Below are 512,015 nucleotides of genomic sequence, written 5' to 3'. Positions count from 1 at the left end.
AACCATTTCATTGTTTTCCAATGCTCTTTTCTTGGATTTTCGATGAACTTGCTAACAACTCCAACTACATGTGAAATTTTAGGTCTTATAGACACCATCACATGCCTTAAGTTTCCTACTGCATTTTCATGCAATACACGAGACATGTACTCCTTTTCTTCATAAGTACTAAGAGTTAAACCCGAAGAAAGCCTAAAATGTGAAGCTAAAGGAACATTAACAAGTTTCACATTGTTCATACTGAATTTTGCAAGTATTTTCTCCACATACTTTTGCCAAGATAACCAACGCTTTCCATTTTTCCTGTCTATGTGTATCTCCATGCCCAAGATCTATTTTGCATCTCCAAGATCCTTCATATCGAACGTCCTAGCAAGTTGAACCTTTAACCTATTGATCTCTTCCATGCTTTTGCTTGTAATAAGCATATCCTCAACATACAAAACCAAGATCATGAATATGCCATTGAAAATTTTAAAATACACAAAATGATCATATTCACTTCTAGTGAAGTAATGGCTCACCATGATGGAATAAAACTTCTTGTACCATTGTCAGGATGATTGTCTTAGGCCATACAATGATTTCCTTAGCTTGCAAATTAATCTCCTATTGTGACCTTGTACAAAACCTTATGGTTGTTCCATGTAGATCTCCTCATCCAAATCTCCATGAAGAAAAGTTGTTTTAACATGTTGTTCTAACTCAAGGTCAAATAATGCAGTTAGTGCTAACATCGTACAAATAGAAACAAGTTTTATAGCTGGCAAAAAAATATCATGAAAGTCAATAGCTTCTATTTGAGAGTACCCTTTTGTTATCATCCTTGCCTTATATATTTCAATATTTCCATCAACATTTCTCTTCAATTTGAAGACCCATTTACATCTGAAAACACTCTACAAGATCCCAAGTTTTGTTCTTGGCTAAGGAATCGATTTCCTCGTCTATAACCTTCTTTCATTTTTCACTAAACACATCATTCATTGCTTCGTGATAACAAGAAGGTTCCCCGTCCTCAGTAATCAAAGCAACATATGAAGCATAATCCCCATACCTGGTGGGTGCTCTTCTTTACCTTGTAAACCACCCAAGAGTGATTGGTTGATGAACTTCTACACTTTCCTTTATATCTTCTTCACCTTTTTCTTTAGAAGTTTCTTCTTCCTTCTGACTTTCCGAGAAAGGTTGAGTCTCCAACTAAATTTTTTGATTCCACAATACCTAATCTTGTTCAACTTTTTCAACATATTCTTTTAGATGAGAATATTCATCAAACATTTTGTGTCTATTGATTATGATCTTATGCATAGGAGGATCCCACAACCTGTATCCTTTCACAACATTGTCATACCTAATAAAGACATAATGTTTTGTTTTTGGGTCTAACTTAGAATGATGATTCTTTGGAATAAGAGCATAGGCATTACATCTAAAAATTATTAAGTATGAATAATCACAAGACTAACTCAGCAAGCCCCAAGGGATAGCTCAATTGGTCGAGTTCTCGTTGCTAAGTACCTTGCCAATTAGGAGGTCATGGGGTCAAATCTCCTCAATGCCCTTGGGGTTAGGCCCAACTAGATAAGTCGACGGGTAGATCCCTTTGAGTGGATTTGCCTGGATTATTACCGTTGGATGTAGTAGAGACTCATTGACCATGAACCAAAGTTGAAAAAAAACAAGACTAACTAAACCCAACTTCTTCAGGAATTTTACAATTAATAGCAACTGAAGGTGATTTATTCACCAAATAACAAGTAGTGGATAATGCTTCTGCCCACAACTCCTACAAATTACCATTGTTGATCATGCTCTTGGCTCTTTCCATAAGAGTGATCCGAATTGGATCCATAAAGAACTGTCAAAGAACCATGATTGTACCAGGTCGGGACAAATCTCTAAAGAATTCCAAAACAGCGATCAAAAACACCCCTGAACCAGTGGCAATGGCAGCCAGCATGGAACGAGGAGGACGTCGGTCAAAGCGCGCTGACCGAGGCCCATGGAGATTACAAAGGACGCTGAATTAGCCCCTGGGAGCCCCGGATCAGGAAGATAAGGAGGTTTTTGATGCGCGATCGCTGGGCAAACAGGACCAAAATGGGGGAAGCCCGAGCACACGGACGCATGGCGAACTGGAGAACCATGGGCGGAAATGGCAAAAAACACTAAACGTGCAAAGGCGAGACCCGCACTCTGGAAACCAGTGGTATTGATCGAGGCACCCTCAAACGGTAAGAGGTTTTGGATGAGAGCGGAGCGATTCCATACATCGATCGATGCGTGGCAAGTAGAGGTGAGAGAAAACAACCGTTGATCGCGCGCTATCGGTCAAGCAAGTCAACCGCGTGGGACGTGCGCATGAAGTTGGATTTGGGGGACCCAGATCGGATGGCTAAGATCACGCCTGATGGAGGAAGTGGAATCAATGAAGGAATATGCCACGTTTTAGAAGGATTTGGAATCCGTTTGACTGCCACGGTGGAGGAAAGACTTCATCCACGATGCAACTGAAGAAACGAACCAATGAAGCAGGATGGCGCCGTTTAGAGGAGGACATGTGGCCACTCCCTGAGCGTTCATGATGACGCCAAACAGGGAACTCCAAGCACGGTTGCAGAAGGTGAATCGACAAAGGCAGCAGAGGAACTGACAGGCATGAGAACGAATGGCTAAAATCCATGAACAGAGACAGAATACACAATTTAGTTAGTTTTTGGAATCAGTCAGAGTGAACCCCGAGAGGAGGACTGAACACTGAGAGACAGAAACCAGAGAAGAAGGCAGTAAAGCAAAAGCAGAAAGAGACAGAGGGCCAAGCTGACTAGCAGCAGCATCAAGCACCAGAGAGCTTAAGAGATTCAAGCCACCCCATAGAGGAATATGTCCGGACTAAGCACCACATTTGGCTCTTTCCACTGTAGACCAGAAGGTCACAGAGCTGGTAGGAAGAAGAAGAGTCTGTGTACTCCAGTGGCTTGGGGAATCCAAGAACCACCCTGCCAAGAAAACCTGCTTCAAGAGAACTCACATTGAGTCCTTGCATTGTAATTATCTGCTTAAAGACACATTAAAACAAGGCCACCACTGAAATCTGGACCGGAGACGTAACCCTGGAGAATAGGGTGAACTCCTTATTAAAATTCTTGTGTCTTTATGTTTGCTTACTGTATTTCTCTGTTGTCTTTCCATTTAAATGTCTGTGTATTGGCAATCTGATCGATCCGTTGCTTAAATAACACAGAACACACACTAGCACATGAGTCTGTAATACCTTTGTTTAATAAATCTTCAATTGATGTCACTCATAGGGTGATTATCAGATCAAAGAGTCATGTTCATGCTATCGAAATTCAGATGGATGATAGAATTTATTATCATGGTAATTAGTTGTGACTCATATGCACTCTTTTCTTACTATTTACTTGTTTAAATATGTCATCAATCAATTACACATTAGAAAAATATAGAGAACATAATGCACAAGAGAAAAGAGACATAAAAAATTAGGCTCCAAGCCAGGGCAAAACCCCACAAGGGGAAAACCCAACAATAATCCTTCTCTTATAAAATCATATCAGATTGAGATATCCAAGACCATGACCAAGACTAGAATCGCCACCAAAACTCAAAGTCCAGTCCTCCTCTAATTCACCCCTAAAGTCAAAGTCAACATAGGTCAAACTGGTCAACTTCCTAAAATCTCGGCCTTGAAATTTTGAGTCGACAATAGAGGGGCCGAAAATATGTTTGTAGCTGCCTCAGAAAGTCATCCTCATTCATAAAAATTATCCTCAACATGTGCTAGTTTCTCTCTCCTTTAATTCAACTTCTTTTCTCCTTTTGTTCAGAAAATGCTTGTTGTATTGTGCTTGATTGATGCTCCAAATAGGTTGAACTGCCTTCTCTCTCTCTCTCTCTCTATGAAAATTTCTTTTTCTTTTCTTTCAAAAGTCCAATTGGGACTTGACTAGTTTGCATTTTCCTTTTGACTCATAAAAATTTCTTTTTGATCTGTAAGCATGAAGAACATGCTTTGACCAAAAATAAAATAATAATAATGAATATAATAAATATGTCAAAGATAAAAATTACATTTTATTACATTATGAAGACGAAAACTGGTTACATTTTCAACACTCCCTCTTAACTAGGGAAGTATTCGTAATGACACAATATGATATTATCAAGTTGAAATATTCATATAAGAAAGGATTTGGATTAACAAGCATCAATGATGATTTTCATTCTCATAGCCAACATTGTCAAAATATTGAGGCCTTGACAAGTACATTCTATCTCTCTGCTAGATCATAGCACAATGTTGGAAGGCATAAATTTGGACACCACTGCCTCTCAAGGCACATACCCCAACTATGTGTTCACCAAGGTATGTCCTCACAAAACCATTTCCTAATCCACTGTCACAATTATTGACACTAGGAAATGTCGGTCCTCAGGACTATTCTCATCTTAGATCAATGTACTTGACTTATGGCAGTTATTCCTAGTCACAATACAAATCCTCAAAGAATATTGGTCTGAGATGCATATCCAATCCACCATTCTCCCTACCAGTTTTCATGCACTATTCTTACGGTTGTTAGTCCTAACCATAGTACGTGACACATGGAGAACACAGTGTCCACTCTCATTCCCTTTCAACCAAGGAGGATATCCTCGCTCCCTCTCAACCAAGGAGGATATCCTCACTCCCTCTCAACCAGGGAGGAGATATACACAAGCCTAAGCTTGTATAAAAAATACTCATCCTTTTCCATGAAAGGAACTTCATCAATACATCGACTACCTATTCTTCTGTGGACATATTTTCTATCTTCTTGGCTCCTATATACATCATACTCTCGAATCATAAAGCAATTCAACCTTCCTGGTTCTCTAACAATCTTCACGGAACTTTGATCAATATAATTAAATCCCACGTGCCATCAAATAGTTCATCAAACACCTTATGGAGTCAAACTTCTTCACAATTGATTGTAAAATCCTTCACATATTCTATCTCTGCATTGCAACAGAATTCTGCTTCACGCTCTTCCAAGAAATCATATAAGCTCCCAATCATCAATAGTATCTCTATCAAAATCAACCCAATCGATTGCCATAAATATGTCACCTGTCCTTTTAGTCATCAACTTCTTTGTCAAACTTCAAGTAGTATTATATCCATCCAAGATATTAAGGCTCCTCTTTCCAATTGAGGTACGTGAACTTCTTCCCTTTTATTAAGTCTCACTTTTATGTTTCCATCGACTTCTTTGATGCAAATTTCAAACTATTCTCTCCTTCTTCATTTACATCAATTAAGATTCAGATAAATCTTCGTGCTTTGTTATGATAATTATTCCATCTACTAACAAAGCTTAGATAGTTCTTGATATGACTTGCAAACTTTATTAGAAGACCATGAAAGAACAAATATCATAGCAATGATTAGTAATCAAGGAAAGGAGATGTGGAATACTTATCCTTTGAGGAGAGACAAACCCCACTTAATCTTGGACCTATTCATTAATCTTGTCCTTACATCAACATTATGCCATCCATGTCATTCTTGAGAGATAGGGTTTTCTTTTTACAACGGAAACGATTAGTAAGGGTTTTTGTTCCTAGGTCTTTTTTCCTAATTCAAACCTATGTTAGGGTTTATAAACCCTGGATTCTCCAAAATCTTCAAGATATGCCATTTAAGAATTGCAAATTCTACATGTATACTAATGATTTAGTTGCAAAACCCAACAGATGTTGTTGTGAATCTTTCTATGAGATGGATATTATTTCATTCATTGATCACAAAAACCTAGTCTTCATATGCAAGGAAAGAATATGAATGCTAGCATGTCAATTAAGTCATAATTTCTAATGTTTTTATGCAAACCCTTTTATAGTATGTCACTACCTTTCAAAAGATCATTAGCTTACTCTTTATGTTAATTCCTATATATGACTTCACCATTACCTAGAATGCTTGATATCATGTGCAATATACTTGTCATAGGTCATTTGCACGTGAACAAAATTGATGCCACCATTACCTAGAAGGCTTGATATCACGTGCAATATACTTGTCATAGGTCATTTGCACGTGAACAAAATTGATGCTTACCTCTTTAATTTTACAAGTCCATCCTTTCAAAGATCTAATCCTTTGCAACATAAATCGTCCTTTTCCAACACAAGTGCCTCAAATATTCAGCCATCGAACTAGGAAATGAACCATAAATTTATCCTTTGTAATGTCCTTTATTATTATTTTTGGATATAACTCGAATCACAAAATTTGTATACATACAGTTCACAAAAATATTATGAAGGGGAGGTTTAAACTCTGCATATACTTAAGATTCTTTAAAACATTCCTTTTAGACTTCATAGACAAGTAAACTCCATTCGAAAAAAAATTATTTATTTTATACATGAGTGGGGAATCATGGATATTTCATAAGCTTGTGTTATAGACTTCCTATGCCTTTACAGTCCCCCTGACAAGGAGATATAACATTGCTTCTTAAATTGATAATTCAACTCCTCGATAATTTGAATATGTTGATGGGTTGGAATGCTCTGCCAATAGCAAGGGGATCTCCCTGGTGTAGAATCCCAATTAGACTCTACACTATTTGGTTTAGGAGTCCCATTAAGTTTGTAGCCCTGATTGTAATTACGTTGGTTGAGATTCGCTTTGGACAAAAAGGAACTAACGTTAGAGAACAAAAAAAGCTTTAACAAATGCAAGTAAGCAATTTATGGAAAATCAACACATAAGACACTGTGAATAGCAACAACATACTATTAAGACGTGAATCTCAAAAGAAGTAGTGTTAGCAAATATTAAAATGAAACCCATGCATGTTACAAAGATAATTTATTAATCATGAAAAAGTTCATGATCAATTACATCGTGAAAGCATAAGTAAGCACACAATCCCACAATGGTACAATGCTTAGATAGATAAAAGAATTTATTCACATAAATGCAAAGTAAACACATCATATATCGTCCATTCACCGCAAGAGAAATCCCATATTGCTTGATGACACATGAAATAATTGCACTCTAGGGATTATAAAGCTTGAAATGTTAAGATGAAATATCCATAACACCATCACATGGGAAGTCCATCAAATCCATGAGTGGAAACATGAAATCACTTCTTGCATTTACCAAAATATCTATTAGTTCTCAAACAATATGCACATATTTGTAGAAAATTAGGTGACCTTTTGTATACCCCTATGACTTTTGAGTTACCCCATGACCTTTCACATTCCCATGTGACTCTCTACTCTATCCTAGTTTCTATTCTAGAGTGTCATACTAGGTGAAATAAATAAATCATCCTACTCTACTAATCTAGTTATAGAGAGATTTGAGATATCTAGATACAATTCTTGTACAAGATATGTGTGCCAAAGTTTGTACCCCTTTACGACATTGATAACTTTATGTTGTTGCTTGTCTCCATGTCTGTGAAGACATTCTAGGGCATCTGGCAATAGAGTGTTCTTCTGCACCTTTATTTGATTTGATAGGGTCATGAGCTTAGCGTATATCCTAACATGCTCCACCACATATTCGGCAATTGTTTCCTTTGTAATCTATAAGTTCTCCATGATAACATCTTGTTTAAAAGGATTTAAAAATTCATAGATTTCTTGTTGAACTTATTCTTGTGCCTTCATTTCTCCAACCAATCCAATAGAAGGGACTTTATTCACCTCAATTAAAGATTATAGCCCACTCAACAACTATTTGTATGAGGCTAACACTTTGTCTAAGTCCTTTGTTAACTTGTCACATGAATGGACCTTGATGTGAAGTATAATTTTATCATCTTCTGCAGTTATCCAGTCTTTTCGTGGGAGTGCTTCTAGTGCATCTGAATAATGAGTGGTCCACTCATGTATATTATCAATAATTGTTGTGGCTTGTTTGAGAATTGTTCCCTTTTCTTTAGATTCTACCTGTATGGTTGGAAATGTTGGTATAGTCTGATGTAGCTTCATCATTTCTTGGTAGACCCTAGCCATAACACCCTCGAATGTTGCCACTTCCTCTTGAATGGATGCTTGCAATTCTTTGATGCTTGAATGATTCATACACAAGGCTTGATTCTCACTTTGTACTAGTGCAACTCTTTGTTCACAAGCAACAAGCTTGGCCTGTAGATCAGCGACCTGTTTGTTCAATCTATTCACGTTCATCTTTGTTGCGGTCACAAAGGCAGTTCTAGCTGAAGCAATCATATTGGGGTTCATGATGGTATTTATGACAATCTTCTTCCCTCTGACCAATGATATAGGGTTAGATAGGTTCTTTGCATAACACTTTATCCTTTCTTGCATTATTTTGCATTGTATTTGGTTGAATGTTAGCCTTGTGATATCCAACACTTCCTCTTCTTCTTCTTGTGGGATGCCCAATTCTTGTAGAGGAAAATTCCCACTAGTAATTGGAGTGGAAGGAGGATTGTCCAACAAAGGCAAATCTTATTGCATCTCAGACCCTTATAGTTGTTGATCATCTATTGTTTTTCCATGTTGCTCTCTGAGTAGATCTTGTTCAATTTGTTTAGAAAGAGCCTCCTGTTGTCTTTTGGCCTTCTCTTCTTCTTCTTCTTTCATGTCTTCTTCGGCCTTTCTTCTTTGTTCTTCCTCAATTTTTCTTTTTAATTCTTCTTGTTCTAACTTCTTCCTCATTTCTTCCTCTTCTTGTTTCTTATTTTGTTCCGCTTCCTGTTCTCTTATCTCTTCCACCATTTTCCTAAGCTACTCTTCCTCTTCCAAATTCCTCTTCTTTTCCTCATCTTGTTGTTTCTTCAGAAGTTCTTCCTCTTGTTTCCTTTAGTATTCATCTTCTTACTTGTGTTGTTCTTCCTCCTTTTTTCTCTTCATTTCTTGTTTTCTTCAAGCTATCACAATGTTCCTTTCTTCTAAGTTTTCCCTTTCATCACCTTCTTCTTGTTGATCCTTTGGGTTTCCTTGTTTGTCTGGTCCTTGATTGGTTTCCTTTTGTTGGTCACCCTTTTTTCTTTTCTTTCCAATTCTTGTTTAGTTTTCTTTTTTTTCTTTTGAGCAAAGTTCTTTAGTCTTCAAGATCTATTCCTTCTATGTCCTTTCCATCTGATTGTTCACTTTCTTCCACTCATTGTTCATTCAAAACCAATGTCCTAGAAGCATTATAGAAGTTCTTGACCTTATATTCTTCGTCTCCTTTACAATGTCAATAAGACCATCCAAAGCCAACTACTTTGCAATGTGTTGTTGCAATACCTCTTGGGTCATACTTTCGGACACTCAAATCAATGAAAAAGAAGCCTTTTATTTCATCAACTTTTGCCTCTGCTTCTTTGAAATTTTCAAGGGAGTATGCTCCAATTGTTAAAGGAAACACAAGTCGCGGTCCTTTTTTTCCCTTTGACAATGTTTTGCATAACCCACACTGACTTCTTGCAAGAGCACTCTTTATGTCACTATCGTTGGGAGAGCATGAGGAGGCTTGTATGTGAAAAAAACCCTAATTTATGTCACCTCCCTAATAGGGAACCAATCTTCCACCTCGATGAGGGTATTATGGGCTCGCTCTAACATACAAGGCAAGCCATGACAAAAGAGTGCCTGATATATAGGACCAATAAAAGATTTTGTAGTAGTTTCAAATGAAGCATTATAACTTGGGTTCCAAAAACACTTATAGTAAATATGTACTGGCTTCGGTACCTCTGGGGTCCATTTCAAACTCCATCGTTTGAATTGACTCTTTTTACAAATTGCGTCAAGAATATAAGATGCCATGTAAAATTATGATGGTCTACCCCTTTCTAGATCCTTAGCCGCATGAATGTTTGTCTTGAGTGGAGGTGCCTTATGCTTGCCCAATTGAAAATGGTCCCTTTGGTGGAAATTGTGTGCATCAGAGGTATCCATGATCCAAGGAAGGTATCTATATCGACTCTCCCGTACAATATGTTCATCATAACAACTATCAATTGATAAACTTTTCTAAGGCCTTCTGTCTTATAGATTTGATCTGCCTTAACCCTGAACTTGGTGGGTTCCTGCCACCATGATTTAAATATATCTTTGGTGTCTTTGGTAGTTTCATTAAAAAAATCAGTCCTCTAGTGTTGAAATCTATTCCCATTCAAGTACCTTGTAATAACTAGCAATATCGGCAGCAACGAAAGATGCCAAAATCTCTCCATTATGCCTCATGATTGCCTAATGACTCTCATCTGCACATTGCAATATCCAATCAATGGTTTCGACATATGGGAATACCAATGGGTGTGCAACCACCTTATGCAACCAATATCTTTTAACATTGATATATACTCTAAAATATTTATTTGTCTTTAGGGATGTCCTAGTTGGAAAACTCTGAATAAATTTCCCACCAAGTTAGCTTTGTCTTCTTATTGATATTGCAAGCAGTGACTCCATAAATTGGCAAGGTGGGTGGGTTGTCTACGACTCTTATATGTTACTTTCTACTTTGGTTGAACCCTTGCTCGAACCCTTGCAAGAACTCTTCATCACCGATGGTGCCATCTCTCCAGAGAAGGATGAAATGTTGATGCATTCCATATTGATGTCCCCAGACATTTCAAAAAAAGTGTTCCCAAGACAAAGATGTTAACGTGAATAGGCACTGACTAAAAATAAAATGTCACTTTAAAATTTTTCGAGTGTCGAGGTAAAGGGTTTCTCTAGGTCACAATTCAACTTGTAAAGGAGGTTGCAATTTTTAAAATTAGGACAGGTCACAAGGTCGCTTCTCAGGGAAAGTCGCAAGAAAGGAGAGGAGTCAGAGTACGGGGTATAGGTCACCAGGTCAAAAATATTAGGAGGTCACATGAACTACCAATCATTTGAGTTGCAACTTTGTGGCTTAGTGCCTCAAGGAAATAACTAGGGTGTGTGGTCACAAGGTAGTTGGCGTTGTAAGGATGGTAGACCGTCTCTGATGCGACTATGAAATTTTGCAACCAAGAAGTGGGTTTGGTTCATAAATCGTGAATGGTAGTGAGGTTTTAGGGTCGCAAAGATTACTCAATATAGAGATGCAACCCTACAAGATTTTTGGGCTCACGACTTATGTTCAAGATTCCATAGGATTTATGCGAGTATGTGAAAGAAGAAAGGCTACTTTGACTGATAATATACTTGACGGTTGCACTATGGTTCGAATGGGTGACTGCTTTTGTTGTACTTGCAATTTGCGACTTGGGAAAATGAATACCATTAAGTGGTAGAGCCCTATGAGGGAGATTCATACTCCTAAGGGGCGACAAGGGAAATTCAGGGCTCCAATGCAACTGTTTCAGCATGTGAATGATTTGGAAAACGCCAAATCGGCATGCCTAGAATTTGGAGAAGTGAATGCTATGCAGGGTGCAAGTTTCTTTAAATCCATTGATAAGATGACATAATATGAGGGCACGGGTAAGTTGGCATGGCTGAAGAGGATGGACATTAGTTCAAGTGGGGAGAAAGGGAGAGCGTAAGGATGATGAGGGCATATAGATTTCGAGCGAGGACAACCAAAATGAAGATGTGATTGTGACCACAACGACGAGGTTTTGAAGGCTTTGGGAAGGGAAAGGTACAGGGCCAGGGCATGGAGGGAATGGATAAGTGGCATAGTTAGAAAAAGATAATGATTAGAGGGTAGGAGAAGAGTCACTTACTGGAGGAGAGATCATGCGCACACCAAGTTTCTAGAGGGTGCTCACTCCAGGGCTTGGAATCAAAAAAGGTGAGAGTCAAATGAAGAGGGGAATATTATATATAAAAAGGTCGCACATGTAAGGGAGAGTCGCAAGGGGATAGTGTGTTAAGGTTGCAAGGTTGCACTTCAGGAGAGGTCACATGAAGTGAATCAAAATATGTTGCGACCTAGTGACCTATAAAGTGGCATGGGATTGGTCTAGGCAATCACAAGGTCGCAACTTAGGAGGGGTCACGAATGTTGCATGGTTGCTTCCATTGTGATCATGCAACCGAGCGACCAAAAGATACGAAATTGTAGAGAGTGAAGGTCACATGAGAAGGAAGGTCGTAAAGTCGCAATGACAATTATCTTAGGGAATTTCTACCTAGCAATTTCGAGCAATAGAGGCATTAGAACAAGGTCGCAATTCACAACATTAGGTTAGTCTAGTGTCTCTCAGTGAGGCTAACGACCTAGAGGAAAAATCTAGCCTAGGTCTAGTAGGTTAGGATTTCCTCAAGTCCCAAAGATACCTAGAGATGCAAGAGAGCATGAAACCCTAGGATGTCGTAGACAAAGGTCAACAAGTTTAGCATGGGGGGGTTCTCCAAAATTTGAAATGGGTCAAATTTTGGGTTGTTGTAGCTGCTACAACAAAATCTTCACCATACAATGTCTTGACCTATAACTCTAGAGATGATGCATTACATATCACAACAAGATGACATGTCTAAGATATGTTAACTCTTTTCCTTTGTATATAAGCCCCGTCCTTTGCACATATCATGGATATGACAAACTCTTTTACATATAAATGTGGCAATCTCTGTTTTATGCATATATTATAGATTAACATTCCTCAAGTTCCAAAGTATAATCATAGAACAATCATTCCTCAAGACTTCACATATAGTCATAGAAGACGCATATAGGAACTTGTATCAGCATGAAGAGAAACTGACATTACATAGACCATTGAAGCTTCTAGTATTGTAGACAATAGGTTCTTGAAATCCTCATTTTTCCATAGAGACAAAACTTCAGATCTTTCGCTTTTCATATATATAGTTTTCGATAAACCTTGTATCGTTGCTTCTTGATATAATCATGGATGCCTTAAATCTTCAAAAACATGTTGCCACAATAGGCTTTGGATGTCTTTTCACAAGGAAGGAGTTTTAAAACTTCGCTTACATTAAATTGCTGGATGGACTTTGATCTCACAAACTAGAAGAAGAGATAGATCAACAACTTCAAAATAAGACTCTTCGAGGGGGTAACCTCCTTTACATTACACAAATGAACAATTCTTTTATGATACAAATGAAAAGACCTAATTTATATATATAGGAGTATAAGGGATCACAATATAATTAGAGTCGACATAACAATAATATTGTAAGTGCACAACAATAACAATAGTGGGCTTCTATGGGGCACACTAATAACAAAATGGGGACTACATGGGCACAACAATACAATAAGGGGGGTGCAATAATAATAGTAAGGGGCTACACTAGTAGTATAGGGACCTAACATGCCCCTCTCCTCCAAAAAAGTGTTGTCCTCAACGCTTGAGTAGACATGGACGCTTCTGTATAAAATTCTCATTCTCCCATGTGGAATCTTTAGCGGGTAAGCTCTTCCACTTGATGAGATACTCTGAAATTGATCGATTTCATAGCTGTGGGGTTCTTGATTCCGTGACTATTTCAAGTTCCAATATGATTTTTCCTTCATCGTCAAGTTCCAACAATATTGTTTGAACTAGGAACTTGTCACCTCTAACCTTCTTTAAGCATGAAACATTCAAAACTGGGTGCACTCGGGAAGATGGGGGAAGCTCCAATTTGTATGCCATAGTACCAATGTTTTGCGGCACCTTGTAAGGACCATAGTACTTTGGTGATAATTTGTTATCCTTCTTAGCTTGCTTGAGAGACATTTGTTTGTATGGTTGTAGCTATAAAAATACCCAGTCGCCTACATCAAAACTTCTTTCACTGCGTTGTTGATCTGCATGTTGTTTCATTCGATTCTACACCCAATTGAGCTTATCCTTTAAGAGTTCGAGAACTTGTTGTTGATGCTCGATGTGATCTTCCACTGCTTGAACCTTATAATTTTCTCTTAAAGATGATGTGGTGGATAGTGGACGATATCCATAAAGTGGCAATAAATTACAAGATATGGTCAGATTCATTTCTTCTTTCTCTGGGGTTGGTTCCTAGTGTATATCCTCTTCTTTTGACATTTCTTGATCCTTTTCTTCCTCCTCTTTCACAATCTTTGTAAAATAATTTCTTCTCAAAACACTTATGACCTTTAGTGTATTTGCTATCACAACTATAACAAATCCCTTTTGATCTTTTTTCCTCCAACTGTTGTGGTGTCAACCTTGTAGTTTATGGAGGGCTAGGAGCAGCAACACTTCCGTCTTTATAGCTGTGAGTGGTAGACTTCCTTGTTGCCATAATTTTGCTTTCCACATTTTTGGGCACCCTGGATGCCTTCTCCAATGAATCAGGTTCCCAAAGGTGAACCTCGTGTTGGATGTTATCCTTTAAAGTCCCTATGAAGAAATCAACCCTATGCTCCTCTAGAATATCATTTACCCTTATATTCAATTTTTGGAAGTCCTCAATGTGCTCTACCATTAAACCCTTTTGTTTGAGATTTATTAATTGGCTAAAGAAGGTGTTGCTCTTTGTATCCTCATAATGTGCTATCATTTCCTCCATAAAAATGGACCAAGTGAAAATTTGTTTACGAGAGCAAAGTCATTGATACCATACAAACTGATTGGTTCTAAATACAAAGTTTCAATATGTACCTTTTGTGTGTTTTGCACATTATGGAGATCAAAATATTGTTCCATCTGTAGTATCTAGGTTATGAGATCCTTGCCATCAAACTTCCTCATATCGATCTTTGGAATATTTTGGGTCTTCAATCCAACGTTAGGTTCTATGAAATCACGATTAACATTTCTTTTGTTCTCATCATACATTTCCTTTACTACCTTTCTGCCATTAGGAAGCCTTTCTTGTAGCGACTTTGGTCCACCTTCCTTCAAACCTTCCATGTCTTTCTTCAAATATTCCATGTTGCCATTCAATTTTTATTCTATACCATTTATCTTATTGATCATATCTTCGATCACATTCTTCAAATCGTCCCTCTAATTTTTCTTACTAGGTGTTTCTATTTTCTTGATTCGAGTCATTCTTTTTCTTGCTTTTAGGAGCTCAATCTTGAATCTATTATATCTCTGTAATTTTGGATCTCCAAGGTGTAAAATTTCATCCCGTGGTACCTATCTGAGTCCTCTTTCCAAACCCACAAGTTTAATCGAGATTGGATTCTCCAAGAAAGAGTTACACCCAATCTCCTACGATGACATGATTATAGACAGGTTTAGTATAGCGAACTTGGACGATGTGACACGTGTCACTGTTTCGACCTTCGGCCCTGAAAACGATACCCAACAAACTACAACCCGTCCTCTTTCTGTCACTTTTTATGAAATTTGAATCTGATGCTCAGAGAGAACGTTATGATGATTTTCCCAATGTCACCTATTTGAGATAAAATTTTGGAGCTTGCAGAAATCCTAACTTCCTCAATCCATATATCCGAAAATATAGTGACAATATATGAAATTCGGTCAAAATGTTCATAAAGATTTCGAATCAAATGGGTTTTGATTTCAACATCTGAAGCTTTGTAGAAAAAACGTTATGGCAAAATTGTTGCGATGTCCCGTTTGAAGCAGCGAAACCCTAGAATCCAAAGGTCTGATACCAAATGTTATTGAACCAGCTCACAAAATAGAATAAGAGATAGATCAAAGACTTCAAAATAAGCCTCTTTGAGGAGGAAATGTCCTTTACATTGCACAAATGAACAATTCTTCGATGATACAAATGACAAGACCTCCTTTTTATATATAGGAGTCTAAGGGGTCACAATATAATCAGAGTCGACATAACAATAATATTATAAGGGCACAAGAATAACAATAGTGGGCTTCTATGGGGAACAATAATAACAATATGGGGACTACATGGGCACAACGATACAATAAGGGGGTTTCACTAATAACAATAAGGGGTTACACTAGTAGTGTAGGGACTTAACAGTCTTATAAAGTCGTCCTTCAACCTTGAGCAAGATTAAGCTAGAACAAATGGCTAAGAGGCTTCAAACTCTGCTAGTTACTCTTCGCCTTCCTTCGTGAATCACATGGAACTAGATGTATAAGATTGGATATTCTACTAATCACCAACATAGTAAAATTGGGTTTCCACAAAATTCTTATCTTTGTTATACCACAAAGAATTTGGACTATGGTGACACACATTTTCGATCTTTTATCACACCACAAATAATTTAGATTACTTCCAAAGCATCACTAGAAATTTAGGCTGCTTCATAGATTTGTATCTTTTTCAAAGTATCACCACAAGCTACTACAAATTCAAACTGCTCCTTCTTATGCTTTGATTTCGAATTTATCCCTACTTAGGGTTACTTCATTAGTGCTCATGTCTTCACCATAACTCTGATACCATGTTGAAATTCAGATAGATGACATAATTTCTTATCATGGTAATTACTTGTGATTGATATGCATTCTTTTATTAGTATTTACTTGTTTAGTTATGTCATCAATCAATTACACATTAGCAAAATATAGAGAACATAATTAACAAGAGACACCAGAAACTAGGCTTGAAGCCAGGGGAAAACCCAACAATAATCCTTCTCTTATAGAATCATGATTAAAATGAGATATCCAAGACCAATACCAAGACCAAGACCAAGACCAAGACCAAGACTAAGGCCAAGACCAAGACCATAACTGCCACCAAAACTCCAATTCTAACTCTCCTCAAAGTCACCTCCAAAGTCAAAGTTAACATAGGTCAAACTAGTCAACTTCCTAAAATCTCAGTCCTGAAATTTTGCCTACAAGAGGGGCTGAAAAAAATGTCTGTAGCTATCTTACAAACTCGTCCTCATTCACAAAATTTATCCTTAACATGTGCTAGTTTCTCTCTCCTTTATTCAACTTCTTTTCTCCTTTTGTTGGTTCAAAAAATGCTTGTTGTATTGTGCTTGATTAATGCTCCAAATAGGTCGAATTGCCATATCTATCTATCTCTCTCTCTCTCTCTCTCTATATATATATATATATATATATAGATATAGATATAGATATATCCAGGAGGTCGAATGGGTGGCTCTTGGAGGCCCAAGCTGAGTTGTTCCCAAGGAGGGTTGACTTGACAATTTTGATGGACTTTGAATTAATATAAAAATTATTTTTCTTATCTTTCAAAAGTCCAAATGGGACTTAACTCAAATACATTTTCCTTTTGTCCCACAATTAATTCTTTTTTTACTCTTTTGTGAAAATTCCAACATCGGAATCCTGTTGCAGCTACTGATGTTATCTCTTTTATTTGTTAATTTAATTAAACAAATTACTTGTTGTGTGCTACGACAAATATCGAAATAAATACACTGCAACCTTCACAAAACAAATATTGCGGAAGAAATAAAAACGATGGAATAAATAGATGCACACACACAAAATAAACGTTATTTTTGGACTAAGTCCCTTGAAAAACCCAACTCGAGAAAACTGGTTCAACAGTTCAGGGTTTTAATATTATGCAGCGATGAAAATTTGAGTACAACACATGGATGCTTAAACCAGCAATCTAAACAGAGAAATAACTGGCAATAATAACTAGTGAGAAAAATTTCTCACTCCACAGGTGATCCCACATTGGCCTCAACTTGAATTGAGTTGCTCCTTGCTCCCTCTGCGTAGTCATTGTGTCAGCCTAAGCAATTACTGCATCCCACAAGCTTGGAATCTCTCACTACTTCTAACTCACTGAATCACTTCCGACAACACACAGCTGCTACTCTGGAAATCAATTTCTCAGCAAAATTGAATTTTGCAAGTGTATTCTCCAAGCCCCATCGACGTTCTTCTTATAACCCTCTGTTGAGATTTCAACAACAACGATGAAATCTTAATTGATGGCTAGGATTAACTAGAATTTGATCCATGTACTTTTCTAGAACATTCTCACCATGACTTAATTACTTTTGATTAATTAGTCATATTCCCTATGTTTAGACTTAGGAAATATTTAAAAAATGACTAATAATCTAATTAAATCGTCTCTAGGTGGAATTTCCAGAAACGATTTATGGTTTTGGATATCTCATGCATTCTAGCCTCTGCAAAAAATTTCGTAGCTAGAACACATCTGATGCTACAAAAACTAACACTCCCTCTTAGCGAGGAACGTGTTCTAGTGTTGCTACCCCTGTAGCACCACCCTGTCTCTGCATAATCTCCTGTCATGCTACTGATTTCTGACCATACTACCCACCAACCACTACACAACTTTGATATACGCTGCATATGTGTTGTTGTCGACCTTGCCAACTCTGCATCTACACTGCAACTCCTTCTCATCTGTTGTTGTTGCAACTACAACATCTGCAACTGGAAAACATCCAAAATACTAAATCAACTATGAGCAGTATAATACATTTGTCACTCGAGTCTCTGACTACTGCTAGTATCTACGTTATCACTAAGGTATTTGCGCTGCTACTGAATTCGCACTGTGCCAACTACACTGCTGCCAATTATGCACCATGCTCCCCAACATCTGACATGCAACTAGACTCTGCATTTGTCACTCTCGCATATGACTGCATCTATTGCCACTGATCCATCATCCTACTGAAATATTGTGGGCTCCCGTAGCAAGGTTTTGATTCAAGAGGTGGATCTCCTCAAGAATCCTACCCATCTGTAGCACTTTGAGGCTACAAAACAAAATCACACCATTTCACTCCTGGGGTATGTCAACAAACATGGAGAAGTCTTCTTCCATCCTGGAGGAAAGCCTATCGATCTCTGTTGATGTTGCCTGTTGGTCCTCCTTCTCCTCCTTGTCCTTCGTCCTGAGAGGACACTGGGTGTTGTAATGGCTAAGCTCACCACATTTGAAACACTTGACCTTTGATATGTCCTTCTTCTTTTTCCTCTTCTCCCCCTGTCCTTGACTGGGACCCTTCGATGTGAGGGCCACATTCTCCTCCTCCTTCACCTGCTTCGACCCACTGTTGCTGCCACCAATGGAGCTCTTCACTAAGTCTCGCCTGAACTCCTCCTGCTGCAAATCGACCCACATCTTGTCTCACCTTGGCAAGGTTTCTCTGCCCAAAATTCTTTGGATGAATACTTGCCACCCCTCGGAAACATTGTTGAGCGCCAATTGTATTAGCTCTGTGGCTTGAGGTGTTGCTCCAATAGTTGACAGTTGATCCCAGATCTCCTGAATTCTGGTGAGGTAGGAGTCTATGCGTTCCCCTTTCTACATGCTGATGCATCTCAAATTTTCCTCCAAGTACATCTTCCACTGCTCATAAGTGCCTTGGTATAGCGTGGAAAGTGTATCCCACATCTCCTTAGTCGTTCCTTGGCTTGTTATGTGTGATACAATGTGATCTCGAACACTGTCAAGAATCAACCTCTTTTCCCTCACCATCTCCTTTCGGTATTCCTTCAGCTGATTTGCATTCGTGGGGATAGATATCACTGCATCTATGAATTGCTTCAGGCCATATTCATCGAGAAAGAAGGACATCCTTGCCTTCCAAATGACATAGTTGGAAGCACTGTCCAACCTATCTTGATCTTGTAGTCCGAAAATGGCCATCTCAGCAAAATAAGTTGAAATCCTCTTCTTCTCTTTTGCTTAGCTATTGCTAAGCTCTACACTCTCCCTGTTGGAGTGATAAATCTACTCACACTGACTGTTAATCAGCAAGAGAAAAATGAACTTCTGAAGCTAGAAGTTCCCCGAGGTAAATTTCCCTCATTGTGTGCTCTTTCTTCCGCTTGACGTTATTTTGCAATAGAAACTGCTACAAAATACTACGGCTAGCTAGAGATCTGCTCTGCAAGGAAAATATTGATTGCTCCCTCTGCCTCTGGTAATCCTCGAACTGGAAAAATCCGATTTCTCTGTCTCTCTCTTAGAGAAATAGATTTTTCTTCAAGAAATTGACCCTCCTAGCCAAGAAAATGTGCTACCTCTGAGGGTTTCAAACTGCTACTTACACAGGGCTACAAAATTCCTTTTCCCTTCTGCTACTGAGCTCTCTGACTTACAAATTGCACTATGATTCCATGTGAAAATTCCAATACTCGAATCCTATTGCAACAACTGATGTTATTTCTTCTAATTATTTGTTGTGTGTTATGACAAATATCGAAACAAATACACATCAATCTTCACAAAACAAATACTGCAAAAGAAATAAAAACGATGGAAGAAATAGACGCACACACGTAAAATACATCGTTATTTTTGGGCTAAGTCCCTGGAAAAACCCAACTCGGGAAAACCGATGCAACAATTGAGGGTTTTAATATTATACGGTAGTGAAAATCTGTGGACAAACTATGGATGCTTAAACTAACAATCCAAATAGAGAAATAATTGGAAATTAACTAGTGAGAAAATTTTCTCACTCCAAAGGTGATCCCACACTGACCTCAGCTCGAATTGAGTTGCTCCTTGCTCCCTCTGCGCCATCACTGCTTTAGCCTATGCAGTTACTGCATCCCACAAGCTCAGAACTGCATCTCCTCTCACTACCTCATCAACTGTTGTTTGGGAAACTGATACTCTTTGCCTTCAGACCCTCTGCTCAGCTTCTGGCTTAGGATCTCGACTTCTCCCCAACTAAACGGAAATCTCCCCAAAAGGGCTTTGCGCTGCCTCTTTGCAATGTACTCACCGGAACTGGAAAATATTCCTCTAACTTCACTATCTCTGCCCCTCCCTCACTGCTTCGACCTCACTGCATCACTTTCGGCACTACTACTGTACAAATCAATTTCTCAGCAAAATCAAACTCTCCAAGTGTGTTCTCCAAGCCCCATCGATTTTCTTCTTATAACCCTCTGTTGAGACTTCAATGACCACGATTAAATCTTAATCGATGGCTAGGATTAACTAGAAATCGATCCATGTACTTTTCTAGAACATTCTCACCATGACTTAATTAATTCTGATTAATTAGTCATATTTCCTAAGTTTAGACTTAGGAAAAATTAAAAAAACGACTAATAATCTAATTAATTCGTCTCTAGGTGGAATTTCTAGAAACGATTTATGGGTTTTGGAGATCTCATGCATTCTAGCCTCTCCACAAAATTTCGTGGCTAGAACACATCCGATGCTACACAAATTAACATCTTTGACTCTATAAGCATGAAGAACATGCTTTGACCAAAAATAAAATAATAATAATGAATATAATAAATATGTCTATAATCAAAATTACATTTTATTACATTATGAAGATCGACACTAACTACATTTTCAACACATACACTCAACAACACCATTTTGTCGAGGAGTATAGACAATGGTTTTATGCCTAACAATCATTTCATTCTCGTAGTACTGTTCAAAGTCTAAGGAAGTAAATTCATCACCATTGTCAGTGCTTAAATATTCAATTGTATTGCATGCTTTCTTTTCTACCATAATTGTACATTGTTTAAAAGCATTAAATACACCATCCTTTCTTTCTAACATATAAACCTAAACTTTCTTGGAGTAATCATCAATACAAGTTACAAACACATGATGCACTTCCATAAGACACTATAAGAGATGGTCCCTTGAGATCAGAATGGATATAACCCAAAACTACTTTACTATTATGACTACCAACCTAAAATTTTTGTCTACATTGTTTTCCTTATACACATTGTTTGCAAAAATCCAAACTCAAAGATTTGAAATTAGGAAGTAGTTCTCGATTCATCAGTACTTGAAGGCCCTTCTTGCTCACGTGACCCATTTGTTGATGCCATAAGCGAGTAACGTCTTTTGTCTCCTTAGATACAATCATTGCCTCATTTACCCGAGTACTTCCTTTAAGTTTGTAAAGGTTTTCGATCTTCTCTTCCTTCATAACAACCAAAGCGCCCTTTGAAACTCTTAAAACTCCACATTGACCTATAAATTTGTAACCAATGTAATACTCCCAGAGAAATCAACTTCTTCTTTAACTTAGGTACATTTCTAACATCAATCAATGCTATTATCGTTCCATCATACATTTGTATTCTAATATTTCCCACCCCAACAATTAAACAAGATAAATTATTACCCATAAACATAGGACTACCATTCACAACTTGTTATAAAGTGAACTAGTTTATGTGTGAACTCATGTGATGAGAAGCGCCAAAATCTAACAACTAATCTTCAAAATGCCGAGAAACATTGCACATAGACAAAGCTTCATCTGTCATACCTCATTCAATAAACAAAACATCATCTATCATACCTGACTCGATTTGATTTTCCTTATTCTTTGGGGTTTCACCAAATTCTTGTCCTTTCCAACATTCCTTCTTGAGATGCCCTGGTTTGTTGCATAACCAACATTTAGCTTTACACTTCTTGCCTCTTGATTTTGATTTGGAAGAACTTCTTGATTCCCTCCTTTCTCCTTGGATCGACCTCTGGCTACCATAACTTTTGCCATGAAAGTTTCAATGCTATACTTCCTTTGTACTTCTTCAGATAACAAAACTCCCAAAATGCATCAAATTCTAGAGATTGAACTATGCTCAAACTGATAAAAGTCACAAAATGGTCCCAAGACTTGGGCAATGAACACAACAATATAATAACATTATCTTCTTCTTCAAATTTGACCTCTATACTGGTCAACTTGCAAATAAGGATATCAAATACATTTAAGTGGTTTGCAATCTTATTACCCTCCTTCATCCGTAGGCTATACAACTGTCTCTTGAAGTAAATCCTGTTGGTTAGAGACTTGGTCATGTATAAAGTCTCCAATTTACTTCACAGACCTACTATTGAGGTTTCTTCAACAATGTTGAAGAGAACATCATCGGCCAGGGACAACCTAATGGTACTAAGAGCTCTTGCATCTAACTCCTCCCATTCCAAACCTTTCATGCCAACATATCTCTTTCATACGCCATCTAAAGCTTTATTCAACCCTTGTTGCACCAACAAATCCCATACCTTCATCTTCCACAATGCAAAATTATTTTTACTGGTGAATTTCTCCACCTCAAACCCGACGGTAATCATTTTTGCCATTTTCCTTCTACATGGGATCCTTTAATAATTGAAAAAAAAAATTACTGGGTTCATTCAAAGTTATGACATGAATATTTCAACTAGGATTATTTATTGTTTATTTAAAAGTTATTGCTTCTTTGTTTTGAGTTTTTTCACTAGGCTTATTATTTTTTTAATAAATAAAAAATTTATGTTTCCCTTTTCCAGAATACCCAAACGATGTTGTTTTCTTTTCTTCAAGCAAAAAAACCTTACTACTTTTTGAGGAACCCAAAATTCGTTCATAGAAAGTTATTCATAATCAGTTTGTCTTCCATAACAAATTCTTCATAGATTATTCATTGTTTGAAAGAAACTCTGCTAGGGTGTTAAGTAAAAATTACTTGGCTAGAGTTTATGGGGAGACTTTGCAGGTCCTTCACAATGCACATGAACTAGGCTCATTTCTTCAACTAAAAATGTGAAGGTATGTGTTGCCTTACATACTTCACTACACCATCTCTTTCACGTGGAGTAACCTTTCTATCATGTGGACAATTCATGGCTTTCATGGCTACGAGGCTTCTGTCTTCCCTCACTTCGTAGTTCTGTTTTCAGTGGCTGTTGGCCCGCCTTCTTACTAGTTGCAAATTTCCTTCACTGGCTCAATAAAACGTGGGTTCTGATTTCTTATGCAGTTTGGGCTTCAATTTATTATGCAATGGGTCCAAACCGAGAAATCCAAGTAGTGTCGATGAATTTCCTTGGCGGCTAGAGAAAATGACAACCACCTTTCTTTGCTCACTATCTTACGACGACTAGGGCTTCACAGGTTTTTTTTTCATCACACTAACTTCCCTTCACACAGATGACGAAAACTTCAATCTTGTTCTTTATCTCATGACCGCATTGTTCTAATACCACTTGTTGGTATTTTGAGCCTGTAATCAATTAAATAGGAAAGAAAAATGCACACAAAAACAAGAAACTGATTTCATACAATAACACAATATATATGTGGTAAAACCATGAGAGTGTGTCAAGAAAACTTCGACTTGGCAAGGGATTGGAATGCTTTATTTTTCAAGGTCAACAATGACTCTCCAATACAATATGCTTCTCAGGTTACATCATTTTAATACATGACAACATTACAAAAATTCCTAAGGTTATACAATCACCTGTTAAAGTAGAAAATACATTTACAAAATCTTTTAAATTGTTGTCAATCTTAAGAGTTATTTGAGTGCTTGTCGATCTTGAGAGCTTCCATGTTGATACACAAATTATTAAAAGGAATAGTAGATGCTAGGATTTGAGAGCTTCCATGATGATACACAAACTATAAAAAGGAATAGTAGATGCTAGGATTTTAAATTGGTTAAAGAAAATAAAGTGCTTGGAATTGAAAGAGTGCTCAACGATGGTAGACTTTGATAGTCGATGATGTATTGTATCTTCCGATAGACATGCCTATTATAGAATAGGGCTTCTAAAATTTTAATTTAGTTATTAATAATTATTAGGTGGATGGTATAACTTCAAAATATTCACGTTGAGATTATCTCAAAAGTAGTTATGCCCTTTTTGTCATTTTAGTTAAATGGATTAATTCAAAAAATGTTATATGAACATGTGCCATATGAACATGAGCATGAGTTGTGATTTTTGAGATGATATTAGTAATCCATTGTATTGGCCCATGGTATTGTGACAATAATAATAATAATGTAAACATGTTATATGAACATGCGCCATATAGACATGAGTTGTGGTCTTTGAGATGGTATTAATAATTTATTGTGTCGGCCTAATAATAATAATAATTTAGTTAATTTATGGTTTTTAAAAATTTTGGCAATATAAGATGTATCAAAAAGTAAGTGTTTGATGAACATTAACTATTTAATTTATATGATTGTGACATGAATTATTAATTAACTATTTAATTTATATGATTGTGACATGAATTATTAATTAAACTATTTAATTTATATGATTGTGACATGAATTATTAAGAATCAAAATAGATTTATATAAACTATAAATCTACCGAAAATCCAAAAAAAAATTAAATCTCTAAAAATATAATCTTTCCCAGGTTTTACGCTCAAAATAAAATTTATATTTTTGAAATTTTTTTATATGTCTCCATTGTTTGGCAAATCCGAAATTAAACAAATTTAGAGTAAATAATTTTTTAAGTGACAACAAAGATTCCAAATATATCAAATTATTATTGCCATTAAATTACAAAGTTAACTAGTATAATGTTGATAGTTTATTAACAACTAACGGTGCTTTTCAAATTTTACTGTAGGTTCAGCTTCCACATGTAGTAAAAAACTTTTACCATTTTTGGCGACTGATTTTTAACCGAGCCTGCAGGGGTTAACTTTTGGACCCTGTTTTGATTATTTTCCTATGCGCTGATCAAATCCAAAAGTCAGATCACAGATAGACCAATAAAGAGGAGGGAAAAACGAAGTGCGCAGCACAAGGCCCGCCGCGAAGCAGGAGGAGAAGGTGTAAGAACACAGTTTTACAGGGCTGTTCGAAGCTTCTACTGGAGCTGTTGTTATCGACAATCATACTGGTACGTAAAGAGCTATGTTTTCATTATTTTCACTTACTTTTAGCATGATTTTATTATGATTACCATCTTATTTATTTATTCTTTTCCATGGCGCCGGGGGTTTGAGCACTTGTTTTTTGCCCCATTGAATTCGTCTGTTTTGTTTAATCTCTGTATGTTCTCTCTTCAAAAGCGTGATATTTTCTCTCCCCACGCTTCTTGTTCTGTAATTTATGATTTTTTCTGTTTGCGTGGTCTCTTTCGTGGAATTTGTACCTGTTACAGAAAAATGCTTGGATCTCAAGGAATTCATGTCAGTTATAAAATAATTTGGATAAATTTTCACGTCATTAGGCCCTATCCTATATAAAAACATTGCTCTGCATATTAGTTTTCTTTTTGTTTTAAGAAATGAGCTCATCGTATCAGGAAAATTAGAATATAAACATAGCACAAGCTGGCCAATATAGGAGAAAAAGTTCAAAAGGGAAACAGTAAAAGGGCTTTCAGGTATCTGTGACATTAAACACTTTTAGTAAATAAACCATAGAATCAAAGTTGGACTGCCAACAGAATAGGGGAAAATGGAAACTATCAGATATGCTTCATGAATACTGGAAGTGTCAAGCAACCAGCACCTATTAATAGGTGGGATACTGTTCATCACTGTAATGGCAAATGCCGTGTCTGGCCAGACTCAAAGGTCATGATGCCCCCGCTGTTTCACAGGGGTGAACATACCACACTTTGAGGGGAACCGTTGCTTGACCAGTCTGTCAAGATTCCCTGCTGGTAGGGGAATCAAACACTGGTATCACCAACCTTGGTTGACCAACATGTCAATGCCCCCTGCTAGTGGAAAAATATCTGGAAAAATTTGGAAACATCGGCAAAAGGGGAAAACCCCAAAAAACAATAGATTATATTTTCACGTTGTTAAACAGGCAATTATGGTAACAGTACACGATAGCGAGAATAGAAGCCTAGTGGAAGGCTTAAATCTTTAGTGAACTAATTAATGTATTAACGGCCCCATTAGCAAGCCGCTAAAGCTGGGCAATATACAAAGCACAGCAAAACTTCGAGCATAAGAGCGTTGAGGAAACAGTTCGGATACTGCCAGGCAATAAATCACAAACAAATTACCCCACAACTGCCCGTGGATATAAATCATGAAGAGACTACAAGTACAGACCAAAACTGCTGCCACGGGAAAGATTGGAAGCTGGCTGAGAAAGGCAGCCCTATCATGTCACATGGAGCACAAACAAATTACGCCACAACTGCCCATCGATATAAATCAAGTACAGACCAAAACTACTGCCACAGGAAAGATTGGAAGCTGGCTGAGAAAGGCAGCCCTATCATGGCACATGGAGCACAGCTTAGATGAACTTCATAATGGCCAATTTCAACTTCTTACTCGCATTGCCAAAATTGGGTCAATTAACTTGGAGGTAATCTTCCATAATCTCAAAACTCTGGCTGTTGTAATCACTATTGCCAACACTGATCCCATGGAGGCACCGATCTCATACTCACCCAAAAGTTAAAACATTCGTTGGAAGGGTTGTTCCCATGCTAACCTAGATGGATGGCATTACTTCCCTTTTCATGCAGTGGTGTAGGGGACAAAGCAGCCGTCTTCCAGAAAATGCAAAGAGCCACATTGTGCTCTCCAAACATGAGAGCAGCATCGAGAGCATCCAGTTTGAAAGAGGCTGGACTCCATAAGCCTTGCCTGCAGCAGACAGAAGCCAGTGGTCACAATGTCACACTAGCCTTGGTATCTGTTACCATATAAGAAGAGGTTCAAGTTACACTTATCACCAGAGAGAGCTTGTCGGGGCAGGTTAGGCTCACAAAAGGGTCTGCTATCATGGAAGAAGCCTTTGCTTCCGCAAGTGGATCCTTCTAGTTGCAGCACACTTGAGTACTTGCATGTGCACCCAGCTCTCAAAACTGAGTAGGGCACATGTTTCTTCTTCAAGATGGCAAACCTTGGCTATTACATTTCTAGGAAGCCAAATTATTAGAGTTGGCTTTGTGTAAGATTCACCAGAAAATAACTTTGGAATGGGTAGCTGTATAGTAGTCCCATTGATTGTATTCAGTGTTGTTTGAGTTTTGGAAAATCTCAATATCTATGAATCTGTCTGTCTGTTTAAATTGGATCTCCTCTGATGAAGCCTGACAGACTTCCATTCATTTTCCAATTTTTTTCGTTTCTTATTTTCTTATTTATTTATTGCATTGCGAGGGAAACTTAACCAGCCAATGCACTCTCAAATTTGCTTCAACACAAGCAAAGCCCAAGTTCCTTTTGTTACCCCACTTCCAAGGATAACTAGAGGAGATTTTCTTTGATGATCTGCATCAGAGACAGTGGTGCTGATGATGACATTCAGAATTCTCCAGACAGCTGTCCAAAGATGCCTCTCAGCTCAACACACATGAGGTACATTTTTCCATTGCTTCATATCAAGTGTTTATGCTCAATGTATTTGACATGAAAGTATGGATTGTGGGTTGAATTAGATAATGAATCACGATGCTTAGAAGTTATGCCTTCTGCCTTCTTTTACCTTGGCGGTCATCATTGATGTCCTAGTTAAGTGTTGCCACTCTTCTATAGCAGGGTACTACTGGGGAATTTTGATAAGGGTAATGTGCCCACACCCTTTTCCATACATAAAATGTGTTAACCTAGGTTGTCATTGATGTCAATATAGCAATATTCTGGACAGTAAACAATGATGTGAAGCCAAGTAGAGCAGATCCATGAAGCAACAAGAGTATGTCAATATGGAAATATTCTAGGATACTAAATGATGATATGAAGCCAAGGAGAAGTAGAGCAGATCCGTGAAGAAACAGGAGCAAGAAGCCATGAGGAGAAACCAGAGGAAAGCCAAGACAGTCAAGCCATTGGAGAGAATATCGGAAGTCATAGGAGCTATTAGAGCAGAGCTATCAAAGCAGAGAAGAGGTATTGGAGCGGTATCAGAAGCCACATGAAAGCCAAGTTAGTGTAAGAGCGGGAGATTGAGGAGGAGCCATATCAGGAGTATTGCATGTAATATATGTCAAAGAAGAACTGCAGAGTATCAAAGGAGTTAACAAAGGAGCCATATCAAACCAGAGAAGAGCAAAAAGTCAAGGGAGCTGAGATGATTAGGTTTTGAGTGAGAAACGAGAGGTTGAGTGTTAGAGGGGGTTTGAGACAGAGGTCAATTTATTGCTGTAATTGAGCCGCAAGACTCGTGCCTAGTGTGGACTCTTGTTACTCTGTGTATCCGCGTTCAACAGTTAACCGGGTATTCCTTTGTATTCCCACTGAAAAACATAAATCTCAGTGCTTAACACTTTTATTCACAAATCATGATTATCTTGTGATTAAGTGTTAATCTCGTGGTTAAATGATTAAGCGCTTTATTTAAGTGATTGATTAATGCACGTGGTTATATTCCAAAAAGCGGGTTTGTAATAGTGGCAGTGGTTATCGGGTGGATGCTAGGCAGTAAGCAGTATTTAGAGGAGCTCCCCCGATTCCATTAACCGAGCGACACGTAGCACTCGGGTGGAGAGAGAAAATCACCTTTTCGGTGGTTATTTCCCTTGCAAGTGGCTCACCTGAAATGCATGTAGGCTGTTGGATCTAGCGCAGGTTGATCGATGGCGAAGGATCAACGGAAGGTTTTGGGTTGGTCGGGTTAAGTCGGGACCGTTAGATCTGGAGAGAAGAGATCTATGGCGCAACAAGCTTCCGATGGATTGTGTTGATTGGGCTGAGTGTTGATCGTCGGATCTTATGCAGAAGAAATCAATGGTGCGGAACGAGGACCACTATTATAACACGACCTAATGTTATATCGCGTCCGCTGTGTCGGAAGTAGGGGCAATCAGCCATCGGCTACGTTTATGGCACGACTTGTAAAAGACCTCTAGAAAGTTGCGATTGCGATTGGATAGTGATGTGGCATGTGGGACCTCTCCGTTGGTACAACCCCTCCAATGAAATCCTCCGTAAATAATGATGGAGTCTACTGTATAAATATTAAAGAAAAAAGGGCCTCTTTGATATTTTTTAATATGCAACATTTCTTTGTAATTCAGCCTCTCTTCTAAATTTACGTGCCCTGTGAGTATTGGAACACTCGAATAGACAAAGGAAGCCATGGACCGGCAAGCTGAAGAATCAAGCGAGTGTAGATGGATGAGCGAGCGTTGAGGAAGTCGAAGGTCGAGCGAGCGTTGAGGAAGTCGAAGGTCGAGCGAGCGTTGAGGAAGCCGAAGCTCAAGTGAGCAAGGAGGAAGCCAAAGGTCAGCATATCAGGCTTATATAATAGAGAAAAAAAAAGTGGTTAAAGTTGGCGAACAGGAAGAAAGGAAGAAGCGGTAGGTCCAGCAGGACAAGAGGAAGCCGAAGGTCCAATAGGATAGGAGGAAGCCGAAGGTCCAGCAGGACAGGAGGAAGCCAAAGGACGAGCAAATATGTTGATTGGATTCACCTTTGAAAAACTCAGACCAGTGTTGGGTTAATCAGGTACATAACGCAACCTGAAGAACAATTCTGTGAAGGGATAAATAAAGTTTCATCGAACATAGCTTGAAGGGAACAGTAACCAACACCAGCATTGAAGTGTATGTGAATTTGTTTTCTGGGAAGTAAGAGATAGCTAGAACAGTGAGAAGCAGTCGCGCCTGAAGCATTTACAGTGATAGTGAGAACAGAGGCCTGAAACTGAGAATTGATTCTTGTGCAATTAATTGTAGACACACTGAAGTTGTGTGGAGACATTATTGGAGATCATGATGGCTATTTGATATCATCATGAGATAACCTTTTGCAGACTCTGTGTGCACAGTATGAAGATTTGTAAAGACTCCTTCATATGAAGACTGGTTGTCATTGATGCTGTAGCATGGGGACTATAGTGAAGCTGTAAACTGGCAGAGGGTTGGAGCTCTTGGGATTGGTGCCTCAGAAGTTGGAAGGATTGGTGTCCTTGGAGTTGGTGCTCCCATATCCAAGGTTGGTGCCTTGACAACAGAGGGTTGGAGCCCTTGAGGTTGGTGCCTCATAATTGGAAGGATTGGTGTCTTGGGAGTTGGTGCTCCTAAGTCGAAGGTTGGTGCCTTGACAAAACAGAGTTGGTGCTTTGGAGGTTGGAGCCTCACAAAAGTCCAAGTTGGTGCTTGGCAACAGATTGGAACCATATATATATATTGTATCTATTTTATTGCAAAGATTATATTAATAAAAGCATTTATTCTTGTTGTTCATCTTGTGTTCTGAATATAAATGTTTTAACTGGTAAAATAACAGTTGAAAAGAAATACTGATTCACCCCCCCCCGCTTAGTATTTCCAACAAAATGCTCCATCTATCCCTTTGTTATTGTCCTTTCTTTTGGGTTGGATGTTACATGTCCCTCAAAAATGTCCATGCTTCATAATCCCATGAGAAGGGGCTTGGATGCTTGAGGTTGATGCAATTTTATTTGAAAAAAAGGAAATAAAGGTTAATGAATAAGTCAAAAAACAAGAGTAAAGCTTGAGCTCTACCTCCTTGCTATGAGGGCATCACTTTGAGTACTATGCAATGAAACACATAACTAAAAGGACTAAATTGAATAATGTCAAACCCTTATGTGAAAAAATGCATATACAAGAAAAGGGGGCTTTGTGAAACAAAGTATCAAGAATCCCGTAAATAAAACACTATGCCAAGGAAAGGGTAACTCAATGCATTAGCACTCTGTTGGACACAATCATTCAGGATTTTGTGTTAATTGTAAATAATGGAAAATGATGAGTCATAGGTGGATAGGAAGAGTCACTTGACCCTGGAATATGAGACCAAAGGTCGCATCAATTGTTTTATACACGTGTTGCACCTTAATGAGGAAAGATTTCCAGTTTGGAGTTTAATCTCTACCTAGTGCGCTCTCTCTACAAAGGCACTCATGTGGATGAAAATCTTATGCTATGTCATGTGGGTTGGGCTCAACAATGATTAAGTTGATTTGAATTTGAATTTTTTGATAAGGTTCAAATCAGGTTTGTCATTAAATTTGGCTACATGAAATATTGAAGCATAAAATAAATTAATTTATATGGAAAAATTAAACATTTCTTCAGCTACTACATTTTTGCTCATTTTAAAGCCTATATCAATTAATTTGTTTATAATTTTATGGTGTGTATATTAATTTTTAACATAATTTATTTATGGATTAAAGAAAACCATTATATTCAAATTTGTTGAAATTTGATAACTATAATGTTTCCTGCAATCCCAACCCAGTTTTAATTTCACTTTATCACTCTCATTCAGTTAAATGCCCTTTCCCATATACATACATTCAGCATATAGAATTCTGGAAATGAAATTTTCAGATTAAAACACATGGGGTTGTCAACACATGTTGAAAATAAATATGGACACATAAAAATACACACACATTTTTGGTCAAGTTAGACCCAGGCAAAACCCCTTCAATCTTCTATGGGGAAAACCTGTTAGAGAGCTCTTCAAATTTATTTATTTTTCAAGTTCAAGAAAAATACATTTGCAAACAAAACAAAACAACAAAATACAACTTATCTCTTCAGCGCAAAACTCCTTGAAAACCGTGCCCACTTTGCCTCTATTTTCGTGCCCACTTGAAGTTGAAAATATGTATTGTACATATACGATTATACAAACTGTACTGTACAGATTTCCATACCGTTGTACGGACTGTACAATTTATTTTTTCTTTTCTTTTTTTCTTCAAAAACTTCTCTCGAACGACGTGCAACTCACAACATTGAATGCTGTTCGTACTGTACCTTCTGTTGTCTTCTATGCCTCTATTTCCGTTCCCAGCTTTGCCTGGAAATCACTCCTTCAGCTTGCTGCAACAAATTTCTCCTTCAGAATTTTTCTCCAGCTCTCAGCCTCCTTTCTCCAATCTGCTCATGAAGAATGAATGCAGTCTCTCTTTTCTTTTCCCCCTTTTGTTTCTCTAAATGACTTTTGGGCAACCCTAAGATCTAATGGCTCAGATTCATTTAGATCAAGGGATGAGAATAAATGTGCATTTAATTCTTACTTTTTATTTTTTAACTCACCCATTAAATAAAGTACCCACATTGTACTTTATGTCTAAAGTCACTTTTCACTTTATAATTTAACATTGACCTCACCACTTATAAAGTCACTTTCACTTTATAAAGTCACACTTAGGAAAAAAATTATTTTGGACACTTTTCCCTAGGTAGAGACTAACCCATGGGAAACCACTTGTCCAAGGTACATTAAAAATCAACACTCCCTCTTACCGAGGAAAGTGTTTCTAACCACACCCATCTTGTCCTTGAAATGGACATGCTTGTCTCTTGGCAAGGACTTCGTGAGAACATCGACCACTTGCTCATCTGTTGATATACACTCCAGCTTCATTGCCCCCTTCTAAACATAGTCCCTAATGAAATGATATCTAATGTCAATGTGTTTTGACCTGTCATGAAACACTGGATTCTCCGTGAGTTTAATGCAACTCTGATTATCACAGTGAATAATTGTCGGTCTCAACTCCTGATCAAATAGGCCATACAACAACTTGCGAAGACAAATGGCCTCACAACTAGCCTGGCTAGCAGCCATATACTCAGCCTTAGAAGAGGTCAAAGCAACTGACTTTTGCTTTCGACTGAACCATGACACAACTGTCGAACCCAATCCGAAGCAACACCCTGAAGTGCTTTTCCTGTCAAAAGCACAACCTGCCCAATTTGCATCTGTGTAACCTGCGATCCTCACTCCATCTCCCCGCCTATAGTCCAGACCATAATCAACAGTCCCCTCCACGTAGCGAAGAATGTGCTTTGCAGCTACCTAGTGCACCCTCTCGGGCTCAACCATGAACTGGCTAAGTGTGTTCACTGTAAAGCATATATCTGGCATAATGTTGACCAGATACATCAAGGACCCAATAAGCTGCCTATACAATGTGGGATCCACCAAACTAGAATCTGAAGCATGAAGCTTCTTCCAGTTGGTGATCATAGGTGTAGACATGGGTCTACAGTTTGCCATGTGAAATCTGTCCAACACATCCATAGCATACTGCCCTTACGCCAGAAAGATATGCCCCTCCTCATGCCACACCTCAAGCCCCAAAAAGTAATGCATCAACCCAATGTCCTTCATCTCAAACTCCATAGCAAGATCCTCCTTACAACCCCTAATCAGTCTCTTTGCCCTAGTAATGAACAAGTCATCAACATACAACTCAAGAATGAATAGATCATCCCCTACAATAATGTAGTATAGGTTCGGATTTGCATCATTCTTCGTGAAACCCATCTGCTGCAAGTAAGTATCAATCCTTGAATACCAAGCTCTCGGAGCTTGCTTAAGTCCGTAGAGTGCTTGCCTCAATCGGCATACATGGGTCTCCCGCCCAAGTACCTCAAAGCCTTGTGGCTGCTCAACATACACCTCCTCCTCTATAACTCCGTTCAGAAATGCGGTCTTCACATCCATTTGATGGATCTGCCAACCCATTTCTGCAGCAATAGAAATAAGGGATCGAATAGAAGTGTACCGAGCTATGGGAGCAAAGGTCTCATCATAGTCAACTCCCTCTATCTGTGAGAACCCTCTAGCCACAAACCTCACCTTGAACTTCTCAATGCTGCCATCCGCAGCATGCTTGATCTTGTAGAGCCACCTGGAAGTCACAACTGACTTGCCCTCAGGCTTAGGCACCACTTCCCAGACATTGTTATTAATGATAGAGGCATACTCCTCCACCATAGCCTCTCTCCATACCTCCTGGCTGGCAGCCTCCTCATAGCTAGTAGGCTCAGAGTCAACAACGCTGGTAGCCTTAGCTACATAACTGCAAAACTGCTCAGGTGGCACACTCTTCCTGTTCACCCTCTTCGGACGACCAACTGACTCCGCTTCCTTCAGGGTGTCTTGAAGCCACTTGGGCCTCCTCTTCCCTGAAGAAGCTTCCCCATAGGAACCTCATCCTCTGCCCCCCAGTCTGGTGAACCTGAAGGTTTGCCAACTGACCCTCGTGTCCCTGTACTAACACCTGTCCTCGAAAAACATGTACTGGCACCTATGCATGTGTCAGCTGAAGTGCCATGTGAACTCTGTACCAGTGGACTCCCTAAAGAAGTGCTTGGTGAACTCGCCACTGGTGCCCCAGAAGTCATTGACACTGAAGTACCTCCTATACCAGTTGATCCAGAACCCTGAGGTCCTGCTCCCTGTACCTGACCTCTCCGTTGAGGAGAAGTTTGTGACTCTCTCTCATCATACTCCCATGATCTCCGATAGGTCCTCTCCTCCTCGAACTTCACATCCCTCCTAATCACCACTGTCGGTTTAGAAGGAATGAAGATCCGATAAGCCTTTGAAGTCTCGTTGTAACCCATAAAGATACCCTTCTTTGCCATGGGTTCCAACTTCGTCCTCTGCTCCTTGGGGATATAAGAATATGTGAGACATCCAAAGATATGAAGATGTCCCACATGAGGCTTCTCTCTAGTGAAAGCCTCCTCCGGAGTCATATTCCCCAATACTCTGTGAGGACTTCCGTTCTGAAGATAAACAACAGTATTGCAGGCCTCAACCCACAAAAACAAAGGCAACCCTTGATCACGAATCATCGCTTTAGCAACCCCAACAATAGCTTTGTTTTTCCTTTCAAACACCCAATTCTGCTGGGGGTTGTAAGGAACTGTGAGCTCTGTCCTAATGCCCTCCTGTGCACAAAAGTCAGAAAACCCACCATTGGTGTACTCACCACCATTGTCTGACCTCAAGACCCAAATCTTCCTACCTGTCTGCTTTTCCACAAGAGCTTTGAACTCTTTAAAGCGACTGAAGACCTCACCCTTGGTCTTCAGGAAATATATCCAAGTCCTCCTAGATTAGTCATCAATGAATATAACATAATACTCATAACCACCCAAAGACACATGAGACATACGACCACTAACATCAGTATGAATCAAGTCTAGTATACTTGTAGATCTGCTGTCGCTCGCTGGGAATGGTAACTTGGTGTACTTTCCCAAAGCACACCCTCTGCAGACCTCATAATGCTCGACACTGAAATTAGGAACTCTAGTAGTGATCTCCCTCAGTACTCTCAAAGCTCCATGATGCATATGCGCCATCCTCCAGTGCCATAACTCGCACAAGTCTCTACTGCTGGTGGTACTAGCGTTAGTGCTACCGGATGTGCTACTCACCAATGCTCCTGCCGACTAAAAACTAAACTTGTATAGTTTCCCAGAGCGGACTCCAATCACTTTGGCCGAAGTGATGGAAGCTCCCCTGGGATGCATCAATACCTGCCCTCTTGAGAAAGTGACGTCAAACCCCTTCTCCTCCATAGCAGACACTGAAATCAAGTTCTTCTTCATCCCCGGAACATACAAAACATCCATGACCTTCAAAGGAGGCAAAGACTCCCTCTCAAAGGTCACAGTCCCCACACCAACAACTCTCACAGTGCGGTCATCTCCTAGTACAATCTCAATATCAAGTGCCCTCTCTGCAAGCTCTGAAAAGAACTCCCGTGCACTTGTCATATGGTGGGAAGCCTCGTTGTCTATGTACCACATATCAGATGATGTACTCCTCCTAGATGTAGAAGTAATAAATGCAAAGTCGTAGTCAAACTTTGAAGCAAATTGCTCCACCTCTGCTGAAGCTGCAATACCCTTCTTCCCCTTGTTCTCCCTCTCAGGGCACGTAGCATCATAGTGTTCCATATTCTGACATGCCCAACATTTGACTTTGGACATATCCGTATCTTTCTTCTTCTCTTTTTCCTTAGCCCCATCTGATGAGGCCCCTTTCTTGGCCTTCCCTTTGTTCTCCCCCCTGGCTGTCAAGGCTACATCCTCCTCATCTGCTATCTTCACCTCACCACTGCGAGTCTTCCGTATCTCATGCTGCACACAATCGTCCCAGAATCTGTCCCAATAGGGAAGATTCTCCATAGAGGTAACAACATCTCCAAAGACCTCCCAAGACTTAGGAAGTCCCACTCAATGTTGCAGGAAACGTCCCCCCCCGGTTCTAACCCTAGAAGCGCGGTCCGTATGGATGCGTCCAGGAAGCGCCTCCCGAAACGCGCTTCCGAAATTTCGAAACGCGTTTCGGACTGATAATGACGCTTCCTGGAAATTTCGAAAGCGTCTCTCCGAAACGCGTTTTGTACGGCGCTTTAGAGGCCAAATCGTACGATTCCCGTATGATTCCGTACACGCTTCGGAAAAGTGTGCAGTGCGGCCTAAAAAATCGGTTTTTATTTTTATTTTTTGGTGAGTTTGCTTGTTGGGGGTGGGTCCACCTTCGGTTAAGGTGAGGAATGAAGGCAAAAAAAATATAAATATAGCGGATGCTCCCTCATGGTAATGTTAAATTCTTAAAGTAAAAGTGACATTCTCCTTTATTTTTCATTTTCATCCTTTTACTTAAATTTTTAACATTACCATGAACTGACTCAAGATGTTTGAGAGTGGTTCCGGCCTCATTGGACTTCATATGGAGAAAATAGAATTTGATATCCTATTCAAAATTCAGCAGACTTAACTGTTTTTAGGAATTCAGGATCAATGGGATTGTGGCATTTCATTAGATTATATCAAGTATGAAGGTATGCGATTAGCATTTAATCAAGAGCACCAAGCCCTATATGTACCCTAGTGTTGGTGGTGTTGATTGTTGAGCTCCTTTGTCACGCCCTCAGCAAAAAATTACCTTTCAATCAAGTCAAAATCATCGATCAAGCATGTTAAGCTTTTTCTACCATATTTTAAGCCTTGGATTAGGTAGTTTGATCAAAATTGGGCAATGTTGACTAATATCCCTAGACAATAGAGGTAGAGGCAAAGGCCAGACAAGAGGAGAAGAATCTAGATTCTAGATGGTTGATGCTTGAATAATTAATCATTAATGTACAATGGATGCTATATCTATCTTGATTTATGCAAAAATATGCATGTTTTCATGTCTTCTACAACTAATTTGGTATTTGGGATGTTTGTTTTGAGTATACATGCAAAAAAATATAAATATATATATATATATATAGCAGACGCTTCCACAGATGCTTCGCTTCCTATTTTTTTGGAAAATGACGCTTCCGCGTCCCTGCTTCCAAAAAACGTCCGCATTTCGTCCTCACTTCGTGCAACATTGGTCCCACTACAACTATCCTGACTAACTCTGTGGGTGCAACTGCCTCACCAATATCAGTCAAATCATCACTAACCTGTTTAATCCTGCCAAGTTAATGAATTACACTTTTAGCCTTTGTCATCCTAATGTTCTTCAATTGTTCTTTGAGTACCATCTCCCTGCTCTCATTGGTACTCTGATAGAGAGTGGTTAGAGTTGTCCACATCTGATATGCATATGTGTTTCCTCTCACCTGAGGAACCACATGATCCTTCAGATTGTCCATCAAAATCCTTTTTGCCTTTGCATTAGTAGGAGGTACAACCACTTGCCGCACTATGTCCCAAACTGCTGCCTCCTCAAACATTGTCTGAATTCTGTCCTTCCAAACGACATAGTTGGATATCCCATTTAGTCTGTCCTCTATCCTTAAGAACATGGCCATGACTGCTGTCCAAAATTTACAAAACCAAGAAAATGGAGAAATGAACTTTTCAACAGACCTTGTTGTCCCAAAAGTTTAGTCTGTGTGAAGTTTCACCTTGCTGTCCCAAAAGTTCAGTGTGTTTGAAATTTCAACTTGCTGTCCCAAAATATCAGTTTGCTGTCCAAAAATTCAGTTTGTTGTTCAAACCACTGTTTGCTGTTCCAAACTACTGTTTGTTATTCAAACTGCAATTTTTAGCCTGTAGCTTTGATACCATGTTGAAATTTGATGACTAAAATGTTTCCTGCAATCCCAACCCGATTTTAATTTCACTTTATTACTGCCATTCAGTCAAATGCCCTTTCCCATAAACATACATTCAACATATAGAATTATGGAAATAAAATTTTCAGATTAAAACACATGGGACTGTCAACACATGCTGAAAATAAATATGGACATAAACAGACCAGCAACACACATAAAAATAGACACAGATTTTTGGTCAACTTAGACCTTGGGAAAACTCGTTCAATCTTCTCCGGGAAAACTTGTTAGAGAGCTCTTCAAATTTATTTATCTTTCAAGTTCAGGAAAAATACATTTGCAGACAAAACAAAACAACAAAATACAACTTATCTCTTCAGCCCAAAACTCCTTGAAAACCGTGACCACTTTGCCTCTATTTTCGTGCCCACTTGAAGCTAAAAATATGTACTGTACGGATACAATTGTATTGTACGAATTTCGTATGGACTGTACGAATTTCCGTACCGCTGTACAGACTGTATAGATTTCTGTACCGTTGTACAGACTGTATAGTTTGTTTGTTTGTTTGTTTTTTTACTAAAAATTTCTTTCGAACGGCGTGCAGCTCATAACATTGAATGCTGTTTGTATTGTACCTTCTGCTGTCTTCTATGCTTCGATTTCTGTGCCCAGCGTTGCCCAGAAATCACTCCTTCAGATTGCTGCAACAAATTTCTCCTTCAGAACTTTTCTCCAGTTCTTAGCCTCCTTTCTCCAATTTGCTCATGAAGAATGAATGCAGTCTCTCTTTTCTTTTCCCCCTTTTGTTACTCTAAATGACTTTTTGGCAACCCTAAGATCTAGTGGCTCAAATTCATTTAGATCAAAGGGATGAGAATAAATGTGCATTTAATTCTCATTTTCTATTTTTTAACTCACCCATTAAATAAAGTACCTACATTGTACTTTATGTCTAAAGTCACTTTTCACTCTATAATTTAACATTGACTTCACCACTTATAAAGTCACTTTCACTTTATAAATTCACACTTAGGAAAATAATTATTTTGGACACTTTTCCCTAGGTAGAGACTAGCCCATGGGAAACCACTTGTCCAAGGTACATTAAAAATCAATAAAATTTTATAATATTTATAGTGCACACTATAGTTCAACCTCCATTGACTCTAATGCAGAGTGATAGTCCGAAACCTAAATAGAATTTTGCATAACTTTGACGATTTCAAGCTATAAAGTCACAATGAGTAGTAGGGTTCGAGCTGGAGAGAGGCTGTTGCAATTGCAAGTATGTTGGTGGGGTGGTAGAAATGAGACACTTGTGTTAATTGTCAAACAACTAAATTATAAAACCCAACTTTTTACGACATGGTGGAAATGAGATTCTGTGTGTGGCAGAGGTTTTCTTTAATTATGAAGATGGAGGTTTTATTTTTTTATATTTATCTAAATTGTGAAATTGCTATGTTATAAAACCCTAAACCTTAAACCACAAACTTGTAAAAAATGAGTGAAATTTGGCTTTAAATTTGGGTTGAGGTTCAAATTCGAGCTTGTTTGAATTCATTGAGGTTTGGCCTTGAGGTTCACCTAACCTCAATGAATTTTGAATTATTTTTTGAGGTTTGTCGAATTTTGAACTTGAAGGTTTGAATTCGGTGAATCTTGTGACATAGAATTCATGTAACCTTGCATGTTATTGACACCACTCCATGAAGTAGACCCCAAACTATATCACATGTCATTACACTTACTCTTTGATGGGTTTCTTAGGAAATACTTCTCTTGTTGGGTACTGGTACACCTAATAGGGGTGCATGATGATCCTCCCATACCTAAACTTGGCTAGTGTGAAGTTTGAAGATGATACCTATTGTGATCTAACTAATGACTTTTACATTGGACACACTCACTGTTTAATATTTATAATGCATTGACTTGTGTATATGCTTTAGATTCATGGTCATGCATAGATATTTGGAATTCCTCCTTGGATGATGTATTTGTCATGGATATGATATTGACATGATTTTGAGTCCTTTGGAGGATTATGAGGGCCTATTTGCACCTTTGATGAAGGACGTCCCACCATTTTGAGACGTCATCCTACTTGTTTTGGAGGATATTGGGCCTTATCATGACTTGGCACCCTTGTTGAGATGTCATAGCTCCCATTGGAGATGATGTGGCACATTGATGATGAGATGTTGCACTTTGATGATGAGACTTCACATCTTTTGGGGCATGATATGACTCTTGACGATGGAATGTTGCAACCCACTAGATATCAGAGTGAGTTGTCCACTTATTGAGGTCATTTATGCCACACATGTGGCCTCTAACATGCATATATGATGGACAACATGATGTTTCAACATGTTTACTTTATTAATATCCACTCTTTTATCATGGATATTTTATGGGTTGTTGATTTATCTCTAGGATTTCTAAAAGTAAAGGCCTTGTTTTATGTTTTTAGGGCTTCTATTGGATGATAAGGTGCCTAGTCTTTCATATAAATAAGAGAAACACTCCTCACTTGTAAAGCATTGCTAATTGTGGAGAAACATCACTACTTGTTTATTATTCTTATATTTTCTCTAAAATGAGTATGGATGGCTAGTCAAAGCGACTTTTACGAGATGTGACCATGTTAATGTCCCCAAAATGTGATGAGTTTTATGATGTCGCCTTGTGGGATGACTTGAGGTACAAGTGTTGGCTAGCTGGTGGCCTTGATCCCTTATGGTGGATAGTCATGGCAAGTACTTTTAGTTCCTATCCTCAAGGTGCTTGGCCTAATTGCTCCGATTGACTTTCTCTTGCTGTTGGTAACTCCCATTATGTTGAATGTTTAGGTCCTAGGTATTTATGCGAGCATCTTGGATGGATCTACTAGGATACATGATTTATGGGAACCCTAGTTACAAAATTATTTTTATTGCCATGTAAAGGTTATTGCATTTTGTAAGGTTTGTCATACACATGGTTTAGCACACCTATTTTTCCACATGGACCTTGTCTTTCTTATGTATTTTCCACACTTTGGCTATGAACCCTTGGAGGTGATTCTAATCATATTCGTCCAATTTTATGCTCTCCACGACAGTCTCATAGTTTTTGAGGCATATTAGATTTCTCGAGGCATTGGTCATGCTCTCCGAGGCATAGATGGGCTAGTTGCATCCATTTGGACAGTCCTTACACACGTCTCGTCTCACATGCTAGAATGCTCTTCTATTTTTGGCATATTTGAGTTGATTTTCATTACTATAAAGGGCCGATCCACAGGTGTGGGATTCTATGGCAGTCAGGGTATTTTCAAGCTAATTTGATGACGTGGATTACACTTAAGGGAAGTCTCACTATTACCCATAGTTTTGACCAAGTCAAGCTAGGGGAGAATTTTGATTCTCTCTATTGATGTAAAAGCTATAAGAATTCTTTTGCTACTCACCATGAATGTGTCCTAAGGATACGATGAAGAAATTTATTGTGATACCAGATAAGTAGTCAAGTTGGATAGGGGAGGTGTTAAAATTGGCAACTAGGGTCAAATTCCACCTTGGGACAACTCATTCGATGAAGATGATGATTGCATTAGATTCCTCTTTTCGAGATGACCAAAATTGATATAAAGATCATCTCATTTGGACAAGCAGAAGTGTGATTTTGAATTTATGCCCACACTTGCAAATTGTTAAGGTCGACCTTAACATCATGTAGGCTCAGAAAGCCCAATGGATGTGTCGCTTCACCCTCAACGACTTGTATAAATACAAGTTACCTTTCTCCTCATTTGGCATATTCACCACTCACACATTCTCTCTCCTTCTCTCATTGGTTCGTACAACATTGTGTTGATTTCTGGTAGCATTAGATGTGCTCTAAGTCTCAAAATTTGCAGGGAGGCTTAGAGGCATGCATTCTCCAATACCCAGAAATCGTTTTGGGAATTTCCACCCAGAGACAGTTTTATTAAAATAATTAATTATTTTTGGTGGGACCTTAAGTCTAAACTTATGAAATTAAAATAATTAAAGGGTATTAATATAAACTGTGGGTGAAACTTCCAGAAGAAGGCGAAGATCAAGTCAATATGATCCAAGCCATTGATTAGGATCTAATCTGGGCCGTTGATTGACCAACGAGAGGATTATAAGAGGAGGCTTGATGGGCACTTGGAGGACACACAGAGAGAGTTCAGAGAATCGATTTTCTGAAGCAGAGCAGCTACCGAGAGATTTTTGATAGTGAGATTTTGTAGTGAGGGATAGGGATTGTTGGGTTGGAGTATCTTCTCCAAAAACCATGATCAACAACAGAGAGGCAGAAAGACACTAGGAGGAGGCAGCGCAGACCCAGGAGGGGTTGACGCTAGGCCAGAAGGGCTCACACAGAGCCGACGTAGAGCCAGAAGGGCTCACGCAAAAGTAGCGCAGTCTTCCAGTGCAGAAATTTGAAATCTGTCGGGGAGTTGAGATTTCTGAGTTGGGAGGGTTGGAAATTGCTCCAGAAGGCAAACGTTTCCCAGTTGGGCTGATGCAGGGCCTACGCAGGGCTAATGCAGAGATAGTTAGGGACAATTGGTTCAGTTGCCGGAACAGTCAGAATTGTCGGGTAGAGTGAGGTAATCTCACTAAGTTTTTCTGCCAGTTTATTTTCTCTGTAACTGGATTGCTAGAAGGGCATCCAGAGTTGTATTCAGAAACTACTGCATAATAATAAAAACCCTCAGAGCTGCTGCACCGGTTTTCCCGCATTGGGTTTTTCTGGGGACATTTGTCCAAAAAATACTGTGTCACTTGTGCATCTTTCTCTATTTGTTTTGTTCTTGTTTTGGGCAAATTAATTAATTAAGTGAAGGCTGCAGTGTGTTAGCTTCGATATTTGTTGTAGGAAACAATAAATAATTTGTTTCAGTATTTAACAGATAGGAGAAGTTTAATCAGTTGCTGCAGTAGGTGATTCGGGTGGGATTCTCGAATTTTCAAACATTGGGCATTCTCTCACTCTCACACGTATGGATCAAGGAGGACGAATTTCAAAGCTAAATTGCAAGGCTGAAAATCTCAGAAAATTCTGCAGTTTGACCAACGTTGACTTTGACCTTCCAAGGAGAGTTTGACTTCGATCTTTTGGGAGATTATCTGTTTGGGCAGGTTGCATCTTTCGGCACATGAATCGAGGTAATCCGAGCACTTTGACCGCAACCCAAATTACAGGTTGACTGTAGATTCAGGACAAAAATTTGACCAAGTTTGACTGTTGACTTTGTCACTGTTTTGGGCTTACTTTGACCTCTTGATTAGGCCGAGTTTGGCTAGGGAAGACCAAGTTGTTTTGAGGACAACCTATTATTGCTTTGACCATCTTTAACTTTCTGGTTAGGGCTTATTTGACTATAGATTTTGAAAGGGTTGTTTTGACTTTTGTACTCTCTCTATGCTGAACATTTGATATAATAATAAGAAGATTTGATCAAAGGGTTTTCCCCATCTTGGGGTTTTTCCCTGGCATCCGCCAAATCTGGTGTTCTCTTGTCTTGGCTTGTCTTCTGCATATTGTTTTATGTTCTATCTACTTTTACTGTCAATGTGATTAATGGTTAATGTGATTGCTATTGGAAATCTAATTTGGAAGTTGTCATTGGGCTGCTAAAGGAACATTGAAGTAATTGTGCTAAGCATAGAACATACCATTGTTAACTAAAATTAACATGGTATCAAAGCATAGGTGAAGACAAAGCCCAAGCAAGAGAGAGAAAAGCAATCACTAAGAGAGATCTGTTTGATCTAGCTTCAATGGCTTCTACATCTTACTTCAAATCCGAGGATAAGCTCAAGGACAAATCTGACTATCATGCATGGAAGATGACTTTGGAAGAGCATGATGCCATGGACTATGTGAAGGGAACAATGGTGGAACCTCCTTCAAATGCACCTGCTGCTGCAAAGTCGAAATACAAGAAAGGTGAGGTCAAAGCTAAAATAATCATTATAGACTTTATTCAAAAGCATTTGGTTGCTTATATTTCTGATTTAGAAACATCTAAGGAGATGTATGATAAGTTGGTTGGGATGTTCAAATTGAACAATGCAAATCAAATCCTCTTTCCCATAAACAAGTTGAAGGATATCAAGATGGACATAGGGGAGTCTATCCAATCCTACTTCATGACGATTACAAAAATCAGGAATGACATTCTATTTATTGGAGAAGTTGTTGTTGACAATGAGCTCACTCTCATTATTGTCAAAGGTCTTACAAGAGCATGGGATGTGTTTAACACCACCATTCTCAACAATGACAGGATTCCTAGTTTCAATGAATTATTGACTAGATGCACTCAAGAATAGATGAAGATGATGGAGAGAGACAAGCCTTCAAATGGAAATGAACCAACTGCTTTCTCCGCTCATGCTAAAAGAAGGAACAATGCTGGTCCAAAGAGACAAGGTCAAGGATGCAATCATGGATTCAAAGAAGGAAGAAAAGGAAGGTGCTACAATTGCAACAGGTTTGGCCATTATGCTAGAGAGTGTCCTCACAAGAAGGATACTCCAAGGGATGATGACAACAACAATCACAACAACTACAAAGGCAATGGCAATCAAAGGAACAACAGGTTCAACAACAAAGGAAAAAGGAATGCTCCCGCTGCTCGAGATGGAAATGGTCGACCTCCCAAAAGGACAAGAAATTCCAGGTATGAGGAAAGTAATGTTGTAGGAAAACAAAAAGAATTTTATCTTATTTCCGCTTTATCTACTGCCTCTCCTCCGGATACTTTGGATCATTGGTTGATTGATAGTGGAGCATCAAGGCACTTCACTGGGTACAAGGAGGCCCTCTCAAATTTGGTTGAAAAGAAGACTAACTTGAAAATCATACTTGAAGATAATGCCACCTATCCTGTGAAAGGAATAGGTACTGTCACTCTTCACTTGAATCAAGGTCAAACCATTCATCTACAAGAAGTGTTGTATGTGCCTGATTTAAAGAAGACCCTGGTGTCTATTTCTGCAATGGAAGATAAGGGCTTCAAGGGCTTCAAGGTAGCATTCATCGATGGAAAGGTACGTATTTGTCAAAGAAACCCTAAAGATGCTTTTACACTTGGATTTAGGGTTGAAGGTATCGATCAAGTTGGAGAAAGTCCTTTGGGAGCGATACTTCTCTTCAATCTGAATTATGGCACCAAAAATTTGCTCACCTTCATTACAAAGCCTTACCTGGGGTAAGGAAGATGGTCACAGGTATGCTTGAGTTCAACATGAACCATGAAGGAGTTTGTTAGGGTTGTGCAGCTGGGAAACTTACAAGGGGACCATTCCCTTCAAGTGAAAGTCAAACTTCCGATATTCTTCAATTGGTCCATTCTGACCTATCTGGTATGTTGCCCATAACATCATTGGGAGGATACTTATACTATGCAATTTTTGTGGATGACTTCTCTTGCAAAACATGGATCTACTTCTTGAAGAAGAAGGATGAAGTGTTCAAATGGTTTTGTTCTTTCAAAGCCTTGGTGGAAAATCAAACAGGGAAGAAGATCAAGATATTGAGGACCGACAATGGAACCGAATATGAATCAAATGAATTCAATGACCTTTGCAGAGAGGTTGGCATTAAGAGGGAGATAACCATTCCATACACTCCCTAGCAAAATGGTGTTTCTGAAAGGAAGAATCAAACAATCATGGAAGCCACCTGTGCCATGCTCCATGATCAAAGTCTACCGAAGTTCTTATGGGGAGAAGCTGCCAACGCTGTCGTGTATGTTCAAAATAGGAGCTCACATCAAGCACTAGATTTCAAGACACTCGAAGAAGTTTTCACTGGTAAGATACCCGATGTTTCTCATTTTAGAATATTTGGTTGTCCGATGTATTTTCATGTGCCTAAGAGAAAATCAACAAGTTGGAAGCGTCTGGGGAAAGACATATTTGTGGGCTACAGTGAAAATTCAAAGGCGTATAGAGTCTATGTGCTTGGACAAAGAGATGTGGAAGTTAGCCATGATGTCACCTTTAATGAAGATACTGCCCTTAGAAAGGCCCTAGATCTCCCCATTCCAAGGAAGGACAATAATAATGATGCTGCAGAAAATCAGGGTGATTCTCCTTCAGATGAACCTATGTCTGGTGTTGAAGGCTTGATGGATCCCATTGATCCCCCACCTAGTGATCCCTCTACCTCAAGGAAAAGACCGTTGTGGCTCAAAGATACTCTCGAAGATGCTGAGAGACATATTGCTCCAAGAGGGACTTTCCGTGAAAGCAAGAAGCCAAACAGGTATCAAGGGTACTTAGTTGCTATGAGTACTATTGTTCAATCTGAGCCATGTACGTTCGAAGAAGCCGTAAAGCACCAAGTCTGGAAGGATGTGATGAATGAGGAATATGAATCTATCATGAAGAATGATGTCTGGGATGTGGTTCCTAGACCCAAGGACAAGTCTGTGGTTACTTCTAAATGGCTTTACAAAATCAAACATGGAGCTGATGGGAGTGTTGAAAAATATAAAGCCAGGTTCGTTGCTCGAGGCTTCTCTCAAAAGGAAGGAGTGGACTATGACGAGATATTTGCACCGGTTGCTTGATATACCACTATCCGATCCATTATTGCTCTCGCTGCCTCTCAAGGATGGAGCCTACATCAGATGGATGTTAAGACTGCTTTCTTACATGGCTTGCTTAAGGAGGAAGTCTACGTAGAACAACCTGAGGGGTTCAAAGTACAAGATCGAAGGACACATGTGTGCAGGTTGAAGAAAGCCCTCTGTGGGTTGAAGCAAACCCTTAGGGCTTGGTATGAAAGGATTGATTGCTATCTTATGAAGCTGGTATTTACAAGGAGTGATGCTGATCCTAACCTATACTTGAAGGTTGAAAAGGACATGCCTCTCATTTTAGTCCTTTATGTGGATAATCTCTTTCTAACATGTGCAAACCCTCTCATTTATCAATGCAAGAGGGAGTTGGCTTCCGAGTTTGAGATGAAGGACCTAGGTTTGATGCATTACTTCCTAAGCCTGGAGGTCTGGCAAAAGCTAGGTGAGATTATTCCTTTTCAAGGTGTTGTTGCGCAGAGTGTCTAGGCACCGCGACAACGCTCAGACCGGGGGCTGTCACCCTGATCCCTGATCTCTCCGTTTAAGCTGTCTCCCTAGGCTAAGGGGGGTAGACCCTATGGGATAAAGGAAGACCAACTGGGAACCAGCTGGGTTGGGAGACACAGCGAGGCAAACAAGCACCTGGAGATTTTAAAGATGGATAACTTGATGGATTTAAATGATTAAATCATATAGAGTAAATGCCAAAACAAGACATGACCACAAAATAGAAATAATTTCAGACCAGTGCCTTCGATATTTAAATCAACCATCTATAAAACAAGCTATCCAGACGATTTTCAATATGTGATGAAAAAGCGACGATAATCTACATAAATGCCCAACACTGTCACACGTGAAAGATTCTAGATTTAAAACAATTATCGTTAATGACCAAGATCTAGAATTAATAAATCTTTTCCGACATCCAATATAGCTTAAAACATTTATCGTAATTTGACCATAGGAAAATCATGCATTTAATGACCAAAGGAACTTTAAATTTGAATTTGAATTATTTCTTAGGCAATAATGCTTAATGGTAACTGAAAAATTTAAAATCTTTTAAGGCGATGGAAGAACGAATTAAAAGGGCTAAAAAATAAAAATTTTAATGGGCCATAGGCCACATTTAAATTTTTTTATCATTAAAGCGCAAATCCCTCTTGTTTAGTTTTTAAAATCTTTAATCACAATTTTTTTTTTTTATGATTTTTTTATAAATTTTTAGATTTTTAATTTTGAAAATTTATTTTTTTTTAAGGATTTTTTAAAGTTTTTTAATTTTTATTAAAGTCAAAATAAAAAAAAATCTAAATCTAAATGAAAACAAAAATTTGAATTTTTTTATGAAACCTAAACTAAATGAAATAGACAATAAACCTAAACTAAAAACTAACTTAAAAATCAAAATCTAATCTAATTATGAAAATTGAATTTTTATTTTAATTTTAATTTTTATAAATTACCACACTTCATATAAAAAATAAATATACGCTAACCTAAAAATAACCTAACTATACCAACCTTATACAAAAAAAAAGATATCGAATGCTTTTTGGATGCAGACCTGCGTGAGAACTTAACGGCGGCAGCGGAGAGGTAAGGAGAGCAAAATCGCGAGGAGAGAATGGACGTTGCAGGTATGGAGGATTCAGAAAGGAGCGAGAGCTCTCGATGAAGAAAGGAGATGGCAACTAGTAGGCAGGTCGACGGAGGAGGGAGTCGCGTGAATAATGAAAGACGCACAGGGAGGCAGTACGTTGCAGCTCGATGGTGGACAGAGGCTGCATAGGAGAGATGGATGGCAGCAGTAGAACAAGGAGGAGACAGCTGAACTGAGCAGTGCAGGTAGGCTGGAGCCGCAATGAGAAAGCAGTTGAGTGAGGAAAAAGAGTTGCGGGCCAAGGAGCTGGAGCGAGGGGAAGGTGTGGGTAGCCCGGACAGGCAGCATGAGAGAGATGAGGGCTTGATGAATTTGCAGTGATAATGGGCAGATGTGGCAGCGATTGGGAGCACCACGTGAGGAGGGCAAAGGAAATGGAAGGTGTGGTAGCTCAGACAGGCAGCGTGAGAGAGATGAGGGCTTGATGAATTTGCAGTGATAATGGGTAGATGTGGCAGCGATTGGGAGCACCACGTGAGGAGGGCAAAGGAAATGGGACAACCGCGTTTGAGAAGATGCGTGTATGGAGGAAAGGCTTGCAACGCACAGGTGAGGGTCTGGACAACTCTCACCTTAAAAAAATTTCAAATTTTTTCTGCGAAAATGAAACCCCAGCAGATAGATAGCTTGGACAAACCCTCGAATTTCTTTAGAAAATTTGAAAATCCATTGAAGAGTATTCCTGTAAAAATGATGTTGAGGCCAGATCTTACCCTCGAGGGCCTAGATCTGGCTTCGGAACAAGACTACACCTTTAGATCTGCAATCTGTAATGACAAAATCAAACACCTAGAAACAAAATATGCAAGAAACAAAACTAAAAACCCTAAAACCAGCTAAATAATTACAATATTCACAGTTTAAAGGCTCTAAATAGCCAGATTTGTTAGTATACCACAGAAATATTTTCAAAATTTTTAGTTTAATATGAGGTGCTTCAGAAAACCCTTCATGCATTCACTAGAAAAATTCTAATGATAAGCTTGGGATCAAAACCAACTAGGCTCTTCAGAAAATGCTTTTTCGGGAGTTGGCTGGTTCAACCGAGAACTTCTCCGAACGCTCAGTAATCTCAAAAAAGATTTCATGCACAACTTAATTCAACCATTAACATAGAGAGAGAAAGTGACAATGAAATTCAGATCTAATGGAGATACCTGCCATTATATTCAGAAATTAAACTATCATTCAAATCCCAGTGATTAGACAAGATACCTGTGTTTAAATCACTCTTCAGTAAGCTAACATCAATGGCTGAAAGTAAATCTGTGCAAAAAAAATAAAACATCTTACAACATTTCCCGCAGAGTAACACCAAAAGAGATTAACCCCAAAGTCTTTCTTTATTTGCACATGAAAAACAACTACAAGAGAGCTTTCACTCAGCACACGACTCAAAGGTCGAAAATGATCTCAAATGACCCTTGACACCCTATTTAAAGATAAATTTCCCAACGGCTAGTTCGAGTGATCCATGTCAAAGTAATCTCGACCGTCGATGAAGATCAAAATCTCTTTTAATCTCATCTATCGAAATTTTAAATGTTGAAGAAATTTCACTTTTTTTAAATTAAATGCATTTTAATATATTAAAAAATTAAAATTTTGCATTTATTTCCTCAAAACTTCGACTTATTATTATTTTATTTTATTTTTTATTTTTTAATTTTTTAATTTTTGATTTTGATTTGATTTGATTATATATATATTTATTATTATTATTTTATTTTTTATTTTTTATTTTTATTTTTTATTTGGACCCTCGAACTTAGCCTTTGGGAATTTTACCTAGGACCTAGGACCTATGAGGGGATAAAACATTTTCTAACCCTCAAGACACTTTACATCATGATTTTTACATTTTTACATCTCAAGGGAGAAAACCCATTTGACATAAACCCTCATAGATTACCCAGTTCTGCGACACAAATATAATCTAACAGATCAATCAATTTGTAATAAAATAGACAAACCAAGCAATCTGTAATAAAAAAGCCTAACCAAATAGTTAGGACTATTCCCAAATCACTTTTACATAGACTCGACCTAGCACACTAGGACTCCCCTAAGATTCTAATGACAAAATCCATTTCGGCTTTGGGGTTAGGTTGAAGGAAAACTCTGTCGACCATGGGTCGGTGAGACAAAAAACCTTCCAGAATGTAGATCATCACTAGAAGATTAGGTTTACCTAGGCAATTACATACATGACATGGATTTGCTAAGATTATTTACAATTTACACATGCAGACTGGGTTTACAACATAACACGATCAGGCTGATGATGATAGTCGAATGGCACGGACACGACGATCAAGCACTACCCTTTTGCGAAAAAAGGGAGTGTACTGCTATGGGTCGTTGACACGTAGTGGTCAACACAAGGAAAATACATTGTGAAGTTGCTCCAGAGACGTGGGATGGTGGATTGCAAGTCTGTGTCTACTCCGATGGAACTCAACTTCAAGAAGCTATGTGGAAGTGTTGCGGGGTCTGAATTAGCAAACCCTTCCGAATATAGACAACTTGTGGGGGCCTTGATGTTCTTGGTAAACTTCTGTCCTGACATATGCTTCACTGTGAATACTTTGAGTCAATTTATGGTGGAGCCTCATCACATACATTGGATTGCCGCTAACAATCTCTTGAGATATCTTCGTGGCACAATCAACTATGGACTGAGATACATTGCTAGGAATTTGAGGCTACATGGATATACTGATGCTGACTGGGCTAACAGTGTGGTGGATCGTAAGAGCACGTCTGGATGTTGCTTCTCATTAGGGTTTGCTTCAATTTCTTGGATGAGTAGGAAGCAAAAATCGGTTGCTCTAAGCATCGCCGAGGCCGAATACATTGCAACTAGTATGGCCTGTTGTGAAGCTGTTTGGTTGAGGAAGCTCTTTAGTGAGCTATTTGAGCACGTGCTGGATACCACCGTGATCTTCTGCGACAACCAAAGTGGGATTCGCCTTTCAGAGAATCTCGTGTTCCACAACCACTCCAAGCACATTGATATCAGGTACCACTTTATCCGGGATATGGTACAGCGGGGAGCAATAAGGCTCCAACACATCAGGACTGATGAGCAGGTTGCAGACATCCTCACGAAGCCCTTAGAAAGTCAAATTCTTAGCCTTCTGGGAGAGACTTGGAGTCGTGGAAAGACAGTCCTATGAGGGTCCCGCTTGAGTTGGACATTGAGCTCTGGGAGCTCCTGGGGGCTTGGGGTACTTCTTGGAGCTATGGTGACTATAGGGTGAGTGGTTTACCTTCCCCTATTGGTGCGTTGTGTACAGGGTGAGTGGTTTATCTTCCCCTTTGATACCTCATGATGGTTGACTGTGTGTAGGGTGAGTGGTTCACCTTCCCCTACGTTTAACATATGCATAGGATGAGTGGTTCACCTTCTCCTATGGCATATGAGCAGGATGAGTGGTTCACCTTCTCTTGCTGATGCCCCAACATACATCCTACCCATGTAGTCCAGGAGTCATGGGAAGTACCTCTCGTCTAGCCAATGAGTTGGGAAATGTGGATAGGGATCATAGCACTACCGATGGATGCATCGTGTACTGCTGTACTCCCTATGTCTAGGATGCATGGTGTTCAACAACTTGATCTAGGATCAAGACTAGATCAACACTGACATTTGTCAATGGAGAGTGGTAAGGTCTTGTGACTCAGTCTCGATCAATTCTTTTTCATTGTTCATATCAGTGTTTAGCAGAGCAGAGATGAGATACAAGGATGGTACATGACGACAGGATGGCATGATGATCGATGATTGGTAGGTGGAATTCTCCAAAGTTGAGAGGGAGTGTTAAAATTGGCAACTAGGGCCAAATTCCACCTTGGGACAGCTCATTTGATGAAGATGATGATTGCATTAAATTCCTCTTTTCAAGAGGACCAAAATTGATATAAAGATCATCTCATTTGGACAAGCAGAAGTGTGATTTTGAATTTATGCCCACACATGTGCAAATTGTCAAGGTTGGCCACATCATCATGTAGGCTCAAAAAGCCCAATGGATGTGTCACTTCACCCTCAATGACTTGTATAAATACAAGTGACCTTTCTCCTCATTTGGCATCTTCATCACTCACACATTCTCTCTCCTTCTCTCATTGGTTCGTACAACATTGGGCATTCTCTCTCTCTCACACGTGTGGATCAAGGAGGACGAATTTCAAAGCTAAATTGCAGGGCCGAAAATCTCAGAAAATTCTGCAGTTTGACCAGCGTTGACCAGTGTTGACTTTGACCTTCCAAGGAGAGTTTGACTTTGATCTTTTGGGAGATTATTTGTTTGGGCAGGCCGCATCTTTTGGCACAAGAACTGAGGTAATCTGAGCACTTTGACCGCAACCCAAATTACAGGTTGACTGTAGATTTCAGGACAGTAGTTTGACCTAGTTTGATCGTTGACTCTGTCACTGTTTTGGGCTTACTTTGACCTCTTGATCAGGTCGAGTTTGACTAGGGAAGACCAAGCTGTTTTGAGGGTAGCTTATCGCTGCTTTGACCATCTTTAACTTTCTGGTTAGGGCGGATTTGACTGCAGATTTTGGCAGGGCTGTTTTGACTTCGAATTGGCAAGTCAATTTTGGGGTTTTTCCCTGGGATCTGCCAAATCTGGTGTTCTCTTGTCTTGGCTTGTCTTCTAAGTTCTGCATATTGTTTTATGTTCTATCTACTTTTACTGTCAATGTGATTAATGGTTAACGTGATTGCTATTTGAAATCTAATTTGGAAGTTGTCATTGCGCTGCTAAAGAAACATTGAAGTAATTGTGCTAAGCATAGAACATACCATTGTTAACTAAAATTAACAGGATGGATAGCCATTATGGATGGCTGTTAAAGTTGGAGATGGCTGAAAAGGTGGTGATTTTATTTTGAGCTGATTTAAAGTGAAGCTATCAATAATATCATGAGTGACATGGATAATCTTGTGAGTAACACAGACATTCCAAATCTAAAAGTTTTGTTTAAGATGAAAATAGGTAGGACCATTGCATGTGTAGCATTCTCCTACTCAGGCCACTAGATCATTCAGGTGGAAAGCACCAATATCTGGAGATGTTGATGCAATTAGAAGCCACAAGTTATCTGACTTGGTTGTTAAGTGTCTCATAAAGATATAAAGGTCCTTCAAAGTATTATATGTGAGGTGGATCTGATACTTGGAAGCGGACACCAGGATCTGGAAAAGTTGGGCATGGGAGAAATTCACAAATGCTATTGAAATTATAAATCTGCTTTTGGTCTAAGCTACCTTGAGACCTCTTCCTGCTATCCAAAGTTTCCAGGGCATTGATATAGTTTGCAGAGGAAATGATGCTGATTAGGATAACAGTTGAGCAGTCTAGTGTCAAAAAACCCAGCTACATGTTTGAGTTTGTGCTCAGAAGAATGATGAAAAGACCTCAGGACTAAGGTCAGAAAAACAAGCATGAACGCTGGCCGTTGATGAGGTTACCCGATTTCCTGTTGCAGTTGTCTGTCCCAAGGATTTTGGCATTGCAAGACCTGTTTGAGGAGAGCAGCATATGAATGTGAGAGAACCGCTCCAGGGTGATTATGCAGACCTATTCATTGTTCACTGAGGAATCTTGGCCTGTTCCCAATGTTTCCCTTCTGTCAACAAGCAAGAAAAGTTGCAACTAGGTTGCAGACCTCGCCCTAAAACAGTTTAAATAGAGCAGAAAAAGTTCATCAGAGTTATAGCCGGCATGTTTGCCTTGCACTTGCAGTAGATTTTAGAGTTCCTTGCAGTAATTCAGACTTGTTTTGATTTATTGCAGAGGCAGGCTGCAGGCTTTCTGGGTAAGGTATAGAGTGACACAATTGCCAACAAAATAAATATGGAAAAATGGTTGATTCGAGTATATATATCAGTGTTGCGAACATCTCGATTTTATCTCAAAATCACGATCTTTTGGCCTAGCCGATGTTTGCCGATTTTTAACAATATTTTTATGGTATCTTAATTTTGCCGATGTTTGTCGATTTTTTACCGATATTTTCCCAATTTTTACGATTTTTTGGTTTTAAGGACCCTTGCCGATTTTATTTCGATGCTGATGTTCGCAACATTGATATATATATATAGCTTGCAAGACGCACCGATGCTGACCCAAACCCTCAACAAGTCAGCCCTAACACATAATTCTAAAATAAATCTCAGGTCAACGAACAATAGATTTTAGAGTTCCTTCTTGTTGATTTGGGGTAGCATTGGATGTGCTCTAGCCATGAAAATTGGTGGAATGACTAAGCACATGAGACCTCCAAAACTCAGAAATCGTTTTGGAAATATCCATCCGGATGAAGAGTTATTAAAATAATTAATATTTTTAATGAGTTCCTAAGTCTAGACTTAGGGAAAGACAAATATTAATGGGTATTAATAAAGATAAGGATGAGAAGCTTCCAAAAGATAATGATCAAGTTTATTTTAATCTTAGCTGTTGAATAGGGACTTAATCTCGGCTGTTGATTCATCAACAGGAAAAATATAAAAGGGGACTTGAGGGTCAATTGGAGATATACTGAGGGAGACCAGTCAGTTCGATTTCTGGAGCGGGGTTTACTGAGAAATTCTAACTAAAGGTTTGGATTGCAACAAGAGGTAGCGAGTACGGAACACTACCAGAAGATCAGTGCGGAGATTAGAGAGGTAGACGCAAAGGTAGCAGGGCTGCACAGTCATTGGAGGGCCTGCGTGGGTGACGCAGAGAGGCTAGTGCTGACGCAAAGAGGCAGGAGCTAACGCAAAGGGTCTGGGAGCTACGCAGAGGCCAACAAGTCCGACGCTGAGTCTGGAAGAGGTGCTAGAGAATTTATCTCTATTGGGTAAGGCAGTTTGGCATCCAGTTGTACTCAAGAATAGCTGATTAATAAAATCCTCCTTTGCTGCACTAGTTTTCCCGCATTGGGTTTTTCCAGGGACAATTGTCCAAAATATCTGTGTTGATGTATTTGATTCTTGTGCATGTATTTGTTTTTGTATTATGGTGTGATATTTGCAACAGTTTTAATGTTTATTGAAGGGTTTTCGTAAATAACTTATTGGAAAATAAGTAGGTAAAATAAATTAGTTGTTGTAGTGATAGAATTTTCACACTTGTGGTAATTCAGATTTGTTTTGAGGTATTACAGAGGCAGGTCGCAGGCTTTCTAGGTATAGAACGATCCGATTGCCAACAATATATATATATATATATATAGCTTGCAAGACGCACCGATGCTGACCCAAACCCTCAACATGTCAACCCTAACACATAATTCTAAAATATATCTCAGGTCGGCGAACAATAGATTTTAGAGTTCCTTGTGGTAATTCAGATATGTTTTGAGGTATTACAGAGGCAGGTCTCAAGCTTTCTAAATATGGAGCGATCCAATTTCCAACAATATATATATATATATACTTCCAATAAGGGTCCATTATGTAAGCAAGACGCACCAATGCTGACCTAAGTCACATGGTTCGTCGAACTTGAAGGTTCAAGTTTGAAATTTGGCGAACTTGAAAAAAATTATGTTCGTTCAGGTTCACCAAACCTCAAGTCGAACCAAATGGAATGAAATCATAAAGACGAACCTCAAGTCGAACTGAATAAAATCGAATCACAAATTTAATTAGAAAAATCCAGGGTTGGCTTTAGGTTCGATTTAGGGTTTTTAAAATCTGTTGAAAAAAATTCAAAAAAATGAGATTTGGCATGTTGAAATCCTTTGTTACAAGAAGTGTCACTGAATTCAGTGCATTTTTGTTTGAAAATCAAAACTCACTGAATCTCAAGGTTTTTTGAACAAATTCAACCCCAGTTCGACAAATTTAAAATTGAAACCTAGGTGGATAAAGTTGTACAAGTTCATTGAAATTTGACTTTGGAAATGGAATTTGGCAAAGTGAAAAAATAAAACCTTGGCCGCTTGCTCCTTGTGGTTTAGTTTGCCCCGAGGCTCTAGTCGACTGATGCTCGATGCTACATTAGTTCCTCTACAATGCACAAATGTGATTTTGTTCCTCCACCCAATCTCAATGCCCTTGTCTTTGTCCTTGTTCATTCTAAAGTTGTGTTCAAGCACAGTTCGTGGGTTAGTTGACTCGAATCATGGGTTAATTCATGATTTCACCAACCTCTAGCTTGTAGGTTGCTTTTTGCCAAAATTATCTTGCTGACATATGTCCAAATTATTGGAAAACCTAATTTATAATGCAAGTTAATTTTATTCAATCACATTTGTGTATTTCAATCACCATTTGTGATTATAGGATCTCAAATAGACTTAGAAGGTATTAATTATGCGCAGTTCAATGCATACATTTTAAGTTGCTAGATGGTTTATTTTTAATAGGAGAAATAAAGTATTCATTTTATTACATATAATTTTAAATTTTTAAACTTTGCAATATGTCGAACTTAAATGTTGAATTTCATTATCAAAATATTTTAATTGTCCATTTTTTTCTCGAATTTCAAGGTCCTCAAATTCAAATTAGAATTCAAACTAGGGGGTGATTGTATTTCTCATCATGCTTTTCGACTATGTCAGTGTAACCATTTCTTCATATTCACATTTGTTTATTGATGTGATTTCTTGTTTTTGATGTTATATTTGATTCTAAATTATATGTGTGTGTGTGAAAAATATATGGAGCCGAACCTAAAGCCGAACCTCATCTGAACCTTATCAGAAAATTTGAACCCGAATCAAACTTAATCGCAGTTGAACTCGAACTGTGTGACTTAGATGTTGACCCAAACCCTCAACAAGTCAACCCTAACACAACTTTGGTTGTTTTCTAAAAGTCAGAGTTATGTGTTAGGACTGACTTGTTGAGGGTTTGGGTCAACATTGGTGCATCTTGCTTACATAATATATCCTTATTGTAGGAACTGGCTCTTTGTTTGGTGGATAGATATATTTATGTTGGAACCCATCTGTCCACTTTTAAAAGCTTTGGATGGGTAGATTTGAAGACTTTTTGAAGAAGTTACATGATTGAAGGGCCTTTGGAGGCTGGATGCTACACTAAAGCACCCCTTATGCCCTTCATTTATGGGGATTTAGGTTATCTTTGAGGACTTAACCCCCTCACTTTGCACATGTGGCATTAGAAGCCCATTTTTTTGTTAATTAGGATTAATTAATTTGTAGAGAGGGCCTTTGCCCCTCCTCAAGCTAATCTAAGGGATTTTAGATTAGGAAATTATTATTTTAATATGAGGGAAGTTGAACACCTCTTCTATAAATAAAGGTGCACTTCCTCTCATTTTCTCATGGAGTTTTGGGGAGAAATCCCATAGCAATCCGAAATTTCGGAATTTTTTGTGTGAATTTTGGCTTTGCATATTTCAAGTGAGGTGAATTGTCTTGGGCATGTTGTGTTTTGAATGAATGATTTTTTTTTGGATTAATGAAGTGATGCTTGGATGAATAATGTTGTTTTATTGTGAGTATTGTCTTCCATTTTGCTACAATTGTTGAATTAGGGTTTGTCATGTGCCATATTAAAAATTGCAACATCTCTTATGAACTCTATTTTCTTCATATGCAAAATTTGTCATCAAGTATCCATCAAGGAAACTAGATTGCATTCCTTGACTTTAAGTCTCTTACTTTGGAAAGTTGTTAGGGTTAGATTGAGAGGTTAATCTTCTCTTTGCCACTCCATCGAAGGTCTTTAGCTGTTGACTCGCTCGTTGTTTCACTTGTGGAGAGCTCGTTGGACCTATTCTAGTTAGATGTTGAAGTGGACAAAGGGACGTTACTCGCACCTAAGGAAAGCATCCCAAGCACATTACAAGTGGAAAATTGCACTTCTATAAAGAAAATTGGTTCTCTTGTAAGTTTGATGCCACTTTGCTTGTTGGGGGTTTTATGACTAGCTTTTGGACTTGGAAAGTCATTCCCATGCTTCATGGAAGTGCCTTGACCTAAGGCATGGCCATGGGCTTTCATTTGACGCCTATTTTGAAGGTCATAAATCATTATCTGAGGATTTATGGTGCTACTTTGGAGGAGCCACCCCCTTTGGAAGATCTTATCACCTCTTTTAAGAGGGTTTCAAGCATTCAAAGGCATCATTTATTTTTATTTTGAATTAGTCTCTAGGTTGTGTAGATGACAAGTCAATTTGGAGTGATTCCTTAGGCTGAAATTAAGGAATAAAGAATGAGGTGTTTCGAGCCGCAAATTGGTTCTCTTGTAAGTTTGACATCACTTTGCTTGTTGTGGGTTTTATGACTGGTTTTTGGACATGGAAAGTCATTCCCATGCTTCATGGAAGTGCCTTGACCTAAGGCATGCCTATGAACTTTCATTTGAGGTGTTTTGAAGGTCATAGATTGTTATTTGAGGATTTATGGTGCTGCTTTGGAGGAGTTGCCCCCTTTGGAAGATCTTATCACCTCTTTTAAGAGGGTTTCAAGCATGTAAAAGCATCATTTAATTGTATTTTGACTTAGTCTCCAAGTTATGTAGACGAAAAGTCAATTTGGAGTGATTCCTTAGGCTAAAATTAAGGAATAAAGAATGAGGAGTTGTGAGCCTCATCTATAAATAAAGGCCCTCCTCTCATTCCAAATTGTTGTGAATTCTTGGAGAACATTTTTCTAAATCATTAGTAGAAGATCTATATTTAGTGTTTTGGTGTCAACTCCATTGAGCTCTCTCTATCTTGGTTGTTTTCTTGGTTCATTGAAGATTTCTACCAACTAGCAAAATTGATCCATTAAGGGAGCAACATTTTTCACTTAGAAGGAGAATGTTTAGGGTTTGTTACTCAGATATTCTCCTCAGTTTGTGTGGTAACTGCTTACTCTCATGTTTTGCTTAGTTTTATGCTCCTTGATAAAGGTTGTGGTATTTTTTTCCATTCCATTGTTGATTTTGTTGGTGAAGGCGATTCCGTTTGAGGAAACCCTTCTTGTAGGGCCTTGGTTTGTATAGGTTCTCTTGATTAGACAAGGGTTACTTGGTCTGTTTGTACCATGATCCCTCATTCTAATCCATAAACATAGAAATACTAACTTTGGAGGGGCATCTTACTTGACTCCATAAGCCCTAAGTGGAGATAAGGCATTTAAGCTTACTCTAAAAACCAACCAAAAAACCCTCATCCACTTAAAGCACATCGACCCCCTTTTCCTAAGTTTTCCCCACATATTTGCCTAAAGCCAAAAATATCAAAATTGCCAAAATTGATTTTCTCCTCACCTTGGGAAAATTATTAGGAAGGGACATGACACATTTGTCCAAAAAATTATTTACATGCGAGTTTTCACAACACAAATAACATCATGATGCACATACAATAACGAAGTTTGAAAAAATTAATATGAACAAGGCCATAACCATCCCCAACAAAGTGAGGCACCTGTGTATAGCAATGTTATTAGAACGGACCGCTCCTCGAACTAGTAGTCCCCCCGGACTGAGAACCGATCAGAACCAGACGGAAATCGGTAAGAAAACTGGACCAAAAAACCGCTCAACCAAAATCGCATAAAATATTTAAATTTTAAAACCACATATATTCATGTGCATCCATATTTATCGAAACCATTTAAATACAAGTAAGCAAAAGTTCTCATTTATAGAGCATGCAAGGGTGAAAATAACCAAAATAACACCGAGTGCAATCCATATTTGAATTGAAAATACATAAAAAAACAAGACCTAGATGGCCTCTAGCATCCAAAAAAAATGATGCTACAACGAATACCTACATATCATCAAAATCTTTGCTTATATTGGGATCTTTGTCATCAATATCACCATCTAAGCATTAAAATAAGATAAAAAATGCTTAACATGTCAATTCAAGATTTTGTTTGAGTGATGGGTACATTTTTAGTAGGATCATGATAGATGAGTTCAACAAACAATGCCACTAACATCAAGGTGCATAGAGGAATTGGTGCTCTTGATTAAACGCTAGTTCGATACCCTCATATAGGGCAAAATCCAATGGAAACATTGCAATCTCCCCAATCCTGAAATTCTGAAAAACTGTTAAGTCTATTGGATTTTGAGTGAGATCTAAGATTCTACTTTCTCCATATGAAATCAAATGAGGTTGGAACCACTCTCAAATATCTTGAGTCAGTTCATGGTAATGTTAAAAATTTAAGTAAAATGATGATAATGAAAGATAAAAGGGAATGCCACTTTTACCATGAATTGCACAGCAATACTAGGGCCATAGGCTTGAATATTAAGCACCTATTGTGGGCTAGTGCTCAGCCAAGACAAAAAATAAAAGAAAAAAAGCAAAACAGGTCCCACCTGATGCGTTCTACGCGGCTTTACTGAACCGGTACCGAACCGGCAAAAAATGGTTCAAATCACTGGTTTTAACCGATTTTTGCCTCAAAACGGTTGGACTGGTTGGTTCAGATTGGTTCCATCCAGTCATGATAACACTGGTGTATAGTAGAGAAAATATACATGCTATTATAGATTATGTTGCAAATGTGACATTGTCCACATAGTATCTCATTGAATCTGTTTCCCTAAGACCCGTTTTCTAGAGAAGCAATAACAATATGATGTGTTAGTGGCAAAGAGTGGCCATCTTGGCATGTTAGAAGAAAAAGGCTAAGGAAGGATTCCCAATTTGTACCTCAACCAACCAAGAGAAGACCAATGCCTTATTTGGGGTCAAAGGATGGGGTGGAGGAGTTAATTATCATGTGCCCTACTGATTTTGAGTGTAAATTTGCATCAAAAACTTAAAACCAACAAAATGATACACTTAAAGGTACAATATATAGCATATAAATAGTCAAATTGAGTGAATAGAAAATATTTTAACCAATCCTAAAGTTATTTCTGAGTTTAGAGCAGTGGTTAGTGGGGTTGTAGAACAAATATGCTCACTGCCTTTTAACTGTAGACTGCAAAATTTGTAGTGAAGTATAGGGACAACAATCACATTTCCCTTGAAAGACCACCCAATAAGTGCCAAGGCACTCTAAATCGAAGGTCTATGGGTAGTGAGGTCGAAAAGGGTTAGATTGATCTCAATGGATAACTTCCAAGCCTTTGAACAATAGAAAATCACAATTTCTAGCAAGCTGGAAATTGACTTTCTGACGTTTTATGATCCAATCCCTCTGGGTACTATGCTTGGAAAATTTCCAGCCAGGAATTTATTTAAGGAACAGCTGAAAATACTTATTATTTGGCTCTATAATAGCAGGATAAACAATGTATTTGCATTATAGAACCAAAGCGTGAAGTACCAAGTTAAGATACTTACCTTTAGAGTGTTGGCAACCTCCAAAAGTTTGCAGATCTGATGTATAATAGTTAGAAAAAATGCAGATATGCAAGATAAAAACTTGATAGTGTAAAATATATATGCAATAATGACTCAAACTCAATGTATCATACCTTTGTTAAGCTCTAATTTCTTTTCAATAACCCAAGGTAAATGGACTTGCTTTCATATGATAGAACTCTGAGAAATCAATAAGCAAGTTAATCTAAAGTAAAATAGATAATAAAAGATTCTGGCTTTTAATAAATAAAATTGTTGCTGTACTTTCTCACCTTATGCGAGAACAAAATTACCTTACAAGCTGGGTTGTGAAACACACTTGCTTTAAAGTTAGCCTTGAACTTGATTAGGGAAGTAAGATTGGTCTTTGAATAGAAATTGGCCCCACTTTTGACTTACAATGATGTCTACCTTTCAGATCCAATTAGGAGCAGCCCCTAGTGTGGCATTCTCTTATCTTTGGTTTGATTGTATGATGAAATACAAACCTTTCTCCCGGTTGAAACTCCCTACTTGAATAATCCAACCTTTGTCTTAATGACCCACCTACAAAAAAGAAATAAAGTGGGCTGGCACCCTAGTTTATCTCCTCCACATGGCTATGTGTCTCCTTAATGGATCAATCCTCCAATTTTTATGTAATCTTACTCGATGAAAATGATTTTAGATTTAGCCTGGTTTCCACAATTAGCCAAGAAAAAGTAAGATAGTAAAATCCAACCCACACAGTGTAAAAGAAAACAATTGGCATTGATTTCACATAACAACAACTCTAGAGGAGAGATTTATAAAATTTTCTAACAGCTAGATAATGGCACTAGTTAACGGCTAGCTGGATGAATCCTTTAGAAAATAATATTTATTAGTCATCCACATTCGAAAGCTTGGTAAATTTATTAAAATATTACATTATATTCATGAATTTGCCCATTAAAGCGGTTGAATTGACCAATGTTGTGAAAAGCGCGAGCCGGATTAAATCGGCGCTGGGAATGAAGCGGAAAAAATCGGAAAAATCGGGAAAAAAGCGGAAAAAAGCGTTTGGTACAAAAATATTCATTTTTTTCATTTTTTTTTCAATTTTTTTAATATCTAAACCATCTACAACATAAAATAAATACATTGACACATAAATATGATAAGAAAACTAATATATAAGATGTTTAATATCATTTCTAGCGCTAAAATCACACATAACATTGAATCATGTCCTGAATAGTAAGTCCTGACTCCTGAGTCCCAGCTCAGCCTCAAAATATCAACAAAAAATATGATAATGTATCTCATCATGTCTTAATGTCATAGACTCATATACAATAAAATGAAAGTCTAATCCTATTGATTTCCTTTGCCCCTCTTGCGAGAAAATGTCACAGCTTTCTCTTTCCCTCTAGATGTAGATGCTGGTGCCTGTGCTGGTGGAAATGGCAGTGGAGTCCGATGTGCTCTAGAAGCTGAAGAACTAGAAGTATGAGCTACAGGAGGTAGACCACGTCCTCTACTGGTGGTAGTGGTAGCCCGGGTAGGCGGTGTCACCTCCTCCTCCTGCTCCTCCTGCTCCTCCTCCTGCTCCTCCACTACATCCTGCACTAACCAATCATTAGCAGAATCCATGAGAGGCCTCTCGGCCTCAACCCTCCATGCAACAGTGGTGTCAATCCCATCCAATGCGATGGCATCCACATCAGATGTCCTCTCAAGTTGCCTCACCCACAATCGAACATTGTAGTAGACGTAGACCATGTCATTAAGTCGCTGGGACTCCAACCTGTACAAAGATCATGAAATAATAATTAATAATTAATATTATAAAAAAAATATTGTTTAATGAATTCAAAAATTTATTTGGAAATTTGCAATATTTTAAATGTTTAAGTGTTAACCTGTTGCGCTTCTTGTTGTGTATTTTTTCAAATACACTCCAGTTGCGCTCACATCCTGAGGAGCTGCATGTTTGGTTGAGGATGTGTACGACAAGCTTTTGCAAAAGGGGTACTCTGCCACCATACATCTTCCACCATGCATCTACAACAAAATTACAAATAAAATTTTAAATAAACATAAGAAAAAAATGGAATTTGAAGAGACAATGAAATTTGAAACAAGGTTACAAACTAAAAATTACCTGGCATTTTAATCGTCCTATCAGTGACAGCCATCTCAAAGCCAAATGTGCCACCTGCCATCTTATATGTCTCAATTTGTTTAGAGATCTCTATACGTTGTTCTGGAGATCGCACCATCTTTTGGACACAGGATAAGAATCCATCCATGATCTCAGCATCAAAATCAAACCCACATGCATAAGAAAATGCAGGGTTCAGGAAAAGCCCAACAGCATGAATGGAACAATGGAGTGTGTTGTTCCATCGCTCATCAATCACTCCCCATAGAAGGAGTTGTTTCTGAAACCCATCATCTTCCTTATCATCATAGTAGGCCCAAATGGCTTCTTTGGCCCTGTCCATGGCTTCATACAAATAGCCCATTGCGGGCTTCTCACCATCAACCAACCGAAGAACCTTTACCAAAGGTTCAGTAACGGCGCACACCTCCTGCACTCCCGCCCAGAAGTCTTCCTGGTATGAAAGTATTCTGCATACGGCCTCTCCTTCTGGTTTGCGGCTCATTGACACAGCACGCCACTCCTCTGAAAGAAACATTCTCTTCACATCCCACATAGAATTCAAGAGGGATTGAAGAGATATGAAACTCGTGGCAAACCGTGTAATGGCGGGGCGCACCAACTTTTTGTTGTTGGTGAATCTTCTCATCAAGCTAAGCACAGATGTATGATTATATATAAATTTTGTGACGCTTTTTGATGAGTCAACAATATCTTTGACAAAGGGAATTTTCCCTATGTCCTCTAACATCAAATCAATACAATGGGCAACACAAGGTGTCCAAAATAAAGTAGGATGCTTGTCCATAAGCATTCTACCAGCATCAACATAATTTGCAGCATTGTCCGTTATGACTTGGACAACATGTTGTTCACCCACCTTTAAAATAAACACATCCAGCAAATCACATAAAGTTCTTGCATCTTTGATTTGATGAGATGCATCAACAGATTTGATAAACATAGTCCCCTTGGGACAACTAACCAAGAAGTTTATAAGGGTTCTCCCCTTTTGGTCAGTCCAACCATCTGACATAACAGTGCATCCTGTTTGTGCCCATGATGCCCTAAAATCCTCCAATCTTTGGGTGCAGTCACGCTTTTCATCTTGAAGAATCCGGCCTCTGAAATCATGATAAGAAGGGATTTTGTACCCCGGGCCAACACTGGCAATAGCATCAACAGTAGGTTGGAAAAATGGATTATTCCTTACAATGCTGAAAGGGATATCACTCCAGAGGAGAAATTTTGCCATCAACCTATCAACTTGTTCTTTTTAGCATTGAACCGATAGATGGTTGTGAACCAGGTGTGAGTCGAGGAAAAAAAAATGATGATGCAGCTACTGGATTGACTGATGCTGCAGTAGAACCAGTGCCACTTGGCCCACTTCCTTCAGCTGACCTTTTTAGTTGCCTTTTGAGTTCTTCTTTGGCCTCTCTAGTGTGCTCTAATTCTCCCAATGCTCTCATGGCTCTTTGGATAAGTTCAGGATTTGTATTTATACAGGGCCCCACATCATGTCCAGGGATTTGTGCAAGGTGAAACTTCAACCTGTACACCCCCCCGCGTATGTCCTTTCCACACAACTTGCAATTCAAGTTTTGTCTATCATTCGGAGCTTTAGGTTCACCATATTCCCAGAAAGGATCCAATTTCCTTGGCATGTTTGTTTTTGAATTTTGAATTTGCAAACCTATGGGAAAACAAGGATTAGGAAATAGGAATTTAGGATTACAATTTAGCATTTACAAAATTACAAGTTACAAATTTCCAGAACCCAAAGTTCCAAACCCAAGTTACCCAACCAAATGGCAAATGCCAAAAACAATGAAAAAACATAAACAATGTTTAAAAAAAATGAAAAAAAAAAAAAAAATTGGCTCCCATAGTCATACCAATTTACCCATCCCAAATCAATGAAAAAATACAAAAAATTCTTTAAAAACAATGAAAACAAAAGGAAAATGGTGCCCATATGAAGTTTCCCAACCAAAAACAATGAAAAACAATGTTTTTAAACAAGGAAAACAAAAAAAATTTAATCCACATACCGTTTTTATGGAGAAATTGGTGGTCTCCTCTTGAATTTGTCTTACAAGCACTTAGATTTGCTCACAAACCCTCCAGCGCCTCTCTCCAACACCTTCTCCTCCTCCTACGCGTGCTCACAGTCCAAATGAACAAAAAAAAAAAAGAAATTCGGATTATAAAACCCGCTGCCGCCGCCCCCCACGCTTTTTCCGGAAAAAAGCGCCAAAAAAGTGCCGCTTTTTCATAAAAAGCATGATTAAATCGCCTGAGGGAAAAAAGCGCAGTTTTTTGAAAAAAGCGCGATTTAACATCACTGGAATTGACACAAATTTCCCTTGGAGGTCCATATTCCCTTTGATTATGTCCCTAGAAGACTAAAGATAAAGAATAATAAACTTTGGAGGCCCAATGCCCCACTTGAAAACATGACTCTGTCCTTTTAGTATTCAATATGGTTGAATAGAAGACTCGACTTTCTAACGCTACATTTTTGTCCACTCATTAACTTCTTCGTTGTATAACACCCGAATGTTCCATTTGGCTGTCCATAATGATGAGTTTGAAGCTCTAATGGTTAGTTGACTTGACCATTAATGAATAGTAAACTTGATTTCACCATCTTTTTGCTTGATCTCCAACGCCTTGGTGAATTTGATGATTTTGCCATTGGGTTTCCTGTAACCTGCCTTGATTTCACTTGGTCTTGCTCTAATTTTTCATATGGTGCCTTGCGTTGCTGCATCATCATTGCAACTGGGACATCATCATGGCTTTGTGCTAGATATCTAATGCCTTGAAGAACTTGAAAAATCTGAGACATGGGTTTTTTTACTCTTTTCTTGTAGACCACTTTTGACATAATGCGTGTCCAAAACTTTTCAACACCGCCTCTCTTCTGCCACTTGGAAACTTGTACCTATTGACCAACTTTGACCAGCCATATCCCGACAATGCCTTCATTGTTTGGAAAAATTCAACGTGGCATGTCATCCTCACATCAAACTGAATGATATTGGACCAAGTTGACTTTTTTATTTATGGGACCACTTGCATTGGGAAATGTGAACTGCCTCGGGAAATATCAAAAGTTGACTTTGTGAGAGTGCCATGTGTGAGAATTATTTGAGGAATATTGCACGAAGGCCAAGGCCACATATAGACTCAATAAACACAATGTGAAAATTTCTAACACGAAATTCTACTACAGGAATTGATTTATTTCTCCTACTTATTTTCCATAATAAGTTATTTACAAAACCCATCAGTGAACAGTAAAATAAATTCTACTGCAATTATCACATAATAGCATAGAGAAAAAAAAAACAATGATATACAAGCACAAGAATCAATCACATCAACACAGTTATTTTTGGACAATTGTCCCTGGAAAAACCCAATGCGGGAAAAGTGGTGTAGCAGATGAGGGTCTATTTATTAATCTTCAACCACAATTTCTTTACAAAGAAAGATTCTACAGAATACTGAGACACTTCTGAGAGAAACACCTGAGACAAATTTTCTCCTCCTCCTGGAGAAGTTCTGACACCCTAGAGATCCTCTACTCTACGTCACTTCTGCGTGAGCCCGCGTCTCCAACTGCACTGTCTCACCGATCTTCCCTCCGCGTTGTCTCTCAGATGCTCCGCGTCACCTCTTCCTTAGTCTCTGACTGATGATGATACCCTTCTCTTCCTCCACCCTGCTACTCTCCCTCTGAAATCGAATTTCTTCTTCTTGAGAATCGATTTCCCTCAGGTTACTGAGTATTTGCTCGGTGTGTCTCCAACTCACTCTTAAGTCTTCTCTTATACTTTTCCTGTTGATGAATTAACGACCGAGATTAAGTCCCTAATCAACGACTAAGATTAAAGTAGACTTGATCCTCGTCTCTTAGAAGCTTCTCACCCATATCTTTATTAATACCCATTAATATTTTTATTTTCCTAAGTTTAGACTTAGGAACCCCATTAAAAATATTAATTATTTTAATAACTCATCATCCGGGTGGAATTTCTCCAAACGATTTCTGGGTCTTGGAGATCTCATGAATTTTAGCCCCTCCACAAAATTTCAGAGCTAGATCACATCCGATGCTACCCAAAATCAACACTCCCTCTTAGCGAGGAATGTGTTCTAGCAATGCCTCCCAATAGAAGCATCACACTGATCCACGTCATCGGTCCTCTGCGCTGCTGATGCTCGGCCTGCTACCCCTCATCTATTGCGCTGCTGATGCTCGACCTACTACTCCTCATCTACTATGCTCCTGCACCCTGTATTGATGCCCATGACACTACAACTATCACTGCTACATCTGTACTGCAACTCCCTCTGAATATGCTGCATCATGCTGCCCATAGCACTGCCACTGCTAACTGCTGCACTGCAACTCCCTATACTATCCGCTTCTGCTACTGAAACGGATTCTTAACCATCCCCATCTTCTCCCTGAAATAAACAAACTTTGTTCTTCCTAGAGCCTTGGTGAGAATGTCTGCCACCTGTTCTCCTGTCGGGGTGTACCTCAACTGTACGACCCCTCGTTGGACACAGTCTCTGATAAAGTGACACCTGATGTCAATGTGCTTTGACCGATCATGAAAAACTGGATTCTCAGAGAGCTTGATGCAACTCTGATTATCACACAAAATATTGGTCGCTTCCATCCTTCTCCTGAATAGATTCACAAGCAATTTCCTAAGCCATATGGCTTCACATGAAGCTGTGCTAGCTGCCATATATTCAGCTTCAGCTGAGCTCAGAGCTACGGATTTCTGTTTCCTACTACACCAGGAGGTCATTCCCGATCCAATGTTGAAACAGTACCTAGTGGTACTTTTCCGATCTACTGAACTTCCAGCCCAATCTGCATCAATGAACCCACTCAGCCTGATGTCATTGCCTTGGGTGTACATTAGTCCATGCTTGACTGTTCCTCGTATATATTTGAGAACATGCTTGGCTGCTACCCAGTGTGGCCTCTTTGGTTCCACCATGAACTGACTGAGGGTGTTAACATTGTAACAAATGTCTGGCTTGGTATTGACCAGATATGTCAGGGACCTTATGAGCTGCCTGTATAAGGTGGGATCGACTTCTTTATCCTCGGATGCATAAATCTTCTTCTGGTTGGTAATCATTGGAGTAGCCATAGGTCTACAGTCTTGCATTCTGAACCTTTTCAAAATCTCTGTAGCATATCTCCCTTGTCCAAGGAAAATCCCACCCTTCTGCTGCCAAACTTCCAACCCCAGGAAATAATGCATTCGTCCCAAATCCTTCATGTCGAATTTTGTAGCTAGGTTTTCCTTGCAATCTTTGATGAGCCTGTCAGAAAAAGATCATCCACATATAACACCAGGATTAGAGGCTCATTCTCTACAACCAGATAGTAGAGGTTAGGATCTGCGTCACTCTTGACGAATCCCATCTTTTGCAAGTAACCATCAATTCGACTGTACCATGCTCTAGGTGCCTGTTTAAGCCCATACAAGGCTTTCTTCAACCTGCATACATGAGATTTCTTCTCATGTGTCTCAAAACCCTCTGGTTGTTCAATGTATACTTCTTCTATCACCCTGTTCAAGAACGTCGTCTTGACATCCATCTGGTGAATCTCCCACCCCATCTGTGCTGCAAGGGATATCACAGATCTAATAGAAGTATACTTGGCTACTGGGGTGAAGGTTTCTTCGTAGTCTATCCCTTCCTTCTGAGCAAACCCCTTAGCCACAAACCTGGCTTTGTATTTTTCCACACTGCCATCTGCAGCGTATTTGACTTTGTAGATCCATCTCGAACCTACAACTGACCTGTCTTGAGGCCTAGGTACCACTTCCCAGACATCATTGACCATTATGGAACTGTATTCCTCCACCATAGCATCTACCCATACTTGATGCTGAACGACCTCTTGAAAACTAGAGGGTTCTCCAACTTGAGCCACCAAGGCTTGGTATCTTTCTGGCTGTCTACACTCCCTTTTCTCGTTCCTAGGTGTACCGACGAAATCCATTGCATCTCGTAGTACCTGTCGAAGTTCCCGGTTCGTTTTTCAACTGGTAGTGGGTATATCTATCTCCTCCTCCTCTTCCTGAGACTCCACCTGTTGTGATACCTCTGGAGTTTTGCCTTTAGGAGAAATACTGGTGCTAGTTTCTACTGGTCGAAGTGGCTGGACCAATGGATCATCCTTTGACTACTCTTCGGAAGGCATTTCTTGGGATTTCCTGAAAGCTTTGCCTCCATGAAATTTACATCTCGGTCGAATTATGATGTTCCTATTCCCCGAAGATAGACTCTATATGCCTTAGCATTCTCGCTATATCCGACAAGATATCCTTTCTCTGCAGTCTGATCCAATTTCTTCCTCTTTTCTTTGTGTATATGGCAGTATGCCAAACTCCCAAATATCTTGAAATGACTCACCTCAGGCTTCTTACCGGTGAAGACACTCTCCGGCAATCTTACCTAATGCCTTGGGGGAGTCCTATTCTGGACATAAACAACTGTGCTGCATGCTTCTGCCCATAGAAACTTGGGCGTATCCTGATCGTACAACATCGCCCTGGCCACTTCAACAATAGTCCTGTTCTTCCTTTCTACTACTCCATTCTGCTCTGGATTATAGGGAGCTGTCCACTCTTTTCTAATGCCTTCCCTTGCGCAAAAATCAGTGAAGTCCTTGTTGATGTATTCTCCACCATTATCTGAGTGCAATATCTTTATCCTCTTTCCTTTTAGATTCTCAACTAGAGCTTTGAACTCTTTGAATCGACCAAAAACCTCATCCTTGGTTATTAAAAAGTAGACCCAAGTCTATTTGGAATGGTCATCAATGAAGGTGACGAAATATTCGGCACCTCCAAGAGCTTTTGTTGACATGGGTCCGCAGATATCTGAGTGTATCAATCTGAGAACACTCTTAGCCCTATTGTTACTTCTGGAAAATGCCACTTTGGCGTACTTGCCTAGTGCGCACCCTTTGCATACATCATCTCGTTTGGTACTCATCTTTAGAACTCCTGTTACTGTTCTTTTGCAAATTCTTAGAGCCCCATGGTGTAAGCGTCCCATCCTCCTGTGCATAGTTCATTCAAATATTTTTCCCCATTGCTGCCTATCACTGCCATTGGAGATTCTAGCTGTAATTTATACAACTTGTTACTTTTGACTACAATCTGGGCCTTCGTTTTCCAAGTCGAGTGTTTGACATATACTTTCTCCTTAATGAAGAAAACATCATAGCCCTTGTTTTGAAGCTGAGATACAGAGAGTAAATTCATCCCCAATCCTGGCACATGCAACACATTGGTTGCTCGAAGCTGATCCCCTGCTTCTGTTTGAAAGACTACAGTACCTCTTCCTACGAGGGTACATTTTGACTTATTTCCCATGGTGATATGGAAGTTCATCCTTTCTTCTTGATAATTCAAAAAACATTCTCGTATTCCTGTCATGTGCCAGGAAGCTCCACTATCTATATGCCAAACCTCATAGGAGGCAAAACTTGCTAAGCAAGCGACTTCTTCCAGTCTGGAAGCTAACATAGAATAATCATGATTCGTGTTCTTTGTGCTCTCTTCTTTCTCTGGAGATTTGCATGAGTCCTTCTGAGTTGATGCCCCGACATCATGCTCCTGACTCATAGCAGATTCTTTAATCCTGTTGCCCGATCTCTGCTCTGATACCATGTGAAAATTTCTAACACAAAATTCTACTGCAGTAACTGATTTATTTCTCCTACTTATTTTCCACAATAGGTTATTTACAGAACTCGCCAGTAAACATTAAAATAAATTCTACTGCAATTATCACATAATAGCATAGAGAAAAATAACAGTGATATACAAGCACAAGAATCAATCACATCAACACAGTTATCCCTGGAAAAACCCAATGCGGGAAAACCGATGCAGCAGATGAGGGTCTATTTATTAATCTTCAACAACAATCTCTTTACAAAGAAAGATTCTACAAAATACTGAGACACTTATGAGAGAAACACCTGAGACAATTTTTCTCCTCCTCCTGGAGAAGTTCTGACACCTTGGAGACCCTCTACTCTGCTCTGTGTCACTTCTGCGTCAACTTGCGTGAGGACTTCGTCTCCAGCTGCGCTGTCTCACTGATCTTCGCTCTGCACTGTCTCACAGATGCTTTGCGTCACCTCTTCCTCAGTCTTTGATTGATGTTGATACCCTCCTCTTCCTCCACCCTGCTACTCTCCCTCTGAAATCAAACTTCTTCTCCTTGAGAATCGATTTCCCTCGGGTTACTGAGTATTTGCCTGGTGTGTTTCCAAATGACTCTCAAGTCTTCTCTTATACTTTTCTTGTTGATGAATCAACGACCGAGATTAAGTCCCTAATCAACGGCCAAGATTAAAATAGGCTTGATCCTCGTCTCTTAGAAGCTTCTCACCCATATCTTTATTAATACCCATTAATATTTTTATTTTTCTAAGTTTAGACTTAGGAGCCCCATTAAAAATATTAATTATTTTAATAACTCATCATTCGGGTGGAATTTCTCCAAACGATTTCTGGGTCTTGGAGATTTCATGAATTTTAGCCCCTCCACAAAATTTCGGAGCTAGATCACATCTGGTGCTACCCAAAATTAACACACAACCATGCGGTAAGACATAGGTGCACCCTGATGTGGGTTGAACTGGTCCATGCACTGGTGATCACCTCTATAAAAGCAAGCTTCTTTGAAACCTCCTCAAGTAAGTGTAGAAATTTGCTTTGCTAGCTGGCAACCCTTACTAGTTTCAAGTTTTTTAGCATATTTGTTTAATGTCCTCACCCCAAATAGTTAGGAGATATATACAAGATTTAATGCTAATTCATTTGAAACATTAAAGACTATTTCTTCTACACTTCTTTTCAGTTGATATGTAAGAAAATGCAAGCAAACAAAATCAGAAATCTTTACACAGTGATTTGGTGTAATGACCCTGGAAAAACCCACAAGGGGAAAACCAGTGAAAGGAGGATTTTACTACTTCTAGTTCACTGAGTAATTTACACAAGAAGTAATATTTAAAGGTACTTATCTCCCCTATAAAATCTGCTCCAGTCTTCCTTGAGATTTGTGCCAAAGCTTCAACACTAAATCTGGAAGGTTGAACCACTGTTCCAGTCTTCTAGCATTGTGCACCATTGTTAAATCACTGGACAGATACTGACTGATATACAGAAGTATCCTCCCTGCAAATGCTTTCCAAAATTGAAGCAGACTATCCTTAAAATTCTGTTTTGGTTTGTGTGTAGGAAGTCATTGACAAACTCCCTACAAATGCGGTCCAAAATCTGAACTGTGACAGGAAAAAAAAGATTGTTCAAAGAACTCTTTTTTCTTAACATGAAATACGCTGAGACTCACTCTCAGCTACCCAATAGATCAGCGCAGGTTTAGGCATATAATGTTGGCCTACAAAACTCCTCAAATCTTGGCCTGGAACCTCCTTAAATTTTGGCTTAGAAACAATCACAGATTTCTTGGACTGTGTGTTGTACAGTTAGCTGGAAACTCAGGTTTTTGGAGCCTTCTTGCTATTCGAGCTCTCTTTCTCAGATCTGCAATCTCAACCTCCTCGCCTTCTCTCAAAGCCCAATAATGAATGGAGAATACTCTTCCTTTTCCCTTTTTGTCTCCTAAAGTGAGGAGAACCCTAACCCTTGAAATCAAGGGCTAAGATTAAATCTTAGCCCATGAGATCAGTGGATGAGATCAAGTCCTCCACTTGACCCCCTCCCTCATGTCATCTCCCTCAATTAATGAGCCTCCTAGTACATTTGAATGTTTTGTACCACGTGCACTTTTTCTCTCATAAAGTCATTTTTAAAACATAAAAGTCACTTTAATACTATAAAGTGTACTATGTACTTTTCTCATAAAGTCACTTTATAGCACTTGTGACTTCAATATATTAAAGTACATAGTACATCACCCATAAAAAGTAACTATGCTTCATGACATTAATAAAACTCATAATGCCCCTAGACAAAAAGTCATTAAAATGCCTTTTTAGGCCAAAATGATAAATGCATTAGGAAACACCTCCTTGGTACCCTTATTTTCAGTTAGTCCATATCCAAGGTCCTCCAATCCTAGCTAGGATGAAAGGAGTCAAAGATGAAGCCAAAGGGATTGGCCGTGGTCTGACCAAACACAAGTTCTAGGACACCTAACACTAGGCCTCACATGGTTGTTACAAGGTTTTAACTTATGACCTTGGGCTTATGGTGGCAATGAATGCACTTAAATTGACAAATTAATGTAAGATGCACAAAATTTATTAAGGGTCGCAATTGAAAATCTCATAAAAAATTCCAAAATACGATGGCTATAATTAATAAGAATGAGAAACAATGATAAGGAGGAGGCATCGAAGATAACTAATGATCATAGAGAAATGATTGACCAACTTATTGAAAGGTTACATGATGGTACAATGAAATCCTTGACATAACAAAAATCACTAGCAAACCCAAACTCATCGAACTCAAGTCACCATAGAAATTGAGAAAGCATTGGTTATCTAAATAAAATCAAATTCAAAAGGCCTAAATATGATGGAGAAGACAATAGAAAGCCTATCAAGTGTCAATTGGGCATCTTGGGTGGTTAAGTGGAATGATTGTTATCCTCTCCACCTAGGTTCAATTCCCAAAAATGACATGTTGATCTCATAATGAGTATATTGTTGTAATGGCTTGGATCCTTGTTATTGATTGGCCTTGTGCCCTAAAGAATTTAGGGTTTAGCCTTGGTAACATCCTTGAAATGAGGGGAAGTGCTCGGGGGTTTTCCCCAGGACTTATAACCTAAGAGGAAAAGGAAAAAAAGGAGAAGAAGGGCCATCATGTGAATTAATAAGATCAAGGGAATTTTTTCTATAAACTCACTTGTTAATGAATTAGAAAATATATCAATTGCATCCTTACACTTTAGAAGGTGGTCCTTAAGATTTGTTCACTTAGTGGTCAAATAAAACTAGAGGTTTCTCATTAAATTGCCAACTATTAATATAATATTTTCTTAAGAGGTTTTACAATGATGAAGAAGATGACACTTTTACCAAGTTTACCCTTTTACACCAAATGGGCAGTTTATGATTATGACCATTAATGGGAAGTTCTAGTGACTGGATTTCTCGATCTTATGAACGATCCATTGCTAAAAAGGTATAATGCAGGATTAAAACCTTGCATACACATTGATCTTAGGCTTTCAAGACTTTAGAAATTGGTCAAAGCTAGAGCATACCAAAGATGATCGAATGGAAGGTCCTTAGTCAACAAAGGGTAGCCTTTGAACCATCATAAACAAAGCCATTACAATGATACTAAATATTCACCTTTTAGAAAGAGACAAAAAAATGAAAACGATATTCACAAATGTGGTAACATATGGATTCCAGGACATCAATGTGAAGAAAAGTCTCTACGTTGTTTGAGAATAGTGGATGGAAAGGAGTAGAAATCTTAGACCTAGGAAATGAAATCACTATTAGGTACAATTTATATATGATTATGATGAAGCAATGCCAAAAAGTTACTTGGCGTCAATGTCATGTACCCAACATAATATGAATGAATAAATTGTTAAATGAGAAGAAGAAACAAAAGAATTGACTACAAAATGTATTCTACCTCATCTAAGGAATGTGGATAAGACCTAGGACCCAAGAAAATAGGAAGGCAAATTTACAATTTCACTTGCAACAATGATAGGAAAATTACAACCTAAGATCCTGAAGCTCAAAATAATAATAAAGAAAAAGAGGGTAACAATAATAGTAGATTCAAATAGTACTCATAACTATGTAGCATCGATTGAACCTTTTTGTATACTTCACCAAGGACCTCATAGTTACAATCCTTGATAGATAAGATGTCAAAGGACTAGGAAGATATCATAAACTCTATGTACACTACAAGATTTAGAACTACAAATAGGGTTTTACGTGTTACCACTTAAGGAGATGGATATGGTAGTAGGCATTGAATGTTTGATTCAATTGGGCACTTATACCACCAACCTCCAAGAATAATTCATGAAATTTAATTGGTAGGAATATAATTATATATTAATTGGGGTTGGAAGTTCCTCAGAAGAAAAGTGATTTACATCTAAATAAAAAGGGAAAAGAAACATAGCTCGACATGTAATAATGACGTAAAAGAAAACCAGAAAAATAATTCAAAAATTATAACCTTAATATGAGAAGAAAGTATTATACCAAGAAGCATTGAGGTTTAACCTAAAACATTTAGGTCAAAAGAGAAGAATATGATGCACACACTACAATGGAGCATTACCAATACTCAAATTAAGAACCAAGATAAACTTGTACAACTAGACAAAGATGTTGTTGTTGAGAAAACATGCTCAATTGTAGAGAACCCCATTTACTATGCTTTGAGGATGAATAATCTTTTAAGGGGCCGAGATGTAACAAACGTATTAATAATAAATAATAATAATAGTAATAATAATAATAAGGTTAAAGAAACATCAAGAGTCACACACCCCTTCACCTTGTGATTAGTCAATGTATGTTTATACATTGTCGCTAGGCTCATTGTAATCATCATTCATTATTCAATCTTTATTACATATTTGCAGATATATCTTTGTCAATTTCATAATAAACAATAACTGTTTATTATAGTTACCTAGTTGCTTCAATGGATGGGAGCAAAATCCCTATATGGTCTTCTCATCAACAATTTTTGAAAAATTCTCAAATTGGAAAATATTGAAGTTTTGTAAGTAGGGAGGGTAAAGGGAAATTTTTTTTCATGTTAACAAGGGGTCTTATAGTAGTAACAATCAATAAATTTATGTTTAGGAATGATTAATTTGATGCCACATAAAAGGTTTATTTGAGACTTGTGATCTATTATTACAAAATCTAGCACCTGGTGCAAAGCCTCTCTATGACATATGTGACCTAGACAATGCGCAACACACGAGTGTTGCCTCAACAACTACTTCGCTGTCTTTAGTGAATGACATAATCTGACATTAGGGAGGCTTTTCTAATAGGGCTTAGGGATCAAGTAAACCAAGGATCTTAAGCAAAGTGAACCTTGAGGATCCCACAATAAAATTATCCACTAGATTAGTTTATGACAAACTAGGGTTTGTAGTGGATTAATGAGTAAAGTCAAGGCTCAAGTTCAAGGGGGCTATGGGTTAATCTAACGCCTAGGGTTTAGCCTAAGGAGTCTCAAATAGGTTACCCGAACACATGAAAGTTGAAACCAAAAAAAAACTCAAGGCTGCTATAAACTAGGATTTTAGGGTAGTAATTTGCAACAAAACTAAATTTTTTATTTATTTTTTAACTGGAAAGAGTAGATGTATATTAATCCGTGCCCGTATGCAGCGAAAAACTGGGATATTTACAAAATAGTGTAGAGCCACCAGCAAGCCTCTAAAGTTACATTTTGTTCTACCCAGCCCAGATTTTTCTTTCCCAAAATTACAAAATTCTCCCTTGAAACTTGCCGATAGCTATAAATCCTGCAGAACTGGTTCAACAAATATTTACATGTGTAATTTGACATCAAAAGCTGGCAAAAAAGGCAGAAGGAACTGGTTACTCCTCCAATGGCGCCGGGTTGTTAAGATCTATTCGAGTGGTTTCTTCCTCTGCCTTCGGGCTTTTCTCTATCAGCTTAAGTTGCAGTTGCTCAATTTGCAAACGCAGAGCGTCATCTTCGTCTTCCAACTTATGAATTCGATCGTTTTTCTCTAGCTGCTGCTCCTGCATTGCCACAGTCTCCTGTTGCTGATGGATGCACCTCTGCATAATTGCCAACCCTTCCTTGATTTCCATGTGTTCTTTGTCACATTAACCGCAAGCTTGATGGTGCCTCCCACGATCCAACACACTGCGCCCAGGCATGCTGTCCCACTGAGGCCGACGATGACCCCATGAACTCGACATCGAGCCCTTCTCCTCAGGAATGCTCACCACGTCCATGATGACAACGAGGGGGAGACACGGACAACTGTTCAAGGAGAGAAAGAGAACACCCGACCTGAAATTGAACCAAACACACTTTTGAAAGACTGCAATTTCTAACTAAGAAGCACCACTGACCGTGACAAGCAACTTGACAGACACTTTCTTGCCAGAAATGCCTGTGTTGCCACCCTCTGAAACACCTAGATTCTTCACACAACGACCCTCTGAAGCCACCGTGCTATATACCACGACTATGCGAATAACACTGACTCTGTCATTACATAGGCAACTCAAAATCCCCAGACTTAGCCACTGGGCCCTTAAGAAATCCCCCAGGACAGAAGCAAACTAGCTCATGAGACGAGAGATCTTACCGTTACTGCTCATTATAAAGAGGATGATGGAATGAATTCTGATGTAGAGTTGATGCGAGGTACTCATTTTGTCGAAATCCCAATGTTCGACCTTAATTCCTCTGCTCAACAAAACGTCCATCAACTTGTCCCTCACCAACATCCCTCGCGCAAACTAACCTCCCCAGACCAGAAGGATTAAATGCTCCTCACACTCCCCTTTATTTCGCATGGTTTCTACTCGGTTTTGCCGACTGCTGTAACTGGTACAAGGAGAAAAAACTAGGGATCTCACGCCGAGACTTCTCCAATGTCCAAGTGTTGTACGAGCCAGAGGACAACAACCACGCTGCATCTGGTGCCAATCTTCTTGAGAGCCACTAGTCAGGAGGATGGGCCAGGGGAAATGAATGGCGATGGGACAGGGACGAGGAGAAAAGGGATGGGCGGCAGCCTTGGTGGCCAGGGGGGAGGGATGGGGGATGGGGTGGAAGGGAGGGAGAATGAAGGGGAGGGGAGGAGAGGCGTGTTGTCGCACAGAGTGTCTAAGCATTGTGACAACGCTTAGACCGGGGGCTGTCACCCTGATCCCCGATCTCTCCGTTTAAGCCATCTCCCTAGGCTAAGGGGGGTAGACCCTCTGGGATAAAGGAAGACCAACTGGGAAACAACTGGGTTGGGAGACACAATGAGGCAAACAAGCACTTGAAGACTTTAATGATGAATAACTTGATGGATTTAAATGATTAAATCAGATAGAGTAAATGCCAAAACAAGACACAACCACAAGATAGAAATAATTTTAGACCAGTGCCTTCATTAATAAAACAAGCTATCCAGATCGATTTTCAATATGTGATGAAAAAGTGACGATAATCCACAAATGCCCAAAAAAGATTCCAGATTTAAAACAATTATCGTTAATGACCAAGATCTAGAATTAATAAATTTTTTCCAACAATCAATATAGCTTAAAACATTTATCGTAATTTGACCATAGGAAAATCATGCATTTAATGACCAAAGGAACTTTAAATTTAAATTTTAATTATTCCTTAGGCAATAATGCTTAATGGTAACTGAAAAATTTAAAATCTTTTAAGGCGATGGAAAAACGAATTAAAAGGGCTAAAAATAAAATTTTTAATGGGCCATAGGCCACATTTAATTTTTTTTTTTAACATTAAAGCATAAATTCCTTTTGCTTAGTTTTCAATCACCAAAATTATTATATGGTTTTTTAAATGTTTAGGATTTTTTTATAAATTTTTAAAGATTTTTTAATGATTTTTTTTAAATTTTATAAATTTTTTTATTTTTTATTTTTTAATGTTTTAAATGATTATTTAACAAAACTAAATCTATAAACCTAAAAATTTAAAATCTATCTAAAACCTTAGACTAAATCCTAAACTAAATGAAATAAAAAATAGAACTAACACCTGACCATATGTATATAACAAAAATGAAATTCTATAAAATCTAAATCCTAAATAAAAATCAAAATAAAACAAATGAAGAGGAAACTCAAATCTAACCCTTTTTATTATATATTTTTTTATTTAAAAGAAATCAAACTAGAATGAGATCTAACCAAATTAAAATAAAATAAACATCAAACCTAAAATCTAAACTTCAAAAATTCTAACTTACCTTTCTAAACTAAAGAACATAAACAACAAACCGAAATAAATCTAAACTATTACCATACGTGAACTCAAATTAAAAAGTCTAACCCTAATGGTAAACATAAACAAATGAAACATAAAAAAAAATTAGAAAATGCTGATTTCTTATTGTTTCAGGTTAGATGGCGGCAGAGGAAGTCGACGGGCAGGAAGATGGAGCTCGATGGACAGGCAAGAAGGTTTTCGAAAAGCCTTTTGGATGCAGGTCTGCGTGAGAGCTCAATGGCGGCATCGTTTGGAGATGGTTGTGTGGAGGAGAGGAAGATGCTTGGACGCGCAGGGGAGGAGGCAACGTAAAATTTTTTTAGATTTTCCTTGCAGATTACAATGTGGGAAGGAGAATGCATGTATGGAGGCAGATTTGCCTGTGGTTTTGCAGGTTTAGGAGTTTGCTGCGGATAAGATGAAGGGCGAACAGAGAAATAGGTGCTATAAGGAGCCACGGGAGGGAGGCTTGTGTGGAGCTGGTGCGATGCTGCGGATTGACTGTGTATGGAGATGCCGCAGAGGAGAGGTGGGCAACACGCTATGTGAGGTTTTTGCAGGCTTTGCAGCCAGTGTTGAAGGCTGTGGGAGCTACGGAAAGTGTGGAGAGAAATAGTGGCGTAAGGAGAAGGCTGAGGTGCGTGATTTTGACGGTGAATGCAGCGTGGGAGGGTAGAAGTGAAGAACAAGGGGTATGGCAATGTGAGGATATGCATAGAAGTGTTGCGGATTTTTTGCAGGTTGAAGACAACAAGGAATGGCCAGAGAAAGAGAGCTATGGACAACAACATATGGAGGGGAGAGACTGCGAGGCAACCTGCGAGGTGCACCAACTGCAATAGATGGATGGTGTGCAGATCAGGCGAGAGGGTTCTGAGTGGGAGACGCAGAATTGGTGTGGCAACAACACAAGACTGGCCAGTGGGAGAAAGCTGCGTGGAGGTCAGGCAGCAATCCCACAGCCTGCCTAAAAAAAATTTCAATTTTTTTTTCTTTAAATTGAAACCCCAGGCAGCTGCAGAAAGATGGACTAGAAAACCCTCCAAATTCTCTAGTAAATTTTAAATCACCCCGCTTTAGATTTGTCTAATGAAAGCACCGAAAAAATTTCAAGATCTGTACCTGCAAAAATGGCCAGGCAAAATATACAATAATGAAACCTTAAAAACCCTAACTAAATACTTATAGTATTCATAGTTTGAAAGCTCTAAATAGCCAGATTTGTCAGTATGCCACAGAAATATTTTCAAAATTTTAAGTTCGATATGAGGTGCTTCAGAAAACCCTTCATGCATCCGCAACAAAAATTCTAATGATAAGCCCGGGATCAAAACCCACTGGGCTCTTCAGAAAACACAATCCTGGAGTTGGCTGGTTCAGCCAAGAACTTCCCCGAACGCCTGGTAAACTCGAAATCAAGGATATCTTGCACAACTTAATTCAACAATTAACAAAGAGGGAGAAAACGATGCTAAAATCCAGATCTAATGGAGATACCTGCCATCATATTCAGAAATTTAACTACCATTCAAACCCTAGTGACTAAACAAGATACCTGTGTTTAAAATCACTCTTCCTAAAGCTATCATCAATGGCTGAAATTAAAATCATGCACATAAATAAAACATCTTACAACATTTTCGGAAGAGTAACACCAGCAAAATTTCAACCCCAAAGTCTTTCTTTATTGCACATGAAAAATGACTACAAGAGAGCTTTCTTTAGCACAAGACTCCCAGGTCAAATGATCTCAACTGACAACTAACACCCTATTTAAAGAAAAATTTCCCAACGGCTAGTTCGAGTGATCCTTGTCAAAGCAATCTCGACCGTTGATGAGGATCAAAAAATCTTTTAATCTCATCCGTCGAAATTAAAATAATGAGGAAATTCGAAATTATCATTTAAATGCATTTTAATTAATTCAAAAATTTAATTTTTGAATTAATTTCCTCAAAATTTTGACTTTGACTTAACCCAAGGGACCAAGGGCCTAAAGTTTAGCAAAATAATCATTTAACCTTAGTCCCTGGACCTTTTAAAATTTAATTCTTTAAAGGACCCTCGAATTTAGCCTTTGGAAAATTACCTAGGACCTAGGACTTATGAGGGGATAAATTATTTTTCTAACTCTCAAGACACTTTACATCATGATTTTTATATTTTTACATCTCAAGGGGGAAAACCCATTTGACATAGACCCTCATAGACTACCCAGTTCTGTGACACAAATATAATCTAGCAAATCAAGCAATTTGTAATAAAATAATCTAACCAAATAGTTAGGATTATTCCCAAATCACTTTTACATGCACTCGACGTAGCACACTAGGACTCCCCTAAGATTCTAATGACAAAATCCATTCCGACTTTCGGGTTAGGTTGAAGGAAAACTCTGTCGACCGTGGGTCGGTGAGACAAAAAACCTTCCGGAACGTAAATCATCACTAGAAAATTAGATTTACCTAGAAAATTACATACATGACACGGATTTGCTAAGATTATTTACAATTTACACATGCAGATTGGGTTTACAAAATAACATGATCAAGCTGATGATGATAGTCGAACGGCATGGACTCGTCGATCAAGTGCTATCCCTTTTGTGAAAAAGGGGGTGTACTGCTATGGGTAGTTGATGCGTAGTGGTCAACAAGGCGGAAGGGAAGAAGGGGGGAGCAGGGGAGAACAAGAGACAATCTAGGAGAGGCGGGGTATTAAATTTTTGACCAATCGCTACTATTAAAATACTTGATCCTTCCAGAAGCACACTCAACTGTCAATATATTGAGATTCATAACTACTATTAGGGAATGCTAATCGAACCCACAATGCCATTCACTTCGCTGCTTTACTCATTCATCTGATAGACCATATTGGCTTGTTTGTTGGCGTCCTTATTTTTACTTCTTAGAATATGGAAAAAATTAACTCGGTCAAAGAGAGGGATGATGCCTGGGGATCTCTTGATGATCTGGTTCAAATTGATATTTTGAGTGGCTGAGTTGTAATTCATATGCTTTATGATCAACATGGAATCCCCTAGAATTTGCATATCCTTGATGCCCTTGTTTTGGGCCAGAGAAAGCCCTAGGAACAACCCCAGGGCGTCAACTTGATTATTGGTTTTCATTCCCAGGCCCCATGCATATCTATTTTCTATGATTCCTTTGGGATTAATGAGAACCCCTCCCCCTCCTGCCACACGAAACAAAACTCAAGTTTACAACAACAAATTTAGTTGTAAAAAATTTATAAAAATTAGGTGGAATAAGGCTAGATTTAAGATCAAATTAAGGATAGTTTACAACAAATTTTGATGGTTAGAATAGCATATAACAAAAAATAAAAAATGAAATCAACTCTTGAAAATCTCTGAAAAATGCATGAAATTTTTTTAATTAGATCCTCTATTCTAGTTTTAAACAAACCCTATCTCTAAACATACATCAACAAGTCATTAAATGCTAAGAACACAAGATTTTGCGAGAATATAACCCTAATTTACCATGAAACAATATAATTTTTTTTAGGGGTTCAAATAAAATTCCACCAAGGATAAATACTAGTGCCTTATTAATCTAGGGCGAATGGAGTTTGTTAATTTTTCATCAATTGTTCTATGCTGCAACTATTACTTCAACAATATCCAATAACATCCAATTTTACAATTTCCACTTCTTTAATTTAACCAATGACAGTAGAGCAATAGTAGATAGAACAATTATTCCAATGCACAATGAAAGACAACCAAGAGACAAGAGACACAATATTTGGTCGATGACCAAGGAAAAATGCCACTAGGGGGTGAACCCTTGCAAACCTTATTATATTAGATTGTCTTCAAATGTTCAACAGAGAGAGTACATCATCAAGAGTCAAAGAAAAACTTTGACTATCCAATATCCAATGTCAATATTCAATATCCAAATATGCCAAACAACTATTCAAATTAGAGACAAAGGAGAGAGATGAAGTGAACAATAATAAAATCTGAGCCTTCTGTAAATCTATTTGGTCAACAGTGGTCAACAACAACAAAGTTAGCCCTAACTAGTCAAGTCAACAACAGTCAAATCGTGGAAAAATCTGCTTTGATTTAATTTGGTCAAAGCCCAGTAAATGCGGCCTCTTTTGCTGGTCAAGGATTAGTCAAAACAACTCCAAAAACTTTGGTCAAACTTGGTCAGAAGAGAGAGAAAATGTACAACTCTCTTCTGTGGTCAAACCTATAGTCAACAACAATCAAACTCCTCAAAATGCCTCAGTCTTAGTGCCCAAAATGCGGCTTGATGGGACAAACCTTCTCTAAGAAAATCGAAGTCAAAAGGCTCCTTTTGACCCATGGTCAATGTTGGTCAAACATCAATTGCAGAAAAGTCAACATAGGTCAAAGGTGGTCTAGCTGCTTCAGAATTTCGTCCTTCCTTCTTTACTGAATTCGACCTCCTTGATCAGATCCAAAACCCAAGAAAACCAAGCCAAACCAAATGCCCAATCATCAAAAGTCAAAGATACCAAAGGGAGAAGTCAAAGATGCCTCCAAACCCTTGCACATGTGAAGAAGAACAGGCTGCTCCAGATTTGTACGAACCAACCAAATGAAGAGAGAGAGGAATGTGAGTTGTGTGATGTCCAAATGAGGCATGAGGGCACTTATATTTATATGCAACTTGAGGGGTGCCATTTTGTCCATGGGATGTGTCATTTGACCCAACGCTGACCTTGACAATTTTGAATTTGTGGGCTTGACCTCAAAAATCCATTTCTCCTTGTTTGATTTGAGTGAACTTTAGGTCAATTTTGGTCCTCTTGAAGAGAAGAATTCAATGCAATGATTGTCTCCATTAAATGAGTTGTCCAAAGTGGAATTTGACCCTAGTTGCATAATTTAACAAATTTTAGGGTGCAAACTAATCTAGGGTTTCCTTAGGAGCAATTATAATTTCAAACAAAGGAGGGCAAAGAAATTGACTCACCCTAGGTTTTGCAATTTAGGTTTTCAAATTTTCAGATGATTAAGGGAAAGAAAAACCTATCTTTATTCCTCAAATACTTGGAGGAAAGGGTTAGCTAAACAAGGGATAATGAAACAAATACCAAATAAATTAACCTAGCACAAGAACATACGTCCAATGGAATGCCATGCCAAAATAAAGCAAATAAACCAACTTGCTTCATCATGCAACATACAAGGTCCACCATAAACATTCATGCAAACATATCACATCACATTCCGGATCCACCGAAGAAAAGTCACTCCATTAAGTCTCCATTTTGCACTAGAGAGAAGATATCCAATGTTCCACCGAGTTTCTAGAATGGGGAAACATGAGAGCGGGGATACGCACAAGGGTGACGTATAAAAGAAACCCCAAAATTTAGGGAAATTTCGAGGAAACGGTCGGATGTCAGAGTCATAAAAATTACAAAATTATTAAAAATTTAATATATAAAAATAAAAAATAAAATCCCAATAATATGTCAATAACTAAGTTAGTAAATAGTAAATCTTAATAATTATGAAATGTACATCTAAATATGATTATCATTTTGTATTAAACTATTATGAATCATAATTATCATTTGACATTTCTGCAATATTAATGTAAAATTGTAAATTTAAAAGTGAATTACTAAATTGCATCCATCATTTGATGTTATGCAATGTTCCATCTAAATTCATCATTTGGCAATGCACATTAATATTATGCAAGGTACATCTAAATTAAATTAATCATTTGACAATTCAAATTACACAATGCACATTGAAAGTAAATTCATCATATGACAATGACATTATGTTGAAGTCTAAAATAGCCATAGAATACTAAACTAAAAGTAAACATAGAAAGTAGTGAAATACTAGTAAATTTCTCAAAAAGTACTAAATAATAAATCACAGCTCCAATCCGGTGGCTCCAAGTCACAAAATGAAAATCACAGCTCCAAGTCACAAAATGAAAATCGCAACTCCAAATATCTCAAGCCCCTAGTTGATGTTAAATCTGAATCACAACAAATTGCAGATGGAAAATGTTGAGCGACGACAACAGGAAAATCTCGGGCGACAAGGTGAAATGTCGAGCGATAGTAGAAGGAAAATGTCGCAGGGCAAAGTAAAATAGTAGGGTTAATGAGAAATGTGAATGATTATGTTTTAAAGTTTTAATTTATCCTTTAGTTTTTGTTTTCATTTTTTTTCAATTATATTAAATTCTGTAATTTTTTATGTTTTTAAATGTTATTAGCAAAAATATTTGGGGGGACGCAAGGGGGCGCTTTTCGTCACTAGGAAAAATCCCCCCCGAGTTTCCTTAAAAAGGGGACTTGAGGAAATGTTTCCCCATCCCGGGAGCCTGGGGGAGCGAGGAAGCGTGTCCCCCACCTTGGGGGGCACATTCCCGTGGAACACTGAAGATATCATTGATTGAGCAAGTGTAATAATCCAAGTATGACAATGATCCAAGGGAAATTGACTCCCCTCTATTTATATGAGGGTAGCCAAGTCAATTTACCATAAAATAGGCTAAAAAACACTAAAAGATAATTAAATCCATGATATAAGGTGGATAGGTCACAAGTTGACCCCAGATAGCCAAATCGATGAAATGACATAAAACTAAGCCTCAATTATCCCACACATGTGAGTCTAATGTCCTCCATAGCTGATGTAATTATCAAAAGGGAATGTCTCTCCATGAAAAGGTGCACAAAAAAAATTAAGGGGTATGTCTTATTCCCTAATTCATTTATCTCCATCAAAATGAGGTGCCTTATCACGATAATAGCCCAACAAAGCCCATGTCATCCTCAACAAGGGCGTCACCATCAAAATAAGAACTAGGATGAGGTCCTTGTCATCAAGGTAGGGGGTGCATCTACCACTCCAAAGGAGTCCCAAGTGATCAATGCCATCAATCATCTTCGAGCAAAGTGCAACGTCCATCAAGAAGAATGATATCCTGGGGGCGTGCAGTCAACTGAGGGGCACAACATCTCTTAAAGCAATGACTTAACTCTAATACTTAGTGTCCATGGTCTTGGGGTTGGAGGAGGGTCACATTATCAGCGCAAAGTCATCATCCAAGTCAATACCAAGGCTCCAATATCCTCTATAAGGGGTTTTGTGTCATCATGGAATGGGGCTAGAAATGCCCTACAATGTGCTGGAGAAGCATCATTCATCCCTCAAGGGATTCAAACAAATGCTTTTAGAACCGAATTGATCGACCCCGAAACTAGGAACCAAAGGAAAATTAGACAAAAAACCAGTCGACTAAAAAATAACATAAAATATTTAAATTTGAAAGAAAAACATATATATTCATGTGCATCCATATGAATCCAAACCATTTATACAAAAATATGCAAAAGTGCTTATTTATGTAGTAAGTAAGAGTGCATATAACCAAAATAACACTTAGTGCAATACATTTTTAAACCAAAAATACAACAAAGAGGCTCCAGATTGTCTTTAGTGTCAAAAAAATTCATGTTACAACAAATATCTACATATCATCAAAATCATTGCCTATATTGGTATTCTCATCATCAATATCACCCTCTAAGCATTAAAATAAGATAGAAGAAGCTTCACATGTCAAATTGAGATTTTGTTTGAGTGATGGGTACATTTGTACTAGCGTCATGATAGAGAATTTGAACAACTAATGCCACTAACATCAAGGTATGCAGAGCTTTTGGTGCTCTTGATTAAATTCTATTTCCATACCCTCATACATGATAATCCATTGGAAATGTTGCAATCCCCCCAATCTTGAAATCCTAAACACTGTTAAGTTTGCTGGATTTTGAGAGGGGATCTAAATCTCTACTTTCTTCATATGAATCCAATGAGGTCTTAAACACTCTCAAACATATTGAGTCAATTAATGGTAATGTTAAAAATTTAAGATAAATGATGAAAATTCTCCATCACCTGTCATTTTCATCCTTTTACTTTAAGAATTTAACATTACCATTAATTACATAGCATTAGTAGGGCCCTAGGGTTGAATATTAGGGTGCCCCACACATAAATTATTGTTTTCTTTACAAAAAATTGCATTTGGAGGGTCCTTGGTTGCATTGTATAGAACCGGTCGATTCCATAGAAAACCGGCTAGTTCAGTGAAAAAGGCTTGTTAGGTATTGAACTGGCTGATTTTGTACCGAACCGACCATTACCAGTTTCATTTGCTCAGTCAGGTCAAATTGGGGCTAAAAAACGACAAGACTGGTCCATTCAACCGGTTGACAACATTGATTTACACTGCCCCTATAAGATTCATCTAGCACATACTTAGGGAATCAAGTGACATCAACATCATGGGTACAAGAACCGTAAAAGCAGCAAGGTGGACCATCTTCAATGCCAAAGCCCTCAAAGTAATTCACACAAGCATCATTTTTAAATGTCCAACTAGCTTATGATTGTGTACGTGCTACCTCACATAAATATGGGAGGGTTATCATATGACCTTCTTAGATGCTTCCAACACTAAGGGGAGGAATAGTTCCTAGGTGGACTATTTTAAATGATAGGTGTAATTAATAGGTGTCATGTCTTGGGTTTTACTTCATGAAAGGTGTCATATTCTTATACTAGGTTATAAAAAACTATTTTCCATGAGCACCTTTGTAGAGGGAGTGCTTAATTGCTCGAGTTACCTTATCTCACCTTTCTTTTTCCAAGCCCCAATATTTGCATTTTTATTTCTTGCTTTGATGTAGCTTGTTTGACGAGCTCTATGACCAACAACTTACGATGTGATTAATCCAAAAGACATTATCAAAATAATAATCATCATAAAATCCCCCTTTAATGATGGACAATTTATTGCTTCATCAGGGTTGAGATGTTTATAGAGGTTTCCTTTTACTTTGACATGTGTGATATGCATTGATATTCTTGCGGATGAGTGGCTATAAGTGGGGGTAGAGCACAAGCTAAAATTGGCTTTTACTTGCTTTATATCCCTTGCCATTCTTTTGCATTTTAACACTTGGCTCATGGTCTTTCTTTTCTTACTACTGCATCAACCTCAGGGATATTCAACCCTTTCTTCTTATAGGACAAGGCCAACATTGAACCAGTTTGAGTGATTTGACAACAATCAATCAAAAGATGGGATAACAGATATAGGGGAATGATGACAAGTGTTAAGTATGAATTACATGGAGCGCTACCACCATCGGAGCCTCCTAATTGTGCTCCTCCTAGACAGTGAAAGAAAATACCCCAAGGAAGGTCACATTGGACTAGGGACACATGATAACCACCAAGGGGAAGTATGGGAACAAGCACATGGCCAATAGCGATATATAATACAATTCAACTTGTGTTCCATACTAAAATAACTTAAACATTAAATGAAAACACTTGAATGCAAAAATAGTTAAAATATCTCAAAATAGATGATCCACCTTTTTTGGATTAGTACGCTAAATAAATGAATATATTGACCGGATCATGGATGAGAGGCATTTGAGGTTGGCTAGTTGTGGATTATGGTAGGGCTGCTCTTTGGCAAGCTGCAATGTAGGAGGACTTTTTTTTCCTTTGCTTACCCATGTATCTGGATGGGTAACACAATCAATGCAATGTAATATTAAATTTTGATGTTAGAGGTTAGTTGGTTTGATATAATTATGTGTCACGTGCAGAATCATGGAATGTGAGTGATGTGATGATGCAACTCTATTGATAAATATTTTACATTCCTTCTCCATCATTGTTATTCATAAAAGTGTGTGCTGTATCTCGTACAATAACTAGAAAATGTAAATCCCATATGATTATCAATTTGCTAATGTGCAAACTTATGTTAGTTACCAAACCTTAATATAAGGAAACCGACTCAGCTACATCACTAGTAGAATGACTAATTTGCATGAAGTACATTAAGACTATACTCCAATTCTCCTTATCAATTGTTCTTTCTATCTCAACCTTTCAAGTATTACCTTTTCCAGCCCTATCAAATTCATGCAGAGGCATCCTGGTGGGATTTTAAGCGCTTCAAATTACAAAACAAGGGGCTAGTGTCTAAAATTCCCAAGGGGGGAGTCCAAAGCCCTTAATTTGTGATTGCGTTTCTTTTATGTTATATAGCCTTGTTAAGTTTCGTTGAACTAAATATCAACTTCCCTGAAACTTGCAACAACCTGAGAATACTCTATGAAGAAAATACACTTCAGCCGCTTTTTAGCATTTTTGTGAAAGGGAAAAATGTTGAGCTATTGTATCTCAATACCAAATGGGTTTTGTCTAAAATAGATACAGTTCGTTTTCCGTGAAATAAACATCTCTAATGACTTCCTTTTTCTCTTCTGTCTACCATTCTTCCCTCCAATGATGGGTGAGCTGCAAATATAGAACCACACTAGAAAGCCGTGTTGTTGAAGTTAGCTTTCACACATGTTGTAATAGCTGTAGTAGCTGTAAAGAGTGGAAGAAGGTAATGCAACATAATAAAATTAGAATAGAAACAAATAATCTACAATGACTAATTTGATGGCTTTATGTTTTAATCCAGTGTGGAAAAAGTTGCGATTAAATCGACAAAGCCTGATTTTTTGGACTAGCTGATTTAATCGGCTGACTTTTTGGCGATTTTTTCTTAGTTGAAAAAGTCGGGATTAAATCGAGAGTTTTTCCAAAAAATAGTGAGTGAGGTAGTCTTTTTAACGACTTTTTAACTTTTTTTTGGAAAAAATCGGGATTTTATCAAAAAAAGTCTGGATAAAAAAAGGAGTTTTTCCAAAAAATCGTGAGTGAGGTAGTTCTTGTAACGACTTTTTTAAATTTTCGTAAAAATGAATATTTTTGTATTTTTTTTTAATTTTGCGGAATTTTTCAAAAACCTTCTGACTTTAACGATTTTTTCAATTTCTAGACCCTTGCCGATTTAATCCCGGCTTCGACTTTTTCCACATTGGTAAATACTCTAATAAATGTCTTTTTCTTATGACATGTTCCTATTATAGGTCTTCACCTAAGTTACCGGATCTGGCAGGGCGAGGGCCAAGATCCCTGGATTCGCGGATCCGGATCCACCTAAATACGCAGAAAATACGGCATGCAGGCGGATCAGTGAAATTAGGAAACGGATCCCTGTCAACTGAAACGGATCACAAGCCCTGAAATGGATGTTTGGAGTTAAATCGAAATTCTGTAGCGGCTGTATGGTAGCCGGACATGTTTTCTTGTTGCACGAAAAAATCCAGTGCTCTATGCTTTCTCGATCATTCGTCATGCCGGCGGAAACAATTACGGGACCTCTCATGAGCCATTTTAATTTTGATTTAATCGATTTTTTCAAGTTATAATTTTATTCCATTGATACGAATTTTGATGGGTTGGTATGGCATTTTTTTCAATTTTAAACCAAAATTTCAAAAAAATAACAAAACAGTGAAATTTTGTTGGAACTCCAAAAGTGAAGAGGTAAAGCACTCCGATAGGGGATAATTTCCAGTGTTCCACAGGGACTCGCTCCCCTAGGGGTCTAGTTTCCTAGCTCCCCCGCGGTCCGGGGACTTGGGGACGAGAAGGGGTCGTTTCCCCACTCTCCCAAAAAATAGGGTACGCAGGGGGACGTGCTAGGGGGTCGTTTCCTTGTGCTGAGGGGTTGTTTCCGAAAAAGGGGTCGTGGGGGGTCGAGGGGGGACGTGGGGGGTCGAGGGGGATGTGGGGAGTCGAGGGGCCCGATTTTTTTAAATAAACTTTTGTTTATAATTAAAATTTAACATTAGTTTTAATACTTTAGGGTTTAAATTCGTTTTTTTATAAATTTAATTAATTATTCGCCTTGGCCCCTCACTCCATTCGCAAGACGTTCCTAGTTCCTCTGCAGCAGAGAGGAATTGGTCCACATGTAGCTTCATCCACTCTATCAACTTTCAAGAGGGACAAGCTTACCTCTAAAAGAGCGGAGAAGTTAGTTGTTGTGCACAGTACCCTACGTCTTGAGCATAGGAAGACACCTGAGTATTTGAAGGGACCAACAACACGATGGGATGTTGATCCAGAGGATGATGCACAGGTAGATATGGAGGAGAGACTTGATGAGAGACAGATGGGGTTGGTTGGTGTGCCATTGAGCATGTTTGAGAATGCTAGCGATTCAGATTCAGATGGTGATATGGTTGATCTTGATTTATTCATGCAGCAGCTGGATGCAGAGACTAGCAAGGCATTACCTTGAGGCTTGAGCAAAATTATGCTTGTTTATCTTTTGATATGTTTTTTTTTCTCGGTAAAAACTAGCTAAACTTTTATATTATATGTACAAGAGAACTTTACACACAGAAAGACATGCCTTCCAGGGCCTGCAATAGCACCCTGGGAACCTTGACTGTAGACCGAAAAGCTCCCTCGCAGGGGCAGCATCGCCAAAACTTCTCAGAACTTCTCATGACAACAAAAGCTCCCACACAGGGGCAGCACCGGACCGACTTCTCAAAACAATGGCAAAATCTATCAGAATCCCTGAGGAACAACATTGTATAGACCAGACACATGACTGCCCACGCAGGGGCTTGCTGCTAAGATCGACTGAACCATATACCGGACAGATTTAAGCACGACAGAGACACAAGTGTCAACTGCCAGCGTAGACCAAACAGAATTGAGACTGAACCATAGACCTGACAAATTTAAACACGGCAGAGACACAAGTGTCAACTGCCGGCAAACATAACCGATTAACAAAATCAAAATACCCGCAGCTGCATTAGTCCTGGAGTCGGGCTGAGGATGGAAGGTGGGCTGCAAGATGTGCTTCCGCCTCTTCACAGAGGCTCTTGTCTTCGACCACGTACGCCCAACCGTCACCTTCTTCACGTCCTTCCCACATTTTCTTCCATTTCTCCTCGTCAACGCCTGGATGGGCTGGCCCCAATGGAGGTGAGAGGTCTTGCGTACTCTTTTCCTCCATGCCTCCAGCTTCCGACGGTGGTTGCACCGTAGCAATGACCTCTTCCGCAGTCGCTTCTTCTCCAACCTCAATTTCCTTTCCAGAGCCTTCCAGTGGCATCTCCAGCGTGCCCTGAGGACTTCCATCCTCAATTCCTTCCGGAATTTTGGTGAATAGGACTGAAATGTGGGCATTGACTCCTGCATTGTCCGCAGAGTTGCCCAGAGTGAATACCACAGAGCCGAAGGCTGGAAGCGCCGGCTCCCCTTCGCTGGAACTCCCGACCTCCATGAATTGTCTAATGGGGAGCTGGGTCGCCCGGGCTCGCCTATGACAATAGCAGCAACAGCAGTGATGATGTTCATCTGCTGCAGGGGTTCGTGAGGAGGAGCCTCTCCATGGTCCCCTTCTGCTGGGCTGTCGCTCCCGTACTTTAACCATGGTGTCCCTAATGCCTCCTTTGTATGCCTGAGGGTAAGCTTGAACTCGGTAGCAATGCCAATTTCTTCCCAATTCGCCCTCTGGTGCACAGAACTCAGCTTGAATTCCTCCTCTTGGTGCCAGACTATTCCATTTCCCCAATTGTCGTTGCGTATTTGCCAATTGCCCTCCCCTTCCAGACCAGCGGCAAGGATGGCAACAGAGACAGGCTTCAACTGTGCTGCGGGGTGGTGAAATCTTCCCCGGCCTGAACTCTCTGTGCTTCTGCACCCACCAACTCTCAGCAAACCAATATTCCTTGCTCGACCCATCGAGCTCCTCATATGCTGCTTCATTCCCTCGTTGCAGGCGCTCAATAACTGCGCTCTGCTCCTCCATCTACCTCTCCCCTCAGCCATCAATTGCATTAACTGCAGCTTTGCGCGGAAGGGGAGTTTAATTGCCAATTGACGGCCTCCTCCGAGGAGCCGTGGAGTTTACATGGGGCGGCACATGCTGGGCATGTGGCTCGCCCCTCCTCGACACTCCAACACCTGCATCCGGGGTTTTATCTTTTGATATGTTGATGTTCTTATGTTATTTATAAAATTTTGACTCTTGATATATCAGAATTGACAATAGTCTTTTATAATTCTATAAAATTTTGACTCTTGATGTATGATGTATCAGACTTGACTTTTATAATTTTATGTCAATATTCACTGTTCTCAATGTTCATAGTAGGAAGTGGAACGTCAATATGGTTTAAACTTTAATCATAATGTATGATGTATGATTATAAATTAGAATTTTAAATTTATATGATATTAGATAATGATATTCATGTCAATGATCATGCTTTGCAGCTTTTCAATTCAAACCCAATTGTCATTGTAGACTCGATTTATAAATTATATTTTATATTTATAAGTTTTTAAGACCCTGACGCCCCCCCACGTTTCCTAAAAATTGGTGGGGAGCTTTTGCATAGGCCGCTCCCGCGTATCCTCGCTCCCTCGCCCCCTCGTCCCGGAACCTTGGTGGGACATTGATAATTTCTGTACTCCGAAAGGTAAGTGGATATGAAGTCCGAAAGTGAAGTGGTAAAGCACCGCGATAGGGAGGTGTACCAAAATAGAGATAGTGAAGTGGGTATGAACTGCGATAGGGAAGTGGTTCTTATTCCTCCTCTATTATCTGTATTGCTCTCCTTACTATCCAGGGTCCCATCCTACCCCTGGTCGAGTAGATAGAATAACCAGAACGAGAGTGATCGTGGCTGCCAGAACACCTTCCGGTCGAGCATTCGTTCCATCGGCTGGGCATCCTTGCATTTTCTTATCCTGGTCTCCGTGGTAACTAAGCTGTGATGATACATACTACATATAAGAACCAAGTTATAATTTTATTCCATTGATACGAATTTTGACGGGTTGCTATGGCGTTTTTTTCAATTTTAAACCAAAATTTCAAAAAAATAATAAAACAGTGAAATTTTGTTGGAATGCATGAAGACTTACCCAAAATATAAAGAAAATCAAATCCATTAACTTAACACGTGGTGTAAACCAATAGGCAATAAGACAATCTGATAAAAATAAAATTACAATATTATTACAGCATTATGTTTATATATAAAATACAGTAATTATAAATATTTCATTACAATGAAAATATATATTATGTTTATAAAATATTTTTTTTCACACATATCATTTAAATTAATTATTTTAATTATTTTTCTTTTGTTTTGTGGGATAAACACCCACAAATTGAAATATCTTAGTAGATATATCTTACTTTATGGATTACTTAGAAAATAGTTAAATGTGGGTTTTTTTGGAAATTTTTAATTTTTATTTAAATTACTCAGTTTTAATTTTATGTAGTAGTCTCATTGTTTAATTGTTTTATTTTTTCAATATATTTTGGTGAATTTTTTTGTTTAAATTTATTTAAATTTTGATAAAATTTTGTTGGAATTGTTAATTTGATTTGTCACTAGTGTTTCATACATTTTATGGGATTGAACTTATTTAGACATTTAGAAAAGCATTTTAAACCAAAATATACCTCTAACCAAAAAAATATTTTATCTAATTCTAACCAAATTTTTAAAACATATAATAATTAAACAATACATAATTTTATTGAGGGAGTATGCATCATTTCAGTGTTTCAGTCTTCATATTTATAATATATTTAATGGTTTCAGTTCCAAAAGTGTTTGATGGTTTCAGGGAGTATTTGATTTTTGAACTCTAAATTTTTTTTTTTGAAGTATTATTATATATATATTTTTTGTACTTGATGTATCCTTGCCGTATTTGGATCCTGGATTTTCAAAAAACTAGAGGATCCGAATCCGTATCCGTATCCAAATCCAAATCCTGGTAACTTAGGTCTTCACATATGTTTTATCTTTTGTCCAGGTTTCATGCAATGCAGGCAATGACTGGTGCCCATAAAGGGTTCACATTTTCTCCTCCTCATGGTGAGTTGTTGTAAATGTCTGATCTCCTTATGTATGATATTTTGGTAACAGATTCAAATTTAACTTGAATTGTAAGTTTTTGTTCTCTGCTATACTTGCAGTTATTCGGCACAGAGCTGAACAACTAGAGATGGATGAAACTAAAAAATTACAGCTTGTTCCATCATCTTTAAGTTTTCTTGGGGATCTATTTGATGAAGTCTATACCATGCTTCAACCAAGTATACAAGATTATGAAGCACGGCAAGCATTGATTACTTTTGTTGACAAAATTGTAAAGCTAAAGATTCATGGTAAGGTCATAACTTTGTAAATTCATTTCAGTGTTTTGTCTTTAAATGATTTGAAACTGCAAGCTTAGATTATATAAGTAAAATAGAGAACAAAAGGCATTCTTCCAAAAACATGTAAACCCTTGCCAGAAATGAAAGAAGGATAAGTAAAGCTTCTTGAGCTTAACAAAGTGCCTATTGTTGAAACACTGTCCACGAGTGAAAATGAAAAAAATCAAATCGAGAGATTGTGGAAAGTCAAATCTATGTCTTTAATTTGGGTTAGGGTTAGCAGGGGTGTTATTTATTTATTTCATATCTGAAAATTGGTCCTCTTCAACCATGCTAATATTTGGAGCATATCCACCAAGTTTTGAACGTGAGTCATCATTGCCTTAAGTGCCCCAACTAACTTCTTGACAACAGTTTGATGGATGGTGTGCTTTTTAATTTTAAACGTGTAAAATTCCCTTTTTCTAAAGTGCTTTTGTGGCTACAGTTGTACCTTTGTTAAAATTGTAGCTAGGTTAGGTGTCTTTCAATAGGCTGTGTGTCCAGGCATGTAGAAGGTATCTTGAAAACTTACTTATTCCAGCATTTTTTAATTTCTTTTAAAGTCTAAACTTAAGAAGATGATAATTAATTTAATTAATTATTATTGACTTTGTAACTCAGATTTCTAAAGTTTATAATTTTGGAAATTAATATTTCTTTTTTGGTCTGATCAAAACATAGTGATAGTGATTTTTTCTTTAAAGATCTCAAGGAGAAAATAGGGTTATGAGAGAAATTATAAATTGCTGGAATGAGTGGGTGAAGGACGAGATTTGAAGATCACATTGAGTGAGAGAGAAGAGGGCTGATTTGGTTGAGAAGAAGGAACATCGAGCGATTGAGGAGAAAGGGCCAATTTCGCAGAGAGAGGTGCTATGTTCAGGTCATCATCTGCTGAAGAGGGGCCGTGTTCAGGCTGTCATCTATTGAAGAGAGGGGCCGTGCCCAAGCCGAGTTTGTAGGAGAGAGAGGTTGAGTCTTTAGGGCCAAGTTCTTTGCTGGAGGAGTGGCCGTGTCCTGGGTTGAGTTCGCTTAAGAGAAAGGGGTCATACCGTTGCAGAGGGAGAGGCTGTTCGCTGGGCCTGTAATGTTCCCAATTTTTGTGAGCGCAAAATTCACTAAGGAGTTCTGCCAATTTTTGGTGAAAAGCGGAAATTATTATTTTAATGAAGAATGGCAGCAAAGTAATATTTTATTGGGAAAGGGAGGCAAAGTATTATTTTAATGGAGAATGTTGGCAAATTAATATTTTATTGGAGGATGGAGGAAAATTATTATTTTATTGGAGAATGGCGGCAAAATAATATTTTATTTAGAAAGGAGGCAAATGATTATATTATTTAAAATGGTGGCAAAAAGTCTCCTAGTGGAAAATGGGCCCCACCAATAAAATAATAGGGAAAAAGGAGAATCTAGAAGCTACAAGGAGGCTCAAAGGAGAATTATGAGTAGAGGAGGGACTCAATTGCAAATCATTCTATTTTATCATCTCTACTTGACATTTGAGAAGAAGCTCAAGCGAGTTTCAAACTAAACTCATTAGCTAATTTCGGTGGACTTCGAGTGCCACCCTAGTTAGCTCTTTGGGAAGATTACTTCAGATCTTCCATTGTGTTAATGCAGAGATCTAATTATCATTGTTTGCTGGAGGCTCTGACATTGTGATTCCAATTTGATTGCATGTCTATATATCTTCTCCAAGGGCCGAGTTCACTTCCACAATAGGGCCGAGCACCAAAGGTTTTGGATAATCATTTACCAAGGCCGGATTTGCATCCAACTTCTCCTCAGATCAATAGGGCCGAGAAGGATTGGCTAGGGCCGAGTTGCTCAAAACAAAGGAGAAATCTTGCTTATAATCTTCAGATTTCATTACGCCTAGATATCACGAAGTGCCAAGGGGAGATTTGCATTTCTCTTGAGCCTAGATCGAGTTCTTCTCTAGCAGGGCCGAATGTATTTTCTTCTAAAGAGGCCGAGTTCCCAGAATTGAAGATCAATTCTTCAAGAGTCTTGTCAAGACCGCATACACCATTATTGTTGTTTGATTTCTCTGCTATATCAGATTGCATTCTCCTCCATTCTAGATTGACTTTCCTAAACTCAGAACTAAATTTGTCTTCACTTGAGGAGGTTGCCTTTCATAAAAAGGAGAAACATCAACAGTTAGTACCAGAATTGAGTTTTTGCCTTGAACCGAATCCATTTCTACCATAAGTCCTGTGCTGTAACAGCTTGTTAAAGGAGGCCAAGTTGTTCCCTGTACATCCAAATTATCAGATTAACAAATCTGGTTTCCTTATCAGTTTAGAGCTTGTTCATATCAGCTTGGAGCTTGGAGCATCTAGTGTTGATTTTCTTATGCTGATATGACTGATATTTCGGAGGTTATTCATTGGAGACAAAATCAGGTTCCACTGTTCTATTTGTATGTTGTGATCGTAAATGTAAATCAGAAATCCATGGCTTATGCTTTAGTTTGTCAGGGTCTGAACCTTGTATCAGCATTGTACACATTTTGGGTTTAACATAAGTCTATCCAAGTCATCTACATCAGGTTCCATTACCTTGTTGTTCACTGTATATAATATTTGGCAAGCTGATAACAAGTATGTTTACTTCAGATTTCTCTTCATTTATTCTTGTACCAGCATCGAATATCATTTCTGAGTGCCATATGGTGATTTTGTTGCTGGTTTGAAGCTGGGTTTCCGTAGTAGTGCCATTGCATGTTTATGTTCAAGATAAACAAACAAAATTACACAGTATGCTCATGACTTGTTTGACAAAACACCTCACCTAAAGACTCATTGAGAAAAAAATTTAAGTGCAAATTGGGAATTTTCCAGTTGGGAACATTACAGGGCCATACTATGCAGAGGATCGTGGCTATTTTCTAGGGCTGTTCGTGGCTGTAAATTCTTGGTAACTGCTGATGTAATGTTTTCCTGATTTATTCTCTGAAGACTAATAAAATCCCTCTTCACTGGATTTTCCCCTCACTGGGCTTTTCCAGGGTAAAGCTGTGTAAAGTTTTATGTGCTTGGATTTCTTATTTCTGCTGTGCATAATTTGTTAGAAGCTCATCTGTGTTAATTTTGCGTAGATTTTAGATCTAAATTTTTCTGAGTTTTCAGTAAAAATAAATTTCTGGGTATAAAAATTTACTGGCACTTTAATCGTTTTGCTGGGCTTAGAGAAACTAACAACCCTCCCAGGCTAAGTTGCACGAAATGGGGAAATGGGTACGAGTTTCCAAAACGGGCACGGGTATGAAATGTGACCCCCCCAAATTTTGGAAACAGGGAAACGCTATATATATATATATATATATATTAGGACATTTAAGAAATATGTGCAATCATAAAGCATATATGATACATTCTAATTTATTACATTATGATTAAATTATCAGTTGTCAATGCATAAACTATAAGTCTCTAAATTTACATCACATTGAAAATAGCAATATCCAAAATCAACCACGAGAAATTTCTAATTTCTTGTCTCGTGCTTGATTGGGAGTCTCCTCCTACTTAGTCGAACGAACTTAGTGCTCTTGATTAAATACAAGTTCCATACCTTAGTACATGACAAAATACAATGGAAACATTGCAATCCCCCCAATCCTTAAATCCTGAAAAAGAGATAAGTCTGCTAGATTTTGAGTGAGATCTAAAATTATACTTTCTCCATATGAAATCCAATGAGGGCGAAACCACTCTCAAACATCCTGAGTCATTTCATGGTCATGTTAAAAATTTAACATTACCATGAACTGCATATCAACACTAGGGCCATAGGCTTGAACATTAGGCTGCCTCACTCAAAAAAAATCCTCTTTTTTATAACTTGAGAGGCATCTAGAAGATATTTTAGTCGCCTAATAAAAAATTAGAAGTGAAAAAATAAAAATAAAATACAAGAAAAAGTCAAGTTAGAAGAGGAAACTCCGTCGTACAGCCTGGAAACGCGTTTCCGGCTGTAGTGGCCATGTTTCCTCCTCGAGGAAAGGGCCAGTACGGCCGGAAACGCGTTTCCAGGTCGTATGGTACGAGTTTCCTCGTTTCGGTTTCGTTTCCGACCGGAAACGGACCCTTCTCCAACGTTTCCTGCAACTTAGCTCCCAGGGATGTCTCCCAAAATTGGTGGGTGTGTTTCATGCCTGTTTTTGGTGTAGCCAAGGCAGGACATCCAAACTTTTAGGTATTGGTCCTTGGCTACTGTTATCACCCTGAATCTTGTTTGCTGAAATTATCACAAAGGACGCTGCGTAACTCCAGGAAAAGAGCCAATCTCACATCACTGGATTCTTCTTGCTCTGGGTTGGTGCTTTGCCAACCACATGGTGGGGTGGCTGCTTCATTGCTGACTCAAGGTGTCAAGCATGGTTCTTGAGAGTAAGGATGACATCATATCAATGGATAATAACTGCTGTTCTGCACTAAATAAATCTAAAATCTACATGTACAGTATCAGGATGGCAAGCTAAAAATATTAAATTATAATTGTAGATCATAGGAGTCACAAATAGACAATAACCTCTCCTTGTTTCTGCAATAAAAGTTGCAGATCAGAAAAGTAAATACTCCAAAAGTCGAGGAAAACACATTAAAACAATGAAAATTCAATTATATGTGAAAGTGCAAAGTCAAAATTATCTTCAATAAACACCACAGATCTACAAGATAAATTAGCTGAAATTGATAAGAAAGCAAACATAGTGACACTTATAATAATGATAATCTATTAAATAACTAAAGATCACATGTCTATTCATGTATGTGATGAAAATTCAAATCTGTATGGTCAGATCTATAAAATTAGGTATGTCGGCCCCTCTAAAAAACCCCTCCATTACTATATATATGGCTCGGATTTCTCCATGAAAAGTATTAATTAATCAAGCACACATCTTTCGTTTATTTGAGATTCTGAGGCCCAACATTGTCACACCAATTTGTGAGAGAAGGCCAAATTTGAAGAACTTTCATCTCTGATCTATTCATTGGCATGGACAGATGTATGGAGAATTGTCTGAGGGTCAAATCTCAGTTTTTATGTTTAATTTGATTGGGTTTGAGAGAATTTCAAACAAGCAGATTTATATTATGTTTCTTTGAGTATGGTTTGTGTTTTGATAACTGTTCATGATTTGATATGCTTGGCACTTGCAGAAGACCGAGTTTGGTCTTTGATCATTTGTTTAACACAGGGCGAGCATTCATTAAACATGTTTCGCTATTCTGGTTTTGAAGACATATGCTATGAATGATGAGCATCTCCAAATTTGACAGGTAACGCGATTGGCTCCCATAGACTCATCGATGAGCGATTCGTTACTATGATTCCTGTGGTGCTTCGATGAGTTGGAAAACTCGTTGGAATAATTGAATGGACCTTTTGATTATGGCTCTGGTTCAATGAATATTTCTATTGGAAGCTATTGAAGCAATGATACAATGTTTCGATTGTGACTTGTGAGACTGTTCGCAGTGGATCGGAGGTGATAGTTTGTGATTATCCATAGCATGTCACTGGCATCGATTCACGTTATTTTTGTAAATGAGACCCCAAGAGAGCTAAAATAATGAGCGAGGCCCTTGGAACCCAGTGCATTGCTTCCGGCTGAAATGTGATCCTTGTTGAATTAGCAAAATATAGATGTGTGGTAACAGGCATCCACACTTTCCTTAGCAACCGAAGGTTTCAACGAATTGATTCTGGTTCAAGTTCCGTGTCAAAAAGTTCTGGTTACTTGTATTTATTCTAGCTCGAAGGAAGTTCTGAGTTGTCTGTGGTTTCGAAGTTCATCTACAGTTTCATAATTTGACTCATAACCTTGAATGGCTTCATGGCTACATAGATTGATGGAGTTTCAAGCTGTCACAAATGATTAATACACGGGATCAGTACACCGTGGGTTGATGTACGTAGATTCTGGTTGACAATTGATGTGATGCAACATTTTGAAAATAAAAGGTTGGATGTGGACCATGAGTCTCACCCCTTTTGATGACTTGTTCATAACAAAGCTAAGCCAAGAATATGATGCAAGAAGTCACTATATTCAACGCAGTGGCAAGGCATGTGCATACTGTGTCTATGGTTACAGTTTCAATTTCTCAATGGACAAAAGGCTAGTCTATTTTTTAATTTTCGGTCAAAATTCATTTTTTTAGTATGTAGGTTTTCACAGTTATAATTGTGGGTGAAGTGTTCGCTTGAAACGTAGGGCACCTCAATGATACTACACAGTTTTCCAGAAGAAGCTCACATCAACATAAAAGCCATTTTGTCGAACAATTTTTAAATTTCGGTGGTTGGGGTTGGAATTCGATAACTTATTGAAGTGCTCCCTGAAAAGGACAAATTGCAGAGCATCAAATCTCATATATAGTTTATTATGGTGATTTTTGATTTCTGGAGTCATTATTACCCAAATTGAGATCCAGCAGAAGCTCCATGATCAGGGTTCTCAGGAGGATGAATTAAAAGGCCTGAAAAGTTTTTTTGACACATATTTAATGACTAGAATTTCCATTGCATGATCTTGAGGGTTTATGAGCAGGCAGTAGTGGCATTGATAGTTAGTGGCACTCTTCATATCAAGCATCTTGAGGTATGAGACATATTGTTTCAAGTAGCTTATGCAAGAATTTGTTAGGAGCAGATCTTATATATAATCAGGGACATAATCAAAGTGTTTTTGATCATTCTATAGTAGAGCTAATGACCACTTGTTGCTGAATCATTCTAGAGGGTTTACCTTGTAAAATTGCCTTGCATTTTATTACTATACATGGTGATTGATTGAACACGTGTAGTGAAGTTGTCTTGATGACATGCCATTGATCAGAGATTCTGTTGGCTATATAGTACTGCCATTGTCATATGATGTTGTCAGGATTCAATGAAGTGTTGAGCAGTTGGAGTATTTTGTATCATTGCTGGTCAGATTGCTATCAAGAAGTTGCTAGGTTTTTTTGTTCATATGCTGCTGACCATTGCTGATGAGAATATTGTTGAGCAAGGCTGTTACCTAGGGTTTGAACTTTGATACTGGAGTTGAGCAGAGTTGTTGAATGAGTGTGCCAAACAGAGAGATATTGAACAAGATTGATCTTGGTTGCTGGTCAGAGTGGGATTTGCTGCTAGGGTTTGATCTTTCTAGTGACTAGAGAGCTGGTGCCAGTATTGCAGATTGACGAGTCAATAGGTTGTTTTAAAGTTGTTTATGTTTATATCTGTTGAAAAATGTAACTAGGTTTGGTCTTCATAATTGTACTTGAGTCAATTGTATTTCATGTAAAAGGAAAGGAAAAGAAAAGAAAATTTATTATTTTTCTAGACAAGGCATGCATTTCATGCCCCTAGGTTTATTGAGTCAGTAAGAAAAATGATCATGAGTCAAAGTCCCATTGGGACTTCCTAAAAGAAAAAGAGAAGTATTTTATTTATGTTAAACAGAGTCAAATTATCCCCAAGACCAAGTTGCCCCTCTAGATGGTCAAGTCGGCTCATGCAATGGATGTGTCCTTTCGCATGTTGAAACAATTATATATTGGTATACGTCCTCCAAGTTTGGCAAGCAATTTCAGTGCTCCTTCTGTGATGAGTTCTGCGGTAGAAATGCGAAGTTCAAAGGTTAATTTCTGTGAAGAAGTGCGAGCTTCCTAAATCTGAGATGATGCAAGTTTTTTTGTGGATGACATGCGAAGTTGCAGAGACATAAATGTGAGTTTTCTGTGGAAGAAAAGCGAGCTCCTCCTGTGGTATGAAGGAATGATGAACCTGCTTTTCAGAGTTTCTCTCATGGACAAAATTATGACATCTAGTGGACAGAATGGAGGGTTGACCTGGTTCTTGTGGGACATTGGTTTTTGGTCTTGGATATCTTACTTTGATCAGATTCTAGAAGAAGAGAAATTATTTTCTGGGTTTTACCCTTGGGAAGGGGTTTTGCCTTGGCTTGGAGCCTATATCTTGTGTTCATTATTCTTTTGTGATCTTCATGATGTATGGATTTGGTAATTGTTTGATGAAGAAACATAATATACAGTAAAAAGAAGCTAATAACATTCACAAGCAATTATCATTGAAAGAGAATCACCTTAATGCTAAGCTTCCAGACTTCTCAACATGGTTTCAGAGCTTAGGTTTGAAGTAGGAGGCTTGAAGATCACTCTCTTGGCTTTGGAATCCAAGTTTTGTGCATTCCTGTAGGTGTTGGACAAACTCTGTTATATCTCTGAATGTTGAACGAGGTTCTGGGCATATCAAGAAACTTTACCTTTGTTAAGAAGACCCTGATCTGGCTCAGATTAATGTACAATGGTTCGATCACGTCCTTGGAACTCTGATCGCTCACTAGAAATGGAGCTCGCATTACTAGATCCCGAGATGACTTGTATATATGATCTTGCTGGCACTGAGGTGGCTCATATTATGTACAATGATTCACTCTTATAATCTGTAGGGATCTCACACTATCTAGTAGCACACTGTAACTATATGTGACATGATCTTGGATATGAATCATGCGACTCACCCTATGTTATAGTTCATAATTCTGTGGCTCACATATGGCCGTTTCTGAGGCTCGCTTGACAGAGATAGCATAGCTGTGATCATCATGACTTTATGGATCTTGATATACAGTGATTCACACATACTACTCTGGTTTGCATTACTCTGTGGTTTGTTCACACACACCGTGGCATATATAATGTTGATCCTGTAGATAATAGCACACTCTAATCATTGGACAATGATCTTTTCATGATTAGTATGAACAGTGAGTCTATGACAAATGGCTCTGTGATTACTCTCTGTGATGACTCATATACAGTTATAGTGGAATTTGTATACTCCTCTGAAGCATTGTCAAATACTCGCGTAACAGTGACTCTGTGTTCTGCACTACAGTCCCTCACTCTGAAGTGGCTCGCTCTTGCCTATACAAAAGCTCGCATCTTGTTTTTATTTGTGGATTTGTGGACTGAATAAACTTGCACTATGTGGATCGGTAAAATACATAGGCTTGCACTCCATTACAGTGGTGACACAGTGATTCTCATTAACACAGTGACAATCTTACTCCTTCTACTATATCTCTGTGGTAACTTGACACACATCTCAAAAGCTCTCTATTTCAGTATAAACAATGTGAAGGATCGCTTGACTGCAGCTCATGACTCGTTCTTACAATGGCTCTGGTTTGCATCTTTAATGGTGTCACTATACTCTGCATTATACTGTGGCATTGGGTTCGATAACATGTGGTGGCATAGTCTCATATGGCAGTGACAAAGACCCTTGTATATGATGACCTTAACTCTACAGTGAATATACATTGGGCTGTGGTTTGTAGACAGGCAACTGGACATTGCCAAATTACTCAGTGGCTCAGTATCCAACGTGGCTTGATGATAAACTTTGTGGCACACTATATATTCGATGACTTGCAGAGGTTCTCTCATATACATATTAATCTCACTCTGTGGTGAATATTGATCATAGATGAAATTACAGTCTTCAAACATGACTTGGTCAGGCACAATAATGCGACTAAAGATTTCATGAATTACGAAAACTTGTTTTGGTATTAGCTGGAGCTTGATACACCTGCTATTTAAGGAGTAGAATGTATGACAGGGGCATCAATTTAACAGTTGAAGTCACAACTTGTGTCTTGCATATTATTTAGCTATAGTTCAAGTTCTGATTGTATGCAAAGCAAAGTCTGAGAGTGGAAATTGCAGAACTGGCAGAGGATACCATATGTAGCAATAATCTCTTGTGGAGAATGAGAAGTATAACAAACTCTCTAACGTGATCTCTAAGCTTGTATCAATAGTAGAAATGACAATAAAATCGAAACACAACTACAATGTTTTGAATTATGAAGATGAAGACTTTAAGAAGCATGTTTTTGAAGAAGGCATATTGTGGCATAAATCTATGACAAGAAGTGAAGGACAAAATGTTTTGAAAACTAAATGAAGTTCGAATGAATCTTTCAAGCAGCTCCCCGTAATCAAAGAAATCAAAGGTACATATAATTCATGATCACTTGCAATCTAAATAAGTAGTGATGCTATGACAATGATACATAGTCCCGATATATGAGGTTAGGGTTTTGCAGTTAGCAATATGCTTGTAGGGTTTTGCAATTCCTTTATGGTAGGTCTTGATGACTATGGAGTTGCTAGGGTTCTAGGATCCTGGTATTTAGGGTTTTTGAACCCTAGATTGAATTAACCCTAGGAGCAAAAACCCTGACCCTAATTAATTGTTCCTTCTAAGGAAACCCTAGCTCTTGGAAAATGTCATCTAGCATAATCTAGGGTATGCATTAAAACCCTAGCAAGAATTGGAACAAGATAAAGCCTAGGGGTTGAAGGCAAAACCTGACGACTTGGTGTTTCTGGTGAAAGTAAAAACCTTAATAAAGGTTAGGTCAAGGAATATCTAGGGTTTGTAACTAGAACCCTAGAATTACATTTGTGAGTAATCATGGAAACCCTAGATTGATAGAATTGACATCATGCTCTTGTCTTTGTATATTTTGCTTGGTTGTACTTGCTAGTGAGAATTGCAGGCACATAATGAAGGTTGTCAAAATTGTGAAAGCAAGATGAGAAGGATGGAAGAACAAAGCAAAGCAAGACTTGTGCGGATGATGACTTCTTGATAATGATGAGCATGATGGTAAGAGGGAGTTGTAATGACTGATGGATATGATATTAAAGCTTCCAGCTAATGAGTTCATTCTAGAAACACATTGATGATTGAAAGCATGTTGACTTCAGAGGGAGCAAGTAACAGAATTTGACATGACACTTTGACTAGAGGATATTATAATTTGGCAACTTTGATATTGATGATCTGCTAAGTAACCTGACACGTGGTTTCAGGATTTGTCGGATACGGGGATTCGAGTGTCGGATTCGGACACGTTGACCCCCCGGAGCATGACACGTTCGGATCCGTTATATTAAAAATTTGATATTTCTTACACAAATTCTCATTCATGATACAAATTCATTGATTTTAAACATAGATCTTCATCTAGATGTAATTTTAACTGTTTACAAAGTAAGTTAGTAACATTATAGCATGCATAGTACATACAAAATTCAAATACATGTCACATAAATGATAAATCAATGAATCATAAATTCTAAATTCATAAATGATAAATCATAATACATATTCAGTTAATCAATGATCCAGTAGGAGAAAGACAAGATAGTAAGATAAAGACATTGACAGCTGTAGTTTTCTCATTAAGTCATCAAAATCAAAATGTGTTACATAGGTAGTGAAATGCCATTGGCAAATAGAAATAGAAAATACAAAACAACTACAAGTATACAAGCCTCAAGGCAATAGGTAGCTCATGACTCATGAGTCATCAATCCTCATAGTCATCATCAAAATCAGCATCACTGTCCTCATCATCATGGTCACCACTGCTCTCCTCTGCATCCTCCTCCTCCCCTGTATCCAAAGTTGTCTTTGCATCTGCTGATGTGGAGGATGACCACTCTACAGTATCACCATCATCAAATCTAACAGGCTCTAGCACTGGATAATTGAGATCCATGTTGGCCAATGCCAACTCAACACTGTTGCCCATACCCATATCATCAGGAAAGACATCCCACATCTTTGTCTTTCCCTTCAACCACTCTTCCCTCTGCCTGTAAATAAGACGAAGGTTGGTGTGCACATACACCTTTGTCTCGACTCTCTACCCTACACTGCTCAAGCCTGCTCTTCTTAACACTATACAAATTCCCATATGTGCTCCAATTCCTCTCGCAACAAGAGGATGAAGTCACCTGAGAGAGGAGCCTCATGGCTAACTGCTGTAGAGGAGGGCTTGTTGCCCCATGATTTGCCCACCAAGAATAGGGCTTCTTAGCCCCCCTGTCTCTAATCACATCATATCTTGCAAATCGACCAGTGCCAGTGGAAAACTCTGCAAAGGCATCCTCCACCTCATCAAGCAATGCTCTATCTTGAAAAACCCGCCTGAATGCATCTTTCCTCCCCTGTGAGATTTCACCATCCATGTGAGGAGGGAATCTACAGGAAGGTCCACCATTCAACCACTCATGGCTGTAGTATTTTGGGTTCAATGAGTGAGCCAAACAATGTAAAGGTGTGCAATTCCTGTCCCATCCGCTGACAAGAATATCCTGTATAGTACCACAGAAGGTCTCTGGTGATGTCTCATACTCGAGGCACTCACTCTATAGAATAATGCTCCTCACAGACTCAATCATGGAATCCCATCCCTCATAAACCTCTCCTAGGATGGGTTTGTCTGTATCTGCAAATTGAAGCAAAGAAATGATAGGGTCCATGACCTGAATAATCAGATCTACCCTCTCCCACCAAGCATCATCTAGCACTGTGTCCTTCACTCTTTTAGAGGCTACTTGATCTGTCTTTCTCCAAAAAGACCAAAACTCTGAAATAACCGTGGTCCCAAGAGCGGTCTTGACCTCCCTCAACCTCTTCAACATGATGAATGAAGAGGCAAACCGTGTATCCGCAATCTTCAATGATGATAGATTGATATACTTCTTGTAGATAGTGAGGGCATTTGTATGATTTTGTACAAAGTTATGGATATGTCATGCATCCTCAATAATGTTACCAATCCAAAGCACATTAGAAGCAATGGATTTTAATGCTAAGTCCAATGAATGGACAATGCAAGGTGTCCAAAACACTTGTAGATATTTAGCTTCCACAATCATGCCAGCAACCTTGCAAATAGGTGCATTATCTGTAATGATTTGCATTCAAGAATCAACACCTACATCTTCAATAACTTTAATAAACAACTCACCCATATATTGTGCATCCTTGTATTCTCCAAGTGTATCCACTGCTTTCAAGAAAACTGGCCCATTCAAGGAAGACACCATGAAGTTGATGAGTGGGTGCCATGCTGGATCTGTCCATCCATCAGAAACAATGCTAACCCTAGATGTTGGCCACGATGCTTTAATAGGCTCAAGCATTTTTTGCACCTCTTTTTTTGCATTCGTCAACAATGTGGTTCTAAGCTTCTCTGAATCAGGAGGCACATACCATGATGGAGCCCCGTGAGTTAGAGCTCGACACATCTCAATAAATAGAGGTGAGCGTGCAACATTAAAGGATATGAAGTTTTGATAGAAAAAAAAAGGCAATGGTGAGATCAAGCTCTTTCCGTTTCTCTTTTTAAAAAATCTTGTCCACTGGACCAAGTGAAATTGCCTTTCTTTTTGCTGCTTGTCCCCCACTAAAACTCTCAAATGGAAATTTGTTGCTGCCTTTCCTCAAAATGGAAGGGGGTCATCATTCTTGGTTTTTTTTTTTAATTTTGCAGCCACATATGCCATACCAACAATGAGCTCTTTTTCCATTTCTTTCCTCTTTTGTAAAGGAACTTGTGTACAAGCTCCAACTCCACAACCAGGTAAAGCCAAAAAATGGCCTTTCACACGAAAATATGTGCTTGTGAAAGTACTGTGGCAAAAGTTGCATCTCCAATTCACATTGTCTCCTCCCTTCACCTTGCTTCTTGGCCCATCCTTTCTTTGACATATTTCCACAAGGGATATTTCTCAATGTTACCTTTAGGAGGAAGTCTTCCCTCAACATTACTTGCAGCAGACTTTGATGAAATTGGGGAAGGAGGGGCATCTCCAATGGGGACATTCTTCCCCTTCCTTTGCCCCCTACCTGCTGCCCTTGATTGAGCCATGAATACTGTAAAAAAATAAACAAAACATGCACAAATTTGTAAAAGAAATGCATATACAAACTGCTGTAATACAAATGCAAAAAAATAGAGAGGAAATGCACTTACCTCCAAACCCTTGGCTCCTTGCTCCAAACTCCTCACAGCAAACCCACAGCTCACCTATTGCAAAAGAAATGACAGCAAATGATGCAAATAAGAGGCATTTCCACCCTTTTATGGCCGCGCAGGTCCCAGTTTGCCAGATTCGTTTCCGGATTTCAGGACACGATGTTTTCGATCGGGACACGATCCGGATTCGATCATGTCCCAATCGGACACGACGTGTCATGAAATCCTGGCACGATTTAGGTCGAATCATATTTGATTCGACGGATTCGGACACATGGCCCTCTAAGAGCGAATCCGGTTTCAGAGATGATCTGCATGGGATATGACTTGGCTCCTTGGTTGGACATATTGCAAAAACATGTGAAAAGGCTGGAAGGAGAGCTTGCTTGATGATGTTGTACCGAAAGGTTCTTGATTTGATTTGAAAGCACATGAATTGAGTGAGCAACATTCTTTATGAATTGGAAGAGCTTGAAAACAGAATTGACATTTGGAAAACTGATGCGACTTATTGATGAATATGAAGCAAAACTCTGTTGTGAAATTGGCATGTGCTAGCGACTGTGAGAAGTGTTGCAAATACAGATAGTGGGGTGAATTAGTATTTCCTTGATTTTACAACTGGTTAGTTAATATTTAAACATTCAGAGCATTAAAACAAACATAAGAACCATCATCACATAAATGAACATTACACAAGAGTTTCGTCTCAACCAAATGCTATGTTATGTATGATGTACATACAAATTTACCAGATAAATCTGGAAGGAAGTAAAAGACTCCTTAAGGGTTTTACCAGCAAGCTGGAAGGAAGCAAATGCTTCCTGAATGGTTTGGGCTCCTGTACAGGGATAATGGCCCAACTACAATCAGGCTGCAGCCTTTGCTGCTGCACCTTGCTGCCACTGCTGCTGCTGCTTCCACTGATTCCACTGCTGCCACTGCCTCACTCTTGCCACTGATCTACTACTGATCTATTGCTCCCCCTGCTCCCACTGTCCACTGCTGTCACTACTTCCCACTGTTGTCCACTGCTGCTACTACCACTGCTCACTCATCTGTCCTCTGCTACCTTTGCTGCTGCCATTGCTTCCACTGCCGCCACTGCTCTACTCACTGCTGACACTGTCCACTACTGCCACTATTGCAATTGCTTCCACTATTCTTGTACTTCACTACTGCCACCGTATTATTGTCATTGTCACTGTCATAGTCTCCAAGTCACTGACACACAGTTCATCACTGTCATGAGATCACCGCCATCCATTTACTGCTATATCAAGGGTCACTGTTAGAGGGGTCTGCCAACACTCAGTCAAGTCTTCCATATATTGTCAAGACATCCACACAAAGTCACCAGGTTAATGTTGTCATCAAAATCACTAATGCTGTCATCAAGAGCACTGTCTCACTGTTATTGCAACAATAATTCATTGTGATCATAAGTCCTGTAGAGTGTCATGCGTTGTCATTCATCATATTATCATTAGGTAAGTTCATTGCTATGTTATTAGTAATTACAACCATATGTCAATGTTTCATACTATTATGCATAAGTATCTTATTGCCATACTAGCATTTCAAGGATGTTGACTCCTGTCATGTTATCTTATAGGCCACTGTTAAATATGAAGAACATTGTCATATAATGCTTGAACAACATAAAAAATTTCCAACAACAGATGAGTGCAAGCAACTTCTATATTCTACATGTGCAAGACATTAATCCCTGTAACAACAATATTAACCATAAATATTAAAAACCATTCAACAAATGTTTGGGAAACTTTGTCCCAGCTTCGAAAATCAAGCTATCTACTGGACAACTCAACACGCAGGTCTGCACAATACTTTGTCATAGGTCTCATGCACAAACAATCATTGACATCCTCATTAACTGTCAACTTCAGCCCATACAATGTTTCAATACAACAGAGTTCCAACAAGTCTTCTCATTAGGGGCAATGTTGTGACTTGATGTCATAAACTATCATAAAACTTCAGGATCACTGTCATATAGGAGGCTACATCAAGTTGCACTATCATATATCAAGGTTCTTTGTCAGGATCAAGGTGAGACCCTCAGAACTCACTGTCAGATGCCAATGTTGTTACCATCAACTGTTATACATAGAGGTTCCTGCCTTGACTCAATTTGCTGCCACACAAGAGTACTATCTTAGAATGCTCAGAAATTCAACATTAGATTGATTGCCAGGAGATATCAAGGTAACAGTCTCATGACCTTCATTACTGCTCCAGGTTTTACCTCAATTCATGCCACAAACTTTTGAGGGACTTTACCATTCACCAAAAAACTTTGAACTAGGTCAAGATACTGTTGAGGGTTGCAGGTATATGTATGATTACCAATGCACAAGGGAATAAGTGCGTATAGAGAATGCAAACCACTAAGATTGTGATGCCAATTAATATGGTTAACAAAGATACAATGTGAGCCTTAAATAAATTTTCTTTATAGCATACTACATGGACTAGATTATCTTCAATAGGATGCACACACCAATTTCAGGGTATTGTTGAAGTTACATACTAGGAGCAACCCAATTAGGAGATCGAAACAATAAAAAGGCTTCACTAATTTCTTTGTTGTTGGATTTATTGCTTTAGAGATTCTGTCTTGAAGAGGTCTACAATTGAGTTCAACAAATATTTTTTTTTAGAGTGCAATGACCAAAGCATTTCTTGCACAAAATTATAACTAGAATGAAACCCTTTTGCTTGCAAAAAAAACGCAACGAAATTCCCAAACAAGATCCGAAGAAGATGGGCCGTAGGGCTTATAGTGTTTCAGAGAACAAGGCTGAAACTTTTATTCAGGATCAAACTCTCATGATGAAATAACAAGACATAAGTTTAAAAGTCATGAATTAGGGCTATGCTAGATAAGTACTAGACAAAAAAAACTTCGAGGGCCGCAAATGCTCAGCGTATTGCTTCAGAGCTACATGCAAGAAAATTCAACAAAATTGCTTTCAAGAATGCAAATTATAATATATATCCCCAAATTCCCAGTAGTTCGATCTCTGTGGAATCTTGTAGTCACAGGCAAATCAGAGCCAAGATCGCTTCATTTGATTTTCTTTAGATATGCGCGGGCTGCAGAGGTAAGAAACTTCATGAGTACAATGAAATCCACAGAACCACAAAAATTTGCTCATCAACTCAAGACTGTAGTCAATTGAGCGAATTTTCTCAGTACATTGGAGAAACCTAAGTGCATTTATATAGTTGATGGGCCTTCATAAATGTAGCTGACATGACTTGAGGAGGAAAGTATTTTTGAGATTTAAATTAATTGGAGGGAAAAATATTTTATTTAAAATTCAATGTTGGAGCCATAATATTTGAGGTCGACTTCAAATTTGGACCATATATCCTAAATAAATTTGATAATTAATCTTTACCCTTCCAACATTTCAAATTTGGACCATTAATTAATTTAATAATTAAACTTATCCATCTTTGCCACATCATTCAACCAATGATATGATGCCACCTCAACATCATGGGGTTTTGGACGACTGGCGGGGTAAACCAAGTTTGATTGGGCATATCTCACAAACTGTGAGGGCCAACGAGATGATCCACATACCACCAGAATCGACCCGACGAGGAGAATCCAATGGTGAGGGTCTTTGAGGCAAATTCATTGATTAGCTGCTTCAAAATTCCAATCGAAGGCGAGGTATGAACATCGTCCAAAGAATCTAAACCCTAGGGCTAAGGTTTCATCACTACATCCTCTACATCCTCTCATCCATGACATTGTTCAACCAATGATATGATGCCACCTCAACATCATGGGGTTTTGGACGACTGGTTGGGTAAACCAAGTTTGATTGGGCATATCTCACAAACCGTGAGGGCCCACGAGATGATCCACATACCACTAGAATCGACCCGATGAGGAGAATCCAATGGTGAGGGTCTCTGAGGCAAATTCATCGATTCGCTGCTTCAAAATTCCAATCGAAGGTGGGGTATGAGCGTCGTCCAAAGAATCCAAACCCTAGGGCTAAGGTTTCTTCACTACATCCTCTACATCCTCTCATCCATGACAACTAGCATATCAAGGACATCAATGACGACATCTTGCACCTATTGCATTCGTTTTCACATCCTGCACTTGCTCAACATTCGACATCTGCTCAACATCTTGCAACTGCTCAACATCCTTTGTTAAAATTTGGGTACCAGAGGACAAGTGGTTCCCTAAGGCTTTGATCTTTGGCCTAGGGAAAAGTGTCCAAATTTATTTTTTTACTTTTCTCCTAAAGTGACTTTATAAGTGGTAAAGTCAATTTAATTTAGAAGTGACTTTATAAGTGGTAAAGTTACATTCTAATTTAAAAGTGACTTTATAAGTGGTAAAGTTACATTCTACTTTAAAGGTGACTTTATTAAAGTGAATGAAGAATTAGAAAGTGAAAAAGTGACTATGGAAATAAAAGGCTATGTGGGTCTTTATTTAAGTGGGTGAGTTAAAAAATAGAGAGTGAGAATTAAATGCACATTTATTCTCATCCCTAGATCTAAATGAATCTCAACCATTAGATCTTAGGGTAATCCAAAAGGTCATTTAGAGAATAAAAGGAGAAGAGAAGAGGAAAAGATCAATTCATTCTTTCATGAGCATTTGAGAGAAAGAGAAGAGAGAGCAAGGAGAAAATTTCTGAGCAGTGAGGAAGTGAAGGAGAGCAACAAAAAGACATTTAAGCAAATCTGGGCAACAACATTTATTGGCATGCATCCCAAGGAAAAATCGTACAGCAGGAGAAAGGCACAGAAATCGAGGAAGAGGGACAGCAAGTTCTGGGCACATTTTTCAAGGCTGGCCGTACAACATTTAATGTTGTTTTATTGTTGTAAAAATTTCTGTTTTGGCTATTTGCTAATTGGCACGATTTTCGAGGTGGAGTTCAAGCACGAAAATCGAGATAAGTTGTAATTTGTGGTTGCTGGAATTTTTACTGTGTATTTCAGTTTCTCTGTAAAATCATTTTCAGAAATAAAGAAGAGCTCTCAAACTGGTTTTCCCTAAGAGTTGTAGAGGGTTTTTCTAGGGTCACATTGACCAAAAATCACTGTGTTATTTTCTATGTGTGGCTGTCATAATTTTGCTGTGTTTTATTTCTACAATTTTCGCAGTTGTGAAATTTCTAAATTTGTGTTTTTAGAAAAATATTATCATTTCCAGATTTTAGAATTTTTATCATGCTTGGATTTAAAACTAAATGCATGGAGTTATAAGGAAAACTGATAATCGGAGTGGGAGTTGAAATTTCTTCATCCTTCACTTGCTGACCGCTTTGACATCAATGCCAACATACTCAACAAGAAGTTTGGGTCCTTGGAGAGAATGAAATATTGCTTGAAGTTTGTCAAGATCCAAGAAACTCATGATTTGATATGGTAAGACGCTGTTAGGAGCCAAGAAAACCCTGTCAAGGAATGTAAAAGAATGTTTTGATATGATGATGCAAAGGAAATGAGGAGCTCTACAACTACTATTAAAGATCTCCATGGAAGTGGAAGTAGCTGATCTAGTTATAAGGAAAACTGATAATCGGAGTGGGAGTTGAAATTTCTTCATCCTTCACCTGCTGACCGCTTTGACATCAATGCCAACATACTCAACAAGAAGTTTGGGTCCTTGGAGAGAATGAAATATTGCTTGAAGTTTGTCAAGATCCAAGAAACTCATGATTTGATATGGTAAGACGCTGTTAGGAGCCAAGAAAACCCTGTCAAGGAATGTAAAAGAATGTTTTGATATGATGATGCAAAGGAAATGAGGAGCTCTACAACTACTATTAAAGATCTCCATGGAAGCGGAAGTAGCTGATGTATTGATGAAGTATGAGACAAGCTCAGACTTGTGGTTGTGTCTCCCTAGTTGAGAGGGAGCTATTCCTTGATTGAGAGGGGATGAGGATATCCTCCCTCGTTGAGAGGGAGTGATGATGGACATCATTTTCTCTTCTATCATGTGTCATGCACTGGGCCAGGACTGACAACCATACGTCTAGTGAAGGGCATGTTAGGGGAATGGAGGATTGAATAAACATTTGGGACTAGTACTTCTTGAGGATTGGGAATCCAAGATAGGAAGTAGTCCCATGGACCGACACTCCTTGAGGATTGGACAGGGTGTCCAAGACAAGAGTGGAAGGATCGATATTCTTTGAGGATTGGGAATCCAAGGTAAGAATAGTCCTAGAAGGACATACTTGGTGAACATCCATATGGGGTCCGTGCCTTGAGAGGCTATGGTGGTGTACATGGGTATGCCTCCTAGCATTGTGCTCTAATCTTGTGGAGAGTTAGAGCTTGTTAGTCAAGGCCTTGCTATGTTGCTATGTTGACAATGTTGGTTGTGATGTTGATGCTTAAAGATGGCTTATCAATCCAACTCTTCTTATGAGAATATTTCAATTTTAGAGTATCCTTGTACCGGTTGCGGAATTATGAATTCCTAGTAGTTAAGAGGGACGGTTGAAAAATGTAACTAGGTTTGGTCTTCATAATTGTACTTGAGTCAATTTGTATTTCATTTTAAAGAAAAAGAAAAGAAGAGAAAGACAACTTTATTATTTTTCTAGACAAGGCATGCATTTCATGCCCCTAGGTTCATTTAGTCATTAAGAAAAGTTTTCATTAGTCAAAGTCCCATTTGGACGTCCTAAAAGAAAAAGAGAGGAGAATTTTATTTATGTTAAAAAGAGTCAAATTATCCCCAAGACTAGCTTGGTCCTCCAGATGATCAAGTTGGCTTACCCAACGGATGTGTCTTTTCGCATGTTGAAACAACTATATATTGGGCATACGTCCTCCAAATTCTGTGCTCCTTTTGTGATGAGTTATGCCGTAGAAATGTGAATTTTAAAGGCAAATTTCTATGAAGAAGTGCGAGCTTCCTAAATCTAAGATGATGCAAGTTTTTCTGTGGATGACATGTGAAGTTGCAGAGACATAGATGTGAGTGTTCTGTGGAAGAAAAGTCATCTCCTCCTGTGGTATGAAGGAATGATGAACCTACTTTTCAAAGTTTCTCTTATGGACAAAATTATGATATCTAGTGGACATAATGGAGGATTGACTCGGTGCTTGTGGGACATTGGTTTTTGGTCTTGGATATCTTACTTTGATATGATTCTATAAGAAGAGAATTTATTTTCTAGGTTTTCCCCTTGGGAAGTGGTTTTGCCTTAGCTTGGGGCCTATCTCTTGTGTTCATTCATGATGTATGGATTTGCTAATTGTTTGATGAACATAATATATAGTAAAAAGAAGCTAATAACATTCACAAACAATTATCATTGAAAGATAAATCACCTTAATGCTAAGCCTCCAGATTTCCCAACAATGTTGAGCACAGGTGGATCCAGTTTTAAAATTGTGAAATGTGGTCCATTGTGGTGAATTGAAGGTCGGAGCCTCTGGGGCAAGTGGTGGCTTGCTGAGTAGGGTTGCATGGTGGTGCAAGGCAGAGATTGGAGTCTCCTTCAGGTCAGAGCCTGAGAACATTTCATGGTGGTAGGGTGTTGTTAGGGCAGGTTGGAGCCTCCTAGTTGTTGTTGGAAAATATTGGAAGTTGGAGCTTTCTGTTGATGTAATCATTAAAGACCGATATTAAAAGATTTCGGTCGTTTTTCTCCTAGAAGGGTTTCCACCTAAAAATATCTTGTGTACTATCTTTGATGTTGTGCATTGTTGAATGGTGTTGTTGATTTATGTTTTGATCTAATGCTAATGATAATTAATGCTCTATGAAGTTAAAATTAACTAATTGAAGTGAAATATTGATAAACCTCCATCTCAGTATTTTCAACAAACATCACATGCTTTTGTAATTATATTTCAACCATTTTATATATTCAAGACGTTATAGATATTGAATTGAATTGAAGAATTTTAATGACATCTGTGAGACCAAAACGGTTTAAGCGCCCCAGATATCCAACCAAAAAAATGTTGATTTTGGGTAGCATCGGATGTGATCTAGCTCCGAAATTTTGTGGAGGGGCTAATATTCATGAGATCTCCAAGACCCAGAAATTGTTTGGAGAAATTCCACCCGGATGATGAGTTATTAAAATAATTAATATTTTTAATGGGGTTCTTAAGTCTAAACTTAGGAAAATAAAAATATTAATGGGTATTAATAAAGATATGGGTGAGAAGCTTCTAAGAGACGAGGATCAAGTTTGTTTTAATCTTAGCCGTTGATTAAGGACTTAATCTCGACCGTTGATTCATCAACAGGAAAAGTATAAGAGAAGACTTGAGAGTCAGTTGGAGGACACACTGGGCGAATATTCAGTGACCTGAGGGAAATCGATTCTCAAGGAGAAGAAGTTCGATTTCAGAGGGAGAGTAGTAGGGTGAAGGACGAGGAGGGTATCAACATCATTAGAGACCGAGGAAGAGGTGATGCAAAGCATCTGTGAGACAATGCAGAGGGAAGAGTAGTGAGACAACGCAACTGGAGACACAGTTCTCATGCAAGTTGATGAAGAAGAGACACAAAGGTGACGCAGAGGAGGGAAGAGGGTCTCCAGGGTGTCGGAACTTCTACAGGAGGAGAAAAATTATCTCAGGTGTTTTCTCTTAGAAGTGTCTTAGTATTCTGTAGAATCTTTCTGTGTAAAGAGATTGTTGCTGAAGATTAATAAATAAACCCTCATTTGCTGCACCAGTTTTGCCGCATTGGGTTTTTCCGACGACAATTGTCCAAAAATAACTGTGTTGATGTGATTGATTCTTGTGCTTGTATATCATTGTTATTTTTCTCTATGCTATTATGTGATAACTGTAGTAGAATTTATTTTAATGTTTACTAAAAGGTTTTGTAAATAACTTATTGTTGAAAATAAGTAGGAGAAATAAATCAGTTACTGCAGTAGAATTTCGTGTTAGAAATTTTCACATAGTATCGGAGCAAAGTTCGAGCAACAGGATTAAAGAATTTGCTATGAGTCAGGAGCATGTTGTCGGGCATCAACTCAAAGGGACTCACGCAGATCTCCAGAGAAAGAAGAGAGCACGAAGAACATGGATCGTGATTATTCTATGTTAGCTTCCAGGCTGGAAGAAGAAGTCACTTGCCTAGCGAGTTCTGCCTCCTCTGAGGTTTGGTATATAGATATAGGAGCTTCCTAGCATATGACAGGAATACGAGAATATTTTTCGAATTATCAGGAAGAAAGGATGAACTTCCAGATCACCATGGGAAAAAAGTCAAAATGTACGCCTGTAGGAAAAGGTACTGTAGTCTTTCAAATAGAAGCAGGGGATTGACTTCGAGCAACCAATGCGCTACATGTGCCAGGATTGGGGATGAACTTACTTTTTGTATCTCAACTTCAAAACACGGGCTATGATGTTTTCTTCATTAAGGAGAAAGTATATGTCAAACACCCAAGTTGGAAAAAGAAGGCCCAGATAGGAGGAAAGAGTAATAGGCTGTATAAACTACAACTAGAATCTCCAATGGCACTGATAGGCAGCAGTAGGGAAAATGATTTGAATGAACTATGGCACAGGGGGATGGGTCACTTACACCATGGGGCTCTAAGAATTCTCGAAAGAACAATAACAGGAGTTCCAGAGTTGGGCACCAAACGAGATGATGTATGTAGAGGGTGCGTGTAGCATAAAAACTATGCTGAAGCACAAAAACTGATAGCTTGAAAATTTGAATGTAAAATACACACAGGTATTTGTAATAATAATTTATTATTACATATATAATTGTATAAGATGATATAAGATGATTTGGATGTTACAATGAGGCCCTGCTTTTATACCTCAGTAGGTGACCTTTTGTGAATGGGCATGTCTTTTAGACATGCTTGTTCACTTAATTAATGACTTATTTAACCTAACCAATATTTAATTATTTAATATTTATTTTTATTTTATTTATTTAATTGTTATGAATTATATTCATAACATAACCCCTTTCTTCAGAAGCTTTGTCCTCAAAGCTATATTGCTGGCAATTGTCTTTGTGGTGGTTGTCGTCTTGGCATATGTGAGGCAGAAGGTCTCTGGTGGCTCAACGTCTATAATTTGCTAATAACTCTATTTTTGAGTCCATGGTTGTCTTTTTTTGTTCCTGCCTCTCTCTTCTTCCTTTTTTTTTATAATAATAATAATAATAATTTTTTTTTTAATAAAGTTCAAATTTTTTTCAATTTTTTTTTTAATAACTCAATTTTTTTTTGATTTATTATTATTAATTTTTTTTTAATATGTGTAAATAATTTATATATCAACTTTATAACAACATGGAGATTCAAAAAAGGATGAGCTATTCAACCGACATGGGTTTCTGGTGTCTAGACATAAAATGGAGAAGGGTTATTGAGGGTTAACGAAATGGATGTTGGGTGCGTGGAGAGTGGCTACGTTGTGGTGGCGGGACGAATGGCAGCAAGACGTGTTTAGGTTAGGGGTAACAGAAGTCGATACAACAGATAGTTGACGGCAGCGGTTAACAGTAAATGTGACCAGCAGGTGATGAGCCACAACGTAGGAAGCATGTAGCGATCGCTGAAGCGGTTTCGGCTCATCCCATTTTTTTTTCCGTCCTCTGCCGTTTGACAGTAAGCGTAGAGAAATCCATTGCAGAAAACAAGCCTGTTGTTGAAGTCATACTCAACAACGTTGCTTTAAATGACTTGGCATACCCACTAAACCGTTTGACCCGCGATTTGTAGCGTTTGACCTTCGATTGATGAATGACCTTGACCACAGTGTATTCTGTGATATTACTGCACCATTTAAATTCTACAAACCGCATGCTATGTGAAATGATGCTAGTAAATCGTAAACCGCTGTCAGCCTTTTGACTATGATGACGCTTGACAGCAGGGACAACATAAAACTGGTGGGATACCGTCCCTGAAAGATAAACCATAGCCGACCTTGGAGATAACCATGGAGTGAAGGTCACTCGCCATGAGCTAAACCTCGTCCACCTAAAATCCGACTGACAGGCAGTGAAATTTAGCGTTGGCAGAGTTTTGAATCTTCTCACGACTGGGGTCTTTGACAGTGAAAACCCTACCCCAATTTTCAACCTAATCAGTGGAGTGTCTTTCATTCTTAAAATTGCTTCCCTCTTTCCACCTGACAGAGGCATTCGTAGCAATTTCCTGAATATACCATCGATATCACCAAGAACAGATATCATGATTGTGTTAAAAGTATCGCTGTTTATAATTGTCAAAATTGAAAAAGAGTTGTATCTTCCTCCATCCCCATAGTGACATATAGTTCTAAAAGCTTGCAGGAGACAACAGAGAGATTGTATGTTGTGTCTCTCCTTTTTTTCTTGACACCCAACATTAACATGAGAAGCCGTGAGGACCTTTTTTGATGAAGGCTTCAAACTTTTGTTTTTTTCAGAATCCCTAATATATGTATGATTGAATTGAAGAAGTTCCTTTTCATGTTCCTTTAAAAATTTCAAAGATTTAGGAGCCTTCTGTTTAAGTATCTCTAACTATTTTCTGTGCTCATCAATCTCTGACTGCAGTGCCTTATCTTGATAGGCATTACCAACATCATCTTCTTCTTCTGAATTATCTTCCACAACTTTACTTCTAAATATATCTGAGAATTCCTCTTCCTCCAAAGGTGGACCATCACTTTTTGACACTGTGTCCTCAATGGGGGTATCATCTTCAGTGCTTTGTTCTTCCAACTTAACCTTTGTCACAGCTGCAACATCTTTGACCTTACCTTCTGAAATGTGGTTCGAAAACCTCCTGCAGGTTCCTTCTCCTGCTTACAATCAGGGGAGGACTCAGTTTTATCAAACATATCGACATTGTCTTCCTCTGCATAACTTTTCTTTAGACATGCTGAAACTTCTGTACATGAGTTTTCTAAATGCTGAAATACTCCTTGAATTTTATTAAAATTCTCCATGGATTCAAGACGTGAATGTAATGGCATATTGTGTGGCGAACTACGTTCAAAGACTCGCATGATTATATCGTGTGCCATGGCTCTGATACCACTGTAGCATAAAAACTATGCTGAAGCACAAACATTGATAGCTTGAAAATTTGAATGTAAAATACACAGGTATTTGTAATAATAATTTATTATTATATATATAATTGCATATGATGATATGAGATGATTTGAATGTTACAATGAGGCCCTGCTTTTATACCTCAGCGGGTGACCTATCGTGAATGGGCATGTCTTTTAGACATGCCTGTTCACTTAATTAATGACTTATTTAACCTAACCAATATTTAATTATTTAATATTTATTTTTATTTTATTTGTTTAATTGTTATTAATTATATTCATAACAGTTCACACTAGGCAAGTACGCCAAAGCAACATTTTCCAGAAGTAACAATAGGGCTAAGAGTGTTCTGGGATTGATACACTCACATATGTGCGAACCCATGTCCACAAAAGCTCTTAGTGGTGCCGAATACTTCGTCACCTTTATTGATGACCATTCCAGAAAGACTTGGATCTACTTTCTAAAAACCAAGGATGAGGTTTTTGGTCAATTCAGAGAGTTCAAGGCTCTAGTTGAGAATTTGACAAGAAAGAGGATAAAGATATTGCACTCAGACAATGGTGGAGAATACATTGACAAGGACTACATTGATTTTTGTGCAAGGGAAAGCATCAGAAGAGAGTGGACAACTCCCTATAATCCGGAACAGAATGGAGTCGCAGAAAGGAAGAGCATGAGTATTGTTGACGCAGCCAGGGCAATGTTGTATGATTAGGATATGCCCAAGTTTCTATGGGTAGAAGCATGCAACACGACCGTTTATGTTCAGAGCAAGACTCCTCGCAGGGAATTAGGTAAGATTACTTCGGAAAGTGTCTTTGCTGAGAAGAAGCCCGAAGTGAGTCATTTCAGGATATTCGGGAGTTTGGCATACTGCCATATACCCGAAGAAAAGAAATTGGATCAGACTGTGGAGAAAGGATATCTTGTGGGATATAGTGAGAATGCTAAGACATATAAAATCTATCTCTCGGGGAATAGGAAGATTGTAATTCGAAGGGATGAAAAGCTCATGGAAGACAGAGCTTTTAGGAAATCCCGAAAAATGCCTTCCGAAGAGCAGTGAAAGGCTGATCCATTGGTCCATCTACTTCGACTAGCAGAAATGAGCACCAATAATTCTCTTAAAGGCACAACTCCAGAGGTATCATAACAGGTGGGGTATCATGAAGAGGAGGAGCAGGTAGACATACCCACTACCAATGGAAGAACGAGCCAGGAACTTCGACAGATACTACGAGATGCAGAGGATTTCGTCGGTGAGCACAGGAGCGAGAAAAGGGAGTGTAGACAGTTAGACAGATACCAAGCCTTGGTGGCTTAGGTTGGGGAACCCTCTAGTTTTCAGGAGGTCGTTCAGCATCAAGTATGGGTAGGATGGTATGGTGAAGGAATACAGTTCCATAACGGTCAATGATTTCTGGGAAGTGGTACCTAGGCCTCAGGACAGGTCAATTGTAGGTTCGAGATGGCTCTACAAAGTCAAATACGCTGCAGATGGTAGTGTGGAAAAATACAAAGCTAGGTTTGTGGCAAAGGGGTATGCTCAGAAGGAAGGGATAGACTACGAAGAAACCTTCGCCCCAGTATCCAGGTATACTTCTATTAGATCCGTGATATCCCTTGCAGCACAGATGGGGTGGGAGATTCACTGGATGGAAGAGGGTTTTGAGACACATGAGAAGAAATTTCATGTATGTAGGTTGAAAAAAGCCTTGTATGGGCTTAAACAGGCACCTAGAGCATGGTACAGTCGAATTGATGGTTACTTGCAGAAGATGGGATTCATCAAGAGTGACGCAGATCCTAACCTCTACTATCTGGTTGTAGAGAATGAGCCTCTAATCTTGGTGTTATATGTGGATGATCTTTTTCTGATAGGCTCATCCAAGCTCATCAAAGATTGCAAGGAAGACCTAGCTACAAAATTCGACATGAAGGATTTGGGACAAATGCATTATTTCTTGGGGTTGGAAGTTTGGCAGTAGAAGGATGGGGTTTTCCTTGGACAAGGGAGATACGCTATAGAGATTCTGAAAAGGTTCAGAATGCAGGACTGTAGACCTATGGCTACTCCAATGATTACCAACTGGAAGAAGATTGATGCATCCGAAGACAAAGAAGTCGATCCTACCTTGTACAGGTAGCTCATTGGGTCCTTGATGTATTTGGTCAATACTAGGCTAGACATTTGTTACGTTGTCAACACCCTCAGTGAGTTCATGGTGGAACCAAAGAGGGCGCACTGGGTAGATGCCAAGCATGTTCTCAGATATATACGAGGAACAGTCGAGTATGGACTAATGTACACCCAAGTTAATGACATCAGGTTGAGTGGGTTCACTGATGCAGATTGGGTTGGAAGTTCAGTAGATCGTAAAAGTACCACTGGGTACTGTTTCAACATTGGATCAGGAATGACCTCTTGGTGTAGTAGGAAACATAAATCTGTAGCTCTGAGCTTAGTTGAAGTTTAATATATGGTAGCTCGCACAACTTCGTGTGAAGCCATATGGTTTAGGAAATTGCTTATGAATCTATTCAGGAGAAGGATTGAAGCGACCGATATTTTGTGTGATAATCAGAGTTGCATCAAGCTCTCTGAGAATCCAGTTTTTCATGATCGGTCGAAGCACATTGACATCAGGTGTCACTTTATCAGAGACTGTGTCCGAGGGGTTGTATAGTTGAGGTACACCCCGATAGGAGAACAAGTGGCAGACATTCTCACCAAGGCTCTAGGAAGAACAAAGTTTGTTTATTTCAGGGAGAAGATGGGGATGGTTAAGAATCCGTTTCAGCAGCAGAAGCAGATAGTATAGGGAATTGCAATCCTATGGGCAACATGATGCAGCGTATTCAGAGGGAGTTGCAGTACAGATGTAGCAGTGCAACTGCAGTGTCACAGGCAACTGTACAGGGTGTAGCATCGCAGTAGATGAGGCGCAACAGGTCGGGGATCAGCAGCGTAGAGGAATGATGACGTGGATCAGTGTGATGCTTCTATTGGGAGGCATTGCTAGAACCCATTCCTCGCTATGAGGGAGCGTTGATTTTGGGTAGCATTAGATGTGATCTCTAGGGGAGGGGTGGGGTGATCTAGTATTGTAGTTCGAAATAACTACAGATTGGCATGATCCTTGAGGAATCCACCTCTTGGGTCAATACCTTGCTACGGGAGCCCATATCAAAAGTAGCAGGATGGACCAGTGTCAGTTGGTGCAGAGGAATTCCAGAGTGACAGTTGCAGTGGCTAGGAGCGCCAAAGACTGAGCAGCGCAGAGCAGAGTTGGCAGCAATGCAGTTGGCACAGTGCCGAGTCAAAAGCAACGTAGAGACTTTAGAGGGTCAGCATAGATACTAGCAACAGTCAGAACTCCAATAACAGATGCATCACGCTGAACACCTATGGTTCAGTATTTTGGATGTTTTTCTGTTGCAATAGCAACAAAATTGCAGTGCAGATGCAGTTGGCAGCAACATGCAGAGTTAACAGCAACACAAATACATCATTTGCGTAGTAGTTGGTGGGCATTGATGTCAGACATCAGCATTGCAGAGGGAGATGTTACAGAGTCAGGGTGATGCTTTAGCGATTTGCATTAGTAGAGCACATTCCTCGCTAAGAGGGAGTTTTGATTTCTGCTAGCATCATATGTGCTCTAAGCCTCAAAATTTGCAGGGAGGCTAGGACACATGTATTCCAGAATACCCAGAAATCGTTTTTGGAAATTCCACTCGGAGACAATTTTATTAAAATAAATAATTATTTTTAATGGATGCCTAAGTCTAAACTTAGGAAATTAAAAGAATTAAATGGTATTAATAAAACTAGGTGTGAATCTGAGCCATTGATTAGAATTTAATCTGGGCTATTGATTACTCAACGAGAAGATTATAAGGACTTCGATGGGCATTTGGAAGGCACATTGAGTGGGATCAAGAGATCGATTTCTCAAGAGAGCAGTGCAGAGTAGCTAGAGAGATCATCGAGGATATTCTTGTAGTGAGGGGCAGGGATAGTTTTCTGGAGGAAGTTTTTCTGATTCGGAGAGTGCCAGGCAGAGAGGGAATAGAGGGCTAAGAGTAGTTCGAAGAGGTAGCTCAGTGCCACACAGAGGCAACGCAGAGCTTCAGAGGGAGTTCGCATTTTTGTTGGGGAACAATCGGGATCTAGTGCCGGAGCCGGGGTGTGAGACTGGGAGGCTAGAGGGCCGAAGTTTCCAGCTAGTAGGAGATCAAGAGGAGGTGCAGCGCAGTCCCAACAGTAGTGATGCAGTGACTGCGCAGAGGCTCATCTCGAGTGCAGATCAGTGCCAAATTTTCCAGTGACAGGGTGAGATCATCTCACTATCTTATCTAGTTAGATCTCTGTATAGGATTGCCAGTTTGGGCATTCGAATAATTATATTCACAAACTACTGCATAATAATACAAACCTTCAGCTGCTGCACCGTTTTTTCCTGCATTGCGTTTTTCCGGGGACATTTGTCCAAAAACAACGGTGTTACTTGTGTGTGTTATTTCTTCTTGCTCAGTTCTTGTTTCCGCATATAATTTAGTTAGTGAAGATTGCAGTCGTATTTACTTCGATATTTATTGTGTAACACAGTAAATAACTTGCATGAATTAACAAGTAGGAGAAGTAATACCAGTTTGCTGCAGTAGGGAATTTGGGTCTCCAAATTTTCACAAACCCTAGAGGCAATTCAAACATATATAGTTCTACAATGCATTTAACAACTTTAGAACTCATATGTTAGACTTCCCCTAGAATTTAGTACAATATCCTAGATTTCATACATAAGTCAATAATTAAAACCAATCATAACTAAAATTTAGATTTCAACAATCTTATACAAATCTCAAAATATCACATCGTCATCATATATTAGAGTTTGAACTTATACTAAGGTTTAGTTACAAAACCCTAGAATTCATAAACACTATCATCCTAGAGAATCAAACTTTGACTAGGGCTTAGTTCCAAACCCTAGGACTCATGATCATCAATAATTAGGTCAACACATCTATCTAGGATTCCATCATCATGCACACACATATCATAACATGTGTTAGTCAAACCTAATGACACAAATAAAAGTTAGACATATAACAAACTTGATTAGACTAGGGTTTGAGCGAACAATTACACATATACCTAGGACTTCTAGGACATTATCTAAGATAAGGGTCTTGCTTATACTCCTTACCAAACCCTAATGATCTAGGGTTTCAATACATGACATAACAAACCCTAATTTGCTAAAACTTCAAAGCTTTGAGATTTTAGTCATCACCATTCAACCTTAACAAGTTAGGGCTTTTCATAACCATACCAAAACCCCAAACATGACATGATAAAAGCATCAAACATTTTCTTTAGACTTTATCAATGAACCTAAGTAGGCTAGGGTTTCACACATTATCATCGACATACCCTTAAGTTAGGGTTTTTCACAGAGAACCTTTCTAGGGTTCACAAGCGTAATCAAAGATATGAGGAGGGTAGATTTATCTAATGATGAATCACCTAATCAAGAATCTTTAAGATTCAAGAAAGCTAGACACAATGATGTTAGTAATGTTGAGAAATCTAGGGCATAAATAGTTAGGTTATTTCTCAACTTATGATAATTGCTTGTGATAGTCTTTTTACTTCTTGATTACAATCTTCTCTTCTTGAGTTATTATTGTGTTCCTTTCATCAAGATAATTACCAAATCATGAACAATAAAGAGACAAGAGACACAGTATATAGGCTTGTCAGCCAGGGCCAAAACCTCTCACTCTTTGAGAGGAAAACCCAAACTAAATTCTTATTATCTTCAGTTGACGAATACCAAGGCCATGACAAAGACCCTTAACACTAGGGCCCTCCCAAGACCAAGTCACTAGCCTCCTCTTCAATGCTGCTCTTCCTCTTCTCAACTTCCTTTAGATTCTTGGCCTCTTCTTGTAGGTTTGCAACACGACAACATAAACCCTAGATGACTTTTGCTCCTTGGATAGTCTCCTCAAGAGGGAGACTCCTTTCACTTCCTTACGTATCTTCAGTTGACGAATACCAAGGCCATGACAAAGACCCTTAACACTAGGGCCCTCCCAAGACCAAGTCACTAGCCTCCTCTTCAATGCTGCTCTTCCTCTTCCTCTTCCTCTTCTCAACTTCCTTTAGATTCTTGGCCTCTTCTTGTAGGTTTGCAACCCGACAACATAAACCCTAGATGACTTTTGCTCCTTGGATAGTCTCCTCAAGAGGGAGACTCCTTTCACTTCCTTACTCGGCTTCCTTGAGCGAAGCCTTTTCTCAAACTCGATCACCCTTGTATGACTGCGAATCTTTGGTCTATCCTTGCCAACTTCCGACCTGCAATTTGTTGCATGTGTGAGGGTATTCTGGCCCAAAAACAATCCTCTAATGATGACCCTCTCCTTCGCTATCCTTCCTTCCTTCCTCGCTGGCTTTAAGGCTCTTTCCAAGATGATTTGTAGACTTGATGTTGGAGACTTGCTTCATTGGATTGGTTACCTTCAAATGAAGCCGAGTGCTGCTATATATACTTGTTTGTCCATGTGCATTAGACCAACATGATCTCTTGAAGTAGGCCGACTTTACCTTTCTAGAATAATCCTTCCTTTGTAGGCCGACTTGATGAGGGTTAGTGACAAGGTCTTGGTGGGTTACTTACAAAGATAAATATGACTCTTTACAATGTGTAACATGCCTTCATTTCATGACAATGACTCTTTAGACTTTTATGATTAGATGACAATATTACTAAGGGCTCTCAATGGGAGCCTTAACTAAAAATAAAATCTCTTGCTCATGAAACCCATGATGCAAGCATTACAATAATTTTATTTTTCTTATTTTCATCTATTACATAAAATCATAACTACATGTCATTATGAATACCGAACCTAGTTACATTATTCAACAAGTAATAGTCTGTCAAGAATGAATATGAAGAGAGCAAAAAACTTGTAGTTCAAAACATACCTTTTTGTTTCTTAACAAACCTTGCAATTCCAATGCTTTGTTTTGTGAGGTCTTCTTTCATAATCCTTGAGTCTTCAACAAGTTTTTCCTAAACAAGGAAAATATGAATAGAAATGTGATTAGCATTTAATGCAAGCAAAACTAGATAAGTAAGGAAAACTAAAAAGAAAAGGTAATAAGATACTTATCTTTGGAGGTTGGTGAGGGATCCCTCCAAGCTTGAGGGATACTTAAAACAAATCAAAAATGTTTTTCCAAAAATATGTTAAACCTACAAATACTAGAAATCAAACAATAAAATCATTGAGGCTTAGATCAAAGGACTTAGTAGTGTAAGTCCCTTATATCCAGTTCTTTGGGTTTATTCTTCTTTGGAGATCCTTCTTCACCAACATTAGCTTGGTCTCTGTTTCTTTTCTTGTTCTTTGGATTGTCAGGACAGTCACTTCTATAGTGACCCATTTTGTGACATTGGTAGCATTCTATTTTGAACATACGGCCTTCCTTTTTGGCCCTTTTGACTTCTTGAAGTTTCCTTTCTTGTGAGAAGTGGAGTATGCATTTGAAAACTTTTCTTCTTCATTGTTGGATAGTAATGAGACTCTCATTTCTTCTTGGTTGCAAGCATTCCATAATTGCGCGAAGGTAGGAGCTTCTTTCCATCTATTGAGACTTGAAGCAAAAGAAAGTAGGTGGCAATCCCAATAATGCAGTAATTAATAGCTCCTTTTTTGGTACAATTTCATCTATGGCTTGAAGTTCATCTCTAATTCTAAATATCCTTACAAAGAAGGAAGCCACAGTGTCATCCTTTGTCATTTTTGTAGTCCTTAATTCATTCTTTAGACTTGCTACTTGACCGATGTTCTTGATTGTGAACAATTTGGATAAGACTTCATACATTTCTTGAGCATGGTCTATATTGGAAATGTATGGGACAAGATTGTCCTTTATGCTTTCTACCATTAGTGTCATAGCTAATATTTTTGACTCTCTAAACTTCACTTTATCTGCATCACTGGATTCTTCGGTAGGTTTCTTCACCTTTCCTTTGACCAAATCCAAGACCTTGTTCTTTTCAAGAATGAGGTCAATTCTCTTCTTCCATGCCTTGTAATTTGATGCTCCTTCTAATTTGTTCTCACTCTTTATTGTGTTAGACATTGTCCTTGAAGATAGTGAGCTTCTTCCCTTATAAGAGCTCCTTATATGATCCCTTAAATATCCTTTACACTCCTAGTAGATTCTCAAAATTGCCTTTTTCTTTCTTCACCTTAGCTTTGATACCATATTAGAAAATCAGAAAGGTAGAAATATTTTCTTATATAGATAATTACTTGTGATTATTTTATCTTTATGTTCTTCTTTTATCTTTTAGTTCATCAAGCAATTACCAAAACAATAGCAAAAGGACAATAGATGGAGGCGAACAACCAGGGCAAAACCCCTATCTAGGGGAAAACCCAGTCAACAATTCTTCCTTAAATAGTTTCTCGAGATAATCCAAGACTCTTGACCTAGACATAGACTTCCTCCACACCAAGTCATCCCTCAATCCTTCTTGCTGATGATAACCCTTCAATTGCAACTTCGACCTAGTAGCATTAACTTGTAGTAGCAGCTTCGAACTAGCAACAGGCAACAACAGTAGCAACATCAGTTTCTACTAGACAAAGGAAAACTTTGATCTCCCTAGATACTCCTCCTGAGTGAGAGATATATGGCCCAAAATTTTGATTTTGATGTCTTCTTCCTTCCTCTAAAATTTCACTCTTTTTCAGCCCCTTTCTAGCTCTTCTTCAACTTCGCATTTCCCATCATCTTCCTTTTGGATATCGAACTATGAGAGAGAGAGTGAATTGCTCCAAATGAATTCAAAATGCGTTGGATATATAGCGTTCCAGTGAGGTCGAATTGTCCTTCTTGAAGCCGACTTGATCTCCTTGAGGCCGACTTGGTGTGGAGGGGACAAATAATATATTTGACTCAATATTAATTTTTTTTACATGGTTCAAAAGCCCAAAAGGGTCTCTTTTAATGGAAAATTACTCTAATGAGTTGGAATAAATCCTAGAAGTCCTCAATTGGGACTTTGACCTAAAACAAGATGACCCAAGCATGAAATCCATGCTTTAATAAGTCATAATGATATTAATAAAAGTATTTTCTTCATTCTTTTAAAAAATACATTTTATTGCGAGCCAAATACATTTATGAAGACCGAAACTAGTTACATTTTTCAACAAGAAGTTGTGATGATGAATTTTTCAAAATGAAGTGTGACATTATGTATTTATACAAGTCAAATGAGTTTGAATTTTGACCAATGGCACACCATTTTATGGTGGGGCCAACTTGCCCTCTTTTGAACCTACATGATGCCCAAAAAATAAATTTTTAATTTTAATTTTCATAATTCTAGGTTGACTTAGGTGACCTCTTGGCATGCGGGATTACCTCCCAATGCTACACAAAAAAATCAACACTCCCTCTTAGCGAGGAAGGTATTCTCCTTGGCTGCAACATATTTCCCCATAGTTGAAATTTCTCCTTCATAAGAAAAGCTCATGAGCTTGCTATGTAGATGCATGTCTATACATCATTCCATCTTGGAGTATGGAAAGTGAGTATCCTAGGCCATTTACCCCTGCCCAAATCAGCATGGCCTAGCCAAAGTCCTTTATGGCTTCTTAGATAAATATATCAATCTCCTCTGGTCAAATCAACATGACCCAACCAAGTCTGTCTTACTTCTTAGGAGAGTATCTGCCCTTAGACCATTCACCCCTAATTAAATGGCCCAACCAATGTCCTTTGTGGCTTCTCAGTTGTATTACATTTATCTCCTCTTGTCAATTCAACATGACCCAACCAAGTCCTTTTGGCTTCTGAGGAGAAGATCTGTCCAATCTGTATTGCCCTGGGCCATTCACCCCTAGTCAAATTAGTATGACCTAGCCAAGTCATTTTGGCTTTTTAGGTGAATGTAGCCATCTCCCCCTGGTCAAAACAACGTAACCCAACCAAGTCCTAGCATCCTGAGGAGATGGACTGCGCGATTCTGCAAATACCTCAACACTCCCTCTCAACGAGGGAGACATTCTAGATCATGCCAAGCTTGTCTCTAAAGTATACAAACTTCGCTCTAGATAGAGGCTTGGTGAGAATGTCCACAATTCGCTCACCTGTGGATATGTATTGGAGCTCTATTTCTCCTTTATGCACCATGTCTCAAATGAAGTGATATTTGATCTCCGTCTGATAAAAACGTCCTGCAAGTAGCTTTTGAAGCCACATTGCTTCCTGATTCGTAACATTGGCTGCGATATACTCTGTCCTTGCTGTACTGAGTGCGACTGAAATCTGTTTCATGCTAAACCAGGACAGGTGAATGTTTCAATGCTCCCTTGATCAAATCAACATGACCCAACCAAGTCATTTTGGCATCTCAGGAGATGGTCTCCCGGATCCTGCAAAGACATCAATGCTCCCTCTCAATGAGGGAGACATTTTGCGTCATGCCAAGCTTGTCTCTGAAGTATGCAAACTTCACTCTAGACAGAAGCTTGGTGATAATGCCCGCAATTTGCTCATCTGTGGATATGTACTGGAGCTCCACTGCTCCTCTTTGCACCATGTCGTGAATGAAGTGATATTTGCTCTCTCTATGATCAAAAAGTGCTGCAAGTAGCTTCTAAAGCTACACTGCTTTTGATTTGCGGCATTGGCTGCGATATGCTTTGCCTTTGTTGTATTGAGTGCAATAAAAGTCTGCTTCTTGCTAATAAAGATAGCTGATCTCAAGGTAAAGCAACACCCCCAAGGTGCTTTTTCTGTCCTCTGCACTCTTGACTCAATCTAAATCCGTATATCCTTGCAGCTTCACTTCACCACCCGAGACATATCTCAAACCATATCCAACTGTACCACGCAAGTACCTCGACGCATGTGTTGCCACACCTAATGTGTTTGCCTCAACTGAACCATATACTAGCTTAGGGTGTTCACTACAAAGCAAATATCTGGCTTGGTTTTAATCAGGTACATCAAGGATCCAATCAACTACTTGTACATCGTGGGATCCACCAAAATTGAATATGAAACATAATCATTCATCTTCTTCAAATTTGTCACTATAGGTGACCCATGGACTTGTAGTCCATCATATCGAATCTCCTCAAGATCTGGACAATGTAATTCCTTCATCAGATCTCTGCCGCACCTCTAGTCCAAGAAATAATGCATCAGGCCAAGATCCTTCATCTCAAACTCTAAGGTCAACTGCCTATGACACTGGTGACTGAAGCATATCCATTTAGGCTGCTTCCTTTGTAACATAAGCAAGTCCTTTTGTCTGATATGGTCCCTTCATAGAAGGCATACAACTCCTAGAGATCTCCTATCTTTGAGCATCTAACAAATTGATGACATCCTCTGGGGAGGTTGCTCCTTCTTCTTGACTGTCTGCTCCCTTGGAATTGAAAGCTCTTCTGGTCATCTAGCACAGTCTTGGATGTTTTGACAATTTGTACAATCCTCCCTCTCAAACATCAATCACTCTTTTGTTGAGTCTATCTTTGAGCCCAGGAATTTGACCATCTGGCGGTTGGAGCAAAAATCTTCTCGTAGTCCACTCCCTATTTTTGGGAGAACCCTCTTGTCTCAAACCTTGCTGGGTACTTCTCGATGCTTCCATCTACTGCATGAGTCATTGCTTTGGACTGCTGTACAATTTTTCCTTTCTGCGAAAACTCCACTTAGGAGGCCATGGAAGAAAAAATAGAACCAAGCAAAAAATACAAGGAGAAGAGGTTGATTTAAAAAATAAAGATAATAACAATAATCAAGAAAAAATATGAAGTACTTATCTCTTGATTAAGGAAGAAAATTGCCGAGTATTGTTAAATTTCTTTTGATAAATCTCGGAAACTTGTCATGTGCTTGTTACCCACAACCAGTGGGTGGCCCCTTTTGGGAATTTTTTTATCCCAGACGTGTCTTCAACTGGTAATCATTAGCCCCTTGTAGCCGCTTGATAGCTTGATGTGCCACTATTCTTCACCACTTGAGCTAGGCATTGTGTGCCCTCGCACATTTGTTATGATCGTATGTTTGAAGGTGGGCCTTCCAACCACGAAGGTATGACTTTTCATTATGTAATTAGGTGTTTAAACTTGCTTTTCTTGGGCTTATTTGAACATGGATTAGTGGGGGGATTTGGCAGAAAGAATGGGCTTAGACTATACTCTTGTTCCCTTGCCTCAACTTGGGGGGTTAACCTTGTATCCTAGTCTCATGGGATCTCCTCTACTGGTCATTAACTTAAGGAGTGGCACTACATGGGAAACCCTAATTTTGGTTGTGTGGGTCCCACTTTCCGATACCATATATCTCACTCCCCTCTACTCATTACAAACCCTTTTCACATTTTCCCCATCTTGGTCCACATTTGTCCATTGAGTCCACAAGGTGTTAGCCTCCCCTTCCCCTTGTCCACACTTTGGGTCGGACTTGGAACGATGCCCCAGGGGTTGATGCAGCTAAAAATAAAGATAAAAGCATAATTCGGCCACTTACAACATGAAATGTACCACAAAATGCAAAAGATTGTCGAGACATACAAATTTAGCGTGTGGGCAAAATCCAAGTATGAGCTCTACCCCCTATCACTATGGTCATCACCATGGTTCCTAGGGCCCCTATGAGTACCCCTTACATCATTTTGGAACTCATGATTGTCCCTACCCCTGGTGGGCGATGAATTGCCCAACCTTAAGGGGTTAATTATTGTTACATCATACACATCATGCTCTCATCCCTTGGAGGCTCGAATAGTAAAAGGAAGAAAAATAAATAAAAGACAAAAGGCATATGAAGAAGGGTGGAAAAACGAAGGTCGGGGGTAACTCATGTACCACAATTGCTCCCTCCTACATTCATACACCCAAGGTGTGGGCTTCGCTCATCATAACCACCCTTTTACCATGGCTTGTGGCTTGTAGCCTTCCCTCTTGCCTCCACTCCATTCCATCCTTATATCACATGACACCTGCCATTTGACGGATGTACCATGGACCTATCACTCCCTTAGAGGTTGAAACCACCTAATAGGGTCCTTCATTAACCTCTCTTGTCGATCAAGATAACATATGTACATCTTAAAGCCCATTTGTAAGGGCATGCCACTATGAAGTGTCGACTTTTGCCCTTGATTGCCAAGCTTATTTACTCAATTGCACTAATGATTAATTGTACTGGAAGGTGAGGAGACACATTATATCTTGTACAGGATTGCAGGTGGGTCTTCATCTTTGACATGGTCTCCCTATATGGGGTCCAAGCCCTCTATGTTGAAGAATCTAGGGCAAACAGAATTAAGATGATTCTTCTTATCATGATAACAATTTGTGAAGTATTTAAGCAATTTATGTTAGCTTGATCTTTCATTCATTATTAATGTGTGTTTTCACTTCATCAAACTGCTACCAAAACCAAAAGAGACAAGAACACAAATATTTGGCTTTCTGCCAGAGCCAAAACCTCTCCCTCTTGGAGAGGAAAACCCACACAAAATTATTCTTATAGAGATTTGTTAAAATTGGCAACTAGGGACAAACTCCATGTGGGTCATCTTATTAATGGACGTTGATATTTTCTTGGATCCCTCTCATCGAGAGGTGTAGGAGTGATCTAAAGATCATCCGATTGCGATAAGTATTCATGGAGATATGAATTCATTTGTGTTATGGGACAATTCATCAAGGTCGGCCAGCAACCAAATATACCCCACTTGTGCTCAAAGTTTTACTATAAAAGGAGGAGGTCTTCAAGTCATTTATACACACACTCTTCTTGTGATCTCTTCCTCTCCACGTCTTTGGGTTTTGGTGGGAGGAGAGATACTAAGAGTATACACTGGCCTAAGTCTTATGATGCCATAGTCGCAGTAAGGAGGATGCCATAGCAACAACCTAGCTGCAGTTAAAGGAGGAACATCTAGACGCAGTCAAAAGAGAAGGCTCTATGCAGATCTAAGGAGCAACAAGAGGAGGCTTCTAGCCGCACCATTTAAGGGTTCCCTAGGCCGCAGTCAATGAGGGTATTTATGCAGCAAGAGGAGGCACTTATACGCAGTAAAGGAAAGACCTTAATCCGCAGTTGAGGGTGACATTCATTCACAGAAAGGAGGTCTCTTAGCCATAGTTGAAGAGGCCCTAATCAACAACAAATGAAGGCCTGAAACAACTGCCACAAGAGGCTTCTATTTGGCCCTAATCCGCAGTCAGGAAAGGTCCTAATCTGTTGTCCAAGAAACACTTATATGCTGTCCAGGAGGAGCATTAATATGCTATGAAAGAAGCCCTCAAACCATAGTTAGAAGAGCCCTTATCACAACATTAAAAGGAACCCTCAGACGCAACAAGGTAGAGATATCTAGTCACAGAAAAAGGAGGTATCTAACTGCAGTTTGATGTATGATCTATCAGCTATCCAAAGGAGCTTCAATACGCTGCAAAGGAGGTCAACTAAGGAAGCCCCAACACATCAAGAAGAAGCATGATCAGATTGCTGTAGGTGACAACTCATTGTTGTAGATGACAATAATGTGATGGAGGTTGTTCCAGGTATGAGACTGTTTGTAGAAGTGAAAGACACAGTCATAAGAGGAAACAGTGTGATGATGAAGTCTGTCCTCAGACTTAGATCAGACCTAGTAGGACTGGTTTCATATGGAGATTGGGAACTGATATACTGATGCATTTATAACTGTTTTGAGGTCTTGTACTTCTCTATTGCTATGTGCTAGGCCACAGGCCATAGCACCATAGCAAAGGTTTCTTTGGGGCTGCTCTCTCTTAAGTCTGTTTTGAAGATCATATAGGAAGCGTTGGACAACCTCAGATATCCTCATCAAATCAGCAAGCTTATACATGGGTCAGCAGCAAGCATGAAGAATCATGGACAGCAGCAGCATGGTAAAGCATGGACAACAGCAAGTACAGTGCAACAAGTACATTGGGATAGCAATAAGCATGGTGCAACAGTGGCACTATGTACAACAATGATAAACACTGGGACAACAGCAGCATGAGGTCCAACATTGTGATGATGGGTGCAACATGGTGCAACACGGTGAGTTGCAGCAGATGGACGAGATGCAACACAATGATAGGTGAAGGAGTCACCTTGGAGAATTAGTTGAAGTAGCATGTCTTCAACTGATCTCATGTAGAGATGATCTATTCTCTTATCTAGAAAGTCAAAGTGTTGACTTCTGTTGTAAATGTACTATCTCTCTCTCTCTCTTTGCTGAACTATTGAAGAACATAGAAGAAGAATTGATCAAGGGTTTCCCCACATTGGGGTTTGTCCCTGGCTAGCGCCACACCTTGTGTCCTCTTGTCTTGGCTTGGCTTCTGTGATTTATGTTTATGTTCTATCTGCAATTTACTTTAATGCTAATGTGATTGCTAATCTGGAAAAGATATTGAGCTAACTATGAAAATTGAAATAAATTGCTCTAAGCATAGAACATACCTAAACTTAACATGGTATCGGAGCTAAGGTGAAGACAATGCCCAAGCAAGAGTGAAAGAGCAATCACCAAAGATAGTTGGGAAAGGACAAAAGGATCAATGGATTCCTCATCCCTCTTCAAATTCACCAAGGGTGAAGTCGAAGTATAGACAATTATCCGAACGACGCATCGGAAGCTTCTGATGGCCTTAAGATCACTTCATTGGGAAGACCGGATGGAAGGATGGAAGGAAAGGCAGATAACTAGTTCGACCATTATGCGAAGAAGTGTTTGAATGGCAGGGACACATCTCTTGATGATGATAACAATCATTCCAGGGACATCTTCAATGGTCAGCGGAATGACAAGTAATGCAGGTCATCAAGGAAACGACCGACTCTTCAGAGAAACCAAGAAATCCCAGATATGAATAATCAAATGTTGTTTATGATAAGATAAAGAAGCGCTATCTTGTATTGGCCCTCTCCTTCAGATTCTTTGGGAATCTGGCTTATTGATTATAGTGCTTCAAGGCACTCCATCAAATAGAAGGGTGCTCTCTCTCTAATTTGGTAGAGATGGAAACATTTGTGGGATTATACTTGGAGCCGATGCCACCTCTCCTGGAAAGGGTGTTACCCCTCAATTGAATGAGGGTAACTCGATTCATTTACAAGAATCTCTTTTATGTACCTGATTGCAAGAAGAACCTGGTGTCCATTTCGGCAATGGAAGTCAAAAGGTTTCAGGGTGGCATTCATCGTTGGAAAGGTACGTGTTTGAAAATAGAATTTTCTAAGATGCTTTTACTCGTGGGTTCAGGGTTGGCAATTTGTATCAAGTTGCAGGATGGTCCATTGGGGATCATGTCAATTGACATATCGCATCTATAGTACAGGGATGCCTGAATTCAAAAAGAGCATGAAAGTACATGTCTAAGTTGTACCGAAGGAAAATCTTACAAGGGGACCATTCCCCTCATGTAGCATGTCCACAGGTTTGGAACAACTTGAGGAGGTTTGAGATTCATGATCGAAAATCTCATGTGTGCAGGTGGAAAAAAGCCCTCTATGGCTTGAAGCAAAACACCCCGGGCATAGTATGAGAGGATTGATAGCTGTCTGATGAAGCTGAGATTCACTAGGAGTGAAATCGATCCGAACCATTACCCGAAGGTTGTGGATGATAGACCTCTCATACCAACACCTTATGAGGACGACCTATTTCTGACAGGTGTAGACCCTCTCATTTGCAGAAGTAAGATGGAGTTGGATTCCAGATGTGGAATGATAGACTGCAAGCCTGTGACTACCTCGAGGATCTTAACTTTTAGAAGTTATATGGTAGTGATGTCGGACCGGATTTGGGAAATGTCTCTAAGTTTCATAAACTCATTTGCGTTGATGTTCTTGGTGAACTTCCGTCCGAACATATGTTTTGCAGTTAGCATGGTGAGCTCATATTTGGTTGAGCCTCACTGGATTGGTGCCAAGAATCTTTTGAGATATCTTGGGTGCACAATCTCTCATGGATTGAGATACACTGCCAGAAATATGAAACTGCATGATTATTCGAATGCTGACTGGGCAGGGAGTGTGGAGGATTATTAGAGCACTTCTTAGTGCTAGTTCTCTCTGGATTCTGCTTCGATATCATGGATGAGCAGGAAGCAAAAGTCGGTTGCCATAAGCATTGCCAAGACCGAATACATAGCTACGAGTATGATCTTGTGTGAAGTTGCTTGGTTGTGGAAGCTCATCAGTGAGCTGTTTGTACACATGTTGAATACCACTATGATTCGTTGTGACAACCAGGGGGGATTCAATTATTGAGGGATCCTGTATTCGATGATTGCTCCAATAGATAGACATCAGATACTGCCTTATCTGGGATATGGTAAGTCGATGAGTGAGGAGGCTCCATCGCATTGAGACTGATGTACAGGTCGCAGACATTTTGTCAAAGCCTCGGGGAAAGGTCAAATCTGTGACTTTCCCGAATGACTTGGAGTTGTTGAGAGACCCTCTTATGAGGGTTGAGTATGATGTATTGAGCTCTGGGAGCTCTAGGGGGCGTGGGGTACTTCTTGGAGCGACATGTGACCACAAGGTGACTCACTATCCCCTGGTGGTGCACTATGTACAGGGTAAAAGGTTCAACCTTCCCTTGTGACACCCAGTGGCGACTGTGGAACAGGATGATTAGTTCTTGATGGCGACTGTGGAACAAGATGATTAGTTCTCTTGTGGGCCAGGATGATTTGTTCTCTATGGCGACTATGGAACACCATGATTAGTTCTCCTGTGGGCCAGGACGATTAGTTCTCTGTGGCATCCATTGGACAGGATGATTCATTCTCCTGTAGACAGGATGATTAGTTCTCCTATCGAGGCATCCTACCCATGCAGTCTGGGACTTATGGGAAGTACCTCTCATATGATCAATGAGCAGGGAAATGAGGTTAGGGACCATAGTAGTACTATCGATGGACGCATCGTTGTATCTACGTACTCCCTATACTAGGATGACCTCCATTGATCTGGGATCAATGAAACTGATCTGGGATCAGTATGAGTGGTTTGAGACACTCTCTTGTGATATTGATCTGGGATCAATAAAACTGACTTCGAGTTAGTAAGAGTGATGTGACACACTCTCTTCAGATGAAACTGACTTCGGGTCAGTAGAGAATGGTATGAGAAATTCTCGATCAATTCTTCTCCTTCATGGTTTAGCAGAGCAGAGCAAAGCAAAGCAAAGCAGAGCTTAGCAGAGCAGAGCTCAACAGAGCAGATCTCAACAGAGCAGAGCTCAACAGAGCAGAGCAGTGCAGGGCACTGATGGCAGAGATAGTACAATCGAACATATGGATCAGCGGATGGAGTTCTCCCTAGTTGAGAGGGAGTGTTAAAATTGGCAACTAGGGCCAAACTCCATGTGGGTCATCTTATTAATGGAAGCTAATATTTTTCTTGGATCCCTCTCATCGAGAGGTGTAGGATTGATCTAAAGATCATCCGATTCCGATAAGTATTCATGGAGATATGAATTTATTTGTGTTATGGGACAATTCGTCAAGGTCGGCCAACAACCAAATATACCCCACTTGTGCTCAACGTTTTACTATAAAAGGAGGAGGTCTTCAAGTCATTTATACACACACTCTTCTTGTGATCTCTTCCTCTCCACATGTCTTTGGGTTTTGGTGGGAGGAGAGATACTAAGAGTATACGCTGGCCTAAGTCTTATGATGCCCTAGCCGCAGTAAGGAGGATGCCCTAGCAGCAGTCTAGCCGCAGTTAAAGGAGGAACATCTAGACGCAGTCAAAAGAGAAGGCTCTACGTAGATCTAAGGAACAATAAGAGGAGGCATCTAGCCGCACCATTCAAGGGTGCCCTAGGCCGCAGTGAATGAGGGTATTTATCCAGCAAGAGGAGGCACTTATACACAGTAAAGGAAAGACCTTAATCCGCAGTTGAGGGTGACACTTATTCACTGAAAGGAGGTCTCTTAGCCGCAGTTGAAGAGGCCCTAATCAACAGCAAATGAAGGCCTAAAACAACTGCCACAAGAGGCTTCTATCTGGCCCTAATCCGCAGTTAGCAAAGGTCCTAATCTGCTGTCCAAGAAGAACTTATATGCTGTCCAGGAGGAGCATTAATATGCTGTGAAAGAAGACCTCAAACCATAGTTAGAAGAGCCCTTATCACAACATTAAAAGGAACCCTCAGACGCAACAAGGATAGAGATATCTAGTCACAGAAAAAGGAGGTATCTAATCGCAGTTTGGTGTATGATCTACCAGCTATCCAAAGGAGCTTCAATACGCTGCAAAGGAGGTCAACTAAGGAAGCCCCAACACATGAAGAAGAAGCATGATCAGATTGCTGTAGGTTGTTCCAGGTATGAGACTATTTGTAGAAGTGAAAGCCACAACCATAAGAGGAAACAGTGTGATGATGAAGTCTGCCCTCAGACTTAGATCGGACCTAGTAGCACTGGTTTCATATGCAGATTGGGAACTGATATACTGATGCATTTATAACTGTTTTGAGGTCTTGTACTTCTGTGTTGCTATGTGCTAGGCCACAGGCCATAGCACCACAACAAAGGTTTCTTTGGGGCTGCTCTCTCTTAAGTCTGTTTTGAAGATCATATAGGAAGCGTTGGACAACCTCAGATATCCTCATTAGATCAGCAAGCTTATACATGGGTTAGCGGCAAGCATGAAGAATCATGGACAACAATAGCATGGTAAAGCATGGACAACAGCAAGTACATTGGGATAGCAATAAGCATGGTGCAACAGTGGCACTATGTACAACAATGATAAACATTGGGACAACAGTTGCATGAGGTCTAGCATTGTGATGATGGGTGCAACATGGTGCAACACGGTGAGCTACAGCACATGGACGAGATGCAACACAATGATAGGTGAAGGAGTCACCTTGGAGAATCAGTTGAAGCAACATGTCTTCAATTGATCTCATGTAGAGATGATCTATTCTCCTATCTAGAAAGTCAAAGTGTTGACTTCTGTTGTAAATGTACTATCTCTCTCTCTCTTCTGAACTATTGAAGAACATAGAAGAAGAATTGATCAAGGGTTTCCCCACATTGGGGTTTGTCCTTGGCTAGCGCCACACTTTGTGTCCTCTTGTCTTGGCTTGTCTTCTGTGATTTATGTTTGTGTTCTATTTGCAGTTTACTTTAATGTTGATGTGATTGCTAATCTGGAGAAGATATTGAGCTAACTATGAAAATTGAAATAAATTGCTCTAAGCATAGAACATACCTAAATTTAACAAGATTCCATTGACGAATACCAAGACCATGACTTTTGACACTTTTTGTCTCTCCAAGACTAAGAAATCAATCCTCTTCCTTTCACACTATTGAGATCATCATGATTGCTGCATGATTGAAGCTGTCACTAAGATCTTCTAATATCTGCTCTATGATTGATCTTTGATATTGCCACCGAGGTGATCTTTGCAGCATTCATCAAGATTATGATATTTCATAACAAGATCATGACAACATCTAGAGTTGATGTGTTACATCATGTGATCATGAGACTGTTTATCCTTGTCATCTTTGTCACAACTCCCTTCTTTATGACAAGGCTGTAACTATCATGGTTTCTTACTACTCCCTTTGAGTATACTGAGACTGTAGCTCTTGACTTGATTGTCACTGCTTAGATTGCATTAGACTCAGTCATCACTGAAATTCTCTTCAACGTGATTATATGCCGAGACTTAGATAATACCTTCAGGATCACTATGAGTTCTATTAGGCTGTGACAGTGAGGACAACAAGGATTCTGAAGCTTACATTGGTTGCTCATGAAGTAGATCCACCAAGATCTACTTTCCATCTAGGCCGAGAATACATGTATATCAGATATATATATGACGAGGTGGATTCATTCACATGTATGTCGTAAGGGAGATCTCTGCTCCATCTTCCATGTGAGATTCATCTTCAAGTATGCCAAGATAAGATATAGCCTAGATCTTAAGTCAATGCAAAGTCTGCCAAGACTGCTCCTTGTCATGCGAGGTTGGTCTGTCTTTGATGCTGAGATTGTCATCATGAAGATCAAGTCTATGCCGAGAATGTGTTGAGCCTAGACTTCAACTCACTGCTGTGTTCTCATCCGAAGTTATTTCTGCTCCATACAACCGAGATCATGACTGCACCTAAACCCCAAACGAGGTGCAGTCAAACCCTACTGCGACTCTGCTCCTATATGCAAAATTTCAGAGTCATACGGAAATTTCCTTGTGTCATTTGCGCTGACCCTTCGTGGGTATTTATAGTAGTGTGTGCTCTTAATTTGAGCTGACTTGAACATATGAACCGACATGTCTTTATGCCAAGCCGACATGACTTCCATTTAATTCATTTTTGGAGCCGAAATTAGGATTCCTTTGATGTTTTGCTTGCAGACTTCGGTAGGCTTGCTTTTGAGGTATTGATCTTGGTCTTGGAGGGTTGTTACACAACTTTGAGGACATGAATACATTTACATAAACTCATGAAGAGTTTCTATACACATGACATGACTCTTTGACATATAAATAAATCCTAAAGACATCAAGAAGAAGTCTTTCACCTAGTGACACTTGTTGCTCATGAAACCCATGTAGCAAGGCATAAAAATAATTTATTTCCTTTTATTACATCGTTTACAAAGATCATGTCATTATGAAGACCGAACCTAGTCACACTCTCATCAACACTCCCTCTTAACTAGCGATGTATTCATAATGGTACTTGGTCATTCTCAATCTGAAGAATTTCTCATAAGAAGAATCAGATTTGCAATCCATCTGTTATAGCATCATTTCAATCAACATTGTTTCCATATAGCAAGGCCTTGACTAACAACTCTATCTCTCAAATAGATAAGAGCACACAATGTTGGCGAGGCCAATGACTAATAGACACACATCATCATTGTCTCTCTTAGGGTCATACCCACTCAGGTGTTCTTCAAGTATGCCCTACTAGGACTATTCTCATCTTGGGTTCCCAGCCCTCAAGAATAACGATCCTCTTGCCCACTTTTGTCTTGGATGCCTTACCACATCCTCAAAGGGTGTTGGATGCCAGATGATTACACAATCCTCCATTCTTTCTTCCAAACTGAAGACAAGAATGTCGTGTCTAACTCTTCCTTTTAACTAGGGATGAGTTCCAAGTTTCTCTTCACTCGGAAACTTGCTCGAGTTCCTTTTACTTATAGGAACCTCCCAGAGCTCCCTCTTACCCAGGGACTCTATCATCAGTACTTTATAGGGTCTTCTAGTTGACTGACGATCCAAGACTTCGATGTCATCAATTTCTTCACGTGTAGGGTTCAGCCATCCATCACTTTCCTCCGTCATGTCATTCCTTCTTTCCCGGAAAGTATCCTCCTTGGCTTTGCATCTGGGGCTTCCTTCATAAGGCCATCTATCTTCACCCTTTTCTTCAACAGTGATTTACAAGGTACATAGTTGTGACATCCTTCACAACTCTCCTTACCTTGGCCCTGCACACATACCCAGTCTTTTCCAAGAGGTCAGACATCAAAAACAAATCACATGTTACCTTTTGGTGATGGCCTTCTATTAATGACATCTTCTTGTAGGCATCAACATCCTGCATACGTGTTGACACATCTCCCAACGATATCTGTTGTCAAGGGTCTTCATCTTTTCAGACTTCTATCAGAGTCTTCACATCTTTCCGGGAGATTTCCTGGTCAAGTCTTCTTGATCTTCTGGATGTTGATTGCCTTCATCAAGGTTGCATACTTCACGATCTCTTTCATCCTCACATCTTTCATTCCCAGGAGCTCTCAAAGTTCTTCAATTGTAGTCAACTACCTCATACTTCATATGAGGACATATTATGTTGATTTCATCTAGTTAGACTTATGTCTTTCTGCATCCTTTCAGAGGAGGAGATCCTTTCCCTTTTGATCATTCTCGATCCATTTTACCTGCAACCATATATCATGACATTACAACATCAAATACAAATACAAGCATACATACCTCATTTTCCCTTCAGGCTACTTTCAGCAGCTTTCTTGATTGAACGGATCTTCAATCTCTTGGTTTGCTTCATCATGTCATCAGTCCTTCATCTCATGATTTCCATAAGTTGGAAATCCTGATGAAACATTTGCTGCCTTCCCAGACTAGGAGATCCTCCGCTGAAATTTCCATCAGAGATCCTTCAGGATCTAGTATGTCCCCATCTGGCAAATGTTTCCTTTGTCCTGGATGACTTCTTCCTTTCCTTTGATATTCAATGAGATTCTCAAGAGCTATGTTCTTCTTGATTCTCATACAAGCTCTTGTTTCCATGATGCCACGATGCATCTTCTTACCATGATCATATCTGCAAAGACTTCTGATAGGATCCTTTTGAGAGGGACACCATCTCACTCATAATGGAGATCTACTATTCCCTCTTTCCCTGATCCCTTTCTTCAGCTTCCTCCATCCTTCCGGTGATATGAGCTTTTCTTCCATAGTACTATTCTGTCTTGTCAACTTTCCTTTACTTATCTGCACTTGTTTGAGTCCTATCAGCTTGTCTTTCTCTATCTGATATAGAGACCACAAACTGTTGATCGAGGTAACCTCCTTGTCCATGGACATTTGTTACCTTGCTTATCAATATCAATATCAATGATGTTTATTTCATCATTATTCCCAGATCTCGTAACTGAGATCTCATGAAGATGTTTCTTCATTCTTCTTTACTGTATTTCAGATAGTATATCCTCTAGCATTTCATGTATCCTTCTTATGTCTTCTTACTTTATAGAACCTTAAGAGCTCTCATGAATTCAAAGGAGACCTTAATGTACTGACTTCATTTTTTTTATAATGATTCTGTCTATCCTACTGCAATAACTTTTGATGACCCATCTAACTCGTAGATCTTCTTACAATGATGAAGTCAATGAACCAAACTTGATTATAGAATGAAAAGATACTTACTTGATATGTGAAGATGAGATCTTCACCTTGATCATTTGATGCTTCCTCCGGATAGGATCCTTGTTGAGGCTTATCTTCAAGTCTTCAAATTAATTGACTTGAATATCTGATCCTTGCAGCATTGACTTGAGGTTGCTTGCCATGATGTAGAGATCCATCAATTAGTGTTATTATGATTGTGGCAACGAACACCTTCATTCTACATCGAGTACTGTCCATACAATTCATGCTGTAGATGATCTGCTTCTTTGAGTAGGAATCCGAGTTGTTCTCTATTGAAAGGATCAATCATTGTAATGTTGAGGTCATGCCATGATGTGGATTGTGGGAGTCATCAAGGCTGCTGCTATGCATCTTGAGATCTGACTATTTCATCCTCTGATTAATGTCTCTTAAGACCCTTGTTACGAATAAAATATATATAAATAATAATATAATATAAGCAACGAGGAGAATTGTAATAATTGTTAGTTAATTAGTAATTAGGTTGAAGAAGCATGTCTAAATGAGACATGACTCTCCATGAAGAGACACTTTCCTGATATATAAGAAAGCCTCTCGTTCTCATTGTAATTCATCATTCTTATTTTTATTCATCTATTTAATATAATATTTGTATCCTCATGGATATCTTGATATTCTAAGTCTTTTGGAGTAATTAATTTATAGAAGGAACTTTGTTCGCTTCATGTGGTATTAGAGCAGTTCGGTCCTCTAGGTTGTTTAACAGGTGCACAAAGCTAGTTCTCCGATCCAAGTCTTTGGCTATCGACTCTTTGTCAAATTTATTGCTGTTGCAGTTCAAGCGTTTCGCTAAATATTTGGGGTTTCTCCGTCTCGCTACCAGGCCTTTGGCTATATATATATAACAAAAATAATAATAAAGATTATTAAATAAAAAAAAAGTCATATAAAAAAAAAGAGATTAAAAAAATATAGAAAAAAAATCAAATTCAAAAAAAAGAAAATAAAAAATAAAATAAAATAAGTGCATAATAAAGATAAGAGGGAATCTTTCCAAGTATATTTAAACTTTTTACGTGGAGAAGCCCGTGGTTTTAAAAACAACCCATGGTAATTGCCCATGGTATTTTAAAAAGTTAAAAAAAAAAACAAAAAACAAAAGGAATACGTTTTACTTTTTACGTGGAGAACATTTTAATGGAGGTTTTAAAAACAACCCATGGTAATAGCCCATGGTATTTTAACATCATGACCGTGTCATATGAAAAGACATGACCTTTATATTTATTAAGTGGGGTGACATTAAAAATTTATCAAGGGAGTAATTAAGTATATAAAAAAAAGGGGACAATTTATTATTAAATAAAAAAAGTGAAATTATTATTATTATAAGATAATAAAGTTATTTTGAAAAGGGGTCTTAATATAAAGAAAGACATACATATAGAGAGGGAAACAATATAAAGGAGTATTTAAAAAAAAGAAAAGAAAAAAAAAACATTCAAGTTTTAACGAGCCACATTAAAGGAGAATATTTGAAAAAAAAAGTGATTAAAAAAATATTTATTATTCAAGAAGAAAAATGGAGTCTAATACAGAAATGAAGACCAAAAGATTCCCAAAAACCTTACCCAGAGATGGTAAAGCACTATTTAACATTAAAGGAAATTTAGCAGGAAAAGATATATTTCTATTTCTCCGTCAGAAGATGCAAATTATATAACACCCAAAATCGCAAACCAACTAGTGATCCCAGAGTCAAATATAACTGAAAAATTAGACTTTTTTCGCAATAAAAAATATGACATAGCCAATTTACAGTTAAACATTGAAGGTTATACTTTTGTATCACAATTCTCAGTTCACGCCCTATGGAACAATCAAGGGGACATTATTTTGGGATCACCCTGGATGGAAACGGTAGGATCTGTCATCTTAAATACGAAGAATTTTTTTTTAACATTTTCTTACAAGAAGAAAATAACACTCCAAGATGTTACACTGAAACCAAATTCAGTAACGCCAGAAGATATCTCAGATATTTCAAAAGTAATTTCTCAAGAAGGTAAAAAAGTATTACAAAATATGCAAAAAGAAATTGACAAAATCACTGTTGGCAAAAATGAAGAAGTTTCCCGACTTAAAAACCATAGTGAAAAATTCCTGACACAAATTAAGAAACTTAAGAAGAATAAGAAGTCATTAGAAAACCAGGTACAACAACTTATCAAGAAGGAAGCATCAAATGTAGGAATTCAAGTTCATGACAAAACAACAAATATCAATTCAGTGAATATCACAACTCAGGAAGAAGACAAGCAAGTTGAAGAAAAGACACGCTTGGATGTTGCAGTTCAGACAATGGACATCCCAAGTGAATGTTCCATAACCAATTCAACAACATCTTCACCAGAAGGAAATCTAAAAACTTTACACTGGCATCCGAATCATGAGAGTAGACAAATCAACCAAGCTACGTATCAGGACCATTCAAACCATAGACAACAAATTAATGTTTCAGAGAATAATGACATAACAACAATCCAGTCTTATGCTAACAAGTCATTACAAAACTCCAGTGATCAGAATACTATACAGAAGATAAATTTAGGATGGTCTGATCCCTTCTCAGTGCGACAATTTTGTTTGTCACTTAGAAGATCATATCAGCTTGTATCGACAAAGATGACTGTTCCGAAACGGAAAGACATTTGAGGTGTTAGCTCTTGAAATTTCACCTTAGGCTGAGAAAGGCAAACCTCAAGGCCACATCAAACCATTTAGCCTCGTAGCTAGCCCTACGGGGCAGGAGAAGGCTCTCTCCGGTCAATCTCGGCAGATCTTCAATGGGATGAGATGACCAACAAGGTAACACTGATATTAGGCTAGTAAATTGATTAAAAAGGTTGATTTGGGGTTTTTTGGTGGCAAATTGAGGAATTGCAATTTTGGGTGCGGGGATTTGACACAGTTTCTGCAGGGGGTTCTTTGGGGCGAGGTAAGAGACCGTATTGATGCCTTTGATTGAGATGAGTGGATGGAAAAGACCGGTAAGGAGCTAAGGAGAACAAATAATACTTTGAATTCTCCTTAAACAGTAGAAAACATAGAAATTAAACAAATTTAAAAGCAGAGCATGGCAAGCATGAATTCTTACTTTAACACTTCATTTGTTTAATGTGCAGCAGTAAAGGAAAGGAAATGATTCACATAAACACACTTACAAGAACATTGAGAAACACACCATCAACACATGAATCCACAAGAATCCCAAAGAGGACTGCAAAACCCCGGTCTTCCTTATCCAAAAATTGCAGAGATACAGTGAAATAATACAATGATAGCTTCTCCCTCAAGAGTCCAACCATGAAAATGAGCAAGAAAGTACATAATATAGATGATCTAACCTCTTTCCCTGCCTCCATGGGTCGAGCTCACTATCCTAGGAGCTGTTTCAACCACTTCTAAACTAAGCACTACAAACTAGGCAGTCAAAACAACTTGCCTCTATAAACTTGGAAACCAATTCATACATTTAATTTTTACCCTTTTCATAAATGAATCTTCTAGAAGAGTTACAAAAGGATAAAAGTGTCACAATTACATCAAAGAGGACCATCATTAACCTCAAAAAGTCAAACTGAGTCAAATTTGCGTTTTCTGGGCTGTACAGTGCATTTTTGGACAAATCTGCCTGACGGGTCGCGCCCCTTTGGAGCTCTATTTGGGGTACTTGCAGGTGGCCAAATTGAGCAAAAGTGGGCTTGTTGGAAAGGTCTGTGAGTCTACTTTCCAACCCAACTGGAATTTTTGAATTTGGAGTTCATTTGCCCTGTCAAAAACCAATTCTCCCAAGACAGCGTTCTGCAGTTCAAAAAAGTGGCAGAAAGTCAAAATTTTCATGTATTTTGACCTTCTGGAGGCCCAAAACTCCATAAAAACTCAAGTCCATCCATGGGCATATGTAACTTTGCATAACAAATCAGGAAATGCTGAGTTTTTGTGAAAAGGAGTTGCCATGACAAAGGGTCTCACCGGGGTGAGACCCGTTAAAGAGCCAAAACCTGTAAATTACCAAAAAATGCCAAAATTACCCAAAATTCTCAAATTTTTTTGGGATTTGAGCTGTGGCTAGGCTATTGAGTGCCATGATCTTTGAGTGAAGCCTCAGCCAAGATACGGAGTGGATTGGTCTTCTTCTTCCCTTTTAGGGCCTCGGACAACCGCCTTTGAAACATCTTCATTTTGGCCTTGCACACATGCATTCTTGCCCAGTAATGGTTTTTCATGTTCCTCAGCAACTTTTTATCTTGGTTGGCCTTAGCCAACAGCCTCTCCAAGTGTGCGTTCTCCTGGATGAGCATAGACTCTCGGTCAGCAGGCAATGGGTCACCGGGTCTTCTACGGTTCAAGGTTCGGTCACTACGAATCCTCCATAGCTCATCAAGTGCCTTCTCTTCCTCCAACTGTTTGTTGCGCTGCTCCAGGTAGGTGATTGTCCATTGTGCACCTTCTAGTCTCTGTTGCAACAAGCAGTTCTCTGCCTCCTTTTGCTGAATAGCCTCATGAAGCTCCGAAGTAGGAGAGCGGGTATCAAGATCAATAATGTCAATGTCGGGATCACCGGTCATCTCCTCCTCGATCATGGGCTGCTTGCCGCTCTGTGCTACCTGTGCTGGTGAAGAAAGCGAGGCCCCTTCCACCCGATGTGGAGATAACACTCGCTGAGCTGATGATGAAGGCGAGACCCCTTCCACATGCTGTGGAGAAAGTACTCGCCGAGCTGCTGCAAATAAGGCCTTCTGGCCTCTCTGATAAGTAACCAAAGGTGAGGAGCTGACATTGTCTAGTGACGGGGATGTCATGCTGCTGTGATGGTCCTTCCTCCTCGTGAACAATCTCAGGATGTGGTGGTGGTGCTGTGCATGACATATACATCATCATACAATTTCATTTGCAAGGATGTTATGGGAGGTAGGGTTAGGGTTTAATTTTTTGATTTCTTAGGAAGAGGGGTAGGGTTTAGGGCTCTTAGCAATTGTGGAAGGGAAATTTAAATAAAAATGATAGGGAATATGGAATGGGAGGTGAAAAATAGGGAAGACAAGGGATACCTCAAAACAGCATATAAAACCCTAGCAATTTGACAACTTCAAACCAAAGCACAATGGAGACTTCTACTTGCAAATGGAGACCTCTACAAATATAATCATGATCTTCTTAAACTCTAACAAGCAACAATTTTTCATGATTTGAGGGCCTACCTTACAAAATTTGGCAATTTGTGGCTCCTTGGCAAGTTTATTGGCAAATTTCTGTGGAGAAATCCCCAACGGGTCGCGCGCCTTTCAGGAGGCTTTTGGAGGCCTTCCCAGTGTCAGAATTAGGTGCAGGATAGCTCGTTGGAAAGGTCTTTGAGTCTACTTTCTAACCCAACTGGAATTTTTCAATTTGGAGTTCATTTGACCTGTCAAAAATCAAATCTCCCAAGACTGGTCAAAAAGTGCCAAATGAGGCTGCCTCAAGGAAGAGTGCTGTTGCAGTCAACTTTTGAATGCCTTCCTCAACCCCAAATTGAGCTCATGATAGCTCATTGGAAAGCTCTTTGTGTCTAGTTATCATTTTACCCATCAAGCAAATCATTTGGCCAACCAAGCTAGGAGAAAACTTGATTTTCCCAAGGTCACTTCAGAGGTGTCTTTGATTCTCCTGAGGCAACGATATTCTTGACATTTATCTCAAACCATGACACCTGTGTAAAAAGTGAAGGAGGTTTTTCTTCCTTGGCATGTTTTGGACAAAAACCTCTCTCAGTTTCCCAAAATTCATCTTTGATTGCTCTGAAACAGCTTTTGAGTGAAACTTATCCCGATGTGTGAAACAAGGAATTTTGTCGAAATGGAGCGAAATGAAGGGGATAGGGGGCTTCTAAATTCTTGAGGAAATTTTTGGGAGTAGGGAGGGATGTTAGGAAGCAGGGGAAAGTGGAATCTCAGAGATTGAGTGAGGGGAAGGGGTCCAAAAGGGCAAAACACAGGCCCAACCTAGAAAATTGCCAGGTTGTAGCAAGAAACTAGGGTTTGTGCAAAAATGAGGAATTTGGGGGATCTCAGTGATGGGAAGTGTTTGATAAGGTACTTTAAGGATAGGGGAAGATGTATGAACATCAGGATATGAGTTTTGTCGATGATTTGGCCGCCCAAGAGAAATTGGCTTCAAAACCCCCTAGGAGAGGGAAATGACCTTGCCTAGGCACAACTGAAGCATGAATAAGTTGTAAAAAGACTCATTAGACATTGAGATGATAATGAAAACCCTATGAATGATGATAGACTCAGCTGAATGATGACATGGACCGCCATTTGGACAACTTTGAGAAGAGTGAGAGCAAATCCTAGACCTAATGCCTAGTGACCAAATTTTGCTTGAAGACTCACTGAAATGACAAAATTTGACCTTGACACTCTGAGACCACTTTGTAAGAGCATATTTGATCACTGTAAGAAGGTTGGAAAGACTGACACTAACAGAGGCCGAAAAAGAGATCAAGCCTTTTCATCGACAAGCTTTGAGGACAAAGCTTTTTGAGGAAGAAGGCAATGTTACGAATAAAATATATATAAATAATAATATAATATAAGTAACGAGGATAATTGTAATAATTGTTAGTTAATTAGTAATTAGGTTGAAGAGGCATGTCTAAATGAGACATGACTCTCCATGAAGAGACACTTGCCTCATATATAAGCAAGCCTCTCGTTCTCATTGTAATTCATCATTCTTATTTTTATTCATCTATTTAATATAATATTTGTATTCTCATGGATATTTTGATATTCCAAGTCTTTCGGAGTAATTAATTTATAGAAGGAACTTTGTTCACTTCAACCCTTTTCTGTAGACATGATGATGTAGACTGCCCCTTAGATCTAGGTCTTGTTCCTTTAGCTAATTAGCGGCCTTGACCTCTGAATGTCTCTTTTCTGCCCCTTTCCTTGGCTGCTAAACCAACCCTCTAATACCATGTTGAAGAATCTAGGGCAAACAGAATGAAGATGATTCTTCTTATCATGATAACAATTTGTGAAGTATTTAAGCAATTTATATTAGCTTGATATTTCATTCATTATTAGTGTGTGTTTTCACTTCATCAAACTGCTACCAAAACCAAAAGTGACAAGAACACAAATATTTGGCATTCTGCCAAGGCCAAAACCTCTACCTATTGGAGAGGAAAACCCACACAAAATTCTTCTTATAGAGATTCCATTGATGAATACCAAGACCATGACTCTTGACACATTCTGCCTCTCCAAGACCAAGAAATCAATCCTCTTCCTTTCACACTGCTGAGATCATCATGATTGCTGCACCATTGAAGCTGTCACTGAGATCTTCTAATATCTGCTCCATGATTGATCTTTGATATTGCCACCGAGGTGATCTCTGCACCATTCATCAAGATTATGATCTTTCATAACAAGATCATGACAACATCTAGAGTTGATGTGGTACATCATGTGATCATGAGACTGTTTATCCTTGTCATCATTATCACAGCTCCCTTCTTTATGACAAGGCTGTAACTATCATGGTTTCTTACTACCGAGACTGTAGCTCTTGACTTGATTGTCACTGCTTAGATTGTAGTAGACACAATCATCACTGAAATTCTCTTCAACGTGATTATATGCCGAGACTGAGATAATACCTTCAGGATCACTGTGAGTTCTATTAGGCCGTGACAGTAAGGACAACAAGGATTCTGAAGCTTACATTGATTGCTCATGAAGTAGATCCACGGAGATCGACTTTCCATCTAGGCCGAGAATACATGTATATCAGATATATATATATATATATATATATATATATGACGAGGCAGATTCATTCACATGTATGTCGTAAGGGAGATCTCTGCTCCATCTTCCATGCGAGATTCATCTTCAGGTATGTCGAGATAAGATATAGCCTAGATCTTAAGTCAATGCGAAGTCTGCCAAGACTGCTCCTTGTCATGCGAGGTCAGTCTATCTTTGATGCCGAGATTGTCATCATGAAGATCAGGTCTATGCCGAGAATGTGTTGAGCCCAGACTTCAACTCACTGCTGCATTCTCATCCGAAGTTATTTTTGCTCCATACAAGCAAGATCATGACTGCAAAATTTCAGAGGCATACGAAATTTTCCTTGTGTCATTTGCGCCGACCCATCGTGGGTATTTATAGTAGTGTGTGCTCTTAATTTGAGCCGACTTGAACTTATGAATCGACATGTATTTATGCCAAGCCGACATGACTTCCATTTAATTCATTTTTGGAGCCGACATTAGGATTCCTTTGATGTTTTGCTTGCAGACATCAGTAGGCTTGCTTTTGAGGTATCCAGCTTGGTCTTGGAGGGCTGTTACACAACTTTGAGGACATGAATACATTTACATAAACTCATGAAGAGTTTCTATACACATGACATGACTCTTTGACATATAAATAAATCCTAAAGACATCAAGAAGAAGTCTTTCACCTAGTGACACTTCTTGCTCATGAAACCCATGTAGCAAGGCATAAAAATAATTTATTTCCTTTTATTACATCGTTTACAAAGATCATGCCATTATGAAGACTGAACCTAGTTATACTTTCTTCAACACTCTAGAGGGTTAGAATCGCACTTGTAGGGTGAGCGTTGAGAGCCATGGGCCTCCACCATTGCAGAGCATTGATTGCCACACTATGGGCCTCTTCAACACTCACATTGCTTGTTCATGCCTCAGCCATACAGAGATGATGATGCACTTGGACCACGTTGCCTAGCTCATATTGACACCCAACACTTGGAAGCTGATCCAGAGCCTAGATGAGGTTTTGTCTCACCCGGAGAGACATAAGAGGGCACGTGTCATCTTCTAGTCCTCATTGATGGAGCATCGACATGATTTTGAGGCATTTGGAGACCCATGAGACCCATTTGGAGATGTTTTGTAGCATTTGGAGTGCATCCTCCTCCTTACCATCATTTTTGAGGCCCTCACCCTCATTCTTGGCACATGAGGCCTCAACTCTAGCATTGGAGTGCACTTCACATTAATTACATGGGTTAAAGAGTAATTAAATAACAATTAATGTTAAAGCTATCTTGGTTGGCTTGTAACCAAGTGTTTGTTACATCGTTTTAACACTTTAGGGGCTTCCTCATTAGGAAATTTGAATTCATTAGGATGATATAAATAAGCGAGAGTACTAGGCTGAAGATGTATGTCGCACAAAGTTGATCAATAGGCCAAATATCAACGTGATACACAACTGATCAAGAGGATCATAGGACCAGATATCTAATCACAGAGATGTCACAAGCCAGTCCTGAAAGTCTGTGCTAACAAGCTGATCAAAAGGGCCAAATATCTTGCCACAGAGATGTCACTAGACAGTCCTGAAAGACGCCGAAGGTTTGTGTTAATGAACTGATCAAAAGGGCCGACTATCTAGCCACATAGATGTCACTAGATAGTCCTTAAAGAGGCAAAAATGCCTCAGAAAAGCTTCAGCGAAGAGCCATAACCAAAGCATAAAAATAAACCAAAAACCTTCCTTCAATCCTTGCCCTCCTATTCAGCTTGGCGTGACTACACAAGGCCGCAGATAACCTCAGAGATATATCAGTCTGTCTTTGCAAGTTAGATCGAATGAGGGCCAAACGAGCTATATTTGTACTTGTTGAAGATGCTTCTAGAGTGGGCCAGCTGACTTGACAAAGGAGGGATCTGACCTCAATTTAAATTTTCAAATTTGGAGCCAAAAATAATTCTTCTTGGAGGCCGACTTGACTACTTGGAGGCCAAATCTAACTAGGAGACCCAAAATAATTTAATTAAATTGATCTTGACCATTTAGTAAGCAAAAATGATTAGGATAAGCCCATCATTAATTAATTTTGAAATAAAATTGCCACCATGCTAAGGCTGCTTGTAGAGTCATCTTTGGGGTTTTTAGCCACAAATGGAGCTTCAACTTTCAAAGAGGCATATGTCCTCAATCGTAAGGAGTTGTGAGACGTGCCACTTATCGTTAGAATCAGCATGACGAGGGCCATCAAATGAAGACGATCTTGAGCCCAAGAACCTTGACCTTCCTTGTCATTTTTGTCATTGAAGGTGGGGCTTCTTCTGGCTGCCGCTTGAGTTGACATCAATGACAACCAGATTTCAACATTATGTACTTCTATTATATGAGTACCATTGATCCCTGGCAGGCTTCTCCACGTTGAACATTATAAAAACACAACTTTTCTGGTATTTGTTTATGATGGTATCAACGCTTGTTCATTGTCAATAGGAAAGATTGTAGGATTATGATTCAGTTTTGCATGTTCTGTTTTATTTTAAGTTACACTTGTATTCTAATTGGCCAATGCAGGGTATTACAATTTTTCTAGTCAGTATTCTACAATTGTGATTGAGTAGTTCGATTTACAGCTGATAATTTGTGTAAAAAACTTTTATCTTAAAGGTTCTTATTTTTCTTTCAATGTTTTTGTTCAGGTGGCAGTGTTAGCAGTTCTGGACCCTCTGTAAGGGCATTTGGTTCGTTTACAATGGATTTATTTACAGCAGAAAGTGACTTGGACTTATCTGTAAGTCTTGGTCATACTGGGAATGCTTTCCCGAGAGAAAATAAAATTCAAGTTCTCAAGAAGTTGGTAAAGGGACTTTATGGTCTTCAAGGTAGTAAGGGATCTGTTTTCTGATTTTTGTGTTGTCTATCTGTTCTTTAGTGTGCTTTTGACAATGTTAGTTGAACCTTAGTATTGCTATGTAGCACATTGCTTATTTTTTTGACATCTTATTCAGGATTTATAAGTGTTATTGTTGTGCTACAAGATTAGGGATTTGCCTTTCAATCTTGATTTTTTTCACGAGGAAGAAGAAAATTATATTAATTACAGTAAAATTAAAAAATCTCGTATATTGCCAAGAACACATACATGCAGAAAACATGACTCATGAGTCTTGAAAGTCTTTGCACTACAACTAATAGATGCTACGCATTATACGAACAGCAGGAATACTTAAAACTAAGTACCATTTCTCAGTCTTGAACTATGAGAAAACCCACTTCAAAAAGTCTTTTAAAGCAATGGCTATTTTAATTCTTAAATAAACCGAGTTTTCCTTAAAGCGAACAACCTTGATTCTCGTTCCTACCCTAAGAATCTCCCCTCTAGTTCCTAAGCCTCTTTTCGCCATATCCAAGGAGTCAGATAAAATCTCTGAAGTCCTCATGAAAAAGAACGTTAAAACTATTTTCAGACCCTAAACTACTGATAGTTACATTTTTGATAATGTTTGGTAGAAATCTGTCCCTTTCCTTCAGAAAGGTGTATCTGAGATCCATTATTCCTGTGGGGTTTCATACATATGCCAAATGCAGAAATTTCTGTGTTGTTTGACCTTCAACGCAATACAGAAATTTCACCTTTTCCCTAGGGGTTTCCTGAATATTATCCATGTGAATTCAGCCTTATGGCTATTATGAAGTATAAATAAAACAGTGGACAGTATTTTAACTTTTAACAACCCCAAAAATTTTAGTACTAGACAGAAATTTCATCTTTTCTCCAACGAGTTCCCCAAATCCTTACCATGTGAATTTTCAGCCTTAGTGCCTCTTATCCCTTCTTCTAGAAGGGGTAGCTATAGCAAATTTTTTGACTTGCATTTGGTGAACAAAGCTGGATACAAACAGGATGGGTTCAAATAACGTTGGCTGGCTGCTGAACTATACTTAATTTTCTGTAAGTATTGCAATCAAATCCACAATCCAAAGCTCTTCAGCAAATTTTACAGCCAGAAGTTTCAGTTTTTAGAAGAGTTTGTGGCATCTGATTGTGAACTGGAAGATGTGTCTGTGTTGCCTTTGCTGAAGGCACTTGGTAAAGTTGGGCTGGGCTATTCACAGTTTTGGATTTATTTCACAATTCTCTTTGGAGTCAAACCATGCACAATATACAAAAGTATCTTGGCTTCAAACAAAAGGGGTCTCGGTTTGGCATTGGATCTGTATGATAACCAATTGGGAGCTGTTGACCACTGGAGTGGCATTGGATGATTATATGAAAACTCCATGCCCAAGGATGATTCAGAGGACATTTGTACCATCAGATATCATCAGTGAACATAGTTTTTTAACTCTACCTCTATTTTCTCATCATCTTTCTTGTAACCAGATTCCACACCCTGCGGGGAATTGTAATAAGTGATACTAGTAATGATGAGTTTTGAGTATGTAATAAGCCTAGGATGTTGGGACTCGATCAGCAAATGAGTACACCTTGGAGTGTTTTTTTATCTAGTTAATTATCCTTTTTTTTAGAGGCAGATAATTTTCTGGGTTTTTTCACACTTTTTACTCCAAAGCCAAGGTGACGGTTTGAAGGTTGAGCCCCTAACACATTTTAGTGTCTAGAGTCTATGTATATTACCATATTAGATCGCACAAAATATTTCGTGGAATTTGGTTAGGTCTAGGTAGTCATTTTTTAATTTTTTAGATTTCCCACAGGTCAAAAATTGCAAATAAAATTGTACTTGTAATGTAATAAGTGATGTCTATAGAAGTTGTATGGGGTATGAGTAATGAAATTTACACCTCTCACCCTCAAATTTCTACTATGACACACTTTGATGGGTTAAAATGTGTTTTGAACCCTCAAAACCCACTTTTCCTAAGTTTAGTGGGAAATCTCGCAATTAATTAAACTAAAAATTAAATAAATGGAAAAAAATAAATATCCGCACATGCTAAATGTTCTGGAAATGAGGTGGAAAATTGTGGGGGACTTAAAGTGAAGTCCCAAGGTGATGTGGACTCCTAAAATCAAGGAAGTGACATGTGCTCAAATAAAATCGAATTTTTGGCGTTAAAGGAGAAAGTTGTTTACTTGGAAATTCGAAATTGTGAAGTTAATGCATATTTGGGAGGATTTGGGGGAATATTTGGTGGAGATTTTTGTGGGAAATTGTCTCCACATCGGTTATCCATATACATTTGTCATTCTATCATAAAATTCGAATTTGGCACATAAGGGAAGAAGAAAATGATGTCCACTTGCCAGAATTCGACTTTTACACTTGGCATTGGAGCGCTATTCAACAAATTCAAATTTCTCTTTGGGATTATCACCTCATGCCATTTGTCATTGTCATTCTTCATTGGAATTTGCTCCCAACTCTCTATATAATAGAGCCATGGGCTTTCATATTGTATCATGTAATAAGCTATTGGGCGTGAGGAAACTCTGTCATTTTGTACTTGCATACTTTCTTAATATAATCAAGACTTTGGGGCTATTTGGCTAGTGTTCTCTTGGCGTTATGAGGTGATGCCTTTTCATACTACTGTTATTTCATATGTTGAATTAATATTAGTTTATGCTTGTCATCTTGCTTGGATTGATGTGTGCAAGTGATCTTACACATATCATTGATTTAGAGTAGTATTCTAGGGATAAGCTTGCCAATTCATTTTAGGAGGAATGCTTGGCTAAGCTTGCCAATTCATTTTAAGAGGAATGCTTGGTTTACTTATTCATTATATTGCTCTAATCTTTTGCAAACTAATACGTGTTGAAGTGTGTAGGAAAGATCTTTTGTATTGTGTGTAGGAATCCATTTGAAAGTGGGAGAAATCTCAATTAGATCAACTCACTCCTAGAGTCACAACGATCTAAGACTCGACCATTTATTCTCTCCAAGTTTTCCATCCAACGAGTAGCAAAAGAGAGTTTTCTTAGTCTATAACTACTTGATCATCCATTTAAAATTCAAAATACTTCTTTGGTTCTAGCTATTTCAAAGTTATATCTCTTATTCAAGATTCATTTCTAATTCTAGGCAAGTATGGGGGTTCACTCCCATTACTTGAGCTAGTACTTTGTAAATTAAATTCTAAGTTTAGTTTTGGTTCCCTTTTCCTAATTTCACACTGACAATAGGTATTTTTTTTGTGTTCTGCAGCCCATAGGCTTGAGCATTGGGCAGCAAGGAGCTTGAGGAGAAGCTTTGGGAAACTACTCACTCGTGTGTATGTAGGACCCCCTTATGCTGCCCAAAGACTGATTTCTAGGGAGGCCATAAACACTTGGGAGAGAGTTGCAAACTCATCTAGGCCGTGGGCCTTTTGAGCCTTGTGAATCTCTTTTGGAGAGTTTTTTCCATCTTCAAGTTTGTTGTTGCTATATTTTTTGGCGAGAGAGTCTAGCTTTGTTAGAGTCTCATCTTTGTAAAGATCTCTCTCGTATTGTGGGCTGCCCTCTTAGAGGCATTTTTACCCGCGTTAAGCACTAATAAAAGATGATAAAAAAAATGTTGGAGGGAGATTGGGATTTTTCCCTTGGCATCCCCCTTCCTCATTTAGAGGAGGGATTCTTGTGGGTGGCTTAATCTTGTTTTTAGTTTTTTTTAGCTTTCTAACTTTAAATTTCATATTGTGCATGCTTAAAATCAACACATTTCACTCCACATGCAAATTTTACTAATCTCGTATTTAAATTCCCACATGTATATGCTCTCAAGATTTGCAAACTATTTCTCTTTGAAGCATTTGCATGAAGCATTAGTTAAATTTGGGGAATTAACACAACTTGCACTTCATCTAGGCATTTTAGTATTGGAAGGCCCCAAGCCTCATTAAAACTTACCTCCAACTTAAGTTGGTTGAATAGACTTTTAGGGACCCTCTACCTCTACTGACTCCTCATTGTGAGATCCAAACATTTGGGCGAGGATGAGGTCTGAGGACTAGAGTTCAATTGTAACTTGGACTTAGAACTAATTAATAAAATGAATCAAGAACAACATTTCATCACATTTGCTTTGGTTTAAAGTCTCACATGCAAATCTTATTTCAAGAGGCACTTTGGATGCAAGCATTGTAATCTCTTTTAATTTTGCAACAAGTTTAATTTTCTTGTACTTGGAAATTGACTCATCTTTTGGTTTAATTGCATATTGTCATGAATGGTTGATTTCACTTTCAAGTACTATTATTTTGGGTTGCAAACTTAATTGCATGTTGTCATCTTGGTCTAACATTTGAGTTCTTTTTGTATCCTTTTGAGCAAGATAGTTTCCATGCTTTGATTTGTAGACTTATTCATCTTGAAAGCATTTATAATATCTTGTGCTAACAATTTATTGTTTCACTTTTCAGGATTATTTTGGCTTTCCATTTGAAAGCATTTCACTTCATTTTAAGCAAATATAATTTCATTTCTTAAAAAGCAATACTTTGAAGGCACTGGTTGTTTATGTATTTTATGCTTATCTTATGTATTTATGGATATTGCTCATATCAGTTTTGCTTATAAATCTTAAAGAAATAATCTATTTAACTCTAACAATTCTCCTAAAAACTCACATCTTTTTAACTTAACTTTTCATTAGGGACCACCCTTCTTAGCTAACCTAGGAGATAGCTCAAACAGAGAGAGTCAGGATTAGTGTGACTGCCCCTTCTCTGAGTCCCCTACCGCCGACCACACCTTGTGGGGTTGAAGGCTTTTCTCACTGACTTGTAGGTAGGTGTAGTCGGCAGGGTCAACAGGAGCAAGTGTTCTCCTTTGGATTTGCAAATGTTCTGTATCTTTGTCTCGGCTTGAAGTGTTAAATCTGTTTAGGAATTACTTGATAGATGTCTGTGCTTGCTATATCTCTATAGTTGTAGCAGGATGCAAATTATTTCAAATCTTGAACCTGGAGGATTGTGCTGTTACTAGCAGAACAAGTAGGAGCATTGGTCACAATGCCTCTGGAGTCTCAGCTTATGAAATTATCAATAGGTTGCCCAGTCATAACAAATGAATCTGTGAGTGCCGAAGCATTATAGCTACACAAAGCTCATTGCCTAAGGTTGGATTGCAGTAATTATATGTGATGGAAAGAATGAAAGGGCATCATTAGTTGTCGGCTAGCATTTTTCCAATGTAAAACTCTGCAGTTATTTTGCAGCAGTCGTGAGAGCAACAGTTGCAGAAGACCTTGCAGATGGATATCGAGAAATAGGCCCTAAGGAGCTCCGTTAGACATCAGTGAAATATGTGGGAAATAATATGTTGTTTTCTGAATATTCACCTCTTGTGCTAGAAAAGTTTATATGTAATTGATTGGAAGAACTAGCTCCAGTTTCTCATTCTCGCTCACAGAGTCGTGACTTTCATCTTTCTTCAATTGCACCCCAGACTCTACGTCTGAGGAACACACGTCAAAAAAATCTTGGGAGAATGTTTATTCAAAATGTGTCCCTTTTTGGTCATGATTTCTGGTTTTGATTGAAATTTCTCATGTCTTTACATGGGTCCAGTACACATATTTCCACCATATCCCTAGGTTTTTTTCCGTGTTTCTCTCTAAATCTGTTACCTCAGGAAAACTTAAAACCCAGTCTGATGATGAATTATGGCATGATTCTCACTAAAATCCCGTGGCCGAACAGAGTTTCACGTAGAATTCTAATTTTCTCATATTTTCACTATGTTTCAAGGATTTTGGGGACCTCTGACTTGATCAGAACCATGAGAGTTTATTATGTTGGATTTTGGCGAGAGTTTCGAAGGATTTTGAGCGCAGTTCGAGTTTGGATCAAACCCCGAGTTCGGTTGTGTTTGAGAGGGTCGCATTTTGGCGGATTTCTTTTTTCAAAAGTTGTCAGTCGTGGTTATGGCTAGTCGGACCAGCTGAAGCTAGGGCCGAAGATTGTGCCGTTGCATGCTTTATTGCATTCGACAAAGGACATACCCCACTAGTTGTTTTCTAGAAGGGTGGCACTATTCTTGATATTCTAGATTGCTTCATTTGAGGTCAATGGACTCGTAGAAAAGATTGGGTGCATGGTGGAATTAAGATAAGCAGTAGTTGGACAAGTGGAAACAATGACAGTGGTTCGTCATGGCTACGTTGGAGGTTGTGGCTATGATGACATCAATAACCATGGCAACCGTGACTATGGCAACAACATTTTGAAAGAGTCGACGGTGATGGTCTTGCTATGTTAGTGGCTTGTTTGCATAAATTGAATGAGTAGCCACTGGATAGGTTGCGGTTATAATGGATTTCAGCGTGGCTTTCTATATGAAGAATACAACTCCAACATTTGTCATAGGAGATGGTGAATATCGTTCGCTTGGTAGCCACAAGGTAAATGTGAAGAGGGTCAGTACGTGACACATAGAGTTAAATCCCATGTCAAAGGTAAATTAATTTGTTCCTCGAGCTTTCATGCCTAAACACCAATTTATTATATTATTTTCTTGTGAGTGAGCCCTCGTCAAACTAGACGTTAATGCCTTTGGGTCAAGTCCTTGGTATGGTTGTGGTCAAATAGAGTGCAATGTGATCTCCAACAAAAAGAGTACTTGGAGCTAGCATTCCTTGGAGAGCAAAGATTCTTATTGCTCAATTAAGAACTAACTCACATCAACTTTGGTGTGAAACAGGACGGTGGAAGAGGCCTAAAGAAGCTTTGGGAGAACGGGTGTGTACTTTTTGCACTTCTGGGGTAGTGGAATCAAAAAAGCATTTCATTTTGGAATGTGATGCTTTGAGAGACATTAGGGACAGTTATGGCAGTATGCTAGCATCAATTCCTTGGCATTGTCTTTTCAGTGAGGGGACTGTTAGAAGGTTGGGTCTGCTCATCATCAATTTGTGTAAGGAAAGGATTGAATTGCAGAATGCAAAAAACAGGGAGGCTGGTAGTTCCATAGACTATTTTTTAGTCTCGTGGACGTTAAAATATCATTCATTCATTCATATATTGAAGGTGGTAAAATTAGTCAAGGAATCATTGGTGACGAGTAATGATTTATGGGCCTTTTTCCTTATTTTGAAAATATCTTTATGGGTTATTTCTAGAAGTGGTTAGATGTGACTAGATCTAATGTGTTAGCTTCATAATAATAATATTTTAATGTAGAGGAGTTACAACTTCCTTCTATAAAGAGATGCACTTTCCTCATTTGTAATCATGGTTGGATTGTGAGAGCATTCATCTCTTTGAATGTTAGTGAAGACATCTTTTGAATATATTTTGTTAAGGGTTTTTCCTAATGTGGTTTAAGTGGTTTTCTCTTTCTTGATATATTTCTTGATGCATATTCTTCTAATCATTCTTGGTAACTAATAATATTATGCTAAGGCTAACAATTTCTGCCATCGATGAGTTGAAATGCTACATGGAAGGAGCCAACGTGGGGAGTACCCTGCTTGAGTTTCTTTTCTTGCAAGTGGGTCGATCCAAGCAACCAAACAGTCTCTAGAGAGGAGCTTCAAATTGTGTAGGATTTTGTATTTTGCTGCACACAAAGATTGAGTGTTGGTGACATCAGTCAGAAGAAAGGTCACCCCTATGCATATCAAAAAGTTATGAGGAAGGTTAAGAAACTGTGGGGGCAATTTCTATCCTAGATCAAATTGACTGCCTTGAATTTAGCTAGCGATATTGATCTAAGATGATCTAATTTAGCCATTTGGTTCACCTTGACTCCATCACCCATCATCTTGGCACTGATCTTCAACTCTTTCCATCATCTTCCTATGTCCTATATAGAAAACCCAAACTCTGTTTCACTAAGGCTATTTCTGGCATTACCTTGCACTCTTCTGTCCAAGCCCTAGTGATCCTAATATGGGAGCCTCCCTTGGAGCCGGAACAAGAGCCAGCCAAAAGAGAGGCAAAGTAGGTTGTTGAGGTGACAATGGGTGACTGACTGAGGTTTTATTGGGATTGTGCGGTGTGGTTTGGAACTTTTATCATTTGAATGCACAATTTGAGCGATAACAGGGCAGCTATAAAATATAAATAAAACAACAACAACAATGGACAATATTTCACCTCTTAACAACCACAATCCATTAGGCAATGCTAAAATTTAAATACTAGGTTTGATTTAATTTACCAACAATTATTTATACTCAGAAAATTAACATATTACGCAAATAAAATTATGAATTGTTGAAAATATATACTCAAGTATTTCTTAACTTCACAAATAAAATGCAGTGGAGAAATCACAAAAGAATTTGTTACAAGAACATTAGAAATTTGACCCAAATTGGTTTTCCTTCGCTTATATTAAATCTGGAAAATGTTGGGTTTTTGACCCATAGAAAATTACTTAGAGAAATAGCAGCTGAAGGGGAACCTGTAACTCAACTCCTTGGAAATTATGGCTGCTTGGAAACTCAAATGTTGAATTGGAATCGACCTTAAGACAAACTCGACCTCCTTGGAGTAATCTTGGCCCTCTCTTCTTGATCATGGCCTCTCCGGCAATCGTACGATTTGCACACCTATCAAATTGGCCTAAGGGAATAACTCAACCTCCACAACAAATCGGCCCCTTAGCTTGGTCCTTCTCTTCTTGCTCGACTTCCCTTGAATTTATTTGGAAATCCCTCCCAACAATTCCTCGTCAATCTTCTTCAATCAATTAAAGCTTCTCGCCCTCCTGTTGAGAAAATTGCTCTCTCAATGTGCATAATGGTGTCTTCACCTCTCCATTAGATTCACTTTATCATTTCATTAAGCAAATAATCCCTAACCCTAATCTCAATGGCTAGGATTAGATCCTAAGCCTCTCTTGAGATCAATGGCTGAGATTAAATCCAAGTCACTTAATTAATTTTATTGTTTATCCTTGAAACTTTTGCTTAATAGTTCACAATAATTTTTTTTGTTAATTAAGGTCTTCTATTAAATCATAAACACCGACTTATAGAGATCATTGCTTTGCTTGCTCTTTGTCAGGGTCTGCCACAAGGGAGACCAGACCAATGACAGTGGAGGCGACTTATTGGTTTTTTGTTCTGTCAAAATACTCAATAATATAGATTCAGTGTTAGCTATCCTATGTTTAGACCAATGTTGCATGAAGCGGGGGCGAAGCGGAAGCGTTTTTTGGAAGCGGGGACGCGGAAGCGTCATTTTCCAAAAATCTAGGAAGCGAAGCGTCCGCGGAAGTGTCTGCTATATATATATATTTATATTTTTTTGCATTTATACTCAAAACAAACATTCCAAATAGCAAATTAATTGTAGAAGACATGAAAACATGCATATTTTTGCATAAATCAAGATAGATATAACATCCATTGTACATTAATGATTAATTATTCGAGCATCAACCATTTAGATGCATCAACCATCTAGAATCTAGATTCTTCTCCTCTTGTCTAGCCTTTGCCTCTACCTCAATTGTCTAGGGATATTAGTCAACATTGCCTAATTTTGATCAAACTACCTAATTCAAGACTTAAAATATGGTAGAAAAAGCTTAACATGCTTGATCAATGATTTTGACTTGATTGAAAGGTAATTTTTGGCTAAGGGCGTGCCGCGTGACAAAGGAGTTCAACAATTAACACCACCAACACTAGGGTACATATAGGGCTTGGTGCTCTTGATTAAATGCTAATCGCATACCTTCATACTTGATATAATCTAATGAAATGCCACAATCCCATTGATCCTGAATTCCTGAAAACTGTTAAGTCTGCTGAATTTTGAATAGGATATGAAATTCTATTTTCTCCATATGAAGTCCAATGAGGCTGGAACCACTCTCAAACATACTGAGTCATTTCATGGTAATGTTAAAAATTAAAGTAAAAGGATGAAAATGAAAAATAAAGGAGAATGTCACTTTTACTTTAAGAATTTAACATTACCATGAGGGAGCATTTGCTATATTTATATTTTTTTTTTGCCTTCATTCGTCACACTAACCTAAGGTGGACCCACCCCCAACAAGCAAACTCACTTAAAATTAAAAAAAAAAATTGAAAAAAAAAAACGATTTTCTGAACGCTTTTCCGGAAGTGTATGGGAAGCGTACACTTCCTCCTTCGAAGCGCCGTACGAAGCGCGCTTCGGCGCTTCCGTACCACACTTCCGAATTTCCAGGAAGCGGCAAAAAATTCGGAAGCGGCGCTTCTGATTTTTGGAAGCGCGCTTCTGGCCAAGCTTCCTAGGCGCTTCCGTACGGGACATGCTTCGGGGCTTGGAATCGTGGGGGGGCGCTTCGTGCAACATTGGTTTAGACATTGTCTAGAAGGCTTATCAAAATTATTACATATCATCTGCTAGGTGTAGCTGTGTATCCATCTAACTATGAAAATGAAAGAAAGTTTCTTAAACTAAATCATAAGCCAAGAGAACTGGGCAAGCATCATTTATGAGAGGATGTTACTAGGCCGGGTCTTGTGCACTTGAGCCCACTAGAGGTTGGTGACCACATTGAAGATGACCCTCGATATGTACTAGATGGGCTTCGAGGCTGACGAAACAAGAGCGTTGGTGAAGTTGGACCCTTTGGGTTTAGTTGTGGCATGCAATTATCTCATTGCGATCCTCATAATTTCCTTTGAGGGCATGACCCAAAAGCGTCTTCATTTGCTAATGAATGTTGATGGAGTTAAAGTGTTGACTTCGCCATGCCTTGGTGTGGCAAGGGTTGGGGACCCAACTAACAACTTCAATTTGGTTTCAGAGTCTGAGTAGGCTTAGCGATCATTGGTGGTTAAAGCTTCATATTGTTGAATTTCTGGTGGGTTAGCAGAATGGAAAATTGCGGCAACAAATTGGATTGGGTTTGAGCTTGGTGCAAGCTCGAAGAGCCTCAATCCCTAGACCCTTGGTGAGAACGCATCCTCTGTTGTGGCATGGTATCTGAGAATAGACAAGAAATGGAGTTGGTGAACTTGTAGGGGTGGTGCAGAAACCAAGAACAACTAAACGAGAACAATGCTGTGTAGAAAATGAGAAACTACGCGTACCACGAGGTGTGGCGATAAAACGACAGCTGGGGGAGCAGCTCAAGGGGGAAGCTTTGGACGTGAGAGTAAGCCAAAACACACCAGGGATTCTCAAGGCCACCAAGACGCCTCGTATACCAAACATAAAATTCCACCATGCAGAGAGAACTAGACTAGAAAATTTGTAGAAGTTGGTGATAGGAGATATTAACCACTTGACTAGTGTCCCGCCGAGCTCTGTGTTGCTATAACTGCAACTCTCCCCATTGTTGGACGACTATTTTCTTGGAGTGTCTTCCTTTGCAACTGCTCAAGTGACCTAGGTTCTATACTTTTCCAAAGGATGGATGCTGTAGGGGTCCAAGCGAGGGGGACATGGGCCTTCACTCACCAACTTACTAGAAAGTCCAACACAACAAGGGAAATATCCCACTTGCAGTTGGGAATGAATGGTGGTGTAGCAAAAAAGGTTGGAGTGATATTGGCCAAGGTGAGAAAGTGTCGAGGATGTGGAGTGTACCATCCCAATGTTCTTGAAAGCCGAGGTTGGTGGCATGTGTGTGTGCATGGGGGGAATGGCCATGCCATCCTTGTTGGAAATAATACTGAGAGGGGGGGTGAATCAATATTATCAAGTCAATTATTTTTCATTTCACACCCAAATCATATACGCTACTTTAGTTAGTGAAAACTGCGTATATACGCAACTACAGATAAGGAAACCAGCGTATACCATGCAGACTTATAATTTAATTTATTCTACAGATGTTGATCATTAATCTGTGCATCAGAACCATATAAACAGTAACCAGGAACAGTAAAACAGAGCAGAAGATAATCACACACAAGAACACAAGATATAAGGTGGAAACCCAATGTGGGTGAAAACCACCTGCTGCAATTCGTCTCTATCTTCTTTTAATTAGAAACTTCTTTTTACAATGTTTCTGTACTGGTGCAGACTTATACCAGTACGCAGGCTTCTACCTGCAGAAGGCTACAACCTTCTCTCGTTCTCCAGCTTCTCCTGGAAGGGAGCTACAACCCCCTTAGCTCTTGTACTAGTTGAGGTACTAGTACGTAGGTGCTGACCTACAGAAGGCTACAACCTTCTCTTTCTTCCAGGGACCACGTTTCATAAATTTTCAGACTGGATCCATGAATAACATCAATCAAACATCAAGAATCTCTGCATCAAACAATCTCCTTTTCACCAAACAAACTGAATCAAATATTCACCTTTCTGAATGCTGTACTCAGACAACAGTAACAGTCACCAGACACCAGTTCTGAACCCAGAGTACTGCAGCAATAAACAGAAGCAGCTATAACAAATTTCAAGATACGTACGCTACTTCAATATTCAGAAATCTCCATGCATACGCTTCTGAAAGAAGGCCAACTTGCGTATACACTATTTTTAGTTACTGAACCAGCGTGTATACGCGCCTTTGCTTCACTGAACTTGCGTACAGAAGTAGCGTACGTATACGCGCCTTTGCTTCACTGAACTTACTCATTCAAATATTCAGACATCAGTTATACCCAGATTATCAGATTTATAGATCAAGTCATGCGCCAAATATAACAGATCAAAATCACACAAAGATACTACTATTCAAGCTTTAAGTTTTTGACCCATCAATAAAACTTATCCTTCTCCTTGCGCTTAGGTTCTTTCTTCATTCAGATCCAGCTATGCACCATAACCCAATCACCTGTATTACAGATCTAGCTCTGCATCAGATATTGAATGCTCCAGATCGCCCCTTGCCTAATGATCTCCTTCCTCTTTTATCGTCTTAGGCCTTTCATAATACCACGGTCCAAAATCATAACAAATCAATACCATGGACCCAATACTTGGGATCAACACTTTGGACCAGATACCATGGTCCAAAACCATAGGTTCAAATACCAAGGACTAAATACCACGAACCAAAAATAAGTTCTCCCACATGTACGCGCTTTTCCTTGCGTGAAAGTACGTGTATACACATACGCGTCTTTTGATCGTCAAACCCGCGTGTATACGTGGCTTGGTCAAAGTGAACCTGCGTATATAACTTTTCTTGCACTTTGAGAACCTGAATTGTGATTTGTCATCAGAGTGAGTTGCCATCAAGGACAACCCCTGTGCCATAGCGCCAAACCTGTGTCATAATGCCAATAATCTCACCCTTTGGACTTGATGGCAACCCCAAGATCCTCAAAGTCATTCTCCCCCTTTGTCATCAAGGGCAAAGGGTTATGCTCCCCCTGAGTACATGCTAAAATCTCTGCTCTGCTATGCTGACTATGCTCCCCCTGACTGTAGGCAAGATCCGCAAAAGGATGTTCTTCAAGAAGAACCATGACTTATACATCATAAATGACCTTCCTATCACCAAGGACTCTATACATACATCCATCTCCCAACCAAGTGGGGATATACAGATATTGACTCATCCACCCAACCAAGTGGGTATACACCAGAAGTTTACACATGACAACCAAGTATATTATATCATTCATCCCAGGCATAGTGGGGAAACCAAAATAGGCCATTACATGACCTTGATAATAAACAATATACATGACATAGAGACGAAATATCTAGACCAAGACTATGAAAGTCACCAATAACTACTAACAGCAGCATCTGTCAATCACATTTCAGATCAACAACCATGTTCTCCTTCTGTTCTCCCTCTGCACCTGTTCCACCTGAAACCAACAACAACTGTGTACTTGAACCAAGAGCTTCTAAGATAATTTCAACAATGCATTATTAGAAGTATATTTGCTCCCCCTGAACCTGTGCCAGATGGTCTCTGTCAGACGATATTAGACTCTTTTCAACCAGAGTCTTGTCCCCACTTATTTCATTCAAACCAACATATATGTGACTGTACCCACATAAACCGGCGTATGTACGCGGATCCTCCTCATGAAACTCGCGTACAACCACTTTTCTCTGAAACAGACAGGTTTCAACAGCAAGATGATGCATCAACTACTCCCAGCTTTTGTCTGAGGTATTCAAATGTTTCCCTGGGCAGTGGTTCGGTGAATATATCAGCAACTAGTTCCTTAGAGGGAACATGCTCCAACTTGACCTTTTGTTTAAGCACTTGTTCCCGGAGAAAATGATATTTGATAGGTATGTGCTTGGTCTTTGAATGCATGACTGGATTCTTTGAAATGCTGATTGCACTTGTATTATCACATAAGATGGAGATAGGTGGAGTACAAGTGATTTGAAAATCCTGCAAAGTTTGCATCATCCAAAGGAGTTGTGTGCAACAAGATGCAGCAGCCACATATTCTACTTCAGCTGTAGATAATGCAATTGAACTTTGTTTCTTGCTGAACCAAGATACTAATCTGGAACCCATAAAGAATGCACCACCACTAGTGCTTTTTCTGTCATCCACGCTTCCAGCCCAATCTGCATCTGTATAAGCATGAAGTGTGAGATCTGTATCTCTAGGATACCATAAGCCATAGTTTTGAGTTCCTTGAAGATACTTGAAAATTCTCTTCACTGCCTGAAGATGAGTTTCCTTTGGATTTGCCTGAAATCTTCCAACTATTCCCACTGCATGCATGATGTCTGGTCGGGTACCTGTTAAATAGAGCAGACTTCCAATCATGGATCTATAGGTTGGTTGATGCACTGCTGCTGATTCATCATTTGCACTGAGGCTGCATCCTGTTACCATAGGGGTACATACTGGTTTCGAATCTTCCATGCCATATTTCTTCAAGATCTGCTTTAGGTACTTGGTTTGAGATAAAAAGATACCGTCTTCATTTTGTTGGATTTGTAAACCAAGAAAATATGTCAGCTCACCAAGCAAGGACATTTCGAATTCTTTCTGCATCACCAAAGCAAAGTTTTGACTCATGGCTTCTTCATTGCTGCCAAAGATGATATCATCAACATACACAACAAGTATTAGCAATTTGTCATTTTCAATTTTTATATAAAGATTGCTATCTGCTGATCCTTTTGAAAAACCTTGTTGATGAAGGTATTTGTCCAGACGATAATACCAAGCCCTTGGAGCCTGTTTAAGACCATAGAGAGCCTTCTTGAGTCTGCATACAAGTTTTGGATCATTTCCAAGGATGAATCCATCTAGTTGCTCAATATACACTTCTTCTTCTAAGTCTCCATTCAAAAAGGCAGATTTCACGTCCATTTGAAATACTTTGAACTTCTGAAAGCTAGAAAGAGCAAGGAACATTCTGATGGCCTCAAGTCTAGCAACGGGAGCAAAAGTTTCTTCAAAGTCTATTCCTTCTTGTTGAGCATACCCTTTACAAACAAGTCTGGCCTTGTTTCTAATAACTTCCCCATTTTCATTCAGCTTGTTTTTGAATATCCATTTTGTCCCTATGACATTCTTATCTTTTGGTCTAGGAACCAACTCCCAAGTGTTATTCTTTTCAATCTGCTCAAGTTCTTCATCCATTGCCTTGACCCAACATTCATCTTTGCATGCCTCTCTTACATTTTGTGGTTCAGTGGAGGAGAGCAATGCTAAATAGCTTGAAGCTTCTGAAATTGTTCTTCTTGTTTGTATACCTGCCTCTTTCTGCCCCAGAATTTGAGTTTCTGGATGATTCTTTTGAACGTACCTGGATGGAGTCTTTTCTTCTATCCTTATCTGTTCTTCTGGTGCCTCTTGGGTTTCTTCTTCATCATAAGTCTGATTTGATGTTGAAGGATAGTCCTCATCATCTTCGAAATTTTCAGAATTTACTTGCCTAGGAATGTTTCCTTCTTCATCAACCACTACATCAATGCTGTCAACAATTCTTCCAAGTCTTTTATTGTAACACTTGTATGCTTTGCTGTGGGGAGAGTACCCAAGGAGAATGCCTTCATCTGCTCTAGGTTCAAACTTGCCAAGATTTTCATCAGTCTTTTTGATATAGCATTTGCTTCCAAAAATTTTGAAGTATTTTACCGTAGGAGTCTTACCATACCAGAGCTCATGAGGAGTTTGAGTGCTGTTCACCCGGACGTTTGTCTTGTTGAGAATAGTAACTGCAACAAATGCAGCTTCACCCCAGAAAGTTGCGGGAGTTCTAGATTCATCCATCATAGCACGAGCCATTTGTTGAACCGTTCTGTTCATCCTTTCCACTACTCCATTTTGCTGAGGAGTCCTTGCAGTAGAGAATTCCCTTCTTATTCCATGTTCTTCACAAAAATCGAAAAATTCATTCGAGGTAAACTCCCCACCTCTATCAGACCTGAGGCATTTGATTTTGTGATCTGATTCATTTTCAACCAAGGCTTTGAATGACTTGAACTTTTTGAAAGCTTCGTCTTTGTGCTTCATAAGTCCTATCCAACACATCCTGGAAAAGTCATCAATGAATAATATAAAGTATTCTTCTCCTTGAGGTGACCTTTTCCTAGATGGACCACATACATCAGTATGGACAAGTTCAAGTGGCCTGCTAGCTAATCCTTCCTTCTCAGGGAAGTTAGTTCTGGTTTGCTTACCAAACTGACATGATTTGCATATTGTATTGTCTGGAATTCTGATGTCTGGAAGACCACGAACTGCCTGATATTTGCATGCTTTCCTTATCTGAGAGAAGCTTAGATGCCCCAATCTTCTGTGCCATAGCCAGTGTTCATCATTCTTGCTCAGATAGCATTGTTGTTGTCCTCCCTTGAGAATGTATAGATTATTTGGAGTCCTTATGCCTTTGATCACTGTTTCTCTTGTATCAAGCTCACGAACAATACATCCATTTGATCGAAATATCACCTCATTTCCTTGATCACACATTTGACTGACACTCAATAGATTATGCTTTAAGCCATCAACATACATAACATTTCCCGCTTTGACCTTTTCTTTTAAAAGAACAGAACCTTTACCTTTTATGAGTGCAGGGGTGTCATTTCCAAATGAGACCTTCTTCTCCTTTTCTAAGGCACTATATGACTGAAGTTTTTCTTTATCACCTGTCATATGTTTCGAGCATCCACTGTTGATGTACCATTGATTTTCCTGCCCTTCCGCATATAAGGCTATACCACATCTTTCTGGTTGCGGTTCTTTCTTTCTCCATGTTTTGGCACTTGAAGCTTGCTCCTTCTGAGTTGTCTGCCAAAACCTGCTCCTGCATTCAGAATCTTCATGACCGAAGTTGTTACAAATAGAACATTCTATTTCATTTTCAAGAGCAGAAAAGTTATTGTAGGTCCTTTTCATGAGCCCCGTCATACTCCTTTGTTTTTGAGCTTCTCTAGTCATGATGGTCTTGTAGGCAACACATTGAGCAGCTTTGTGTCCAAAGTTATGACAAGAGAAACATTGGCCATTGAAGAAATTCCTGCGATTATCAAACCTGCAGACCAAATGATTGTAGTTTTCATTGACATCCATTCTTGAGGCAAATTGAGAATGATTTACCTGTGGTTGGTTGTAGCTTCTGTTTATCCTTGAAGTAGATTGCCCCCGATTTACTTGGTGATCTCTGTTCATTCTTGAAGTAAAATGTCCCTGATTTACCCGGTGATCTGCATTGTGCCTTTGCTGTCGATTGTCAACCTGTTCACTTCTCCTTGCTGCATCAAGATAACTTTTGGAGGTGGATGGCTTCTGCGCTTGAGATGCTTCTTCATTATATCCAAGACCTGTCTTGATTAGTGGAGAATGCTGCACTTTGATAATCTCATCTAAGGTTTCAGATCCTTTAGCAAATATAAGGTTAAGAGCTTTTGTTTCCTCAATCTCTTTTCTAAGTCCCACAATTTCACATTCTAACTTTTCATGATGTTTTTCCCTTTCAGCAAGTTGGAATGTCAGCGTATCTATAATCATATTCTTTTCTTCTAAACAAATTTTGAGTTTAGAAATTTCTTCATAAAGACCTTCTTCATCTATAGCATCCAAGAAATCATCATCTTCAAAAGCCATCAAAAGTCTATAATTATTACTTTGTTCATCTTCATCACTATTTGAAAGTCCATCACTGTCTTCATGAGTGTAATAGCTCTTCTTACTTACATTCTGTTTTCTGTTCCATCTAACTGGTTCCTTACCGTTGTGAATCTTATCTTTATGAGGACACTTGGCAACATAGTGACCGACTCTTCCACAAGCAAAACATTTGAAAGGTAGCTTACCTCTGAATCTTCCAGAACCCCGTTGAAGGTTCTTGACAAAATTTGATTCTTCCTCTTCTTCTGACATATGTCCTGAGTCATTGGAATCTCCTTTTCCTGAGGCCTTGAATGCGGCTTCTCTCCTGTCTGATGGTCCCCCTTTCCTCATTTCGTAAGCGGTTAGAATTCCGTGTAGCTGCGACATGGTAATGCTCTGTAGATTCTGTTTTTCTTCTATGGCAGAAACTTTTGATTCAAACTTAGAAGACAAAGATCTTAGAACCTTTTCAACCAAAACAACCTCTTTTATTTCTTCACCCAAGTTTTTCATACAATTAACAATCTCATCTATACGTAGGAAATAGTTAGCCACACTTTCATCATTGTGCATTCTGAGATTTTCATACTGAATTCTGAGGGTTTGAAGTTTTGCTCGTTTTACCTGATCATCTCCTTCATAGCTCAGAACGATCTTGTCCCATATTTCTTTTGTGGTTTTGAGCTGCATAACCTTGACGAATTCTGTTTGAGATAGACTCCCTAATAGAGTATTGACAACCTTTGCATTTGTTTCATACTGCTTCTTACCAACCGGATCTGTAGGTGTTGCTGATGGAAATGTGTACCCTGTTTCTATGATATCCCAGACTTCTGTACCAAGAGATTGAAGATAGGCTGTGATTCTTACCTTCCAATAGACGAAGTTGGTCCCATCAAAAATTGGTGGCCTGATCGATGCTTCTTTCTCGTAGTTGCTCATGATGATAGATCTTCCTTCAAGCGATCAAGCTTCTTCTGAAGGACTTGCTCTGATACCAATTGTTGGAAATAATACTGAGAGGGGGGGTGAATCAGTATTATCAAGTCAATTATTTTTCATTTCACACCCAGATCATATACGCTACTTCAGTTAGTGAAAACCGCGTATATACACAACTACAGATAAGGAAACCAACGTATACCATGCAAACTTATAATTTAATTTATTCTACAGATGTTGATCATTAATCTGTGCATCAGAACCATATAAACAGTAACCAAGAACAGTAAAACAGAGCAGAAGACAATCACACACAAGAACACAAGATATAAGGTGGAAACCCAATGTGGGTGAAAACCACTTGCTGCAATCCGTCTCTATTTTCTTTTAATTAGAAACTTCTTTTTACAATGTTTTTGTACTAGTGCAGACTTATACCAGTACGCAGGCTTTTACCTGCAGAAGGCTACAACTTTCTCTCGTTCTCCAGCTTCTCCTGGAAGGGAGCTACAACCCCCTTAGCTCTTGTACTAGTTGAGGTACTAGTACGTAGGTGCTGACCTATAGAAGGCTACAACCTTCTCTTTCTTCCAGGGACCACATTTCATAAATTTTCAGACTGGATCCATGAATAACATCAATCAAACATCAAGAATCTCTGCATCAAACAATCTCCTTTTCACCAAACAAACTGAATCAAATATTCACCTTTCTGAATGCTGTACTCAGACAACAGTGACAGTCACCAGACACCAATTCTGAACCCAGAGTACTGCAGCAATAAACAGAAGCAGCTAGAACAAATTTTAAGATACATACACTACTTCAATATTCAGAAACCTGCGTATACGCTATTTTTAGTTACTGAATCAGCGTGTATACGCGCCTTTGCTTCATTGAACTTGCGTACAGATCTATAAAAGATAATTCACTCTTTCAAATATTCAGACATCAGTTATACCTAGATTATCGGATTTATAGATCAAGTCATGCGCCAAATATAACAGATCAAAATCACACAAAGATATTACTATTCAAGATTTAAAATTTTGACCCATCAATAAAACTTATTCTTCTCCTTGCGCTTAGGTTCTTTCTTCATTCAGATCCAGCTATGCACCATAACCTAATCACCTGTATTCTAGATCTAGCTCTGCATCAGATATTCAATGCTCCAGATTATTCCCTTGCCTAATGATCTCCTTCCTCTTTTATAGTCTTAGGCCTTTCATAATACCACGGTCCAAAACCATAGCAAATCAATACCATGGACCCAATACTTGGGATCAACACTTTGGACGAGATACCATGGACCAAAACCATAGGTTCAAATACCAAGGACTAAATACCACGGACCAAAAATAAGTTCTCCCACATGTACGCACTTTTCCTTGCGTGAAAGTGCGTGTACACGCATACGCGTCTTTTGATCTTCAAACCCGTGTGTATACGCGGCTTGGGCAAAGTGAACCTGCGTATATAACTTTTCTTGCACTCTGAGAACCTGAACTGTGATCTGTCATCAGAGTGAGTTGCCATCTAGGACAACACTTGTGCCATAGCGCCAAACCTGTGTCATAATGCCAACAATCCCACGCTCTTTAATGCTGGGAGAAGTGGCAGGGTGGCGGGTTTCCTTACCCCTTTCCACCGGCTCACTTTTCCATGCGACCATTGGGGAAATAGTCCACAATATTCAATAACTCTAATTATTGTACTTTTCCTAAGGTTAACCTTAGGAAAGAAATATTGAAGTCACTTACTCTAACAAGAAAGCATCTAAAGAGGCAATCATACTTCTACATGCCAAGATACCAAACTATTGTAGAATACTTTTCGTAGCTAGAAAACATCAACAAGTAATTCAATAGAAAATATATCAAAGCATGCCAAAAAGTTTCAGCCCTCTAGGGCAACTTATGATGTATAATAAACCAAATCAGAAATTTACTTATGAGAGTTGTAAATGCATCAACAAAATTGCCCTATCTTCTTCAATATAAATGTTAATTCACTTAACAGTTGTCATCTTAACTAATGTAAAATCAGTGAGAGATACAAGTGATGGAAAAGCCATGAACAAATAGATGATTGAAAATCAAACTTGCAATTAAGAAGTATTGAACAGCTGGAAACTTGATTGATATGCGTAGAGATGAAGTTGATGTGCATACCAAAGTGTTATTTCAAGGCTAATACAATCGTCTAGCATTCTAAAACCCTAGGTAAGGAAAATAATGAAAACCTTAGCTTACAACAAGGAGCTCCAACAAAAATGTTGATTTGGGGTAGCATCGGATGTGCTCTAGCCATGAAAATTGGTGGAGAGGCTAAAGCACATGAAATCTCCAAGACTTAGAAATGGTTTGGGCAGATTCTACTCGGTTTGGGAGATATTAAAATAATTAATATTTTTAATGGATTTCCTATTTTTAATGGATTTCCTAAGTCTAAACTTAGGAAAAATAAAATATTAATGGGTGTTAATATAAAACTGAGTTAGAAGGTTCCAAAGGATAACGATCAAGCCAAATCTAATCTTAGCCGTTGATTAGAGACTTAATCTCAGCCGTTGAAGGACCAACAAGAAAAGTATAAGAGAAGGCTTGAGGGTCAGTTGGAGAACACACTAGAATGATCAGTCATTCGATTTACTAGAGCGAGGTTTGCTAAGTAAAGTCGAATCAGTGATCAATTTGCAACGAGGGGCAGTGAGTATGAGACAGAGAGGTAGGGATAGTGTTGAGAGACCAGTGCAGAGGCAGAGGGGCAGACGCAGAAGCCAGAGCAGACCACGCAGAGGCTCGCTGGGACAACGCAGAGGCCAGAGGGCCTGCATCATCCACTGCAGAGGGCAGTAGGAGTGATGCAGAAGGACGTAGAGGCTGCGCAGTGCCTCAAAGGGTTGACACAGAGGGTTTTGAGGCTGATGCAGAGGGTTTTTAGGATGACGCAGAGGCCAGGAGGGCTGACGCAGTGCTTCAGTTGTGCTGGAGAGGGTTTCATGGGGAGGATTTTATGAATATCTTCTTCCGTATAGAGAGGTATTATTGCCGGTTATTTTTCTCTGTCGGGTGAGCGAGTTTGGCACCCAGTTGTACTCAAGGATAGACTGCATAATAAAATAAACCCTCAAAATTGCTGCACCGATTTTCCCGCATTGGGTTTTCCTGGGGATGAGTTGTCCAAAAATAACAGTGTCACTTGTGTGTTTTCTATTTCTTTTAGCTGTTGATTTGATGGTTGACACTGTATTGTGTTTATTTTGATGTTTATATGTTTAAATAACTTGTTTATAATTAATGAGTACGAGAAATAAACCAGAAGAATACAGATAAACTTTCTAACGGGTAATACTTAGAAATTTCAACAAAAAATGCATCACAAAATCATTTGCTCCAAGGCGATATGTCTCTTCCTCTTCAAATACAACCTAGGTTTCATCTCGAAACCCTAATTTCCAAGTCTCCAAGGGTTGAAACCAAAACCCTAGTATTTAGAATGTTTAAGAAGCTTCAAAAAACCCTAGCAACTTGAAGACGAGAGATAAATTACAAATGAAGGACTAGGAGACATAGGAAGCCTAGTGCGCTCCTACTGTTCACATCTCTAACACAAGATGAATAAGAATGAATACCATAAAACTATCATCTCCAATATCTCCTATGGTTTCCTCATGAAACTTTGTGTCTCACTCACAAAAGACAAGCAAAAGGAGATGAGTGAAATGATTATGATGAGAAATGACTCTCTCCTTGTTGTATATATGAGAGGTGAAGGAGGCCAACAATACATATGTGGGCCTCTGCCCTTACAAGTGTTGAAAAATGTAACTAGGTTCGGTCTTCATAAAATGTATTTGTTACAATGACTTATTAAAGCATGGGTCTCATGCTTGGGTCATCATTTTATTAGTCAAAGTCCTCATCGTGGATTCCTAGGATTAATAGAGTCATTAGAGTCATTGTATATTTTATGAGACCTTCTTGGGCTTTCAAATGATGTAAAGGTAATAATTTTTGAATCAAAGATGAATTATGTGACCTCCACACCAAGGCGATCTCAAGTGTTGATTTGGGGTAGCATCGGATGTGCTCTAGCCACAAAATTTGGTGGAGAGGTTAGGGCACATGAGATCTCCAATACCCAGAAAGGGTTTGGGCAGATTCTAAACAGTTTGGGAGATATTAAAATAATTAATATTTTTAATGAAGTCCTTAAGTCTAAACTTAGGGAAATTAAAATATTAATGTGAATTAATATAAAACTGTGTTAGAATGGTCCAAAAGACATGGATCAAGCCAGATCTAATCTTAGTTGTCGATTAGGGACTTAATCTCGGCCGTTGATTTGTCAACGAGAAAAGTATAAGAGGAGGCTTGAGGGTCACTTGGAGAACACACCAGAGTGATCAGTAATTCTATTCTCTAGAGCGGGGTTTGCTAAGAGATATAGAATCAATGATCAGTTGCAGCGAGGGGCATTGCGTACGAAGCAGAGAGGCACGAACAGTGCCGAGAGACCAGCGCAGAAGGAGAGAGAGGCAGACACAGAGGCCAGCAGGGATGACGCTGAGCTTCAGATTGCGTTGGAGAGGGATTTTGTGGAGCATGCTTTTCGAATACCTGTTTCCGAAGAGAGGTATTGCTACTGGATTTTTTATCTCTGTCAGGTTAGCCAGTTTGACACCAGTGTACTTCGAAAAGAGCTGCTTAATAATAAAACTCTTAGATAGCTTCATCGGTTTTCCTGCATTGGGTTTTTCTGGGGACATTAATCCAAAAATAACGGTGTCATTTGTGTGCTTGTTTCTGTTTCCTTCAGTTGATGATCTGTAATGTGTTGAGCATGCACTTGTATTTATTTTCAGTATTTACATGGTAAATAACTTGTTAATTAATAGAACAAGTAGGTAGGAATAAATCTATAAAGTGCATGGAGGGTTTCTAACTGCTAGACTTAGAAACTTCAACATGGTATCAGAGCGTGGTTGTAGACCACAGGAGAACTAAGGACATCAGCAGAGCAGAGTAGCAACAACAGAAAATAGCTGTCCCAAGTGACAGAAGCTGTTCTTAGTAGCAAAGAAGCAAGGAAGGGGTGACGCAGTGCTGGTGTCATCAAGTTCGAGCCAAAAAGAGGTTGCGTAGAGGCTGAAGGAGGCAAGGACAGGGTCACGCAGAGCTACACAGAGGCCAAGAGCGCTGATGCAGTTGGTTGAGAGAGCTAGTTTGCCAGTGATGGGACTACGCAGAGCCTAGTAGCTCTCACCTTCAGGGTGTTTGTGTTTAGGAGGCTGTGGGTAAGTTGTAGAGTGGAGCTGGTGGGGTACTGTAGTCAGAACATTACCTAACAGGGCAAGGCCAAGGAGGAGGGAGTTGCTACTGACGGTTTCTAGCTGAGAAATCCGGATTAGTGGTGCAGTTGCACAAACGATCAGAGTAGGGGGCATCTCGACATCGACAGAAGGGTTTCCAGCAGGGAAATCAAGGCCTAGAGGTAGTCAAATTGAGAACTTCTAGGAGGGAAGTAGAAGAGCAACATGGCACTACACGGAGTAAGAGACCAGGACAAACTGGACGGAGCCTCAAACTTCGCAGTTTGGAAGGCCAAAATCTTATCCGTACTTGACAGAAATCGTGTCAAGCATTTCGCTTTGAGGACGATAGCGATCCCGGTTGACCCAGCTGATAACAACAAGTACGTGGAGGCAATGGCGAGGGCCAAGAGCATCACATCCTTGACGGGGTCAAGGATGATGTAGTATCACACATTGCCGAGAAGGAAACGACAAATGAGATGTGGGAGGCCCTAAAGAAACTGTACCAGCATACTTCTATTCAGAGAAGGATGTTACTAGAAAATTAGTTGCGGTCATACCAGATGAAGAAGGGAGAACCGATCGACACCTTCGTCAGTCGACTGAATGAGATCCGGGATCAGTTGACTTCCATAGGGGCCACGCCGGATCAAGAATTGATGGTGAGAACAAACCTGAATGCAGTCTCAGATCACTGGGAGGTATTTGTCCAAAGTATACTGGGTAGAGCGACCCTTACACATTGGGAGGAAATGTGGGCGACTCTTCGCCAAAAAGAGATCAGAAGGCTAAGCAAGATGGGAAGCAACAGCAAGGGGATTAAAGTCAAACAGGAGGAGGAGGATGTTGCCCTAGCATCTGAGGGAGAGCAAAAGAAACGGAAGAAGAAGGACCTCTCCAAGATCAAATGCTTCCATTGTGGGGAGCTGGGGCATTATGTGACCCAGTGTCCAAGGAAGAAGAACAAGGGAGAGGTCTCCGAGACCAAGGCAGCGCCAGCAAGGGCAAAGAGGGAAGTGGAGAGAGATGATGGCTGTGCCATGAGTTCACACACGGCACTTGAGTGGAAGTGGGGAGACATCGAGCTGTAGTCAGACGGACTACAGGCGATGAGGGGCAGGATCCTAGAGGTACCCAACCTCTTGGATTATACCTTGCTACGGGAGCCCCCAAGAGGAGTAGCAGGACTGACAGATGTGGTTAGAGACGGATGCGGATGAAGCGGCAGAGAGAGCTACAATGCAGAATTCCCAGGACAGCGCGAGGCTAGCAGATTGCAACAGTGTGAGAGGCACGGGAGTGTTGCACCAGTGCAGGATCGCACATAGAGTTGTGCAACGGTGTGAGATGCAGGGAGTTGTTGCAGCAACGCAGAGGTCAGAGAGGGAGCACTTGTCAGCGGCAGAGGGAGCTTCAGCATCAGGAGTACTCTAGCCTGACAGAGAGGTCAGAGTTGGGAGATCAGTTACTTACTTCTCAGTCACTGAGTTGTAGTGCAGCATGATGCAGCATGATGAGAGGAGATGCAGTGCAAACGCAGCGGTGGCAGTGGCAGGGCCATGGGCAACAGCACAGATGCAGAGGGAGCTGTCGTACATATGCAACAATGGCAGTGGCAAAGCTATGGGTAGCAGTACAGGATGCAACAGTGCAGAGGATGATGGGTAGCAGGCCTAGCATTAGCACAGGGACCGATGCCAGATAATCAGGGTGATACTCAGTAAGGGGTATTGCTAGAGCACAGTCCTCGCTAAGAGGGAGTGTTGATTTGGGGTAGCATCGAATGTGCTCTAGCCACAAAATTTGGTGGAGAGGTTAGGGCACATGAGATCTCCAATACCCAGAAAGGGTTTGGGCAAATTCTAAACAGTTTCAGAGATATTAAAATAATTAATATTTTTAATGGAGTCCCTAAGTTTAAACTTAGGGAAATTAAAATATTAATGTGAATTAATATAAACCTATGTTAGAATGGTCCAAAAGACATGGATCAAGCCAGATCTAATCTTAGCTGTCGATTAGGGACTTAATCTCGGCCGTTGATTTGTCAACGAGAAAAGTATAAGAAGAGGCTTGAGGGTCACTTGGAGAACACACTAGGGTGTTCAGTCATTCTATTCTCTAGAGCGGGGTTTGCTAAGAGAGATAGAATCAGTGATCAGTGGCAGCGAGGGGCAGTGAGTACGAGGCAGAGATGCAGGGACAGTTCCGAGAGACTAGTGCAGAAGCAGAGAGAGGCAGACACAGAGGCCAGCAGGGCTGACGCTAAGCTTCAGATTGTGTTGGAGAGGGATTTCGTGGAGCAGGCTTTTCGAATACCTGTTTCCACAGAGAGGTATTGCTGCCAGGTTTTTTCTCTATCAGGTTAGCCAATTTGGCACCCAGTGTACTCAGAAAAGAGCTGCTTAATAATAAAACTCTCAGATAGCTGCACCGGTTTTCTCGCATTGGGTTTTTCCGGGGACATTAGTCCAAAAATAACAGTGTCATTTGTGTGCTTGTTTCTGTTTCCTTCAATTGATGATCTGTAATGTGTTGAGCATGCACTTGTATTTATTTTCAGTATTTACATGGTAAATAACTTGATAATTAACAGAACAAGTGGGTAGGAATAAATCAGTAAAGTGCATGGAGTGTTTCTAATTGTTAGACTTAGAAACTTCAACATCAAGAAGATCAAGTCGGCCTCAAGGAGGGCAATTCGACCTCATTGGAAGGCTATATATACAAGGCAGTTCAAATTCATTTGGAGCATCTCACCCTCTCACACATAATTCTATATCTGACGCTGGAAGCTGGGAAAAGTGCGAAGGTGAAGGAGGCTAAAAGGAGTGCGAGTTTGGTCAAGAAGGAAGGGAAGGAAAAATTCGAAGTTTTGGGGTCTCTCTCTCTCTCTCTCATGTGGGCTAATTTAGGAGATCGAAGGCTCCTTGTGAAAGTCGAAGCTGTTGCTGCTGCTAGTTGATGTTAGAAGCTGGCAAGTTGAAGTTTCTGGAGTCGAAGTGTTGCTGCTACTAGGTCAAAGGTTGGATCGAAGAAGGAAAGGCTGGCTTGGTGTGGAGGAGGTTGTTGATTTCTAGTAGCATCAGATGTGCTCTAAGCCTCAAAATTTGTAGGGAGGCTTGGACACATGTATTCCACAATACCCAGAAATCATTTTGGGAAATTCCACCCGGAGATAGTTTTATTAAAATAATTAATTATTTTTAATGGGTGCCTAAGTCTAAACTTAGGGAATTAAAATAATTAAAGGGTATTAATCTAATTGTGGGTGAAACTTCTAAAAGAAGATGAAGATCAAGCCAAAATGATCTGAGCCATTGATTAGAATCTAATTTGGGCCGTTGGTTCTCAACAAAAGGATTATAAGAGGAGGCTTGATGGGCATTTGGAAAATACATCGAGTGAGAGATCAAAGATCAAATTTCTGAAGTGAGAAGTGCAATAGTTGCAAGGGAGAGATTCAAAGTAATTTCTTGCAGTGGGGCAAAGATAGTTCTGGTTGGAGAATTTCATGATCTGGGGATACATTGCAGGGGAGGCAGAGAGAGATCCGGAAGAGGAAGCGCAGAGCCTGTGAGGAGATTCGTATTTTGCTGGAGAGTCGAGTTTTGAAGCCGAGAGTCGGGGTGCGAAACTGGGAGGGTAGAAATGGAGCCATAGAGGCAAATCGATCAATAGAGGGAGTGACGTAGTCCCCAGAAGCTGTGACGCAGGGCCTACGTGGTGACTGCAGAGAGGCTACGCATCCCCCAGTAGCTATGACGTAGGGCATATGCGGTGACTACGGAGAGGCTACGCAGAGACAACTAGGGGCTAACCATTTTGTGGATGGATTAGTCAGGATCTCCAATGATAGTGTGAGGTATATCTCACTCATCTCTCTGTCAGTGATATTCTCTGTATTGGATAGCCAACAAGGCATCCAAAGATTGTATTCAGAAAAACTACTGCTTAATAATACAAACCCTCAGCTGCTACACCAGTTTTCCCGCATTGGGTTTTTCCGGGGACATTTGTCCAAAAATAACTGTGTAGATGTGTGTGATGTTTTTTTCCCTCCTGTGTTGTATTTAGTTTCCACAGTTTTTATTTGTGTAGGCTGTAGTGTATTTAATTGGGTATTTTCCATAGCGCACAACAAGTAAATTGGTTATTCGAATTAACATTAGTTGCTGCCTTAGGAATCGGGTAACTGATTTTTCATAGAGATCTGTGTCTAGGTCGAAGAGTCTCAAGGAAAACTATTGAAGGAAGAGATTTTGACTGGGTTTTCCCCTAGATAGGGGTTTTGCCGTGGCAGAGTGTCTGCATCTTGTGTCTTGTGTTTTTGTGATCTTCTTTCACACATAATTTGGTAATTGCTTGATAAAAGATAATATAACAAATAAATAAAAGAGGCCAACATAATTCACAAGTAATTATCAAGAAGGAGAAATCTAACTCTAATTCTACTAGCATTAATTTCTCAACATGGTATCGGAGCTAAGGTCAAAGAAGATTGAAGATCACTTCGTTGGCTTGAAGGAAAATGATTACTCCCTCTATGATAAGAATGGGATTCAATACTATAGGAAGCTGTATCAAGAAGATCCTATACTACTTATTGAACAAAGCCAAAAGTCAAGGGTTCTTGGTTGCACTTACAAGTTCACTTAATGATGCTAATGCATGGATTATTGATATGTAATGACCCATCATTAATATAGAGAGCACAAGAATATTAGCATGCATACGATGCATGCATATGATAGCTACATATGCATGTATTGCATGCACCGCACTAGTAACTATATTCTAAATTAACTAAAAATATTAAATATCTTGACACTCCTTCAAATTCTGTAGTCGCATTCACCCATCAGCACACATATTACTTAATGCATCATGATTAATGAGCAATTACCAATGATATTAAGTTAAAAAGTATAAAGTAAAAGGGTTATAAAAGAAATAGATGTAAAAATTAAGTGAATTCTTAAAAAAGGTTATATAATTATCTATCCCAGAATTTTAATAAAGTATATTAATAAATTATTAAAAGGATAAATTAAACCAAAATAAAGTTCCTATGTATGAACTTAAGACATTTTAATTAAACAAATAAAATATTTAATCAAGACAAAAACACACATGTCAATATATCTTTAAGAGAAAGATAAGACTCACATTACATTCAAGAGGTGTCACTGAGAAAGGAAGCGGTGGGCTCGTTGGTGGAGAGAGTGACCACCGCCAAGGAACTGTACATAAGGAGAGGCTGACGCTGAAGATGGGGAGGGGAGAAACAGGAGGAAAATTTGTACACAGAGTTTATCATCAGGAACAATTGAGCCTTGCTTGTTCTGAGGTTTCTGGGCACGGGGGAACAGTCTGCTTCAATTGAGAAGCTTACTAGACTGAGTATCGAGGTTATTGCTCAGTTTGGCTGGGTGGTTTTGGTCTTTTGGTAACAGAAGCGGGAGCAACTTGAGGCATCATCAACCGCAGGAATACAGGTAGGTACTCTCATCAATTCTATCAGTTAGATTTGTAAAATTTTATCACAGGTTCATGATGATTTTAAGAATTCCTTTACTGTCTTTACAATGGCTGTTAAATTCTGTACAGTCCTTACACTAAATTCTGTATAGCCCTTACATGATAGTGAAGCATCTAGGCATATAACATAGAAGAGTAAACAACTTCACACTCTATCAAAGGAATCATCTTCTCATACAGTGGAATTGGGAGACAACAAAAGCCATGATATTAGAGGCTTGGGATCAACATCGTTGAAACTGTAGAATGGAGCTAATGTGAAGGAGGAGGAAAAAGACAGTTTAAGAATCTATTGAAAGGAATCTAAGGAACCTCTAGAAGTTGATTAAAGGATCATATAAGGAGACCTTATAAGGAAAGAAGCTTACTATCTTCAAGGACAATCTCTAACACAATAACGGGAGAGAACAAATTAGAAGGAGAATCCAATTACAATGCTTGGAAGAAGAGGATAGATATTCACCTCGAAAAGAATAAAGTCTTGGACTTGGTAAAAGGAAAATGCGAAGAAGTCTACAAAATCAAGAAGTCTAAAGGGCCAAGAAAGAAGAAACAAGGATCAAGCAAACTTTGCCAAAGAAGTTTCACCAAAGAATAACATGATGGAAGGACCTAAATTCGAGGACCTATTTGCTAGGAACTCTCAGGGACTCTATCCCTTGCATGACCTTCTACTCTAAGTATCCCTCAAGCTTGGAGGGATCCCTTACCAAACTTCCAAAAGATAAGTATCTTATTACCTTTTCATTTTTAGTTTTCCTTACTTATCTAAGTTTGTTTGCATTAAATACTAATCACATTTATATTCATATTTTCCTTGTTTAGGAAAGACTTGCTGAATACTCTAGGAACATGAAAGAAGGCTTCACAAGACAAAGCATTGGAATTACAAGGTTTGTTAAGAAACAAAGGAAAAACTTGTTGAATACTCAAGGAACATGAAAGAAGGCTTCACAAGACAAAGCATTGGAATTACAAGGTTTGTTAAGAATCAAAGGTATGTCTTAAACTATAAGTTTTTGCTCTCTTCATGATATTCATTCTTGATAAACTATTACTAGCATCATTGTGTCTAGCTCTCCTGAATCATAAAGATTCTTGATTGGGTGATTCATCATTAGATAAATCTACCCTCCTCATATCTTTGATTACTCTTGTGGAACCCTAGAAAGGTTCTTCGTGAAAAACCCTAACTTAAGGGTATGTTGATGATAATGTGTGGAACCCTAGCCTACTTAGGGTTATTGTTGAGGTCAAAAAAATGTATGATGCTTTGATGATGTAATTTTTGGGGTTTTGGCAAGAGTATGGAAACCCTAACTTGTTAGGGTTGAATGGTAATGTCTGAAATCCTGAACCTTTAAAGTATTGGTAATTTAGGGTTTGCTATGTTTTGTGTTGAAACCATAGATCATTAGGGTTTGGTAGGGTGTATAAGCAAGACCCTTATTTTAGATAATTAACGTAGGAATGAAATCCTAGGTATATGTGTGTTTGTCCGATCGAAGCCCTAGTCTGATTGATATTTGTGTCTTTGGGTTTGACTAACACATGTTATGATATGCTTGTGCATGATGATGGAATCCTAGATGTATGAGTTGACCTAATTGTTGATGGTCATGAGTCCTAGGGTTTGGAACTAAGCCCTAGTCGAAGTTTGATTCTCTAGGATGATAGTATTTGTGAATTCTAGGGTTTTGTAGCTAAACCTTAGTAGAAGTTAAATTCTCTAGTATATGTTTTGACAAATCTGGGATTTATGAAAGGTTGATAAAAACCTGAAATTGTATTGTGATCAGTTTGATTATTGAAAATTAGTAAATGAAAATCTAGGGTTTACATCAAACCCTATTAGAAGCTAGTCATGTTGTTGATTGAATCTCATGTATGAAATCAAGGGTTTGTATGAGATCCTAGTAGGAAGTCTAGCATATGAATTCTGAAAGTTATTAGATGCATTGTTATACTGGTCTCTAGGGTTTGCTATATGAGAGTTTGTCATATCTCTGAAAGAAATATTGAAGCCCTAGATATGATAAAATTGATATCTTGAGTTGTTGATGTGATTTAGTGTTTGTAACAAAACCTGGGCAAGAAGTTGAAGTATAGAAGTAAAGTTTCTTGTTGATTATGTCTATAAAGTCAAATGCTTCCATTATTGTATGATTTTGATGAGGTTGACTTCATGCTTCTATAGATTTGGTTGTACTTGCTATCTAAGTTGTGCAGGTACATAATCTTCAAGATGGTGAAGATGTTTGTAAATAAAGTTGATATGATAAGCATGATGAAGAAACTTATATGGATGATGATAGTCATGATAACTCTGATGAGAAGGATGGAAGCCATGAAAGATTCTCCGATGTCGTAGAAAAGAATTTGATCTCCCTAGGTTAAAAGGGAGCTTGGGTATATTCCTTGTATAAGAATGATTAGATCCTCCCTGGTTAAGAGGGAGTTATGGATATGGTTCTCTACTTCATGTGTCATGCACTAGACTAGGACTAAAGCTGTAAGTCGTAATGAAGGCCATAAGTGAGAGAAAGACACATCACTCTTGTCTTCATGGAAACATGTCCTGAGTTGAGAGGGAGGGCATATCATAGTCATGATGGACACCTTGAAAGAAGAAATTGGAGAATACTTTTTGAGGGGCTGCTAAGAAAAGCAAGATCTGTTTGTAGAATATGTTGTTGCATGTGAAGTAGGAAAGAAATATGTATGATTGAGGAATCTTCTGTCAAGATTCGTTTGAAAGTCCTACTATGATAAATTGAGAAGCAACATCTAGTTGTCTGAAAGACCCCAGAGGTTTGTATTTATTTATGTACATTTGAAAGTTTGTTACTGATTGGGGTTGTGTTTGTACAGGTAAATCTCTCGGAAGTTTGATAATATGTTTTACATGCTTAGCGTTGTCGATCAGTTTGATTGGAGAGATTTGTTACCGATCTGTTTGATCGGGGATGATTTGTTATCGATTGGAATAATCGGGAGTGTTGCCTGGGAGGACATTTGGTTGACACTTTGTGTTGATGTCTAGTTCCCGAAGTAGGGAGGTTGGCATTGGTCATGGAGCTCTAACCTCAAATACACACCTAGATTCCTGGGTTGATGGTTAGCAAGTAAGCCTGATAGTACCTAGAGAGGTTGTAAGCTTTAGTCCATCTTTGTCCCACTCGAATAGATTGCCCTGGTCAGGAATATAGTCCGTGGCATTACGGTGCCTAAACTGTTGAGAGACCATGGATACATTGCCCTGGTTAGGAATCTAGTCCATGGAATTGCGGTGACTAAACTCTTCATAGTTCATATAGTTTGATATCTTCCCTATGAATAGCTCCCTAGTTAAGAGGGAGTGTTGAAAAATGTAGCTTGGTTCGGTCTTCATAAAATGTATTTGTCAAAAGAATTTTTATTATTGTTATAATTACTTATTAAAGCATGGGTTTCATGCTTGGGTCATCATTTTATTAGTCAAAGTCTCCATTGTGGACTCATAGGATTAATAAAGAGTCATTGTATATTTTATGAGACTCTTCTTGCGCTTTCAAACGATGTAAAAATAATTTTTTTTGAGTCAAAGATGAATTATGTAATCTCCACACCAAATCGGCCTCAAGGAAGGCAATTCGACCTTATTGGAAGGATATATATATAAGGCAGTTCAAATTGATTTGGTGCATCTCACTCTCTCACACATAGTTCGATATCTGACGCTGGAAGCTGGGAAAAGTGCGAAGGTGAAGGAGGAGGCTAAAAGGAGTGCGAGTTTGGTCAAGAATGAAGGGAAGAGAAAAATCAAAGTTTTGGGATCTCTCTCTCTCTCTCTCTCTCATGTGGGCTAATTTAGGAGATCGAAGTCTCCTTGTCAAAGTCTAAGCCATTGCTGCTGCCTGTTGATGTCGGAAGTTGTGAAGTCGAAGTTGCTGGAGTCGAAGTGTTGCTGCTACTAGGTCAAAGGTTGGATCAAAGAAGGAAGGGCTGGCTTGGTGTGTAGGAGGTCGATGTCTAGGTTGAAGAGTCTCAAGGAAAACTATTGAAGGAAGAGACTTTGATTGGGTTTTCCCCTAGATAGGAGTTTTTCCCTGACAGAGTGCCTACATAGTGTGTCCTGTGTTTTTGTGATCTTCTTGCACACATAATTTGGTAATTGCTTGATGAAAGATAATATAAGAAATAAATAAAAGAAGCCAACATAATTCACAAGTAATTATCAAGAAAGAGAAATCTAACCCTAATTCTACTAGCATTGATTTCTCAACAACAAGCAACTTGCAATGACACATGTAGGTTCTCACATGTGGAACAATACACTCCAAGAGTACACATGTCAATCTTTAATGTGATTTCATCCACAAGCAAGGCTCCAAATGCAAGGGTGGTTAAGGAGGTACTCCACTAGATTCACTGCTCCTAAACAAATATTGTTGCAACCTAGGTGCTCCCAAGTCAACTTTGGGCCTCCTTGCAAGCATCCAGGCTACCTGATGATGTCAAGGTCCCAATGCCCTCCTCTAGGGTGCAAAATTCTCCTCCTTTGATGTTGGGTGTTCTGCAAGCAGGAAGCCTCCTTCATGTGGCTAAGATTTGTTTGGAGTTCTCATACATCATAATGAATACTATCATGTGAGCACTCAACTAATATCAAGCAACCACTGAGTAGGCCATCTCCAAATGTGCAAATCCATCTTGGACATGTAGGTGTTGATCATACACCATGTATTCCAATTTCATGAAGCATTCCCAAACATGGTGTAAACACTTTTGTAGTAACCTTAAACACTACCACCAAATTGGCCGGTCCATAAGAGCTAAACTCAATTAACACATTGTTGACACTCAACAAAATTGCATGGCCAAATATGCTATTATTGAGCATTCAAACCAAACCAAGCATCCCATATGCTTTGATCAAAATCGAATTCATGTCAAAACTCAACGCTACTAACCTAATAGGCTCATTATAGATGTTGTCATCCTCTTATCAATTGTTTTCAGAAGCTTAAAAAACTTTTAATTTTTGAATTTCCTTCCTTATTCCTCCTCCCTTGTTTTCTTCGCTTCCACATTTCCCTCGTGACCCATTTCTTTTCCTCTCGTTATTTACCTCTTGATTGTCTTGTCTCTATTGCTTTTCCTTCCTTCTTATTTGGTTTGACTTTCCATTTTCTAGTTTTTTCCTTTTAATGTTCCACCCCATCCTCTATCATTTTCCTCTGCTTTGTTCCCTCTTAGAAGTTAGCATTCATAACTTAGTATGTTTAATTTATTATTGCCTTTTTCCTTCCTCCTTTCTTCCCCATTACCTCACCTCCATGAAAAATATGAGTTATGATGAAGTTTGAATTTTTCAAAATAAGGTTCATAATGGAGTTTGACTTGTTCAATTTGGACTACCCATGCTCTAAGGGATAAGCATATTGATAAGGGCTAATTTGGAGCAATGTTAGTACATATTTGCAATCGTAGATATAAACAAGACATTGAATGCATAAACAAAAGAGTGTGCATCAAGTGTATGAACATGATAATACATGTTTGGATTAGTATTGCGACTGTTATGGGGTTACTATTAACATGTTTAGCGGACATAATAGACGTGGTAATATTCATGTACATCTTAACGTGTGCTAGGGCTTTGTACAATTGAAAAATTGGTAATCTTCACTTGTGGTCTCTTGCTATTATGGCTAAACAACCTCATTTATGTATTAATAGGTTATGGTTTAATAGATGTTAATCTTCACCTATGGTTATTTGCTATCGTGGCTAAGCACACTCATAATTGTACCACTAGGTTATTATTAATGGATGACCTAATCAACTTTATTTTATATTATTGGAGATGACGAGGGCCAACCTAGGCATTTATGTGTGTCCATAACCCCTTTATGGGGGAGACACCCCATCTCATAGGTTGTGTATAAATGTACACCTTATGAATAATTTGTGATATCATGTTCATTAATTAGTGTTTTTTTCACCTATGAGCACCTAAATTTTGTGCTTCTCTTGTTCAAGCGTTCTCCTCTTTTTCTCTTTATATGTTTATGCTGATTTAGGGTTTGTTGTTGGTTCCATTTAAACCCTCTCTCTCTCTCTCTTATGGTTTTCAACATGGTATTAGAGTGGGTGTGAACCTCCTTTTCCTTATTCAATTGTTTTCACTTCAAGCTTATGCTGACTCTCTCTTTGTCTTATGTATCTCAACATGGTATTAGAGTGGGCATGAGCCTCATATTTCTTATTCAATCTCTCTCTCTCTCTCTCTCTTTGACACACTTATACTAGGGCATTCGCCCCCTTAAAGCAGAGTGCTACCATAGGGTTGTTAGCTTTGATTATTGCACGTTTCAGGGGTTCCTCTTAGTTTGGTAGAATTTACAGCGGATGATTATGCCTCATCTAGGGAGTTTTGGGGCTGCTTTTTGGTGACAATGTTTGTTGGAGAAGGGCACCCCATTTAGAGTTGTTTTGGATTTCTTTTTTGCAATAATTTGGAGAATATTTGAACATGTTTTGAATTCCCAATTTTATGCCTTTTTGATGATTTATTTTAGACCTACTTTCTGTTGATGTTTTGTAGCATTCGAAGGTATTCTCACACATGCCATTGGTGTCATATGTGTGAGAGTAAATTTGAGACACTCACATTGTGATCTTGCCTTGCATATCCAATGTGGACGATGTGTGGGGAAAATGGGCTAAGTGGTGGGGTTTTGCACCCATGAAATATTCTAATTTAATATTGAGTTGATTAAGGGCTCCAACATGAGGGGCCAAGGGATTCTAAGCAAAGGTATAAGTACAAGACCAATGGAGAGGCTCACATGCAAGTTTGAGAGATTCATTGTTGTGGCAAGGTGGCAAGAGGATGGCTTGTGGAGGAGAGAGACCAAGTTGGCCTTAGATCTGTTGAAACAGGCTAAGTAGGGATGTTGGAGGGCTGATAGGTTTGTTGCGTTGTGATAACAAGTGAACGAGGAGGTCGTATCCTTGTTAGTGTGGCTACAGACCAGAAAAGGAAATGCTGAGCCCTGTGGAAGGCCTAGCAGAGAGGGCCACAACCTTGTATAGGATAGATCGAGGTTTGTAGTGGTTGGCAGTAGCAGTTTTGAGGAGACCACAACAAAGGTATAGGCCACAGACCTGTGGGAGACAAGATGAGGCCTGTGGGGTGCTAGCTGCTCCCTTGGTCAAGGAAAGGAGGGCTGTGGATAGCCCTAAGGGAGGCCGTAGTAAGAAAAGTAGAGGTCAAGGGATGTGAGATTTGGACAACCATATTACCGAGTTTTGGTACAATTTGGGAGGGTTGTTCTTGCCCTAACACTAGACCACCTAAGTTAAGGAGGATGGAGGTTGTATGAATCAATGTTGCACTAATCGTTATCGGGATATTATCGGCGCAGGGAAAAATCGGAAAAAAATCGGGAAAAAATTGGTAAAAATTGGGAAAAAATCGCAACATACAAAAATATTCATTTTTTTGCAATTTTTTTAATATCTAAAGCATCTACAACATAATATAGATACATTGACACATAAATATGATAAAAGAACTAATATATAAGATGCTTAATATCATTTCTAGTGCCACGTCACACATAACAATGAATCATGTCCTGAATAGTAAGTCCTGACTCATGACTCCCAACTCAGCCTCAAAATATCAACAAAAAATATAATAATGTATCTCATATCATGAGTCATAATGTCATATACAATGAAATGAACCAAATAACTAAAGTCTAATACTACTGATTTCTTTTGCCCCTCTAGATGTAGATGTTGGTGGAGTTGGCAGTAGACTCTGCTGTGCTCTAGAAGCTGAAGAACTAGGAGCTACAGGAGGTAGACCACGTCCTCTACTGGTGACAAGGGTAGCTTGGGTCACCTCCTCCTCCTCATAATATATATATATATATATTTATTTATTTATTTTTAATATCCCCACGATTTTTTCCCAAAAAATCGCAATTTTGATGAAAAAATCTCGATTTTTTCATAAAAATCGGCAAACAAAAACCTCGATTTTATCGCCCGATTTTATCTTCTTTTTGAAAAAATCGCGATAAAACGATTTTATCGCGATTTTTTGGCGATTAGTGCAACACTGGTATGAATAGGTTTGAGGACGGTTTGAGGAAGCTGTGATAGCCCTAACCCTCAGGCAGGCAAGAACAAGTTTGAGGAAGGTTTGTTCAGGTTCAGTGTCAACAAACAGTTAGCAAACTTTGGCAGGTACAATGAGTAGACTGTGGCACTGAAATCGAGGAGGGTTCCAATAGTTGGGTAAGGGTTTTCTGTGTGAGTTTTCCCTTCTGTTTTGGCATTTTACCAAGCATTGTAAAAGGGTCGTTTCCCATAGTACAAAAGCCCTAGATTCTTGTTGAAGGACTAATGAGAATTGTGTTCTGAGGCTAAAATTTTGTGTTATTGTGCATGATCTAATTGCTCATTTTATAAGTTTCACCATGAAAATTTTGTTTCTGGTTACACACATCAATGTGTTTCAATTCATTGGCTGTGCAAATTTGATAGGAAACTGTTACCAGATTTGGTGTGTGTGTGCATTGAGCCTAATGCCCATGTACCTAAATTCTAACATGGAATCAGAGCTTGGTATCTGAAGAGCAGTTGGATCAAAGATTGCACATGTGACAGGTTTGAGGTGGAGTTGAAGTAATTGTTTCCAAGTGGCAGCAACATTGAGGAGTTGCAACAGATTAAACAGCTAAGGACTTTTGAGTAAGGGTCTAATAGAGATAGAAAAGATGGTCTCTGTGTTGAGGATTGAGGATAGGTTGGATGGGATATCCAACTATAATGCATGGAAGGAGAGAATCAAGTTGATTATGATGGAGAATGATCTATGGGAGTTTGCTGATACCAAGATCACTCCACGCATAGATGCTGCACAACTGGTTTGGCACAAGCAGGATGTGAAAACCATGAGAATTATTTTAGATGTAGTGAAGGACCATTTGATCCCGCATCTATCAGGAAAGGACATCGCATGGGACATGTGGGAAGCTCTGAAAGCGTTATTTCAAAACAAGAATGAAAACCAAAAGATGGTGCTAAGAGAGAAGCTCATGGAAACCAAGATGACTGGTGCAGACATTGTGACATCCTATCTAACTAGGGTTCAACAAGTTTGTGAAGAGCTTGCAACTATAAGGGAGATCATGGCAGATTTAGAGTTGGTGAGAACAACACTAAAAGGCTTCTTAGTGAAATGGAAGCCATTCATCAAAGGAGTGGTGTCACGAGAGCATCTCTCAAATTGGAATAGGTTCTGGGATGACTTTATCCAGGAAGAAGTTCGTGATAAGGATCTTCAGTAGAGCAACAATGACGAGATGGCATTTTCTTGTAAGGTGAAAAGGGGCAAAGAGAAATCAAGTGATGGTAGCTAGAAGGATATGAGCAAAGTGAAGTGCTTTGCTTACAATCAATTTTGTCATTATGTTGGCCAATGTTTGAATAAGAAGAAGAAGGACGAGGAAAGGGCTCAACCTAAGATAGTTGCAACAGCCAATGTAGAGGATGAGCTGGTGAAAATATTTGAAGAAGAATTTCATCTCTTCTCCCACCTTTCAGAGAGCACTATTTCAAATGGTGCATGGTTCTTAGACAACGGGGCATCTTGGCATATGACAGGGACATGTGAAGTGTTCGAAAACCTGATGAGACTCAAATCTGTATGTAGAAATTGGTGTGAGATTTGAACATGCTGTGAGAGATGTGAGGATAGTACCATTTAGGATGGAGTTATGTGCTGTGATGCAAGTATAGGACATGTTATGGGTACCAATACTCACATGTAGTATGCTCTCAGTCTCGGTGATTGAGTAGAATGAGTACAAAGTAGCATTCTGAGAGGGAAAGGCTCTTTTTAGACCTAGAGGACCTAGCATAGACCGAGGGGCAATTCTTGGAGTTAGGAAGAGCGGTCTATACAGGCTAGCGAGCAAGTCTTTGCTAGAGAACGATGAGAAGAAGGTTGAGTTAGACTTTAGAGGGAGTTAGTAGGCTTGGAGGGAGTCAGGCCTCAGAGTGAGTTAACAGACATAGAGGGAGCTGGGGAGTGAGCAGATTCAGAGGAGAGAGTCGGCAAACCTGGGAAAGTCAATCTTAAAATTCAAGAGGAGGAGAGGAGCCTTCCAAAGCCATCAAGAAGATGTCATGATACGAGATGGCCATGCAGGATGCTTAGGAGTGGGAAGCTTCAAGGAGCAAGGTGTCTGTGAAGAAGGGTCTAAGTCTTACAACAATATATGCTTCAATAGGCAATGATGAGTGGAGAACAACTTTGGTAGAGGATCAAGTGTGGGAAGAGCCACTTTTAGGTGAAGTGTGAGAAGTACCTCTCTTGCTAAGAGGGAGTGTTGATATTTTGTAGCATCGAGAGGTATTCTCACACATGGCATTGGTGTCGGGCATGTGAGAATAAATTTGAGACACTCACATTGTGATTTTTCCTTGCAAATCCAATGTGGACGATGTGTGGGGAAAATGGGCTGAGTGATGGGGTTTTACATGCATGAAATATTTTAATTTAATGTTGAGTTGATTAAGAGCTCCAAAGGGAGGTGCCAAGGGCTCCTAAGCAATTTTATAAGTACAAGACAAATGGAGAGGTTCACATACAAGTTTGAGAGATTCATTCATGTGGAAAAGTGGCAGAGGATGTCTTGTGGAGAAGAGAGGTCAAGTAGGCCTCATATCTGTTGAAGTAGACCGAGTAGGGTTGTTGGAGGGCTGGTTGGTTTGTTTTGCTGTGACAACAAGTGAAGGAGGAGTTTGTATCCCTGTTAGTGTGGCCACAAACCAAGAAAGGAAAGGATGAGCCCTGTGGAAAGGTTGGCAAAGTGGGATGTAGACCTGTAAAGGACATATCGAGGTCTATAGTGGCTTGCAACAATTGTTTTGAGGAGGATGTAACAAAGAACAGGGCGTAGAGTTGTGGGAGATAGGCGGAAGCCTATAGGGTGCTAGGCACACCCTTGTTCAAGGAAAGGAGGGTTGTGGATAGCCCTTAGGGATGCCGTAATGAGAAAAGTGAACCCCAAGGGTTAAGGTTTTGTATGTTGAATTTTCTAAGTCTATCCGTTAGGAAATTAATCTGTATTTTGCTGGCTTATTTCTTCTACTTGTTTAAATTTGAACAAGTTATTTAAAACATTTAAATACAGAAATAAACACAATACAGTCACAACATCTACAGATCAACAACTGAAAGAAAACAAACGTACAAGTGACACCGTTATTTTTGGACAAATGTACCTAGAAAAACCCAATGCGGGAAAACCAGTGCAGCTATTCTGAGGGTATATTATTATGTAGTATTTCCTCGAGTACAATTGGGTGCCAAACTGGCTTACTCGACAGAGAAAAATAACCTGCAGCAATACCTCTCTATTCAGAAATAGGTATTTAGAAAACTTGTCCCACGAAACCCTCTCCAGTGTCTCTGAAGCTTTGCGCTGGCCCTTCTGGCCTCTGTGTCAGCCTCAGATCCCTCTGCGTTAGCCTTCTGAGGCACTGCGCAGCCTATGGGACCCTCTGCATCACTCCAGCTACCCTTTGCATGGATGATGCAGTCCCTCTGGCCTCTGCGTTGTTTCTGCCGGGCTCTGCGTGGCCTGCTCTGGCTGCTGGTTCTCACTCTCTGCCTCTGCACTGGTCTCTTAGCACTGTCTCTGTCTCTTTGTCCAGTACTCACCACCCCTCGCTGCTGATCACTGATTCAATTTTACTTAGCAACCCCGCTCTAGCAAAACGACTGACTGATCACTCTGGTGTGTCTTCCAACTGACCCTCAAGCCTCCTCTTATACTTTTCTTGTTGGTCCTTCAACGACCGAGATTAAATCTCTAACCAACAACTAAGATTAGATTTAGCTTGATCCATGACTTTTGGAACCTTCTAACCCAATTTTATATTAATACCCATTAATATTTTATTTTTCCTAAGTTTAGACTTAGGAACTCCATTAAAAATATTAATTATTTTAATATCTCCCATATCGGTTAGAATCTGCCCAAACCATTTCTAGGTCTTGGAGATCTCATGTGCTTTAGCCTCTCTACCAATTTTCATGGCTAGAGCACATCCGATGCTACCCCAAATCAACATTGTACAACCATGTTGCTAAGTTTTGGTACAATTTTGGAGGGTTGTGCTTGCCCTAACATCAGACTGCCTTAGTTGAGGAGCTTGGAGGTTTTGTGAGCAGGTTTGAGGAGGGTTTGAGGGAGCTGTGAGAGCCCTAACCTTTAGGCATGAAGGAACATGTTTGAGGAGGGTTTGTTAAACTTCAGTTTTCAGCCAATAGTGAGCATATTGTGGCACTGAAAGCGAGGGTTTCAATAGTTGGGTAAGGGTTTTTTGTGCAAGTTTTCCCTTGTGTTTTGGAATTTTACAAAGCATTGTAAAAGGGCCATTTTCCTAGGCACGGGAGCCCTAGATTCTTGTTGAAGGACTGATGAGAATTGTGTTGTGGGACTGAAATTTTGTGTTACTGTGCATTATCTAATCGCTGGTTTTAGAAGTTCCACTGTGCAAAATTTGTTTCTTGTTAGAGACATCAATGTGTTTCAACTTATTAGCTACGTAAAGTCAATAGGAAGCTGTTACTAGATTTGGTGTGTGTGCACTAACCCTAGTGCCCATGTACCTAAAATCTAAAACTTTTTGTAGATATTGTAAGTACTTTGGCTAGTTGGAACTTGGAAGCACCTACATGTTGTTGTACTAGTCCTCTTTCTGGACTATCCTTTTTAGGGTTTCTCTTGAACCCTCTTTTATGGATGTTTTATGGTTGTTTATTCTTGTAGTGTCTAATATGAAGAAATTTGTAGTTATTGATGAAAAATCAAGTTTTTAAGGATTCCTTCTTTTTTGAGGGATTTCGAGGGTGCCCTCCTCATATGTTTTATTTGGTGAATTGCTCAGTGGTAAAGGTGTCTAGGTTATTTAATTGGTCTATGAGACTATTGGCTCGTAGTAGTTGCTACAGGGGCTATTGAACTTCGCCTTCCAGATTAGCTTCAGTGAGGCAGAACAAGATATATATTACGCCTTCCAAAGGAGCTCAAACAAGCTTTAGAGCTTGCAACTTCTCACCGGAGATATAGTGAGTGCCATATTGCATGAATCACTTCGCATGATCCACATGAATTCTCATAAGATGCCATAGGGCTTCTCATATTTTCAAAGTAACTTGATGCCACGAGACACCAAAGAGTTGCAAAGAGCTCACATTATTCTATGGTTTTACTCACTCTTGGATTAGGATTAGACTTTCATAGGAAAATAGAAGCTTGCATAATAGATTGTGAATGACACATAAAAGCTCGCATAATTTACGAATAGTACCATAGTTCTTAACAGAGATGCTCTTAACAAAGAATAATCTCACATATATCCTCAGGGAGGCTCGCATGGATAAAGAGGTAGAGTTACATACATCAGATGGAATTCGGTCCTATCACAACTGTCATTATAGGTTTGTACCTCTGTTTTCAAGTGTAATAACATATTCAACCTTCTCCAATTTAATTTGAATGCCCAAAACTGTCATAAATTTGGCTAAGCTTTGTGCTTGCCTTCTTCAAACTACTCTTCAATGCCCCCTAGCTTTGATACCATCTTGATTTTACTAGGGCAAAGCTAGAACAACTTTCTTATACAAATAATAGCTTCATGTTGATTTGGGGTAGCATCGGATGTGCTCTAACCACGAAATTTGGTGGAGAGGTTGGGGCACATGGAATCTCCAATACCCAGAAAGGGTTTGGGTAGATTCTAAACAGTTAGGGAGATATTAAAATAATTAATATTTTTAATGGAGTCCCTAAGTCTAAACTTAGGGAAATTAAAAGATTAATGTGGATTAATATAAAACTGTGTTAGAATGGTCCAAAAGACATGGATCAACCCAGATCTAATCTAAGCCGTTGATTAGGGACTTAATCTCGACCGTTGATATGTCAATGAGAAAAGTATAGAAGGGGGCTTGAGGGTCACTTGGAGAATACACTAGAGTGATCAGTTATTCTATTCTCTAGAGCGGGGTTTGCTAAGAGAGATAGAATCAATGATCAAAACTGCAGCTGAGGGGTAGTGAGTACAGAGAGATAGAGAGGCAGAGATAGTGCTGGAAGAGCAACAAGTAGCTAGAGAGAGTGACGCAGTAGCAGCCAGGGCTCACGCAAGGCCATGCAGAGGCAACCTGGAGCTGCACAGAGCCTCAAAGAGGCTAGCGTTGCTGACGCAGAGGGCCAAAAGGCTGACACAGACCCACTTAGTGTGACGCAGGGCTAGTGCTGGGCAAAGAAGGGCTAACGCAGTCCAAAAAGGGCAGACGCTGGGGTTTTTGGGGCAAATTGGAGATGAGGAGCTGCCAGAAGGATTATCCGGGGTTTCAGCCGGGAAATTTGTCTCAAATTGAGAGGTATTATTGCCAAGGAAATTCTCTGTTGGGTAGGCCGGTTTTGGCACCCAAATTGTGCTCTGATATTGCTTAATAAGAAAACCCTCAGATAGCTGCACCAGTTTTCCCACATTGGGTTTTTCCGGGGACATTGGTCCAAAATAACAGTGTCATTTGGTGTGATTGTTTCTGTTTCTTTCAGTTGTTGATCTGTAATATGTTGAGCATGCACTAGTGTTTATTTTCAGTATTTACATTGTAAATAACTTGTTAAGTAACAGAACAAGTAGGTAGGAATAAATAAGATAAAGTGCATGGAGGGTTTCTAACTGGCAGACTTAGAAACTTCAACACTGCAAACAATCATTATTAGCATTAACATTTTACATCATTAAGTAGCTATAAGAAAGTTCATTCATAAGCATTAAAAAAGTAGTAGTAAATCACTGTAGAAACACCAAGAAACGAGACAAGAGACAAAAATTAGGCCCTAGGCCAGGGCAAAATCGATGAGGGGAAAACCCATAAATTCTTCCTTATGAGAGAGAGAGAGTTCATAGTTCATAAATACATCAAAAGCAACATAAAGAGAATATCCAAACCAATACCCAAGAATAAGAGAAATGCCATGCTAAGTCCCATAACCCTCCGTCATATTTTTAGCCTCATCTCCTTCTGAAATTTGCTGGATCAGAGATCATCAAGACAAAAATTGAAGTGTACAAATGAGGAGAGAATGTCTCCTATTTATAGACTTGAAGAGAGGGTCAAATGGGTACCTCTTGGGGGCCTAGCCGACCTAAAACAATCTGAGGCCGACTTGTAGATTTTGCGAAGGAAAATATAAATATAAATTTCAATTTTCATCTTTTATTTTTCTCCATCAATTTGCCAGTGAAAATTCCAATTGAAGCTACCAATCTTCAACAATTCTCTGGCTGCTTTTGCTAAAGAATGGCATGGAACCTTCTTGAGAGAGGTATGCTGTTCAGTTTTGTTTCTTGTCTATATTGCAATCTGCTAAGGTACTGTTGGGTTGATTTAAGAGGCATTTTAAAAACTCCATTTCAGTAGTTCTACTGAGACCCTAGCGCAGTGTTGCGGGGGAGCCCCCTCCTCTCCTCGATACCGCTCCCAACCTGCGCTCCGGGAGGGAGCGACTCGGGAGCGGGCTCCATAAAATATTTTTCGCTCCCTGCCTTTTCGGGAGCGTTTTGCCTTTTTTGAAATTTTTTTTTCATAGTAATGTTCGAAATGCAATTTGTTTTGAAAGAAACAAATAATTTTTGTGTGGTGTTAGTGTCAGTCTTTCCAGCCTTCCTCCAGTGATCAAACGTGCTCTTACAAAGTGATTTTGAAGTGTCAAGGTCAAATTTTGTCATTTCAGTGAGTCTTCAAGCAAAATTTGGTCACTAGGCATAAGGTCTAGGGTTTGCTTTCACTCTTTTCAAAGTTGCCCAAATGCCAATCTATGTCACTATTCAGCTGAGTCTATCATCATTCATAGGGTTGTCATTATCATCTCAGTGTCTAATGAGTCATTTTACACCTTGTTCATGCTTCAGTTGCGCCTAGGCAAGGTCATTTCCCTCTCCTAGGGTTTTGAAGGCAATTTCTCTTGGATGGTCAAATCATCGGCAAAACTTGTATCCTGATGTTCATACACCTTCCCCTATCCTTAAAGTACCTTATCAAATGCTTCCCATCACTGAGATCCCCCAAAATCCTCATTTTCGCACAAACCCTAGTTTCTTGCTACAACCTGGCAATTTTCTAGGTTGGGCCTGTGTTTTGCCCTTTTGGACCCCTTCCCCTCACTCAATCTCTGAGATTCCACTTTCCCCTGTTTCCTAACATCCCTCCCTACTCCCAAAAATTTCCTCAAGAATTTAGAAGCCCCTCATCCCCTTCATTTCACTTCATTTCGACAAAATTCCTTGTTTCACACATCGGGATAAGTTTCACTCAAAAGATGTTTCAGAGAAATCAAAGATGAATTTTGGAAAACTGAGAGAGGTTTTTGTCCACAACATGCCAAAGAAGAAAAACCTCCTTCACTTTTTGCACAGGTGTCATGGTTTTAGAGAAATGTCAAAAATACAATCGCCAGATCCAAGGAGGTTGGCCAAGGCACTAAAACGACGGAAAAGGCCCGATCCACTCCAAATTTTGGCCAAAGCCTCTTTGACTGAGCATGGTACTTGATTGGGGACTCCTAGCCCAAATTTCAAGAAATTTGGAGAAAATTTTGTCAATTGTGAATTTTTTGTGCCAAACACAGGTTTTTGCCCTCAATGCGTAGCGCGCCGCGCGCTACCCTGAAGATGGGCAAGTCCATTTCTCAAAAACTCAGCATTTTTGGATTTGTCATGACAAATTACATTTGCTCAGCAATTACCAAGACATTTCATCAGGTTTTGAGCCCTCAGAAGGTCAAAAAACATGCAAAAAATGACTTTCTGCCACTTTTTGGACACACAGGAAGCAGTCTTGGGAGATTGCAATTTTGAAGGGGCAAATGGACACCAAATCGAAAAATTCCACTTGGGTTGGAAAGTAGACATCCAGACCTTTCCAACAAGCCTACTTTTGCCTCATTTGGATGCTGGGAAGTGCCTCAAAAGTTTGCTCAAAGGCGCGCTACGCGTTGAGAATTGGGGCGCTACGCATCAGGACATTTTCTCAATTTTTCATCTTCAGCTCAGGAATTCGCCCAGCTTTGACCAGTTTTGACTTGTGATGGGATATTTCACCCTCTTTGATGTAATTAATGTATTTTCATGTTGACATGACACTTATTTACCTATTCTAGAAGATTCATTCATAAAATAGCAAACATTTAATGAATGAATTGGTTTCCTAGCTTATAGAGGTAAGTTGTTCTGACTGCCTAGATTGTAGTGCTCAGTTTAGAATTGGTTGAAACAGCTCCTAGGATGATGAGCTCGACCCCTAGAGGCAAGGAAAGGTGTTAGCTTGCCTATATTATGTATTTTCTTAGTCATTTTCAGAGGTTGGAGAGGTTGGACTCTTGAGCTATAAGCTTCTATTGTATTACACTTTGTATCTCTGCAATTTTGGCAAAGGAAAGACCAGGGTTTTGCAGCACTTTTTGGGATTCCTGTGGTTATTTGTGTTGATGGTGTGCTTCTCTCATGTACTTGTAAGTGTGTTATGTGTATCATTTTCCCACTTTTCTTTTCTGCACATTAAGTAAATGAAGTGTTAAGGTAGAATTCATAATTTGTATGCTCTGCCTTTAAGTTTGCTTAATATCTATGTTTTCCTCTGTCTAAAGAGAACTCTCGAAAGTTTCTTGCTCTCTTTAGCTCCTCACCGGTCATTCCTATTCATTCACTTAAATCAAAGGCATCAAGACAATCTCCTACCTTGCCCCAAAAAGACCTCTGCAAAAGCTGTGTCCCATCCCCGCACCCAAAATTGCTCTCCTCCTGTTTTCCACCAAAACCCTAAAAATCTGAAATCAAACTTTCTCAATCAGTTTACTAGCCTAAAATCAGTGTTCTTTATTGGTCATCTTCGCCCTTTGAAAACCTTTTGCCGAGATAGACCCGGAGAGAGCCCTCTCCTGCCCCGTAGGGCTAGCTACGAGGCTAAGTGGTTTGATGTTGCCTTGGATTTTGTCTTTTTCAGCCTGAGGCAAAATTCAAGCGCTAACAAGTGGGATGACCAAGTCTAAGCCCTAGTATTGATATGCTATTCATGGTAATGTTAAATTCTTAAAGTAAAAGTGACATTCTCCTTAATCTCCTTAATCTTCATTTTTCATCCTTTTACATAAATTTTTAACATTACCATGAAATGACTCAGGATGTTTGAGAGTGGTTCCGGCCTCATTGGATTTCATATGGAGAAAGTAGAATTTAAGATTTCATTCAAAATCCAGCAGACTTATCTGTTTTTCAGGATTTCAGGATTGGGGGATTGCAATGTTTCCATTGAATTTTGTCATGTATTACGGTATGGAACTCGTATTTAATCAAGAGCACCAATCCCTCTATGTACCTTGATGTTAGTGACATTGGTTGTCGAACTCCTCTATCATGACCCCCCTAAAAATGTACGCATCACTCAAACAAAATCTTGACTTGACATGCTATGCTTTTTCTATCTTATGTTAATGCTTAGAGGTTGATATTAATGACAAAGATCCCTGTATAGATACAGAGGTAATGACAGAGATACCTCTGGATATTAATGCTTAGAGGGTGATATTAATGACAAAGATCCAGATTTTCCAACAAGACTAAAAAATTAGACATTTCTCGTGGTGGCAAGAGGCCCAAGCATAAGAAATAGATAATAGATTTACTTCTCTTTTCTAGTTTCTAGTAGCTTTTATAACTTTTGACTCTTTCATATTTATTATGATATTTTTTTAAACAATATGTGGCAATTTAAGTTTGAAGTTGGCAATTATAACTCATTAGTAATGAATTATGAATATGATGCTTCATGAAAGTTGAAAGTTGTTTCATTTCATTTCATTTTATAACATTTCATTTCATGTTAGATATTATTTGTTGTAATGGTTACACTTAGCTTACAAGTACAACTTTGGTGATCAATGATGATAAATGTTATATATTGAATTTTGAAAGCTTGAAACTTTAAGATTGATAAATCATGAGACTCAATATGTTGTATGTTACTATGTTACTAACTTGTGGACGTGGTTGATGAAGATTATAACTTCTAGATGATTGTTGTTATATGGTTCAATCTATGTTTTTTTATATCTAATTCATTATTCTACATGTTTTTGTTGACATATGTATCAAAATATAAAAAATATAAAAAATATATATATTATATAAAAAATGCTCCGGATTCGCTCCCAAACCAGGAGCTTCTGAAAATGTCGCTCCTGCGCCCGTTTTTGCTCCCGCTCCCCGCTTTAGCTCCCGCTCCCAAGTAACACTGCCCTAGCAACAACATATACACGACTAGGGAGATAATACAATAGCAATGCTATAACAGCTATAGACTCTCTCTCCAAGCCCTACACTCAATGTTTTCTCAATTGTGCTCTCACCATACAATAGTCATGACATCTACAAGATATGTACGATGCTAGCAACACTATGATAGCAGTATAAGCTTACTGACTCTACTGCATCAAGCTCACTTAGTCATTTATAGACAGTACATGGCAGTAGTATAAAGTTTCTGCAACACCTTGACCATATTCTAAGACTCAGCAACAATGCAAAGAGGCATCAATATATGGCATCAAAATATACTAAAAGAATGTTGAATGAATTAATTTCGAATGAGCAAAACAGCTCAATCATAATACAGAGATATTTACAATAATAGAAACATCAGGTTTCTATGTAGAATATAGAAACACTCAGTTTCATCAAAGAAACTGCTAAAAGAATATAAATAGCAACAGCTAAAAGGAATGAGCATTAAATGCTAAATAGGAATATTCTAATATATTCTAATACCCTCCCTTAATGCTCAATCTATTTACAACACCAATAGACCCTCTGAATTTTACAAATTTATCAGGACCAAGAGGCTTGGTGAAGATGTCGGCGGGCTGCTCTGTTGTGGGAACATATTGCAACTGAACTGAGCCGTCTTCAACAAGCTGGCGAATGTAGTGACAATGAGTTTCCACATGCTTTGTTCGTTCATGAAAGACAGGATTCTTGGCAAGTTTGAGCACTCCCTGATTATCACAAAACAAAGAAGTAGGCCCTGTCTGAGAAACATGCATATCTGCCAGCATACGTCGAAGCCAAACTGCCTCACAGGATGCCTTAATTGCTCCCCGATACTCGGCTTCTGTTGAGGAGAGAGCCACTGCCTTTTGCTTCTTACTAGTCCAAGTAACAGCACCGGATCCTAGATTAAACACATACCCAGCTGTAGATTTACGGTCATCAACCGAACCGGCCTAGTCAGAATCAGTGTAACCACTGAGAATAGGATTGGAACTTCGAGTGTATAGGAGGCCATAATCAGAAGTGCCATGCACATATCGTAGCACACGCTTTGCTGCTTGCCAATGATTAGCTTTAGGAGCGGACATGAAGCGAGAAATGTAGCTTACTGCAAAACTGATGTCAGGTCTGGTAGCAGTAAGATAGATGAGACTGCCCACTAATTGCCTGAATAAAGTTTCATCCACAAGGGGAGAGGCTGACTGAGCTGAAAGTTTGAGCCCTGGTTCCATAGGAGTCGTGGCCGGTTTGCAATCCTGCATTCTGAATCTGTCCACAAGATTTTTGGCATACTTGGACTGAGAGAGAAAGATCTGATTTTCAGTCTGCCAAACTTCAACCCCCAGACAATAATGAAGAAGCCCCAAGTCTGTCATTTCAAAAGTTCTGCATAAATCTTGTTTGATCCCATGGATCAAATGTGCAGAGCTGCCAGTAATGATAAGATCATCCACATAGACAACCACAAACAAGATATCATCACCAGTATGCTTGATGTACAGGTTTGCATCAGAAGGGCTCCGCTGAAAACCCTGATCTGTCAGGTACTGATCAATTTTCATGTACCAAGCCCGAGGAGCTTGTTTCAATCCATAGATTGCTTTAGCTAACCGACACACTTTCTGTTCTTGACCAGCAACCTTGAATCCTGGAGGCTGCGTCATGTAGACTTCTTCTTGGAGATCACCATTTAGGAAAGCACTTTTTACATCCATCTGATGAACTTTCCAATTGAACTGAGCTGCTAGGGCAAGAACAAGCCTTATGGTACTCATCTTGGCTGTAGGAGCAAAAGTCTCCTCATAGTCGATGCCTTCCTTCTGTGAAAATCCTCGAGCCACAAGCCGAGCTTTATACTTGTCTATGGTTCCGTCAGCTTTGTATTTCACTTTATACACCCATTTGCAGCCTATGGGCTTTTTGTCTACAGGAAGATCAGAAAGTGTCCATGTGTGATTCTTCTGAAGACTCTGGAATTCGGCTTCCATAGCCTGTTCCCACTCAGATGTACCCTTAGCCTCTGAATATGTTTGAGGCTCAAAAGTACTGTGCAGGTTAGCCATAAGAGAAAAATTGACTGTAGACTGTTGTCTGCTCTTATGTCTAGAGGTTCTGCCTTCAAGGAGCTCATCATCCCGGAGATCACCAATGGTTTTAGCCCACCATTTTGGTCGAAGAGTAGAAGAAGTAATAACAGAAGTAGAGGAACCAATATCAGGAGGAGGTGGAGGAGACTCAAGAGCAATAGGGGCCGCAAGAGGAGGGTTATTTTCTGGAGGAAGCTCAGATAGAGTATGATCAAATACTGATGCTACATCATCCCTCCCATCAGGTGGACCGACCGGAAGAAGAACACTGTGAGGCTGATCCTCAGAACACTGCTTAGAAGAAGAAGACTGAAAAAATCCTCTGTCTTCATCAAATACTACATCCTGACTGAAGCTAAGACGACCAATGGCTATATCTATCAGCCTATAGGCCTTGTGATGATCACTGTACCCTGTCATCATGAGTTTCTGGCTTTTGGAATCCAACTTAGATCGCTTAGCAGCTGGAATCCAAACATATGCAACTGAGCCAAATACTTTGAGATGACTAATCTTAGGCTTTCGGCCAGACCAAACCTCTTCAGGAGTCTTCCCTGTAACAGCCTGAGTGGGTGATCTGTTAAGAAGATAAACAGCAGTAAATACTGCTTCAGCCCAGAATTTGTTTGGAACACTCCTGTGTTGTAGCATGGAACGAGCCATTTCAACAACGGTGCGATTGCGACGCTCGACAACACTGTTTTGCTGAGGAGTGTAAGGAGTGGTTAATTGACGTTTGATGCCATGGATATCACAGAAGTTGGCAAACGCTGAAGAACAAAATTCCCCCCCATTGTCTGTCCTAAGGGTCATTATGTTACAACCAGATTCTTTCTCCACTAAAGTTTTAAACTTCTGAAAGGTACTAAGAACATCAGATTTATTTTTTAAAAAATATACCCACATCTTTCTACTGAAATCATCTACAATAAGTAAAAAATATTTGCAAGCAGTGATAGAAGCTGTATTCATAGGTCCGCAAATATCAGCATGAAGTAACTGAAGTACCTTAGATGCGCGCCAAGATTCTCCATTTTTGAATGAAGACCGATGTGGCTTTCCCGCTTGACAGGCGCTGCATACCCCCAACTGCTGAGTCTGAATATCAGGTAATCCAGACACAAGTCCCTCCCTAGAGAGCTGAGAGAGATACTGCATATTGAGATGCCCATATTGCTGATGCCATAGAGTGCTGATAGGAGAAATACGTGCTGCTAGAGCCACTTCTGGAGAGTCACCGGTGTCAAGTACCCTGTATAAACCATGATCTTCTAGGCCAACAGCAACTGTTAAACTAGACTCCCTGTCAATAATGGAGCATTTGTGGGTACTGAACACTACATCAAGTTGAGGAGAATTCCTCATAATCTGGCTGACAGATAGCAGATTAATTTCCATACCAGGAACATAGTATACATTCAGAAATATAAGTGTGCGCCCACCAGACTGAATTTGAACTGTACCTTTGCCAGCTACTGTGTACTTTTCACCTCCGCCAAATACCACGGAATCACTGAAAGGTGAGAAGTCAATAAACCAGTCACGCCTGTGAGAAAAATGACGTGATGCGCCAGAATCAATGTACCATGCAGAGGAAGGAACATGATCTGAAGACCTTTTAGCCGTAAAGGCGTAAAAGGCAGACTCTGTCTGCTCGGAATGTTCTGCAACATTTGCTGTTTGATGTGGCCCTCCCTGTTTCCTCTGTTCAGAAGCAATCCTCTGTCGGCAATCTTTCTTCATGTGACCGAACCTGTGACAGTAATTACACTGCACACTTTTCTTCCGAGCAGGATCAAAAGGCTGAGAGGAGCCTTTCTGCTGAAAGGACTGAGAGGACTGATATTTTGCAGAAAATGCATTTTCCGAGGACACTGATGAAGCACTACTACCAAACTGCTGTTTCCACCGATCCTGCTGCAGAAGTTTGGTACATAAATCTGGAAACTTCAGATCAACATTTGTGGTGGTAATGTTGAGCGTTTCAATGAAGTGTTCATAAGATTTCGGTAGACTTTTCAAAGTAATGACTACCATATCTTCCTCCTCCATGGTCCGACCAATGGCTTCGAGCTGATCTCGAATGTCTTTAATTTTGTTGAGATGTTCCTGTAAAGACATATGTTCGTCCATCATGATGGAGAACAATTGATTTTTGAGAAAAAAAGCTCTGCTTTTATCAGATGTCTCATGCAGTTCTTTCAACTGTTGCCAGATTTCAGCAGCTGTCTTGCCAGAAGGGATCTGTGGTAACTGATCATCAGCGACAGAGAGCTTGAGAAGCATAACAGCCTCTCGATTTCGATCATCAAATTTATCTTGATCGGTCCCGGCTGTACCGGGACGAAGCTCTTTGCCCAAAATGAGTTGATCAAGACGCCTGTACTCAAAAATGGTCAACATTCTTTGTTTCCAAATGTTATAGTTGCTGCCATTAAAGCGTTGATTTCCTTCTAACATCAGATTGGTAAGTGTGGCCATTTTTCCAAAGAAAATACAGAAGTCTGACACACAAGAACAATGTAGCTGCCTGTTTATCCTGATGTAAATTAAAGAACAGAGTTTGTCCTGCTAAAAAAATTTTTACCCAGCAAAAATATCTCTTCAGTCTAAAACAATAGTAATACTGCTAGCACAGAATACAGTTCTGAGAATACAGTTTCCCACAAGAGAATGCAGGTCTACCACAAGTGTATACTGATGCAATAAACAGATGTCATAGGTCTGAGTTTGTAATGAAGGCTGTCAGGATCACAAGAAAAAAAAAATTCCGCTGATTGGTAACACACTGCCAGCAACCAGAACCACAAATACAGCAAATACAAATGTTGAAAAATGGACCCACATGTGCTGTCTCAGCTTCACGTTTCTGCTAATTGGTAACACACTGCCGGCAAACACCACGGATATATACGTCTCAGGTATCAAATTGGCCCACAAAACAAATACGAAGATCTAAACAAATTTGGCCACGTGAGCTATCAGAGCTTCACGTCACGTCTCAGGTATATACGTCTCATATATATACGTATATATATTTCACGTCACGTCTCAGGTATATACGTATCAGGTATATCAACGTTTGAAATATACACGGGTTTGAAATTTGTATCCACGGGTCTCAAATATGTATCCATGGAATGAACCACGGGTTTCAAATATGTATCCACTGGTCTGAAGTATATATCCACGGGTTTCAAAATGTATATATTAACCACGGGTTTCAAATCACGATTTCCGTTACACAGGTCTGAAATATATATCCACAGGTGTCAAATATCTATCTACGGGTTTCAAATGTATATCCACGGGTTTGAAATTGCACGTGTATCCACAGATATCCACGGGTTTGAAAGCGTTTGAAACTAAAACCACGAATTTGCCCGCAGATCGAATTTTCAAACCACGACTCCGACTTTCAAAAAAACAAATGAGTTTTGAGAGAAAACACCTGGATCACGATTGCTGAGGAATTCCACGTTGTGGTCGAGTAGCCGCCAGGCGAAGAAGAAGATAGCCGGATTCACGATTCCAAGCAGACTGGCCAGCCAAAAAAAAATTCCGCTCCCACGAAAACAGTCACCGCCACAAAGTTATTTCCTTAAAAAAATCATGCAAGGGAAGAATCCATTTCTATATCGAGATGGACGACTGTAAGCTTTTATCACAGCGAGCAAAGCCGAGGCTAAGACTCAGTGAAGGCTGCCTGGCTTACAGAGGGCTCGACCTTAGAAAGGACTCAAGAGATTACGATGCAGAGAGAATTACCGTTCAAGAAATCTCTTAACCTTGCTCTGATACCATAAAAGAATGTTGAATGAATTAATTTCGAATGAGCAAAACAGCTCAATCATAATACAGAGATATTTACAATAATAGAAACATCAGGTTTCTATGTAGAATATAAAAACACTCAGTTTCATCAAAGAAACTGCTAAAAGAATATAAATAGCAACAGCTAAAAGGAATGAGCATTAAATGCTAAATAGGAATATTCTAATATATTCTAATATATACAAGGCTGATAAACAATGTTATGGGGCAAATCAAACCCTCACTCAGCCACATATTCACACTCAACCATCAGCGCTAAAATTCTAGTAGCATACATGACACAAGACTCAACCAATAGTACAATAGGGACAATAAATATGACAGTTCCTGCAACCCACAACTGTGTTAATTCTGCAATGCAAACCCATCAGTCGACATACAAGTTTTTGTTGTAACTCAGTGACCCAACCGTGACATACTTCTGACACATACTCAACTACGTGGAAAACAACATACTTGCACCCTACTAACACCATTAGTAGCAATATTACTTGACTCAAATACAACGATATTGTTGATATATGGCCAGCTGACCTTACAGGGCTTTAAACTTAGTCAAACTCTGACCAACAAGACTAATAGCATGGCTATTACACACACGTTACAGAGATTTTTAAGATGCAGGAACCAAATCCTTAAATATTTCCTTTGAATTAAACAATAACTCACAAACAGGCTTTTTAAATGCCTGGTACTCAGAGTAGTAAGGAAAAATGATCTGGAAGCTTACAAAACTAGGTTGATGGTGAGCCTGAAGTTCCAATTTGATCCACCAGAGCCATTCTAACTGGAAGAGAATTAGCATGTTACAACTTCTTAGGATATTAAGCGTCAACTATCTAGCCCCGGCAAACACTCTCGCTAGTACACAAAGCAATCATCAATCTCTGCCCATAACCTGTCTCTTCAACGGATTAGCATATGAAACTTTGTCAACTATCTCCTTACCCTGCTCTGACTCTGTACATGCACAGGTTGACTAACTGCTTTGCTATTCCCAAGCAACAACTTCAGATATTGACCCAAAACTCCATTTCAGCATATAACATCCTTCCTTTGCCTGCTACAGGTTTATGCAACCATACCATTTGTACTCTGTTCAACACATTTGTTACATTGCTCCTTCGCACACTTAGTTATGTCTTTGTAACCTTCAAGTCTGTAATCGATCTCAACACTAGACTGCTGTAGCTGCAAAATGCGTATCCTCTTCCATCACACAACCACTCATTATTTTCTTAATATCTGATGTGCACATGTTGTCTTCAACATAGGCTTCAACACATATGCACAACATCATATCATTGTACAGGAGTGCGGCACTATTCTTGCCACTCAATACATGCACAATCACATTAGTCTACAACACCACCATTAGCATTTATGCGCTTACACTACTCAGAACATACCTTAGCCCATAATCGTACTACCTCCAATCGGCTTCACACCTGCACACACTAGATTTTCCATGCACAGAGAATTGATTGAGCTGGATGACCCTCCTGGCAAACAACGGGTTGAATTTGTAATGGTTATCGGGATAATTTCGGCGTGGGGAAAAAATCGGAAAAAATCGTAATAATCGGGAAAAAAATGGTAATAATCGGGAAAAAATCGTAACATACAAAAATATTCATTTTTTTCATTTTTTTTTTAATATCTAAACCATCTACAACATAAAATAAATACATTGACACATAAATATGATAAAAGAAATAATATATAAGATGTTTAATATCATTTCTAGTGCTACATCACACATAACAATGAATCATGTCCTGAATAGTAAGTCCCGACTCCTGAGTCCCAACTCAACGTCAAAATATCAGCAAAAAATATAATAATGTATCTCATGAGTCATAATGTCATATACAATGAAATGAACAAAATAACTAAAGTCTAATACTATTGATTTCCTCTGCCCCTTTTGTGAGAAAATGCCATAGCTTTCCCATTCCCTCTAGATGTAAATGCTGGTGCTGGTGGAGTTGGTAGTGGAGTCTATTGTGCTCTAGAAGTTGAAGAACTAGGAGTAGGTCTAGGAGCTATAGAAGGTAGATCACGTCCTCTACTGGTGGTAGGGGTAGCCCGAGCAGGTGGTGTCACCTCCTCCTCTTGTTGCTCCAACTCCTCATCCTCCTCCTCCCCCCCCTCTACTACATCCTGCACTAACCAATCATCAGCAGACTCCATGAGAGGCCTCTCGGCCTCAATGCTCCATGTAGCAGTGGTGTCAATCCCATCCAATGAGATGGCCTCCATATTAGGTGTCCTCTCAAGTTGCCTCACCCACAATCGAAGATTGTAGTAAACGTAGACCATGTCATTAAGTCGCTGGGACTCCAACCTGTACAAAGATCATGAAATAATAATTTTAAAAAAATATTGTTTAATGAATTCAAAAAATTATTTGGAAATTTGCAATATTTAAAATTTTTAAGTGTTAACCTGTTGCGCTTCTTGTTGTGTAATTTTTCAAATACACTCCAGTTGTGCTCACATCCTGATGAGCTACATGTTTGGCTGAGGATTCGAATGGCAAGCTTTTGCAGAAGGGGTACCCTGGCACCATACATTCTCCACCATGCATCTACAACAAAATTACAAATAAAATTTTAAATAAACACAAAAAAAAAATGGAATTTGAAGAGACAATGAAATTTGAAACAAACTAAGAAAATACCTGGCATTTTAACGTCCTATCAGTCACAGCCATGTCAAAGCCAAATGTGCCACCTGCCATCCTATATGTCTCAATTTCTTTAGAGATTTCTGTATGTTCTGCTGGAGATCGCACCATCCTCTGGGCACAGGTTAAGAATCCATCCATGATCTCAACATCAAATACAAACCCACATGCGTAAGAAAATGCGGGGTTCAGGAAAATACCAGCAGCATGAATGGGATGATGGAGTGTGTTGTTCCATCGTTCATCAATCACTCCCATAGGAGGAGTTGTCTCTGAAACCCCTCATCTCTCTTATCATCATAGTAGGCCTGAATGGATTCTTTCGCCCTGTCCATGGCCTCATACAAATAGCCCATTGCGGGCTTCTCACCATCAACTAATCGAAGAACCTTTACCAAAGGTTCAGGGACGGCGCACACCTCCTACACTCCCACCCAGAAGTCTTCCTGGTGTGAAACTAGTCTGCATATGGCCTCTCCCTCTGGTTTGTGGCTCATTGTCAAAGCATGCCACTCCTCTGAAAGAAACATTCTCTTCACATCCCACATAGAATTCAAGATGGGTTGAAGAGATATGAAATTGGTGGCAAACCGTGTAATGGCGGGGCGCACCAACTCTTTGTTGTTGGTGAATCTTCTTATCAAGCTAAGCACAGATGTATGATTATATATAAATTTTGTAATGCTTTTGGATGACTAAACAATATATTTGACAAAGGAAAATATCCCTATGTCCTCCAACATCAAATCAATACAGTGTGTAGCACAAGGTGTCCAAAATAAAGTAGGATGGCTGTCCATAAGCATCCTGCTAGCAACAACATAATTTGCAGTATTGTCCGTTATGACTTGGACAACATTTTCTGCACCCACCTCCAAAATAAACACATCCAGCAAATCACATAAAGTTCTTGCATCTTTGATTTGTGCAGATGCATCAACAGATTTGATAAACATAGTCCCCTTGGGACAACTAACCAAGAAGTTTATAAGGGTTCTCCCTTTTGGTCAGTCCAACCATTTGACATCACAGTGCATCCTGTTTGTGCCCATGATTCTCTAAAATCCTCCAATCTTTTGGTGCAGTCAAGCTTTTCATTTTGAAGAATCCGGCCTCTAATGTCATGATAAGAAGGGATTTTGTACCTTGGGCCAACAGTTGCAATAGCATCAACAACAGGCTGGAAAAATGGATTATTCCTTACAATGCTGAAAGGAATATCACTCCAAAGGAGAAATTTGGCCAGCAACTTGTCAGCTTGTTCTTTCTCAGTTTTTTTAAGCATTGAAGTGATAGATGGCTGTGAACCAGGTGTGGTTTGAGGAACAAAAAATGATGAGGCAGCTACCGGGTTGGTTGATGCTGCAGTAGAACCACTGCCACTTCCTTGTTCAGCTGACTTTTTTAGTTGCCTCTTCATTTCTGCTTTGGCCTCTCTAGTGTGGTCTAAAGTTTCCAATGCTTTCATGGCTCTTCGGATGATTTCAGAATTTGTCTCTGTGCAAGGCCCTACATCAAATCCAAGGATTTGTGCAAGGTGATACTTCAATCTGTACACCCCCCCGGACATATGTTGCCCACACAACTTGCAAGTCAAGTTTAGTCTATCATTCGGAGCATCAGGTTCACCAAATTCCCAGAAAGGGTCCAATTTCCTTGGCATGTTTGATTTTGAACTTTGAAGTTGAAAACTTGAATGGTGTTTCGGTGAACCTATGGCAAAATAAGGATTACAATTTACAAGTTACAAACTTACAATTTAGTATTTTACTATTTACATTGTACAAAAACTAAAAAAATTACATACAATTTAAGAAACCCCATTCCAAACCCAACTAAAAAAACTAAAAAAAAAATACATTGGACAAATGTCAAAAACCCCATTCCAAACCCAATTAAAAAAACTAAAAAAAAATTATATTGGACAAATGTCAAAAACCCCATTCCAAACCCAACCAAAAACATAGAAAAAAAACAAAAACAAAGTTACAAAACAGTGAAAACACAAAAAATTGGTGGCCATACCAGTTTTATGGAGATAATGTGTCTCCTCTTTAGCTCACTCTTCAGTTTTCTCCTCCAGTTAGTTGATTCAGCTCCAAAATCTCCATGTCTCCAAGTCTCCAAACCCTAGTCGCGCGCCTTCTGCTGTCCAAATGACAAATAAAATCGTGTTTTTCCCTTTAAAACACACGCTGCCCGACGGTCTTGCGATTTTTTGGGTAAAAATCACGATTTTTTTGAAAAAATCGGCTATAAAAGAAAACCTGTGATTTTATCGCTCGATTTTCTCTTTGTTTTGAAAAAATCGCGATAAAACGATATTATCGTGATAATTTTCCGATTAGTGCAACACTGGTTTAAATCATGCCATGCAAGGGATACATGCATAGAAAAACTGTTTCTTCCTCCCAACAAAACGACTCCAGGTGATAGTGTTGCGGTTTGGTTGGACATGGTGATAATAATGCGTTGCCACCTGTAGAAACTCGGTCCCAATCGATTATAAATTCGTCGATAGTCATTTTGTGATTTGGCTGTGACGTGGTGCGACTTTTCGATTAGAAATTCAACCCTGATCGATAATCTCAGACTCAGTTAGCTACATTCAATCTCAACCAATTTAATTGCACAAGTCACGTAAACAATGAACTTGACCCAGACGTAATCAAGTTCGGTTGTCGTGGAAATAAAATTGGACGAGTAATAGTTTGGCTGTTGCTACTCTCAATCCGACCCAACAATTTTTTGATCTCATCACCCCTTTTTGCGTGGATCTATTGGCATCGATCTCAAGGATTATGCATTCACCGATGAGCATAGGTCCCAGGTTGCGTTAACACTCATCGCATGCATAACACTCCAGCATGCAGCGGTCCAACAATTCATTTTTTTATCCTGTGCGCACTCAGTTAGAAACAATAAATCTCAACCAATTTAATTGCACAAGTCACGTAAACAATGAACTCGACCCATATGTAATCAAGTTCGGTTGTCGTGGCAATAAAATTGGACGAGTAATAGTTTGGCTGTTGCTACACTCAATTCGACCCAACGATTTTCGGATCTCATCACCCCTTTTTGCGTGGCTCTATTGGCATCGATCTCAAGGATTATACATTCACCGATGAGCACAGGTCCCAGGTTGCATTAACACTCATCGCATGCATAACACTCCAACATGCAGTTGTCCAACAATTCATTTTTTTATCCTGTGCGCACTTTGTTCAGGGAGTTGACTCATTCTTCGAGATTAAAGCTCGACCCCTGAGTCTGAGAAACTTGGCTTTGTAGTCACTGGTTTAAATCACAAACGCAAATTTGAAACCAACCTCCAACTAATGGTGAACTCGACCCAATCAATCGAACTCAACCTCCATGTGTTTGACTCCCTTAAGAAATAACTACTTTGCTTGCGAATGAAAGGGGCTCTCGGCGTTCCATCAACTGATGATCTCATCAAATGTTTTGTCTCATCGTCAATCTATTGATCTTTGTATTCAAACACAGACCACATGTTGTATCTATCAATCATGGCTACTAGAGATTTTGGTGATTTGACACAACCATGGATTGCACGTTAGTTTTCCTTTCAATTAGAGTCTGGCACAAACTTAGCTCACATATGGTTGGATACAACCCTTGGCACGACTTCTGCTTCCAGTGTAATCCTCCACAGGTAATGCATGTGGGCTCTACTTGAATTATACAAGTCCGACGTTTGCACCTTCAAAATAATCCATAGACTTAACTCTCATTCAATCTGCAAATGAGAAACCCTCTACCGAATTATAATTTTTGCATGAAATTGATTTAATAAAAAATTAACGATAAATTCCTCCAAACAATAGCAAAGCAAGCACCATGAAGTTAAGGAAAAATGAAATAAATTTACAACATGGAACTCTGGAACACATAAGAAATGCTGCAACTCAACTTTATTAATAATGATGTAATAGATCAGTACAATAGCTAGAATTAGCTGAGAGAAAGATGGCCACTAGATAATCTTCTGCAAGCTAAACTTGGCCTCGAAAATACTAGATGATGATGCCCATGTTGAGAATCTGGATTATCCTCACTCCAACTTCAGATATGCTGTAGATCTAATCTCTAGCTGTTGTTGAAGCTCTATGAAATTCCTAGATGGAATTGTTGCCACTTGATTCCACACCTAAGGTTAGCGTGGAGAAAGTCTCTAACTCCTCTTGGTGTGGCCTTAGGGGCAAGTGTTACGAACATAAATTGGATAAAATAAAATAAACATAAATAAATATAAATAAATGTAAATACTAAATAATCAAGTAATGATTATGTTAAGTGAAAAGGCATGTCTAAAAGACATCCAATCATGAAAGGACACTTGCTTAGATATATATGCGGTCCTCATTGTAACGTTCATCATCACTTGTACATTTTATATATATAATAAATTATTATTTACAATACCTTTGTGTATTTGAACATATTAAGTCAACAAGCTATAAGTTTTGTTGCTTTAGTGGTATCAGAGCCATGCCAGACTTTGAGCATTATTCGTCGCAAAATATAACATTCGAGTCTTTGAACGTTGTTCGCCGCACAATATGCCATTACGTTTACATCTTGAATTCATGGAGCAGTTTAGTAAAATTCAAGAAGCATTTCAGCGTTTAGAAAAATCATGTGCAAAAGCTACAACATGTTTTAAGAAAAGTTATGCAGAAATCGATAATAAGGAAGATGATAGCGACGATCAAGAAATGAAACAAGTTGAAGCAGAAGAAGAAGATTTTGATGAAGATGATGATAATGTTGGAAATGAAGATGTTGTAGACACTTCGATGGAGGTTGATATGCGAGACAAAATCCAAGACATGTGTGGAACCATAACAGAGTTTCATTTCTTAAACATGGAGATGACGAGCAGGCAAAGGGGAAGATATTATCGAAATGAGAGGAACAGAGGAAATCGTAGTCCTGTGGGATCAGCATCATCTGGGTTCAGAGATCCAAATGCCCAACAACCCAATTACAACAATGAGGATGACATAAATATAAGGCCCCCAGGAGAGAACAAGTTATCATCATATTACAGACCACCTCAGAATTCTGGTTTCAGAAGAAATTCTAACGCTAAGAGATCCCCAACTTACCATGACAATTCTGGTGGATCTCCGGGAACTTTTGCTGCCCAAAACAATGTTGTTATCAAGCAAAATGACCACAATGTTGGAGGAGGTGAAAAACTCAATCAGGCATCAAGGGAAAGCAAAATAGAGAGAAACCTAACTTCTGTATCAATAAGGAACATTCCTGCAGATGAGGATCATGAAATGAAGAAAAATGGTGCTGTTGTTTCTCCCTTCCCCACATTAGGCAGATACGGCTCTATAAAATTAGCTGAGGGTAACCGACCTAATGTTGAATACCTAACAACTAATTACAACCCAAGAAGAAGAAGAAGTCGAAGCCGCTCTCTTCCATCGAAGCGCAACAGGAGATATGACAATAGAGAGAGGTTTTAAGATCAACTTCCTGCTCTTCCTACGACTCTCCTCGTTCGAAACATTTCTCGTGACACTAGGCCTGAGGATCTCCGCATTCCATTTGAAAGATTTGGAATAGTTAAGGATGTCTATCTTCCAAGAATTTTTTATACAGGAAAGCCTAGAGGCTTCAGAGTTGTTAAGTATGCAAATCTTGATGATGCTGCAGAAGCCAAACACCAGATGAACCATCAAGTAATTGATGGGCGTAAGATCTCTATTGTCTTTGCTGAAGAGAATAGGAAAAACCCTTCAGAGATGCATAGAAAAGCTTAAGGAAGTAGGTATGGTGGACTACACCGGTCCCCAACATGTATGAGTACACTGGTACCCGTTCACTAGACCAAGGGTATCGATGCCCCTCTGTCCATATTGTGCCACCAAGAATTTGACCTTTTGCCACGATGTTGTCTGCTACAGTAGTCCCCGCTCACCACGCTGTGCTGCCAAGACATTCGAATTTTTGCCACGGTGTTGTTCGCAAGGTGTTATGCCACGGTGTTGCCTGTAGGGTGTTATGCCATGGTGTAGTCCACAGGTAACGTTGACCCTCACCGAACACCCTTGACCCTTGCTTCCGCTATTACAATTGCCGTCGATCTACTGTCCGCTACCATGTCCACTTATCTGATCAATTGACACTCGACAGTCGATTGTCACACCAGTCAAAATCTGGTCAACAGTCAGTGGATTCGATTGTGGGTATGGTTCGATTATTTCATCGATTATACGTTGGTCGATATAAATGTGGGTAGGCATATCAATAATTAAGATTCAAATTATATTATATAATTATAATTTAATTAATCAATTTATATAAATTAATTAATTAAATTAATTTAATTATATAACTTAATTAATTTAATTATTTAAAAAAATAAAAAAGTTATTTAACAAAAAAATAAATAAATTAAAGATGGGAGGTCAATAAAAAAATATATATTAAAGAAAAAACCCTAGTTCCAAAATAATATCACCAGAGAATTATTCGAGGTTATCAAAAATGACATGAGCCAAGCGAAGACAATTATTCAAGGTTGAAGTGAAGGAAACTGCCAACAATGAGCTTTGAGGACAAAATTTTTGAAGGAAGGGGCAGTGTTATGAACATAAATTGGATAAAATAAAATAAACATACATAAATATAAATAAATGTAAATACTAAATAATCAAGTAATGATTATGTTAAGTAATCATTAGTTAAGTGAAAAGGCATGTCTAAAAGACATGCCCAGTCATGAAAGGACACTTGCTTAGGTATATATGCTGGTCCTCATTGTAACATTCATCATCACTTGCACATTTTATATATATAATAAATTATTATTTACAATACTTTTGTGTATTTGAACATATTAAGTCAACAAGCTATAAGTTTTGTTGCTTCAACAAACTAAGAGTTGGGGCTGTCACCCAAATCCCAATTCTTGTATCTAGGCTCGCTCCTGGACGAAGTCAAGGGGGTAGACCCTAAAGGAAATTAAGGCTTGGTTAGTGATCCGAAACAAGTTCTAGGAGATTAGATGATTTAATCAAGAGATTCAACCATCGAATTACAACATGTAAGTACTTCAACAAGTACATGAATTGACCAGGAGCATGTGAAGCAAATTATAGACAAAAATATTCAACAAGATAGGATCCTTGCAAGAAAACAATATGACTAGTGCCAAATAAATAACTTGCAAAAGATAAATGGTCATGGAAGTAAATTAAATTTGCAAAGTAAGAGCATGTAAGGATACAATTGCACTTGGAAATGTAAAGTGGTTCACATGAGATAACTTGAGTTAAGTTGCACCAATGAGAGATATTCCAAATTAAATAAATAAACTCTAAATGCTTCAAGATAAACAAAGTGAACTTTGAAGATAAATGCTCTAAGCACAAGAATATGGATGAATACTTGTGAAGTTAAACCCACAATACTTGCAAATAAAGTGAAATGCTACTTGGAAAAGTAAATGATGCCTAAAACAAAATTTGCTCAATAAGATGTAATATTCCTAATGGAAAAATTTATAGTGATAGCAAAAACATGTAAGACAATTCAACGTCAAAATTTTTCAGTAAACACCAATAAACTAGAAATGCTCCCAAACACGCCAAAATGGGCAATTTTATTATATATAACTACTGGAGTACAATGTGAAATAGAAAAAAGTGTACTTGGGCTTGCACAAGGCAAGCTACAAGCCTTAGGTGGTCGATATATCAATGCCCAACTGCTGCAAGAGTTTATCTTCCAGAAATATGCACTGGCCCTAGTAATTCTGCACTGCTGGTTGTGTTGAGACCCTGATTTGACCCCTCAAATCTGCCTAGAAAATTCTGCAAAATTAGATATTTGAGATCCTTGTCAAAAACCCAGAAAGGGTTTTCTCTAGTTTTGACACTCCAAAATTGACCCCAAATTCCCAACGCTTCTCCACTACCAGTAAATTTCGGCCTGTGGGAATTTCTATCTTTACAACCCTCCAAAATAGTGGAAACTCTCCCCTTGGCTCCCTTATAACTCCCACACAAAAACCCAACTCCAAATACCACTGACTAAGACCACCCACAATGACTCCCTCTCAATTACTACGCAGGCTTGGGCAATAATTGCGTAGGCTCAGCGAGAGAAATTCATATTGGTGAGGTGGGCTCAGTTCTTCTCTGCAATTTTCTCTTCTCCTCCAACAAATTCTGCAAGTAGTGTCCAACAAATGGTGTGGCTTCTAATTTCCGGCACCAACTCCCCAAAGGATAACGTAGCTCTGATTCTGCATCCCAACTTAGCTCAGAAAATTCGTGGCACCTGTGCTATGCCTCTCCCTGCCTCCACAAGACAATGGTGATACCTTCCTAGGGTGGCACTCGTAGTCCACTGAAGAGAAGGGTGAGTTTCCTCCTTGGGAAACTTTGGTGCTCAACAACACTTGTGACTCAGCTGAATAGCTTGAGCAACAACAAAGTTTGTCAAATGATCAAAAGCCCCAAATCATGCTGCTCTCCTTATTTATACTTGATGGTCCTTTGTCACATGTGGTTCCCTTCGATAATTTCGACCTCCCCTAAGAAATTCGAACTCCTCCATCAAGTAGAGTGTATTTTTGTGGGAAGGTGGCTCCCACATTCCACTAAGAAATAAAAGACTTCGACCCACCTTTCCTAAGTGCCTCTCCAAAATTTCCTCTAGGCCCTAAATGACAAAAATTACAAAATTTGGTATTTTCCCTTTAGCAAAATATTTAAGAAGGGATATTACAGTCCTCCCCTCCCGGATGTTGCTTGTCCCCAAGCAAATGCAAAGATGGATGCTGTAAGATATGCTCACTCTTCCACGTGGCATCCTCTTCCTACAAATCTTTCCATTTGACCAGATGCTCCTTGATGACCCGGTTTCTCAACTTCCTATCTCGGGTCTCCAGTATGGACTTTGGTGTCAAAACTAAGTGCCCCTCATCATCCAATGGAGGCAACTCAGTCACTACTGTAACTGTTGTCCCAACGCGTTTTTCAGGCATGAGACGTGGAACACGTTGTGAATCCAACTCTCTGAAGGTAGCTCCTGCTCATAGGCTACCTCCTTGACCCTCCTCATCACCTTATACGACCCATAAAATCGTGGTCAAAGTTTTTTGCCACCTTCTGCTTTAGCGAAGACTGTCTGTAAGGCTGCAAGTGCAGGTAGACCATGCCCCCCACCTCAAACTGTCTCTCCACCTTGTGCCTATCAACATACATCTTTTGTTGATTCTGAGCCACCTGCAAGTTGTTCTTGAGAGCTTAGAGAATCTCCTGGCTCTCTTGAACCCAATCCTTTGCCCCTAGGGCCCTGTTATCTCCAAACATCATGTTAGAAAAAGAAAGTGCATCATATCCATAGAGTGCTAAAAAATGGGACATACCAATTGACATGTGATAAGTGGTGTTGTAGCAGAACTCTCCTAGATGAAGCCACTTCACCCACTCTCTTTGCTACCCCATCACATAGTTGCATAGGTACCCCTCCAACCACTTGTTCACGATCTCGGTCTGCTCATCCGTCTGTGGGTGATAGCTAGTGCTGGGTGTAAGCTTTGTCCCCACCAACCGAAACAACTCCTGCTAGAAAGCCCCCATGAATCGGCTGTCCCTGTCACTAACAATGGTCTTGGGAAGACCATGTAATCGGAAGACCTCCCGAAAGAACAACTCGGCCACTTGAGAGGTTGAAGATCTCGATGAGATGGCGAAGAAATGGGCGAACTTGGTCAATCTGTCGACCACAATGTATATACAATCTCGCCCCTGTGCTGCCAGAAGCCCTACGTTAAATTCCATGGACAGGCTCTCCCACTTCCTATTTGGAATGGGGAGCAACTGTAGTAAACCTGCGGGATGTGACAACTCCACCTTGTTCCTTTGACAGTCTACACACTCCTGCACGTGCCTTAGTACATCTCCCTTGAGTCCTCGCCATGAGAACCTCTCCCTGATGGCACGATATGTCTTGAGGAACCCAGGGTGTCCTGCTAGAGGGGAATTGTGGGCTGCATGCATAATCCCCCCCTGAGCTGAGATCCTGGCACCAAGTATATTACGTCCTTGTAGTAGATCACGTCATCCATCACCCGGAACCTGTCATCCCTGTGTGTGCCATCCAATATCTCACAAGCCTGCCTGTCTTTGGAGTACTCAACCAAAAGTTGAGCCTTCCAGTCATGAGTAACGTCCATCAAAGATAGTACTGTGGGCCTCCGGGAAAGTGCATCTGCTACTATGTTGTGCTTTCCCTTAACATACTCAATCTCAAAGTCATAGGCTTGGATTTTGCTCACCCACTTTTGCTGCCTCTCCTCTAATGACTGCTGCTCCAAGAAAAATCGAAGACTGTTGTGATCAGTCTTCACCTTGAACCAGTTGCCCACCAGATACTGCTTGAACTTGGCTAGCGCATGCATCACAACCAACATCTCTTTGTCATAGACAGAGTACAACTGCTCGTGGGGTAGCAGTTTCCTGCTCTCAAATGCAATAGGATGGCCTCCCTGCGTCAACATGGCCCCAACTCCCTCACCTGAAGCATCACACTCCAACACAAATGGCTGTGTGAAATCCGTCAAAGACAAAACATGACAACTGCTCATAACCCAATTGAGGTGCTCAAAGGCCTCCTATGCCACTTGCATCCACTCAAAAGCCCCTATTTTTGTCAAACCAGTGAGGGGTGTTGCAAGCTGTGAGAATCCTCTCACGAACATCCTATAGTACGTGCAAATGCCCAGGAACCTTCTCAACTCCGTCACATTCTTCGGTGTTGGCCAATCCAAGATGGCCCTGATCTTCTCTTGGTGTACCTTCACTCCATCCTCCCCAATCACATGCTCAAGGTACAACATCTATGTCAGTGCAAATTCACATTTGGACTTCTTTGCATACAACTGATGCTCCTCTAGTATGCGAAGTACTATCTTCAAATGTTGAAGGTGCTCCTCCCAAGTGCGACTATAAATGAGTATGAGGTCAAATAAGACAAGGACAAAGCACCGCAATTGCCCACGAAACACGTGGTTCATACAAGACTGGAATGTAGTTGGAGCATTGGTTAGCTCAAAGGGCATCACCAAGAACTCAAAGTATCCATAATGGCAACGAAAGGCAGTGTTAGGGATGTCCTGCTCCCTCACCCGGATCTGATGATACCCTGAGCGCAAATCTATCTTAGAGAAGTGTCTCGCTCCTCTAATCTCATCCATCAACTTTTCAATGTGCGGGATAGGGTATCAGTTCTTCAATGTCTTCTTATTTAGGGCCCTGTAGTCAATGCACATGCATAGTGTCCCATCCTTCTTCTTCACCAACACCACAGAAGAAGCGAAGGGACTCGAGCTAGGCCTGATGTGCCCCAACCTCAGCAGCTCCTGGATGGCCCTCTCTATCTCGTCCCGATAGGCTTTTGGGTGCCTATACGGAGTGGTGATGACTGCGTTCACTCCCTCCTCCAACTCAATAGTGCTCGAACCTATGATCTGGTGGTTTGCTTGGTGGGGTCTCCTCAGAAACCCCCTGGTGCCTCTCCAACAAGGCCAGTATGTCTAGATGCACTGGCCGTGTTAGAGCCCCTATCTCTGAGATTCTCAGCTCCACTGCCCACTCTATATCCCCATGTTGCAGGTCTGCCTCCATCCTGTGAGTGGAGACTGTCTGGGGTGGATAGTAGTGCATTCCCCTCAACACTACCAACTTCCCATCTGGGCCTGTAAACTCCATCTCTAACTTCTTCCAGTTAGTGGTGACCCTCCCCATTGAGTATAACCACTGGACACCCAACACTACGTTGGTGTCCAGAACATCAACTACAAAAAAGTGATTAGTGATTGAGTAGTTCCCCATCACCACAGTGAACCTCGTGCATTGCATGGTTCGGTCTCCTGGCACCAGCACGGAGAACCCCTCAAATGTCTTTGTGTGAATGCTCCTACGCTTCGTCATCTGGGCATCAATAAAGTTTTGGGTGGCCCCACTGTTTACCAAGACTGACTCTCGTTGCCCCTGTACCATCCCCCTGATCCTGAATCTCCTCCTCTATGGTGGTGGTGGTGAACTCCCCCAGATGGGGCAAACAATCCTCCTCTAGGTGGTGGTGGTGGCGGCGCTCCTGAGGACGGTCCTCCCTTATCTCCCTGCTCTGCTCCCATCTTGAACTCCTCATTAGGCTCACTGTCCGAATACACCCCAATGTAGTGGGCCTTGCCCTTGGTGCACTTGTGCTTGGGTGCCCAAGGCTCCTGGCATGTGAAACACGACTTCTTCCTCCTGAGGTCTCTTTGGGTCTCCTCGTCCATTTGAGGTGGTCTAGTTTCTTGATTTTCCTGTGGGGCTGTGGGTCTAGTGAGGGCAAAGGCCCGGGTCTTGGGCACTGTGTCAATCATATCCCGGCTCCTAGAGATAGCATCCGTAAGTGATATGGACTTGTAGGCCCTCACCGACCCACACAGTGGCTCGACAAGCCCCTCCACAAATAGCATGATCAACCGGGCCTCCGAGATGTCTGTCACCATCACTGCCAGTCTCTGAAACTCTGTAATGTAAGCCTCTGCGCTGCCAGTCTACCTCAGATGGGCTAACTCCCTGAAATGCAACTCTAGGTCTTTCCTCTCAAATCTCTCCAACAGCCTCCAGGTGAACTCTGTGTAAGAAGTGATGTGGATATGTCCCAACGTGATTAGCCCATGGTACCACCACTCTTGGGCATCCCCCTCCAAGTGAAGAGTAGCAAACCGAATAGCATTGGTCTCTCGCATGGGGTTTAGGTGGAAGTATGTGTCTAACTTCTGAATCCAAGCCCTGGCTGAACTCTTGGCCGACCCATCAAAGTTAGGGAGTGTAACCTTCCCTGCTATCTTCTGCACCTCCTGGTTAGATGGTCCCCCTCTGTAGTGTGCTCCAGCCCCAGTAGTACGTCTCTCCTTGAGGTGTATGTACTCCCCAAAAGACATCACCCGCTTAATTCGAGCATCCAACCCCTCATACTCATCAATATCGGATGCAACTGAGTTGACCAAGTTTGCAACCGGGTCTGGCTCCCTCTCCAACTCTGGCTCATCCACAAAGTGAGGCATAGTGGGACGACTAGCTTGCCCATGTTGAGGAGTGTGTGGGGGCTGATAGGTACGACTGCCCCCTCCTGCTTTGGAACCTCCATCACCATGGGGCTCTGCCCCTTGCATTCATCTGCAACCCCATCACCTGCTGCATCATGTCCATCATGAGCTGCCCTTGCCTCAACATTTGCTGATTGGTTCTCAGCAGCTCCTCTAAAACCTGGTTTTGGCCCATTGTCTGGGCTGCTCATTGTCTTCTTGGTTGTCCATCCCGCCTCTAATATTTTCCACTTCAGTGTCTGAAAATGGATCTGGGTCTCCTTCTCTACCTCGACCCCTGCCTCTGCCTCTACCACGACCCCTTTGGAAAACCAACCCTTGATATCTTGGTGGCATTACCTGCTCCTGTTCCCCATTCTGGCCAAGAACATGCTTTGATACCACTGTAATATTCCTAATGGAAAAATTTACAGTGATAACAAAAACATGTAAGACAATTCAACATAAATTTTTTTAGTAAACACCAATAAACCATAAATGCTCCCAAACATGCCAAAATGGGCAATTTTATTATATATAACTATTGGAGTACAATGCGAAATAGAAAGAGTGCACCTGGGCTTGCACAAGGCAAGCTACAAGCCTCAGGTGGTCGATATATCAATGCCCACTTGCTGCAAGAGTTTGTTGATTTGGGCTAGCCTCAGATGTGCTCTAGCCACGAAAATTGGTGGAGAGGCTAAGGCACATGAGATCTCCAATACCCAGAAAGGGTTTGGGCAGATTCTAAACAGTTTTGGAGATATTAAAATAATTAATATTTTTAATGGAGTCCCTAAGTCTAAACTTAGGGAAATTAAATATTAATGTGAATTAATATAAAACTGTGTTAGAATGGTCGAAAAGTCATGGATCAAGCCAGATCTAATCTTCGTTGTTGATTAGGGACTTAATCTTGGCCGTTGATTTGTCAACGAGAAAAGTATAAGAGGAGGCTTGAGGGTCACTTGGAGAACACACCAAGAGATCAAGATTTCAACTTTCTGGGGCTGGGTTTGCTAAGAAAGTTGAGAGAGTGATCAGAGTTGCCGCTGAAAGGCAGTGAATATAGAAGCAGAGAGGCAAAGATAGCATCGGGAGAAACAACACAGTAGTCGGAGAGAGGGACGCAGAAGCAGCGAAGGGTTCACACAGAGCCAACTAGGGCTCATGCAGAGCCAGCCAGGAGCTGCACAGTGCCTCAGAGGGCCAGCGTGGGTGACGTAGAGGGCCAAAGGACTGACGCTGTGCCTCCAGAGGCTGACGCAGGCCAAGCCAGGGTGACGCTGGGCTAACGCTGGGCCAGAGAGAGGCTGACGCAGTCCCTAGAGGCTGATGCTGGCGTTTTGTGGGGCAGATTGGAGCTGTAGAGCTGCCAGAGTGTTTATTTGGGACTTCAGCGGAAATATCTGCTTCCAAGTAGAGAGGTACTACTGCTGAGATTTTTCTTTGTTTGGTGAGCCAGTTTTGGCACCCAGATTGTATTTTGAAACTGCTTAATAAATCAAACCCTCAGATAGTTGCAACGGTTTTCCCGCATTGGGTTTTTCCGGGGACAGTAGTCCAAAAATAACGGTGTCATTTGTGTGCTTGTTTCTATTTCCTTCAGTTGATGATCTGTAATATGTTGAGCATGTACTTGTATTTATTTCCAGTATTTACATGGTAAATAACTTGTTAATTAATAGAACAAGTAGGTAGGAATAAATTAGAAAGTACATGAAGGGTTTCTAAAGGGTTAGACTAAGAAATTCCAAAAGAGTTTATCTTCCAGAAATTTGCGCTGGCCTTAGTAATTTTGCACTGTTGGTTGTGTTGAGACCCTGATTTGACTCCTCGTGAAGTATAACCAAACATATATCGACGAAGTAAAGCTAAGGGTTGGAGCCTAATAGGTTGTAGCTCAAAGAGACAAGGTTGGTGCCTTGGAAGATAGGGTTGGAGCCTCAAAGAGACAAGGTTGGTGCCTTGGAAGATAGGGTTGGAGCCTCAAAGAGACAAGGTTGGTGCCTTTGAAGATAGGGTTTAAGCCCTAGAAGATAGGAGTCCTCAAGAGATCAAGTTGGTGCTTGTACCAGAGATAGGGTTGGAGCCCTAGCGGTTGGTGTCTCAAAGTGACAAGGTTGGAGCCTTGGGAAGTCCAAGTCGGTGCTTGGCAGAATATAGGTTGGAGCCTGGGAGATTGAAGATTGGTGTCTTCATCTAGGGTTGGAGCCCTACACAAATATTGTACTTGATTTATTGAGATTAATAAAAATTATTTATTCTTATTGTTCATTTTGTGTTCTAATTATAAGTGATCTAACTGGTAAAAACAACAATGGAAAAGAATTACTAATTCACCCTCCCTCTTAGCATTTCCAACAGTTGGTATTAGAGCCAAGTTCCTTCTCACAAGCCTAACAACGTGAAGGTTGATCCTTAGAACACAAATGGCGAAGCCAAGTAATAAAGCCTCCAGTCCTCCTAAAGATGTCTCTTCCTCAATCATGAAAACTGAAGACAATCAAATTGGGAAGGTTCCATTGTTCAATGGAAACCTTGATGTATGGAAGGTAAGAATGAAAAATTTCTTAATGGCTCAAGGTGTTGAAGTATGGGAATTAGTGATTACGGATAACATAATGAACAAAGAATCCAAGGAGTACAATGCAAAAGCGATGAAGGCAATCTTGAATAGGCTACTAGATTCTATAAAGGCCAATTTTGAAAAATTTTCGTCAGCAAAGGGTATATGGGATAAGCTTGATGACCTTCACTCAAAAGGAGCATTGACTGTGACCACTAGTCAAGAAGATGATGGAAAGCAAGAAGGAAGACCAAAACCCATCAAGGAAGCTGAAAATAAGAATGATGACATCAATGCCAAAGAAGACCTAGAAGAAGAAGAAAGAAAAGAAGAGTTTGAAGAAGATCTCCTGAATAAACTTATAGCTGCCATGGAAGAGATTAACAATTTGAAAAAGGAAAATCAGGAACTTAAGAAGAAAGCACAAGATGGTGACCAGAACAAGACAAGGAAGGAAGTTGACCTTTTCAAGCTTCAAGTACAAGAAAGAGATGAGGAGCTCACCAAACTTAAGGAGGAACTTCATCAAAACAAAAGAAAGCATCATGAAGAAGCCATATCCATGACAAATCAATTGGATAAGGCAAAGTAAAGGGAAGAAACCTTGAACAAAAACTCAAGAACTTGAACAAACTTGAAGAAGAGATTGGTTAATACAAGGAAGAGGTCTCTTCCCTTAGATCTCAACTAGAAGAAACAAGGAAACAAGCACAAGGAGATGAGAGGGTGATGGAAAATTTAGCATTCATAGAAGGACAAGTTGATGAAGCAGAAAAGGAGAGAAACACCATGGTATGCCAAGTAGACGACAAGGATGATGATATCACCATGTTAAGATTAAAAAACACTTCTCTTAAGGCCCAATAATGTGAAGCAACCAAGATGACGGAAGAAATGGAGATCATACTATCAAAGAAGACGAAGAATGCAAGAAAATGAAGATAGAAATTGTCTTTCTTAAAAAGAAAGTTGACTTTGCGGAATAAGAACTTGAAAAGTTCTCAAAACCTAGATGACATCCTAAGTCATCAAAGGCCTCCCCTTGATAAATCAGGTCTTGGCTATGTAGGTAAATCCTCAAGAAAGAATGATAATGCTTCAAACAATAAGGATGTGAGGAAGCCAGAAAGAAATGTTGATGCTCCCAATTCCAGCAAAGGCAAGAAGAAGAGTCAAAACAACTGTGGAAGAAATCCTACTCCAAGGAGACTTGAGTCTAGTTTCCTAGCTCCCTTGCGCTCTGGGGACTTGGGGATGACCAGGGGTCGTTTCCCCACGCTCCCAAAAAGCAGGGTATGCGCGAAAACTTGCAAGGGGCGTTTTCTCGGTTTTCGGGGTCGAATCCTCCAAATGGGATCGTTTCCTAGGCGAAAGGGGTTGAGAGGAGTCGTTTCCCTAGACAAAAATAGCAATTTTTTTTAATCAAACAAAAAATCCTCATTTTTATGGACATGAAGGGGATTAAAATTTATTTTCAATGTTCATTTCACATTGTTTCATCTTTTCATGATATCACTTTGCTCAGTCATCCTCTCGTCCTCTCGCTGAACGCTGCCCACCATCGCCAAGACACATCCTCTCGCTGAAGTTCGAACCACTGTCCATTGACTTTGATTCAAATGGTGACATGGTTGATCCTGATTTATTCATGCAACAACTGGATGCAGAGACTAGCGGGGCATTACCTTGAGCAATTATGCTCATTTATGATTTATCATTTGATATGTTCTTATGTTATTAACTTATTTGCTTTTCTGTTTCAAACTTCAATTGTAGACTTCAGTTTATTTTGAATCTTGATATATGATATATTAGACTTGAGTCTTGACTCTATAAAAAATTGACTCTTGATGTATCAGACTTGACTTTTATTTCAATATTCAGTATTCATAGTTGGAACTTCAATATGGTTTAAACTTTAAAACTTTAAACATTTATTTTCATTGTACATTGTTAGTAGTTACACTGTACAGTTACAAACTTACATGTATGATGTATGATTATATGATATCATGCTTTTCGTTTTAAATTTGTTTCAGACTTCAGTTATATGATTCATCGATTTATCATTTATCCTTCATGATGTAAGTGTTATATATTATATAATGATAAAGATAGTTACATTATAAATATTAAAATTTCAATGATATATCATATATTTTTATATTTATAAGTTTTTAAGACCCCGACGTCCCCCCATGTTTCCTAAAAATTGGTGGGGAGCTTTTGCATAGGCCGCTCTTGCATATCCCCGCTCCCTCGCCCCCACTTCCCGGAAACTGGGTGGAACATTGGAATAATCCCAAGGCTAAAAGGCTTCAGAAGTATATCAAGGAAATTTTCATCTCCCAAGTACCGAAGTATATTTCTTGGTTATTTCTATTCTTGTACAAACTTTGGGCACATTGCAAAAGATTGTAGGGCATATCATAAAGACAAATATAATGGTCTCTGTCAATCTCCTAGAAGCAATTTTACATGTAGAAGTCATGCTTTCTCATTCATGAACAAGATGCAGTGCTTCAATTGCCATAACATTGGACATATGGCACATGATTGTAACTTGACTTGGGTCCCTACAGAAGCTAGAACCATGATAACCAAGCCAAAAAAGAAAGTTACACAAATATGGAGAAAGAAGAAAATTGGATCCGAAAGTCTCTTGGACACTCTAGCCAACAACACATGTTGTTGATTTGATGAAGACATCCTTGACAGATGTGATATCCCAAGTGTTTGATGATAAAAGGAGACCATGCATAAAGTTAGGGGGAGTTCTTGATCATTCTTGTCTAAAGAAGCTAGAAGTGTTTATGTAGGCAGGGGGAGTTGGTTCATCACATGAAGAAATGTAAACACATCTATCATGGACCACATTGCCAGAAGGAAGAGCACCATGACAGGGGAAGTAACATACCCATGTAAAACTACTATTGATGAAGAAAAGAAGCAGCTTGATAGGGGGAGTACTTGGGCACCCCGTTTTCCATTGATGTCAAAGGGGGAGAAAATGTTAGAAGGGAAAGAATATTGCCATCAATGACAAAGGGGGAGATTGTTAGTCAAGGTTGTCATTGATGTCAATATGGCATTGGCCGAGATGGAAAAGATTCTTGAGGTGCCTAATGAATATTATGAAACCCTAGAATTAGATGATAAGATTGAAGACAATAGATGCTTGGTTCCAGACGATGATGTCATAACTCTTGTTTGATAAGAATGCCATCAATTAATATGTCAAGCCACTAATGAAGAAGTCTTAAGTGCCAAGTTCCAAGTGTCAATCATATGCCTTGATTGATGATCTAGAAGCCCTTGATGACATATGAAGGACTACACTTGATGATGTCATACACTTGATGAATGACCACACTTGATGATGGCACTTGATGATGGTCTTGATGACATGATTGGAAGACTGCCTTGGAGCTCTCCTAATGGGAAATTTATGCTGCACTATGACTTATCACTGCACAAGTATATGATGACATTGTTGGATAGTTGGATACAGGATGATACACTCATGCTGGATACACTCATGATGACATTATTGGATACACTCATGATGTCACTCATAATAATATTGTTGAGCCAAACAATGATGAAGCCATGCTGTCCCAAACAATAGAAAAGCCTTGCTGTCCTAATCACCTTCTGCACATAAAAAATTCAAGGACAGTTACAAAGAAAAATAAATTTTGGCATCTTGGAGGCAACCTATCAACATGGGTCCTATACCATCTTGTAGAGTATATTTTTTCCTTTCTAATGAGCCCTTATTTGTCTCGAAACTCCCAGTAGTTTGTGAGATATTGAATTTTTAAGATTAAGAAAATTACACCTAATAGTGAGCCAACCTACACTTTGGCACACAAGTCGGCCTCACTTCAAATAGATGTGTCCCTTCATGTCTAGACGAAATCACTATAAATATAAGGTTAGTCTCCTCATTCTAGCCATCAGATTTCGGTGATCTTTTCTGAGATTGAGCACAGAATTAAAAGGAGGCCGAGGAGCACATTATAAAACACTGTTTGGGCAACTTTAAGGAGGCCAAGGAGGAATACCTCTGTGGTATTCTGGATCTGTGGAGAGACTACATTGCAGCAGACTTCGGATTTATGACAGTCTGCCTGAAAGCTTGGATTGTAGTCTTGTGGAAGAATTACAGTCTCGGATCTGTGGTTATTTGGGTTGGGTTATCACTCAAGGTTGGACAAGAAGCTCAGATTGTTGACTAGTTGAATTGCAGTCCTGTGGTGGTGGACCTTGGGCTTAGCATTGAAGGTTTAGAGCTGTTGCAACCATTGTGGAAAGGAGTTTAATTCCTTTTGAAGACTAAATTTAAACAAGACCTATTCAATCTAGGAGCAGTCTACTATTGAGGGCTTCCTTGTAGACTTTCTGAAGTAACCTTTAATTGGAACTTGAAGTAGTGTTGGGTAGAACTTTAAATACTGTTATAGAAGATTTGAAGCAGCCTTTTGTGCCTGTTCTAGAAGATCTTCATTAACCAGATTTGTGGGCCAACCTGTGAAGCATTTATTGGTATTCCTAGATTATTGCTTGGACCATCATTGAATACCACTTGAAGCATAATTTGAGGCTTTATTGAAGGTTGATTTTGAATCAGATATTGAAGCAGAATTGAAGTACCCTTCAAGTCTTGTTGAAGAACATTGTAAGAGTGGTGTGCAAAGCTATTGAGAATATCTTGGAGTGGCATTTGAAGAGCATTTGAACACCTTGGAGAATATCTTGGGGCAACCTATTAAAGACACCTTAAGCATTGAAGACTTTTTGAAGAAGACTTAGTTGAACAACTCATTGAAAATGTAGAAGCAACCTGATTGAAGAACTTGTGTAGCAACAGTGTTAAAGCATTATTAAGGAAATTGTGTTGAAAACATCTTGTTGGGGCAAGCATTGTTGAAGACATTTTTAGAAGCTGACTTGGAGGCATTAGTGAAGACCTTGATGCATGATTGAAGACCTCATGGAATAACCTTGGAGAATTTTGTTTGGGTGACATGAAGAGAAGTGGTAACACCTTCATGTGAAGAACAAGGTACTCGTTGATGATGTGACGCAGAGACTAAGTGAAGGCATAGCTAAAGATTGATAGGGCTCGTTGAAGAAGACATTGGCAGCTGTGAAGTATAACCAAACATATCTTGACGAAGTAAAGCTAAGGGTTGGAATCTCATATATGCAGGTGGAAGAAAGCCCTCTATGGCTTGAAGCTAAACTCCCAGGCTTAATATGAGAGGATTGATAGCTGTATGATGAAGCTGAGATTCACTAGGAGTGAAGCCGATCCAAACCATTGCTTGAAGGTTGTGGATGATAGACCTCTCATATCGGCACCTTCTGAGGACGACCTCTTTCTGATAGTTGCAGACCCTCTCATTTGCAAAAGTAAGAGGGAGTTGAATTCCGGATTTGGAATGGTAAACTGTAAGCCTGTGACTACCTCAATGGGTCTTAAATTTCAGAAGTTATGTGGTAGTAATGTCGGACCAGATTTGGGAAATGCCTCTGAGTTTCATAACTCATTTGCATTGATGTTCTTGGTGAACTTCCGTCCGGACATATGTTTTGCAGTTAGCATGTTGAGCTCATATATGGCTAGGCCTCACTGGATTGGTACCAAGAATCTTCTAAGTATCTTCGGGGCACAATCTCTCATGGATTGAGATACACTGTCGGAAATGTGAAGATGCATGATTATTCGAATGCTGACCGGGCCAGCAATGTGGAAGATCGCAAGAGCACTTCTGAGCGCTTGTTCTCTTTGGGGTCTGCTTTAATATCCTGGATGAGCAGGAAGTAGAAGTCGGTTGCTATAAGCACTGTTGAGACCGTATACATAGCTATGAGTATGACCTTGTGTGAAGCTGCCTGGTTGCGGAAGCTCTTGAGTGAGCTGTTTGACACATGATGGATACCACTGTGATCTTCTGTGTCGACCAGAGGGGGATTCGATTGTTGAGGTATCCCTTATTCTATAATTGCTCCAGCATATAAACATCAGATACTACCTTATCTGGGATATGGTACATCGATGAGCGAGAAGGCTCCATCAAATTAAGACTGATGTACAGGTCATAGACATTTTGTCGAAGCCCCGGGGAAGGGTCAAATTTGAGAGACCCTCTTATGAGGGTCCTGCATGATGCATGCATTGAGCTCTGGGAGTTCTAGGGGGCTTGGGGTACTTCTTGGAGCAACAAGCGACCATAGGGCGACTCACCCTCCCCTAATGGTGCGCTGTGTATAGGGTGAATGGTTCAGCCTTCCCCTATGATACCTTGTGGCGACTTATGGATAGGATGAATGGTTCTCCTGTCGAGGCATCCTACCCATACAGACTGGGACTCATGGGAAGTACCTCTCATCTGGCCAAAGAGCAGGGAAATGGGGTTAGGGACCATAGTAGTACTATCGATGGACGCATCGTTGTATCTATCGTACTCCCTATGCTAGGATGACCTTCATTGATCTGGGATCAATGAAATTGATCTAGGATCAGTATAAGTGGTTTGAGACACTCTCTTTTGATATTGGTCTGGGATCAATTGGAACTGACTTTAGGTCAATAAGAGTGACATAACTCACTCTCTATGAACTGATCTGGGATCAGTAAGAGTGGTATGACACACTCTCATCAGATGGAACTGACTTCGGGTCGGTAGAGAATGGTATGAGACATTCTCGATCAATTCTTCTTCTTCATGGTTCAATAGAGCAGAGCAGAGCAGTGCAGGGCATTGATGGCAGAGATAGTAAAGTGTGGCAGATGGATCGGTGGATGGAGTTCTCCCTAGTTGAGAGGGAGTGTTAAAATTGGCAATTAGGGCCAAACTCCATGTGGGTCATCTTATTGATGACAACTAATATTTTTCTTGGATCCTTCTCATCGAGAGGTGTAGGATTGATCTAAAGATCATCCGATTCTGATAAGCATTCATGTAGTTATGAATATATTTGTGTTATAAGACAATTCGTCAAGGTCGACCAACAACTAAATAACAACCACATGTGCTCAACGTTTTAGTATAAAAGGAGATGACTTGAGAGTCATTTCACACACACTTCTCTCTTGATTTCTCTCCACTCGCTTTGGGTTTTAATGGAAGAGAAATCTAGGAGTGGAAGCCCTAGACATTGGAGGAAAGGACGCTGCCCTAGCCGCAACAAAGAAGACAGGCCAACGAAGATATGGAAGGGATCTATACGTTGACCTAAAGAATCCAGAGACGCTGTCCTAAAGAAGTCCTAGACACTGTCCTAAAGAAGTCCTAGACGCTGTCCTAAGGAAGCCCTAGACGCAGTCCTAAGGAAGCTCTAGATGTTGTCCTAAGGAAGCCCTAGCTGCAGTCCTAGAATACCCTAGACGCAGTCATCTAAATGAGGTCTGTTCACACTAGGGTAGGCCGCATTTCATAAGGGAAATTCTGGGCCAGATTTGAGGACGGTTAGGGACTGTTGTGTGCCCTATCCAGTCCTAGAAATTATATCAGTAATGAAGTGACAAACAACAACGTTTGTATGGTGTGTTGGCAACAAAGGAAGATGGGACAGCAAGGTCACATGGTGCAGCAAAGGAAGATGGGACAACAAGGTCACATGGTGCAACAAAGGAAGATGGGACAACAAGGTCACATGGTGCAGCAAAGGAAGATGGGACAACAAGGTCACATGGTGCTGCAAACACAAATGGGACAGCAAGCAATCATAGGAGCAACAATCACTAACAGTGGGACAACAGTGCTAGGAATGTGACAACAAGGTGACCCATGAAGTTTGAATGCATGATAGTGCAACAAGATGCATGGGCAGCATGATAGCAATGATGGCATGGTACAACAATGTTACAATGACAACATGATAGCAACAATGTTACAATGATGGCATGGTACAACAATGTAACAATGGGTCAGCAACAAAGGCATGCTAACAATGAAACAATAGTATGGTAAACAAGGTGCAACAAGCACATGGTGGCAAGCATGGTGCAACAAGCACATTGGGACAACAATAGTACTTGATGCAGTACAGTGATGGGTACAATCATGATTGGTAAAGCATGATGGGATGCAACATAGTAATGATGGGTGCAACATGGTGCAACACAATGAGGTGCAACATGATGATGAGGAGCAACACAATGATAGGTGCCGCATGGTGATGGAGTCACCTGGGAGAATCAGTTGAAGCAGCATGTCTTCAACTGAGTTCAACTACCTCATGTATCATCTACTTAGAGATGATCTATGCTCTTATTTAGATAAGTCAAAGTGTTGACTTCTGTTGTATATGTACTATCTCTCTCTCTCTGCTGAACTATTGAAGAACATATAAGAAGAATTGATCAAGGGTTCCCCACATTGGGGTTTGTCCCTAGCTAGCGCCACATCTTGTGTCCTCTTGTCTTCGCTTGTCTTCTGCAATTTATGTTTATGTTCTATCTGCAATTTACTATTATGCTGATGTGATTGTTAATCTAGAAAATATATTGAGCTAACTGTGAAAATTGAAATAAGTTGCTCTAAGCATAGAACATACCTAAACTTAATAGGGGTCAAGTGCATAAGATGGAAGAAAGCTATGGATCAACATTAAAGTCAAAACACACTTATATTACAATGATTCCCTCACTAAACCAACTCATATGAGCTGATTTAATCAGTGGAAAAGTTTGGGATTAAACCCAACACTTAGCCTTCAATGCTATATAGAATCACTACTTGCACAAATAGGAAAATAAAGTATTTTTTGATTTTAGAGATGGAAAGAAGCACGGGCTCATGAAACCCCCTTTCAATTTAGTTTGATGAGTCTTTGAGAGCAAGCTTGCTTGAGAGGGAGTTCTTACAATCTTCGCCTTGAGAGGGAGTTCATTCAACCGAGAACTTACCCCACGCTCAAATTTCTTTCCAACACGTAAAATTACTTCTACACACTTAAAGGAAATGTTAGCATCACAAGGGACTAGATTGAGCAATGAGAGAAGAGGTTGGATGTTCAACCGAGAACATTCTAATGCTCTTCAATGTAGATAATCTCTCTAAGTCAATGATTAATGTAAGATAGCTTACACAAATTAATCCACAAATATGGCAAATGAGCTAACAATTTCGAATTTAAGGAGTGTAGAACATGAAGAAAATAAATGGAACAATATTACCTCAAAGGAAGAAGAACAACATAACGTCAAATGTAAACCCCCAAAGGCTTTTTATTATTTGAGTAGGAATTTCAGCATAATAACCATAAGCACAAACTTCCAAGCATCGTCAACAATGAGAGCTAGGTTACATTTATAGAGAAGTGGAAGGAAATCCCAATGTAGAAGAGAAATGCCAAGTGCCCAAGAAGCAAATCGAACCCTCCAAGTCTTAAGCTGCCAAGACAAGTGTGAGATCAAGGGAATTGATTTACTGGTGTTGAAATTTGATGACTAAAAAAAGTTTCCAACAATCCCAACCCGGTTTTAATTTCACCTTATCACTCCCATTCAGTTAAATGCCCTTTCCCATAAACATAAATTCAACATATAGAATTTTGGAAATGAAAATTTCAGATTAAAACACATGGGACTGTTAACACATGCTAAAAATAAATATGGACATAAACATACCAGCAACACACATAAAAATACACAGATTTTTGGTCAACTTAGACCCAGGAAAAGCCCCTTCAATTTTCTCCGGGGAAAACCTGTTAGAGAGCTCTTCAAGGTTATTTATCTTACAAGTTCATGAAAAATACATTTGTAGACAAAAAAAAACAACAAAATACAACTTATCTCTTCAGCCCAAAACTTCTTGAAAACCGTGCCCACTTTGCCTCTATTTCCGTGCCCAATTGAAGCTAAGGATATGTAATGTATGGATACGATTGTACAAACTATACGGATTTTTGTACCGCTGTATGAATTGTACGGATTTTTTTTCAAAAACTTCTCGCGAATGGCGTGCAATGCACAACATGCAATGCTGTTGTTACGGTACTTTCTGCTGTCTCCTAAACCTTGATTTCCATGCCCAGCTTTGCCCAGATATCACTTCTTCAACTCGCTGCAACAAATTTCTCCTTTAAAACTTTTCTCCAGCTCTTAGCCTCCTTTCTCCAATCTACTCATGAAGAATGAATGCAATCTCTCTTTTTTTTCCCCCTTTTGTTTCCTTAAATGACTTTTGGGCAACCCTAAGATCTAATGGCTCAGATTTATTTAGATCAAGGGATGAGAATAAATGTGCATTTAATTCTCACTTTCTATTTTTAAACTCACCCATTAAATAAAGTACCCACATTGTACTTTATTTTTAAAGTCACTTTTCACTTTATAATTTAACATTGACTTTACCACTTATAAAGTCACTTTCACTTTATAAAGTCACACTTAAGAAAAAAATTATTTTGGACACTTTTCCCTAGGTAGAGACTAACCCATGGGAAACAACTTGTGCAAGGTACATCAAAAATCAATAGCTGGTAGCCATCTCCAACTAGCTGTGCATTCTTCCTGTTCTGGCCAGCGTATTCCCTTTCTTCATGTGCAAATTTTTGGTGGCTGCCAAGTGTGAAATGCATTGGGTTAGAGGAAGCAAATATCCCATGCAAATTTCCAACCAAAAACTCATGTATGTGACACCTATCGCAAGTGCTAATGAACTCCCAAGAAGACTGTGCAGGTTGGACTTGTGTATCCTCTAATTCTGCCTACGTTGATTGTATGGTGGAGACATACTCCACAAGAATCTCAATTAAATCTTCCACGTGATCCTTAATAATGCATTGATCTCCCTTTGCTGTTGCGTGGAATCCTTGCTGGGCATGTGTGTATTTCCTTGGAGCTATACGCTGTTCCTTTGTTGACTTATGTGTAGACCATGGAGAGTGAGGTGGGGTCCATTCTGCACTCACTAACTTTATCCCATATTTTAATTTCTTCACATTTGAATTAATCAAAGTTGAAATTTTTTCCATACGTGATGTCTCATGAACTTGACGTGATGCCTTGTTGACTTAGCACTTGTAACCTTTGACTTGTGGGCCTTAGGTGGATGCCACATCACCTTTGGCTTCGCCTTAAACTTCCTTGTCACTTGCTTGACTCCTTTGGATATTGGAAAAAATAATAATTTTTTCCAATTATTATTTTTTTTTTTTGAATTTTTTCTCACTTTTGCCACTAACATTAGAAAAAGTGGCTTTTGAGGGGATATAATTTGTTTTTTAACTCTCAAAGTCTGGGGCTCCCAGGATGAATTTCGAGTAGTCACACGCCCCAAACATTTCCTAGGACCATTTATTTACATCATTGCATAGAAATTAATTAAAAAATCCCGTTTTGCTTGAAATTTTTAATTATTAAAAAATTCTACTTAGATTTAGTCAAATCTGTGAAATTTCAAAGATGACCTAGCATGGTAATATACATTGACCGTAGACACTAAGATGGACCTAAGGCATGATCTTGAAGCCCTCGCCCCGGCTTTGGGGTATGCGGTGAGTGAAAAAACCTAAAAAATTATTTGCTGCTGAAAACTAGGAGTAATTAACCAAGTAAAAAAAAACACTCCAAGGTGTACTTGTTGATCGAGTTTCAAGCATCCTAGGTCTGTTACATAGCTTAATTCATCATGCTAGTGCCATTTATTACAATATCTATTATTACAATATCCCTGCAGGTCGAATAATCTAAGGATTGAGAGAAGATAGAGAAGATAGAAAGGAGTTGGAAGGCCCTGCTAACTTTTGAACTTTGAAAAATTTGACATAGTTTTTGTCATGGGCTATGGAGTCTTCACAAACACTGCTAAGTGCAATCTAGCAGTCACATGAATCTCCTCAAGGATGTTGGGTTTCCGTCCAAATCACAATAGTAAACTTGAGGGTTTCCGTCATGGGGCTTAGCTGACGCTGCAAACTCTATTCTCCAACCTTCACTACAACAATGATCAACCAAACGAAGATATCCCCAAATGGTCTGCTCCTCCTGCTTTATAGATTTGATAGATTTTTCTAGAAGCCTTTATTTTATTATTGATCTTTTCCTCCATTTAGGTCTTTTCCCTCCTTTTATTTAATTAACTAATTAAAGTCACTTCTTAATCTGGGAAAATGGTAAATTAGCCACCATCCTTTCTCTGGCCACTCAAATCCACTTTTCATCATTCCATCCTATAGATCTTCTTGTTCTGGTTCCAACAAGCTATTACACTAAGGTGTTTTGGTAATATACCTCCTGGAATGACACCTTAAGCACAATTAATTTAAACAGGCTCAACAATAACCCCATTTTATGGGAATTATCGGAATGCAACAAAACCAGAAGGGAATTGTGTGAAACTGATCCTGATGATGAAATATGCCAAGCGAACGCCATTGGGCCCCATAAAATTCCTCAAAACCCCTCAGGGACCCCTTAAGACGTGCTCCCTGTCTTGTGACCGGCCCATCACATACCTTGGAAATCCATCTTAGCTGTGCTATAGAGAAAACCGAAAATGTGGATATTACATATTTGCTAGGTACATTTGGTAGGTAACAGAAGGCAATGTTAAGAACATAAATATATCAAATAATATAAATAAATTACTCATAATTATATAGTAATTAGTATTAAGAAAGGACATGTCTAAAAGGATATGATTATTAATGGAAAGGCACTCCGCCTAAGTATATATATGGAGCCCTCATTTGTAGATCATATTTTCATACATTATTCTTTATGTATTATTTCTAAGTGGATTTCTTTAGTATTTTGCAAATATTTTGAATAGTTTATTATTTGATTATCACAGAACATTGATGTATTTGCTGGAATGTTGTTCCAATGTGTCTGTGCATTCGTCCCATCCACAAAACATCTCTTTTGGGTCTTGCATGCCCAGTGCCTCTACACACACAAAGTTATTAATTTAGGTGATTTATAAACGGATATAACTTATGTTCTGTGCTTTTCCTTTTACTTATATATATTAATTTATATTTTATAATATTGTATATTAATTTATATACTATATTGATATTTTATAGTATTGACTTAATTTTGTATATTGATTTGTAGTTTAAATCTAATAGATTTAATATTATATAAGTAATTTAAGGCGATATATTTATAATTTTCAAAGTTAATGGTGAATTTCATCAAATGCTTTTAGCTTGGTGATCTCCTTTTAGAATTTGATTGCTGCCGAATTTGAACATGAACATGAATCACATGACTTTGACATTTTTCATTCATAAAGCTTAAGCTGCATTGTAGTATGCTATAATTGTTGTCGGTAAAGCCCATCAAATATAGTATTCGGGGCAGGTCTCAAATAATGTGTTCAGGATAACTGTTTAAGATACGCAAAGTGTTGGAAAACATAAACCTCACATTGTTATGTAGTTTTATTTCCAATTGAAGGTTCAACTGGTCTTTACGGTCTTACGGTCAGAATCTGAAATTTTTTTCTTTCACTTGTAGGTGGAGGAAAGATCCGTGGTGTTCAACCAGTATTGAGGGCTATTGTGCCTATTGTGAAGTTTGTGGATAGCAGAAGTGGAATTGAGTGTGATATTTCTATTGAAAATAAAGATGGAGTCTATAAATCAGAGCTAATCCACATTTTTTCTTCAATTGACAAGAGATTTCAAAAGCTTTGCTATCTGGTAAGATATTCCAAGCTCTCTGTGTATTCTCTATAGAGACTTTTTAATGCACAAGAAATGCCATTCATAAATCCTCAATATTAAATCAAACTATTCAGGGAATCACGCTATGGATTCCTTGTATTTCAATGCTTGATTAGAAGTTAAAATTAAAGTACTTGGTGTTTGTACCCTGTCTAACTCATAGTTATATTTGGTTTGAACTTAATGTCATATGGTAGGTTACTTGATCGACCCAAAAGTTTTGAATATTTGTTAGGTTTGATAGGCTTTGAGCGAATTTGTCAGGGTATTCTATCTTTTTAATAGTTTGACTCAATCCATCATATACCATATGGTAAAGTGAAAACATCTCATACTTCATGTTGTATATTACAGATGAAAGCTTGGGCAAAGGCACATAACATCAATAGCTCAAAGGATGGAACACTAAATTCTCTGTCAATAATTCTGTTAGTTGCTTTTCACTTGCAGGTAAGTCATGTTTTTTGTTTTGAAATCTTCTTTTTTCGTTTCGCCTGGTCATTACTTTCTGACTAACTTTTAAGGTCGTGAAATGCAGTACATCTTTTCCGTTTTTTTTTTCTCAACCAGCTATATCTGCATCATTTCTTTGTTCATCATCAACCATGGAATATTCAGGCATTTAAAAGTTTGAAATACAGTATGCAAAGACATTTATATATATATACTAAGGAATATATGCAAACACCTAAGAGTTTGTTGGAAATCGGATCCTATCCATGTTGGGAATCTCGGAACGCTGAACTAAGTAGATAATGGACTCACATTTTTTTCCGTATATGCTATGTTTCTTTGTACTTTGGTTGTTTCAAGGTAGGTCTAAGATAATATTTTCCAGTCCTGCTGAGCTCACTAAATTCTGTTTCTGTACATCATCCTAATGGAAATGCCTTTTCTTTGAGGGGTGACAATATTTCTTTCCCAAAGAAATGCAAGTCTGCATGAATTTCTGTCATTGATTGATGGTTGGCATTAAGATTATTGTGTAGAAAAATGGTCAAGATGATGTACATATGGATGACATCGGAATAGTATTTTGAAGTATGGTTTTATTCATGAAGGTGGAAAATTAATCTGTTCTATTCGCTATAGAAATTTTGGATTTTAATTGGTTAACATTATAATGAAGTTGCCTCATGTGATTAAAGATATTAGTACCCTCAATAAGAGTCCTATCCTCTAGTGGGACAAGAAAGTTAAAATTTTGGTGATCAAATTGATTGAGAAGACCATCTTGAGAAACAATGGTATTTCAATGAAAATTATTGGCAATGATATGTAATTCATTGGTGAATTTTTCATTATAAGATAGGAAAAAGGTTTTAGATCACTATATGTTTACTCGACACACATTAGAAGTTTATGTGGCAAATGGAGAAAGAGTGAACTTGGCATATTAAGAAAGACACAAGTTCTGTAAGTTGACATATCACAATTGAAGCAATAATCAGAGGCATGGTTGAACAACTTGATGAAATAATTCCATCAAGAATCATTAAAATGATATGATAAGTGTGTTAGATTTTGTGGGCACTAGACTCAGTGCATGCACACACACACTAGATATGGTAACAGTCTCAAAGTAACTTTAACCAAACTAATTATTTGAAGCACACTGATTTGCCCAATCAACAGTTCATTAAATTCTTTTCAGAACCTACTCAGGCTCCCTTGCTGGGATAATGGCCCAACTGAACAATTACATATACAACAATAAACCTGGAGTTGTCTATCTAATCAAGCCATAGATCTGTCCTTCGAACTTCCTCGACTGATCTGCATCTGCCTCCCTCACTGCTCCTTGCACTTTCGTTGGACCCGACACATTGGAGTATCACACTCCTCCTAAGGCTAGTGCCGTTGTATGTTGTGTCTTCTCCTTGGACCCATCTTGGCCTCCTTCTAGTAGAGCTCGAAGGAACATCACACTCCTCCACATCTACAGACTGTGTCCCTACTGCTAGTGTTGTTGGTCCATACTCAACCTTAGGAGCCTCTTGCTCCTGATCCTCTACCCCTATTTGCTGACTTGGCCCACTCGGCCTTGCTCGACCCTCTCGACCCTTCTTGGCCCTTCTAGCCCTCTTGGCCCTCTTGACCATGCCATTGATTTGAGGCCTACTCATCCCTTCCATTGATCTGAGGCCTAGTTGGCCTTGCCCCAAATCTGAGGCCTAGTCGGCCTTGCCACAAATTTGAGGCCTAGTACAACCCCTCTTGGCCCTCCACAGATCTATGGTCTACCACATGCCCTCTCGACCCTCCACAGATCTATGGCCTACCACATGCCATCTCGACCTTGCTCATCTGTCTCGACTTTGCTTGGCCCCCTCGACACCGTCAACCCTCTCGACTCTACTCAATCGTCTAGACCCTCTTGGCCCTGCTTGGGCTACTCAACTCTCTTGCCAAGCCTCAAGACAACATGAATGAATTGCTCACCCCTGTACTTATACTTTTCCAAAGGGTGCAATACCATGGGTCATCAGAATACCATGGGTCTATGGGTGCAAAGTCCCATTACTTAGCCGACTTGCCCCACACATGAAAATACTCCTGATGCTACCCAAAACATCAACACTGCCTCTTAGCGAGAGATGTATTCTCACACCACCACTTGGAAGTGGTTCTGCGGTATGTTAGTTTTTGTGCATCAGATGCTTTCTGGCCACAAAATTTTGTGGAGAGGCTAGAATGCATGAGATCTCCAAAACCCAGAAATCGTTTCTGGAAATTCTACCTTGAAATGAATTAATTAGGTTATTAGTCAGTGTTTAAATATTTCCTAAGTCTAAACTTAGGGAATATGACTAATTAATCAAAATTAATTAAGCTATGGTGTGAATGTTCTAAAAACTCACACGAATCGACTTCAATTTAATCCTAGCCATCAATTAAGATCTAATCTTGGCCATTGAAGTCTCAACAGAGGATTATAAGAAGAAGTTGATGGGGCTTGGTGAAATCACTTGAGCAATTCGATTTTATGAGCAGATCGATTTCTTGAGTAGTAGCATTCAGTTGTCGGAGAGAGCGAGAGAAATCAAAGTAGTGAGAGAGGGGCAGGGACAATGAAGCCGGAGGAAGGATTCTAGTTCTGGTGAGGCTGACGCAGAACAATGCAGTAGCCTTTAGAGGCAATTTCAAGTTTGTTGGGGAAAAGTAGAGTTTCAGTGCCAAAAGTTGGGCAGAGGTTCCAGAGGCCAGGAGAGACATTTTCCCAAACAATAGTTTACCAGACGGCTTGAGGAGAAGTTGTTTCGAGTTGAGTGCAAAAGTGTCTGCGCTAGGGTGACACAGTGACTGCGCAGAGCCAATTTGGACGGGTCAATTTGAGCTGAGGTTAGTGCCCAGATTTGCCCGTGGAGTGAGGAAATTCCTCACTAGATTTTTCTTGCCAGTTTTTCTCTGTAGGATTGCTAGTTTCGGCATCCAGTTGTACTCAGATTATTTCATTGCTGCATAATAATAAAACCCTCAACTGCTGTATCGGTTTTCTCAAGTTTGTTTTTTCCGGGGACATTGGTCCACAAATAATTGTGTTATTTATGTGTGTGTGCTAGTATTTCTTCCAATGTTTATTCTTCCACAGTTTATTTGTGTAGGTTGCATTATGATTGATTCAGTGCTTGCTGTAGCAAACATTAAATAAATTGTTAAAAATTAATTTAACAACTGGGAGAATTATTTCCAGTTGCTGCAATATGATTGGGGTTTCTGAATTTTCACGTGGTATGACAAAGACCCTTCCTTGAAGACATCCTACTCATAGAAGCCTCCAACTCTTGAGCATGTTGCATGGCCATCTTGTACCATGTCTTCCTGAATGATCCAAAAATGGATCCTGAATAAACCTCTAAGTCTAAAAGACTTCACATAAGAGGTAAAAGGTGCCAAATGGCACAAATCCTTTGTAAATAAGAGGAAAATGAAAATCACAGGCTGCTCTTAGAAATAGTTTCATTGCAGAGATCTCCTCATTCTGAATCCAACACAACTTGAATGGGCGAAAACGGACTCCCGATGGAGTTATTGTAAAATGAAAATTGCCCAATGTCCTTAGAAAAGGAGGCAGTTTCATTAAATTTTGAACTATATTGAAGATTTTGATATAGGCTCACGGGCCAATCCACAGCTGACACATGGCAGGCTGGGATTGGGCCACGTGGCCCTATTTGATTGGTCAAAGAGGAAATATCGCATCGCAAGCATCCAAAGGGAGGACTTAAGCCAAGGGCATGAAGGTTTAGCGATAAGCGATGAACGCTTTATCGCATCGCACATAACCAAAGGTGATGGACCATGGCCCGTGGCACTGTGAAGGGCTGATGAGCGATATGTGATAAGCGCCGATCGACGATTGGCGATCAGAGGAGCAGAGCCACAGACCCATGTTGATGCGATAGTGTGACTTGCGACTGCGATCGCCGATATTGGCGGATTGAAATCGGCGTCGGTAGTGGGCACACCATATGGCTTACCTCGAGTCCCCGCGATATGCGACTTGCGATATATATATATATATATATATATATATATATATATATATATATGCGGACCCGACGGGGCTATGAATGCCAACACATAATATTTCAGATTCGGACCAAAGCCATTTTCATGGGATTTTGCAATATTTGCCATGTTTTAATGTATTTCTAAAATACAAAGGGACATGCCCTTTTGCGACTTGCGACAATGACTTGTGGGCGGACCCAATGGGAGTTTAGGGCGCATTTATGAAAAATTGAAGTCCGGGAACTGTGTTTTCTGCGGACTTTCCCGTGTTTTCACAGCGTTCTCTGTGTAAACAGAGAACGACTGTTACTAAGGATTCCAAGCGCCGATAGTACCATTCCGTTATAGAACAGGTGGCCGCCTGCCCTAAAGGCATTATGCAATGATTATTGAACGCCAGAAGAGGGAGTTGAGCGGACCGAAGCCAGAAGTTGCAGAGCCCGAAAGGGAAAACCAACAGGCAGCCCCATTTGGCTTTTAAGCCATGAATGTCAAAGACTGTGGGGTTGGCTGAGTCTGAGAGCATGATTAAGAGGCATAAGCAGGCAACGCGGAGACAGAGGAAGCTCCAGAAGCGCAGAGAGGCTTGGACGCTGAGAATTTGCCAAGAGGGCAGTCCACAGCGTGAAGTGAATGCGTGGGCAGAGTTGGAGCATTGAGGAACCCATTGGGAAGCTCGGTGTGCCAGAGTGCTTGATAGGAGATAGCCACCAGAGGTTGGAGAGGCAGAGCCAGAGAGCTCTAAACTGACTTCTACGAGCCATGAAGCTACAAGGAAGTTGCAGAACAACAGAGAGACCAAAATGATCTAGTTGTTGCTAGTGTTGTTTGAGTTGAAGACAGAAGAAGGAGTCCAGAGACAGAAAACGATTCTGAGGGAGTCAGAGAAGCCAGAAGCTCAAAGGAGCTCAGAGCACTAACTAAAAGAATTAGTCCAGATAAGCCTAGATCTGTTTGCAGCTAAAGGACAACGAGGGGTAAGATGGTATTCTGAGCCCATTGGTTCATTTGTAAACCATATGGAGTTGAGTCACGGACTTGTAAAAGAATTCAGCCATAATCCCAAAGAGCTTAATCGAGTTGATTAGAGCTCAAGGAGACATAGCCCAAGATATCAGGGTGAACTCCATATTACATTGTTGTCTCGTGTTTGTTTTACTACTGCTTTATTTACTGTTATATGCATTTATATATCAGTTTCAGCACATTAATTTACTACACATAATCAGTTTAAAACAAATACAAGCATACACCTATATTTTCAAGCTTTTATTATTTCTGCATTGGTTAATAAATAAGACTTGGGAAAATTTAAAGCTTTGGAAGTGGGAGAGGTTCTTATAAGTTAGACAAGAAGCCTAAGTGTCCCATTTTCAGATCACTGAACTTGAAGGTTGTCTTCCTTTTAGCTGTCGATTCCCTCAGAGCTTGCTAACTCCCTTTGAACATTGACCCGCTCTTGAGCTGGCACACTCTTATTGATTTGGGGTAGCATCGGATGTGCTCTAGCCACGGAAATTGGTGGAGAGGCTAAGGCACATGAGATCCCCAATACCCAGAAAGGGTTTGGGCATATTCTAAACAGTTTGGGAGATATTAAAATAATTAATATTTTTAATGGAGTCCCTAAGTCTAAACTTAGGGAAAATAAAATATTAATGTGAATTAATATAAAACTGTGTTAGAATGGTCCAAAAGATTTGGATCAAGCCAAATTTAATCTTAGTCGTCGATTAGGGACTTGATCTCGGCCGTTGATATGTCAATGAGAAAAGTATAAGAGGAGGCTTGAGGGTCACTTGGAGAATACACTAGAGTGATTAGTCATTCTATTCTCTAAAGCGGGGTTTGCTAAGAGAGAAAGAATTAGTTATCAGTTGCAGCGAGGGGCATCTGCCCTTACAAGTGTTGAAAAATGTAACTAGGTTCGGTCTTCATAAAATGTATTTGTTACAATGACTTATTAAATCATGGGTCTCATGCTTGGGTCATCATTTTATTAGTCAAAGTCTTCATCGTGGAGTCCTAGGATTAATAGTCATTAGAGTCATTGTATATTTTATGAGACCTTCTTGGGATTTCAAATGATGTAAAAGTAATAATTTTTGAGTCAAAGATGAATTATGTGACCTCCACACCAGGTCGACCTCAAGTGTTGATCTGGGGTAGCATCGGATGTGCTCTAGCCACGAAATTTGGTGGAGAGGTTAGGGCACATGAGATCTCCAATACCTAGAAAGGGTTTGGGTTGATTCTAAACAGTTTGGGAGATATTAAAATAATTAATATTTTTAATGGAGTCCTTAAGTCTAAACTTAGGGAAATTGAAATATTAATGTGAATTAATATAAAAATGTGTTAGAATGGTCCAAAAGACATGGATCAAGCCAGATCTAATCTTAGCCATCGATTAGGGACTTAATTTCGGCCGTTGATTTGTCAACGAGAAAAGTATAAGAGGAGGCTTGAGGGTCACTTGGAGAACACACCAGAGTGATCAATAATTCTATTCTCTAGAGCGGGGTTTGCTAAGAGATATAGAATCAGTGATCAGTTGCAACGAGGGGCAGTGAGTACGAGGCAGAGAGGCAGTGACAGTGCCAAGAGACTAGCGCAGAAGTAGAGAGAGGTAGATGCAGAGCCAAAGGGAGGCACACAGAGGCAGTAGAGACCTTGCAAAGCCAGAAGGGGCCTGCGTCATCCATGCAGAGGTTGCAGGAGTGACGCAGAGAGACAGAGAGGCTGCGCAGAGCCTCAGTAGGCTGACGCAGAGGCCAGCAGGGCTGACGCTAGGCTTCAGATTGTGCTAGAGAGGGATTTCGTGGAGCAGGCTTTCCGAATACCTATTTCCGAAGAGAGGTATTGCTGCCAGATTTTTTATCTCTGTCGGGTTAGCCAGTTTGGGACCCAGTGTACTGAGAAAAGAGCTACTTAATAATAAAACCCTCAGATAGCTGCATCGATTTTCCCGCATTGGGTTTTTCCGAGGTCATTAGTCCAAAAATAACGGTGTCATTTGTGTGCTTGTTTCTGTTTCCTTCAGTTGATGATGTGTAATATGTTGAGCGTGCACTTGTATTTATTTTCAGTATTTACATGGTAAATAACTTGTTAATTAACAGAAGAAGTAGGTAGGAATAAATCAGTAAAGTGCATGGAGGCTTTCTAACTATTAGACTTAAAAACTTCAACAACTCCCTTTAAAGCCTGACTCCCTCTGACTCTAGATCATAGGCTTTATCGACCCTCAAAGTCTTTGCTTGACCGTCACTCTAAGTTTCTTGCTTGGATCACCAACGGTTATCTCAGCCCTCCGACCATCTCGGTCTTGCCTTCTCAGCCCTTCTCTTATCATAGGAACACTTAGACCTCTGTAGAAGTATTTTCCCGAGCTACAAACTCTAACACTCACTCTTAGCGAGAAATATATTTTTGGAAGAACCACTAGGAACTAGCTTACCGTTTGGTTCTTGCACAACGTCCCTAGCTTCATTCTGCATCTTGTAGCTCCCAAAGTCCCAGTGCTAGGTCTCTTTAGCATCACTGCCAAACCCTCGATTGGTATGATCTCCCTTTGTCCCTCTGAGGGTTGAGCTCTATTGGCTATACTGTTGGTGTCGTCCTTCTTACCATACTCTATCGACTTAATCCACTCATAGCTTATCGCGGAAAATTCTCTCCTCAGCCACTCCTGGTGGCCAATGCTTCTGCAGCTACCCGATTGTGAAGAATGCAACACTCTGCCCATGACATGATCCTTCACACTACTCTGTGGCACTAGGCTTACTGATCTTGTCCTTTATGACCCATATAAGCAATTTTCCATATTTAGCCAACTCTCTTTGCATAGGTCTTCAGAACACTGCTGCTAACTACAACAGTTCCTACAACTCCGTCTTAGAGCTATCACCTATGCAAATCTCATATCCAGCTGTCCTTTTGAGAGACCATGCTCTGATACCATGTTGGATTTTTTCGAAACTAGACTCAATGCACACACACACACATCAGATTTGGTAATAGTCTGAAATTAACTTTAACCAAACTAATTAATTGAAACACAGTAATTTTCCTGACCTTTACACAATGAAAACTTTAAAACTTGCAATTAGTTCATGCACAAAAACATATTACACACATGTTTTGCCCAATCAGTGGTTCTTTATTAAATTCTTCTCAGAACCTAGAGTTATCCGCCTAATCAAGCCCTAGATATGTCATTCGATCTTTTTTGGCTGATCTGGATTTGTCTTCGTTACTGTTCTTTCACCTTCCTCGAGCACAACACACTAGAATATCACACACCTCCTCATCCCGAGGCTAGTGCCACTGTATGGTCTGTCTTCTCCTCGAACCCATCTCATGTCATTGTATTCATGTCATTATGTATATGTTGTTACAAGTAAAAGAAGAAAGAAAAATATTATTTTTAAGCATGGATTTCATGCTCCATTTTGTTGGTCATCTAGGTCAGGCATGCATTTCATGCTCCTAGAGTTTGTCAAGTCAAAAGAATATTTTTCTTGAGTCAAGAGAGTCTTTATCATTTGTATAAGTCCTTATTGGGTAAGTTGTAACATGTAAAAGATATTTACTATGAGTCTAGAAAGTCAAATTTGACCTCCAAGACCAAGTCGTCCCTTCCAAAGGAAGTCGGTCGAGTTTGAGGCTATTCGACCTCCATAAATGTGTATATATAGAAGTTGCTCGATCTCATTTGGTCACACATTTGGTCTGCAATCATAAGAAGTTTGATTTGCATTAGAAATAAAAGAAATTCGAGAGCAAAAGTCAAGGGAATAAGGACAAGTATAAAGTGAAGTTGGAAGACCTCAAATTCAGACCTTATTTGCTCACACGTGCAAAAATTAGGGTTTTTTATGGTTAAGTTGCATGATCAAAAGTTGCAGGCCGAGTTGCAGACCTAAATTGTAGGACCGAAAGTTTGACTAAACAGTTTGATCTTTGTTGACTTTTGTGGAATTTGACTTGTTTGGAAGAAATCATTTGGAGGGCTGACTTGTTGCTTGGAGGAAGTCTTGACTTTGGTCTTGGGGTCTTGGTTTTCTCATTTGAATTGATATTATAAGAAGAGAAGAGATTCTTTTTGGGTTTTCCCCTTTGGAGGGGTTTTTCCCTGGCTTGGAGCCTACTTCTTGTGTCTATTGTCTTTATTGTTTATGCCGTTGATAGTTGTTTGATGAAAGAATCTAATAAAGAACAATAAGAAGCTAACTAAAGTTCATAAGCAATTATTAAGGATAAGGAGAATTGTCTAGACTCTAAATAGCTGCCGTACTAGTTTCTCCAACATGGATTCAGAGTAAGGTGAAGAGAAGGCAACTTGAGGATCATCTTATTGACTTAAGAGAAGGGTGCTTGTCAGAGGGAACCATTTGCAAAAAGGACACGAGGAAGAAGACCTCTTGACCTAAGAAGGAAGACTACTACATCTAGCTCTCATTGAAGGCCTTATCTGAAGAATGATCAAGCTTTCCTTAAAGGAAGGAAGGATACTATCTATCTCTCTTGAAGACTCTTTGCTTTTGAATGAATGTCTTGAGGAAAGGTTTCTCTCTCTTGTAAGGATATCAATTTGAAGGATCGTTGAAAGACATCCTTGTAGAAAACATCTTACAAGGGCAAGGAGGTCAAGGAAGCATCAAAGAATTCTAAGTACACCATTCACACTTTGAAGTAGCTTAAAGATTGTTGAAGGCATCCTAGAAGTCATCACTTTAGGGCATCTTTGAAATCTTTTGAAGATTCTTGAAGGCTTCACAATAGTTGAAGACATCATCAAGAAGGGTTCTTGGTTGGCAAGTAAGTAGCTGTTGTGCTGTACAACAACCCCCCATTTCATACAAATTTTTATACAAAATCTTAATATGAAATAGGTCCCTCAAAGAATAAATTTAGTTAGATGTGTGAATAAAATGGTATGTACCTCATTAGAAGAAAAACCCTTGTTAAAAGCCTCGATGTAAATAAATCGTTTTATACAAACCTTTTAAAAATAAGAAATAAAGTGTTTCTTTATAATATTAAAAATTCATTCAATATTGCGATAAAGCGATCAGAGATCGCATATCGCAATATTAAAGGAAACACACAAAAAACAACATCACCCAATCCTCCGATCCGAAAAGGTAATTGCTATCGGCAAATCGGGGAAAACAAATGCCGACGCACAATAAAGCAAAGCCCCTCAATTCCTCCGATGCGATAAAGCAAATCGCAATCAGCAAATCGGCCGTATCAATAATAAAGGGACATATGAAGAGGCCTAACAAAAAAACTCCCGATGCGATAAGGCTAATCGCAATTGGCGATCGACACTCGGCGGAGTCACATGATAAAGGGATAAAAGCCCATGCCAAATCTCGACTGCAATCTATTAATTAGGCGCACATCTCGAAAAGCAAATATATTAAAGGAAGTTTGCATGCATTATAGTGTATCACCTTTCGGTGATCAGAAATATTTAAAGCAAGTCTTAAAAGCCTTCCCTTTGACACTCCCGATCGTCGATCAACGATTTATCGCTGATCGCCGATCAATAAAATCTAAGGCACGCTTGAAACAATCATTCGGCATATGGGCGATGTGATGGGCATTTATGATGTTATTTACCACGATTGACAGTTTAAACGACTATTCAATATTGCAGTTAAGGATGGATCTTTCAAAGGATTTCATCCGTGGTAATCCTTAACTATATTTTATTTTATGCCAATCGACGTAATTCATTATCATATTGGCTTGCAGCAACATTTTCTCTATATCACTGTTTGCAACTGTTTGTGCAGAATTCTTCCGAAACCAGAGATCCAGAGAAAATGGGTAAGAAATCAAAGAAGTCCACAGCAACAGCTCCCACAGCAGCAGCTCATCCAGTCAAAGATCCCGGACCAAGCAAGAAAGGATTAATCTCAGATACGACGTGCCTTGGTCTAGGAAACACTAGCTGGGAGAGCATTTACAATCTGATAGAAGCAGAGGAGCCTGAGGAATTATCAGAGGAAGCCACAGCTGACTCAACTAACAAATCGGAAGGAACTCTTAAAGAGTTAGCCTGTTCCTATCTACACAGAATAGCAGCGCGAGCTAAAATCCTGCCATATACGGACGTAGTAAGATGGGTGGTGGAAAAAATTCCAGTCTCGGACAGAACCTTTTGCACAGCTGATGGAAGGATATTTGGCTCATTCCAGCTGGAAGATCTCAGAAAGATGTATCACTTACCTCAACCTGAGAAGCGATACAACAAGGCATTCTTAGAAGCATTTGCGAAGGAAAATGATTCAGAGTCAGCCCCGATAAAGCAATGGAGACATTTCCCCGAAAAGCACAAGCACGAGTCATCGGGTAAGTACTCTATTGACTCTTTGGCTTCCCCTTATTGTTATGCTGGCGCTATGATGTGTAGGATGTGCGGAATGCATGATTCTGCCAAATTCACCATAGAAATGGTACCCCTAATGGAAGCTGCAATCAATGGTTATGTGATGGATTGGGCTAATATCTTGTTCGATAAACTAGCCACAACAATTTTAGAGTACAGAACAAATGCGCATAAAACTTCCCGGATTATTCCCCCGTTCTATTACAATGCTTATATTATGGATACTATTTGCTTTAATTCGGAATATCCAATACTTGGGTGGAAATGGACTCCTCAAGACCCAAATCCAATCCATATTTACCACCAGCAGTTATGGAAGGCGCATTACAAAAATCATCTGTATAAAATTTGCAATGGTTTTATTCTCCCTGTATATTATTCTATTTTTAATAAACCTGCTCCAAGGATATCCCCGGAAGCAGAAATTGATTTAACAGCAGTAGGCAGTTGGTTCGGGGAGGAGAAATTTACTTATATAAGGCTTTTTGGTAGCCTTACTAAACCCCATGTTCTTCCCTTGTATGTGCCTGATAAATTGTTAGCTCGGGAGTTGGCCTACCAAATAATAGTAGAAGGGACATCCAGAACCCTTAAGGATTCAAAGAAGCACATGTGGCCAATCTTCCCTTTACGGTGTGGCATTTTCACTCTGCATGACTACAAGCATGCAGAGAAGGAGACAGAAAAGATGCTAATGCTGAATCTGGCCACAATTCCTAACAGGCCATATGATCCAAGACAGGTTGCTTATAATGTCACATCTCAGGCCAAACTTGCTAAGTTTGATCATAAAGCCGATGAATTCGATGATTTATTTTCCTCAGCTGAATCATTATTTCAAGTTAAAACATTGGCCAAGATGAGGTATCAAGATGAAGGGCTAGAAACGTTTAACAAGCTTAGGGAACAGAGGTTGCAAATTTTGCCCTTAGACCTATTAGCAACAATCCTGACAGTCCAGTCAAGTGAAACTGAACAACAAACTATTAATAAAGCTCCTGCAATGAAAAAAGTTCCTGAGAAAGAAAAAACACTAAAGCAGGAGCAAGGACAAGAAAAGGGCAGTGAACTTATTGATTCAGACATTCATATTGATCCCAAACTACTCAAAGAATGGCAATAGTTTGACTCAATTATCAACAATACTGAGAGCTTGCAGGGATTTAGTACACCTGAAGTAACAACTGGACAAAAGACAACGACTAATACAGTTCCATCTGAAGGAACTAGTGGCCATCCCATGACTCAGACAGATGTTGAAATGATTCCAGAGAACCCTTCCGATGAGATTGTTCTACGTGTAGAAGAAATACCACCCTTAGATGTCTTCTACAGCCCTAAGCATAGGGCTGTAATAAAGAGACAAAGGAAAAAGAGAAAACTTGATCAATCTTCTCTTTTACCTACACAGATGGAGATAACTAATGTGGTATGGAGAGAGGAAGTCAACCCTTCCGAAGATCTTACTAAGCTCTCTCAGTATGCTGGGGCATATACAACAGCTACTATGGATAAGGCATCGGAAGTCAACAATTTGCTTAAAGAAAAGGATCAAGCGATCATCTCACTGGAGACACAGGTACAGGAAAAATAGCAGAGGATAGAGCAGTTAGAGCAGCAGTTAGCAGCACAGAAGCAATCAAACGAGCATTAAACAAGCAATTGCTAAAAGAGAAACAGAGGATAGACCAACATGCAGTTCAAAAGCAAAAAGAGTTGTCTCAAGCATTGAACAAGCTAAAGACAATGAATGAACAGTTGAGCAAATCGAAAGATGAACAGATTGCTCAATTATCATTACAAATAGAAAGGTTCAAAGAATTTCCTCAAGTAGAGGAATTCAAATCAGAGGCTCTCCAAATAACTAAAGCATTATCTACTCAATTGAACTTGTTATGTAATAATATTTCTCTTGTTCCTCCCTTCTGTGAAATTTCCTCGTCTATGATTGATAAGTCGGTTGACGACAGACAAAAGTTGGAGCAGGCAGATGAAACACTAACAGAGTTTCTTTCCTGGCAAGAAACCAAGGAAGGACAAGCCGCAAATCTGCCTCAAATTCTGGAATCACACAAGGAAATCTTGTTCCTTGAGTGGCAAACTCAACTGATGAAGGCAGAAAGGGCAACATTGAGATGTAGATCGACGACTGGTAATTTAGTGGAATTGATTAATAATACTCTTTATTTGTCAAATTTAATTTCAGAATGTACCCCAGGGAAATTACCATCAGTCAAAGCATTGGAGTAGACATGGAAGCAGGAGCTGGAAAAGAGGCAGAGATTAATCGCGGGCATCCAAACATTAACATGGGAAACCTTTTGGTTCTTCCTTGTGAAACCATATAGTCAAAGGACAACAATCAAATGCCTAACCGATGCAATTGGTTACATGATTCCTGAAATTACTGATGCCACCTATACTGCCCAGTTGCATTCGCATATGAGTCATCCTCCAGAACTGCAACCAATGCTCGCCATATGCCAGCTCAAGCCAAAAGATAGTCAGCCGAAACAATGAACCATCCTTACTGACTGCAAGCATATCTATTTCAGGGAGATTTTCATGTATTTGTGATTTGGTTACACCAGCTCACAGCATTTTTATTTCATAGTTAGTTAGTCTAGATAGTATTTATAGACCCTTTCATGTTTTTAGAAAGGGTCCTAAAATTTTGTATGAAGACTTGGATTGGAAGTTGCACTATTGTACTTCCAATATATATTTTTTAATGAAACTGGACCTGTATTCTGAGCTTTTAATGAAGAGTACTTTTGTTTGATATGCACTACTGCTTCCTATAAGAGTATTTCTAAGTTAGAGAGCGAGATCCAAATGCAAATTCATGTTGGAAGGATTCGAACACATATGGTACTATTATCTATGTTTTGCTTCATTCTTTTATGTGAACTAACATTCATTCTTTTTTGCTATTATTGATGTATGTATAATGTTATGAAACCAGCTCAAGAAAAGATAGAAAAGAAAGATCAATGCCTTAGAATTCAGCCTCTTCGAGGGGGCAACCTCCTTTACATTACATAAATGAACAATTCTTGGATGATACAAATGACAAAACCTCCTTTCTATATATAGGAGTCTAAGGAGTCACAATATAATCCAGCCGACCTAACAATAATAATATGAAGCCACAAAAATAACAATAGAGGGATTCTATGGGGCACAGAAATAACAATATGGGGGTAATAGGGGCACAACAATATAAATAAGGGGTATAACTACAATAGTAATGGGGTAATCACTAGTATTATAGGGACCCAACATGCCCCTCTCCTTCAAAAAAGTGTTGTCCTCAACGCTTGAGCAGTTCTGGATACTTCTGCATAAAATTCTCATCCTCCCATGTGGAATCTTCAGCGGATAAGTTCTTCCACTTGATAAGATACTCTGAAATTGATCGATTTCGTAGCTGTCGAGTTCTTGTTTCTGTGACTGCTTCCGGTTCCAATATAATTTTTCCTTCCTCGTCAAGTTCTGGCAATATTGTTTGAACTGGGAGCTTGTCTCCTATAACCTTCTTTAAACATGAAACATGGAAAACTGGGTGCAATCGAGAAGCTGCAGGAAGCTCCAATTTGTATGCCATAGTACCAATCTTTTGCAACACCTTGTACGGACCATAATACTTTGGTGATAATTTATTATCCTTCTTAGCTTGCTTTAGGGACATTTGCTTATATGGTTGTAGCCGTAGGAATACCCAATCACCTACATCAAAACTTCTTTCACTGCGATGTTGATCTGCCTGTTGTTTCATTCTATTTTGTGCCAACACGAGGTTATCCTTTAAGAGTTGGAGGACTTGTTGTTGATGTTCGATGTGATGTTCCACTGCCTGAACCTTAGAATTTTCTCTTAAATATGATGTGATGGATGGTGGTTGATACCCATAAAGTGCCATAAATGGGGTCATTTTTGTTGCTGTATGGAAGTGTTATACCACCATTCAGCCAGAGGCAACCATTTGACCCATTGTGTCTGTTTATCAGATACAAAGCAACGAAGATATCCTTCCAAACATTTGTTTACTATCTCAGTTTGCCCATCAGATTGAGGATGATAAGATGAGCTATGAGCTAACTGAGTACCAAGACAAGAAAATAATTCTGTCCAAAAATTTCCAGTGAAAATGGGATCTCTGTCACTTACAATAATCTTTGGGTTTCCATGTAGCTTTTGAACTGTTTCCATAAATGCAGTAGAAACTGTACTGGCTTTAAATGGATGTGATAATGCACAAAAGTGTGCATACTTGGTAAGTCTGTCAACTACCACCATGATGACACTCTTTCCCTCAGACTTGGGTAAACCTGTGATAAAATCCATTGAAACCTCCTCCCAACGTTGGCTTGGAATGGATAAAGGTTGTAATAGACCCGGTGTCTTAATTGTTTCAACTTTATTTTGTTGGCAAACCAAACATTCCGCCACAAACTTTTGAATATCTGATTTAAGGCCATCCCAAAAAAATTCCTTCTTAACCCTGTGGTAAGTTTTTAAAAATCCTGAGTGCCCTCCTAAGGGAGAAGTGTGCAATTCCATAAGAATCTTTTGTTTTAGCTGGGAATTCTTACAGAGGTATAAGCGATCTTTGTACCATAACGAATCATTTTGCCAGCTAAATGTATCAGAAGTACTGGAATCTTGTTGTAGCTTTCGAATAAGTGCCCACACTTCTTCGTCATTCTTCCATTCCTCCCTTGCTTCGTTTATCCAATCTGGTTGGATAATAGAAATGGCACACAACAATGCTTCCACATCCTCATCCTTTCTTGAGAGTGCATCTGCCACCACATTTTGCTTCCCTTTTTTGTAGATGATTTCAAAGTCATAACCCAACATCTTTGTGACCCACTTTTGTTGCTCTTCAGAGGATAATCTTTGTTCTAAAAAGTATTTAAGGCTATCATGATCCGTTTTTACCTTGAAGTGTCTTCCCATTAGGTAGGGTCGCCATTTCTTAAGTGCATGGAGTATTGCCAACATTTCCTTCTCATAAATAGCTTTGCTTAAAAACTTTCCCTTGATTGGACGACTTTCAAAAGCAATGGGTCTTTCATCTTGCATTAGAACAGCACCAATTCCATTTCCTGAAGCATCACATTCCACAATAAAGGTTTTTGTGAAGTCCGGTGTAGCTAAGACCGGTGCTTGGCACATTGCCTCTTTAAGATGTTCAAAGGCCTTTGTTGCTTCCGGAGTCCATGAAAATGAATCTTTCTTCAATAATGTTGTTAGAGGTGCTGCTATTCTCCCATAATTCTTAACAAACTTGCGATAATACCCTGTCAACCCAAGAAATCCTCGCAGATGCTTTATGGATGTGGGGATTTTCCATTCCTTAATGGCTTTAATTTTGCTAGGGTCTACCTTAACTCCTTCATGAGATACAATATGACCCAAATATTCCACCTCCTGGACTCCAAAGAAACATTTGGATCTTTTTGCATATAATTGTTTCTCCTCCAATAGTTGTAGCACCCTGTCAACATGTTCAACATGATCCTTCCAAGACTTGCTGTAGATTAGTATATCATCAAAAAATACTAACACAAATTTTCTAAGGAATGGTTTGAAAATTGAATTCATCAAACCTTGAAATGTTGAAGGTGCATTGGTAAGGCCAAAAGGCATGACCAAAAATTCATAATGACCCTCATGAGTTCTAAATGCCGTTTTCGGAATGTCTTCAATCTTCATTCTGATTTGATGATATCCCGAACGAAGATCCAACTTGGTGAAGTAAATTGATCCATGCAATTCATCCAGTAATTCATCAATGACAGGAATGGGGAACTTATCTTTAATAGTGAGCTTGTTGAGCTCCCTATAATCTGGACACATGCGCCATGATCCATCCTTCTTGTGCACCAATACTACTGGAGCTGAGAAAGAACTTTGACTCGGTTGAATTATACCAGCCTCTAGCATTTCTGCAACCATACGTTCAATTTCACTTTTTTGGACATATGGATATCTGTACGGCCTGATGTTTGGAGGAACACTTCCTGGAATCAGATGAATAGCATGATCATGATCACGCATAGGTGGGAGACCTTTGGGAGTCTCAAATACCTTGGAATGATTGTCCAGGACTTTTTGGAGATCTGGAGAAATAGATGATTCCAATGTGGAAACATCTAGCGAACATAATTGTGCAATTACACCTCTTTGCTCCTTTTTTAGAAGCTTTGTCATGCCATTAGAGCTGATTATCTTTCCTGGTTTCCCTGCAATACCCCTTAATTCAACTTCCTTTCCTTCCACAGAAAATTTCATGAAAAGTTCTTGAAAATTAAAAGCTATTGTACCCAAGGATTGTAGCCATTGGACTCCTAGTACAACATCAGCACCTCCCATTGGAATGGAAAGCATTGGGCTAGTCAATACATATTCTCCCATGGATAGCTTGATATTATGGCACTTTCCAGAACAATTTATTGTTCCTCCATTTGCAATCATCACTTGACACTCTGGTGCTGGATATAGGAAGCAATTCAATTCTTTTGCTACCCTACAATGAATAAAATTGTGGGTGCTTCCTGAATCAATCAACACTATTACCTTTTTCTTCTTGATTTGTCCTTCTATCTTGATGGTTTGAGGAGTGGTAATTCCCGCCAATGCATTACAAGATATGGTCGGATTTATTTGTTCTTCATCTAGGCTTTGTTCCTGGAATATATCCTCTTCTTTTGACCTTTCTTGCTCCTTTTCTTCTTCCTCTTCACAATCTATGTAGAATAATTTCTTCTCAGCACACTTATGACCTTTTGTGTATTTGCTATCACAATTGTAACAAAGCCCTTTTGCTCTTTTTTCTTCCAATTGTTGTGGTGTCAACCTTGTAGGTTGTGGAAGACTATGGGCAACAACACTTCCGTCTTTATAGTTGTGAATGGTATGCTTCCTAGTTGCCATAATTTTGCTTTCCATTTTTCTTGCTAACCTGAATGCCTTCTCTAATGAATCAGGTTCCCAAAGGCGCACATCATGTTGGATATTATCCTTTAAAGACCCTATGAACACATCAATCCTATGCTCCTCTGGAATATCTTTTACCCTTATGTTCAATTTTTGGAACTCCTCAATGTGCTCCATTATTGAACCCTTTTGTTTGAGACTTATCAATTGGCTAAAAAAAGTGTTGCTTTTTGTATCCTCATAATGTGCTATCAATTCTTCCGTAAAAATTGCCCAAGTGATAAATTGTTTACGAGAACAAAGCCATTGATACCATACAAACTGATTTGGTTCCAAATATAAAGTTGCCATACGTACCTTTTGTGTGTTTTGCACATTATTGAGATCGAAGAATTGCTCCATCTGTAATATCCATGTGGCGGGATCCTTGCCATCAAACTTCCTCATATCGATTTTTGGAATATGGTGATTCTTCGATCCAACATTAGCGTCTATGGAATCATGATTAACATTTCTTTTGTTCTCATCATGAGTTTCCTTTACTACCTTTTCACCATTAGTAAGTATTTCTTGTAGAAAATTAGTCAAATCTGTCTTCAAATCTGCCATGCCTGTCTTCAAATTTGTGTTCAAATCTATCTTCAAATTGTCCATCTTAGCTTCCATGCCATTCATCTTAGCTTCCACACCATTTATCTTAGCATCTGTTAACTTTTGTGAGCGTGACATTTGTTGCACTTGTTCTTGTAATTTTGATATATCATGTAGCATTTCTTCCTCTTCTTCATGAGTCATGCTAGAGCTTTCAGGTTCCTTACTAGGTGTTTGCATTTTCTTTCCTCGGGGCATCAGTTACCGATAATAATGCTCTACTATGCCCTTTGAATTCCTTCAAAATAAATTTTCAAACCAAGCTTAAGCAAAAATTTAAAAAAATCTACACACCTTTTTTCACTTTGTAGGAGCTCGATATTGCCTCTGATGTATCTCTGTACTTTCCAATCATCTAGTTCTGAAATTGTGACCTGTAGTAGCTCTCTGTGTCCTCTTTCCAATGCCACAAGTCTGACCCAAATTGGATTCTCCAAGGAAGAGTTATGTGAAATCTCCCACAGTGACTTGATTATAGACTAGTTCAGTAGAGCGAACTTGTACGACGTGCCACGAGTCACTGTTTCGACCTTTGGATCTGAAAAACACCCACAAGAAACTACAGTCCGTCCTCTTTCTGTACCTTCTTACGAAATTTCAATCCGATCCCCAGAGAGAAAGTTATGACGATTTTCCCCAGGTCACCTGTTTTGAATGTAATTCAGGAGTCTGCAAAAAGACCAACTTCCTCAGATCATATCTCCGCAAATATCGCGCGAAAAGCTCTGAAATTCGGACCCAAGGTTCAGCGTGATTTCTTCTCAAATGGGTTTTTTTTGCGACTTCTGAAACGTCACAGAAAAAAAGTTATAGCGAAAATGCCACGATGACCTGTTTGGAGCAGCGAAACCCTAGAATCCAAAGCTCTGATACCAAATGTTATGAAACCAGCTCAAGAAAAGATAGAAAAGAAAGATCAACGCCTTAGAATTCAGCCTCTTCGAGGGGGCAACCTCCTTTACATTACATAAATGAACAATTCTTGGATGATACAAATGACAAAACCTCCTTTCTATATATAGGAGTCTAAGGAGTCACAATATAATCCAGCCGACCTAACAATAATAATATAAAGCCACAAAAATAACAATAGAGGGATTCTATGGGGCACAGAAATAACAATATGGGGTAATAGGGGCACAACAATATAAATAAGGGGTATAACTACAATAGTAATGGGGTAATCACTAGTATTATAGGGACCCAACAATCTCTTCTACTTATCACTATTGAATGTTCAAGAGTTGTTATCTTTCATCTATATATGTGTCAATGATATATAAAGGTCAGTGCAATAATGTTTTAATTTTTACTTTGTTCAACTATTTGAACAAAGTAATTATCATTTGAATGAATATTTTTGTTTAAAAGTAAAGTCATCTACATGCTTACTTTTTAATAAGAACCATTAAGAGTTGCACTAAAACATTAACAGAGACTTCCCGGGATAGACTAGTTAATTACAATATTGCATTTTAGAATAAATCTTTTAGCATTTTCCATTAGATATAAGTAAATTAGACACTTATCCATCCCATTCATAAATCATTGGGAAACTGGTCCCATTATATCCAGTGGGAGCCACCACACCAAACAAAAAAGGAGCTGCCTTTAAGGTTCAGATCGGGTGGTTTTCCCCGATGTTGATGCAGCGATTTTCGAGGCATCAACAGTACCATATTGTCTTTCATGTCTCAATCTATAGATCAAATGGCTACATTTTGCAAGGAAAGCAACAAGGTTGTTGGACCAACAAACTTTATAGCATGGAAGAGGAGGATTGATTTGGTGCTCACAGAAAATGAAGTCATTGGATATGTTACTCAACTAAACAAAGAGAGGACTCCAGAATTGGCGAAATATAAGAAGGGAGAGGTGAGGGCACAAAGGATTCTTATTGAATCCATAAAGGATCACCTTGTTCCCTTTGTTGCTGATTTGAAGACTTCTAAATCTATCTATGATAAGTTGGTGAAAATGTACTCCATAATTACATCAGGTCAGTAAATATCCTTGGTAAATGAACTATATAAAACAAGGATGTCAAAGAATGAAGATATGGCTACATATCTTATGAAGATCTCACAATTACGGGACCAGTTGCAAGGACTTAAGGAAGTCATTTCTGATTCAGAAATGACTACTTGCATGTTAAATGCTTTGCCACTTGAATGGAGCAGTTTTGCAACTAGTGTCTACTCAAGAAAGGATACTACTCCTTTTGATGAATTATGGGCTCAATGTATCTTGGAAGAAACAAGGATAAAGACAAAGGATGACACCGAATCAAATGAAAAATCTCAAGCCTTTGTTGTAAAATCCAAGAAGAAGAAAGGGAAGTTTGGAAAGTCCAAAGGAAAACAAGATATGTCCAAGATTCAATGCTTTGGATGCAATGAGTATGGACATTTTAAGAGGGATTGTCCAAAAAATCCACAAAACAAGAAAAACAACAAAAGGAAGGAAAGGAGTGGAGCTCACACAACTGAAGAAAAGGAAGAACCTGAGAAGAAGCCGAAAGGTGAGGATCCCAAGGATCTATACTATTGAAGGGAGCTCCATCTCTATCAGGTTTATGTACAATTTGTCTTTCTTTTATTAGAAAATAGCAGTTAGAGTAGCATGCACTGTTGCATTCTCTAGAAGAGTTTTGATTTTTGTAGCATCATGAAAGGAAGCATGGCATTATAGAAGAAAGCATATGATAGTAGAGAAATTAGAATCTACATGATCAAGTTGCTTTGGAAGAAGTCATCTAGCTAACAAGAATGAGAAGTTTTGGACCATCTTGCACATCATAGTTCATCCAAGTATTTTCTAACATAATGTTAGAGGTAGTCATCTTGCAGAAAGGATCATCAAGATCCTACTATAAGAACCATCATTTAGGGAAGGTTCTTTAACTTAGAAGCATCATGACATTACTGGTATATATTATATATCTAGTATGGAAACAATAGTCTTGAAGGATGAAGGGATGATGATGGTCAAGTTGTAGTTTGAAAGGCAGAATTAAAGTCTTTCTCCTCTTAAGGGAAACTTATCTTTGATAAGGAAAGAAGCAAGCTCATTCAAAGAAAGGATGGCTAGATGGTCAAAGGTATGCATGTCTTCAGTTACTCTTTTTGAAAAAGGTAGAATTCATGTCAATAAGAAATTGGCTAGAAAGAATTGGTCATAAGAATGTGCTCGATAACATGAGCATGAGAAGGCTTCCATGTAATTACTCGATACTTGGAAGGAGTTTGGCATGCTTTGGAATGGTTAAGGATCAAGACTCTTCCACAAGATGACATGAATTAGACATGATGCTATTGAACACAGTCTTTCGGTAGAAATCACATAGGAGAAATTTTTTGGCCTACGCTTTTCAAACCAACAAGTGTGGTTCATCATCAGGACTAGATGAAGAGACAGACCATGGCAAAGGCTTAAATAGAGAGCAATGTAGAAACATAATTTGAAGCCTGAATACAAAAATGATGATATTGATAAACATCGAATATGGTTTCTTGAAGAAAGAAATAGAGTTGATAATGACAACTCCAAGGAAGAAGAAATTGTAGCTTGCTGGTCAATTTGTTCCATGGGAACTTTGATTACAAGTGATTAGCACAGAGAAGGATCTTTGGTAAAAGATGAAAATAGACCATTCGAAAGGATGTTAATCTCAGAAGTAACCAGAATCTGAAGAAGCCATCATATTGAGGTAAATTTTGATATTGATGTCTTGGTTTTGGTTTTTAGGTCGATATATATTTTTGCTACCAAGAAGGATATTGTAGAAATACATAATGACAGTTGAAGCAATTATATCTACAACTGTTGGTTTTGAACTCAATTCAATGAATGCATGGATTGAGGGAATGATTTTGGTAATCCTTGAAAGATTGTGCGGTCAAGATGTTTACATCATCTTGGGATTAAGAGGTAGCAATACAAAGAGATAACCCGATGTTCTTGTTTTTGAAGATCACTTGCATGTTTAAAGGGAGCTATGACTAAGTTAGTAAGCTCTACTTTGATTGGCTAAATCTAATACCTTTGTTGATGATGACTAGAGGGAAGTGATATGAAAGGTTGACGGCTTGAACGCTATCTTAGACTGAAGAAACTTTGGCTCCATTACAAAAGCTCAATACGATGAGATGTGTTGTCGCCTCACCTACACACCTAAGTTAATGTTCGAAAATTCCTCAACCCCACAAGGTGTGGCCTTGGTGGCAAAGCTTAGAGAAGGGGCTCTCCCAACTCTCTCCATTAAAGCTCTCTCCTAGTTAAGCTAAGGGGGGTGGTCCCTAGAGATGGTTAGGAAATGAAACTTGTTGAAAACAACAAGTTCTAGGAGACTAAGGTTAAGGGAACTACTTCTCAAAGGGTAACATGATTGAATATTTTAGCAAGTGTGTAAATGATGAGCAATGTGAGAGATATATTTCAATATAGCGATTCAACAGGAAAGAGTATGAACTAGTGCCTTGCAAACGATGCTCAAATGGAAATATCAAGTACTTGCAATATGGAAATCGAAATTCAAGTTACAATGACAAGTAATCCTACAAAACAAGTGTTAGTAAATGGAACTTGTACTTATAATGGAAATGCTCAAATAAAATGATACAATATAACCATGAGCAAACAAGCCTTAAGATGACAAGTAGATAAAATGATATTGCGGGTAAAATGGAAAATGCTCATAAACCAACTTGATGAGATGATGCCTAAACTAGACAATGTGAGATGCAATTATCTTGGTTAGCTTTAATTTTAAATGCCTAGACAAAAGTGTGAAATTCCCCTTTCAAATTCTTGCCACAAGGTAAAGATTGGGGTGAGTTGCAAGGAAGATGGGATGAAGAGGCGCTTAGCCCTTCATTAACGATACCCTTCCCATAATCCTTACAATCCACATGGCTTCGTTCCTACAAGGGGAATAAGCCACCAAGAGAACTCCGAGGTCACATGTTGAAACCTTATTCCATACCAAGTGAAAGAAAATTAGGAAAATTTGGTCCTAGAATGTCTATTAAACCAAGCCTGTGCTTGGAGGTAAGTTTTTAAATGCGAGTCTAACTTAGTATGCAAGAGGAATACATAAATATGAGAGAAATGCTTCCAATGAGATATGTTGATGACAACGTGCTTTCAATGGAGAGACAATAATGATATAAGCTTGGAAATGCTGCACAAAAGAAGATGTACCAACAATTCAATAGAAACAATGAAATGGAAATTAGCTCAATGCCTTAAAACATCAACTCATAAGCTTTGAAATGAAAGAATGTATCTTCTCATGTGATATATCATTCAAATGAAAGTTGCATCATAAGAAAATATAATAGATCATATGCCAAATGAGTTGCTTAAATAAAAACCAAATTAAATGGCTCAAGACAAGTTGCAAGTAAACAAACTAGTAAAGAATGCTCAAAAGTGAAATACAAGTTTGCCAATTAACCAAAATGAGCATGCAATTTCAAAACAAGTAAATAGAATTGCAACTAGATGACTTGAGATAAAAGTGAAACCATGAAAACATTTGCTAGCTTGCCAAATGAAATGAGAGTGTTATGCCTTTGCTTGTTGTGTATTGCAATGACTTAAGCAAATGGAATATAAATAGCACAACACAAGATACAAGTGAATGAATTGGCAAGTTGATTGCAAAATAGGAAAATGTGAGTGCTATGTGTTAAAGTTATGAGTTAAACAAGCACAACTAGATTAGATTAGCAAATGAGACAATGCATGCAAGTAAATTAATATGTCAAGTTGGAAACTAGAGGCAATAAAGTCAACCACCCAAGAGAAAAAGTCCTCCCTCTAAATGAGGAAACATGATACCATGGGAAAAACATCCCAAGCTCCCTCAAGAAAAATGAACTTTTATTAACTTGGTTACAAGAGATGAGAAGCCTTCAAAGGCCTCAACTAAACTCAAGGAAGATCTTTACAATAGTTGCTTGAAGTTTAGACACTAGATCTTCTCCTTGGTAAAGCTAGGTCGATTGCAAATGAGGCACAAAAGAAGAGCCTTCAAATCTGAAAATTAAAGGACTGCTTTACATATAAAAATCAACCTTCCAAGAATGTGAAAGTTTGCACAAGGAGAAAGAGGCTAGGCCTCTAAAAGCTCATGGCCTTGTCAAAGGAGGGCTGCCTTAAGGAGGGTTCACGACCTATACAAGAGTCTGTTGAAAATCCCAAGTCTGACACGTTAGAAATCCCTATTGCATTATCTGGTTTATTTTCTCCTACTTGTTCTTTTCATTAACAAGTTATTTATAAATATAAATATTGAAAATAAACACAAATACAGCCTTAACTCATATACAAATCAACAACTGAAATAACTGAGACAAACACACAAGGGAAATCGTTATTTTTGGACAATCGTCCCTGGAAAAACCCAATGCAGGAAAACCGGTGCAACAAATACGAAGGTTTTATTATTATGCAATTCCTGGATACAACTAGGGTGCCAGAAATGGTTCACCCAACAGAGAATGCCCTCGGCAGTAGTACCTCTCCTCGGAGACAGATATTTCGGTTGATCAATCACCGTATGAATGATCCCACAACAACAATTGCAACTCCTTAGCTGGACAACAAAAGCTGCTCCAAGCTTCTTTGCTGCTCTGCACCACTCTGCAGGGACAACGTCACCCTTCCCAGCTCACCAGCACTCAGTCTGCCCCACGAAAATCTTCCAGCGCTGCCTCTTGGGTCTGCGTCAGCTCTGGTGGCCTCTACGCAACTACTGAAGCCTTTGTGTTAGCCATCTTGGCTCTTTGCATCAGCTCTCAAATCCTCTGTGTCACCCACGCTGGCCTCTTCAGCCTTTGCATAGCTCCTAGCTGCCTCTGTGTCAGCCTCTCTAGGCTCTACGTTGTCTCTCTGGCACTATCTTTGCTTCACTACTATGTATTCTCGGCCTCGTGTCGAACTCCTCCTTCCTACAATAGATCACTAGCTCAATTCTCTCAGCAAAACCCGCTCTAGAAAATTGAACTGACTGATCAATTTGGTGTATCTCTAACTGACCCTCAAGTCTCCTCTTATACTTTTCTTGTTGAGTCTTCAACGACCGAGATTAAGTCCCTAATCAACGGCTAAGATTAGATTTGGCTTGATCCATGTCATTTAGAACATTCTCACCCAGTTTTATATTAATACCCATTAATATTTTAATTTTCCTAAGTTTAGACATAGGAACCCCATTAGAAATATTAATTATTTTAATATCTCTCCAATCGGGTGGAATTTCCCCAAAACATTTCTGGGTCTTGGAGATCTTATGTGCTTTAGCCTCTCCACCAATTTTCATGGCTAGAGCACATCCGATGCTACCACAAATCAGCACTCCCTCTTAGCGAGGAATGTGCTTTAGTAATGCTCTATCACTGAAACATCACACTAATTCTCCACACTGGTACTTGTGTTGCTGCTTTCTGTATTGCTGCCCATGACACTACCACTGCCACTGCTACATCTGTACTGCAACTCCCTCTCAATATGCTGCCCATGTTGCCCCTAGCACTGCCACTGCTAACTGTTGCACTGCAACTCAGTTACCAAGAAGTAGGTAACTGACTTCTCCCAAATACTGACATCCCAATCAGTCTGGAAGCCTCATGAAACTGAAGCTGCCTCTGCTTCTATTTTGTGCTCCCTTTGTTGCCACTGTGCTGTTGCATACACCTTTGTGCCTCTCGCACTGCTGCATACACGTTTGTGTCTCTCGCATTGCTGCAACCTCTACTGCGCTGCCTCAAATTTCTTCACCCAAGCACTGCCTTGCTGCTCCACTACACTTTGCTCCACCCGATATCTATCATTCTGCTATTGTCGTTAAGGGCTCTCGTAGCCGGATATGATCCAAGAGTTTGGGCACCTCAAGGATCCTGCCCCTAGTTTGTATTCCTCCTGAATACAACTTGATGTCTCCCCACCTCTTCTCTAGAGGTGCATGAGCACTCATGGCACAGTCGTTGTTAGTCTCAACCTCTTTCTCCATCTTAGCTGGAGCTGCCTTGGAGTCGGAAGCCTCTCCCTTGTTTTTCTTACTTGGACACTAGGATGCATAATGTCCCAGCTCCGCACAAAGGAAGCACATCACCTTGGAGATGTCCTTCTTCTTCCTCTTCCCTTGTTGTCCCGCAGATGCTAGAGCCGCATCTTCCTCCTCCTCTTTCTTGATTCGATTTCCCTTGCCACTACTCCCCGCCTTGGTCAACCTCTTGATTTCTTCTTGATGAAGGGTTGCCCACATCTCTTCCCATTTTGGAAGAGTAGCCCTGCCTAAAATACTCTGGACAAATGTCTCCCACTCCTCGGAGACTGCATTCAGGGCGGCCCTCACCATGAACTCCGGATCCGTTGTAGACCCTATGGAAGTAAGTGGTCACGAATCTCCTGCAATCTGAGGAGGAACAAATCTATCTGCTCTCCCATCTGCATCTGATACAACCGCAATTGATTCTCCAATAGCATCTTCCGCTACACGGAAGTGCCTTGATACAAGGTCGTCAAAGTATCCCACATCTCCTTTACTGTGTTCTTTTCAACAATATGTGGTATGACATGATCTTTGACTCCGTCTAGGATCATGCACTTTGCCCTTGCCATTGCATCCCCATACTTCTCATTTTGAGCTGGGTTGACCGGGATAGCCACGGTTCTCAAGGCAAAGTCCTTGATGTGATGTCGATCCAGGACTGCCAAGATCCTGGCCTTCCAGATGACAAAGTTGGAAGCCCCGTCCAACCTGTCCTGATCCCTCCGTCTGTTCACTGCCATTTCCGCTCCTCTTCTGGACTCCCTCTGAGTTTCGACTTCCCACCTGGAATTCTCCCTCTAATTCCTGATTTCCCTGTTGGAAATCCTCCCGCAAAATGTTAAACCGCTCCTCTCCAATCCTCCTTGCAGCTACAACTCAAATTTGGATTTCTTGGCTAGAAATCCGTTAAGGTAGTGACTCCCTCTACCTTGGTTCTATTCCCTTAGGTACTGTTCTACACCGACATAAACAACACCTCACCAGCTTCTCAATCACAATCTGGCCACAGCTCCCCAAGCCCCCCGACAACTGAAGAAATTGAGCCTTTCAGGCTCTGTGCAATCCCTGCAGTGACAAAATCTGCTCCTCCTAGCCACAACGTTGATCCTTCTTGGCTGAGAAAGATGACCGGGCACTGCGTAGGTCTGATCCGCCCCTCTCTGCCTCTGCGTTGACCCTCCTCTTGGCTCGAAATGATGACAAAAGCCCTCTACGTCACTTCTTCTCTACTGCTTCTGCTTTGGAACAACGCTGTCTTCTCAGGACAACTGTTACTACTGCAAATTTTTCAGATTTCTGTTGGTGCCTTCAGTGCTCTTGTGATTTGCAATGCTCTGGTACCATGTTGAAATTTCTAAGTCTGACACGTTAGAAATCCCTATTGCATTATCTGGTTTATTTTCTCGTACTTGTTATTTTCATTAACAAGTTATTTATAAATATAAATACTGAAAATAAACACAAATGCAACCTTAACTCATATACAGATCAATAACTGAAATAACTAAGACAAACACACAAAGGACACCGTTATTTTTGGACAATTATCCCTTGAAAAACCCAATGCGGGAAAACCGATACAACAGATATGAGGGTTTTATTATTATGTAGTTTCTGAATACAACTAGGGTGCCAAAAATGGCTCACCCAATAGAGAATGCCCTTGGGAGTAGTAACTCTCCTCGGAGACAGATATTCCGGCCTATCAATCACCATATGAACGATCCCATAGCAACAATTGCAGCTGCTTAGCTGGACAGCGAAAGCTGCGCCAATCTTCTTTGTTGCTCTGCATCGCTTTGCAGGGACTACGTCACCCTTCCTGGCTCACCAGCACTTAGTCTGCCCCATGAAAATCTTCCGGCACTACCTCTTGGCTCTGTGTCAGCTCTGCTGGCCTCTGCGCAGCTACTGAAGCCTCTTTGTTAGCCCCTTGGCTCTCTGCATCAACTCTCAGACCCTCTGTGTCACCCACGCTGGCCTCTTCAGCCTTTGCGTAGCTCCCAGCTGCCTCTGCGTCAGCCTCTCCAGGCTCTACGCTATCTCTTTCGCACTATCTCTTCCTCTCTTCTATGTATTCTCGGCCTTGTGCCAAACTGCCCCTCACTGCAACAGATCACTAGCTCGATTCTCCCAGCAAAACCCCACTCCAGAAAATCGAACTGATTGATCAATTTGGTGTATCTCCAACTGACCCTCAAGCCTCCTTTTATACTTTTCCGGTTGAGTCTTCAATGACTGAGATTATGTCCCTAATCAACGACTAATATTAGATTTGGCTTGATCCATGTCATTTAGAACATTCTCACCCAGTTTTACATTAATACCCATTAATATTTTAATTTTCATAAGTTTAGACTTAGGAACCCCATTAAAAATATTAATTATTTTAATATCTCTCCAACCGGGTGGAATTTCCCCGAACTATTTTTGGGTCTTGGAGATCTTATGTGCTTTAGCCTCTCCACCAATTTTCATGGCTAGAGCACATCCGATGCTTACCAAAAATCAACACTTCCTCTTAGGGAGGAATGTGCTGTAGTAATGCTCCATCACTAAACATCACACTGATTCTCTACACCAGTACCTGTGCTGATGCTTGGCATGCTGCCTCACACCATTTGCACTGTTGCTTCCTGTACTGCTGCCCATGACACTGCCACTGCCACTACTACATCTGTACTGCAACTTCCTCTCAATATGCTGCCCATGCTGCCCCTGACACTGCCACTGCGAACCGCTGCACTGCAACTCTGTTACCGAGAAGTAGGTCACTGACTTCTCCCAAATACTGACATCCCAGTCAGTTTGGAAGCCTCATGAAAGTGAAGCTGCCTCTGCTGCTATTTTGTGCTCCCTCTGTTGCCACTGTGCTACTGCATATGCCTTTGTGCCTCGCACTACTACAACCTCCACTGCGCTGCCTCAGATTTCTGCACCCAAGCATTGTGGAAGTTTCTAAGTCTAACAGTTAGAAACCCTCCGTGTACTTTCTGATTTATTCCTTCCTACTTGTTTTGATTAATTAACAAGTTATTTACCTTGTAAAGACTGAAAATAAACACAAATACATGCTCAACACCTTACAGATCATCAACTGAAGGAAACAGAAACAAGCACACAAATAACACCGTTATTTTTGGACTAATGTCCCCGGACAAACGCAATGCAGGAAAACCGGTGCAGCGATCTGAGGGTTTGATTTATTAAGCAGTTTCAGAATACAATCTGGGTGCCAAATTCGGCTCGCCCAACAAAGAAAAATCTCCACAGTTCTGGCTTCTTCCCTCTGCGTCAGCTTTCCCGGTTGTTCCGGCAGTTCCTGGTAGTTCTGATTGTTCCCGACAGTTCTGGCTTCTGCTCTCTCCGTCAACTTTCCCAACTGTTCCTGTTGTTCTTGACAGTTCTGGCTTTTGCCCTCTACGTCAACTTTCCTGGCTGTTCCTGCAGTTCCCGGCAGTTCCTGCTATTCTTGGAAGTTCTTGGTGTTCCTGACAGTTCCGGCTTCTGCCCTTTGCGTCAGCTTTCCCGGCTATTACGACAGTTCTCGGCAGTTTCGGCTTTTCCCTGTGGTTCCGGCTTCTGTCCTCTGCGTCAGCGTTCCCGGCTGCTGCGCTGATCCTCCCGACACTATCTCTGCCTCTCTGCTTCTATATTCACTACCCCTCAACTGCAACTCCTGATCACTCTTTCAACTTTCTCAGCGAACCCAACCCCAAAAAGTCGAAATCTTGATCTCTTGGTTTGTTCTCCAAGTGACCCTCAAGCGTCCTCTTATACTTTTCTCATTGACAAATCAACGACCGAGATTAAGTCCCTAATCAACGACTAAGATTAGATCTGGCTTGATCCATGACTTTTGGACCATTCTAACACAGTTTTATATTAATTCACATTAATATTTTAATTTCCCTAAGTTTAGACTTAGGGACTTCATAAAAAATATTAATTATTTTAATATCTCCCAAACTGTTTAGAATCTGCCCAAACCCTTTCTAGGTATTGGAGATCTCATGTGCCTTAGCCTCTCCACCAATTTTCGTGGCTAGAGCACATTCGATGCTACCCAAAATCAACACTCCTTCTTAGCGAGGACTGTGCTCTAGCAATACTCCTCACTGAGCATCACCTTGATCATCCGGCATCGGTCCCTATGCTGATGCTAGGCCTGCTACCCATCACCTGCACTGCTGCATCTCGTACTGCTACCCATGGCTCTGCCACTGCCACTGCTGCATCTGTATGACAGCTCCCTCTGCGTTCGTGTTGCTGCCCATGGCCCTGCCACTGCCACTACTGCATTTGCACTGCATCCCTTTTCATCATGCTGCATCGTGCTGCCTATAGCATTGCCACTGCTAACTGCTACACTGCAACGCAGTTACCGAGAAATAAGTTACTGATCTGACCTCTTTGTCAGGTTAGAGACCCCCATGATGCTGAAGCTCCCTCTGTCGCTGACAAGTGCTCCCTTTGCGCTGCTGCAACTACTCCATGCATCTCGCACTATTGCACACCTCTCTGTGTCATCCTGCACTGGTGCAACACTCTTGTGCTTCTCGCACTGCTGCCTCACGCTATCCTGGGAATCCTGCACTGTAGCTCCCTCTGTCACTCCATCCGCATCCACCACTATTAACATCCGCCAGTCCTGCTACTCTTCTTCGGGGCTCCCGTAACCATGTATAATCCAAGAGGTTTGGTACCTCGAGGATACTGATCCTCATTTCCTATAGTCCACATGACTACAACTCGATGTTTCCCCACTTTCGCTCAAGTGGCGTGTGTGCACTCATGGCACAACGATCCTTTGTCTCCACTTCCTTCTCTGCCCTTGCTGGTGCTGCCTTGGTCTTAGAAGCCTCTCGCTTGCTCTTCTTCCACGGACACTGGGTCGCATAATGACCCAACTCCCCACAGTGGAAGCATTTGACTTTGAAGAGGTCCTTCTTCTTTTGCTTTTCTTGTTTACCCTCAGATGTTAGGGCAACATCCACCTACTGCTCCTTCCTTATTCTGATCCCCTTGCTGCTGCTTCTCGTCTTGGTTACCCTCCTGATCTCTTCTTGGCAAAGAGCTGCCACATTTCCTCCCAATCTGGAAGGGTCGCCCTGTCCAGTATGCTCTGGACAAACACTTGCCAGTCTGCGGAGACTGCATTTAGGGCTGTTCTCACCATAAACTCTGGATCTGGTGTGGCCCCTATGGAAGTCATTTGATCTCGGATCTCCTTCAATCGACCAAGGAAGGTGTCGATCTGTTCTCCCTTTTGCATCTTGTATGACCGCAACTAATTTTCTAGGAGCGTCTTCCTCAGCACGGAAGTATGCTGATACAACTTTGTCAGGGCCTCCCACATCTCTCGTGTAATATTCTTCTCGGCAATATGTGGTACTATATGATCCTTGGCCCCGTCAAGAATGACACTCTCGACCCTCGCCATTGCTTCCTCATACATGTCATTGTTAGCTGGGTCAACTGGGACAACTATCGTCTTCAAGGCGAAGTGCTTGACACAATTTCTGTCAAGTACGGATAAGATTCTGGCCTTCCAGACTACGAAGTTTAAGGCTCCGTCCAATCTCTCTTGGTTTGTTACTCTGTGTAGTGACATTCTGCTGCTATTCTACTTCCCTCCTAGAAGTTCTCGATGTGACTCCCTCTAAGCGTCGATTTCCCTCCTGGAAACCCTTCTGCGGATGTCAAGATGCCCCCTACTCTGATCGTCTGTGCAACTGCACCACTGCTCTGGATTTCTCAGCTAGACACCCTCGTTAGCAACTCCCTCCTCCTTGGCCTTGCCCTGTTAGGTACTGTTTTGACTACAATACCCCACCAGCTCCACTCTGCTGTTGGAAATACTGGGGGGGGGGGTGAATCAGTATTTCTTTTCAACTGTTATCTTACTAGTTAAATCATTTATATTTAGAACACAAGATGAACAACAAGAATAAATGCTTTTATTAATATAATCTTTGCAATAAAATAGATACAACATATATATGGTTTCAATATGTTGCCAAGCACCAACTTGGACTTTTGCGAGGCTCCAACCTCCAGAGCACCAACTTTGTTTTGTCAAGGCACCAACCTTAGACTTAGGAGCACCAACTCCTAAGACACCAATCCTTCCAGTTCTGAGGCACCAACCTCAAGGGCTCCAACCCTTTGCTGTCAAGGCACCAACCCCAAGGACACCAATCCTTCCACTTTTGAGGCTCCAACCCCAAGGGCTCCGACCCAATCTTGTCAATGCATGTTTGATAGTGATTCTCTGCTCCCAAAACTCTTCTTTACTGAATTCTATCTGTTTACAGCTTCACTGTAGTCTCCATGCTACAACATCAACGGAAATCAGTCTTCATATGAAGAAGTCTTCACAACTCTTCATACTGTCCACACAGAGTCTGCAAAAGTTATCTCATGATGATATCAAATAGCCATCATAATCTCTGATAATGGCTCTACACAACTTTAGTGAGTCTACTATTAGCTGTACTAAGCTCTACACGAGAACCAACTCTCTGTTTCAAGCCTCTGTTCTACCAGTCACAGTAAATGCTTCAGGCTTGACTGCCTCTCACTGTTCTCTTACTTCCCAGAAATAAAATCACATATGCTTCAATGGCAGTGCTAGCTATTGCTCCCTTCAAACGACGTCAGATAAGACTTTATTTATTATATCACAAAATTGTTCTTCAGAATGCGTTATGTACCTAATTAATTCATCACAGGTCTGAGTCTTTCGTAGGGTAACACGATCAACAAAGTTGCTCGTCCTTTGATTGCCTCCTGTCCGGCTGGACCTTCGTCTTCCTTCTATCCTGCTGGACCTTTGGCCTCTTTCTATCCTGCTGGACCGTCGGCTTCCTTCTTTCTTCTAGTTCGCCAACAACCACTCATAAAGGCAATTCTCTGTTTTCTTATACTGATACGCCTGACCTTTGGCTTCCCTTTCGCTCGCTTGAACTTCCGCTTCCTCTGTGCTCGCTCGACCTTTTGGCTTCCCTCCTCCGGTCGCTTTAGCTTCCTCTGCGCTCGCTCGTCCATCTACGCTCGCTTGATTCTTCGGCTTCCCGGTCCATGGCTTCCTCTGTCTATTCGAGTGTTCCAATACTCACAGGACACGTAAATTCAGAAGAGAGGCCGAATTACAAAGAAATGTTGCATATTAAAAAATATCAGAGAGGCCCTTTTTTCTTTAATATTTATACAATAGACTCAATCATTATTTACGGAGGATTTCATTGGAGAGGCTGTACCAACAGAGAGGTCCCACATGCCACGTCACTATCCAATCGCAATCGCAACTTTCTGGAGGTCTTTTACAAGTCGTGCCCAAAACGTAGCCGATCGCTGATTGCCCCTACTGGATTGCAACATTATATTAACTCCACAACTCTGTCGCAATCGACAGATTTGCACATAACATAACCGATTTCCCTTCTGCCGATGGAGCAGATGCGATATGATATTAAGCAGTAGTTAATATACTCGGTCCGATCAACACAATCCATCGGAAGCTTGCTGCGCCATAGATCTCCTCTCCAGATCTAATGGTCCCGACTTAACCCAATCAACCCAAAATCGTCCGTTGATCCTTCGCCGTCGATCAACATGCGCTAGATCCAATGGCCTACATGCATTTCAGGTGAGCCACTTGTAAGGGAAATAACCACCCGAAAAGGTGGTTTTCTCTCTCCACCCGAGTGCTACATGTCGCTCGGTTAACGAAATCGAGGAGCTCCTCTAAATACCGCTTATTGCCTAGCGTCCACCCGATAACCACTGTCAATATTACAAACCCGCTTTTTGGAATATAACCACGTGCATTAATCAATCACTTAAATAAAACGTTTAATCGTTTAACCACGAGATTAACACTTAATCACAAGATAATCATGATTTGTGAATAAAAGCATTAAGCAGTGAGATCTATGGTTTTTAGTGGGAATACAAAGAAATACCTGGTTAACTATTGAACGCGGATACACAAAGTAATGGGAGTCCACACAAGGCACGATTCTTGCCCTCTCAGCTCAATTACAACAATAAATTGACCTCTGTCTCAAACCCCCTCTAACACTCAACCTCTTGCTTCTCACTCAAAACCTAATCATCCCAACTCCCATGACTTTTCGCTCTTCTTTGGTTTGATATGGCTCCTCTGTTAACTCCTCTGATACTCTGCAGTTCTTCTTTGGCATATATTAGATGCGAGACTCCTGATATGGCTCCTCCTCAATCTCCCGCTCTTACACTAACTTGGCTTTCCTGTGGCTTTTGATACCGCTCCAATACCTCTTCTCTACTTTGATAGCTCTGCTCTGATAGCTCCTTTGACTTTCGATATTCTCTCCAATGGCTTGACTGTCTTGGCTTTCCTCTAGTTTCTCCTCATGGCTTCTTGCTCCTGTTTCTTCACGGATTTGCTCTACTTCTCCTTGGCTTCATATCATCATTTAGTATCCTAAAATATTGTCATATTGACATACTCCTATTGCTTCATGGATCTACTCTACTTGGCTTCACATCATTGTTTATTGTCCAGAATATTGCCATAGTGACATCAATGACAACCTAGATTAACAATCTCCCCTTTGTTATTGATGGCAATATTTTTCTTCTCTCCCCCTTTGACATTAATGGCAAAGGAGTGCACAAGGACTCCCCCTGTCGAACTGCTACTCTTCTTTATGAATAGTAGATCTTCATGGGTCTGTTATTCCCCCCGTCATAGTGTTCTTCTTTTTTCTCAAGATAGAAGGATTGCTGCAACTAGCACATTATCCCCTCTTCATGTCTCAGAACTACTTTATCATGGCTTCAACATTGCTTAGAGATTCTTCACTTCAATGCTTCTAAACAGATTGCAAATAGCCACACACCAAATGTTCAAGTCCAAGTTTTTATGCTTCAATCCATATTTGGTTATCTCCACAGTCAGAATTAAGGGGCCTTCATAGTCCGATCAAGAGAAAAATTGCCACTAAAATTGCTATCTTTTTTAAGATCTAAGTTCCTTTGTATCTCTTTGCTTCTCACAACATTCTCCTTTCTATAGTCTTTTAATGAGCCATCTTTTCCTTGAGTTCTTGTAAAAGTCTCTGCAAGTTATCTCCACTAGCAGATTTTGATATCCAAACTGTGACTGACTTTCAAATTCTTTTTGCTGATTTGCATCTTTTTGCAATGCTTCAGTTTTGTTTTATGCTGCCAGCTGCTCTTACTTCAAGCTTCATTCCTAGATGTATCTGTTTGTTTGAAGGTTGCCTCTATTTGTGTCCATAATTTACCTGTTCTCACATTGAAACCCTGAGTCGAGACATAAACTTCTGTAGTAACAACAACATAGTTATATGCCCTATTTCTCTAGTATTAGATGACCTTCTCTGTTGCTCCAATTTCTACTTAGTGATCAAGTGGAAAACATCTTCAACAACAGTCCAAAGAATGGTTACAAGATCATGTTATTCAATGGAGTACTCCTGAGAAATGATCTTTATCAAAGAATGATTGTTAATATAGATCGACAAGTATTTTATAAGGACCATTTCACGAATAGCTTCTGCAATAATGATCAAGAATCACAGGCTCCCCCTGACTGTATGCATCATCTCTTTTGGTAGAGTCTTCCCATCAAATGCTAAGATTGTTGAATGTCAGGTCAACAACATGTGCTGTTGGCTGGAGAGTTGAAGGGACTTTCGGATTGTATTTGCTTCCTTCTCCATACTTGTGTAACTTTCTTCTTTTGCATGGTTCTAGCTTGTGTAAGAGCCCAAGTTAAGTTACAATCACATGCCATATGACCAATGTTATGACACTTGAAGCATTGTACATTGTTCATGAATAAGAATTCATGATTTCTTCTTGCAAAATTGTTCCTTGGAGATTGTTGGGGACCATAATATCTATCTTTATGATATGGTTGGGGACCATAACATCTATCTTTATGATATGCTTTACAATCTTTTGCCATGTGACCAAAGTTTGTACAAGAATAATAATAACCAGGAAATAAACTTTGGTACCTGGGAGATGGAGATTTCCTTGATGTACTTCTGAAGTCTTCCTGTCTTGAGATCCTTTGATGATAACCATTGCTTCTAGCATCCTTGACATTATCCACATTTCTTCTTGGAGCAGGATTTCTTCCATTGTTGCCTTGATTTTTCTCCTTGCCTTTGCTGGAACTGGGAGCATCACCATTTCTTTCTGGCTTCTTCACATCCCTTTTGTTTGAAGCATTATCATTCTTGTTTGAGGATTCACCTGCATACCCTAGACTTGATTTATCAAATGGACATCTTTGATGGCTGAGCATGTCATCCAAGGCTTGAGAGCTCTTCAAGGTTTTATTCATCCCTTCAACCTTTTTCCTGAGGAAGACAATCTCTTCTTCCAATCATTCACACTCATTATTCTTCTTAGCAAGTTGTTTCTCAGTTTCTTCCTTGATATGAGCAGCTTCATTTGCTTCTATTTTAAGGGAGATGATATCTGACTTCATTTTTAAGATTTCTTCATTTTCCTTTGCAAGACTGCTCTCCATTTCTTCCTTGATCCTTGTAGCTTTACATGTTTCGGCCTTGAGAAGCTTGATGTTAGATTTTAATTTGAAAATTTCTTCATCCTTTGCTTTTAGTTGACATATTATGGTGTTTCTCTCCTTTTCTGCTTCATCAACCTGTTCTTTTATGATTTGCCAATGCTTCCATTGTCTTCTCAGCTCTTTGTGCTAACTTTCTTGCTTCTTGTAGTTGAGATTTGAGAGAGGAGACCTCTACCTTGTATTGACCAATCTCTTCTTCAAGTTTGTTCAAGCTCTTGTGCCTTTGTTCAAGTTGACTTGACAAGGTATCTTCCCGTTTCTTTGCTTTATCCAATTGATTTGTAATGTATATGACTTCTTCATGTTGCTTTCTTTTGCTTTGATGAAATTCCTTCTTAAGCTTGGCAAGCTCTTCATCCCTTTCTTATACTTGAAGCTTGACAAGGTCAACTTTCTTCCTTGTTTGGTCTTGGTCACTAGCTAGTGCTTTCTTCTTAAGTTCCTCGTTTTCCTTTTTCAAATTGATAATCTCTTCCATGGCAGCCATAAGTTGAGCGAGGAGATCTTCTACAAAATCTTTTTCATTCTCTTCATCTTCTAGATCTTCTTTAGCCTTGGTATCAACATTCTCATTTTCAGCTTCTGTGATGGGTTCTGGATTTCCTTCTTGATTTCCATCATCTTCTTGACTGATGGTCATGGTCAATGCTCCTTTTGAGTGAAGGTCATGAAGTTTGTCCCATATACCCTTTGCTGACGAACATTTTCTTAAATTGTTCTTTATAGAATCAGGTAGCCCATTCAAGATTGCCTTCATTGCTTTTGCATTGTACTCCTTGGATTCTCCATCCATCATGCTATCAACAATTACTGATTTCTAGATTTCAATGCCTTGAGTCTTTAAGAAATTCCTCATTCTTGCTTCCCATATATTAAAGTTCCCATTGAACCATGGAGCCTCCTCAAATTGATTGTCTTCTATTTTAGTGATAGAGGGAGACACATCCTTAGGAGGATTGGAGACTTTCTTCCTTGACTTCACCATTTGTGTTCTAAAGATCAACCTTCAAGCTGTTAGGCTTTGAATGAAGGTACTGGCTCTGATACCAATTGTTGGAAATACTGAGGGGGAGGGTGGGGGGGGTGAATCAGTATTTCTTTTCAACTATTATTTTACCAATTAAAACATTTATATTCAGAACACAAGATGAATAACAAGAATAAATGCTTTTATTAATATAATCTTTGCAATAAAATAGATACAATATATATATGGTTCCAATCTGTTTCCAAGCACCAACTTGGACTTTTGTGAGGCTCCAACCTCCAGAGCACCAACTCTGTTTTGTCAAGGCACCAACCTTGGACTTAGGAGTACCAACTCCCAGGACACCAATCCTTCCAGTTCTGAGGCACCAACCTCAAGGGCTCCAACCCTCTGCTGTCAAGGCACCAACCTTGGATATAGGAGTACCAACTCCAAGGACACCAATCCTTCCACTTCTGAGGCACCAACCCCAAGGACACCAATCCTTCCAATTCTGAGGCTCCAACCCCAAGGGCTCCGACCCAATCTTGTCAAGGCATGTTTGATAGTGATTCTCTACTCCCAAAACTCTTCTTTATTGAATTCTGTCTGTTTACAGCTTCACTGTAGTCTCCATGCTACAACATCAATGGCAACCAGTCTTCATATGAAGAAGTCTTTACAACTCTTCATACTGTCCACACAAAGTCTGCAAAAGTTATCTCATGATGATATCAAATAGCCATCATAATCTCTGATAATGTCTCCACACAGCTTTAGTGAGTCTACTATTAGCTGTACTAAGCTCTGCACGAGAACCAACTCTCTGTTTCAAGCCTCTATTCTACCAGTCACAGTAAATGCTTTAGGCGTGACTGCTTCTCACTGTTCTCTTACTTCCCAGAAACAAAATCACATATGCTTCAATGCTAGTGCTGGCTACTACTCCCTTCAAACAATGTCAGATAAAACTTTATTTATTATATCACAGAATTGTTCTTCAGAATGCATTATGTACTTGATTAATTCATCACAGGTTTGAGTCTTTCGTAGGGTAACATGATCAACAGAGTTGCTCATCCTTCGACTGCCTCTTGTCCGGCTGGACCTTTGTCTTCCTTCTGTCCTGCTGGACCTTTGGCCTATTTCTATCCTACTGGACCGTTGGCTTCCTTCTTTCTTCTAGTTCGCCACCAACCACTCATAAAGGCAATTCTCTGTTTTCTTATACTGATACGCCTGACCTTTGGCTTCCCTTTCGCTTGCTTGAACTTCCGCTTCCTCTGTGCTCTCTCGACCTTTTGGCTTCCCTCCTCCAGTCGCTTCAGCTTCCTCTGCGCTCGCTCGTCCATCTACGCTTGCTTGATTCTTCAGCTTCCCGGTCCATGGCTTCCTTTGTCTATTCGAGTGTTCCAATACTCATAGGACACGTAAATTTAGAAGAGAGTCCGAATTACAAAGAAATGTTGCATATTAAAAAAATATCAGAGAGGCCCTTTTTTCTTTAATATTTATACAATAGACTCAATCATTATTTATGGAGGATTTCATTGGAGAGGCTATACCAACAGAGAGGTCCCACATGCCACATCACTATCCAATCGCAATTGCAACTTTCTGGAGGTCTTTTACAAGTCGTGCCCAAAACGTAGCCGATGGCCGATTGCCCCTACTGGATTGCGATATTAGAATAACTCCACAACTCTGTCGCAATCGGCAAATTTGTACAAAACCGATTTCCGTTCTGCCGACGGAGCAGATGCGATGATATTAAGCGGTAGTTGATATACTCGGTCCGATCAACACAATCCATCGGAAGCTTGCTGCGCCATAGATCTCCTCTCCAGATCTAACGGTCCCAACTTAACCTGATCAACCCAAAACCATCTGTTGATCCTTCCCCGTGGATCAACCCGTGCTAGATCCAACGGCCTACATGCAATTCCACCTTTTTCCAGCTTTTTCCCTCTGCATCTGCTTTCCCGGCTATTCCAACAGTTCCCAGCAGTTCCGGCTGTTCCTGACAGTTTCGACTTTTGCCCTCTACGTCAGCTTTCCTAGCAGTTTTGGCCGTCCCCAGAAGTTCTGGCTTTTGGCTTCTGCGTTGGCTTTTCCAGCTGTTCCGGCAGTTCCTGACAGTTTCGGTTGTTTTGGGCAGTCCCGACTGTTCCCGGCAGTTCAGGCTTCTGCCCTCTACGTCAACTTTTTTCGCTGTTCCGGCAATTCCCGACAGTTTCGTCTGCTCCCGACAGTTTCGGCTGTTCTCGGCAGTTTCGGCTTCTGCCCTCTGCGTCAACTTTCCCGGCTACTGCGCTGATCCTCCTGACACTATCTCTGCCTCTCTGCTTCTTTATTCACTACCCCTCAGCTGCAACTCCTGATCACTCTCTCAACTTTCTTAGCAAATCCAGCCCCAGAAAGTCAAAATCTTGATCTCTTGGATTGTTCTCCAAGTGATCCTCAAGCCTCCTTGTATACTTTTCTCGTTGACAAATCAATGACCGAGATTAAGTCCCTAATCAACGGCTAAGATTAGATCTGACTTGATCCACGACTTTTGGACTTTAACACAGTTCTATATTAATTCACATTAATATTTTAATTTTCCTAAGTTTAGACTTAGGGACTTCATTAAAAATATTAATTATTTTAATATCTCCCAAACTGTTTAGAATCTGCCCAAATGCTTTCTGGGTATTGCAGATCTCATGTACCTTAGCCTCTCCACCAATTTTCGTGGCTAGAGCACATCCGATGCTACCCCAAATTAACAAGCACTGCCTTGTTGCTCCACTGCACTTTGCTTCGCCTGACATCTGTCATTCTGCTACTGTCGTTAAGGGCTCCCATAACCGGATATGATCCAAGAGTTTGGGCTCCTCAAGGATCTTGCCCCTAGTTTGTAGTCCTCCTCACTATAACTCAATGTCTCCCCAACTCTTCTCTAGAGGTGCATGAGCACTCATGGCATAGTCGTCGTCAGTCTCGACCTCTTTCTCTGCCTTATAGGGAGCTGCCTTGGAGTCAGAAGCCTCTCCCTTGTTTTTCTTTGTTGGACACTGGGATGCATAATGTCCTAGTGCCACAGAATTGAAGCACTTCACCTTGGAGATGTCCTTCTTCCTCTTCCCTTGTTGTCCTGCAAATGTTAGAGCCGCATCCTCCCCCTCCTCTTTCTTGATTCGATTTCCCTTGCCTCTACTCCCTGCCTTGGTCAACCTCCTGATCTCTTCTTAACGAAGAGCTGCCCACATCTATTCCCATCTTGGAAGTGTAGCCCTGCCCAAAATGCTTTGGACAAATGTCTCCCACTCCTCAGAGCCTGCATTCAGGGCGGTCGTCACCATGAACTCCGGATTTGGTGTAGACCCTATAGAAGTAAGTTGGTCACGAATCTCCTGCAATCTAAGGAGGAACATATCTATCTGCTCTCCCTTCTGTATCTGATACGACCGCAACTGATTCTCCAATAGCATCTTCCGCTGCATGGAAGTGCCCTGATACAAGGTTGTCAAAGTATCCCACAAATCCTTTGCTGTGTTCTTTTCAACAATCTGTGGTATGACATGATCTTTGACTGTTAAAATTAACAACTAGGGTGAAACTCCATGTGGGTCATCTTATTTATGGCAGCTGATATTTTTCCTTGATTCCTCTCGTCGAGAGGTGTAGGATTGATCTAACGATCATCCGATTCTGACAAGTATTTATGAAGATATGAATTTATTTGTAATTACTTGACAAATTGTCAAGGTCGGCCAGCAGCTAAGTGTGTGGCACACATGCCCAGTGTTTCATATAAATATAAGTGAGGTTGAGTCATTATCTCATCTCATCTCATCTTGTCTTCTTCTCTCTCACTCTCCTTACTTGATTGGGTTAACAAGGAGCAGCTAACGTGGGAGAAGAAGGATGCAACAAGGAGGCAAGGAAGACGCAACAAGGAGGAGGACACAGGTTTGTTCTGCGTTGACTTTCGTTGACCTGGGTGCAGCAAGCAAGAGAGGACTGCATTGACCAACGAGGGAGCCATTTTGACTGCGGCCTAGTGTGGGGAGTCTCCCTCAAGCAAGCTGCAATCTTGATCTGCTGCCCGTGGACCTGATTTGACTCACGAAGTGACCAACGTTGACTGGTTAGGGCTGACTGCAGGGCTGCCTAGACGTTGACCAGTTTTGACCATTTCTTTTGGGCTGTTTCGGGCTGTCCTTCATTGCTGTTGAAGGCTGAGTTGACTAAGGTTGACTCTAGGCTATTTGTGAACCATTTGATCCACTTTGCAAGTGCTGGTTAGGGCTTCTATTACTGTTGTCATAAAAATTATAGATCTGTACTATTGTACTATTTCTCTCTCTGTTGAACTATTGAAGATTAAAGAAGAATTGATCAAAGGGTTTCCCCGCATTGGGGTTTGTCCCTGGCTAGCCGCCACATCTGGTGTCTCTTGTCTTGGCTTGTTTTCTGTCAATCTATTAATGTTCTATCAGCGTTTTACTTTATGTTTTTGTGATTGCTAAACAGTGGTTAATAAGAAGAAATTGAAGTAAATTGCACTAAGCATAGAACATACCATAAATTAACATGGTATTAGAGCTGAGGTGAAGACAAAGCCCAAGCAAGAGCAAGAGCAAGAGCAATCACTGAAGGCTATTGAAGCAATCTCAAAGACTTTATGGGTCCTCACCACACTTCCTCGCTGAAGACAAGCTTCGTGAGAAGTCTGACTATCACAGATGGAAGATGTCTCTCGATCTGACATTAGAAGAGCAGGAAGTGTTGGACCATGTGAGAGGCAGAATCATTGAGCCTCCATCAAATGCATCTGCTGCTGCAAGGAACAAGTGGACTAGGGGAGAAGTCAAAGCAAAGAAGATCATCCAGGACTCTATTGACAAGTGCCTGGTGGCCTATGTTTCTGAGCTGACCACCTCCAAGGAAATCTATGATAGACTGGTAAGCTTATTTAAAGTTAATGATGCAAATCAAGTTTTGTTCCTTAAGAATAAGCTGAAGGAAATTAAGAAGGGAAAAGATGAGAGTATGCAAGCATACTTCTTAAGGATCACCGAGATCAAGAATGATCTCCTATCAATTGGGGAAGTCATTCTTGACAGGGAATTGACCATCACAACTCTCGGAGGGCTCCCATCTGAATGGTATATATTCAGAATCACTCTTCTCAACAATAATGTAATTCCTAGATTTGAGGAATTGATGGCGAGATGCATTCAAGAAGAGACAAGGATGGAAGAGCAGGAAATGCCTGCACTTAGAGGCAATCCCACTGCTTTCTCCTCTCATGCTAAAAGGAGAAACAATTTCGGGTCTAAATCTAAAGGAAAGGCTAGACCGAAGGGTGGAAGAAAAGGAAGATGTTACATTTGTAACAAAATTGGGCACTATGCAAGGGAGTGCCCTGATAGAAAGGACACACATCATGATGATGATCAAAATCACTCTCGAGGCAATCAAAGGAATGGTAGGTTCAATGGCAAAGGAAAGAGGAATGTTGGAAATCAAGGAAGTGGTCAACCCTCCAAGAAGGCAAGAAACTCCAGGTATGAATCTAACCATTTTAACAATAAGCAAGATGAATATTATCTACCAGCGGCCCTCTGTACCACTGCTACCCCGGGCTCGTTGGGAAATTGGCTTATTGATAGTGGTGCCTCAAGGCACTTCACTGGTTACAAAGAAGCTCTCTCTAATCGTATAGAGAAGGAGACCAACTTGGAAATTGTTCTTGGGGACAACTCCAAATGTCCAGTGAAAGACGTAGGAAATGTTACTCTACAATTGAATCAGGGCAATACAATTCATTTGCAAGAAGTCCTATATGTACCTGATCTAAAAAAGAACCTGGTGTCCATTTCGGCAATGGAAGACAAAGGCTACAAGGTGGCCTTCATTAATGGCAAGGGACGCGTATGGAAAAAGAATTTTAAAGATGCTTTCACTCTTGGGTTTCAAGTTGATTCACTATATCAGGTCTGAGGAAGTCCACTGGGTGTCATGTCTTGTGACACATCTCTTCAGTCCGAACTATGTCATCGGAGGTTTGCTCACCTTCATTATAAAGCTCTACCCAATGTGAGACAAATGGTGACAGAGATGCCTGAATTCAAAGTAGAGCAAGAAGGTGTATGTCCGGGATGTGCCGAAGGAAAGCTCAAAAGGGGACCATTCCCCTCAAGCCATAGCAAGACCTTCGATATATTGTAGTTGGTTCACTTCGACATATTTGGTATGATACCTGTGAATTCTTTGGGAGGATATTTATATTACCTCACTTTTACAGATGATTATTCTTGCAAGACTTGGATATACTTCTTGAAAAAGAAGAATGAAGTGTTCTCCTGGTTTTGTCACTTCAAAGCCTTGATCGAGAATCAAATCGAAAAGAAGATCAAGATCTGAAGGACTGATAATGGGATTGAGTATGAATCCAATGAGTTCCATGACTTTTGCAAAGATGTTGGCATTAAGAGGGAGACTACAACACCATATACTCCTAAGCAGAATGGTGTGGTGGAAAGGAAGAATCGTACAATTGTGGAAGCTGTCCGTGTTATGCTCCATGATTAAAGGTTTCCTAAGTTTCTATGGGCCGAAGCTGTGAATATTTCCGTATATGTGCAAAACTGATGCCCTCATCAAGCATTGGGTTCCAAGACTCCCGAAGAAATGTTCACTGGTAAGAAACCTGATGTATCCCATTTTAGAATTTTTGGAAGTCCTATATATTTTCATGTGCCGAAAGAGAAAAGGAATAAATTGGGTGCATCTGGAAAGAAAGGAATCTTCGTGGGCTATAGTGAAAATACTAAGGGCTATAGAATCTATGTGGCTGGTCAAAGGGAAGATGAGATTAGCTATGATGTCACCTCTGACGAAGATATGGCTCTTAGCAAAGTTGACAATCTTCCTATACATTGAAATCCGGAGAAGTTGACACCAGGAAACCAGAGGAAAAGGAAGATGAGACGATGCCCGATGTAGAAGAACCTATGGATCCTATTGATACCCCTCTGCAAGAACCTTCCTCTTCTAGGAAGAAGTCTTCATGGCTTAGGGGAACACTTGATGATGCCGAAGGACACACTGCACCTAGAGGGACTTTCTGAGCAAGCAAGAAGCCAGCCAGGTATCAGGGATACTTGACCCCCATGAGCATGATCATTCAAAATGAGCCTTCATTGTTCGCCGAAGCTGTCAAACATCAAGTATGGAAGGATGCTATGACTGAGGAATACGATTCCATCATGAAGAACGATGTTTGGGATGTGGTTCCCAGACCCTAGGACAAAGCAGTTGTCACTTTGAAATGGATTTACAAGATAAAGCATGGAGCTGATGGAAGTGCTGAAAAGTATAAGGCTCACTTTGTCGCTTTTGGCTTCTCTCAGAAGGAAGGTATAGACTATGATGAAATATTTGCACCTGTTGCCCGATATACCACCATCCGCTCGATCATAGCCTTTGCTGCTTCGCAAGGATGGAACCTACATCAGATGGATGTCAAGACCACATTCTTGCATGGTTCGATCAAAGAGGAAGTCTATGTGGAACAACCCGAAGGATTTGAGATTCATGATCGGGATTCTCATGTGTGCAGGTTGAAGAAAGCCCTCTATGGGCTGAAGCAAGCACCCTGAGCATGGTATGAGAGCATCGATAGCTACTTGATGAAGCTGGGATTCACAAGGAGTGAAGCCGACCCTAACCTTTACTTTAAGTTTGAAGATGACAAACCTCTCATACTGGTGTTGTACGTTGACGACCTCTTTCTGACAGGTGAAGTCCCTCTTATTTACAAATGTAAGAGGGAATTGGCCTCTGAGTTTGAGATGAAGGACCTGGGACTGATGCACTATTTCCTAGGACTAGAAGTCTGGCAGAAGCCAGGGGAGATTTTCCTATCTCAAGGAAAATATGTGGTGAAGATATTAGAGAGATTTGGTATGGTGGACTGCAAGCTCGTGACTATCCCGATGGAGCTTGACTTCAAGAAGTGAAGCGGTAGTGCTGCTGGCCCTGTTTTATAAAATGCTACCTAGTATCGTCAACTCATCAGAGCATTGATGTTCTTGGTGAACTTCCGTCCGGATATATGTTTTGCAGTCAACACGTTGAGTCAACATATGGTTGAGCCTCACCACACACATTGGATTGGTGCCAAGAATCTGTTGAGATACCTTCGTGGCACAATCACTCATGGGTTGAGATACACTACCGGAGATGTGAGACTACATGGATATACCGATGCTGATTGGGCAGGCAGTGTGGTGGACCGAAAGAGCACTTCCAGGTGTTGTTTCTCTTTGGGATCTGCCTCGATATCCTGGATGAGCAGGAAGCAGAAGTCGGTGGCTTTGAGCACCGCTGAGGTAGAGTACATTGCTACGAGTATGGCCTCTTGTGAGGTGGTCTGGTTGCAGAAGCTCTTCAGTGAGCTGTTTGGATTTACATTGGATACTACTATGATCCTGTGTGACAACCAGAGCAGGATTCATTTATCAGAGAATCCTGTATTTCATGATCACTCCAAGCATATCGATATCAGGTACCACTATATCCGGGATATGGTGCAGCGGGGAGCAATAAGGCTCCAACATATTAGTACAGATGAGCAGGTCACCGACATTTTGACGAAGCCCCTGGAAAAGGTCAATTTCTTGACTTTCTGAGAACGACTTGGTGTCGTGAAGAGACCCTTTTATGAGGCTATTGTATGATGCATGCATTGAGCTCTGGGAGCTCTGGGGGGCTTGGGGTACTTCTTGGAGCGACATGCAACCACAGGGTGACTCACCCTCCCCTAGTGGTGCACTATGTATAGGGTGAAAGGTTCAACGTTTCCCTGTGATTCCCCATGGCGACTCAAGAACAGGATGATTAGTTCTCCTGTCGAGGCATCCTACCCATGCAGTCTGGGACTCATGGGAAGTACTTCTCATCTGATCAATGAGCAGGGAAATGGGGTTAGGGACCATAGTAGTACTACCGATGGATGCATCGTTGTATCTACCATACTCCCTAGGCTAGGATGACCTCCATTGATATGGGATCAGTGAGAGTGGTATGACACACTCTTTGGGATTGACTTCGGGTCAGTGGAGGATGGTATAATACATCCTCAATCATTTCTTCTTATTCATAGTTCACTAGAGAAGAGCAGAGCCGAGCAGTGCATTTGATGGCAGAGATAGTACCGACGGCCAAATGGATTAGCAGATGGAGTTCTCCCTAGTTGAGAGGGAGTGTTAAAATTGACAACTAGGGCCAAACTCCATGTGGGTCATCTTATTTATGGCAACTGATATTTTTCCTTGATTCCTCTCGTTGAGAGGTGTAGGATGGATCTAACGATCATCCGATTCCGACAAGTATTTATGAAGATATGAATTTATTTGTAATTACTTGACAAATTGTCAAGGTCAGCTAGCAACTAAGTGTGTGGCACACATGCCCAGCATTTCTTATAAATATAAGTGAGGTTGAGTCATTATCTCATCTCATATCATCTTGTCTTCCTCTCTCTCACTCTCCTTACTTGATTGGGTTAACAAGGAGCAGCTAACGTGGGAGAAGGACACAACAAGGAGGCAAGGAAGACGCAGCAAGGAGGAGGACACAGGTCTGTTCTGCGTTGACTTTCGTTGACCTGGGTGCAGCAAGCAAGAGAGGACTGCATTGACCAGCGAGGGAGCCATTTTGACTGTGGCCTAGTGTGGGGAGTCTCCCTCAAGCAAGCCACAATCCTGATCTGCTGCCCGTGGACCTGATTTGACTCACAAAGTGACCAGCACAGGGCTGCCTAGACGTTGATCAGTTTTGACCATTTCTCTTGGGCTGTTTCAGGCTATCCTTCATTGTTGTTGAACGCTGAGTTGACTAAGGTTGACTCTAGGTATTTTGTGAAGCATTTGATCCACTTTGCAAGTGCTGGTTAGGGCTTCTATTATTGCTGTCATAAAAATTACAGATCTATACTATTGTACTATTTCTCTCTCTGTTGAACTATTGAAGATTAAAGAAGAATTGATCAAAGGGTTTCCCCGCATTGGGGTTTGTCCCTGGCTAGCCACCACATTTGGTGTCTCTTGTCTTGGCTTGTTTTCTGTCGATCTATTAATGTTCTATCAACACTTTACTTTATGCTTATGTGATTGCTAAACAATGGCTAATAAGAAGAAATTGAAGTAAACTGCACTAAGCATAGAACATTCATGCACTTTGCTCTCGCCATTGCATGCTCAAGCTTTTCACTTTTAGCTGGGTCGACCGCGATAGCCACGGTTCTCAAGGCAAAGTCCTTGATGTGATGTCGATCCAGGACTGCCAGGATCCTGGCCTTCCAGATGACAAAGTTGGAAGCCCTGTCCAACCTGTCCTGATCCCTCAGTTTGTTCATTGCCATTTCCGCTCCTCTTTTGGACATCCTCTGAGTTTCAACTTCCCTCCTGGAAATCTCCCTCTAAGCCTTGATTTCCCTGTTGGAAATCCTCCCGCCAAATGTCGAACCACTCCTCTCCAATCCTCCTTGCAACTGCAACTAGGATCTGGATTTCTTGGCTATAAATCCGTCAAGGTAGCAACTCCTACCTTTGTTCTGTCCCCTTAGGTACGGTTTTGCGTCGACAGAAACAACACCTTACCAACTTCTCAATCACAATCTTCCTACAGCTCCCCGAGCCTCGACAATTGAAGAAATTGAGCCTTTCAGGCTCTGCGCAATCCTGACAACGGCAGAATCTGCTCCTCCTGGCCAAAACGTCGATCCTCCCTGGCCGAGAAAGATGACCGGGCATTGCGTAGGTTTGATCTGCCCCTCTTTGCCTCTGCGCTAACCCTCCTCCTTTCTTGAAATGATGACGCAGGCCCTCTGTGTCAATTCTTCTCTACTGCTTTTGCTCTGGAACAATGCTGTCTTCTTTGGACAACTTCTACTGTTGCAAATTCTTTTGATTTCTGTTGGTGCTTATAGTTCTCCTGTGTTATGCAATGCTTTGATACCATGTTGAAATTTCTAAGTCTGACATGTTAGAAATCCCTACTGCTTTCTCTGGTTTATTTTTTTCTACTTGCTCTGTTCATTAACAAGTTATTTATAAATATAAATATTGAAAATAAACACAAATGCAACTTTAACTCATTTGTAGATTAGCGACTGAAATAACTGAGACAAACACACTAGGGACACCGTTATTTTTAGATAATCGTCCCCAAGAAAACCTAATGCGGGAAAACTAGTGCAACAGATATGGGGTTTTTATTATTATGCAGTTTTTGAATACAACTAGGGTGCCAGAAATGGCTTACCCAACAGAGAATGCCCTCGGCAGTAGTACCTCTCCTTGGAGACAGATATTCCGACTAATCAATCACTGTATGAACGATCCCACAACAACAATTGCAGCTCCTTAGCTGGACAACGAAAGCTGCTCCAAGCTTCTCTGTTTCTCTGCGTCACTCTACAGGTACTGCGTCAGCTCTGCTGGCCTTTGCGCAACTACTGAAGCCTCTGTGTCAGCCCCTTGGCTGTCTGCGTCAGCTCTCAGACCCTTTGCGTCACCCACGCTGGCCTCTTCAGCCTCTGCATAGCTTCCAGCTGCCTCTGCGTCAACCTCTCTAGGCTCTGCGTTTTCTCTTTGGTACTATCTCTGCCTCTCTTTTATGTATTCTCGGCCTCATGCCGAACTACCCCGCGCTGCAACAAATCACTAGCTCGATTCTCTCAGCGAAAACCCGCTCTAGAAAACCGAACTCACTGATCAATTTGGTGTATCTTGAATTGACCCTCAAGTCTCCTCTTATACTTTTCCTGTTGAGTCTTCAACGGCTGAGATTAAGTCCTTGATCAACGACTAAGATTAGATTTGGCTTGATCCATGTCATTTAGAACAATCTCATCCAGTTTTGTATTAATACCCATTAATATTTTAATTTTCCTAATTTTAGACTTAGGAACCCCATTAAAAATATTAATTATTTTAGTCTCTCCAACCGGGTGGAATTTCCCCAAACCATTTCTGGGTCTTGGAGATCTTATGTGCCTTAGCCTTTCCACTAATTTTCATGTCTAGAGGACATCCGATGCTACCACAAATCAATAGAGTTTGTTCAAAATGCTCACAGCCTTGATGAAATTTTGTCCCAAATGTTTTAAGGATTTTCAAAACAAAGATTAATAGTTCATCCTTCTCGCTTTCCTTAAGACTGCAAATGGTGAGTGAAATCCTCAAAACAAATCTGATTTTTCTACAAACAACCCTCAAAGTTAGCGGAAAAGTGCATAAGAAAAGGAAGTGATTATCTACAAGTAATATACAAAAGCTAAACCAAGGAATGAGAGTAGGACTCTCTCCCTTTAGCTATTGACATGCCCTCAAATAGCAAATGAAATCGATATAAGCACAACCGTTTAAGTTGAATAATTTGAATGAGGAAGACTTGATTACATGCCCAAGCCAAAGAGCTTGCAAACAGAGATCGAAGGATGAGACTTAAGGAGACAACAAATGTGGGCTCTCCCATGTGCATGCTCAAAAGTGGGATGGTTCCTCCAAAAATTTCCCCTCACGCTTGAGGATTGATCCATGAAATAATTTTTCTACACAACTTCAAATACGCATTAGATCCATATGGGTTTAGCAAAATACAATGATAAAGAAATTTTAGAGATTTGTTGGAAAATCAACTAAAACATTTCGTATCTAGAACAAATTTTCAAAACCAAATGCCAATGTAAGGTTACTCTACTTTAACAAATCTGTAGAAGCATAATGGAAATAATAAGCACAGTAGCACAAGTAGAAAGATAAAGCACAATGATCAAGATATTACCATGCCCAAGAAGAACAACACTTCAAAAGTGAACTCCAAAGTCTTTTATCGCAAATATAATGTGAGTGTACAAAAGCGTAGAGCTTCCCCAAGCACAAGAGTTCGTATCAAGATTGCATAATGAGAGCCAAAGGCTCGTTTAAATAGAACTATGGGAGAAAATCCTACTGAGAGACTGATGACAATCCCAAGGTAAGAGACATGCAAATCGAATCTCCTTGAGGCTCCACACATTTCTTGAAGAGGAACACGTTGAGGAGGATGTGGGCATGTGGATCAGTGAAGTGGAGTGGTAGGAGACCACTTTCTACTTCACTTGAGTGAACTCAATCAAATCTCAACCAAACACTCAACTCAACTTTTGGAACTCGAGTTCACTTCTTTAATTCGTGGGATTTGTCCCTTGGAACTCGTGGTACCTCCTCTAGATGTTCGATTTGCACATGTGCTCCTCATTCTTGGCTTAGGTGGAGTCCACCTCATTTTAGAACTTGACTTGAACTCATGGTGAATTTCCACTTTATTTTCAACATCTTTGACTTGGAGAGAATCTTTATTTTCTCTCATTTATTTAAGTTCTTGCTATTTTATTGTCACATTTTCCCCTAGACTTAGGAAAAGTGGGTTTTGGGGGTTTATAATTTATTTTTACCCCTCAAAGTGTGTCTTAGTAGAAAGTTGAGGAGGAGAGGTCCAATTTTGACCACTCATGCTCCCAACAAGTTCTCTAGATATCACTTATTATAATTTACATACATAATTTATTAAAATTCCCATCTCATGGGAAATTAAAAAAAATTAAAAGTTGACGCTTAGACCTAATCAAATTCCGCAAAATTTAATGAGTGATCTAACATGGTAATATACAATGACTGGAGACACTGGGAATCACTTAAGGCCTAGCTATCAAGCCACACTCTAACTTTGGGGGTCTATCTGAGAGAAAAAGTTCAATTAATTATTAAGTGCTGAAAAGTACCAATAATTAACAAAGTAAAAAAAACTCCCTAGAGTGAACTCATTTGATAACAAAGTCCTAAGCTACCTAGACCTATTACATGACTCTATTTCATCATGCTAGCATCACTTTACAATACCCTTGCAGGGCTTGTGGAATTTGAGTACAATAGAGAAGAAGAATGAGAAGAAAGAGCTTAAAAGCTCTGATGATACCAGAACTCTATAGGTACAAGAAGCCTCTGACATATCCTTGGGCATGGAGTCTTCAAGTATACTTAAATGGTCAACATGATGCAAAGGAGGTGGAGCCATGTAGCTACTACTTGAAGATCTCCATGAAGAACTAGTAGCTGATATATTGATGAAGATATGCTTAAGATCTTGTGCTTATGCCTTCCTAGTCGAAATGAAGTAAGGAATCTTGTCTATGCTTTCGAGGGAGTAAGAAGTCTCCTTAAATGCTTGAGAAGGAGCAAGGATTTTTTCCCTTATCAAGAGGGAATGAGGATCTCCTTTCTGCATGAGAGGGAGTGATGTTAAACATCATATTCTCAATGTGTCATGCATTGGACTACGACTAATAGTTGTAAGTCTTAGTGAAGACGCTAGGAGGTGTTGAATTTTCTAAGTCTATCCGTTAGAAAATTAATTTGTATTATGTTGGTTTATTTCTTCGACTTGTAAATTCTAAACAAGTTATTTAAAACAATTAAATACCGAAATAAACACAATACAATCACAACATCTACAGATCATCCACTGAAAGAAAACAAACACACAAGTGACATTGTTATTTTTAGACAAATGTCCCTGGAAGAAATCAATGCAAGAAAACCGGTGCAACTATTTTGAGGGTTTATTATTCAATATTTTCTGGAGTACAACTGGGTGCCTAATCGGCTCACCCGACAGAGAAAAATACACGACAACAATACCTCTCTATACGGAAACAGGCATTTAGAAAACCCATCCCATGAAACCCTCTCCAGCAACTCTAAAGCTCAACGCTGGCCCTTCTCGCCTCTGCGTCAGCCCCAGGACCCTCTGCGTCAGCTCTCTGAGGCACTGCACAACCTCTGGGACCCTTTGCGTCACTCCTGCAGCCTCTGCGTGGTTGACACAGTTCCTCTGGCCTTTACGATATCTCTGCTGGGCTTTGCATGGCCTGAACTAGCTGCTGCCTCTTGCTCTATGCTTTTGCGCTAGTCTCTTGGCACTGTCTCTGCCTCTCTGCCCAATACTCACTGCCCCTCGCTGCTGATCACCGATTTGACTTTGCTTAGCAACCCTGCTTTAGCAAAACGAATGACTGATTACTCTGGTGTATTCTCCAACTAACCCTCAAGCCTCTTCTTATACTTTTCTCGTTGGTCCTTCAACGGCGAAGATTACGTCTCTAATCAACGACTACGATTAGATCTGGCTTGATCCATGACTTTTGGAACCTTCTAACCCAGTTTTATATTAATACCCATTAATTTTTCTTTTTCCTAAGTTTAGACTTAGGAACTCCATTAAAAATATTAATTATTTTAATATGTCCCTTACTGGGTACAATCTGTCCAAACCATTTCTGGGTCTTGGAGATCTCATGTGCTTTAGCCTCTCCACCAATTTTCATGGGTAGAGCACATCTGATGCTACCCCAAATCAACACTCCCTCTTAGCGAGGATTGTGCTCTAGTAATACTCTAGAGTCCACACTGAGTATCACACTGATTATTCGACACCGTTACCTGTGCTAATGGTAGGCCTCCCTGCCCAACATCCTCTGCATTGCTGCATCCTGTACTGCTACCTATGGCCCTGCCACTGCCACCGCTACATTCGTACGGCAACTACCTCTGCATCCGTGCTGCTACTGGTCGATCCTCTCGACACTGCATCTGCACTGCATCCCCCTCTCATCATGCTGCATCGTGTTACTGCAAACTGCTACTGCACTGCAACTCAGTTACTGAGAAGTAAGTAACTGATCCACCCAACTTTTGACATCCTTGTCAGGCTAGAAACACTCCTGACGTTGAAGCTTCCTTTGTCGCTAACAAGTGCTCCCTCTACTGACCTCTGCGCTGCTGCAACAACTCCCTGCATCTCGCACTATTGCACACCTCTTTGTGCCATCTTGCACCGTTGCAACACTCCCATGCCTCTCACATTGTTGCAATACTCCTGTGCTGCCCCAAGACTTATGCATTGTAGCACTCTGCTGCTTCATTCGCATCTGTCTCTACCAACATTCGCTAGTCCTACTACTCCTCTTTCGGGGCTACCATAGCAAGGCATAATCCAAGAGGCTGGGTACCTCAAGGATCCTGCCTTTCATCGTTTGTAGTCCATCGGACTATAGCTCGATGACTCCCCACTTCTTCTCTAGTGGCATATGAGCACTCATGGCACAATCGTCATCTTCCTCGACTTCTTTCTTCGCCTTCCCTGGCGTTGCCTTAAAGTTAGAAGCCTCTCCCTTACTATTCTTCCTCGAACATTGGTTCGCATAGTGACTCAGTTTCCCACAATGGAAGTTGTTGACCACTACGTGTCAATGACCCATAGCAGTACACCCCCTTTTTTCGCAAAAGGGATAGCGCATGATCAATGTGTTCGTGCTGTACAACTATCATCATTAGTTTCACTTCCAAGATGTTATGTAAGCCCTTTCTGCATGTTTATAATGTAAATAATCTCAGCAGATCCGTGTCGTGTATGTAATTGCCTAGGTAAAACTACTTTTTTGGTGACGATCTACATTCCGATAGGTTTTTTGTCTCATCGATTCATTGTCGGATGGTCGGCAGAGTTTTCTTTCAGTCTTACTCCAAAGCCGGAATGGATTTTGTCACTGGGATCTTAGGCGAGTCATAGTGTTCTAGATCGAGTCTATGTAAAAGTATTTGGGAATAATCCTAACTATTTGGTTAGGTTCTTTTATTGCAAATTGCTTGGTCTGTTGGATTATATTTGTATCGCAGAAATCAGTAGTTCGTGATGGTCTATTTCAAATTTGTTTTCCCCCTTGTGATGTAAAAGATTATGAAAATCATGATGTAAAGTGTCTTGAGGGTTGGAAAAATAATTGATCCCCTCATAGGTTAATTAATTAAATTTTATGGCCAAAGAATTAATTAAAATCTTAAGCTAAAAATTTAATTAATTCTAGGTCCTAGGTGATTTAAATTCTCCAAAGGCAAAATTCGTCGGTCCTTAAAAATTATATTTTAAGAGGTCCAGGGACCAAAGTAAATTAATTATTTTGATAAATTTTAAGCTTTTGATCCTTGAGGTTAAGTCAAAGTCAAAATTTTGAGGAAATTAATTCAAAAATTAAAATTTTGAATTAATTAAAATGCATTTAGTTGAAAAATTTGAATTTCCTCAAGAATTTAAAATTTCGACGGATGAGATTAAAAGAAATTTTGATCCTCATCAACGGTCAAGATTGCTTTGATGAGGATCACTCGAACTAGTCGTTGGAGGATTTATCTTTAAATAGGAAGTCATTCGTCAGCCAATTCATCCGACCTTTGAGTCGTGTGCTAAGCGAAAATCTCTCGTGTAATTTTTATTCGGATAATAAAGAAAGACTTTGGGGTTAATTTTCGTCAGTGTTACTCCTCATGGAAATACTGTAAGATGTGTCATTTTTCAAGCATAATTTTTGTTTTAGCCATTGATAATAGCTTCTGAAGAGTGATTTGAGTACAGGTATCTTGCTTAGTCGCCGGGTTGAAGTGATAATTTAAATTTTGAAGATAATAGCAGGGGTTTCTATTTATATAAATTTTATTATCATTTTCTCTCTCTATTTTGATGGTTGGAATGAGTTTTTGGGAAAATCTTGATTTTTAGATCATCAGGCATTCGTTGAAGTTTTCAGTTGGACTAGCCAACTCCCGACCTGTGTTCTCTGAAGAGCTCAACTTAATTTGATCCCGGGCTTATCGTAAGATTTTTAGTGGTGATGCATGAAGAGAGAGAGAGAGAGAGAGAGAGAGAGATTACTATTTGAAAAAAAGTAAAAAAAATAAAAAAGTCAAAAGTTGAAAAAAAAAAAAAAAAAAATATATATATTCAAAATATATATTAAATAAAATTTAAAAAAGAAGAAGATTATATATATATGAAACTACGTGTGTGTATTAAAACAAAAAAAACAAAACAAATGGCCAACACTGTCCACTTACTGTCGCCAACGACCATTCAACATCACATTAGTGTTGAAGGAAAGTGTAACTAGGTTCAGTCTTCATAAATGTACTTTTGATATTTGTACTTATTCAAGAAAAGAAATATTATTTTATAATATATGTCAATGAGTTTCTTGCTCATTGAAGTAGGTCTAGCACATGTCAAAGTGCTATAGGTGAGTCAAATAGTCAAAAGGAAATGTTGAAGGCCTTAAGGGCATGTTACACCATGTATAAATATATATTAAAGTTAAAGGGAAAACCTCCAAGCAAAGTCAAGTCCACTCCTATGTTATGGCACCATCAAGAAGCTCCTTCAAGCATGCTACACCACCATGGAAACTATCTGAAGTCTGCTCAACAAATCAACCACCAAACTGCCCTCAAAGTCGGCCTACAATTAAGAGGACTAGTCGGCCTAAATGGAGGGATAGTCCTCTATTTATAGAGGCTGTCAAACACACTACTTGAGCTCTGAAATCTGCAAGGGAAAGAGGACAAGAAGAACGAAGGAAGCCAAGGAAAAGGGTCTACAAGGTGCAGCAAAGTAAGAAGAAAGGACAATGAAGGTAAAGGACTGTCTTCTAGGGTAAACACAGTCACATGTGCGAGGAAATGAAGGATAGTCTGCGGCCATATCAGCAGTAAGATCACAACTCTATATTCCTCCTTGTTTGGGCTAGTAACTAGGCCTACAAGGCCTCCTACTCCAGCGTGGAAGAAAGACACTCAAGCGAAGAAGAGAAGGGCAGATAACACCCAGTAATCCTCCCACACGTGCGAGAAACTAGGGCAGCAGAACAACAAAACAGTCATACACTCAAGAAGGATTTCGGTTGGTCAAAGTTGAAGTATACTTGAGCAAGGGATAGAAGAGGAACAACTCATCTAGAAGACTCACTCAAAGAAGGTCTATCTCTAGACAAGATTCATAGTAAGAGAATGAAGTGCCAGAAGGAGGAGGACGAAGTGCCAGAAGAAGTGTCACGGAATAAGGTGCAGAAAGAAGGAAGGACTTGACTTGTGTTTGGAGGATAATCTTGTCAGGGGTCTAGGGTTTGGCATTGAATAGAAGCTTCAATAAGAGAAATTCACTAAAGGGTTTTCCTCTCAAGAGAAGAGAGGTTTTGGCCTTGGCGGAGAGCCAATATCTGGTGTTTTTGTTCTTATGTTTTGGTAGCAGTTTGATGAAGTACACACACATGCATTAATAAGAAGAAAAACATTAAGCTAACAAGAAAAAGTAAAAAGACTCCACAAATTGTTATTAAGTAACGAAAAATCGCGCTACACTACTTTGCCGTAGATTCTTCAACAATTAGCCCCGACAATGTTGTACAATCTGCTGTACATAGCACGAAAAGCATGCTTGTGCAGTTTCCATACAAACCATTTTTTTTTGTTCCCGATATCGTGTATGTTCTCGATTGAAAAGCATTCAACTGTCATATAGCATCATACCAGCCTAATCTGTACCATTCCTAGTGCTATCCGCATTCACTGATTCTGCTGTTTGCATTCATTGCCTGTGCCTTCGTAGTGATAGACTGCTCCAAGGAAAGGTCGTGTCATCACTTGCTCTTGTGCCCACAACTGGCCGAGAACATGCTCTGAAACCACTGTAATGTTCCTATTTAGGAATTAACAGTAAGTATCAAATGCATGCATTAGTTACAGCAAAATAAAAATTTACAACATAGCCACAAATTAGTGCACACATAAAATGGAGCCAAAAGTCTGAGCCATTGTATTAAATCTGGAAATATGAGTACAGCAGTGGAAGAAAAATGGAATCTGGGCTTGCTACTGCAAGCATGCAACACCCAGGTGAAATAATGTGCAATCCCCAACTGAAAATAACTCAATCTGGCAATTCGCTCTACCCAGGAAATTCTGCTGCTGCTGTTGGAGGTGAACTGTGATTTTTACTCTCAAATCTGCTCCAGAAATTTTGAAAAATTAGATGTAGGCTCCTCACACCCAATCCAACAAAACCCAATTTTTTCGGGCTAATTCCAGCTGACCTGAAATGCCCTAAAAAATGTGAATTTCCCAGCCAATCAGTTATGCGCCCAACAAGAGAGAAACTGCTAAGAAATGGAAAAATCCTCATGCAAATAGTTGAGAAATTGTGCACAAAATATCCTCTAGAAAATAGCAATTTTTCCTAGCTGAAAAGTTAAAACCCAAGAAACCACCAACTCCAAATCTCCAGGAAATTCCCAGTCTACCAACCCTGCTTAGACCTTGAAAAAGGAAATTTGGCCGAGCCAAACAACATTGCTTCAGCTTTGAAATTAGGTGCCAATCTCCTCCTCTGACCAATAGAGAATCACCTGCAAAAGCCCAAAACCTGCAATAGAAGGAAGCTGCTCCAAATAAACACCGGGGTTTGTCTTAACGAATCCGCTGAGTGGAATCATTGCAATAAACTCCAATGGAAGTCTTGAAATAGACTCCCCCAAAGCCTCACTAGGGAGGCACTCAAAGTTCTCCAAAATGAGCTTAAGTTTCACTTGAAACTCTTGGGCTAAACAGCTCTGCTCGTCTTGTGCTCAACATCCTCTATCCTCCAAGAGAGAGTTCGATCTCAGACAATAGATTGACAAAAGATGCAAAAATGGAGCCCCCATTTGCTATTTATAGATGCTGGTCCCCTTCTCCTTGGTGGGTCCCCCTTTCTCCACAAGTTTGAACTCTCTCTCTTTCTTCTCTTTCTCCTAGTGCAAATTTCTCAAGGGGGGTTGATTCCCTTTTTGATGGTCCCAACATTCCAGTTAACCAAAAATATTTCATTTTTCTCTAAAGCTTATTTTCTTCTTTTCTCTAAAAATAAAGTGTGTGGATCCTCAAGCCACTTTCCTAAGTTTTATCTGCCAAAATACTTTATAATGCCAAAATTGCAAAATTGAGGATCTCAATTAGCAAAATTATTTATTGGGGACAATGACACTTCCACAACTTCCTCAAGCTCAAACCCTCTCAAATGCTCTTAATCTCTCTCTCACAAATGAAATGGTGATAACGAGGGAGGGGAGGAGGCTTTTTATTGTTTTGCCCCTCCCTTTCGCCTCCAAAAAAGTTGCCCCTCTTGACTTGGCCGCACATGTATTTTGGAAAGGCGGGAGTGGTTTTTTAATGGGAGCAATTAGGGAGCGATCACTCCCGTATTGCTCCCCTTGGTTAAAATTGGCTCCCGGAGTGATGGGGAGAAATATGAAAACAATTGCTCCCTTTCCAAGGAGTGATTTTTTCTTACTGGGAGCGTGCTCCCAAGATTAGCACGTGCAGGGGGTGGGGGGCACTCCCTGCAGCCTTTTTATAAAGGGCATGTCTTTATAATTCCCAACATAATCACATTGCCATCATTTCAGTCAGTGTCATGTCGAAATAAATATTATCTCATATCCAAGGGCTTCAATCTGCAATTGAATTAACATTTCTTCCAATATGTCACTTTGAAGCCCAGGAGCAATAAATTTCAAGGGAAACGAAGACAATATCCTCTGTTGAAATTTTCTCTTTCAATGTCAATAGAAATTGAGATCTTTTGAATAACAATGTAGCGCACCTCTGCAAATGTCTGCGAAGAAGCATAAAGACAAATAAATGACTGTTGGAGAAAACTCAGAGGAGAGAGGTATGTGTTATAGTTTTGTTGACACCACAAACCCACAAACCTCAGCTTTTTTCATGACAGAAAGAATGCAGGCAGTTACACAGACAGCAACGTACACAGATTCATGTATCATCCGAGTGTTACAATGCACATGCAAGAACCTAAAGTGCTCAGAGAACACACAGAGATGTCGTGTCAGTGTTGGCAGGTTGACCAGAACAGCAGAAGACATTTCTGTTCATTAAACAAAAACAGAGATTACAGGTATCTGTAATGATTGACAGAGCGCACTAACAGCAGAGGGACAGTCACGTCTCCATGGGCATCAGAGAAACAGTGACATCCTTGAAATGGCAGAAACATTTTTGATTTAAACCTAGAACCATTGGGCAGAGAAACAAGTGACAAATAATAAAAGGTAAGAACTGTTAAGAATCAGATCTGGCATGTTTCTGAGCACAACTCTGCTCTGATATCACTGTTGAACACACACAAAAGCAATAGATTAATTTGGATAATCGGGTGATACATATTATTAACAGAATATACATATTAATACACATTTTCTTGACCCTTTGTTTCCATCTTCCAATAGGTTTTTTGGACTTCTCATGATTGTTGGTCTTCACTTGAGGCTTTTTGCCTTCCTCTCAAGTGAATGTGCCAAATTCACTGTTATGAATAAAATATATATAAAAATAATATAAATATAAATAATGATGATAATTGTAATCATGATTAGTTTATTAGTACTGAAGAGGCATGTCTAAATGGGACATGACCTTCCATGAAGAGGTACCTGCCTAAGGTATATAAGCAGGCCCTCACTCTCATTTGAATCATCATTCTGATTCATAAATTTTAATAAATATTTTTGTATCTTCAATGGAGATCTACATATTCCAAGTCTTCTGGAGTATTTAATATTGATGTTAGCACAATTAAGTCTTATGATAACAATTTATCTTTCGAAGCCTATAAGTGCAAAGTTCGAGACATGATTGATTTGTGATGGTTAGAACATTTTACAGCCCGAAAATTTTGTATCACAATTAGAAGTTCATATCATCTTGTATCATCAAAGATGAAATGAGCGATTTGTATAATGAAAGAATTGGTGTATACTAGATATTCATACTATATGTAATCTAAGACAGCATAAGATTCATCCATTACTTTCATGAAGCATTCAGGCTTCATGCTGGAGAGAGAAGAATAAAAACTATGTTTTTCTTTAGTCTAGGTTTAGCACACAAATAAATAAGAGTACATGCAGTCAGCACAGTTTCTGACTGCTATGCTTTTTATTATATGGCCTTTACAGTCTAGTGGTATTTTATGTTATGCCGCTCATTAGTAATGAAAATGTCATGTTTAAGCATTCCTTGGGATGATCAAACTGATTATTTATGCTGTTTTTACTTGCAACAGACTCGGGCTACTCCAATTCTTCCACCATTTTCTGTATTTTTGGAAGGTATCTTTCTGCCCTTGATGTTGAGAAATCTAGGGTATTCAAAATTAACAATTTCTTTGCTTGATAATTGCTTATGATGCACTTTTACTTCTTATCTTATAGTCTTTTCTTCGTTAGCTTATTAATGTGTTCTTTCATCAAGACAATTACCAAAATGCATAATAAAAGACAAGTGACACAGTATGTAGGCTTCTCCAGCCAGGGCCAAAACCTCTCACCTCTTGAGAGGAAAACCCGATCAAAATTCTTCTTCTAGATCTTCAATTGATAAGTACCAAGACCATGACACAGACCCTTGACTCTAGTATCCTCTCAAGAACCTTGTCACCAACCTTGATGCTTTGCCTCTTCCTTCCTTTGCCTTTCTTCTTGATCTAGAACTGCTCATTTTTTACTTCTTCTAGAGAAACTCGGTCTCTATCCTTTTTCACTACACCTTCACAATTTCCCTCGAGAATCTTGGTCTCGAGGTCTTCTATAGAGAAACTCAGTCTCTACTTTGATTACCCAGAGGTCTTCTATAGAGAAACTCAGTCTCTACTTTGATTACCCAGAAGTGTCTTTTGTTTGCTTCCCTAGAAGAAACCCTTCTTCGTATTGCCCAGAAGATACTTTGCTGCCCCAGAAGAAAGTCACTTTCACTGGCCCAGAAGAAACCCTAACTTCGCATTACCTAGAAGAATCCTTTCTCTCCCTTCTTCGCACTTCTATTCTCTTCCTTCTTTGTAATACTGCCTTTCACCCTTTCTTCACACTTCTTCAAGTTGAGTTGCTTGTCCGAATTGTGTGTCTACAAATGAGGTCGAGTTAGGCTATTTATACACGTCTTCACTGGGTCTTTAGGCTGACTTGACAGTTGGAGATTAGGCCAACTTGTTCTAGCATATTCCTTCATCATTGTAGGCCGACTTGAAGAGGTTAGGTGACAAGTTCTTGGAGGATACTTTTACATAGACAAGATGACCTTTTACAAAGTGTAACATGACTTCATTACATGACAATGACTCTTACATTTTATGACTAGATGACAAATAAATCCTAAAGACTCTCAATGGGAGTCTTGACTCAAAAACAAAATCCTTGCTCATGAAACCCATGAAGCAAGTTAATAAAATAATTTCATTTTTCTTATTTACATCTCATTACATAAAATCATATTTACATGTCATTATGAAGACCGAACCTAGTTACACTTTTCAACGCTCCCTCTTAACTAGGGAGGTATTCATAATGGTACCTTGGACTTTTTGAATCTGAAGAATCTCCCATAAGAAGAATCCGGATTTGTAACTCATTTGTATAGTATCATATCCAATGTTCTTAAAACTGGAACCGGTGACCGAACCGGTCCACCTAATGAACCGGTTTACCGACCGGAACCGGTCTAACCGGCACTGGTTTGGTCTAAACAAACCGGTTTTAAAAAAATACATTAAATAATTAATTTTTAATGAAACAAAACTATTTTTAAGATGTAAAACCATGATTCCAAGCCAATAGAGACAAAATATGCAAAGTTTGCTCATTTATATACCATGTAAAGGTGAATATATCAAAATGGCACCGAGTGCAATACATATCATCGAGGCCTATAAAGTCCAAAAACAATGCTGCAAGCTATGAGGCCATTGGCCTACTACAAGTCTACAATGTACACATGTGACATGATCAATCATCAAGTTCATCACCACTACTAGACACAGGATCATCATCAGGAGCTACATAGACATCATCTGGTTTAGAGTCTGAGGATGCCTCAACCTGATCTGCAACCTCAGTATCAATGCCACCAATGACAATAGAAGTGGACCTAATGGAAGCATGAGTTTGTCGACCTGCATGACTAGTGCCTTCCATTGGTTCTTTGCCTTTCCTTGATGCCGCTACTGATCCTGGTTCTGATGCCACCACAAAATCTGCTTCATCCCCCGCTAAAGCCATGTCGATATCAAAATTAGCCTCAAACACAGGTTCTTCAGTCTCCTCCACCCATTCTGATGTTGGATCAATATCATCCAACACAATGGGATCTAGATCAGGAGTTTTGCTCATCATTTGGAGCTCTGATTGCATTTATTGTTTACCCCTAAACCATGAAATCCCGAAAACCATTAAGTCTGCTGAATTTTGTGTGAAATCTAAAATTCTAGTTTCTCCATATGAAATCCAATGAGGTCGAAACCACTCTCAAACATCCTGAGTCATTTCATGGTAATGTTAAAAATTTAAGTAAAAGGATGAAAATGAAAATTAAAGGAAATGTCACTTTTACTTTAAGAATTTAACATTACCATTAATTGCCAACATTGTTAGGGGTGAAACACCCTTAGTTCCCCCCAAAACCCCTAAAACACAGTTAGAAATATGAATTTTTAACTTTACAGTGGGCATGCCTAAAAGTGGCCGGTTTAGGACAGAACCGGCCGGTTTGATACAAACTGGCCGGTTCCGTCCTAAACCAGCCGGTTTTCACTGGTTAGGGCTAAAAAATGGAGAAATGCCCTGTCCAACTGGGTTTTTTGGCTGGTTCAGACCAGCAGCCTTGCTAACCGGCCGGTTTGACCGGTAACCGGTTTTTAAAAACGGTTTTGAAAACACTGATTCATATCAACCAACATTGTTATATAGCAAGGACCTGACTAACAACTCCATCTCTCCACAAGATATTGAGCCCAATGCTGGTGAGACCAATGATTTATAGACACACTCATCATTGTCTCTCCAGGAACATATCCCACCCGGGTTCACTCAGGATATGCTCCATGAGAACTATTCTTATCTGAGACTCCCCAGTCCTTAAAGAATATTGGTTCTCCACGACTACTCTTCCATGGGACACCCTAGCTCCTCCCTAAAGAGTATCGAATGCCAAATGATTAAACAATCCTCCATTCTGTCTTCCTAGGTGAAGATCAGAACAACATGTCTATCTCTGCTTTTCAAACCAGGAGGACATATTCCAATAAAGGAATGTACTCATTCCTTATCACAAAGGAATGTACCTAAGCTCCCTACATAGGAATTTCCAAGTTTCCTCCAAGTAAGAAACTTCTTTTTAGGCTCCCTCTCAACTAGGGACCTACCACAGCTCCTCATGTGAAGATCTTGAAACAACTAGTTGCTCGAAGAGCTCCTTCCTTCGATGTCATGAATTTCTTTTTCGTCAAGGAGTCTTCATCTTTGGGAACTTCTATATAGGGCACATATCATCCATCACTTTTTATCCATGAGTCAGTCATGTCCTCAACTCATCAGAAAGTGATCCATCAGATTTTCCATCTAGCTTTGCTTCATGTCATTCTGCTTTCATGACATATTTCAGAAGCACATTACTTCTAGATGATCTAATTGGAAGTATTTAAGATCTTCCCTTCGACAGTCCTACATAAGCCCAACCATATGTTAGTTCAAAAATAATCAATGAACACTTCAACTCAAAACTACCTTTGTGATGATCTTTCACCATGACATCTTCCTGTAAGTATCAACATCTTGCATGCAGATTGACACATCTCCCACATATATCCATTGTCAAGGGTCTCTATCTTTTTCTGACTTCCATCAGAGTCTTCACCTCTTTCTAGGAGATCTTCTAGTCAAATCTTCTTGGACTTCGAATGTTGAATGCCTTCTTCCTTTGTTGCATATTATTCCAATATCTTCCTTTATTTTGTCACACATTTTATTGCCAAGAGCTTCCAATCATAGTTCCTTGATTGTAGTCAACTTCCTCATGATTCATATGAGAATATATATTATGTTGATTTCATCTAGTGCGACTTGTGCTTTTGCTGCAATCTTTCGGAGGAGGAGATCCTTTCTTTTCTTGATCATATTTCCCAGGATGGAAATAGTGATCCATATTATCTGCAACCATATGACATGACTTTCATAATAATTTATGCAAGCATACATACCACATCTTTCTTTTGGTCATTCAGACTTCCTGCAACAACTTCATTCAAAAGGAATTTATCCTTTAGACTTGCTTTCATGTTATGTCATCATACCATCATTCCTTGAATCTCATGAGTTGGAATTCCTGATGAAAACCTTTGCTTCCTTTCTACATCAGTGAATCCTTTGATGAGAATTCTATCAGAGAAACTCGAGGATGTTTCACATCCTCACCTGACAGATGTTTTCTTCTATGATGATCCTAGTCGATGATGGCCTTTGCTTCTATACGTATTAATGAGGTTATCTAAGAGCTTCCTATTCTTTGTAATCAGTAGGATTTGTACCACATATACTTTTTGCTCCCTATGTCACGAGCTCTTACTTTTAATGCTTCTATCACGATGCTTCTTTCTAATATGATGCATCCTATCTTATTTACATTGCTTCCCATCTATAACTTACAAGTGGAAGGAACCTTCTAATGAAGAAGTTAGTCTCAATCATCTTTTTGCTTCTTAGTCTCAAGTTCTTTTACTTCCTTAGTAAAATAGTCTTCTTCCCTGTCCCTCTTGCGATTAGGACAATCTTTTCTGTAGTGCCCAAAATTATGACAACCATAGCATCTTTCTTTAGCCATGTTCTTCCTTTTCTTCTTTGGATTACTAAACTTTCCAAAATTTCCCTTTCGTCTTGTCACTATTTGTTCCCTTCTATTTGATCTTTCATCACTTTCATTCTTCATCCTGTCTTTCTTTGCTTTGCAGTGAGACCATAATCTAATGAATGGGATAGCTTCCTCTTCCCTAGTAGCAATGAGGTTACCTTGTTCATTAGTTAATGCATTTAGAATAGCGAAGATTATTTCGTTATTAGATAACATCTCTCCTAGATCCTTCAATTGACCTTTTATTTGAGATGCTTTAGAGAGACATGACGATATCCCTTCATCCTTTGATACTTTCAATTTATGAAGATCAGATCTAAGTGATAAGATCTTTTCTATCGTGCTTTTAGAGAAAATTTCTCCCAACTTATCATATATTTCTTTAGATGTCTCCAGCTTGGCTACATAGGAAATGAGTGAATCTTTGATGGACTCCTTGAGAATCTTTTGAGCCTTGAGATCCCTTTCCATGTATTCAGACAATGCTTGTTCTTCGGATGGCTTGGAGACCTTCCCATGGACATGATTGTTGAAATTTCTAAGTCTGACACGTCAGAAATCCCTACTATATTATCTAGTTTATTATGTCCTACTTGTTCTTTCCATTAACAAGTTATTTACAATTATAAATATCGAAATAAACACAAATGCAGCCTCAACACATATACAGATCAAAAACTGAAATAAATGAGACAATCACACAAGGGACACCGTTATTTTTGGACAATCGTATCTGGAAAACCCAATGTGGGAAAACCGGTGCAACAAATATGAGGGTTTTATTATTATGCAGTTTCTAAATACAACTAGGGTGCCAGAAATGGCTGACCCTTTAGAGATTTTCCTTGGTAGAAGTACCTCTCCTCGGAGACAGATATTCTGGCTGATCAACAGCCAAATGATGAACCCCACAGTGACCACAACTGTTACTCAGCCGAACAACGAAAGCTGCTCCAAGCTTCTCTAGAACTGCGTCACCCTCCAGGGACTACGTCACCCTCTACAGCTCGACGCTGTCTCTCTGACACTTTCTTTGCATCTTTGATATGTATTCTCAGCCTTCTGCCGAACTACCCCTCGATGTAACTGATCTCTAACACAATTTCTCAGCCAACCCTGCCCCAGAAAATCGAATTCTTGATCAACTTGGTGTGTCTCCAACTGACCCTCAAGCCTACTCTTATACTTTTCCTTTTGAGTCTTCAACAACTGAGATTAAGTCCCTAATCAACGACTAAGATTATATTTGGCTTGATCCATGTCATTTAGAACATTCTCACCCACTTTTATATTAATACCCATTAATATTTTAATTTTCCTAAGTTTAAACTTAGGAACCCCATTGAAAATATTAATTATTTTAATATCTCTCCAACTGGGTGGAATTTCCCCAAACCATTTCTTGGTCTTGGAGATCTGATGTGCCTTAGCCTCTCCACCAATTTTCATGGCTAGAGCACATCTGATGCTACCACAAATCAACAAGTTAATGCATTTAGAATAGCGGAGATTTTTTCATTATCAGATAACATCTCTCCTAGATCCTTCAATTGACCTTTTATTTGAGATGCTTTAGAGAGGCATGACAATATCCCTTCATCCTTTGATACTCTCAATTTATGAAGATTAGATCTAAGTGATAAGATCTTTTCTATCATGCTTTTAGAGAAAATTTCTCCCAGCTTATCATATATTTCTTTAGATGTCTCCAGCTTGGGTACATAGGAAATGAGTGAATCTTTGATGGACTCCTTGAGAATCTTTTGAGCCTTGAGATCCCTTTCCATGTATTCAAACAATGCTTGTTCTTCGGATGGCTTGGAGACCTTCCCATGGACATGATCAATGACTTCATTTACTTCGAGGACAATGTCTATCCTTCTTTTCCAGACAAGGAAGTTTGATATCCCAACTAGTTGTTTCTCTTCATTAAAACATAAAGTCATTTTTACTAGATTGCATTATAATAACATGTACTTGAGAAGATCAAATTGTCAACTTGATGATGAACTTGCTGCTTCTTACTTCAAATCTTTTGTTGAGGGAGGACTGCCTTCTATGAGATCTTTGCCTCAATAGAGAGAGGATTGACTTTTGATTCAATCTTTCTTAGATTTGAAGAGCTTCCACTTTCTTTGAAGTGCTTCGAGGGTTTCGGTTTTTCTTCCTGCTTCCTTCTTCGATCTAGGGTTTCTTTGATGTAGATCTTGATCTTTTTGATAACCTTCGACTTGCTTTGATTCCTTCTATGAAGATCGATTCTTGTGTGTCAGCTTGTTTTGACTGCCCCTTCTTGCCTTCAGCACCTAAGCTCTGATACCATGTTGAGAAATCTAGGGCATTCAAAGTTAACAATTTCTCTGCTTGATAATTGCTTGTGATGCACTTTTACTTCTTATCTTATATTCTTTTCTTCATTAGCTTATTAATGTGTTCTTTCATCAAGACAATTACCAAAATGCATAATAAAAGACATGTGACACAGTATGTAGGCTTCTTTGGCCAGGGCCAAAACCTCTCACCTCTTGAGAGGAAAACTCGATCAAAATTCTTTTTCTAGATCTTCAATTGATAAGTACCGAGACCATGACACAAACCCTTGACTCTAGTATCCTCTCAAGAACCTTGTCACCAACCTTGATGCTCTGCCTCTTCCTTCCTTCGCCTTTATTCTTGATCTAGAACTGCTCCTTTTTAACTTCTTTTAGAGAAAATCGGTCTCTATCCTTCTCTACTGCACCTTCACAACTTCCCTAAAGAATCTCGGTCTCTAGGTCTTCTATAGAGAAACTCGGTCTCTACTTTGGTTACCCAGAAGAATCTTTCCCTTGCTACCCTAGAAGAAACCCTTCTTTGTACTACCCAGAGGATACTTCGCTGCCCTTGAAGAAAGTCACTTTCACTAGCCCAGAAGAAACCCTAACATAGCATTACCCAGAAGGATCCTTTCTCTCCCTTCTTCACACTTCTATTCTCTTCCTTCTTCATAACACTGCCTTTCACCCTTTCTTTGCACTTCTTCAAGTCGAGTTGCTTGTCTAAATTGTGTCTACAAATGAGGCCAAGTTAGGCTATTTATACACATCTTCACTGGGTCTTTAGGCCGACTTGTCCTAGCATATTCCTTCATTGTTGTAGACTGACTTGAAGAGGTTAGGTGACAAGTTCTTGGAGGATAACTTTGACATAGACAAGATGACCTTTTACAAAGTGTTACATGACTTCACTACATGACAATAACTCTTACATTTTATGACTAGATGACAAATAAATCCTAAAGACTCTCAATGGGAGTCTTGACACAAAAACAAAATCCTTGCTCATGAAACACATGAAGCAAATTATTAAAATAATTTCATTTTTCTTATTTACATCTCATTACATAAAATCATATTTACATGTCATTATGAAGACCAAACCTAGTTACACTTTTCAACACTCCATTCTTAACTAGGGAGGTATTCATAATGTTACCTTGGACTTTCTAAATCTGAAGAATCTCTCATAAGAAGAATTCGGATGTGTAACTCATTTGTATAACATCATATCAACCAACATTCTTATATAGAAAGGCCTTTTTTTGACTAACAACTCCATCTCTCCACAAGATATTGAGCCCAATGCTGGTGAGACCAATGATTTATAGACACACTCATCATCGTCTCTCTAGGAACATACCCCACTTGGGTTCACTCAGGATATGCTCCATGAGAACTATTCTTATCTTGGACTCCCCAGTCCTCAAAGATTATTAGTTCTCCACGACTACTCTTCTATGGGATGCCCTATCTCATCCCTAAAGAGTATCAGATGCCAAATGATTACACAATCCTCCATTCTGTCTTCCTAGGTGAAGATCAGAACAACATGTCTATCTCTCCTTTTCAAACCAGGAGGACATATTCCAATAAATGAATGTACTCATTCCTTATCACAAAGGAATGTACCTAAGCTCCCTGCTTAGGAATTTCCAAGTTTCTTCCAAGTAAGAAACTTCTTTTCAAGCTCCCTCTCAACTAGGGACCTACCACAGCTCCTCATGTGGAGATCCTGAAACAACCAGCTGCTCGAAGAGCTCCTTCCTTCGATGTCATGAATTTCTTTTTCGTCAAGGAGTCTTCATCTTTGGGAACTTCTATATAGGGCACATATCATCCATCACTTTTTATCCATGAGTTAGTGATGTCCTCAACTCATCATAAAGTGATCCATCAGATTTTCCATCTAGCTTTGCTTCATGTCATTTTGCTTTCATGCCATATTTTGGAAGGACATTACTTCTATATGATCTGCTTGGAAGTCATTTACAGATCTTCCCTTCGATAGTCCTACATAAGCCCAACTAGATGTTAGTTCAAAAATAATCAATGAACACTTCAACTCAAAATTACCTTTGTGATGATCTTTCACCATGACATCTTGTAAGTATCAACATCCTGCATGCAGATTGACACATCTCCCACAAATATCCATTGTCAAGGGTCTCTATCTTTTTCTGACTTCCATCAGAGTCTTCACATCTTTCTGGGAGATCTTCTAGTCAAATCTTCTTGGACTTCGGATGTTGAATGCCTTCTTCCTTTGTTGCATATTATTCCAGTCTCTTCCTTTCTTTTGTCACACATTTTATTCCCAGGAGCTTTCAATCATAGTTCCTTCCTCATTGTGTAGTCAACTTCCTCATGATTCATATGAGAATATATATTATGTTGATTTCATCTAGTGTGACTTATGATTTTGCTGCAATCTTTCAGAGGAGGAGATCCTTTCTTTTCTTGATCATATTTGCCAGGATGGAAATAGTGATCCATATTATCTGCAACCATATGACATGACTCTCATAATAATCTATGCAAGCATACATACCTCATCTTTCTTTTTGTCATTTAGACTTCTTGCAGCAGCTTCATTCGAAAGGACTTTATCCTTTAGACCTGCTTTCCTGTTATGTCATCATACCATCATTCCTTGAATCTCACGAGTTGGAATTTCATGATGAAAACCTTTGCTTCCTGTCTATATCAGCGAATCCTTTGATGAAAATTCTATCAGAGAAACTGGAGGATGTTTCACATCTTCACCCGACAAATGTTTTCTTCTGTGATGATCCTACTCGATGATGACCTCTACTTTTATACGTATTAATGAGGTTTCCTAAGAGCTTCCTATTCTTTGTAATAAGTAGGATTTGTACCAGACATACTTTCTGCTTCCTATGTCACGAGCTCTTCTAATGCTTCTATCACAATGCTTCTTTCTAATATGATGCATCCTATCTTATTTACATTGCTTCCTATCTATAACTTACAAGTGAAAGGAACCTTCTAATGAAGAAGATCATCTCAGTCATCTTTTTTCTTGTTCCTTCTTACGCTTCTTAGTCTTAGGTTCTTTTACTTCCTTAGTAGAATAGTCTTCTTCCCTGTCCCTCTTGCGATTAGGACAAACTTTTCCGTAGTGCCCAAAATTATGACAACCATAACATCTTTCTTTAGCCATGTTCTTCCTTTTCTTCTTTGGATTACTAAACTTTCCAAATTTTCCCTTTTGTCTTGTCACTATTTGTTCCCTTCTATTTGATTTTTTGTCACTTTCATTCTTCATCCTGTCTTCCTTTGCTTTGTAGCGAGACCATAATCTGACAAATGGGATAACTTCCTCTTCCCTAGTAGCAATGAGGTTACCTTTGTTCATCAGTTAATGCATTTAGAATAACGGAGATTATTTCGTTGTCAGATAGCATCTCTCCTAGATCCTTCAATTGACCTTTTATTTGAGATGTTTTAGAGAGACATGACGATATCCCTTCATCCTTTGATACTTTCAATTTATGAAGATCAGATCTAATTGATAAGATATTTTCTATCGTCCTTTGAGAGAAAAGTTTTCGTAGCTTATCATATATTTCTTTAGATGTCTCCAGCTTGGCTACATAGGAAATGAGTGAATCTTTGATGGACTCCTTGAGAATCTTTTGAGCCTTGAGATCCCTTTCCATGTATTCAGACAATGCTTGTTCTTCGGATGGCTTGGAGACCTTCCCATGGACATGATCAACTGTGAAAATTCTATCGCTGCAGCGATTGATTTATTTTTCCTACTTTTCCACAATAAGTTATTTATGAAATTACTTCAATAAACATTAAAATAAATACTGCTGCAAATATCACATTGTAATACAGAACAAACATATGCACAAGCATTAACACATTGACACAGATATTTTGGACAACAGTCCCCAGAAAAACCCAATGTGGGAAAACTGATGCAGCAAGGGAGGATTTTGTTATTCAACAATTCTTCAGTACAACAGGGTGCCAAACTGGCTTACCCACAAAGAGAAATAATTCTCCATCACTTCTCTCAATCCCTGCGTCAGCTCAGCTGACCTCTGCGTGGCTCTCAAACCCTCGCGTCAGCCCCTGCTTGACTACGTCAGCCCTGGTCCTCTTTGCGTCACCCATGCAAGCCCAACTAGTGACTGTGCAGTCTTCTGCTGCCTCTGTGTTTGCCTGAAAATCCCTACCTCTACCTCTCCTGCCTCGGCGCTGATCTCTAGTGGCTGATCTCGCCTCTTTGCTCCATACTTGTTGCCTCCTGACTGCTCACCAAACCACTGGTTCAATTTCTCAGCTAATCCCACTCCAGAAATTGAACTGACTGATCTCCCTCAGTGTGTTCTCCAAGTGACTCTCAAGCCTCCTCTTATACTTTTCTCGTTGACAAATCAACGGTTGAGATTAAGTCCCTAATCAATGGCTAAGATTAGATCTGGCTTGATCCATGACTCTTGGACCCTTCTAACACATTTTTATATTAATTCACATTAATATTTTATTTTTCCTAAGTTTATACTTAGGGACTCCATTAAAAATATTAATTATTTTAATATCTCCCAAAGTGTTTAGAATCTGCCCAAACCCTTTCTGGGTATTGGAGATCTGATCATTGATGTGCCTTAGCCTCTCCACCAAGTTTCGTGGCTAGAGCACATCTGATACTACCCCAAATCAACACTCCCTCTTAGCGAGGACTGTGCTCTAGTAATACTCCTCGCTGAGTATCACCCTGATCATCCAGCATCAGTCCCTGTGTTGATGCTAGGCCTCCCTGCCCAACGTCCTCTACACTGCTACATCCTGTACTGTTGCCCATGGCTCTGCCACTGCCACTGTTGCATTTGTACAACAACTCCCTCTGCATCTGTGCTGCTGCTGGTCCTTTCTCCCAACATTGCATACTCCCTGCAACTCCCTCTGCATCCTTGCTATTATCACTCCCGTTTTCGCTACTGAAACAGGTTCTTTACCAGCCCCATTTTTTCCCTGAAGTAGTCAAGGTTTGTCCTTCCAAGGGCCTTGGTGAGGATGTCCACCACCTGTTCTCCTATAGTAGTGTAGCTCAACTGTACAACTCATCGTTAGACATAGTCCCTAACAAAGTGACACAGGATATCAATATGCTTCGACCTATCATGAAGCACTGGATTCTTAGAGAGCTTGATGCAACTCTGATTATCGCACATGATCCTGGTCGCCTCCATATTCCTTCTGAATAGGTTCACAAGCAGCTTTCTAAGCCATATGGCCTCACACAAAGCTGTGCTTGTCGCCATATATTCTGCCTCAGATGAGCTCAGAGACACAGACTTCTGTTTCCTACTGCACCAGGAGGTCATTCCTGATCCAATGTTGAAACAGTACCTAGAGGTACTTTTCCGATACACTGAACTTCCTGCCTAATCTGCATCAGTGAATCCACTCAATCTGATATCCTTACTCCTGGTGTACAATAGTCCATAATCGTATGTTCCCTGTAAATACCTGAGAACATGTTTGGCTACTCCCTAGTGCGCCCTCTTCGGTTCTACCATGAATTGACTGAGGGTGTTGATAGCATAGCAAATGTCTGGCTTGGTATTGACCAAATACATCAGGGACCCTATGAGCTATCTGTGTAGGGTGGGATCGACATCCTTGTCTTTTGATGCATCAATCTTCTTCCACTTGGTGATCGTTGGCATAGCCATAGGTCTACAGTCCTCCATCCTGAACCTTTTCAGGATTTCTGTAGCATACCTCCCTTGCCCAAGGAAGATTTCTCCCTTCTGCTGCCAAACTTCCAACCCTATGAAGTAGTGCATTCGTCCCAAATCCTTCATTTCAAATTCTGTGGCTAGATTCTTTTCACAGTCCCAATGAGTTTGGATGATCCTGTTAGAGAGAGATCATCCACATACAATACTAAGATTAGCGGCTCGTTCTCTACAACCAGATAGTAGAGATTCGGATCCACGCCACTCTTGACAAACCCCATCTTCTGCAAGTAGCCATCTATTTGACCATACCATGCTCTCGGTGCCTGTTTATTCCATACAAGGCTTTCTTCAATCTGCATACATGAGACTTCTTCTCATGAGTTTCAAAGTCCTCTGGTTGTTCAATGTATACCTCCTCTTCTATTACCCCGTTTAGAAATGTTTTTTGACATCCATCTGATGGATCTCCCATCCCATCTGGGCTGCAAGAGATATCACGATCCTAATACCTGGCTATCGGGGCGAAGGTCTCCTCATAGTCAATTCCTTCTTTTTGAGCATACCCCTTAGCCACAAACCTGGCCTTGTATTTCTCAACACTGTTTTCTGCAGTGTATTTGATTTTGTAGATCCATCTTGAACCTACCACTGATCCGTCTTGAGGTCTTGGCACCACCTCCCAGACATCGTTTACCATTATGGAGTTGTATTCCTCTACCATCTCATCTAGCCAAACTTGATGTTGAGCTGCCTCCTTGAAGCTGCCTCCTTGAAACTGGCAGGCTCTCCATCTTGAGCTACTAATGCCTGATATCTATCTGGCTGTTTTCGCTCCCTCTTATTGTTTCTTGGCACAGCGATGAAGTCCTCTGCATCTCGCAAAATCCGACGAAGTTCCCTGCTAGTTCTTGCTTTGCCAGTAGATGCTTCTGTTTGCTCCTCCTCCTCATCCTGAGAATCTTCCTGTCCTGAGGAAGAATTCTTTACCTCTGTTGGTTGAAGAGGCTTAACCAACGGCACCTCTTTCGACTGCTCCTCGGAAGGGATCTCATGAGATCTTCTGAAAGCCCTATCCTCCATGAACTTTACATCTCGTCGTACTACTACCTTCCTGCTCCCTAGAAGATAGATTCTATATGCCTTAGCGTTCTCACTATATCCTACCAGATATCCCTTTTCCACAGTCTGATCCAGCTTCTTCCTCTTTTCTTCGGGTATGCGGTGTCTTCCTTGTGAAGACTTTCTCTGGAGTAATCTTGCCCACTGCCCGATGAGGAGTCTTGTTCTGAACATAGACTACTGTGTTGCATGCTTCTGCCCACAGAAATTTTTGCATATCTCGATCATACATCATGGCCCTAGCTGCGTCTACAATAGTCCTGTTCTTTCTTTCTACTTACCCACAGAGAGAAATAATTCTCCAGCACTTCTCCCAAACCCAGTGTCAGCCCGGTTGACCTCTGTGTGGCTCTCAAACTCTTTGTGTCAGCCCTGGGCCTCTCTGCGTCACCCATGTAGGCCCAGCGAGTGACTGCGCAGTCTTCTGCTACCTCTGCGTCTACCTGAAAACCCCTGTGTCTGCCTCTCTTGCCTCAACATTGATCTCCAGTGGCTGATCCCGCCTCTCTACTTTGCACTTGCTGCCTCCTAACTGCTCACCAGACCACTGGTTCAATTTCTCAGCTAACCCCGCTCCAGAAATTTAACTGACTGGTCTCCTTCAATGTGTTCTCCAAGTGACCCTCAAGCCTCCTCTTATACTTTTCTCGTTGACAAATCAATGACTAAGATTAAGTCCCTAATCAATGGCTAAAATTATCTCTGGCTTGATCCATGACTTTTGGACCCTTCTAACACAGTTTTATATTAATTCACATTAATATTTTATTTTCCCTAAGTTTATACTTAGGGTCTCCATTAAAAATATTAATTATTTTAATATCTCCCAAACTATTTAGAATCTGCCCAAATGCTTTCTGGGTATTGGAGATCTCATGTGCCTTAGCCTCTCCACCAATTTTCGTGGCTAGAGCACATCCGATGCTACCCCAAATCAACATCAACGACTTCATTTACTTTTAGGACAATGTCTATCCTTCTTTTCCAGACAAGGAAGTTTGATATCCCAACCAGCTTTTGGTCTTCATTAAAACATGAAGTCATTTTTACTAGATTGCATTATAATAACATGTACTTTTTTTTTGTAAATTAGCAGTTTTATATTAATTCATAAAATACATAAGATACAAAATGGTCTGCATGCACAGACAAAAGTCAAGCTTCCTTGCCCGTTCAAAATGATTATGAGCCACTAAAACTCCAAACCACGCAGGGTTGCTCAAAGAGGGGCTTGAGATTGCAAAAACAAATTACCTTCTTGGGCGACTGGATAGAAAGAAAGTGGGAGAGCCAAGAGGACCTCCTAGATCCCAAGAAACCAGTAACTTCGAAACCAGAAACAAAACATGCTAAAACAAGAAGTGCGAACTGAAACTGGAAAGCCATTACAGCTTTAGGATTACATAATCTTTGCTTGAAGCATTCGGGCCGGCTAGAGTAGTCGTTTTCCCAGGCTGAGGAGCACGCTGAGTGGTCCGTTTCCCTTGAATGGTACCGGTAGCTTCCTCCGAGACCTCCTCGCAGCTGAGGGATCTTGACGAATGGTGTGCCTAAGGAGACTGATGAGGACACTCATTTTCTGTGAGAGTGTGCCGACTTCCTGAGTCAGGGCACTGAGATTGAAATCTATGGCTTCCAATTTAGCCATGTGCTCTGTTGAAATTAGGGAGATAGCCTGATGTGCTTGATTGATGTATTCCCCCTGCATGCTAAGCGCCTTGGCTAGCATAGTTTTCATCCTCCACATCTCAGTCTGGGTTCGTACAAATTGTGTAGCTCGAGTGGTTGCAGTTCCCGGATCTTGAATCCATTCCACTTCCTTCTCCAAATCTTGCTCCTCCAGATGTTCTTCCTCCTCTGCTACAACTGCTTCTAGCTCTTCGATCTTGCGTTTTTCCTTTTGGGAAGTCCGGGTTTCATAGGCTTCCCGGGCCTTCTGAAGGTCTCTGTTAGCTGAGACATTTCGGCTTCCCTCACGAGCCATACTGCTATTGCAGAGTGCAGAAACACTGAAACTACTGATATCACAACTATTGCTATGTTGCATGTCGATGGAGAGTTGTGTGTCTATCTTCTGGTGGGAGGTCTTAGTTATAGTAGAGGGTGGCCATGTCTGGCTTGAGGTTTTCCACTTCGTCGTTGGATAGGCGGATATCCTGCCATAATAACTGCTGGTGCGATTTCCCAATTCCTGTTCATGATACATATCTTTAGTATTAACTTTGCCATGCTTGAGCCAATTTGTGGATTGCCAAGTGTCCTTTGTGATTTGCTGCCGGCGCTACTCATATTTTTTGTTGGATGTACTCCTCGGTCCATGCACTTTGTCCTTGTGTATGAATTCCCACTTCTCCTTTTGTACCTCCTGGGTCTGCCGCCTGATGTTCCTCCGATTGGTTGTGTTCATTCACTTGTTAAGGCGAAATCCTTCGTACCCCTGCACCACTTGCTCTAAAGCTGCAAATTCCATTTCATTATTAGTCCCTTCACCCAACGATTGACTGTAAATATGTTGAATTTCTCCTTTGCTGTCCCGAAGAACACCGCCAATACCTGCAGGCCCCGGATTTCCCCGAGAGGCTCCGTCAAAGTTGAGTTTATGAAAGCCTATCGGAGGAGGAATCCAGGTATTCACGTCGGTGCTTTGTCGCTGTCACTGATTTGACGATAATGTGATGGTTCCCATCTCAATACCAAATGCCTTCAGAATTTGTTAGTCCGAGATTGAGATGTTATTGTCCTGTTCTTCTTTCCCTTTAGAGATAATTGTTTCTCTAATGTTTTGCAGAATTGTGTCTTTAATAAAGTTTGTCTCTGGTTTCATTTAGGAATACTCTCCTATTTCTTTCTTTCCATACCAACCATGCTATAAACCCTGGGATAAGTTTCCATATTGTATTAACCGTTTGGGTTTTGGAGAAATTGCCTCTCCAATTCTCTATGGTTTCCTGAATTGAATTCCTTACCCTATTTGTTCTCTTAAGAATGGTTTCCATCCAATTCCAGAGATTGTCTGTCCATTCACAAGTATTGAGGAGGTGATTCATGGTTTCCTCCTCAATTCCACACATGGGGCAACGTGATGGGCCTATGAACCCTCTTTTCCTAAGGTTCTCCCAGGTGACCGTTCTTCGGTGCATCAAGAGCTAGAGGAAAGTTTTAATATTCGGCCAAAGTTGAGCATCCCACACTTTACTGTGCCACTTTACTTTTTCTTCATGTTCAGTCCCTTCTATATAGATTCTTGCTTCTTTGAGTGTGAAGTTGCCCCCCTCGAGCTTGCCCCAACGTAATTGGTTAGTCTCCCGTGCTTTCCTTATCTTTCTTTTAGCTAGCTCTGTCTTCAGTGCTCTTAAACTGTTGCTTTCTCCTTCCAACTGTTCTGTCTCACTCAATATCCACATTCTCCATGCTTGGTCATTTTCATTAGGTTTCCAGTAATGGTTCACTGTTGTTCTCCCTACCTCCTGGTTTCTTCTTTGGATATTTAAGAATTCAGGGCTTTCCAGCTTAGCATCTTCCCAGAACAGGGTAGTCTTTCCATCTCGAATTTCCCAAAAACTCTGCTCCTGAATTATGTGCCGGTTAGTTCTAGCCAGGTTCCAAATTGGAGAGCCCTCGGTGGTTTCTTGCATTCTGATTAAATTCTGCAGACTGTGATTGTGTGCATACTTCTCTTTCCAATGTTTGGCCCATGGTAAGTTGGGTTCCTTCAGCCACCTCCACCATAACTTTGCTCCATAGGCCCGGTTAACTGTGAATGGGTCCTGCAGATTCAACCCACCCAGGTGTTTGGGTTTGCAGATCTTATCCCATGCCATTAGAGACCATTTCTGCTTCCCTGAATTACCCGACTAGAGAAATGCTCTTTGGATGACTCTGATTTTCTGAAGTACCCCTTTAGGTGCCGGCAGAATGGAAAGCATGTAATGCAGAATGGCTTGGAGGACAGATTTGGTGAGGACAAGGCGGCCTGCAAAGTTGAGGGTTCTATGTGTCCAATGATGACATCTTTTCTCTAGGTTGGCTAAAATTCTTTCCCAATGCAATTTCTGCCAGGGTCTGTCAGTCAGCGGAATGCCTAGGTATCTTGAAGGGAGGTTGCATCTTTTGAAGCCTAGGATGGACGAGAGATTTTTCTGAACTACTAAGTGCGTATTGAAAAAGAAAATGGAAGATTTTGTTAGATTTAGCTCCATACCTGAGGCCTTACTGAAGCGATTGAGAATACTTCTGAATCCAAGAGCTTCTTTAACTGAGGGCGTGCCGTGCAGCATTGTGTCATCCACAAACTGTTGATGTGTTGTTGTAGGCTAGTGGGCAAGGGTTGGAGTCCCTGAATGATTCCTTCCTCTTTTGCTCTATTGATTAGTCTGCTTAAACCTTCCATTAGAATCACAAACAGAAAGGGGGATAAGGGATCCCCTTGCCTTAAACCTCGGGATGGAGTGAACTGGTCTGTTGGGGCTCCATTAACCAGGATTGAAAATCTTGTGGATTTAACCAAGGCTAGGATCCAGATTATCCATTGTTTAGCAAAGCCGAAGGCTTCTAAAATAGCTTTCAAATAGTGCCAGTTTACCTTGTCATAAGCCTTTGATAGGTCCAACTGCATTAGCATGCCTGCTTTTTTCTGCGTTCGGAGAGTGTGAATCATCTCTTGTGCTAGTAAGATATTGTCCAAAATCTGTCTCCCCTCTACATAGCCTGATTGCTCTTCCGAAATGATACCTGGAAGAATTGGTTTTAGTCTATTGGCAATGACTTTAGAAATAATCTTGTACAAGACATTGTACAGCGCAATTGGTCGAAACTTCGACGGAGTATTGGCTTCCTCCTCCTTTGGAATAAGGGCAAGGAATGTAGAATTGAGGGATTTGAGGATTGAAGAGGAACGCTAGGAATCCTCCACCACTTCCCATACCTCTGTCTTGGCTATCTCCCAACACGCTTTGTAAAAGTTGATGGTGAATCCATCTGGCCCAGGTGCTTTACCATTAGGCATTTCTTTTACAACCTCTTCCACTTCTTCCAATGTGATTTCTCGATTTAAAGCTTTGTTTTGATCCTCCGTGATGAGCTTGGGGATAGAAGTTAGAAGCTCCTCAATGGCTTCCTCTCCGTCAATCTCCGGTTCTCGAGCAATCCGGCTGAAATGGTTTATGAGAAGGCTTGAGATTTCCTGGTGAGTCCGTACAGAGGTTCCTTGATCATATTTAATGCTTAATATTTTGTTAGCCCCTCTGTGATCAATGGTAGATCTATGAAATTTTTTTGTGTTCTATTCGCCTTCCTTAAGCCATTAAATTTGGGACTTTTGCTTCCATAGTGTTTCCTCCTGTTGGCATCTTAACTGCCAGTCCTGCATTAGCTTTTGTTCTATGTTCATAGTCTCTTGGTCTATGTTGCCTTGGATCCGTCCTTTGTGAATTTGTTCCATTTGCTCCTCCAGTTTCTTTTTTCCTTAAATATGTTACCAAAAACTTCTTGATTCCAGACTTTAAGTCTGGCTCTGATGTGTTTAAGTTTAGCCTATAGAAGAAACATTTTGGTTCCTCTTATGCCTAACGGTTCCTTCCACCATTGATCAATCTTCTAAATGAACTCGGGATGACTGAGCCAAAACTTTTCAAATCTGAAAGGCTTATTTCTGGGTGTGCCTTGGATGGCCGCAGTCATTATTATGGGCTAGTGGTCCGACCCTCCACTGGGAAGTATGTCCGAATCCACAGTGATCCCTTCCAGGAGAATAGTTTCTGTCACTAAAAATCTGTCCAGTCGGGAGGCTATTTGCCTATCACCCCCCCTTTTGTTGTTCCAAGTGAAAGCGCCACTCTTGGGGAAGACGTCTACCAGCTTGGCCGATTTAATGAAGTCTATGAAAGCTTCAGTGTCCCTGTTGAGCATTCTAATACCTCCTCTCTTTTCCGTGAGCGAAGTGATCATATTGAAATCACCTCCGAAGATCGCTTTTGCTTGTGGATATCTTAGCTTCAAGTTGGATAGAGATCTCAGTAACAACAATTTGGGCTCTAGTTTCTGAGGGCCATAAACATTGGTGCATAGATACGTTTCTGGATTCCCTACTATTTGGACTTCTCTTGATATGTGAGATCTGGCAGCTTCAGAGGAAATGAGCTCGATGACCTGTGGATTCCACAGAATGGCCATGCCTCCTTCCCAACCATTGCTTGCTATTTCTAGGTATTCCATTCGTTTCCCAGTATTTTACTGATATTGACCATCATGTTGCTGGAACATTTAGTTTCTTGCACAAACACTATGTCTGGTTGTTCCTTTTGGATCTTTTTCTTTAACAAACGCTGTTTTTTTTGGCTATTTAGCCCTCTAGCATTCCATGAAAATACTTTCATAATAAACATTGTTTAGGAGCTTAGTGGGAACGCCTCAAGGGCTTTCATCTTACCTGAATTTAGGAGCATTTGTCCCAGTTCTTGTAATGCCTCATTGTTGGTCCTTCTTCCTCTTTTTTTCCGATGCTTGGAGTTGGTGGAGGTTTGATGTAGTCCCTGCACTCTTACCCCTAGCCCTTTTGCTGTTCCCAGGCTCTTTCTCTGCAACTCCAGCTCTGCTTGTTGTCTTGCTATGAATAAATTGTTGATTCTGTTTACCTCCTCTTCTGATATGTGTTCCATTCCTTTTTTTTTCCAGTCTTCTACCGTATTTGGTAGATCCATACCTTCTTGCTTAAGCATGTCGCTTAATTCCAAGGATGATTTTAGGGGCGAATGTTCGCCCTTTGGCGAAATTAAGGGGTTTTAAATTTTTAGTGGGCGAATATTTTGTATCATAGTACATTTTTACAAATCACCTCAAATAGCCCACCTTATTTTAAGGGAGAGGGTAAAAAAGGTAAATTTAGCCCTTGAAATTAGGACTTACAAGCTTCCATTCGCCCATTTTCAAGAATAGGTTTTATTTAAGTGAATCCATTCGCCCATTTTCAAGAATAGGTTTTATTTAAGTGAATCCTATTTATAAAAGAGGCATGGTAAATTAATAAAATATAAATAAATGAGAGGTATGGTAAATAAATAAAACGTTTTTTATATTTACTCCATAAGTCACCTTATATACATGTAAGGGTGTAAACAAATAAAAATATAAGTAAAGTGGAGGTATGGTAAATAAATAAAACGTCTTTTTATACTTACTCAAAAGGTATGGTAAATAAATAAAAATATAAATAAACTAGACGTATCGTAAATAAATAAAACCTCTTTTTATATTTAGTCCATAAGCCTCGTGGCTCAAGAAAGAGGTTTTATTTAAGTGAATCCTATGAGCCAAATACCATATTTGTAAAAGAGGTATGGTAAATTAATAAAAATATAAATAAATGAGGTATGGTAAACAAATAAAACGTTTTTTTACATTTACTCCATAAGTCACCTTATATTTACGAACACTCAAAAAATGGGTTATATTTAGGTTAAACCTATGGCCAAAATACTATGGGACAAATACCATGGACTAGATTGTTATTAATACCATGCAAGAAACCATTATTAACCCTAATATTAGAATTAATAAAAATAAAAATGGCACATGGTATTGACCCATGGTATTCACCAAAATGGCACATGGTATTGACCCATGGTATTCACCTGGAATGTAGCCTATTTAAATGGGGGAATTAAACCAACATGTAGCCTATGCTAAGATTCACTAGGACTTTACAAAGTTTTATTATTTAGTGAAAGACTCGCCAAGATCTTACAAGATTTTATAATTGAGTAAACTATTCGCCATGCCTGGTGAGAGATTCGCCAAAAAATTATATACACATATTATATTATTGATAAAATCGCCTTCCATTTTTCCTATATACCATGGAGATTCGCCCATTTATTATATTTATAAATTTAGGGGGGTTTCTTAAAATTTTCCCTACTTAATTCCATATCTTCGAGCCCTATTTTGCTGGTTAACATCTCTGAATCTTCTTCTACACCTTCTATTGGTCCTTGAGCATGAGGGATGTTGTTTGAAGGCTTCGACACTGATTCTTTCATTTCTGGTCTGGTTGTGAGTTTGCTTACTTTCGATGATTCTTGCTCTGGGATGTTGTCCTCTGACTCCATTTCTGATTCTAACACCTCAAAAGCATTGCTTGTATTTCCAAGGGAAGTGCTTGCTTTAGTCTGTCGTTTTTTATTCGCTCTCTGTCTTGCATTCGGTTGTACAAAGGCTTCCTTATTCTTATCTCCTTTGTTTTCCTTGGTTTTCTCTGCCATTTTGTTCATTGGGAATTCTCTGATCAAATGTCCATGCTCATGACACTTCCTACAACGGAACGGGATCTGCTCATAGTCTATGGCTTGAAAATACACTTCATCTCTGTATTCCAACCATAGGCCCTCATGAAGTGCTCCCGAAACATCCATCTCTACACAGATTCTAGCGCAAGAGGTATATCTTTTTTGTAATGTCGCTTCTGAGGCCTTGATGAAGGTGCCTAACTTGTTGCCTATCTGTTCCAGTGCTGCATGTCCCCAATAGTCAATCGGAAGAGAGAATAGGCGAATCCAGACCGGTACCTGTTTGAAGGTTTCCTGTTCTGGTGCGAAGTTGGGTTTCCATGGTCGCATGTAAAGACCTGCTGAGGCAAAGAAATACGGTCCTCCATCAAATATTTGATCCTTGTCTTCCAGATTGGAAAAAACTACTGTAAAGAATCCCTTGGCTCCTAAGTGTAGCCTTACATCCCCTTTGCGTTTCCATTGCTGCTTTATCTACATGCACAATGCTCTTTCTGTTGGCCAGAACCCCATGAACCTACAGATCACTGCATGTTCAACCATGTGCTCACGGTACGCTTGAAGTTCCAAGTCAGAAATTATTACCCTTAGGGTGTCAGTGGCTTTGGCTTGCACGGACCCTGGGTTTTTTTCCCAGTGGCTGCTGACGTTGTTCCTCCCTGTTCCGCCTTGTCTTGGTTTAGATCCTTCTCCTCTTCTGTTGCTTGTTCCTTCTCCAGCTTGTTTCCTTGTGAGACCTGTGCTTGGGAAGGATTCGTACTGTCTCTGTTTGTTGTGCTGTTACTTCCAATGATTTCTTTCTGTTTCTTGGTATTTTTTCCCTCATTAGTCCTCTTCCCCTTGTTGGTCAGATTCTCCTTACCTGACTTCTCAGACCCTGATATCTGCACCCCGTCCTGTGCAGTCTTCTCCTTGTTCATCATTATCTGTTTGTATGATGGGGTCCCAATGGACCCCGCGTTTTCCATCTGTCGGGTCAGAATCTACCCTCTTTTGCGAAGCTTTGCCGCTCTGGCTCTGTTCTTCTCCAGAGTAAGTACTCAGGATGCAGATGAAGCCGCTCTCCTTCAAACCCTAGTCCAGAATGCTCGTGTTCTGCTCCCTTATCCTTCCCTAACAGAACATCTTTATAATAACATGTACTTACTTGAGAAGATCAAATCTTGAACTTGATGATGAACTCGCTGCTTCTTACTTCAAATCTTTTGTTGAGGGAGGACTGCCTTCTATGAGATGTTTTCTTCAATAGAGAGAGGATTGACTTTTGATTCAATCTTTCTTAGATTTGAAGAGCTTCCACTTTATTTGAAGTGCTCTAGGGTTTCGGTCTTTCTTCTTGCTTCCTTCTTCGATCTAGGGTTTCTTTGACGTAGATCTTGATTTTGTCGAAAACCTTCGACTTGCTTTGATGCCTTCTATGAAGATCAATTCTTGTGTGTCAGCGTGTTTTGATTGCCCCTTTTGCCTTCAACACCTAAGCTCTGATACATAATTGCTTGTGATGCACTTTTACTTCTTATCTTATAGTCTTTTTTATGTTAGCTTATTAATGTTTTCTTTCATCAAGACAATTACCAAAATGCATAATAAAAGACAAGTGACACAATGTAGGCTTCTCTAGCCAGGTCCAAAACCTTTCATCTCTTGAGAGGAAAACCTGATCAAAATTCTTCTTCTAGAACTTCAATTTATAATTACCAAGACCATGACACATACCCTTGACTCCGTTATCCTCTCAAGAACCTTGGCACCAACCTTGATACTCTGCCTCTTCCTTCCTTCACCTTTCTTCTTGATCTAGAACTGCTCCTTTTCGGCTTCTTTTAGAGAAACTCGGTCTCTATCCTTTTCCACTGCACCTTCACAACTTCCCTAGAGAATCTTGGTCTCTAGGTTTTCTATAGAGAAACTCGGTCTCTACTTTGATTACCCAGAAGAGTCTTTCCTTTGCTACCCCAAAAGAAACCCTTCTTCGTATTGCCCAGAAGATACTTCACTGCCCCAGAAGAAACTTTGCTGCCCTAATTTTGCACTGCCCAGAATATACTTCGCTACCCCAGAAGAAAGTCACTTTCATTGGCCCAGAAGAAACCCTAACTTCGCATTACCCAAAAGAATCCTTTCTCTCCCTTCTTCGCACTTCTATTCTCTTCCTTCTTTGTAATACTGCCTTTAACCCTTTCTTCGCACTTCTTCAAGTCAAGTTGCTTGTCCGAATTGCGTGTCTACAAATGAGGCTGAGTTAGGCTATTTAATATTTATACACGTCTTCACTGGGTCTTTAGGCTGACTTGACAGCTGGAGATTAGGCCGACTTTTTCTAGCATATTCCTTCATCGTTGTAGGCCGACTTGAAGAGGTTAGGTGACAAGTTCTTGGAGGATACTTTTACATAGAAAAGGTGACCTTTTACAAAGTGTAACATGACTTCATTACTTGACAATGACTCTTACATTTTATGACTAGATGACAAATAAATCCTAAAGACTCTCAATGGGAGTCTTGATTCAAAAACAAAATCCTTGCTTATGAAACTCATGAAGCAAGTTAATAAAATAATATGATTTTTCTTAGTTACATCTCATTACATAAAATCATATTTACATGTCATTATGAAGACCGAACCTAGTTACACTTTTCAACACTTGAGAGACTGGTATATGTCCGTTGAGCCAATTTTGCAATTTATTGAGTTGGTAGTTGTGGGTTTTGATTTTTGTGCCAGTAGAATGATTTTTGATGATATATGTTTATCTCTGACCATTTTAAGCTTTTTTTAATTGAAGGCAGTAAAATTTGTGGAATTTGTTTATCATCACTTATAGTATTTTATTGCAACAACAGATGTTTGTGTTCTCCGTAGGAAAGTTAAAACATTGTTTACAGTGACCAATTTAACTTATATTGAAGATTCACAATCAAGAAAGTGTTGAATTAGAGTTCAGCAAATTGTAGGTCACTCAGCCTCATAACTTATTCAAACATGGAGCATTCGTATTAATGATATCCTTTTTTATAGAGAGGTGCATCATATAATGTGGTGATCCTTGCATTTTGGGATAATCAATTTGGAAGGATTTTAAATCTGTTGCCATGGAACTTATATGTACAAACAGCATTTTAAAATCAGTTATACTATATCATTAAGGCTCAAAAGAATGTTCCAATTCGCAAGCATTGATGTTCAGATTTTGTGAAAGGCTTATTGAAGTTTGGCACTGTTGAGGCTGGCTTTTGGCTATTGGTTATGTTTATATCTATATGAGAAGAGCGTCACTAGAGTCTTGCAAGTGTAAGTGGCCCTTTTGTAGGGATGATAGTAGTGATTCCAAGTCGAAGCCCTTTTCAGTTGTTGGTAGTTGTCAAAAAAAGCAATTACTATTCACATTTGTTAACCTAGATTAAAATGAGTTGTTATCTGATATCTAATTATGGATAGTGTTTGAGAAATATTTTCTTTCAGTAAAATTTAAAAATAATATAGACAGCATGGAATAATGGAAAAGTGGCTTATCTAGAAATTACCATTATGTCTACTATTGTTGTTATGGGAAAAGGGGGAAACAGTCTGCATGTTGGATGAGAAGTAACAACTGATCTTTGAATGCTAAGATGCTCCTTTTGGTGTGGGCAAACTGAGGAAACTGTGAGTTCTTTAGGGTCCAAAGTATAAGTAGAACAAAGGAAAGTGAACCAATGGATATTCAAATATGTAGATATCTTATATCTGAGAAATGCAACTTATAGTTCCAATAAGGAACATGGCAATCTGCAGAGTTTCCAACAATCTTGAAATTGGAATCATTGTACGGAAATGACTGAACTGATTACTCCTTGTAAGGCACAGAATATTCGAGTCCTTACAAGTGACGCCTTCTATGACGATTACTGTTAGTTTACCTGGCTGCTTTGAGTTCTCCATTTGAGCTTTATCATGTTAAGTAGATTCATTTGGCTGTGGCAACTTTGGAAGCAAATTGATTTGGCAAATTGCTTGAAAGAGGGTGCACTTCTGAAAGAGAATTTGATGAATGAGAGTTTCTGTTATGGCCCTCTTTTTTTATTTTGATTTTAGGAGTTACATGAGATAGGGCACACTTTTCTTGGTGGGTGAATTATTGAAGGGAGATACACTTGTATGATGGAGTGAATTAATGTGGCAGTTGCAGTTTAGATGGGGAGCACTTCCCAAGAAGGGTGCATTCTTCTTCATGGCACATTCGTTGGTGGGGATTACTTTCACATAAGGGTGCACTCTTCCTAATGTTGGTGCATTGATTGCTGGGCACATTTACTCCCACAAGAGCACACTCTTTCCTTGAGCTTGTATTGATTTGGAGGTTATATTTCCTGTTTGCATTTTCCTGCTTCTTTTGTCCAGATTGGGTGGAGTGGGGTGCACTAGATTGGGTTTGACAGTATGGTTCTCGATTGTGGAGTTTGCATGTGATACCGAGCTGCTGTAATTTCGCTTATCCATAGATAATAGTGAGAAATATGATTGTTGCTAAAGATTTCAAGCATGCTGATTTTCATTTCCTGATTCCTGCTTTCATGTATCCAAGGATTTATTTCTTTGCTGGTTTGATATATTCTTGTGTTATGTATAAGATCATGAGCAATCAATCCTAAGTTTCAGTAATTTCACATTCAAAGTTTTCATAGATGTTTAATCTTTCTGGTTCTCCTGTAGCATATGTTCTAGTATATATAACATTTCCCAAATGTTTTCTGACATTTGGTTTAATAGGAAGCCAAAATTATTAATCTTTTTTATCCTTTTTTCAGTTGTAAGAAGGCTTCACAACTTGCAACTTGGAAAAATACTACCCCTCCTATGTGAATACCACCCCTTCATATAGTTTTTTTTCCCTTTTACCTGCCATTTTATATAAAATTAATTTGTGGCATCCAAACATGTTTTTTTTTTACAAATTTGAAACAATAGCATCGTTTTCCCTTCTTAATGGTGCTGCATCAAACTAATTCAGTGGACTTTACTATAGTCTAATTATAAGGTTTTCTTGATTTTCTTGAGTCTGTTATAATTAAAATATATATAGAAATTATTTAAATATAAAATAATAATGATAATTGTAAGAATGATTAATTAATTGTGATTAGTATGGAAGAGGCATGTCTCTAAGGGACATGAACATTCATGAAGAGGCGCCTGCGTAGGCATATATGGGACCCTCAGTTGTAATCACATCATCATCTCATATCACTTCTTTTATATAATATTCAATATATGTTTTCAATTCTCAATGCATGTCTTCGTGTAACAAGTGTTCTAAAGATTATTGTAGAGTATGAACTTCGTTCGTAACATTGGTATCAAAGCATTGCTCTGAGTTTACAAACTTTGTTGTTACATTGGTATTAGAGATGTTCGATCCTCTGGCCACTCAACCACTGCACAGAGTCAATTTGATCCGGCATTTGGCCATCAACACTTCGTCAACCTTGTTGCTGTTGCGAGTCAAGTGTTTCTCTACACAAGTTTTGAGAGATTCTCCATTTTGCAATCAGACCTTTGGCCACTAAAAAAAAGAAAAAAGAAAGAAAGATGAAAAAAATTATAGAAAAAAGAAAAAAATTTAAAAAAATTATATAATAAAAAAATAAAAAGAAAGAGAGAGAAAAAATATTTTTATATAAAAAATAAAGATATAAAAGGATCAAGGAAAAAAAAGTCAAAAAGATATATTAGAAAAAAGGTCAAAAAAAAATAAAAAAAAGAAGAAAGTAGAAAGATTATTAATATATAAATAAATAAATAAAATAAACATATATATAAGCTTAGAGGAGAAAGCTTTTCGAAGAGGAAGGCAATGTTATGAATAAAATATATATAAAAGTAATATAAATATAAAATAATAATGATAATTGTAATGATGATTAATTAATTGTGATTAGTATAGGAAAGGCCTGTCTCTAAGGGACATGACCATTCGTGAAGAGGCACCTTCTTAGGTATATAAGTGGGCCTCATTTGTAACATTGAGTCATCTCATATCTTCAATAAGATTCTTATATAATATATTATTGTCCTATCATGGATATTTATATATTTTAGATCTTTTGAAGTAGTTTGTTGCGTATACGAACTTTATTCGTTATAGAGTTTAGTGAATTATATTGTAGCAATTGTGTATACATGACTACGAATTATTGAAGTTCAGATCCTAACTCAATAAATTATCTACTAAAGTAATTATGTGAAAATATAGGCAACATTGGTTTTCTGTTTATATTGTTGGTTTACTATTTTTTTCGGTCTATGTATGCTCTTTGTCCTGTGCTCTGTGTGATCTTGTGAAATTAGAAATAGAGTTCAAAGTGTTTTTTGACTATGCATGCTCTTTGTCATGCGCTCTATGTGATATTGGCAAATTAGAAACCGAGAGAAACTTGCATTTTCCGAGTAAGTGTTATGTATAATTATGCTATGTACAACTATCTTATGTGTAATTAAGGTTAATTTAGGAAGAAGGGTCACGATCAAAAGATCATGACACCTCGTGTAAAGGCATTAGGCTATATTTAAGCCAGGAGTCGTCAATTGTAAGGACATCAATCAACTTATCAAATAATTTAATAAAAACTTTAGAGATTCAATTCCTCTATAACAACTGGTATTAGAGCCGCGCTCGACCCTATGCACGTTTTCTCGTCCTAGATGCTACCATTTGCGTTATGTTTATGCTGTTGTCTCTGTTAAGATGTTTTGTTGAGTGCCCTTGTTCCGTAACTCCACTCCCCTGTCAACATTCGCACCTTCATTCGTGTCGTTCGATTTTCACTTCTGCGTCGAATCCCTAATCGCATACCCTCTGCATCGTTCCTTACCTATGTTCCGTCGATTCATTCCATTGTGATTAGTTGATGCCTTGTTCCATCGTCGCCATTCCACCATTTTTTCTTTTCGAACCCTTGAACATCACGTTGTTTCCTTGCTAGTTGTTGTTTTCTCTTCAGTTCCTCGAATGCGTCATGTTGTTTGTTCCCACTGTCATTTCCATGTAGTTCTTTTCTAGACAATCCACACTAAAACATTGCGTCCTATCCAAACCCACTAATTACATCTCCCGCCCATTCATAACTCTCAACTCAGTATTTAGTTAAAATATTAATTACTATATAACACTTAATTAATTATTAATTATATTGATTTATTAATTATTATATAATTAATTTTCTATAGTTATAATTATCATATATATATATATAACTTAATCAAAGAAGCAAATCGAACAGATCAGAAGACACTGCTACTAACTTAGACAATGTCGATGAACGTAGTAAAAACTGGTAGAATTTGAGAATAGGCCCAGCAAAAGTGACGAGAACATTAAGAAGCTCCAGTGTACAATATATAGTAGAGAATCAACTTTAGCAAAATTATGATGGCCTTCGAAAGGACCACACAAACCTTCCAAATCGGGTTGATCATAATCACACTCAATTGATGGCGATGTTGAACCTGATCTTTCAAGGAATGATAGTACAACTAATCTACAACATCAGAGTAATGAAGCTACTCAACAACCAAACTCTTCAAATACTTCAAACCCGTTAGACTCACATCATAACCCTAAATCTCCACACACATCTTTCATACCCAATCCACAAAACAGTGCACTGATTTTTCAAAATATTCAAATCTCAACCCAAATTCCATTCTTCAATCCACCGATTGCCACATATCAACGAAGAGCAAAAGTCGACTTGTCCAAGTTTGACGGTAATGAGAAACACGGTGTAGTATGGTTCACTGAGGTAAAGGAGTAATTCGAGATTTACAATATTAATGATGACAATGAAAAAATCAAGAATGCATCCATGCAATTGGAAGACGAAGCATACAATTGGTATATGTGGCAGAAAAAGTTGACAAGTGCTATCAGTTGGAGGAATTCATAGATGCTTTCTTTAAAAGTTTCTAAGGTGTCAATGAAAAAGTGTTCTTCACGACGCTCTCTAGGCTAAAACAAAAAGGATATGTGGATGAATATACTAGAGAATGTGAAACTCTAGATACACAAGTACCTGTATTATAAAAAAACTGCCTTATTCAATCATACCTCATTGGACTTAAACTATATCTCTAGAATGAACTTAAGCTTCATGACATTACATCTTTAGAAGAAGCAAGACAGAAAGAAAAAGTTACAGAAAAGAAGTTTGAAAGAATACAACTGCCAAAAGATGAAAGAGTATATTCAAGACGAAGGTTTCCCCAAAATTTTGATGTGGAGATACGTTCCATCACATCTACATGAAGGAGGAAAATTTAATATGGAGGTGCAAAGAGTAAATGAGAGTAAGTGCAGACATTGTAGCGAAAAATGGGATCCCAGACACAAATGTTTTAACGGAAAAGATACCAAGAATTTATGCAAGTGTGAAACAACTCAAGGTTTGGATAGTGAAGAATCAAATACAAAGAAGATGGTGATTTTCTATAATTTCCCCCAGAATCAAACATCGGAAATGTTCTACAACTATCGCTATCAACCATGACAGAATAGCCCAACCCTAGACTTTGAAGTTAAAAAGACATAAAAGAACAATGTAATTGTTCTAATTGATACAGGAAGCAGTCACAACTTTTTTGATTCAAATCTTGCAAAAAGGCTCAACATTTTCACATACCCAATGCCTAACATGAAAGTAATGGTAGCAAATGGAAATAAAATCTAAGGAGTGGGAAAATGTCATATGGCTAAATTGCAAATTCAAGATTACAATTTAGAATCACTGTTTTACACTGTACCACTTGGAGGAGTGGATGTGGTTCTAGGTTTCCAATGGATACAAACCCTAGGCACTTACTCTACCAACCATAAACAACAATTTATAAATTTTAAATGGGAAGGACAAAAGTATACGCTGTATGATTTTCAACTACCCAAAAATCAGATTTGTGTCATTCCATCAAATGGTGAAAATGATCTGAAAAGGAGCTCCAACATATATGGTACAATGTCAAAAGATGGAAATGATGGCTTCAAAGTTAACTGAAGAAGAGCACCTTGAGATTCAGGCATTAATTCAAAAGCACCAGAGAGTATTCCAAGATTTTCCGTTGCAGATGCCTCCTAAAAGAGAAATTGAACACATAATCAAAGATAAGTGAGTGCCAAACCCTGCCAACATCAATCCATATAGATATCCACATCATCAAAAGTCTGAAATCGAAAGAATAGTCCAACTTCTTTTAAAATGTGGTATCTTCACAAACAGTAGAAGCCCTTATGCTACTCTGGTGATTCTAGTTTGAAAGAAGGATGGATCGTTTAGATTCTACGTAGATTACAAAGGATTGAACAAAATAACTATTAAGAACAAGTTCCCTATCCCCTTCATAGATGAAATGTTAGATGAACTTCATGGAGCCAAATATTTTTCAAAATTGGACTTGAGATTTGGATACTATCAAATCATAATAAGATTAAAGGACATTGCGAAGACTGCCTTTCGAACTCATGAAGGTCATTATGAATTTAAGGTAATTCCTTTGGGGTTAACTAATGCTCCAACAACCTTCGAAGCCATGATGAATGAGGTATTTCAACCATACTTATGAAAGTTTGTACTAGTTTTCTTTGATGACATTCTAGTCTATAGTACAACAAGGAAGGATCATCTACAACACTTGGAAGGTGTCCTCACTATGTTAGAAGATAATTAGTTTTATGCAAAGATGTCTAAATGCACTTTTGGAAAAAAGAAGTTTAGTACCTTGGACACATAATATCCAAAGGAGTTAAGGTAGACCCTAACAAGATCAAGGGAATTAAAGAATAGCCTAAACCTGTTAACATCTCCAAATTAAGAGGATTTATAGCATTGACTGGATACTATTGACAATTTATTCAAAATTATGCCAACATAACCGCTCCTTTGATGAATATTTTAAATAAAAATCATTCATATGGGATGAACAAGTAGAACAATGTTTTGAATTATTAAGGGAAGTCATGTCTTTGGCACTAGTGCTATTAACTCCTGATTTTCAAAACCTTTTATAATTGAATGCGATGCTTCTGGGTTTGGATTAGGAGTCATATTAATGCAAGATTTCCACACTATAGCTTTTGAAAGCATAAATTTAAATAAGAGGGAACATTTGAAATCAACATATGGTAAAGAGATGCTTCGTATCATGCATCCACTAACCAAATGGCGACAATATCTTCTAGGTAGCAAATTTTTGATACGTATGGATCACAATAGCCTGCAATACCTTTTACAACATAAAACACTTTCGATAGAGCAACATATATGGTTGGAGAAAATAGCTACCTTTGATTTGGAAATTCTCCATAAGGGTAAAGACAATGTTGCAGTTGATGCTCTATCTCGAAAAGATGAAGATCCATCATTATTTGCAATCTCAACTATAGTTCCAAAATGGTTAGGTGAAATTTGAAGTGAGTATGAGAAGAATGCAAATACATGTAACTTAATCAATAATCATATTCAAAACTCAAAACTCGAATGGAAGAATGACATCCTTGGTATAAGGGACAAATTTATTTAAGTCCCACTTCCAAATTTAAAACCAAAGTTTTGAAGGAGTGTCATGATTCACCAACAGTTGGACATGTGGGATTGCTCAAAACTTATTATAATATACACCAACCCTTTTTTCGGAGAGGGATGTACAAGGAAATTCAAAAATATGTGGAAAAATGCGATAAATGCCAAAGAAACAAAAATGAAAAGAGTTTGAGACCGGGATTGCGCCATCCCCTACATATTCCAAACCAGAAGCGGGAAGAAATAACGATGGACTTCAGTGATGGGCTACCCATATGGGAAGCATAAAATCCTTGTAGTTCTAGTCTGACTCACTAAATATGCACATTTCATGGGTGTAAGAAGTTCAGATTCAACAAATCAAATTGCTGAAATATTTTGTAAAAATATTTACAAATTGCATGGGTTTTCAAAATCATTGTTAGTGATCGAGATGCCAAGTTTAAGGGAAACTTTTGGAACGCGTTCTTCAAGCAAATTGGGACATCCCTTAACATGAGCTCAACATACCATCCCCAGAGAGATGAGCAAACAAAAATTGTCAATAAATGTCTGGAAGCATACCTTCATTGGTTTGTAATAGAGAAGCAAAACAAATGGTTTGATTGGTTACATATGGAAGGAAGGTGTTATAACTCATCACATTTCAACAAAAATGACACCATTTCATGCTCTCTATGGTTACGAGCCTCCAAAATGGAAGGAATTAGCAATAGATGATATAAAAGTTCCAACCGTAAAAGATCAACTAGAGGAGAACCGAAAAATCAATCAAAAACTAAGGGAGAATCTCAATATTGCAAGGAACCGTATGAAATAGCATGCTGATCAACACATATCAGAAAGGGAATTTAGTGAAGGAGATTGGGTATACGTCAAACTCCAACCTTATAAACAATTATCATTAAAACATTGAGGGAAAAAAAGCTAGCTCCTAAGTTCTTAGGACTATTTCAAATCATCAAGAAAATAAGTCAAGTAGCCTTTCAATTTGAAATTACCGAAAACAAGCCACATCCATAATGTTTTCCATGTTTCCTATTGAAGAAAGATGTTTGGAAAACATCAATCTGCACAAACAACACTTTCTACATTGAATAATGAAGGAGAAGTTGTAGTAGAACCAAAAGCTATAATTGCCACAAGAGAAGAGCGATTACGTTCTAGAGTAATTAAGGAATATCTCTTCAAGTGGAAGAGTCTACCAAAAGAAGATGCTTATTGGGAAACAAAAGATTTTCGTCAACAACATCCCTCATTACCCATGCTTTGAGGACAAAGTATTTCGTGAAGGGAAGACAATGTTATGTATAAAAATTATGTATAATTATGCTATGTAAAACTATGTTATGTGTAATTAAGATAAAGTTAGGAAGAAGGGTCACGATCAAAAGATCATGACCCCTCATGTAAAGGTAGAAGGTTATATTTAAGCCAGGAGCCAACAATTGTAATGAAATCATTCAATTTATCCATAATATAATAAAAACATTTATTTACAGATTCAATTCCCCTGTAACACTAAACTAACTAAGATCTAATCCCAGTGCTGTTGAGTTTTGGTTTTTTCTTTCAAATTGTTGTTTGTTTTTGGATGAGCACCTTTTTTTGATAAGCCAACAACAACAACAACAACAATCCTCTCTAACTATCTCCCCAAAGCACCTTCCCCCATTCAGTTTCTCCCTCAATGTGCCAAGTCATGACCCATCTCTTGCTGACTCAAGAGGTACTGAACTAGGCTATCAGAAAGGATATCTACATATTGTACATTCAGGTCACTTTGACCTCACGTCCAATGTGCTTGGGTTCAAATATGTCCTTCTACCTAGAGCACATTTTAGACCTTTCAGGATGGCATCATAGTCCATCGCCTTACACACGCGGACATTGTATGCAATCGCTTAGAATCTCATCGGGACAATTCCATGCTGCTTCTGATAGACTCCGGATAGAGATGGATCACCATATACCACGATAGGATAGGATCTTCCAACTGTGTCACCTATGGGAGCCAGCAATAAAGAAAAACCTAATTTTAGATGCTCCCTAAACTATGACATCAGAGCATGCTATCGCTGTCTATATTGAGATTGGGGAGGCTCCCTTTCTACCTTCTTTAGGTATTAGCACTAGTTGCATAACACTCTTCATTAGGGAGATTTTCAACCACAAATCTCAACCCTACACACCTTGCCCCACCCTGGGATGACCATAACAATCACCTCATACTTTCACGTTCATTCATCAGACTAGGGCCACAAGCGACATGTAGAAGGTTCAAAATGCTGCAGACAATCGAAGGGTGAGATCTTAAGTTTCTTCTCAGCCTTCCAGGAGATTGACAAATGCCATTGAGACTAGTTCGACGATGCCATACCATACATGAGTTCGTAGATTCTCAGAGCACCAGAGGGACCTACTCTAGATAGTTGCAGAGAAGGGCGCCCCAGATATGTTTGACTACTTCCCAATCCCATAGGAGCGGCCAAAGATCTATTCAGAATTTCTTCCTTTCAACCTTGGATGATACGAGTATCCCTTGCTCATACACCCCCCCCCCCAGGATCATACAGTCGGATCCGTTGTTGGCCCCATGGGACTCCGATAGTGAATCTATACCCAGTTTGCCTTCGTCGCCATCAATCATTAGGCTTAGGAGCCCTTGGCATCTCTAGCTCCATTGCCAAACCTTACCATCTCACTCACTTATTCCTTTTTAGTAGGCCATTATTATTTTGTATCGTGTCGCAGACAATTGAGTATAATGTATTATACCATGGTCTCTTATATACATGTTGCTACAACAATGTATTGGTTTCTTTCACTCTATATGTTATTTTTAGCATTTTTTAAAGAGATGTGTTTGCACTCCCGCATTATAGTCATATTGATTGTACTCTTCTTTAGTTCCATTGACTTGCTTTTATGGTCATTAGTTGGACATTTATAAATTTTCTTACTACTATTGTTATGTGTTTTGCACTGATCCAAATGAGGTCACTAGCCAAGGGAAATGTAGGGCAAGAAACGGTCCTTGAGCTAGGGCTTGCTATATCTCGAGATGCCACTGTCATATTTGCTTCAAATTTGGAGGGCCTCTAGAGAAAACTTCAATGCAGTTGTGGACTAAAATTCGAAGTTTTTGGATGTGGCTAGATTGTGAGATAATTGATGCCCTAGGTGACCTATGTAGGCTAGGCCTAAAAAAAGAGGGAGGTGAAAGAAACATGCTTTTAGGTGATCACCTATGGAGGATCAGTGCCTAATCCGTAGGGAGAAATGGAGTCAAGGATGTTTTAGTGCTTGGAATGAATTCACTTAGTCAAGGAGGCCCCTAGAACAATTTCGCATGGCAATTAAGGCATGTACAATTGCTTCAAGGTCTTTACAGTTCGATATGCAATATATGATGCAAATGACTTATCAAGATAAAATTTCGACAAAATATCTCTAGGAACATTCACTCATTAATACATGGCCCATGGCATGATGCAATGCTATAAAAGGACAAATTTCCACAATTTCGCATAAGAAAAGCAGTAAATTCAACCTAGTATAGCAAAAATCCCTAACAACATGCATGTGACATAGGAAAGTAACAAAATAGCATTAAAAGGGTATTTACATGTAAGAAAGAGTATATCCAATCATCATTATATGCCAATCACTAAGCTCCAAGACAAAAATGAAGAGATCCAAACATCAAAATTCATCCATTCATCCAATTTCATCCTCCAAAAAGAATAGCGAAAATCTCACAAGAGAGAATGATCCAATCCAAGTGATGATGATCAAAATGATTCATCACACTTGTATTTATACCCTTCCTAATGAATTCGATTTAGCTAATTAAGCCAAATTTAGCCCCTAAAATAAAATAATGTGCATAATAACAAAACTTTTAGTGACAAGCGCACCAAATAGCTCAATACTGTAATAATGATCAACAAAATGAGATGTTGGGCCTTTGAGGAGGCCTAATGAAGTCCAAGGGGTGCCATGATGTAGAACTGGACTCCAAACATAGTGGACAAGGGGTTGGCCCCTTGTTTTCCAATCAAGAACCTGTGATGCTCCCAAGTGGGTGTGGGGGCACAAGGAAATCCTCATGGGTCTCCAAATGGATCAAATATGCTTGTAGACCATTTGTCAGAGTTGGAGTAATGACCTAAGCCTTCCCTCTGGAGTGGGAGGCATCTTGGAACATTTGCCAAGTGTATGATGCAACTATGGAGACTGTTGGGCATGGTGGACCAGGTGCATCATCCTTATCCAAAAGGTGTAATACGAGCAATTAAGGAACGTTGATGGGGATCCATGAAGTAATATCTGCTATGGTGGAGGCCCATGGCTCTTAACGCTCACCCTATAAGTGCCAATGTGGCCCTCTAGAGGGCTAGTATCCCGTATAGGGAGACCAAGCCCCAAATGAAGATCCACCTACAATCTTGCATAAGATCCAATGCGTCCCTTTGCCCTCCAATACAACAAATCATTAGAATAATCAATTAATAATGCTTACAAATCATGGGATCAATGGGGCACTTCATGGTGGCATGCCCTTCCATAGTGGGCTTTGTCATGTATAAGTGTCTCCAAGCTCAATAGGGGGTTAACCAAGGACCCTATTAGGTAGTTTCAACTTCTAAAGGGGGTGGCATGTCCATAGTACATCCTTTAAGAGGTAGGTGGCAAGTGATATAATAATGGAATGGAGTGGGGGATTAGGGGAATCATCCAGACCACATGTCAAGGTGCATGGGTAGCTATAATAAGGGAAGCCCACACCTAGGTATATGAGTGTAGGAGGGAGAAAATCGTGGTACATGAGTTACCTCGACCTTTGTTTTTCCACCCTTCTTCATATGCCTTTTATCTTTGATTGATTTTTCTTCATAATTGCTTAGGGCTCCAGGGGATGGAGAGCATGATGCATAATATGTAGCAGTGGATACCCACTTAAGGTGAGGCAGTTGTTCGCCCACCAGGGGTTGGGACAATCATGGATCCCTTAATGATGGAGGGGGGCTCATTTGGGTCCCATAGGAACCAGGGTGGTGGCCATAGATAAGGGGTAGAGCTCATGTTTAGCTTTTTCATACATGCTAAACTAAGAAACTAGATTTGTCCTAAACCATCTGCGTGTCCCGAATTAGTCGAATCAGAGATGATTTAGTGGGACACGTGTCCTCCGGTCGTGTCCCGATCGTGTCCGGTCGTTTTCTGATCATGTTCGGTCGTGTTCAGGGAATGAGTCCATCGTGTCTTGATTCTGGGACACGTGTCCCTTGATTTGATGTCCCATAAAGGCTGGTTTTGGGTCATTTCTGCCTCACTTTTATCTGTCTCTCTTGCTGTGGGTGTGTGGGAGCGAATATCAAAGGGTTTGGGAGGATTTTGGAGGCAATTCATCTTATTTACAGGCAGAGGGATGAGTGGTTGAAGGGAAAGACAAATGTGGGATGTCTTTCCAGATGATATGGGTTTGGACAACAATGTTGAGTTAGCATTGGCCAACTTGGATCTTAATGAGCTAGTGCTAGAGCCTGTCACTTTTTGTGATGGTGATACTGTTGAGGGGTCATCCTCCACACCAACAGATGCAGAGATGACAGTGGATACAGAGGAGGAAGATGCAATAGAAGAGAGCAGTGGTGACCATGATGATGACAATGATGTTGATTTTGATGATGATGATTGATGACTCATGAGCTACCTACTGCCTTAAGGCTTGTAGTTGTTTTGTATTTGCTATTTCTATTTGCCATTGGCATTGCTACTACGTATGTAACACGTTTTAATTTTGATGACTTTATGAGAAAACTGCAGTTTCTTGTCTTTATCCTATTGGATCATTGATGAATCTGTCACAATTGTATTTGTATGCATAATGAGAAATATCTAATTTTTAGTATATATATATATATATTTTAATAAAATAATATATAACGTGTCCTAATGTGTCTTGTTCCGGGGGGGCAATGTGCCCGTGTCATACACTTGAATCCTCGTGTCCTGCGTGTCTTGTGTCCCCGTGTCAGGTGACTTAGGTGCTAAATTTGTATGTCCCGACCATCTTTTGCATTTTGTGGTACATTTCTTGTTGAGAGTAGCCAAATTATGCTTTTTATTCCCTTTCTAGCTGCATCAACCTCCGGGGCATCATTCCAGGCCCGACCCAAGGTGTGGATAAGGGGAGGGGGAGGCTAACCCTATGCTGACCCAGTGGATACATGTGGACCCAGATGGGAAAAGAGATGAATGGGGCTCAAATGAGTGGAAAGGAAGTAATGCAGGTGGTGTCGGGAAGCGGGACCACGTACCCAAAGTCGGGATTTCCCATGTAGTTCCAAACCTAGAGCTAATGGCGAGTAAAGGAGATCCCACCAAACTAGGATACAAGGGTAACCACGAAATGAGTAATGGAGACAAGAATAAAAACCTAACCCAATCTTTCTACTGAATCCCCCCACCAATTCATGCCTGAAAGTGCCAATGACAAGTAAGGAAAATTACTCAAGTATACTAATGAAAATTCATACCTTTGAGGTCGGGAGGCCCACCTTCAAACATGCATTCATAATAGATGGGCGAGGGACCGCATGACTGGCTTAGGTGGTGGATAAAATGGCATACGAAGCTATCTGGGGGCTACAAGGGGCTGTTGGCTGCCAGCTGAGGACCATCTAGGAGAAAGATTTTCTCTTATATACATTACCACGGGTGGTGGCTAATAGGCCGAGGAAGCATTTTCCTAGTCAACAACAAGCAGGACGACTAGATTGGAACTTCATTAAGGCAGAGTTTTTGGCAGGCAATGCAGCGATGATGCAGATCCTGCACAAACCAGTTTGGACGACAAACTTTTCAAAGGTCAGATAGTGTCAGGATTGCATGGAGAGAATAAAACCCCTCAATATATTTTTTCCAATATTTCTCTTGGGTAGATTCGCCAGGTTGGCGACATTTATTGTTTTCAAAATTTTCTTACTACTATCTAATAATAAAAACCCTCAACAGCTGTACTGGTTTTCCCATATTGGGTTTTTATAGGGACTTTTGTCCAAAAATAACGGTGTTAAATTTTTATGCACGTGTGCCAATGTTTTCTCCGTTTACAATTTATCTTTTGCAATATTTATATTTGTGAAGATTGCAGTGGGATTAATTCATTGTTGTCGTAGCAATATACTACATAATTTATTTTCAGTTATAAGATTTAATTCTAGTTGCTGCAATAGAGATTTCGTAGTTGAAATTTTCACAACAATGAGATTAGGTCTCCTAGAACCAAGATTTCCAGGATGGTGTAGGACCACTCAACCAACTCTTTGAAACATGTAATTGCTTTCAAATTTCAAGGTAGATGATACTAAAGTTGAGAGGACTAGGTTAGGTCCACGCAAGACCTAGGGTTTTAAGATTGATCATTAGAGAGAGACCTTGTAGGAGGACACTAGGTCAAGGTATGGCAAAGAGAAAGGCCAAAAGAGATCAACGTCAATGGGCAAACAACCTTCAAAGGCCACTAATCATATACATGAAAGATTAACTTCAAAGCTCAAGTTAGGGTTTGAATTTTCACTCAAACTAGCCTCGGAAATTATCTCAAAATTTGAGGAACACGAGAGAAGACAACAACGCAGTAGTTCTAGTACAAAAATTCATTAGTGCAATTGAGTAAATAAATTTGTAGATCAGAGACAAAAGTGGACACTTCATAGTGGCATGCCCTTCCAAATAGGCTTTAGAAGGTATAGGTGTTTCCTAAATCAGTAAACGAGGTTGATAAATGACCCTATTAGGTGGTTTCAACCTCTAAGGGAATAACATGTCCATGGTACATTCGTCAAATGGCAGGTGTCATGTGAAATGATGGTGGAACAGAGTGGGGCAACAGCGAAGGCTCCAAGCCACATGCCATGATACAAGGGTAGCTACAATGAGGGAAGCCCACACATTGGGTGTAGAGATGTAGGAGGGAGCAATCATGGTATATGAGTTACCCCGACCTTTGTTTTTCCACCCTTCTTCATATTCCTTTTGACTTTTATTGATTTTTCTTTTGTTTAACTGCTTGGGGCTCCAGGGAATGAGAGCATGATGTGTATGATAAAGTAGTGAACACCCCCTTAAGGTTGGACAGTTCATTGCCCACAAAGGGTTGGGACAATCATGGGTTCCTTAATGATGCAGGGGGCTCACACAGGGGCCGTAGGAACAAGGGTGGTGGCCATAATGATAAGGGATAGAGCTCATGTTTGGCTTTTGCCCACATGCTAAATTCTTATGTCCTGACAATATTTTGCATTTTGTGGTACATTTCTTGTTGTAAGTGGCCAAATTATGATTTTAACTTTCTATTTAGCTGCATCAACCTCCAGGGCATCATTTTAGGCTCGAACGAAAGTGTGGACAAGGGGAGGGAGAGGCTAACTCCTTGCGGACCCAATGGACAAATGTGGACCCAGGTGTGAAAACGGGTTATATTGAGAAGAGGGGAGTAATATATATGGTGTCAGGAAGCGATACCACACAACCAAAATCAAGGTTTCCCATGTAATGCCAATCCTAAAGCTAGTAGCCAATATAGGGGATCCCAAGGGACTAGGATACAATATTAACCACCAAGTTGGAACAATGGAACAAGGGTACAATCCAAGCCCATTTATTCCGCCGAATCCCCCACTAATCCATGTTGAAATGTGTCTAAGAAAAGAAAGCATAAGCACCCAATTTTGACAATGGAACGCCATACCTTCAGGGTTGGAAGGCCCACCTTCAAACATACGATCATAACAAACGAGCGAGGGCACATAATGGCTGGCTCAGGTGGTGAAGAATGGTGGCACATCTAGCTATTTGGTGGCTGCAAGGGGCTATTGGCTGCGAATTGAAGACAAGTCTAGGAGAAAAATTCTCTTATAGGGGTCACCGACTGGTGATGGGTAACATTTGGGTTCAACTGGGACATGAGCTTTCAGTAGAGTGAATGAACCATGTACTCAAACGGGGAGGTCATAAGAACACTAACAATCTCTTGGGACCACATACCTGTTACCTGCACATCAAATATTAAGCACATGAGGCAACATGTTTTTATGGCGTCCTTTGATCGCCCATGCTTTTGTTAGTTCGTAAAATCAACAGGAAATAAAATCTAATCTAAATGCACCTAATCTAGCATGATAACATAATATGATGTTAGTTCTAATGCAAAAACCAATATGCAATGCATCCTACCCTAACATGCATATTACATCAAGCAAATGCTAAGTGTAATCATAAAGCCAATGCAACCAACATATCATTAGATCAATGTGAGAATACTTGCCTATATGATTACTTATGCAATAAACCCAAAAGCCAACATAGAAACAATCATATGGATGATGATGATGGTGGGATGCGGAAAAATATGATATACATATGGTGTAAAAAGGAGTCTTGGATGAAGGGAAGAATACCAATTTTGAGTTTCAGAGCCTTTCCTGCAAGCACAAAATCGATTATTGAATGACCAATCTCAGGAACTCCCTATCTCAATCATTGTTCATAACGTTATGCTTTGTGATTGCCTCAGGGTCATGATGGGAAGGAAAAGCGGATCGAGGACATGGAGAGACACAACAAATAGATTGCTTGATATGATGATCACATTGAAAAGGGGTAATGATTGTGTGCTCACAATCTTGAGGGTATGACTGAGAAGAAGGGATACCTCTATTGTGTGGCTCTTCCTCAACATCATACTTAGGAGGTGGAAAGGGTTCATCAATATTAATGATGGTATGAGAAAGGGTGAGCAATGGCTTATGGAAAATGCGATTATATGCTCAGGATCTTGGAGGGGGGAAGGAAAAGCAAGGCTCCTATCGATGTCATCATTAGTATCATAAGTGGGGCTCTCGCCATCCACTTCCAACGGTCCTTCATCTATGGGAAAATAAGGATCTCTTCTTTCGACATTTTGAATAGGTACATCATTATGGGTAATGCCCTTAAGAAAGGGAAAACCATCCTCAACCTCATTTTCCTTGTCAGTATCATGAATTGGGTCATCGCCAAAATGAGGGTTGCCAACATCCCATTTCCCTCATTGATGCGGAAGAAATCACAAATGTCAACCTCACAAGGAACCATAATGTCTTTATCTTCTAGGTCCTTGTTAAGCACCCTTTCTTGAATGAGAGGCCCTACTTCATCATGTTCATCCTTGATGACTTTAATAAGACTCCCATTTACATCAGATTCACACCTAATTCCCAAATTTGCAGTCCGAAGGTCATCCATAGATTTTTCATTAGCTTGGTCATCATGATTTTCCTCAGAATCATTCCATTTTTCGTTATCTATTTCATGTTGGCTAGGCTGCAAATCCTTTTTGTCCTTGTCCTTCCTTCGAACAATATTGTGCAAGGTTTCGACCACATAGTTTTGGAAATAAAATTTGAGGAGAAGGGTGTTTGTAGGATTTTGTTTATATTTGCATGGCATCTCATAGAGCCTCTCTCCTTGCTCATATAAATGGGAGAAGAGATCCTTGGTGTTATATTTTTATATAAGGTGAAGATTCTCCATATTCCATCATCTTTTTTAGCACAATTCTTGAGGTTTGCATTGATAACTTGATCTTGATGATTTAGAGAGGAATCAAGACACTATTCCTCATGCACATAACCATATTCGATAACTTCCTCCTCCCGAAGGGCCATGTCGAGTATTTGGCATATGTCTTCATCAATTTGCAAACCTAGCCCTTTATGCAAAAGGAAGTACACAACCAATATTGAGAGAGAAGAAATGCTTTTAGGTTCACATAATTCAAGCCAATCGGTATTTGGGGCAATGGATAGGACAAACAATTCCATTTGGTCACAAGGTTGAGTTATATTTTGCCTTGAAACATACCTTATGAACGTTACAACGTGATTAGCTACGAAATGTGGATCCCCATCAAAAATTGGTGTATTCTTCATGCATTTCGATGTGGGATACTACAAGGTCTTTGTCATATATAGGGCGGGAATGTATGTGGTCAACATGTTGCTGGGCTCTTGAAATTAATGAAATGGGAGTCGCAAGGGTGAATGAAATTGCCTTAACAAATGCTTGCTTCACCCTACAAGCATTGAATTTGAATTTCAATGAAGAACTAGGGCTTCGTTCTTCCAATGTAGTCTCCAAGAATAATATGTCAATATTTTTTGTTTAGGGAACAAGACATACGTCTCATTTCCCCGACAACGACGTCAAAAATGTTGCCACACAATCTAGCAAGGGTCCTAGGAGGGGTGCCTAAGCCAGAACTACTAGACCAAATGCCAACAATGGTACAAAGACCCACTGTCACATCAGTTAATGTCCCTTGCTCTTTACGGACTTTCACCAATCAACAGAGTCTCGGTATGATGGAAATCACTTTAGGATAATACAATCAATGATTAGGTTTATAATAATTTCCAAGGCCCATTCAGAGTTGAGGCTCAATATGATGCTCACTTGCTTCAATGAAGCTTAATGGCTGTCTAAGAAAGACCTAAAGTTGGAAATGAGGATTTAGGTCTTTGAGGTGATATAATGAGATTAAGTATCCTAGAACCAAGATTTATAGGATGGTGTAGGACCCCTCAACAAACTCTTTGAAATATGTAATTTCTTTCAAGGTGGATGATACTAAAGTTGAGAGGACTAGGTTGGGTCCACATAAGATGTAGGGTTTTAGGATTGATCATGAGGGAGTGACCCTGTAGGAGTACACTAGGTCAAGGTAGGGAAAAGAAGAAGGCAAAAAGAGATTAACTTCAATGGGTGAACGACCTTCAAAAGCCACTAAGCATAAATGTGAAAGATTAACTTCGAAGTTCGAGCTGGGTTTGACTTTTCACTCAAACTAGCTGCGGAAATTGCCTAAAAATTTGAGGAACACTAGAGAAGACAATAGTGCAGTAGCCTATCCACTTAGTTTCTCAACGTCATCCCTCTAATGAATTTCGTACAAGGCCCTAACTAGGTGTCTAGCGTTAGGGCAGAAAATTGAAAAAGGTGGTAGGAAGTGTCAGAATTTCTAAGTCTAACCCGTTAGAAACTCTTCATGTACTTTCTTATTTATTCCTACCTACTTGTTCTGTTAATTAACAAGTTATTTACCATCTAAATACTGGAAATAAGTACAAGTACATGCTCAACCTATTACAGATCATCAACTGAAGGAAATAGAAACAAGCACACAAGTGACACCGTTATTTTTGGACTAATGTCCCCGGAAAAACCCAATGCGGGAAAACCGATATAGCTATTTGAGGGTTTGATTTATTAAGTAGTTTCAGAATACAATCTGGGTGCCAAAGTCGGCTCACCCAACAGAGAAAAATCTCAGCAGTAATACCTCTCTACTCAGAAGCAGGTACTCTGGCTGAAACCCCAGATAAACACTCTGGCATCTCTACAACTCCAATCTGCCCCACGAAACCCTAACGTCAGCCTCTAGGGATTGTGTCAGCCTCTCTCTGGCCCAACGTTAGCCCAATGTCACCCTAGCTTGGCCTGCGTCAATCCTCTAGCCCTCTGCGTCTCCCACGCTGGCCCTCTGAGGCATTGCGCAACTCCTGGCTGGTTGTGTGTGAGCCCTAGCTGGCTGTGCGTGAGCCCTGGCTGGCTTTGCGTGAACCCTTGGCTGCTTTTGCGTCCCTCTCCTTGACTACTGCGCTGTTTCTCCTGGTGCTATCTCTGCCTCTCTGCTTCTATATTCACTGCCCTTCAGCTGCAACTCTGATCACTCTATCAACTTTCTCAACAAACCCAACCCCAGAAAGTCGAAATCTTGATCTCTTGGTGTGTTCTCCAAGTGACCCTCAAGCCTCCTCTTATACTTTTCTCGTTGACAAATCAACCGCCGAGATTAAGTCCCTAATCAACGGCGAAGATTAGATCTGGCTTGATCCACTTTTGGACCATTCTAACACAGTTTTATATTATTTCACATTAATATTTTAATTTCCCTAAGTTTAGACTTAGGGACTCCATTAAAAATATTAATTATTTTAATATCTCCCAAACTGTTTAGAATCTGCCCAAACCCTTTCTGGGTATTGGGGATATCATGTGCCGTAGCCGCTCCACCAATTTTCGTGGCTAGAGCACATCCGATGCTACCCCAAATCAACAGGAAGAAATTTGGGGTTGATTAACTAGGATTAGGACCAACACCTTTTTCAATTTGGATAAATGGAGGCGACATTTTCTTTGATACAAGACCTTTGCCCTATCAAGGAGACCTATGCATCTCTTTGCTAGCCCTAAGGAAGCAACAACTTGGCTACAATGGGGATTTATGCTTCGCTTGGCAAGAAGTGATGGAGATTCGAGGATGCAAGGTGCAAAATGAGCCTCTAGGAACATTCATTCATATTATCTAATGTGTAATGCATAGAATACTTCAAAAGCCCATTGTTTTCTTGAATTCACATTTAATTAGGGCACATGTAAGATTATGACATGATATTCCATACATTGGACATGCAACAAAGTAAAGATATAGCATTAAAACAAGGCTTACAAGATGATGCCAGTATATCCATCCATATTTGCAAGTAGAAGCTCCAAGATAAGATAACGAAAATCCCAGACATCAAAATGCATCAGCAACTAGCAATTTCATCCATCAATTGTAGGTCCAAATTCTTTTATAAGAGAAATCCCATGCCAAATGATGATCAATTACAAATGAGGCTCTCCTTTAATTTATATGAGCCTTTGGGAATTTTTTTTGGTCTAATTAGCTTAATATAGCCCCTAATCAATATTTTAATGTGTACATAACAACAACTTTGGTGACAAGCCCACCAAATAGCTCAGAGTGTAGAATAAAGCTTCCTAATGAAGCCAAAATGATGAAATAATGGTGCTAAGGGCCATTGGGAGGCCAAGATAAGTCCCCCATGTGCCATGATGAAGAGGAGGGCTCCCAAAATGATGACCAAGTGGGTGGCCCCTTGGCTTCCAAGCAAAACATCTGTGGTACTCCCAAGTGGTTGTGGGGCACAATCAAGGGTCTAATGGGTCTCCGACTGGATCAAACATGTTGATGCTCCATGAATAAGGGCTAGAATGATGACACTTGCCCTCACATCTCTTCAGATGAGACAAATCCCCATCCAGACCTTGGATCAACTGCCAAGTGTCATTTGTGGCCGGCTAGCAACGTGGTCCAAGTGCATCATCTCTGTATGGCTGGGGAATGAACAAGTAATGTGTGGTGTTGAAGAAGCCCATGGCGTGGCAATAAAGGCTCTATTGTGGTGGAGGCCCATGGCTCTCAACGCCCACACTACAAGTGCCATTATGACCCTCTAGATGGCTTAGACCAAGTCCAAATGGAGATCCACCTACAATCTTGTATAAGATCCAATGTGTCTCCTCACCTTCTAGTACAAAAATCCATTAGTGCAATTGAGTAAATAAGTTTAATGACTAGGGACAAAAGTGGACACTTCATAGTGGCATGCCCTTCCAAATGGGATTTAGAAGGTACAGGTGTTTCCTTGCTCAACAAGAGAGGTTAATAAAGGACCTTATTAGGTGGTTTCAACCTCTAAGGGAGTAACAGGTCCATGGTACATTTGTCAAATGGTAGGTGTCATGTGAAATGATGGTGGAACAAAGTGGGGCAACAGGGAAGGCTCCAAGCCACATGCCATGGTACAAGGGTAGCTACAATGAGGGAATCCCACACATTGGGTGTATAGATGTAGGAGGGAGCAATCGTGGTACATGATTTTCCCCGTCCTTTGTTTATCAACCCTGCTTCATATGCCTTTTGCCTTTTATTGATTTTTCTTTCTTTTAATTTCTCGCGGCTCCAGGGAATGAGTGCATAATGTGTATTATAAAGTAGTGAACACCCCGTTAAGGATGAGAAATTCATTGCCCACTAGGGGTTGGGACAATCATGGGTTCCTTAATGAAGTAGGGGCTCAAACAAGGGCCCTAGGAACCAGGGTGATGGCCATAATGATAAGGGGTAGAGCTCATGTTTGTCTTTTGTCCACGTGCTAAATTCTTATGCCCCAACCATCTTTTGCATTTTGTGGTACATTTCCTATTGTAAGTGGCCAAATTATGTTCTTAACTTTTTTTTTAGCTGCATCAACCTCCGGGGCATCATTCCAGGCCCGACCCAAAGTGTCGACAAGGGGAGGGGGAGGCTAACTTTGTGTGGACCCTGGTGGGAAAAGTGTGAAAAGGGATTATAATGAGTTGAGGGGAGTGATATATATGGTGTCCGGAAGCGGGACCACACAACTAAAATCAGGGTTTCCCATGTAGTGCCACTCCTAAAGTTAGTAGCCAATAGAGGAGGTCCCACGGGACTAGGATATAAGATTAACCACCAAGTTGGAACATGGGAACAAGGGTACAATCCAAGTCCATTCTTTTGACCGAATCCCCCCATTAATCCATATCCAAATGTGTCCAATAAAAGAAAGCATAAACACCCAATTACATAATGGAAAGCCATACCTTAGGGGTTGAAAGGCCCACCTTCAAACATACGATCATAACAAATGGGCGAGGGCAGATAATGGTGGGTTCAAGTGGAAGATAATGGTGGCGCATCGAGTTATCTGGTGGCTGCAAGGGGCTGCTAGTTGCAGGCAAAAGACAAGTCTAGGAGAAAAGTTCTCTTAGAGGGGTCACTCACTGGTGGTGGGTAACACAACCTACGAAATGACAATGATGACAATGAGGATAAAAATTCACCTTTGGTTGCTCACCTTCCTCAAGATGAATCAATTGAATACGGACCTACAATAACACCACTATAAGATTTTGGAAGCATCAGATTGGTGTTCTAGTCTCAATTTGTGTCTAAGGGGCTAAAGAACACGAGATCTCCAAAACATAGAAAAGGTGTCGTGAGATAAGCTTGTGAAACATCTTAATTAAATTAGTTAGCCATCATTTAAATATTTCCCAAGTCTAACTTAGGAAAAGTGGTTAATTAAAGGGAATTATATAAGGAAATCAACTTATGCTCTAGAGACTTCCAAAAAAAGACATGGATAAAGTCTAAGATGATCTTAGCCGTTGATGAGGATCTAATTGTGGCCGTTGAAGCTCTAATGAGAGATTATAAGAGAAAATTGATGGTATATAGTGGGACACAAGAGGGGACCGGGTTTCCTTGGCAGATCGAGCTATCTGATTGCTATGATTCAACAAGGAAATGAGTTTGAGCCAGAGAAACAGAGCATTAGTGGTTGAGGGAGCAATAGAGGAGATTTTCAAAGAGCTTCCCATCAGTTTTCTAGTGTCAGATAAGCAAGAAGGGAGGTAGAAATTATTCTGCAGAGAGGCCGAATAGCTTGTGCAAGTAGCCAGAAAAATCAGTGCGAGTGTCAGAAATAAGGTCGTTTTAGTTGCTAAAGGCCAGTATAACACCCGGAAAGCAAAGCGAACCATTTCCAAGGGTAGAGGGTGGCAGAATGACTCATTAGGAGCCATCTAGTAGATTGTACGAATTTCCCAGGCCAGTAGTGTGAGTTCCAGGCAGGCCGAGTTACTGGGGAGAGAGAATGAGTAGGTGTTAAAATTGGCAACTAGGGCCAAACTCCATGTGAGTCATCTTATTAATGGTAGCTGATATTTTTCTTGGATCCCTCTCATTGAGAGGTGTAGGATTGATCTAAAGATCATCTGATTCCGATAAGTATTCATGGAGATATAAATTTATTAGTGTTATAGGACTATTCGTCAAGGCCGGCCAACAACCAAATAAACCCCACTTGTGCTCAACATTTTAGTATCAATAGAGGTGGCCTTCAAGTCATTTCAACACACACTTGGGATCTCTTCCTCTCTACTTGTCTTTGGGTTTTAGTAGGAGGAGAGATCCTAAGGGATAACACTGCCCTAATCTAGAGGGAGTGCCCTAGGCCCTATGGAGAAGCCCTAATGAAGTCCTATGTAGAGGCCCTACGCTGCCCTATGGAGAAGCCCTACGTTGCCCTATGAAGAAGTATAATACGCAGTCATGAAGGGTCTAAGGAGAGACCTTAAGACGCTATCAAAAGGAAGCCTATACATTGTCCTAAGGGTGGTATGAATATACCCTAGCCACAGCAAGCCTAGAAGAGAACAACGAGGAGTTAGGAGGCTATTCCAGGAGGCCGAGGAGCTGTTGAAGAGGGCCGCAACCCATATCTTGAGGTTGAGAGGCAGGGGGAATGTTTTGGGGTGGTTAGGTGAAGGAATATCCCTTAGAAGGACTATCGCAGCTAAGGGATAGCGTGCTGTAGCAAGCCGCAGTAAATAAGAGGAGGCCAAAGGGTGGAATAGGGGTTGGAACAACTGGGCATTGCAGCCAATGCTTTCCTCCGCTCCTAGAAAGGTAGCTGTAGTTGTGGAGGGCTATTCTGGCCACATTTTGAAGGTTGTTAGGACTACTGTTATGTTAGCCTCACTCTCTTAAAAATCAATAATAAATCCAATTATTAAATTAAATAAATAAAATCATGAGAATTCCTCAAACTAAGGAGTCTAGTTTGGATGAGAGATTCTCTCCAACTAGCTCTCCTAAATTAGTGTGTAAGTTGAGAAATTGTCTCAACCAAGTGAGTCTAAGATAGACGCACTATCTTAAGACCACTTACTCATGTATTTAAATGTATTATTAAATTATTTGAATAATGTGAATTACATGAGCATGAGAGACCACATGATGGCTCTCTGCCTTTTTTGCCAGTTTAATTTTTGTGTGTTAATTTGCTGTGCATATAGTTATATGTCTTTGTGATTCTTCTTCATGTGGTACGGAGCTATGGGCTCAAAATTTTGTGAAAGATGTATTCCGTGTAGAGCGTGTGGAGTGTTAAGTTTTTTGGCTTTTGGTTTTGGTTTGTGTGCAATTAATTATTTTTAATTGCAACACAGTGGTATCCAAGGAAACATGGTTTTATGTGCATCTCGAGCAGAATTGGCCAAAGATAAGAAAAGGACATTCGATTTGTGATCATGTCAAAAGTGTGGAAGTGATCAAATTTGAGGTAACTAGAACTTCATATTTAGTTACAGGTTCTTATTGATGTTTGTACATAGTTTAATTTAATGAAAATAGATTCATGCCTATATTGGATTTGTGAGACTCTTTCGAAGGAGGAAAAGAAGATACGAGAAATTAGAGCTTTCTACCATGAGGAAATAATGTACTCTGTTCTCGGAGGAATGGGGAATTGAAACTATACATCGATGGTTGAATATAGAAATTGCAGTGATTTTTTATTATTAAATTCTGCAATTTAAAATTCCACATTACTGAATTCTACTTATAGGTGGGGCATTGGCTAAAATGGTGGGATCAAATTTAGAGATCCATTCTCAGAGCATCGAACTCAAGGCGACCATCAATCAAAAGAAATCGCTAGTCATTCATTAAACTTTCATTGATTAACTCAGTGTATGGAGAGGATTTTCAGGGATTTATGTGTGAGAGTGATGAAGACTCTGACTCGTGAATAGTCAGGGTCAGTTAGAAAACAAATGGTATTTAAGTTATGAGTTTAGACTTCAAGCATCGATTTCAAGGTATCCACGCGTGGATGGGATATATCTCTGCGTGGTCGGTTGACTCAGTGTTATACCACGTTGTATGATCAATTAAAGATCGAAGATCGTTTTCTGGAGTACTATGCCTACGCTATATGATATCCACACTGTGTAGTATGGTTGGGTGTTGGTTATTTTTATAGTGACAACCATGTGTTAATTGCCAAAGGTAATATTCTTTGATTCATTAGCAATGCACTCCACAACTGATACATTCTCCACACTAAGCATATATCGCTAGTGATCTTCCATCTCTATCACGATTGATGAAGAGTGCCAGACTCGATGTGTTTGTGAAGACATTCAAATCAACTGCGGTGTGACTTATTTGTTGAGATTGTAAGTATGATTGTTCTCTTTGAGAATATGTTCGAGATCTAGAGAAGGCATCTAAAAACAACATTTATAGCAGGCATCACGCTTTTTGCCCAATGTTAAGCCAATGTGGCAGCCAAGCACCATAGACCTCAAATTCTCTCTTGATCTTATGCTTTGTTGTCTCATAACTCAGTCTTGCAATGAATAGTGTCTTGTAGGGATCTCCTGACACATTTGGATCTTTGCTAGGGTCATATTTCTCAAGCTCCTTCGCTGCCTGTTCAACATCTTTTCTCCAATCAAAGCCTATGTGTTCTTGCCCTCCTTTGAGTCGGAATTTCAACATGTGGAACAGAAGGAGCATACTCAGTATCTCCTGGCTCTGCAAAATTTTGGACAAACTGTGCCATCCCAGTGTATGATGGCATTTTTCTCTTCTCTGATGGTGGCTTATATTCAAGCGGAGGTCGTGGCTCAAAAAGCTTCAGTAGATTGCTAGTAAGACCTGTTGGGTGACTTTGCCCTATCAATTTTAACTACAAAACTGTGACCAGTTTCTGTGAAAAAAGTGCCCAGCGTGTTTGACTAATATCCGAGTATTTGGCCTGATATTGCTCATTATTGACTTGGAGCCCTTTGGTGATTCAAAGATTGTGTGCCTCATAGTAGACATGGTACCGACTACTGCGTTGAAGTGGCGAAAATTTCCATTGTGGAGGACTTGCCTAAAGGTATGCGCCCAAAAAATTACAAACTTTTTGATACAAATGGTGAATATTATTCAAATGCGTTTTCCCATTATTCATGTATGGTGAATGTTTAAAAGCAAAAAGTTTAATTCACTTCTTTCAAAGTGATTTAAAAAAATGAAGGAGAGATAAGTAGTGTTTGTAATTTTTTATGTAACTTATATTTTGAAGTGATGGAGAAATAAGGTATATTTTTTAAATGAGTATTTTTTTAGGAGAGATAAGGAGTGGATAAAATCATTTATTTGTAATGGAAAAATGAGTATATTTTGTAAAATTTTTGGAGTGATAAGTGTTTTTGAAGTGCGAAGTAAGAAGTGATTTTTGTAATTTTGGAGAGATAAGGAGTTATGTAATGGAGTCATAAGTGCTTTTGTGAAGTTATAAGATGCATATTCAGTATTTGGAGTGATAAGTGAATTTGTTTGAGAGAAATTCATTGTTGTAATTCAAAGTAATTTTTTACTTTCAGAGCGATTGAGTCGGTGTAGGCAGTTTTTAGAAGACAATTTGCTTACAAGTGTGACATTCTCATTGAGAAGTTTACACTACAAAGTTGTGACATTGAAGAATGATGTACTCCAGTGATTAATAAAATCATAATTTCTAGTGGTGCTTGTGACCTAGATCCGCCCGAAATTGGATAAGGGGATCTTAGGTACATCGTGTGTAATGAATGCGTGTGCATGAGTTATTATGCTTAAACAACTACATGCATATAAGCAAGCTTATGGATAAGAACACTTAATCAAGCTCCTGTAATCAAGCTTAAGTACACATGCACAAAGCGTCACATCATCAACTTTATAAGATGATCTTCCAAGCAAGCACATTTCACATTATGTAATCAAAGCAATCAAGTTAAGGACGCTACAAATCAAGTACTTCAAGCCAAACGACATCAACAACACTTTTGTTTCACTTGCAAATAAACTTGTTTTAAACTGAATTGTCCGGGTGCATTTTCGGTTGTAACTGACACCCTCATTTGATTTGTTACAGTGCATACATTAAGTCAAGTCAGTTGTCACTTGAACATTTATCATTTGTGTGCATTTTCGACAATCGAATTTCAAGCAAGTGAGCGTGTTCATAACAACAATCAAGCAAGCGAACGTGTTCATAAAACAATCAAGCAAGGAAGCGTGAGTATTTCATTCAAGTACTGTTATGAAACCAGCTCACAAAAAGATAGAAAACATAGATCAACGCCTTAGAATTCAGCCTCTTCGAGGGGGCAACCTCCTTTACATTACATAAATGAATGATTCTTTGATCATACAAATGAAAATACCTCCTTTCTATATATAGGAGTCTAAGGGGTCATAATATAATCAAAGCCGACATAACAATAATAATGTAAGGGCATAATAGTAACAATAGTGGGCTTCTATGGGGCACAATAGTAACAATATGGGCACTACATGAGTACATCAATATAATAAGGGGGTTGTACTAATAACAATAAGGGGTTACACTAGTAGTATAGGAGCCTAACATGCCCCTCTCCTTCAAAAAGTGTTGTCCTCAACGCTTGAGTAGTTCTTGATGCTTCTGTATAAAATTCTTGTCCTCCCATGTGGAATCTTCAGCGGGTAAGTTCTTCCACTTGATGAGGTACTCTGAAATTGATCGATTTCGTAGTTGTCGGGTTCTTGTTTCTGTGACTACTCCAGGTTCCAATATGATTTTTCCTTCCTCTTCAATTTCTGGCAATATTGTTTGAATTGGGATCTTTTGCAACTTTTGAATAAGTGGCCATACTTCTTCGTCCTTCTTCCATTCATCCCTTGCTTCGTTTATCCAATCTGGTTGGATAATAGAAATAGCACAAAACAATGCTTCCGCATCCTCATCCTTTCTTGAGAGTGCATCTGCAACAAAATTTTGCTTCCCTTTTCTATAGATGATGTCAAAGTCATAACCCAACATATTTGTGACCCATTTTTTTTGTTCTTCTAAAGATAATAGTTGTTCTAAAAAGTATTTAAGACTATCATGATCCATTTTTACCTTAAAGTGTCTTCCCATTCGGTAAGGTCGCCATTTCTTAAGTGCATATAGTATTGCCAACATTTCCTTCTCATAAATAGCTTGCTTGAGATGTAGCAGTAAAAATACCCAATCACCTACATCAAAACATTTTTCACTACGATGTTGATCTACCTGTTGTTTCATTCGATTTTGCACCAAAGCGGCGTTATCCTTTAAAAGTTGGAGAACTTGTTGATGCTCGATGTAATCTTTCACTACTTGAACCTTTTTCTTCTTGATATGTCCTTCTATCTTTAGAGTTTGAGGAGTGGTAATTTCTTCCAATCCTTTACAAGATATGGTCGGATTCATTTCTTGATGCTCGATGTGATCTTTCACTTCTTGAACATTTTTCTTCTTGATATGCCCTTCTATCTTGATAGTTTGAGGAGTGGTAATTCCGACCAATGAATTACAAGATATGGTTGGATTCATTTCTTCTTTCTCGATGTGATCTTTCACTTCTTGCACCTTTTTCTTCTTGATATGTCCTTCTATCTTGAGAGTTTGAGTGGTAATTCTTGCCAATGCTTTACAAGATATGGTCTGATTCATTTCTTCTTTCTCTGGGATTGGGTCCTGGCGTATATCCTCTTCTTTTGATGTTTTTTGATCCTTTTCTTCCTCCTCTTCATACTCTATGTAAAATAATTTCTTTTCAGCGCACTTATGACCTTTAGTGCATTTGCTATCACAATTGTAACAAAGCCCTTTTTCTCTTTTTTCTTCCAATTGTTGTGGTGTAACCCTTGTAGGTTGTGGAAGACTAGAAGAAACAACTCTTCCATCTTTATAGTTGTGAGGGGTAGACTTCTTTGTTGCCATAATTTTACTTTCCACTATGTAACAAAGCCCTTTTACTCTTTCCAATTGTTGTGGTGTTGCTCTAAAGAAGGTGTTGCTCTAAAGAAGGTGTTGCTCTTTGTATCCTCATAATCTGCTATCATTTCCTTCGTGAAAATTGACCACATAACAATTTGTTTACGAGAACAAAGCCCTTTATACCATAAAAATTGATCCGGTTCTAAATATGAAGATGCAATACATACCTTTTGTAACAGTGGTACACCATGTAGATCAAAATATTGCTCCATCTGAAGTATCCAATTTACCGGATCCTTGCCATCAAACTTCCTCATCTTACTTTTTCTTGATTTTAGGAGCTCGATATTGAAATGACTGTAACTTTGTACTTTCGGATCTTTAAGTTCTGAAATTACGACCTGCAGTAGCCCTCTGTGTCCTCTTTCCAATGCCACTAGTCTGATCCAAATTGGATTCTCCAAGGAAGAGTTATGGCAAATCTCCCATAGTGACCTGATTATAGACTAGTTCAGTAGAGCAAAATTGTACGACGTGCCACGTGTCACTGTTTCGACCTTTGGCTGTGAAAAATATACACAAGAAACTACAGTTTATCCTCTTTCTGTACCTTCTTACGAAATTTCAATCCGATGCTCAGAGAGAAAGTTATGACGATTTTCCCCGGGTCACCTGTTTGGAATGTAATTCAGGAGTCTGCAAAAAGACCAACTTCCTCAGATCATATTTCCGCAAATATAGCGTGAAAAGCTCTGAAATTCGAACCCGAGGTTTAGTGCAATTTCGTCTCAAATGGGTTTCTTTTTTCGCTTTTGAAACGTCGCAGAAAAAAGAGTTAGAGTGAAAATGCCATGATGACCTATTAGGAGCAACAAAACCCTAGAATCCAAATCTTTGATACCAAATGTTATGGAACCAGCTCACAAAAAGATAGAAAAGATAGATCAACGCCTTAGAATTCAGCCTCTTCGAGGGGGCAACCTCCTTTACATTACACAAATGAATGATTCTTTGATCATACAAATGAAAATACCTCCTTTCTATATATAGGAGTCTAAGGGGTCATAATAGAATCAGAGTTGACATAACAATAATAATGTAAGGGAATAATAATAACAATAGTGGGCTTCTATGGGGCACAATAGTAACAATATGGGCACTACATGGGTACATCAATATAATAAGGGGGTTGTACTAATAACAATAAGGGGCTACACTAGTAGTATAGGAGCTTAACAAGTACGGATAAAACAATCAAGCACGTTCAAGCACATAATCAAGCAAGCAATCATCTTCAAACGAGCGTGGACTCTAATCTTCAAGTAAGCATCAAAACAAGCATGTGTCTACAACAAGTGCCCTAAGATCAAGCGAGCGTGTCAAGTAACCAAATCAAGTACAACAATTCAACGCACAACAAGCGAGCCTGTGTAAAGTTCATTAAAGCATTCATAACATTTCATTCAAGCAAAGCGATCGTCATCAAGCGAGCGTACAATCAACAGTTCAAGCAAGTGTTTAAAAGCATCAACAATCAACAACCAGTACAAGCGAGCGTGTCATTTCAGTGATCGACTCAAGTGAGCAATTTTTTCAAGCACGACTTCTACGACAAGCGAGCCTGACTTCAAAGTAAGCAAGGCAACATGGCGACACACATTCAGTTGTCCCAAATTATTAACAATTTAATGTTATCATCAGCCAGTGACATGGTGCACATCAACAGTGGTTACATTCAAGTGTGTATTCAACATGCACATGAAACGATTGAGTTCCTTCAACTGGAGTCGCAATTGCAGAGAAATGAGTTGCAAGAGAAGCGTGTTGCTTCCAAGTCTTTGACCAATCCAGAGACAGTTGATCATTCGACTTCATTCATCCAACCAGCTTCAAGTGTTGAAGTTGTTCCAGTTCAACTTTCTTCCAAACCCATCATCAAGCCATGGGAAGAAATTCAAAGTAATCGAAATCGACGCGACTTAGGATATGTCAAAGATAACAACAACTTACATATCCCTGATTATTCAAAGCCCATTCAGTTCGTCAGTGCCGGATTACTTGAACAAATCACCTCAACAAGTTCTCAGCAACTTGTAGACCGACGTCAATGCACACAAACTGAAGTTGCAGACAAACAGAAATGCACACAAACTCAAGTTGCAGACAAACCGAAATATTCTCATTGTCAAAGAACCGGTCATTTGGAAAATCAATGTTTTGATCTCCATCCTTGTAGCCATTGTGGCAAGTCAAATCATACATCAGAGAAATGCTGCAACCAACGACAGTCAACCAGATTGAAGATAAATTATTCATGGATTGATCCCTGGGAATGGTCATCCACAGCCAGAAGATTGTCCAAGTTTTACAATCGGATTCACTCACACATATTGCAACCAACAGTAAAATGAAGATGGTACTCTCGTGCAGTTGAATGGGGGAGTACACCAGTGAAATACTCCACCTACAGGGGGGGAGTTCGGATATGTTTTGGAGAAGATTGCCTCTCTTTTCAGATGACAAAGGGGGGAAAATTTCAATGAAATTGGCATGTGGTTGTCAGATTGAAAGTCTCAACAACATCAGCGAAGCAGCAAGTGGGTGATCATCATCAGAAAATACGCTAGTGGGCATTCATCAAATTGTGTCAGTGGACACTGGATGTTGTTTTCAAGCAAAGGACAGTTGGATCCTTTTGTGGCTTGGCACATGATGGAGTTGTCAAGCGACATTCAGAGATGAATCAATCATGCAGCTGACTCATGGTCTCTTCAAATTGTAGTTTCTTAACATCCAGCTTTGCGGTTTTTCAGGCAAATGTTTTTTGAGAATTAACTTGAGAACTTGGAAGATGGTTCCTTGTTCGTTTTGGATTTATCATTGAGGGGGGGAATGTTAGCCTCACTCTCTTAAAAATCAATAATAAATCCAGTTATTAAATTAAATAAATAAAATCATGAGAATTCCTCAAACTAGGGAGTCTAGTTTGGATGAGAGATTCTCTCCAACTAACTCTCCTAAATTAGTGTGTAAGTTGAGAAATTGTCTCAACCAAGTGAGTCTAAGATAGACGGACTATCTTAAGACTACTTACTCATGTATTTAAATGTATTATTAAATTATTTGAATAATGTGAATTACATGAGCTTGAGAGACCACATGATGGCTCTCTGCCTTTTCCGCCAGTTCAATTTTTGTGTGTTAATTTGTTGTGCATATAGTTATATGGCTTTGTGATTCTTCTTGATGTTAGAATGCCCTAACTAGTCATGCAATGCAACAAACAAAGAAGCCCCAAAACAGTGATCATGATACATTGGAGCAGCATGATGATGGAAGCAACACTGATGATGATATATTGCAGCAGCATGTTGATGAATGCTGCAGCATGATGTGTATAGTGAAGAAGAGTATCATAGCATAATGAGGGGTAGCACAATGGTGAGGTGCAGCAGTATGATATAGCAAGTTCATGGCGCTGCAAGTATAGCACAATGGCACAACAACATGCAAAGGACAACAAACTAACATTGGGATAGCTCTATGGTACTTAGCAACAAGTACACCAAGCATGCAATGGTATAGCAAGCATGCAAGGGACAACAAGCAAACAATGGGACAACTAACATGGTTCAATCATGACACATGGGACAACAGTACAGCATTAGGTGCAGCAATCATGAGGTCTAGCATTGTGATGATGGGTGCAGCATGGTGCAACATGGTGACTCGTGAGGTGCAGCATGATGACGAAATGCAGCACGATGATAGGAGGAGTCACCTTGGAAAATCAGTTGAAGCAGCATGTCTTCAACTGATCTCATGTATCATCTTCTTAGAGATGATCTATGCTCTCATGTAGATAAGTCAAAGTGTTGACTTCAATTGTTAATGTACTATCTCTTTCTGTGTGTGTGTGTGTGTGTGTGTGTGTGTGTGTGTGTGTGTGTGTGTGTTGAACAATTGAAGAACATATAAGAAGAATTGATCAAGGGCTTCCCCACATTAGGGTTTGTCCCTGGCTAGCGCCACATCTTGTGTCCTCTTGTCTTGGCTTGTTATCTGCGATTTATATTTATGTTCTATCTGCAGTTTACTTTAATGATGATGTGATTACTAATCTAGAAAAGATATTGAGCTAACTATGAAAATTGAAATAAATTGCTCTAGCATAGAACATACCTAAAATTAATAGTAGGCCAAAGGGAGGTCAAATTGTATAGCAAAGGGGGGGAAAATTCTCCCAGATATTTTCAGGAGGGTTGCCAGTTGGGCATCCAGATATTGTACTCTACATTTTTGTTGTAGAATAATAATAAAAATAAACCATCATTTGCTGCACCCGGTTTTCCTTTGGGGGTTTCCGAGGACTTATAAGTGCAAAAATATTGGGGTCATTTTTATTGTGTGTGTGCATATTTTCTCAGTTCCAGTTTATTTTTTTATGACATTTTATGTTGTTTTTCCATGACACTAAATAATCTAGGTTAGAGTCTTACAATCTCTGACGTAACCAACTCAAATGCCACAACAAACTACTTTGCACAATAGGACAAATAGCAGTAAATCAACATATGCACAAATAGATAACTTTTTTTGCAATATCTCAATAACCCAACTTCGTTATAATAACAAACTATAATACAATAGTCTAGGGTTCTCTTACCAAGCATCATGGCCCGCATACAATCAATGATACAAGAATATACATGTAGGGTTTGGTGTCAGTCCTTCAACAACTAATCTACGCTGAACAAGACAACACTTGACCTACTTTTGCTGATGTGGCAGCCCGCAACCCTTTCAGTCCATGTGTCTTGAACACATCTGCCGGTTCTTTTGCCCCTGATATGCAACCTTGCTTCTATCAATGAATCCTGCTCCTTTAGGTCACTGAACACGACTCTCAAATCTGCCCTCTAGTTGATCATTAGACAGTCAACGAATCAATACATAGGGTCTTCTTGTGAGTTGTTCACAACTCCATTTGTGAACAACTCCTTGACAACCCACCGTTTCTCCTCAACTGTTAGGGATTTCTTCCCTTTGTTGCCTGTTGTAAATACTGAGAGGGGTTGAATCAATATTTCACTTACAATTAGTTAGTTTGATCTTTTCAGAGCATTAATTATCTTTAGCAGTAGACATAAAACAATAGTGCACAAAATCAAGACAGTGGACACAATTTTTCTTGTGGAAACCCTTTCGGGAGAAAAACCACCGAATGCTTCTCTAATAGTTTTAAGAGTACATCAATGCTTCAGCGTCGACTAAAGAGGGCAGCCCCAGCTCCCTAGTACTCTAGAGAAAGCGTTCTAGTTTGATTAGGAAGCTCCAACTCCTGAAAGGATGCTCCTACACCCTATTTCTCCAGCACCTACTGGAAGAGCACACCAACGCCCTGCAAGCTCCAATTTGCCCTAGCTCCACCCTATTTACCTGAATTGTTTTTAGGCTCCAACCTGAAGGTGACTTCAACCACCTGCCTAGCACCAGCTAGCCACCTTGAAATGATGAAGAACTTTGACACACTAGTGCGGGCTCCTGTACCAGGTACAATGGCCCACTTACATCAAAGATATAACAACGAAATCCCAAATACTGAAACCCTTTCCTGTCAAAAGCTTTCTACAAATTTCAACTGCTAACAAGTGACTCCAAACTGCTGTAGAGACTGATGAAACTGCTCTGTCCATACTGCAGTAGAAAATGATGAAACTGCTCTGTCCTTACTGCTCTAGAAAATGATGAAACTGCTCTGCCCTTGATGACACCATGCAAAATGCTTGACTTATACTACTACTAGACAGAGAAGCCCTTTACTGTTGCATGAGTTGAAGATGTGAAATCCTAAACATAGCATAACAATACCAATACCTCTCTCCACTGATTATACAAAAAGGAATGTCACCATATGCTGCTTGTCTGCTTCCCTTTGAAAACTGCAGAGATATATTTCAGAACTTTTGCTGCAGCATCAGTGAAATTCCCTTCACTGTAGACATAGTAACTTCTTACTTCAGCCTGCCAATGTTAAAACCCTCATTGTGCTTAAATCGTATTACTGAATATGACACTTCTGGACTCTTTTTCTGTGCTTGATGCTCACAAATGACTGATCAAATTCACATCTTCATTAAGTTGGCCATATTCCTTTTGCAAGGGCACTGGAGCAAATATGTATATAAATTCTGAATGCCAAAACACGTCAAGATCTACAGGATGGCAATTGAGCCACGACAGTCAACTTCATATATGAATTTCTCACGGTGATCCAAATTGTAGAGGTAAGTAGACTCCTTGCATAGCTCAAATGATCGAAATTTCTGCATAGAGAATATTGCCCTTTGAGACCACTGCTACTGCATAATCTGAAACATGCCTTGATACACAAAAAATGCCTTGTGATGAACTTCAGAAATACTCAAACTGCAAATTCAATAATGTCTGTCTTTTCGCATGGCCACTGGGTTTAATTTCCATACTGATTCACATCACATTTCATAAGCTAGAGGGCCACAATAATAGAGTATATATGGTGTTCAAATGGCAAAATTTGTGAATTCTTGTAGCCTGAAACCGACCGCAAAACAGTCGTTTGTTAATTCTTGTAGCCTGAAACTGACCGCAGAACAGTTGTAGAGATGATGCCCTTATTTCTTGCTCCATAGGTCACGGCATAGTAGCATACCAAGGATCATGCTCAAGTGTGAGGAAATACAAAACCACAAAGATTATGAGGTTCGATCAGAGAGGACTGATGGGTCGTTGATTTCTGAACTGAGAAGGGAACTGCTCACTTCAGAAATTCGATCTCTTGATCTCTCGGTGTGTTTTCCAAATGGCCCTCAAGCTCCCTTAAAAAATCTTCTCGTTGACATTCAATGGCATAGATTAAAAGCTAATCAATGGCTAAGATCATTTTAGCTTGATCCTCGTCTTCTAGAAGTTATACCCACAATTAGATTAATACCCATTAATATTTTTAATTTCCTAAGTTTAGACATAGGGTCCCATTAAAAATATTAATTATTTTAATAAAATTGTCTCTAGGTGGAATTTCCCAAAACTCTTTTTGGGTTCTACGGAATACATGTGCCCAAGCCTCCCAGCAAAATTTGAGGCCTAGAGCACATCCGTTGCTACCCCAAATCAACACCCCCTCTTAGCAAGAAATGTGCTCTAGCAATATACTTTGCTGCATACTGCTCTAAATCTGAGGCATCGTCCTTTGCGCTGCTGATGTCTGACATGCTGTCCACCAACTACTGCGCTGTTGTTGTACTTATGCTAAAACTGCCACTACCATCTGGTACTGCACTGCAAACTTTTGATGCTACTCCATCAACAACGGAAAAAAAATCCAAAATTACTGAACTATCTGTGTTCAGTATGATACCACGTGAACGTTGAAGCCTGACTGCTGCTAATCTCTGCACTGACCCTCTGAATTCACTGAGCTATTGCTGACCTCTGCTCGGTGTCATCTGTACTCCTGTCAACTTTGCACGCTGCCATTTGTACTGTTGTCAACTCCGCTCTGTGTTGCTCAGACTCTGGTGCTCCTAGCCACTGCAATTGTCTCTCCGACACTCCTTGGCACCATCCGACCCTAGTCCATCCTACCACCACAAAATTGGGCTCCCGTAGCAAGGTATTGATCCAAGAGGTGGACTCCTCAAGGATCCTGCCCATCTGTGGCTCCTTCGAACTACAACTCTAGATCACCCCACCTCCCTCCTGGAGATGTGGTTGCATCTCTGCCAAAAAATGTCGAATGGCCTCCTCTCTCTGTGTTGCTGCTGGGCTAGCTCACGCACTCCCTACTGGAGCTACTAAAATTTCTGCCCCTTGTTGCTGCTCAGATCTAGAAAATTTGAATTCCTTGGCTAAGAATTCTCTAAGGAAGAAATTCCCTCAGTTGTGCTTCTCCTCTTTCTTCTGACGATTTTCTGCCCAACAATTTGCCTACAGAAAAATCTGCATCCCACCAGCTCTCATCATGCTGAGGCTTCAACGTTGCTCCCTCCGCCCCGACAAAAATTTGATCTAGAAGTCCTCTCTATCAACTCACTCGGAGAGAGACTGCCTCAAAATTTCAGCCCTCAGAGTTTCAAAATGCTGCCTCCTGCAGCTTTTTCGAACTGCCTCTTTTGCTCAGCACTGGATCTATCGACTCTTCTCTTCTTGCTTCACCTATAGCTCCGATACCATGTGAAAATTCCTCAATCAAAATCCCTACTGCAGCAACTGATGATATTACTCCTATTTGTTAAATTTCTTTAAACAAATTACTTGTTGTTTCCTACGACAAATATCGTAATACATACATTGCAGCCTTCACTTAATTAAATATTATGCGGAAACAAGAGACTAAGCAAGAAAGAAAATACAACACAAATGACACCGTTGTTTTTGGACAAATGTCCCCGGAAAAACCCAATGCGGGAAAACCGGTGCAGCAGCTCTGAGGGTTTTATATTATTAAGCAGTAGTTTCTGAATACAACTCTAGATGCCCTCCCGACAATCCAGTTACAGAGAAATACAACTGGCAAAGAAGAATTGTGAGATTACCTCACTCTACCCGACAAATCTCGGTTGTTCCGGCAGTTGAATCAACTGTCCCCAGCTACAACTACGTTGCCCCTACGCAATGACTACGTGGAGCTCTCTGAGGCTCTGCGTCAGCTCAACTAGGAAACATCTTGCCTTCTGGAGCAGTTTCCAGCCCTCCCGGCTCAGAAATGTCAGCTCCTTTGCAAAACTCAGACTTCTGCGTGGGTGACTGAGCTGCCTCTGCATGAGCCCTTCTGGCTCAGCGTCAAGCTCTGCGTGGGCCCTTCTAGCTCAGCGTCAACCCCTCTAGTGTCTCTTTGCCTCTCTCTGCTGCGTATCCTGGGCTCTGGAGAAGATACTCCAACCCAACTATCCTTGCCCCTCAACTGCAAGAAATCTCCTCGATCAGAATTTCTTCTTGAGAACTTCTCACTTCAGAAATTCGATCTCTTGATCTCTTGGTGTGTTTTCCAAATGGCCTTCCTCACACATTCCATTCCCAGGAGCTTTTAATCAGAGTTTCTTAATTGTAGTCAACCACCTCATACTTCATATGAGGACATATTATGTTGATTTCATCTAGTGTGACTTATGCCTTCTTGCATCCTTTTAGAGGAGGATATCCTTTTTCTCTTGATCATGCTTCTCAAGATAGAAGTAATGATCCATGTTACTTGCAACCATATGACATGACATTATAATATTAAAGACAAACATACATACCTCATTTTACCTTTAGGTCATCTAGGCTTCTCCCAACAACTTGATTGAGAAGATCTTCAATCCTTTGATTTGCTTCATCATACCATCATCCCATGAATTCCATAAGCTGGAGTTCTTGATGAAACACTTGCTTCCTCTATAGATTAGTGAACCCTCCGATGAGGATTCCATCAGATAATCTTGAGGATCTTGCATATCCCCATTTGGCAGATGTTTCCCCTTTTTGACTTGATGTATGATGAGCCTTGTCCTGGATGACTTCTTCCTTTCCTGCAATGTCCAATGAGGTTCCCAAGAGCTATATCCTTCTTGTTTGACAACCATTGGTTTTTTCCTTCATGATTCCCATGGTGATGTCACGAGCTCTTGTTTCTAATGCTTCCATGATGCCACGATGCATCTTATTATCATGGTCATATCTATAACACAAAATTTAGGAGCTTATGATAGGACCCTTTTGTGAGGGATACCATCTCAATCATTGTAGAGACCTGTTACTCCCTCTTTCCTTGGCCCTTTTCTTCAACGTCCTCCATCTTTCCGGTGATATGAGCTTCTTTCCATAATCTTTCCATAGCATTGAATCTTAGCTATACTATTATATCTTGTTTGAGGACCAAACTTTCCTTTAACCTTTGACACTTTTGCCCTCAACTTGTCTTTTCTATCTAACATAGAGACCACAAGTTGTTGAATGAGGTAACCTTCTTGCTCATTGACATTTGTTACCTCATTTATCAGTTAATGCATTTCAGAACAATGATGATTATCTTCTTATCATCTTTCCCAGATCTCCCAGTTGAGATCTCATGAAGATATTCTTCCATTCTTTGATACCTTTGTGAAAATTCTATCACTGAAGCAACTGATTTACTTTTCCTACTTATCTCATCATAAGTTATTCATGAAATTACTTCAACAAACATTAAAATAAATATTGTTGCAAATATCACACAGTGATACAGAAACAAACATATGCACACATTGACATAGTTATTTTGGACTAATGTCCCCGGAAAAACCCAATGATGGAAAATCGGTGCAGCAAGGGAGGATTTAATTATTCAGCAATTTTCTTGTACAACAGGGTGCCAAACTGGCTTACCCACAGATAGACAAACTTCCAGCACTTTTCTAAACCCAGCGTAGGCCCTACTGACCTCTGCTACAACCTGAAACCCTCTATGTCAGCCTGAAACCCTCTGCGTCAACCTGAAACCCTTTGTGTTAGCCTGAGACTCTCTGCGTCACCCTACTGGGGCTCTGCGCAGCCTCTCTGGGCCTCTGAGTCACTCCTGCAGCCTCTGTGTGGATGACGCAGGCCCTTCTGGCTTGGCGCAGTCTCTGCTGCCTCTGCGTGGCTTCCTCCGGTTTTGCGTTTGCCTCTTCTGTGCTGATCTCTCGTCTCTCTGTTCTGTACTTGCTACCTCCTAACTGCTCTTCAAACCACTGGTTCAATTTCTCAGCAAACCCCGATCCAGAAATTGAATTGACTGTTCTCCCTCATTGTGTTCTCCAAGTGCCCCTCAAGTCTCCTCTTATACTTTTTCTGTTGACATCTCAACGGCCGAGATTAAGTCCCTAATCAACAGCTAAGATTAGATCTGGCTTGATCCATGTCTTTTGGATCATTCTAACATAGATTCATATTAATACACATTAATATTTTATTTTCCCTAAGTTTAGGCTTAGGGACTCCATTAAAAATATTAATTATTTTAATATCTCTTGATCTGTGTAGAATCTACCCAAACCCTTTCTGGGTATTGGAGATATTATGTGCCCCAACCTCTCCACCAAATTTCGTGGCTAGAGCACATCCGATGCTACCCCAAATCAACACTCCCTCTTAGCAAGGACTGTGCTCTAGCAATACTCCTCACTGAGTATTACTCTGATCATCCGGCATCAGTACCTGTGTTGATGGTAGGCCTTCCTGCCCAACATCCTCTGCACTGTTGCCTTTTGTACTGCTGCCCATGACTCTGCTACTGCCACTACTGCATCTGTACGACAGCTCCCTCTGCATCCGTGCTGTTGTTGGTCCTTTCTCCCAACACTGCATTCGCACTACAACTTCCTGTGCTGCTGTTGGTCCTTTCTCCCAACACTGCAACCCCCTCTGCATCTGTGTTGCTGTTGGTCCTTTCTCCCAACACTGCATCTGCACTGCAGCTCTCTCTTCATTCGTGTTGCTAACACACTACTTCTGAAAGGGGTTCTTTACCATCCCCATATTTTCCTTGAAGTAGCCAAATTTTGACTTTCCAAGGGCCTTGGTGAGGATATCTGCCACTTGTTTCCCTGTAGGAGTGTAGCTTAATTGTACAGCTCCTCGTTGAACACAATCTCTGACAAAGTGACACCGGATATCAATATTCTTTGACCTATCATGAAATACTGGATTCTCAGAGAGTTTGATGCAACTTTGATTATCACACATGATCTTGGTCGCCTCCATATTTCTTTTGAATAGGTTTACCAGTAGTTTTCTAAGCCATATGGCCTCACACGAAGCTGTGCTTGCTACCATATATTCTGCCTCAGACAAGCTCAGAGCCACGAACTTTTGTTTCCTACTGCACCAGGAGGTTATTCCTGATCCAATGTTGAAATAGTACCCAGAGATACTTTTCCGATCCATTGAACTTCCTGCCCAATCTGCATCATTAAATCCACTCAACCTGATATCCTTCCCCTTGTTGTACAAAACCCCATAATCAACTGTTCCCTGTAAATACCTGAGAACGTGCTTGGCTGCTGCCCAGTGAGCCCTCTTTGGTTCCCCATGAACTGACTGAGGGTGTTGACAGCGTAGCAAATATCTAGCCTGGTATTGACTAGATACATCAGGGACCCTATGAGTTGTCGGTATAGGGTGGGATCGACATCCTTGTCTTCTGATGTATCAATCTTCTTCTAGTTGGTGATCATTGGCGTAGCCATAGGTCTACAGTCTCCCATCCCGAACCTTTTCAGGATTTATGTAGCATACCTTCCTTGCCCAAGGAAGATTTCTCCTTTCTGTTGCCAAACTTCGAACCCTAGGAAATATTGCATTCGTACCAAATCCTTCATATCGAACTTTGTGGCTAGATTCTTCTTGCAGTCTTCAATGAGTCTGGATGATCCTGTCAGGAAGAGATCATCCACATATAATACTAAGATAAGTGGCTTGCTCTCTATGACTAGATAGTAGAGATTCGGATCCGCGTCACTCTTGACAAACCCCATCTTCTGTAAGTAGCCATCTATTTGACCATACCATGCTCTTGGTGCCTGCTTCAGTCCATACAAAGCTTTCTTCAGTCTGCATACATGAGACTTCTTCTCATGAGTTTCAAAGCCCTCTAGTTGTTCAATGTATACTTCTTCTATTACCCCGTTTAGAAATTCCATCTTGACATCCATCTGATGGATCTCCCATCCCATCTGGGCTGCAAGAGATGTCATGGTCCTAATAGATGTATACCTGGCTACCGGGGCGAAGGTTTCCTCATAGTCAATCCCTTCCTTTTGAGTATTCCCCTCAGCCACAAACCTGGCCTTGTATTTTTCAATACTGTCATCCGCAGCATATTTGATCTTGTAGATCCATCTTGAACCTACCATAGATCTGTCTTGAGGCCTTGACACCACCTCCCAGACATCGTTTACCATTATGGAGTTATACTCCACCATCGCATCTAGCCAGACTTGATGTTGAGCTACCTACTTGAAGCTAGCAGGCTCTCCATCCTGAGCTACTAATGCCTGATACCTGTCTGGTTATTTTCGCTCCCTTTTACTGTTCCTTGGCTCTCCGATGAAGTTCTCTGCATCATGTAGAATGTGAGGAAGTTCCCTGTTGGTTCTTTCTCTGTCAACAGGTGCTTCTATTCGCTCCTCTTCCTCATCCTAAGAATCTTCCTGATCTGAGGAAGGATTCTTCACTTCTGTTGGTTGAAGAGGCATGACCAACGGATCCTCTTTCGGCTGCTCCTTGGAAGGCATTTCGCAAGATCTTCTGAAAGCTTTGTCCTCCATGAACTTTACATCTCGTCGTACTACTACCTTCCTGCTCCCTAGAAGATAGATCCTATATGCCTTAGCATTCTCGCTATATCCTGCCAGATACCCCTTTTCTGTAGTCTAATCCAGCTTCTTCCTCTTTTCTTCGGGTATGCAACAATATGCCAAACTCCCAAATATCCTGAAATGACTGACTTCAGGTGTCTTCCCAGTGAAGACTTTCTCTGGAGTAATCTTGCCCAATGCCCGATGAGGAGTCTTGTTCTGAACGTAGACAACTATGTTGCATGCTTCTGCCCACAGGAATTTTGGCATATCCTGATCATACAGCATGGCCCTAGCTGCTTCTACAATAGTCTTGTTTTTCCTTTTTGCCATCCCATTCTACTCCGAATTGTAGGGAGTTGTCCACTCTCTTCTGATGCCTTCCTTAGCGTAATAATCAGTGAAGTCCTTATCGACATATTCTCCACCATTATCTGAGCACAAGACTTTTAGTTTCTTACTTGTCAGATTCTCCACTAGAGCCTTGAACTCCTTGAATCGACAGAAAACCTCATCCTTGGTTTTCATAAAATAGATCCAAGTTTTCCTCTAGTGGTCATCAATGAAGGTAAGGAAATACTCGGCACCGCTGAGAGCTTTGACGGACATAGGTCCGCAGATATCTGAGTGTATCAATCCTAGTACACTCTTGGCCCTGTGGTTGCTCCTAGGAAATGCTGCCTTGGCATACTTTCCTAGAGCACATCCCCTGCATACCAATGTTGTTAAAAGCGCGAGCGGGATTAAATCGGCGCCGGGAATAAAGCGGAAAAAATCGGCAAAAGCGGGAAAAAAGCGGAAAAAAGCGTTTGGCACAAAAATATTCATTTTTTTTCAATTTTTTTAATATCTAAACCATCTACAACATAAAATAAATACATTGACACATAAATATGATAAAAAAACTAATATATAAGATGTTTAATATCATTTCTAGCGCTAAAATCACACATAACATTGAATCATGTCCTGAATAGTAAGTCTTGAGTCCCAACTCAGCCTCAAAATATCAACAAAAAATATGATAATGTATCTCATCATGTCATAATGTCATATACAATAAAATGAAAGTCTAATCCTATTGATTTCCTCTGCCCCTCTTGCGAGAAAATGTCACAGCTTTCTCTTTCCCTCTAGATGTAGAAGCTGGTGCCTGTGCTGGTGGAAATGGCAGTGGAGTCTGACGTGCTCTAGAAGCTGAAGAACTAGTAGTAGCAGCTACAGGAGGTAGACGGAGAGCACGTCCTCTACTGGTGGTAGTGGTAGCCCGGGTAGGCGGTGTCACCTCCTCCTCCTGCTCCTCCTCCTCCACCTGCTCCTCCTCCTGCTCCTACTCCTCCTCCGCCTCCTCCTCCCCCTCCTCCTGCACTAACCAATCATCAGTGGGATCCATGAGAGGCCTCTCGGTCTCAACCCTCCATTCAGCAGTGGTGTCAATCCCATCCAATGAGATGGCATCCATATCAGGTGTCTTCTCTAGTTGCCTCACCCACAATCGAAGATTGTAGTAGACATAGACCATGTCATTAAGTCTATGGGACTCCAACCTGTACAAAGTTCATGAAATAATAATTAATAATTAATATTATAAAAAAAATATTGTTTAATGAATTCAAAAATTTATTTGGAAATTTGCAATATTTTAAATGTTTAAGTGTTAACCTATTGCGCTTCTTGCTGTGTATTTTTTCAAATACACTCTAATTGCGCTCACATCCTGAGGAGCTGCATGTTTGGCTGAGGATGCGTACGGCAAGCTTTTGCAAAAGGGGTACTCTGCCACCATACATCTTCCACCATGCGTCTACAACAAAATTACAAATAAAATTTTAAATAAACATAAGAAAAAAATGGAATTTGAAACAAAGTTACAAAGTACAAACTAAAAAATACCTGGCATTTTAATCGTCCTATCAGTGACAGCCATCTCAAAGCCAAATGTGCCACCTGACATCTTATATGTCTCAATTTGTTTAGAGATCTCTATACGTTGTTCTGGAGATCTCACCATCTTCTGGACATAGGATAATAATCCATCTATGACCTCAGCATCAAAATCAAACCCACATGCATAAGAAAATGCAGGGTTCAGGAAAAGCCCAGCAGCATGAATGGGACGATGGAGTGTGTTGTTCCATCGCTCATCAATCACTTCCCATAGAAGGAGTTGTTTTTGAAAGCCATCATCTCCCTTATCATCATAGTAGGACCGAATGGCTTCTTTGGCCTTGTCCATGGCTTCATACAAATAGCCCATTGCGGGCTTCTCACCATCAACCAACCGAAGAACCTTTACCAAAGGTTCAGTAACGGCGCACACCTCCTGCACTCCCGCCCAGAAGTCTTCCTGGTATGAAACTAGTCTGCATACGGCCTCTCCTTCTGGTTTGCGGCTCATTAACGAAGCACGCCACTCCTCTGAAAGAAACATTCTCTTCAAATCCCACATAGAATTCAAAAGGGATTGAAGAGATATGAAACTCGTCGCAAACCGTGTAATGGCGGGGCGCACCAACTCTTTGTTGTTGGTGCATCTTCTCATCAAGCTAAGCACAGATGTATGATTGTAAATAAATTTTGTGATGCTTTTTGATGAGTCAACAATATCTTTGACAAAGGGAATTTTCCCTATGTCCTCTAACATCAAATCAATACAATGGGCAGCACAAGGTGTCCAAAATAAAGTAAGATGCCTGCCCATAAGCATTCTACCAGCAGCAACATAATTTGCAGCATTGTCCGTTATGACTTGGACAACATTTTCTGTACCCACCTCCAAAATAAACACATCCAGCAAATCACATAAAGTTCTTGCATCTTTGATTTGATGAGTTGCATCAATAGATTTGATAAACATAGTCCCCTTGGGACAACTAACCAAGAAGTTTATAAGGGTTCTCCCCTTTTGGTCAGTCCAACCATCTGACATAACAGTGCATCCTGTTTGTGCCCATGATGCCCTAAAATCCTCCAATCTTTGGGTGCAGTCACGCTTTTCATCTTGAAGAAGCCGGCCTCTGAAATCATGATAAGAAGGGATTTTGTACCCCGGGCCAACACTGGCAATAGCATCAACAGCAGGTTGGAAAAATGGATTATTCCTTACAATGCTGAAAGGAATATCACTCCAGAGGAGAAATTTTGCCATCCACCTATCAGCTTGTTCTTTTTCAGTTCTTTTTAGCATTGAACCGATAGTTGGTTGTGAACCAGGTGTGGTTCGAGGAACAAAAAATGATGATGCAGCTACCGGATTGACTGACGCTGCAGTAGAACCAGTGCCACTTGGTCCACTTCCTTCAGCTGACCTTCTTAGTTGCCTTTTGAGTTCTTCTTTGGCCTCTCTAGTGTGCTCTAATTCTCCCAATGCTCTCATGGCTCTTTGGATAAGTTCAGGATTTGTATTTATACAGGGCCCCACATCATGTCCAGGGATTTGTGTAAGGTGGTACTTCAACCTGTACACCCCCCCGCGTATCTCCTTTCAACACAACTTGCAATTCAAGTTTTGTCTATCATTCGGAGCTTTAGGTTCACCATATTCCCAGAAAGGATCCAATTTCCTTGGCATGTTTGTTTTTGAATTTTGAATTTGCAAACCTATGGAAAAATAAGGATTAGGAAATAGGAATTTAGGATTACAAATTACAATTTAGCATTTACAAAATTACAAGTTAATTATTTCCAAAATCCCAATTTCCAAACCCAAGTTACCCAACCAAATGGCAAATGCCAAAAAACAATGAAAAAACATAAACAATGTTTAAAAAAAATGAAAAAAAAAATAAAAAATTGGTTCCCATAGTCATACATATTACCCATCCCAAATCAATGAAAAATTACAAAAAATTCTTCAAAAACAATGAAAACAAAAGGAAAATGGTGCCCATATGAAGTTTCCCAACCAAAAACAATGAAAAACAAAGTTTTTAAGCAAGGAAAACAAAAAAAAATTAATCTACATACCGTTTTTATGGACAAATTGGTGATCTTGTCTTGGATTTCTCCTAAAAACACTTGGATTCGCTCCCAAAGTAGACCCAAACCCTTCAGCTCTTCTCCTCAAGGCTTCTCCTCCTCCTCCGCGCGGCGACAGTCAGAAATGACAAATAAAAAATCGATTTTCATAACTTATAACCCTGCTGCCCGCGCCCTTGGCGCTTTTTTCGATTTAAAGCGCACTTTTTTCGAAAAAAGCGGTATAAAAAAAACTGGCGCTTTTTTCCTATAAAACGCGGGTTTTATTCGGCAAAGGCAAAAAAGCGCGCGTTTTTTAAAAAAGCGCGATTAAATCGCGCTTTTAACAACACTGCTGCATACATCATCTCGTTCCATATTCAGATCCGGAACTCCTATTACAGTGCTCCTGAGAATTCTCAGAGCTTCATGATGCAAGTGACCCATCCTCCTATGTCGTAGTTCGTTCAAGTCTTTGTCCCCATGACTGCCTATTAGTGCCATTGGAGATTCTAGTTGTAATCTATACAACCGATTGCTTTTGATCCCGATCTGCACTTTCTTTTTCCAGCTCGAGTGTTTGACGTATACCTTTTCCTTGATGAAGTAGACGTCATAGCCCTTGCCTTGTAGTTGTGACACGGAAAGTAAGTTCATCCCCAATCTTGGCACATGCAGCACATTTGTGGCACAGAACCGCTCTCCCGATTCTGTCTAAGAAACTATGGTACCCTTTCCTACTGGAGTACACTTTGCCTTGTTCCCCATGGTGATCTGAAAGTTCATCTTCTCTTCTTGATATTCTGAGAAACACTCCCTGATTCCTGTCATATGCCACGAGGCTCCACTGTCTATATACCATACTTCTGATGATGCAGCACTAGTCATGCACGCCAATTCTTTTTCCAACCTGGAAGCCAACATATAGAAATCGAAATCTCTCTCTCTTGTGCAATCTTCTGAAAATCTGCGTGAGTCCCCTGAAGTGGATGCCTTTGCATCGTGGTCTCGACCCATAACTGATTTTTCCCTTTGTCTCTGATTACTTCCTCTGATACCATGTGAAAATTCTATCACTGCAGCAACTGATTTACTTTTCCTACTTATCTTATCATAAGTTATTCATGAAATTACTTCAACAAACATTAAAATAAATATTGTTGCAAATATCACACCGTAATACAGAAACAAACATATGCACACATTGACACAATTATTTTGGACTAATGTCTCAAAAAAAACCAATGTGGGAAAACTGGTGCAGCAAGGGAGGATTTTATTATTCAGCAATTTTCTTGTACAACAGGGTGCCAAACTGGCTTACCCATAGATAGACAAACATCCAGCACTTTTCTAAACCCACTGTAGGCCTTGCTGACCTCTGTTATAGCCTGAAACCCTCTGCGTCAGCCTGAGACCCTCTGTGTCAGCCTACTGAGGCTCTGCGCAGCCTCTCTGGGCCTCTGAGTCACTCTTGCAGCCTCTGCGTGGATGACGCAGGCCCTTCTGGCTTTGCGCAATCTCTGCTACCTCTGTGTGGCTTCCTCTGGCTTTGTGTCTGCGTCTTCTATGTTGATCTCCCGTCTCTCTGTTTCGTACTTGCTGCCTCCTAATTGCTCTCCAGACCATTGGTTCAATTTCTCAGCAAAACCCACTCCAGAAATTGAACTGACTGGTCTCCCTCAATGTGTTCTCCAAGTGCCCCTCAAGCCTCCTCTTATACTTTTTTTGTTGACATCTCAACGGCCGAGATTAAGTCCCTAATCAACGGCTAAGATTAGATCTGGCTTGATCCATGTCTTTTGGATCATTCTAACACAGATTCATATTAATACATATTAATATATTATTTTTCCTGAGTTTAGACTTAGGGACTCCATTAAAAATATTAATTATTTTAATATCTCCTGATCTATTTAAAATATTCCCAAACCCTTTCTGGGTATTGGAGATCTTATGTGCCCCAACCTCTCCACCAAATTTCGTGGCTAGAGCACATCCGATGCTACCCCAAATCAACAACTTTCAATTAGGTCTAAGTGATATGGCCTTCTTCACTGCATTAGCATTTCATATATCTCTTCTATGTCTCCTCTCCAGCTACATAGGGATGAGAGGACCTTTGACTGATTTCATAAGAATCCTATGAGTCCCTTGATCCTTTTTCCATGCATTCAAACAATGCTTGACCTTCAGAGACTTTTTCCATAGATATCAATGACTTCTCTTCCGAGGACTATATCTATCCTCCTTTCTTATGCAAGGAATCTTGATGACCCAACCGATTTATAGATCTCCTTGCAAACACGAAGTCATTTAACCAAACTTGATTATAAAATGAAAGATACTTACTTGGCAAGAGAAGATGGACTCTTCATCTTGATCACGTTGAAGATGCACTGATGCTTCTCCGGGTGATCTTCTCCAAGGGTAAGGATGAGATCCTTGCCACAATGTAGAAATGTTCCAGGATCTTCAAGTTATTGCTTTACTGTAATGCCTATTCAACACTTTAGAAGAAACCCGAGCACTGTGGTTACTTGTAGCACTAATATTGAACCTGCACTGTGATTACTTGGATCACTATGACCACTGAGACTATGAAATAAATGTCATCTGACTGTGTATATCCGAACTGGACTGCTGTATGAGCTCTCCTAACCGAGTCTTCTGCCTGTGATCATTTGCATCTTTTGTCCGAGCTTCCTGAGGCTGAGAATGTGGGAAGAATCCGAATATAGGCCATCAAGCTGTGGGAGACTGTAATCCGAAATTGTGACTGTGGTCCAAGTTGTGAAAGAGATCCGAGTTTATCTTATCAAAAACATCATGGGGAATGCTTGATGTACACTGTCTCCTTGATTATATAGACAAAAGGCCTTTGCCATTGTATACTGCTGTTGTAGACTGATCCTTGAATGTCTCTTTGCTGCCCTTCCTTTGACTTCAGCACCTTAGCTCCAATACCATGTTGAAGAATCTAGGGCAATCAAGGTTAATAAAATTCTTCTTGATATGATAACTACTTGTGAGGTGTTTTTAATTTTTCTTATTAGCACAATATTTAATATTAGAGTGTGTCTTCTTACATCATCAAATAGCTACCAAAACAAAAGAGACAAGGACACAAGATGTTGGCTTTCTGCCAGGGCCAAAACCTCTCACTCTTTGAGAGGAATTCCCGCACAAAATTCTCCTTATAGAGATTTCAATTGATGAATACCAAGACCATGACCCTTGACCTATTAGGCCACTCCATGACCAAGACACCAATCCTCTTTTTTGTCACTGCTGAGATTATCTTCATCACTGCTGCTTCACCGAGGTCATCATTATTGCATTACAGTTGTACCATTGCTGTACCTTCACCTAGATCATTGCTGCACTCTCACTGAGACCATCACCATGTCAACGAGGTCTTTATATGTATGAGAGCTGCACCGAGATCTACATCTAGATCATGACCTTGTCACTATGTCTTCATCATGATTATCATTATGCCAAGATCATGACTGCGTTTAGAGTGGATTCCGAGACAGAGTGTGTTACTATGGGATCATCACAACTATGCCGAGACTGTGTTTTTCTTCCTGCACCGAGGTCTTCTTCATCATAGGTATGCCAAGACTCTTATTATATTTTCTCCATCATTAATTATGCCAAGTGTAATACTGAGAGATCTTTATCACACATATGCTGAGACTGGGACTGCATCTTCGTATGCCGAGACAGTGCTCATTAAGACTGTGAGACATCACCGAAAAACACAGAGATCCTTCTCCCTCCGCAACACTGAACTACTGTACTTATCCGAGATTTCTGAGCCACTGTACTTGTCCGAGATTTCAGAGGATCCGAGTTCCTGTTCTGCTTGTAATGCAGATTCTTTGCACACCTATATATAGTGGTTAGTCTTGTATATAAGCCGGCATGACAGTGAACTGTTGTGTCTCCTTACTTGAGCCGACATGACTACCTTTTATTCATTTTGCAGGCCGACATGACGAAGAGGATTGTGCTTGTCATTTGGAGGGTTTCTTGACATTTCTATAGACTTGTATACATTAACGATACGCTCAAGAGGAGCTTCTTCATACATGACATTGACACTTTGACTTAATAATAAATCCTAAGGCTCTCAATGGGAGCCACTAACAAATAAACCACTTGCTCATGAAACCCATGCAGCAAGGCATACAAAAAAAATAATTTTATTTCTTTTATTTCACCATTTACAAAAATCATGTCATTATGAAGACCAAACCTAGTTACCCTTTCTTCAATACCTCTTATCACCTATTTAATCTTCCTTCTGGTTAGTCTTCTCTATCATTCTAAGCTTTTGGTTGATTCCCTGATTATGGATAGAGCGTCCACTCAAATGAGTGGGAATTTTTCGAAACCAAAACAGTTTAGATCCAGAAATTCTTCCATGATAATTATGAGAAACTGTTATACCTACATTCCAAGAGATGTACATTATTTGTTTAATCTGAGATGTTTATTCTTTGATCCAGCTGGAGGTGGCCTTCCAGAGGTGGAGAAAAGAGTGTTGCGCTACAAGCAGTTTGGTAATAGTAATCGAGAAACTGTTCCTGAGCTGTTCATCTCTCTCATGTGCAAGGTATGCTTCGTAGTTTCCAGTTTTCTATTTGCTGTGTTAAATATTTCTGTTAATGATAGCATTCTCGATTTTAGTTGCTGTATCTATAATCCAACTACTAATGTCCTTTTGCAATCATGTGCTTTGATATTTAAACATCCTTTTTCCTTGGCTCTTGCTTTTATCGTAGTAGATACAGGACTGATTCACCATTTTCTTTTTCCTTCCATAATTTATTTCCATGACTAGACAGCATAAGACATACTCTTAAGGGATGGTGACCTAAGTCACGTAACACGATGAAATGAGACACAAATACAATTGTCCGACACGGGACATGGCAACCCCAGGATCAGGACACAAAGGACACATTATATATATTAAACAAATTAGTGAATCATTAAACAGAAAAAATGGAATATAGACAAAGTTTCAGATCTCTTTAGAATTTAGAAACTAAAGCATTTCCAATTTTACTTGATCATGATTCAAAGGCAATCATAAAACTAGTACTGCAATTATGATAAATGACAAGCACACGAGAAATTAGAAACATAAACTACAGTTTTCTCATTAAGTCTTCAAAATCAAAATGTATTACATAGATACTAAGTCACTGCTACTGTAGGTGGGAAAGTCAATTGCAAATACAAAATAGGGTGGATACTATATACTAGAACTGTAGATGAATGTTTATGATCTTAATGGTAAGATCTACCCTCTCTCACCAGCCATCATCCAAAACTGTATCCTTGACATTTTCTGAAGAAGCTTGATCTACCTTTCTCCAAAAACACCATAACTCCTCCCTTTTGATGTACCAGCTGCCCTTGATGATTGAGCCATAATCTGTGTGTAATGAGAAAGACATTGGACTGTTGTAGGAAGAAAAACTTAAAGATGGGTTGACAAATCCACTTGCTTAGCACTCTGAATCCCTTCTAAGTTCTAACACTGCACAATATTCCTTAGCTGCACTCCAAATTGCCTCACAGCTCCAACTTGCTGAGTGAAATGACAAAAAAATAAGGCAAAAGCATGATTTAATGCCGCTCACATGGAGTACACAGAGTACACGTGTCCAATTTTTGAGACACGTTAAGGGAAAGTGTTGGACACATGTCCTCACATATTGGTGTCCAACACTCAAAATATGGGACAAGACCCCAATTTGGACATGTACAGTTACTTATATGGTGACAAAATAATAGAGTTATAAATGAGGACGAACATTTCCTCGTTAGATGTATTCTCTTTAGTTGAGGATGGGAATGGGCTCAACCATGCCTTTTCCAACTTTATTTTAGTAATTGCAAAATCATTCTGTGGCCTTCTCAAAATTCTGATGTATGGATATTGTGTTGAAATTTAGCTTATCTGCTCAAGGAGGAAACATATACTAGAAGAAAATTATGTCTGGAATTAATATCTCCCTGATGTCAGCCTTCTACCAACATCCCAAACATGTCTATTATTTCTATGCACCTGGCATTGCCCTAGGAGGGTAGATGAATGGTAAGTTCTCTCAGGTTCCAGGGTCAGGCAGGGGGATAAGGAATCTAGAGGTGGATGGGTGAAGAGGTACAAAAGTACCTACAAGGGCTGTTGAAAATCGAGATCACAGGATAGAGTATGATGAAATACTGTTAAAAATGAGCTCCTTGTTTGACAGTAATAACTTGTAAACAGCTCTCTAATCTATTCTTCAAGAAGTAACTTCCACTAAATGTTAGAATCGAAACAGTTAATGAATGTGCTCTTCTTCTCATCTGCATCCCTTGGCGTCCTTTTCCGACATGATTATCTTATTCAGTATATTATTGAGCAATGCATTGTTCTTTTTTGACATTTGCATCCCCCCATTTTTAACATTCTTTCTTGAAGGAATCGCTATCAGAATTACAGCTACCCCTTGCAATTAAGTCTTCCATGCACTGTTGCATAGTGTTAATACAGCTGGAACTTTATCTGAAGTCAAAATCATTCTCTATGGTAAATATATTTGGAATCTACATTGCCATTCAAACCGTTGTATTGGCCATGTTGAATTTTTGTAGCTAAGGTCGGTATTCAAGTCAACAAAGTCAAATGAAATTAAAATATTATTTTTAAAGTTCAGATCGGCCCCAGACAGTCAGGTTGGCCCCACCATACAAATGGGTTTGACCCTTGGTCAAAACCCTCCTTATTTGACCTCTATATATTTACCAATCGACCTCCTCCATTTGGCATCAATTCAGATCATCTATTCTTCTGTTTTTCTGTCCACACATGCGAAGGAGAGAGAGTAAAGACCAGCAAAGTTGACCAGAAGTTTGACTTGCTTTGACCAGTGTTGACTGAACCTTCTGCTGCTCTGTTTGACCACAGTTTGACTGAAGCAGTTGACCAAAATTCTGGGACAGTTGACTGAAATTCCTGAGGCAGTTGCAGGGACTGAAATTCGGCATGTCGACCAGAATTGACCAAAAGTTGCAGAGGCTGAAATTCAGCCTGTCGGATCAGATTTGACTGGCTGTTGCAGAAGACTGAAATTCTCTCTTTTGACCGGGTTTGACCTATATGAATTTATTGGTCAGGTTGACTGGGATATTCAGATTGTACATTTGTTGAATTGGACAATTTCTCCTAAGAAAAGATTGCTGGGTTTTTCCCAAGGTTGGGTTTTCCCAGGGTAAAAGTTTGTCTCTTGTGCATGCTTATTTAACTGTGATCTCTACTGTCCTACTGCATTTATGGTTGAGTTTTTTTAGTATAATTGTTTGATCTGAAGTGTGCTAAAATGTATACAATAAATTGGAAGTAATTATCTGTATCAGAAAATTGTGCTTGTCTATATTGCACTTGAAAAATCAACAGGCCATTGATTTGTTTTGGGAAATGTTCATGCTAATAAGGCTTTGTTAGTAATCAAATTCTCTATTTTATGTTGAGAAGCTGATCTATGAAGCAATACCATGAATCTACTTTTTTGTTAAATTGTCATAGACCTGACTGTTTGATTTGGAATATTTTTGAATGCTTGTCAAAGATTTTAATGAGATAATAACAAAACACCTTTGCAGTTTTTATATGTGCAAAAGATTTGTATGTGGATAACTTTTACTATATGTTGCTTGCAGCTATTATCCGTCGAGTCTCTTTGGAAAGAAGGGCTATGTGCAAGTACTTATGAAGGATCTTGGATTTCCAAAATGTTCAATAATAACTGTATGAATGTATGTCCATCTCTCTCTACTTATACCCAATGGGAAGTAAAGGTTTTTTTTTCCCTCTGTTTATGCAAGAATCTATGAACTTGAAAAGTCTTCTGTGAGTTTTCCAAGAACGCTAAGTTTGCCTGTTGTCCTGTCATGAGGAAATTATGCAAAAGTACATTCAAGCATTTCACAGTTCTCTTTCTTCATGCAAAAATTACTAATTGAGACTAAAATAGTTCATTCCTGAATAGAAAACATCATTGTGATTATCAAATGATGGTAACTGAAATGATCATAGAGGAGAGTTTGGCAAGTGAACATGCATTTGCTATTTGTTTGTTGAAGAAGCTAGAAATGTAAAATGTTTTTCCCAATTATATTTGACATTAATCCAATCTTTACAGACTGATGGTAACTTCAAGACATACAGGTGGAGGATTTCGCCGATCGCTCTCAGAATGCTGCAAGGTCAGTAGGGATGAGGGAGTGTGAAATAATTTACGAGTGCATAAGAGAAACTCTATCTCTTCTCCAGAAACGTTTGACAAGTTTGTCACAGATCTCTGATTTGAAGGCATTTCTCTTTGAACCGCATTCTGAGTCAAACATTACTTCAGGCCAGTCACCAAAGACAAGAACGCACCAGAACTTGGGAAAGAGAAGAATGCCTTTTGAAGATATAGTTGGGCAAAAGAGGATGCGCAATTTAAAAGATAAGGAGAGTGAAGAATCCTTTCACAAGTTCCCACAGATGCAATTTGGAGTTGAAGGTTCAAATCCGAGTGTTGTAGAAAGTATTGTCAGAACTTCAGTTCCTCCTGTACCTAGATACGAAGTTCCTCCCATACCCGGCAAAGTTCAGTCACAAGATCAAGAATGGAGAGAAAGGCATCAGTCCCAAGAACAAGCATGGGGAGCAAGGCATAGGCAATGGCAAGACCCTTTGCAAGGAGCAAGGTTTGGCCAGTCACCAGATATTCCACTAGGAGTAAGGTACGGGCAACGGCAAGATCCAGGATACAGACCAAGATACAGTCAGGGGCATGATCAAGGATATGGTCGAAGGTACAGTCAGGGGTATGATCCAGGATTTGCACCAAGATACAGTCAGGGGGATTCTCCAGTCACTGGTCGGCCAAATTTAACTAGGAATTCTGCAGCATTTCAATCTCAAACTGTCTTGCATGGGAGCTCACAATCTCATATAATAGACCAGATGCGGATAGGCAGCTTGCTGTCCCATCTCAATCATTTAGAGAGTTATCGAGGGAAGCCTAATGAAAATATTGTGGGTTCATCTCAAAGTAATTGGAACCTTTATAATCAGGGCCATGGTAATATTCAAGGGCGTGGAAGGTATTAGGATACAGTTCGTTTTGGCAATACCACCATACAATATGAAAGAATGGACTCCAATTTCAGTGTCTGGGAAACGAACTGTGATTGCCAAAAATTACTTTTATGACCTTTGTTGATATAGCTTCATTTTGGAAAAAATTGCATCTCCTGTTGCCTATTGAAGAAACTTGAGCCTCATGTGTAGAATGAAATATTGCCTAACCTTTAACCTTGAGTGCTCTTTTGTTAATGTGCACGGCTGTTGAGATTTGAGCGAGCAATGATTAGGACCTTTCTTTTGTTTGCTTTCTCTACCTATTATAATATTTCATAGAATCTTACTATGCATAATGTCTTGAAAATGTATTTCTTTGTGAAGAGTCTGATGATTGATATCCATGTAGTTTGTGGTAAGATTAATTTTTGAATGATCATTGAGATTTTTGGTGTTGGAACTTATGTTTTATGAATGTGTGGTGACTTTGTTCAATTACATAGACTTTTACAGTTATCATAGTTCAGTTAGAATTTGTGGATTATAACTGTGTAAAAGTTCAAAATTGTTCTCAATGTTGAGTGGAAGTTCCACTTATTATTAAGGATTCTCTTTAGCTTTTGAATGGTAGAAAAATATGAGCCATTGGATTGATTAAATCAGATCCAAAGGGTTAGGTGTTAGAAAGGTAACTACAAAATATTTCATAATGATGATGACTCGAAAAACTGAATAAACTAGAAGTAAAAGGATTAACAAATTTATTAGTCCAAACATAGCTAAGAAAAGTTAGGTAATGGGATTAATGATGAACTAGGTTTTCAGAAGTGGTTGAGTTTATCTTCACAATTGAAATTGTTAGGTTTCCTTTTTTCTCAATTTCTAGGCTTTTGCGATGCTTTGTTTGAACTAATTAATTTATTAACCCAACGTTAAAAGACCAACATATAATTATGCACGAAGTCTCTAATTTGAAGCCACAAGTGTGGCGGCAACAGTTTCAATGGTTGTAACGAGATCCCTTTGGTTGTCATTCTATGCAAAATCCCTGATGTAGATTGCACAAACGAAATTTTGGTATATCAATCCTATCAATTTGATTCATATATCCCCGGAAACTTTGTTGCTTCAGCTAAGTGAGGCAAGAATGGTGGGGAAGCTTATTAGCACTATGGGCCTAGATCTAAACTTGAAGTGAAGCTTGCAGAAACTACAAAAGCTACAGAAACTATCTTACTGGTTCGTTTTATGAGTGTGTTACTGTAAAAATGCAAGCATTATGAGGCTAAGCATTCTGTGAGTTCTCCATCAATTGCACATGCATTCTCTCCGTCATAGACATTCTTCTCTGCTCAATATATCTCGATTTTTTTCACCCCTTTCAGAGAATAGTAAATTGTGATACAATAGTATAATATTTCAGAGAATATAGAGAAGAATACACCAAGGTTTTCAATGCAAACGACTTCAACGGATATATACAGACAGACTTCATTAGTTCACAAGTTATCAGCAGAGCTTACATCTCAGTTGAATCTATATACAACAATTGGTCACTCCTTCCTCCTTCCCATCCTTTTGCACTGTGGCGGTTGCAAGCAACTGTTTAGAGCATTTTTGTTCTGCATAATAAAAACCTTTGGTAGAGGTTCCAACTATGCTCTTGCATTTCCAAGGTCCACACTTCCCTACAAAGACTACAAAGAAGAATACACCAAGGTTTTCAGTGCAAATGACTTCAACGGATATCTACAAGCAAACTTCATTAGTTCACAAGTTATCATAGAATACAGAGAATAATACAGAGAATACAATATTTCCCTACAAAGCAACACTTCCCTATAGAGAAGAATATACAAGGGCTTTCAGTGCAAATGTCTTCAACAAATATATACAGTTCACAAGTGCAAAGTATTAAAGTCACAACTTCAACATACTATACATTGAAGTTAAATTTCAGTGTTAGTGCCCCTTATTCCGATGAACTTTCACTTAAATTTACATCCCAAAGTGGAAAACAATGAAAACAATAGCAAAGAAATCTCAGATTTTGTGGAAACAAATCACTTAGGCCAAGTCAAAATTGCTCCAGCAAACAAAACAAGGAAGTGGATTTAGGTAAATGCAAAACAATATCGAGGCATTTTAAAGCGCAAACTTACTCGCTTTAAATGGGAACAACGAAGAAGAAAACAGTCCCAAAAAAAAAGCATGAGAAATAAGAGCATCAAAAATAAAAAAATAGTCAATCATTTACAGTCCCACATCTGCACCTCTTATTTGGTCGTCAGATCTCTACGTCCAAGAACTGATGAAGGCCAAGGCAAGGTTGGAAATTTTGGAAGCCAAAGAACAGGAAAGGGACCATAAAATTTCAGAGATTACACTTGCAAATTGATCTTTAATGGAAGGTAATAGGATTCTAAAAGAGCAAGTAACAATGCTACAAGAGGCTTTAGAGACAGGAAAACAAGAATGGGAAAACATGAAGACAACATGACAAACCATGAAAGAATCAATGGCAGCAAACAAGGAAGTGATAATCTCTAAAGCAACTCAAGTGGATACACAAATATCTCAGCAGGTAGTCATTTCCAAAAAAAAGGCAAAAGAGATCAAGAGGAAAAATATTCCAAAAGAAATCAAAACCAGAGTTGAGTACACTAATGGTTACATAAGGGTGGAGGAAAAAGATGTAAGTGTGGAAAGAGAACACAACCACAGAAAAGATAGGGAAACAAAGTTTATTATATGATGAATAAGAGACTATGGAAAGAAGGAAAACACTCTCAATTTGACAAAAGACTTTTTGAAAGATAAATTACATTGGGGAGGGAAAATTTGTCAAACAAGAAGGCTGGGAAAAATATGTGAAGAGAGGCTTCAACCCATAAAAGTCATCATAGCAAGTGTGCAAGACAAACACTATCTCTTAAGCAAAAAGAAACTCTTGAAAGTCTCACACTTCTTAGATGAAGATCTAACTAGTGAACAACAAGAGGAGAGGAGAAGAAGTGGAGGAAATTAGAGCATAAATAAACAAAGGGAAAAGAGCATGGTTGTACAATGGTAAAGTGGTTATTGCAATGTTTGGGCCTCATGACAAAGCAGGGCAGCAATTTGGCAGTAAAGTAAAAACAGTTAATTCTATAATAGGGAGGAAAACAATAGGATCAACATGGATGAAAAGGGGTGAAGACTCAGTTGAGTCTTGTGTGCAAAGCCGTGTAGCAATCCTACCCAGGTCTACTAAGTCTAGTTTATTGGAAGTGTAGAGGTTACCCTTGGAGGAGGGGACTCGTGATAGGGCTTATTGCAAAAGGTAGAGACATAATTTGTCTCACAGAAACTCAATAACAGGATGGCTTTAAAAGTCCTATGTTCGATGGTTATTTGAAATTAGCAGTTTGGAATGAGGCAGTAGAAAATGGCAAAGGGTATGGAGGAATATTGGTTTTAGTGAAAGAAAAAGGAGGTCATCACATATAGTTCGTGAAAGAAGATACAAATAAACAATATTTATGGTTCAAAATAACAGAGAATGAGAACCACATAAAAATTGCAGTGTGTTATTTTGCACCTCAAGGCTTAAAAACATACAAAAATAAGGGGTAAAAGAGCAAAGACCCATATGTAGCTTTAAAGCAAGATACTGTTGTATATTCTCGGAGAAGCTGTTTTAGTGGGAGATTTCAATGTTAGAACAACAAATCAACAAACTAGTATGTTTTGTTGCAAAGATGATCACAATCCTATCTGGCTCATTGAAGAGGAGAATCCCTAATTGCTGAGATGTTCAGAAGACGACAAAGTTAGCAATCATTTTGGAGAGGAGTTGTTCATGTTGTGTGGTGTTTTCAACTTAATTATCTGCAATGGTCTAGATAAATGGAAAATATCTAGGAAGTTCACTTGTAGTACATACAATGGGGCAAGTGTTGTTGACTACATTATTTGTTCACAAAGCTTGATAGAAATGATAGATGAAGTTAAGATTAGAGAGCATATGTGGGACTTCAAATCAAACCATAACCCAATTTAGATAAAGTTATTTTGGTTAGAAGAAAGACAACATAGAAGGAAAACCCAATGTTCTCGACAATCGATATCAAGGGGAAAAATTATTCTAACACAAGAAAATTGCACTATCTTCAAAACAATGTTGGAGAAATCAATTCAAAAAGGGAAGAGTGGTTCCCAAAGCCTCAATAGTCATGAGTTAACAAATATAATTCAAATTGCACTTGAGAAGTGCAAAAGAACAAAAAATAGGAAATCTGAATCAAATTGTTTTCCTGTAAATCCCTGGTTTGATGAGGAATGCAAAATGGCAAGGAAAACCTTGAAAAAGGAAGACAAGGAGAAGATGAATGTAAAGCTATATAAGCATATTTTAAAAAGGAAAAGAGATGAGTTCATGCAAACAAGGCGAGAAGAGTTTATATATCTAGGCAAGAATAACCCAAAGCTTTTTTGGCAAGAACTTCAACAAAGGAAGAAGCAAATTGAAAATAATATTACGGCCAATCAATGATTTGACTATGCAAGACAACTTTATGAGAAAGAATCAGAGGATGAGCCTCCTCCCAGGATCAACACAACTACAAAGCTTTTCACTTTATAGAAAGTAGAGACAGGAATTAAGAAGTTGAAAATAGCAAAGGCAAAGGACTCGGTTGAACTTCAAGCAGAATATCGAAAGTGGGGAATGGACGTTCTTGCATCACACATCATGAAAATATTCAACAATGTCATTCGGCAAGGATTCCCAAGAGATTGGACAACTAGTCTAGCAATACCCCTTTTTGAAAGTGGATACATTAATAATCCTTCCAACTATAGAATCATTATGATCAATCCTTGGTTTGCAAAGCTCTTCAGCAACACGGTAGAAAATAGAATCAGTAAGTGGGCAGAAGTCAAAAAAAGAGGGAAAAAGGGCAAACGGGTTTTAGGCCGAAACATTCTATAGTAGATCATGGTATCACATTGAGATACATTATTGAAAAGGTTTGGGATGGCAAAGAAGAAGTATTTTGCTACTTTGTTGACTTCAAAAAGGCATTTGACACGGTCCCTAGAGATAAGTTGTGGAGTAGAATGAAAGAACTTGAAATTCCTCTTCATTATAGAGTTGTTGTACATAGGCTTTATGAAGAGGTGAAAGTCAAAATTAGAACTTCAGCAGGCATTTCAAAAAGCTTTAGAAGTGACATCGGAGTCAAGCAAGGCTGCCCTTTATCCCCTACTCCTTTTTGTTTATATATTGATATATTGGAAGAGTGGCTAAACTTGCAAGGTGGGGATGGTGTTTAGTTGGGGGAGTTTGTGATAAAACTTCTTTTATATGCTGATGACCTTGTATTGATTGCTAAATTGGCCCAGGGTTTGCAAATGCACCTATATGCCCTTAAGCATTTTTGTAAAACAGTGGGGATGCAAGTCAATACCAACAAAGACCAAAATAATGTTTTTCTCAAATAAAAAGAAGTAGAGCCAGCATATGTTCTTTGAAAGCAACATTCTTGAAGAAGTAAATGAATACAAGTACCTTGGGATTGATTTCAACAAGAAGATTAATTGGGAACACTGCAAGAAGAAGATAATTTTAAGAGGGTGGAAAACATTATATGCTCTTCAAAACAAATGTAGAGAAGCAAAGTTGTGGGATTGGAAAAAAATTAAAGTGCTTTTTGGGCTCCTAGTTTGTCCAGTGATATTATATGAGTGTGAATTGTGGGCTAGCATCCCTGTCTCAAAATGGAAGCAAGTTGAGAAAATCCAAAAATGCTTGATCATGAGCAAGTTTAAAATAAAGTTTGGTTTCTTATGAGATAATGTTGAGTGAAACAGGGGCAACTTCCATCGAAGCAATTGCTATGGTGCGTCTCATAAGGTATCTACAAAGAATTGAGCAAATGGGCGAAGGTAGATAGCCTAAAGTTATCTTCAATGAAGGAATGAGCGAGAGAAAGAAATCATGGATGAGACAAAACAACAAAATGATGCAAAAATGGAATATTTACCTCAATGCATGTCCCACAAATAACAAGGATTTAAAGAGATTTGTTGTGGAGAAGTTTCGTAAGCGTATATGGGGAAAAGAGTTGGGTAGAAAGAAGTACTATGTTCAAGAATTCAATCCCACTTGTGATCTCGAACAAAAAGAGTACGTTGGAGCTAGCTAGAAAGATTCTTATTGCTCAATTAAGAACTAACTCGCATCAACTACAGTGCGAAACAGGTCGGTGAAAAAGGCCTAAAGAAGTTTGGGAAGAACGGGTGTGTACTTTTTACACTTCTGGGGAAGTGGAATCGAAAAAACACTTCATTTTGGAATGTGATGCTTTCAGAGACATCAACAACAGTTACAATAGTACATTAAGATCGATTCCTTGGCATTGTGTTTTCAATGAGGGCATTGTTACAAGGTTGGGTCAACTCATCATTAATTTGAATAATAAGAGAATTGAATTACAAAAGGTAAAAAACAGGGAAGTTAGTAATCCTATAGACTATATCTAGTCTCGTGGACGTTAAAAATTCATTTTATTTCATTTCATTAGATCAATTGAAATTGTTCTCAATGTTGAGTGGAAGTTCCACTTATTATTAAGGATTCACTTTAGCTTTTGAATAGTAGAAAAAAGTGAATGTGAATTGTTGGATTGATTAAATAGGATACAAAGGGGTAGGTGTTAGAAAAGTATTTATAAAATATCTCATAATGATAATGACTTGAACCACTGAATAAACTATAAGTAAAAAGATTAACAAATTTATTAGTCCAAACAAAGTTAAGAAAAGTTAGGTAATGGGATTAATGATGAACTAGGCCTTTAGAAGTGGCCAGTTTATCTTCACAATTTAAATTGTTAGGTTTCCTTTTTTCCTTTTTTTTCAATTTCTAGGGCTTTTGCGATGCTTTGTTTGAACTAATTGATTTATTAATCCAAAGTTAAAAGACCAACGTATAATTATGCATGAAGTCTCCAATTTGAAGCCATAAGTGTGGTGGGACCATTGAAGTCACAATCAAAAAGTTTGGAACCCCAATGAAATGCTTTAGGAAAGCTTTCAATTAATTGAACGATTAGTTTCACACCTATAGAACGGATGTTAAAAATCAAGGTTAGAACCCTCGTGAAGTTATAAATTTATAACTTGGTTCCAATGCGTGCGCACACCAGGAAACAAAAAGGTCTATAAGAGAGAGAGAAAGCGATAAACCTGGTTACAAAAGGGATTGGAAATTTTATATATTCGAAGACTTGATGGGAGAGCGTTGCAAGGGGAAGAGTTCTGGAAATGGAGAAATACCTATTGCCGAGAATGGAATGCAAGTGTATGATCAATTGTTCTTCTTGGGGCGAAAATGCAACGCTTTTGGATTCTTGCAGGTCAAGCTGAATTTCGATGGGAGAGGCAATGGCAACACAAGCAGAGTTGTGAACGGTAACGATGAAGGATAAGTTTTATCGCAATCTGCGATGATTTGCATATGGTAACTCTGTTTTGGGCATTCTGAAGCTTTGGCGGTGTTTGAAGGTTGGAGGTCCGCTCATACTCGGGGTTGGTTTCTGTTTGAAAGGCCACAGAGTGACATCTTCCTGTTCCTGTTTGGATGGGCCCAGAGATTCGGTACTCTGTATAGAGTATACCCCATGAGGAAACTGACCGCCTTGGGTAGCATCTTGGGGTACAATCTCTGGTTTTCTCGTCGGCATATAGATGGTTTTGAATGATATCTAGCAGGGATTTGTCGAGAATGATATCACTCCTTCCTTCTCCAACAATTAATGGTGATGGAGCTTGAATGGTTAACTAACCCTGAAGGTATGCTCATGGAGATTGACAACCCCTGATATTTGACTATATTTCAACTATCGGAATTATATGTGTAGCAATCTTTATTCTATCAATGAAAATCATAGAAACATGTAAAGCTCATAAGATGCAGGCAAGCAGGAAGTCTAAATGATTCCACATCACACAAAAAAGAACAGTTGAGCACAAAAAGTTCTGCTCTTGGTGGGTGGATCCATCAAAAACACAGGAAGAATATCCAAAAGACTCTATCGGTTGGAACTGCCGCTATTGTTGGATATGGATTAACTTAAAACTCGTGCCATATTTTCTCTTGGTGTGCCGATAATCCTATGAAAGGCTATTGAGATTTTGATCAAAACACACCAGATGCTCTGCTACCTTTCTGAGGTTTTGAACCCCGGACCGAAGCTGGTCATACAGATTCAACTAGCAGGTACAAATAATACAATATACAGATTCAACTAGCAGGTACAAATAATACAACGGGCTTCAGGCGGCCATTTATTGGTTAGTTGTTGGTTGGTGTAGCGCATTAGCTGCTATTAAGGGGCAATCCATTGCCCGATCTGGGATGTCAGGGCCAGATCTTTCTGATTATATCCCTTTTGCTGCTCACATCGATGTGGAAGACATTAGGTACTCTCCCCTGATTTCTCGGGTTCCGTCTCGACCATTCGGACTCCCATTTCCCTGTCTACTGGCGTCTGCCATTAATCCGGGAGGATTTCAGGCATAATCGGGGGATCCTTAGACGGTGATCTGGGTCTGAATTTAACGGGGAATTTTATTTTATTTAAAAAATTCAAAAGTCACTGACATACCCTCTCTCGCCACCTGACAGCCATTCACTGGGGATTTCCGGCGCCGTTACATGATGGAATTGGATGGCCCAATTGAATGAAGACTTGGCATACAGATCCACCAAATTTGATTGGCCAAGTGAACATGACTGGGGATCGTTGCTGAGGTGTTGCGGGTCCACCAGCTGAGCCCCTACCGTCGTGCTCTGTGCGGATTTTGCTCTTATATACATGACGCTGGTCAGTTTTGACGCAAACACACCGACTTTCTCTGATTTCGGTCAGCTGCACTCTGGCACTTTGCTCTTATATTCATCCTGCAGGCCCGTTTTGACTAGAACACACTCCGATTAACTCTGATTAACTCTGATTTCGGTCAGCTGAACTCTCAAGCTCATTATTTTCAAACTCCAGCTTGAATGTTAGCCAAACCCCCTCAAGCGATCCACAAGAGATGTTCCATATCGCATTGTTCGAATGCTTATTTTTAGCATTGTATATGTATGGTAGTGACCACTTATCAAGAATATGCCTTTTTTGTGCTTCAATAATCTAGGTTTTGCTACAATTTACACACAATTTTCAATTACGACCTGCATGTTGTAATTAAATCTATCATTTGGAGAAGTTTGCTTCTAATTTTAATCAAAGAACAGTGGATTTCGCTTTCAAAATCGGTCAACTTTGTAGATGCACAGGCGACCGTTTACTTCTTTGTGCTAGTGAATTGTTGCTACAGGTTGCATCTTAAAACACGGTTTAGATATTAGTGTTTTTGCATTTGTGTCAGCTGGAAAGTATGAAAGGACGCATCTTTAAATTGCAGACCCCATACACCAAATGGAGAAAGGAACACCATGATCCCTCACAGTCGGAAGGCACACGCAACAATTAAGATCATCACTGGCCGAGTTCAGTTGGAAAGTGACACTGTGTGAACGCCTAACAGTCACGCTCGTGTGAAAAAGGAGGTAACACGATCTCTGTTTTTGGCATTTCTAGAGCTAAAACAACAATATATCGGTCAAGTATTGACCTCCCACTACGCAGTGTAGCGAGCAGAGAGCAACTTGTAGCTTAAGCAGGGAGCAACGATAACCTGAACAGATAACCTGAACAGCGGGGAGCAGTGCGAAGTAATCTTGGCATTTTATAGACCTATATCTTTGTCGGAACAAGTTGGACGGCAAATGCATTAAAACATGACAACGAGACAAGAAATTTCAAAACATGTGGAGATAAATGATTTAGAACAAGTGAAAATTGCCTCATATGCTAACGCTGGGAAGTGGGTTTGGGTTAATGATGGCAATCCCAAAGAGGCACATGTAGCAACCACCATTTAACTCTTGTCGATTTTCAAATTAAACAATGGCAGGGTTTTGGTGTGAGGTTTCAATGCGATTTATGTTTTCGGCCTGCCCTTTGCACTGGCCTTGGGTTTGCAAACGCGGACTTTTCACACCTGCCGAGGGTATTTGGAGTTCATTCTTGTATTTGTCGTGGTCTGATTCGGCTTTGTGGGTGCGCTATGCCTTCGCTTGGTTCTTGTGATGGTTGGTTAGCATTGTGCCTTGCTTGTTGTGTATGGTGGTGTGTTAGCGTTGTGCCTTGCTTGTTCCGTGTGGTGGTTTGTTAACGTTGTGCCTTCGCTTGCCCTTGTGGTGGTTTACTTTACTGGTTCTTGGAGGTTTTAGGTCGACTTTCAACCTGCAAGTTTTTTCATCTCTGTCACTCAGCTCATGCTTTGTCTCTGCTCTGTTCGTGATAATTTTTTTCTTGATGTTGGTTTTGGTCTGTGTAACCACAGGTTCTTTCCTTGCTACTGCAGTGGACGGCTCAGCGAACTCGATTTCAAGTAATTTCTTGTTCCGGTTTCATTTCCGCATTTCGTTTTTATGTCTCTAACCCTCTAGCTCCTTGGTGAGCAGGTGAGTTTCTCCTATGGCGTTCCTGTTGGGAGAAACCCTTTGGTGAGAGTTTTGGTTCTCGTCCTCTGTTGCGGAGTCAGGCCTTCTCTAGGTAAGTTCCTGCTCCCTTCTTGGTTTATTTTCTTACTGTATTGTTGGTCTCATTGGCCCTACTTAACTGCTGCCTTGTTTTTGTGGTGGTGTGCAAGTCGTTCCTGGGGAGCGCTACTCCACGACCTCGTCCTTGGGAGTCTTCGCAAGCTTAGGGAAAATCTGGCTAGGGTCTTTCCATGGATGTATCTTTTCTTTACTTGCTCTGTTTTTAGTTGAGTATAACCCTTGGGGTTTCGCTTTCTCCGTGTATCTGTATAGTTTCATGGGTATTTATACCCTCACTGCTTGACTAGTCTAGGCTTGTAATTTGTGGTTCTCAGTCTTCGTGGATTTCAAAACCCTCTACGGTTTTTGGGTTATATAATTTGTACAATGAACTGTTAAATTGGAAATGAAATGAATGCACAGGTGTGCTTGAATGTTGAATATAAAAGTACTTGGTTTTTTTGTTGAGGAAAGAAAAAAAAGGTATTGTCTATGTTGGCTTTGCCTTTCTCTGGTTCCTAGTGTGAGATGTCTTCTGTCACAAGATTTTTGTCGATGTCATTCGGCTTCTTAATGAGTTTTTTTACTATTTTGTTTTCAACACAATGTTTGAATCATTAATGCACAAGAAAAGAAAAATTGTCTTGCTTTCTTAATGACAGGTTCTAGATTCATTTGCTTCCATAGATATTCAAGAAAATTGTAAATTACAAATTCTCTGTCCTCTCTTCTCTCTGGATGGCAGACCCTCCATGAGGCTCTGGTTTTTCCTTTTCAATGCCTTACTAACAGTTTCTTACAGTTGAGGAACTGTTCCTCAGTTATCTAACAGTTTTTTTAAACATGCTCTTAACTAATCCTATCTTTACTTGCTTGCTTAATTTTAAAAGAACAATGGTTGTGTCAGCCTTAATTTAAATAAAACAAAAATAAAACAGAATTCAAAATGTTTTTCTTTTTTTCTAACAAAAATAAAAATAAAAAAAACATTTCCCAGTTGTCGCCTTTTCAGTCGAATGCTCCTGCATCAGGCTCCTGGGGTAAATTAAACTCATGGTTCCTATCCATGAGCTCTTCAATAGAGTACCTGGCGCTTTGAATCTGACCAGCATCTAACCAAGAACTATCTTCAACAGGATGGCCCTTCCACTTGATTAGGTACCGCAAATATTATTTTCTTCAAGTTCGTCTGGCCACTTGGGTGTCTAGGATCTGTTCGATCTCTAAAGGCTTTGCTGGGGGCATCTGTTTAATGCACGAGTCGTTTTCATTCTGACTGTCCCGTGTTCGTCTTTCTGAACTATCTTCTTCACTTACCGCAATGTATGGGTACAGATTTGCCACATTAAAAATGGGTGAGATTCCTATACCTGGGGGTAACTGCAATTCATAAGCGTTCGCAGAAAACTTTCGAAGAATCCTGCAAGGCCCAATATTTTTCCATTTTAACTTGTTGTATTCGCTTTTAGGAAACCTCTCCTTGCATAGGTGTGCTAATACTAGGTACCCTACGTTGAATTGTACCTCCCACCTTTTCAAATCTGCTTTATGTTTGTATCTTTCGATGTTGTCTTGTAATTTTAATTTCACCTATTCATGAAGATCGTTGATTGCCTTTGCGAAATCTTCATCATCAACACTCCTGCGCTTCAACTGCCCAAATCCAACTCATGTACTCCACATGGGTGCATTCCGTATAGGATCTGGAAAGGACTACTCCCCGTGCTTCTATTGGGTGAATCATTATAAGCAAATTCCACTTGTGCAAGCACATGATCCCACTGTCGAGAATTTTCTCCAACCAAACTCCTTAATAGATTTCCCAAACTTCAGTTCACCACTTCGGTTTGGCTGTCGGTCTACAGATGATAAGCTAAGCTAAAGTTCAGTTTGGTGTCTAATTTTTTCTCTAAGGTCCGCCAAAAATGACCTATAAACTTTACGTCTCGGTCCGAAATAATAGACTTCGGCAAGCCTTGTAATTTGACTATCTCTGTGAAGAACAAATGTGCTACATGTGTGGCATCATTGGTTTCCCTGCACGAAATGAAATGTGCCATTTTGGTGAAACGATCCACCACCACCATGACAGAATCGAATCCCCATTGTGTCTCCGGCAGACCTAAGACAAAGTCTAAACTGACTTAGTCCCATGGTCTGTTCGGAATAGGTAAAGGCATATACAACCCTGTGTTCTGGTTGTGTCCCTTTGTAAGCTAAAACACTTTGCATCTAGTCATAAACCTCTGTACATCTCTACGCATCTTCGACCAATAATAAAAGTGGCTCAACTAATCCAAGGTCTTGTCTATGCCAAAATGCTCGGTTAAACCTCCATTATGCTTTTCCTGGATTAAGTTCTCTTTCATAGAACATTCCGGAATACACAACTGCCCTCCTTTGAACAGCGACCCTTCCTGCAAATTATAGTCCAGCCATGAACCGTTATCTCTCAACAATGGATTTTGGCAAGCTTCATAGGCTTCCTTAAAATCTGCCTCTGTTTCATACAAGTCCTTAAGATGTTTGAATCCTAATACTTGTATCATACTTTCCTGTAGGGTCAAATTCCTCTTGCTTAATGCATCTACCACTTTGTTGGCTTGACCGTTGATGTGTTTCAACATAAATGTAAAACTTTGTAGTACTCCACCCACTTTGCGTGTTTATGGTTCAGCTTATGTTGTCGCATAATATACTGTAATACAAAATTGTCTGAAAATAAGACAAATTCATTGGCCAATAGATAATGTCTCCAATGCTTTAGCACTTGAACCACTGCATAAAATTCTTTGTCATAAGACGTGTACTTCTGCCTACTTTCATTTAATTTCTCACTGAAATAGGCTACTGGCTTGTCTTCTTGGCTGAGTACTGCACCAATGGCTGTTCCACTGGCATCACAACGAACTTGAAAAAGTTTGTTAAAGTCTGGTAATCTCAAAATTGGTTTTTCAGTAATCTTTCTTTTGAGCAGCTGAAAACTCTTCTCTGCCGATTCTGTCCAATGAAAAGGCTGATTTGCCTTCTTAATGGTGTCCACCATGGGTGCACAAATCCCACTGAAATTTTTAATAAACTTTCGATAAAAACTCGCCAATCCATGAAAACTTCGTACCTCAAACAAACTCTTGGGAGATGGCTAGCTAACTATGGCTGCAACCTTTTCCGAATCCATTTTTAGTTCATTTTCGAAAATCACAAATCCCAAATAAATTAATTTCCTTCTTAAAGAAAAGAACATTTCTTGAAATTTATTAGTAATCTATTTTGCTATAATTTTTCCAATACATACCTCACATGTCGAAAATGCTCTTTCTTCATCTCGCTGAATATAAGTATATCATCCAAATATACAATCACAAATTTACCAATGAATTCCTTCAGCACCTCATTCAACAAACACATGAACATTCAAACGCATGAACATGTTGGGGGCATTGCTCAATCCAAATGGCATAACCAGCCATTCATATAAACCTTCATTAGTCTTGAAAGTTGTCTTCCACTCGTCACCTTCTCGAATCCTGATTTGGTGGTAGTCGCTTTTTAGGTCTATTTTTGAAAAGTACGCTGCTCCACTCAAAAAATCCATCATATCATCCATCCGAAGTAAAGGAAACCTGTTCCTGATAGTGATCTTGTTAATTGCTCGGGAATCAGTGCACATCCGCCACTCACCTCCTTTCTTGGGAGCTAAAACAGTCAAAACCGCACAAGGGCTTAGACTTTCCCGAATTAGTCCTTTATCCAACAACTCCTGCACTTGCTTCCTGATTTCTTCATTGTCCTTCGGACTCATCTAGTAAGCAGCTTTGTTTGGCAAATTGGCTCCTGGAATAAAATCAATATGGTGACTAATGCTCCGCTTTGGTGGTAGTTTGTCCGGTAGATCGTCTACCACAATATCACTAAATTCATGCAGTGTGTCCTGTATCTCTTTAGGTAAGTCAGTGATTTCAGTATGGATCAATACTAGTTTTGGCCTTCGCACAACTGCATATTTTACCTCATCATCCTCCATCTGTTGCAGAAACTCTTTTCCACCTAACAGTAATGCTTTTGTTCCACTGGTTTCTGCAGCATCCTCTTCCTTCATGGGCACTAGCGTATGCTTTATCCCATCTTTAACAAACTTGTAACAATTTGTTTCCCCGTCATGGACGACCTTCCTATCATATTGCCATGGTCTGCCTAGCAGAATATGGCACACGTCCATAGGCATGATATCGCAAGTCACCTTGTCCTTGTACTTGCCAATATGAAACTCTACTTCGCACTGCTCATCGACCAGCAGTTGGTGACCTTTCTGCAACCAAGACACCCTATATGGAGTTGGGTGCTTCAATTTCTTCAAACCCAATTTTCCCACCATTTTAGTAGCTACCATATTATCAGTACTTCCATTGTCTATGATTAATTTGCAACATTTCCCATGCGACTTGCACACAGTCTGGAACAATGCTTTCCTCTGTGTCTAATCAGCTACTTCCTTAGCTGGTTTCAATAATACCTTGTTCAACACCAAGGCTTCTCCGGTTTCAAGCATATTTTCCACCTCCTGTGGTGGTGCCTCCGCTTCATTGGGCTGAGCAACATATGCTCCCCTCTGTCCAGTTTGTTCATTTTCAGGACATCCAAAGGACCTGTGTCCCCACTTGTGACACTTGTAACACTGATAGGCACTTCCTCTGCCTCTGCCTCTGCCACTACCTCTTCCTCACTGGTATGACCTTCCTCCTCTGGTGTTACCTTCCCTTTCAGTCTATCCCGAAGTCTTCGAACTATTGCCCTCTTCATTGTTGTTGGCAGTTCTACCTCTGCCAAAGGATTGTCCCCTACCTCTGCCAGAACTATGTACTCTTCTAGCATTCTGTTTCCTGGCAATCTTTTCCTCCGCCTTCAAAGCACTCTGATAGGCTTCCTCTATGGTCTTAGGGGAAAGAATATTAATTTCGTCTAGGATCTCCATCCGTATACCATTTACAAACCTTGCTATTTTTTCAGGGGTATCTTCAACATAACCAGCTCTCAGGTTTCCTTTATAAAATTCTTCAGTATATTCCTTTACGGTCATCATTCTTTGCCTCAAGTTCTGTACTTGTCTATAAAGGGAAATTTGGTAATCTTTAGGCAGAAATTTGCTCTTCATTCTAGCAATCATCCTGTCCCATTTTTTAATCAATGGTTTGTTCAATCTTCTCCTTCATAGTGCTGCATGTCCCTTCAACTTGGTGACAGCAAACCTGATCTTCTTGTCTTCGCTGATTTCTTCATATTCAAAATATTTATCTAGCTCACTTATCCATTCTAACAATGCCTCTATGGACAAACTGCCATCATAGTTAGAGAGCTCTGGTCTTGGCTTGCTACTAGCGAACAAAACTGACCTCAATAGTTTAGTCTCTAGTCCTTCTGCATCTGAACCATCTGTCGTGGTTGTGTTTTCCTCCTCACTGTCATCCCCACCTTCCGGATCTCTACGCCTTCCTACTTCCACTGCTGCCAAATGTGCAGTTAAAGTCCTAATTTCTTTTCATAACCCTTCATCTACTTCTCTTCTAATGGCTTTTCCTCGACCCCTTCTTCCTACCTCCATCTTTAGTGAGAGAAAGGAACAACTTGCTCTGATACCAAAAATTGATGGCAATCTCGAGGAGGGACACGTAGCAACGACCGTTTAACTCTTGTCGATTTTCGAATTAAACAGTGGCAGGGTTTTGGTGTGAGGTTTCAATGCGATTTATGTTTTCGGCCTACCCTTTGTACTGGCCTTGGGTTTGCAAACGCGGTCTTTTCACACCTGCCGAGGGTATTTGGAATTCATTCTTGTATTTGTCGTGGTTTGGTTCGGCTCTGTGGGTGCGTTGTGCCTTCGCTTGGTTCTTGTGATGGTTGGTTAGCGTTGTGCCTTGCTTGTTCTGTATGGTGGTTTGTTAGCATTGTGCCTTGCTTGTTCCGTGTGGTGGTTTGTTAGCATTGTGCCTTCGCTTGCTCTTGTGGTGGTTTACTTTGCTGGTTCTTGGAGGTTTCAGGTCGACTTTCAACCTACAAGTTGTTTCATCTTTGTCACCCGGCTCATGCTTTGTCTCTACTCTGTTCGTGATGATTTTTTTCTTGATGTTGGTTCTGGTGATGATTCGGCTCTGTGTAACCACAAGTTCTTTCCTTGCTACTGCGGTGGACGGCTCAGCGAACTCGATTTCAGGTAATTTCTTGTTCTGGTTTCATTTCCGCATTTCGTTTTTATGTCTCTAACCCTCTGGCTCCTTGGTGAGCAGGTGAATTTCTCCTATGGCGTTCCTGTTGGGAGAAACCCTCTGGCGAGAGTCTCGGTTCTCGTCCTCTGTCGCGGAGTCAGGCCTTCTCTAGGTAAATTCCCGCTCCCTTCTTGGTTTATCTGCTCACTGTATTGTTGGTCTCGTTGGCCCTACTTAACTGCTGCCTTGTTTTTGTGGTGGTGTGCAGGTCGTTCCTGGGGAGCGCTGCTCCATGGCCTCGTCCTTGGGAGTCTTCACAAGCTTAGGGAAAATCTGGGTAGGGTCTTTCCGTGGCTGTATCTTTCCTTTACTTGCTCTGTTTTTAGTTGGGTATAACCCTTGGGGTTTCGCTTTCTCCGTGTATCTGTATAGTTTCATGGGTGTTCATACCCTCGCTGCTTGACTAGTCTGGGCCTATAATTTGTGGTTTTCGGTCTTCGTGGGTTTCGGAACCCTCTACGGTTTTTGGGTTATATAATTTGTACAATGAACTGTTAAATTGGAAATGAAATGAATGCACAGGTGTGCTTGAATGTTGAATATAAAAGTACCTGGTTTTTTTTGTTGAGGAAATTAAAAAAAAAAATGTATTGTCTATGTTGGCTTTGCCTTTGTCTGGTTCCTAGTCTGAGATGCCTTCTGTCACAAGATTTTTGTCGATGTCATTCGGCTTCTTAATGAGTTATTTCACTATTTTGCTTTCAACACAATGTCTGAAACATTAATGCACAGGAAAAGAAAAATTGTCTTGCTTTCTTAATGACAGGTTCTAGATTCATTTGCTTCCATAGATATTCAAGAAAATTGTAAATTACAAATTCTGTGTCCTCTCTTCTCTCTGGATGGCAGCCCCTCCATGAGGCTCTGGCTTTTCCTTTTCAATGCCTTACTAGCAGTTTCTTACAGTTGAGGAACTGTTCCTCAGTTACCTTTCAATTATCTAACAGTTTCTTTAAACATGCTCTTAACTAATCTTATCTTTACTTGCTTGCTTAATTTTAAAAGAACAATGGCTGTGTCAACCTTAATTTAAATAAAACAAAAATAAATAGAATTCAAAATGTTTTTCTTTCTTTCCAGCAAAAAAAAAAAAAAAAAATCCATTTCCTAGTTGTTGCCTTTTCAGTCGGATGCTCTTGCATCAGTTAATGCCAAACAATGTCGAGGCATTTTAAAACGAAGACTAGCCCGTCTAAACTGGGAGCAAACAAGGAAAAACGGTCTCAAAAAGAAAGAAATTGAGCCCGTCACAATAAGCACTCAAACAAATCCTCTCTACAAGCACTTGGCAACAAGAAATCCAGAGGAAAATTCATTGATGATTCTGCCTTATATAATCCCACATCCACACCTCTCACTTGGTCATCTAATCTTTATGTGAAAGAATTGTTAAATGAAAAACAAAGGTTGGAGGTTTTAGAAGCTAAAGGGCAGGGAAAATATCATAAAATTCATATAATAACGGCTGAGAATAAGGCTTTAGCAGAAAGCAATAAAGTTTTGAAAGAAAAAGTGGCATTGCTACAGGAAGCTCTCCTGATAGGAAAGACAAAATGGCAACGCATCAAGACGGATGTGAAAAACATAAAGAAATCTGTAGTGGAAAGTACAAAGGTGGTGAATGCGAAATCATCCCAGGATAAAGGGGAATGATTGCGCAAATACACAACCATGAAGAGAAAATAAGAGAATAAAGGAAATGAGATTCCACCAAAGTCTCCAAAACTTTGGCTCAAGTTATTAGCAATTCTGCTAATAAGGAAGGAGAAACAAACATTCAGGTTGACAACATGCAAGATAGATAAGGAAAGAAAAGACAAAATAGAGCAACAAACATAATTATTAAAGGGGTGAAAGACTATGGGAAAAATGAATGTACTCTTGACCTTGCAAGAGAATTATTGAAAAACAAGTTGTTATGGCAAGGACAAATATGCCAAGCATGAAGGGTGGGTAAGTTTAACAGTGAGAGAGCCAAGCCCATAAAAGTCATCATGCCTAGCATGCATGATAAATATATCATTCTAAGTAAGAAACATCTCTTGAGGGGTTCTCACTTTTTCCTAGAAGTAGATTTAACTATAAGACAACAGGGGGAAAAAAGGGAGGAGATGTTAAAGGTTAGGGCAGCAAGAGATGAAGGCAAGAGAGCATGGATTTATGAAGGCAAAATTGTGAAAGTATAATTTGGACCTCCTTCCAAAACAGAGCAACAAGATGGTAATAAAGAAGAGGCAACAAACTCTTCAATAGGAAATCAGGAAGCAAGGTTAGTATGGGAAAGCAGGGACAAAGACTCAAATGTGAGTCTTGCATGTCAAAATAAATAGCAATCAAGTCATATCGAGGTTTCCTTAAGATTAGTTTGTTGGAACTGCAGAAGTTACCCATGGAGATGAGGACTTGGGTTAGGGCCTATTGTGGAAGATAGAGACATAATTTGCCTCATAGAAACACATGCGCATGAAGGGTGAAAGACATATTTGTTTGAAGAATACTGAAAGATGGCAGTGTGGAACAAGGCAGCAAGGAATGGCTTTAGTGAGGGAGAAAGAAGGTTATCTCATTTAGTTAGAAAGAGAAGACTCAAATAAGCAATTCATTTGGTTTAAAATATCAAAAAATGGAAACCACATTAGAATTGCAGCATGTTATTTTACACCGCAAGTTTCAAAAATCTGCAAAGGTAGAGGGCTTGACCACAAAGTTCCATTTGCAGCCTTAAAAGCGAATATTGCAACATATTCTTAGCTAGGTGAAGTCTTTATAGTGGATGATTTCAATGCTAGGACTGCAAGTGAACAAGCTAGCATTCTTTGTTGTAAAGAAGATTGTGACCCTATTTGGCTTACAGAAGAGAGTAATCATCAGTGGGAAAAAATTTCATAGGACAAGGGCTGCAATCTCTTTGGTGAACAATCGCTTAATCTATGTGGGGCCTTTGATTTAGTCATTTGTAATGGCTTGACTAGATGGGCAAAGTTTGGTTATTTCAATCGCAATACTTACAATGGAGCAAGTGTACTAGATTATGTAATTTGTTTGCATGGTTTGTGTGAGAAAATGGAGGAGTTTTGATTGGAGATCAGCTGTGGGACTTAAAATCAAATCACAAGACAATTTATTTAAGTTTCTCTTGGATTGGAAATATACAATTAGAGTAAAAAATTTAGCATGTCCAACAAAATCTCCCAAAGGGCAAAATTCTTTTGACTCAAAAAATTGGAATACCTTTGAAATAACGCTAGAGAGGCTCTTCGAGAAGGAGAAAATCACAATTCACGGCCTTCATAGTCATGAATTAACACATTTAATTCAATGCGCACTTGCAGAGTGCAAAAGAGCAAAAATTAAGAAGTCTGAAACAAATTGTTTTCCGATTAATGCTTGGTTTGACGAGGAATGCAAAAAAGGCAAGGAGAATGTGTAAAGAGTCAAACATGGATAACATAAAGCTCAAAACTTACAAGCAGTTATTAAGCAAGAAAAAAATCGATTTCATGGTTTCAAGAAGGGAAGAACTAATCTTCCTTGGGAAAAATAATCCCAAATTATTTTGGAATGAGCTCCATCCGAGAAAGATACAAACTGGAAATAGTATTACAATTTTTAAATGGTTTGACTATGCAAGACAACTCTATGAGCAGGATCGCAAGGTTGACCCTCCCCCCTTGATCAACACTAATATTGAACTCTTCATGGTGCAAGAGGTAGAGATGGGTATCAAGAAGTTGGGTTTTTGTAAAGCAAAAGAATTTGTTGAACTCCAAGCAAAATATCTAAAGTGGGGCTCAAAGATCCTTGCACCTCACATTACAAAAAATTTCAACAACATCATACAATAGGGGCTCCCCACAGATTGGACAACTAGTATGGAAATACCTCTTTTCAAGAGCAGTGATGTCAATAATCCCTACAATTATAGGACCATCATGATAAACCCTTTGTTTGCAAAGCTATTTGGAAGCATGCTAGAAAATAAAATTAGTAAGTGGGCAGAAGAAAGAGATAAGCATGCTAAAGGGCAGGCAGGTTTTAGACCTAAACATTCCACATTTGATCATGGTATAACTTTAAGGCACATCATTGAAAAAGTTTGGGATAAAAATGAAGAAGTCTTTTGTTGCTTTGTTTATTTTAGAAAAGCGTTTGACACGGTTCCTTGGGATAAGCTTTGGCACAGAATGAAGGAACTTGGGGTTTCGTAACATTTGAGAACAACTATGCATAGGTTGTATGAAGAGGTGAAAGTCAAAATTAGAACTTCAACAGGCATTTATGAAAGTTTTAGAAGTGATGTCGGGGTCAAGCAAGGTTGCCCATTGTCTCCTACCCTTTTTGGTTTATATATCAACAAGCTTGAGGAGTGGTTAAATTCGCAAAGAGATGATGGTATCCATTTGGGCAAGTTTGTTATAAGGCTTCTTTTGTATGCAGATGACCTTATTTTGATTGCTAAATCAGCTCTTGATTTGTAAGAGCACTTACTATCCCTTGAGCATTTTTGTAGAAGAGTGGGGATGCAAGTCAGTATCAACAAAACGAAAGTAGTGGTTTTCTCTATTAAAAAAAAAAACATAACCAACATAAGTTCTACTTTGAAGGCAACATTCTGGAAGAAGTTGCGGATTACAAATACCTCGGAATTGACTTCAACAAAAATCTAAGTTGGGATGGTTGTAGAAAGAAAAGAACTTTGGGGGGTTGGAAAGCATTTTATGCCTTTGAAAATAGGTGTAGAGAGGCAAAGTTATGGGACTGGAAAACCACTCAAACTCTTTTTGGGTGCCTATTGATTCCAGTGATTCTCTATGGTTGTGAACTATGGGCCAACAGTACATCCGACATGCAATGGAGACAAATTGAGAAAAATTGGAAGCGTTTGATTACAAATAAATTCAAGGTTAAAAGTGCAGTTCCTTATATTATCTTGTTAAATGAAACCAAGGTTGCTCCTATTGAAGCAATTGCTATGGTGTGAGTCATAAGGTATTTTAAGAAAATGAGAAAATGGAAGAGAGTAGATGGTCTAAGGTTGTCTTTAATGACATTGTGCAAAAAAAAAACTTGGAAGCAACAAAATAACAAATGGTTTAGTAAATGGGGTATTTGCTTGAACACGTCACATAAACAACAAAGAGATAAAATCTTTTGTCATGGATAAGTTCCACAAGCGTACTTGGGATAAGGAGTTAGAAAAAAGAAAAAGTACTATATTGAAGTGTTTAATCCCACTCATAATCATCAACCAAAAGCATACATAGAGGCCAATATCTCTTGGCGAGCCAAAAATATTATTGCTCAATTAAAGACTAATTCTCATCAACTCCATTGTGAAACAAGAAGTGTGGGAGGAAAGAGTATGCATTTTTTGTTATTCTGGAAAAGTCGAAATAGAAAAACATTTCATTTTAGAATGTGAGGCCTTCAAAAACAATAGGGAAAGTTATGCAGATTGCTAGCAGCTAACTCTTGGGATAATCTATTTAGTGAGGGGTTTGTTGAGAAGCTAGGAGCATTTATTGTGAAGCTTCATTGAAAAAGGGTCTAATACATCAAACAAATGAAGAAGCAATATGTCCCATACGTTATCTTTAGCCTCGTAGACATTAAAATAATTTCTTTCTTTCTTTCTTTTTGTTATGCCATTGTTACAATGCCAACATTGGAACTGGCTGCCTTGGTTTCAACTCAAATAATTATATATTATTTTCTTCATTAGTAGCTACAGAGCAATTAGATCCAACTACAGATTAGCTAATCAACACATTAGATTTAACTATTTATGGAGCAACAATTAGATCCAATTACATATTAATTAATCAACACGTGGATTTAACTATTTATGGATCCTGGTATAAAAACATTCAAACAACCTTCTCTCCTTTTTTAACCCTATATTCCCATATGGGAGGGGAATTGTGTTCAGTCCTTTTTTAACTATGCTAGGGTTTTATTTATAGGGACTTGGTCTATGGATTTTTGTCCCTGATTTTAAAGATGAAAATTATTTGATTTATTAAAAATAAAAGATTTATTAAAAAAAGATAATTTAAATATTGAATATCTAACACGAGGTAGAATTATTATTAGATTTTAACTATTGGAAAGTAAAAATTTATTAAAAAATAAAATAATCTAAACATTAAATATGGAACACTAATAGAATGAAATTGTCATTAGATTTCAACTATGGGAAAGTAAGGCACAATTACTTAGTAAAAAGTAATTTTATTTGATATTCATTATTTATCCAATGGATATAACACCAAAAGAAGAGTGCTTTATTTTGAAATTCAATAGGAAATAAGTCTATATGAATGTCAACGAGTGGTGTATTTACAAAAGTGGTCATTGAATATTGTTTCCCAATGATTTTTGCCTCCAAACATACTTGAAATTTTGTCAAAAAAAAAAATAGTGAATGAGAAAGCACATTGAAGAATTCAAATTGTTTTTAGCCACATTATTAACAAAGTATTGAGGATGTTAAATTTCACATTGGATTTTGAGGTTTCCATTCTATAAGGTGGCCAAGGTTTGACGCTCATGGTGATTAGAAGGAGACACCAAAAAAAATATCCAGCCATGTTAAGGATTTGTGTGGCCCAAGTCAAGTACAATCCTCAGGTGATATTAATGGCTTATATGTCCTTGGTTGTGGTTTCATAGATCGTAGTCTAGTCTTATGAGTAAACAGAGTCTGACATTTGTATGGGTGTGCTACTATTTCTTAGTTGCTTATGTTTAGTGCAACACACATTTAATTTGACAAACACTACATGATGCGCAAAATAACAAGAGGTTAACAAACTATCTTAATCATGCAAAGCATGTAACAAGACTAAATTCTGTTTAATTATCATTGAACATTGTCAAATGATAAAATACGCTTCAATTGATCCACGACAAAATAGTTTGAACATATTTTTTATCATTAGTTTGTTGAGTAATTGACATTGAGGCATCATAGGTTGCATCATTGAATTGTAAAAAGAGTAGAGTTGCAAAACCTTTCAAAGGCAATAAAGTGTTTTCAAGTCAAATATCAATTGTGGAAATTGTGAAAAAGGGCCCACATGAAAGTGAATAAAGGGGTTAAAAGTTAAATCATTGTAAAAATGACAAGTTGGGTGCATTATTAATAGTATCCAACACCAAGTGAGTGTGATATAAGAAAAAAAAAGTGCTAGAAAACAAGTACAAGTGAACATGATAAGTGCAAATTACAATTGGGTAAAAGAGGAAAGCATTTATAAAACATCCATCAAGCAATTAAGAGATTGCATGACTATAAACATGAATTACATAATTGGGTTATTGATTTTCAAAATTAAATTGATATGAAAGCTCAGTTGGTTGTAGCACAAGCTAAAATTAATTTAAAAATGACAGCGAATTGATGACATGGTTGATGCAACATATGCAACAAATGACCCCATACAAAAGAGTGATACAATTTGTGATAGAAAAGGATCTAATACAAAAAGCTAGTGCAACTTGTGATACATATGACCTAATGTAAAAGGTTAATGCTACTCATGATACCATAACTTAATGCTTGACACATAGACAAGACAAAATATGATTTGGAATTCCTCTTTAAGTTATGAGATGGAATTGATGAAGAAAAGCCTTGTTTAAAATGAATCACAAATAGAACCACAAAGTGGTAGTAGTAGTAACAAACATGAATTTGATGATGCAAAAGAAGGAAATCAAGAATTGCATAATGAATTTTCCAAGATGATTGTCAAACCTTGGGAAGAATTTCTTTGTAAAAAATGTCAACGTAGTTTATGATATTTTTTCCCAAGGAAAGGAATCGCCTTCCTCCTCAACCCGAGGGCTAGAGTGAGATTATTGGTATCAATTCAACACACAAGTATACTCACTTAATATTTCACAAGGCATGAACCCGATACAACAATATTCATATGCACGAAGTCATTACAACAATACGCATAAGCATGAAGCCATTACAACAATGTTCATCATGTCACTAGCAGGGATTTGAACCTAGGTGGGGAATATAACAACCATTCCGCCCAACCACATGAGATAACCCTAATTCACAACATTGTTTGGGATATGGCAGACAATAGCTTTCATATTTTGTGTTACTCTAAATTGGTTCAATTTGTCAGAACATGATTTTCTGATGAAGTTTTGAAGACTTTAAAAGTGCATGAGGCAATCGATACACTAAATGATCAAAATATTGAATAAAAACTTTAGTGTCAACATTGTCATATAGTTGGTCACATGAAAAATCAGCGTCTTGATCTCCATCATTGTCTTTATTGTGGGAAGAAAATTTATCTATTGAAAAAAATGTCAAAAAGAAGGATGATAAAAAAGAAAATAATTCATTATGGAACGATAAATTCTTGATTTTGGAACTAACTCAAGAAGTTACATAAGTTTTATCGTCTAGTCCAAACATAGGTAAAGACATAGTTGAATGGAAGAATAACTAAACAAAAATTCTTTCAAATAGCTATTCGCGAGGAAAATTTTGGGCATTATTGGGGCCTAGTTCTACGTGTCTTTGGAATTCAATTTCGACTCAAATATGGTACTCTCTACACCTCAAGTGGGGAGTACATTTATAAAAAAATAGATAAAACAACAAGACATTCTCCAACATCTTCAAGTGGGGAGCATATTTTGAAAAGTGGTTAGTGGTCAACCAAAACTACTCCATCACAATGGTTAGTAATCAACAAAAATTGTCACATTATTCAACTCAAATTGTTAGTGGTTAACCAACAAAAACCACCAAATACAATGCTTAGTAATTGAAGTCCTAAATTCAAGTTTTCATCCTTTCCACATACAAGCTTCAAGTTTCAAATTTCTATCAATCAAAATTCAATCAGCGTTTGGGAATTCTAGAATAATTAATCTCCTCAACAAGCTATATACAGTCAAATCAAGTACTCATTGAGATTTTTGATACCTAATTGTATTCAATGACACTATTTCTTCACTAATAGTAGAATGGTGATCCTATTTGTTCACCGGAATTTTCAAAAGAATGTTCAAACATGGCAATTGTTAACATCTAGAAATTTTACTCTCTTTCATAGTTCATTTACGATGAACTATTCAACATCTAGATATTGATGATTTTTAAAGCATATTTTCATTGAAGCTATGTTGAGAAGTTTCATATTGAAGATGATACAAGTTTATGCACTAGTTTATGTTGATTTACTAGTATAATTATTTAAACTTGTGATTGAGGGGAGAATGTTACACTATAATTACTTGAACAATCACAATGTTTGAGACCACATTTTTATGAGTCATCCTTATCTATTAATGAGGTGTTCTCAATATTCACCGATGAGTTTTCAATGAGACTTAAATCTAGAAATGGCCAAAATTCATGTACTATAAGTTGATATCGTGATATTAATATAAGTGTTGAATATGGCTTAAAGCATTTTTCACCAAATTCTATTCTTGTTTTGTGCTTGTTCTATTTATTAACACTACAATATTTGAACTTTTACCCACTAAATGGTGTACAAAAATGTCACCATTTTACTATCAATAAACATATAGTATCACCAAGGCACTATTTGAATTTAGGCACAATTAGCGTTGAAATATGTAACTAGGTTCGGTCTTCATAATGACATATGTAATCATGATTTTATGTATTTAATGAATAGAGAAAAATAAATTTATTATTGTTGTTGTTTAGGAATAGGTTTCATGCTCAAGGACAAATTATTTTAGGTCAAGAACCCATTGAGTGCTTCTAGGTTTGTCATAAAGTCAATTGAGTCATTGTCATGTATGGAAGACCCATTTGGGCATGTTACATCTTGTAAAGAAAAATTTTGTATAGTCAAATATGGCAAGAAAACCCTCCAAGACCTTGTCACAATGTCACATCAAGTTGTCATTCAAAGGAATACGCGTCAGCCTGCATAAGAAGATCAAGTCGGCCTATTGAGACTGTAGAAGAAGTATATATATAAAAGGCTAGTCGACAACCTTTAAGGGGTATCCGAGCTCACACTAGAAGCTCGATCAAAAGTACAAAACATAGTAAATAAAGGAGAGGACAAGACGAGGAAGAAGAAGTATTTTATGAGGTCTATTTATGGGTAATTTCTCGCACGTGTGGGTTGCAGCTAGGGCACCATATCACCTACATCAAATCAAAATCACAATCAGTCAAGAAGCCAAGCGAAGGGTGGAAGAAGCACTCATACTCAAGCTGAGTTATTGATGAAAGGGTTGTTGCCCAAGCGAAGGAGAAGAGAAGCTATATTCACCATATTTTTTGTCACATGTGCAAGCTAGGGTTACTGTAGGAAGGGTTGAAAATCACATTCAAGGTGCAGGTCTAAGCTCATGAAGTGAAGATAGATTTAAAGCTAAGAGACTTGGGTTAACTTTGCTCGAATTCGAGTCTTCAAGAAGAATTTTGACTTGGTCTTGGAGGAGTTTTTTTTCAAGGGTCACAGGCCTTGGAATTTGTCAATTGAAGTTCTATAAGAAGAGAATAATTCTTGTGGGTTTTCCTCTCATTAGGAGAGGTTTTGGCCCTAGATGATCGCCTATATCTTGTGTCCTCGTGTAGCATTGTTCTTTATGTTTTGGTAACAGTTTGATGAAAGGAACACAATAATAATCAAGTTAAAAGAAGAATCTAATTAAGAGAAGTAAAAGTCATCACAAGCAGTTATCAAAATAAGAGAAATCCCCCATCTTGTTGCCCCTAGATTTCTCAACATTAAAGAAAGGCAGCTTGAAGAAAGACATAAAAAGGAGTATCAAGAAAATTGAAGGCATCAAAGAGGACATCAAATCTTCAAGAAGGGATACTTAAGGGTTGAGTTCAAGAAAAAGGCTTGATAAAATTTTGGGAAAAAAAAGTTCTCAAGGTCTGATCTCAAAATAACAAAGAAGTTATAGTGAAATATGTCTCTCTATCAAGTCATTGAAAGGAACTAAACGCATTCCAAAGTTAAGCAAAGTTCTAGCTACAAAATAAGCCCTTAACCAAGTAAGTAGACCTCCAAAATGTGTGCATAATAGAGTAATTTGTGAGGGATACTATATCAATGTTTCAAGAGGTTGAAGGCCGAAGTCAAATATTCAAAACAGTCTAAATCATTTATAAGGAAGAGAAAACCTCTGAGCCTTGAAAAAGAAGGTTGTTTTGCATCTCCAAATCGTTTGTAGCAACCACAAAGCCTAATTTCTAGGCATCCTCAAGAAGGATTGATCTCCTCAAGAAGACCATTAAGATGATTCATATTTTCTATCACTAATTACAAAATCTGAATTTTTGGTGAATCAAATTTTTGTGGCACTAAGAGTGCAGACGCCAATCATATATACTTGTTCTCTGTAACACAACTAGTCAATTCCAACCTTCCAATAGAATTGCCTTGATAATCATATATATTATAGGGTAAGCGGTTAAACCAAGGAACTACAAGCAGTAAATAAGTGCAACAGGAAGAATCTCCATTATGAAGTTTAGTAGAAAAGAAATCTTGTAGCCATCAAGGTAGCAGAGGAGAACTACAGTCACACTACATCTTAAAGGAACTCTTGGAGATGCAAGTCCCATCAAAAGAAAAATAATATCCCTAGTTAAAGTCTCATTAAAAGGAAGTATGGAAAATGGAAAAGGGCCAACAAAGGGTACGATACCTTTTTTAAGGAACCATAGCATCTGAAAAGTGCAGAATGCTACAAGTAGGAAACCATGAGGTATGTTTGATATTTTTTAATCAAGGGTCCATCATAATATGTTTTAGGGTTGAAGTTATAGCTCTAGGGTTTGTATTTTGAACTATAAATGGTTCATAAGAAACCCTAGTAATTGGAAACCCTAATATTAAGCTACTTGTTCCCTATGATTTGATGTCTAGGGTTTCTTAGGATTATATGGGATGGGATAAACCCTAGTATGACATGAAGAGAAAATAATGTGATGTAGGGTTTGAACTTAAGAAACCCTACGATGACCTCTTGATTGCATGAAAATCCCTATAAATATAACTTGACATCATGTTTTGGTATCATATACTTTGCTTAGGGTTCTTGTCAATAAATATTACACCTATAAGACATAAATATGGATGGGATGATCCTTTGTTTTAAGAAACATGATGGAAGGATGGAACTATATGGACCCTTAGATCCTCATATGTAATTGTAGAACTATGGATGCTTGGCTCATAAGAAGAAGTAGAAGGTGGAAGACCTCTACTATGGTTAAATAATTACAATTAGATAGAAATCACTATAAAGTATGATATGATGCATCATATTAGAAGCATATGATTAAAGCAAGAGCTCATGACATCTTTATAGAAGATTGAAAGATAGATGAAGTAGAAGTCTACATAGATGTAGCCATGATCATAGAAAAGAAGTGGCTCTTGGTAACCTCATTAAAAGCATAAGTAGTGCTTATGGGTAGAATAAAGTCATCTAGCATAGAGTTCATCATACATGATCATCATTAGAAAATATCATTTTGCAGGATGAGGATAATCAAGATCCTTCATTGGAATATTCATTAGAAGGTTCACCTCTCTTGGGAAAAGCAAGTGTCTCACTAAGAATTAAATCTATTATGGGATTCATGGTTTAAGAAGGACGATGGTATGGTGAGAGAAAAAATGTTGAACTTTCAAGTAAGTAAAGGAAGTTGTTAATGGAATCCTAGATGACCAAAAGAAGGAAAAAGGTATGTAAGCATGTATTTTGGTTGGGTCATGTATTCATATGGTTTCACGAGTAAACGCTCTGTCTCGTGAGCATGATAAAAGAAAAGGGGTCTCTTTGCTTGGAAGGATACATGAAGGCATGGTTCACATATAATGACTAGATGAATTCAACACAATATGTCCTCATATGGAATATGAGGTGGTTGAAAAAGATGAAGGAACTATGGATGAAAGTTCATGGGGAGAAATATGCGAAGAAAGAAAGAAGTGATCGTGAAAAGTGAAACTATGGTCACGTGGAAAAGGAAATCAACATCCAATGACTAGAATAATTGACCATTATATCTCCATAAAGAAAGCATGAAGACCCTGATAAGGTCTGTAAAAAAATGAATCCCTTGACATTGAAATTCATGTAGATGTGCTTATGAATGTGAAAGATGTTGATGTTTCAAACAACATGTCATGACGAAAGTCCATCACAAAAGGTAACTTTGATTTTATATTCATTTTTTGTTTTTTGAACAACCTCTAGATGATTGATACAAGGCTACTGAAAGAGAGTTATAGATGTTACCTACAACTAGTACTCATGTGGTTGGATGAAATATCCTAATGTAAACATGACTTGGAAGAGGTAGTTATATGAAGAAAAGCCATATGTGGATTAAAAGATCACTTTTCGATGAAGAAAAGGATGACATGACTGGCATGGTTCATGAAGGAAAGTAACAGATGGAAAATGCCCTACAAAGAAGTCCCAAAATATGAAGGATCCATAATGATAAAAATGAAAATCATGACATTGGAAGGAGGATCTATTCAAGCATATAAAGGTCCCATTATCTCCACCAAAGGCATAAAGTTGCTATTGGAAGCAATTCCTTCGTTAAAAGCAATCTTGGACAAGTCCTTGGTTAAGAGGGAGATTAGGTACATTCCTTTATAGGAATGGGTATATCCTCCCTAGTTGAGAGGGAGAGATAGACACATCATTCTTATCTTCACTTTGGGAAGAAATAATGGAGGATTGGGTAAGCATCTGGCATCTGATACTCTTTCAAGATGAATTAGGGCATCCAAGATAAGAGTAGTCGAAGAGGACCAATATTCTTTGAGGAATGGGAATCCAAGATAAGAAGAATCCTGGAAGGAAATACTCTGTGAACACTTGGGTGGGATATGTACCTTGAAAGACAATGACCAACATTGTGCTCTGATCTTGTGGAGAGATAGAGTTGTTAGTCAAGGCCTTGCTATGTGACAATGTTGGATGATATGATGCTAAATAGATGGGTTACCAATCTGACCCTTCTTATGAGAATTCTTCAAATTGAGAATGTTCAAGTACCTTTTATGGATTATGAATACCTCCCTAGTTAAGAGGGAGTGTTGAAATATGTAACTAGGTTCGGTCTTCATAATGACATATGCAATCATGATTTTATGTATTTAATGAAAAGAGAAAAATAAATTTATTATTGTTTTTCTTGAGGCATGGGTTTCATGCTAAACGAAAATTTATTTTAGGTCAAGCACCCATTATGTGCTTCTAGATTTGTCATAAAGTCAATTGAGTCATTTTCATGTATGGAAGACCCATTTGGGCATGTTACATCTTGTAAATAAAAATTTTGTATAGTCAAATATGTCAAGAAAACCCTCCAAGACCTTGTCATGATGTCACATCAAGTTGGGCTTCAAAGAAATACACGTCGTCCTGCAAAAGAAGATCATGTTGGCCTATTGAGCCTATAGAAGAAGTATATATATACAAGGCTAGTTGACCACCTTTAAGGGGTATCCAATCTCACACCAGAAGCTCGATCAAAAGTACAAAAGATAGCGAAGAAAGGAGGGGACAAGAAGAGGAAGAAGAAGTATTCTCTGAGGTCTATTTATGGGTAATTTCTCACATGTGCAGGTTGTAGCTAGGGCATCATATCACCTACATCAAATCAAAATCACAGTCAGTTAAGAATGCAAGCGAAGGGTGGAAGAAGCACTGATACTCAAGCTGAGTTATTGAAGAAATGGTTGTTGCCCAAGCGAAGGAGAAGATAAGCTATCTTCACCATATTTTTTGTCGCATATGCAAGCTAGGGTTACTGCAAGAAGGGCCGAAACTCACAATCAAGGTGTAGGTCTGAGCTCATGAAGTGAAAATAGGTTTAAAGCTAAGAGACTTGGGTTGACTTTACTAGAAGTCAAGTTTTCAAGAAGAATTGTGACTTGGCCTTGGAGGAATTTTTGTTCAAGGGTCATAGGTCTTTGAATTTTTCAATTGATTCTATAAGAAGAGAAGAATTCTTGTGAGTTTTCCTCTCATTAGGAGAGGTTTTGGCCCTGGTTGATTTCCTGTACCTTGTGTCCTCTTATCTCATTGTTCTTTATGTTTTGGTAATAGTTTGATGAAAGGAACACAATATTAATCAAGTTAAAATAAGAATCTAATTAAGAGAAGTAAAATTCATCACAAGAAGTTATCAAATTAAGAGAAATCACCCATCTTGTTGCTCCTAGATTTATCAACATGGTATCCAAACTAAGGTAACAAGATAAGGAAAGGCACCTTGAAGAAAGTCATCAAAAGGAGTATCAAGAAAATTCAAGGCATCAAAGAGGACATCAAATCTTCAAGAAGGGATACTTAAGGGTAAAGTTCAAGAAAAAGGCTTGATAAAATTTTGGGCAAAAAAAATTTCAAGGTCTGATCTCAAAATAACAAAGAAGTTACAATGAAATATATCTCTCTATCAAGTCATTGAAAGGAACTAAACTCATTCCAAAGTTAAGAAAAGTTCTGGCTATAACATTAACCCTTCACCAAGTAAGTAGACCTCCAAAATGTGTGCATAATAGAGTGATTTTTGAGGGATACTATATCCCTGTTTCAAGAGTCCGAAGGCCTAATTCAAATATTTAAAGCAGACTAAATATTTTAGCAGGAAGAGAAAACATATGAGCTTTAAAAAGGAAGATTGTTTTGCATCTCCAAATCATCTGTAGCAACCAGAGAGCCAAATTTTCTAGGCATCCTCAAGAAGGATCTATCTCCTCAAGAAGGCCATTAAGATGATTCATATTTTCTATCACTAATTGCAAAATCTGAATTTGTGGTGAATCAAATTTTTGTGGCACTAAGAGTGCAGATGCCAATCATATATACTTGTTCTTTGTAACACGACCAGTCAAGGCTGACCTTCCAATGGAATTTCCTTGATAATCATATATATTCTCTGGTAAGAAGTCAAATCAAGGAACTACAAGCAGTAAATAAGTGCAACAATAAGAATCTCCATTATGAAGTTTAGTAGAAAAGAAGTCTTGTTGCCATCAAGGTAGCAGAGAAGAACTACAATCATACTACATATTAAAGGAACTCTTGGAGATGAAAGTCCCATTAGAAGAACAATAATATCCCCGGTTAAAGTCTCATTGAAAGGAAGTCTGGAAAATGGAAAAAGGTCAACAAAGAGTACAAAACCTTTTCGAAGGAACCATAGCATCCGAAAGTGCAGAACACTATAGGTAGGAAACCATGAAGTATGTATGATATTTTTTAATCAAGGGTTCATCATAATATGTTTTAGGGTTGAATTTATGGCTTTAGGGTTTGTATTTTTTACTATAAATGGTTCATAAAAAACCCTAGTAATTAGAAACCCTAATATTAAGGTACTTGTTCCCTATGATTTGATTTCTAGGGTTTGTTAGGATTATAGGGCATGGGATAAACCCTAGTATGACATGAAGAGAAAATAATATGATCTAGGGTTTGAACTTAAGAAACCCTAGGATGACCTATTGATTGCATGAAAATCCCTAGAAATATAACTTGACATCATGTTTTGGTATCGTATACTTTGCTTAGGGTGCTTGTCAATAAATATTACAGCTACAAGACATAAAGATGGATGTGTTGATCCTTTTTTAAAGAAACATGATGGAAGGAGGGAACTATACATATGCTTAGATCCTCAGATGTAATTGTAGAACTATCGATGCCTGGTTCATAACAAGAAGTAGAAGGTGGAAGACCTCTATTATGGTTAAATAATTATAGTGAGATAGAAATCATTGTAAAGTATGATAGGATTCATCATATTATAAGCATATGATTAAAGTAATAGCTCATGACATCTTCATAGAAGCTTGAAAGATAGTTGAAGTAGAAGTCTACATAGATGTAGCCATCATCATAGAAAAGAAGTGGCTCTTGGTAACCTCATTAAAAGCATAAGTAGTACTTATGGGTAGAAGAAAGTCATCTAGCATAGAGTTCATCATACATCATCATCATTAGAAAATATCACTTTGTAGGATGAGGATAATCAAGATCCTTTGTTGGAATCTTCATCACAAGGTTCACCTCTCTTGGGAAAAGCAAGTGTCTCACTAAGAATTCCATCTAGTATGGGATTCATGGTTTAAGAAGGATGATGGTACGACGACAGAAAAATGCAGAACTTTCAAGTAAGGAAAGGAAGATGTTGATGGAATCCTAGATGACCAAAAGAAGGAAAAAGGTATGTATGAATGTATTTTGGTTGAGCCATGTAATCACATGGTTGCATGGGTAAATTCTCTGTCTCATGAGCATGATAAAATAAAAGGGGTCTCTTTTCTTGGAAAGATACATGAAGGCATGGTTCGTATATAATGACTAGATGAAATCAACATAATATGTCCTCATATGGAATATGAGGAGGTCGACAAAGATGAAGGAACTATGGATGAAATTTCATGGGGAGAAATATGTGAAGAAAGAAAGAAGTGATCATGAAAAGTGAAACTATGGTCAATTGGAAAAGGAAATCAACATCCGATGACTAGAAGAATTCACCATGATATCTCCATAAAGAAATCATGAAGACCCTGATAAGGTCTGTAAAAAAAGGAGTCCCTTGACATTGAAATTATTGGAGATGTGCTTATGAATGTGTAGGATGTTGATGTTTCAAACAACATGTCATGATGAAAGGCCATCACAAAAGGTAACTTTGATTTTATATTCATTTTTTATTTTTTGAACAACATCTGGATGGATTGATACATGACCACTGAAAGAGAGTTGTAGATGTTACCTACAACTAGTACTCATGTGGTTGAATGAAAGATCCTAAAGGAAACATGACTTGGAAGAGGTAGATGTATGAAGAAAAGCTATATGTGGATTAGAAGGCCACTTTCTGATGGAGAAAAGGATGACATGACTGACATGGTTCATGAAGGAAAGTAACGGATGGCCAATGCCCTACGAAGAAGTACCAAAATATTAAGCATCCATATTGATACAAATGAAAATCATGACATCATAAGGTGCAACTCTTCAAGCATATAAAGGTCCCGTGGTCTCCACCAAAGGCAAAATGTTTCTATTGGAAGCAAGTCCCTGGTTAAAAGGGATCTTGGACAAGTCCTTGGTTTAGAGGGAGCTTAGGTACATTCCTTTATAGGATTGGGTGTATCCTCCCTAGTGGAGAGGGAGAGATAAACACATCATTCTTTTCTTCAATTTGGGATGAAATAATGGAGGATTAGGTAAGAATCTCCCGTCCGATATTCTTTGAGGATGAGGTAGGGCATCCAAGATAAGAGTAGTCGAAGAGGACCAATATTCTTTGAGGACTGGGAATCCAAGAGAAGAATAATCCTGGAAGGACATACTCTATGAACTCTTGAGTGGGGTATGTACCTTGAGAGACAATGATGATGGTATCTATAAGTCATTGGTATCACCAACATTGTGCTCTGATATTGTAGGGAGATAGAGTTGTTAGTCAAGGCCTTTTTATGTGACAATGCTGGATGATATGATGCTAAATAGATGGGTTACCAATCGGACTCTTCTTATGAGAATTATTCAGATTGAGAATTTCCAAGTACCTTGTATGGATTATGAATACTTCCCTAGTTAAGAGGGGGTGTTGAAATATGTAACTAGGTTATGTCTTCATAATGACATATGTAATCATGATTTTATGTATTTAATGAAAATAGAAAAATAAATTTATTATTGTTGTTCTTGTGGCATGGGTTTCATGCTCAAGGAAAATTTATTTTAGGTCAAGCACCCATTGAGTGCTTCTAGGTTTGTCATAAAGTCAATTGATTCAATGTCATGTATGGAAGACCCATTTGGGCATATTACATCTTGTAAATAAAAAAATTGCATAGTCAAATATGTCAAGAAAATCCTCCAATACCTTGTCACGATGTCACATCAAGTTGGCCTTCAAAGGAATACACATCAACCTGCATAAGAAGATCAAGTGAGCCTATTGAGACTGTAGAAGAAGTTTATGTATACAAGGCTAGTTGACCACCTTTAAGGGGTATCCAAGCTCACACTAGAAGCTCGATCAAAAGTACAGAAGATAGTGAATAAAGGAGAGGAAAAGACGAGGAAGAAGAATTATTTTCTGAGGTATATTTATGGGTAATTTCTCACACATGCGGGTTGCAGCTAGGGCATCATATCACCGACATCAAATGAAAATCATAGTCAGTCAAGAGGGAAAGCAAAGGGTGGAAGAAGCACTCATACTCAAGTCGAGTTATTGAAGAAAGGGTTACTTCCCAAGCGAAGGAGAAGAGAAGCTCTCTTCACCATATTTTTTTTCACATATAGAAGCTAGGGTTACTGCAGGAAGGGTTGAAAATCACATTCAAGGTGCAGGTCTGAGCTCATGAAGTGAAGATAGATTTAAAGGTAAGAGACTTGGGTTGACTTTGCTAGAAGTCAAGTTTTCAAGAAGAATTATGACTTGGTCTTGCAGGAGATTTTGTTCAAGAGTCACAGGTCTTGGAATTTGTCAATTTAAGTTCTATAAGAAGAGAATAATTCTTGTGGGTTTTCCTCTCATTAGGAGAGGTTTTGGCCCTGGCTGATAACCTATACCTTGTGTCCTCTTGTCTCATTTCTCTTTATGTTTTGGTAACTGTTTGATGAAAGGAACACAATAATAATCAAGTTAAAAGAAGAATCTAATTAAGAGAAGTAAAAGTCATCACACGCAGTTATAAAATTAAGAGAAATCACCCATCTTGCTACTCCTAGATTTCTCAACATGGTATCAGAGCTAAGGTAACAAGATAAGGAAAGGTAGCTTGAATAAAGACATCAAAAAGAGTATCAAGAAAATTCAATGCATCAAAGAGGACATCAAATATTCAAGAAGGGATACTTAATGGCCGAGTTCAAGAAAAAGGCTTGGTAAAATTTTGGGCAAAAAAGGTTCTCAAGGTCTGATCTCAAAATAACAAAGAAGTTACAGTGAAATATATCTCTCTATCAAGTCATTGAAAGGAACTAAACTCATTCCAAAGTTAAGCAAAGTTCTGGCTACAACATCAGCCCTTCACCAAGTAAGTAGACCTCCAAAATGTGTGCATAATAGAGTGATCTTTTAGGGATATTATATCACTATTTCAAGCGGCCGAAGGCCTAATTCAAATACTCAAAGCAGTCTAAATCTTTTAGCAAGAAGTGAAAACCTCTGAGACTTGAAAAGGAGATTGTTTTGCATCTCCAAATCATCTGTAGCAACCACAAATCCTAATTTCTAGGCATCCTCAAGAAGGATTGATCTCCTCAAGAAGGCCATTAAGATGATTCATATTTTCTATCACTAATTGAAAAATATGAATTTGTGGTGAATCAAATTTTTGTGGCACTAAGAGTGTAGACTCCAATCATATATACTTGTTCTCTGTAACACGACCAGTCAAGGTCGACCTTCCAATGGAATTGCCTTGATAATCATATATAATCTCTTGTAAGTGGTTAAACCAAGGAACTACAAGCAGTAAATAAGCTCAAGAAGAAGAATCTCCATTATGAAGTTCAATAGAAAAGCAATCTTGTAGCCATCAAGGTAGCAGAGAAGTACTACAATCATACTACATCTTAAAGGACATCTTGGATATGGAGGTCCCATCACAAGAACCATAATATCCCCGGTTAAAGTCTCATTGAAAGGAAGTCTTGAAAATGGGAAAAGGTCAACAAAGAGTACAAAACCTTTTTGAAGGAACCATAGCATCTGAGGTATGTATGATATTTTTTAATCAAGGGTCCATCATAAGATGTTTTAGGGTTGAAGTTATGACTCTAGGGTTTTTATTTTTAACTATAAATGGTTCATAAGAAACCCTAGTAATTAGAAACCCTAATATTAAGGTATTGGTTCCCTATGATTTGATGTCTAGGGTTTGTTGGGATTATAGGGCATGGGATAAACCCTAGTATGACATGATGAGAAAATAATATGATTTAGGGTTTGAACTTAAGAAACCCTACGATGAACTCTTGATTGCATGAAAATCCCTAGAAAGATAACTTGACATCATGTTTTGGTATTGTATACTTTTCTTAGGGTGATTGTCAATAAATATTGCAGCTACAAGACATAAAGATAGATGGGATGATCCTTTGTTTTAAGAAACATGATGGAACGAGGGAAATATACAAACCCTTAGCTCCTCATATGTAATTGTAGAACTATGGATATCTGGATCATAACAAGAGGTAGAATGTGGAAGATGTCTACTATGGTTAAATAATTACAGTTAGATAGAAATCACTGTAAAGTATGATAGGATGCATCATATTAGAAGCATATGATTAAATCAAGAGCTCATGACATCTTTATAGAAACTTGAAATATAGATGAAGTAGAAGTCTACATAGATGTAGCCATCATCATAGAAAAGAAGTGGCTCTTGGTAACCTCATTAAAAGCATAAGTAGTACTTATGGGTAGAAGAAAGTCATCTAGCAAAGAGTTCATCATACATCATCATCATTAGAAAACATCATTTTGTAGGATGAGGATAATCAAGATCCTTCGTTGGAATCTTCATTAGAAGGTTCACCTCTCTTGGTAAAAGCAAGTGCCTCACTAAGAATTCCATCTAGTATGGGATTCATGGTTTGAGAAGGATGATGGTATGGTGACAGAAAAAATGCATAATTTCAAGTAAGGAAAGGAAGTTTTTGATGGAATCCTAGATGACCAAAAAAGGAAAAAAGTATGTATGCATGTATTTTGGTTGAGTCATGTCATCATATTGTTGCATGGGTAAATTCTCTGTCTCATGAGCATGATAAAAGAAAAGGGGTCTCTATGCTTGGAAAGATACATGAAGGCATGGTTCACATATTGACTAGATGAAATCAACAAAATATGTCCTCATGTTGAATATGAGGTCGTTGAAAATGATGAAGGAACTATGGATGAAATTTCATGGGGAGAAATATGTGAAGAAAGAAAGAAGTAATCGTGAAAAGTGCAACTATGGTCACATGGAAAAGGAAATCAACATCCGATGACTAGAAGAATTGATCATGATATCTCCATAAAGAAAGCATGAAGACCTTGGTAAGGTATATAAAAAAAGGAGTCCCTTGACATTGAAATTCTTGGAGATGTGCTTATGAATGTGGAGAATGTTGATGTTGCAAACAACATGTCATGATGAAAGGCCATCACAAATGGTAACTTTGATTTTATATTCATTTTTTTTATTTTTTGAACAACATCTGGATGGATTGATACAGGACTACTGAAAGAGAGTTGTAGATGTTAGCTACAACTAGTACTCATGTGGTTGGATGAAATATCCTAAAGGAAACATGACTTGGAAGAGGTAGTTGTATGAAGAAAAGCCATATGTTGATTAGAAGATCACTTTCTGATGAAGAAAAGGATGACATGACCGACATGATTCATGGAGGAAAGTAACGGAGGGCCCTATGAAGAAGTCCCAAAAGATGAAGGATCCATAATGATAAAAATGAAAATCATGACATCAGAAGGAGTAGCTCTTCAAGCATATAAAGGTCCCATGATCTCCACCAAAGGCAAAAATTTTCTATTGGAAGAAATTCCCTGGTTTAGAGGGAGAGATAGACACATCATTCTTGTCTTCAATTTGGGAAGAAATAATGGAGGATTGGGTAAGCATTTGGCATCTGATATTGTTTGAGGATGAGGTAGGGCATCCAAGATAAGAGTAGTTGAAGAGGACCAATATTCTTTGAGGATTGGGAATCCAAGGTGCGAATAATCCTGGAAGAACACATTCTGTGAACACTTGGGTGGGGTATTGAGCTTGAGAGACAATGATGATGGTGTCTATAATTAATTGGTATCGCCAACATTGTGCTATGATCTTGTGGAGAGATAGAGTTGTTAGTCAAGGCCTTTCTATGTGACAATGTTGGATGATATGATGCTAAATATATGGGTTACCAATCCGACTTTTCTTATGAGAATTCTTCAGATTGAGAATGTCCAAGTACCTTGTATGGATTATGAATACTTGCCTAGTTAAGAGGGAGTGTTGAATTATGTAACTAGGTTTGATCTTCATAATGACATATGTAATCATGATTTTATGTATTTAAGGAAAAGAGAAAAATAAATTTATTATTGTTTTTCTTGAGGCATGGGTTTCATGCTCAAGGAAAAATTATTTTAGATCAAGCACCCATTGAGTGCTTCTAGGTTTGTCATAAATACATTTGAGTCATTTTGATGTATGGAAGACCCAAGATAAGAGTAGTTGAAGAGAACCAATATTCTTTGAGGACTTGGAATCCAAGGTACGAATAATCCTGGAAGGACATATTCTGTGAACACTTGGGTGGGGTATTGACCTTGAGAAACAATGATGATGGTGTCTATAAGTCATTGGGATCACCAAAATTGTGCAATGATCTTGTGGAGAGATGAGTTGTTAGTCAAGGCCTTTCTATGTGACAATGTTGGATGATATGATGCTAAATATATGGGTTACCAATCTGACTCTTCTTATGAGAATTCTTCAGATTGAGAATGTCCAAGTACCTTGTATGGATTATGAATACCTCCCTAGTTAAGAGGGAGTGTTGAAATATGTAACTAGGTTCAGTCTTCATAATGACATATGTAATCATGATTTTATGTATTTAAGGAAAAGAGAAAAATAAATTTATTATTAGTGTTCTTGAGGCATGGGTTTCATGCTCAAGGAAAAAATATTTTAGATCAAGCACCCATTGAGTGCTTCTAGGTTTGTCATAAAGACATTTGAATCATTTTGATGTATGGAAGACCCATTTGGGCATGTTACATATTATAAAGAAAAAATTTGTATAGTCAAATATGTCAAGAAAACCATCCAATACCTTGTCACAGTGTCACATTAAGTCGGCCTTCAAAGGAATACAAGACGACCTGCATAAGAAGATCAAGTTGGCCTATTGAGACTCTAGAAGATTCCTATATATACAAGGTTAGTCAACCACCTTTAAGGGGTATATAAGCTCACTTTAGAAGCTCGATCAAAAGTACAAAATATAGTGAAGAAAGGAAATGATAAGACGAGGAAGAAGAATTTTATTCTGAGGTCTTTTTATGGGTAATCTCTCACACGTGTGGGCTACATCTAGGGAATCATATCACCTATAGAAAATTAGAATCACAGTCAGTCAAGAAGCCAAGTGAAGGGTGGAAGAAGCACTCATACTGAAGTCGAGTTATTGAAGAAAGGATTGTTGCCCAAGCGAAGGAGAAGAGAAGCTATCTTCACCATATTTTTTGACACATGCAAACTAGGGTTACTGCAGGAAGGGATGAAAATCAAAGTCAAGTTGCAGGTCCAAGCTCATGAAGTGAAGATATATTTTAAGCTAAGAGACTTGGGTTGACTTTAATAGAAGTCAATTTTTCAAGAAGAATTGGACTTGGTCTTGGAGGAGTTTTTGGTTAAGGGTCATAGGTATTGGAATTCGTCAATTGAAGTTCGATAAGAAGAGAATAATTCTTGCGGGTTTTCCTCTCATTGGGAAAGGTTTTGGCCATTGTTTATCACCTATATCTTGTGTCCTCTTGTATCATTGTTATTTGTGTTTGAGTAACTATTTTATGAACGAAACACAATAATAATCAAGTTAAAAGAAGAATCTAATTAAGAAAAGTAAAATTCATCACAAGTAGTTATCAGATTAAGAGAAATCACTCATCTTATTTCCCCTAGATTTCTCAACAATTAGGAGTATAGAAACATCCCAATAAATATTTGAGTTGTTATAAATATCTCATTGACATGACTAATTTCCAAGTTGAAATTCCCAAATTATAATTTAATTTGATTTATAAGACTTTGAAACTTAAATCTAGACTATCATCATTGGCATTTCCCCCTACTAGTGCAAGTTGAGAAGTATGTTGCAAGTTGAGAAGTATGCTCAAAGGATCCAATATTAAGTGTTGGATTCTTTTATTTTTAAATAGTTCTCTCATTATTGTAGTTAATGGTTTTGGTTAACCACAAACCATTATACTAAATCAATGTATGCCCCCCTCCCCCCACCAATGCCTTGGATGTTGAAAGTACAATCTTTGCTTCATGTTTCAATTCAAAAAGCATGGAGAGTTGGGTCCCAATCATGCCCAAAATATTCATTTGAATTGAAATCCTTCCACTTCTGTGATTTGTCCATGTAAAATTGTATTTACATGAATATAAACTCGACGATAAAACTTATTCAACATCTTGCATTTTAATTTCCATTGCCAAGGAGTTACCCAACCATAACAAACATTTTTATTTTTATCCTTCTTATTATTTTGACATTTATTTGAATGATGATTTGTCTTCCCACAATAAAGACAAGGATATAGATTAACACACTCTATCTCTAGATGGCTAATTCTACGGCAATGTTGGCATTAATCAAGATTTTTCTTAATGTTTTTATCATTAATTGTATTATGAGCATACTTAACTTCTAGAGCCTTCAAATTTTCATCAACAAATTTTGCACTCTCAAACTAAACTAGTTTGAGGTTATATAGAATATGAAAAATGATGCCTTTGTCATGTCCTAAGCCATCTCAACTATTGTTGAATTAACATTTTTCCTGAGGTCTAACAATAATTTTGGAAATATCATTTTGTACTTCTTTGATGTTCTGCATAAATGTTTTATTTTATAACTTAATTTAAAATTTACTATTGTTGATATCACTTTGTGCTTTTGTTTGTTACTCATCTTCAACAAACTTTGCTTCATCAATTCATTGTTGATGACCAATTCCCTCTCATAAATCAGTTATGAATTATCAACCATCTCTTTTATTTCATTTTTGTCAACCATTTCTATGACACCATTTGTGTCACAAGTAGCGTCAAACATTTGCATTAAATCATTTATGTCACAAAGTAACATCCACCATTTGCACTAAGTCATTTTTGTCATAAGTAACATCAACCTTTTATTTAAGGTCATTTGTTGCACATGTTGCATCAACTATGTTCTCAGCTTATTTCTCTTTTTTCATTAATTTTAGCTGACGTGCTTTAATCAATTTGCTTCTAAATATTAAGTAGAAAATTATCCAAATCATGTGAGAAGCCTTATAATTTTTTTTATTTTTAAAATGGTGCTTTGTAAACACATTCCTCATTTATCCATTTTTTATTGTCTCTTGTCATGCTCACTTGTGATGACACTCACTTGTACTCATTCACTTGTTTCTAATTTTAAGATTATGGGTACTATCAATTCACACCCCAAAAATATGAAATTTTCTAACAATTTTAGGAAAATTTCTCTTATTAATTTTTCTAAAAAGAAGAAGAAGAAGAAGATCTAAACCAGATAATTTTTTCAAATGTAACTACGCTACTTGATAAACACGAATGCACTATTTAAACAATCCACTCACCAAATAATCTTTATGGATGTAATTGGCTTCAATATGTGAATAGGGTTATTTCAATATAAAAAATCAATGACTTGTGGCATGCACATGATCTCATTCTTTGAAGCAATTATTGATGTGCTAGGATTCATTATTCGATTCCCTATTATTCTTGAATCATCAAAGCCCTGAAGCCCAACAATATTGGTATAATTGTAGCTCTAATACCCCAAAGATTTAGTTTCTGTCAAGTAGATGTTGAAAATCAATTTTTTATGTCTTTTATTTTGTAGAGATCATGAGATTCAAGTGCCATGAGAGCCAAGCATGGTGACCCAGAAGAATTGCATAATTTTGGATGCCTTCAAATACACCAAGGAGTTGAAGTTGTAGGTTAATTAATTGAATGAGGATCTCATTGAACTTAGAAAGGAAAGGCTCAAAATATTTGACAATTAACTATACAATGTTGAGGTTTTATATGAAGATATAGGTTCAGTTATGATACATTTGATGCATCAGTCTCTAATTCTAAAAATGACTTGAATTAATTTATTGGGGAATAAGAAGGAAAGAAATATTGTAGTACATGAGATAAAAACTTATCCGAATGCTAATTCAGATTGACAACGCTTATATCTGGTTCACCCTAAGAAAGTTATTGTGATTAAAGCAAAAGTTGAAAAACATTTGTGTGTTGGTTTTATTTACCCAGTTCCTCTCACTGATTGGGTCTCAAACATAGTCCCTGTGATGAATAAATAAGGAAAGATTCGAGTATGTATCAACTATCAGGAATTAACCATGCTTCTCTGAAAGATAACTACCCAACCCCATTTATCGACCAAATTGTTGATGATTGTGCTAAGAGATTAGTTTTTTCATTTATGGATGTTGTTTTTGGTTACAATCAAATAAACATACTCCCATAAGACCAAAATACAACTACATTTATTTTTCCATGGGACAAGTTTTCCTATCGTAAGCTCCCTTACGGTTTGACAAATTCACGTGAAACTTTCCCGAAGGCCATGAATGATTCCTTCCTTGATATCAAGCATCTTATCCAACCTTATTTGGATGATTTACCTGCCCACTCCAAACATCGTGAGGAGAATTTGATGCATCTCAGGTAAATTTTCTTACTTTGTCAACATTACAATATCAGATTAAATCCACATAAATGCATGTTTTGTGTCTAATCCGGTAGACTTCTCAGCTTCGTTGTGTCGAAGCAATGAATCTGCATCGATCCACTCAATGTACAGGTGATTCTTGATTTTCATGCACCATCCTCACTTATTCAGTTATAGTGCCTCCAAAGGAAAGCTAAATTTCTATGAAGGTTTGTCCCGAACTATGCATAACTTATGAAAGGATTTACTCGCCTATTAAAAAAGGGGTTCCTTTCCATTTGGATGATACAACCCAAAAGTATTTTGATGCCTTGAAAGATGTCATGTTGCATGCATCATTATTGTATCCCCTGATTATCAATGCAACTATTTCTTATATATCACTATAGCTATTACTACCATTTCCATAATATTAGTCCAAGAAGATGACCTAGGGGATGAACATCCTATCTATTATTTGAGTCAAAATTTAAATGACACTAAAATCAAATACACTCACGTCGAAAAGTTAGCTTTGGAAGTTGTGCAAGATGTCCAAATATTTCGCCACTACATTATGCTTCACAGGGCTATGTTAGTTTCTGATTGCAACCTGATGACATACATTTTGTCATGACAATTGCTAGGGGGAAAAGACTCAAAATGGATTGTTATTCTCTAGAATTTTGATTTGAAATTCATCGAATCTAAATATAAGAAGTACTTAGTTTCTTTGAACTAATATGAGACCTTCCCTCATCCGAAACTAGGTCTACATCTGACGATTCTATTCCTGATGAGTCATTATTTATAATTGATTCATATGATCCATCGTACAGAGATATCATTATCTATCTCCATACCCAAACTTTCTAGCCTAACACCTCTCACTCTAATCAGTGACATATTCAATACTAGGCTTGAAACTACATTATACTTGGTCACACTATTTATCGTCATGGTCTCGATAGGATCTTTAGACAATGTCTCATGCTTGAGGAGGCTGAGAAATATTTGAATGAATTTCATGCTGCAGCATGTGGCAAAATATATTTGACTATGCAACTACCCAAAATATTTTGTGAGTCAGTTACTTTCGGCCATTTGTGTTTCGAGATTGCATCGTTGCAGTCCTAAAGTGTCACGCTTTCCAGATTTATGATTGTAAAGCTCATGCTCCATCTACTCCTATACATCATGTTATTGTTGTTAGTCCCTTTGTGAAATAGAGCTTTGACTTCGTGACATATAACCCTCATTCGACCAAGGGGCATGGATACATTATTGTGGTTGTAAATTATTTTACCAAATGGGTCGAAGCGATGCCTACATACAATAACACCGACGAAATAACTGAATTATTTCTTTTCAATCATGTCATTGCTAGAATTGGTGCCACAAGATATCATTACATACCATGGTAAACATTTCCAGAATTATATGATGTCTAAACTAAATGCCAAGTTGGGACTTCAACATGATAGCTTGACTCCCTATTAACCAGAGGCCAATGGGCAAGTAGAAGCCATTAATAAGGTTTTGAATATTTAAATAAATATTTATTGTATCTTGAATATTTAAATAAATATTCTTTGTAGGATGTGCTTAGTATTTAAAAATATGCTTCTATTTGGTCATTGGTTGTTGCTCCATGCAATAATGACAAGATGATTGTGGAATGATAAAATTACATGCAGTTCTCTGCTTAGTAATTTCTTTTATTATACGTCATTTTAAGTAATGGATCAAATAGTTTTTAAGTTTTGGCCATAGTTTTGAGTGAGATTGTAATTTGTTTGTCATTTAAAATGCATTTTTGAATGTATAAATAGATTCAACATACTTAAACATTCCAAACTAAATAAGTTAAACTTATATTTTTAAAAAAGTTACTAGATTTTGACAAAATCCAGAATCGTAAGTTCAACTTTTTAAAAAGGAATGTCTGTAACAAATACCCAAAAAAAATGATTTTTTTTAAATGATATTATTGAAATATTATTTTAATAAATTATGGTAATAATGAAACAAATTTTTTTCATATATTTTAAATACAATTTTTTTTTTTAAAATAAGAGTAATCCTTTTTAATATTAATATTATTACAATATCATCATTATTATTAACTATATTTTATATTTTTATTTGATACATAATAAGAATATATATGTGCTCAACTTGGTTATCACTCCATCACTGTTTTCTCGTGCCTTTATATACTTATTGTATAATTGCTTGAAGTTTATCTACTAGTAACCATGTTCACTATTCGCTAGATTAGAACATTGGTTTCGATGTTGGTAGTAGAAAATCGAGTCATATATGGTGCAAGCATAAATGTTAACCCTAAATGAGATACAATTATGGTGGGAAGAAAAGATCAATAATTATTTGAATAATTATGCATGAAGGAATTGCTTGTTGCTTGCGGAAGCTAGAAGTAACTTCTTCACAGAAGCACATGAGTGCTTCATAGAGGGCACTCTAGTCAAAATCAAAAAGTTTCTCGATAGCGTCGCCCATGAAAAACCCTCAAAATGAAACGGATGCACGACTACTACTGAAACTATCCAACGATGGTCGAATGAACCTACATGAGTTGCTCAAATCGATTCTGGAAGACTACTGTGAAGAAAAATCCATAGAAGACATGATTTATGTTAAACATATAAAAACTAAATTTTACGAAGACTTACATGATGGTTTATTCTACACAATTCCAACCCTACTACACAAGTTTCATGTTGACAAAGTTGCATGCCACATCGTCGAGTACCAGCCACCATTAGGGTCATCAGCCAATACCGACTAGAGGAAGGATCAAGAAAATTGGCGGAAATTTCTTGATAATCATTGCAAAGATATGAAAGAAGAGCAGGATTACTTTTTAAGTACATAAGTATGGCCGATAGATATCCCCTTGCGAACCAACACTAGTCGATCAACATGGTGGGTGGGGGGGCAGAGGGGGTGCGGTTAACAGATTGTGAGAAATAAAAAGAGACAATGAAAACAAAAGATAAACTTAAGAAGTATTTATAATTTACAAAGATGGAAGGAAGGAAGCCATCCGTTAGGAAAAAACAAGAAAACAATAGACTGCGTAGTGATTGCCAATAGAAACCGTCGACTGACATAAAAAAAAATAGCAAGGGATAAATAAAAAAGAGACGGGAGAAAATTAGAGAACAAGAATACTAGAGGAAAAGAATTAAGGCTCGGTAGCGTGGGAGTGAATATGTGATGGGCCTCCAAATTAGACATAAGTTAAGGCCCATATGACCATCCTTCAATACGTTAAACCTCTCATTTTTCATTAGATGACATATTTTTAACTTTAATATGTTCATTAGGAAGTTTTAGAGATAATTGCATATTTGTGCCTAATATTATTTATTTTTGTAGAATATTGTGAGAATATTGGGAAGATTATGAAGATTTGGAGGAGGAGATAATTTAGGGACTTGCTCCCTACTACAGGAGGATCAAGATTGGAGAATAAATTAACAAGATATGATGAAATTATTGCACAAATTTTGGAGCTCTAGTGATTGAGAAAATCTAGGAATGTGCTCCCTGTCATTTAATGCAGATTCCTAGTGTTGAGAACCAGATCCACTATTTGAGGGATTTTGGAGGGGAAATCTTCCTCCTTTCAAGGAGAATGCTTCCTCATCATTTTTTATAAGTACCAATTCGAATTGGCCTCTAGGGGCATGTATTTCTTAGTCTTCTTGTGGAGAAAACTTGTTCCTTAGCAGCTCCACTTTCATTTCTAGTAGGGATGTACTTGGATTGATTCAAATAATGAAGTTTGGTGCCATTTTTAGCTTCTAAATCTTGGTTTAATTCATATGACACTAATTTTCCTTGGTGTTGGCCATCCCAAGAGCCTTAGAGCCCTCTTTTATAATTTCTTTATGTCCTTTGAATGTCTTTTTCACTTGCATCTCTTATTTCTGCATTTACTATTCATGTTTCTTTTGTTGTAGGTTACATTAGTTAAATGATTGAAGTGGGTTGTTTTTTAGGTTATTTAAAAATTCAAAAGAATTATTCATCCTTAAAATATCTTTGAAAATTCATATTCATCATTGAGCTACTTGGATTAGTTTACTAGTTCGCAAATCTAGAATTTCTAGAAGTCCCTTGTAGCAAAGTAGTAATAATTTTATGTTATTTTTTATAATGTGTTAGTAAGCTTCATTTGAGTTGATTCCACTTGAATTGGATCAGAAAAAAATTCAAGTTAATAACAAAATTCACTCCATATAATTTACGCTTTATTAGGTTAGGCATTTAGTAGGTTAACTAGCTCACTAGTTCTTGAATTTCCAGTTTTAGAGTAGTAATTTTTTGTTATTTTTTAGCATGTGTTAACAACGGTATTTTGGAGTAATTCCACTTGGAATGGAGTCCTAAGACATCTTACTTAATAGTAAAAATTCCAATCCCATTTGCATTTGATTGACTTGGGAATTCAACAAGTTATCTCACTCATGTATCAAAACAGGGCCTCCTGTAGCACCTCCTGCAACACGTGTAAAATTGACCACATTTTCTCCAAAAGCTTGGTTTTTGTCTCTTAGGCTTGAATAATTACCCCTAGGCTCTAAATCAATGATTTTGGAAGAATACACACCACTTAGAACTTTCAATTTTACAAAGTATATTAGGCCTATTTGTTTGAATTCATGCTCTTCGGATTTCAATTACAAATTGTTGTTCTCCCATAAGATTAGTTTCTTTTCAAGACAAATTTTCACATTATACAATTAGACTAATTATTCACATTGCTACAAGTAGCACAAGGTTTACAATATGAAAATAAACAAGTGATTTTCATTCCTGCAAATGGCATAACCTTTACCTTCTTGCAATTAGGATTATTGTTTACATTTGAACAAGTAATATTTCCATTTCTTGAAAATAGAGCAACATTTCCATTTATGCAATTATTTTAGGCTTTGATTTCATGAAATTCACTCCATTACATCATATTAAAGAAATAAGGACACATTGTATGCCGCACATATAGTGCCAACACATCTTAAGTTTGTACGCACCCTGGGTTCATAATATTAGTTGGTAGCCTTGGGAGTTTTAGCATTCTTGTTGCAATATTGAGGCTCATCAAGATGCACAGGACTCCTCGGATGAGTTGAGAGGCGTAGCACTGCCCGCACTAACGAAGAATGAAGGTCTACTAATAACCCCTATAGAACAAGTAGACTATATGAAAGTTGATGAATCTAGTCCAGCAGTAAGGAATACTCCGATTAGATCTTTGTCATGTCCAAGCATTCAAGAATTCCTTGAGTCACAAAATTATTCTAAAATACCTACAATCTAGAAGACCGAAGAAAACCAAAGAAACCATCAAGAAAATGAAAATGTTAACCAAGAACAATTAGATAATAACAATGGATTAGAGCAAATACTTCTCCAAATGACTAATCTCATGATTCTACCCCCCCTGTCGTAGCTCATATCCATTGAAGAAACCAAAATCTAGGAATTGATCGATGAAGAGTCACAACCATAAGTAAGCTAGTTCACAGAATATACAGATAGGTCTTATCAGACCAACGAGATACTATATCAAAATATCATTGATAGCGAAGAAGAAGACATAAGCCACAGCGAGGAAACTAATCAAAATGATCAATTTCATTTGACATTTCCCTATATGCATAACATGGGCCTGAAGCAGATACCTGTCTATGAGGCTGATGAAGACCCGAAAAGGCATTGGTTTTTTTGTGAAAAATTTTGGACTGCAAATGACATTAACGATGAAGATAAGAAAATGACACAGTTTGCTGCAATTTTAAGGAAACACGCTCTAACATGGTTCATGAACATAATTGAGAAAAGAAATAAAACAAAAGATGAGATCAAGTCTAGCTTCCTCACATTCTTCAAGGCATAAAACGTTAAACATTTGACAACACAAAACTATAGGAAATCAAGTAGAGGCCAAATGAATCTATTTGAGAATACGACAAATGGTTCAAAGACTTATTAATTCAGATCTCGTATATTATTGACGAGAATCTTCTAGTACAATGGTATGTGGTTGACCTACTACAGAAAATTCTTGGACCACTACAAATGCATGAAGTTAAAACAAGCAAGGAAGCCCTTAAAATAACACAACAAATCAAACAAGAGGATGAAGGTCAATCCATTATCGGCCCAACCAATAGTAATATTAATGATAAATTAGAATAATTTCAAAATTCCTTGATGCAACTTTCACTTCAGAAGAATCACCTATGGTGTACCAATTGTCATGTGGAAGGTCACATGAAAGATACCTGTAAGTTCTTAGACTATTTCGATCAAGATGTTAGAAGAATACAAATTGAAGTTTATTGTGATACTTTTCAAACAGCTTGCATTCGTACTACTAAAGAATGTTATTATAATTTATAGAATTCCATGTCTAAACCATTTAATTTGTTGGTGGCAACATTTGACAGTGGTAACATATGTAGGTGATCTGGAAATCCATTGTATCATTGGTCGAATCCACTATTGTTGCATAGATTTATTGTAGCGGAGGTCCAGCTCGTATATGGTGACGATTTGTACCTCTATCTTGGACATCTAGTGGAGTTTACCTAGAATTGGAGGCCAATTCAGCAACCAAACCCAATTAAAATCAAAGGGACGAAAGGTTGAGGTCATTGTTTATGTGTGCATGCAATTTTGGTGGTTCGTGCAAGGATGACATTCACTGATAAGTTCCTTCGTGGAGGCCAGGATAATGTACGACAAGGGTTGAGTCATCAGTGTATGTGTCATTGTTGGAACGTAGAATTGTGGTGACAATTATTGGACAAAGACTGAGACACATTGCCTTGGAGGAATTATTGATGAACGAAAAAGGAAAATCAAGCCACTGATGTGATTAGTCATACAACTGCAAGGGATTTTCGTACAAGAACCAGTTGTTTCTGCCTCAGAAAATTCACTGTGCATTTTGGGCTTCTCAAGTACACTGCTAATTGCTACTATTGGAAGCATGGAAATATTGAATCTTTTTATCAAAGTCTATGTTGGGTCATTCAATAGTTTTTGAAGAAAGGTTCCAGGTTCCTACCTTCTACTCCATACTCTTGAATCAAGCTAATATTTGTTCTGTTGTTATTGATTCTGCCTCTAAATGTTTAGCATTCCATAACTTGTAGGGTTATGAATGGATATGAGTATATTGTTGAGACATGGAAAGTATGTTGGAGTTGATAGGAAGGGTCGATGCTAATGTTTCCTATGTGAAAAAATATTAGTGGGTTTACAATATTTGTTGCAGGGTTGAGCTTGTAAACATGCTTTGTGTTGATACAGAACCATTGTAATGTTGAGTGTCAGTTTTAGTAGCTGAATTTGAGTATCTGTGAGTCATGAGTTTTCAAGAACATTTGTCATAGGAATCACTATAGGTAACTGTCTGTGATGCATTGACAAGTTGAGTACTTTGTTTCACTGGTTTTTATGCCATAAGGTCTGTATATTCCATCAACCATTCTTTATTGTTTACTATTGTTGTTCTTTCAAGTTCTTGTAGAAGTCAACTTGATATTCTTATCATCATTGAGCTCAAACATGGATAAAACGTTTGCAGACTCCCTTAATAAAATAACAACAACAACAAACAAATCATTTTCCAAAGGGATACTCTCTATGCTACAACAAGAGCATCCATAAGAAGAGCATGAGTTGGGACACAAAATTTTTAAACTTGGGACATATTTGAAACTCATGAGGGTCACGGTGAAAGTTCTTCTCAAACTAGAAGAACTTGCTTCACTCCTCTCCAAGGTGCATCAGTCTGATGGTCAAACTTAACTTGGGCCCTAAAACCAGATATGCTTGCCCTAAAACAAAACAAGTTCTTGGAGTACCCTTGTGAAGGGGTCACACTTCTAGTTGCCTTATGTCTCAACAGTATCATAATGCTAACCCACCTATACCTCCTTACAGTGATGACATAATGAGGAGAGTCTTTTGACTGATAGTAGATACCTTTCAGGATTTGGATAACAGTGAGGGTCCTACTTTTGGGAAGAAGCTTGAGATGTTAGAAGCCATGGCCCTAGTTAGATCTTATGACATCATGATTGACTTAGAGTGTGATGACTTGATCCTGTAGATGTTCCAATGCTTGTTCAACATTAGGAAACATCATACTAATACAGTCATAACACACATGCAGTCTATTTTATCCTCATGTATGGGAAGCCATGATGCCATTTGCAGGACGTTACAGTCTAAGTTGTTGGCCATTTGGAGGGAGGAACAATCGGTTTCACCTGATGCTTATGAATTAGCAGAAAGGTTAGTTGAGTAGAACATTGGATTGTTCAGGAGATGGTTGACCCAGGAGGAGTTGTAGTGGATTTATGGTGACTAACCATGCAACAAGAATGAGTTGAGGAGGAACAGTTTTTGCTTCATCTACAAGGAACCTTGGGGATCTGACCACTCATGCTTGAGAGATGCATAGGAGATGGCAGAGATAGAGCAGGAGGATATTCCTTCTGTATTTCAGGATGAGGAGTCTTCTTTGGATGATTCTATGGGGTCATACGAGGATGCCTATGGGGAGCATGAGCATTCATGTGGAGTTGTTGACAACATACCGGATCTATATTCCAATCTGTATGGTGAGAAGTCAATGGAACCTATGGGAGACATTTAGGATGATGAGTCACCAGTGATGATTCATTAGGAGTAGCATATGGAGGAGAATGAGTCATTAAGGAGGATGATATGCACAATACACATGATGAGCCTTTTGGAAAGAGCCAATTGGAGGTTCATGTTGAGCCCATGATGGAGGAGGATGAGTAGCCATCCTTGAGGTAAGCCATTAATGAGGAGAAAACATTTGTACAGACAGCTAGCAGCGTGACAGTATTTACAGAAACTTGTCCTCAAGAGGTGTTGGAGTCTGACAGGTCAATTTTGTAGGAGATTGGTGGACTAGAGGAGCATGGAGTTTCCTACCATACGGGGAGATGGAAGTGCGTCCATCGTTGGGTCTACCCATTGATGAGGTGCAAACATATGTAGTGGAAACCAACAAAGCTGCAACAATTTTAGGCATGAACCCTCTCCAAGAGTACATAGATAGGGCTTGTAGTGTAACTTGCCCACTTTTTCCCATTATAGGGATAGGGGCAGGATTTCTTGGACACATTTTGTTGGTTGACCGGGCAGAGCATCAAGAGTTGAGCATGGACTAGTATCAACCTAGTAGATGTATTCCTTTCACATGTGTCTATACATTAGACTGGCGGGAGATCATGAGTTGGTATCCTATTGATGGTACGATATCCTTAGTCAAGGGCATAATGGAGCGGGAACCCTTAGACATGACATATACTACATGCTCCAGTTGGAAGTGGGATACAAGTCAACAATTCTTCAGCAGTCTACCCCAGCATCAGGAGAATGGCATTGGCATTGGATTGAGCCAGTGGTTATATTAGAGAGAGGTGATGAGTTGGTATTCAGTTGAGGGAGCGACAACCATAGCTGGAGATAAAGCACAACTAGAGCCATCGGATAGGGGTGTTGATGAGTGGCCATGGTGGCATTGGGAGTCAAGAGGATCTATTGATGGTAGGTCGAGTCAGAGTTAAGTCTGGGATCTGAGCATTGAGGGATCCATTCTTGGTTGGGTGGCACAAAGGTATGGTATCACCCAGTGGTTTGTATGGGATCTAGGCATTGAATCTCAATTGCATGAGATTGCCATATTTGTCGACAAATATGGATTTCTTGAGGGCAAGCAATCTTGGGGTAGAGGATTTATGTTGTTCCTTTTTTTGGTGTTCCTTATGGCATGGTTAGGATGGGCTTTCAGCGTTGGGGGAAGACATGTCACAGGTAGAGGTTGGCATCATTGACGAGCCCAAGATAATTTGAAGGGCTTTTGACGAGCTTTTATGAGGTTTGATGGCATTCGTTTTGTATATTCCATCATCTGTGTTATCACTCCAAAATTTCTCTAGAGTTGTTGTGAAAGAAATGATAGAGGTAACCACAAACCTACTTTGGAGATTAGGATCTAGCCCTCCTAATGCTCAGAGAGGGCTCTCTCTTTATGATTTAACTTTGTTTAGTCAATTGATTTTAGGCTAGTTATGATTGTACTTGGGTTTTGGTTTTGATTTGGTGGTGGGATCACTAACTTAGATGGATAGAGAGATGTCTTTTACCATTGGACTATGGGGTCAAGTATCAAGCAAACAGGACTAGATCAAGTTCTAAAGATAGTGTTTACAGGACAAGGTAGTTGAGTAAATTCAGATCTTAAGGTTGGATGGTGAAGTGGTTTTCAATTAAATCCAAGGAGCAATTAAGGGTTCCTTAAACTGGATAATGAAGGAAGTGGTAGGGGTCAATTGAAACTAGGGAGCAATGAAGTATTCCCTAATCTGGATATCAGAAGAAAACATTAAAATTATTAATTGTTCAAGGCAGAGTGTACTTAAACAAATTCTATAATATAATTCCAGTTAATTCATTCAATTTAGATAGTGTTAGTGTCAGTCTTTCCAGCCTTCCTCCAGTGATCAAATGTGCTCTTACATAGTGATTTTGAAGTGTCAAGGTCAAATTTTGTCATTTCAGTGAGTCTTCAAGCAAAATTTGGTCACTAGGCATTAGGTCTAGGGTTTGCCCAAATGTCAGTCCATGTCACCATTCAGTTGAGTTTATCATCATTCGTAGGGTTGTCATTATCATGTCAATGTCTAATGGGTCATTTGATACCTTGTTCATGCTTCAGTTGCGCCCAGGCAAGGTCATTTCCCTCTCTTAGGGTTTTGAAGGCAGTTTCTCTTGGGCGGACAAATCATCGGCAAAACTTGTTTCCTGATGTTCATACACCTTCCCCTATCCTTAATGTACCTTATCAAACACTTCCCAACACTCAGATCCCCCAAATTCCTCATTTTTGCACAAACCCTAGTTTCTAGCTACAACCTGGCAATTTTCTAGGTTGGGCCTGTGTTTCATTCTTTTGGACCCCTTCCCCTCGCTCAATCTCTGAGATTCCACTTTCTACTGCTTCCTAACATCCCTCCCCACTCCCAAAAATTTCCCCAAGAATTTAGAAGCCCTCTATCCCCTTCATTTCGCTCCATTTCGACAAAATTCCTTGTTTCACACATCGGGACAAGTTTCACTCAAAAGCTGTTTCTGAGCAATCAAAGATGAATTTTGCAAAACTGAGAGAGGTTTTTATCCAAAACATGCCAATGAAGAGAAACCTCCTTCACTTTTTTCACAGGTGTCATGGTTTGAGAGAAATGTCAAGAATACCGTTGCCTCAGGAGAATCAAAGGCACCTCTGAAGTGACCTTGGGAAAATCAAGTTTTCTCCTAGCTTGGTTGACCAAATGACTTGCTTGATGGATAAAATGATAACTAGACACAAATATCTTTCCAATGAGCTATCATGAGCTCAATTTGGGGTTGAGGAAGGCATTCAAAAGTTGACTGCAACAGCACTCTTCCTTGAGGCAGCCTCATTGGGCACTTTTTGACCAGTCTTGGGAGATTTGATTTTTGATAGGTCAAATCAACTCCAAATTGAAAAATTCTGGTTGGGTTGGAAGGTAGACTCAAAGACCTTTCCAACGAGCTATCCTGCATCCAATTCCGACACCAGGAAGGCCTCCAAAAGCCTCCTGCAAACGCGCGACCACTCGAGCAGGGGCGCGACCACTCAGAGGCCTCTCTGCAGTGTATTTTCCTAAGGGGCGCGACCACTCAAGCAGGGGCGCGACCACTCAGGCTGTAAGTGCCAAATTGACTCAAATTTCCTCCAAATTTGCAAATTGGAGTGAGGTATGCCTCCTAAACATTTTAAGTGATGGTGCCATGGATTCAATGATTGGTTTTTGCTCATGTTCACCATGCAAAAAATTATCAAAAGATAGGTTAAGTGACTTGTTGTTTTGCAAGCTTATGCTAGGGTTTGTTTGTTTTTCAAGGTTCTTTATTCCTTTGTTCCCTCCATTTGTTTTCCCATTTTAAAATCACAAATGTTAAAGTGTTGTTGTTATCAACTCATTTGCAAAGAAATGCTAAAACCCCAGCCCAATTCCATGAAACCCAAATCCCTTCTAAACCCTATTCAAACCCTAGTTTCCCTCATATATCATGCTCAAACCCTAAACACTATTGCACACAACAAACATATGTAAAAGGCACAGCAATGAATGAAAACAAACATAGTGAAAAGAAAAAGAAATTGATGACAGAGGCATGCACAAAACAGAGCAAAAATGTAACTTGCATAGCCTAGTACAAAAACAAAAGAAAGGACATCTTGCTGCACAAAAATTAGAGGTTAGTAGCTATATGGTGTTCATGCAAAGATTATCAAATGTATAGCTGCAATGTTTTCAAAAGGAGCAGTTTGCTGTGGCTAGGGTTTGCACAATGACATGGTATTCCTCCCTAATCCCTAAACTCTGTTTTCCCTTACCTTTCCCCTCATGAAAACCCTAATTCAATTGCTCATTAATCCTCTAAAAATCCCTATGCAATTGATATCCCTTCCCTTTTGTTAAAGCATGTAATTGAAACCCTAATTCACCCATGACAAAAGCAAATATGAACGCTGCCAGCATTGTAAAGGAACGACTGTTATGAAATATGGTTGGCAGCATTGTTAGTAGTTTTCCTAGTCTCAAACCCTAATTCATTTATCCCCTCATTTCCCTAATTCCCTTGATACAGTCCCTCTCCCTTCCATTGCAAAATTGTCACAAGAACCCTTCCCCTCCCCTTGTGATCAAATAAACTAAATCACTGTTTCCCATTAGCATCCAAAAGCCATTTTAAAGGTTGAAAAAACAGAGTATGCTCATGAATGACATTAAAAGCAAAATAAAAGGAGCAGCCTGTAAAATTGATTGTGGTTGATGCTACCCCATACCCTGATACTGATGCCCTCATTTCCTCCATGATGAAGATTTTTATTTTCCTTTCCCTTGGTGCTCAAAATACAAATTTTCCCTAATAAAGTATTGTTTTGCAAATGATGAGAGATGAGATGGCATGTTTGACATTGTGTGATTATTTCCTTCAAAGTTCCCTGTTTTTTGTATATATTTTCCCTTTCCTTATGTAAACTCCCTCCCCTAACATTTCCCTCATGATTTTTCCCCTTGAAAACAACATACTTCTCAGCATTTTGCAGGCAGGGCAGCAATCATCTTTGCCTATTTGATTCCACCTTGCTCAATAACATCATGTCAACCATTGAGACTAATGAGCAAGGTGATGACCGGTCTTCTTCCACGGAGGTTGAGACACAGCAGAGGCTTTTAGAGAAGGCAAATCATGACAAAGAGCTGCTCCGCAACATGAAAACACATTATTGGGCCAGATTGCATGTTTGCAAGGCCAAAATGAAAATTCTCCAAAGGAAGCTGTCTGAGGCCCGGAAGAGGAAGAAAAGGACAAACCCACTCCGCATCTTGGCTGAGGCATCCCTCACTCACCATGGTACTCATCAGCCTTGATCCAGCAGCAAAATCAAAAAATTTTGAGAGTTTTGGAGCATTTTGGAAATTTACAGGTTTTTGCCTGTGGAGTGGTCTCACCCCCCGCGCGACCACTCGTGAGGATTGCTCGGAATTGCAAAAAGTTGACATTTTTGGAAAGGGCATGCAAAAACTAAAATTACCTATACTTGGGAGAAGCTTGATTTTGAGATTTGGGCCTCCAAAAGCTCAAAATACATCAAAAAAATGACTTTCTGCCCACTTTTTGAGTTGCAGAAAGTGACCTTGGGAGAATTGATTTTTGAGGGGTCAGATCAACTCCAAATCCAGAAATTCCACTTGGGATGGAAAGTAGACACACAGAGCTTTCCAATGAGCCATCTTGCACTTGATTTGGACAACTGGAACCCACTCAAAAGTTGCTGCAAAGGGGCGCGACCACTCGAGCAGGGGGCGCGACCACTCGAGCTGAATTTGGCAGTTTTGACTTTTCAGGCCAGAAAACACTGTTTTCACCTTGGTTGATGATTTTTACTTGTAGATGATGGATGAATGTATAATTTTCATGGCACATTGATAGATTTTATCTCTCTTTACCCTTCTAGAAGCTTCCTTGATGTAAAAAGTGAATAATTAATGCATGGATGAGTTAGCTAAGTAATAGAGGCAAGTTGTTTGACTGCCTATTATCTAGTGCTTAGTTTAGAATTAGTTCAAACTGCTCCTAGGAAGCTGAGCTCGACCCCTAGAGGTGGGGAAAGGAGTTAGATGGTCTATATTATGCCTTCTCTTGCTCATTTTCATGGTTGGACTCTTGAGGGAGAAGCTCTATTGTATACTTTACTTGTATCTCTGCAATTTGAGGAAAAGGAAGGCCAGGGTTTTGCAGACATCATTGTGGATTCTTGTGGATTATTGTGTTGATGGTGTGTTTCCTACTTGTCATTGTAAGTGTGTTTATGTGTTCCATCTCTTATTCTATTGGTGCTAATTAAACAAAAGAAGTGATAAAGTTTGAATTCATGCATGCCATGCTCAGCTTTCAATTTTGTTTAATATTTATGTTTTCCACTGTCTAAAGAGGATTCAAAGTCATTGTTTGCCCTCTTTAGCTCCCTCTCTTTCTTACTTGATCATCCATCTCAGCTTAAGGCATCAGCACAAACTCCTTCCTTGCCCCAAAGACCCACCTACAAAAACTGAGCCCAATCCCCGCACCCTGAATTGCACTCCCTCAAATTGCCACCAAAGACCCCAAAAATCTTTAAATCAACCCCCCTTATCAATTTACTAGCCTAAAATCTTTATTCCTAATTGGTCAGCTTATCATATTGAAAGATCTACCGAATCTGACCCGAGAGAGCCTTCTCATACCTCGTAGGGCTAGCTACGAGGTGAAATGGTTTGATGTTGCCTTGAAGGTTTACCTTCCTCAGCCTAGGGTGAAATCTCAAGCGCTAACAGATAGCATGCAATTTTGTGAAACACATAAGAAAATAACAATTTGACAAAAGAAAATACTTCACTGAAGTAGCTCAACACATGAATCCTGTAATGCAATCTCTTTGTTACTTAGACTAGTCTGCTGACTTGAAAAATTGGTACATTGAACCCTCAAGTTATATATCAATACAGCTATGGAAATGTCTAGCAATCCACACTCAATACTTTGAATTATGAAGTATTTATACAAAAATTGTTTACAAAATATCCCAAACCGTCTTGGGAATTAATCTAGGAAAAAGAAATATCTTCATGCAAGAAGATAGAGACAGATATTCAATGGTTGCAATCTGTCCCTGTTTATTTGGTTGTGTTGTCTTATTCTTTGATCTTTTGTTGTTTATTCTCTTTTGTTGTTGGTCTTCCACGTTGAATGTTCTTTTTACTTTGGCTTTTAACTGATACTCTTTCATCTGAGCTGGCCATCTGCTTTTCTTTTACTGCTCTGTTTTGACTTTTACCTTGCCCTTTTACAGTAAGTCATTTAATTTCTCCCAAATATTTGCATTTGGTAATTTGATATTTACCATTTTTCTATAGATTTCATCTACTTCTATGTACTTTGCAAAGGTGGTTCTATTCACAAAAAGGTGTTTTACCTCATGTTGGAGGTAAAACAGGTTCTCAAATGTCTAGTACAGAACCTTTCCTGTAGGCATCCCTTTCATGGATGAATTATTGGCTTGATCTCTAGCCACTTCTCTAATCTTCTTGTTGTAGTCCTCATGAGGCATTAATCTGTCATTTATCACCAAGGGATTTGGCAAACCTTTCTGCCTTAAAGCATCAAACTTAACCATGAACCTATCTATAGTCAGCTGCATGGTTTGGCATTTGTCCTCAAGGTTCACCATTAAATTCATCTTGGTGAGCACCTTTTTCACCTCTAGTATGGTGCCAATCCTGTCAGCTATGTCCAGCTCCTGCAATTCATATTTATTTTTAGAGTTAAGAAAGTGGATTATTCTGGTGGCTTCTTCTGGCATGTCTCCAAGTTCTGCTTTAACTCTCTGAATTGCTTTTGTAGCCTCTTTGACTAAATCATTTTGTTCAAAGATGACTTGTAGAGATGGCCACATATCATTAACAGAGTCAATGATATTGGCCCATATATGTTCTTTAGCTTGGCCAACTGGCTCATTCAATGTTAACACTTTCTCTAGGTTCTTTTTCCTCTCAGTCAAGCTGGTTGACTTTTGAACTTCATTTTTGTGCATTATCTCTGCCAGTTTCTTCTCATCCTCCAAACTTGTCATTTGTTCTTTTAGTCTATTTATTTTTGTGGTCTGAATGGACTTGTCCTCCCTTGCTTTGAACAATTTTCTTGCCTCATCATTTGGCTGAGATGTTGTTGTCATTGAACATGTTGCTGCAGCTGGAAGTGTTGTAGCCAGTGGAGCTGTGGGGACCAATGAAGCTGCCAAGGTTGATGGTATTATTGTAGTGATTGTTGGAAAGGCAGTGGCAGTGGTTGTCTCAAGGCTGGCCTATTTCAACTGTATTAAGTTGTCCAACTCCTTCTCCATTTCTTTCAATTGATCATTTAGTTGGAGAATGAGTTCCATCTCCTCTTGTTGTCTTTGTCTTTCTAAGACCTCCTTGGTCTGTGGATGCTCTGAATGAGGCAACCTTAGTTTCTTCTTCAAAGCAACAATATCCTCATTCTTCTTCTTTATCAATTTCTCTGCAACCTTGACATCATTGGGATTATACCCAAGCTCAATCACCAAGTCTTCCAGTGACTTGATTCTGTTGTCCTTGGCCTGTGAGGATGCCTTTTCTAGTTTATATTGTGTTGTGATATTATCCAGTGAACTTTGGAGTTTGTGCACAGTCATTGCTTTATTTTTCATGGTGGAATAAATCATCTCTCATGCCTGCTTATGGAATTCGATCTGGTCAATAGGGTGAACATCCCTAGTCAAAACTTCAAATTCAATTTTCATGTAGTCAACTGACGAATTGGGCTGCTAGACTGTAGGTTGCATGAATGTCATTTGCATCTTCCCAGTCTTAATGTCAAAGGCTGTCATTAACCTATTTTGATTGGTAGGTGTTTGCTTTAAGTATTGGGCATAAGTATCAGCCTTCAGTGCCTCATTCCTCAACTTAATTTCTTTGTATTTCTCTTTAATATCTTTCTCTTTATCCATAGGCTTGCTGGATGAAGAGACCTCAATGCTAACTTATTTCTCAATAAGTTGGGTATTTGAGATAGAAGGCTGGTGTATTTCTTCTGAAACTGCTGGGCCTTTATTCCTTCCAACCATTGTTTCAGTGTCAGTGATTTCCATTGTATCAATGGTGTCTTTCTGTTCAGTTACAAGATTAATCTTGGGCCTCTTCCTGTAACTGATCTCAAATTGGTCATCTGTGGTGTCCATTCCTAAGCTAGAACCTTCTTCACTGGTTATTTTTGCATTTTTGTCTTCATTGGCTGGAGTCTGCAAAATAGGAGGAATATTCATCTATTCTTATAGGGATGTAACCTGCAGAAAGGAACTAGTATCAATCTTCTTTTCCACATCTATCAAAGTATTCTCCACATCTACTACAGTATTCTCCACATCTATCAAAGTGTTTTCCAACCATTCTGACTGGTTGGAAAATCTCTCAATGTTTGGCCTAGGATCATGTATGAAAGGACCCAATTTGACTTTGAGCCTTAGTTTATTTATGACACTGTGAGGGTCATACTGCCACATAAAATTGTTCTTGAAATTCATCTACTACAAAATTTTATCTGCCTCTAGTCCAACTTCCCTATTATTACAAATAAATGGGCCCAATTGGTTTTTCATTTTAAATTGGGTCTTCTTCCTAGCTAATAGGAAATTAACTTCATCAGAGTTTATAATCTGCCTAAAGTATTCTAATGCAAATATCCTCATGGGGAGGTATTTGGGCAGTTTGTAGGGAGTAAGTTGGCATCCATATATCATGATTTCTGTGTGGTCCTAGTATAGATACCATTCTCCCACTCTACTATTCTTTGCCAATTGTAAAACTCTCTTAATCTCCTGACTGATCCTGGGTTGATAGCTACTAGTTAGCATATTTATAACTAGATGGACAAATGAATCAATGAAGTCTTTATAGAAAAAATAGTGGAGTATTTTTGGATCAATGGAGTCCAATAGATGACAGATCTTGGATTGCTTTTGGTGTCTAAATTTTGGATGCTGACAGGAAATTTGTCTAATTGGAAGTACAAGAACATATGAAATAACATTGATGAATATTTGAAGACTCTCTCATTTGGTATTCTGATGAACTATTCATGGATTATGCCTGCTATGAACTGAGCATAGTTGTAAATTGTAGCAAGAGGCTTGCCTGGGCAAAAAATAGAAAGGAAAGCAAGAACAGCCTCATCCACATGTTCATCTGTGGTGTACCCTAGAATGCAAGAGAGCATAGTTATAATTTGTCTGCCTCTCTCAGAAAAAATGGTGGCAACATATGGAGGACTATCTATTCGAGTATGAGACTCCTCTATGATGAAGGTTTGAAAAATCTGAGCCTTCTTGGGAAGGTCTAGCTTGATGTAGAGTTCAAGTAAGCCTTCAATGGAGAGTGGGGTCTCATTGGGGCCTGGCTGGATTTGCAACATTTGATTAATTGATTCTACAGTAATGGTGAATAAAACTTGTTGGTCAGGGGTGACTATGGCTCTTTGACTGGGAATATAGAAATCTTAGCAGAAGTGGATGATTTTTGGGAATGGGTGTACTTCTGGGAACAAGTACTTGGGAAAATTGGACTCCCATAGGTGAATGTCATCATTCTGGTTCAAAAACTTGTCTTTACTCCAGCAGTGGAGTTTCAGTAGGTAGGCAGGGGAAGCAGTGTCCTTGATTTGAAATTCTCTATCGGCTAATGGAAGGTGGTCAATGTCCAGGTGAGGAGTTTGCAGAGGTCTTACATCCAGAGAGGTTTGGGAAGCCATAATTTAGTCTATTCAATTGAATTACTCTTTTTATGGTTTTTAGGGGTAAGGTCTGAAGGTTTCGAATCGTGGGGAGAGTAATAACAGACTGTAAAAAGGGGTTTGGGTGCACAGTAAACTTTTCTTGAGTTTAGGAAGGTATTTTAATTAATTTAATTAATTAACCTTGGATAATTACTGTGTATAACTTCAAATTACAGGGTCGTTCTGGTTATATCAAGAATACCTGGAATTTAACGGTTTGGTGTGCAGATGGGTTTTTGTGGTAGCTGCAGAAGGTACTGAGGCTTCAACTGGCTATTTGCTGCTTCAATTTGGTGTCTGCAACATCTTCAAGTGGCAAAAGGTTCCTAAATTGGTCACTTATAGTCTCAGGGCATAAGAATTGGTTTAGTAGAGGTTTACATTGAAAACAAGCGAAAAGAACAAATTGGGGCTTTTTCATCCTTTAAACCCATAACGGTTAGATTTTGGCGTGAGTATTATTGAATGAATAGTGGGCAGTTTTGGTTTTAGGCGGGGAGGTGGTTTTGTGTGATATTGCACCGCTTTTGGATGGCGGGCGGTATTTTTTGTAAACACGCAATATAACCTGGTGCTGCCACGTAGCAGAATAGTGCCTGGCCAAAACCGTGAATCTCGCGTGCTCTCGGGCTGTTACCTATCGGACGATGAATCTGTGCGATATGGCTATGCGCCGTTGGATCTGGGGGTGGGAGATCAGAGGGATATTGCGCAGTGAAGTTGCATGGACGGAGTCAAGAAAGTGGTTGGCGGGGCGCAGGGTTTAATTACAAAAATTGTAATTAATTAATGAATAATGTCAGGATTTTTAATATAAGAAAATGGTTAATAAAGGTGGGACCATGGGTTATATGGCGGGGGTTTTAACTATACACCAAGGTTTGGTGAGTTAAAAGGGTGTCGGGGAATATTAACGTGGGGGAGTTGAATTATATAATGCGGGGGTATAGTAAATAACTTAGGATAAAAGGGGTTTTGTGGGTTTTTTAAAGGGAAAAGGGGAAATTAATAAGGGGGAATGTAGTGTTTGTAATGGGAATGGGTTTCACACTTAGGGAAAGGGGTTTTGGGAAGGGAGATTATTTTTGAAGGGTAATGTCTAGGGAAATGTGTGAAACCAAGGGAATAAAAGGTCAAAATGAAGGGAAAGGGTTTTTATAAGTAATGAAGGGATAATGAGGGGAAATTGGCAAATAAGTATGTGGGGATCTAGTGAAATGAGGGGAAATTAGTAAACCAACTTTGGTGAATATCCTTTCCCTTTCACAATTCCTCCTGCACATGAAACATAGGATTAATCATAATGAATGTGATTTTTGACTTAACAACCTTGTGCATTTGCAAAACTTCTTCTACCTACCCTTTATTTACCCTAACATTTTCTCTTCATTCATTGGGTGCATTTGAGCTTGCTGACCCTTTATTTATTTTTCTTTTGATAAGCAAAGTATCTAATTCTAACCTTATAACTTCCAATGGCTCATATTAAACTAATGAGCTTATTATTATTCTCTACCTAACTATTGATCTGCCAAGATTAAACAATTTGGCTAGATCTTTATTCTCTATCTATCAACATGAAATTTAAAGCATGAATGAGTCAAGATTAAACTATTTGACCATCATGGATTGTGGCATTTTTGACAAGCTACACACAATCTTATTTTGCACAGTAAAGTAAAAAGTAGTGGCATTTGAATTTGCACACTTTCATGATCTATTTTTATCTCTTTTTGGGGTTCATATTTTTCACTTTTTTTTTTTATCTTTTTTCTTTCTTTTTGTCCTTTGATTATTCTTTTAGGACATACTCTCTTTATATTTTTTAATTTTGATATGGGGAAACATTTTGCAGAAAGCAAAATTATGTACAATATTACAAGAATAATCATAGCCAATTCAAAATTATGAATCCTATTATTATAGGACCCTAACAGTGGCTCCACGTGGGGATGGCATTTCCTAGTGAAATGTCAAGAACTTTAAGATCAGTAGCCTTTGAATCTTTGACTGTAGTTTCCTTGTAACTGCTCCTCTGTGATTTGATTTATTCATATATATGATGGTATTCCTTTCAAAGCTCAGGGCCTTCTCTTCAAGCTTCAACCTCAAAAGATTACCATCCAATCCAATCTAAACTTTGCAATGTTATATACAATGAGAAAAGTAAACAAATGAACTACTTGTTAATCTGTGGATAAGTAGTGCTTCATCATTCTACCATTGACTGGTCCTCCTAGTAGATCTGTTCCATCTAATTGTCTCAATAAAAATGCATTGTTACCTCTGTAACCATAAATGACATAAGGGTCTTGCCACAAGAAATCAAATTTACCATGTTTTCCCTTTTGTTCTCTTCTAGAATCCCATTTGAGTACTTTATCACCTATGTAAATATCATCAGCTTTGGTCTTCTTGTCAAAAATATTTTTGATTTTATCCTTGATCACTTGTGATTTTACATAGACTTCTTCTCTGGCTTGCTGCAAATGTATTGTCTGATTTATCCTCCTTTGGATATCATTTGGTTCTACTTGCAGCTCTTGAATCATTTTCATCACTGGTACTCCTAAATAGGATGGAAAAACAACATCCATTCCATATACTAGTTGGTAAGGAGATGTACCAATGGATTTTTTGGTAGTTAGTCTATCTGCCCATAAGGCATTAACCAACTTTTTGTTCCAGGTCTTCCTATTGTCTTCTAACAGTTCCTTGATGATATTAACAAGTCTTTTGTTTGAGGATTCTTCAAGTCCATTACCTTGAGGGTAATAGGCAGTGGAATGGCCAAGGGTAATGTGATATTTGTTACAAAAGTCTATCATTTATTGGATTTGAAAGTAGCTACATTATCAGTAATGAGCTTTTGGGGGCATCCAAATCTAGAAAGGATGTTGTTCTCAAGGAATGAAATGATGACAGATTATGTGGCTTGTCTAGAAGGGATGGCTTCTATCCAATTAGTAAAGTAATCAGTGGCTGTCAAAATCCATTTATGCTAGGCTGAGGAGGCTGGGTGAATTTCCCCAATGAAGTCCAGACCCCATTGTTGAAAAGGCATTTCTGTGGAGATGGGTTTGAGAGGTAATGGTAATAGTTTCTTTTTGCCCTCAAATATTTGGCACTTCTGACAGGAGGTCACATGTTTCTTGACATTTACAAAAAGGGTGGGCCAGTAAAAACCTGCCCTTAAAATCTTATCAACAGTAGTTTTCCAATATAGGTGTCCTCCACAATCTCCTGCATGAAATTCTTGCATAACTTTGTCAGCTTCATCTTTTAAGAAACAATTTAATATAATGCCACCATTATCTTTCCAAAATAAAGCAATATCTATGATACAATCTTTCATTGATTTCATTTTCAAAAATTTACTTTTAGTTCTAGATAAGCCAGGAGGAGCCTGTAAGTTTAGTAAAACAAGTATGATATCTACATACCAAGGTGACCCTATGAAAGGTTTACTGATTTTTGGAGTCGCCATCTCTTCCTAATCATCCAGGGCACCGAAGAAATTTATATCTAAGGTCTGATAGTTCAATTCAGCCATGAGTTTAGCTAAACCTTGGCCTTTGATAAGTTTTGTAGGCTTTATTTCTATGTCATATTCCAAAATAGTGGCAATCCATTTGCCTCTATTTCATTCAGGCCCATTCTGTGTCAGAATGTCCTTTACTACTGAATTTGGAACATAAGCAATGATGTGTGAATATAAGATGTACACTCTGAAATATTTAATAGATTTTACTAAAGCAAGTGCTTTTTTTTTCCATTATGTTGTACTTTAGTTTAGCATCTCTCAAAGATTTGCTAAAAAGTGCAATAGGTTGCTCATAACCTTGATCATTCTTTTGCAACAAGTCAACTGCAATAGTATGTTCTGAAGCAAAAGAAAAAATTATAAAATCTTTTTTGAAATTAGGACTTATGAGGACTGGTGTTTTAGTAAGGGCTTCTTTGACTGCCTCAAAAGACTGTTTAGACTCTACTGTCCACTTAAGTGTTGAATCTTTCCTTAACATGTTATTTAGTTCTCTGATTAATTCTGCTAAGTTAGAAATGAATCTCCTAAGAAAAATTATTTTGCCTAAAAATGACTATAATTCCTTGATGTTTCTAGGATGAGTGATGGTTAGGATTGCTTCTATTCTAGCTAGATCTATTCTAATTCCGTCTTTTGATATTATGCATCCCAAGAGTTTACCTTCTTCTAAACCAAAGAGTGTCTTTTTGGGATTCAATGAAATGCTAAATTTTCTACATTTAATAAAAACTCTTCTTAGGTGATCTAGATGTTCATTATATGATTTGGAAAACATTGTGATGTCATCTTGGTAAACAACTAGAAAATCATGTATTTCTTTTGAAAAAGCTATGTCCATAGCTCTTTGGAATGTTGCTCCAGCATTCATCAATCCAAAAGGCATTTTCAAATACATGAAAGTACCTCAGGGAGTGGTAAATGTAGTCTTTGCATGATCCTCTAGTTGAACTAAGATTTGGTTGTATCCAAAAAATCCATCAAGCAATGAAATTCTAGATGAGCCTACTACCCTCTGGAGAATGTGATCCATTTTAGGGAGAGGATAGTTATCTTTTAATGATACTTTGTTCAAGTTCTTGAAATCGACACAGAATCTAATCTCTCCTATTTTCTTTCTAGTAGTGACCAAATTAGAGACCCAGTCTGAATATCTAATTGGTGCTATGATTTGTGCATCATACATCCTTTTTACTTCTTTTTCAATTAATGGCATAAGAACTGGATTAATTCTCCTAAGTTTCTGTTTAAAGGGTTTATGATCTTCTTTGATGGGTATCTTATGTTGAATAATGTTGGTATCATAAGACTTAAGGTCTTCATAACTCCAGGCAAAGACATCTTGAAACTCTTTGAACAAACTTATGTATTTCAATTTTTCATATGAAGGTAATGCTTTGGATATTTTGATAAGCTTGGGTTTTTCTTCTGTTCCTATGTTACATTCTTCTATGTCTACTCTTAAAGGCTCCATTTTTGGTTTCCTAGCTACATCATTTGAATCAAATAAATCTTCTAATGGGACTAATCCCTTAGGAAAAAAGTTATTCTTAAGGTTTAAAGTCTCATAATCATCATTGATTATTTCTTCTATTTCTATTTTTTCTAAGTTATCTATTTCTAGTTTAGTGAATTTAGTGGGTTTATCTACATCAAAAGCATTTATATCTATTTCACTATGTATGATGTTATCTACTGTACAGTCAGTATCTATGTTACATTTTTGAAACTCTCCTTCGACATTCATGAAATCATAGATTTGAGAATCTTGTGAAAATATCTGCCAATATTTCAAATTGTCAGGTATGACAGGTCTGTGTCTTACTTCTGTTGTGTACTTGTGATTGGGTTGAAATGGTAATTTGCAAGTGCTAGCAAAAGTAGCCAAACTATGAGCTTGCATGTTCTGTTTCCTGGGAATAGCAGCAAAATCAGTTTCAAGAAGGTCCTTAATTAGATCTAGGACAGTCTCTCTGTATTGGCTAAGTCTGGGATTATTCACAGAGTATTCTCCTTTAATTTGTTTTATAATCAATTATGAATCTCCCATGATAGAAACTCTCTTGGCTCCCAGTTTTCTAACAATTTGTAGTCCTATGATTAGAGATTCATATTCTGCCATGTTGTTTGTGCATTTAAATTTTAATCTAAAGGTATGACCTTCAGAATGATTGCTTTCCATGTTGTGAATCCAAACTCCTGCACCTGCTCCTAATCTATTCACAGAGCCATCAAAATCTAAATTCCATAGAGACTCATGAAATATGCTTTCACTATCAGGTGCTTTGTATTTTTCTTCTACAGCTGTGATTTCATTTTTGTCATTGTCTGAATTGTACAAGATAAATGAGTCCATATCAGAATGCATGGAGTATATGGGGTAATTCTGTGGTTTTTCTGAACTACTTACCATGTATTTCATCAATGTTTCTCTGTAAAGTTTTCTTTGCTGACCAAACACAAATATGGTGGCATATGACATGTCCAACTATAGAGATCCCTGCAATTTTTCTCCCCATGAGAGAGATAACAACATTCCATACTTGGGTGGGATATCAGCAACTACTATGTCCATAACAATACTCTTTGCTGGGCACTGGACTAGAGTCACACACAAATCTTTAATCAGGCCAAGGCATTTGACTTGGCTAGAATCAAAGGAAAAGAGGTCCTTGTATGGTCTGGTGATATCTAAGTTTAATCTCTCCATGATTGCTTTAGGCATTAAGTTGTGGGATGCCCCTAAATCTAGCATAGCATTATGTAAAATCTTATCATGAACATTTAAGCTAATGTAGAATGGAGGGATACCCCCTTGTTGATGTTTGCCATTTACTTCTAGACCAAATAATAACTCAGGTTGATCATCATTAAGGTTTACAGCATCTTCTCCTTCACCTATGTTTAATGTTTCAGTGATTTGTGTCCTGTATGATTCATTTTTCACTAGCTCAGTCAAAGGAACTGGTATTTTCAACTTGGCTATCTCAGTCTTAATGTTGAATGGCAATTGAGTTTTACCATATTATATGAGATCTTCCTTAGAAAATGTGGTCTGTGTACCTTTATCTTCTTTTTCAGCATTTGGCAATTCAGTTTGTGTTTTAGCAGTTTTGTTTTGAATTCTCTTATTTGGAATGGTTTGAGTGACAGTTTCAGTTTGAGTTTTAGTTGAAGTTATATCTACAATTTTTGGGGTGGAAGTCTCCTGAGTTCCTCTAGGGAGAATTTGTAGAAATTTGGTCATAGGAGCTTCTATTATCTTTTTAGTTTGGGTTTGGATTGATTTCTTAGTGGGAATTTCAGTATTCTTTTTGCTTCTAAGGCTATATTGTTTGTGAACTTCATAGATAACAGACTCATAACCTTGTTTGTAGTCAAAGGACTCCCCATATTCTAATTTCAATTGTTGTAACATGTACATTTCTTGTTCTTCCTGAGTAAGAAAAACAACATATTCATTTTTAATTCCTAATAGATTTATCTGGGTATCCTCCTCTTCTTCATGGTTTTGTGAACCCTCAGCATAGTTTTCTTGGAAGGGTGGTCTAATCTGCTGATCTGGTATAGCATTTTTTCCAGTGTTAGGATTTTTCCTAAAGTTTGGGTTTCTTATTGGGGGTGGTTGTTGATTTTCCCACTGAGTTTTTCTTTCCATTTTTTCTAATCTATCCATTATCCTTTCTACACTTTTGGCTAGACTATCTATTTTACCATCTGAAGTGGAGGTTTCCTCTTTAATGACAACTCTTTTCTCATTTCTCATCCTAGCTTTCTTAGCTAATAAATTTGCTTCTACACTAACAACATTACTTTGCATCTGTTCTAATGTTTCAGGGTTTCTTTCCCTCAATTGGTAAGACATGTCAGTGTCAAAACCATCAAGAAATTTGATTAATGCTAGGTCTGGTGGAGGTTTAATATTAGCAGGGATTGCATTGTAGATACTGTTGAACCTAGTACAATAATCATGAACATATTCATTAGGATCTCTTCTAATGTTATCATATTCAGACAATATTTGCAATGGGTTTTTCTTTCTTTCCCATCTATCAATAAACAATCTATGGAAAGCAGCTAAATCAACAATATGATTAGCAGGTAAACCTTTGAACCATTTTTTAACATCCCCTGTTAGTATTTGGGCAAATATCCTCATTTGAACATCAGACTCATCAATATCATGCAATTCAAAGTAATCAGTCATTTTATTCACATGCTATTGGGCGGTATACTAACTAGTAGCATCAAACAAAAAGATTTTACTTTGATAGTCTTGGGGCATGGCATGTAGTTGGGTTGGTAAAACCAAAGGTGCATATATGTCTGCCATGGTTGAGATTTTGGTTTGACTGTGGGGCAAAGTAGTGGTGCTTGAAGAAGGACTTGAGATGGCTGTAGATGAACTTGAGATGTTTGGTTGGAGAGGAAACTGAGGTATGAATGGTTTAGGGGAATGAACTGTGGTGGATATTATAGGTGAGGTGGTAGTAAATGAAACTATATTTACAATTTTTGAAGACTCTGTAGAAAGTTCAGAGGCAATAGCAGTGAGGGAATCTAATTCAACTGATTGTTGAAGATAGGCATCGTCTAAATGGCTTATCAAGGTTGAGGTTAAAGCTTCTAGTTTATCAAAAGTATCCAAAACAAGTTGATCTAAATCAGGATGTATATGCACCTTTTTTTACTCAATAAATTGAATAAAATTGGGGTCTATTACAGTATCATGAATTGAATTTTCTGATTTGGTTCTAAACAAAGAAAGCTCAAATGATAAATCAAACTGAACATCCTATAAACTTGACAACTCCTTAGGGAGTGAATTTCCTTTAATTAACTTACTACTATTTCCTTGAGTTTCTACCTTCTTTTATTTTCTTAAAATTCTGTCAGGGTCATCAACTATTTTAGCAGGGTTTGGATCTGGATTTTCCCTGGTATAATGTGTTCTTTTGGGAGCCAGAATTTTAATTTTTTAATTGTTTTATGAAACCTTTTAACAACTCTAAAATAACCTTAAGGTGCAAAAGATGAGATTTAATATTTCCTCAAAGTTTTATTACACTGAGGATCGAGTCCCCAGTATGGTCGCCAATATGTTATCACTCCAAAATTTCTCTAGAGTTGTTGTGAAAGAAATGATAGAGGTAACCACAAACCTACTTTGGAGATTAGGATCTAGCCTTCCTAATGCTCAGAGAGGGCTCTCTCTTTATGATTTAACTTTGTTTAGTCAATTGATTTTAGGCTAGTTATGATTGTACTTGGGTTTTGGTTTTGATTTGGTGGTGGGATCACTGACTTATATGGATAGAGGGATGTCTTTTACCATTGGGCTATGGGGTCAAGTATCAAGCAAATAGGACTGGATCAAGTTCTAAAGATAGTGTTTACAAGGCAAGGTAGCTGAGTAAATTCAGATCTTAAGGCTGGATGGTGAAGTGGTTTTCAATTGGATCCAAGGAGAAATTAAGGGTTCCTTAAACCGGATAATGAAGGAAATGGTAGGGGTCAATCGAAACTAGGGAGCAATGAAGGATTCCCTAATCTGGATATCAGAAGAAAACATTAAAATGATTAACTGTTCAAGACAGAGTGTACTTAAACAAATTCTGTAATATAATTTCAATTAATTCATTCAATTTAGATAACATGCAAGTTTGTTAAACACATAATAAACTAACAATTTTACAAAAGAAAATACTTCACTGAAGTAGCTCAACACATGAATCCTGTAATGCAATCTCTTTATTACTCAGTCCAGTCTGCTGACTTGAAAAATTGGTACAATGAACCCTCAGGTTACAGATCAATACAACTATAGAAATGTCTAGCAATCCACCCTCAATACTTCAAATTATGAAGTATTTATACAAAAATAGTTTACAAAATATCCCAAACTGTCTTGGGAATTTATCTAAGAAAAAGAAATATCTTCATGCAAGAAGATAGAGATAGATATTCAACTGCTAAAATATGTCCCTGTTTATTTGGGTGTGTTGTCTTATTCTTTTATCCTTTTTTGTTTATTCTCTTTTGTTGTTGGTCTTCCACATTGAATGTTCTTTTTACTTTGGCTTTTGACTGATACTCTTTCATCTGAGCTGGCCATCTACTTTTCTTTTAGTGCTCTTTTTTTACTTTTACCTTGCCCTTTTACAGTAAGTCATTTAATTTCTCCCAAATATTTGCATCTGGTAATTTGATATTTACCAATTTTTGTTTAGATTTCATCTGCTTATTTGTACTTGGCAAAGGTGGGTCTGTTCATAAAAAGGTGTTTTATCTCATGTTGGAGGTAAAACAGGTTCTCAAATGTCTAGTACAGAACCTTTCCTGTAGGCATCCCTTTCATGGATGAATTATTGGCTTGATCTCTAGCCACTTCTCTGATCTTCCTGTTATAGTCCTCATGAGGCATTAATCGATCCTTTATCACCAAGGGATTTAGCAGACATTTCTGCCTTAAAGCATCAAACTTAACCATGAGCTTGTCTATAGCCAGCTGCATGGTTTGGCATTTGTCCTCAAGATTCATCATTAAATTCCTCTTGGTGAGAACCTTTTTCACCTCTAGTATGGTGCCAGTCCTGTTAGCTATGTCCAGCTCCAGCAATTCATATTTATTTTTAGAGTTAAGGAAGTGGATTATTTTGGTGTCTTCTTTTGGCATGTCTCCAAGTTCAGCTTTAACTCTCTGCTTCTGTAGCCTCTTTGACTAAATCATTTTGTTCAAATATGACTTATAAAAATGGCCACATATCATTGACAGAGTGTTAGGAAACCATCTCACAAAAAGATAGAAAGGATAGATCAATGCCTTAGAATTCAGCCTCTTCGAGTGGGAAACCTCCTTTACAAAACACAAATGAACAATTCTTGGATGATACAAATGACTAAACCTCCCTTCTATATATAGGAGTCTAAGGGGTCACAATAGAATCAAGCTAACATAACAATAATAACATAAGGGCACAAAAATAACAATAGTGGTTTTCTATGGGGCATACTAATAACAATATGGGGAAAATAGGGGCACACTAATAACAATAAGGGATACAATGGCAATAGCAATGGGGGAATCACTAGTATTATAGGGTCCTAACATGCCCCTCTCCTTTTGAAAAGCATTTTCCTCAATGCTTGAGTAGTTCTGGATGCTTCTGTATAAAATTCTCATCCTCCCATGTGGAATCTTCAGCGGATAAGTTCTTCCACTTGATGAGATACTCCGAAATTGATCGATTTCGTAGCTATCGAGTTCTTGTTTCTGTGACTGCTTCTGGTTCCATATGATTTTTCCTTCCTCATCAAGATCTGGTAATATTGTTTGCACTGGGAGCTTGTCACCTATAACCTTATTTAAACATGAAACATGGAAAACTGGGTGCACTCGGGAAGCTGCAGGAAGCTCCAATTCGTATACCATAGCACCAATCTTTTGCAACACCTTGTACGAACCATAATACTTTGGTGATAATTTATTATCCTTCTTAGCTTGCTTGAGGGACATTTGTTTATATGGTTGTAGTCATAGGAATACCCAGTCACCTACATCAAAACTTCTTTCACTACGATGTTGATCTGCCTGTTGTTTCATTCTATTCTGCGCCAACGTGAGGTTATCCTTTAAGAGTTGGAGAACTTGTTGTTGATGCTCGATGTGATGTTCCACTACTTGAACCTTATAATTTTCTCTTAAATATGATGTGATGGATGGTGGATGATATCCATAAAGTGCCATAAATGGGGTCATTTTTGCTGCAGTATGGAAGGAAGTGTTATACCACCATTCAGCCATAGGCAACCATTTGACCCATTGTGTCTGTTTATCAGATACAAAGCAACGAACATATCCTTCCAAACATTTGTTTACTATCTCAGTTTTCCCATCAAATTGAGGATGATAATATGAGCTATGAGCTGACTGAGTACCGAGACAAGAAAATAATTATGTCCAAAAATTTACAATAATCTTTGGGTTTCCATGTAGCTTTTGAATTGTTTCCATAAATGCAGTAGAGACTGTACTAGCTTTAAATGGATGTGATAATGCACAAAAGTGTGCATACTTGGTAAGTCTTTCAACTACCACCATGATGACACTCTTTCCTTCGGACTTGGGTAAACCTATGATAAAATCCATTGAAACCTCCTCCAAACGTTGGTTTGGAATGGATAAAGGTTGTAATAGACCTCGGGTCTTAATTGTTTCAACTTTATTTTGTTGGAAAACCAAACATTCCGCCACAAACTTTTGAATATCCGATTTAAGGCCATCCCAAAAAATTCCTTCTTCACCCTATGGTAAGTTTTTAAAAATCCTGAGTGCCCTCCTAAGGGAGAAGTGTGCAATTCCATAAGAATCTTTTGTTTGAGTTGGGAATTCTTACATAGGTATAAGCAATCTTTGTACCATAACAAATCAATTTTCCACCTAAATGTATCATATGTACTGGGATCTTGTTGTAACTTTCGAATGAGTGCCCACACTTCTTCGTCATTCTTCCATTCCTCCCTTGTTTCGTTTATCCAATCTGGTTGGATAATAGAAATGGGGCACAACAATGCTTCCACATCCTCATCCTTTCTTGAGATTTCATCTGCCACAACATTTTGCTTCCCTTTTTTGTAGATGATTTCAAAGTCATAGCCCAACATCTTTGTGACCCATTTTTGTTGCTTTTCAGAGGATAATCTCTGTTCTAAAAAGCATTTAAGACTATCATGATCCGTTTTTACCTTGAAGTGTCTTCCCATTAGGTAGGGTCGTCATTTATTAAGTGCATGTAGTATTAGCAACATTTACTTCTCATAAATAGCTTTGTGTAAATACTTTCCCTTGATTGGATGAATTTCGAAAGAAATGGGTATTTCATCTTGCATTAAAATAGCACCAATTCCATTTCCGAAGCATCACATTCCATAATAAAGGTTTTTATGAAGTCTAGCATAGCTAAGACCGGTGCTTGGCACATTGCCTCTTTAAGATGTTCGAAGGCCTTTGTTGCTTCTGGAGTCCATGAAAATGCATCTTTCTTCAATAATGTTGTTATAGGTGCTTCTATTCTCCCATAATTCTTAAAAAACTTGCGAGAATACCCTGTCAACCCGAGAAATCCTTGCAAATGCTTTATGGATGTGCGGATTTTCCATTTCTTAATGGCTTTAATTTTGCTAGGGTCTACCTTAACACCTTCATGAGATACAATATGACCCAGATATTCCACCTCTTGTATTGCAAAGAAACATTTGGAGCTTTTTGCATATAATTGTTTCTCCTCCAATAGTTTGAGCACCCTGTCAACATGTTCAACATGATCCTAACAAGACTTGTTGTAGATTAGTATATCATCAAAAAATACTAACACAAATTTTCTAAGGGTTTGAAAATGGAATTCATCAAACCTTGAAATGTAGAAGGTGCATTGGTAAGGCCAAAAGGCATGGCCAAAAATTCATAATGACCCTCATGAGTTCTAAATGTTGTTTTCATAATGTCTTCAGTCTTCGTTCTGACTTGATGATATCCTGAACGAAGATCCAACTTGGTGAAGTAAATTTATCCATGCAATTCATCCAATAATCCATCAATGACAGGAATGGGAAATTTATCTTTAATAGTGAGCTTGTTGAGCTCCCTATAATCCGAACACATGCACCATGATCCATCCTTCTTATGCACCAATACTACTGGAGCAGAGAAAGAACTTTGACTAGGTTGAATTATACCAGCCTCTAGCATTTCTGCAACCATACATTCAACTTCACTCTTTTGGGCATAGGGATATTTGTACGGCCTAATGTTTGGAGGAACACTTCCTGGAATCAAATGAATAGCATGATCATGATCACGAATAGGTCGGAGACCTTTGGGAGTCTCAAATACCTTGGAATGATTGTCCAAGAATTTTTGGAGATCTAGAGAATTAGATGATTTCGATGTGGGAACCTCTAGCGAACATAATTGTGCAATTACACCTTGTTGTTCCTTCTTTAGAAGCTTTGTCGTACCGTTAGAGTTGATTATCTTTCTTGGTTTCCCTGCAATACCCCTTAATTCAACTTCCTTTCCTTCTGCACAAAAATTCATGAAAAGTTCTTGAAAATTAAAAGCTATTGTACCCAAGGAATGTAGCCATTGGAATCCTAGTACAGCATCTTCACCACCCATCGGAATGGAAAGAACTGGGCTATTCAATACATATTCTCCCATGGATAGCTTGATATTATGGCACTTTCCAGAGCAATTTATGGTTCCTCCACTTGCAACCATCACTTGACACTCTGGTGCTGGATATAGGAAGCAATTCAATTCCTTTTCTATCTTACAATGAATAAAATTATGGGTACTTCCCGAATCAATCAACACTATTACGTTTTTCTTCTTGATATGTCATTCGATCTTGATAGTTTGAGGAGTGGTAATTTCAGCCAATGCATTACAAGATATGGTCGGATTCATTTCTTATTTATCTAAGGTTTGTTCCAGGAGTATATCCTCTTCTTTTGACATTTCTTGTTCCTTTTCTTCCTCCTCTTCACAATCTATGTAGAATAATTTCTTCTCGGCACACTTATGACCTTTAGTGTATTTTCTATTACAACTGTAACAAAGCCCTTTTCCTCTTTTTCCTTCCAATTGTTGTGGTGTCAACCTTGTAGGTTGTGGAAGGCTAGGGGAAACAACACTTCCATCTTTATAGTTGTGAGTGGTAGGAATACATACCTTTTGTGTGTTTTTCACATTATGGAGATTGAAAAATTTCTCCATCTGCAGTATCCATGTTCCGAGATCCTTGCCATCAAACTTCCTCATATCGATTTTTGGAACATGGTGGGTCTTCAATCCAACATTAGAGTCTATGAAATCATGATTAACATTTCTTTTGTTCTCATCATGAATTTCCTTTACTACCCTTTCACCATTAGTGACCATTTCTTATAGCAACTTATTCAAATTTATCTTCAATTCTTCCATCTTATCGTCCATGTCATTCATATTAGCATCCATGCCATTCATCTTAGCTTCCACGCCATCCATCTTAACTTGCATGCCATTCATATTAGCTTCCACGCCATCCATCTTAACTTGCATGCCATTCATATTAGCTTCCACGCCATTCATCTTGGCTTCATTTACCTTTAGTGAGAGTGAAATTTGTTGTACTTGGTCTTGTAATTTTGATATATCATGTTGCATTTCTTCCTCTTCTTCACAAGTCATGATAGAGATTTCAGGTTTCTTACTAGGTGTTTCCATTTTCTTTCTTCAGGGCATTAATTAATGCTAATAATTCTTCATTGTTCCCTTTGAATTCCTTCAAACTAATTTTTTAAACCAATCTTATGCAAAATTTTAAAAAAACTACGCACCTTTTTTTTTCACTTTGTAAGAGCTTGATATTGAATCTATTGTATCTCTGTAACTATAGATCTCGAATATCTGAAATCACGTCTTGTGGTAGACCTTTGTGTCATCTTTCTAACCCCACAAGTCTGATCAATATTGGATTCTCCAAGGAAGAGTTATGCCAAAACTCCCACGCTGGCTTGATTATAGACTAGTTCAGTAGAACGAACTTGTACGACGTGCCACGTGTCCCTGTTTCAACCTTTGATAGAAAATTATATATTACAGAGCAATGGAACATATAAAATATTGCAGAAATATAAACACAGAAAATGCATAAAACAAGAGAGACATAGATATACGTGGTTCACCCAGTTTGGGCTACGTCCACGGAGAAACAGTCAGTCCTTGTTTTTATATTATCCAGCAAACTGAAGAGATACAACCTACAGCAAATCCGCTGTAACTCCCTCTTCGCTCTCAATCTCCTCTCTTTTCCTCACTCCGAATACAGATATGATATACATAGAAGCAATAAAACTCTCTCATATATAGTGAGGGGGTTGCCTTCTAGGGAAAAAAACCCTAGATTAAACATAACTTCTACCGTCAGATCATCTGCCTAATGAACGACCCAGATTGACTAGAAATTACTAGACTTTTACAAGGCAGTTTTACATCTATTTTTAGCTTCGGGGGCGCTACCCCTGAAACCCCACCTCGGGATTGGCCCCCTCGCGTGGAAGGGTATACAATCTTCCTGGCGTATACATCCGGCTGAGACCTTTGAATACAGAAGATAATCAGGCTCCACACCCAACAATCTCCCACTTGGAGACTGATTATAGCAACTCCACCGCTGCTTCATTTGCTAGACAATGACTCCACTTTGGACCTGGTTGTTTCTCATCTTCTTCATCATACTTGAAGACCAATTGAAACTGAGCAGATTCTCAGTTTCTCCCTAGTTACAACTTTTGTTAGCATATCTGCAGGATTTTGGCTAGTGTGTATCTTTTCCAGCTTCAACTATCCATCTTCCAATGCTGGCTGTATGAAATGGTACTTGAGCTGTATATGTTTAGTCTTGGAATGAAATGAAAAGTTCTTTGCAAGATGTATGGCACTTTGGCTGTCACTGTATAACCTGCCCAACTCTAGCTTTTTACCCAATTCATCCAGAAACCTTTGTAACCAAATAATTTCTTTACTAGCCTCTGTAGCAGCAACATACTCTGCTTCTGTTGTTGAAACTGCAACAACACTTTGGATTTTTGAAACCCAACTGACAGTTGTTCCACCTACAGTAAATACATATCCTATATTTCTCCTCCTGATATCTTTGTCACCTGCCATATCTGCATCAACATATCCCTGTAGAGCAATGTTTGAACCACCAAAGCATAATGATTGATTTGTGGTACCTCTCAAATACTTAAGAATCCACTTCACTGCCATCCAATGTTCTTTTCCTGGATTGTTCATGTACCTGCTTACAACTCCCACTGCATGTGCAATATCAGGCCTTGTGCAGACCATTGCATACATTAAGCTTCCAATTGTTGATGCATATGGAACTTTAGACATATGAGCCATTTCTTCTTGAGTCTTGGGACATGCCTCCTTATTTAATTTGAAATGGCTAGCCAAAGGTATACTAACTGGTTTTGCATTCTGCATATTAAACCTTTTCAACACCTTTTCTATGTACTCACTTTGAGATAGTGTTAATTTGTGATTCTTCCTATCTCTAGTTATTCTCATACCAAGGATTTGTTTTGCAGTACCCAAATCCTTCATTGAAAATGAGTTTGCCAATTTCCTTTTGAGCACATTTATTTCCTGCATGTTAGAACCTGCAACAAGCATGTCATGTACATACAATAACAATATAATATAGCTTCCTTTTGAGATAAACACAATGATCAGAGTGACACCTAGTATAACCTTGTTCAGACATAAACCTATCAAATTTCAGATACCACTGCCTTGGAGCCTTTTTTAAGCCATACAAGCTCTTCTTCAACCTGCACACTAGTTTCTCCTTCCATTTTACCTCATATCCTTGTGGCTGCTGCATATATATCTCTTCCTCCAAATCCCCATGGAGAAAGGTTGTCTTTACATCTAATTACTCAAGCTGCAAATGTTCAGCTGTTACTAGACTTAGAATAGTTCTGATTGAAGTCATTTTCACAACAGGAGAAAATATCTCATCAAAGTCTATACCCTTTTTCTGTGCAAACCCTTTCACCACAAGTCTATCTTTATACATTTTTCTTCCTTCAACTTGTAAACCCATTTATTCTGCAATGTTGTTTTACCTGCAGGCAACCTGACTAAGTCCCAAGTCTGGTTATGTGCTAAGGAGTCCATCTCTTCTTTCATGGTTTGCTCCCACTTCTTCCTGGTTTATACCTGCACTGCTTCTTCATAACATTTGGTTCACCAGACTCTGTCAACAATATATAATATAATGAAGGATAGTATCATTCAGGGGGTCTACTCATCCTGGTAGATCTTCTAACACCACTTTCAGGTGTTTGAAGTGCTTGTTTCTATTGTGGTTTTTGTTTTGGCTGTTGATCATTATGATTTTCAGGCACCATCACTTTTCCTGTGATATCGTCAAGCACTGTGTATTCTTTGTTTTCTTTTTCCTGTTTCTTTTCCTGCAGTTGATCCTTATACAAAACATTTTCATTGAATATGACATCTCTGCTCCTAATGATTTTGTGTTTTTCATAATCATAAAAGCGATAACCAAAATCATTAACACCATATCCAATAAAGGTACATTTCTTTTATTTTGCCTCGAGCTTTGTTCTATTTTCTTTGTTAATGTGGACAAAAGCTTCACAACCAAAAGTCTTTAAAAAAGAGTATTTTACCTTTTTACCTGTCCATGCCTCCTCTGGAATACCACCATCCAAGGAACTTGAAGGCCCTCTATTTATTAGATAAACAGCAGTATCTATAGCATCTACCCAAAATTGTAAAGGCAATCTTGCATGCAATATCATGCACCTTGCACGCTCCATGATTTTCCTATTCATCCTTTCTGACACGCCATTTTCTTGTGGTGTTCCTGGAACTGTCTTCTCTCTATGAATTCCATTCCCTGAACAATACCTATCAAACTATTTGCTGCAATATTCACCTCCATTATCTGATTTGAGACACTTCAACTTTTTTCCTGTCTCATTTTCAACCAAGGCTTTCCATTTCTTGAAAGTATCAAATACATTAGATTTATTTCGAATACAATAAATTCAGGTTTTTCTGGTTGCATCATCAATAAAAGTAACATAGTAATGAGAGCCACCAAGAGATGATACCTAAGCAGGTCCCCATACATCTGTATGCACAAGCTCTAATTTTTCACTCTTCTTTTCTTTCCCAAGTCTAAGGAATATGACTCCCTTCTGTTTTCCATAAACACAATTCTCATAGAATTTTAAATCAACATGTTTCAAACCTGGCAACAAATTTCTTGAGTGAAGAATCTGCATCCCCTTCTCACTCATGTGCCCGAGCCTATGATGCCACAATGTCGTATCTTCTCCTGTAGAGGTTAAAGCATTAACAAAATTAGAAATACCATTGCATAAGTACAATGTACCAACCTTTTCTCCTTTCGCTATTACCAGGGATCCTTTAGTGACCTTCCAGGTTTTATCTGTGAAAGTAGTTACACAACCTTCACCTCCCAACTGCCCTGTTGAAATCAGATTTTTCTTCAGATCTAGAACATGCCTTACCTCCTTCAATAGCCATTGATTTCCATTCTACTGTTTTATGAAAACTGTACCCATTCCAATGATTTTACAGGGTTTATCATCACCCAATTGAACCTATCCAAAATCTCCTTGAACATAATCATGAAAATGTTTCTTATCAGGTGTGGCATGGAATGAGGCCCCTGAATCTACCACCCAGGCATCAATAATATTTTCTAGTGAAAGAATCAAAATATATTGCAACACATCACCTGTTACATTCGCTTCATGATTATTTTCTTGTTGTGTGTCTCCTTCTTTTCCCTTCTGAGACTTGCAGTCTTTCTTTAGATGTCCTTTCTTCCCACATTTCCAGCACACTATCCCCGATTTGGACTTGGATCTGCCTTTTCTTGACTTACTACAATATCCTGGGCTCTTTCCTCTTTCCATTTTTCTTCCCCTAGTCTCTGCAGTCAAAGCATTACCTGATGTCTCACCGGATCTTTTCCGTCGCATTTCCTCGCTAAGGATTGCATCGAAAACGTCATCAAACTTTAAAGTACTAGATCCAGAGACAGAGTTACTAATGGCCATAACTAAACCATTCCAACTTTCTGGCAATGAGCATAGAAATAATAGAGCCCTAACTTCATCATCAAAATTTACCCCTACAGAACTTAACTGACTTGTAACTATATTAAAATCATTTAAATTATCAGCAACAAATCCACCCTCTAACATCTTCATATTAAATAAACGCTTCATAAGAAATACCTTATTTGAGGCCGAGGGTTTTTCATATAGTTTGGCCAATGCTAACATTAAACCCTCTGTTGTCATTTCCTTTGAAATATTAAAGGCTACCGATGCTGCTAGGCACAGCCATATTGTTCCAAGTGCCTTTCTGTCGAGAATATCCCATTCTTTGTCTATCATACTCATCGGCTTTTTTGTCTTTCTGTTCAATGGTAGGTACAGATCTCTCTGATACGGATAATCTTTCATCTGCATCTTCCACAACTGGTAGTTTTGGCTGTTGAATTTTTCAACCCTAAACCTACCATCTTCCGCCATTGCTCCCACTCGAACCAGGAACCCTTCTCTCTTGCGAGTTTATCAGCCAAAAAAGACCTTCAACTCGGATACTAGTTGTTAGAAAATTATATATTACAGAGAAATGGAACACATAAAATATTGTAGAAATATAAACACAGAAAACGCATAAAACAAGAGAGACATAGATATACGTGATTCACCTAGTTCGGGCTACGTCCACGGAGAAACAGTTAGTCCTTGCTTTTATATTATCCAGCAAACTGAAGAGATACAACCTACAACAGATCTGCTGTAACTCCCTCTTCACTCTCAATCTCCTCTCTTTTCCTCAGTTTGAATACAGATATGATATACATAGACGCAATACAATTCCCTCATATATATTGAGGGGGTTTCCTTCTAGGGCAAGAAACCCTAAATTAAACATAACTTCTACCATCAAATCATTTGCCTAATGAACGGCCCAGATTGACTAGAAATTACTAGACTTTTACAAGGCAATTTTACATCTATTTTTAGCTTCAAGGGTGCTGCCCCCGGACCCCCGTCGGGGGACCGCTGGCCCCCGGACACCCTAGTCGAGGGGGATTTCCCTCCCCCGTGCGTGGAGGGGTGTACAATCTTCCTGGGGTATACATCCGGCTGAGACCTTTGAATACAAAAGATAATAAGGCTCCACACCCAACAACCTTAGTACCTAAAACTAATACACAGAAAACTACAGGCCATCCTCTTTCTGAAACTTCTTACAAAATTTCAATATGATGCTCAAAACAAAAGTTATGATAATTTCCCCAAGTCACCTGTTTGGAATGTAATTCAGGAGTTTCAAAAACCCTAACTTTCTCAGATCATATCTCTGCAAATATAGCGATACAAGCTCTGAAATTTAGATCCAAAGTTCAGAATGATTTCGACTCAAAATGGTTTTTTTTATAGCTTCTGAAACATCACATACAAAATGTTATAGCGAAAATTCCACAATGACTTGTTTGGAGCAGCGAAACCCTATAATCCAAAGCTCTGATACCAAATGTTAGGAAACGAGTTCACAAAAAAATAAAAAAGATAGATCAACGCCTTAGAATTTAGCCTCTTCAAGGGGGGAACCTCCTTTACATTACACAAAAGAATAATTATTGGATGATACAAATGACTAAACCTCCCTTCTATATATAGGAGTCTAAGGGGTCACAATAGAATCAAGCTGACATAACAGTGATAACATAAGGGCACAAAAGTAATAATAGTGGTTTTCTATGGGGCATACTAATAACAATATGGGGACAATAGGGGCACAATAATAACAATAAGGGATACAATGACAATAGTAATGGGGGAATCACTAGTATTATAGGGGCCTAACACAGAGTTAATGATATTGGCCCATAGTTGTTCTTTAGCTTGTCCAAGTGGCGCATTCAATGTTAACTCTTTCTCTAGGTTCTTTATCCTCTCAGTCAACGTGGTTGACTTTTGAACTTCATTTTTGTGCATTATCTGTGCTAGTTTCTTCTCATCCTCCAGACTTGTCATTTATTCGTTTAGTCTGTTTATTTATGTGGTTTGAATGGACACGTCCTCCATTGCTTTGACCAATTTGTTTGCCTAACCATTTGGCTGAGCTGTTGCTATTGTTGAACCTGTTGCTGATGTAGATGTTGTTGCATCTGGAAATGTTGTATCCAGTGGAGCTATGGGGGCTAATGAAGCTTCCAAGGTTGATGGTACTGTTGTAGTGACTGTTGGAATGGCAGTGGCAGTGGCTATCTCAAGGCTGGCCTGTTTCAGCTGTATTAAGTTGTCCAACTCCTTCTCCATTTCTTTCAATTGATCATTTAGTTGGAGAATGAGGTCCATCATCTCCTCTTGTTGTGTTTGGCTTTCTAAGACCTCCTTGGTCTGTGGATGCTCTGAATGAGGCAGCGTTAGTTGCTTCTTCAAAGCAACAATATACTCATTCTTCTTCTTTATCAATTTCTCTGCAGCCTTGACATCATTGGGATTATACCCAAGCTCAATCACCAAGTCTTCCAGTGACTTGATTCTGTTGTCCTTGGCCTGTGAGGATGCCTTTTCCAATTTATACTGTGCTGTGATATTATCCAGTGAACTTTGGATTTTGTGCACAGTCATTGCTTTATTTTTCATGGTGGAATAAATCATCTCTCCTACCTGCTTATGGAATTCGATCTAGTCAATAGGGTGAACATCCCTAGCCAAAACTTCAAATTCAGTTTTCCTGTAGTCAGCTGATGATTTGGGTTGCTGGACTATAGGCTGCATGAATGTCATTTGCATCTTCCCGGTCCTAATGTCAAAGGTTGTCATTAACCTATTTTGATTGGTAGGTGTTTGCTTGAAGTACTAGGAATAAGTCTTAGCCTTCAATTCCTCATTCCTCGACTTAATTTCTATGTATTTCTCTTTAATATCTTTCTCTTTATCCACAGGCTTGCTGGATGAAGAGACCTCAATTCTAAGTTGTTTCTCAATAAGTTGGGTGTTCGAGGTAGAAGGCTGGTGTGTTTCTTCTTAAGCAGTTGGGCCTTTATTCCTTCCAACCATTCTTTCAGTGTCAGTGATTTCCATTGTATCAATGGTGTCTTCCTATTCAGTTACAGGATTAAGCTTGGGCCTCTTCCTGTAACTGATCTCAAATTGGTCATTTGTGGTGTCCATTGTTGAGGTAGAACCTTCTTCCCTGGTTCTTTTTTCATTTCTATCTTCATTGGTTGGAGTCTGCAAAATAGAAGGAATATTCATTTGTTCTTCTAGGGTTGGAACGTGCAAAAAGGAACTAGTATCAATCTGCTTTTCCACATCTATCAAAGTATTCTCCACATCTACTATAGTATTCTCCACATCTATCAAAGTACTCTCCACATCTACTACAGTATTATCCACATCTATCAAAGTGTTTTCCAACCATTCTGACTGGTTGGCAAATCTCTCAATGTCTAGCCTAGGATCATGTATGAAAGGACCCAATTTGACTTTGAGCCTTAGTTTATTTATGACTCCATGAGGGTCATATTTCCACATAAAACTGTTCTTGAAATTCATCTGCTGCAAAATTTTATGTGCCTCTAGTCCAGCTTCCCAATTATTACCAATAAATGGGCCCAATTGGTTTTTCATTTTAAATTGGGTCTTCTTCCTAGCTGATAGGAAATTAACTTCATCAAAATTTATAATCTACCTAAAGTATTCTAATGAAAATATTCTCATGGGGAGGTGTTTGGACAGTTTGTAGGGAGTAAGTTGGCATCCATATATCCTGATTTCTGTGTGGTCCTGGTATAGATACCAGTCTCCCACTCTACTATTCTTTTCCAATTGTAGAACTATCTTAATCTCCTAACTGATCATGGGCTGATAGCTACTGGTTAGCATATTTATAACTAGATGGAAAAATGAATAAATGAAGTCTTTATAGAAAAAAATAGTGGAGTATTTTTGGATCAATGGTGTCCAATAGATGACAGATCTTGGATTTCCTTTGGTGTCTAACCTTTGGATGCTGATAGGAAATTTGTCTGATTGGAAGTACAAAAACATATGAAATAACGTTGATGAATATTTGAAGACTCTCTCATCTGGTAGTCTGATGAACTGTTCATAGATTCTGTCTACTATGAACTAAGCATAGTTGTAAATTGTAGCAGAAGGCTTGCCTGGGCAAAAGATAGAAAGGAAAGCAAGAACAACCTCATCCACATGTTCATCTGTGGTGTACCCTAGAATGCAAGAGCACATAGTTATAATTTGTCTGCCTCTCTCAGAAAAAATGGTGGCAGCATATGGAGGACTATCTGTTGGAGTATGAAACTCCTCTATGATGAAGGTTTGAAAAACCTGAGCCTTCTTGGGAAGGTCTAGCTTGATGTAAAGTTCAAGTAAGCCTTCAATGGAGAGTGGAGTCTCATTAGGGCCTGGCTAGATTTGCAGCATTTGATTAATTTATTCTACAGTAATGGTGAATAAAACTTGCTGGTCGAGGGTGACTATGGCTCTTTGACTGGGAATATAGAAAGCTTGACAGAAGTGGATGATTTCTGGCAATGGGTGTACTTTTGGGAACAAGTACTTGGCCAAATTGGACTCCCATAGGTGAATGTCATCATTTTGGTTCAAAAACTTGTCTTTACTCCAGCAGTGGAGTTTCAGTAGGTAGTTTGAGTTTAGGAAGGTTTTCTAATTAATTTAATTAATTAAACTTGGATAATTATTGTGTATAACTTCAAATTACAGGGTCGTTCTGGTTATATCAAGAATACCTGGAATTTAACGGTTTGGTGTGCAGATGGGTTTCTGTGGTAGTTGCAAAAGGTACTGAGGCTTCAATTGGCTATTTGTTGCTTCAATTTGGTGTCTGCAACGTCTTCAGGTGGCAAAAGGTGGCTAAATTGGTCACTTAGAGGCTCAGGGTGTCAGAATTGGTTTAGCAGAGGTTTATAGTGAAAACGAGCGAAAAGAACAAATTGGGGATTTTTCGGCCTTTTAACCCATAATGGTTAGATTTTGGCGCGAGTATTATTGAATGAACAGTGGGCAGTTTTGGTTTTAGGCGGGGAGGTGGTTTTGTGCGATATCGCACTGCTTTTGGATGGCGGGCGGTATTTTTCGCGAGCACGCGATATAACCTGGTGCCGCCACGTAGCAGAATAGTGCCCGGCCAAAACCGCGAATCTCGCATGCTCTCGGGTTGTTAACTATCGGACGATGAATCCGCGTGATATGGTTGTGCACCGTTGGATCTGGGGGTGGGAGATCAGAGGGATATCGTGCAGTGAAGTTGCATGGATGGAGTCAGGAAAGTGGTTGGCGGGGCCCGAGGTTTAATTACAAAGAATTGTAATTAATTAATGAATAATGTCGGGATTTTTAATATAAGCAAATGGTTAATAAAGGTGGGACCATGGGTTATATGGTGGGGGTTTTAACTATACACCAAGGTTTGGTGATTTAAAAGGTTGTCCGGGAATATTAACGTGGGGAGCTGAATTATATAATGCAGGGTATAGTAAATAACTTAGGATAAAATGGGTTTTGTGGGTTTTTTAAAGGGAAAAGGGGAAATTAATAAGGGAGGAAAGTAGTGTTTGTAATGGGAATGGGTTTCACACTTAGGGAAAGGGGTTTTGGGAATGGGGGGATGATTTTTGAAGGGTAATGTCTAGGGAAATGTGTGAAACCAAGGGAATAAAAGGTCAAAAATGAAGGGAGAGGGTTTTTACAAGTAATGAAGGGATAATGAGGGGAAATTAGTAAACCAGCTTTGGTGAATATCCTTTCCCTTTCACAATTACTCCTGCACATGAAACATAGGATTAAGCATAATGAATGTGCTTTCTGACTTAGCAACCTTGTGCATTTGCAAAACTTCTTCTACCTACCCTTTATTTACCCTAACATTTTCTCTTCATTCATTGGGTGCATTTGAGCTTGCTAACCCTTTATTTCTTTTTCTTTTGATAAGCAAACTATCTAATTCTAACCTTATAACTTCCAATGGCTCAGATTAAACTGATGAGATCATTATTATTCTCTACCTAACTATTGATCTTCCAAGATTAAATAGTTTGGCTAGATATTTATTCTCTATCTATCAACATGAAATTTAAAGCATGAATGAGTCAAGATTAAACTATTTGACCATCATGGATTGTGGCATTTTTGACAAGCTACACACAATCTTATTTTACACAGTAAAGTAAAAAGTAGTGGCATTTGAATTTGCACACTTTCATGATCTATTTTTATCTCTTTTTGGGGTTCATATTTTTCACCTTTTTTATCTTTTTTCTTTCTTTTTGTCGTTTGATTATTCTTTTAGGACATACCCTCTTTACATTTTTTAATTTTAATATGGGAAAACATTTTGCAGAAAGCAAAAGTATGTACAATATTACAAGAATAACCATAGCCAATTCAAAATTATGAATCCTATTATTATAGGACCCTAACAATCTGCATAGTTTTCCTTCCGTTTCATTGCATTCCGACAACCTTAAAAAAATAGAGTTATTAATGGGCCTGACTCAATTAATTACTCTTAGGGTGGCATTTCAAGAGGAATACTTGGAAGAACACCTTAGTGTAATAGCTCGTTGGAACCAGAACGAGAAGATCTATAGTATGGGATAGTTAGAAGTGATTCTCAATAGCCTAAGAAGGCATGATGGCAAGTTTACCATTTTCCCACATTAAAAAGAATATTTTAATATAGGGAAATGTGCTCAATGATTAAAATAATAATAAAATAAGAGCTTCTAGAGGGGTCCATTAGATATATAAAAAGAGGAGGAGGAGGCCATTAGAGGACATCTTGGATTTGTGTTTTCTTCTTGTGGAGAGGTTTGAGAACCCGGTTCTCTACTTCAATAGTAGCCCCAGGACGGAAATCCTCATATGATTTAGATTTATTGGGAAAGCATCCATCTGCCCTTGGTGAATTCATCCATAATTCACAAGGGATATTAGCAGTGTCGTTCAGTTCAGTTTTAGTGGAGAGACAGGGCAGCATTGGAGTAGATTCTTGAGGCCAGTTCTATCTCAGCTATATCAGTTGTTTTGGCATGTAAAACCCCAGTTTATATATTATAAATAAAGCTAAGATTTCCTTCTGCTCATTATTGTTATTTGCAATTTTATGTTGTTAAATTTTACATGGCAATTTTCTGTTTATGGATGGAAATTTTATTTGAAGTATTTATGAGTTAAAATTTCATGAAAACCCCAAATTTTTTGCATTTCGAATATTACAGTGCGATGGTTCTATAATTTCTGGAAAATTAAAAGAAATTTTTGAATCTCCTCCTTCTAGAAGCTTCTAAGGTGGTTTTAACCATTTACCATCGATAGAGATCTCGAATTACTTCTCTAGAGGTATTATCTCTTATCCTTTGAGCTTATCCTCCTTCATATGTTGATCACCAGCCTAGATTGGTAACCCCTAAACTACGACTTTTACCCTATAAATCTATTGCCTCCCATAGAGTCTGGGTTGGATTTTGGAGATTACTAGTGCCCTCATGCAGCTGCTTTGAGCTTAAATGAGTCATTATCTATTTATGCATTAGGCTTGAGTGTGAAGGTTTGTTTTTTGGCAAGGAAGGACAAGACAATTAGGGAGACATCTACAAAGTCAAATTCTATATATGGTTGTAAATATCTCCTTTATTTATTAATGCAAAAATCACTTTCTTTTCCTATACTTGTTTCATGTTGATGTTTATGTATTTCAATGCCATTTTGACTCATTAATTAGAGACATTGGATTATGCTATGTGTATATTGTAGTTCTCTTGCTTGTTTTAGTCATTGTTGTAGGTTCAAATTATAGAGCTTGGAGCTAGAGTTGGAGCTTACAAGCAAAGAGAAGAGGAGGACTTACTACATATTCCATGTAGGTCTCTTTTTCGTATTCTAATATCTCTAAGGAAAACATAGATATTTTTTCCCTCTATTGTTCTAGATCAGACCACTAGATATAGGGAGATCATTTTTGTCTGCAGAAGTGAATTTTCCATATAACGCAGGGAGAACTAGAAAATATGAATAGGTCCCAGGAACAACTGCTCCAGGATAAGGACCATTTAACAAAAGATAGAACAAAATGGCACATCACTTTAGCACATGTTTATGGGGAGATTATAGAGGGTCTATTCAATGGTTCCATTCTATCCAAGGATGTGGAAATGAAAAAAATGAAGGTGAGATAGGTATTGAAGGCATTAGTGAAAGAATCAGAGGCACATCAGTTACCACAAACACCACTAGAAGAACATGAGTGTAAGGAATTGGTTCAACAAGTCAAGGAGAAAATGGCCAAATCTGAGAAACAATGTAAGAACATGATCAACAGGGAAATAAAGTATGGAACATCCTGTCATAATTTCTAGCAGTGGCAGAGGCTACTTATCAAATTTTGAAGGTCGGTGAGCAGATATATTAGATTAAGCAAAGTGTGGGCACAATGATCTTTGGCAAAAAAAGGAGTGTGGTACATGAAACATCACAACTTAGGGAGTAAAGTGACAGGATCTATGACGACAAGAAGCAATGGACCAGCCTTAAAGACAAGGTATTTCCATTCATAGATGAATTTGATGAATTATTGAATAGTTTTCAAGGCGAAAACAATAAGGACACTTGTGTCGTCACCTAGGATCTTACCACCGGAAAAGTGCACAAGACTACCTGTAAGGAAGAAAAACTTGGGGCCAAGATTGAGGTGCAAGAAGAAGTTATGCATGCATTACAGAAGGTCATAAATGATAAGATATCCTTGCAAAACAAGTACCACATGGCTCGGGAGGAGCCACATTTTTGTGTTGGGTGCTTGTTAGAGGCCATAAATTTTTTGTTAATTTTTCGTTAAGTAGAATCTCGCGTAAAAGGATAGAGGTGCACAGAAGAGAGAATACGATGCATAGTAGAGGGAGATGGAACATGAGCAAGTGACATGGTGTAGGGAGGTGCTTTGCAGGAAGAAATATGTCAGTGTCCAAAGAGCCAAGACACATGTGAATAAGCTTAGGTAGTTATGATTTTGCAGCGATGACGAAGGAGGAGAGGGATTTTGTGGCAAGTGACATTAATTTTACTTGCAATTGGAAGAATGTCAGTGAAGTGGAGTGAGCAGGAAGAAGATATTTTCAATGGACGGTTAAGCCGACATGATCCAGTTAGGGGATGTCAGAAAATATCCTAACACCTAGCCAACCGAGAGGGCAACTGGACAAGTGGAAGAACAGGATGAGAATGTTCGAGGAGTCACTAAGGATAGATAAAAGGAGATGCTCGAGACAGATCAAAGGTTATAAGGTTGGTCAAGAGATCGGATGACTGGATGATGGGATGGTAGATGTTCAGGCTGGAGTTGTTGAAGACATGAGTATTGTTGTGGATGTAGCTCCCTTCTTATTTCAATAGTCTTAAGTGTTAGCATCTGAGTATATATCTGCTTTGCATCCCCTGATGTAAAGGAATTCATTTATAGTGAGGGTTTATGGTTCTATGTTGTATGTGCTTTCATTTTTGTATGTTGAGTGTTTTTTGAATGTCGAGTCGAGTTACATAATATTTTCATTGTTGCACCTATTGCCTTTATTGATTTATAATGAAGTAATATAATGAATGGTTGGGTTTCTCCTAACATATTTTTTTGTGCATATATGTGTTCCTCTAGTTATGATGTGTTAGTTCAATGTATGCATAATATTCTTTCGTTGCTCTGATGATGTTTATTGTCTCAAATGACCGAGTAATTGACAGTCTGGTAATGAATTCATATGTCATTGTGCTAGCGTAACAAATGATGTTCTATGTTGTTGATGTCAACTCAAATGCTAAGAGGCATAAGTTAAGTAATATTTTAGTGTAATTTTGCTTGAATCTTGCGCACTAACTAGTGAGCATAAGAGTCCAAAGGTCCTATAAAGTACAAAGTCCCATGGTAATGGTTAAGTGTCTGTCTGATGGGTGTTTGAACCATACGATGTAGGTTGAAGCTTAGTGCCTTGAGATATTAACAATATCATCAGACTGCAGAAACATGGTTATGACAATCACCCCTTAGCATCTTGGGTGATACTTCATCCACTCCATGGGTGTTGCTGAAAGGGTCAATATTAAACGGGTTTTGTTGGCCAACTATGTAGCAAATCGTGGGTCAGTTAGAATCCTGCGTGCAGACAAGGAGTCCATGCCTAAATGAGCTCATGTGCTTGTATCGCGTGACTAGCAATATGATGAAAATTTGGTGCATTACGTAGTGCTATTTAACGCTTATGCTACAACTCTCAAGTGTGTAATGTAAGCTTCAAGTCATTGGAGTTTTTGTAGCTCAATTTTTTACTTATCCTAAAAAAATTCAAAATTTCAAAAAAAATATAATGTAAAAAAAGGAATCGCAAAAGGTCTAGATCAAGTTTATATTTTTATTATTATATAAACCTAACCCTTTTAGGCTAGACAATATTAATTTTAACTATATACAAGTGTGGTCTCACAATATTAAATATAAAAGGGTTAAGTTTCATGTGACTTCAAAGGCGGATCGTATTGTTTTACATCAATAGTCACATCATATGTCGTTGCGATGGGTCAAAGCGCTCGAACATTAAAATGAGAGGGGGTGGAGCAAATTTGTTTGAAATACAGTTGACATTAAATCAACAGTGGAGATTGATTCCCACACCCTCCACCATGTTCTCTGAAATTGTTGCATGGGGTGTCGCAAAGAGGTTAGTTATTTTTTGAAGCCACTTCCATCAAACAACATGTGGTTATTTCATTTTCCATGTGAGCTTGCCAAGTGAGCGAGATAAGTGAGCCGATATACAAGTCATCTACCACCTCATCCTCCCACATAACCCTCTGCATCAGTCATCTATCATATCATTAATTTGCACTCATACTCATCATTAAATTAATTTTCCTTCTTAGAAAAAGAGTTAAAATGTAGAAATTTTGAATAATTTAACACATATTCAACAGAGATTATCCTGATCATGTACTATTGTGGAATACATACACAATACATAAGCTCCTCTACGTTTATCATCAATATAGCAACATCAATAACAATAAAACATCAAGAGCATTCACACATTAACACAGTATGTATCCCGGGGAAAGCATCTCGCTAAAAACCCCAACTATCTGTATATTAATGATTGAGTCATGTAACATTACACAGCATAATACTTCTCACAAGTATCTCCACCTCTGTTACACACAATACAGCTCAGATCTGATCTCCAAATCTCTTCCACTGCTTGCCTGCCTCCACTGCTCAAGAACTGATGAGAATGGCTCACCAAACTCGTTTTTCACCTGCAAAATAGTCACTCACACTTTTTTGGACGTGAGCACAAGCTATAATGTGGGAAAATACGTGAGCAAACTCATTGGCATACTCAATCCCTTGATTGTGCAAGATCTGGTGCACAACTATAGTCACAACTGATAGCAATCTGATTCTCTACCACCTGTCCCTGTTGAACTGAACATGCACTGACATGCAACTGAGTTAACTGATGTATTAATTAGTTGTATTATGAGTTAATAACTTGTGAATTAATTAATAACTAATTCACCCAACTCATCTCTAGTCTATTTGCCAGTTAGACTAAATACAACCAGTTTAACAAAGCTAAACTAAACACAACTCCATCAACTCCACAATCAACTCCACCAAACTCAATTGATTGAGTTCTAACTGAAGTCATGCATGCAACAACTCAACTGACTCATAAGAAAAGCGTATTTCCTTCTGACAACTGCATGTGCCACCTCTGTAGCTCAAACTGAAGTGCTCCAAGAGAATAAGATTAAGTTTATAGTCTAAATATTATTGTGAGATAATAATATTTGACTTTTCTATTTTTGACAACCAGTCTAAAAATAGACTTTGATCACTCACACTGTGATCACTCACACTTTCATCAAAAATATAAGTCCATCTATTTTTTCCAACTTGATCAATCATCCATAAACAGCAACCTGCAATCCATAGACATGATCCATATGTCTAAAAATAGACATAGTCTAAAAATAGCCTGCCGACCCACTTAGTGAAGGCGACTCTTTTCACTAAGCTCCATCATCTTGTTGCAATCTCAACATAAAAGGACTCATTTTGTTTTGTTTCTCAACATTCCTCATAGTATGAAAGTTTCAATAGCCAACGTCCAAGTCATCATCTAAAAATTCCACCTTAACTCCTTGTTCCTTTGCACAATTGCTAGGTAATTATAAATTTTGTATCAAACTCCAATTTTTCACAATGATTAAACTGAAAAAAAAGCCCCAAATCCAACCCCAAAGCCTATAAATGTTAATCCTACTACTCAAGCACCCTTCTATTTTGGTTTACCTTTTTCTGTATATTCATTGTAACAACCCTCAGTTGATTTTCCATGTAAATAAAATAATACCAAGGTCATGGGACACGTATTCAAAGTTGAATGTTGGGCAAAACATAGTGATGGGTATCACTTGTGATTAATTTATGGCTATGGAAATTTGCAAAGGCATTGGAAAGGCAAAGTGGCAATAATTGGCATTTTATGTATGAAATAAAGTAAAATAGGAGCAAAGGAAGGTGAAGAGACACATATTTGCATGCTAAGGAAATTAGAGAAAAAACTAAGGAAAATGAAGAAAATAGAGGCCTCAACGATAAAAAGGCTTTTGAGAATCAATTCACAATTTTTTTCAGTTGAGAATTTGTTAGTTCTGTTTTGGAGCTTGTTACACAACATTTTTTCATTGTCCCTGTACTCCTCGTTCCTTGATCCTGGAGGACCTCTACAATGAACCCCGCATGCTTTTCCTTCATGAAGGAACTCCAATTATGTCCCTCTTCATGAGCAGATCATTTCCCTTTTGCACCATTTCCCCTGAAACTTCTGTTTTGCCCAGCTTACAAGACCAGCGCTAATGGCCTTTGTCTTCCCCGCACCGATGTTCAGAGATAAGCACTACTCGTCGCACTGACTGGAGCGACTGAGCCGTGTCTCAGTTGTGCCAGTCCTGTTATGGAAAGTTTTTTAAATTAGAGCCAAAGCTTCTAGTTCTAGAAGCTCCGTAACGGAAGTTTGGTAAATGGTTTGGCCGGATGGGGTCGGGATGACAGTTTGGGATCCTTTCCCCTATAATGATGGAACTACCTCAAGGGATAAGTCCTTCTCCCATGAGAATAGGATCCATCTCCCATCCATATTTCCTATATAAACCTCCCTTCAACCCAAGCACAAGCTAGTCATAGTTACAGTTTTGGCTTAGTGTGAGTATATTATTTCAGATTAGACAAGCAAGCTGCCACTAGTCGTAGCCATCTAGTTGTGTGAGGGAGAAGTGTGTTTGGTTTGGAGTGAAGCCTAAAGGGAAGAGCCTTTAAAATATTGTTGTTTGAAGCCATCATGGAATGCTAGCAAAAGTGTGTGGGAACCTGGTCTTGTCAAAGGAATACTGCAACGTCAAGAAGAATGGTTGTAATCTCTCTTTGATATTAATATATGTAACTATCGATTGATTTCCTACATGTTTTTTTAATATTACATATCCATGGCTTAATGTTTCTTGACTTGTTAAGTAGGTTGAATTACAATTTGTCTATTGTTATGTTTGTGTGTTGTTGTTGTTCACTTGTTTCAGGAACTTGAAGAAGGAAGCAAGAGATTGTTGGAATGAGCAAGTGAGGACATCATCAAGCAAGATAAGCGACCAAGAGGTAGGCCCTCTTGATTGATTCTAACCTAAGGAAATCTTCCATAGAATGTATCTGTTGTGGCTAGACCCATTATCGGGCTAGAGGAATTCGTTCGTGTCCGCACTTATAATTTTACTTCACCACAGAGCTCTCATTTCATTCTCTCATTCTCCCTTACTCTACACACATAGAGAAATCTTGGAGCATTCTTGGAGCTCTTGAGCATTCACTTGGATTGGAGAAAGAAGGCAATGGAAAATAATTGGATCAACAACTAGATTTGGATTGCTTTGTAGGTAATAGGTTACATGTGTGATTTCTTTGTTGATTTTTTTGGATGCATGGTATATGCATGTGATTTTTCATTTATGTTTTGTCATTGGCATGGGGATTTTCTTAGATTGATAGTGGTTTTAGCCTTGCCTTGCCATTTCTTGGATAACAATGGTGTTCTGGGTTTTTCCACTTGTTGTTTTTCTAATTGGTACTCATGTTCCCTATGGCTATGGGTTGGAACAAATTCTCTTGAAGCCCTGGAACAACTTGGCTTAAGTTACTAGTCCTGGAGCATAGGTTAGGAAAAATTCTCTAGAGCACTTGGTGGGTTGAGATACTAGTCCCTAGAGCTGGGTTGGACAAATGAACTTCTAGCCAACTAGGTTTTCAAATGAACTTGGGAAATCCAGAGTTTATCGCTCCTTCTAGTTCTACAAATCTAACAATCCCTGCAGCTGAAGGAGGTTCCTTTGTAGTGGATACAACATTAAATAAGTATCAAGTAATTGAGGAAAAGAATCAAAAGGTGAAAATTGAAATGATGTCTCAGTTGGATATACAAGCAACTTCTTCTTATCAAACAAGGCTACTCTTAGCAATGGATCTAGAAAGAAATTAGTTAAAACTCACTCTTTTGCATCCTTTTGTCTGATCACTTCCTTTAGGTGTTGAATTTAAAACAATATATCCATCTCTTAATATAGATGATATTCCATTACATAATAAGATCAATTTGTACATGCAAGTAGGAGAGATGTCATATAGTGATCTATGTAGGAGTTCATTAAAAATCAGTAGAGTAGAGAAACTTTTACAAAAATCCTCAAACAAACTCAAACACGAGAAATCCAATTCCATATCTCTACATGTGCACAATGATGGTTTCAAAGAATTGATCATTAAGCTTGGGGTTGATCCAAATGACAAAGATGCAATAAAAAAAATTGATACAAAGCATAAAATCTGAAATGCAATCATTGAGACATAAATTGAAGATGCTTGTAACAGAGCATGTTCAAACACCTGAATTAGAGTAGAAAAAGAAAAGGTGCAGTTCATGATTGAAATGATAGACAAAAAAAAAGAGATAGTAGCCTTTAAATAAAACGTTAAATACTTGGAGAAGACTATCAAGAACCATGTGTGCAAAATTGTATTTCCAATGAGTTAGAAGATCCTCCAGACAAATTAGTAAAGATGATGACTGAACTCACACTTTCAGAGGTAGAAATGAAAAATCTCAAGGTTAATCTAACATTATCTCAAGCATATTTATGTGTTAAAGAGAAAAAATTGAGATCTGGAAATTTAGAAAATAATCAACTCAATAAGAGGTTAAAGAGATAAGGATCAGGTTGAAGGGAAATAATTCCTTGGTTGAATCCAAACATGTTATTTTGGATGACATCATTCATCAAGTGTGTTCCATGTGGGGATATTTTGAAGTTGTTGCTAAAGAAAGGGTTGTATTCACTGATATTACTGATGTTGTAACCTCATCTAAGAGACAGGTGTAGAAAGAAGCTCAAAAAGCAAGAAAAATTATCAAGTTTTTGAAAAACAATTCATATTGTTGACAAAACTACAGTCATCATGGAAATCAACAAGATTATTGAAAATAATCTTCTGTGCATTCAAACTAAAAACAAATTGGAAATGTTCAAGAATTTTGTTGCCTCTTTTGACTTTAAATTTGATCGCAAACAAAAAGTTGTATCGCCAGGATGATGGAACATGGATGGGAGCTTGCTTCCTTGAGAAATATATGAACATGAATTAATACTTTCTAAGTGTAGATTAGATTCATATCTTTGGAAAACTGTGGTGTTGAAGGGTAAAATTGTTGTCAATATCCCTGCAAAGAGATTTTCAGTTGTTGTGGTTGATGGAGACCTTATTTGATTCCACGTCTGATTACACCAAATTGTTGATTTATAGGTTACTTTTCAAAAGATGATCTAGTGTGCCATCCGTGATGAATTCTTTTGGAACAAATGTGAAGTTGTAGTTGAAGTTGAAGTTGAAGTTGAAGTTGAATTTGTGGAACCATGTACCCAGTCCCAGGGTAAAAGTTCCATTTCTCATCTGGATATTAAAAAATGAAGAATTTTACATTTTAATAATACATAATTTTTAGATAAAGAATAGTTAATTAGTTTCACAATTTTGATATTACTCATAACTATTTCTAACGTAATTTTATTTAAAAGAAATAAAGAAGCCAAGGGTAAGGGTTCTGAATTTTGGCCCAAATATTTTTCTATTATCTATGTAATGTATTAATCAGTTTTGGAGATCAATAAAAATTTTAGAGTTGATTCCAACATATTCGGTATTTGTAGTATGTGTGCTTCTTTGTAATCTTTTTCATGTTTATTATCTTCAATTCAAATCAAGTGTGTAATAATAGTAGGTTTCTCTTATTAAATAATTAGATTCATCTATGTGCTTTAAACGTTTCTTAATATATGTAATAATTTATCAGTAAGAACCTTAAACAACGCTCCACTGCTTTTTCATCATATTTCCTATTACTGTCATATTAATTCCTACTAGGGTTTGATATATTGGATTTCTCTAAAACCAATTTATAAGATTGTTCTTCCTCCTCTTTCTTCTCACCACCATAGTACGTCATAAAGAACTATAAATATTAATATCAGCCGGCTTTGAGAAGGGTTATTCTATCTCAAAAAAAAAGGTGTGCATTACACTCCAAGGTTTTAACTCTGTGAAAAAATATGCCAAAATAATTTTAAGAATCTTAGAACACATGTCCTTGGCACTAGTTCCCTTTCAGCCATAAATTGTCTCTAGGGTTACAACAAGAACTTTGAAGTTCCACATCATGTGTTGTCAAAGCATTGTGCTCATGTTTGCTTCGACTTCATGGAAGAATCCTTAGGATTCCTCAACTTTGGCTTGGGAAAAGCTAATTCTTCCTGGCTTTCACAAGTGGCTCTGATATTTTCTTGCGTGGGCACCATTCCAACCCATTTATCTAATATTTAAAAGTCCCTTCAAAAATGTAATTAGAGAATCAACAATTTCTCTTTTGAGGGTTAACAGATCAGTTTCAAATGATACTCAAATAAAATTCAAAGGGGAACATATTCCTTGACATAACATCGTTGGTGATATTGAGCACTGCCATGAGTTTAAATTAAAATATAAAAGTTAAATATATAAAATAAACATATATAAAGTAATAAAAATAAAAATAATCTTTGAATTTTGTTGTTATTTGTTGTTTTTTAATATATTTATAATAGAAGTATAATATTTCAATAAAATATACTAAAGAAAGTATATAACAATAATTTTTTTTATTTTAATCTTTAGATTTTGATATATTTCATTATATATATATATATATATATATATATATATATATATATAAGCATTTAGGGTAAAACTGTAACATTTCAATAAAAAAACAAAAATGAAAAATAAAATTATATATATATATTAAAAATTATATATTTATAAAAAAAATTATAATATTTAAATAATATATTAAAAATATATATGTATATTAAAAATATTTTAATAATTGTTGTTTATTATTTTTGAATACATAGATATAATTAATTTAAAAATAGATTTATATTTTTCACAAAAGATATAAAAGAGAGCCACAAGAATTATGAGCGACGTATTAAATTTTTAGCTCTTAAATATATGTTATTTAACATTGAAGTGATATGAACTTTGTGACTTAGGTTAATGTAGAGGACAAGGGGGAATACACTAGCAATTATTTTTTATGTATAACCATTAAATAAAGATTTGAAAAAAAAAATTCACTTAATAAATAAATATATAAAGATACACATAAACGATGAAGGAGCGGAGAAGCTAGAGTTGGAGTTGAAGACAAGATTTTGAATTCAGGGTACCATGGCGGGGAGTGCAGGGGGGAGTGTTGCTCCCTCCTACAACCAAGCAGTCACAAGAGGAAGTCAGAATGCGGGAAAGAAACATTTCAAAAAACCACTAGACAAGATCTCAGAAACCACAAGTCAGGGGACATCTGGAAGAAGTGGAGATCAGGATTAGGAAGGGGATCAACAGGAAACGAGAAAAGAAAAGGAGATCGGAGGCAGTAGTGAAAAACTGACTTCCACAAAGACCACGAGAGTCTGCAAGCCCAATTCAGGCATTATTCCCCCAGTCGTACTAAGCGACCCAGTGATACAAGCTCATAAAGATCATATGACGGAGCATGCAATTATATGCAAGTTCATGGGGCTATGGCTGACGGAAAGGGCTTTACATGTCTGGATAAGGAGCCATTGGAAGCCAAAGGGGGAAATACATTTACATCTGGGTTCTAAGGGGTTTTTCACAGTAGTGTCCGCAAGCCTAGAAGACAAAGATAGAGTGTTTGAAGGGGGGCCTTATTTATGCTGCGGCAGGACTCTACATGCAGCCATGGATGATGAACTTTGTCCCGGAACGCGAAACATTCACTTCAGCACCGGTTTGGATTAGACTATATTCCCTTCCTCTGGATTATTGGTTGCCAGAATCTTTGAAAACCATAGGCAACAAGCTGGGACATTTTCTAAAAATCTCAGAGGCGACTCTGAAAGGGAGATATACCTCCTTTGTACGAATATGTGTGGAAATGGATCTATCTGAAGCCCTGCCGGAAGCAATCATTTTAGAAGTATATGATGAAGAATGGGTGCAGACAGTGGACTATGAGTACATACCATTCAAATGTCGTAAATTCCATGAACATGGGCATCTATATAGAGACTGCCCTACAATCAACAGGGAGGATAATAAAAAACCCACTGTCGAAAGAGACCACGAGGGTTTCACCAAAGTTGGGAGTAAAGGAAAAGGAGGAAAACATCCACACAAGAAGGCAAATGAGGACAAACACACAAGACAAAACAGCTTCAAGATCCTGGACGAAGAAGAGGGGAACAATGAGTCAGTCCAGGACATAGAGAATGTGACAAAAGAATAGGATAGGGTAGCTGACATGGAGGATATCATAGTAGACAACCAGCAAAAGGATGATCTACCAAGCCTGATGGAGATCAGTAGGGACCAGGAGATGACTCCAAGTGAAGCAAGAACAGAGGACCATGACTTACAGGAGATTCTAGATAGGGAAAATCTAGATCTAGAGAAATTTCTGGAACAAGGTAAAAAAATAGGGGTGGACTCCCTGCCAAAAGAGGACTATGATAGAGTACAACAGCTCTTTCTCTGGAGGTCACAAGCGAAGGGAGTGGGAGTCAAAAGAAATCATGAAATCCAGGAGCCAAGTGGGGTCAAGATGATGGATAATCCTCAGGCACAATCTCCAAAGAACTCAGGCAGGAAAAGAGGAAGAAAGAGGCAGAATGAACAGTTGAACAAATGTGGAAAACTGTTGATCAACTCCGGTAAGATGAAATATCTTACCCGTTATTTCTTTACTAATATTTCTTAATGAATTTCACAACCTGGAACATTAGAGGAATAGGTAATAGAAGGAAACAAAGAAACTTTAGTAACAGAATGAAAGAAGAAAAACCAGACATGGTTTTTATTCAGGAGACAAAATGTTCGATGGAAAAGATAAGAGATATTCATAATAAGTGGTTATTCAATTATGAGTATTTAGAGGTCAAGGCAAATCATTCGGCGAGGGGGGATTCTCACTTTGTGGAACCCACAAAAATTGGGAATTTTGGATGCTGAAGCATCCAAGAACTACCTTTCCCTGATATGTCAACCTGTAGGGGACAAGGAGATATACATGATTACGAATGTTTATGGACCTCAAAAGCTAGTAGATAAGCTCAAGCTTCTCACTTCCCTGGAGGAACTTAGAGAGAGACATCCCACTCTGCCCTGGATCGTTGCAGGAGATTTCAATATGATAAGATCTCTTTTGAAAAAAAAAAGGAGGCACTAGACAGCTAGGCAGAGACTCCATGGCCTTCCAGAACTTCATTAGGAACATGAGGCTGGTGGATACTGAAACATTAAATGGAACCTTCACTTGGAACAACAAAAGGGGAGGGGCCCATCAAGTTGCTTCCAAACTTGATAGATTCATGATTTCAGAGGACCTCTTTCTCTCAGGACCTGCCATGACAGCCTCCATTCTGCCCTTTGGAGGATCATATCATTGGCCTGTACAGCTGGAAACCACCTTTATGGGAACTGTTGTGAAACCAGCTCAAGAAAAGATAGAAAAGATAGATCAAAGCCTTAGAATTCAGCCTCTTCGAGGGGGAAACCTCCTTTACATTACATAAATGAACAATTCTTCGATGATACAAATGAAAAGACCTCCTTTCTATATATAGGAGTCTAAGGGGTCATAACATAATCAGAGCCGACATAACAATAATAATGTAAGGGCACAATAATAACAATAGTGGGCTTTTATGGGGCACAATAGTAACAATATGGGCACTACATGGGTACATCACTATAATAAGTGGGTTATACTAATAACAATAAGGGGTTACACTAGTAGTATAGGGGCCTAACATGCCCCTCTCCTTCAAAAAGCATTGTCCTCAACACTTGAGTAGTTCTTGATGCTTCTGTATAAAATTCTTGTCTGCCCATGTGGAATATTCAGTGGGTAAGTTCTTCCACTTGATGATATACTCTGAAATTGATCGATTTCGTAGCTGTCGGGTTCTTGTTTCTGTGACTGCTCCAGGTTCCAATATGATTTTTCCTTCCTCTTCAATTTCTGGCAATATTGTTTGAATTGGGATCTTTTGAAACTTTTGAATAAGTGGCCATACTTCTTCGCCCTTCTTCCATTCATCCCTTGCTTCGTTTATCCAATTTGGTTGGATAATATAAATAGCACGAAACAATGCTTCCACATCCTCATCCTTGAAGAGTCTTCCCATTCGGTAAGGTCGCCATTTTTTAAGTGCATGTAGTATTGCCAACATTTCCTTCTCATAAATAGCTTGCTTGAGATGTAGCAGTAAAAATACCCAATCACCCACATCAAAACATTTTTCACTACGATGTTGATCTACCTGTTGTTTCATTTGATTTTGCACCGAAGTGGCGCTATCCTTTAAAAGTTGGAGAACTTGTTGTTGATGCTCGATGTGATCTTTCACTGCTTGAACCTTTTTCTTCTTGATATGTCCTATCTCTAGAGTTTGAGGAGTGGTAATTTCTTCCAATCCTTTACAAGATATGGTCGGATTCATTTCTTGATGCTTGATGTGATCTTTCACTTCTTGAACATTTTTCTTCTTTATATGTCCTTCTATCTTTATAGTTTGAGGAGTGGTAATTTCGAACAATGAATTACAAGATATGGTTGGATTCATTTCTTCTTTCTCGATGTGATCTTTCACTTCTTGCACCTTTTCTTCCTCCTCTTCATATTCTATGTAAAATAATTTCTTCTCAACACACTTATGACCTTTAATGCATTTGCTATCATAATTGTAACAAAGCCCTTGTTCTCTTTTTTCTTCCAATTGTTGTGGTGTAACCCTTGTAGGTTGTGGAAGGCTAGGAGAAACAACACTTCCATCTTTATAGTTGTGAGGGGTATGCTTCCTGGTTTCCATAATTTTTCTTTCCACTATGTCACAAAGCCCTTTTACTCTTTCCAATTGTTGTGGTGTTGCTCTAAAGAAGGTGTTGCTCTTTGTATCCTCATAATGTGCTATCATTTCCTCCGTGAAAATTGACCACGTAACAAGTTTTTTACGAGAACAAAGCCCCTCATACCATAAAAATTGATCTGGTTCTAAATATGAAGATGCAATACATACCTTTTGTAACAGTTGCACCTCATGTAGATCGAAATATTTCTCCATATGCAGTATCCAATTTACCGGATCCTTGCCATCAAACTTCCTCGTCTCGCTTTTTCTTGATCTTAGGAGCTCTATCTTGAAACGTCTGTAACTCTGTACTTTCAGATATTTAAGTTCTAAAATTGTAGTCTACAGTAGCCCTCTGTGTCCTCTTTCCAATGCCACAAGTCTGACCCAATTTGGATTCTCCAAGGAAGAGTTATGCGAAATCTCCCACAGTGACTTGATTATAGACTAGTTCAGTAGAGCGAAATTGTACGACGTGCCACGAGTCACTGTTTCGACCTTTGGATCTAAAAAATGTACAAAATAAACTACATTCCATCCTCTTTCTATACCTTTTTACGAAATTTCAATCCGATCCTCAAAGAGAAAGTTATGACGATTTTCCCCAGGTCACCTGTTTTGAATGTAATTCAAGAGTCTGCAAAAAGACCAACTTCCTCAGATCATATCTCCGAAAATATCATGCGAAAAGCTCTGAAATTCAGACCCAAGGTTCAGCGCGATTTCTTCTCAAATGGGTTTTTTTTCGACTTCTGAAATGTCACAGAAAAAAAGTTATAGCGAAAATGCCACAATGACCTGTTTGGAGCAGCGAAACCCTAGAATCCAAAGCTCTGATACCAAATGTTATGAAACCAGCTCAAGAAAAGATAGAAAAGATAGATCAACGCCTTATAATTCAGCCTCTTCGAGGGGGAAACCTCCTTTACATTACATAAATGAACAATTCTTCGATGATACAAATGAAAAGACCTCCTTTCTATATATAGGAGTCTAAGGGGTCATAACATAATTAGAGCCGACATAACAATAATAATGTAAGGGCACAATAATAACAATAGTGGGCTTCTATGGGGCACAATAGTAACAATATGGGCACTACATGGGTACATCAATATAATAAGTGGGTTATACTAATAACAATAAGGGGTTACACTAGTAGTATAGGGGCATAACAGGCACTCCGAGAAACAAACCTTTCATGTTTGAAAATGTCTAGTTCTCACATCCTAATTTCACTAATAACGTTGAGACATGGTGGATAGAGGAATTGAATATTCAGGGTTCAAAAATGTATATGCTCCAGCAGAAACTTAAACATATAAAATCCCATCTTAAAGTTTGGAACAAAAATTAATTTGGAGATATCTTCAAAGCCAAAAGAGAAACTGAACTGAAGCTCCAGGAGATCAACCATATCATCATCATAGATGGCTTCACCGAAGAGAGGCAAAAATTAACTGACTCTCTGCAGGAAGAATGGGAGAACCAATGCTTACAAGAAGAAATTTTCTGGAGGCAGAAATCAAGAATACAATGGATTAAAGAGGGAGAAAGAAACACAAAATTCTTCCACAAAACCACCATAGCTCACAGGGCACACAACAGAATCACAAAGATCAAATATTCTCAAGGCATTGAGCTAGTTTCTCACAATGATATGGAATCAGTCCTTGTTCAGCACTTCTGCAACATTGCAAAGGAGCCTCTGGAGGACAGATCTAGGTTCATTGAACATTTCACTCAATATATCCCTCAGCTGGTTACCAGAGAGGACAACCACAATCTCAACAGGCCAGTTTCGGAAGAGGAGGTCAGTGAAGTGATTAATGAAATGCAGAGTGGAAAAGCACCAAGCCCAGATGGATTCAATGTAGATTTCTTCAAGGCCTGTTGGGAAACTGTCAAACCTGATATCCTCGAGGTGGTGGAAGACTCAAGAAGATCCAAAAAGGTACTAAAGGCTTTGAATGCATCCTTCATAGCTCTGATCCCAAAGCAGGAAAATGCCATGACTCCGGATGGTTTTCGGCCCATAGCCTTATGTAATGTGGTGTATAAAATTATCTCCAAAGTAATAGCCAATCGACTCAAACCACTTCTACCCTCTCTCATTTCGGAGGAACAAATAGGCTATTTGGAGGGAAGACAAATCCTCGAAAATATCATCTAAGCTCATGAGGTGGTACACTCTCTTAAAAGCAACAAACAAGCTGGCACGATCATTCAGTTGGACCTCGTGAAAGCCTATGAAAAAATGCGTTGGGCTTACATAAGAGAAATTCTAAAAGCCTACGGTTTTGATTAGAACTGGATAAGATGGGTCATGGCATTAGTTACCTCAACCAGTTTTTCCATACTGCTTAATGGAGCTCCTTCAAGGACCTTCACTCCCTCCAGAGGGCTCAGACAAGGAGATCCGCTTTCACCGTTCCTCTTCGTCCTCATGATGGAAGGGCTAGGTAGAGCGATTAAGATGGCAAAAGTTGAAGGAAGAATTCAAGGTATCAAACTTATTACAGATGGAGAGGCAAACACTCATCAACAATTTGTAGATGATACTATGTTGTAGGGCATACCTACCATTAGGGAGGCCAGAGTAATCAAAAATATCTTAAATGACTTTGCTATGGCGGCAGGCACTGAGGTAAGCCTAAACAAGTCCAAAGTTTTTTTCTTTAACACTAATATTGCTATTCAGAGAAATATTACCAGAATTCTTGGATTTCAAAGAGAACAGCTACCTTCCAAATATCTTGGCATTCCTCTTACTGACAAACCGCTAAGAAAGAAAGCGTGGAAACCCATTTTAAATAAACTTTAGGACAAGATCAAAAAATGGACATGCAGATCACTAAATCTGGCAAGACGCCTTGTACTCGCACAGGCGGTCCTGCAGGCCATTCCCATTTTTATGTTTTCATCTCTTCCTGCTCGTCAAGGTATCAAGCAGCTAATAAGAAGCATTCAAAGGGAATTTCTATGGGGCAGAGGGGAAGAGAAAAATAAGTGGGCTTTAGTAGCCTGGGACAAGATTTTTAAGCCCAAGAGCCATGGTGGTTTGGGGCTTCAGATCCTAAGACCCTCAGCAAAGTCTCAGGAGCCAAGCTTTGATGGAGATAGATTAAGGAACCAAATGCCCCCTCGGCTAAGCTTTGGAAAAAAAAATATGCCAAGCACTGGCAGGAAAAGGATCATATTAGAATGTTAGGGAAAATCAGGGGCTCCCATATTTGGAACCTTGTCTGGGATAATAAAAACATTGTTCAACACCATTGTTTTTGGGAAATTCGGGCAGGGGATCTTGCTCGATTTTGGGAGGATAACTGGCAACAGGAACCCAACCTTTATAGGGATGAATTTGCAGATCTCAAGAATGACATAGACAGCAAAGGTATGGTTCTGGTAAAAGACTTCTGGGATCAGGAAAGGAACAATGGAAAATGGAGGGAGTGGAAGGATCTAGGATACAGTAATAAAAACCAGCTGAAAACCAAGGTAGAAGCCCTCACCCAAGAGCTCGAGCATAGAAGGATTCTTGTATCTTCCTCAACAGATCAATTAAGATGGGGAAAGAACACTGAAGGCAACTTTAACCTCAAAGAGGCCAAACGGGAAGTCATGGGATTTAACTTTGTGAATCCTAATCAGATCTGGAAGAAACTCTGGCAAAGTCTGCATTGGATGAAAATAAAGCTTTTCATCTGGCTAGTGCATCAAAGGAAGATCTTAACTTGGGAGAATCTCCTCAAGAAAGGCTTCATTGGTCCTTCCAGGTGTTACCTTTGTGGTGCGCATGAGGAGACGATTGAACACCTTCTCAACCTCTGTCCTTTCACTTCAAAGGTGTGGGACTGGGTGGCTGCTATCTTTAGACAAACTGATAGGGACAGTCTCAACATATCCAACACTCTAAAGAACTAGAGGAAGAACTTCTCAGGGAATGAGATAGTTAATAAAGCCTAGATTCTGGTTCCAGGTTTTGTCATCTGGCATGTGTGGAAAGAACGCAACAGTCGAATCTTCAAAAACAAAACTCACAGGCCCCAACACATAATTGAGCAAATTCTAAGGCAGCTCAAAGACACAGTTAGAAGCTTGTTGAGGACCCTTCCTAAAGATCCTCCCCTACCCCATGAGGAGAGAATTTTACTTCACTTGGGGCTCCAGTCTATTAATCCTTTGGGAATAATGAAGACAGTGAACCTTCTAAACACATGTGCTACCATCTGGAAGCCTCCTCCTTATGGTTTCTTAAAAATCAATATTGATGGAGCAGCTAAGGGCAACCCAGGATTAGTGGGCTTTGGGGGTGCCATAAGAGACGATCAGGGACAAATATAGATGATCTTCCATGGCCACTTGGGGAAGGCTACAAACAACATGGCTGAGCTTATGGCATTAGAGCAATGCTTGGAAATCTTGGTGAATTCAGGTTCACACAATGTTATAATTGAAGCGGATTCAGAATTAATTATTAGAGCAACTAAGAAGATTAGTAATGGCACCTCTCCAGATAAAGTGTCAAAGCACTGGAAGCTCTTGCAGGTTTTTTACCGCATCTATTCTCACATGTGAACCCTCAAAACTGTCAGATTTTCTCATGTGAAAAGGAAGGCTAATATGTTAGCGGATCGGTTGGCGAATGAAGGAGTCACAAATAGGGACAGGATTCTAGGTATTCTTGGGATTCGCTTCCCCCAGGTAAATTGCGGGAGGATTGTTTATGTAACGCTACCCAGGATATGGAACTATGGACTAATAGGGAGGATCAGAGGAACCTTGAAGACTAGAGGGAGCTTGGAGGACTCCATACAGTCCAACCCGTCATGGTTTGGTGATTTTCTGAGGTCAAGATTCCCTTTGATTGAATGAAGAATGGTTTGACTCAGACTGTTCCACAAGTGGGGTAGCCCTCGTCATTTGGCTTAGGTGGTGGTTGACAGAGAATCCAGGTGAATGGGATTGGCTCAAGTACTACCCACTGGAAGGAATTAAGGGACAGCACGTGGCGAAAGGTCAGGTGGGTTTTTACGCGAGTCAACCGGTCCAATACCACAAGCGGTATATCGGGCGGGGTCTGAATGGTTTCCGGTTTTTCTGTGTTTGGCTCCGATTCCACTCTTTGAGCGACACGTTGTGGAACGAGGAGAGAGAAAACCACCCTCATCGAGCGGTTAACTCTCGTGTTTCTCGGCCTTCCGATATCCATGATGACTGTTGGATCTTAATCAGTGGATCAATGGTGGCGATTGTGTATGCGCGTTGGTCGGACCCAAAAAATATTTAGAGTGTTATGCTTTAACTTCCTTCGGGTCTATTTGTTCATTTGTCAGTTTTCAGTGTGACTTGTGGTGGGACCTCTTGTGGTTCCATGGCGGGTTTTGGACTTGCCCTCCAAGGTTTACTATGCTCCTTGTGCTTTGTTTGGTGGTTCTCCCCGGTTTTCCGGTTTAGGTTCTCTTAGTTTTGGGAGATTGGATTGGTTTGGTCTACCCGATTGACTGTTGAACTCTCGCAGAGCAGGTGTGGCTCCTTGTAAATTATGTATATTTGACTAAGTTTAATAGAAGGTCCTACTCTTACTTGATTAATAAATAAATAAATATTCACTTAATAAATAAAAATAAAAATTAAGAAATATTCACTTAATAAATAAAAATATAAGCATTATAAACCTTATTTTAGTGCAATGATTTTTTGAAAATAATTTATTATATATATTTTATATATTTTTAAAGTTTTTTTTTTTTTCTGGAAAATGAAAAAGAGAAAATTACAATTAAGCTTGCTCATTATTCCTATGAGTATGCAATGATTATGAGAATTTGTAATCCACATAATTTTTCTGTCTCTTTTGTTTTTGCTAAGAAAAGTATATAAGCTTAGAATATTTCTAGTGGGCCATGATGCCTTTTTATTTAGTGAATTATTTTTTCTTCATTGTTTGTCTTTGTTGTATGTGCCTATCTAGTGTTAGAGTTGGTCTTTTCCAAAGCTTCCTTTCTCAATAAGCTATCTATAATGACTTGTAAGCTCATATGGAAATTTGTATTTTCTAGTTGATAAGTTGCTATATAAAGGAGTTCTTCTATATATTTTAAGCATTATGAGCAATGCAAATACTTTACATGGTATCAAAGAAAACTTTCTTTTGCCTTACTAAATATTTTTATTTTTGTTAATGGAATATCAATTTTTTTTCTAACGTCAATATTTTGTGTGTAGATTTTGATCACACCCACTACTTCTTCATATCTAGGGTGTCAACTCATCTTGGCACAAAGTTTTTTCAAGGTTTTTATTTTTTCTCCAAGATTAGTTTTGGCTTTGTTAAGAATTTACTTTGAGATAATGTGGTTCATCTATGTTTGATCAACTCAGGGTTACATGGGCAAGTAGTTTTATACAAATATGTTTTTAAACCCTGGCCAATTATGAGACATTTGCCACTAGATGCTTTGGTTTTGGATTTTTGGGTCTTTTTCTTATTAAGTTGCAGAAATGACTAAACAGATGATAAAGCTAATTTTCATCTCCATTGTATGGATTGCCATCATGCTACTACTCATCGGAAAATCAGGTGCCAAGCTTGGACTTGTTTGTTCTGAGGTGACTACCTGCCAGCAATGCCTGTATGGGTGTGAAATTAATGGACATTGCTGCCACTGGAAATAGAGTGCAACCTACACTTCAAATACCTACTTCCATGACATTTAGATATATAGATTTATATGTTGGGTGGTATCTTGAATATTTAAATAAATATTTGTAATATGCCTAGACATGGAGGTGCTTAGTATTTAAAAATATGCTTATGTTTCGTCATTGGTTGTTGCTCCATGCAATGATGACAAGATGATTGTGGAATGATAAATTTACATGGAGTTCTCTCTTTAGTAATTTCTTTTATTATATGCCATTTTAAGAAATAGATCAGATAGTTTTTAACTTTTGGCCATAGTTTTGAGTAAGATTATAATTTTTTATCATTTAAAATGCATTTTTAAATGTATAAATAGATTCAACATACTTAAACATTCCAAATTAAATAAGTTAAACTTATATTTTTTCAAAAACTACTAAATTTTGACAAAATCCACAATCATAAATTCAACTTTTAAAAAAAATGTCTATAACAAATACCAAAAAATCAATTGATTTTTTGTAATGATATTATTAAATATTATTTTAATAAATTATAGTAATAGTGAAACCATTCTTTTCATATATTTTAAATACAAAATAAAATTTCAAAAAATAATAGTAATCCTTTTTAATATTAATACTATTACAATGTCATCATTATTATTAACTATATTTTATATTTTTATTTTTTTATATTTAATTTAATATAGTTGAAATTTTATTTTTTTTTATTAATATTAAAAATCAAATTTTACTTGATTTTAATATAAATTATTTTTTTTAACGTATTTTAAATATTTTAAGCTGAGGTACAATATATTTATATTATTATTTTTTAAAATTTTAATATTTCTATGAATTGTTTTATAATATAACAATTAATTAATAATATTTTTAACTCAAGAAACATAAAAGAGGTGGTGATATGATGTGTTAAGAATATGTTCAACAGTGAAAAGATTCACTAATATAGAAATTCGTGGACAAAAATCACTTTAATTATAAATACATAGCAATCAAGTCTTGCATGTCAAAATAAATAGCAATCAAGTCATACCCAGGTTTCCTTAAGATTAGTTTGTTGGAACTGCAGAGGTTACCCATGGAGACGAGGACCTGGGTTAGGGCCTATTGCGGAATATAGAGAGATAATTTGCCTCATAGAAACACATGAGCATGAAGGGTGCAAGACACCTTTGTTTGAAGGATACTAGAAGATGGTAGTGTGAAACAAGGCAGCAGGGAATGGCAAAGGGCACGAGCGTATCATGGTTTTAGTAAGGGAGAAAGAAGGTCGTCTCCTTCAGTTAGAAAAAGAAGACTCAAATAAGCAATTCATTTGGTTTAAAATATCAGAAAATGGAAACCACATCAGAATTGTAGCATGTTATTTTGCGCCGAATGTTTCAAAAATCTACAAAGGTAGAGGGATTAACCACAAAGATCCATTTGCAGCCTTAAAAGGGGATATTGCAACAGATTGCAGCTAGGTGAAGTCCTTATAGTGGGTGATTTCAATGCTATGACTACAAGTGAGCAAGCTAGCATTCTTTGTTGTAAAGATGATTGTGAACCTATTTGGCTTACAGAAGAAAGTAATCATCGGGGGGAAAGAATTTCAGAGGACAAGAGCTACAACATATTTCGTGAAAAATTGCTTACTCTATGTGGGGCCTTTGATTTAGTCATTTGTAATGGCTTGACTAGATGGGCAAAGTCCGGTAATTTCACTTGCAATATTTACAATGGAGCAAGTGTGGTAGATTATGCAATTTGCTCGCATGGTTTGTGTGAGAAATGGACGGAGTTTTGATTGGAGATCAGCTTTGGGACTTGAAGTCAAATCACAAGCCAATTTATTTATGTTTCTCTTGGATCTGAAAGAAACAATTACAGTCAAAAATTCAGCGTGTCCAACAAAATCTCCCACAGGGCAGAATTCTTTTGACCCTAGAAAATTGTACTACCTTTGAAATGATGCTAGAGAGGCTCTTCGAGAAGGAGAAAAATACAATTCACAGCCTTCATAGTCATGAATTAACACATTTAATTCAATGCGCACTTACAAAGTGCAAAAGAGCAAAAATTAAGAAGTCTGAAACAAATTTCTTTCTGGTTAATGCTTGGTTTGACAAGGAATGCAAAAATGCAAGGAGAATGTGGAAAGAATCAAACAAGGATAACATAAAGCTCAAAGCTTACAAGCAGTTATTAAGCAAGAAAAAAGTTGCTTTCATGGTTTCAAGGAGGGAAGAACTAATCTTCCTTGGGAAAAATAATCCCAAATTATTTTGGAAGGAGATCCAACCGAAAAAAGATAAAAATTGGAAATAATATTACAGCGTCTAAATGGTTTGACTATGCAAGACAACTCTATGAGCAAGTTCCCAAGGTTGACCCTCCCCCCTTGGTCAACATTGATACTGAACTCTTCATGGTACAAGAGGTAGAGATAGGTATCAAGAAGTTGGGTGTTGGAAAAGCAAAAGACTTAGTTGAACTCCAAGCAGAATATCTAAAGTGGGGCTCAAAGATTCTTGCACCTCACATTACAAAAATCTTCAACAACATCATACAACAAGGGCTCCCCACAGATTGGAAAACTAGTCTGACAATACCTCTTTTCAAGAGCAGTGACGTCAATAATTCCTCCAATTATAGGACAATCATGATAAACCCTTTGTTTGAAAAGCTATCTAGAAGCATGCTAGAAAACAAAATTAGCAAGTGGGCAGAAGAAAGGGATAAGTTTGCTAAAGGGAAAGCAGGTTTTATACCTAAACATTCAATAATTGATCATAGTATAAATTTAAGGCACATCATTGAAAAAGTTTGGGAGAAAAAGGAATAAGTATTTTTTTGCTTTGTTGATTTCAGAAAAGTTTTTGACTCGATTCCTAGGGATAAGCTTTGGCACAGAATGGAGGAACTTGGGGCTCCTAAACATTTGAGAGCAGTTGTGCATGGGATGTATGAAGAGGTGAAAGTCAAAATTAGAACTTCAGCAGGCATTTCTGAAAGTTTTAGAAGCAATGTCTGGGTCAAGCAAGGTTGCCTACTGTCTCCTACCCTTTTTGGTTTATATATCAACAAGCTTGAGGAGTGGCTAAATTCGCAAGGGGGTGATGGTATCTATTTGGGCAAGTTTGTTATAAGACTTCTTTTGTATGCAGATGGCCTTATTATGATTGCTAAATCGGCTCTTGGTTTGCAAGAGCACTTACTATCCCTTGAGCATTTTTGTAGAAGTGTGGGGATGCAATTCAATATCAGCAAAACAAAAGTAGTGGTCTTCTCTAAGAAAATAAAACATAACCAGCATAAGTTCTACTTTGAAGGCAACATTCTGGAAGAAGTTGTGGATTACAAATGCCTCGGAATTGACTTCAACAAAAATCTAATATCGAATGGTTGTAGAAAGAAAAGAACTTTGGGGGGTTGGAAAGCAATTTATGCTTTTCAAAATAGGTGTAGAGAGGCAGAGTTATGGGACTAGAAAATCACTCAAATTCTTTTTGGGCTTCCAGTGATTCTGGTGATTCTCAATGGTTATGAACTATGGGCCAGGAGTACATCCAATATGAAGTGGAGACAAATTGAGAAAATTCAGAAGTGTTTGCTAACAAACAAATTGAAGATTAAAAGTGCAGTTCTTTATGATATCTTGTTAAGTGAAATAGGGACTGCTCCTATTGAAGCAATTGCTATGATGTGAGTCATAAGGTATTTAAAAAAATTGAGAAAATGGAAGAGGGTAGATGGCCTAAGGTTGTCTTTAATGATAGATTGTGCAAGAGCAAAAAAACTTGGATGCAGCAAAATAACAAATGGTTTAGTAAATGGGGTATTTTCTTGAACATGTGTCCCATAAACAACAAAGAGATAAAAGCTTTTGTTATGGAAAAGTTCCACAAGTGTACTTGGAATAAGGAGCTAGGAAGAAAGAAAAATTACTATATTGAAGTGTTTAATCCCACTCATAGTCATCAACCAAAAGCATACATAGAGGCCAATATCTCTTGGAGAGCCAAAATTCTTATTGCTCAGTTAAGGACTAATTCTCATCAACTCTGTTATGAAACAGGGCGCTGGAAAAGGCCAAAGGAAGTGTGGGAGGAAAGAATATGCATTTTTTGTTCTTCCGGAAAAGTGGAAACAAAAAAACATTTCATTTTAGAATGTGAGGCTTTCAAAGACAACAGGGAAAGTTATGCAGATATGTTGGCAACTAGCTCTTGGGATAATCTATATAGCGAGGGGTTTGTCTAGAATATGGGAGCATTTATTTTGAAGCTTCACAAAAAAAGGGCCGAATACATCAAACAGATGAAGAAGAAATCTGTCCCATAGGCTATCTTTAGCCTCGTGGACGTTAAAATAATTTCTTTCTTCTTTCTTCTTCTACAAGTTAAAGTGACAATAAACCATGATTAGTAAGTAATTTTGTAATCCCTAAATAACACTTAAATCATATTTTTTTAAACTACAACTTAAACAAAATGTTTATATATATAAATAATTTATCTCTGCAAAAAAATATAAAATATTTCACTATATTAATTAATTTATTTCAATAAATCAAAATACAACCTCTTTCTCGTAACGTTATTTTTAATGATAAAAACAAAACATAAATAAAATATTTAATTTTTAATAATAAAATTATTAAATATTAAATATTTTGATTTTTTTAAATTGGATTTTATGTAGATTAAATCAATACATATATATATATATATATATATATATATATATATATATATATATATATATATATACATATATATATATAGACGGAGAGGATGAAAGAAATTGAGGAGATGAAAACCTTGAGCTCCCATGGCAAAACCCTAGTTGCACCAAAGGCGGTGCTTCTCCCATGGCGGTTCTAACCTTTCCGCCTGACAGCTGACGGGCCAGTTACTATTGTCTTTATGGAAACGGATTGACACCATTAACCCCATTACTGGCGATTACTGCAGGCACTGTAACGGTGATCTACTTGTTTCTCCCAACAAGCACTCCTTCCATTTACTGGCGGTTCCGAGAACATGGAAGGGGCGAACAAAACAATGGACCCGGGTCATTCCGTTGCTCCTAGGCATCCACTGTCATCCTCCTTCCCTTCTCACGGTAGACCATCTTCCTCGGCGCCCCATCCCTCCCCTGTTCACCTTGACGATGTTCCTGGGCTGGACTGCCCCCCACTCTCCCCGGAGACCCTAAACCTATTGGGTTCCTGCCTGCAAGCATCACCAACTTTCGATGTGCCACCACCACAACTTCCCCACGTCTCCGCTCCGCCTGGATTTGCACCCATCCCTGGTTCATTACCTGATCCTCTTCCTCCTAACCCTCATCTCCCTGCTGGTCCATCTAACCCTTCCGTGCCTAACCCTAACCCTAGCACCCCCATCCGCTCCAGCTGCTTCATCTCCCCTATTCCTACCCCCAAATCCACCCCCTCCACCCCGCAGACAGTTAATCAAGGCATCTGTGGACTGCTAAAAGACTACCCAACGGCTAGGCGCTCCGAAAAACAAAAAAAGGGTCGGTGTCTTAGGGCGGGAGACAGGGACATTAAGTTGGCCCTAGGTGAGGACCTCTCAATGGGAGAAGTGGATAACACCACTAAGAAGGTTCTTGTAGGGCGTGTTCATGGGAGGAATTACACTATTGAGAGGTTGCGCCTCTAAACTGAGGAAATCTGGGGCTCCCTCCTCAAAGAATTACCCATTATTCATTTTTTGGTGAGGTTTGCTCTCCATTTCCACCAGGAGAAATACACGGACTAGATCCTCTCAAGGTTCTGGCACATAGAATTGGCACCAGTATTGTTGAAGCGATGGGATCCTTTGTTCGATCTTGAGCATGAACAGTTGGGGACTGGTCCTATTTGGGTTCGACTTCTGGGTCTTCCTCTGCAATACTGGACACCCACTATCTTTAAGCGTATTGGAGACACATTAGGTACATACCTAGACCACGACCAATCTTTTGAATCTATCGAGATCATGACCATGGCCCGTATACTAGTACATTTTGACACTCGAGCTGGGATGGAGGAGAAGATAACCCTACTCTGGCATCATTTCGCCCACAGACAAAATCTAGACTATGAAGGTGTGCCCTTCCGATGCAGACGCTGCCACAAGGTTGGACACCTATACAAAGATTGTCCCCTTCTCATGAATTCGTCTACTGCAGCTAAGGGATCGGTGCACAGGCTATCAGAAGAGCCGATGGTGGACGTGCTACCCCCAGATCCAGATGGTACAAAGGAAGATGCTGGGAATAATTTTCAGACCTCCAGTGCATCCTAGATGCCGCCTCCATCTCCTCCTAAGACCAGATCTAGATCTGCGGCGGAAGTTGCTCCTTCTTCGGGTATTGTCTCTACTCCCTACTCCACTATCATGCATTTTAATCATTTCTCTATCTCTGTGGTTTCGTCTGCTCCCCCCACTTGTTTATATACTGCTCCTATTTCATGCACAATTGCTCCACCTCAGCCAATTTTCGTCACTATCCCCCCCCCATCGATTACTGGACTGGACGATATCCCTCTGCCATCTGAATACACCTCCCCAGGCCCTCATGCCTATAATCTCCGCCCCCGTAGGCAAGCCACCCCAGATGCACTAGGTTTGGGCATATCTCTCGGATCCGTAGACCATAAGCCCACTAGAGGGCATCCCTCTAAATTAGCCAAAGCAATTAAAATTGCAGGGGATGACGTTGCCCAGGGATGTCAAAATACCATCGATTGGGTGCTTAGAGCAGCAGACACCCCAGTCAAGGTCTCCCGATGAAATGGCTCTCCTTTAACTGTAGGGGCCTGGCCAGCCCCCAAAAAAAACTGGCCCTCAAGAGACTTCTGAGTTGTGAACCATGTGACATAATCTTCCTACAAGAAACCTTGGGGCCTTCAGAACAGATGGTAAAAATTCTTCTGAACATCATGCCTGGATGGTACTTTCAAGCTATGGATGCAGTTGGCCGTTCTGGGGGACTCGCCCTCGGAATCAACCCTCGGACCATCAAGGTGATCGCCTCTTGGGGTGGACTTGGTTTCCTTGGTATGGACCTTTTCTCAGCTGCTTTGGGCAAACAGATCCGTATAATTAATATTTATGCCCCCTATCAAAATAGGTTGCACTTCTAGAATCATCTCCTGGACAACCCGATGATCAACTCCTCAACTATTATGGGGGTGACCTTAATTTCACCATTGGTCATGAAGAATCTTGGGGCCATCACTCACAACTGGACTCCCTCTCGGATCAGCTGAGCTCTCTGCTGGAACAGCATGGTCTCATAGATGTACCTATGAATAAGAAGATGCCTACCTAGCATAACAAAAGAATAGGGGAAGCTGCCCTAGGGAGAAGACTGGACCGTTTCCTCATCCACGAAGACCTGCTGATGACTTTTACCATCTTCAGACAATGGGTGGGCTCTGGAGGAATATCTGAACACTTACCTATATATTTGGAATTGGCAGGATCCACTGTCAAACCTTGATCCCCCTGTTAGCGCTTGAATTTGGCCTCAGGCTGAAAAAGACAAAATCCAAGGCAACATCAAACCACTTAGCCTCGTAGCTAGCCCTACGGGGACAGGAGAGGGCTCTCTCCAGGTCTATCTCGGCAAAAGGTCTTCAAAGGGCTGAGATGACCAATAAAGAACACTGATTTTAGGCTAGTAAACTGATAGGGAAAGTTTGATTTTAAATTTTTAGGGTTTTGTTGGAAAACTGAGCATGGCAATTTTGGGTGTGGGGATGAGACACAGTTTTTGCAGAGGTCTTTTTGGGGCAAGGTAAGAGATTGTCTTGATGCCTTTGAAATAAGTGAATGGATAGATATGACCGGTGAGGAGCTAAGGAGAGCAAGAAACCATCGAGAGTTCTCCTTAAACAGATGAAAACATAGATATTAAGCAAACTTAAAGGCAGAGCATAGAATCCATGAATTCTACCTTAACACTTCATTTACTTAATTTGCAGAAGAGAAGAGTAGGAAAATGATACACATAACAAACTTACAAGTACATGAGAGAAACACACCATCAACACAAATCACCACAGGAATCCCAAATAGTGTGTCAAAACCCTGGTCTTTCCTTTGCCAAAATTGCAGAGATACAAAGAGTAATACAGTCTAAGCTTATCCCTCAAGAGTCCAACCTCTCCAACCTCTGAAAATGATTGAGAAAATACATAATATAGGCAAGCTAACACATTCCCTTACCTTTAGGGGTCGATCTCATCATCCTAGGAGCTGTTTCAACCAATTCTAAACAAAGCACTACAATCTAGGCAATCAAAACAACTTGCCTCTATAAGCTAGGAAACCAATTCATTCATTAATTGTTTGCTATTTTATGAATGAATCTTCTAGAATAGGTAAAAAAGTGTCATGTCATCATGAAAATACATTAGTTACATCAAAGAGGGTGAAAAATCCCATGAAAAGTCAAAACTAGTCAAAAGTTGCGTTGTCCTGAGCTGTAGATGAAAAACTGGCAAATTTCCCTGATGCGTAGCACGCCATTTCTCAACGCGTAGCGTGCCTTTGAGCCCACTTTTGGGGCACTTCCCGGCATCCAAATGAGGCTCAAGTGGGCTTTTTGGAAAGGTCTGGATGTCTACTCTCCAGACCAAGTGGAATTTCTCAATTTGGTGCCCATTTGCCCCTCCAAAAGTGCAATCTCCCAAGACTGCTTCCTGTGGGTCCAAAAAGTGGCAGAAGGTCATTTTTTGCTTGTTTTTCGACCTTTTGGGGGCCCAAACCTCAATGAAATGTCTTGGCAGTGGCTGAGCAAGTGTAATTTGTCATGACAAATCCAAAAATGCAGAGTTTTTGTGAAATGGACCTCCCCATTTTCAGGGTAGCGCGTGGCACGCTACGCGTTGAGGGCAAAAACCTGTTTTTAGCAAAAAAAATTCAAAATTGACCAAAATTGCTCCAAATTTTCTGAATTTTGAGTTGGGGGTGTATCATTGAGCACCATGCTCCTTCAAGGAGGCTTCAGCCAAAATCTGAAGTGGATCGGGCCTTTTTCTCCGTTTTAGTGCCTTGGTCAATCGTCCTTTGAGTACCTTCATTTTCGCTTTGCACACATGCATGCGAGCCCAATAATGATTTTTCATGTGGCGGAGCATATCTTTGTCCTTGTTTGCCTTGGCTAGCAACTTCTCTAAATGAGTGTTCACCCGAATGAGCATAGACCCTTGCTCAATAGGTGTCAAATCACCGGGTCTCTTGCGAGCCAAGTTCTGGTCTTCTCGGATCCTCCGCAACTCATCAAGAGTGTGTTCATCCTCTAACTGTTTGTTGCGCTGCTCTAAGTAGTTGATTGTCCAATTTTCCATTTCCAACTTCTGCTGCAACAAGTGATTTTCAGCCTTTTGTTGCTGAATGATCTCCTTTAGCTCCGAGCTAGGAGAACTGATGTCAAAGTCAATAATGTCTATGTCCGGATCACCTGATGGCCCCTCATCAATCATGGGCTGCTTGCCTCTCTCCTGTACCTGTGCTGCTGTCGAAAGCGAGGCCCCTTCCACCTGATGTGGAGATAACACTCGCTGTGCTGACGAAGAAGGCGAGACCCCTTCCACCTGGTGTGGAGATAATACTCGCCGTGCAGATGCAAATAAGGCCCTGTGGCCTCTCTGATATGTAACACATGCTGGAGTGCTGACATGCTCGAGCTCTGGAATGTGAAACTGATGTGAAGGCCCTCCCTCATCATGGACAGTCTCAGGAGGTGGCTGTGGCACCATAAGAAGTCGCGAGAAATGAAGTCTTCCCAAGCAATACCCTGCTGTGCCAACTGATGCATCACTATGATCTTGATCAGTGCATAATGATATATACTTTTGTGTTGCTGTGCGGGGTTCTTCCTTTGCACTACAGGCACCATCTTCTCTATATTTCGGCACATGAAAAATGGAATGTTCATCATTCGTACCTGGGTGAAATGCATCAACAAACAGATATGGTACGAATATAAACGTGAAAATCTGCCCTCACAAGTGAAATAGCGCATATTGAGCCTCATCAAGGGTGCATACTCATCCCTTAGGAATCTGAAAGGAAAAACAGCAGTTAGGTGTCTCATGCACCCGGGTTTGATATATGGTTGATAATGAAATCTATCTAGCTGTTGGCGCTTGTTCCACTCCTCCCCAACATTTGGTATCCCGGTGGCTTGAGCAACAATTTTAGGTGATAGGGTGAAATCCACTCCTGCAAGGTTCACATGACCATTGTGCAAATGTAGGACAAACAAGCGGACTAGTTCTCTGTGATGTTGAATTTGTGAGATCCTCTCACAATATCCAAAGCATGATTGATACTGAAAACATGTCATTGCAAGTGGACAAGCTTGCAACTGAACCAAAGAAGTGGGCTCCTCCCTGACATGTCGACCACCCTTACCACCCTTGTGATGCCTCCTTGGCACTTCTACCTCTGATGTTGAATCACTGTCATAACTCTGCTGATAATCTGTTTCAGTTTCTGACATGGTTTTGAAGGCAAGATGGCTGAAATGTATTGCTGACTTTGCACCCAATTAACTGTTGTTTGACTTTTTCAAATGTTGTTACCAAGGGGACATAAATACAAGGGAATTGTTAGGGATAGGGGAACATGAGGGAATTAGGGACAATAAACATAAAGAAGGAATTTAGGGAAGGCAACATGGGAAATCACAAAATTGTGGGATTTTAAGGTGAAGTAGGGTTTGGGAATTTAGTAGGTTTTAGGGATTTTAGAGAGGAAAATTATGAAATTTTATGGGAAAATTTGAAGGAGAATGTTGATGAAAATGAGGGAAAAGAGGGATCACAAATGGGCAACCTTGGACAGCAAAAAAAAATTTGAAACCCTAGCACCATTAAGACTTTAAATCTTCCACAGCAATGTAGGGTTTTGACTTCTCATTTTCATGGCATTTAAACATATTAATTTTCTCATTCATCTTGCAAAACCAAATCTAGCCATGGAGGAGAGGCCTACCTGTAATTTGCTGGAGAGAAAAGTGGATTTGGTAGCTTGCTGACAGTTTGTTGAGCGAAAAACCCAACGCGTAGCGCGCCTCGCCCAATGCGTAGCGCGCCTCTGACGCGTAGCGCGCCTCGCCCAATGCGTAGCGTGCCTCTGACGCGTAGCGCGCCTCGCCCAATGCGTAGCACGCCTCTGACGTGTAGCGCACGAACAATTTTGCTCTGAGAAAGGCAGCCTGATGCGTAGCGCGCCCCTGACGCGTAGCGCGCCCTCCCTGATGTGTAGCGCGCCTCTGAAACTGCCCAATTTGCTCAATGACTCTTGAAATCGCCTTTGCAAGGATTCCCTTAGCTTGTGAGAGGCAAATGAGTTGCTAATGAAGAGTGATGTGCTTTTATAGGCTTCCTTTAGATTTTTATTTGCCCAAAACCCACTTTATAATGTTTGAGTGTTGACACTTTTTTGAATTAATTGGCTCTGACTTTTGGTTTCTTTTCTTTGAAAAATTGGTTGAAATGATGATTTTTTCTGAAAATTTTTGCAGGGATAGCTTCTAAGATGCTTTGGCAAAGGAGACCAAGGCTTCACTTCGACATTTGGAGAATTTGAAATTTTGACAATTTTTACAAAAACGAAATAATGACCTTTGTTTTTCAAAAACAGAGTTTTGAAAACAAGGTGAAAATTTAGTTGTACAATAGTGAGAATTATTGAAATGATGTTTTATGAAGAACATCCCTCTGGCCTGTTGGTCCTTTATGACCTCTCAAGACAAACATTGACTCAACCCTAGACCTAAGACCTCAAAATTTAAAGCAAGATGAATGACCCTTTGAAGATTTTATTAACTTAAACAAACCTGAACCAGCAGTGCCAAACAGGAGGGGAATAAAAGACACAAATTCCCTCCACCGGGATTATGGCATGCCTAACGGAATGCAACATGATCACACTAATGGGACACCTAATCATGAAATGCAAAGAGCTTTGATCTCTGGTGGAGGGCTACTAGACCGACTCTAACACCCCCTACAAGTTTAACTCGACCTGGCTCAAAGACCCTGACTACCTTAAGATGGTCACTGACTACTGGAGTTCTCACCCCCTTACATCTGGGGGGTGGAAGGCTGTGGGTTTCTGCAATAACCTGCACCACCTCAAGCCACTCTCGATCGATTGGGCCAAACAGAAGAAAGCTAGGGAGGAACTGGCATTATCTGATCTTGAATCCCAGATTGCAAATCTAACGGATGAGCAAGGCAAAGGTTACAACTCTATTGAAACAAAAGTCTAGCTTGTTGAGCTGGAAGCCCAGAGATCTAAGATCTTATTGGCCCGGGAGGAAACTTGGTGACTTAGAAGCAGGGCCATCTGGATACAAGCGGGGGATGGAAACACTAAATTCTTCCACAAATTTGCAAATGGAAGGAAAGCCAGCAACACGATTTGGCAGCTACCCTCTGACCAAGGCTCGCCGGCAAACACTCATGCATTGCTGTCACAGCTTGGCATCTCTCACTTCAAACAGTTGTTCAAAGCCCCTCCAGGTGCTTCACTACCTGATATCATTCGGACTGTTGGGCATTTCCCCAGATTCGTGGATCCGGATAGTATGGAGGATCTCATAAAGCCGGTCTCCCTAGGGGAATTGGAGAGCACCTTGAAATGGTTTAAAAGAGATAGAAGCCCGGGTCCGGATGGTTGGCCTGTGGAGTTCTACCTTACATTCTTTGATATTCTTGGTCCTGACCTTCTAGCAGTAGTGGAAGAATGTCGGACAAGTGGTAGACTACATGATCCTATCAACTCCACTTTCATTGCCCTTATTCCCAAATTGGACTCTCCTCTTTCCTATAATGACTTTCGCCCTATATCCCTCTGCAATTTCCTATACAAAATCATTGCCAAGATTATAGCTAATCGAATCAAACCTATCCTATCGGAGCACATCTCCCCAGAATAGTTTTCCTTCCTTCAAAACCGGCAAATACATGAGGCCATTGGCATGGCACAAGAGGCCATCCACTCCATCAAGTTGAAGAACCTAAAAGGAATGATGCTAAAAATCGACCTCTCAAAGGCTTTTGATAGGGTCAGTTGGCTATATCTCAGGATGTTACTCACCCACCTGGGCTTCCCACCTAATTTCA

At 39.0% G+C, this 512,015-nt stretch overlaps 1 protein-coding gene across 1 annotated transcript; it reads left to right on the top strand.

Annotated features, from left to right (window-relative positions):
• Positions 1-25,337: 25,337 nt before the first annotated feature.
• On the top strand, positions 25,338-388,306 carry LOC149234622 (protein HESO1-like). The gene is made up of 10 exons (XM_089371888.1): positions 25,338-25,495; positions 95,909-95,970; positions 96,072-96,263; positions 156,789-156,971; positions 244,020-244,204; positions 244,583-244,678; positions 306,429-306,474; positions 383,369-383,475; positions 386,577-386,672; positions 387,085-388,306. The coding sequence occupies exons 2-10, from the start codon at positions 95,919-95,921 to the stop codon at positions 388,015-388,017; spliced, it is 1,890 nt and encodes a 629-aa protein (XP_089228014.1). The 5' UTR covers positions 25,338-25,495; positions 95,909-95,918; the 3' UTR covers positions 388,018-388,306.
• The last annotated feature ends 123,709 nt before the right edge of the window (positions 388,307-512,015 follow it).

Source organism: Pinus tabuliformis, chromosome 8 (assembly GCF_031772625.1).
Source record: "Pinus tabuliformis cultivar Carrire ecotype Pingquan chromosome 8, CPIR1, whole genome shotgun sequence".
Taxonomy (NCBI): domain Eukaryota; kingdom Viridiplantae; phylum Streptophyta; class Pinopsida; order Pinales; family Pinaceae; genus Pinus; species Pinus tabuliformis.
The sequence above is the reverse complement of the archived record's forward strand: the minus strand, read 5'-3'. Positions and strand labels throughout refer to the sequence as shown.

Coding starts and splice junctions, on each gene's coding strand:
- LOC149234622 (XM_089371888.1), top strand. CDS start 95,919: ATGCAGGCAATGACTGGTGCCCATAAAGGGTTCACATTTTCTCCTCCT. Junction 244,205..244,582: donor TTCAAAAGCTTTGCTATCTG/GTAAGATATTCC, acceptor TGTATATTACAG/ATGAAAGCTTGGGCAAAGGC. Junction 244,679..306,428: donor TAGTTGCTTTTCACTTGCAG/GTAAGTCATGTT, acceptor TACTTGCAACAG/ACTCGGGCTACTCCAATTCT.